Genomic DNA, 571,190 nt, shown 5'->3' on the forward strand with positions numbered 1-571,190 from the left:
AAACCTCCAGCTGCGTGTCATGGTCTGTTTGTTAAAGCATGATGACAAAAGAGGATTTAATCTGATTCAAAGACGCCTCCACAGAAACTCTTCCTCACATCTGACTAAATGGCACCCAAAAAAACAACCAAAAAAAACAACAACAAAAAACACTGCACTCAAGAAGCAGAAAACCTGGATATTGCTCAATCCAAAGTGGGCCTTCGGGTGCTGCTTTTCAAAGTGTCATACTGCCATCTTGTGCCCAATATGAAGAAAACATCTTAAGATTGAAAAAAAACAAAAAAAAAACAAGGTTGCTTATTCTATCAAACAAGCCGGACACGGAAAAGCTCTAATATGGAGTATTTGAGGATAATCTTATTTAAAAGTGTATGTAAAAGACAAAAAGGCAAAAGCACAGCTATTATGTCCTATTAAAGTGGAGAAGCGCAGCTCTGTGGTTAATTAAGCAGGACAGAACAAAGGACTGGATAGTGCATCAGAACAGAAAAGTGCCTTAACTTTGACTTTGCTAGAAATTAAAGGGTCACTGGGCACCTAATTAAGACTCTCAGGATATGAAATGGCGTGGCCTCTGTGAAATATTACTATGCCAAATGACAAAATGAACATAATACATCACTACTGTAACAATCTCAGTAAAGAGTGTAATACTGATGAAGTTAACGTCCTTAATCGGCAACCTGTTCAGACACTTATCTAGATATATTAAAGAAGAACAAGGTGTCAAGGTTCATAAATGTCCTTGTGAACATAAATGTTATTTTTGTGCATAATCATGTAAGCAGTCTCAATCAATGAGATCACTACCCATAGACACAGACATTGACAACAGGAGCTCAAAGGACAAAAACTACCAGGGCTCAATAAAAATGGCCACATGAAAAGAAAAAAAAAAGAAAAAAATGATGAGATGGTCTTTTTTTTTTTCAGGCGTTTATTTCTAAGGGATTGAGAAGGTGTCAGAGAGCTGACATTTGGTGTGACTCACTCTCCATCTCCCGATGTTCAGATTGATTTTTCTGATCTTTACATGTCAGTGTCAGAAGAAAACATTCTTTACTCATTAATGAAATATCCTGTGGCCCTTGACAAAAGGGTCAAAACAGTTCAATGCCAATGTAAACAACTTTTCCTCCCTTGGTATTTGAGAAACCGTTTTAAAAAAAGAATACATAAAAACACTATTTAAGGTGAAAATCTAACAGGTTACACATTTGCAGGTTATGCAATGATACAGCCTCTAAGACACATTTAGAATCAATCTGTGCTGCTGCCAGAAATTTTTATGAGGTGTCAAATGTATCCTAGGAAATTACCTGAGCAGACCTCGGGTCACCCGCACATAGGATCCAAAGCGAGACGCGTTAAGACCATGTGCCTCTTGATACAGTAATAAGATGGTAGGGAGAAATGGTAAGAACGATATTGAGACATGACGTGAGAGATTCAAACCTATTTTTTCCAACATGAGCACCAAGACTCAATGTGTTGTGTCATGGCTCCAACGAGGTTCATCAAATCACGGGTTTATCAAATTAATCAACTGATGTATGAGCATCCTGAATTTATTCGTTGTTTAAGGGACACTTTACACAGAAGTAGTGATTTGATTTTGTTTGTATATTTACATGTTAATACTGATTATCATTTATGAAAGTGTTCATGCTATATTCACAATAGGGGCTTTCACACTGAATAGTTATAGGAACTAGCCACTAGGATAGTTCCTCCGAGAACTAATTTCTCCCCCAGGCCATGTTCCTGGTTGCGTTCGCACTGGAAATAGGAACTCTAAAGCGGCGTCTTTAAGAGCGGCATTTACAGACGCAAAAAAACGGTGGATAGTTTGTCGGGGGATGCCGTGATCGGAGCTGTGTTTGTTGTGTGTTGAGGGTTTAGTGATAACAGAGATGGAATGTAAACGCGTGATTTATGCGACTGAAAGAGCAAAAATTGGGGCTAAGAGAAGAAATCTCCAATTCAACTTTCAATATAGAGTGCCTCAGGGATGACGCATTTTTGTAGGCAAAACTCGGAAGCAAGTTAGCATTTTAGGACTTCCTGTTCCAATGCTGTAAAGTCTATGGGTTTTTTGAATGGGTTTTTGCTAAATCGCCTGAAATAAGGTCTGTGGTTAACAAAGCCTCTAAATACTTTCACGTTTTGATCTATGACATAAAACACACCAGTTATAACCCACTTGTGATTTTTTAAACTTTTACTGTGTCTTAAAATCGGCGGTTGCTAACAATTTGCTAAAAGGGTCTACTTCCTTTGGCGGGGACTTTAGACGTCATCATTAAAAACGGGACATTTGGACTGCATTTCTCATGAAAAAGTGGATAAGTATTAATAACAGCGCAGACATTTTTAAATAAAGTTGTTTTCTAAATAAAGTTTGAGGAAGCTTGGTGGTGACGACGTTGATCCGCGACTATGGTGTGCTGTAGTCCGTTTATAGCCTACTGTTAGCTTTTTATATCTGACCACTTTATTTAGGCTTCAAAATGTATAAATGTTGTGTTAACTTGTAAATATTATCTTGATAGACAAAACGTCTAAGTGTCATAACCATTTGTTAAACACAGAGCTTATTTTCCGCGATTTTCCAAAAGTCTATGGGAAAAATGCATAGGCTTTCAACCGAGGGAACCCGTGCGCCGCTAACTTCCGGGTTGGCCTACAAAAACGCGTCATCCCTGGGGCACTCTATTGCATATCATTGAGGTGGAGAAAAGAACATAAACCTGCAGACTGATCTGAATTGGTCTGACTGGGCCAATAGAAAAATATCCTTAGCGTTGAGCCCTAATATAGTAAAGACACAGCTAAATGTAACATTTATTATAATGGGTTTATGTGAAGATTGTTTTAAGTTCACTTAAATTAAAAGTTATTGTATTATTAAAAGCCTAATAAATGTTAAAATTAATAGCTTTCAATAATACTTTAATGATGAATAGCTATAATTAATGGTTAAAGTTGAGGAAAAAAACTCTATTTCATACAGACATCAGTAGCAGTATTAGTGTCTGTAATACTGGCCTTCACTCATAAAAAGATGCCATTAAACAAATATTTAACAAACCATCTTTATGTTGTTTCTATGTCAATTTGGAGAATACATGTGAAACTGGCATCAGTTGTACAGCTGGTTTGTATTTGCAGGTTTCAATGAGACAACCTAAACAAATAATGGCTCATTTCAAGTCTGGGTCACTTGAGCAAAATAAGGCCTGATTCAATAAGGCAGCTTTCTCATAGGTGAAACCCATTGCATAACTTGCTGCTTAATCGTCATAGTACGATGCATCGTTGGAGAAACTAGTTAGTCATGACTGTTATCCTAGTAACTCTGTCGCACCACACTGGTTTGACAACATAGTTACCGATGTCACACAGGTGGTGGAGTAATTACGTCTACAATTAATTTGTTCTAGATCTAATTAATTTCAGATTATTGCTGTAAAAATGAACATGGCACCTGAAGACTACTTAGCAATTTTTCTTCTGTTGTTTGCTTTATTTCCAGATGTTTTATTGATTCAAATCGCAAATTCCTTCTTAGAGCACATATGCACTCTTCAAAAACTGTGCTTTAATTCTCTTGAGAAACTTAAAGTTGTAGAATGGATGTGATGTCCGATTTGTGAATGAATGAGTTGGTCCTTTTTAATGAATCTGTCTCGAACCATGTCCTAAACTCACAAGTTATTTGTATGAAATAGGAATTGGTCTAATAACTGACACACACACTGATCTGTGAGTCATTTTTAAAATCAATTTAGGCATGAATAAGTGAGTGTATTTATTTATTTATTTTGAAAATTCATGTCAAAATGTTCCATTTTGAAAGCCATTTTGAGATATACACATATATTATATACATATATACACACACACATACATGCATACTTGGATTGAAAGATACAGAATGTACTGCATGTTGCTTGCTTATTTTACTCAAGAGCATGATAAATCTATGCAAGTCCACATGTTATTCTAACAAGAAACTAAGCTTCTAACCACAGGTCTAAAGCTGTAGTTACAACCACACAACTTTGCGTGCTGTTTGCCAATGTTCGTTAGAACTATGGTTTTCAAGAAACACCAAATTTTTGAACTATGCTGGAAACAAACCATAATTAGCAACCAATGCTTTTGGGAAACACGCTCCAGTACAGTTTATTCATCAGAAAGACCAAAGTCTCCTGCTATACCTTTGATGGTTTATTGCAAGCTAAATCGATTAGGCTATATCAAACAAGTACCATCTTGATGCAAATGAAGCTGCAGAAGGCGAAGCAAAATTACAGAACAACACTTGAGATTTACAAGCATGCTGGCCAAAGATTACAGAAATTGGAAACTACTGTAGTTCCTCAAATGTTAATGTTTGAAGAACATTAGAAGAGCAGTAAATGGCATGCTTCCCTTGTGAGCAATAAGCATGACCACAAATTTTCACTGTGACAATGGAACACTTCCTTTTCCAGCATGTCCGTTTACTCAAAAAAGTTATCCGTGTCTGCCTCATTAAAAAAAAAAAAAAAAAAGAGTTTATGCAAAAAACAAATGGGGATATCATCACTTAAAATAAAAATCAGTATGTAACAACTGGCTTTCAATATGGAATATTTTGACATGAATTTCAAAAAAAAAAAAAAAAACTCACTTATTCATGCTTAAACTTATTTTGAAAATGACTCACGGATCAGTGTGTGTGTGTCAGTTATTAGACCAATTCATATTTCATACAAATAACTTGTGAGTTTCGGACATGGTTCGAGACATATTCATTAAAAAAAGACCAATTCATTCATTCGCAAATCGGACATCACAGAATACAATGTTCATTCTTCCATGCAGCGAGCACAAAGCAAAACGCTGCACTTTCTCTGAACTTTGACTGAAGCCGTCGATTGCAGAGCAATTGCACCGTAGGAGGGGATTTTCCTTCAACAAATCCGTCTCATCCTGCAATTAAAATGTGGACTTATATCTCTTTATCTTTATCTGGCACAGCATCGAAAATACAAGAAACGGGATCCTCAAAGTCACCCAAAACATGCAGCATGTTCCATAAGATTTCCGATGTTTGTTGGCAAACGCTCGTCCAAGAACTACAGGCAAACAGGAAAATGTAAATGAAAAGGTCAGGTCAGCCCACAGCCACAGTGAAGGTAAACTTCTCTCACAAATTTTGCACAGCACATGATTTGATGACAAATTAGTAGTGGCACCTTAGCAAGCATTAAAGAACAATAACACAGGATGTGGCGTTTTCCTCCACTGCACTAGAAAACAAGAGCAATTAGTTTGGCCTCAAGCTGTGCAGGTGCAGACTACATTAGTCAGAAACAAAACAAAGGCTTTATGACTTTGTAGGAACTAGACAAAAGTATGAGTAATTGTTTTATGTTACTGACAGAAACAACGTTTTCCTGTAAGGGTTTTGCCTATGCAACATAAAATCCCACTGAAGCTTAATTGTTCTGATTTATCTGCTAGCCCTTTAACACCAATGGCCGACACCAGCTAAAAATAGTCACTTCTAATGTAACTACACTACCATTCAAAACTTTGGGGTCAGTAAGTTTTTTTTGTTGTTTTTTTTTAAAGAAATTCTTTTATTAAGCAAGGACACATTCAACTGATCAAAAGTGACAGTAAAGACATTTATAACATTACAAAAGATTTCCATTTCAAATAAATGCTGTTCTTTTGAACGTTCTATTCATCAAATAATCCTAAAAAACAACATTTGTATCGCTGTTCTTTTTAGGGATGGACATTTTTCCAAAATATTGTATTTGAATATTTGGGCTCGTAAAAAACGAATATTCGTTTATTTAAATGAGGTTAAACGAGAAAGACGTTATTGTTTTATATTCATCAATATTTTGTATTTTGTAATATTTCTGAACAAGCTTACGATTAGGCAATATACACAACAAGCTTATTATATGTTAAAGGTGATAAAGAGGATCTTTTCGTCGACTGAGAAACCAAAGACTGTTACTGAGTTTTTGAAATGAGCGCATGCGTAAGAACAACCCCCCCCCCCCCTTTCGAGGGAACGCCTCCCAAAACTCGTGCACGAGTATTGGAACACGAGTGTTTACCACCGGCATTCGCTGTGTCGTGTTAGTGGATTCATTATGTCGGACTCACCGCAGGTAACTCATAATCTGCACTTGTTATTCCTGTCTCCTGACTAAAACATTGCATGCGGCGCCTGTGGAGTGTGGAAAGTTACTGGAGCGCGCAGCCGCGCTGGTCTCTCACAAGGAATGTCATGGCAGTGATTGACAAGCCAGAGGGCCAATCGTTTACGCGATTGGCTGATGTTTTTAAGGCCCTACCTCGTGCACAGATGATGTATATTCATTTTATTCCTTTCAGTGCACCTAATAAATAGTCTTTTATCAGTTAGTAAAGACAGTTTCAAGTAATATTGCAAAAATGTATAAAACAAAACATCCTCCTTAGCACCTTTAAGGTTTTCTTTTAGTTCAAAGCATTAAACAATATGTGTAAACAGAAAATATTAAGAACAAAAGCATTTAATATCAAGCAGCGCAAGCGGGAAAATACTAATAAAGCAGGCAGCGCCAGTTATTGTACAAAACGTACATAATACACTCGAGTCAGTATATGGTTATCGTGTTTATATTGTTTCACATGTTCATGTTGAGAAAAACAATAATATCCACATGCTCGGGTCAGAAAACGAGCCGTGCTGACAGACGTTGCAGAGACACAAAGATAATAATAGCCTACTTAACTGTGTGCTAAGCTAAGTGCTAACAGTAGCACTTTGTTTTCTGTTCGTAAATATATCTTCCTCGACGAAACTTAAAGGAAGCATATGTCTCAAAATCATTTTGCTATCACATAAGTTATCATCTTGGCTCACTCGGGGATAACTTACAGTTGCGCTTGTCGTGAATGCAGTGATGGACAGCTGTCTTTCCTCACTCGACAGGTGTTTAGATTTCATGTGCTTTCTCATTATGGTGTTGATATTATGATAACTCGGTTTCATTAATTAATTTGATCAAAAGGAATTCCATTTTGTAAGATCATTTTCATCTAAGTAATTCCAAACTTTGCGAGGCAGACGACAACATTATGTGACGATCAAATAAAATAAACTTGTTAAGCACGCTCCACAGCGCCACCCGGTGCATTTAGTTATAACTGCGGGTTTTAGTGCTTAGGATTTATCATGGATTCACTGCATTTACGGCCAGCAAAGCAACACAGTAAAATTCGAATAGTATTTTTATTTTTCGAATATTAATTACAGAACGAATATTCGAATATTCGACTATTTGTGCACATCCCTTCTTTTACAAAAAAACTAAATCAAAATAAGAATGATTTATGAAGGATCATGTGACAATGAAGACTGGAGTAATGGCTACTAAAACTTCAGCTTTGCCATCAATGAATGAATTACATTTCAAAATATATTAAAAACAGAAAAATACTTTTTTATTTTAATTTAAAATTGATCGGGATATCCCTATTTTAAAGTAGCAAGCTATTTTTCTTCAAAAGTGAATAGGCATGGGCAAGTATGGTCAAGTATCCTATTAGACATCTAATAACCAAACAGTTAATGTTTTCAGAATTGTTTTTTAAATATTTGAAGATAAAATGTATTGAAAAAGAGGTTTAGCCTGCTTAAATTGTGCTGTACTTCAGCACACTAACAGTTAGCAGAGTATTTGTTCTCACTGAAAACCCCACCACTACAGGCTTGTTCTCCACCGCATTCAACAAACTTCAACACAATATCTGTTGGACTTGCTGGCCTGCTGTGAGAGCAATGTTCATGTTATAATGCATAATCCACAGGTTTATTGTGAGGTCTTGTGGAGAGATTAATGGGCAGGATTTTTCTGGAGTCTGCTTTTAATAAACAAATGGTGGCTTTAATAAACTTGCTGTAGAAAAAAGGTTCAAACTGTTGGACACTGTGAACTATATGTTTTAAAAACCACAGCATTTCTATTCAAACTGTTTGAACTTTTGAATGAGGAATGAGAATCCATGAGACCAAGTTATTAGGTTACAATGAAGGATCACACAAGACTTCTCGCACGGTCGTTTAGTTTCTTGAGGACAGTCTGTTCTAGGTAGATTCACAGCAGTGCCATACTTTTTCATTTTGTAATTATTGATTTAACTACTTCACAGCATATTCAATTACTTGAAAATGTCCTTATATCCATCTCCTGCTTTGGGCTTCTTAAAATACTTCTCAGAGTTGATTCAATTGTTTTTTTTTTTTTCTTCAGGTAAACGTTCTGCCACAATATTGCCACAATGTGGGAAGATGAGTGATGCATTTTCCAAATTTTCCTAGCAATCTTTTGAGTCACAGAATGCAGTCTATAAGGCAACAGCAACATTAGAGAATTGTTTTCGTGTCGAGATAGAAATAGCTTCCAGTGCTTCAGACACAGATGATAAAGTCCCGCCCTCAGCTGCACAGCCCATTGTTATTGGCTGAAGGCAGCACAATCATTGGCCAAGACTGCAGCCCAGAAACGTCCCAAGCACAGCAAATTAAAGATAACAAGAAAATACAGGCACAGGTCAGTGTCTCTGTAGACAGAACTTCTGTTTGATCATTAGTACACATTTTAGAGGCAGTCTACATGCTCACATGTAAGTTCAGGGAAAGTGGCCAATGGATACTGGCCCTGCTGACCTGCTGGGTAAAATGGTGTGAGAGGATTTGTCTGTTTAATTAAGCACTGCGATTATATCGCTGGGTGGGAATTTAATCCCTCGGAAGACGCAGTGAGAGTCTACATCATTGGTTTTCAAAGACACACATTTAGATCAAATAGACCAATTCAACCATTACTAATTTTTTTAAGTTTGAGCAGTGGAATCACATTCATACTTACAAGGCTGCCCAGTTTAGAGGATGAGGAACTGGTTCGCTGCTTGGATAAAGTGTTGCCCTCCATGCAGTGAGGATCCCTGAGGTTGAGGTGAAGTCTGGGTCCTCCTGCACCCTCAGAGGCCGACCGTAGACGTCTCTCCAAGCGCATCACCTCATGATATGGGCTCACGCTGCTGCACATGGACACTGTGAAGGATTCAACACAGATTAGAGATGTAAATCATCATATCCATCAAAACAAAGAGCTACTTGGCTGAAAGTTCTGAGTAATGAAGCAGTTCTGGAAAGTGTACAATACGAATGACAATACATCATCATTTACTATAACTCTTATTAGTAGGCACTAGGGGTGTAACGATTTACTTGTTTCCTTAATGTATCGATTACGAATCCTGACGACACATATGCATCAATCTTGAAACTGATTTTTGAATCATGAATCGTTTTAATCAATAATCAATTTAAAATGCTAAGAATCGAATGAATCGCAATTCGATAGTGATTCAAATATATAAACATGAAATTACTACATGCGTGAATGTTACATCTGACAAAGCAGCTCCAACACAGCTCTCTTTTAAACTCGCACAAGGAATTTGGAAAGTAAAGCACGGGTTTAGAAAGTAGAGCACTTCAACCCCGCAAACAGAGGTGCCTGGAGTCTCATATCCCACTCAGAAACTTGACAGTACAAGAAAAAGAAAAAAAATCCCCTCAGGTCAGGGAATACAATTAAAGCATAGACATAACTTGACTAGGGGACCAACGAAAAGCTTCGGGAGGAGGAAAAGCCAAAACAAAAGAAGTCATCTAACTAGTTTAACCTCTTACCTACACATTGAAAAGGACAAAATAATCAACTTAATCTTACCTCCCTGGCTAACCACAAAACAGGAGAAAAACTGGAAAAATAAACAGGCACTCTCCTACATGGGTCTCTGTACAATAAGCAGGAAGACTAGCAGACTTGTACACAAAAGGAAAAAGGCAATGTTTACTTGATATGAAACACACAGAGCATGAGTTTACAACACAAACTCAATTTATCATTTGAGCTGGGAGAAGAGAACTTGTGGAATGAACCTCCAGATAACTTAAATACACACCGCGGGAACACCACCACCACGACGCGGCCTCTGACGACCGTAACTCACTGCACCTGTGCACTCTAACAGGCGCGATTAGAGGAGACAGATGAGAGAAGAAAACCAGGAAACAAAACAAAAACATGTGCACAACACAGCACTAAGCAACATCACATACATAAATGAAAATGTTACATAACAGTGAATAAATAGATCATGCTGAATTCTTTACCGCCTTTCACTGGATTGTGATTGCACTCCGTACATAGCTCTCATTGTTTAATATCCTCCTCGGAATGGCCACTGCTATCACATTAGCAGATATAACTCAAGTCAAACCACTCAAACTACTGATAAAGCTGCCAATTCATTGCGTGTCCACTACTGCTGAAATAAAATGCTCTCTGTGGCAAGCAGGCGGAGGGCCGTGAGAATGTAGTGAGGCCGGTGGCGTGACTGATAATGAGCGTCGCCTGCGCACCACACCGGTCTCGTATCTCACGGAGGAGCTTCAGAAGAATAAAAGGAGAAGCAACGACAGTAAAGGATGAGAAAGGAGGCCAAGAGGAGACCATTCGTCCATGAGGGGCTGCCGCTTTTCCTTTAGTTTTGTGTTTATTTTATTATTAAAGTGTGTTAATCATTCGCCGGTTTCCGCCTCCTTCGCTGAATGTTAAACCTCGTTACATTTTTATTGCGTGGAAACATCACCGTTATTTTCTATAAGACAAAATTCTAATGTTTTACAGAAATGGATCATACCGTTGACATTACCTGAGTAGTTGAAGGAAAAAAAAAAAAAAAGCACTTAGGCCTATTGAAGGATGCACATTTATTGCCTGGACAGGGCAAACACAATGTAAGTGTCTAAAATGCATAATGTACAGTTCCGTTAAATGATAATTGAAATTTAACTTAATGTCGTTAAACTGAATGTACAAAGGAAACTGCTAAAAAAACATAAATGAACATTAAAGGTCACGTTTTTCGTGGTTTTTTGAAGCTTTGATTGTGTTTATAGTGTGCAATATAACATATGTTCATGTTTCGCGTGTAAAAAAAACACAGTATTTTTCACATAATTTACTTATCTGTATACCGCTGTTTCCACTGTCATAAAAACGGGCTGATGACTTCCTTGTTCTATGAAGTCCCTCCTTCAGAAATACGTAACGAGTTCTGATTGTGCCAGCGGTTCCTGTGTTGTGATTCGACAGCAGTTTAGCGCATCTTGCCCGGAAAGGTCACGCCTCTTACCATAACGTGGAGATGCACGCGCTCAGTGTTATTGTAAACATGTCTTTAATTTTACCCTATCAATTTGAGCCGGAATCAGACCCGGTGATTGGACTGCGGGATGAAAATAACAGCGTTTCGACGACATGGCGACAAACACACTCTACAAACGCAACTCTTGTGTATTCCTGTGGGCGGAGGTTAGTCAAAAAACTGTTTTAGTGACGTCATTAAAGAAGGAAGTAGAGGGATGTAGTCCAAACTGGCCGTTCGATGTAGGCGACTTCTGTTAAATAAAATATCTCGCTTGGCATTGAACTTTGAGCTTTAAAATTTTACAGATTTTATTTATACTCTAACAACAACATTACACACTAACTAAAGTTTGAAACATGGGATCACCAAGAACGGGACCTTTAACACAACACTGAAATAAGCATTTAAATAATCCTTAATTGAATCACATCGAATTTTATTGCGAATCATCTCAAATTGAATCGTTCTAAATTTGCAAAAATCATTTTTGAATTTATTTGAAAACCTATGAATCATGAATCGAATTGATTCACTATCTACCCAACGATTCACAGCCCTAGTAGACACATAACCAACATATTATATAATGCTTAATAAATGAGTAGTTAACTTAGCTTCAAATTTACGGCCTCTAATATTTTATATTATATTATAACCAAGAAGAACCATATCTACATAATCTCGCGTAGCCAGACCTTCAGACTGATGGCAGTCTCAGTCTCAGCTTTCATTGGCCAAGGACCGCACAAGAGGATGTTTGACAAACAATCACAGTTTGTTTTGTTCCGCATCATGTTTAGGGGCATGAAAATGTAAAGTTGATGTCCCTACAATAACAGACTGGTGTGCTTCTAATAAATGATTCATTCAAGAACGTTTACTGCAACAATGGAGCCGCGAACTTCACATGCTTCACATAGTTGTTTCTGGTAAGCGCTCAGTCACAGTTGTAAACACAACGGCGTTGTTTTTCCATGAAGGGGTTTTGCGTCATGGTATTTGTTTCCAGGCAGGCCATTAAGAAATTCAAAACACACGTCTCCCAGACATCCTGTAGAATTCAACCAACGACTTCAAAAACCCTGAAGTGTTTACAGTTAAGTGAGCCATATGCATCAGACGTTCAGCCAACGGTCCGTGGGCGTGACGTCTGAGGCTGAGACTAATATCTACATAATAAACAGTGTAACATTCAAAAGTTTGTTTTTAATACTTTTACTAAGCTTTTTTCAGCAATAATGCATTAAACTGATCAAAATGTGACAGTAATGTTACAAAATTTTCTTGAGCATCAAATCAGCATATAAGAATGATTTCTGAAGGATCATGTGACAGACAGACTGAATTAATGGCTGCTGAAAATTCAGTTTTAAAATATATTAAAACAGAAAACATGAATTTTAAAAACTGTTATACCACTATTTCATAACATTAAAGCTTTTACCCTATTTTTAATCAAATAAATGCAGCTTTGGTCAGCATTAGAGATTTCTCTCATAAATAATAAAAAAAAAACTTTTTTACTAACTTTTGAACAGTAGTGAATATAAGATATATATTTAAGATATACATTTTATATGTAAGTTATTATAAAGTGTTACATAAAATACTTATGAATGGCTACTGCATATGATATGAATTGCACTTATATGGAAAGCAATATTCAAATGCAGTGGAAAAAAAATAAATATGAAAACTACCTTGATACCAAGTTTCCTCCAACTGATTAAAATGTCTACAGTATCTTCTTGTATGTACAGATCTCAATTAGGCTGTAGGTCAATCGGAAGAATACGTTAGGCAAAGATATTAAATATACAAAAAAGAAGTGTTAGCCTAAGCCTGGGGCACAAACTACAACTCACCCACTGCGCCACATTTGCATAAAATGAATTTAGTTTATCTCTTAAACAAGATAGCAAAAGCTAAACAACATAGATAGGTAAAACAGTCCAGGAAAGCATCAACAGTTTTGTTTTAGTACAGTACAATATCACTTAAAAGCCTGGATCCTACTGACACAAATAAACACTGCAAAGAAAATACAGTAATGTAATTCAGTGAAAGCCCAAAACCTACACAGACACAAGAAAAACTGAAGAAAAGGCCCAATAATACTGAATACTGTACATATACTGTATTCACAAGGAAACAATATGCAAAACAAACAAAAATTTCTAAATTAAACCGAAAGAACCAAAATAATCTGCTTTCAACATGGTAACAAGAGACTTCGAGATCAATGCTGATAGCCTAGTGGTTAGCATGCCGACATATGGTGCAAATGCGTTCACGGCGACCCGAGTTCGATTCCCGTCTCGGGGTCCTTTGCCGATCCTGCCCCCCTCTCTCCACCCAATGCTTTCCTGTCTGCTCTCTACTGTCCTCTCCGAATAAAGGCACAAAAATCCCATAAATATAACTTTAAAAAAAAAAGACTTCCAGACATCTTTCCTCTTATAAAAACAAGCGAGTATGACTAAAACATCCTAATAACCTTAAAAATAGCTTAATCATTGACATGAATATTAATGAATCACCCCAAGCCAATAATTGTAAATGAACACACTGAGTGTAGTGTTCACTCTCTCCTGCAAGAGGATCTGTAGTAAAGCCAATATCAAGTCACCACAAGAGGAAATTCAATACAGTGGAGCTGGTTAGTTTCCCATAAACTTAAGCCACAGGCACTCTGGAGTGAAAGCACTCGCAACATAAAACTATAACTTACGAAAGAGAAATCATGGGTCTTGAGAAAAATGCAGCCAAACTGAAGCATAATACATTGTTTCAATGAGGGGAATGTTTCCCAGTTTTTGTGTGCATGTATAAAAATAATAGTTTAAGCTTTCTGTAGTTCTCAGAACTGTGAAGATCAGTCACATGTTCAGTTTAAGGCTACATGTTATGCAGTGCATTTACACCTCAATAATACATGAGGGCTTAAATGTAATTTTTAAATCACAAATATGATAATATAATGATAAATAACGAGCCATTTATTGTATCAGATGATTCTTCATGCTGATTGGCCAATCATGGCATTTTGTGTTTAAATATTTTGTATACACACTGAAAATGTATATTTGACGGTTGTTGCCAACAATTAAATTTCTACCTATAGCTGTGCTAGATTCATGCATGTCAGATCTCTCTGAGGTCCCTTCTTTTATAATAAATACATTTCAAGTCACAGCAATATTTCACGTCCATTTTTTATTTATTTAGAAAGTAGCCATGTATAAGCAGGAAAATGTACAGATAGCTGATCACGTCACTTTGCCCTATGATATACTACCAACAATCATGAAGACAATTCATTTGGATGTTGTTTTTACAAACAATTTAACCACAGGAAACAACTTTTTGGCTACCAGTAGTACCCTACCCTTTTTCTTTTGAAGCTGACGGATTTTCAACACTATATATTAAAGTGTCCATCAGATGAGCATTTCATAATCTTTGTGGAAGCAGAAAGTAGTCTAGGAAGCCCCAAGGTCATAATATCTTAACATGAAATCTTGTAGATTAGTGGAACCGGTTTGAAGATCAAAGATTAGCTTGTTTTTGTCATGGAACAAGTATGTAAATAATTTCCCTCTGAACTTCTGTCCTAAAAACGCTTTCTTTAAAACCTTCTTAAAAGAGAACAAAACAGCAACTGAGTTCGCTGACATTACCTGTGTGTGGCTTTCTCAGATGACTTGGCCTGGTCTCCAGTTTGCTCAGGCCCGATGACCTTCCTGCCTGCTGGATGAGAACAGCGTTCCTGGACCACCTCTCACGGGTGTCTGGATTGGAGCTGCTGTCCTCACTCAATTCTGGAACTTGTTCCATCTCACTGGCCTCTGACTGGTCAGGGTTAGCGTTTGTATTAGGATTAGTGTTAGGGTTCAACTCTTTCACCGTCTGCAGCGTTACTGGTTCTGTATGCGCAGTTGTGCTCTCGCACTGTGTGCTGGCTGTTTGGCTGGTATCTGGCAGTAAGGGCTTTTCCGTGGTGGCCTGGGCTGGGGTGATGGACACCTGTGAGGTAGAAACTGCTTGGCTGAAGGTTTCGGGTGGAGCAGCTGGACTGGGGGCCGGCAAAGCGTCCACTTCTGAGACAGAGTCTTCGGTGACGGGAACGAAATCGGACGGTGTGATTGCAGTGGTGCGGTCTTCTGAGATCATGGGTGACTGTAGAGAACTCTCAGCCAATTCTCCAGGCCAGGAACCTGGGGTACCAGTTTTAGGAGGCTCTTCTGCACTATCCTGACCTTTACCCTGGTCTGGGACATTGGACGAGTTCTTGGAAAACCGCTGGTGAGCTGAGAAGGACTTGGGCAGCATCTTCTTATGTTTGGAAGACCTCTTGCTGCTCACGTCATCGAGGAACCCTGAATCATCTCCCTCATTCGTCCGTGAGCTGATGCAGTTAATGAACACGCTGCGATTGGCTGACGCTTTCTCGAGGTTTTCTGTCTGAGATCGGGGGATCTTCTTCTTGTGTCCACCGAATCCGAACGAATGCCGCGTCTTTGAGATGCAACTGTCTTGAAAGGCGACTTCAGACTCCTCGCTGCGATTGTCCAGGCTGAGCTGTGTCGGGTCGCTGTTCCTCTTGCTGTGGAAGCTGAGTGACGGAGTGCGGAACAGGCTGCGGCGTTTGCTCGTGCTGCTGGAGCTGGAGTTCGTGCTGGAGGGAGAGGAAGTGTGGACGCCATTGCCGACACCACCGGAGGAGGGCGAGGAGGGAAGCGAGTCCTGTCTCTTTCGCACACTGCGTCTGAAGATGGGAAGCCTGGAGACCAGGGTGGAGCGCCGTGTCCCTGATTCGCCCATGAAGATTGAGCACCAAATCAGACACTCTACAGACAAAAAAAAAAAAAAAAAAAAAAAAAAAAAGAGGACACAATCAGTATTAGCATGATGGCTGGAATAATCAGACACAATCAGGATTGGAAGTTACCACCAGCCAAATAATTTAGGTAATTCTGGATTCTTTACCAGGCAGCCACTATGGCTCATTTGACATAAATCCTGTTGTTTAGAAATAAAAAATTGGTCTTGATGAACTAGCCAATTTGTTTATAGATTGATGAACAGGTGCATGGAAAGTTGGCAAGACATGTGATCTTCAGTGCCGTTGGTTTCTCAGAGCAGAATTTTGCCTTAACAGTAAATAGTGTGTTATATCGGCCACCCTGAACTTTAAGATATCAGCTCAGCCATTAAAAAAAAAAAAAAAAACAACAACCCTATATCGAATGACCACTATTACAAAAACAAAAGCACCCAAGGTTCACTTAATTTGATATTTTGGACAATTGCAAATTATTTTAAATATGATCTATGAAAGATCTAAAATATGTCTAAAACAAATAAAGAACAAAGAAAAGAAGTCCCAAAAATTATATTTAATGAGAAAACAAAATTTCATTAATCAATGTTCTTGTATTATTCTTGTATTTTGGGGGAAAGGAAAGGTAAAATAGCACAACATCTTTATAGCTAACATAAAATGGATTGCAAAACACTTATAAGGTCAGCCACAGTGTCACTTTCTGATTCTCAAATATGGAAATAAATCTGAATTAAAATACTGTATCTCAATTAATTAATTATTTTTTTTAAATATGGCTGGTAAAAACTTTAATGGCTGGTAAAGTTCTGCATTCACTGTATCTGTCTGGTAGGCAAAACTATCCCACCCTAGACACAATGATTTAGATTCACAAGGGAAAAATCCAGGAGGGCTGCATTACTGTTTGCTAAGCACAATTAATTAGCCTACAGCGCATTAAGCACACTGTACTGACCTACTGCCAGTATTGTCCTATACTGAAATCACAGTGAATCAGTAAAGGTGATCCTTCTGACAAATTTACAAAACATGTACACACCCCATAACACAGTAGTGACAGTTGGAGATACACCCTTGACAGCATTACTTAGCTTGATTGACATGATGTGTTTTAATGGGTAATGACAAAGACTAGAGCACACTTCATTATTTTTAGATACGTAACATAATCATCATGACAATGTAATAAACAACACACCAATTCAGTGAACTTTTATGTAACTAAAAAAAAAAGAAAAAAAAAAAGGCACACAACCTTTAATAATCAAGGTTGTGTGGAGACAGGTGCATCACATTTATTTAGAGGCGTTATACGCTATAACAAAAATAAAATAAGTAGATTAACTGGCATAAAATCTGAGATACGATGCCAAGAAATCAAGAACATCCATAAAGTGCGATGATCAGTCAATCAAAGCAAAAAGGGCCCATAACCTACAACAAGAAGCTGATGTGAGCTGCCTCTCTAAACAGAATTTTTGGGCATCATTCGCGTGTTTATCATATTTGGGAATCGTAGCACTTTAAATGTTTCCTATTTAGGTAACTCGCTATGATTTTAGACTCAGCAATTGCGAAATGCAGACCTATTATTATATATATAGCCATCATATCATCTGCACTGATGGACACACGGCGTCAGGAACCACTGGATATCCAATAAAACAGCGACATTCAGCAGCCGCCTGCTGCAAGCGCTCTGACCGCAGTACAGCTCCGCACACAAACATTACCTTGAGACGAATCCTCCGTTTACAACCCGCAGATATTCCTTTCGCTGTCAGTTTGAGCGTAAAGCCAAAACGCTCGTGGCATCACATCCGGCGAGTCTCACGTCAAAGCGCTTAATTCTCCTGTCGGAATCTTCGCTCGCTCGCGCTAAATCCACCTCAAGTGACGTGGAATGTTGCTTCCGCGTTTCCGCCTCTGCGCATGACGCAAGGTACCTGCGTGAGCGTCATTTAAAGACGGCACACAGGTGCAGTGGACCTGGGACAGTAGAACTCAAGCGTATAGTTACAGAATTATCATCATGTAAGTTGCATGTATATAAATATAGACTATATTTAAAAAATGTTTCAATTTCTGAATAGCTTTAAACAATGTTATTGAATTTTGTGAAGGATAAATGGTAGCTATCGATTGATAAGTGAGTGGCATCCTTATTTGTTTTTTTTTTATTTATTTGTATTAGACCTATACTCTGGCGCCTTTTTATTGTAAGCTACTTACAAATTAAAATCTGTAACATATGATATTTATGTTGTTTGTGTTAATATGCATTGATAATCATCGTAATTCTATTTTTAAGGACACCGACGACAGATACCGCAATATCTTTGCCGTTTTTAGCAACTTATTATGTTATGTAGCCTACATTGTACAGGATGTAACGAGTAGATTGAATATCGATTCGTTTCTCAAGTGTTTGGACACCTTTAATCAATTGAAATTGTTGAAGCATCTTTAATCATCTTTTCCACTTCTATTGTCAGGTGAATTGTATTCTGTAAGAATTCTGTAAAACTATCTGATCCGGAAATACAAAAGTTCATGAGTTAAATCACGCCTCGTTTTACAACGTAGAATAACAACTAATGTTTATCCTCTCAAACCCAAAACATCACTGAGCTAAAATTCCCCCCTAGCCGTAATTCTTTTGAATTCCACGCGGTGTCCCTGTTGCCACAAAATTGAGGGTCTTAGAGCGCATGTTAATGGAAATGTAAACAAGTTATGTTTTATAAGCAGGCAGCTAATGTTTGTCATTTGAGACTTCGCTGGTTATTCATTTATCATAACAGTGTGTCTTAAAGGAATACTTCAGCCAAATATTAAAGTTCACTCATCATTTGTTAGGCAGAATGATGGACCATTTAATGTCATGTGTGGAAAGAATGTGAATTTAATTTGAATTTAATTCATATCAAGGAGCTAATCATTGTTTGTTCTGTGTAAGCTGTGTAATCCTATGCACAATGTGTAAGAGTGTCTGTATGTAATCAGTGCAAAGGCCTAGACTTAAATAACTGAAGAGTCCAAAATGCCATCCATATAAATATATATGGTACACAAACATCTTGAAATGCTATGAAAAAAATCTACTCAGCTTTTATGAAGTGAATTTCAACATTATCTAAATGGAGTCTAAAATTAATGAATATATTTCTGAATGCAGTCTATGTTAGTGTCATCAATCTGCGTCACTACCTGTGTCACTCACTGCTGCACTAATAAACCCCATCTGAATCAAGACTACTTGTGTGTCTGAGGCTGATTCATTAAATTACCATGAAATTACTTTGACATGTGAATTATAGCAAGCTCTTCCCACTCTGTATCCATTTTGTCATCACATAAAAGAAATCCAACATTGTTCTTGTTTTATATATACTTATTTATTACATTTCTGCTGATGTGTATGATTTAGATGTACCCAAATAATTATAGGCTATTTACAGGACAGCATGTTGGGGTGTATTATTTGAGGGAATTGAAGTGTGTTGGTGATAGCTCTCAGAAACAATAATAACTGTGCATTCTGCAATTATTTTTGACAAGGCAGACAAGTACATGATTGATGTCTAAATAAGGTCAGGTATAGTATTATCAGATTATCAGATAGAAGCTATACAGTACTATAGCATTTCAGGTCCCTTACAAAAAAAGAAGTATACTTCTTAAGTAATGTTCAAGTATATTTTTAAGTATACTTTATTTAGTATACTAATATCAATGTGTAGTAAATGTGAAACTATGTTTCTCATGTGTACTGCAACTGTACTGAACTAATAAGTATACACTAGTAGTTTACTATTTTAATACTAGTGATACATTTTTTAGTTTATGAAAGAAAGCACACTTTGAAGTGTACTTTCAGTAAACTATTAGTTTGGTAGTTATATACTGTTTTAAAAATTTTCTTTAAGTGAACATAACATGATACTTAGACTATTTTTATGTTGGAACATAAAAATAGTATAACATACAATTTATACAATAGTATAAATTGGAATTTAGGTAGGCTATTGATTTGTTATACTTGAAATATACATTTAAATGTACTTTAACTAATTAAATAAACATTTTATTATAGCTTCATGCATCCTTTTGATCAACACTTGGATGTGGGTAAGTTTCATAAAGAAAGCCATAATTTTAAAGGTGCCCAAGAATGCTTTTTCACAAGATGTAATATAAGTCTAAGGTGTCCCCTGAATGTGTCTGTGAAGTTTCAGCTCAAAATACCCCATAGATTTTTTTTAATTAATTTTTTTAACTGCCTATTTTGGGGCATCATTAACTATGCACTGATTTTTTCAGCGCGCCGCCCCTTTAATTCGCGTGCTCCCTGCCACACCAAGCTCTCGATTATATTACAGCACATTTACAAAGTTCACACAGCTAATATAACCTTCAAATGGATCTTTAGAAGATGTTCGTCATGCATGCTGTATGCATGCTTCGAATTATGTGAGTAAAGTATTTATTTTGATGTTTATATTTGATTCTCTATGAGTTTGAGGCTGTGCTCCGTGGCTAATGGCTAATGCTACACTGTTGGAGAGATTTATAAAGAATGAAGTTGTGTTTATGAATTATACAGACTGCAAGTGTTTAAAAATGAAAATAGCGACAGCTCTTGTCTCTGTGAATTCAGTAAGAAACAATGGTAACTTTAACCTCATTTAACAGTACATTAGCAACATGCTAACGAAACATTTAGATAGACAATTTACAAATATCACTAAAAATATCATGCTATCATGGATCATGTCAGTTATTATTGCTCCATCTGCCATTTTCGCTGTTGTTCTTGCTTACCTAGTCTGTTGATTCACCTGTGCAGATCCAGACGTTACTGGCTGCCCTTGTCTAATGCCTTTCATAATGTTGGGAACATGGGCTGGCATATGCAAATATTGGGGCGTACACCCCGACTGTTACGTAACAGTCGGTGTTATGTTGAGATCCGCGTGTTTACCGGAAGTCTTTTAAACAAATGAGATTTACATAAGAAAGAGAAAGCAATGGAGTTTGAAACTCAATGTATGTCTTTTCCATGTACTGAACTCTTGTTATTCAACTATGCCAAGGTAAATTCAAATTTTGAATCTAGGGCACCTTTAAACAAAATGTAACAAAGACTACGCCTGGATCAGATTCAGAACGATGATGCAGATTTCATTTCATTCAGTAACGTTAGGCAGTTTTGATTTACATGCTGTTTAATGTTTAAGTAGACTAAAAGTATACTTCCTTTTTTATACTTCCTAGTATATTAATAGCACCCCAGATAGAAACTTTGTGCCGGCCCAAATCTGGCCCACATCTGCCAAGTGTGGCGTGATGATCTGGGCCACATGTGATGTGGAATGATGGCACTTGGGCAGACCACTCCTGTTTGTCAGATCTAAGCCACAAGCAGGCCATAGCAATGCCACATGTCAGGCAAGAGCAAAGAAATAAATTAGAACTGGACCTTATCTGAGCCACAAAATCTTTATATATTGTCATTGAAATCTGAAAACATAATCGTTAAAATCTTGTTAAGAGACAAAGCCGAACGTCATTAAAATCTCGTTAAGAAACAAAACCAAGCAGGATTGAAATCTCATAATGGAAAAAATAGCCATTATTTAAATCTCATAAAGGAACAAAACCGACCGTCATTGAAATCTTGTAACCCAGCAAAACTGACCATTCATAACAACTGACTGACAGTTAAAATCTCGTAAAACTGATCTCGTAGATCTCGTAACTGAACAAAACTGACTGACAATGAAAACTGACTTGAAATCTCTTAAAGGAACAAAACTTACCATCATTGAGATTGCGTAACCGAACAAAATCGGCCATCAATTAAATCTCATAACTAAATAAAACAGACATCTTAGAAGTGTCATAATGAATAAAACTGATCAAATATCATTAAAATCTCATAATAGAACAAACATATATTGAGATCTCGTAACCAAACAAAACCGTCCGTAACTGAAATCTCATAACTGAATGAAACAGACATCTTTGAAATCTCGAAAAAGAAGAAAGGAACAAAACTGACCGTCTTTGAAATCTCATAAAAGAACAAAACCGTCTGACACTGAAAATTGACCATCATTGAAATCTCATAACCGAACAAAACCAACTGTTGTTAAAGTTTTGTTAAGAGACAAAGCCGACCGTCATTAAAATCTCATTACGAAACAAAACCAAGTGGCATTGAAATCTCATAATGGAAAAAATAGCCATTATTTAAATCTCATAAAGGAACAAAATCGACTGTCACTGAAATCTCATAACCGATTGAGATTGAGAACATACTGTAAACTTACCATCATTGAGATCACGTAACCGAACAAAATCGGCCGTCACTGAAATCTCATAACTGATTGAGATCTTGTAACTGATCAAATCTGACTGACAATAAAAACCTACTGTCATTGAAATCTCTTAAAGCAACAAAACTAACCATCATTGAAATCACATAACCGAACAAAATCGTCCATCACTGAAATCTCATAACTGATTGAGATCTCGTAACTGATCAAATCTGACTGACAATAAAAACCGACTGTCATGGAAATCTCTTAAAGCAACAAAACTAACCATCATTGAAATCACATAACCGAACAAAATCGTCCATCACTGAAATCTCATAACTGATTGAGATCTCATAACTGATCAAAACTGACTTAAAAATAAAAACCGACTGTCATTGAAATCTCTTAAAGCAACAAAACTAACCATCATTGAGATCACATAACCGAACAAAATTGGCCGTCACTGAAATCTCATAACTGATTGAGATCTCGTAACTGATCAAATCTGATTGACAATAAAAACCGAATGTCATTGAAATCTCTTAAAGGAACAAAACTTACCATCATTGAGATTGCGTAACTGAACAAAATCGTCCGTCAATTAAATCTCATACCTGAATAAAACAGACATCTTAGAAGTGTCACAATGAATAAAACTGATCGTCATTGAAATCTCTTAAAGGGACAAAACTTACCATCATTGAGATCGCGTAACCGAACAAAATCGTCCGTCACTGAAATCTCATAACCGATTGAGATTGAGAACATACTGTATTGAGTTCTCGTAACTGATCAAAACTGACTGACCATAAAAAATTACTGTCATTGAAATCTCTTAAAGCAACAAAACTTACCATCATTGAGATCATGTAACCGAACAAAATCGGCCGTCGCTGAAATCTCATAACCGATTGAGATTGAGAATACACCGTATTGAGAACTCGTAACTGAACAATGACTGACTGACAATGAAAACCGACTGTCACTGAAATATCTTAAAGCAACAAAACTTACCATCATTGACAGTGCGTAACTGAACAAAATCGGCCGTCACTGAAATCTCATAACCGATTAAGATTGAGAACATACCATATTGAGTTCTCGTAACTGATCAAAACTGACTGACAAAAAACCCCGACTGTCATTGAAATCTCTTAAAGCAACAAAACTAATCATCATTGAGATCGCGTAACCGAACAAAATCGGCTGTCACTGAAATATCATAACCGATTGACATTGAGAACATACCGTATTGAGATCTCTTAACTGATCAAAACTGACTGAAAATAAAAACCGACTGTCATTGTAATCTCTTAAAGGAACCAAACTTACCATCATTGAGATTACGTAACCTAACAAAATTGTCCGTCACTGAAATCTCATAGCTGATTGAGAACATACCGTATTGGGATCTCGCAACTGATCAAAACCGACTGACAGTGAAAACCGACTGTCATTGAAATCTCTTAAAGCAACAAAACTTACCAGCTTTGAGATCACGTAACCGAACAAAATCGTCTATCACTGAAATCTCATAACCAATTGAGATTGAGAACATACCATATTGAGATCTCGTAACTGAACAAAACTGACTGACAATGAAACTGACTGTCACTGAAATATCTTAAAGCAACAAAACTTAACATTATTGAGATTGCATAACCGAACAAAATCGGCCATCACTGAAATCTCATAACCGATTGAGATTGAGATTGAGAACATACCTTATTGAGATCTCGTAACTGAACAAAAGTGACTGACAATGAAAACCAACTGTCATTGAAATCTCTTAAAACAACAAAACTTACCATCATTGAGATAGCGTAACCGAAAAAAATCAGCTGTCACTGAAATCTCATAACCGATTGAGATTGAGAACATACTGTATTGAGATCTTGTAACTGATCGAAACTGACTGAAAATAAAAACCGACCGTCATTGAAATCTCGTAAAGCAAAACTTTGAGTCAATCATTGAGATCATGTAACTGAACAAAATCGTTTGTCACTGAAATCTCATAACCAGTTGAGATTGAGAACATACCGTATTGAGATCTCCTAACTGAACAAAACTGACTGACAATGAAAACTGACTGTTATTGAAATCTCTTAAAGCAACAAAACTTACCATTGAGACCGTGTAACCGAACAAAATCGGCTGTCACTGAAATCTCATAGCTGATTGAGATCTCGTAACTGATCCAAACAGATCCAAAGTTCTAGTAAATGATCAAAACTGACTGACAATGAAAAGCGACTCTCATTGAAATCTCTTAAAGCAACAAAACTTACCATTGAGACCGTGTAACCGAACAAAATCGTCTGTCACTGAAATCTCATAACCGATTGAGATTGAGAACATACCATACTGAGATCTCTTAACTGATCAAAACAGATTGACAATAAAAACCGACTGTCATTGAAATCTCTTAAAGCAACAAAACTAACAAACTAACAAAATCATGATTATATAATACATTAAAAATAAGAATAAATAAATACGTGATTTTTTTTAATACATCAGAAGTAACAATAATGTTAAGACATTGTAAAAAAAAAAAAAAAACTGTACATGCATTCAGACAGGTTAAGTATATTCTCACTTCTCTCTCTCAGCTTTTCCTTGCCTATTTTTCTGACCTGTAATCCATAATTCATTTACACATATTTTTGCTCTTTTTCTTTCTTCTTCATCATGGCATATTTTTAAATCTCAGAATTAAATTTTGACCATTTCTGTCAGGAAGCTGCTTGCATTAACAGGGAGCTTGAACTCAAATCTCCCAATTCTGATCTTGATGAAGCTGCCAGGGAGGCTGAACAAGTCCTTCAAAGGTTCAACACTTCACAGGAATTGAACACAGTAATTAAATGTGTTGCTAACTAATTTCCTTAACGTCCATCCTCTCGGATATTTCGGTCACAGATCATTTTTAACACACTGTCTCAACATGTATGTATTTCTCTTTGTTTCAGCTGAAAATGAAGACCAAAGGAAGGAGAGGGATGAATTTGGCCATCTTGTGCGTTTACGGAGAAGACAAAAAGCTGCAAAGGCAAACATTTCCAATGGTATGTCCGTGTTGGTCTTAACCCTTGTTTGAACATTTCTGCAGTTATATTTTGCACAGCATTTGATGTTTCTTAAACTTTGTTTTACATACCACAAGGCCCTATCAGCTAGAAGTAGTAATAATTCTTACAATTTACCAAGTCAGCAAATTCATATGATATTGTACAAGCATACTTGTACTTGTAAGTCTATTGTATTCTTTATTAACCTTTACAGATTGGCGGCATCTCTTCTCATTCAAACAGTATAATAATAGTTACTTCCTCAATAACTATAATGATAACTATTTTAGCTTCCACACCAACAGATGAAAAAGTTATGTTTATTATATACGTTGTAGTTATGTTGTCTCACTTTGAATGCTCAAGCTCCTTAAAGTCTTGTAAATTCTGATTGGCTGTCAATGTTTTTATTGTTCTTCATGTAATTTAATTAAATTCTCTTTCTTCCTGTCTTGCAGGATTTCTCACAGATTCCTTCTCCATCAGCTTGTGAATGAAGAGCCAACCCTTTCAAAATCTCTCTCCCTCTCATGTGGCACATCTGCTCTCAGCCCTACAGTGAACACATCTCTACTGTGAGCAGTCCTGTCACTGCCACCATCCCTCCCACTATTTTCCACATGCCAACACAGAGGAAGAACGGTAAATAATAAAAATGGTAATGTAAAAAGAATCACATTTTTTTTTAAATATTATTTCCTTAATTATGTCAACTTAATGTTATTGAATTGCATATTGTGTGTGTGTGTGTGTGTGTGTATATATATATATATATATATATATATACTATTCATCTTGTATGCCAATCAATCAAAATGATATATCGCATTCATAAATACCATATATCGCATTCATAAATACCACAAAATGCTTAATAAAATGCTTAAGCCACTTAATTGTAGTGCTGTTTGTAACCTTTGAAACCTTCAAGGTAATTAGAATGCTAAAAATGCATTTTCTTGCTGAAAACAGTTGACTTTATAATTATTGTTATTAACCATTCTAATTTGCATTTCATTTAGACAAAATACAAGTGATTACAGGAGATACAGTTTTATAATAATGTAAAATATAATATAATAATAATGTAAAATATTGTTCTAAATAATTTTTTGCCTGTTTGTTTTTTAAAGGGAAGAAAAGAATATGTTTCCGATGGGAGCCTTGCAACTTCTGGTTTGTAAAAATATTATTTGCAGTCTTATAACATTTTCCATAAACAAATTTATTTTTTTAATATTAGCCAATGTTTTAAAGGGGGTTTGGTTGCATATTAGTCTTTTTATTTTAAGTTCACTATAATTGATAACCTATATGCAGATGCATTTTTATAATGTGTTGTTGTTGTTTTCTTTTCTTCATAGTGGCACAGACTGGAGAAGTTCCTGGGTGACAGAGGATGCTGTTCTGGGCACTTGTTGTCTTTAAACAGTTTGACATATCACTAAAATTGGGAAATTACTACAAAATGTGTGCATTCATTTTGCCTTTTGGTAAAGCTAAGAATATCAAGGTGGTAGGGTCATTTCCTGGAAACAGAAATGATTAAATGTATAGTCTGTCTTTAATACACTATAAATACACTGTAAATGTTACAGAAGCACTTCATTTCAAGAGTAGCTGCACTTATCTTTGGTCAAGAAATACTGCAATGGTTGAATAATTACCAGAGGAGTATTTTTTGAAACATTTTGAATCATTTTAATATTTCTGTCATACAGAATACAACTGCAATATTATTTTTTTAATAATTCTACTTTTTTTTAGCTTAAATGTTGTGCATTAACTAATACTAGTGTACACAATGCATAAAATGGAAACCATTAGGCCCTTGCTTGGGGAAAAAAAAATCACTGTAATCAACACATCTATTGCTGCATCAGGTTAACCCCACAATGTAATCTGTCATTTTAGTTTTATATTTAATGGGGGCAAATAAATGTGTAACTGTTGAACCTGGAAGATCCTGTCAGGAATGACCATATATGGACAAGTAAGTGTGACGCTTCTATTCAAATGGGTTATCATAGCCTCTGACCTTCAGGATTCGTTGTGGTTGGACAATCTTTTAACCCATATAAAAAAAACGTTTAATGTTGCAAAGTTCTTTCTGCTGTTATTATTACGTCAGTAATACATTCAGTTAACAAAGCGGTGTTGCTGTGTTGTGAGAAATGACCTCTTTACCGATATCCTAACCCTAACCCTAGCATATCTTCACTGAACTACAAATAACAGCGCCATGTTTTTGGCGTTCCATCGATAAAATGACAGAGGCTTATGGGTAATGAAGTTTAAAACGTTTAATAATGAAATGGAAAAAAATACTATCTTTAACAAAGGGATATCTACTCATGTTCATTGTGCAAACCTCTATGACATATTTGAAAGGAAATATCTGAAATATGGTATTTTATTATGAGCACTTTTTAAAACGCCTTTATACCTCCTTTTAATATATATTTGAAAGCTGTGTCCAACATTATTTAGTAAAAATAGCACATGTAGTTGTCATACCAATTTTCTCTGTGATACTATAATCAGACTTTGATTTACAGCCATCTGAAATGTGCATTTTCTTGCTCTTCCAAGGGACTCTACTGGGCCCCTGAGGGTGGAAGGGCAATAAAACATACATAGGTGTATTCTCATCATGGACAACAAAATGTTGTTGAGTCACATTATACATTATATTGTCTTTTCAACAATTTGCCATTATGCAGGTTGTTGCAAGTTCACCCAGTCACAGAACAAGAATAGACCCCCAAAGTCAACATAAATGCCCATTTGGAATGGGCTTCTCCATTTATTTAATTAGATCAAGTAAAAAAAGACACCAATACATATTGTGACACTACATTGTACTGTTGCACAAGGCCATGTGCCATTCAGTAAGACAAGGTATGTGTAAAACATTCATGCATGTATGTAGGTCAAATTCATGTATGCAAAGAATCATAATATAAAAAAAGCCATTTGTAAAACTGTCTCAAAATGTTCTCATCTTTGTCCTCCTCAAGTGCTGGACATCAGAAATGTGCGTGCTCATCTTGCTTAAAGTACATGATCCATGCTGATCTTTCCCTGGTACATCGCCCGAAGTGCCTGAAGCAATATAGCCCATGCAGTCTCTTGTAATACACCTTTCAGCCTTGCCTTCATGTATCTGAAATTTAACATATTTACTGTATTTGACACAGCATCTATGCCACTAAGCATATGCAATGGTAACATTCTAGCAAGCTGTTGTCCCATATGTCATTGTGACTAAATGTTCATGTCTCAATTAAAATAATTATGGTAATTATGTATTTTTTACTAAATCAAACCAAACACCATCCTTAATACAGAATATTTACCATACTTTATTATGTAACACCATGTACAACACTTTACTGGCAAATACAGCATACAGTAAGTACAGCTAAAGTAGCATATAAAGACAAATGATATTGAAGAGAAATAAAAATGGGTTATGTTAGGACCATATTATATTAATCAGTTCACAACATTGATGAAGCCACACAAATGCATGCATGGTGAAATGTCTTGAGCACCACAGAATCACATCCAGTTTCCTTATCAGATCTCTCCTGGTTTTCTTCCTTTTGCTTGCTTATCCATGTCCCTACCATAATCTTCTTCTTCCATGTCCCTAACAATTTACAAATTGTTATCCAGCACTGTGCAGTACAAATGAACAAAAGACGTTACCAATTCAAATCACTTCGTCAACATGACATGAAAGCAAGTGCACATGTGATGAAATTCTTTAGAGCAAACTCTGCAGCATGACAGTACGGATGACAAGTATAGAATATATACACAACACAAAGTATTAACAATATAAACATACATAAGAGACTCGATACAGGTAGAGAACAGTACATGGTACAATATTATACTATACACAGAGTACGAAATAAAAACAATAATAAGCAAAATAATCAGATCCATGCTTTCCTCACACACCACCTGGTGTAGATGTCCTGGAGGGAGGGAAGCTCACTTCCAACAATGTTCTGTGCAGGTCGTAACGCTCTCTGCAGAGCTTTGCAGTTGAGGACGGTGCTGTTCCTATACCAGGCAAGGATGCAGCCAGTCAGGTTGTTCTCCACAGTGCATGTGTAAAATGATTTGAGGGTTTTGGGGCTCACACTGAACTTCCTCATCTGTCTGAGGAAGAAAAGACACTGATGAGCCTTCTTCAGCACTGCATCAGTGTGGATGGGCCATGTGTGGTCCCTGGTGATGTGAATGTGAAGCAGCTCAGATAGTTCATCAGCACCACTGATGCGGTGTAGCTTTTTCTCAACCAGGAGATGAAGTCCTAGCACAAGAAAACATGTATTTAGGAGGTGGTAAATCAATAAACAATATATAATATTACTTAGAATTGTTGCACTGGATGTTCCATTGGTTATCTCTCAGTTCTCATAGTTGTGATGTTTACTTTTATGGGCCATAGCATCCGAGTTGTCACAGCAGAGCTGTTTGGAAAAAGAAGTCTTCACAGCAGATAACTGATGGTTTCAGGCTTGGTGGCCACAGAATACTCCCGTCAACAAAGACTCCATCTCCGGACTCAAATCCACTTCTCTGACCACTTCTGTAAGGTCTGACCTCAGCATTGAGTGTTTTCAGTGCCTGCTGCCAGCTCCTATACCTCTTGATGTAGTCTTTCTGTACAAGTAGAAAATGAGAACATAATACAAGCAGTCAAAACAAATCAGTAATGTGTTGAAAACTCTTTAGTACAAATACAACATGCCAATTTCTTAATCAACTGACTTTAAACAATCAGACAAAACAATAAGTCAATAATAACTCCAGAAAAATAGTTTTGGTGAAAACAGGTGTCAGAACTCACCATATTCTGTCATTTCCTGCACAAGTTCCAAAGATGATCGCACAGCTTATTTGCTTATTCTAGGAGCAATAAAAAGATGTGAAAATGACAATTGCTAACTCGAATAGTCCTTTGAGAGATCAGTATCAAATGCTGTACTACATTTAACTGCATTGCTTGAGTACAGACATACCAGTGGAAATGTGCACCTTTTTCATTTGTTTTTTCTGTTCAGGCACAAGATGGCCATGTTCATTCCTCATCCCCAAAAGGACTGGTATGTCTGGCTTGCTGTGACTGAATTTCTTTGCGTTTTTAGTCTTCCATTTCAGCTGTAAAACAAGAAAATGTCTATTGACCCCACATTTAATTACTATTGTTGTTATACATTAAGACAAATTATAATTAAGTTAATTCACTAAAAGATTCAGGTCAGAGGATTTGATGAATAAATATTGATTACAATTTGAGGAGGGCTGATCATGGCAAGAACTTGCTTAGCCTCACTAGCAGCCATTTCAGTTTCAGCAGCTTCGAGCTCAAGTTCACTAGGAACTCTCCTGAGTTCATCTGTATACATCAAACTCTTTCTACCTTAAAACAGAGAAAAAAAGAATGTGTAAGTGAGTGAAGGAATGAAGGACTAAAGATGAAGAGAAATAGGTAGAGAAAGGAAGTAATTTGTGTGCAAGATTAACGGAATGAGAGGAAGGCGTTTCTGTGTACGAGTTTTGTACAAGTACGTTTGTATCATATGAATTTGCTGACTTGGTAAATTGTAAGAATTACATACATACGTACATGTTCTTTTACTGTGTGTTTATGTGTTGACTTTTTACATGATCCCTTTTCAAATTAATATCACAATGAAAACTAACTTAATATTGCTGGCGTCCGTTTCAATGATTTGAACGAAACACAGCTTGAAATAATGGGACAAATAGCATCGCGTATCGATTTGAAACACAAAACACGATTTCATTCATAAATTTACGGGAAGATCGACCACTTTACAGGACGGGTGGAAACCTTACCTGTCTTGAAGTCATCTAAAATCCATATCTTTTTATAGCAATAAACCACTTCAAATAGCTGGGAGAGCTTAAAACGTAAACAAGTAGAAAAACAAACAAACAATGCATTTAGGCGGAAGTTTCCATAGCATGTCTTCTCCTGCTGCTGCCGATAGGGGCGCTAATTTAGGAAACGCTCATATGCGTCGTATTCGATGGTAGTGACAAACGACCTATATGGTCGTATAAGTTGGAGGACTTGTTGATTTTACAAAGTGGCTAATTCATATGAATTCGTACGATTTGTCTAAACCCCAGTGACGGGGAGGTTAAGGGGTGGGGTTTGGGGTAGGTCATTATGAATTCATATGAATTTGTCAACTCGTAAAATACGTACAATTTAGCAAAAAATTTATGAAACAGGCCAGAAACAGGGCGACATTAAATAGCACAGGAGAAGAGAACAAAGAGAAACAGGTGCAATATTTATGACTGTGACTGTGATTGCGAACAGGTGGACCAAGTGCAGGAACGAAGCAGGGGAAAGAGAAAGAGAGAGAGAGAGAGATAGAGAGAGAAAACAAACCAAACTCATGACACATGAGGGTGAGTATAATGACATAATTTTCATTAGTTGGTGAACTATATCTTTTGTTTATGCTTTACAGTGTTGATATATAATGTTCTCTATTGTCCTGAAAGTGTACTTTTCAGAATCAGCTTCACTCATCTTTTCTTCGTAATTGACCTCATCCTCATAATCACCATCTTCCATGGAAGATTTGTTTTCTTTCCTGCCTTTCATTTCTTGTTTTTGGTCTGCTCTGAGATGCTACACATTTCCATTATCATCTGTTATGCTTTAGATATCTCATCTCATTAAAGGGCTCTCGCTGGCTTTTCTCCTAAGCATTTTAATGCTAATAATTACCTTTTTAAGATCTGCCTTTGAATTTATTTTTGTAGTTTCTTTGACTAATGCTTGCACTTTCTTTCCCAGAAAATGGTTTTATCAGTGTATTAGCTTTAAAATGTCGTGATGATGTGGACAGCACAAAGAGGCAGTTGCTATGAGACAGGTGATAGTGCTACTGCAGCAGATCTCTTTATAAGTGTGCTGTGACAGAAGCAGGAATAATGCTGGGTTGAAAGTGTCCACTGAAGTTACCCCCGATGGAGTTGGACAAAGGTGCAAAGTAAGGGTTTTTATTCCTCTCCCATATGCGCTCTTTGATGGACTTGAATAAACTGTTCATAAAAGTCCAGTTAAAGTGGCAGCCACTGTAGACATAAATCTTTATGCCAACTATTCGACCTCCTCAGATCACCTTTTGAGGCTTTGAAGTTTCCATCAGACATTTAGACAAAGAGTGATACAGATTGTGCCATTTTATCAGGCTCCAAATGGAAAGAGAAAATGAAAATAAAAATCAATAGATTCATAAATCATCATTCCTTTGACATCTTAATATGTGTTCTATGTTACTGAGTTGATTTCAGACTTTGAGTACATTTTATTAGAGGAATTTAAGTCAGTGTGAGGAGTTGCTTTGAGTTGACATGACATCATTGACATACATTGTCATTCTCTCTTAAAGGGTTAGTTAAACCAAAAATTCTGTCATTAATTACTCACCCTCATGTCGTTCCACACCTGTAAGACCTTTATCTTCAGTGTATCCATCAAACAAAGCTATTTAGTTTTTTTGACACAAAAAGTATTCTCATTGCTTCATGACATTAAGATTGAACCACTGTGGTCACATGAACTGTTTTAAATACATCTTTAGTAGCATATTTTGGGCATCTGAAAGTGTTAGCTAATTGTCTTGTTGTCAATGCAGGCCACACTGAGCCATTGGATTTTATGAAAAATATCTTAATTTGTGTTCCGAAGATGAACAAAAGTGTGAAACGACATGAGGGTGAGTAATTAATGACAGAATTTTCATTTTTGGGTGAACTAACACTTTAAAGTAACAATCCTATCAGCATTTACTTATCCTTAAGAGGGCATTCACACTGGCAGTTTAGTTCAAAACAGGGCACGATTCGCATGAAAAATCGCTAACGTGAAAGCTGTCATGCGCACCCGGGTGCGCACTGGGGTACCGAACCCGAGACTACCTGAAGGAGGTGCACTGTAAAAAATGACCGTGTTTTTACCGGAAATGCTACGGTGAAAAAACGTTAATTGGTTTACAAAAAGTTTCCGTACTATATACGGTGAATAACTGTAATAGATCTAATGGTACATTTAATATAATTTTATGGTAAAATACCGTTAAATTTACAGTTTTTGGAAGTGAAAAATAACATTGTATAATTTACAGTAAAAAACCGTAAACTGACATTCCCACAATTCCCTGCGTGACATTCACATTTGATGTATTTTCGTTGAAATAACGGTTCCTTAGTTTTTTCTAATCAGTTATGTACATTAGGGTTTTATGTTACATCAAATATTGTTAAACTAATGTTTATTTCATTTTTTAAAATGAAATGTGTGTTATCATGATGGTGTTTAGAATTTGTGTGAATAACACTGTGTGCACCTTCTATATATTAGTATTGTTCTTCACAGCTTGTGGAAAAGCTGCTTGTGATGAACTTTGATTTATCGTGTGACTCTCATCAGCACTGTGATGGGTGGTTGTCAGTGTATTACAAAAGTACAAAACATATTTAAGGTAAAGTTCTGGCAACCACAGCTGCCGATTTTTAACCGTAAATTTTACAGGGATTTTTTTTTTTACAGTGTGGTCTGAGTTCGGTTAAGCAACAAGGACTCAGGTGCACACTTGTTCAGGAAGTAACATGCACTTGCGTTTTAGCCGATTATAATATATTTACTAAAATAAAACGCATGTAAGAAATGATAGTGTTGATGATTTACCTTGGATTCGAGTAGGAGTGAGCCTGCAGTGCATTCGCGCTTTGCGAGTGCAATAAGAGCGGCAAATGAAAGGCAATCAGCTCTCTCTTCAAAAAAGTCTGTTTGCAAACAGCGGAAAAACGTCTACATGCGACGCACACACAGTGTGTCGTTTACTCTGCTGCACACAATAGAGGGTATGCAAGTGACGTCACCGTCGACCGTTACGGCTGCGGTCACGTCCACTGAGAGGCAAAAGACCAATAGGGTCTAGCTGCAGCCCACTCGTCCATGGTCTGCAGCCAGACCCTTCTCCAAAAGACTGAGCGGCAGCATTGGTTTTCAGCGTGAATGTCGCGAAAAACACACAAAACACATCCAAAACGGGAAAGAGCTTTGTGATTGACTGTACAAATAGCTTTGACACAAAACCTGAGGCATATATTTAAAAAAAAAATCAGAAAGCAACAGAAAAAGCAAATAGATCACTGCAATTCACAGAAACATCTGAACTCCAGGCAGAGAAACATGGATTTGCAGTTATCATTTTGTGTCAAAATGTTGGATTTTGAGGTAAAATCATACCGTATATATTGTATTGTTATATATTATGTTGACAACTCATCAATTAAATATTTTCGATCTTATATTCTGCATATGTTTTAGGGCTGGACAATATGACGATATAACATTGATATAAGCAGGGCTTGACATTAACTTTTTTGCTCACCAGCCACTGTGGCTAGTGGTTTTCCAAAGTTACTAGCCACTCAGCATTTTCACTGGCCACAATTTTAATGTTGGTAAATTACATTTTATATGATTAAAGTTGACTTTGTTATGCTTAAATTACTTTATTTTGAGTTGTTTTACTTGATTTAGAAGATTTAAAACCCTTTCAAACTTTTAAATGCAGATTGACCACCCAAAAAATCAATACTACATTGTATATCAGCTGGTATGTAGCCTACATGTGGGCAAGAGGTGGACAATATGAGCATGGGCTAATATGAGAAATTTGTGTTAGGCTAGCTATATAAAAGAACAAAGAAGCAAATTACAAAAACAATAGTAAATTAAAAATAATCTTTTTTCAGATACAGTAGGTTTATTTAACATATAGCCTAGCCTACATTTATTTAACATCTTTTGTTGTTTGATTAACATTAATGACAGAAAGGTAGGCCTATTTAATTGGGCTGCTGAATGCATGGGCGTAACTGACGCATATTCAGTTACCCACCTGTTTACGTCCACTTAAGCCATAACCGACTGTATTCACTTCCGCAATTCCGCATGTTCCTCCTTCAATAACTGCACGTAAATAACGAATATAACGAATTGTGTGATTCAGGGCCGTGCACAGACCTTTTGAGGGGCACGTGCCGAAACTAAAAAAGGGCACCCCCCCCCCCCAACCCCAATAAATAACACAAAATAATAGTATCAAAAGCTTTATATTTATTCACTATTAATGACAGTTATATATATATATATATATATATATATATATATATACACACAGGGTTGCAGGGCTTCTTTAAAACTAATTACAACAGCAATCTTCTGTGAGCCATGTGCTTGAAGACGTTTATGACTTCAATGTGATCCACTGGGATGTCCCTCTCAACACACATTAATACACAGACTACATTCTGCATGATAAAATATAAAGAAGCACAGTGACCTGATGATTCTGTAATATTTTTTAGTTACTACAACATTACTGTAGTAAAACCATGTTTTTCTATGTTTATACATGTGAAGACAAAAAAATATCTAGCGAGCAAATACTTAACATCGTAAACATTAACCATACTGTGTGACCATATATAATATGATTAAATGTTAATTAATTAAGTGTATCAGCAGATAGCCATCATAAATCAAATAAGAAATTTCTTAGAAATTTAGAAATCAGGCCCTTTCTAACAGAACATGCAACACAACTTCTGGTCCAGGCCCTGGTCATTTCTAGGCTTGATTACTGCAATGCTCTTCTGGCTGGACTGCCATCATGCACAATCAAGCCTCTACAAATGATTCAGAACGCTGCAGCACGTCTCGTCTTCAACGAGCCCAAAAGAGCCCACGTCACGCCTCTCTTCATCTCTCTTCACTGGCTACCACTTGCTGCTCGCATCAAATTCAAGGCGTTGATGCTTGCTTACAGATCTGCCACAGGCTCAGCACCCTCCTACTTCCACTCACTCTTACGAGTCTACACTCCTACCAGAAACCTGCGCTCATTAAAGGAGCGAAGGCTTGTGATACCATCACAGAAAGGCACAAAATCACTTTCCAGAACGTTCTCGTTCACTGTTCCTTGCTGGTGGAACGATCTTCCTGCCTCCATCCGGAATGCGGAATCCCTGGCAATATTCAAAAGACAGCTGAAAACCCATCTCTTTCGTGAGCACTTAACCTCATCTTAAAAAAAAAAAAAAAAAAAAAAAAATTCTTACTCCTATCCTTTCACTTCCTCTAATCCCTCTCTATTGTATCTTAGGATAATCTGAGCACTGCCTATAACTTGTATTATGAGCACTTCTTGTCTATTTGCCTCGTCATGACGACTCGCTTGTTGTATTCCTCACTTGTAAGTCGCTTTGGATAAAAGCGTCTGCCAAATGAATAAATGTAAATGTAAATGTATGTAATGTATATTTTACCTAGCTGACGAGGATCACTCGCTTTGTGTCAAAGTCAAATGCAGTTATATGTGTGGAAATGTGCAATGTGCAAAAACATCATCACATTAGGCTACGTCATCATCAATAGGTTATGAGCGCTCAGTTTTTCCTGTTGTAAAATATGTTTGGCCAAAATCTCAATTTATAAAAGATGTAATACTACTGTATGCACAGGCTATTTAAGGCTATTTGTATGCTATTGGCTATGACTAACTTAGATGGCAAATGCTAGCCCCCTCTTTCTCTCTCTCCGCCACCGGTCTCAGGCTTCAAATGCATAAAATATGAAACTTTATAGACATACTAGTGTTTCTTTCGTAAAGACAACGACTTGTAGCCTAATTATTCAAACAACAAGATATTTATTTACCGTTGCAAGACGTTCAGCTGCTCTGCTGTGGAACTTCAGTTCACGGCACTCGGGGCGCAGTTAAGAGGTTTGACTGACAGTTTGAGCGGAACCAAAACGATTTTGTCACAAGCTCTTTTTAATACCTTTTATTAGGCTAAATATATTTGTAAATAAGTCAGACATGCTTAAAGGGTGACCAATAGCATTGATTTATTGAAGAAAATGAATAAATAAAATAAAACACCTCCAAAAAAAGGGCACTTTGGAGTGTAAGGACAAAAAGGGCATGTGATCTGCACAGGTTGAGCCCTACCTGTGCACGTGCCTGGTGTGATTGGATTGTAATTTTGTGCTACGACGATCTTCGACGATCATTTGGCTGTAAACTGAAATTATATTCAACCCGCCAAAGTGGCTGGGAGTGGCTGTCTTACCCGCCACAGCTGAAATCTACCCGCATTTGGCGGGTTGGCGGGTGTTAATGTCAAGCCCTGGATATAAGTGATTACGCGGATTTAAACCTACCTATATTGTAGTTATATAAAATATTCACATGCAGAATTGCTTTATGTATTTCCCCACCATCGAAATCAGGCACATATAAATGTCAGGAAACACGACTCCTGGCTGCATGTCGATATCCATGGATTAGTTTTATTTGACAAGTTGTAAGGAACACATTCAATTCCAACCTTCGCGTTTTCGCAGTTTCCTCTACTAAATCCAGTCACGCAGCAGGTTCTTTTGCCACTCAGTCCAGCTGAGGGAGCGCGTTTTCGGCGGGAAAGTGACGTCGACGAATACCCTCTATTGACCCTTCGCCGGGCGTTTGATTGACAAGCGATCTACCCAATCAGAACGCCGAATCCGCCATTTTGTCCGACAAAGCAGTCAGGAGTCAAGCTGCATTCACGTCACCTCATATTTACCGGAATCTTGAAATGACAACAAGTGACGTTATATTCGGAGCTGTTCACGTCCTTTTGGTCCTTGGACTGGGAATTATGCGTTTCCATGGCACCACTATCAATGCCTAATAAATCAATCTACAGGGGTCAGGTGGTACAGCGGCCACGTGGTACATCTGGGAGCTTTCAGAAAACTCCCAGCTTACAAGCTGTAATTACGAGCTCTACGAGGACGTGAACGCTTTTTACAAGCTAGAATCTTGTAACTACGGGAATTATGAGGCCGCGTGAACGCACCTTTAGACGATTAACCTTGGTGGAATTAAACTTGAAAAATTGCGTACATTGACATCTTTACGCGTTTGAAACAACCTTTGCGAAGGGTCAATAGCAAAAAATTTATATTTAAAAAAAAACACAAAACCCGCGTTCTGTTTTCTATCATGCGCCGTGCACCTCTGTGATGATGGCCCTGTCCCAAATGACGCACTTCATGTGGACTTTAGGTCTCGTGGACTTAAATTGCGCGTGCTCGCCGAGTCTACGAGTCCATAGGCCAGTGGTCACCAACCTTTTTAAGCCCAAGATCCCTGACCTCGACCTTTATGAAAGACAAGATCTACTTGATAGAAAAAGACAGCCCAGATTGTATTTAGTATTTTTTTCATGGCCAATTTAGATTCTGATTTATTTATTTATTGATTTATTTATTTTTACAAGCAAATTGGCCGATTCTGATACTGGTTGCAGATATTTATTATTAATATTATAATGATAAACAAAAATACATAGCCATTTCAAATTAGAGGGAACCACTGACAGCCCCAATTTTGCCTTATTTTAGCCTAGACCCGTATTAACCGTCTATTAGACATAAATATGTAGTTGTCTAATAGTTGTCTAATTGATGACTAGTCTACTCTTGGGTTATGGTTAGACGTCTATTAGATTTTCACTGACAGCCCAAATTCAGCCTTATTTTAGCCTAGATCCATATTCACCGTCTATTAGACATATGTAGTCGTCTAATAATCGTCTAATTGATGACTAGTCTATTTTTGGGTTATGGTTAGACGTCTATTAGATTTTCACTGACAGCCCAAATTTTGCCTTGTTTTAGCCTAGACGGCCGGGCTATGTTTTGACGGCTATTAGACGTCTAATAGACATAAAATTGCTTGCTGGGGTCCTTCCAACGGGATTCGGCAAAAGTTTAAGTACAAGTTCAACATACGTCACTTACTGCGTTGCTCTGATTGGTTGTAGGTCTATCCAATTGAGTGCAGAGTTTTTTTTTTTACTGGTTCGGTTAAGACACGCCCCATAATTCAAGTGCAATGGAGCAGTATCAGACTCACATTCTGCCTAGAATATGAGTATGACGAAGTCAGGCTAATTCATTAAATAAATAAAACCGAATGTCAGGGCTTTACTGAGTCATATGTAAATCTATTTATATTTAAACCTGTAAATTCATCTGAAACTCACGCACATGTTTATTATGTGTTAAAATTGTAATCTTAGTTCAAATGGAACATTATGTATTATTACAACTGTATACGTTATTTAAATAAGCATGTATATATTGTCTAATGCCCAGGTGGCATAAGCAAAAGCAGGCTGTGTAGTTGACATGGAGATAATATTTTGCAAAAGAAAAGAAACCTGTTCTTGATGCTAAATATTATCCCCGCGAACCTGCAGCGCCTGTCAAAAAACAACCAGACCGTTATTTCCGGTGTGACGATCGAGTCTGTCCCAAAAATACCTCTCAATGCGCCTTCGTGGACTCGCGCCAAGGGCCCTATAGGTCTGCACTACATGACGTAACCAAAGTGTGGACTCTGAGGAAGTCCACAAGTCCGGAGTGTGCCATTTGGGACAGGGCCGATGACGTAAGATGAACGCAAAAGCACCAGGGTTCGATAGAATCAGTTTGAGTGTAAACAATCGCGCCCGGGCTCGGACCGCGGCAAACGAGCTCAGTGTGAAAGCCCCCCTCTATGACTTTCTTTCTCCTGTGAGAAAAAACAAAACATTTTTCGATCTACCGTTATTGTGCAATGAAACTCAGTTGGGTCCAAAACAACATTGAACCCACTGACTTTAATTAGAAGGACAAAAAACAGATTCATTAAATTTTTTTTTTATTATCTACTTTTGTGTCAAATGAAAGTAAATGATAAAAGATTCTTCAGAAGAACAGAGCTATCCCAATTTAACTTCTTATTATCTACAAGTTATTTAATATACCAGGCAGTCATATGATAAACCATTGATAATGATGCACACACTGCAGCCTCCTAAACATGTACTGTTTATTTTTTTTTTCTGCCCAGTATGACCTTTTGATTTCCTGTCCATTGTCATTTTTCCATCATCCAGTCCCTCCAGACCGAGCACTAACATGGTGCCTTAATGGATTGTGAACATGAGGTAAAAGCAGAAAGCTGTTTTCGCTCTGTTAAACACTGAGGTCTTTTTAACCTTTTAAAGTGTCATAGGTCACATCACATGCCCCTTAGAGCACAGAACAAATACACAAGAATTAAATATAAATTAAAAACATCAATAAAAACAAAACAAAAATAATATAAAGTTGACAAAAAACAGAAGTTGCAATGTGTATTATTTATGCTGATCTGTCATCCCAGAGACATATTCATCTTGATGTCTGGTTTCTATAAAGAAAACATTTTGTCTTTCTTTTTGTTTAGTTTGAATTTTCTTAATAAGGAATTCAACCCTTCTCTCCTCCTGCTGCTGGAAGAAAGAAGCTGCTACTTTCCTCCGAAGGCGTCGAGCGTAGATCTCCAGCGGCAACAGGGAGTAGCTGAACAGATAGAGGAACACCAGCGCCGTCACTACACTTGGGTTCAGCTTACTGGATTGGGCTTCACACACATTTGGATCAGAGTGAATGAGGGCTCCGTAATTTCTGTTGAAGTTGAACAATTCTTTCTGACAGTCTGAGCTAAAGATCTGGCAGATGCCATTCTCTGTTACAACCTGAGATGATTAAAAAGATAAAGGGGACGAAAAGAGAGAAGTGTTATTCATTTTCACAATAGTGGACATAACTAGGCTATTTACTTTCTTTAATGGAATATTTTCATTTTGGGAAATGTTTAATTAAAGGGTTAGTTCACCCAAAAATGAAAATAATGTCATTTATTACTCACCCTCATGTCGTTCCACACCCGTAAGACCTTTGTTCATCTTCGGAACACAAATTAAGATATTTTTGATTAAATCCGATGGCTCAGTAAGGCCCGCATAGACTGCAATGGTACTTCCTCTCTCAAGATCCATACTAAACACATAAAACATATTTAAATCAGTTCATGTGAGTTCAGTGGTTCTATCTTAATGTTATAAAGCGACGAGAATAGTTTATGTGCGCCAAGAAAACCAAAATAATGACTTTTTAAAAATATCTAGTGATGGCCAATTTCAAAACACTGCTTCTTGAAGCTTCAGAGCTTTACGAATCAAATCATTGGATCGGAGCACCAAAGATTTCAGCAGTTTGGCGGTTTGATACGTGATCCAAATCACTGATTCGACTCAAAAGATTCATAACGCTCTGAAGCAGTGTTTTGAAATCTGGCATCACTAGATATTGTTAAAAAGTCATTTTTGTTTTGGCGCACAAAAAATATTGTTGTTGCTTTATGATATTAAGATAGAACCATTGAACTCGCATGAACTGATTTAAATATGTTTTTAGTACCTTTATGGATCTTAAGAGAGGAATTGCCATTGCTGTCTATGCAGGCCTTGCTGAGCCATCGGATTTCAACAAAAATATCTTAATTAGTGTTCCGAAGATGAATGAAGGTCTTAGGGGTGTAGAACGACATGAGGGTGAGTAATTAATGACATTATTTTCATTTTTGGGTGAACTAACCCTTTAATTACATTTCAGAGCAAACAAACAAACAAAAACATTGTTACTCATCATTTTGTGAAAAAATCTAGACCTGCTCTGAAACGTATCTTTTGTTTCAAATCAGTGATTCGGAGCGCCAAAGTCACGTGATTTCAGCAGTTTGACACACAATCCAAACCGATGATTTGAAACAAAAGATGCGAGCAGTGTTTTGAAATCGGCCATCACTAGATATTGTTGAAAAGTAATTATTTTGTTTTTGTTTTTTGGGCGCACAAAAAGTATTCTCATCGCTTTATAATATTAAGATAGAACCACTGAACTCACATGAACTTTTAAATATGTTTTTAGTACCTTTATGGGCACTGAAAGTGTAAATTAACTTGCTGGCTATAGAAACCTCACTGAGCCATCTGATTTCATCAAAAATATCTTAATTTGTGTTCCAAAGATTACTGAAGGTCTTACGGGTGTGGAACGACATGAGGGTGAATAATAAATTACATTATTTTCATTTTTGGGCGAACTAACACTTTAAGCTTGAAGTTTTCATAGCCTACCCCTTGCAGAATCTGCAAAAATGTTAATCATTTTAACAAAATAAGGAGGATCATAAAAATTGCATGTTAATTTTTTAGTACTGTCCTGAATAAGCTATTTCACATAACATAACAGATGTTTACATAAGACAAAAAAAAAAAAAAAACAGCTGAATTTATAAAAATGACCCAGTTCAAAAGTTTACATTCCCTTGATTCTTAATACTGTGTGTGGATACCTGGATGATCCACGACTGTTTGTTTGTTTGTTTTTGTGATGGTTGTTCATGAGTCACTTGTTTGTTCTCAGCAGTTAAACTGAGCTCTGTTCTTCAGAAAAATCCTTCAGATCCTGCAGATTCTTTGATTTTCCAGCATCTTCTGCATATTTGAACCCTTTCCAGCAGTGACAACAAAACTATTAAAAAAGGTTCAAACATTCACTGATGCTCCAGAAGGAAGCACGATCCATTAAGAGCCGGAGATGTAAACGTTTTTAATTGGATGAACAGGATAAATAGTACTTTTTTTTGTCTACCTCGTTCAAAAGTTTTCACCCCCTGACTCTTAATGCATCGTGTTTCCTTCTGGAGCATCAGTGAATGTTTGCAGCTTTTGTAGTTGTGTTTGAGTCCCTCAGTTGTCCTCAATGTGAAAAGATCTCAAAATCATTGTTGGAAAGGGTTCATATATGCAGAAGATGCTGGAAAACCAAAGAATTTGCAGGACATGGAGGATTTTTATGAAAAACATGATCAGTTTAACTGCTCAGGACAAACAAGGGAGAAAAACCATCACAACAGCAAGCAAACAGTCGTGGATCATCCAGGTAATGACACACAGTATTAAGAATCAAGGGTAAATAAACTTTTGAACTAGGTCATTTTTATAAATTCAGCTTTTTTTTTTTTTTTTTTTTTTTTTTTGTGTCTTGTGGACTGAATCCGTTATGTGAAATAGCTTATTCAGGACAGTACTAAATAAAAAAATAACATGCACTTTTTATGATCCTTCTTATTTTGTTAAAACGATTAACATCTTTGCAGATTCTGCAAGGGGTATGTAAACTTTTGAGCTTAGCTGTACATGTTAGTAAGATGCTTATGTGCTTATGTAAATCAGTTAACGTCTCATAATAATTAATAAACATGGCAGAATAAGCTTGAATCTTCTAAATCCTATATGTTTAAGAGATTGTAAAACATGCATTTTGAGCAGGAGCCTTGTTATCAAAATGCAATAAATAAATGAAGTATTGATATTGTCTTTACACTAGTATTTAATTACTAGTATTAATACACTAGTATTTAATTAATTTTTGTACATTTACATTAGTAGAAATTTAAAAGGAACGCATTTTGCTGGAGTTCTACTTCATCAGTATATCTGTATTTTAAGGAGAAACTGGTGGAGTGCATTACCTTGAAGTTGACGTTGATGCTGATGTTGGTGGATGGCATGTTTGAAATCCAAGGACCACCTGATTTCACCAAGTAATACAAGAAATGATCCAGCACTATCAAAAAGATTGTCATCAACAGATACAAAGTGATCACCATGGCAGGAGGCAGACATTTGAAAAGTTCCCTTTTAGTTATTCTGAAACTGGTGGAGTTTACTCCATTTTTCACATCCTTTGCTTCAACCACAATCCCTTTTTCGACAGCTTTCCTTCTGAGCCCTCCTGTGATATACGTGTTGTCAAATCTTACAGACGTCAAATAAGAGCGAAGGTACATGACAGACTCTGTAAACAAATAGAGAACAAAAACAGCGGCAAAGATTCTGCTGAATAGCAGCTTCAGATCCTGTACTTGATTTTTAACTTTAGAGAAATCCTCCTGCACTCGCTGACTCAAGAAATGCAACCGTCCCTTCACTTCTGAGACATTAATATTTGTGGTGTGATCAAAATCACGTAGTGTTTGCATTAAACTGCTGTCCACTTGCTCCTCTGCGTTTCTGACTATATTGTCCTTGATGGTGTTGATAAGCTCTGAGCTGCTTAGAAGACTTTGAGAGAGTTTTTCTGATGCACATTTCACAACATTTGTTAGAGTTGCAATGTTGGCAGCCATGTTGGGTAGAATGTACAGCACTACAATCATCACAGATGTGGATAAGAGCAGTTTACGACCCTGTCGGGTAAACAGTGTCGGGAAGATTAGCGTGAAGGCACATCGGAACGGATGGATGAGAGATGACAGGATAAACACAGCTGTGGCATAGATACCAACTGCAACCAACGCCGTCTGGATGTCATATTTCAAAAGGTCTATGAGCCAGTGGAAAAGTAGTGAGGCAGTTACAGCAGCCATCAAGAGACAGAGAACAAGTAGAGAGAGCAGATGACCTGCTCTCTGAGGAGTCGGAGAAGAGTAACACAACCAGAGCATCTCCATAATGCTCCTCGCTGAGGCTCTAACAAACACAAACACATAAAGAGATGGAAGGAAAGAGATTATCCATGAGTAGCTATATAAAGAGGTTAGATGAATGGAAAATATTTATCTCTATATGAGAACTAAATTAGTCAGTATAGCATAATAACCTAGCCTGAAAGTGCTGTAAATGGAATGGTATGCAAAAAAGATCCCTGAATGAAAGATATCACTTAAATATTTGTCTGAAATATCACGCCGATCTCTGTGGCAGCACTACAAACTGTAAAAAAAAAAAAAAAAAAGTGTTTGCAGGTCAGGGTTATTCGAAGTGCAAATCATTTTGTCAATTATTTCGTGTGTTGCTACGTTTGTCTGTGTTAGGGGCTGTTCACATTGATTTTTGCATTCCACTGTCCCAGCTAACAGAATTTTGTTATAAGAGCATTCTCTAAATATTCAGTGTTGGTTCTGGGAATGTAAAAAATGTCAAGTTTACTTGACGTTAGAGGAATGTATTTTATAAGGTATAATGTTCCTCTAACGTTCTTTCAACTTAATTTTGATTAAAGGTGCCCTAGAATTAAATATTGAATTTATATTGGCATAGTTGAATAACAAGAGTTCAGTACATGGAAAAGACATACACTGAGTTTCAAACTCCATTGTTTCCTCCTTCTTATATAAATCTCATTTGTTTAAAAGACGTCCGAAGAACAGGCAAATCTCAACATAACACCGACTGTTACATAACATTCGGGGTGTACGCCCCCAATATCTGCATATGCCAGCCCATGTTCAAGCATTAGACAAGGGCAGCCAGTATTAACGTCTGGATCTGTGCACAGCTGAATCATCAGACTAGGTAAGCAAGCAAGAACAATAGTGAAAAATGGCAGATGGAGCAATAATAAGTGACATGATCCATGATAACATGATATTTTTAGTGATATTTGTAAATTGTCTTTCTAAATGTTTCGTTAGCATGTTGCTAATGTACTGTTAAATGTGGTTAAAGTTACCATCGTTTCTTACTGTATTCACGGAGACAAGAGAGCCGTCGCTATTTTCATTTTTAAACACTTGCAGTCTGTATAATTCATAAACACAACTTCATTCTTTATAAATCTCTCCAACAGTGTGTAATGTTAGCTTTAGCCACGCAGCATAGCCTCAAACTCATTCAGAATCAAATGTAATACATCTAAATAAATACTATACTTACATGATCCTATGTATGCATGCAGCATGCATGATGAACATCTTGTAAAGATCCATTTTGAGGGTTATATTAGCTGTGTAAACTGTGTTTATGCTGTTCAAGGCAAGCGCGAGCTCCGGGGGAGGGGGAGCACGAGAATTAAAGGGGCCGCAACCTATATATCGGTGCATAGTTAATGATGCCCCAAAATAGGCAGTTAAAAAAATTAATTAAAAAAAATCTATGGGGTATTTTGAGCTGAAACTTCACAGACACATTCAGGGGACACCTTAGACTTATATTACATCTTTTAAAAAGAAGTTCTAGGGCACCTTTAACAATTCAACATTCTGGGAACATTGATTTGTAACATTCCAAGAACATGAAAATGTCCAGTTTCCTTAATGTTAGAATATTTTTATTATTTTTTTATGTTATTTATTCATGAAACATTCTTTCAATCATTAAAAAACTTGCTGTGAACAAGCACTTAAAAAAGAGAAATAAGAACACAAACTACGACTTTCTTCAGCCACAGCCTTAAATGAAATCAACTGAAGATAAAAGACATTAAATCTCTTAAGATCTGATTAAACAACTCCACAAACAGCATTACCAGCTTCATTTATCAGTAATCAGACTGACTTTATTTCTGTCAGACATCTACAGAAGTTCTTATTGAGAATTAACAGAGGTTTAGATGTTGTTGTTTGGTTGACAGTTTAATTTGAGGTCACCATCATGGTGATCAGTGTTTGCTTAAGTTGGGCTCTTGACCCTTGACTTTTGTTAAGTTTAATTCAGTCATTTGTCTGTTATTAAAACAGACACATTGATCTGCTTGATCAATGCAGAAATGTTTTCTGAAAACACCTTTTCAATTGTTGAAAAAGAAGCAACTCAACAAAAGGGTCAAGAGCCCAACTAAAGTAAATGCTGATCTCCATGGTGGTGACCTCATTTCCAATAAGACATCAAACCTCGGTTAACTCTCAATAAGAACTTCTGTAAACATCTTACAGAAATAAAGTCAGCCTGGTTAAGTAAAGTTCTGATCTCTTTTTGGCATAAAAGAAAAATCATTTTGACCCATACAATGTATTGTTGGCTATTGCTACAAATATACCCGTGTGACTTATGACTGGTTTTGTGGTCCAGGGTTACATATTACATGATGTTGTAATGAATTGCTATAGCAAAATGCTAAAATGTAAAATTTAACAATAATACTGTAATATACACACTGTAATATAAAGTGTAAACTAATATTAGTCTACTTCCACTGTCATTTTCACAATATATGCTTCTTGCTTCATTATGGAGCCATATCTCTTTTATAATTGTAGAAAATATTGACATACCTGAAGGAAGACAAAGAGAGACTGTAGTATCTTAAGGGCATCATTACTGTTTTTTAAAAGGAAGCTTGAAGATGATCATGGATTTATCTCAACATTATAAGGTTGCTCATTACAAAGCAAAACTCATATTGAGCTGGGCACCAAATACACTCATATATATATGCACCCAATCCTATGACTCTGAGCTGGATGCTGAACACACATGCACACTGACTCATTCAGTTGCTCAGATTCACATGAGACCCAAACACAGATGACACTGGACAGCTTCCAACATCATATGACATGCAGAAAAAAACAAAACTGCTCTTTTAATGAACCTTAAAAGGAAGACATACAAAAACAAAATTTGAAAAGGGAAGTATGTAAGTGCTTTGTTTGCTGGTTTCAGTTGGTTATCATGGAACATACTCGTCCTCATTTACATTTCCCCACAATCCCAATTGTTTCTTCTCATGTGCACTCTAAAAAAAAGTGCAATATAGCACTAATAGTGGTTCTTCACTTTTGGTGCTATGTAGCAACATATCTTTATATGTAGATTACAGATTTATATGTCAAATGGTGCTGTGTAGAACCCATAAGAGGTGCCATATAAAATTTTATTTTTCTTCAACAAAAATGGTGCTAAACAGCACCAACAGTGGCTCGTAAAGAACCTTTAAAGGGGATTAACAGTTTCTTTGTACTGTAGCAGTGCTATATAGCACCTCAGTCATCCCAAAGAACAACTGAAGCACCAAGATGGCTCCATATGATTACAAGCCAAAGAACCACTTTTAGTACACCATTTTTTTAGAGTACTGGCAATTGTCATATTTTCTTTCTATGGATTTATTGATTTTTGAGTGTTAAGTTTTGTGTGTGTGCGTGTGTCAATAACTACATCATTTTGTTGCATCCAAGCTTTAATTAGGATTTATGGATAATGAACACAAGATTATAAACATTTAACATAGAAATGTTACATAATTATTAACTACGGCATACATTACATAAATACATTACATAAATACATTACATAAATACAAGAACTTTTATTATGCCACAGTCGCCGCTTCCGCTTCTCCTGGTCAAGCGTATGTGGGGTAAAGCATTGCTATTTTATCGTATTAGATACATTTGTGTGTTGAAAGTTGTTATTACTGTTCGTTCGCTCGGCAGCTGCTATGAGACACTTGTTGCACATTGCAGTAAGCTAGATTAGGCGTGGTAAAACATGGTACTCGCTGTAAATCAAGAAAACGAGATTTAAACAATAAGACTTACCGTGTTGAGCTATATAATATGATTAGTTTTCTGTCGATGAATGTACACATCCAAACAGTTGCTCACCTGTCTAATAAAACACATAATATATTAAAGCGTCTTTGGTGTTTCCATGGTTTCAACAGAATAAAACCCGGGTAATGTGGGTATGATGTCGTTGATAGGCGACGCATGGTCCATGTCCTGGCTAAAATTGCTTATTTCTCTGTATTTAAATATTCTTGGAACATTTGGGATAATGTAAGTACACAATTCAACAAATATATAACATTGTTTATTTTATATTTTTATTGTTATTTTATATTTTATATTATATTTTAATCCAAAAATCTTACATATTGTGCCTTTAAATTCACTTACTACATAAAAATATATTTGAAATTTACAAATTCTTAATAAAATTAACTGGAAGTATTCTTATTTTTTGTAAGGGTGTCCATATCCATCTCTGTAGTTGTTCTCTAGCCAGTCAAATTCATAGCTGATACAGTATGTGTAGCCACAGTTGCTAAGGAAACATTTAAAGGTCTTGCCCAATCAGGATACACGTGTAGATTGAACATATGAAGACCCCATGTGTTCACGGCAAGAGACACGCACATAATTCCCAGGATGTTCATCACAAACCCTGTCTTCACCTGTAAACATTACACACACGTCTTATTTTGCAACTGAAAACAACATCTGTGTGCTCTGATGTAATGATTTTAATGTGTTTTTGTAGCTGTCTTACCATATCCTTCACCATAAGGTGTCCGGAGGCAAATGCAATTGAGTTGGGAGGTGTGGACACCGGAAGCATGAAAGCGTAAGAGCAACCAGTCGTTGCTGGAATCATGAAGTACAGTGGGTTGACTTTCACACGGATAGCCTGGAAATGAAGTATTTGGTGGATGTGGTCACAATGTAATACTATATTATGTTTCCATTTTATAAAATTTGAAAACATAAAAGCTTATATGATTAATATTTGAAAATTTAAGTCACACAGATAATATCAAACCAAGTGGCATCTTCAAATAAATGACGATGGAAAATTTTCAAAGCCATTTTTGCAATTGTTTTTAACTGACCCCAATGTAATTTTTAGTGAAGTAAAAATAAATGTCATTTAGTAAGAATTATTTTTTTAAATTAAATGAATTAATACTTTTACTAACAAGGATGCAATAAATTGGCTATATGTTTCTCTGTACCAGTTCAGCGATGACAGGGAGGAAGATGATTATGGTGGCCGTGTTACTGGCAAATTCAGTGAAGCAGGCAATGAAGGCTGTGATGAGCATGACTGCGACAGCGGGAGGGACCTGGGCAAGAGGCTGCAAGTGGTTTCCTATCCATACTGCTAAACCTGACTCCTATTGCAAAAAAAAAATGTCTCCACGTTTAAAGTCAAGGTTAGGTTTTTCACTGACAGACAGGACGCAATGTTATGTTCAGATATTTCCATTTGTTCTAATTTCAACATTCCAGCCTTCCAGTGATCAATTATCAACAGATCGCCTGCGTTTGAATATTTTATGCATTAATTACAATTTGAACTTTTAGCCATGTAATGTCAAGTTCCAGCATGTAAATCAGTCCAAAGTTCAGATAATGAGGTACCTCACAGCCTTTGGCCATTGCAAATCCACCACCCAGCAGCAAAATAATATTCCATGGCACACACTCTTGAGCTTTTCTCCATGACAACAGAGGCACATATGGAGTATTTGAGGCTGGGGGAAAAAGATAGAAATGAAAATTAATTATAACCTCAAGCCATCTGACCATCTCTGCCACTGATATAAAACACTACATTGATTTTAAGACAGTTCTATTCTATTCTATTCTTTCACAATAGCATCATTAACATGACAGCACATGCTAATCGATAAGTTGAATCAACTCCACAGCAACTACATAAATTTATCCAGTAACCATTCAGAAATGTCCAGATGCATTCTATAAGATGTAACGTCTTCCTGAGTCTCTCCATCAGTGTCCGAACAATGTAAGGCTGAACATCATAACTGACAATCGTAATTTTGACTGTGTGAGATTCTCCAGCTTTGTTGTTGTTGAGCAACCAAAGCATGAGCTGTTAAAGCTCCACCCTCTTCTGGAAAGGGGGCCGTGAGAAGCAGCTCATTTGCATTTAAAGGGACACACACATGTTTTTATGCTCACACCCAAATAGGGGCAAATTCGACAAGCTATAATAAATGATCTGTGGGGTATTTTGAGCTGAAACTTCACAGACATATTCTGGGGACACTAGAGATGTATATTGTCTTGTAAAAGGGGCATAATAGGTTACCTTTAATATAAAATACCTATGAGCAACAAAGGGATTTAAACAAGTACAATTTAGTATACTATCACAATATTCATGTTTTACATATGGTGTGAAATTAACTTGAAGTGCACTGTAAAAAACGTGTTGACAATACAACGCATTAAAAAACTCAAAAATTAGTTTTATCAATCAATATTCATTTTATTATTACTAATATGTTGAGTCAACCTCTAAAGTTCAGCACAAAAATCTATACTCTGCAAACAACAGGGAAAATGTTGAATGTACTGAGCCAAAAACATGACGTTATAAAACTCTTTACAAATTCACTCTTCAGACGCCAAATGAACAGAAAGCCGTGTAGAAGACATCACAGCAAAGCTGGTGACAACAATAGTGCTACAGTTTATTTCTGTTGCTCAAGTGGCCGAGCAAAGGCAAGGTCATCGGTTCAGTTCAGTGTTCAAGAAAACTACAATGATAAAATGAAAACATTGAATGTAACTTGCTCTGGATAACAGCCTCTGCCAAATTATACTGCTGTTCCACCTTCAGAAACAGCTTAGAAGTTGCAGACATACAAATATGTATTTGTATTTGAGCACACAAAATACCAATACTCAAATGTATTATTTTACAGAACTTTTAATAAGAAAACTAGAAATTTCAGATACAACCAACCACTAAAAATATTTCACTAGAAAGGCTTTTTTTTGCATAGTGGATTATTAAAAATTAGGAAATTGAATTTCCAAATATAGACTATAGAAATGCACACGGTATAAAAGAAACAGTGATAAGTGGGGAGATTTGTGTGAGATTAATATAATCTCTCTGCACACAGTTCTCTGCTGGATCTCTCTAGACGCACTAATCCAAATCATTAACATTCCTCATCTTATTCAACATTAACCACACTCACATGTGTTCTAGAAACCTTTCTGACTGGCAGAATAAACTGTGCTACTGGAAAGTTACTGAGGTAACTGAATGTAATGACAATGTTTGTGTCTGCCAAAAATACACAACAGAAAACAGTGTCCCAATTTACAAACTTCAAGCCTAATATAAGCTATGTCTTAGGGGCTTGATTTATTTATAAATATTAATAACATTGATTGATTGTTGAGTTTCTTCAATTTAAAGTTTATAATGTCGTAGTACATAGCTCATTCTCTCAGCTGACAAAACAGAAAATCAATAAACCACCCACTGACCTCTTGAATCGAACCACCAGCGGAGAGATGGTCGCTGGGATGGAAAGAAAAAGAGGATGGAGATGATGATGACTCCAGTAACAGCGTCAGATACATAGCTGAAGGGAAATAAACATGCAGGGAAACGCAGTTATACATCATTCAGTGTTGCTTATGTCAAGTCCCAATTAGCAACATTGGGGCAAACTGAAATTATTCAGTATGACTTTAAGATAAATAAGCTCTTCTGTTTTGAATTGTTCAACCACTGATGCTAGGGTGAATACTTATTGACTGCACCTTTAATATTAGCTTCATTTTGGCTGCATCCATCATAAAATGTTCATTGTGGATTATAAAAAGATATTACAGAACACATGAAGTCTTCCTTTTATAAATGTATAATCAACCTCCAAATGTCTTACTTACAGTTGCAAGTACTTTAAAATTCAGAGGAAATAAGATATGCCGTGTAAATGAAAATGTCAAAACAATTTTGCAAACAAGACATTAATGCCAGCAGCAATCCTGATTTCACATCTCAGCACATTAATATGAACCACTGAATCAATGTAATTGCCATAACCTAGCTAAGCAATTCATCATCTCATGTTCTGCTTTCAATCACTTTCCTCTCATCTATATGTGTTGAATCACTCATGCACACATTATTATGTTCTCTCTGTTTCTATTTTTCTTTAAGCTGTGTTTTTATCTTGGCAACTCAGGGATGACTCAAGATGAACCGACGTCCTGCAGATAGAGAAAGGTTAGCTCAGCGGAGGGAGCAGATCAACTGGTCCATATTTTTGAATCTCTCTGTCTAAGTGCATTAGTGTGATGGACCACAAAAAAAAGGGAAAAGAAAGGAGGAAGTCTTTATTGTTGGATTCTCTTATTTACATTTGTATTGACTAATTGTCTTCCTTCTGAGTGGAAATCTGCTTAGACCGATGCTTAAGGTTAAATATATTAATCTTTAATTTCACTGACATTAATATAAACAGCACTATTTTTTTTTTTAAATTAAAGCAGTAAAACTCCTAATTGCATACAATTTTCATTACGAACAATAGATAAAATCCTACAAATCCTAATGGCACAGGTTTGTTTTAGCACACATTAAATGCATTTGACCTTTACATAATGGAGGAATAAATATAGTGTTATTGTATAGTAGTGATGTATTAAATAATAAATTATGACAAACAACATTCAAATATTGTCTCAATTTTGTTTTTATGGTCTTAAAAACTGAAGGGGAAAACAGTCCCTCAAGAACTGTGTTTTTAAGTGACAGATTTCTAAAAAGTTTATCTTTGAGGGTCAACCTAATCAAAACCTATGAATCGACACCCTATAAAACCTGAAAACCGCTATTCTAAAAACCGTTCAGTGTTTCAGAATATGACAATTTCGATATTGCATTCATCTCACATGCATCTAATGTTAAAATGTGACACTCATAATACATCCATAATTTTTCATAATTTATTTCTTTGTTACTGAGATGTCTGTCTTACCCTTTGGTGAAGAAAACCGACCATCCTGTAACAAACTTCGGATCTCGTGTGAACAGAAGGATGGCAAAAATAATGAAGAAGAAAGCGATAGATCCTTCTGCAAACCTAGGAGAGGAGAAGATATTTTAATTTAATTAATGTCAGAAAGCACAACACAGGGAAGTACAAGTGTTTATGATATGTTTTACAGGCTCCACAACTTACTTTATTGGGCCCAATTTCCTGTAGTCTTCATCAATAACAGCTGTTGCTTTTGCTTCTGCTGCTGCCCGCTCATCATGTTTGCTAATACAAAGTCTGCGTAAAAAAAAAAAAAAAAAAACAGACACACATTTGTGATATATGATATAGAACATGGGTTTCCAAACTGGGGTCCGGGGAACCCCAGTGTGTCTGTAAACAAGTTCAGAGAAAAACATGTATATATATAAAAAAAAAATATAATAAAATATATATTAAACTGAATATTTTGATTAAAATAAAAATCTAACAGTACATTACTATAGTGAATAAGGGAAAAAAAACAATATTGTAATGTGATAGAAATAATATTTTACACATTTATAATATTAATTCTCATGGTATAAATAGGGTCTGTATACATACAAATATATAGCTGCCTTTTAATTTTAGGATTGGGTCCCTTGCATGAGGATGTGGCATATAAAAGATTGAAAAACCCTGATTTAGTAGCCTATACACATTTCATTTTCTGCATTTAGACTGTGTATTTACCGTGTATTAATCCCGCCATAGAGGAAAGCAATCCAGATCCAGCCCACAATGAGGAAGAGGAGCATGAGCGGGAAGGCGAACACAAACCATGAGCCGAAGTTTATGAGGTCACATTCAGGAAAGTAGCTGCAGACACAAACATGCAAGACATAATTAGTTTGACTGTTTTTTGCATCACCCATGAAAACAGTTTTAAAAACCACCAGTTTCCAAGCAGCATGCAGGTGTTTTCATTCCTGAATGAATCACTTTCTTTTTCAAATGTCTCGTTTAAGTAAATGATTCAATGACTCATTCATAAAGGCTGCCATGCCACCAACTGGCATATCAAAGTAACCTGCGAAAAGAATTGTAACCAATGCACTATACTTAATGTTTATTAGTAGGCCTTTATACACATTATATACAACCCGAATTCTGGAAAAGTTGGAACGTTTTATAAATTTGAATAAAATGAAAACTAAAAGACTTTCAAATCACATGAGCCTATTTTTATTCACAGTAGAACATAGATAACATAACAAATGTTTAAACTGAGAAATTTTACAATTTCATGCACAAAATGAGCTCATTTTAAATTTGATGCTTGCTACAGGTCTCAAAATAGTTGGGACGGGGGCATGTTTACCATGGTGTATATGGTGATACAGGTTTCCAGCTGCTGAAGAGTTCGTGGTTGTCTTTGACGTATTTTTCGTTTAATGATGCGCCAAATGTTCTCTATAGGTGAAAGATATGGACTGACCGTAGAACACTTTTCCACTTTTAAACAGTCCATTTTAAATGCTTCTGGACCATGTTCAAACATGGCTTCCTTTTTTGCATGATAGAGCTTTAGTTGGCATCTGCAGATGGCACGGCGGATTGTGTTTACCAACAGTGTTTATTCCTTGGCCCATTTAGTAATGTCATTGGCACAATCATGCCGATGAGTGATGCAATGTCGTCTGAGAACCCGAAGACCACGGTCATCCAATAAAGTTCTTCGGCCTTGTCCCTTACGCACAGAGATTTCTCCAGTTTTTCTGAATCTTTTGATGAAGTTATGCACTGTAGATGATGAGATTTGCAAAGCCTTTGCAATTTGAAATTTTTACTTCTGAGAGACTGCCTCTCTAAGACTTCCCTTTTATAGCTAATCATGTTACAGACCTGATATCAATTAACTTAATTAGTTGCTAGATGTTCTCCCAGCTGAATCTTTTCAAAATTGAATGCATTTTCATCCATTTGTTGCCCCTGTGGCACATTTTTTGAGACCTGTAGCAGGCATCAAATTTGAAATGAGCTCATTTAGTGGATGAAAGTGTAAAATTTTCCCTTTAAAAATTTATGTTATCTATGTTCTATTGTGAATAAAATATTGGCTCATGTGATTTGAAAGTCTTTTAGTTTTCATTTTATTCTAATTTTTAAAAAAAAATTGGGTTGTATAAAGTATATAAATCTTTTTTGCTTCACTTTTTGTCTTTATCACAACTTTAAGATAAGGCTGTCTAGAGAACATGATAACAGTTTTAATTAGCTAGATATTCACTGTCATTCCTAAGATAAGGAGGAATAATTGAGTGTCAGCTGTTTTGTATCGATTAAGTGCTGCCTTGATCTATCTTTTCTTACAGAACCAGATTAATTACTATTTTTAATTCTAATTCATTCTAATACATTTTTCATTTAAAGGCCAATGCAGAAGTAAAAAAAGTACTGCTGATAATATTAGCTGTAAAGCATGTTTTGTGTAACCTCAGTTCTTCTTTTGTCTCTTCTTTTTGTCTAGTCATTATGAGGCAACATGTTCTTAGCCGATTAAACATCAGTGATGAAATATGGTAAATGATTGGAGGCTGTAGCCAAATGAGTTACTACATTACATTCACAAAACATAATCTAATCACATTTGAAGTATGCAAGAAAGTAAAACAAATATACACTGTATTAATCTCTCAGTGAGTAAGTTTCCATTTGAGATATATACAGCTCACCTTAAGGCTTTTTTACAGAGAATCTACCTCTTAAAATGCTTAAGGTCGAACCACAACACTGCATTGTTTTTATTTCAACAAAACAGTACCTTTGATCTCTTACTTTATGGCATTTATGATGTAAGCCAAACTTAGGGACAATTAGTTCATTCTGAGGTTAAAGGAAGAAATGTTAATGTCTATTTCATATAATCTGATTCTAGACTCAGTTTTGCCTTACAATGAATCATTTACATGCAAGTCATGATCAAACTAGCTAAAGAGCTGCAATAAACTACATCCACTAAACTAGCTCTCCAGTCTTTCCCCACAGCAGGTGCTACACTTTCAGATTCATATGTGCTCAATCTTTATGTCCTAATGGCAGCACATTTAGACACTTTAGCTAAGTTTTATGTAGATTATGTAGACAAAATCTGTTTTTTCCCTCTCTCCTTTAAACCTTTGAACAGATAGAATGCTTTTGAAAAAATGAAAATGACGAAGAACTAGAAGATTCTGTACTATTTCTTAGGTTATTTAGGTAAATCTGTGACACTGGTCATGTGAACTCCTTTGTAGAAAAGGTCAAACCAAAGCACACAAGATGCTCTTTGACCATTCTCAAATCATGATAGGTAAGATGGGTCATTCGGTTTTTCACAAACTTTTATAGTGGCAGCATTTTGTATCAAATTAGAACATTTCTAACACTTTCACTTATGGTCTTGAACCCACCAGACATCTATTTTTAAAAGTTCCTTTATGAACATTATTTGATCCTAGAATTATTATTTTTTAATTTAATTTAGTGAAAAGACCACAAAAATGTCCATTAAAATGTTTTCAATTTGATCTACAAAGCTAATAGTGTCACATCTTATGCAATGTCTTTGCTTGCTACCAAAGGTCAATTATTCTGGAAACTCAAATCATTTGTCTTGCCTGGGAAAACTGAAGCTGGGATTTCGGCCATCTCAAACGCTGTGGTAATCCTGAGTGGAAACCAAACTATGTTCCATGGCTTGTTGTTGGTGACCTAATTGCTTGAATAAACAGCTTTTTCAAAGGCATGTGGCACCCTAAATTCTTGTTAGTACATTAGTTGAAACAGTGCAGTACATAAATTGCACAATCACTGCCAGATGAACAACAGTTTTTTGTGTTTTTGTCATATATTATACTATGTGTATGTACACACAGTAATACTCATATATGAAGGCAGACTACAAAACTAGAGTAAAACACTAGAGTAAAAGTGAGCCAAGATTAGACCTTTGTACTACACATTTCAGTAGCACAAAACAAATGATGTCTATCTAGTGGCACTGAGAAATGAAATGTTATTCATGCTTATTATTTAATTAAAGCTAATGTACTCATTTGGATAGAACTGATTTAATTCTGTAAACTGAAGTCTGGCCTGAATAAAGATTCTCATCTTTGACATTGTTTCATTGAGACAGTTAATGGAGATGCAGATAATAACTGGGGGGGAAACAGCATTATGGTGTCGTTCAGCAAATCATATTATAGACATCGTGCTGTCCAAAGACTAATTTCCTGACAATTAAATATTTTAGAGCTGAACATATTAATTATAGATATTTCCATAACTACACAAAATAACCACAACTTTTCTATGAGCATAGAGTAGTTTTTCTTGTTAATCTTTTACTGTACTTTCACTGTGAACTCTGTGTCTAGCCTGTACTCTTTGAATTTCAGCACTTTTTCATGAGCTCTTTTCACTTTTAAGATGAATTGCTTATGTTTTATTCCTTTTATGCAAATCACCATGGATATAAGCATCTGGCAAATGAGTATAGACGAATAAAAGAATGAATGCAAAACAGTATTACTATGGTAATTTACCATGGCAACCATGGAAAAATGTTATACCTCTTGAGCTGACCCACCAGGATCAGGTTGGGGGCTGTGCCAGTGAGGGTTGCAGTTCCTCCGATGCTTGCAGCATAAGGAATACAAATCAGAAATCCTTTCCACACTTTCATCTGGTATTGTGCCTCTCTTCTGACCTCTTCCAGATTCTTTTGCTCTGATCTGTCTGTCCAGTCAGGTCTGTGAGGTTACAGAGGGGAAAGAATCTCCTAGTAATGACTCAGACTTTAATATTTAAGAGTATGAAAGGAAGATCTAACATGATCTATGAGAACATGAGAATATGAGAACATTTATAAGCCAAAAAACTTTAACTGTAACAATGGACTCCAGATTACCATTACACTAATTTTGTTGCTGCAATAACTGCAAATCACATTATGCTGATGATGTTTAATTTTAATGGCAAATTTATTTAAATCATGACAACTCTCGTAATAGTTTTAGCATGTTATTGAATATGGCAATGTTAATGTATTTGGCCTTTGCTTAGTAGATCTGCTACGCTGCTGCAGAGCAAGTATGGACTTGTTGCTAATTAAAAATGGGCGCTTTCAAAATGCTTTATGAAACTTCGAAACCTTTGCGAATCATTTGTTTCGAAGCAGTGATTCAGAGAGATTCAAGATCAGTGGCATCAAACTGCCAAAGTCAAATGATTTCAGTAAATGAGAGCGGCTTTGTTACGTCATAACTGTTTCGAAATGTTTTAAAATTTCAATAGTTTTCACCACTAGGGGGTAATGATCTCTGTGAACCCATGAGCTAGTGTCTATGATTTTTACCTGATCTTGTATCAGTTTTATACATTTGTAGACATTTAATGACACATTTGTACAATAAAAAGGAAGAGTTGTAGTTAAAAGTTTATTACTGGTCTGATTAACAATAAAACATTTGCAGTTGGTTTGTAAAAGGTGCTTTTATGGATGTTTAGGCTCAGTTTTGGGACACCCGCATGTGCGGTTTCGAGCGTGAATCATTTTGGGAAGCAATAGGTTCAATTAAGTTTTGAAATGCTTCGTTTCTACCATTACTATTGCTAATAGGCACACAGAAATACAAGATATGCTGCTGCTGCATAAATACATAATTCCTGTAGCAGATCTAGCAGGTGGAGCTGGGGGAGGTGGAGGGTTTCAGAGGAACTCTCATATTAACACAGCAAACACTGAACCAGACTATTTAAATGTTGAGCAAGCAATCTCATTGGCTGCAGGATCAGCAGAGGCCAATCATCTTGTGGCATGTGATTGCTTGCAGATTGCATATAAAGGACCTATCAGCCTGCGCCCTCTAGAGTTTCATGACTGAACTAGATATATCAAATCGTCAAGTTCTTGTGTTTGATGTTTAAAGGAGTGGTTTAGTGTTTTTTTTCTAGGCTTGATTGTGTTTTTGGGGCACAGTTTAACATGTCTTAATGCTTAGTTTTTTTTTGAAAACGCTGTATTTTTCATATATTTTACCTTTATTCTACACCTTTGTTTCCATTGTCATATGAACGGCTCGTTTGACTTCCCACAGCTATGAAGCCGCTCCCTCCGAAATACGCAATGTGCTCAGATTGGTTAGCAGGTTGGTAGCGGGCCCAGTGTATCGTGATTCGCTGAAGCGTCCGGAAATGCCACACCCCTTACCATCCATTGCTTCAGTGAAAATGTAAATAATGGCGTCTATATTTCTGTATCAAATTGAGCCCGAATCAGACCCAGACAAAGAGGGTCAAGCTGCAATTGCGGCTTTTAAAGGACGTTTAAGAATGGTATTTCATTTTTTTCATTTGTGTCAAAGTGTTTAGATATGCTGTCACTGCTGTTTGTTAGCTTCAATATACAGTTTTATCCTGATTAAAGCTTTACTGTAGCTGAATACATGACTGAGTAATAGCATTTTGTAAAGGTAGCGTTTAATATAGAGCATGAACAACTGTTTGTCTATGAACATAGATGTTTTTTAGAGAAGTAACAGTTATACACTAGAATTTAGCTAACTGGCTAGCGAAGCAAAAACGAGTTGCTCTTTGTTTACGTCCTTGATGCAACCAAAAATAGCAACAGAACTATACATTTAAAAGACATGTACAAACAATAAAACGTACTTACAGTTTGAAGCCAATAAACAGCAGCTTCTGCTTTCAAAGTGGGAACTGCTCCATCTTTCTGTAAAAGTCTTTGTGCAAATCCAGCATTGAACTCGTGTAGATTCTGGAAGTTGTCTTCCGCGCCGCATCCAGTGTAGAAAATATCACGGATTATAATGGGTTATATTATCTTTTTATGCGCCGCTCACGTCCGGTGTACACAACTCTTCTGCTTCCATTATGCCGCGCGACATGGTCTCGCCCACTTTGTATCGTGTTACCGAGGATGTGTGTTTTGCAGGGTTTATGATGTCACCAACTCCGGGAAGAAGCACGTTGTAGTCCAAACGGTCGTTTTTGTAGGCATTAAACTGCCACAACTTAAAAAGACAATATCTCTGTTTGCATTGAACTTTCAGTGCTGTAACTTTGCAGATATTGTTTAAGCTCAAGCAGCAACATTACTAACTAAAGTTAAAAAAGTGAAATCGCATTGAACCACCCCTTTAAGTTTGCTTGTTCAAAGAAAGAAATGAATTCTTCTCACTCACCTGTCATCTGTGGTCAGTATCTGTTTTTCAAAAGGAAGCACGTGCATCTTCAACTGAGAATCACCTGCAATGAAATCTTTGTTTTTTAATTAGAAATACCTCTCTAATATGAATAGCCTGCAGTTTAAATGAATTTCAGGGTTTTTTTTAAAGCTTTTATTTGAATTTGTGAAAATTACGGAAGAGGATTAGGGCCAAGCAATAATAAAAAAATAAAACAATCTCAAGATTAAAGTTGTTAAATTTCGAGAAAAAACTCGTTAAATTTCGAGAAAAAAGTCGAGATAAAATGCTGAGAATAAACTCGTTAAATTATGAGAAAAAACTCGTTAAATTTCAAGAAAAAAGTCGAGATAAAATGTTGAGAATAAAGTAATTAAATTACAAGAAAAAGTCGTTAAATTATGAGAAAAATGTCGTTAAATTTCGAGAAAAAAGTCGAGATAAAATGTTGAGAATAAACTCATTAAATTATGAGAATAAAGTTGTTAAATTAACAACTTTTTTCTCATAATTTAATGACTTTATTCTCAACATTTTATCTTGACTTTTTTCTCGAAATTTAACGACATTTTTCTTGAAATTTAACAACTTTAATCTCGAGATGGTTTTATTTTTTTATTATTGCTTGGCCCTAATCCTCTTCCGTAGAAAATAAAGAAAGGCTTCTCATTATATTTTTTGCATTAAAGGAATCTTAACTGACAAGGAAAAAAAATTTTTTCCAAAGTTTTCCATTCTGTTTGTAGGGTCTATATTATGTCATGTGTGCAGGTTAATTCCACTCACAAAAAATAAAACAGATCAAATAAATCATTAATAGTATGCTGATGTCATGATTGCATAAAAACATTAAAAATAAGTAGGACTTTCATTTCCTAATTAGCTTGCAACACACAGAATATGAATTTCTCCCCACTCTACTGACCCTCTGGGTCCCGTTTGTCCTTGCAGTTCTCTTTTAGAGTCTCCAGATTTCCAAACAGGCTTTCCAGTATGGCGTTAGCAATGGGCAGCATCATTGCAGTTGTGGCTGTATTACTCAACCACATTGACAGGAAAGAGGAAGTGATCATCATGCCTAAAATCAGCCTGGAAAGGAAAGAAAGGCAAGTAGAGTCACAGCTGCCAAACCTAATAAACTATTATGCAACCATTCCTACAATAACTAGTGCAATAAAATGTGACCATATACACAGTACACACTGTGTACATTGTGAAGCAGGGTACAAAGAAATGCTAAATCTTTGTCAAATGATGAAGAATAAAATGATTAATCTGTATCAACACATTATGTAGCCTATCAAATGAATATCACGCTGTGAAATACTACCATTTATCCACAGAAATTCATTCAGTAACAAATAACATTTAAAACAAAGCACTGCAGTTAAACAACCGAAACGTTTTCGAATTTAAATAATACTTTAAAGTTAAGATTAAAAATAAAAGTTAACATTTTTCTTTCAAGACTTCAATCGAGGCATTTCAGGGAGTTCAGAATCGGTTTTACTGATATAAAGAATAACTCCATTTGAAGTGGACTTTGTGCTTCATGCTTAAACAGCATCATAATGTTGAGAAAAGAAAGCTGGAAATGTAAAAAAGCATAATAGGTCCTCTTTAAGACAGAATCTTTCTCACCAGGCAGGTTTCACTCCTACAATCTTCAGCACTTTGAGTGCTATACGGCGATGGAGACCCCACTCCTCTATAGCAGATGCCATCACTAAACCACTCAGGAACAGAAAGTTAGTCTCCAGGAAATACTGCGGACAGACCTTCTTAGAAGGCAGGATTCCCATGGTGGGGAAGAGGCACACGGGAAGCATGGCAGTCACTGCCAGCGGGAGCGCTTCGGTACACCAGTACACCGCCATCAGAAGCACCACATACAAACATTTTCCCTCCTGACAAAGAAAAGGATGGATGTGTAGATGCAGTAATAAGGATTACTGTGACTGAATGGAAATTAATTTTCTGTATGCAAGCAGATGTTATGTGTTAATGTTCATCCGCCTGAGAGTTCAAGTCCTTAAGCATTATATTAAATATGATAAATAAAGTGGAAGTATCTCATTTTACAAGATCTGCATTGTATTACATATACATCATATACACTTTCTGACACATTTGGAAGGGATTATGAAATATGGCATTTGCATATAAATATAAATATGCATATAAATGATTCTAGACCTTTTCTCACAACTAATTTCACTTTTATGAGCCATTTTGCTTTTAAACAACTCATTCTTGGTTCATTATTATTCGGACTATTCTTAAAGCATGAAGTGCTTTGAATATATTCAAACAAAAGTATTACAAACAGAAAACGTTTGCCTTAATTTTGGACAATATATTGCTTCATCATTAAAAACAAACTTCTTTTTCTTAAATTTTCTGCTTCAAAAGTGCCTTTGTGTTGTCATTCCTAAATGCCACCTTTTGTCAAAGGCAAAGACGGTTACGCATTTTTATATAAATATGTGTTCAAATAATATTGGGGGCCTCTAATATATCACAGTCTGTGTATATATAAAGGCAACCAAAGAAGAAGAAAAAGAATGCATTCATGACTTTCACAAAAGAAGATATTTTGAGAAATATCTCATTGTTTTTCTTTTGCAATCGAAGTCAAAGGGCAAATTAAACTGTTTTATTACTAACATTCTACAAAATATCTTTAGCGTTCTACAGTAGAAAGAACACTCTCAAAAAATATGTAAAAAATTGTACCTTTAGGGATACAACAGCTTGTCAGTACCCTTAAAAGGACATCTTTGTGCCTTATTTACCCTTTAAAGATTCATAGTAGTACCGGCATATTGCTAAGGTACTAATACGCACGTACTAATACCCCTTTAAGGGGTAAAAAAAAAAAGGTACAAAGATGTCCTTTCAAGGGCTCTGCTCCAGTTTTCTGAGAGTGAAAGTCAAACAGGTTTGGAACAACATAAGCGTGAGGGTTGTAATTTTGGGGTAAACTATCCCTTTAAGAAACAGGTGCTCGTGCTCTTATATTAGTCTAGCCCACTAAAAATATTTTCTGGAATAGGTCAATATATCTTCATATATTTACATTCTTTTAATCAACTGTTTGACATAATTCTGCTGCTGTAACGTATAATTAACAATCCTCTGTGTTCAAAAGGCCACGACAGAATGTGACTAATTTGAACAACTCTTTACCTTTGGCGGCACAACGAAGAGCAGCGGGAGCAGCAGTAGCGGGACGAGGATCAGGATGAGCTCTCTGCGCGCGCACCACAGCTTCCTGGAAAACTTTGCCGGGTCCATTGTGGCATAAAACCTGTTTCCTTTCCTTGTCTTTGCACTGGCACAAGCTGCTGCTCTGGCGCTTGGTTTCCAACTTTATTACTTTTGCTTTATCATTTTTTAGCACCGCGGGAGAAGATTAACTATTGGCTTACTCGTTAACTCCCTTAAAGACCCCTCGACTTTAGCCTCGGTCTACAGTGCCAAGAAAGATGAAGAGCAAAGTGTTCTGCTTCACACAGACTACAAAGCGAGAGTAAGCATTAAATGTATACTTTGTTAACTAAAGAAGTGTTTGACCCAGTTAGTGGGTCCCGCCTGGTGATGATGCTATTGACCTCATGTTTCTTGAGATGTTTGCTGCCTGTAGTGCAGAGTCATTAGTTTTGAATATCAGTATTATTAATAACCATACATTAATAACTAACCTAACATGTACTGGAAGCAGCTATTAAATTACATTTTGCTTACAGTGTTCCTCAAAAGCACTGATGCCAAGACCTCCCTTTTTCAGTTGTACGGTTTGCCTGGGCAACGGATTGGAATATAGTGCGAGGGCCCTTCGTCCTTTATTATTATTATTAATATCCCATGAAGTTGGTTGTGCGCTTGTGGGTCCCCCCCCCCCCCCCAAAATAAAGTTTGATAATTTTATCTTGATAAACAATAAATCAGTTTTTATACAAGGCTGTGGATAGGGATCATGACCTTTCAGAGTATCATGAGTAAGACTGAGTAACTTCTGGTAAGCATAGTAAGAAAAGTGAAGTCATGAGATATTAATAAGAAAAATACAACACCCTTCAGCCTCACTATGATAGTCTATTTTGCTGCATCAGGAAATAAATCTGGTTTTGAGAGTGAATAAATACATTTATTAAGCATTTATAACAGGTATTACATTAAAGTTGCCGTTTTTATTCATGCAGTTATAACTGCTTATCAATGATTTATAATGCATTTGTAAATAACTTATTAGTCATTAACAAACACTTTTATAAACCCTTTACAAAGGGAACCTTAATGTAAAGTGTTACCATGATTACTTTTAGTTAGCCTATGGTATTTTGGTTGGTTATACTTGAAACAATTGGCCTCTTTTATTTCTGGTTTGCTTTGTTATTGCTAGACTGTAACGTATCGTATTCAGATGTTATGCGATGGCAATTTAGTGCCTGTGTACTTCATTCAACTGATAAAATGTGAACATACTAACCTACTTAAACCAAATCTGTTTTGGATCTTAAAATATACTGATAACTATCATAAGGTGCTTTGAGGCCATGTGATGAATCAAAGTTCAACATAAGTGACCTGAATGTGGCTAATATTTACTGTAAATGTACTATATTAAAGGTGCTAAAGAGGATGTTTTGTTTTATACATTTTTGCAATATTACTTGAAACTGTCTTTACTAAATGATAAAAGACTATTTATTAGGTGCACTGAAAGGAATAATATTAATATACATCATCTGTGCACGAGGTAGGGCCTTACAAACATTAGCCAATCGTTTACGCGATTGGCCCTCTGGCTTGTCAATCACTGCCATGACGTTCCTTGTGCGAGACGTGCGCGGCTGCGTGCTCCAGTAACTTTCCACACTCCACAGATGCCGCATGCAATGTTTTTGTCAGGAGACAGGAGTAACAACTGCAGATTATGAGTTACCTGCGGTGAGTCCGACATAATGAATCCACTAACACGACACAGCGAATGCCGGTGGTAAACACTCGTGTTCCAATACTCGTGCACGAGTTTTGGGAGGCGTTCCCTCGAAATTCTTATGCATGCACTCATTTCAAAAACTCAGTAACAGTCTTTGGTTTCTCAGTCGACGAAAAGATCCTCTTTAGCACCTTTAAAGGGTACAAAACACAAAATTTCCACCAATCTCATGTTAATCTTGAGTACCTATAGAGTAGTAGCGCATCCTTCATATCTACGAAAAGTCTTATCATATTTATAAAAGATAGATAAGCTGTAGTGACTCTTTCTGAAAAAAGTCAAGCTCCTGTAGGCGTGCCGTGGGCAGAGCTAAAGAGTCACGAGCACATGCAGCTTTTGTGTAGTGATCATCTGCAAGCTGTGACATCATTATGAATAAAAAGGGAACAAAAACATTTGTGCTGTCACTGTGATTATGCCAAGTAAGACATCTTTGTTGATCCTGGAACAACATTCCAATCAACCAATCAGATTTGAGGGACAAGTTTACCGTTTATGTCACGTTTAGGCTTGCAACCAGGGTTAGTGCTTCTACATCAATGTTATTCACATATCTTTCCCCTCTGATTTTAGGGATAAGTTATGGGTAGGATTAGGTTTAGGGGTAGGAATAGGGTTAAGACTAAATTTTCAGTCTGGAATATTGTTCCAGAATCAACAAAATATGTTGATCCAGGAACATGTCTTACTTGGCAAAATCACAGTGACCTACATGGTATGCACTTGCGCGGCGATTGCCGACAAAACACAGACATTTGATGCAGTTTTACTCACCGTCTGCGATCTGCAAATCCAGCATGGAACTGGGACTTGTTTACAAAACATTCCTCCCGCAATTCCGGGAACAAACAAACAAAATGCACAACTCCGTTGCTGTCCCGGAAAAACAAACTGCACTGTTTCCTTAACGCTGGGTTCTTTGGGAACCTGAAAAAGGTTCCCTCACAACCAAAAACACTTCTTTGATGACATTGCTGAAAAATCTCTCGACTTCCGTAACCCGAACGAAGCGCGTTAATGGGCGTGCTCCTGCTCTTACTCTGGGTGATGTGTGTGTGCATGCTTATCAGGGGGAAGTGCCCATACAAGGAATTCCGCCCTTTATTACATAATACAGGGCCATACAAAAAAAAAAAACTTCAGAAAATTATCCGAATCTGGAAGTAGTATATTTGGCACAGAAATACTCCACCTCATACATACATACATCCATCCAACTTGTGTCTTGAAACTTTGGCCATGTTTAGCATGAGAATGCAACTCTTTGTAAATAAGTCAGAATGCACGAAATAGCATTAGATCTCTTCCCCCCCCCCCCCCAAATTAAATCATGGTATAACTAACACGACACTAAATTAATGCAGTAAACATTAACTAAACAGCATAAAATGCAACATAAAACACCCTAATGTACATAACTATTTAATTATAACTATTAAAGTCACCATGACTTTAATAACTTCCCCTCCCTCTTGCAAGACATCTCTTCTCTTCTCTGATGATGTGTTTACTGGCGCAAGGGTCGGACAACCTGTCACTCACATACCCAGTGGACAAAATCAAGTCCCATCCTAATTTTTTTTTCGAGAAGCCATTTCACTCAGACATACGTCACAATATGCCAAAGAAAAGACTATTGCAACTTCTGTTGTATGCCAACTTTAAAGCAATAACTGTTTATAAATAAAAAACGATAAAATACACAGGGACTTCTGGGAAATATTTTTCAATTTTATTTTCTTATTATGAAGCACATTAAGTGCAGTTGGAGTTTTTAGTAATGTATTTTCCTTCCGCAGCCTTACATTTTGTTTTTATTTTATTTAGCTAAAAGATTTTTTTTGACTGCTTGAGGTTTTCATTTATGTGAGTTTTATTTTCTTTAATGATAAAAGCCTTGATGCTCTCCAATACCATGTAGAAAGAACATTTTGTAGACAAATAATTTTACCAGAGAATGAAACAGATGTATAACTCTTAATTTAATACTCTTTCCCTGGAAACACACAGACCCAGACATCTGCTATACTGAAAATCTCATGTTATTCTGATAATACACATACAGTTCAGCTTGTTAAAGGGTTAGTTCACCCAAAAATGAAAATTCTGTCATACTCACCCTCATTTCATTCCAAACCCGCAAGACTTTCATTTATCTTCAGAACACAAATTATAATATTTTTGATGAAAAAAGCAACTGCGCAACAAATTTTGGTGCTTCAAAAAGTTCATAAAGAGATCGTAAAACTAATCCTATGAATTGAGTGGTTCATTCAAATTTTCTGAAGACTTTATCGCTTTATATGATGAACAGATTGAATTTAGGCTTTTAATTCAGATTAGTTTTACGATCTCTTTATAAAGTTTTTGATGCGTCAAATTTTCAGTTGTGTAGCTGTCTATGGAGGGACAGAAAGCTCTCATATATTTTATCAAAAAGATCTTCATTGGGGTTCTGAAGATGAACAGAAGTCTTATGAGTTTGGAACGACATGAAGGTGAGTAATTAATGAGGTGAGCATGTGTTTCCAACTCAGGTGGGTTACAATTAACTAAATAAATAATTGATTACTGTCTTTCTCTGTTGCTAAGTGTTTATTAGCTAAAAAGGTTGTCTCCCCTGGGAATATATCATTAACTGCTGTCTGGTGTTTTAAACCCTCGCTTACTTCTGTCAACAAATTGATCCAAAATTCCTCTCAAGCTTTTGTGCAGTTAATTTTTGTAATATAAATACTTTCTGTTCATCAAAGAAACCTGAAGTTTCCACAAAAATATTAAGCGGCACAACTGTTTTCAACATTGAAAATACAAAATGTTTCTTTAGCACCAAATCAGAATATTAGAATGATTTTACAAGGATCATGTGACTCTGAAAACTGGAGTAATGGCTGCTGAAAATTCAGCTTTGCCATCACAGGAATAAATTAGCCTACATTTTAAAATATATTAAAATAGACAACAGTTCTTTTAAACTGCAATTTCATGACATTACTGTTTCTATTCATTTTTAATCAAACAAATGCAGCCTTGTCGAGCATGTGAGAATTTAAAAAAATACATACTGTATGTATTACATAAGGTACTTCATCATTCTGATTCATTCATGCATTTATTTAAAGGTGCTAAAGAGGATGTTTTGTTTTATACATTTTTGCAATATTACTTGAAACTGTCTTTACTAACTGATTAAAGACTATTTATTAGGTGCACTGAAAGGAATAATATTAATATACATCATCTGTGCACGAGGTAGGGCCTTAAAAACATCAGCCAATCGTTTACGCGATCATCGCGTAAACGATTGGCCCTCTGGCTTGTCAATCACTGCCATGACGTTCCTTGTGAGAGATGACCGCGGCTGCGCGCTCCAGTAACTTTCCACACTCCACAGGCGCTGCATGCAATGTTTTTGTCAGGAGACAGGAATAACAACTGCAGATTATGAGTTACCTGCGGTGAGTCCAACATAATGAATCCACGACACGACACAACGAATGCTGGTGGTAAACACTCGTGTTCCAATACTCGTGCACGAGTTTTGGGAGGCGTTCCCTTGAAATGAGCTGTGAAGTAGGGGGGTTGTTCTTACGCATGCACTCATTTCAAAAACTCACTAACAAGTCTTTGGTTTCTCAGTCGACAAAAAAATCCTCTTTAGCACCTTTAAATGAAACTGAATGTGTTCAAGAATGCTCTTGTATTCCATTGGTTGAACCATGTCAAGATGTTCATAAAAAACAGAGCATGTTTCAAAAGAGCCACGGTGTTTTCAATTTTTAGGGGATTCAAACTGGTTGACTAGTTATCTGTGCATATTAAGCTGAAATTGGAAAGTATTTTAACATGGAAAAACGATACACTTTAGCTTTAAGATTCCTGAAAATTTCCCGTTCCATATTCTTAAACCAAAAACTCTCAAACTGACCAACAAATGCAGAGTGAGTTCTTAAGCACTGTGATGTCTGCTGAGCCTTATGGCTCTGTCTGTCTGTTTTTTTAATTGTATTATATTTTCTCTTGGTATAACATTACTAAATGAATGATAAATGTTGTTTGGAATTACGAGAAATGTTTACTTACCAGATAACAAAATCTTATTGCTTTAATCTAATATTGCATCTCTCAGCCTTATTTTTGCCTATAGGCAGCAAAACAGCAGCAACAACTAGCATACAGTTAAACAATAGATATTACAGAACAACACATATAAGGTACATGCATGAGTACATTAATTAACTTGAGAGCGTCTACACGCGAAAGAAAACCTGCCTCTTAGAACATAAACGAGTAAGACAAGGTGCTCCAAGAAAAGAGGATTTTTTGATGATGGAGCCCAATTTTACCATAATCTTCTCTTATTATGCTATAAAGACCCTTTTATCCAGTATCATTTGTTTGATTAAGAAAATAAATCATTCTACTGATTGAATCTGCTGGGGGGAAAAATTCATAAAAGCCCAGTGCAAAGAAAAATAGATCAGAAGAGGAGGTGAAACATGGCTCAATTTCATGTTCAGTCTGCTTTCTTTGAAAAACAATGACATTTTCTTTAAATGTCACTGTCATTGCTCTCTTCATATATTTACACAGATCAACATCTGTTTTGCTCTAAAGGGCACATACAGTATGAGAATGACTCTCTTACTCATGAGATATGAAGATCAGGTTATACGTCCTTGAGCGTTAATATGATGTATCAAGAACATTTTTGTTTTATTAACTAAAACTAAAACCATAAACAAAAAAACATAATTTGAAATAAAAGTGCACCATATTCTAACTATTCAATTTACAGACCAGTATTATTTTTTATAAAAAATAAAAAATAATTAACCCCCCCAATTAATCCCAAATTCGCATTTTGCCCATACTTCACTTACACCCTCTAGTGGACAAATGATCAACTCTGTCTGATCTCCCACCAGTGATATGTGCTCATTAAAATGAAACTGGCTAAGATGTAAGGTTGTGTAAGTATGAGAGAAAACATGGAAATGATTGTAGATTTTATTGTAATATTCATAACCATAATCATTTGAAAATACTGAACGGGGCAAATCAGTTGTATCATCTTTAAAGGCTTGGTGAAATAAAGCACATGCACTGCTGCTTAAACTACTTAAAGTCTTTTAAAGAAAAGGCGATTTGTGCGGAAAACGGCTTTAATTCACAAAGAACATTTAACAAAGTCTTTCTGGATCTGTATTTTTGCAGGTTCGTGTGTGGGCACTGGGCAAGGGTCATGGAACTAACTAATAATGCGAAGTGACTGTTAAATACACCCACATAAATGTAAAAGTTTAATGCAAAAACCTTTGTAAAAGTGAGTCATTCAGGGTTTGAGAACCGTGGCACTGTTTTAGCAAACAAACTTACACATAGACAACATCATTTTATTCATTCACAGGCTTATTTACATACACATATAAACAAAATATTTTGCACATTTAGCAAAAATAAAGTAAATGTGATGAAATATCATGAAATTGTGTAATATGGATAATGTAATGAGAGAAGGGTTTTAGTTAAACCTATCCTTTATGAAATAGTGCCTCTGGCTGCACAAAATCTGCACAGTGATTCTCAATAGCTTTGCACAGTGTAAAAATGAGCCACTCTTTAAAAAAAGTCATTTTGTAAGAGACCTTAACTCAGAAACTTGTCAGTAATTCTAAGCAGTTACAAAAACATGCACCTCTGAGACTAAATGTACTGTTATACAGTATTATACCATGGACATATCTACAGTAAAACCTCAAAGATGTCCTGTCCATGAACTATTCCATGTCCCCTGGAGACAAAAGCTTTACCATGTGCTCCATGAGTCAGAGAAAGGTGCAAGTCAGGGGGATTTGATTAAGACACGAGTAGACTCCTGAGCAAAGGTTATATTCCTCCCCACAGCTACACGTTCTGACAGGTGTGCACTGAATAACAGGGATTTACATGGACAAGAATTGAGTACCACAGTGTAAGATGAGGATTGTAAGAAATAAAAAATGTCCAGGCAGTTCTGAAGATGGTTAAATCTTTATTGTGGTGTGTCCGGCGTGTCTGATATTGTATTTTTGGTAACACTTTACAATAAGGTTCATTAGTTAACATTAGTTAACAACATTAGTTAACATGAACTAATAATGAAATGCTCTTATACAGCATTTATTAATCTTTGTTAATGATAATTTCAACATTTACTAATACATTATTAAAATCTTAACATTAGTTAATGCACTGTGAACTAACATGAACAAACAATGAACAACTGTATTTTCATTAACTAACGTTAACGAAGAGTAAATACAGTAACAAATGTATTGCATATAGTTAGTTCATGTCAGTTAATACATTAACTAATATTTAACTAATGAACCTTATTTAAAGTGTTACCATATTTTTTAATTGATTCCTGTCACCTATTCAGTGTATAACAGTATACAAATAGTGTTTTGCAATTATTTCATGGAAGAAAAAAAAATGTGATTAATTATTAGGCAGTGTAACAAAGGCTTTTTCTTGCTACAGCAGTTTGAATAAAAACTGCATTTTGGGGGTAAAATGAGCTTATACTGTTAGTTCACACAAAAATGAAAATTCTCATTAATTAGGGTTAGTTTACTAAACCGCATGTCATTCCAAACCTGTAAGACCTCCATTCATCTTTGGAACACAAATTTATATATTTTTGATGAAATCCGTGAGCTCTCTGACCCCTCCATAGACAGCAATTTAATTACCACTTTTCAGAGGTAGTGAAGACATCATTAAAAAAAGCCCACATGATTACAGTGGTTCAACCTTAATGTTATGAAGTGATGTGTCAAAAACATCTTAATTTGTGTTTCGAAGATGACTGAAGGTCTTACTGGTGTGGAACGACATGAGGGTGAGTAATTAATGACAGAATTTTCATTTTTGGGTGAACTAACCCATTAAAGGCACAGTATGTAAGTTTCGCCATTAGAGGTCGCTTATTCAAAACAATAACAATGGCGAAGCTTGATGACGCCCTGAATAAGTGTGGAATCATTGGAGCTGTCATCTTCATTTCCACAGCCAATGGAAAGCAATCCGACAGGACTCAAGCAGAAATTGTGTTCATAGATGAGCTAATGTATTAAAGTTTTATTAACGTTATTGTCAGGGATGTAACGATGCATCTGGAACCAGTTGAAAATCGATTAAAATATGTGACGATTCAAGTCGGTTGAGATGCTTAATGAATCGCGATACATTTGGGGGGGGCGGGGTTATATCTGAGAAGAGCTGACTGGGTTCAGAAAAGTTTAGATGGTATTTTCTTTTCATCTTAATTCCGTACAATGCATTTTAAAATCGTTTTTTTAAGAGCGCAGCGCTGCTTTGTTTACAGCGGTAACCAAGGAAGCGCTGTATTGCCGCTGTTCCATAAGAGCCACTTGCTGTCAAGACAGTGAATTTGCATTCTCATGCAGCCCGTCTGCTGTTATGAAGTTTTATGTAGCATAATTTCACAAAGTGAAAGTCTCAACATTTTTTTCTTCAAATGTTAAAAAGTATGTAATCTAATTTAAATTAAAAACTGCATGCTGCATGTATGTAGCATCTTTGTTGGGATCGTGATTAAAAAGGTTTCCTCTCATTTTAAATGGATACAGATAGTTCAGAATGTAATAGAGCAAATAAACATCTTTTTCATGTACTCATATGAAGAGATTTCTTTTATTTGTATTATTCATTTATTTATTTATTTGATTTAGGAATTTTTTAAACATCAATTCAGGTTTGTTATAAAGATACAGTATCATTCAATTTCACAAATAAATATGCTGCATTTTGTCTGAGAAAAAGAAAAAAGAAAAACGTGAGGAAATCGTATCGTGAAACCAATATCGTGAATCGAATCGAATCCTGAGTTGAGTGAATCGTTACATCCCTAGTTATCGTGGTATGAGGCAGGGTGGCGCCGAGAGCCTGGAACATTTTATGTTGCTGTTTTTATTATGCTTATATGCTGCAGTTGGCAGGTGCTGCTCGTTTTGTTGTTTTGCATATTTTAACACCGTGTTTACACCAGACGCAACCGTTGTCGTGTTGCGCCACTCCAAATAAGCTGTCTACACTGAACGCGACAAACCGAACGTTGCAAAGCACTTGTACTACATCAGAAACCGTGAATTTGTGTCACGTCGAGTCACGCGATATCACTGATTATAATGGATTCTATCGTCCGGTGTAGACACGTGTGTAAGATTACGTTTAACACTCACTTCTTCCCTGAACTTGAACTTTGTTACACTTATGTTTGATCACTTAAATTCACATGATTTTTTTCATTGTAATGAAACAGCCACAAATGCTGAATACAGGTCACTTTATTTGATTAATTAAAATTGTGGGGTAACACAGCGCTGTTTTACTTGGTCAAAACAATCATACTAAAAATACATTTGAGTGTGTGAAAGTTATGTTATAAGTCATATGAGACACTTGTTGCACATTACAGTAAGCTAGATCGATATCATATTAATGAAAGCTGGATGACTTGTTTTGCTATGGCATGCGATTCATTTTAAAACGTTTGGTTGAGAAAATGCTCTATTACTGTTACTACAAATAAAGCTTTTTCTAATTATGCTATGTTAGCCACTTGACAAAATAGTGTTGTCTGATGTACTTTTTGGGCACAAACATGTTACTCGCGGTAAATTATGAATACAATAGACTCAAACAATAAGACTAACCATGTCAAGCTATATACAGTTGTGGCCAGAATTATTAGACCCCTTCCTAAATATGATCAGAGATGACTCTAAAAATAAATCTGCATTGTTTATCCTTTTGATCTTTAATTCATAAAATTAGCAAAAATCTAACCTTTCATTGAAGGAAAAGAATTGAAAGTGGGGGGAAAATAACATTAAGAAATAAATGTTTTTCTCCAAAACACGTTGCCCACAATTATTAGCACCCCTAGAATTTTTTATGAGTAAAATATCTCTGAAGTATATTCCCATTCATATTTAAATTGTTTTAGCTCACCGGGGTGATCATGAACATGAAATTGTCCAGCCATGACTTCCTGTTCCACAGGAATATAAACATGAGGAAACACAAAGGCCAAATTCCCTTAATCATTCATCACAATGAGTAAAACCAAAGAATATAGTTATGATGTGTAGCAAATGATTGTCGAGCTTCACAAAATAGAAAGTGGCTGTAAGAAAATAGCTGAAGCATTGAAAATCCCCATTTCCACTATCAGGGCAATAATTGAGAAGTTCCAATCAACTAAAGATGTTACAAATCTGCCTGGAAGAGGACGCGTGTCTAAATCATCCTAATGCGCAGTGAGGAGGAATGTTTAAGGGGCCAAAGACTCTCCAAGGATCACAGCTGGAGAATTGCAGAGATTAGTTGAGTCTTGAATCTCAGAAAGCCTAAAAAAAATTATCAAAAGCACCTACATCCCCACAAGTTGTTCGGGAGGGTTTCAAGAAAAATCCTCTGCTCTCATCCAGAAACAATCACCAACATATTCAGTTGTCAGACATGACTGGATCTTCAAACGGGACGAGCTTCTATGGTGAGATGAAACTAAAAAAAATAGCTTTTTGGCAGCAAACCCACCAGATGGGTTTGGTGCACACATGGATAAAAAGTGCTCCATGTCCACGGTTAAATATACTGCTGGATCTTTAATGTTGTGGGCCTATTTTTCTGCTGGAGGTCCTGGACAACTTGTTCAGATATATCGTATCATGGATTCTATCAAATACCAACAGATAAAAAATCAAAACCTGACCGCTTCTGCTAGAAATCTTATAATGGGCTGTGGTTGGATCATCCGTCGGGACAATGATCCAAAACAAACATCAAAACCAGCACAAAAATGTGTCACTGAGCACAAAATGAAGCTTCTGCCATGGCCATCCCAGTCCCCTGACCTGAACCCTAAAGAAAATGAGTGGAGTGAACTGAAGAGAAGAAGCACCATCATGGAGCTGGAATCTGAAGGATCTGGAGAGATTCTGTATGGAGGAATGGTCTCTGATCTCTTGTCAGGTGTTCTCCAAACTCATCAGGCGTTATAGAAGAAGACTCAGAGCTGTTCTCTTGGCAAAAGGAGGTTGCAAAAAGTATTGAATAAAAGGGTGCTAATAATTGTGGGCAACGTGTTTTGGAGAAAAACATTTATTTCATAATGTTATTTCCCCCCCCACTTTCTATTCTTTTCCTTCAATGAAAGGTTAGATTTTTGCTAATTTTATGAATTAAAGATCAAAAGGATAAACAATGCAGATTTATTTTTAGAGTCATCTCTGATCATATTTAGGAAGGGGTCTAATAATTCTGGCCACAACTGTAATGATGATTAGTTTTCTGTCGATAAAGGTATCCAAACAGTTGCTCACCTGTCTAATAAAACACATAATATAAGCGTCTATATAACATATAAAAAACTATATAAAATATATAACATTGTTCTAGTGGTTGTTGGATATTATAATCCAAAAATCTTACATATTGTGCCTTTAAATGTCCTGTACAATTTCAAAATGTATGTAACAATCTTAATAATAGACATTATTTTTCTTTCTTTTTTCTTTTGATTTTTGGGGTAAAATGTGACCTGGACACCTCCTTGTGCTTTGTCCACCCACCTGTTGGGCTACTTCCATGGGGAAAAAAACTGTAAATCTGGATTTGTATTCCTCAGGCAATGTAGTGAATGCCCAAACTGAGTTTAAACATCATCAGTATTCTTTAACCCTGACCTTGTTGTACTCTTGGACCTCTAGTTACATATTCAGTTTAAATATTCAAGCTGAGGCTGGTTTGTCCTTGATGGATTTATCCAGTGGAGAGTTACAGATAATAAAATGTCTAAAAAATGAACCCAAAGCTCCATTCATTCTGACTGAATTGCTGTATATTAGTCAGGTTCCTTTATTTATTTATTCAGTTTAATATGATACATCTCTCCCGTCAACAACATGGTACTCTTAGATTAACTGATACATTTAGCTGTTGTTTTCTTCCTGTTTGTTTTTTTCTGAGAAGGCACCAATCAGAGTCAGATGTATTGATAAATGATTATCTGCTGGAGTGTGAATGGTGCACCATGTGCAACAGTCTGGTCTAGAACTTGTCATGAAGTCAATGAAGCAGGTGTTGAGATGTGAAAAAATCAATCAATATCCTGTGGGAATAGACTCATCACATGGACCCACACATAAACCACTCTCACATTCACAAACACAGCGTTTCATGCATTGCAACGTGTCTCTCCTCAAGGTTTCACAATTAAAAGCTTGTGTTAGTGAAATAAATACAGCTCTGGATACTGCAGCATGGTATGAGAGAACAGATTTTTTTTTTTTCTGAAGTGGAGAAAATGTCTACAGTTCTACAAGGACATATTTCTATCACAGCAGTGCACTAACAAGTCTATGCAAAATCAAGTGATTACAAAATCACTTCCATGCAAGAGCTCAAAGGCAGTTCGTAAAGAAGACATTTTTGCGTTCCAGTGCACTGCTTTGTAATTATTTTTCTGTGACAAAAAAAACGCCAGACGGATGTATTTGACTATTTTTGAACACGAGCACTGTTTTTAGTGTTAAAGTTGGCATCAAAAAAGGATGTTGTGATAGTCTTTTCTTCCCTCTTGTGACTTACAGTACAGCACAAATGTCTTAGGCCACCATTAGATGTTGTTTTAGCAATGGTATAATGACCATATACAATTAGAATTAGAATATTAGAATATTCACTGTAACAAATTGCTGTAGTTTTTACAGCAAAATTCTACAGAAACTTGCTATTTTACCATTTTACAAGTTATTACTGTATTTTGCAATGCATTATGGGTCAAAAAGAGTAATACAGTTGTTAACAGTATTTTTCCAGGTCAACTGTAAATTAATTTACAGTTAAGAGTTGGAGCAACCAGAGATAAATTACTGTTAATAAACAAGAGCCCAACTAAAGGAAATGCTTTTCACCATCATGGTGACTTCAAACTAAACTTTCATTAAAACATTAACATCTAAACATCTGTTAATTCTCAATAAGAACTTTTGTTGATGTATGACAGAAATAAAATCAAACTGGTTAATAATAAGTGTAACAATGTTTAATGGCTGGAAGTCAGTTGTAGTTGTTGTGTCTCTCTCTTTTTCTCTTGTTGTTTCTTCAATGATTCTGCTTATTAACATCAGGTGTTTCAGATAGAATGCTGTCATTTGTGTTTGACAACATGTATAACAGAAAAAAAAAAATAAAAATACTGTTTTGGTACCATAATGCCATTTTTGTTGATGTTACCAATGAAAGTCTTGCAGTAATTTGCTGTTAATTTCAATAAATATTTTTCTTACAACAGCTTGGTTTGATGATTTTTTAAATGTTTATTTTAATGCATTTACATCAATATAATGGTAAATAATAGAGTACAGTTTACTGTTAAAATAATTATTTACAGTATTTTTAAAGTATAACGATTACAGCAACATCTTGCCTTTTGGAGCATTTACAGGATTTTATTGGCAACTTTAGTTGCCAGGTAAATACTGTAATTCAGTGCAATTACAAAAAAATACTGTAATACTACAAGTTCAATTTTATAATCTTGTAAAAAAAAAATACTGTATTTCACAAACAACAATATACTGTAAATTGATTAACAGTATTATACTGTAATCCATTTTACAGCAATGAACAACTATTTTACAGGATTTTATTGGCAACTTTTTTGCCAGTAAATTCCTGTAAATTCAACAGTACATTTTTTACAGTGTTTATTAGAATATAACTAGAAAATACAGGAAATTTGCCTGCAGTATTAAAAACTGATAAAAAAAAAAAAAAACTTCTATAGGCCGCGAAATTGGGCTACTATGTCCGCGGGTTGAAGAACCCCAATAACGTGATTTTTTTATCCCCTGGAATGCAAATTTTACTAGGGGAACCCCGCCAAAAAATGCTGATTTTTACCCCCTGAAACATGACTGGGCTAGTTTTGAGTATCAATTGGGTGGGTTTGTTGTCACCAGAAAGAATTTGTGCCCCAGGCACCAGGGCTAGTGAAGATAAGTCTTGACCAGTAAAGAGAACAAAGGAACAAGAGAACAAACATCTTTAGGAAGTTTTATTCGTCGACATTCTTTGCAACCTCCCATTCTTTTCTCCTCTTATCGCTAGTAAAGTAGTAAAGACTCACATCGCTTCTCTTGTGGCTCATCGACTGAAATTACAACCAAAAGCTGCACAATGTGGCATCGTATATTATATTCTGAGTTGTGTTGCAGTAAAAATAGCAATAGGACAGTGTCAGTAGAGCAGTGAGTGCAACCATTTGACGTCATCGACATAGAACGCACTGTGCACCTGAACAAAATGGCGCCACCCATTGTCCAAATATGTCATGGATTTCTTAAATAACGGAAATCGTTCATGGGTTTTCTACATATTTCAGTAAGAGACATCATTTACATCATATTAAGCCATACAAGTCTTAACACCAGGGGTTCCCTTTAAACCTAAATGGAATGGAAAAGGACTGGAAAGCCAAGAAAACTTTCAAAATATGATGAGAAGTTTCTCAGATTTTCTTCTTTGAGAAAATGAAAGAAGTCCAGGAGGTCTGTAGTCACACTAAATACTGATTTTCGCTTAAAAAAGCCATTTTGTTCTGAATTTGTTTTACATTTTGTGTACATATTTCCTGCATTTTCTGTTTGTATCGTAATAAAGACCAAAAAATAAATATGGATGGTCATTAAAACATTGCTAAAACATCAAAGCTGGTGGTGACCTAAGACTTTTGCACAGTACTGTATATCCGAGTGAAATGGTTTCTCAAAAATCTGAAAAAATGTAGGGCAGGACTTGATTTTGTCCATCGGGAATTGATTGGATCATTGTGGTTTGCTATTGAGGTAAGGTTCTGTCCAGAGAAGAGACTTTAAGTTACAAGAAGTGCAACCTTTAAAAATGCCTCCCATTCTTTTACTCTTACAGTTTTTAAAAGTAGTGTGTTATTTTACTACGTAAACATGAGCTAGATGGACAGATTCCTAAACGCGCTTCAGGACTCACTTGGTGCTTCACACACAGCTTTCATTAGCATATTTCAATGTATTGTCATAAATACATACACAATGACAAATAAATATGACGCATTTTATCCACTGAAGTATATATGTATTAGAGGGTTAATATAACATATAAACATTATTAAAAACCTAAATGTGACAGTTATTGTTTGTCCTGAAAGATAACTTTGGAAAAAATATGATTTAAAAAATATGATTTTCACAGAACGCACATACTTGCCTGTTGCCATGCACTATGAATGCGTGTGTTTGTACCCACATCTTTCATTTAAAATCTTAAGCAAACACACAAAGAGCAGGCGGAGGCTGCATCTGCTGACGTACAGCCAGTGGCTGTGAGTGAGTCCATTTGCTCCGAGCCTCTGAATCACAGAGCATCTCTTCAGGAGCATCTCCAACAAAAGCAGCAGAGGATTTTCAAAGACATCTGGAGAACTGCAACATCTGATTCTTCAATTACATCTGCAGCTCTAAGCTTCTTTTATTATTGTTCATCCCATCATCTGAATCAGTTTTATTACTCTTTATTAGCCTATTCTTTTATTGCTTGAATTTTTTGTTTCCTCTCTAATTTCCATCTCTCACCTGTTGTCTGTTCTTCCCCATCTCTTTATCTTCACAAATCCTGATGAACAACTCATACTTGCAATTTCTTAAAGGACAGAAACCTGCTAACAGCACATCTTTGCCTTCTAATGTCAGTACTGTGGATCCTCCAGCAGGGGCGCTGTGCGAGCAGGTCCAGATCCAGGCAGAGGTTTTTCTCACCTTGGGTATTGTGAGTCTTCTGGAGAACATACTCGTCATCTCGGCTGTGGTCAAAAACAAAAACCTTCACTCTCCAATGTACTTTTTCTTGTGCAGCCTGGCTGCTGCGGACATGTTGGTAAGTGTATCGAACTCTCTGGAGACCATTGTCATTGCAGTACTAAACAGTCGCATTTTGGTGGCCAGTGATTATTTTGTACGTTTGATGGACAATGTGTTTGACTCAATGATCTGCATTTCTCTTGTGGCGTCCATTTGCAACCTTCTGGCCATTGCCGTCGACCGCTACGTCACAATTTTCTACGCCTTACGCTACCACAGCATAGTGACTGTACGTAGAGCGCTGGTCGCAATCGCTGCGATCTGGCTGGTGTGTGTGGTTTGTGGGATCGTCTTTATAGTGTACTCTGAGAGCAAGACCGTGATCGTGTGTCTAATCACAATGTTCTTTGCCATGCTGGTTCTCATGGCAACTCTCTACGTACACATGTTTCTTCTCGCCAGACTTCATGTCCAGAGAATCGCTGCATTACCCCCAGCAGCAGCTGCCGCTGGAAACCCGGCCCCACGTCAACACAGCTGCATGAAGGGAGCCGTGACCATCTCCATCCTCCTCGGAGTGTTTGTGTGTTGCTGGGCGCCCTTTTTCCTCCACCTCATTCTGCTGGTGTCGTGTCCGTACCATCCGCTCTGCCTCTGCTACATGTCCCACTTCACCACGTACCTGGTCCTCATTATGTGCAACTCTGTGATTGACCCCCTCATCTACGCCTGCCGCAGCCTGGAAATGAGGAAGACTTTTAAGGAGATACTCTGCTGTTTTGGCTGCCAACCTTCACTTTAGACATTAGTACAGAATGTCTGATTTGAAACAAATCTGGATATGTAAAGAAAATGTTTACCTTGATGTAAGATGCCAAAGCTTGGTGGTCATGATAATGTTGCACATCCTGAGATAAGGGTAAGAAAGGAAAGCTTTAAAACGGGAAAGCTCAAGTGCTGTAAGAAAATCAGTGAACTGGAGGGTAAATTGAATGTGACCTATGAATAGGGAAGATCAATTATTTGTTACACACTCTTGGAAAAGATTCTATATAGAATCTTAAAGGTTTCTGTCGGGTGCTTCATATATAGGGGTTCCCATCACGGAATCGTTTTATGGATTTAGTTTTAATGAATTTTGTTATAATTCATTTTTAATTTTAAAGAAATTTTAAGGAAATAAACAGGTATACATACTATAGTATATACAAAATTATGGTATGAATAAATATTTGAAACTCTACATTATTTCTAGGTGACAAATTAATGACATTGATCATGTGACTCTATACAGAAGGTTAGATGTTCTTTCATTGAAGCCAAGGCACTCTCATGGCAATACATATATTTTACGTTTTGGCAAATTGGTGTATGATCTGCTTATTTTTTCTTAAAAATCATACATTTTGTACAAATCAAACTGTCAAGAATTTGCCAAAACATAAAATAGTTATGTGTTCTCATGGGAACGGGTTGTTGAAGCACAAGATGCTGTTTGGATCATCCCAATTTATGCTGGATCACATGATTTGTTTGAAACAAATTTGTGGCGTTCATGCAGCTTGAGTGCAAAAGGAGGACAAACCAAATAATAAGAATTATAATAAAGAAGAATAACATTTTTACTAGTGGTATCACACTTTTAGACCCCATGGTACGGTATTTTTAAAATGTGTAAATAGTATATTTTAGGTATCTGTGACAGTGTTCGGACCATTCTGTCTGATAATGGTGTGTAAATGCTTGTGTTCAACGTTGCTGAAGTGAAATCTGAAGTGAAAACAGTCCTGTGGTGAAACTTGCTTTTTTTGGAAAGTTAGGGCACTTCCTACACATATGACTGCATCAATTTTTGAGGTGTCTCTTACTTTGTTGCTTTGACTGCAATATGCAGTCTAACTCAGCCCAGCTGCTCCAGTCCGCTTGTGTGGATCATTTAGCTGTCAAAGCTGCCGTTCAGTGGTGGAATGTAACTGGGAAATGAGCAATAGCCAACTAAGCATGTCAGTTTCAACACCAAATATCCCTCATTTTTGGTGTTTTTGCCTTTTATTCTGATATGGAAGTGAGAGAGGATCAGAAAGGCAGGATTTAAACTCAGGTTGCCCAAAGCACAACCACACTGTGTAACAGAGTGCTGCCCACAAGGCTCTGACCAAATATCCCTCTTAATCCACTGAACAGCATTATAGTTTAGCTTTTTTATGGGTATGAAGTGGTTTAAGTTTGATATTCTGCTTATTTAGCTGACCTTTTTGTATTGAGTCTCATTGCAATGTTATTTGGACTGTGCTTGCCACTCTATTAACACTTTTAGTGCATGAGATTTAGCACTTGACTTGTATGTGTAGCCACAAGCTTCAACAATTATCTGCAAACAGCAAAATAAAAGAGTTTAGCATAATCATAGTGTTCTCTGTTCCTTCATGTGGGAAACCTGAAGCCATGATTTACAGTTTGTGTATTTAGAAGATGTGTGTGTGTGCGTGTGTGTATGGGGGGGGGGGGGGGTTCAGGTATACCCTGCGCAGTGTTGGGTAAGTTACTTCAAAAAAGTTATTAATTACTAATTACTAATTACATCGTCAATGTTGTATTTAAAATCCTTTTCTAATTACTCTGTCTGAAAAGTAATTTAATTACTCAATAAGTAATTCAACTCATTACTAATTAATTCTTAAAATCCCTATAAACCTTGACCGGATAGATAATAGAACTCTTTTAATAATTTAAATATGAGTCAAACATGGAAAAGTTTAGCCTTTTATAGCTTTTAAAAACATTTTAGCTTTATTAAAACATACACAATACTCGATACCACGGTAAAAACATTTAAAGATACAAATAAAACTAAGCTATATATTTTTTCAAGTAGGTCTAATAGTAGCTAGTTAGTAAAAATACCACAGAAATTGAATAATCAAATATAAAATAACTCTGCATAATCATAACTGTATAAATTAAATATAGATTAATCCTTATTAAAGCTTTTCTTTTGTTGTTTGATTATCATTTATAATACAAACAGCCAATAGTAGAGAGTAGCATGTTTTAAAGGCTGCTATCACTAAGACCTAATAGACGGAGACAATATGATGTTACACATGCTGTTCACATTCACATAACCAACGCGAATATACACCAAGACGGGCATTTTGACATAACTGTGTGTGTGTATTTGAACGTTTATGTGAAATAACCCGTGAAAATCTGACACTCGCGAGAGGCGGCTATGTGTGCGCGCTTTGGTCTAGAGCGCACTGACTGAATACCGTCTCTCAGAGCGCGCGCGCAGTTTTTTCTCCCTAGGACATATATAGCTTATATTTTACCGTAATGTTCTTGCCTACCTGTTGCCAAAAACTGAAGTAATTGGAATATTTCCATTCTGCAAAACAGCCACTCCCTTCTGACGACATCTTCAGACAACTGGTGCGAAGTTGCGAACTCACGCGCAACTGCACTACAGCTAACGACTTTAAAGAGGCAGCGTTCACTTTTACCTTTAGATGACAAATTTAAATTTTAAATTCAATATTGATTTATACAGAACTGCTGAAATAATTTACAGTATGTAACGCAGGTACATTATAAGTAACTGTAATTAAAAATGAACAGCAATCCCTTACTTTACTTTTTCAGGGGATAGGTAGGCTAATTTAATTACGTAACGTAACGTCACACCCAACACTGACCCTATGTTATGAGGACAAAATGTCCCCACAAAGATGGCAATATCCGCAAAATTTTAATCCTCACAAGACAACAGCTTATAAATTATACTAGGTGATGTTTTTTAAAATCTAAAAATGCAGAACATTCTGTGATGGGTAGGTTTAGGAGTAAGGTTAGGGTTTAGGGATAGAATTTTTACAGAATACAAATCTATATGTCTATGGAATGTCCCCAAACAAAATGAAAACTGAGCTGAACAAAGTGTCTCCATCCATATCCATCCATCATGTGTACTCCACATGGCCCCGGGGCGTTAATAAAGGCCTTCTGAAGTGAAGGGACGTCTTTGTGTAAAATATATATGTATATATATATATAAACAAGTTATGAAGTAAAATATCTAGCTTCTGCCAGACCGCCTGGCAAAGAAAAGGAAAGTGTAAACTGGCGTCGCGTCAGTTACACTTTTTCTGTAAGTTGAATAGGCAGATACTTTTATCAGTAAATGCAATGACTGTGAATCAAACCCATGCTGAGCTCTACCAGATGAGCTATATGATGCATTTGAAGGTTGAACACCCCTTAAGGCCACTAATGTAACAGGGACACAGAGACAATCCATATGAATCAAAGGGAAAAACAAGAACATAATACAGCACAGGAATGTTAATCACTTATTAATCAGGGCCAAAAGCTAATGATGTTAATGATCTTGCCTTCACTCCTTTTGGACCTTAATTGGACTGGTGCTGGAGGGAGAACAGGCTGTATCCTATGATTCATATGATGTCTTGGAGTTTAGCTTGTGTAATTGGCATCCTTTATGCTCTGATGTGAACCCCAAAGCAAATTTACGACTAATAACCACAGGGGTCAATAATGGCACAAAATTCATATTTTGTGCCTTAAACACACAACACCACCTCCATGGCAGGGGGAAGGCCATTGGGTTTCTATGAACATCAGCAATGTTACTTGAGAGTACAGTACATGAGAGTTGGCAAAAATTCCATGACAGTGATCTGAGAGACAGAACATCAGCCCTTCGTCCATACTAGGGCTTTTCATACTGCACATAACTCTGGGTTATCGTAATTATAAAACCCGCTTTTAATCCCGGGGTTATAAAACTCAGCAGTGTTATTAACTCCGCATTGCGGTGCTAAACATTAGTTAGTTTGTTTGTTTTTTATTTCTTATTTCACAGAACATACAGAACATACATACAGAAGAATAAGCATACATCACTAATCACAAAAATACAAAGGAAACAAAGCACAAAACAACAAACAAACTGAACAAAAGACCTTTCTCATTAAACAACTGCTCCACCAAAAATAAACCATTATTGAACCAACTATCATAAAACAGAGACTTATTCTTGAATAAAATGTTCTTATTGTTCCAAATAAAACAGCCAAACATTAGCTGTGTCCCAATAGAGTGGTGCATGAATGACTTCAAAACACAGAAGACTTATTTACCAGTGGTTCCCTTGAGATTTTCCTATGGGGTTTTTCAATTTAGCCTATGAGTAAAGTATGGACTGTGGTAAGTTGACGATGCTTGTTTACACACCCATATCGAAAATATGGATTTTGAAGCCGTTGTTGTTGTTTAAATAATACGTTACTAGATAAAGAGTGTTTGAGTGTGTGTTTGTAATTTACGTTGTAGAGCAAAACGTCCATGTATCGTTAACTTATGTTTACCACAGACCTTATTCTAGGAAAAAAAGGACGCATTTGTAGGCTGCATTCGAATTGTGACAGCCTGTGACGCATTCGCCTTTCAAAGGATGCAGAATCTTTTTTACTCTTTAGAATGAAGCAAACATCAAATTAAATTCTTTGGTCCTTTCTGTGTTTGAACTCCGTGGAACTAAGTCATTGTGCACAATTCTCAATTGCTGGTGTGTAACAGAAGAACTATCCTAATTCAATGTGGAAAATATGTTGTGGGAAACAACTGTGAAAAATAACATACCTGAATGGAGCCAAAACGAATGTTGGTTTGCTAAAAACAATAACTGAATAGTTTTCTGGCTACTGGTTAAATGATCTAATAGCCACCAACATGAATGATGTCAAAAGAAAAGAAAAGCTGTTTCAGACGACGTTCTTTCATATGTACTGTGTAAAGGTTACAAACAATTTTTTTTTGTAACTTTGGAGTAACATCCACCGATGAATTGTTCACAATAAGGACAGCAACGCACATTAAGCAAGTCAATTTATTTAGTTTTAATTTATATCCACAACCATTCAACACAAGAGGGAGCTATAGAGTAATTTCACATTCACTTCATTAATCGAAGGAGTTTAAGGCACTGAATTTGCTGCCATCTACTGGCCAACAACTTCTCTCTTGCTGCTGAAAATATTGTCGGTTGAAGGTTTAGATTTTACTAAGTATGACTTTTACAACAACTGGTGCAAAACACATAGACCTAAAAACAAACAAAAGAAACGATAAAAGCAAATGCTGTCGGTAGAGCTTGTATTAAACTTGGAATATTCCTTTAACTAGAGTGTTCTGCGGACGGGATTGGTCTCAGAGAGTAATGGCAGCTAAATCCTTGTTTCTGATAGTGATAGATAGGCCTATGGCCTGGAGGAAGAAACGGAGCAGGTGGATTTAGGTGGATTGGTCCTGGGTTTTAATGCCCTCAAAAGTGGCCTCAATTGAGGTGTAAGATACTGGAACAGAAAGTTCAGAAAGTAAATCAACACAGACTACAACGCCCACACAAATGTAATCAAACACATGCATTTATAAATGCTAACCTAGGTCATTAACCCTATACTACTGGTTAATTTAAAGCAGTAATACGGATACAAATGTATTTATATAATATATTTAAGTACTGTAAGAAGCAGTGGTATTTTTAACTAAAACTATTACAAATTGTTTTCGTAAATTAAAATAAAATGAATAAAACTGAAATAAAAATAAATATAAATTGAAATATACAAAACATTTTAAAATATTTTACAAAATATTATATTAAAAAATAATAATGACAAAAGCATAATAAAATTCCTCAAATTTAAACTAAAAAGAGCTCATTCAAAATATTAATAAATACTAATAGTATATACATATAATAGTATATTATATTATATATATATATAAAATACTAAAATAACACTGGTATAAATCCGGAATGAAGAGTTTTTTTTTTAATTTACAGTGTAGTTTGCCTGATGTGTAACTGTTCCCAGTATTGTTTTTAATTATGATTTGTCTTTCCAGATGGACTTAAACTGGAGTCTGTGGTCTGATTATCTGATTATTATGATCATGATCACCTGAAGACTTGCAGTGTATTTTCTATATTATTACTGAGAGTGAGAGAAATTGTCACAGACGAAGGCAAAGAGCCGAAACGTTTGTCATCTCCTGTGTGTAACGAGTGTTTTAGAGTGCAGACCTTTTCTGTATTTTTCATTTACAGTGTATTAAATGTGGATAAAGTTATGTGTGTTAACACTTTTTACTCTCAATAGTTCACTCATGATTTAAAAAAGTTCTTCCATTATTTACTCACCCTCTCTTGTCATTCTAAATAAATAATGCTTATTTGTATGAATTATGTGATTAAAGGGATAGTTCACCCAAAAATGAAAATTATCCCATAATTTACTCACCCTCAAGCCATCCTAGGTGTATATGACTATCTTCTTTGAGCCAAACACAATTGGAGTTATATTAAAAAAATATCCTGGCTCTTCCAAGCTTTATAATGGGAGTGAATGGTACCTTTTTTTCTTTTTCTTTTTTTTTGAAGCCTAAAAAAAACACATCCATCATAAAAGTAATCCATATGACTCAAGGGGGTTAATAAAGGCCTTCTTGAGTGAAGGAATGTGTTTTTGTAAGAAAAATATCCATATTTATAACTTTATAAACTATAATAACTAGCTTCCAGTAACAGCCGTACACAAGTCTAGTTCCGGCGGAAGAGTGAACACTGACCCGATGCATGACCGTATTGACAAACGACTCGACTCTGTCGTGAACGCGCGGATGGCGGTTACAGGAAGCTAGTGATTACAGTTTAAAAAGTTATAATTATGGATATTTTTCTTACAAAAATGCATCACTTTGTTTCAGAAGGCCTTTATTAACCCCCTGGAGCTGTATGGATTACTTTTATGATGGATGGATGCACTTTTATGGGACATTATGGGATAATTTTCATTTTTGGGTGAACTATCCCTTTAAAGCAGGGATGGACAACTCCGGTCCTGGAGGGCCAGTGTCCTGCAGAGTTTATCTCCATCCCTGATAAAAACTCACTTGCCTATAACTTTCTACTAATCCTAAAGACCATGATTAGCTGGTTCAGGTGTGTTTGATTAGGGTTGGAGCTAAACTCTGCTGGACACTGGCCCTCCAGGACCGGAGTTGTCCATCCCTGCTTTAAAGAGTGAATAATGACTTAAATATCAGTCTGTCCATGATCACATAAAGCTATCATATGAGGCTTCAGAAATATTGGAATATACAGTAATACTGACCACTATGGTGCTTTTGCTTTTGGAGTCTGATAGAACTTTGTTCTTTTATACCTAATCAGAATACAGGTTTGGAACAATATACACTCTAAAAAATGCTGGGTTAAAAACAATCCAAGTTGGATTAAATATGGACAAACCCAGCAGGTTGGATTAAAGGGCACCTATTATGCCCTATTTCACAAGATGTAATATAAGTCTCCAATCTGGTCAAGTTGAAAAAAAATGACTGGGTAAAAACAACCCAATCCTTGTGTTTGTCCATATTTATCCCAGCATTTTTTAGAGTGATATGGTTGAGTAAATAATGACAGTATTGTCATTTCTGGAAATAATATAACAGATATAAAGCACAGATTAGTTGGAGCAACAATACACATTCTAAAATATGCTGGGTTGTTTCAACGGTTGGACAAACCCAACCGTTGGGTTAAAAATGTAATTTAAAAAATAACCCAACATATAGGTTTGTCCATATTTGACCCAAATTTGAGTTGAAACAACCCAGCATTTTTAAAATGCAGTTTCATCATGACGGTTTCATTAAATGTATTATTCACAGGAAAATTAACAGGTTAATCATTAAAATGATAAATGACTAAACCATCCAATGGTCTTTCCACAGGTTCGCAGAATGTAAGGAAAGTCTATATAGACTATATGGAAAAACACAGAAAGTGATGATAAACAATGGTTGGTCTTAAGTCTGTCTTCTTCTTCTAAGTTCTCTGAGCTCATTGAAAACCTGAAAATAGAAACATCTAATTACCTTTATAGCTTAAAAATTGTTTTTCACAATAACAGCTGAGATATGAGCTAAATTAGCTACATTTTGAAATACTTACCCATATGCACACAGCACTGAGGACAAGTTTACTCACTGCTACTCCTACCCAACCCCAAAAGACAAATAGCTCTGAATCATCATCCCCATGAGTCAAAGGGATGCTAATGTTTGCCCAAGATCCATTAATAAACGTAGTGTTGGAGAAAACAAAGTTAATGGGTAAAGGTGTTGACAAACAATCTGGGGAGACAAATAGATCTATATTAGCAGAAATGATCTTCAACAAATGAAATAATGCACACAAATGATAGAAAGAACAAGTAAAACAATAGTGTTTGTCTGCATTTGAAACTGAAAAATCATAATAGATACTGGAAACTTGCAGAAACTGTATGTTTTGTGCAGTTAGCCAAAACTGTGTCACTATTTCACAAGAGTATTACACAACAACCAAAATACAGTATGTATAACATTATGCAAAATGTGTTCATTTGTTTATTAATAGATAGTGAAATACCTGATATATTCAGTCTAAACTGCATTTCGCTGTTCTTTCCTCCAGCCCTGGCTCTGATTAAACACTTGTAGATCCCAGAATCTGAAGGAGCAACTTTCCTTAAGACCAAAGATGTGTTTTTATCCATTGACACAGAATCACTGTGCTTATCAGTTTGGATGGCATTTTCTGACTTTCTGAGGATTTTGTAACTGCTGTTATTGTAGAACTTTTAAAAAGAGAGAAAAAGAATATAGTGAGTCTATATAATAGCTCTGCTCTTCTTCTTTTTTCAACAGATTGTAAACACAATAATTATTTTTATATGGAAATTTTTATATATATAGGGTAAAATGATCTGTGAATAAAGAATTAAGAGAAATGGGTGTAAAGGAAATGTGTGTCATCATGTTTCCTGCCTAAAGCCACAGACAAGGCCGTTTGAACAGAACGCATTTCACTGCGCTGCTTTTCCACTGTTTCTTCGTAATCGTGTGCTAGACAATACGTTTCTCATGTCTTTTGCAGACACATGAAATTAGTTCGAAAAACGCTGCGCTCAAGTGTTTTCTATTTTTTCATTCCACTGTTCCTAATTTTGACATGTGTGTGCAAAATTAGAATATACACAAGCTTAACTATAAACCCAATTAGGCCTATACAAGCATTTTGGTTCAAGCCATGCAGTCAGACACACACTGTTAAAAACACTGTTAGAAATTACAGTATATTCCAGGTTAATAATTGCATTACTTTCACAGTAAATCCACAGTAGGACTTGTCTTGTATCTAACTGCAGTCTTGGATTTTTTTTTTTTTTTTTTTACACAATTGTACAGTAAAAAAATGCTTGAGTTTACAGTATTGTAAAAAATTACTGTAAACTATCATACTGTATTTCTACAGTGTAGGCTATCTACTGTGAAGGTATCCAGCATGCAATGCAGCATGAATAGATTATGCTGTAGAATTTTTTTTGATACTTGTTGGTTTTATCTGTGCTGCTGAACTTATTTTAGTTTCACTTTTAACAGTTTGTGTTGTTTGTTTATTTTGTAATGTTCAGAGTTTATCTTTTTGCATTTTGTATGTCGAGTATTGATGTCTGTGCATCATTAGGTGATGAAATAAAAAAATCTTGGGTTTCAAGATGGTCACATTTTTTCAAAGGTGTATCCCAGCAACTGCTTCACTATTGTGAAATATCCATCTGCAAACAATTATGAATTTGAAATAAGATATTGGTAAATCTTCATGTTGAAATAACGTTAATAGTTTTACTAACTTAAAATCAGCCAATTAGCTTATTTTATATTATAGCTTGTCATTGTTTTAACAAATGTTTTCATGTCACACTTCTGACTTGGCTAAGTCACAAATTTGAATATGAATATACAAGGTCTAGGATCCCAAGCAAATTGAATACTAATCACCATTATAGTGATAATTACAGTGGTAAACAATATTTCTTACAGTGGCATGGTTAAAGACAACTTTATCATGTGAATTCACAGCAAAACAAGAGCAGTAAAATACTGTGCAAGTGTTAGCATCATTTTGCTGTTGATTTACAGTAATTTGTAAGAAAATGACCCAGCATGCATTAATTTCACAGTACATTTCTGACTACATTCATTTATTGTAAAATAATACTCTTTAATCCTGTAACATTTTTTGAACATTCATCAAATCAGCATCACCAGATGTTTGAGAAAGTATGTTGTAAATATGACAAGTATGGACATGACTCACCTTGTACCACGTAACAGAGGTGTAGTTTGCACTGTTTTGAAGGGCAGTAGGCCTACAGTTCAATATTATGTCACCTCCACAATCTGCGGGGACGAAGGTGAGTTCATCTTTGCCGACTACCATACTAAGGCTCAACGCTAAAACAGACATTACAGATTAACACTACTGGAAAAAATCAACAGCACAAAGTGCCTTACTTAGCTACACATTGCTTGCATTAGCCTATAGATAGGATAGCCAGCCTACAGATATTGTAATAGCCTACACACTTATTGTTACATCCTGGAGTAAATTGTTGCCATTTACTGCTTTTAACCTGTAACAAATATTTGAATTTTAAGGGCCTTTTACACCCTTTACAATTAACTAAAATTTGTGAGTAAAATAAAGAGTAGAACAAAGAAAGCGAAATCTAACTCACCCAACACCATCAAGCGAATCATCATCGTATGGTGAAATGCGAGATGCTCGTGGTTCTTCTGAAGTTGGTACTTGGCTGCTTCCCACAGTTTTTGAGTATCATTTACTGAGAAATCTCCTCAGAAACAATTGTGTGGGTTTAGCAATGCTATCTTTTTTCAAACACGTTCAGGATCATCTTAACAGCTTTGTTTCATTGCATATGCAACTCAAATAATTAAAAAACACTTTTGTTTTGACATCAGATAAAAAACTTGAAAGAATCTGAACACTTCCCCCTCATATAGGCTACAGTAACAGTAAACACAAGTGTACATATCTATAGTTAAGTATTATATATTTAATTGCGTAAATATTTGTGTGAACTGAAGCTTGTCACGGTTGCTGGTTAAGGCACAAAGGAATATAGCCAGGATCTTAACGCAGCAGCTTCTTTAATCAAACAAACTCAAAACTCTCTCTTAAAAAAAAAAAAAAAAAAACACTCTGAAACGGGAACAGAACAACCAACTATACAACGACATGGACAGACAAAGAACTGAAGGAAACACAGGGTTTAAATACACAAAGGAAACAGAAGCAAATGAGACACAGCTGGTACAAATGAACTAATAATGATGGTAACCATAGAAACAGGAATGGCGGGAAACTGAACAAAGGAAATGTGACAGTGAACAGAAACCAAAATAGACAGACATGTGACAAAGCTACTGTGATTTTCGGGGAATTCAGATTTACAGGATTATAAAACCAAATGGTTTACTCGTCTTTCTGAAGTAACATCCTTTTGTGACAAGTCAGTGAAGAAAATGTAGCCTAATTTGCCTCTGAGCCACGCTGAGGGAAAAATCATGCTATGATTGGCTCATTTCTCTGTCATTGCAATTATGCCAGCCTATCATGTTCTCTTCATCACTATGATTGGCTGATTACACTGTCAACACCCAACACGCTCATAACCTGTGAGTAAACTAGTGGTAATGGAATGGTGCAATGCTGTGAATCTGTACGAAATCGCTCACTCACGAATCATTATATAGTGCAGCAGTTAAACGGTTAGTTCACCCAAAAATGAAAATTCTGTCATTAATTACTCACCCTCATGTCGTTCCACACCCGTTAGACCTTCATTCATCTTCGGAACACAAATTAAGATATTTTTTGATAAAATCTGATAGCTCAGTGAGGCCTGCATCGCCAGCAAAATAATTAACAGATTCAGATACCCAGAAAGCTACTAAAGACCTATTTAAAACAGTTCATGTGACTACGGTGGTTCAACCTTAATATTATAAAGCGGCGAGAATACTTTTTGTACGCCAAAAAACAAAATGTCTTTATTCAACAATATCTGGTGATGGCCGATTTCAAAACACTGCTTCATGAAGCTTGGAAGCTTTACAAATGCTTTGTTTTGAATCAGTGGTTTGTAGCGTGTATCAAACTGCCAAAGTCACACCCCCCAGTGGTGAACCACTGAAATTTCAAAACACTTATGAAGTAACAAAGCCTCCTTTACTGAAATCAACTGAAAACTTTTTGCAGTTTGATATGAGCGAATTTGTACACTAAAAGTGTAAACAACTCACCCACTCCGATATCATCCCTTTTGGTCGTGTACAAATTAAAATGAATTCGAAATTAGCCTATGTATTGAGAGTGAGTATTCGGCAGCTCAGTAAAATTAAAGCAGCATCTTCCATCATCATTAACTTGCAGTGTTTACTAAGAATTTTCACAGAAGGTGATTATTAATAACAATTGCTTAAATCAGTTAACAAATAAAAACAAGAAAATAATACTTTGTTGTATTTACATCGGTTTAACACAAATGCTACATTTATTTTAATAAACACAGTTACTAGAAACATCTTTAGTTTCTTGTTAATCATAGATGCTGTTCCAATAAACCAGGAACTGTTTTGACATAAAGTGGAAATGCAAAATAAATTTACATATTGGACAGCAACAAAACACAACAACAACAGTTACTTATATGCTTTCATCCGTTTGCACAAGTTTTTTCACAGTATTATCTTTCTTAAACATTTTGAGGTTCAGAAACATAATAACAGCACAAGCAATCAGACTCAGCACACATATGACTATGATGAATTGATGATTGGCAGACAGGGTGTCTTTCTTGATGCTTACTGCTTGCAGTTGAGGCTTTATGCAATCTAAGCACAAAAACAAACACACACAGCATTTTAATTTTCTGTTCACATCACATCTGTCATTTAAGGGGAATTTAGTTCCAAACACAAACTGTAAAAATGAAACAAATGTTTTGTGCATGTCACAGCTTATAAATAAGGGAAATGTTTTTATGATACTTCTCCTATAATAGTCCTACTTCTCCTAAGACACTTACAGGCGGAGTCTTTAAGTCACCATGAACTCAAAATTGACCATTGTTTTTTATGAAATATTGCAGTAGGCTATTCATACATGATTTTTTTTTTTTTTTTTTTAATTGTGTGACCTCATAATCATAATCAAAATAACTTCCCCTCCCCTTTCTCACCTGTTGAATAATACTCTGTATTTCCTTCCTGAATGTAATGACCCAGTGGAGGCCAAAGGGTGCATCTGTAAACACCACAGTCTTCTTCAGTAGGACCAGGGACCAGGAGAGAGTTGTCCTCCCCCACCTCATAGGAATGATTTGCAAACTTAAAGAGTGTTCTAATGTTTTTTAGCAGATCTTTCGAAACAAGTCCAGTCAGCACATCAGAACCCTCTTCAACCTGTAAAATAGGTTTTCTTTTATAACACACTGCTCCAGGAAACATATTCCTCCTTATATATCCAAGGAACTAAACTAAATGTATCGATTATGTGGCTGTTAACTCTGACTGAGCGACTGACAGGTTTGCAGACATGCATATACAAACCTTGTACCAGGTGATTCTCCTGTACTTTACATCTTGTTCCGTGTTAGCTTGACATGGTATTTTAATCCAGTGGTGCTCCTCCATTGACATTGTGAAGTAAACCAGATGGACTGAAGGAGAGAAATTATAACACAATTTTTATGTATTTATTTGAGGCTGCTCTCAGTATATTTTATGAAAACACACTCGAACAAGATCATGACTGCAGCTTTTTTGTTTTGGTGACGCGAACGCGGAAACTTTGCTCATGTAAACATTCAGTAGGTTACTTTCACTTTATTTTTCTCTAATATTTACTTGATTTTACGTGTTTATCTTTCTTGCCATTATGCAATACATGACGATGTGCACGTAATAATAAATGCATTTTCTACTTACGCATTAAAAAGTAGATGTGCATGATCATTGTTTTGTTTCCTTGCGCTTTCTCTTCTGCAGAAACTCTTCATACCGGAAATGCAGGAAAGCGATCTTATTGGTCGAGTCGAATAACAACAACACCACACACCAACGTTCATTTTAACATTTTTTAATTTTATTGTTTGCACAATTTAATCTAGTTATATTTGTAAAATGTTGTCCAGTAGTCTACATATTGTGAATGTACAATATAGTATAATACTACATTATAATATAGTATTGGGTAGTATTATACGGTATAACAGTAAAAAAACAAACAAAAAAAAAAACAAAAAGAAAAAACATAATTAGGTATAAAAACAGGATGTACAGAGAAAGTGGTAAATAGGCTACATAACACGATTTTTTTTTTTTATCCCAAACCTGGATATAGTTGTGTTTCTTTCTTTCATTTTCATTTCTCTCTGTCTCTCTCAGTTCGACTTTTCACTACAACGGTATAGCCTAATTGTGAAACTGGTACATAAAACTTGACAAAGAATTCCAGTGAAAGTATCAGGTAAACTAGAAGTGAACTAAAACATTCTGTCAGCAGTTTAGCTACTGAAGATCCTCTTAATACAGAGAAATGAACTGAACTGAATTCAAACCATTATAAGCCAACATTTCTGTTGAATATTCATCTGTCCATAACAGGATGGATAAGTGAATATCTATACAAATAAATATTTTGCCTATTGCCTGCATATTTATCCATAACTTATCAACAGGGGAGCGCGGGACACAAACTATAATTTAATTTTAATTTTAGCTGTCATATGGTCATGTTACAACGTGCCCCACCTATGGGGCATGTTGTCACATTGCACTTCCCTTCTTTCAGGGTAAATAAAGAAAAAAGTATACACTGTATTAAAGGTGCTAAAGAGGATGTTTTGTTTTATACATTTTTGCAATATTACTTGAAACTGTCTTTACTAACTGATAAAAGACTATTTATTAGGTGCACTGAAAGGAATAAAATTAATATAGGTGCACGAGGTAGGGCCTTAAAAACATCAGCCAATCGTTTACGTGATCATCGCGTAAACGATTGGCCCTCTGGCTTGTCAATCACTGCCGTGACATTCCTTGTGAGAAACTTTCCACACTCTACAGGCGCCGCATGCAATGTTTTTGTCAGGAGACAGGAGTAACAACTGCAGATTATGAGTTACCTGCGGTGAGTCCGACATAATAAATCCACTAACACGATACAGTGCCGGTGGTAAACACTCGTGTTCCAATACTCGTGCACAAGTTTTGGGAGGCGTTCCCTCGAAAGGAGGGGGGGGTTGTTCTTACGCATGCGCTCATTTCAAAAACTCAGTAACAGTCTTTGGTTTCTCAGTCGACGAAAAGATCCTCTTTATCACCTTTAATGAAACAAAGCCACATATTTGTAGCAGACATGTGTGAAATTAATGTGGAACAAAAGAAATTCCCTGAACCTTAAGTAGATTTACACAAACTGAGAAAGTCAAAAAGCGTTAGGTTGTGCCCCGCACTCCCCTATTAATAATTTATTCATATATAATAAAGTATATTAACCCTTGAGATCCATAAAGTATGTAATTCTGCTACTGATAGTAAAAATATTTACAGAGGATGTACAATTAAAAAAAATGTAGGAAAAAATGTAAAAACAAAAAAAAAGCAACATGTGCCGCTGTGACGGAGTAAAGGCCTAATGATTTTCAACCAGCCATGACTCTCCATCTCCCTCAACAGCTATAAAACAGCCCCCATTGTAGGTCGTCCCTCCTCCCCTAGGAATAAACCATCTATAAAAAGTAATTAAGAATAGCAAAACCACACAGAAATGAAACAAACACCATAAACCTAACCTAATGGTGGCAACAACCTTGTAAATGTTTACGTTTTACAGTTTTAGCTTTGCTAATGGATGCGTAAAACTAAATAGACCCCATCAGATTTTTTTTGTGAATCTCAGTCTTTCGAGCTTGACCTTGTTCCAGTCTTGCTTCCCGTTATTTCCTGTTTTCTTCACACTGTGCTAAATATGACTCGATCACACACCTGTGAAAGGAAATTTTATATCAGCAAGGCTTCAGAACCACACAAAAACACTCTCCCACATACTCTTAGCAATCAGCCATGTGGTTTAAGTCATTTCAGTAATCTCTGAAATCAATAGGCTTGCCAGTTGTTACAGCAAAACAATCAGGTGGTAAAAGAATTGAAAATCTGAAATGCACACACAGTGCTGATGTCTACAACATTATCTGTTTGCTATAACAACATCACAGGTTTCTGCAGAAAAAAGAAAAAAAAAAAAATATTTCCTGTGATATAAACCACCACAAACATTGTCGGGGGGCGTATGTATGTAAGCGAGAGGGATTCGTGTGAAGCGAGGGTAGATGACTTATGGGCCTCACCATCTCTGTTTCCTGTTGTGCAACAGTTTCTGGAGAACTTAAATGCAAAGAAAGTGTAAAATAATAATAATAAAAAATCGCTGCAGGTCTGTGAGCTGCATGTTTACGTATGCATATAATAACAGGTCCACCACAATGTAACTGAGAATCAGACCAGAAACACATTGGAGGGTTGTGGCATAACCATGAAATGCCTAAAAGATTTAAATGATAATTTAGTCAACATTTAGAAGTAAACTACTGAAGCATAGAGATGGCCTCAAAAAGACAAAAGCTCAATTTTTGACTTCATGAGTCTTTAACACGATTAAAACGTTAAAAATGTCAGACTTTATGCTTTATGTTTCACTTCCACACCACACATAATACAATGAAAATAGATCTATTGGCTTTATAATTTTTTTTATGGAAAAGCTGCTTCATTTTGTAATGTGACTTTTTTTCTCACAAGTGTGGCTTTATATCTCAAAATGTGAAAAGAATTCTCTCATGCTCAGCAAGGCTGCATTTATTTGATTAAAATACAATAAAAACAGTAATATTGTGAAATATTATTACAATAAAATAGGTAATAAAAAAGATTTTAAAATGTAATTTATTTCAGTTTTTTCAGCAGCAGCCATTACTCCAGTTATCACTAAACTGTGATAATTGTTTTCCAGGATTCTGTGATGAATAGGAAGTTCAAAAGAACAGCATTAAAGGGTTAGTTCACCCAAAAATGAAAATAATGTCATTTATTACTCACCCCTATGTCGTTCCAGTGCCGTAAGACCTTTGTTCATCTTCAGAACACAAATTAAGGTATTTTTGTTGAAATCCGATGGCTCAGTGAGGCCTGCATTGCCAGCAATGACATTTCCTCTCTCAAGATCCATTAATGTTCTAAAAACATATTTAAATCAGTTCATGTGAGTACAGTGGTACAAAATAACGACTTATAAAGTGATGGCCGATTTCAAAACACTGCTTCAGGAAGCTTTGGAGCATTATGAATCTTTTGTGTCGAATCATGATTCGAATCACGTGTCAAACCGCCCAACCGCTGATTCGACTCAAAAGATTCATAACGCTTCGAAGCTTCCTGAAGCAGTGTTTTGAAATCGGCCATCACTATATGTCGTTATTTTGTTTTTTTGGCACACCAAAAATATTCTCGTCAATTTATAATATTAATATTGAACCACTGAACTCACATGAACTGATTTAAATGTTTTTAGTACATTAAAGGTGCCATCGAACGTTTTTTTACAAGATGTAATATAAGTCAAAGGTGTCCCCTGAATGTGTCTGTGAAGTTTCAGCTCATAAATTTTTTTTAATTAATTTTTTTAACTGCCTATTTTGGGGAGTAATTAGAAATGCGCCGATTCAGGCTGCGGCCCCTTTAAATGCTCGCGCTCTCCGCCCCCTCCCGAGCTCTCGACTCTATCATTGCATAAACAAAGTTCACACAGCTAATATAACCCTCAAAATGGATCTTTACAAAATGTTCGTCATGCATACTGCATGCATGCGTCGGATTATGTGAGTATTGTATTTATTTGGATGTTTACATTTGATTCTGATTGAGTTTGAGGCTGTGCTCCGTGGCTAAAGCTAACATTACACACTGTTGGAGAGATTTATAAAGAATGAAGTTGTGTTTATGCATTATACAGACTGCAAGATTTTAATAATGAAAATAACGACGGCTCTTGTCTTTGTGAATACAGTAAGAAACGATGGTAACTTTAACCACATTTAACAGTACATTAGCAACATGCTAACGAAACATTTAGAAAGACAGTTTACAAATATCACTAAAAATATCATGTTATCATGGATCATGTCAGTTATTATTGCTCCATCTGCCATTTTTCGCTATTGTCTTTGCTTGCTTACCTAGTCTGATGATTCAGCTGTGCACAGATCCAGACGTTAATACTGTCTGCCCTTGTCTAATGCCTTGAACATGGGCTGGCATATGCAAATATTGGGGGCGTACATATTAATGATCTAGACTGTTACGTAACAGTCGATGTTATGTTGAGATTCGCCTGTTCTTCAGAGGTCTTTTAATCAAATGAGATTTATATAAGAAGGAGAAAACAATGGAGTTTGGAGACTGTATGTAATTTTCACGTACTGAAGTCTTGTTATTTAACTATGCCAAAGTAAATTCAATTTTTAATTCTAGGGCACCTTTAATGGATCTTGAGAGAGGAAATGTCATTGCTGGCTATGCAGGCCTTACTAATCCATCGGATTTCAACAAAAATATCTTAATTTGTGTTCCGAAGATTAACAAAGGTCTTACGGGACTGGAACGACATCGGGGTGAGTAATAAATGACATTATTTTCATTTTTGGGTGAACTAACCCTTTAATTTGAAATAGAAATCTTTTGTAACATTATAAATGTCTTTACTGTTACTTTTGATCTATTTAATGTGACCTTTCTATATAAAAGTATTAATTTCTTCAAAAATACAAAAACTTAATAACTTTAAACTTTTGAACGGTATAGTAAAAATGATCTGATATCAAGTGGGCAAGCATTAATTTAAAGCCAGGTTTGTTTGCATAAGACACGCAGTGCTGGTTGCGTTTCCTGGAAATCATTGTGGGAAATGTTAAATAAAGGTCATTTGATTGACTGATTGGAGCTGATATAATACTCACCCCCACAGCTACAATGCAAAGGACGATTTTGGCCATGCTGAAGAGAGACAGACCGATCACAGCCCAGTGAACAGTTAATTCTTCTACAACAGGACAATAGACAGGGTTCGTGGTGGAAGGATAAACTGTGCTCACATCCAAACATTCTGAAAATGAAAAGAAACATTATTGGTTTAATACTCATTTTTCTGAGATCTTGCATGCAATTACAAATTTCATGAGAAGAGGTTTGGTTTGAGTGACACCAACATAAAGAATATCAACAGTAATGTCAAATAGATTGTAAAACTAAGATTGAAAGGAGGTCTAAATTACCTGAGGCTGAGACATTCAATTTAATGAAAGAATAATAATTTTGACTCCCAACGTCTGCAGCCAGGTAGCATTTATATTCTCCAGAGTCTGAAGGCTGCACGTTATGTAACTCCAAGGTCTCATTCTCTCGCAGAAAAAAAGATGTTGAGTTAGTATAGTTTGTATACTCTCCTTTTTTTCTCTTGATGATAGGAATATCCTAGGGAAAAAAGACACGGCTGTGTTAGGGGATTTTGTTGTGGTGTGCATTTTCTGGTTGGCTGGTTAGACAGAGCGATCATGTCAAAAGTTTCACTTATCAGATGATATACCACTGAGGTGCGGGCTGCTTCTCATCAAAGGAAATACTTTGTTTGCTAGCTAACCGTCACTTTATATATGCATCTTTCTTTTTTACTTAGGAAATCCTTGGTAGAAAAAAACAAACTGACATTTAGGCCTAATGATGACAAGATTATTAGGTAACTCACCTTCATTTTGTACCACATGGCGTAACGGTACGTTGTTGTTAGGTCAGTAGCTTTACAAGGTAGTTTGATAACATCATTACAGTTTCCCTCAATATAGTCCGTGATTTCTGATATCCCACAGTGCAACGTTGCCATTGCAAACAACAGCAATGCTGCGAAGAGTGAGCAACACATAATGGAGTGTATCATTATCATAATGGAGTCTATTATTATGTTGACTGTATGTCCACACACACTCTAATTTTAAATACTTGTCCACACATTAAAACCTTTCACAGCTTTACTGATGGTGCTAAAATAACTTGAAATTCTTTTCCCAAACATATGCTAGCTGTTATACCACTAACCTAATACAGACCAAATTTAAAAAACCAAGAAAAAAAACCCACACACACCCGAAATGTAGGCTAGGCTACAGATGGATGCTATTTAGAGCAAAACCTTTATTTTGAAACATCACACTGACCCAAAAGCTTGTACAAAATACTGACGAATATGATTAACGTTGAAAAAAGGTAACTTGTTAGCTACATTAGCCTAAACTAAAATAAAGAAAATTATCTGCCAATCCTCTTCACTTCACTGTCATACATTAGTATTGCTCTAAAAATATAATGATTCTATGATTTTGTAAAAAAAAGGCACTTAAATATCAGCATCAAATGTTTTTCATTTCTTTAACAGAAAAGAGATTTTAAAGAATTTAAAGTGAAAATCTCTTCCCATCTGTGTGGCTCTAAGTCAGGCATCCAGTTTACAGAGTAAAGTAAACAAGTGTCCACGAAGCACTTAAAATCACCACACTAATAAATATCTGTAGAATATTATTCATAAATAATATTGTATATTTTATTTTTTAATGTTTTTTAAAGAAGTTATGTTTCAAAATTCGGGAGTGAGAGAAGCTTCATGAGCTAAAGCAAAATATTCTGAAATAATGTCTGATTTTGACTTACCTGAAATCTTTAGATTTCCCATTCTGAGTTCTTTACTGTGGAGTAAAATACAGCCATAAGTGATGATGGGGAAACAGCTGTTTCTTATCACTCTTCATCTAAAAAATGTCATCAATGACTGTGAGATTCTTCAGCTTGCAGTAAAACTGAAACTGTCTTTATAGGTCAATTCTGCCCTCTAGTGTGACATGATTTCCACATAAAGGAAAGCTTTAATGGAAAAAACTATATAAAAGAAAAAGATACTTGTCTCGAACCAAACATTTCCATCAGTTTTAAACTCAGTCATTGACTTTCGTGTTGTGCAAATTTGACCATAAATTCGACCATTTCATCACTGACTTTGAACCACAGTCTGTAAAGGATAGATGAGTAACACTTTACAATAAGGTTCATTAGTTAACATTAGTTAACTACATAATGAACCGCTCTTATACAGCATTTATTAATCTTTGTTAATGTTAATTTCTGCATTTACTAATACATTTTTAAAATCTTGTTAACATTAGTTAATGCCCTGTGTGAACTTACAATGAACAAACAATAAACAAATGTACTTTCATTAACTAATGTTAATGAAGATTAGTAAATACAGTAAAAAAAAAAAAAAATGTATTGCTCATGGTTAGTTCATGTTAGTTACTACATTAATGTTTAACTAATGATCCTTATTGACTTCAGATGCAAAAGCCTCTAAGTGCCATCTGTGTTTATGTTCAGTTATTTCACTTTAATGGAAATGAAAAGGACCTATTAATTGCCATTAAAGTGAAATTACTGAACCTAAACATACAAGCTTGATAAAAATGCTCATTTTAGAAGAAAATTCCAGATGGCACTTAGAGGCTTTTGCATCTGAAGTCTTCATATAGATATTTAAATGTGTGGCAGACTTAATAACAGTGCTGGTATTTATATCAAAAGAAGCTTGAATTTGCTTGTTGAAGATATTTTTGTGAAAAGTTTCTGAGCTCTTATATAGTAACATTTTAAATCTGAGAAATTATTATTTTAAGGATATACTGGCATGAAAAGGTCAAAAACAGATTGTGGTCAGTTGTTAATTTGTTAATTGCAACAGTATTGTAATTTACATCCAAATTACACCATAACATTTGTAACATTATTAACTGATTAAACCTACACACATAAATAGAAGAACATAAATATCTACATATACATGCATACATGCAATTTATTATTTCTCTCTCGTTGATTCACTTCTCATTCACAACAGTCAGCAGAGTAACAGAAATAATCGTTCTTAAATGCCACCCAATGTTGTGTTCAGTATCTATGCGTATCTTTCTGCTAAATTCATAATGCTTAATTTTCTGTAGTAAAACACTTTTATAATTTTTACTTGTATTAACGACGTATAGAAACACATTATACCTTCTCTGTCATGATGTTTTGGACCCATTAGCATTTTCACAGTCAGCCCCTGAATTGTTGTTCAAACCTACAACAATTGGCCGAAATAAAAAAAAAGGAAATAAAGGCTATTAAACAGGGAAATTTCAAAATTCATAATATTCATTAATATGTTGTCAGTAGTGAGAATTGAATTGATCACATCACAGAAGCAGATTTGACATGTTTGTCAAGTCTAATTCTGTTAAATGTAATGTGATGGTATAATGGAAATATTGACAGTTTAGAGACTGCACATAAAGAGCAAAGTGGAAAAAGTTAGTGTTTTTCAGAGCACATGTTTTCACTTTCATACGTGACTGGAAAAAACTTTAATTTTAGTCAGTGGTGCACTTTGCAGAGTCTACACTTGAATCACAATGGAACGTTAGTCTGAACTAATGTTAGATTTGGTCATTTGAAAGTATTATTTAATAAATACATTCTTAATGTAATTTAATTTTTGCTCATACAGACAGACATTAGACAGCCACCTGCTCCTGTTGTGGAAGTTACAGATATTTCACAAAAGGTTTTCACCACTATCTTCTCCTGTTTCTGTCTCTCACTCACTCTGTCCTGTTCTTTTGAAGTCTTTGTTTTCCTTTGAGTCCCATTTGCAGCCACAAATGGCTGAATCACAGAGCCGTAAACCTGCTCTTCTCCGGCAGTAAATAAGTTGTCTGTGAAAGTGGTTGACGGTGGACTTGCTTTTCCTCAGTCCGGAACTCAGCCCTCTCCTCTTTCTGGACGCATGATCCTCCTGCCCGTAACTGACCGTACGACATGCTCCCTTCCATCCTGTTGTTCTTCATGTTGGGGATCCCCTACTTTTCTCCTTATCCTCCCTCCTTCTCTCCCTCTCTCCATTTCTTTATTTGTCCTAGTGTTTGCTTGAGTCTTTCTCGCTGACAGGATAGTGAGGGATCAGGATATTAATAGGAGGCTGAATGAAACGGAAGAGGAAGACAGCGAGAGAGGGTTGTGATTACGCCATCTGGATTAAACAATGCCTGTGCTACCTCAAGACGGACACAATGAATGAGAGGACAGCAGGGGGAAGTGAGAAAGGAGGAGAGTCTCTGCTTCAATTGCCATCTAAACAAAGATTTCTGCACATAATATATGAAGTGTGTCCTCTCTAACCCAAAGCTCTGGTCATCTGTTTGGTTATATAGCATCTGCTTGTAAAATTTTGTGTGAATTAATAGTTTGTTCTCGGCTAGTAGTTACCATTCTTTCCTAACAATATTTACAGTAGTAGTTTTAAAATTACATGACAACTGCATATGCTGCATCCAAAAACACATACTTTATATATACACAGGTTTTAGATGCCATGGACCCCCAAAAATGATCATTTGCAAGTGACCCCAAACTTTTGAATTTGGATACTCTTTTCACATTCAGTTTTTCACCTACTATACAGTACTGAAGTAGGCATATAAGCAGGGTGTATTGAATAGGGCCAGAAAGTGACTGTAATACATTTAAATATGCAGTTATAATCGAGCTACAGAGGGTTGCATTGTGGATCTATACAGTCTTTCAAAGTATACATGCAACACACTCTCGGGGCAATTCATAACTGTTTTAATCACACTGCATGAATTTAAGTCTAAACTAAAAACCTATTTGTTTAACCAATATTAACATTCATAATGTGTTTCTTCTCAAACTTTTTCAAAAGCTCTGTATACCAGTCATAATGCTTCCTTGAGCACCAATAGTCATATGCATCTGACTTTGGCTTCAACTGTCCACCTTTCTAATGCTATGCAGTGTTATGGTTTCTGTTTGTTTTCGACTGTTTGCACTAGTATTGCGATATGCAACTGTAATCGCACATGTCTTGGACTTGGTAAATGTCAACTGTTCATTTAAAGGTGCCCTAGATTATGTTTTTAAAAGATGTAATATAAGTCTAAGGTGTCCCCTGAATGTGTCTGTGAAGTTTCAGATCAAAATACCCCATAGATATTTTTTTATTAATTTTTTTAACTGCCTATTTTGGGGCATCATTATAAACGCGCCGATTTTATGCTGCGGCCCCTTTAAATGCCCACAGAGCTCGCGCTTGCCTTGAACAGTGCCTTAACAAAGTTTACACAGCTAATATAACCCTCAAAATGGATCTTTACAAAGTGTTCGTCATGCATGCGTCGGATTATGTGAGTATTGTATACTGTTATATTGTTTACTTCTGATTTTGAATCAGTTTGATAGTGCTCCGTGGCTAACGGCTAATACTACTCTGTTGGAGAGATTTATAAAGAATGAAGTTGTGTTTATGCATTATACAGACTGCAAGTGTTTAAAAATGAAAATAGCGACGGCTCTCTTGTCTCCGTGAATACAGTAATAACCGATGGTAACTTTAACCACATTTACATTAGCAACATGCTAACGAAACATTTAGAAAGACAGTTTACAAATATCACTAAAAATATCATGTTATCATGGATCATGTCAGTTATTATTGCTCCATCTGCCATTTTTCACTATTGTTCTTGCTTGCTTACCTAGTCTGATGATTTGGTTGTGCACATATCCAGACGTTAATACTGGCTGCACTTGTCTAATGCCTTTTATAATGTTGGAAACGTGGGCTGGCATATGCAAATATTGGGGTCGTACACCCCGACTGTTACGTAACAGTCGGTGTTATGTTGAGATTCGCCTGTTCTTCGGAGGTCTTTTAAACAAATGAGATTTATATAAAAAGGAGGAAACAGTGGAGTTTGAGACTCACTGTATGTCATTTCCATGTACTGAACTCTTGCTATTTAACAATGCCAAGATAAATTAAATTTTTAATTCGAGGGCACCTTTAAGTAATTATGTGTAAAATGATTGTTTGTTCCTTACTGTTATTGTGAAGCGTCCTTGAACTTGGGAAAGGTGCTATATAAATTAAGCATTATTATTTGCATTTGGCAAATGATGGTTAATGTTGCAGTGACAGTCATAATTTCCAAGTCTTCCCAAACATGTAGCGATTAAAATATACTTAACATGTAAACACAAGTGCCTGCATTATACGTCTCTTTAGTTCACCCAAAAATTTAAATTCTGTCATCATTGACTCATCATTGATGTCATTCCAAATCCATAAGACTTTCGATCATCTTCGACAAAATGAAGATATTTTTAATGAAATCTAAGAGATTTCTGTCCCTCCATTGACAGTCCACAACTAAGTTACCACTTTGACGCTTCAAAAAGTTTATAAAGATATTGTAAAACTAATTCATATGAATTGATTGGTTTAGTCCAAATTTTCTGAAGAGACACAATCGCTTTATATGATGAACAGATTCAATTTAGGCTTTTATTCACATTTACATTCATCAACACACACTTTAAGGCTGATTTATAGCCTACTTCTGCGTCGCGTGGACGCCGTAGATACTGCGTAGGCTGTGTTCAAAAAGCCTCTTCAAAAATGTAACAACGCGTCAATTTGGACCGCAAGCGCTGTGATTGGTCTGCTAGAACCACTCCCTCGGGTCAAAAAACTGGCGTGGAGCAATAGGTGAATAGCAAGCGTTTTCAACTTCCATAGGAGTGAAAAAACTTACGATTAAATTTCATATTTGAAATCACCAATGAAATCTAACAACAACCGGCTCATAAATGTAGTTTCTAAATGCTCGAATCATGACAAAAAAAACTATTTTTCAGACTGGATCAAGCTAATGCGCATGCGCAGACCTAAATGCGCGTCTCTTTGGAGGCGGATGCGCGTCTCTTCGGACTTATTCCGCCATATTGCGCGTTACACTTTCTCCCATTCAAAACAATACGAGTGACATGTCTTGTGTTATTCTATAGTCCAATGAGACTCATTCTCATGTGTTACGCAGCACGTTTGAGCTTCGCAAGAACCAATGAGGTTTGTTCTCATCAAGCAAGTTCGGTTGAGCTTCTGTTTATGTTCGCTGATCAATGTTTACATAAATAAAAGCCTAAATTAAATCTGTTCATCATATAAAGCGATTGTGTCTCTTCAGAAGATTTGTACTAAACCAATCAATTCATATGCATTAGTTTTACAATATCTTTATGAACTGTGGTAGTTGCGTAGGCTGTCAATGGAGGGACAGAATTTTCTCAGATTTCATTAAAAATATCTTAATTTCTGTATTAAAGATGAAATTTGGAACAACATGAGAGTGATTAAATGATGACATCATTTTAATTTTATGGAGAGACATGGCGAACTAACCCTTAAACTGCAATAGTGCACTATGTCCACAGTACTATCAGAGCCACTGGAAGGCAAGCCTGCGACCTTTAGCCAAAAAAGCGTAACGGCTAATGCTAATGCTCCGCCCCCAGCGGTACGCAGGGAAGGAGACCAAAGGCTGTTTTTTGAATGGATGTCAATGGATGAGAGGCTTCACTATGCCGATTAAACTTTTGTGGGGAAACAGATAATCATTTAATTAATCAACAGCCTGTTTGCCAGTCTTCAGCATGTTTTACACTAAACAATACTTTCGTTGGGAACTATATGTAGATTTTAGCTTGATAAAAATGTATTTTTTTAAGAGAAGGCAGACTGATGTTGCAGCTGATGTCACTGCGCTTTCTCCAATGGTAAGACATACAGACCCTCTCATCTCCCTATTATATACAATCTCTGGTACTATTCTGGTGCTTAAGTTCCCATAATGCACTGCAGCATGAATAAATCATGAGGTTGCTTTTTACAACATTCTTTTTTTATTTTGCTGTTGCTTTTTATGTTACCACTTTCTTTGTAGGGCTTAGAGCATGCAACGTCAACTGGCGGCCCGCGGGCCAAATCCGGCCCGCCAGAGATTTCCATCCGGCCCCCAGAATAATACTGAATTCAGGAATAGCCTTGTAAGAGGAAAAAGTTTAGGGCTGGTCCGAATACCATTTTTTGATGAACATCGACTATTCGAAGCTTCGGAGAGAGGGGCTGAACATATTTTTCTCTCTAATAAAGGCAGGAATCTGTGTCTGTATATCCGTTTGCATTTTTATTATTTCGAGAACCGTTCATCCAATCGACTTCACAGGGGAGTGCAGTGTCGCATTTGGTGCAATATAGATGGACACGCGAGACGCGACACATTCAGAATTAATAAACTTTTAGTAAACTACAGTTAGAGCAGCGCGAGCGAGAAGCGGCGCACCTCACGCGGGCAGGGCTTATGCTCCGAGAACGGACACTGCACTAGTGATATAAAACGCACACACACAGGTCTGTTAAATTAAGCAATACTTTTAAGGTAGTCTAATAATTGTCTGACTAACAAATTGACACAGAAATTTAAACAAAGAAAAACGAAATTAAGTTAAATTAAAAACGAGATTAATTTAGATTGATAATAACGGGTAAAAATGCTAATACATTTTGTCTATTATTCTATTTTCCACAATGTCAAAGCAACAAAACACAAGCTCAGACATGCACAAACTCCGCTGTTCTGCGCTCTAGCCAGAGAACACTCCCGTTGCTGGAACACGCGTCGGTTCTATTTCTAGCATGCACGCGTTTTCTGCGTGGCTCGAGCGCGCCTGAGACGCGTGTCTCAGTGTGCAAACTCCAACCTGTTAAATATGGGAGCCGAAATAAAAACGGACACGCCACGCAGCTGAGTCGCTCACGCAGCCAGTGTGTCGCCGGCCTTATTCAAGGGGGAATGAGAACCGTTTTTTATTTTTAATCTAACGAAACAAAAAGCCTTCTGAAAAGTAGCTTGTGCCATAGCCTGCCTTCAGTCAAGAATGACGATAAACGCGTTCTCTCATTGAACATCTTTTATTGTTTCACGTGCTCATTTTTTCACAAATGTCAAAATTTTCCTTGCCTGGGATTTGCGCACAATTGCGTGACAGTGATGGACAGCTTGACAGCCTCACGAATATGAAGCCTTAAATATCGCTATCGCCCCCTGGTGGCTTGCTGCAGTACAGGTAATATGTAAAAAATAACATAAATTTGGAATTAGAATTAGTATATCAAATAATAACATACAGTATTAGGATACAATTCGAATTTTATTTTATATTACGAGTATCTGGCCCTTACAGTGTCTGCAGTGAAAAATTCTGGCCCTTGGACAAATATAGTTGATGACCCCTGGCTTAGAGTATTTTTAATCAAAAATTATTTTACTTAATTTGTTGTGACAGAAAATGATCTTGTTTGCATTGATTTCACAGTACGAATGTGAAAAAAGAAAATAAATTACCGTTAAATCTTGTACAGGCCTGTTTTACAAGATCCTGTTTGTGACTATTTATGGAATTTAACATCTGGGCACCGGTGAGATGTTCAAATACTATTCGCTGTGAGTGTATTAGTGTGTATCATATGTACTTGTATGTGACTTGTAGAATGACTGACATAAATAAGAATTATTTAAAAAATAAACAACAAAAAGCTCTAAATGAGTTATGAACTACATTTGTTTGCTGGTTCCTTAGTAATTTGCTTGTAGTCATATAAATATTAGTTTATATTATTTAGTTTGACTATCCATCCATGCATCTGTGTGTATGTGTATGTGTTTTGTGCAGTCGGCAGCTCCCTGAGGTTGTTAGCAGCCACAGCTGTGTGTGTGTGTGTGTGTGTGTGTGTGTGTGAAGGCCTATGTTTCTGTCAGTGAGCTTGTTCAGAGCACTTTTTCTGGCATCTGATTGAGGATTTCCTCTAGATGATCGTTACCTCTGCACACACAGAAACACACACACATACACAAATATAGAGGAACGCCCCAAATGTTCCATCAATACACAGCAGACTCTCAAAGCCTCCACAGCTGGGAGATTTTCCCATGTGAAAACACAGTACAAAAATGCACTCGTATACACTGACACACACCAGTGATGTAATAAACATAATGACAATACTGTGTATATTTTATGCAGTTCACTTTAACAATTGCAAACTCCATATCAGATAGATATTAAAGATTTTTAAAAGTGTGTGCGCTGTGTTTTGGTTGAGAGCTGCCTCCACTGACCCAGTTTTGTCATGGTCCTTATTAAAACATACTTTGATGATGCTTGATGGTGATGATGATTATCATGATGATGATGATGATGACCTGTCTCCTTCTGCACCCCTCCTGCTGTGTGGGTGTCTTATTGTTTGATTGTTTTCTTTCGGAAGCATCACTAGCACGATACCGAAACTGACCCCTGCACAGTTAATGTCTGGGAGGGTCACATCTTCTGCTTGACGGCATTCCGCGCTGATAGCTGTGGAGCATTTACATTGTCCAGCAATTCCCAACTCAGGGAATTCCGCTTCCAGACTCCTGAGCACTGAACAAAAACAAAGAGTGTGTGTGAGAGAGAGACTGAGAATGTGAGTCAGTAAGTGTGTGTATTAATGATGCTTCCTCCTCCTTCCTTCTCAAAGCTTGAGAGGTAAAGTGTTTGAGCTTGTCATTTTAACTTAGAAGCAACAGAAGCACTGGAGAAAGAGAGAGAGAGAGAGAGAGAGAGGGAGTCCAAGTTTAGTCATTAGCATATTATACAAGTTGATTGAAATGCCAAAACATATTTGACTCAATTATGTGATGCTATTTTTTTCAGCATCTATTACAGTTTTCTGTAATATATTCAGCTATAGACACACAAATACAATGAAATATGTGTTTTTTCATAAAGTTCTTCAATAAGGAGTTTTGTTATATAATATAAGGGGGCATTGTGAACGCTGAATCTGTGGTTCTTTTGCCTCACCATCTCCACAAGCCTCTTCCATTGTGGTGGTATTGTTTAACAATGACATGCTCTTGATCATCCACCTTTCTTCAGTTCTGGAAAATGTTTGGACATTTACTTGCCACACTAAGGCTGTCTGAAAACTACAAATGCGTACTTTCAGCAATCATAGTACAATACTAATAAATATAGAAGTGGAATGCCATAGTAGCATTTTGGACAGGCCATACTGTAAAAAAAAAAAAAAAAAAATCCAACTTGCAAAATGTTCTAGATTATTTGTCCAAAACTGGCCAAATGATTGATCATAGCATGTGATGTGTTTTGATGTGATGTATCATGCGATTTGCGTTGTGTTGAGGTACATAAATCCCAATGTTGTCATTAAAGGAAATCAAGTTATCATAACTTAACATTACTTAAAATACCAAGTTTTGGCATCAAAACTTAACTAGGTGTATTTAATGTACTCATCTGGCAAGCAAAAATCTCTCGAATTAAGATTTTAAGTGTTCTGAACTCAAAATTTATTTAAATTCTTCGCTCTGTCTCTTTTTAATACATTGCTAAATGCTAAACAATCTTTAGTTGCATTGACAAATATTTTAAGTTCAAAAAAGTGTACCTTTTTACTAACAAAAGTATTTAAGTTTACTTTAATTGAAACAAATTAGTTGAGTGAACGTGACTAATGTTGAACTGTTGAATGTGTGATTGCCTAATTTTTTTTTAAATTATGCCAGCTTTTTTTTTTAACAGTGTATTTTCCATGTAATTTCAAATATATTTTTAAGATATATTCTCAAATATATTTTTAAGTATACTTTATATAATATTTCAATACTACTTGGGACTAAATTGGCCCACTTTTTAGTGTGTACTTTTAAGTATAAGTGTAACAGTATAGACTTAAGGCCTTTGCACACTGAGTCCGAAAGTTTCGCATGCGAATTTCGGACTCAGTGTGCAATGACCTTTAGATTACACAACTAGTTTACGAATACATTTAATTTGTACTGCAACTGTACTACAAGTGAACTTGTGCATACTGATAGTTTACTAGTTCTTGAAGAAATTTTTTAGTTTATGAAAATACACTTTGAAGTATACTCTAAGTCCTAGTTTAGTAGTTTTATACTGCAAGTATACTTGTAAGTTTTCTTTATAAATCAATATTTTTAAACAATGTAAGTTTATGAGACAGTATGTAATACTATGTGAAAAAAGCATTTAGGCTACTCAATCAAAAGAGTAAACACAACTACAAGTCAAATATGCTTAGAATACTTAATTACTTTTAAGTATATCTCGATCAAAAGATTAAGTACAAGCATAGACCAAATACATAGACTTTTCTATATTGATGTGTAAAATTTTAGTACATAAAAAGTAGATTGAAAGTTTATTTTCTTATTTTTAGTTTTAAAGAAGTATACTAATAGCACACTTGAATAAACTTCTTTTTTTGTACGGTCTTCATTACCTCTTAATCTTTCCACTATGCCCTCCACTTTACCCATCTCTACTTTTCTCCATTCTACTCTTCGTATGCTCTCTCCTTTTCTTAAACTCTCTCCTCTCATCCCTTTCTACATGTCCCACTCTTCCTCTCCCTCTTATTACACCCATTATACCCCCAACTCTCTCCACAACCTTACACTCTTACACCTTTTTTTGTATAGTGGTGTTTTATTTGTCAATTTTAAAAATTGTTTTTATAGTTAAAGGTGATAGAGGGGATTTTTTCGTCGACTGAGAATCCAAAGTCTGAGTTTTTGAAATTTCAAAGGAACGCCTCCGAAAACTCGTGCACGAGTATTGGAACATGAGTGTTTACCACCGGCATTCGCTGTGTCGTGTTTTTTGGATTCATTATGTCGGACTCACCGCAGGTAACTCATAATCTGCACTTGCTATTCCTGTCTCCTGACAAAAACATTGCATGCGGCACCTGTGGAGTGTAGAAAGTTACTGGAGCGCACAGCCGCGCTCGTCTCTCACAAGGAACGTCACGGCAGTGATTGACAAGCCATAGGGCCAAACGATTGGCTGATGTTTTTAAGGCCCTACCTCGTGCACAGATGATGTATATTAACCCTTTGATGCACAACATGGGTCAAAAATGACCTGGCTGAGTTTTTATTTTACACACATGGGTCATTTTTGACCCATGTGTGTAAAATTGATGTAGACATACAAAAGCTGTGTTTGTTTATAAAGTAAGAAAGAAAAAATAAACATAATGATTTTTGACAATCAAAAACAAGATATTTAAGGAATACCTGGAATAAATGAATGATAAAATACATTTCTTTTAAAGATTCAGCAAAGAAACACTCAACCATGATTGAAATTACATAGGAAATGAATACGGGTCATTTTTGACCCATGTTGTGCATTAGAAGGGGTTTTCATAGCTTGTGCATCAAAGGGTTAATATTATTCCTTTCAGTGCACCTAATAAATAGTCTTTTATCAGTTAGTAAAGACAGTTTCAAGTAATATTGCAAAAATGTATAAAACAAAACATCCTCTTTAGCACCTTTAATGTAATTGTGATAGCTGTGTAGGCTATACCCTTTAAACAATGCATTTTCTGTAATCTGTGTATTATTAAACCAGTAGATACCAGTTTGGGGCCAAATGAAATCATTCCATGTGCATTTGAGAATATGAAGAATTACAGATTTTTTGTTTGTTGTGTTTGGAAAAATGTTACATAAATGATTGTGATTTTTGTAAAATCAATGAACAGAGCTTCAAATGTTTTTCCTGATATATTAAAATTTTGGTTGGTTGTGTGAGCTCAACACATTTGAGAATTTTGTACACAATGTTTTTAGAAAATTATGCATATGATTTATAATTTGTATGAAATATATTAAAAACTTACAATCTTTTTAGGACAATTACAAAGTGTTCAGATCACAGTGTTATTGTTTTGAGAGCAGTGATCTGAGTTTGGAAAAATGTGTCAAATCAAATAAGAAATACTGTAAATGATTCTAAAATACATAAAAAAAAAATATGCAGCTTATTCAAAAATTAATTGAGATACCTACAAACATTTTTAATTTGAATGAATTACATCATTTCAGTGTGTTTTATATGGCTCAAAAAATATTCTAAAAAACTGAAAAGTTTGATTAAAACGCTTAAATTCATGAAGAAAATCAAACATTTGCCTTTATAGTTTGGCATAATGTTTTATTATTATTTATCAAAAAAGCAGTGAAGCAGCTGTGTTTTAAAATATTTTTTTAAAAATGCAGGAATACATTTTTTGTCATATTACAAAAAGGCTTAAACATTTTTATATAAAAAATACATATTTTGACTTTCAATATTTTATATTTATATTATCAAAATATTCATGATTCAAACATTAATTATAGTTTTTCTTTTACCTTTTTTTTTACCCTAATTTTGTGATGATTCTTTTTTTCAACTCAAATCCATGAATTGATTTTTCTAAAGCAACTGTATTTTACTTGCGCTTGTTGCAGTTAAAAGGGTCCCAAAGCAGAATTTGTTTGAAACACATCATGTTTTTATTTTATTTCAGTATTGATATAATTACCATGGGGGTCAGAGTTCTCTTTGTTGGCCGGATACAGTCCTGTCAGTGAATTATGGTGTCTGGGAATCATCCATCTGCTGGGCTGGTGGAGCTGAGCAACGTTGAGGTGTGTGTATGTGTGTGTGTGTGTGTGTGTGTGTGTGTATGTATGTGAGGCACGTTGAGACAGTCACGGTGAGGTCGGACATGCATGTTTTGCTTTCCTGTGTGCCTGTGACAACTTCCTGCAAAACAGAAACCTCTGGGAGCCATCTCACATCGGACATATGAGCCAAAAATGCACACACCGGAAAAAGACAGTTCTTCTCTATTCATAAATGGTAATGCAGTTTCCATGAACACACAACACCGGGGAGTCTTCCTCAAGTCTTCCTCAACCATTTACTGACCTGTCTGCTCAAGTCTATCAAAGCTTGTGTGTGTGTGTGTGTGTCTGGATCCATATACTGGCTGTAGACTCTGTGTTCCTGCCAAAACTCAGAGGAGAGAGTTTCCTTTTGGGACAAGAGTCACTAGGCAACCACTCAGTCATTAGTAAACGAGAGTCAAGTTTTGGGATCTGAGAGGAAAGCGGTTGTTGTGTTTTATTATGAAATGCTTCTAATAAGCCAAATGAAAGATCCAAAGAGACCCAATCAAACTCGATTTATGAAGCTCCAAATATAAAAGTTAATCCTATAGAATCTGCTGTGAATAACGAAATCACAGAAGAGAGAGTAAGATTAGACTGCAGCACATACGGCTGGGAGACATCAGTCACACATTTGACACTGCGGATCTGCATCTTATGAGGGGATTTCAGACTGAACCAGCTGCCAAAACACTGAAGTACCATCACTGCACACTGCTGAACCAATTCATTATCGTAAAACATATAGACACTCACGTATAAGTCTGAGTGCACTTGTGAAAATGTGTTTCTAATTTAATATAAATCTTTTCATTACAAATTCATTTAGAATTTCAGAATTGATTAGTATGAGTGGGTTAGTTGTCACATTTTTATCTCCAGGTAATATTTCTCTATAGTAAATTTTTGTATAGGCACAAACCTTAACGTCTTGTCTACAAAAAAATGTTTTGAAAGTTCCACTATAGTATTGCCTAGTAAAAATAATAGAGTTCATTAAACAGACGTTTTGTGACAACATGCCCCAATAATGAAAAACTTATCAGGAAAAACAATTATAAATTGGCATGTTTATAGATATATATGCAGTATGTAATCTGGATTACGTAATCAGATTCCAAAAATGTAGTATCGATTATATTATAAATGCTGATAATAAGATTACAGCTACTTTTTTAATGGATTACATGATTACATATGATTCACACAGTGGCAGTAATTCATTATTCAAAATGTATTGATTCTCCCTAATTCTTTTTACTCTTTTAAAGGGTTAGTTCACCCAAAAATGTCATTCCCTCATGTCGTTCCACACCCGTAAGACCTTCGTTCATCTTCGGAACACAAATTAAAGGTGCTACAGAGGATGTTTGTTTTATACATTTTTGCAATATTACTTGAAACTGTCTTTACTAACAGATAAAAGACTATTTATTAGGTGCACTGAAAGGAATAATATTAATATACATCATCTGTGCACGAGGTAGGGCCTTAAAAACATCAGCCAATCGTTTACGCGATCATCGCCTAAACGATTGGCCCTTTGGCTTGTCAATCACTGCCATGACATTCCTTGTGAGAGACGTGTGCAGCTGCGCGCTCCAGTAACTTTCCACACTCCACAGGCGCCACATGCAATGTTTTTGTCAGGAGACAGGAGTAACAACTGCAGATTATGAGTTACCTGCGGTGAGTCCGACATAATGAATCCACTAACACGACACAACGAATGCCGGTGGTAAACACTCGTGTTCCAAGTGTTTTGGGAGGCGTTCCCTCGAAATGAGTTGTGAAGGAGGGGGGCTTTTCTTACGCATGCGCTCATTTCAAAAACTCACTAACAGTCTTTGGTTTCTCAGTCGACGAAAAGATCCTCTGTAGCACCTTTAAGATATTTTTGATGAAATCCAAGAGCTCTCGGACTCCTCCAGACAGCAATTTAACCACCACTTTCATGGTCCAGAAAGGTACTAAAGACATCATCAAAATAGCAACATAGTCCATGTGACTGCAGTGGTTCAACCTTAATTTTATGAAGCACCCGAGAATATTTTTTGTGCGCAAAACAAAACAAAAATAATGACTTTATTCAACAATATCTTCTCTTCTGTGTCAGTCTCCTGTGCTTCCAGGTTCTACGTCAGAATGCTGACTCATTATTGGCCGGCTCCTGCATCAACATCACATGCATGAGTCATGCTGCTCACGTGATCAGCTTTAGCCAATACTGAGTTGGCGTTCGGACATAAATAAGGAAAAAGTATTCTCGATGCTTCATAACAGTAAGGTTGAACCACTGCAGCCATATTGACTGTTTTAGTCTTTAGTACCATTCATGGACCTTGAAAGTGGTGGTTAAATTTCTGACTATGGAGGGGTCAGAGAGCTCTTGTATTTCATAAAAAAATATCTTAATTTGTGTTCCGAAGATGAACGAAGATCCTACAGGCTTGGAACGACATGAGGGTGGGTAATTAATGACAGAATTTTCATTTTTGGGTTAACTAACCCTTTAAATTTTCCCTTCTCAAAATCCTATTGTGTGTCAGCGTTTAGCTTTGACTATATTCACAATATAGAATGGCCATGAAAATGTCATGTAAATAAATTTGTGATGCTTGTAAATTTGGGGACAAAAGCACCTCTTATTTACACCATGTATGAAATAATCATACAAGTTACTAAACGCTGATAGCTGTTGTTACGTCCAGCTATGTATTCTTTTATTATTGTTACAGGTGAGTTATTGACTTTGTCACAAGTATGTAGCTATCATTGTTGTTCATGAATTGTGTTTTGGAGTGCTGTGGTGTGTTTTTTCCTGTTTTATTTTTTTTGGCTCCTCCCACTTATTCTCTCTGGCAGGTAGCTGATTATCCCCACCTGTGCCTGCTTACCAACTTTTCACATACAGATGACAACGTTCTCAAAATGATCCCCGTTCACATGGATCCGCGAAAAGGATTAAAAACGCTGTATTATGCTGACAGGCCGGTAGTTGCCAATGTCACTTTGTAAAGAAACACTACGCGCCAACTGAGCACGTAAACCATATGCACATGACGTCTCTGTTTTCCAAATTTGTGTTTTTGTAATTTACACAGAGAAAATAACGGTATTGTTTTCAAAAACTTGCACTTTGAAAAGTTTGAACGGCCAAAATGCATAAAAAGTTTTCAGTTTTTAGTTGAAAACTGTGTTGTGTAAATTTCTTCTCTGCTTTTAGGAGCCGTTTACATGAAAGTGCAACGTAAAGGAAAAACTTTTCTGTTTTTAGTCCATCCTTGTCGTGCAAATGCCCCTTTGAAACTTTCCCCAGAGAGATTTCTCCAGAGTGCTGTCTTTGACCTGCCCAGCCTGTTGCTGCTGTGTACATTCTTGTGTTGAATGTGATCACTGCATTATTTTCTACCCTGTGGCATTGTGTTAATTCAGTGGTTGTTGAGGGTGACTCCAACACTTATTGTCGTTTAAGTGTGGGTTAACATTTACATTTTGTTTTTGTTGTTGTTGTTAATGCTTACAACATTAATGCCCAGTTTCACAGACAAGGCTTAAGCCTATACTCCCAGACTAAAATGCATGTTTGAGCTGTGACTTGCACTGACATATATTAAAACATGTCAGTGCCATTGTTTTGTCTCAAGATGCACACAAGTAATGTTTTTCTCTATAAAAGCTATGTCCTAATTTAACTACTCCTTGCTTAATCTAAGCCCTGTCTATGAAACCAGGCCTAAAGCCACCTTAACTGTTGTTTTGTTTCTTTCTCTAATGGGAGCTGTAGGGAGATGGGTGCCATTTTTGTTGTGTCCTGTTTTTCTCCTGTTTTGTGGCCAGGTAGGTAGTATATTTCTGTTGTTAATTTATTTCTGTTGTTAATTTCTCCCAAGGCTGAACACTTTTGTTTGTTATTTTGGCCTTGCCCATTTCTGACGTTAACGCTTCTTTTGAATATCTGTTTTATGGGCTGTAAATAAAAATATTGAATGTGATCTAGTTGTTTGTGGTGCAGTGGCAGGGCTCAGACTAGCGCTCCTTAACTCCATTAATATTGTTGCATCCGCTTAAACACTGTGAAACATATGTCTTCTTCATATCCAGTGACCTTCACTAATTATTTATCTGAACAAAAGGCTGGACAAAAATATTTTATGTCATTTCTGTTTTCATGTTTATTATTGTTTGTTCATGTAATGCAGGGATTCCCAAACTTTTTTTGTCAGCGAAACCCCTTTGACCTAAAAGATTTTAAGTTAATTTTTCAATAATTTAACAATACATTTGCATGTTCACAGTTCTCTGATGTTGGATAATGGTCACACTGACCTGCAGGTAAATAAATAAATATATGTATATACCCTAGTAAAAAAAAAACTAAAATCTATTTAAAATAAATTTATTTCATACTAAGTATACTTCAAATTCATTAACATATTTTATGACATCGCTTATGACTTACTGATATAAAATTATAATTAAACTTTATTTGGAGTATTTCTTTATTGCACAATGCACATTTCTTAATATTATACCTATAAAGTGTTTTAAAATCACTATTAATAAGGATTATATGATCTTTGTATAATATCAGTCTTTAAATGCAAGATATTTAAAGTGTACCTAAAGTATACTTACAATACAGTAGTTCCACTTTAGCACAATCACATATACTTAAGTATATCTTTAGTTGGACCTCAGCACTACTTCTGCACAATTAAAGTGCAATGAGTACAAAATTAGTTCCAAATTTAGCAGACTTTAAGTATAATAGTTTAGTATACAAAAAGTACAATTGCAGGGTATTTTTATTTAGTACATAAATATGTAAATGTATTTGTAGTATACTTAGCACAACATAAATTGTATTTCAAATACATTTTAGTATATTTTTCACTATACACACACAATAATTCCATATACAAATATACAGTCAAACCAAAAATTATTCAGACATTTTTATATTTTTGATATATTTTTACTAGTGGGTACAGGACACTAGTTCATTTATGTAAGTGAGCATAGCAAAATAAAGTAAACTGTGACATATTATACCCAAAAATTCTTCATACAGTGGACTACCAGTAAAACTGATAAAAAATTTGGAGCCAAAAATTATTCAGACACTTTGACCTGACCATATTTTGCTTAAGTGTTATCTGACATAATTAAGATAATTTTTTTCTGACACAGTTTAACTCTGAGATCTTGTCATATTTTATTACCATTTTTTTAAACTATAGTGAATAAACTGTATTAATGAATGAAATGTTCAAGGTGTCTGAATAAATTTTGATTTGACTGTATACATGCACACATATTATTCACATAACACATATTTTAAGATTAATTGAATCATCATGATTTCTCAGATAAATCTATGGAGCTGTGATTAGACAAAATAATAATAATAAAAAGTTTGTATTATATATTCAGATAATGTTTTTATATATTATTTTACTTTAATATATATATTTAAATATATATAAAATCTCAATCATTAATTTAATAAGCCAAATTTTTCTGAGCAGATCCAAAATCCAATCTCGGTTATTGTAGGAGACCATCAAAAAAAAAAAAAAAAAACATAATCGTGGACTATTTCATATGAGAAACATGCTCCTTTGTAGCTCTGTTGGAATGGATGTCTGTCTTCAGTCTGATCGCTGCATGTGGGATGGAACAAACAACAGCTTTAAATCTAGAGCAGTGGAGGAGAGATCAGACACAACATATTTGATGTCTCTTGGGTTATTTAAGGTTTTCCTTTCTCAACCAGTTCACCCAAGGTTAGTTTCTTTATATAAGTTCACAGAATTGGGATATTAACAATTATAGATCTATTTTTGACTGTGATTTTAAAACACCCACTCAACTTGTATGTACAGTAACCTATGACCTTCATCCAAGAGCTTGCTTAATCTTCACCCAGACCTTCGACACTGCTTTCTCTTTATCAATCCCCCCTCTTACACTTTCTCTTGCTCTATATTACCCCCACCCCACTTTCCAAGCTGACCCTCATGGTGATTTATGCAGCTCACAGATGCACAGCTGCAGCAGGTCCCCGTGCTGACCGAAGGGTAGTATTTACCGTGACTAATACATCCCAGATTTCAAAAACACATGGAGACAGAATGAGAGATATAAAAGAATTTAAAAAGTCAGGCATTTGGTTTCTGTCCTTTACAGAAGTTACAAACCAACTAAACAATGAGAAAAGGACCACACAGAGAATGAGAGGAGTTAATAGTTATGTAAAGAGATGATTAATGAGTTTTATCTGAATTTGAATTAATGTTTAGTTTCAGATGACTGATTGACTTGAAACCCTGCCTAAATCTCCTGAGCCCACAACTGTTCTTCCATCTTTTTTTGTAGGCCTATTTGTTTTTTTAACCCTGAAGAGATACAAAACCAGAAAAGCAACAAAAATCATTATAAATGCTCTAGCAATTGGGCAAAGGTCTTTATTTCCGAAGTTTAATCATCCATATGCTATAAATGTTATTATGTTAAAATCCCACTGAGATGAATTTTTGTGCTATAAATATGAATTAATGAAAAATGAATTGATGCTTAATTCTAAGCATCGTCTTCTATTGGTCAGCAGATTTACTGGAAAAATAAAATTTAAAGAAAAATCCTTTCAACCCAAAACATTTATAAAAGTGCTTCTTTTTTCATGTGCCATCCACATAACTGACAGAGGACATTTAAAATTTGAAAAAAATATATTTTATTTCACCATGGTGTTCTCACAGTTTGTGTATAAAATGTATAAATTCTCTTTTTAAAAAAGAAAACGAAAAAGAAAAAAAAATATTTTATGCACTGCATTTTAAATGTTCATATCTCTATACAAAACACACACAGAAAAGTACAAAATTTAAAATCAACGCTTGTTTGAATGGCGAGTCTTCCGAGAATCTCCGTCGCGAGGAGTCTCGCTCACCTCTCGCGCTCCCTGAGTGGCGGTTTCATCTCACGCGCTGCTGCTGCTGCTGCTACCGGCGTGTGACGCGCAATGAAGCGATTCCCCGCATGCGGACGCAGTCATTCCCATCTTTTATCTGCAAAATCACACATAGACAAAACAAAAGGTTATTAATGCCAGGCCTAACAAATATATGATCTATCTTTCTGATATTTTGGCCTATTCTGTTCTATCGTTCTTGTTTTATTCGACGCTTAATGGTTACTGAATGTTGGAAAACCGCTCACGTGCGGTTGTGTATTGCAAGGAAATTAAGTTATGATACTTTAATATGATTTTATACTTATCTTCTAGGACAAAAGATGTGACCAAATGTATTATTGGTATTAGAGGGGACCACATGTAACCTAAAGTTGAAAAAAACTGTCATTGAATAGGCCTATTTGATAGGCATAATTACAACATCAGCTAAGGGCTGCCATTATTGTTTTGTTACCTAAATGTGTTCTTCTTTCATTTTCTAAAGCCTTTAAAGTTAATTTATGTGTACATTATGTTCCATTCATACAATTTCTCTCTTTAACAGCCCGTAGCTATTACATTTCAATGGTCCTTCACACTGTCCAAGGTGCGTAGATCCGCACATCCTGCCCATTTGCTATCCATAAATGTTTACTATTATAAAGATAGGCTAAATGTTTATTACAATCACTTCCAGACAGTATCAATAACTAAATGTTCTCTCGTATGTCCATCCATTTGAATAGTCGCTTACCCCTTTTCTCTGGCTGCTGAGGCAGAAAGTACATATGGTGCGTGGCTGCTTTCCTCCGCTGTCCCCCTGCGCGCTGTACACCGCGCTCACGCACGGCTGCGCGTCCTCTCCTCCATCCCCTATCAGGAGCACATTGGCCAGATGTGAGATGTAACTGGAGGCTAAGCGCAGAGTCTCAATCTTTGACAGCTTTCTGTCCACCGGCTCGGTGGGAATAAGAGTCCGTAACGCCGTGAAAGCCGTGTTGACGCTCTGCGTTCTATCACGTTCCCGCGCGTTCGCTGCGTTCCGTTGCTTTACTATAACCACACTGCTCACCGTGGACTTGCGTGACATCCTCCGCCGCTTCTCCGCGCTGGGACAGCAACCGTAGCTCTGCTCCGAGCTGCCGTCGCTCTCGCTGCGGTTTTCCTCATCCTCGGACATCATGGCAACATCCGAGTACGCTAGATGAGTAGCTATGGGCCGCAGCATGGCAAATGCCATTACTAAAACAATATTTGGACAAGAGCTCGATGAAACCGAGAGGAAAGTATCCAAAGTATCCAAAAGGAAATTATGGCTTGTTGTCAAGCACTAGCCACGCAAACACTGCATCGCCAAAGCCTGATGTGTGTTTCTCTGGTGTGCTTTCAGCAGTTGATAGATCTCATAACATGTTAAAAGATCCTCTTGATGTGTGTCCTTACAGTCATTCCATGCGCGAGCAGCTGAAGCAGGAGCAGCGCGCGCGACTTTTATAGGGAGGAGCGGTCAGTCATATGCAAATAACCAAAGCTACAGTCTCTCACAGACTCACTAAATCATATTTGAGAACAAAATACCTATTTTTAATAGTTAATCGTTTTACAAACTAATTAAAGTACACCCAGGACACAGACATTATGGTTATTTGATAAAGAAAAACATAAAGTAGGCTAATATGTTCACGTGAAAGTACCAAAAGGTGTTTTTGGACAGGTATACAGTACCAAGGCAGTACCATGGTATTCTAGGAAGTATCTTGGAACACCATGTAAATATTATAAGATGAATTTTAGTACTATGGTACCACGGTACTGAACCATCACTGTAATGTATCATGGTAGGCCTACATTGCCACAGTAAAAGGCGGGTTTTTTGTTTTGATTTATTTATAAATGTATTTGTAACTTACAGTTTATATTTTTATTAATTTAATTTTACATTCTTAATTTAATTAGGCTATTCCTCGTGCAATATTGTTGTTGATAAAATATTGCAGTTCATGTCGGTTGTCAGTGTTTCTTGTTGAAAGATTTTTTCCCTTGATCACAGTTTTAACAGCACATACAATCATACAAACTTATTTTATTTTTATTTTGTGTCAGATGTCCTATAGGCTACTGTAAAATAAATAAATAAATAAATAAATAAAATTTAAAACTTCAGTTTAATCGCTGCATTAAATGTTTAAATAATTAGATGACAACTTTTGCACACAACTTTTTCACAATTGCACTTTCTTCCATTTAATGACGTATTATTATTGTATGGAAAAATATCAAGAAAATGGACTTTATGAGCTCGTTAAGTAATATGAACCTTTACTGGGAAAAACAGAAGCTGCACCTGCATGTAGCTAACTCACGGCCGGTGATTATCCTCTGAATTTACTGCTTTTATTGCGCGGCCATTTGACAGCGAGGCGTTTAAAACAACAGTGGGTCTATAATGAACGTGCAACAAAGAGGCTGGCAAACGCACTGCTAATGCTGCTAAAATCAACATGTTTATTTACACAAGTACTTTTCATCACAATGAACCCAGTAAAAACAAATTTTAAAAAGTCAAACTCATCCGTGAATCAAGTTTTCTGGAGCGTATTTGCTTTTAAATACGGTTCTTTTTTTTCTTCTTTCAATTTGCAATCAGTCACATTATTACTGATTTCGTTAAGTGAGAGTTTTAGACCCGCTGCGGTTTGTTTTCATTCAGTGGCTCAAAGAGCACGAGGCCATGATAATTAACTGTAGGGGTCTCTCTCTCTCAACCTGTTTTGGCTTGTTTTGTCAAACGCACACAAACACACACACACACACTCACACACGTTCGTTTTTGTGAATTGTGGGGACATTCCATAGGCGTAATGGTTTTTATACTGTACAAACTGTATTTTCTATCCCCCTACACTACCCCTACCCCTAAACCTAACCAAACTGTGCACTGTATGATTTATAAGCCTTTTGAAAAGTGGGGACATGGGGTAATGTCCTCATAAGTCACCTCTTTTTGTAATACCTATGTCATACCCATGTCATTATACACATTTGTGTCCTGATATGTCACAAAAACGTGCACGCGCGCGCACGCACACACACACACACACACACACACACACACACACAGGGATGGGCAGTATTTATGATAGGCCTACATATATTTTAAATACGTATTTTTAAATACAAAATAGTATATTGCAATTTGTATTTGATAGGGTTGATGAAAATGGCTTTGTATTTTGTATCAAAATACTTTATTGTTTTGTATTTTTGTAATTTTAAAATACTGTAAAATACTTTGTAAGAAGTCTACATGATGACATCATAAAAATGTAACCTCTGATTGGTGCTTACTCAGTAGTTTGCCCAGACTTTGTTGAGTTCAGAACAGATGTTAAGTTTTGGTGTTTGTTTTAATAGCCTAGGCTAAATAGTTTACCAATTTACATAATGTTCTTGAAAACTATATTTATGATTAACAATCAAATTATTTATTAGAGCTATGAATACAGGTGCCATCAGTTGTCTTCTTATAAATGACTTGTTTGTCATTGAGTTAGTGTTGCTGATGCAAAGTAGGCCCTTCGTTACCAAACACAAAATAACTAAATCAGGATACAATTATGAGTCATTTGCAAACTGTTAAAAATTAAACTGTTGGTTACTTTAAAACTAACCTTCATCTGGGAAATCACAGGGATATGTGAATATTTGATCTGTTAAAGCCACAATATGTAAATTTTCGCTGCTAGAGGTCGCTTATTCGGTCACTTATCCTTGTTTTAGTGGAATCATGGGAGGTATTGTCTTCACGTCTACAGCCAGTGGAAAAGAATCGGGACGGGACTCGGGCAGAAATCATGTTTATGGATGACATTATTAACGTTACTGTAGTATGAAGCAAAGCAGGCCAAGTGATGTTGGAGCTGAACGAGGCCGCTGGAGCAATTGCTAATGAGAGACGAACGCGACACACGTCTCGAGAGCAGTGGAACTTTTATTATGCCACAGTCGCCGGTCTAGCGTATGTGGTATAACGCAGCGTTGTTTATCATATTAGATACATTTGTGTTGAAAGTTGTTATAATGCTACTCTGCGTTCGCTCAGCAGCTGCTATTAGACACTTGTTGCACAAGATAGATCGATATTAGTCATGGTAAAACATGGTACTGGTGGTAAATCAAGAAATGAGATTTAAACAAGAAGCTATATAACATGATTAGTTTTCTGTCGATGAATGAATCCAAACAGTTACTCATCTGTCTAAGAAAACATATAATATATTACATATAATATGTTTTATTAGACAGATGAGGAATATAATGTGTCTTTTGTGTTTTTTATATGCTTTCTACAAAATAAAACCAGAAATCGAGGGTAACACTGGTATGATGTCATTGATAGGCGACGCACATGATGTCACTTATAGGCGACGCACATTCTTGGAAACATTTGGGATAATGTAAGTACACAAGTCAACAAAATATAACATTGTTCTAGTGGTTTTTGGATATTTTAATCCAAAAATCCTACTGTACATATTGTGCCTTTAAATGGTTGCATATGTCAGATTTATTGCATTACTTCAGTGTAATGGTGAAGGGATAGATCAAATAGGCTAATTGATGGAAGGTTTGCGAAGAAATTTCATGCTCCCTTGTAAAAGTATTTTTTAGTATTTTTTAAAATACAAAAAGTAGTTTATTTTGATACATGGTGTGGCGGCTGTATTTATTTTGATACACTTAAAATGAAGGTATTTGGTATTTTATTTTAATATACATTTTGATGTATTTTTGCCCAACCCTGTACACACACACACACCCACACATTTGTTTTTGTGAATTGTGGGGATATTCCATAGGCGTAATGGTTTTTATACTGTACAAACCATATTTTTTATCCCCCTACACTAACCCTACACCTAAACTACCAATCACAGAAAACTGTGCACATTTTTACTTTCTCAAAAAACTCATTCTGTATGCTTGTAATATCTATATCATACCCATGTCATTATACAAATTTGTGTCTTGATATGTCACAAAAATACACACACACATATTTCAAATTTGTTCACTTTCATTCTTGTCTTTGGGTTCACACATTCGTTTCTCTGCTTCATACTCATTTACATTTTCACTTTCCTTCCTGTCATAATTCATGACTGACCTTGTCATATAACAATAACATGTCTCACTGCTTCACAATCATGCTCTGACTAAGTTTCTGTTTCAGTGCAAAGGAATGCAAAACCTTAAATCATCCATATGTGCTTATGTGACCAAACTCACTAACCTGTGACCTCTCATCTTTGACCTGAGCTTATGTGCCCAAGCAATGTAATCATCCTCATTTGGTCCAATAATCACACAAACTACTAAATAGTGCTTTATTGGAACAAAGACATTTTTATAAATTTATATTTCTTATTTTGGGCCTTTAGACCTGGATTTTGAACGGGATCTTGGTCAGAAACTCTCCTTATAGCTAAAAGCACAGCTTTACTCCAGCTCTAACTCAAGATAACAAGTAACAGTAAAATGAAATTCACATAATTATGTTTGTTGGTCTCTCTGTTTGGTTTGTGGCCGAGAGGCAGAATTTCTGCTGGAGGCTATGAGCTTCTGCAGGGGCTGAGCTCATGCAGAGATGGTTTGTTTATAGCCAGAAGCGGGTGTTGGGTAAATAAACATGAGGCAGATGTTAAGAATGATCTAAGAAAGAGAGAGTGAGACAGTGGCAAATGGTTTCCAGACCCTTTTTCTCTGTCTCATTTATTTTCTCTGTGCTTCCATGGCCCGTAATATGTCACTTGGAGCAGCTTTCACAAACATGCCAGTGTCACTTAAACCCGGGACTTTCTGTCCCCTCAGCTGCACCAACAACCCCCTCCCACCATATACGACACCTACGACATTTTCAAAACACCTGCACGCTGTTTTTACAAACCCAGGGGGCAATAATCAATAAAACTCTGCTGATCCATCATTAAAAAAAAAATGAGTGTAGAAACAATAATCACTAAGAAACTGCTAGCAAATTTCACAAACGATTACAAAGAAACAGCAAGTAACACATTTAATTAAACATTACATTTTGAAGTAGAAAAACTGAAAGTGTACTTTCTAAAACATCTTCAAAAAATCCCTAATTTAAATGTTTCAAACAATTTTTTAATAGTATTTGTAATATATATATATTTTTTTTTAGAAATAAATTGTATGATAAGAAGTAAATAGTATTATATATATATATATACATAATTTTTACATTCCATAACTTCATTAACATATTAATGAATTTAAAATATCCCCAATCTTTGGTGGATGTATTCATCATACAATGGCAGATTCAGTGTTCTCATATGAGCTGGATGGGATGAATCAGTGATGTAAGACTGCAGCTGAACATACAGATTTACAGGACCAATAAAATCATTTCAGAGAGAAACCAACAATCTTGTTTAGGAAGGAGAGAGAGGTTAGGCTGTAGTGTATAGGGTTCATACATTTGAGTGAGCAGAGCAGGTGTGTGTGTGTGTTATGGGAAGTGGGGGTAGACTATGCTAGAACTCTATATGAACTCCTCCATAATTCAAACCATAATCTATGGAGTTATATTAAAGGAATATTCCAGGTTTAACAACAACAGCATTTGTTTCCTTTAAAATAAATGGCAAAAATTGAGGTTACAATGAGGCGCTTACAATGGTGCAATTTTTAGAGGATTTAAAAGCAGAAATTGGTATCTTATCATTTTATTATAATAATTAATCTGTTAAAACTTATTTGAGCTTTGTATAATACTTTGTATTATTTAAGCTATAAGGCTGTTCTTAGATTTAGGGTAACATTGTGATGGCAAAAAATAGCAGAATTGAGTATAACTTTACTTTTTTTTAAAAATAATGAAGTCATGTTGTTCCAAACCTATATAAATTGCTGTACGCAAAGGAAGATATTTGGAAGAATGTTTGTAACCAAGCAGATCTCGCCCCCATTGACTACCATCATAGGAAAAAATATATAATAGCAGTCAATGGGGGGCAAGATCTGCTTGGTTACAAACATTCTTCCAAATATCTTCCTTTGCGTACAGCAGAACAAAGAAATGTATACATTTATACCTTTAATATGAATATTTAGATCTTGTGGCTATACTATTGAAACAGTATTTTAATGTTTGGTCCCATTCTCTTCCATTGTAAGTGTCTCACTGTGACCCAGATGTTTGTATTTTTTTAGAAGAAACAGATCAGAATTCATGTCTGTGCTTATCAATGTTATGACACAAATGCTTGTCGACTGAGCTTTACTTGTAATAACCTTTGTAATAATATTCCTTCGATAACCTGTTGTCATAGAGAAATACACATTTCGACTCATTCTAAGCCATAAGTATTGATTTAGCATGCGTATTGAGGATGTAGAAAGCATACGAGTTTATCAAAGTATATAATGTTGTATTGTGGTGCAGCTGTATGACTAGGGTCAGTGTCTCATAACTCATATTGTGGCCACATGTGATGGAGGTGTGTGTGTGTGAGAGAGAGAGAAGAGGAAAAACGTGTTTTCAGGACAGCTAATTCTTCCCAGCATTTGCAAGGCTAATGTAAGTCCATCCAGAGGGGATGAGAAGTCCATTATTCATTTGCATGTAACCACAAATATGCTGAAATGGTTTGGTAAGTTTCCCTGTGTGAATGTGCAAGTATATGTCATTATTTTGTCATCACATAACCCCCGTGGACTGCAGCGTCAGCAGGGGATTCGTACAGCGCACAGACCCACAGTGTGAAATCAGACGCTATTCAGGGAAATGTTGACTGACCCCTGCAGGTAAGGGTCAATGGTAGGATCCTGCCAAAAGCTGTACAGGAAAGGGAAGTCTATTCATGTCCTATTGCTCCATAACTCTTGAACACTGACATACAAAACAAGACAAGACCATACAGCAGGAGCACCAACACACACTTAATGGACACTTTAATTTAGAGAATGCAGCAAGTCTACGTCAATGTCCTGTTGTCAGTCGCAGCATTCAAAATAAGTATGTGAAAATCTTTTTCTTTTTCAATTTTACAAAATGCACTTCTGTGAATGCTGAATCCAAATGGTTCTGACTCAGCTGCACTGACCTTTAAATAGGGGCATCCAGGAAGTGTTATAATACAGCAAGTTTCATCAGTGTTGTCAAAAAAAATGTTGTAGCTTCTGAAATTCTGAATCATCAGGTTCTCTTGTTAAAGGATTAGTTCATTTTAAAATGAAAATTACCCCGATTTAGTCACCCTCAAGCCATCTATAGGTGTATATGTCTTTCTTCTTTCTGATGAACACAATCGGAGTTATATTAATAAATAATGGCAGTGAACAGGACCAATGAGTTTGAAGCTGAAGAAAGTGCATCCATCCATTATAAACGTACTCCACACGGCTCCAAGGGGTTAGTAAAGGTCTTCTGAAGCAAAGCGATATGTTTTGTGTAAGAAAAATACCCATATTTAACAAGTTATAAAATAAAATGTTTATGAAAAAAGCATAAATGACACGACATCAGCTTTTTTCGTTTATTGAAAATTCGTAAAAATTTTAAATAAAAATTTCCTGATAATTTCTCACCCCATGTCATCCAAGATGTCCATGTCCTTTTTTCTTCAGTCGAAAAGAAATTAAGGTTTTTGATGAAAACATTCCAGGATTTTTCTCCATATAGTGGACTTCTATGGCCTCCAAACAGTTGAAGGTCAAAATGACAGTTTTAGTGCAGCTTCAAAGGACTTTAAGGGTCTTAACGATTGGCCATTTTCAAAAAACTGTTGTAAATGTATATGCTTTATATAAACAAATGATCGCCTTCCAAGTGCTTCCGCCAAAACCGCATTTCCGTATTCTTTAAAAACCTTACGCTGTATGTCCTAAGCCTTCCCTATTCTACTTACGGAACGAACGCAGCGGCAGTTACATTTTTTCCGTAAGCAGAATAGGGAAGGCGTAGGACATACAGCCTAAGCTTTTTGAAGAATACGGAAAGCGGAAGCACTTAAAAAGGCGATCATTTGTTTATAAAGCATATACATTTACATTTTTTTTCGAAAATGGCCGATCATTTCACTAGATAAGACCCTTATTCTTTGTCTGGTATCGTTTAAAGACCTTTGAAGGCTGTCATTTTGACCTTCAACCGTTTGGAGGCCATTGAAGTGCACTATAAGGAGAATAATCCTGGAATGTTTTCATCAAAAACCTTGATGACATGAGCATCTTGGATGACATGGGGGTGAGTAAATGATCAGGAAAATTTTATTTGAAAGTGGACTAATCCTTTAAATATGGGTATTTTTCTTACACAGAACGTATCGCTTCGCTTCAGAAGGCCCTTATTAACCCCCTGGAGCTGTGTGGAGTACATTTACAATGGATGGATGCACTTTTTTCTTCATACTTGTTTTTCCCGTTCACTGCCATTATAAAGCTTCGATGCATCAGGATATTTATTAATATAACTCTGATTGTGTTCATCAGAAAGAAGAAAGTCATATAACCTAGGATGGTTTGAGGGTGAGTAAATCTTTCATTTTAAAGTGAACTAATCCTTCAACACTAGAGTTAAGTTCATTTAAAATTGGCATGAAATGGAAATTCACCTGTCATCTACATCTGTTTTCTAAATGCATGTTGTCCAACCATATCATGTTTTATCTAAAAAAAAAAAAAAACATCATTCTTCCGGTGAAAGAACGGACTTCCTACAGTCAACTGCAAGTTTTCATTCAGATCTGCCTCCATCCAATCAACACCCCTTGGATTGAACCACGTCCCGCCCTGCATTGTTTTATTTTCAACCATCTGTTTCACTCGAATATACATCAAAATAATCCAAAAATAATAAACAACAAAAACAATCTATCGATACTTAATACCACAATATACTAGTAAATTATTAGATAATTATTGTAATAATATTATGAAAATTTGTTAGACATAGAACAAAGACGTCTCTTCTATTAAAAGTCATTACAGCAAATTACACTATCAGCAAAAAATATAAACGGTCATTTGTGCATAAATATAACAATTTCTACAAAATATAATGCAGAATCTCACATATCATGATCTTACGCTCAAGAACAAGAAGAAGGAAGATCGGCTTCCAGGTCAAAGCCTGTGTTTTGTGCCCTTCTGATCCTCCGACAGAATGGATTTGTCTGAGAGTGATGATTTCTCACGCCTGTCAAAAGCAGAGTAGTAGAATTACACCAGTACAATGACAGGTGCCTGTGAGATTGAAATATTCATGGGACTTTCAAACACATAGTTAAGTATACTCACAATGATGTTACAGATGATGTAAGTAAAACCTTCGCTTAAGTACCTGGAACCGTTTCTTCTCCCACCATCTGTCATTCTTTGTCTCTTTCCTCCTAGTTAGGAAAGAAAAATCTTTGGGAAGTAGGAGACAATCTTACAGCTTCCTTTATTTCCCTCAAAAAGAAGCAGGTGCAGCCCACACTTCCCAAATTGGGTGTGTGTTGTCTCTCTTTCTTTGTGTCTCCTCAATCAGGGGTTGTGCGTGTCAGGAGACTTCTAAGGATACATTTTTTCCAGACCGTGAGGAAGCCACAGGAAGTCTTCTCACACGCGACCATTCTTTTGCCAGAAATTTACAGTCGGGCAGGTTTGTTCCGCCGAGGCCCGGGGCCCCCTCTTCACTTCCTGAGGGGCCCCAAAGGGAGGCCAAGATCAGGGCCAGCACCCCAGGGACTCGTATATCGCCAATGGAGAAACTCTGTTATCTTCCAGCAGAGATCTACAAGGTAGTAATCACCAATCACAGGCCTGTACCTTCCTCCAAGATCAAAGGATGCGACTGTAATGACACGATTCCTGCAATCAGCAGCTGTTGCTGTCCAGCTAAACTTGTTTGCTATAAAGATCCCAAGGTAAGACAACATCTCTTAAAGGGATAGTTCACCCAATTATGTACTAAACCATCAATCATGTTGTTCTGAACCTCTTTGACATTTTCTTTCCTGCAGAACACAAAATAAGGTCAATAGAGTGCTGCAGGGATGATGTATTTTTGTAGGCCAAAACCCGAAAACGAGTTATTTTTGCAATTCTGGTTCCATCATCCTGAAGTCATGGGTTTTTGGTTTAATGCCAGAAATAAGGTCTGTGGTTAACACAAGGTCAAGATATTTTCATGTTTTAGTTTATGACACCAGCCAACAGGAAACCTCATCTACTCACTAGTCCGCTTTTACATCCTCGATATATTAGTAATCGCGCTCTTGCAAGCTATCCTAACTCGAACTTTCAGGGAAAGAGTTTACTGAAAGCTTATATGGTGACACTGAAGTCTACGTTTAACTTTTTACTTCTGCTGATTGTGTTCAGTTGTAAAGATTGTCATGTTTAACAAAACATGTAAGAATCACAAACTTTTGTTTATGATCTTATTTTCTGCAATAGTCCAAAAGCCAATGGAAAATTCCTATTGGGATTTTTCTGATGGAACCAGGGTGATGTAAACTTCCAGGTTGGCCTACAGCCAACGTCATCACTGCAGCAACTCTATGCCAATGTTGTATTAGACCCCACTGACTATCATTGTATGGACATTTTTTTTTTCAATATATCTCCTATTGTTTTCCACAAATAATGACAGAATTTTCAATTTTTGGTCAACCTACCATGGGTGCACCTTAAGGAGATTTACATATGCAAAACACTGAAGCTGCTGACATTTGCAAAGTTCTAATATTAGTCTAATAAAGCCATACTATACAAACTGTTGCAAAGTCCAAAAATCCACAATTAAATTTGGCATTTTTATTATATTATTGAAAAAATATATATATTATTGACTGAGCCACCTGCAATTATTGCTGTTCGAGATTCTGGGTTTCAAAAGCTTCAGTCATTGTTGTTGTAAAGTCTGAGGGGGCCTTTCGCTATGGTTATTAGGCGAAGGTCAAGGGTCAAGGGAAATCAAATGCCATTACAAGGAAAAAATCTAAGGTGCCCGTCCTCTGATCTCCTCCAGACAACAGCTGAAAGTAGAAATGACTGAGAGCAGTTTTCATGTCAGATTAGTGGTTCCACTATATTTCCTCTAGATCAGTCTGACTGTGAGCTTCAATCCATCTATATATAGCAGTGTAATAAAAAAGAGCTGCTGTATTCATTCTTTTCCTTCTCTCCAGCCTGCAGAGGAGAAGAATGCTAGCCAGTTCTCATGACACATGACCTCCAACATGTCCTGCCGTTATGGATGAGCTTCAGAGAACGTCCTACAATTCTCATGCCCCTCCACTGGCACATAAAACTATCAATTTTAATTTTTAAAAATGCTGTGAAGAAATTTAGTGTATCTAGAAATTCACAAAAACAAGTTCATAGTTTGCTGTGATATTAAATTAAAATGTGCTGATTAAGATGTGCAGAAACGGCATGTAATATCCAAAGTAGAACAGGAAAAAAGTAAATAGTAAAATCCATATGACTCTGACTGTACCAGACAATCATCTGACATCAGAGTCCACCCATGAGACTCAATCTCAGAGCTTGTGGTCCAGAGCACAGAACATAACCAAGGTCACCAGACAGGCACATGCTTGTGGTCATCTTGTGGATGCTCATGTTGTGGTTTGACATAGGAATTTGAATGGAACAAAATAAAAATCATCAAAGGTCAGATAGGCCTTGGAAGCGTACAATACAAATCTGCATTTTATTTCAACCAATTAAACGCATTTATAAAATAGAACAGAATAAAGCCTTTCAATTGATTTTTCTAATAAAATCTGTATTTTTAATAAAGTGATAGCAATTGGGTTGTTCTACAAACTGGCTTCGTGACTGAAAAGCTCTATAGGCGACATAACATTGAACAAAATCTCATATAACAGAGAACCATGAACATGCAAATGTGTGTTAAATAACTAAAATATTACATTAAAATCTCTGGGTACTTTAGGTCAAGGCTTTGGCCTTCAAAAAAAAAAGTTTGGGAAGCCCTGCTCTAATCAATCAGTGTTATAATGCTGCCATCTGGTGGTCAGGCTAAGAACTAACAGATGAAGGAAGATCTGTTTGGTCATTGTGACTTGAATCACACAGTGACCAAGCAAAATAATGTCGAGCAAAAGTAATATATAAACATGGAAGTCTTTTACATTTGTTTTGGATTATTAAAAACTCATAGCTCCTTCATAAGAATCACCTTTAGAGATATCACTAGAGAACAGGAACTCACACATCATGATAGTCTAATTAGAAACTTCATGATTAACATGCATGTGTGAACTTTCCTTAATTTACTTGCTCATCAATAATAATAACAATAATAATTGTTCACCAGGAACATAAAAGTGCCATTTTCATCATAACAACAACCTACATCTCAGTGTTATAGAAAACACAATTAGCCTATACAGGATAAATGTGCCTGAACATCATCCAGATGGCTGTCAGTGCAAGTACACCAGCCTCAGTGAGTCTCTGATGTGTGTCGTTGTATCACAGTAGATTCGGCGTGGATGCTCCCAGGTAGGTGCGCAGGTCTGAGATGTTAGATTTGATTATCTTGGCTGGTATGGATTTCATCTTTAACCTCTGATAGGCAGCAAATCGATGACAGCCGCCAAAAGAATAGTAATAATTGCCCCCATTTTCTCCAGTGATCCAAAGCACGTCTATGGGAGGCACAACGGAGATATCCGAGCCATCCTGGAAATTCATCATCACACGTTAAGACATTATCTGCGGCGAGCTCATATACTGTCACAAACTGAATAAGCATATTTAAACGTTAAATGTAGTCACTAGTCTATACTAGTAATTCTTCTAACCTTTATGCTAGTCATGAGGCTTTGGACCTTCTGCTCGTCTAAAACAGGCGGAATGGGTCGTATGATCACGTCCATTGGGATGTTATGAACGTCCTGGATGTTGTCTGAATGGATAGAGCGATTTTCGTTGCTTAAACTACCCATGTTTCGCCTGAAAATTCCGAGTGGATTCACTCTTGCAGTACCGATGTGTTTTCGGAAAACACCGCTCAGAGTTTTAAACATCACCAGAAAAAGTTTGACCAGAAAGCAGGGAAGTACTGTGTCTGCGCATGCGCGCGTGATCTTTCTATCTGTTCCTTTTCCCCTTCCTGTTCTGTTCTATCAGCAGTCCAAAATAATAGTCATTGCATTATAATTAAAAGGTTTTCTTTACATTGTGTATCTATATACATGGAACTATATATTTTTAATGAATAAATAATTAATAAATAAATGAAATAAATATTATTTAATTATTGATATTGATAATATGAACCAATTTATGAAGTGCTATTTTACAAAGTACAAAGTGCGCTGTACCAAGAGTGCTATTCAATATAGTATACTACATACTGGGCCTTTTCAGGCTGTCAGTGACTGTTTCTGCAGGTTGCATCGTTAAACCAGTAGGTGGCAATGTCTTTATGAGTTAGTTAGTCATTAAAGGTGCTCTAAGTGATGTCACGCATTTTTAGGCCAAAAAATTTTTTGTCACATACAGCAAACATCTCCTCACTGTCCGCTAGCTGCCTGTCCCCTGAACACACTGTAAAAAAACACGGTCTCTGTAGTCGCCACAAGCTCCAAAAATGGCAATACACATAATAAACATGCTCCAGCCAATAACCGACAAGAATGATTTTAAATGCGCGTTCATGACTGTTTCAGGAAGCACGGAGGGGAGGGGGAAGAGGAGGAGGAGGGAGGGTCTAGCTAGCCTCTGTTTTGTTTGACAACACTTCAAACGTCAACAGAAAGTTACTCCACCCAGGATCACTTAGAGCACCTTTAAGTCATTTATTCAAAACACCAACACTGTATTTATGAGTGAGTCATTTTAATTTCATTCATTCAACCGATTCATCCAAAACACTGATTCATTCAGAAACATAAAAGTGTCGCTGCGCCCCACTTAGCATACTATCTGTTCTAAATATTATTCGAAATTCGTCCCAAATTATGGAAGTTTTTTCCTTTCAAAATGTAACTGAAAATTCAAATGCTTAAAAAGATCAAATAATAAATCACATTTTCAAACGGCTGCTCAAATGATAAATCAAATGCTTAAATGCAATTTCATTTTGTCATTCAGGGAAACATGATACAAAAATCAAATTAAAACTAATTTGTATTTGTTTTATTAATTTTCATTATCAACCCAGCATAAACCTGTCATTATCAAATCATAAATTTGATTATGACAGGTTTATACTGCTCAAATCATAAATCAAATGCTCAAACAGACCTCGCAAATGGGCTATTACTTAACCCAGTATTTCCCAACCTTGGGTCGCAACCCCCACTGTAGTTTGAGGGTTAGTGAGGAAAGTTAGTCTGACAATAAACCACGATGCAATTTCCGACGGTTAGTATTACAGTTTAATATTTTAATCATCATTAAAACTGTATTTGATTGCCAGGATTTGAAAAACTCATGGTAAATACTGTTCAGTACAGGTGCTGGTCATTAGAATATCATCAAAAAGTTGATTTATTTCACTAATTCCATTCAAAAAGTGAAACTTGTATATTATATTCATTCATTACACACAGACTGATATATTTCAAATGTTTATTTCTTTTCATTTTGATGATTATAACTGACAACTAAGGAAAATCCCAAATTCATTATCTCAGAAAATTAGAATATTACTTAAGACCAATACAAAGAAAGGATTTTTAGAAATCTTGGCCAACTGAAAAGTATGAACACGAAAAGTATGAGCATGTACAGCACTCAATACTTAGTTGGGGCTCCTTTTGCCTGAATTACTGCAGCAATGAAAAAAATGAAATCTGCATCTCCATAAAGTTGGTCAGCAGCAGGAAGCATGAAGTGCTCTAAAACTTCCTGGTATACGGCTGCATTGACCTTGGACCTCAGAAAACACAGTAGACCAACACCAGCAGATGACATGGCACCCCAAACCATCACTGACTGTGGAAACTTTACACTGGACCTCAAGCAACATGGATTGTGTGCCTCTCCTCTCTTCCTCCAGACTCTGGGATCCTGATTTCCAAAGGAAATGCAAAATTTACTTTCATCAGAGAACATAACTTTGGACCACTCAGCAGCAGTCCAGTCCTTTTTGTCTTTAGCCCAGGCGAGACTCTTCTGACGCTGTCTGTTGTTCAAGAGTGGCTTGACACAAGGAATGCGACAGCTGAAACCCATGTCTTGCATATGTCTGTACGTAGTGGTTCTTGAAGCACTGACTCCAGCTGCAGTCCACTCTTTGTGAATCTCCCCCACATTTCTGAATGGGTTTTGTTTCACAATCATATCCAGGGTGCGGTTATCCCTATTGCTTGTACACTTTTTTCTACCACATCTTTTCCTTCCCTTCGCCTCTCTATTAATGTGTTTGGACACAGAGCTCTGTGAACAGCCAGCCTCTTTTGCAATGACCTTTTGTCTAGCCCTCCTTGCGCAAGGTGACAATGGTCATCTTTTGGACAACTGTCAAGTCAGCAGTCTTCCTCATGATTGTGTAGCCTACAGAACTAGACTGAGAGACCATTTAAAGGCCTTTGCAGGTGTTTTGAGTTAATTAGCTGATTAGAGTGTGGCACCAGGTGTCTTCAATATTGAACCTTTTCACAATATTCAAATTTTATGAGATACTGAATTTGGGATTTTCCTTAGTTTTCAGTTATAATCATCAAAATTAAAAGAAATAAACATTTGAAATATATCAGTCTGTGTGTAATGATTATAAATATAATATACAAGTTTCACGTTTTGAATGGAATTAGTGAAATAAATCAACTTTTTGATGATATTCTAATTATATGACCAGCACCTAGAATTACATTATTGGAACGTTAGAATAACGTTAAGGGAATGTTAAAATAATGTTAGAATACTGTTAGAATAACGTTAGAATAATGTTAGGGGAATGTTAGAATAAAGTTAAGGGAACATTAAAATAACATTAGGGGAACATTAAAATAATGTTAGGGTAACGTTAGAATAATGTTAAGAGAATGTTAGAATAACATTTGGAGAACATTAAAATTACGTTATAAGAGCGTTAGAATAACATTAGGGGAATGTTATAATAATGTTAGGGAAACGTTAGAATAATGCTAAGAGAACATTAAAATAACATTAGGGGAATGTTAAAATAACATTAGAATAATGTTAGAATGACGTTAGGAGAATGTTAGAATAATGTTAAGGGAATGTTAGAATAATGTTATTGGAACATTAGAATAACATTTGGGGAATATTATAATAACGTTAGTGGAATGTTACAATAACGTTAAGAGAATGTTAAACTAATGTTAGAATACTGTTAGAATAACGTGAGAATAATGTTAGGGGAACGTTAGAATAAAGTTAAGAGAATGTTAGGATAACATTAGGGGAATGTTAGAATAACATTAGGAGAACGTTAGAATTACGTTATTGGAATGTTAGAATAACATCAGGGGAATATTATAAGAACTTTAGGGGATCGTTAGAATAACGTTAAGGGAACGCTAAAATAACAGGGGAACGTTAAAATAATGTTAGGGGAACGTTAGAATAATGTTAAGGGAATGTTAAAATAACGTTAGGAGAACGTTAGAATTATGTTATAAGTTCCCCTGTTATAATGTTAGAATAACGTTAGGAGAACATTAGCATTATGTTATAGGAATGTTAAACTAACGTTAGGGGAACGTTAAAATAATGTTAGAATAACGTTATACAAGCCAAAAACTAACATTTTTTTCATTTTCATTCTGCCTGTCTGTGGTTTTTGTTTGTGAAAATCGGACCACATTTTTATGCACTGTTGTAAATTTAGAAGTTAAGTAAAGTTAATGGAAAATAAGTTAATGTGCATTCTAAAACAATTTTCATTATAATTCAGATAATAAAGGTATCTAGAATTATTAATTGAGCTGATTAAATAATCATTTTGACTCATTTTTTCATTAAGGATTTTGAATGTTAAAATAGGGGTCTCCTGGAAAAAGGGTTGGGAACCACTGACTTAACCCATTAAAAAACTCAAAGTGTCTGCTCTATTACAAATAATTTATATTTAAAAAATACCCAAAACAGCGGCATTACAACATGGAAATATAAACTAGAAAAGATATTTAAACTTCATCTGCCCTTACTGTACGTCATGACACTGACTCACTGCTGAGTTACCAGTTTTGGCAGTCTTGCCAGCTCTTAACGCTGAATGCGAGCCCGATCCCATTTGGCGTGCTATTTATATGCAGAAAAAAACTTTGGCGTGCATATGATACACGTGTTTGATGTGCATATAATACGCAGTTTTGGCATAATACGCAATTTGTTGGCGTGCATTATATGATACGCACTTTGGCATACGTACAATATGCCCCTCACCACTAGGCCTACTCCTATTGCGTATCATCAGGAGCGCCGCTAGCAATTTTGGGCCCTATGACAGAATATGAGGTTAGGCTCCCTATCACAGCCATTCCGCACCAAACATATAGGCTAAGCCAAACTAGCAATCCAAAATCTTTGACTGCAATTTAATAATACTGACCTTACTTTTGCTATCAGTATTTAGTCAGAGACCTACCATGGCTGTAGCTAGCAGATGATTTATTAGGCAAATGTAAATGTAATAGATACAGTACAGTAATCAAATATTTGTAGAAAATGCACCATTCTTATTTGCAACATTCTGAATTGACTATCAGGTAGTGGTTACTAGGATCAGGCGATGTCTACAGTGAAACATCGCGATCGACGATGACATTGGGGATTTTATTCATTGGAATGAATTAAAAACGCTCGCTCTGCTCCGCTCCAGTGGACACGCACAGGTGACGCGTGTCTGGAGAAAGAAGGCTTGTTTGAGATGCGCCTAGCCTCGCCTGAAATGTAGCCAAGAGTAGGTGGCTGCAGTTAGGGGAGGAGTGAAAAAAGTGCAGACAAGACGGACAGTTCTCGGTTCTCGTAGGCCAACCAATCATTTATCATTAATGTTATTTATTGAAAGATAGATTATAGATTACACTTTATTACACTGACTTTAACGAAAACTACTGTTTTGCAGAACGTTTTGACCAGCGCTAGCGCTAGCGTTCCACTCCCTTCTGGTCCGCATGCTTTGAAGTAATATGAAAAAGTTTCTTATTATTATGAGATTAAGTCATTATTATGAGAAAAGGTCATAATTACGAGAAAGTTTCTCGTTATTATGATTTACAGAATCATATTTTTTACTCAAGTGTGGCAGTTACCCAAACTGCACACAAGAAAGTCTCATCTTCCACCTCCACCCTGTCTTTTTTTTTCAAAGATCAACAGTCTGTCATTAGTCTTTAGTCTGCCACCAAAAAAAACCCACATTTAAATCATGAACTCAAATGTCATTGTGAAAAGAAAAAAAAAACAATGACTGTTGTAAGTAACTGCGTAAATCAGACCTTTCTGTATAGCCTAACACTAATAAGTAGACTTGTGCCGATATTCGGTAATGCGATAAATCGCGATAATGAATATGCACGATATTGTAATTGTCGGCACTTCAGAATACCGTAAATAATAATTTATTACCAATTATTAATTTTTTAACCGTTGTATAAGCGGAATAATTGACTCCGCTTCGAGTCGTGACCGAATCACCACCTCAGGTGTGCATTATTTTTCTAATAATTCAACGGCCCGTCGTCAATTATTCCTTACTTGAATCACAGCTTAAATAGTGTTTTGACATCGACAACCCAAGTGCATTTTACCTCAAACTTGCGTCTAACTTTCTAAAGTAGCAATCGCTTCTCAGGTCGACATTAACACACTGACAAAATTATATTCAGAATTAAAAATATTTTTATACCACTTTTTAATGTGTGATTGTGTAAAGGTTTTGCCCGGGCAACCTGAGCAACCCCCCTGTGCACGTCCCTGAAACAATCCCAACGTGCATGTGGCACATGGCGGAACGAGTGAATGAGACGAACTGAATGAAAGTGCGCGTTCACTCTCTGACAGCAGAGGGCGCTGATGGAACAGCAGCGTGCAGCGGTTACCACGGAAACCTTGCAAACAAAGTAACTACGCTAGTGAAGTTTTTAAAATGCTTCAAACAGCCATTCATTTTTTTGTAATCTCAGTGTTGTTCATCACAACACCAAATACTGAATACTTAAAAAAGACTTAAAAGGATATTTATTTTCAAACCTAAACATTTTTATATTTTAATCTGGACTACAACATGCCCTAATGATTAGAAATGTTCTGATTATTTGTTATTGTTCAGTAAAACTTTGAAAACATACAGCTTCATTAGTTAACATGTTAATTCATTATCACTAAACTGACAATAAAAATACTTATAAAGTATTAATTATTATTAATTAATGTTAATTTCTTAGTTACTATTTAATAACATTACTAAAATCAAAATAACTTATTTAATGGACCTGAGATAAAACTAACAATGATCAGTTGTGTTTCTAAACTAACGTTAACAAAAAATAACACTTTCTGTACCAAATGTAGCTATTGCTCAATCTTAGTTAATGCATTAAATAGATTAAAGTGTTATCTGTTGTTCTTTATAGCCTAATTCTTTTGCATTTTAATCTGTTTGAAAATTTCAGTCAGAGTTGTTTTTGTTTTATTATAAAAAGGGTTCTTAAACCTGTTAAACTATGACAAAAATGGTTTTGCAACTTATTTTAATATCGTGATAATACCGTACACCGTGATAAAAGCTTCATCAATTAATCGCAACATGAAAATTTGATACCGTCACATGCCTACTAATAAGCTTAAACGAAAATAACGAAATAATTGTGTAGTGAAGTATTTTTTTGTACACAGTGCCGCGAACAATCAATCACTCCTTTACGCGTGCATCACTGCTGAGCAACTTGCGCTCTCTTCATCAAGGCTTAAAACAAAAAGGGGACAAAAAGGTTGTATTGTCTTTGTGCATATAGATTAATTAGATGAATAGAAACAATAAAACTTTAAATTCACACAGCTATAGCCTACCTAGGTTGTGGAGGCTCGACGTCAGCATATTTCGCGGAGGTTTTCACTGTTTCCAGCACTCCTGTCTTTTCCCTAGCCGCCTACAGTATTTTTTTAGAACTTAGAAAAAAGATGCTGCAGCCAATGAGCAGCCGGCAGGGGCTGGTTCAGGACGACTCAACCTCCGCAAACAGTTTTTAATGTTTATCAGACAATAACTACTCAAGATTTTGCTTTAGTGCAATTTTCAGGACAATTATGGCCAGATTCGGGATTCGGGACAACAGTTTAGATTTTGGGACTGTCCCGAATTTTTCGGGACGTCTGGTCACCCTACTTTAAATATATAGGCCTACCTCAGGTTTTGTGTCAAAGCTATTTGTACCGTCAGTCGCAACCTCTTTCCCGTTTTGGATGTGTTTTGTGTGTTTTTCGCGGCATTCACGCTGAAAACCAAAGCTGCCACTCAGAATTTTGCCACTCAGTGGGCGTGACCGCATCCATAACGGTCGACAGTGACGTCACGTGCACAACCTCTCAACCCATTGCGCGTTAGACGTTTAGACGAGGATGACGAGGATTCGATTAGAACTACAAAAACGAAGAAAAAAACTACAAACATGACGAATGTGCGGGACTGACGGTTAAGTAGAGCGGTTTATTTGACCGATTAATACTCAGTATCTAACCTGACATTGATTTAATCTAGCAACAGAATTGTGGACTTTTATAAAGATGCGTTTGGTCATTAACTTGTAAATGAATCACTATGCAAACATGAGGATAGTTCTTCGCATGAAAGCTAGACGCATGACTGGCAGATCAATGTGATACAACTTTTCTCCCCGAGTCCAAAATGGTAGGAAATTGTACTTTTTCTTCACACCATACATACTTTTAGGGCATAGTATTAGTATAAGTAGGCAAAATTGATACGCAGCTTGTGTCTTTATGAGCGAGTAGTTGAATTATTCACTCCAAACGATTAATTCAAAATAAACTTAACGTTACTGATTCAAAACAGTAAAACAAACGACTGTGTGACTCAACGGTTTCTAGCTTTGGCTTCGCTTGAACTAGTTTCGTTGGTGGAGCAAAAATGGACAAAGTAACTGCCAATATTGTGTCTAAAATGTAAGTTTTATTAACTTATATTAACAATATTAACTTCTTATTTATTTACTTGTTGAATAAAATCAATAGCTCAATCGAATATCAGCATGACTGTGATTACCTGGCACTCTTGCTCGTATTGCTTCTAAATGATATAGATACAGATAAACCGTCCTCAATACACAAACAGCTCATTTCCTCCTCAGCCAGAGATGGGAAGCTTATGTTTAGTTATTGCAAAATGTTAATTTCTGTATATAAACACTAAAAGCACATTACCAAAGGGACTTTGACGATGCACAGAACATATTGTATATTATGTACACTTATGAGATCTGATATTCTCTTATTTATTTATTGTATAAAAAAGAGTATGCAATATTCTAATAAAGATATTTCTCTCATATGAGGTCATTAAAAAAAGACATACTTCTCACCTAGTGTCAGTCAGATGTCTGAAGCCTTCTTCTGCCATTTCAGATTTTATTTCTAACCTGACCAAAAAAGTCTTCCCGTAAATGATCAATCATTTGTGTAAAAGTTGGCCTGACAACATAACCGTTGCCACATGCCAAGACAATTTACAGAAAATTTGTCCCTGAAATACACTGGAATGAGATCTGTCTACAGTAGGTGAGGTTTTTTGGAGCTCGGCTGACTCTGTCTCTCACTGTGTATCATTAATGAAAAGGAAAGTGAACATTTGGATCTCTAAATGCTGTGAACTGATTCTTCTGACAGGAGCAGAAGGGACGTTTGGACCTACTGCCAGCAGGCTGTAACAGACAGATGGGTTTTCACACAAACAACAGAAAACATCAAGAGCAGTCAGGCTGGCACACACAGAAGAATCAGCAAAGGGAAGAAAGTCTGGATAATGAGGCACTGCTAGCATGAGATGATAATTCACTCTGTGCTGTGAGAAGACAAACTGTCCAGTCCATTTAGAGTTCAACTCCATAGTTGCAAAGCCATATGGTGAGTTCACTAATATGATTTAGTGAGTTGACTTATCTTAACTGCATTATAAGTACCAGCAAGTTTGATAAAATATAAGGTGGTTTTTGAAGGAAATAACAATTTCATTTAAAACGTTTAAAGTAACAATAAAATAGAAATAGTGACAGATCTTTTCTTTCGTATTGTGATGTACATCCAAGTAAAATGGATTATCAGAAAGAAAGTCAAAAGTAGGGCGGGGACTTTTTATTAATTGGTTTTTGATTGGATGAAGGCAGATCTAAATGAGAGCGGAAAGGGCGGAGTTTAGAGAGAGAAGTCTGTCGTTTCACTGCAATATTGAGTTATAATATTTTGATTAAAAATTATGAAGTCAAATAATACATGTAATGAAATATATGCATAAATGAATTGTTCACAATAAAAAAAATTAAAAAGTAAAAAAACTTTTATTGATATTCTAAAGCTGTGATCTGACTGAATTACCAGCAGATGGCGGGCAAACGTCAGAATCCTGTTGATATCAAGTTATCCAAACCGCACACCAATGCAGTTTTGAACTCAAAGGACAATTCTGAGTAAGTACTGACATCCAAATATGCAGCACAAATATCATTATCACTCCCTTACAAAAATGATCAGATAGTGATGCTGTGGTATTGTCACATACCATTTACATTTATGCATTTAGCAGATGCTTTCATCCAAAACAGCATTTATATGCCACATGTCTAGAAGAATCAGAATCAGAATGTGCTTTATTCGCCAAGTGTGAACAAACACACAAGGAATTTGTTGTGGTTTCCAGGAGCTCTAGGTACATAATATACATATATACATAAATATCACAGAAAGAACATTTACATAAGTAAGATTAAGAAAAATAAAAACAAATTGAAAACCATAAAGTATATGAAAACTTTTGTATATGTATTTACATAATGAGTATCTATTTATTGCCTAAATCTCAGGTGGCATGAATGCTGCAAGAGTACAAAATTATGAATTATAAAAACAGGTATTTGGTGTGCTAGCTATTTAGGGTGGAGATAGCCTAGGATTGAGAAACACTAAGCAGTACGATTGTATTTGTCAATTTTCATATCTACAAGTGAGGGAGAGTCAGGGGAGGATTAGGTGCTCTTATCTCTTAAAGTGTAATCAGTAACTACTGTAGCCTACTAAACGCATCCATGCCCAGAGCACATGCACACTCTTAACTCTTGCGTATACTGTATGTGTTGACTCCACATGGATTTTATCTTATGAATGCACTGAAACACTGCGATTCTCTTTTGACCTTGTTCTTGTTTCTTGTATTAAGATCAATGATAGCAAGTTAAACCTCAACGTCATGTGCCAGTAAAGGGTAAAGCTCAGTAGGACAGCATGTTATCAGGGTTCTTCACTGAGAGTTGAGTGGTTTAGGGTTGCATGTTCAATATTGCAGATGATGGCGTTTAATAATTGATTCTTATGAAATCTAATGGCAGCATCACCACACTGAGACTTGTGTTACAGTGACCGCTTTGTTCATGGTGCTATTCGCTACTAAACCTGGAAAAATATTAGATTTTTAAGGAAAATGAAGGAAAATGAAAATTTTGATTTTATATATGAATGTGTACTGTAACCACTAAGACTGAATTAAAATATATAATGTGATAAGTGAAATAATTAATTTTTGACATAATATAGTATTAAATATTTAATACTAAATATTTAATTTAATTACATCTAATTTAAATAAAATAAATTTAAATTATAATTTAATTAGATATATAATTATATATTAGAATAAATGTAATATAATGTAATATATAGTATTATATATAAATATACACTGTTCCAAATTATTATGCAAGTGACATATCAGTAAGATTTCAGTACAATAAACATTCAGATTTTAGTTTTTCTAAGAAAGTTTGTTTGTTTATTTATCCATGTCTTTTTAGATAACTGGTATCAATCGCAGACAAAATAATTTGCCAGGTCTACTTAGGTAAATGGAAACCCTACTAAAGCCCTATTTGGACGGGATTAGTTTTACATGGGGAGGTGGAGTAAAGTAATTTTACCTCAGGACGTCTGTAATATTAATTGGCCAATTCTCACGGGACAAATTGGAAGAAGGTTTCCATTTACCTAAGTAGACCTGGCAAATTATTTTGTCTGAGATTGATACCAGTTATCTAAAAAGACATGGATAAATAAACAAACAAACACTTTCTTAGAAAAACTAAAACCTGAATGTTTATTGTACTGAAATCCTACTGATATGTCACTTGCATAATATTTTGGAACACAGTGTACATATCTACTATACAGACTTACTCACAAAAATGAATTCATATTTTAGTATGTATATATGTATTCTTTATAGGACTTCTAAGGAATATTATAAGACCTTAAGATAAATTAAATTCAAGGTGAATTAAATTACATCTGATTTTATAAAAAAAAAAAAAAAAAAGATTTATTAATCCAATAAAATGTCAGCTATAGATTAGAAATACAGCCATAACCGTAGTTAGTTCTGGTCTGAGCAGCGGTTCAGGGTTTGAATTGTAATTGAGCTAAAAGATGTTATCTGTGTGTGATTTTTGGATGAATCGTTTTGTACTAACTAACAACTGTTTTTGTAACCAAATACTTGTCAGGGACCAAACTGGTTATTGAAAAACAAAATGATCTATGACTGTTCTGACTGAGATGCTTGTTTCCATCAATGTAGTTTTGGCCTAAAGTAGTATTCCAAGATCCGGACTTACCCTGTATTTACAATATTTAAATACACCAGTTAATTAATATAGAGCAGTGTAATCCATTAAATCAGTCGAACAGATAAAAAAAACGAAGCCGAACTAAAACACTGTAGGACAGTGAAGGACATAATGGTTGAGCCTGACTCGTGTTTCCGGATTCTTAGACATCATTCTTGGTCCTCCTCTATCCTGATGACAGTGTCTCTCCCTCAGCATCAGTAATCTGTCTCGTTCAGCTCTGAGTGCTGCATCTCGGTAAGGCCAGAGTGTAACATAAAATCAATGTTTCATTAACATTTAATGACTTGGACTGGCTTAACAGCATCAGGACAGATGCTTGTGCGTCAGGTTTCAGAATGACTTTAGCTGACTTGATTACAGTTAGGATGTTCTTCCGGTGATAGTTATAGCACTGATGCATGCAGGGAAGGCTGATCCCAGTTCAGTAGCGCCATTGCTGAGATAGGTGGGCGTTGTCAGGGAGGCGCACAGGAAGAAGTCGCTCAGTCATTTTGATCATGTGTTGTGATCAGAATTTATGTCTGTCTAACAGTAAGAAGTACAGACTACAGGTTGGAATATACAGTTCTGCTAATGCAGGGGTTTTAAACAAAGGTCAGGGGTCCGTGAGGGAGATCTGAAAGCTTTAAAAGCATCTAAAAGCACTTTCAGTGTTCATCTTCTGTGTTTGAGAGAAATGGAAGTAAAATATTAAGTCGATAAACAAAAGAGGCAACAGACTGCTTGTGCTATTGATTTTATTGTTCATAAACATCACTATTGGCTTTACCCTTCATAACAGGCAAAATGTAATATCAGAAGTGGAAAAATCTTTACGTTTTAACACAGGGAGGAAGGAAGATAGAGAGAGAGAGAGAGAGAGAGAAGGCAAGGGGAAAGAAGAGAGACAATCTGAAATCTCTCAAGGACCATATGGAGGGCTGTGAGTTGCCTACCATATGCTGAAGGCTTTTGTCATGGAAATAACTCTTTAATTTTTTGGCACTTCATATTATTGTTCAGCCAGGCTGGGCACTTCCACAAAAGAGAGGAAAAAACAAAACAGGAGAGAAAAAGAGAGAGAGACAAAGAAATATTGGTAGATCCTGGTGAACAGAGAGAGAATGATTAGCATTGTTAATATTGCTGGTAGCTACAGCAGGTAATGAGCTAATGAAGTCCCTGATCCTGTTCAGCCTGTCCAGGGTTAAACAGCTCAGAAAAGGTAAAAGCAAAAGGGATCGGCTCACATGCAGCATCTCATTATTGCTGAGATCTATATACACACACATATTTACAATATTCACTTTCTCAGTCTTTTCAGTTATCTCACATTTCTAAACGTTTGTGGAAAAAGATTTTTCTGAAAGCAAAGAGATGATGGTAGTCCTTTGGAATAGGCTTTAAAAGAGCTCGTCCACAATACATCAAGCTTTGCATAATTAGAACTGACTCTGAATTCAAGCCTTATTACAATGGAAAATATCCAGATGGATATTCATAACAGATAGTCTGTTGATTCTTCACAGCTGTGGGGGTGTCAGAAATATGAGGGGATGATTTAGGAATATAAGCAGGATGAATGTCCATCAGGGTCAGAAATGAATCAGGACTTAATGAATGCAAAAATGCAACCAAATGTGCTCCAGATATTTAAAATGAGAAGACATAGTATATCTGTTAGATAACTTCTCTGTCAATTTCATATATGCTACCATTCAAAAGTAAGACTAGAGGTATCTTATGTGCACCAAGGCTTCATTTATAAAAACAGTAATATTGTGAAATATTATTACAATTTATAATAACTGATTTCTATTTTAATACATTTTAAAGTGTAATATTTTCCTGTGATTTTCAGCATCATTACTCCAGTCACATGATCCTTCAGAAATCATTCTAATATGCTGATTTTCTACTCAAGAAACATTTTCTATTATTATCAATGTCGAAATCAGATCGTGGAAACCGTGATACATTTTTTTCAGGATTTGTTTTATGAATAGTTCAAAAGAACAGCATTTATTTGAAATAAAAACATTCTGTAACATTATACATTTCTGTACCGTCAATTTTGATAAATTTAATGTATCCTTGCTGAATAAAAGTATCAATTTAAAAAAAAAAAAAATGTTTACTGACCCCAAACTTTCGAACGGTAGTGTATATATATTACATATTACACTAAATATTTTATTCTGTTGGCCTGTCTAATAGGGTACTATGAAATATATCAAGAGTCATTTGATATATTTTGAATATTTAACACTTTAGCACTTGAAAAAGTGATCATTGTATCAGTGATCATGTATTATTTTTTAATTTTAATGATAGTTATTGTATTTCTGACACTGATGTCCATCAGCAATGAGAGTGAAATACCATGCAGAAATCTGCTAGGACACACCGTGCCAATGTACGAGGTCAGGAATGGGTGGATAAGAGGCGAAGAGCAGAAGAAAAGTGGGAGGAGAAACTCATTATCTATTCCCCGCAGGTTTTGGCCCATTACTGAGATTGTGCCGTCCTTTTTACAATATGCAAAACGCTGACAGAGCCTTTGGCTGCTGCTGCTCGACCTTCCTCACAAGGTCAAACTCAGACTCAATTATGCTCTCAGACTACTGTCTGTCCACCAACACCTGTTAACCCTTTAGGGGAGTGGACACTGCCTCTTCATTTTGCCACGAGCTGCATCATATATGCTGATGCATATCATCATATGCAGGATTTCATTCCTCATGATGGTGCTAAATGTATTTTTATTGTGAAACAAGCAATTTTGTTTCCGCTTCGCAGGATAGACAGCAAAGAGACAGCTGATTTACACCGTCGCATTTTCTGATTGCACTTCTCATCCTTTCATCTCCAAACATCTTTCAGATCTTTATTATAGAGGCAGTGGCACATTGGCGCCATATGCTCAGCTATTTCCATCAATGCTGCCATTAAGCCTCTACTTTGTTTCATCTCTGTCCTGAACCCAGCACTCCTTTCACTCAAACACTGAATAATCCATCCTGATTGGCCATTCAGGGGGGTCATTATTTCTGGGTCTAGGATTTGGGACTCCTATTTCACATGTCATTGAAACTCTGTCATATTCATGTCATCGTCTGGCGGCCGCAGCTTATGATGGGATTTATTTGGACAGCTAAAACCAAATGCATGAAATATGTCATGCTGTGGGTTAGTCTTTTTATAATTACATTCAAAACTGCTGAGATGAAAGATGGTTATATTAAATTTGTGATAATAGTAATAGTAAAAAATATTGTTAGAAAAAGGCTTATTGCTGTTGATTTTCTTATTAAAATTTCATTTAAATTTGTAAGAACAAAAAAAGTGTTTTAAGATTGGTTCGATTTGCACCTTCTGGGATTAATATAATTTGATTTTGCTTTGTTTTTGTTTTGGTGTTTAGATGTAAAAGACATTTCTGGAATACTAAATTGTTTGGCATTTGAGCAATGAGATGAATTGTGATGTCGCAAATGTGGGTGGAGTCACACAAACACACAATAGCATAGACATTCTGGATGGTCTCAGCAGGAAATGGAGTTCTAGAAACGACGAAATGAGATATGACCTTTGAGATATTAAGGAGATTTCTGTTTATTGCCCTACATTGACTGCTAACAGGACAGCTGTGATTATACAAGTTGCTGTACCTAAGAAGAATTATTGCCCATTAAACAAAGCATCATCACCTGAATTCATCTGCTTTTAAACACTGCATACCGTCCCTCTCGAAAAAGAATAAAATCCCTCTACAGCTGAATCATGCATATAAAGATTTTCATTAAAGAGCAGCATCTTAAAAGGTCAACGGCAGTTCAGTATCCAATAACACAGAGAATAATCAACCAAATAAATAAATAAATAGATAGATACATAAATAAATAAATACACATTAAATAAATAGGGAAATGAAAATAGTGCATAAATAAATACATAAGTACTCAACAACAATACTGGAATGGTAGAAATGAGGTTTGTATAATGGACACTTTGAGAGCTTGACAGAGCAGAGGTTAGAGGTCATACCTGCCTCTGGGTGAGGTAATCATGGAGCAGGAAGACAAGGGGCGGAGCCCCAGGCATCTGGAGCACATGCAGTCTGTGTTAGTGTGAGGAAGCCCAGCAGAGCGAGCAGAGATCTGCTAAAGAAGTCGTTGAAAGTCCCTGTAGTCCGTATTGTGAGTGTTTCGAATGTTTGGTGACTGGTCATTGAAATGTTTAGTCTTGAGTGCTGTTTCCTCCATATGGTAAAACACATAGTGATGGTCGCTCTGCTCGAACAGTTACGGGACATGATTGGCACAAATAAATAAGTAAATAAACAAATAAATAGTGAAACCATGAAACTGCAGGAAACTTTGAATATAAAAATAACAATTATAAATAAAATACCAAAAGTGTAACAAAAGTTTGTACCTTTTCAGAGGTCTACAATCTTTTTTTTTTTGTTTTGTTTTTTGCAAATACTGTCATTATTCACATTTTCATAAAAAGTTTATGTTGGCAGTTGCAAAAGAATTCAAAATAAAAGAGCAGCATAAAAATACAAATTGATTTTCATTTCTCAAAAAGCACAAACCTGTTGCTGTCCTTTTTTATGTCTTTTTTATGATTTGCTATAAAACATCAGTAATCTAAATATTATTACTATCATTATTAATAGTATTATGTTCATAAAAATTTGCATGCCAGGCCTCATAATTGTATGTGTCTATATGAGAGGGTCTTTTTTTTTTTTTGTTACCAAAGAAAAAAAATCCAGCATCTATTCATTATTGTCTTCTTATTATTGGGTCGGTTTGGTTTTTTTCTTGGTGAAAATATTGCTTTCTAAAAAAGGGATAGTGGGGTTCTGTGAAGGGGAGTCTGTGGGGGGGATTTTTGAGAGCGTTAACTCGTCTTCATCTTTTTTCTTTTGTTAATTCTCGGAGCCAGACTCGTCCTCGTCTCCGGAGCCTCTGAAGCAGGCAGACTCGTAGTGTTTGTTCAGGTAGGACTTCAGCGCGAAGGTCTTATTGCAGCGCTTGCAGCGGTAGTGTTTGAAGGCCGAATGTGTCTGCATGTGCGCTCGTAGGTTGGATCGGTCGGCGAAGGCTTTCCCGCAGTGGGCGCAGGCGAAGGGTTTTTCCCCAGTATGCGACCGCATGTGCCCCTGCAGCAGCCAAGGCCGACTGAAGGCTTTACTGCACACGTGACATTTGTGCTTGAGGTCGTGAGTGAGGATGTGCATGGCCAGCGCCGGCATTGACACGTATACCTTGTCGCAGGTGGGACACTTGCGCGCCATCTTGCTGTCGAGGCTGCGGTGGGTCTGCTTGTGTCTGCTCAGGTTGGATGAAGTGGCGTAGGTCTTTCCACACTCGTTGCAGGTGTGTCGTGGACCTCCGTTGTTCACCCCGGCCACTTCTTTCTCCTCTGCAGCAACTTTTCTTGTTTCCACGACCTCGCCCTTCCTCCTCGAGCGGCCGTCAGATATGAAGAACGCATCCATGGTGTAGCCCTCGCTGAGAGATTCGCTCTCGCTGCTGAAGTATCCGCGGGCCGTGAGGCCAGACTGAGGGCTGTCTGGGTGTTCCAGGTCCGGTTGGCAGTACTCCCCTCCTCCGCTGCTGACGGGGGAGTACAGCGGATCCGAGCTCAGTTTCATGTCGGCCTGCTTCTCCTCTGCGTACTCAGAAGAGCTGATGTAATCTTGGATGTAGCCTGCAGCAGGACAGAGAACATGAACTGGTTATTAACTAATTGACTTTTTTTCACTATTCTGAACTCCAGGTTTAAAGCAATTAAAGACACAGAATGTGACTACACTACAGACACAATGTAATGTAAAGTGTGCTGTCAGACACAACAAAATAGAAGTACAACAAGTACAATGACAATAACACTCTTAAAAATAAAGGTTCTTTATTGGCATCGATTGTTCCATGAAAAACCTTTAACCACAAAAGGTTCTTTATAGTGGAAAAAAAGGTTTGTTAGATTATTATTAAAATATTCTTCACACGAATAAAAAAAATGGTTCTTTTAAGTACCGTTCACTGAAAGGTTATTTCGCTGGCATCGCTGCCAAAACTTCCGTTTGGAACCTTTATTTCTAAACACCTGTTTCCATGAGGCTTTCCTAAAACACCTCACATCATATCTGCCTTTTGCACACCAAATAACATATATACGTTAAGCTGCAAGTCTTTCGTTTATGTGGTAAAATAATACTGGAAATCAATTTGACTATATTTTGTGCTATGCTATTTGGAAGTCTGTTTCTGCGTAAGATTAAAAAAATGGCAATTACTTTATTTATCCATTCATTCATTCATTCATTTTAATTTTGTGTATAGCTCACATTTGTGTCTTTATATCTCACAATGTGACTTTATATCTTGCAGTGACACTTTATATTTCATAGTATGACTTTATATCACACAATTGCTACATTATTTCTTATTATAAACTTTATCTTACAGTTTCTTCATTTTTTTTTTACTAAGGTTGAAACAGGCTTCCATAGTTCTTGGTGCCTGTTAGAGGTTCTGTATACCTCATTCATGTAAGTGTGTGTATGTGCGATTGAGACCCAGAGGGTATTAACATGGTTAATAGCTAATTAAGCAGGTTAACTGTGGTGGAAGCATAAGTGTCTCTCTTTCTCTAATTGAGATGAAGAAGCCACTCAGACTCTCTTTTTCTTTGATAAGATTAGCCGACGGCTCCTGTAGAGTTTGGTGTTTATTTGCCTATTATGCACAACATAATCTTTTAAAAGTGGAGGTAAATGGAGGTTAATGTTATGAATGGATTTAAACCATTTTAAGGAAATTGGGACTTCACAAAACACTTTCACTTCCGTTAGAAGAGAACAACATCTCTTTCCTAGATCTCAAAACCTCCTGAAAATGTTTCAAACATTGAAGTATATTACCATTTTAAGGAATTTAGGACTTTACAAAACACTTTCACTTCTGCTAGAAGAGAACAAAATCTCTTTCCTAGATCTCAAAACCTCCTGAAATTGTTTCAAACATTGAAGTAAATTACAAATATGAAAATATATATTCCCTAATACAGGACATCTTATTACCTCTCCATCTGCTGAAACAAATAAACTCCCTCCTAACTTCTCTAAACTGATTATGGAGCCCTCTGACCGTGAAGAGCGAGTCTTAATGCATCGTGAGGGTCATTCAGGAGCCGCTAAAAGGATTTCTGGCAGCCGTAGGGCTCAGACACGTTTATTGCCATTGGAATTTCACCGACATAATACACCTTCCAAGGTGCCATGTCTTCGACAGAATGTTTCTAATTCAATCTGCTTGCTAAAAGGGAAACCCAAAAGGCATTTAATACAGTGCAGTGTCAGTTTGGGCTAGTTATACAGTGAGATTAAAGATAGCGATGCGCAATAATGATGGAGCATTGGGGGAATCAACAGGATCAGTAGAGAGAGGATGTTATTGGGGATATAACTTTTTGGTCCACAAAAGATGGCTCAGAGGTTATCAGGCTATATATATTTGGGGAGGTGGGGGGGGTAACTATTTGGTAACTATATTTTCTGTCAGAACCGCAGTGCTACTGCAGGTAATGTTCCCCTACCAAACTAAACTGTGGTATTAGCCATAAAAAAAAAACATTACACAAAACGTACACAGTTTGAATAAATAGCATGAATATAACTGTAATAGAAAACTAAAATCAGTAAAAATAAATTCAATAATATAATATTGTTATTAATAAAAAAAAATATTTTTTGATGATTTTACTGAAGTTTGAATTAATAAATAAAAGAACTAGAACTACTACATTTATAATGTATTTGATAATATAAGAAACAATCCATTATTTAGTATTATAATTAATAATATAATAACAATTCATTTCATTATGATTTTGCAGAAGCAACAATACTTGTAGTAACAGAAATTTTAATGTGGAATTTTTTTAGGGTTAGTCCAATAGGAAGGATGGAGTTGTTTGTCCTTTGTTTTAGAAGTCTTCATGTTCAACCTTCAAAATTTAGAATGAAGAAAAAATGTCTTGTACAATAATTACAGCAACTGTTTGCGAATTACTATACAAAACCGTCAAGCGGAAAATATTATTATTCATAAAATGAAGAAAGAATCCATGTTTTCGATTTTGTGATTTCATTTGAAAATACAATGCAATACAAAACAATATTATAAAAGCATAAATCTACTTTTAAAAGGAGCAGCGTAGCTTAAAAGTTCATATAATCTTACAGTGACCCAAAAACAGATAAACAGTCTGTTGTGGGGTTTTTTATAACAGGTGGGAAGATATCCCTCATGTCTTATCTCGCTTATCTGTGAAAAACACCACAGCAGGGCAGAGAGAGCCACACATCTGCTACCAAAATCTGTCTGTGAGGACACAGAGCTCTCTGGACTCCCTTTAGTCTCTGTAGAATAGCTTAGTTTAGCTCAGCCTGTCCCATCATGTCCTCTCAGGGATGCTGGGCTTACTCTGTGCGTGATGCTATTTGCCCTATTGTGCGTGTGCGTGCTGCTGCATCATGTGACAAAAGTCAGCACTGCCTCAAGCTTCTCTTTCTTTTCATCTCCCTCGTTGTCCTTCGAGCTGTTCAGTACAGTACTCGGATGTCTCCAGTGGCGTCAATGATGGCTGAAACCCTACCTCCCCCTCCACCACTTAGATTCATGTACCCGGAAGCAGGAGAGTGAAAGAGAGAAATAGTGAGATGAGGCCGAAAAAGAAGGATGGGGGAGGAGAGCGAGAAAGAGAGAGTGCTGTTGGTAGGGGGGAGGGTTTGGACCGAAACTCAAGGGCAGTATCAGCTAAGGACAAACACATCAGCCCCACAAAGCAGTGTGTTAGCGTTAGCATGAGCTACACAAAACAAACTGGTATCAAGCTCCTGTACGTACGCTTCCGTACGGCTTTATTCGCATAAGCTGATCGCGCTGCGTGACCTGATTTGTGTCGGCATGAGTCAAAAAAACAAAAAACAAAGTCTGGGGGGCACAATGGAGAATGGGGTTGGGGGTGAAAGGATGGAGGGTTTTACGGATTAGTTTGCGACAGAATGAGAAGATTTATGTAACATCTGTTGGACTACGTACAATGTTCAAAACACGCAGCGTATTTTTTGTAGGCTAACCGTTTGGAAACATGGTTGAACATCAAGCACATAAAGTGAAGCTACTCTATCTGTATGTAAACAATATATTTAGGCACCGTACTCACCATTTTCACAGAGCCGGACGCCCAGGCTTGAGCGAGAGCGTGTAAAGGAGTCATCGAGATGATGGTGGTGATGATGATGATTAGATGCTGACACAGGAGATGAGGAAAAATCATCCAGTTTAATTTTCTTCACAAGAAATGAGCGAGGCATGGTTCACACACGGTCGCACGGGCACAGATGCACAAGAAATCCTTCACATCGGCCGCAGACGGACTCACACAAACACACAAAAAAAAAACCAACCCTGGAGAAAATCGTCCCGAATGAAATCCGTCACATAAAAAAAGAAGATCCACGTCCCAGAAACTAAAAAAAAAAACACAGCGACTGTAGATAAAGGAAAAATGAAGAGCACGCAGGAGGAGAGAGATGTCTGATGGTACAATACTGTGTGTGTGTGTGTGTGTGTGACTGCTACTGTACACACACACACCCGCTTACGCTGCTGAAAAAAAAAAAGAAAAAATTCACTTGTTCAGCACTGGATAGCTCCTGGCCTGCAGCGGAGGCGGTTGAGAGGAGGAAGAGATAGAGGAGAGAGAGAAAGAGAGAGAGAGGAAGAAAGAGACAGACAGACAGAGAGAGGAGAGACTGTGAGACTAGCTGAGATCAGCAGTCAGGCAGGTTTTATAGAGGCAGACGGTGGGAGTGAGATCAGGTGGTACATCGCAATGGAGCTGCTCAGCATTAATCCATCAAACATCCCTCGGGACACACATCACATTACTACTGAACCGTCTGTGCCTTCACACACGCAGACAGACAGACCCCCCTCTGATACGCTCCGTCCCCTCCTTGCACACCCCCATTCTGTGGGAGCGAGAGAGAGAAAAAGAGAAGGAAAGGCCTGAAATGTCGCACAATCTCAAAGTGAGTTGATACAACAACCAGCGTACATTCTGTTCGGCTCCGTTCTGCGTCTCTTGTCCCGTCTGTTTCGCTGACAGTTACATCAAATGCTGACAAGCTGCATTTGCTAGGTTTTCCTCTCTAAATGTGCTACGTCAACTAGAATTCATGCTCTTCCTGTGTATTTACATTTATGCATTTGGCTAAAAGCAGCATGCATATCAGTGCATTTATGTGTTTTCTGGGATTCGAACCCGTGAGCATCATCATTGTGAGCATCATAATGCACTAAATTCAGTGTTTTTTATTTATATACTATTATAGTATTTATTGATATGTTTTGAATTAGCTATTAATTTTATATTTTTATTTTTCATTTTAATTTTAGTGTCATTTTTATTAGTTTTTGTTTTATAATATTTATATATTAGTTTTTTATTCAGTATTAGTTTTAGTCATTTTAGTACTTATTAGTTTTAGTTAGTTCCCAATGCAACATTTTTAATCTTTGTTGAAGTTTTTCATCTAATATTTATATTTTATTTCAGCTTCAATTTCAAAAAACAATTGTTAGTTTTAGTTAACAATTTTCAGTGTCTGCATATTCTTGAACAGCCATTATCAATGTTAATTGTTATGTGGAGAAATACAAGACTTCATGAATCAATGCAATTTTGCACAGATTTATGCACACACACACATTCTCAGCGTGCACAATGATTACAAGTGCAGGCCACAGTTACTATGAATGGAGCTTCATAGGACAGGATGATGTCGGCATCTGCCTGCATGCTGAACCCTTTATGTCCTTTATGTCTTTGTGTTTACATGTAAAGCAAGTGGGAGTCTCTCAAACCGGCCCCCCATTCACATAATGAAGTGTCTGAATACACCACACGCCACTCTCGCTCTCCCTTTCTCGCCCTCTGAGCAGTTGTCTAAAATAATTATTATACACACACCTTCGATTTAGCTTTCCGATCATTTTTAAGATATTGTTTCAGATTATTAGTTATTCATTTATATTATTTGTATATGCACGTGCATTACGCATGTGTAAATATGGATAAGTGTTGCAGCTGTTTACACTAATAGTTCAAGAAAAAATATTTAAAATAAATATATAAATATAAGATTTACAAATAATTAAGACTGTTTTGAAATGGAAACAGTAATTGTTATTTATTATTATAATATTATATATAACAATATTATTAATGTTTATATATAAAAATAAATTGTTAATTTACTTATTTTTTTATACTTTTATTTTTTTCAAATAAATTGTTATTTATTGCAGTTGTTTGTTAGATTAATATTTTAATAAATATAAAATGAATTATATTAAAATAAATACAAAAATATTTAAAATATAAATATCAAATAATATAATGTTAAAAATTCTTTTGAAAAAGAGTATAATTAATTTTTTCTGTTTATCTTCATTATGTTATTATTAATATTATTAGTAGTATTATTATAACATTATTTATAGTATAATTGTTTACTTTTTTATTCATACATATTTACATATTTACAATTTGATATTATTAATTTTATTATTATCTTGTTTGAATATTTTGGCATTTATCTGTCTATACTTCATATATTAATTTTTTTATTATCATCCATTTGCATCAATCTTAATAATCTGTGAAAATCACTGAAATTATCAACAAGTGAAATGTTACAGGTTGTGTGTTTGACCCCCCCCCCCCCAACCCCATTCACACAATGAGAAAAAATCCCAATCTTTCATTTGAGCATCTGGTCAGTGCCCCAGGACAGGCGGTTCCCCCCACCACCACCACCCCCCCAACTCCAGCGCCTGCGGGCCAAAGGGCCAGATCAGGTCTGCCTGCTGCGTGCTATGAAAGGCTTTGGGTTTCATCCAGTGATTATTGTTTGGGGGGATTTAAGTATCTCCATCTATCTCATCCTTAGATGAGGCTACTTTCTCTCTCTCTCTCTCTCTCTCTCTCTCTCTTGCTCCATCACTCTATTTATCTCACTCTATCCGTTTCTTTCTCCTTCACTCTTTCTGGAATGCTTCCTGTTTCTCTGATCGCAGGTGTCTGATTCTCTTTGCCTCCGCTGTGGTTTCATTTATCCGGAAGGTTCTTCTTGCCTTGCTCAAAGGAGAAACACAAAACCCACGGTGGGAGATGCTCTCCTTCTCTTTCCTCCTCCTTATTACTGTCTCTCTCCCTCTCATGTTCATTCTTTATATCCTGCATTCTCTCATTGTTTTGTGACTTTGTAATTCATAAAACAGCACGGTTCCTTTGAATGTTTCCCAATGATAAACAGGATTGGATTTTCTAGGGTTTTTTAATGCTCATATCGTTGCAATCATTTTTCCTGTTGAGCAGTAAGAGATCAGGACTCTGAAAGCTCTTTCTTTGGTCTTTCATCATCTTAAACATAAAACATAAAGCGTAGGGTAATATATAGACCCAAAACTATGATACTTCCGCTAACATGGCTGATTTTGCTTCTGCTGCTTTCTCTGCTGTGTTATCACATCTATATTGTAACCTCTCAATCTTTATCATCTCATTATTGACTAAATATTTAACCAGAGACAGTTCACTCTTTACTATTGTCATATTAAAGGATTAGTTCACTTCTGAATGAAAATTTCCTGATAATTTACTCACTCACATCTTTCTTTCTTCAGTCGAAAGGAAATTAAGGTTTTTGAGGAAAACATTCCAGGATTTTTCTCCATATAGTGGACTTCAGTGGGGTTCACCGGGTGGAAGGTTCAAATTGCGAGAAAATGAGATGGGGTTTTTCGCCCTACTGCGGTACTTCAGCATACGTCGTGCATGACCTTTCCAACGTGATTACGTCATGTGTGGTGAATCGCAGAGCTAGTGCAAGACGAGCATTTGTGGTTAAAAAGTATATCAATTTTTATTTTTTTTTTAGAAAATGACCAATCGTTTTGCTAGATAAGATCCTTATTCCTCGTCTGGGATCATGTAGAGTGCTTTGAAACTGCATTGAAACTTCAACTTGGTGAACCCCACTGAAGTCCACTATATGGAGAAAAATCCTGGAATGTTTTCCTCAAAAACTTTCATTTCTTTTTGACTAAAGAAAGAAAGACATGAACATCTTGGATGACATGGGGGTGAGTAAATTATCAGGAAATTTTCATTCTGAAGTGAGCTAATTCTTTAGCTTGCTATAGACCTTAGTCAGATTAGACACCAAATTTAATTTGACATGAATGAAAATGAGGCTGTGAGTGTCCTAGTGTCAATCATTCAGCCTTCAAAACATTGAACATTTTCAAAAGAAATTTTGAATGTAAAAATGTAATGCAAGAGGCTCATATTTTTATTTGTCAATAAAATTAGCAACTCCCCTGACTAATTGCTGAAAAACAATATGTAGTAAGCTTGCTGTTACAGTTATAAAGATTAAAGTCAAATATTCTAAGTGTTGGAGGAGTGTGAATTATTTTAACTGGAAGGGATAACAGAAATAATTTGTCTTTGTGTGAAGAAGAAATGACACCTGTGGAAGCTCTTCCCTCTAATCACATCACATCCTCTCTGTTGCACTCAGTCGTGTGGATAGTAGAGCTTCTCTGGGGAAGAGAGATACAAAGATAAAGAGAAAGAGTATATAAGTCCAGGACTGTCAGGATATTAGAGAAAGAGCGAGTCCCTCAATCCCTCAGTCTCTAAAACAGGCTCCAGAGATGCCATTTTGGGCCAGATGACAAATGGCTCCTGTCTGCATCGCTGAGGGAGAGAAGCATGCTGGGAGAATGCTCATTTCCACATAATTACCCTCCTTCTTTCTCTCTCAAGATTCAAGTTCCCTCTTTTTACCTCTGTTGCTCTTTTTTTTCTCTACCTTGCCCTCTATCTCTCCTTCTTTATTCTCTGTCAGTACTAACACAGTTTAGAGAGTTTCTGCTCTTAGGCTGCATCTGGTCAACAAAGGAATGTAATATTGATTTTCATTTTTCTCATTTGTAGAGCACTTAAAGCCTGAGTTCTTGCACAGCATCAAATGTCCATCATCTGACTCTGACTGGTTGAAACTGACAACTCTTGGGTTTCAGTGCAAAGCAACAGGTTTCATAGAAATGAAAATAATTTACTTTCTATACTTTCTATTTATTAAGTTTTTTAATTAAGTTTAAGTTTTTTTTAAATTTTAAATTCCAAATAATTTCTAAAGGATAATTGAGGAGTTTCAACAGATGGGATACAGAAAAAATAATAAAAAATATATATTCCCTACATGACAGGAGCCAAATATATTTTCTTTGGTCAAATATATAAGTTTATTATTAACTGTAACGGTAAAATGATATGTAAATTATATAAATATATACAAATATTATTTAAAAATGCAAGAAAAAACCTCTTAGCTATTATTTCTTGTACTTGTAATGTCAGTGAATTTTATAATGGATATAAAATGTCATTCACAAAGTAAGCTAACAACTCTCTTTTAAATTTTTTTAGAAATCCTGATAAACAAATGCAGCTGAATCGACTCTTTTTCGTGTTTGGTCCGAGATGTCGAATAAAAGCATACATAATTGATGGCGTTAGTTCCGTCTCCTCAAAACGTCTTCAGAGAATGAAGGACCCTTCAGCAATGCCTGCACTCAGCCAAATTACACTTAAGTACTTGCTCAATATTTTAACAGGATTCTGGAGTCGGGTGGGAGGGAGTTAAATGATGGGGTGTTGGACGCAGGTGCCTTTATGTATCGCAGAAGCACCAGGCAGAAGCTCTTGATGGCACGTCTAATGGGCCTCTTAGTTAAATACGATCTATTCAAATCCTAAACCCTGAACAACCCGTTTAGACGACACTCTAGCACTTCGCACACACTCGCCGCTCCATTTCATCACATTTCCTTCTGCTTTCATAGCTGTACACTTACACAATGTTTGGTTTGTCAGTTACTGTCAACTTTGGCACATAAAGGATTGTTTTTTTAAAAAGCAGCACATGATTTTTTTAACTTCTTCTATGTAACTTTGAAAAATCAAAAGCAGGCGATTAAGTGTCTGGTTCTCAAATATAACCTGGAGTCTGTCAGTGGTGGGTCTGGAGATTCCTTTCCTCTACTCCAGCCAGCAAAGAGAGCATCTGTCCATTATTACAGACCCACATCACTGTCCAGAATGATTGTCCCCATCCTAGAACTCCCTCAGGGTCTGGAAGGTTATTTACCTCTTTGTCTTAAAAATATTTTATGACTTCTGAGAAAATAAAATGTCAGTGCATCTCAGCTCATAAAAGGCAAATTAACCCTCAAGTTCTGTTGAGATTGACTGTTTGGGGTAGCCAGATTTTGACTATTTCGCTTCAAATTATATATATATATATACACTTCAATTATGTAATCAATAACAGAAAACAAGAGACAACTGTGTGTTTTTATTTCTGCATTGAGTTCCAGATAAGATGGCAAACATTGAGATCAGACTAGAGCCCTGGTGGGCTGGTTCTGATCCTCTCAGTTTTGTTCTGGTGTTGATTTGCAGCTTGTCAATGAGCAAATTGACTTCAATCTTCTTGATTTTATTGGAGACTGACCCACTGAACCCAGAGATCTATACACCTGCTACCCAAAACACACGCACAGGCACACACACACACACACACACACACACACACTCACGCTTAAAGAGCTAAATAGTGAGAAGAGAGAGAGCGTGAAAGATGGTGTAAGAGTGCAGACGAGAGTGGTGCTGTTATCTAGTAAATCGTCTGAATTGAAGCATCCTGCAGAATATGTGATGAGTGTGTGTTGTGTTTGAGTGTGTGATGGGGGTAGGGTGGTAAGGGAGGGGGGGTCTCTTTGTTTCCAAATCCATCTGCTGGAACCTAACAAAGGGTAGTAAGGGAGGAGGAAAGAGAGGGAGACGGGGGTTTAAGGGATGAGAAACACCACACATATTGCCTGATGTTGAACGCTTGGTGCTTCTGTGTGTGTGAGAGAGAGTTAAAACAATTTAATCCAGAGCTAAGGTGATGGCCGCATATGATGGCAATGTAAAAAACCTCAGCTGCCTGCTGTACTGTTGTTGTGGCTGTAAATAATCTTGAACATTAATTTGGCTTTTGAGCACTCGTGAAAGAGGAAGAAAGACAAATTATATTGTCTTTGAAGGACACTTCCTGTCGGACCTGAAGCTCTGTGTCCCTCACTGCAGTAAATACTAACCATGTCCATTAGCTGCCGTAAATTTATGAATGTTCCTTAGTCTTTTTATGGGTTATAACAGGTGCTTTTATGAATTCTCTTCACCAAATGCTGACATGTGTGACTGAGGCACTGGAACATGTGTGGAGGCTCAAATGAACCTGATTATGACCCTGGAAACATCACTGATTTGGCCAGGCATGGGATTAATTACTGCAACACCCGGGAGCATGTTAGAGTCCATATTTCTGTTTAAATTCATAAACAGAAGAAGAATAACAGCCCGTATTGAGCCATTATTTTAAATTTGTCTTTAAAAAAGTATTCAAAAGCTTTCTAGACTGGAGAGAGAAAGGTCAATGCCTCATTTCTGCCCCAGACAGTTTCAAAACCTCTTTTTATATCTCTCAGCCTCTCTCTCTCTTTCTCTCTCTCTGCCTCTGTTGAAACATTAAGGTCAACCTTTGTATATGTTTTCATATGTGTGATTTCTTTGTATAGGGAGACATTTAGGCTTTAGCCAGTTACATTAAAGCAGCAGTCTGGAAAGTAGACCAATCGCTTAAGATCAGCTGGCCCGTAACCTTATTCAGCATGAATAGCTATATCACAATAAAATGCAACCAGTGGTATAAATATTAAAGAGTTAGCTCACCCAAAATGAAATTTCTGTCATTATGTACTCACCCTCATGTTGTTACAAACCCATAAGACCTTCTTCGTTCATCTTCAGAACACAAATTAAGATATTTTTGATGAAATCTGAGTTGTTGTTTTTTTATCTCCCATATGAAAGCAAATAAATGACCACATTCAAGATCCAGAGAAGTAGTAAAGACATTGTTAAACTAGTCAATGTGACTACAGTGGTTTAACCTTAATGTTATGAAGCAACGAGAATACTTTTTGTATTTACTTCTTATTACCATTACTTCATAACATTAACGTTAAATCACTGTATTCACATTGACTTTTTTAACGATGTCTTCACTACTTCTCTGGACCTTGAATGTGGCAATTTTGTTGCTTTCTATGGGAGATAAATTAAGATATTTTTGAACAAATCCAAGAGTTTTTTTGTGTGTGTGTGTGTGTGTGTGTGTGTGTGTGTGTGTGTGTGTGTGTGTGTGTGTGTGTGTGTGTTTCGAAGATGATCGAAGGTCTTGCGGGATTGGAACGACATAAGGGTGAATACTAAATGACAGAAATTACATTTTTGGGTGAACTAACACTTTAAGATTGATAAAAATATGATATAAAGATTAAAAAACCCTATATATACATACATACATACATACATACATATATATTTATTAGGGGTGTGACGAGATCTCGTGTCACAAAACATTTAATTAAGTTGGATAATGGTCGCCGGCGCTCCATATTTAAAGAGTACGCACGATCGCTGAAAGTGAAAGTAAACGTGCGCGCGCATTCAAACGCGATTTCAATACCCTGCATTTTGAAAGCGGCTCCCTGATGCATGCAAATATCTCTCAATATGAAAGCTATTTTAGGCTGGGCAGTGTAGTTGTAACCATCTCTTAGCTCTGTATCAAAGAAAAAGTTGGTCTTATTTGCACTTTGAATATTGAGAGAGTGCGATTATGGTTTCAACTTGTAAAGTGTTACCATAAAAATGAATAACAGTTTTCTCTTAATCTTATTAAGCACAAACAATAAGGTTTCATTTGCTAACATTAGTTAATGCACTGTGAACTATCATGAACTAACAATGAATGACTATTTTTATTAACTAAGATAAACAAAGATTAATAAATACTGTAGCAAATATATTGCTCATTTTAAGTTGATGTTGGTTAATATATTAATGTTAATAAATGAGACCTTATTGTAAAGTGTCACCATTTTTATTTATACTGTTTTTATTTCTATGATCAGTTTGTGGAAACGAGTTCAGTTAGGTAGTCAAAAGCTGTAGAAGCTCATAAATCATCTACAGTAAGGCCTAAAGAGACTGAAATCATGCAGAAGAGAAGTCAGTCAGTTGAGTTTGTGTCAAAACCTTTTACAGTACTTGAGTATTGTTGTCTTTTACTGCATATGATAATTCATACTCAGAAAGTAGAACTGAATGACATTCATTATAAGATGATTAGTTAAAACATTTCAAATACACCTGCAGAATATTTTTTCTAGTCATGTATTTCGCCATTGAGGATTTCTTAAAAATAGTGTGTAAAAATCTTGTCTCGTCTCGTCTCGTCTCGTGAACTCAATCTCGAGTCTCGTCTCGTCTCGTCTCGTCTCGTCTCGTGAGATACCCGTCTCGTCACACCCCCAATATTTATATAATACTGAATATTTTATTCAGTACATTTTCATTAAATTATTTCAGTAAATGGAAGATTTTCAGAATTATTTGAATTACATTTATGTTAAATAATTTGGCCATTGAAAGCACTGTAATGATGCTGTAATGACATCATTACCACATCAGACAGACACAGTCAGTCTCTTTCACACACACATTCTCAGTACAAGTTTAGTGTATTCTGCTCAGTTTTCCTCCTTATCTAGTTAAGGTCACTCTGTTTCTTTCTCTGAAATGAAAATGGAAATGTAGCTTTATAAATATGTATGAGCATGATTGCCTTCCAGCACTCAGAGTAAAAATATTTAGCATCTTTAATCATGTTTATTCAAAGGTTCGTCTTTCTGCTCAACTCGGATTGTTTTCCAGCGCATAAGCTGAAATATCGGATTTTTGGGCTCAGGGTGACCTTGCGGAGCACGACAGCTGTTGTCAGATCTGACTGTGTTGCACAACTCCACTGGACTTGTGCAACATGTGAAAGCTGCAGTCAGCGCAGCGGAAACATGACCAACTGCAAAGTTTAGACTCATGGTGGGCACAGGCCCATGGGGGAGCGTGATGTGCTGTCAGCCTTCAGCTCCAGGTGAGGAGTTTGGGTGTTATGGCATGAGAAAATATAGAAGCAGTGAGGTAGAATAAATAGCAGCAGTTCAGTGAGAGAGAGATGAAGAGATCGAGCCGGGAGGCAAATGTTGGCCTGAATGTGAAATTCTCTCTATTGTCGGTGTCCTGAAATGTACTGTATGCATTCTCTTCTGTTCTTTATTGACCTTACAAAATATGGAAAGTCAAAAAATATTCATATGCAAGGAAAGTAAAGGTTGCTTGTGTGGATGCAGCAGTGTTCCAGTGTTTTGTAGTTTAGATGGATTCTGTGGTTTTCCTACTTTTGCTTAATACATGATACGGATGAGCTAATGAATGGACTAAACTATGTTAGCAGATGATTGTTGTTCATAAGGTTAAATGCTTTATACACCTAGTATTGAAATTGGGTGAAACTGACTATAAAAGTAAGATTTTATCAAACATTTTTTATCGATTACTTTTGTGTGCAAGTTTGTATGCATAGATCATCATTAAATATGATTCATTAGTGATCAATCAAATGTAAAATTCAATTAAATATTCAGTTCAATATTTATTTTATTTATAAACTTAAAATCCATAATATAAAATTATATGTATAGAGTTCAGATCATAGAGATGTAGTAGGTTCCGCAGTATGACCGTTTGTAATGCTTTGTGTCCAGTGTAGTAACTGATTACATGTAATCTGGATTACATAATCAGATTCCAACAATTAAATACTTGTAGTTAGATTGTATTATTTTGGAATACTCATAATCATAATACAGTTACTTTTTATTGATTACATGATTACTTAATATTCACAAAATGGCAGTAAATTATTTGGAATGCATTGATTCTTCCTTCTTAAACATTTTATGGAATTGCACACACAGATCAGCCACTAGTCAGGTGACTATATAATTACATGGAAAATTAAGAGGCAGAACAGCATAAATTATTAGCTTTTCATAGATTTATGAACCCTCAGAAGCCCTGACATAATGTTACGTTTAATGCACTTCGTGTTGTTGAGATATATAGAATCATTTTTCTTTCACTTTGTATTTTTATATCAATATAGTACAAGATTGTACTATTCAAATCAATGTTATAAACAAGTTAGGTTAAAGTATTCTGACTATATTACCTAAAATGTGTAATGTAATCGATTACATTACTAACTACATTTTTATCATGTAATTTGTATTCAGTAATCGACTACAATTTGTAAGTAATCTACCCAGCACTCATATACAGTGGCATGAAAAAGTATGTGAACCCCTTGCAGAATCTGTGAAAATGAGAATTATTTTAATAAAATAAGAAGGATAATAAAAAATGCATGTTATTTTTTGTTTAGTACTGTCCTGAGTAAGATATTTTACATAAAAGATGTTTGCATTTAGTTCACAAGACAAAACAATAGCTGAATTTATTAAAATAGCCCCATTCATAAGTATGTGAACCACTGATTCTCAATACTGTGTGTGGTTACCTGATGATCTACGATCTTCTTGTTTTGTGATGGTTGTTCATGAGTCTCTTGTTTGTCCTGAGCAGTTAAACTGAGCTCTGTTCTTCAGAAAAATCCTCCAGCTCCTGCAGATTCATCAGCTTTCAAGCATTTTTGCATATTTGAACCCTTTCCAGCAGTGGCTGTATGATTTTGAGATTCATCTTTTCACACTGAGGACAATTGAGGGACTCAAACACAACTATTAAAAAAGGTTCAAACATTCACTGATGTTCCAGAAGGAAACACGATGCATTAAGAGCCGAGGGGTGAAAACTTTTGAATCCAAATATCAAGGTAAATTGTACTTAATTTTTCTGCCGGGAAACATGCAAGTATCTTCTGTTGGTTCCGAAGGGCAGTACTAAATGAAAAACAATGATATTAAAACAAAATAAGAAAAACTGTGACATCTTCATCCTGTTCAAAAGTTTTCACACCCCGACTCTTAATGCATCGTGTTTCCTTCTGGAGCATCAGTGAATGTTTGAACCTTTTTTAATAGTTGTATTTGAGTCTCTCAATTGTCCTCAGTGTGAAAAGATGAATCTCAAAATCATACAGCCACTGCTGGAAAGGGTTCAAATATGCAAAAATGCTTGAAAGCTGATGAATCTGCAGGACCTGGAGGATTTTTCTGAAGAACAGAGCTCAGTTTAACTGCTCAGGACAAACAAGGGACTCGTGAACAACCATCACAAAACAAAAAAAAACAGTCATGGATCATCAGGTAACCACACACAGTATTAAGAATCAGTGGTTCACATACTTATGAATGGGGTTATTTTAATAAATTCAGCTATTGTTTTGTCTTGTGAACTAAATGCAAACATCTTTTATGTAAAATATCTTACTCAGGACAGTACTAAACAAAAAATAACATTAATTTTTTATTATCCCTCTTATTTTATTAAAATAATTCTCATTTTCACAGATTCTGCAAGGGGTTCACATACTTTTTTAATGCCACTGTATATTCATTTATTATTTATTTGTGAGCATTTTTGTTATCTAAAGCAACCATTTGTTAAGTGTGGCTTAAATCGAGTACAAAGGGCCCTATTAAATCCATTTAATTTTTTCCTAAATTCCGTTAAATTTTTTTCCAAATTCTGTTTTACCATTTTAATTTTTTTGTTTGTCAGTGTTTTTTTTTTTTTTTTCTGGAATCCGTTTTAATGGTTAAATTAAATTTTAGTACTCAAAAACCTGTCTAATTAATTAAAATAATAAAACTGAAATAATAATAATAAAAAAAACTATTAAAAGTTTAACAAAATTAAATTTTTAGGGCCCTATGAAATTTTAAATTCCAATTGTTTAAATTGATTCTTCTGGATTCAATACTGGACACCTGTTTGAAATGGTTGTTTTAGGGGCACAGAAATAACACCCTTTACCTTTAATGAAGTGAAGTAAACTTTTCCTCTCCAGTGTAGTGTACAGGCACTTGTTATGGTTTAGAGGTCAGGGCTCACAAGGCAGCTTGTTGATTTCCTGCAAATTACCTTGTGCTGCGAAAGTGCAGATTTAGAAAGCAAAGACAGCAAGATGAACATCATAAAACTCAATGACAGCAGAAGTGACTTGGGAAAGGTGAGGATCTCTCTGAAGGTTACCATGGTGATGAGCTCATAGTGTTCGACTGGATCTGGTCCAAATGGACACTCTCTCCATCCTTTCATTATGTGAAAGCTGCTAGTGTCCTTTCCAGACATGGGTAAAAATCATAAATCAGTAGGATGAGATGGAAGGAGAGGAAAAATGGAGGAAGAGATGGAGTGGAATGAGAGAGATAAAGAGTTGGAGAAAAAGATGTAGGAAGACAGAACCTGTATAAATTTCTTTGTTCTGCTGAACACAAAGGAAGATATTTGGAAGAATGTTTGTAACCAAACAGATCTCGCCCCCCATTGACTACCATAGTAGGAATACTATGGTAGTAAAGTATTCTCCATTCATTCATAGTTCTGTATTTGGAATTTTTTTTTTGTCCCGGAAAAATTGTGTTAGCTGTTTTAACATCACAGTGCATAATAATGGTTTCCTTCACAGGGACAACAGAGAGATAACAAGGCCAAGTGTGTGTGTGTGTGTGTGTGTTGTGATGTTGACTTGCCCTCCATTACCTGTTCAGATACACTATCATCCTCATGATTTAAATTAAAAATATGAATAATGTCAGTATTGCAATTAATGTCAGTGCACTTTGTATGTAGCCACTAAGGTTCTATGTCATTGGATGAGTTTCACATATAAAATTCAGCAGCAAAAACTGTGTTAAAGTTGAAGTTGGTTCAGTCATATACTGTTTCACACTACATTTTCATACCCCATCACACACTACCATTCAGAAGTGTGATTTTTGAAAGAAATCTCATGCTCACAAGGCTGCATTCATTACAATTTAAAAGAACATTATTACAATTAAAAAAAATATATTTAGTAATGTATTCCTGTGATGGCAAAGCTAAATTTTCAGCATCCAATGGTGTCACATGATCCTTCAGAAATTCTAATATGCTGATCTGGTGCTCAAAAAACATTTCTCTGTGTTCAAAATTAAAGGCACAGTATGTAAGTTTTTTATATTAAAGGTGCTAAAGAGGATCTTTTCGTCGACTGAGAAACCAAAGACTGTTACTGAGTTTTTGAAATGAGTGCATGCGTAAGAATTTCGAGGGAACGCCTCCCAAAACTCGTGCACGAGTATTGGAACACGAGTGTTTACCACCGGCATTCGCTGTGTCGTGTTAGTGGATTCATTATGTCGGACTCACCGCAGGTAACTCATAATCTGCAGTTGTTACTCCTGTCTCCTGACAAAAACATTGCATGCGGCGCCTGTGGAGTGTGGAAAGTTACTGGAGCGCGCAGCCGCGCTCGTCTCTCACAAGGAACGTCACGGCAGTGATTGACAAGCCAGAGGGCCAATCGTTTACGGGATGATCGCGTAAACGATTGGCTGATGTTTTTAAGGCCCTACCTCGTGCACAGATGATGTATATTAATATTATTCCTTTCAGTGCACCTAATAAATAGTCTTTTATCAGTTAGTAAAGACAGTTTCAAGTAATATTGCAAAAATGTATAAAACAAAACATCCTCTTTAGCACCTTTAAAATATCCAAAAACCACTAGAACAATGTTATATATTTTATTGACTTGTGTACTTACATAATCCCAAATGTTTCCAACAATGTTTAAATCCAGAGAAATCAGCAATTTTAACCAGTGCAACGTCCTGTGTCACTGCGTCTCCTGTCAATGACATCATATCCGCATTACCCTCAATTTCCAGTTTTACTTTCGTAGAGACCATGGAAACACCAAAGATGCTTTAATATATTATGTGTTTTATTAGACAGGTGAGCAACTGTTTAGATTTATCGACAGAAAACTAATCATTGTTATATAGCTCAATAAGGTTAGTCTTATTGTTTGAATGTTTTCACCATGCCTCAGAGACAACACTATTTTGTAAAGTGGCTAACACAGCATAATCAGAGAGAGCTTTTTCTGTCATGCAATATATTTTTAAAGTCACCCTGTGGTGAAAATCGAGTTTTTAATGTTCTTTATATGTCTATGTGGTGTTTTTAATATGCTTTAAGACAAACCATGTGCAAACATTAGCAACACATTATTAGCTGTTTGATAACATAGTCAAACAAAAGGCTAATCATATTAATTACCGTTGTGTCCGACATTGTAAAAAGCGATACCATTGTGCAGCGTTTACCTCAGTAAATTGACCAAGTGGATCTTGTCTGAGCTTGTGCCAGTGAGGGGAGGTGGGGCTAATTAGCATATTCATCAGTGTATATTAAATGAGGCAAGGGTGTAGAGTTACATTCAAGCTATTTTAAGGCTATTTTTTTACAGTAAAAATGTCATTTTGGTGATCAAAGAGGAGTTTTAAGGGATAAAATTATTGACTACAGAGAGACTTTAAATTGCATGTCATATAGCAACACAAGTCATCCAGTTTTTATTAATATATCAATCTAGATTACTACAAAGTGCAACAAGTCTCTTATACCAGCCACCGAGTGAACGCACAAAGTAATGTTATACACACTCAAACATATTTAGTATGAATGTTTTAATGTAATGTAAAACAGCCCTGAGTTACACCACATATGCAAAGAAAAGAGTGGAAGTGGCTGACTGCAGCATAAGCCCTGCTTCATACCACAAAACTTTAATAAAACTCTAATTCATTAGCTCATCCATGAACATGATTTCTGCCCAAGTCCATAGGATTGCTTTTCATTGCTGTGGAGTTGAAGGCAACAACTCGCATGATTCCACGCTCATTCACGGCATTATCACCTTTGTATTGTATAAGCGACCTCTAGCAGCAAAAATTACATATTGTGCCTTTAAGTTAAAGGGATAGTTCACCCAAAAATTAAAAATTGATGTTTATCTGCTTACCCCCAGCGCATCCAAGATGTAGGTGACTTTGTTTCTTCAGTAGAACACAAATGATGATTTTTAACTACAACCGCTGCCGTCTGTCAGTCAAATAATGCTAGTGAATGGAAACTCTATCAATAAGAGTCGAAAAAACTTACATATCCAAATTAAACCCTGCGGCTCGTGACGACACATTGATGTCCTAAGACACGAAACGATCGGTTTGTGCGAGAAACCGAACAGTATTTATATCATTTTTTACCTCTAAAACACCACTATGTCCAACTGCGTTCAGCACTCGTTTAGTGAGGTCTGACAACGACAGTGATGTCTCGCTCTCATTGAAGTATATGCGCGAGACATCACTGCCATTGTCAGAGCGCAATCAGACCAAGTTTTATTTACTCTTATAGTAGAAGTTCCCATTCACTAGCATTATTTGACTGACAGATGGCAGCGGTTGGAGTTAAAAATCATCATTTGTGTTCTACTGAAGAAACAAAGTCACCTACATCTTGGATGCGCTGGGGGTAAGCAGATAAACATCAAATTTTAATGTTTGGGTGAACTATCCCTTTAACATATGGGCTATTTTGTAAATTTTTAAGTGATTTTTTTCTCTTCCTTCATTTTGAGTAAATGTTGACATTTTTGCCACATTTTAAAGTGTTAATTAAAGTGTTAGTTCACCTAAAAATGAAATTTCTGTCATTAATTACTCACCCTCATGTCGTTCTACACCTGTAAGACCTTCGTTCATCTTCAGACAAATCCGAGAGTTTTTTTTCTCTCTCATAGCAAGCAACGAAAAAGTATTCTTGTCGCTTCATAATATTAAGTTTGAACCACTGTAGTCACGTTGACTATTTTAACAATGTCTTTAGTACTTCTCTGGAACTTGAAAATAGTAATTTCATTGCTTTCTATGGGAAATAAAAAACCTCTCGGATTTCATCAAAATATCTTAATTTGTGTTCCGAAGATGAATGAAGGTTTTACGGGTTTGGAACTACATGAGGGTGAGTAATTAATGACAGAAATTGTATTTTTTGGGTGAAGTAACCCTTTAATCATTTTATAGGATTTTCCTGTGTCCTCATTTTCATGTGTTCTGTTACTCTTTTTTTTAAATCCCTTTATCTAACTAAAGCCAGTTCCATAATGACATCATCCCCCAGGAAGTGACATCATTTTTTGTATGACAACAACAGCACAGATGAGCAATGGATTTGATCATTTCTGAGATGTTGGTTTGTCTCTCTTCACAATGTATTGTGTTAGATGAAACTACTGGTTATTTAAAAAATGTACAGAGCTCAAAAGCTGCTGCAGAACAGGAATGGATTATGTTAAACTGCCTTTTAAGCCATCTTAAGTACATAAGCATCACAATATATGTTGAATATGGTCAAAAGAGTGAAAAACATCAAGATTTGTGTCTGTATCACCCAGATCTAGCCATCTGTTGTTGAGAAATGTGTTGTTTTACCTCTAGAATGGCCTCATAGTGCATTTACATGAGAGATGATGGCTAAGTACAGCTAGAGTGACTGAAGTTCTGTTGCATTTATGTGCCATGCTCAGTTCATACGCTATTCTCCAGATGTGCCTGTCGTCAAGGTCATCCACACCCACTAACACAGTTTTAATTAGCATTCAGGTATCCTGGAGGGGAATTTCTTAGATCTAATCCTCCATTGAGACATGAGGCTACGGATGAGGAATATAAACAGTGAATTGACAAAACTGCAGACAGTATTATTTATCTCTTGCATCTTATTAAATCTCCTCTCTCTTTTTTACAATGAATAATCTTGAAACCCCCCCAGAAAAGTCTGTTGAGGATATCCTCAAACAATGTACGTCAAACAAAGATTTATTGACCTCAAAAATTTACTGACCGCAGCAGACCCCAGATACATTCAACCATAAGTGAGCAATAATGAAGTCACTACAACAGACTAACAGCCTCTCACTTCCTCACAGTGTTTCACATCCTAAATGGTGCCCATATGTCCCAACACACACCCTCAGCAACTAAAGGTTCCCAAGGGTCTTAGCTGACCCTCGCTGAACCTCTCCGGTACGATAAAAGGGAGGAAACATTTACATCTGCCAGACAGTGTGAATGACATAGAGCGCAGTTTATTTAAATGTCATCAATGGTCACGCTATGATGCTTAAACAGCTGAGCGCAGAAGACCAAACAACTGATTCGGCTGCAGAGGAAGATGCAGAAGCACTAAGAAGAACTAAGAAGGCATAATGCTACAATTCCAGTGTTTCATAATGATGGATTTTGTAACATTTTAACTCAAATGTTTTGAATGCCAGGGAAAGTATAGTTTTACATAATTGCATTAACTTCTGACAGGAACTGAAAATGAGTGTTTCTCAACTAATGGGTTGAACTCTTACTGATTATTAACCTGACATTATTTTGGTAATATACAGAATACATTGTAATATACTGTAAAAACAATGCATTCTGAGTAATATTTGTCGTTTTCGAGAAAGTAAACCACAGCGCTGCGTCAGAAATTTAATATTTACTACTATATAGTATGCGAAAAACAGTATGAGAACAGAGTAGTATGTCCGAATTGATAGTATTCGAAAAACAGTACGCAAAAAGCACCTGGATGACTTACTGCTTCCGGCGAGATTCTGAAGTGCGCATACGATGGACACTTTACTATCCCATGAGGCCATGGGAGAGGATTTGTGAATGGAGTTTAAGGGATATAACTGACACTGGTAGGTCATGTGACATTAACAACATGGCGGATGTTGTACGTCCGGATTTCATTCATACTGCACGCATTCGTAGAACATACTTTTTCAAAATTCAAATGTAGTACCTACTCAACAGTACGCTATTTCGGACGCAGCATAGGTTACTTTCTCGAAACCAACAAATAATATTACCCAGAATGCATTGTTTTACGGTATATTACTGTTTCAATAGAAAACTGTATTTTACGGTGTAAATTTTAGTTTTTTCACAGATTTTTTTAGAGTGTGAAGCAAATTCTAACTACCACTATTTACTATTTCCTCCAACTTTACACTACAATGAATTACTTCTAATTCAAAATAACAAAACTCATCAAGGTCAGTGTGTCCTTATGTAGAGTGATGAAGAAAGCCTTGTCATTGTCTTCCCCTCCTTCCATCCCATGTTCTCTCATTCACTGAGCTGGAGAACATCAGCGTGTCAGTTTTCTGTTCAGACGCAGCATGTTTCGGCAAGCCGAGTCTCGGCTGATCGGATAGGAGACTTAAGGGCATGTTGATGTTGTTGAAGTTTGGTCCAGAGCAGATGGAACTCGCAGCAGTGATTTTTAAAGAGCCCTCAACCCTCTGCAGGTCTCACGTGACCGAAAAGAAGGAAACCAGGTGGCTACACGCTCTTGGACCAGCTGGGAGAGTGAAAGACCATCTGACACTCAGCCAGAGAATCATACACTCTCCTCAGCAAACACTTTGCATGTCAATACCATAGAAGCACAAAGGGACAGCGAGAGAGACAGAAAGACATAGATCCAAGAAATTGAACTAATTATCCTGGCACTCGGCTATTTCTACCCCATTTTTCACAGCTGAACAATTGGGCCTTAAGTGGATAAACCAGCACAGAAAAGTGGTTTATGACCGTCTTCAGCTCGTAAAGTGAGTCAGTGAGTGTTTGAACAATGTGAATCAGTTTTTTTTCACTGCAGGAACTGGATGAAAAACAATCCAGATTTTGTATTATTAATGTTAAAGTTGAAATTTAAGTATTTATAGATTATAGTCTGTATTATATGAATGTTTTGTATTGTCAATATTTAAACAGTCCTACAAACAGACCCATATGATCCTCAGATGTTTCTTTGTGGAGATCAAGATGCTGACTACAGTGAGGAGGTGGCATCTGCATGATCTCCTGACCTCTGACCCCCAGGCTTTGCGTAGGGGGTAATTTAGGCTTTTTACACCCCGTTAGGATCAGTCAAGCATTCCTGAGTGCCCAAGAATCAGGGTCAGCAGCTGACACCACTCTGTCCTTTGCTCTCCATGTCTCTCTTTGTCTGTCTTTTGAATCCCTCAGGACAAGTGTTATTATACTGCTCATTTTTTGTCTCTCCTCATCAGTTAACCATTTCTGTCAGTTTGATCACCTGTCCGGACTCTGGCATAGCAGGAGATTTAACTGTATAACCTACCACAGCCAAAGGTCAGGCTTTGGTTGATTTCTCAGAGTACATGTGTGCTCTTGGGCTGATTTGCATTGTTGGATTTTGTCTTTTTTTCTCTGTGGGGGATGTTAAATCAAATGTTGTCACTGGCAAAAGTAGTTTTAGGTTGGCACAAATGGTAAGGCACACTTATTGGCATAAATAAAAAATGGCAGTCAGTTGACTCAGAAATTGATGGTGGTGGGTGGTTGAAGTCTACTGATTTCAGAATCTAGACTGCTAGCTCAGAAGTTGCCAGATTGATTCCAAAATGTGCAACTCAAGAACTGAGGATTTATTGAGATCACAATTTGTGCCCTTGAGCAAGACATTGAATCCCAGGTTATTACAGTGAGACATCTCTGCAAGTTGCTCGGGATAAACTCAATAAAAGTTTCCACTAAATCACAAGTATTTGGTAGTGAAGGATAAACAAAGCTTTGCAAAAACCTGAGGCTTTTCTCTCAACTTTATCTTAAAAAGGTTCATTACTCAAAGCTTTTCAACGCTGTTTACATTATGGCCATCTGGTGGTCAAAATGAGTAACACCTACCAAACTGCTGTGTCCCATTATTTTTTATTTTATTTTATTTTTTACATTTTATTAAATGTTTTTATTTTATTCTATTCTATTATATACATATATATATATATATATATATATATATATATATATATATATATATATATATATATATATATATATATACATATATATATATATATATATATATATATATATATATGAAAGCCACTGTTGTAGTGATTAATTTGTGTCTGCATTAGCACTAAAATAATTCAAATTAATGAAACAAATGCATAAGTAAAACTGATAAGTGATCTGTCTGTTATGCTTCAGTCCTGGCTTCAATTGTTATTTCATCATTAATTGGGCTTCATACATAAATTATGGTATTTATTGTAAAAACAAACAAACAAAAAAGAACAATGCTTCAGAGTTAGGAAAACTTGCTCATTATGAACCAGACACTAAAGCAGTCATGTGGTTCTCAGATGAACGAAGCTTCGGAGGTCATAGAGCACGTTTTTGGGGAATCAAACTTCGGTATCGAATGTAACATCACTAGTATTTAGCTTGATTATTATTTTTTTTTATTATTAACTTAAAATTAATTAAAATTTTTTGGGCTACTATCAATCAAAAGTTTACTCTGAAACCTTGCAAAAGAGCAGTAGCATCAGCAAAATATCCAGCAAATGAGCGCCATCTAGCGATGACATACGTGTCACAACATGATTAAATGTTTATAATGTTGTACATTATTTCGACTTTCCCTCTCTTTGACTTATTCCTCAAGTTGTGTCTACAACAATGCACTTATTAACTTGTTTAAAAACATTAATTTAACCCAAAACATTCAATTAATACCAGCTTGAGACAGCATTTATAATACAAAATTTTTTAATAACACAATCATCAGATTTTGTGAAACGACAAACACCAGTAATCCTCAAATGATTCAGAAACACTTGTGGATGTTTCCAGACATCAAAAACTCACAACATCATAAATAATAATCCACAATAATATAAAAAAAATGTACAAATGTTAAATTAATGTGAAAACAAAACAGAAGAGCAAGGAAGTGCCAAATGTTAGTTCATTATGTCACCATCATTAGCTATGATGTGAAAGTGAGTTGTAGAAGTAGTTAATTCCCCTGTTAGTCTTATTAAACTCTTATTATAATGGGCATTTGGTGTTGCAAATGTCCCCCGACTGAAAGAGGCGATAGATGTTAACCAAGGGAAACATAATGATGGAGCCCAACAAAGATCCTGCCTGCACTGCTGCTCCACACCACACGAGGGCGCTGTGACTCCGGTCCCTCAGAATCACACCCACCATCACCTTCACATAGGACAGCAGACCAGTAAAGAAAATCCATGACAAAACCTGAAACAAATTGGAACACACAAAAAAGAGTGACATATAGGTCGTCAGATGCTTGTCAGTTTAATATAAGGTCATTAATATAGAGAGCCTGTCATGTCTGTGACTGTGACAGTAGATCTGGAGTGGTCAGTTATCAGGGTAATTATGCTGAGGTGTTAAAGCACTGGTATATCTGACCTCAGCCAACATTTAATAAGCCGGAATTGCACAACTAGTGACGCAAATTCTTGACTTTGAAAATAGGTCACATGAGTCTGGATTTTTCTATTCTGGACATTTAAGCATTAACCCAAGCTCTAACCATTGGTGATGTTCACTAGGTTTCATTAGTATTCAGAATGTTACTTTTTTGAGAGGTTTTGATTTTTTTCCTTCATTTATCCTGTATTAGCCATGACTGTTTCACATTTGTTTTATTTGTAGCTTGAGGAACAAAACTGTTTTGCTGAACCAATTACATTGATCTTTTAACATTTACAATAGATTCATTTATAGCTAAACATTCAGACAGAATATTCTAGAAATGGGCTGAATACATTAAAAGGAAACTTACTATAATAGCGTCCCCTAGAGGTGTATCTTGGAGCAATGGGCAGGGACTCATGGCAGCCATGGCCATATTGTAGCCTCCAAATGCAGACCCCAGCAAACACAGGATGCCCAGAAACACTAATGAACTAAGAGAATAATATACCCACTGTTACTCAAACTGCTATTATGAACCTTTCTTAAAATTTGCTTTGAAATAAATTGTGGGTTAAATACGGAAAATTAGGTAGACTCCTCCCTCGGTTGACAATAAAAACACATTTTAAAAGCCTATATAATTTAAAATAATATGTATATATAAAATAAAGTATATAAAAATATTTGATTTTTATAAAATTATTTAATTTTTCATTGAAAAAAATGATAGAATTTTAAAAGAAGATTTTTTTTATGTTTTAATATTTTTTAAAGTTATGTTTATGCTTTTTTTTTTTTTAAAGTGATCGAACACTTTTTGATTCTTAAGTGTATTATTCCATGTTTTTCATTCATTTTACACACTTAGGGACTGTTGTTTTGTGGTAATCAACAGTAGGCCTCAAATGCTTTTGATTTAACCTGGAATATATCTTTAAAACAATTTATCAACTTAAAGGATGAGTTCATTTTAAAATAAAAATTACCCCATGGTTTACTCACCCTCAAGCCATTCTAGGTGTATATGAGTTATATTAATAATCACCCTGATGCTCCAAAGCTTTATAATGGCAGTGTACGGAAGCCACCTATTTGAAACTCCAAAAAGTGCATTTAACATAAACGTACTCCACACGGAGTATGTGCCTTCTGAAGCAAAGCGATGCATCTGTGTAAGAAATATATCCATATTTAACATGTTATAAAGTAAAATAACTTGCATCGACAGACAAAGAAAGTGTAATGCCTTCAAAACAGCAGTTCAAAACGCTTACGCTACATACATTTTTTCTTAAGTTGAATATGGAAGGCGGTCTGGCGGTAGTTATTTTATTTTATAATGTGTTAAATATGGATATTTTTTTTCATACAAATGCATCACTTCGCTTCAGAAGGCTTTTATTATCCCCCCAGAGCATCAGGGTGATTATTAAAGGGTTAGCTCACCCAAAAATGAAAATTCTGTCATTAATTACCCTCATGCCGTTCCACATCCGTAAGACCTTCGTTAATCTTCAGAACACAAATTAAGATATTTTAGTTGAAATCCGATGGCTTTGTGAGGCCTGCATAGGGAGCAATGACATTTCCTCTCTCAAGATCCATTAATGTACTAAAGACATATTTAAATCGGTTCATGTGAGTACAGTGGTTAAATATTAATATTATAAAGCGACGAGAATATTTTTGGTGCGCCAAAAAACAAAACAAAAAAAACTTGTATAGTGGTGGCTGATTTCAAAACACTACTTCAGGAAGCTTCAGAGCGTTATGAATCAGTGTATCGAATCTGCTATTCGGAGCGCCAAAGTCACGTGATTTCAGCCGTTGGCAGTTTGACACGCGATCTGAATCATGATTCGATACACTGATTCATTTGTGCTCCGAATCTTCTTGAAGCAGTGTTTTGAAATCGGCCATCACTAAATAAGTCGTTAATTTGTTTTGTTTTTTTGGCGCACCCAAAATATTCTCGTCGCTTTATAATATTAATATTAAACCACTGTACTCACATGAACTGATTTAAATATGTTTTTAGTACCTTTATGGATCTTGAGAGAGAAAATGTCATTGCTCAACAAAAATATCTTAATTTGTGTTCCGAAGACTAACGAAGGTCTTACGGGTATGGAACGGAATGAGGGTGAGTGATAAATGACATTATTTTAATTTTTGGGTGAACTAACCCTTTAATATAACTCTGATTGTATTTGTCTGAAAGTCATACACCTAGGATGGCTTGAGGGTGAGTAAATCATGGGGTCATTTTTATTTTAAAGTGAACTAATCCTTTAATAGAACACAAAATATATGCAAAACCGTAATAAAATGGTAATAAATAAATAAATATGACTAGATTGTAATTAAAAGTAGAGATATATACCGTTTGGGGAAAAACATGGCAATAATGCACGCCACTGGATTGGCTACCGCCGACAGAGCGGCTGACAGGTGATAGGCCATATTTCCATAAGGCATACAGGAGAAAGTCTGCACTGAGGGCAGCAGTCCGTTCGTCGCACCATTCACCCACACCACCATAAAATAGATGAAAGCCAACTGATAGCCGGAGTGCAGTGGTTTAGGAAACAGGACTTTGATCTGCTTCTTTTCCTCTTCCTCTTCACTGTTTGTCTTTGGATTGGGGTCCACAGGGCCCTCGAAACCGCTGCAGACTGTTGCCACGGCATCTGAGTCCGGAACAAGATTTTCAGTGGACAGTTCAAAGGTGCGAGGCAGACGGTTTAATATGATGAAAGCACCCAGGCTTATTGCTGTCATTACAGCTAGGAAAGAGAAGAAGATCTCAGTGGAGAAATTGGGAGGGAGGTACTGCGTCTCCACAGTGAAGTTTGGAGGTTCAGAGTCTGTGATGTTATCCAACACATGTGACACATTGACACATTTTGACATCCCAACCCCTTGCGCCAGTGCCACCAGGCCTGGAACCAGACCGCTCAGACCTTCTCCAATAAAGTATGTGGTGATATATTTGGCTGGAAGTTGCATCATGAATGGCAGGAAGGTGACAGATGAAGTGCAATCGACTAGAGCGAGAAAAAACGTAAGGATGAAAAATGCCGTGCTGCGCAGTTCCCCGAGCAGCATGGTGGTGTTCTTCCAAAACACAGCCAGTAGGACACAGGCTACAACACCAATTGACAAAACAGCATAGATTACTAGATTTTCACGTAGTCTTCCAGGACAGAATTTGTGCGCCAGGGTCACCAGCAAAGGCCCGAAGTTGGCAAGCTGAATGATGACTGTGAGGTACGATGGCAAGTCCCAGCCCTCTGGCAGAACATTGACTATCAGAGGAAGTTCCACCCACAAGCCATTAATGGACACCCAGGAGCCCAGACCGAAAGCACACGCCAAGACATGGATGTACAGAGGCATAGTGAACGTCTGTCAGAGGGCAAATGGGTAGTTACAGAAATATCTGATGTCAGATAACTGTGTGACTCTTCGTTATTGTATTGTGTGTGACTCCACTACAGTTGGGTTTGATGTCTTCTCTTCTTGCCAAGACATCAGATTACCTTCAGAGAGAATCAGAAGAGAGAAATAAAAAGAAATCCTCCAGTATTAGCAATTGATGTGACAACATAATGTGACAGCATGATATGACATCCCTGACAGAGGAACCATTGCAGAACCCATGGGAATTAATATTTTAAAAGACTATATATTCACCTGTTCAAAATTTGGGGGTCAATAAGATATTTTTAATGTTTTTGAAAGAAGTCTTTTATGTTCACCAAGGCTGCATTTATATTAAAAAAGTACAGTAAAAACAGTAATACGGTATTTTAAAACGTAATGTATTCCTGTGATGGCAAAGCTGAATTTTCAGCATCATTACTCCAGTCTTCAGTGTCACATGATCCATCAGAAATCATTCTAATATGCTGATTTGTTGCTTATGAAACATTTATCAATGTTGAAAAAAGGTGTGCTGCATAATATCTTTGTGCAAGCCGTAATACACTGTGAACAAAGTTCAAAAGAACAGCATGTATTTGAAATACAATTTTTTTGTAACAGTATATTTTTTTACTGTCACTACATTTTAATACATTCTTGCTAATAAAAAATTAAAATAATAATTTAATTTCCTTCAATAAAAAATCGTACTAATTCCAAACTTTTAAATGACAGTCTTATATATATATATATATATATATATATATACACATCAAACTTTAAGCATACAGCCTGTTGCATGCAATACAAAGTACAAGTGCAACACAGCAATAAAACGATTATAAACAGGCATTACAGCAATTAACAATAAAATGTGAATTGCTGTATTAACGTGGCTTATTAATTGTAAAAAGTAAAAAAAACAAAAAAAAACTGTAAACATTCTAAATTCAATTATGAATTGTTAATTCTTGTTAATTCTGTTTACTGGATCCAGGTGGTCCTTTTTAGATTTTTTTTTTTTTTTTTCCCACAACCAAAGACTTAATGATAAAAGTTCAAATTAACTTGAACTTGTCAGTATATTTAAAGACAACCAGATTTGCATAAATGTAATATCCAACATGATATAAAAAAGCGACATGTTAAAAAAAATTCAGTCAACACATTTCAACTTAAGCAAACATCAGATACCTGTAACTCAGGACAAAAGACTGATTAATGTGCTATCTCACTGGAGGAGCATTAAACAAATTCAGTACTCACACTACTGCTGAGACAATGAGCCAACTGAACATGCTCTTCATCTGGCACAGACATTAGTTTGCTTTACGAACAGGTAAGTCATAGAAACGACATTCATTCAGCAATCCGGTATCCTGTTGTTACCAGTTAACTTCTCCACTCCGTCTAAAGATGTTCAGTGTGGTTTTTAACCTCAGTGTATGAGTGTGGGTGGGTCTGCCTCTTTCATGAAGGTCATCCCGCTCTAATAAAGTGCATTACTCTCCTGTCACATGACAGACTGCAACAAATTGACATTTTAGCTAGTCCCGTTCTTCTGCATAACTTAGCATTGGCATCAAAGTGTGCATCTACAGTTCAGTGAGCGGTAAAATTTGGACTCATAGGCATGTTGAGTCTCTGAGATATATCATGATCATTTAATCGTGAACAGAATATCCTTAACTCTTTTGCGTCATGTACTTTGACCCTATTCAACAATCATATCTTTCATCAAGAAAACTAAATGTAGAGCAAAGAGACTTCAATTCACATAATATTTGAACACTTATAACAGGACAGTTTGAAACACCATTAAAAGTTTTTACAAAACATAAAACTTGCCTTAGGTGCTGTTTATTTTATACTCTCTTTGATAGCAGGTATAAAATATAAAAAGTATACAGGTTAACTAATTACAAAACATCACAACCCAAAGCTCATTCAGGCACAGCACACAGTATAAGTGCAGCATTATATGGTGTGACCTACATGTACAACCCCCATTACTAATTAACAACTTCTGTTAGGTTTGGAACTTGTACCTAAAAAAAAGAGAAAGATTTATTATGTACACTATTTTGCCAAAAGTTTTGGGACGTCTGCCTGTACATGCACATGAACTTTAATGACATACCATTCTTAATCTGTTGGGTTTAATGTGGAGTTGGCCCACCCTTTGTAGCTATAACAGCCTCAACTCTTTAGGAGTTTAGGAGTGTGTTTATGGGAATTTTTTACCATTCTTCTAGAAGCGCATTTGTGAGGTCAGGCACTGATGTTGGCGAGGCCTGGCTCGCGGTTTCCGCTCTAATTCATCCCAAAGGTGTTCTATCGGGTTAGGGTCAGGACTCTGTGCAGGCCAGTCAAGTTCCTCCACACCAAACTTGCTCATCCATGTCTTTATAGACCTTGATTTGTGCACTGGTGCACAGTCATGTTGGAACAGGAAGGGGCCATCTTCAAACTGTTCCCACAAAGTTGGAAGCATGAAATTGTCTAAAATGTCTTGGTATGCTGAAGCATTAAGAGTTCCTTTCACTGGACCTAAGGGGTCAAGCCCAACCCCTGAAAAACAACCCCACACCATAATCCCCCCTCCACCAAACTTTACACTTGGCACAATGCAGTCAGGCAAGTGCCGTTCTCCTGGCAACTGCCAAACCCAGACTCGCCAGACAGAGAAGCGTGATTGGTCACTCCAGAGAACACGTCTCCACTGCTCTAGAGTCCAGTGACGGCATGCTTTACACCACTGCATCCGACCCTTTGCGTTGCACTAGCTGATGTAAAGCTTGGATGCAGCTGCTCGGCCATGGAAACCCATTCCATGAAGCTCTCTACACACTGTTCTTGAGCTAATCTGAAGGCCACACGAAGTTTGGAGGTCTCTAGCTATTGACTGCAGAAAGTTGGCGACTTCTGCGTACTGTGCGCCTCAGCATGCGCTGACCCCGCTCTGTGGTTTTACATGGCCTATCACTTTTCGTGGCTGAGTTGCTGTTGTTCCCAATTGTTAATACCGCTAACAGTTGACCGTGGAATATTTAGTAGTGAGAAAATTTCAAGAATGGACTTATTGCACAGGTGGCAGCCTATCACGGTACCACACTTGAATTCACGGAGCTCCTAAGAGCAACCCATTCTTTCACAAATGTTTGTAGAAGCAGTCTGCATGCCTAAGTGCTTGGTTTTATACACCTGTGGCCATGGAAGTGATTGGAACACCTGAATTCGATGATTTTGAGGGGTGTCCCAATACTTTTGAGCTGCGTTCCATTCGATAGGGTCCCTACTCAGTGTTCACTGCTCCCTACTCCCTGAGCACGGTATATCCGTTGAAGTGGACTTCGCTGACAATAATCGCTCATTTGAAACGCCCTCCAAACGTCATCAAAGAAAGTCAACGCCGGTGTCGCGCAGATTATGATATAACATAAATATATTATAATTTACTTATTATTTACTCTTAACAGATTTTAAGCTGTAACTGTCATGCCATATTGAAAATAAATTCTCATTTGGTTAACTGTAAATGTATTTTTAATCCATGGTCTGGGTCTCATCTTGTGCAATTTCTTTTCCACACGCAGCCACATAGTAAACACCTCTGAGGTAAATAAAGTAAAATAAAAAATGGCAGAGCCTCAGCTGCTTTTACTTTGTCATGCCTATTCATACAATAAAATATGCAAATGTAACACTCATCGCCATAACCATTTATACTTTCGTTCGTATAAGAATAACAAAATGTATGAATACTCAAAATGCATGCGTAAATTCCTCCACCGGAGTGCCGTTTAAAAACTCTTTCAACGGCTCTGTTCCATCGTACTTCTGACTGGTGACCCCGGTGCGCAGTGACAGTTGGGTAATTTTACCTTTCTACTTCCTGTGAAGTGATGTATCGATGTTCCCTTATTCCCAATGCCGTTCGCAGTGCCCTTCGAACTGAACATGTTCGCTCCCTTCAGAATGGAATCTCACTTAAGATGGCGAAATACCCTGTGAAGTCCACTTCGCAGTCCACTTACGGTCAAATGGAACGCACCTTTGGAAATATAGTGTACTCTTAACACATTAAATAAAGGCACCAGGCCTTGGTGAGCAAGAGACGAAAAAACTGTAATGTTTAAATTATTAATACATTTTTTTAGGAAGTTAATTTTCTTTATCTATTTATCAATATTGTCAAAATCTTTAATTTTTAAGTTATGAAATAGAACTACAACTTCTGTTATTGAACACACACAAAAAACAACAACTTTGTGATACTTTGAAGGGAGTGATTCCGCACAATAAAATTATTTCTATAATCTAAATCATGCACGGCAAAAAATGGGGGATGCTAGAGGAGCATACCTCAAGTGGTTTGCAGAACCTGCACACTGGATGAGAATTGCCTTTAAAATAAGAACAAAATTCAGAATCCAGCAAAAGCAGGTTTAAATATTCCGGTGACATAGTGGAATCATTGTCATTTAGAAATAAGATCATGTGTGTTTGAATTGAGATTGTGACCTTTTAATGATTAATCTTGCATACTTTATTTTTGTATGTCATTTGTACTAGACCTCAAAAGGCACCCCAGCTTCCGCAATCCATGATCTAAATATAAATGTATTATTTATGTATATAAATCATTATAAGTAATCTGATAACAATGTTTCATGTATCATTATGAAGTGTTGCAATCTGTTCTGGTGTTAACCACCTCTATTTATTTATTTATGTCATAACAAGCATTGTAACGTGTATATGAGAGAGAGAGAGAGAGAGAGAGAGAGAGAGAGAGAGAGAAATGAGTGAATGAACTTTGGAATGAAGGGGAAAGGTAAAAGAAAAAGAACAAAAAGGAATGTGTCATGCATTCAGTTTTCCAAATAAATGGTTTTGGATGATTATTACCCAAAATGTGTTTGGGTTGTTGAATGCAAATGTTATTTAGCATTGAGGGGCAAGTCAAAGTTGAGTGAAAATGTCCTTGAGTTATAATGTTTGTTAAACCCCTTAACTCCCTGCCAACAGCCCTGTGTATGAGATGTGCTGCACTCAAAAATAAATGTATTCAATGACCCAAGATAAGCAGAATAAAAAACACAAATCAGGCCACAGGTCTTTCCAGTTCTTTATTAATTTCATTATAAATATGAACTTAAATGACATAAAAGTAAAAAAAAAAAAAAAAAAAAAAAAAAAAAAAAGGCATTAAGGCGTTATTTTTTTTAGTTTTCAACAAGTAGCCGTTCCTAACAAACTTACTAAATGTGAGACATTGAGGTGAATTGCAAAATCACTCGAGATAGCGTTTTAAAAGGCTTCTCCCAATAAATCAGTAAGAACAAACATTCAGTAACAAGTGTGAATGCCAAAGGTCATCAATCAAATGACCTCAGTGAATAAGGGATCGGCTTTGCTTTGTTTTCCGAAGGACAATATGATATTTTTGAGCAAGTACATGTGATTAGTTCAGTCTACTCACAGCTACATACTGTTGCACTGTGCATGGAAAGCAAGGAGCCTCAAAAGAGTAATGGTCTTTAACACTCTAATTTTGCATGTTCAATAATACAATCACCATATTACCACAATAGCAATCTCCTTTACACATTGCACACCAATCTAGTAACATTTCTTAAGCAAATTCCTACATTTCTGTGGGTTTATACAAGCACAGAAGTCTTCACTGCATCAACACATCACAATCACAGGCTGCTCCACCTCACCTCTCCCACCATTTGAAATCAATAGGAAATAAGCTCAGAAATGTTACAGCTGGTGAAATCCTTCATGATCAGTATATTTCCAAAAAAAAAGTTGAGATATGTTATGATACTCCACAATGTAGAATGTAGGAGAAAATATGTCATAATAAAAACTCATTGGAAACCAAAAATACAAAATTAAGTGAACTCCAATGACAAATGTAACATTTTACAAAATCAAAATAATTGGTTTAAGCTTCCCTGTACAGCATAAATCACCACTGGAGTGTCCTCTTCAAATAAACACCGACTGAACACACCACAACAGATCTATTAGCTGAGCAAAAATAAGTTTGGCATCTCGTATCAGCATAGAAATATATAAGATATTAGTTGACTTTCAAAAATACTACAATATTCCACTAACAAATCTTCCTGAATTCATAAAAAGGAGGAAAATAAGACGTAACACAACACATGACACGTTATGAATCAGCTCAAAACACCTTATATATGTTTTTTTTACAGTTCTGGCTGACTCCATTGTAACAGTTTTACATATTGGACAAATGAATTTGTTCTTTAAAACATCTTCTCTGACCTTCTATAGCATTGACCTATCTTAAACATGTACTATCACCACACTGACCTATTAAACACAACAACTGCCACATTCCTGCTGACAGTAACAAGGTTTTGGCATGAAAATGCACACAAGCATTAAACTTCTAATCTATAACTCATTTAGGTTGACCTTTTAAGTTTTGAAGGGCTGAAGATCAGAAATATTTTCACTGATAATCATTTGTGCAAACAGGGTGTAACAGTTAATGTGTTAAAAAATGATTAAACTAATTGGCACAACAAAAAATGATCACAATTATGTTGTATGTGATATAAAATGTTAAATTGTTCATGACTTCTTCAGTTTCCTCACTCTTATAAGACGACATGATAAACGCTGTCTAAACTACATGGCTTAAATAGCAACACTCATTTTTCAAAGCAAAGCATAGTTTTTTTTCTATTAGTGAAAGATTAACTTTAATATTTCTAATAATTAAAAATATGACTACTGTATTTTAATATAAAGTAAAGTAAATAAATCTTTTTCTAGTCCATTGTCATTGCAGCTTTATAATAGAAAATGTATATAACGCTCCTTAAATAAGCAGTTAGTAGTAGTTGTAAGTCACTAGACAGCTAGATGTTGATTCTGTCATTTTCATCATGCTGTAACCACCTTTAACATTTCAAATTATTATTAAATAAGAACTACGAGTTGTGTCATTTAACATGCTAGTGTTAAGTTGAACATTAAACTGTTAAGTAACAATGTATACAGACCTAAAACCCAAGCAATGGAGTGTAAGTTTAAGTTTATGTCAGTCAGCTGGTCAAGCTCACACCAATCTACCCTATGATTAAGTTATTGCAAAATAAAAATAGAAACATATGAGGCCTATTCTGAGTGTCTCATGAGTTTTGATATTTGCGAAGACATTGCTTATTCACACAGAGACATTATTAACCTAAATATTGACCTACGTGGAAATACTTCTTATATACACCTCTTGGCCAAGAGCTGACTGCTTTCAGCACCTCTAAATTTGCAAATGTGCTTCAAAAGAAAGTGTTAATAGTGAAAAGATGAATGTAAGGATGAGGCCAAGCAAATCAAGTTTCTTGCGATTCATCTTTTAAGGCGTACTGAAGTAAGACTGCATATGATGCTGCTCCGTCCGTTCAGACTCAAGCAACAGATGAAGACACAGGTTTTCAGCCCTCTGTGGTGAATGAGCCAAAATGCCTAGAGTTTACTGCACTTTAACCCCAAACAAATAAAGGGTGAGAGCAAGAGATATCAGTCCCAAAAGCCAAACCCAAAAGTGCAGAGGCCAGTCCAAGCTATTCAGCAAAAAAAATTTGAGCAGCTGAAAGATGAGAAGGTGTCCAAAAACTAGCCCACTTGTTCAAGTATTGACAATTTAAATTCGCTTTGTGTTTTTTTGCACTTTGAAGAGTTTTAAACATTTCACAAAAGTCTCAAGTTTTCAACAAGGATTTGGATGTTTGGGTCTTTAGAGTGAGCAGGGTGGGATATTGCTTTCAATTGCTTTGTCAACCCCATTTCTCTCAACTTTTGCTAAGAATTGATGGCTTTCTTATTTGGGCTTTGATATCTTGCCATTCCTCTTGTTCTGTCTGAGGGAGGACAAGTAGATGGAGAAAAAAAAAAAGACTGTTCTCCTATAAGCAGGTCTGAGGTAGGGGAAGTGGGTCGATGGCAGAGGAAGATTACTTGGTTTTCTGGGCCCATCTGAGGTCATCTGATCTGGGTTTCTCTCCTGTCAGGCTCTGGATCAGATCTTCCAGGTTTCTCCAGAATCCCAGTTTCTCTAGAGGATAGTTCAACCAGCCTGCGCATACAAACACATTCAGGTCAATGACATGTAACTGTATAATTTGTATATAATTTAGTGTCGACGTTAAATAAAATTAAAAATCTTTAAACAATCTAGTTTAAAACATGAAAACGTTCTTACATAAAAGTTTAAATGTAAAAAAATAACATTTCACATGTTTCATAACATCTTGAGTGAGTATAAACATCTTAATCATTCTTTTTTAAGTTTTATTCATTAAGTTTTTAAATACACTTTTAAATGTAAAAAGTATATTTGCAGCATTTTTCCCCTTCACTTTTTCAGGCAGGTTGACTAAACAGAGATTGCAGCGATGGTGCGATTCTCTAAGGCCACGTACACACTATAAGATTCAGGAGTGACAACCGCATTTAAATGCGGGAGTGAATCCCCTAAATTATCGTTACATGTGTGTACGGAACAGGACTCACTCTCGAAATTGTGATGATTGACAGCTTGGAAACCATAGTGACGTTCTGGCGTCTCTCGTGTTTGGTATCCGTTATCGTGACCAAAGTAATATTAAAGTGACAAAACACTCGTTATTTTCAGCAATTTAACTAAACACACTAACACAGTCGATGGAGGCATCGTGTTTTGTTTATGCTTGTATAGCCAGTTTCACACAGTGCGCGGCACTCATTATGTGTTGCCATGGTCACTCATTATAAGCTTGTTGTTTAAGCTCATCTCATAAAGCAAACGGGTTTATGGAGTTATTAAAGTGAGCAGACATGAATCGCGATTTTCAGCATAAAGCATTTGGATAGGCTTGTGCTTTCCCTGTGATTCGCCGCGCATACACGAGAGACACACGTTGCCGGTGCTCGTAAACGTCATTAACAACTAGTTGTTCAGTTCGGTTCCGTACACACTGCATAGAATTTCTGTAAAATGCGGTTGTCACTACCTGTATTTTTCGGGAGTTAATACGGTTGTAGAATGCGGTTGTCACTCCCGTGTTCTAATGATGGAGAGTGATGTTTGTGTGTATGTTTTCTCTAAGGTTATATGTTTGTTTATACTGTTTTATCTGGGGTTTTTTTCTCTTTTTTTGGGGACTGTGAAGCACTTTGGACAACCAACATTGTATTAAATGGTGCTATATAAATAAAATACCAAATTCACAGTTTTGTAAACTTTCAACATTATCTTCAGTTTCACGCTAATTCGGTGCTCCACTTCTGATATTTAGCCACCATATTAGGAAATGTCATTTTTTACCTCTTGAATAGCATCCAGGACACCTTCGAATTTGGTAGAGAAAAAGATTTTCATGTCAGCAAGAGCCTTTATTACCTCATTATCCTCTTTGTTGTTCAGGCTAACAGCACTCCTAGCTTAGCGCTAGCTTCGTTACCGTCGGGAGTTTCCTCAGTTTTATTATTCTTTGTGGTTCTTTAATTTGCCATGACAAAGCAGTACTCTTTGTGACCATGGTTAAACTCGGAGACTACTTAGTCAGCTGAATATCTTTAAGAGTCTTGGTAGGAGCATTAAGTCGTGCGTCTGTCTAGCTCGTATAAAGTATTTTTTAACAAAAATCATAGATTATTTATTGATAAATATCTTTAGGTTTTGGGGTAGCATCACACTCACACAGGTCTTTTTTCCTGCATATTAGTTGCACCACATGCTTTTGTTATTGTATGTATGCATTGCATTTTGAATTACTTTTTTTATTATTATTAATACACATTACAAAACATTTCTATTTCAAATCAATGCTGTTCTTTTAAACTTTCCAAATGTGTGTATTGTGGGCGAGTGTACCTGTGGTAATGCAGAAGTAGGTTTCATGAGGTGAAACGTGGTGAACTCTGTGGTGTTTCCTTGGTAAAATGATGTAACAGTCCTGAAGAAGCGTCACCCAGCGTGGGAGCCCAAAATATGTGTGCGACCATTTGTGAATCTGATTGGTCAGTGTAACAAAAATGGCTAAAGCAAAGACGTAACAGTACCATGGGTAGTTTCGATAGATCTCCCCTGAAGAGAGAACAGCACAATAGGAGACACTGAGTCAGAAATTAATGTGGTTCTTCATTTGTCTCTGTGTTGGACAGATAATATGTCTGATGTCTTACCTGGTGAGAGCATCAAGAAGTTTGCGGCCATGTTAGCGAGAGGGATGATAGTCAACATACAGTTATCACCATTTGTCTCAATGAAATCATGGCGTGTTATAGCTGTTGGATCAATGTGGTGCTCTCGAAATGGACGAATGAAGGCCTGGGAGTGAAAAAACACAGGAAAAGTTCATTTTTTAGGTGAAGTAATTATGCTAGTACAATTTAGTATTTGAGAATCTTTTCCTGAGATTCATATTTTCCTTAAAGGGTAATGAAAACCCCTGTTTTAGCCCCTGTTTAATTCGGTGAGGCGGCTTCTTCTAAACCCGGAAGTTGAAAATAGCGCAAAAAACAAGACTAAAATTAACTAATTTTCTCCTACAATTAAAACTAAGGTGAATGTCTGAGAAGTGACATACTGTAATCTGGTGGCTGTCATCATTGGACGGTGCCTGTCAGTGCGGTGTGAATTGGGCTTAAAAGATGTTTAAAGTAAAAACAAAAATATTAAATGTCCTAAAAATCTACTTATGATCAAGTGGTTCAATGCCTAATTGTTCGCAAAGTATTTTATTATAATTATTACACTTAATAACAGGAAAAAAGGGTGTTTCACTCCTGTACCTTGCCAACGATGGGCAGATCCACTGAACCCCATGTGTCAGCACCCCAATGGACCAGACCAGAGGCAAAGTCTGCTGTGAGGATCCCTGCCACTTCACACACACACACATAGAGCAGAATTTGAACATAAAATCAATCTCTAAATCCTATATTATTAACCAAAATGGCTTTCAGTTCCCCTAAAAAGCTGTTTTTTGGTAGTTGCTAGTTATATTAGACACAAAGAGAAAAATATCTGGCAGCTACTAGCATTCTTGAATACTGAGAATTTCCAAGTTTACTTTGCAACTTCTTTGTTGTGTCTACCACTACTTTATTAAACACTGATGTGTTTGTGTGGGTTTGTTTGTTGTACCAACCGATGCCCAGGAGGATGTACCAGGTGTGTCCCAGGTGGAAGTATGTTACCAGGTAACAAAAGTTGAAGGCCATGAGGGTAAAGCAAAGAAGCACACTGATCCATTCCTGACATCTTTTTCCTGTGAAGAGACAGAGTCGAAACCTTTTAAATAGCAGTCTTTAGTCAGCAGGGTCCAAAAATAACAGCAAAGTAAAATTGGCTTTAGTGAGTAAATAAAACTTTAATAGGAACTGCAACATAATGTATTATTTAACAGACTGTAAGAACAATAAGCTGATCTCGCTGATGTGATGAGTACAATTCATCCGAAGATTTTTTTCTACAGAATGTGGAGACACACATTGCCATTTTGTGCATTAATCCACCAACCAATATAGGAGAAATAATACTGTGTCCTTATGATGAACTGGTTCATTTCATATATAATATTGTAACACAATGACATGCACTTTTGTAACAAATATCGGATGAAAACATCTTTAATAAAAACTATATATTTTTTTTTCAAATAATATATTATTTGAATATAATTGAAATAATTATATATACAGTGTCTCAGTAAAGTAACTTTACTGAAGTACCGACTTGTTTGCTGTACTTAAAAAAAAAAAAAAAAGGTAAATCAATCAGCCATACAGCACAAACAGCTTACAAAGTCGCATTGTTTCTTTGCACAGCTACAATTGTGTGCCGAGGGCAAATTCACCTTTGCCCTGAATTCAGTGCAGAACGACTTTGCAGAAAATATGTGACCAAAGAACATGATTCACACCACAGACACCACAGCTGCCGGATTCTAGAAATACTGCTGTTTTTTCCAAGGTGACTGATTCACTCTGAGTTAATCTGATACCGAAACAAAGAGCCTCAACACTCCTTGAATCACCAAAGTGACTGTAAACAGGACAATGCAATCAGAGGACACTGATGTGAAGTTAAGAGAGGCACTGAATCTCATGCTACCCAGAAACCCCCATCGGTCCGGCTCGATTTAACATTGAACCGCAGCACCCCGCCCACACCAACTTCAGCATACTCACACCTGTCACACCTACCACACCCTCACACTGGTCGGCTTAGTGCTTACTGTGCTGTTTTGTTTCCGCTCCTGTTCTGTTTTTGTGTTTATATGCAGCATTTATCCTCCACACAATGTCCACTGTTCCCTGCTGGTACTGATGGAGATCCTCCTTCTGCGGTACGTTAGGATTTACTGCACACAAACTAATCAACTATTGTGGCCTTGCTGGTTTTGAGAGACTCTGTTGTGCTAATTCTATGAATTACTTTTTTCCTATTGATATAAAAACAAAGAGTCAACCCAAAACTGACCTTAAAGGTGCACCCAATAAGTTTCTGTTTACACTGAGATGCCTCTTATTCGATATTCAATAGTACCAATGGTTTTGGACTTTGTACTGATACTTTTTAGCTTGAAATTGAATGCATGAAGCTTGTTTACCAACTGCTGTTGCTTCACATCAAAGATGTTTGTTAATCTTTTTTGTTAATTTTTGTGTTCTAACTATGCTGTCATGTATGGCGCGGTTACATTTATCGTTGCTGTGATATTTGCGTGTGAAATGCAGCCATTTCAAAAGGAATCCCTGTGATAGGAAATGTTGCGTGGGGGTGAAATATTTCCCCATGCAGATTTCGCAAAGGGTTCAAGCTGATCATGAGAATGCAGTATTTACAGATAGAAAGCAACTTGGTTTAAAGGTGACTTCTGTGTGAGCTGTGCTTTATAGCTATACTGTTGACTGTAGACCTTATTCACAGCAGCGCCATCTTTGATTTTTAAAGGCCCACTGAAGAGTGTTGGAACGCGCAGCATTATTCAATGTGTTGACGTAATTTCAACTGAAACAGGAAGACAGGGCGATATTTCGAACAGCCCCGCCCCCTTTTTTTAAAATAGCCAATTCATTTATATTACAGCTCGCCAGAGCCGTTAGACTCTGTAAAACCTCTGTTTCCTTCTAATCTCTAACCGTTTCTCCTCATAATGTCCTTTATATCGCTTATATACAGCATTCTGTGCAGAATTCAAATGGGTCCGATACCTTTTGTGGTCTGTGCGAACTCGTGACGCGCATATGATCCCTAAAGGGCCCGGTATACTTCAAACGAAATCAAAGAACGAACTGATGCGATGTCATTTCGAACTAAATCGGGCCAAAACGAAGTTCGTTTTGTGTTCTTTTTGGAAGTTCGAAATGGCTTGCCAAAGCGAACTTTCAGGAAAAGTTCACTCCAGCTGCAAAACACCTTCGTACTACCATTGGTCAGTGACAGTAACGTAACAGGAGGTGTGCGCTGAGGCTCCGCCTTCACACGCGTGGGGCACTTCTTTGACTCATTTTGTGTGTTTGAGTTCATTGAGGTAAGATCTCCGCGGGTGAAAACATGAACACACTGGATAGCCGCTTTATAGTATAAAATAAAGTTGTGCTTGTAAAAAACAGGCACTAACGCTGCATTCACACGGGGCATCAGCGTGACAGAGGGCGTGTCTGAAGCTTGTGTTGACGCGACCGTTATAGTGATTACAGCCAATCACATTACTTTCCGGTGTTGCACGAATGCAATTGGCTAACGACTGCTCTAGGGAATTTGCATAGGGCCATCTGATTGGATGACGCCTGCGTTGGCGCTTGAAAAGTTGAGAAATCTTCAACTTCTGCTGCTTGCAACGCGAGTGAAGCGACGCGACAGAACCCACAATTCAGTTCGGCAACGCATGACGTCACCCATTCAAAGTAAATGAGAAGCATTAACGCCGGCGCCCTGTGTGAATGCAGCGTAACACTGTTTTTCATGTTTGATACTGTAAAGCTGCTTGATTTTAAGCAATCTATTGAATAAAGTGCTATATGAAGACGTGACGTGACTGGAGTGCTAATTCAGAGCTCGTGCTAACATTCCCATGCTGTTATGATCAGACGCTTTTCTTATGCTTTCTATAAAAAGGCTTGCTGTTTTCTCATTTTTGTTGTGTTTATTTTGTTACTGAGAAGAAATTGCATGGCACATATTTACATATTCATCTAACCTTCGCTCTCAGCAGTGTAGGCAGCGTCAGACTTTTGTTTACAGTATATCGCTGCTCACGCATTTCGAACTTCGTTTTACCCCTAAACGAAGAACGAAAAAGAACTTAGTTTGAAGTATACCGGGGCCATAAAGCGAAAACGTACTTCATTCGCGTCAAAGGAAAGCATATTTACACTGTCTGAATCGTTCCATATTCTCTATATAGTGCACTATGTGCCATTCACCATGTAGAAACTAGTAAATGTGTGAACAAATGACCGATTTCAGCCGAGGTGTCTGTGAGAGTCTAGGAGGGGGTGGGACTTAAAGGTCCCGTTTTTCGTGGTTTTTTGAAGCTTTGATTGTGTTTATAGTGTGCAATATAACATGTGTTCATGTTTCGCATGTAAAAAAAACACAGTATTTTTCACATAATTTACTTATCTGTATACCGCTGTCATAAAAACGGGCTGATGACTTCCTTGTTCTATGAAGTCCCTCCTTCAGAAATACCTAACGAGTTCTGATTGTGCCAGCGGTTCCTGTGTTGTGATTCGACAGCAGCTTAGCGAACCCAGAGCCATAGAGAGCGCACCTTGCCCGGAGAGGTCACGCCTCTTACCATAACGTGTGCTGCACATAGTTTTACATGTGGATTATTGTGGTGTCGTGCCGAATGAACACAAAAGACAATAATTCCCGAGAGACTGAACTCTTTAATCTACACAAGCAGCGACAGAAAATGTACAACGTTAGCACTCACTCAGAAGAGTACCTCATACGGAAAACAGCCATATACATAAACATAGTCCCCTCTTGTGTCCATTATGTGCACTGCAGTCCAACATTAACTATTGCAGTAAGGATACCACAATTATAATTTTCGGGAACCGAGTTAAACATAAATTGTGACCATTGATCTCTAAGTACAGCGTCCCTGGGAAGGCCAAACAAAGGTGATTGGACTGCGGGATGAAAATAACAGCGTTTCGACGACATGGCGACAAACACACTCTACAAACCCAAACGCAACTCTTGCTCTTCTCCGTGGGAGCGCAACAAGACCACGCCCCCTTTTTTTGTGTATTCCTGTGGGCGGAGGTTAGTCAAAAAACTGTTTTAGTGACGTCATTAAAGAAAGAAGTAGAGGGATGTAGTCCAAACTGGCCGTTCGATGTAGGCGACTTCTGTTAAATAAAATATCTCGCTTGGCATTGAACTTTGAGCTTTAAAATTTTACAGATTTTATTTATACTCTAACAGCAACATTACACACTAACTAAAGTTTGAAACATGGGATCACGAAGAACGGGACCTTTAAGATTCTAGAGAGCATTTGATTGGACCAAAGATTTGACGAGAAACTGAAGTGCGATGTGATGTCATGAAAATCCGTGATCCATTTTAGCAGAAGTGAGAGACTGTACGTTTTGAAGGTTTATAACTCCTAAATGCAAATTTTGTTATTGTTTTGAAACGCACCAGCTTATTCATAACCGTAAGGCTAACATATTCATACTAAAAGCTAAAACACTTAAATTTTGATTTCAGGGGCACTTTAATGGGAATAAAAACAAAGCTGTGAGGGAAAGAGATACATCTTTTTAGTGGGTTGTACTATTATTTAATGTGTTTTTGGATTTTTCTGCTGACAAAACACTGCAAAAACATCTTTGTAAGAAATTTCAGTAGACAAAAAAACTCCAGACAACAAGAGCTGTGGAAAAGTATAAGTTATGTAGGATGTCACTGAAGTCTATCCCTCACAGCCTCGCTTTCACACCTGCTCTGAATGAATCTATGGGCCTTTTTTGCCTGCACCTTTAAAATAGTCTCTGTTGTTATGTTGTGTTTGACATTATATTAGCTTAACTCGTTTTATTCACATTAGCTTTTATGTTTATGCTTTGTAAACAAGTAAACACTGTCTGCATGTGCTAAATGAAAAACAGTATTGTTTTAGATATTAAAGCGGCCCGTTGCATGGCAACTACTAGTCATGTGATGTCAATATTAGCGGCACCCATGAAGGGGCGACCCGCTCCCTGTAGGGAAAAAAACCCAGCTTTTTCTAGTTTGTACGCGTTAATGTTATTTCTCAAGTACCGTTCATGTGTACAACTTTTTTAACTAGCAAAAATGTAGTGACTACGTGTTTTTAATCTGTGTAAGCATGAAATCAAAGAGATCTCCTGTCAGTACCACAACTATTTCTGGCACAGAATCACATCCCTTGGGACCATAAGAGATAGATCAGCACACCAGACATGATTAATAACCTATTTTGGTCAAATTTAGCACAGACTCATATGACTGACATCACCGTTTGGGCGTTGCGCTCATTCAAACTCCCTGCCACATAAACACCACTCATTAATCCATCGCTATATATGCTACACTATATGTTTAGAGACCCCAGACTGAACATGCACGCGCTCTGCTACGCGCACTTTCGAACCCGACTACTGTAGACTCCGAGGCGAATGCTACAGCTACAGCCGTGCTGCCTAGGACAAACTCGTGGCTGGCAGTCCGTTCAATCCCCGGTGTGAGAGGCAGAGGCAGGCGGATACCGGCGCCGACGGGAAATGTAAAACCCGGTTTAAATTCTCACCTGGCGAGTATAACTCCGCGAGCTCTCGAGCACCTGCATGCTGTGGACCCCATCTCGCGCCCTGCTGATCCGATCCCCTTGGCTCGGGTGTGTGAAAGTTTTCCGAAGACCCACTTTTGCTCTCGGTGCTCGCCATATTCAGTCCGGTTCGGGCGCAGCGGATGCGTTAATTCCGCATCCTCAACTCCACGCCTCTGTGCGCCCTGTTCCGCGTTTCCTCCCTCCACCAATTGCATTCGTCCCGCTGCAGCATTGAGCCAGTCAGAAATTAGACTACGTTCTCATAACAAACGTGACCGCCAATTAGAAAGCAAGAATGTCCTGACCCCACCCGGATGCAACCAATCAGAAAAGAGGCTATACTGACGGTGATTAATTTTAATGTACATTTGTGGTTGGTATGGATCCGTGTAGTTTTAGTGCATTATCTAAATATTCATTTTCATTATTTTAATAAAAAGAAAATTACGTTTTTTTAAGTACTGTCTGTAATGAATCAAAGGAGTAGAAGCGAAATACGCTGTCTTCAGACAAAAAAGCAATTTGGACTTCCAAAATGAAAATATTTCTTCCAAATAATAAGTTCTGTCATTATTTAGTCACACTTTTGTTGTTGTTCCTAACACGAATGACATCTTTTTCTTCTGTGGGACTGGAACACAAAAGGAAATGGCAGGGACATGGATATTAGTTTACAATTAAAAAGAGTATTTAGTACAATGAAATGAACCCCAGTTCAGTAGATTGTTTCAGTTATGGCATGGCATTCATGTATGACTTTAAATTTCAAGAAAGTCAAGACCTCTGACAATACAGAAATATGTTTTGATGTAGGATTTGCATCGCTGATGCCTTATAAAAAGTAATGGAATGTGTAAAATAAAATATGATATAATGACAATAAATAAATAATATATTAAATGACAATAAAATAGCTAATAAATACACTGTTGGGAATGAAATGTAATACAAAGTGCTGCAGCTTAATGAGTCAGTTCTTGCAACATGTTGCACTATGATATGGGATCCAGGGGAATGTTCAGACACAGAATAAGGGAATATTGAGAAAGCTGTCTGCTTCTAGAGGACAGTGATGAAATTAATATATCCAGCTCTTGTAGTGAATCCTTTACCTACCACCAGATGGCAGAGTAACCACATCACTGAAGAAACATAAACGAGTTTATTGCAGCAGCCAACGCCTGCTGCCTCTGACTATGACTGTCTATGATTATCAAATTGAGATTAAAATTACTGCTGAGAGAACTGAGGGTTAGACAGTGATGATATGATATGAATCAATGTGAATAAACCTGATTAATAAACTTTAATGTGTGAGTGATGATATTGCAGGATGACAGGCCTAGTGAAGTCGATAGAAAACCACAGACCTTTAAATGAAGTTAGAAAACGAATACTTCTGGTCCTGATTGGTCAAGAGAGCGTTCAAGAAGTGTTGTGATATAGCAACAGTTTTGTTCACAGTATCACTGCACAGCCCTACAGAAATGTATTTTTGTTGTGTTATGTCAGGGACTATCTTCAACCCTAAGAATGTCACTTAATGAATTAGCTTTGATAATTTAAAAAATGTTTTTAATGTTTTTATGTAGTAACATAAAAAAAATCAATAGGACGCTACACGGTTCTCTAGAACTGTTTCTCAACTCCAACCCCATGAATGTTTTAGATGTCTCACTAATTGAAACACCTGATTCAACTCGTCAGCTTCTTGAACTGGGAAACATCTAAAACATTTTAGGAAGTGGGTCTCGAAGACTGGCTTTGAGAAATGCTGTTCTAGAAGACATTATTTTAACTTGGTCAAGTTTTAAATATTGCTGAACAATGACCGGTCCCCATGCAAGTCTAACTGACTGCTCCTGCGAAACCTGTTTCATACATAGCTTTACTCTATTTATTTTATTAGTTTACTTAAGTGTTCTGTCTGTAGAGTTCTAGAACATACAGACAGAATAAATGCAATAAATGCAAATATAAAAATAAATGCACTTTAAACAAAATAATAAAAAGATAATGTACATTGTTCCTTATTTAAAAGTTTAAGCATTAATCAGACCCTATTACACACGTATTTACAAGTGGTTTATATATATGAAGACTTTAGATGAACTTTTCTTCTAAAATGAGCATTTTTATCAAGCTTGTATGTTTAGGTTCAGTAATTTCACTTTAATGGCAATTAATAGGTCATTGCCATTAAAGTGAAATAACAGAACATAAACATACAAGCTTGATAAAAATGCACATTTTAGAAGAAAATTTCAGATGGCACTTAGAGGCTTTTGCATCTGAAGTCTTCATATTATATAATTATTATTATATAATAATATAATACTAATATATAATTATTAGCCTATTATTATTATTATTAATTAATAAATCTTAGCATTTTCTGTGTACTGTAAGCTTCATCGAGCTTGGCAAGAAATCTCATTCTGATTCTAAACTAGATCAAAATTGATCCGCTGGTAGAAGATTAAACTTGTTCCTTAAAAAAAGCCTAAAGCTCAGCACATTCGTATCTGTTTATGCCGTGTTTATTTTCTATTGTTAGCCTATTCACTCGTGTGCTCACAGACCCCTAGTTTTGAGTTCTGACTGCGTCTGCGGTCAAACCAGAAAAACGCGTCACATACCCAACAGAGAATCGCCGCCCCCTCTCACACCCCTATATACACCCCAATCCGAGGCATGGGAACTGACTCGAGCTCTCCAGCGATCGCTGGGCAGGCAACCTATCACCCACTTAACTAGACAAAAGTCATCTAGTTATTTCTGCTTTCGGAAGACACTCGAATCTTCGCTTGAATTCTGCGCTGCCGTAGGTGAACACTTGCGAAGTTATCAGGGGCGGCGAAACCCTGATCTCCTTCCTGCCGCAATCCGGCGGGTGTTAAGATCCATGGAAGTGGCCGGTTTTTACGAGGGGGACTACCTCGCTTTCCACAGCACTAACGCCAGCAGCAGTCCGGTCAGCGACGGCATATGCAAACAGCCTACTAACGGCTCCATGACGAAGCTTCATGATATTTCTGAGCACGAGAAAGCCATAGACTTCAGCATCTATTTGGACTCTTCGTCCCAGTACCAGCATCTGGCCAGCCAAGACGAAGCCCGGCACCGCGCACTGGGAATCTACAGCGACTTTCTCTCCGAGGAAAACAAGAGCAAGCGAGCAGCAGCGCTACAGAACTACAAGAACTATATCTCGCTGACCGAGCGGGACCCGAATAACCAGCTGGCGTATCCGGAGCTACAGGAGACGCGCATAGACGCCGTGTTCAGCCCAGACTTTCTGGGCAGTTTTGCCAAAAGTAACTGGCGACACGAAGAGCCGCCAATGGATGGTTCCGGGAACTTTGACATGCGCTCGTACCTGCAGTACGCTCCGAGCGGCAGCCTGGGAAACATTTCTACCGCGTCCTCCTCCTGCTCGAGCCCGCCAGGTACACCTGCGCCGCCAGGTAAGGGAAGATCACCTCAGTCAGGCGGCAAAATGGCCTCTGGCGGCAAAGGCAAGAAGAGGCTGGAAAAGGACAGCGACGAGTACAGACAAAGGCGCGAGAGGAACAATCTCGCCGTCCGCAAAAGCAGAGACAAAGCCAAAATGCGCAACCTGGAGACGCAGCACAAAGTGCTCGAGCTCGCGGCCGAGAACGACCGGTTACAGAAGCGCGTGGAGCAGCTGTCGCGCGAGCTGGCGACGCTGCGGAACCTGCTCTCCGCCACCGGCCAGTGCTGACGAGACTCCAGCGGTGCTTAATGACTGTCAGTGACTTTAAAGAGTGCAGAATTTACAACAAAAGTTTTCTGCGATTGATAGAAAAACGAGCGAGCGCTCGTTCAATGCGTTTACAACCGAGAAAAAAAAACATGAAAGTGGACTGTGCGCCTGGATTGCGCAATATCCCAACGTGTGCTCTGTATAGCCTAACTCTGGTAACCTGGAAACCCTGTCATGTATTTCGTCTGTAAAGTATTTTTGTACGGGTTCTAAAGTGAGATATTTACTGTTTAATATTCTGTTATTTAAATTCCTTTCGCCATATCTGGGGCAGTGGTTGTCATGGGAAGAGTTGTACTGCAGAGGTATGATGCAACTCATTGTAACAGTATTGGAAACGCAGTGAAGTAGTCTTATAAAGATGATAAAGGTACAACTGGTCTACTGCTATATACTATTTTATTGAATTAAATGATTTTTACTGTACTGAAATCCTGTGTCTAAACGCATTTTATTACTGCTGTCAAAAACATATTAGCACACACCACCCACCCACCCACAGCTGCTGAGATTCAGTTTCCATTATGCAGTGTATGGTTTCACTTTAGCTTTAATAGTCTCTTTTTATAAGGAAATATACATTTGAAACTGTGCCTGTATATACACACGAAGACACAATACTCATTTACAGCTATTTGATAGAAATCTCCTGACTGGATTTTTGGAGATCTTTTGAAATCTGTGTTCATGAGTCACTTAGAGGTACAGTTATCTAAAATACACAGGCAGGGTCAACAATCCAAAGAGTTCAGCGGTCCGTTGAAGACTCCAGTTCAAGGCTAGATAAGCGCTGAACTTTCTAGACCCTCAAAACACACAAACGCATACAAACACTCAGTTTACTGAACAGAAATCATGTCATGGTGAGTTGTAACTAAATATTAAACGTACTGTCATGGACAAACAAGCAGTGATATGGTTTGATTTGACTGAAAATGAGGATTTAGATAAGAGAAATGGATCAATATGAGGTGGATTTAATCAACATACGAACTCATTTGTTATTTTCACCTCAGGCAGGAGACTTGACTTAAAAATGCTTTTTAATTGAATTAAATAATTAATTTACACCTTTTTTCTTGTCTAAAAATAATATATAAAATAAATATAATACATGAATGACTGATACACAACATATAAGCATATATATTCATGTTTATGATAATATATGAAGCCATAACATTTTAAGTCTTGCCAAGGTGGACCTGATTCAATTCATTAAAAATGAAATCACACACACATACACATATTACATTTAATACGTTTGCCCCCGGTTTCACAGACAAGGCTTAAGTCCTGGACTAAAGTGCATGTTTGAGCTGAAAGAAACTTGTACTGACAGATCTTAACATATGTCACTGCCAATGTTTTGTCTCAAGATGCACACCAGTAATGTTTTTTTCTAGTGTATGTTAATATCCTAATTAAACCAAGACCTAATCCTGGCTTAGCCTAAACCCTGTCTGTGAAACCGGGCCATAACATTTTTACATACCAGACTTGCTTAATCTTTTTTTCATGTGAAATTTATTGTTGGGATTTCATCATTGGTAAGAGGGAAACTGCTGTTGAGGTGTGACCGTTTGAGTCCTGCAGGAGGAAATGAAACCTGATGGACAGGTTGAATGACCTGTCAGTCAGGGAGGAGAGTAAGTAGGTAGACAAGGAACAGTTTCATCACCATGACAATAGAAGGTGGGAGAGTGAGAGAGAGAGGGCTTAAAATAATGTATCAGTGGGTAATCTGAACTTGTGATCAACAGCATTTAAACTTCTACAATTAATGTTCCTCTTGTGAGTGAGAAGGACTGTGGTCTTACACCACATACGCAGCAGCTGAGCAGATAGAAAATCACTAAAACCACAAACATCATTTCAAGGAAAGGCTGCAAAACAACGTAAATGTATGTATGTTTATATAAAACTGACTGAAACAACTGGTCTTAGACCATAAAATAATTTAATATAATGGTGTAGGGCCTGCTTTTGCAGGCAATACAGTATCCGATACAAGTCCTTCACAGAACAGTGGCCAGGTCACTAAGTGGAGGAAAAAGTATTCTGACTTGCTCCTCATAATACCCCAAAGTGGCTCAGGCCTGTACAGGCCTCCATGGGAAATGTTCAATTTCACTTTCATGTTCCGCAAACCATCACTTGCTGTGAATATTTGTGCATTATCATGCTGATACACAGCCCCGACTTCAGAGTACAATGTTTGAAGCATTAAGTGCGCATGGTCCTCCAGAATGGTTTTGTAGTCTTTGGCAGTACACATTAGGGAATGCCTTGATATTGCTGCCCAAACCATCACTGATCAACCCCTGTGCTTCACTCCAGGCAGCAATAGTCCAGGAGTTAATCCTCTTTGTGGCTTCTCCACACCGTAACACCCACAGTCTGGGAAAGACAGTGAAGTTGGACCCATCAGAGAACAATACATGTTTCACATTGTCCACAGCCCAAGATTTGCAATGTTGGCACCAATGAAACCAACATTTGGTATTGGCATGAACAACCAAAGGTTTGGCTATAGCAGCCCATCCATGAACATTGACTGTGTGGAGCTCCGACATTACCCCACAAAGACTTGCTGTCCTGGTCACAAACAACCCAGTGAGAAGCGCACCAACAATTTGCCCTCTTTTGAACTCTGATTTAGGATTCTGCTCATCCTCATATCGTTAAAAACTTATATAACTTTCTTCAGTAGAACACAAAATGTTTTTGTCTATGCAATGGAATACAATTGTCATTTTATGGACAAAAAACAGACAGACATGTTTCAAAAATCTTCTTTTGTGTTATGTAGTAGAAAGAAAGATTTGGAATGACACGAGGATGAGTAAATGATGACAGAACTTTCATTTTTGGGTGAACGGTGCCTTTATGGCTCTGGCCTGTTAAGCAAAAATGTCATGTACATGTTCATGTTTGGATTTTCAAAGAAGGTCTTTCAAAGATGGTCAGTGTGATTGATAAATATAAATTAATCACGAACTGGAAACTCATGCTATTGTCACATGCAAATGTGTGAGTGTGTGAAATATAAGCTTGAGAACACAAAGATCAGTTCTGTTTTCTTTAATCAAAGAATCACATTCCTATACGGAAATCAACAGAAAATTAAACTAGATTTTCAGAGTTTTTCTGAAGAAAATGTGAGCGGGTAGTTGCCAGGGCATTGTTTGTGGTTGCTAAGGTGTTCTAAGTGGTTTTTAGTGCATTATGGTTGCTAGGGGTTTGCTTAGTCTAAACAGCCCACCTACAAGTCTGTGTGATATTCTGGTCATTAGATATTACTTGGGTTTCTTCTTCAATGTATATTGTTACAAGATTTCTATTTCAAATAAATACTGTTCTCTTGAACTTTCTATCAAAGAATCCTGAAAAAATGTATCAAAGGTTACACAAAAATATTAGGCAGCACCAACTGTTTTCAACATTGATAATAAGAAATGTTACTTGAGCACCAAATCAGCCTAGAATGATTTCTGAAGGGTCACGTGACACTGAAATCATGGAGGAGAGACACGTAGCGACAATTTGTCCTCTTTTGAACTCAGATGCGTCTCCCATTATGTTGTGATGATTGCAATATTTTACGTACAGCTGTGCTAATTCAGCTTTCACACTCTGCTCTTACTGGTGGAATGTAAAATCAGTGAAGATCGGCCACAAGGCCGTGCATATATAGGCGTGAAACCTCCAACACTACAGTGTTTCAGTTTCATTGTCCAACCCCTTTATATCTATATAAATGATATATATAATTTCACCTATTGTGTGAATTAAGTTGTTGTCTTTCGTAATGAAACGCCTACATGCTGCTTGCACCACACTCGCAGTTTGCTTGAGAAGTTTAGTTTGACATTTTGTTTGATGTTTGGGGAACCTGTAAAACAGTGAGAAACTGATCGCTTAAGGGAGGAAAAGGGTGTTGTTTTGAACAGTGTATTTCACAACGTCGTCCTATAGTGCAGGAGGATCTGAGTTGCTCAACACTTCCAACTTCCTTCTCCATCTGTGCATGCAAGCGTGCTTCTGTGTGTAACGTACTGCTGTCTTAGATACTCTCACATAATACAATTGTTTTAGTCCAACACAACTTGACTCCAAACCTCATCTGAATGTTTTTAAGAGTCCAAGAGCCAACAAAAACATACCATACACTATTGAATAAGATTTCTCTGTACTTTATTTACTTTTCATGAGACGGTTGCTTTGGTAATTCCAAACTAAGCAGAAGATGGCAAACAAATGATAATACTTAGTGACTGTGAACTACATTACGCATTTTAAAATATTACATCATTTAAAATGGTCGTGTAGCTTCGGTTCCAGTTCGCTTTGTTTATTTAGTTTATGTCCCAGTCTCCTGAGCACCGTTGATTGCTAACACAGGGGTTTCCAATGTCAGGATTACAAGTTTCTTTTCCCCTTTTACTAGAGAGCAATGCCCCACCCGCTTCCAGGCAGGATTTTACCGTCAACAGTGTAACGTCTGTCAGTAAACGAATCGCTGCGTCATGCTGCCAGCCGACCTGCTGATACTAATATGATCCAGCCTACACTGGATTGTCAAACCCTCATCCCACGCGCTCATGCCTCGTACCTGCTCATATGGCCTTCAGCTATTGTGTCTTGGTCAATTTCTGCTTCTTTAGAATTACAATTTGACGCTGAAATTTTAATCATACCAAAATCAAATGTTTTCAATTAAATCAAACAGATTCCAGCTTCCTCTGCATATTTTTAGCATGTGGTTGTCCTCTCACTTCCCTTAAATGATCTTTTCCTTGAAAACACATTTTAAAAGAAAAGAATTTCTCTAAGATGGTTCACATTGCAAACAAACTTCTCAGGCTGTCTCAAAAAGGCTAGCTGATACTGTCCCAATATAAAATGCCATGGTTAAATATTAACAACACCATTGTTGCAACAAACAAGGCCAACATATCAAAGGTGAACAATCCCTGGCAGACACATTAATAGTCAATGAGTTTCTGACACCTTCCCAAGTGGTCAGCGTCACCTTTATGGTAGTCTGGCATGAGTGAAACTAGAAAATTATTAATTTTTGATTGGAAAAATGGTCAAAAGACATCGGGTCAACAGGAATACACTCTGGAATACACTTTTGACTAGAGACAGGAATACAATTTTTTTTTTTTGTTAGTTTTTATTTGATTTGATTTTTTGCCTCTGTTTTCACACTATAGTGCATAAGCACCAGGAGAGTTGAAACATGACTGAGATGTGGTTTAGGTCCGACTAGAACCTGCATCTGAATCAGGCTTATTAAGAGTCCAATTATACTATTTAACCATCTAAATAAGAAGAAAAAAATTGCTAGCGGAATATAGAATCATTGTGGTCTATTACTCGGAGTGGAAAAGTAGGTTTGAGGGCAGGGATGAGGTCAGCAGTTTGAAAGTGCTGTGATGTACCAATGGCAAAAGCTTTCATTCATCCACAACTTCCCTGTTTCTCTCGATCTTTTTGTCACCGTTCTTGTCCTTCTCCTGGGCTCGAGTGAATGACGCTGGCTGTGAACATCCGGGGTCCTTGCGGCACGGCTGCCGGGAACTCAGGCGTCCACAGTGGCCGTAAGAGGTGGAGCCATGACCCAGCAGGACACTGGCCCAGATTTCGACACTGTTGCACTTCTGCTATTCTGCCTTCTGACGCTTGCGCAGTGGCTCACGACGACCGCCACGATGTTGGGTCGTACCGCTCGCATCATGCAGGACATGGTTGAGTAATTGACAGCCTTCCTGTTGTTGCAAAACAACAGAATAGAACAGAACAATGATAAGGCCACTGCGGACATCACTAGCCACACTTTCTGGTGTCATAATTACCCACTTCATCCTTTAACATGCCATAAAACTAGTGCTGAACACTAATATATAAATTGGTCAGACTTGTAGAATTTGTTGACCTTAAAGGGTTAGTTCACCCAAAAATGAAAATTCTGTCATTAATCGCACACCCTCATGTCGTTCCACACCCGTAAGACCTTCGTTCATCTTCGGAACACAAATTAAGATATTTGCAGCATCGCTTCATAAAATTATGGTTGAACCACTGTTTACTATTTTAACAATGTCTTTAGTACCTTTCTGGACCTTGACAGTGGTGGTCAAATTGCTGTCTATTGAAGAGTCACAGAGCTCTCGGATTTCATCAAAAATATCTTAACTGACTAACCTTTAATCACTATGCTACCACTACCTGGAGAGCAATTGTTTATGGTTAAAGGGATAGTTCAATCAAACATTCTGCTCATCCTCATTTCGTTCCTAACATTATGTAGAAGAAAGAAAGATTTGGAATGACATGAGGATGACAGAATTTTCATTTTTGGGTGAACTGTGCCTTTAAGGCTCTGGCCTGTTAAGCAAAAATGTCATGTACATGTTCATGTTTGGATTTTCAAAGATGATCTTGGAGATCGGTGTGATTGATAAATATAAATCAATCATGAACTGAACACTCATGTTATTGTCACATGCAAATGTGTGAGCGTGTGTAATATAAACTTGAGAACACAAAGATCAGTTGTGTTTTCTTTAATCAAAGAATCACAATGATAAATACAGAAATCAACAGAAAATTTAACTAGATTTAACTAGATATGAGCGGTGCTTACCAGCGCAAAACTTACCACCAATATCACAGGGTGCTGTGGGTGGTTGACAGGGCATTGTTTGTGGTTGCCAAGGTCTTAAGTGGTTTTTAGTGCATTATGGTTGCTAGGGGTTTGCTTACTCTAAACAGCCCACCTACAAGTCTGTGTGATATTCTGGTCATTAGATATTACTTGGGTTTCTTCTTCAATGTATATTGTTACAAGATTTCTATTTCAAATAAATACTGTTCTCTTGAACTTTCTATTAATAAAATAATCCTAAAAAAAAATTATCACAGGTTACACAAAAATATTATGCAGCATCAACCGTTTTCAACATTGATAAGAAATGTTTATTGAACACCAAATCAACCTATTAGAATGATTTCTGAAGGATCATGTGACACTGAAATCATGGAAGAGAAATGAAGGAGTAAATGCTGCTGACATCACAGGAATAAATACATTTAAAAATATATTTAAACAGAAAACAATTTTAAACTGTAATAATATTTCACAATATTACTTTTTAATTGTACTTTTAACCAAATAAATGCAGCATTGGTGAGCACAAGAGACTTTTTTTTAATAAAAAAAAAACTTTAAAAAATCTTCCCGACACCAATCTTTTGAATGGTAAAGTTTTTAGATTTTTTTTTTAACTCATTTATTATCCCCTAGGCAAATCTCATAAATCTGAGCGCTTAGAAAAGTAATAGCACTCCTCTACTATAGTAAGCCACATGATTTAAGGTATCATTCATGTTCATTGCACAATCACAGGACTAAATATGAGCAATAATTATAGAGATATTTGCCTTAAGTAGTAGTCCATGGGTTATGAACATTTTGATCTAAAATAGTTTGAGACTAAATCTCATAGCATTTGTAAGACCATTATGTCTTTGATCTATTTTTTGCTTGAGACCTCAGACTTTCTGTTGTCCCAGTAGCCCAAAACTACACGGTGCTTTTTGAAGAGATTGGTTCCTTGCACTGATGTTGTCACTCTCTTCTTCTCAAACGCTTATTTCCATCTGCCATCTCTCCATAGCCGAATATGCGAGGGGCTCCAACGTAAAGGTTGCATCTGCTCTCTTCACCTCTAAACATGAGATAGACAATCAGTGCAGGCGGCTCAAAATAGGCCACAGTCAGTCTCAGAGGGTACTGATATTGGTTGCGTGTGCATGTACGTATGAATAACCTCTCTTAAACTCACGTGATGGAATCTTAACTGTCTCACAAACAGACCGTGGCACTCAACCCACATCACTATATTGGATCTCTTCCTTCCTGCAGAGATAATGTGAACAAGAGAACGCAAAGAGAGCAAGAGTGCAGGAAAAAAGATGCAAGTCAGAATTTAACTGACGACAGCTCATGATAACATGAGCAGGGAAGGTTGCTGTGTGCATTTAATGACCAACGCATCTCCTTCAAGTTGTTTTATTAGCAAGTATCACTATTAATAGTGCTCATATGAAGGGATTTTAAAAATCACTAAGTCTAACTAATAAATTGTGGTGTGTAACCTGTGCTATACAGACATAAAACTGTGCAGCTTGTTGAAATGAGGAGTGCTATAACTTTTCAAAGGAGATTTCACCTGGTAGATGATAAAATAGCTTGAAAAAATCCTATACATATGAATTGAAGGAGGGATCTGAGCCATATTTAGAAACCAGAAAGTTTTTGGATGCAAACACCACACACTATTATCTTCAGAAAATATATAAATATAGTTTTTAATCTTCTTTATATTACCAAATATGCACAAAAAATATTTAGTACTAAATTTAGGATTTATGCTTTTGAATTGCATAAAATTTCCATTCATTTAGACTACAGTTTTAACATAAATAAACTTTGTTACATAAATGAAACTGAAACATGTATGTTTTCTTCACTCAAAAATCATGGCGTAGTTTATTAACTATTTGCATGTTTGGGTTTATTTAAATATTTTCAAAATGTATTTGTTGAAATTGCTTAGAATCAGCATCTGTTTATTGTGAAAATTACATTTATTCAGTTAAAAAGTATGAACATGGCTGTGGAAAAAGTGATATTCAGTATGAGTTTGAAACAAACTGGATTGATTGATAATGATATAAACCTGGTTAATGTGTATTTAAAAGAAATTAATAGTAGTATTACAGAAATTTTACCTGTTTCATGTATGTATGGCCGACAAAAATGCATCACATTAAATGTATTAGTTTATGTTAAAATTGTGTAATCCAAATGGATGGAAATTTAAATGCGATTGCAACACGTAAAAAGAATTTAGGCCTAAATTTAAGATTTGAGTGTTCATTTATATTTGCTTGAAAAGAAACAAGTTGTTGACATCTTGGTCAGTAATGGGTGACTTCACAAACATTTGAGTGGACTTTGGATGAAGACCACTAAGGACACAATTGGTGACATATTGGCTTGTTAAGCTCTTAAATATTGGAGATCCCTCCCTCTTTACAATGTATGCATTTGAACTTTAAAAACCTAAAGAATGATTACACCCATAGGGTCAGGCCTTGACTTTGTGTTATCTCTCTCTGACCCCAAGTAGCCTCTACAACTTCCTGCAGTGCTAAGCTGTATTATGCATTATGATGCAGTGTCATGAGGAAATGTAGCATTTTAAAAATTTGAGCACAAAACCCCTATGATTACTTATGTTTAATCTTACTTTGTCTGAAAGGAGGAAATATTAATACAACAAAGCCAGTCTAAGATCCCAGAAACACACTCTGCCCTACTGAACACTCCTGAAACTCTAGACACACCCTTTACAGCCAGACACATGACTCAGAAATTAGCTAGAAGAATATTCTTCAAAGTTGACTGGACTCCATTGCACAGAAACCGCTTTGCTATGCATACACAGTAATACTTCATGCTAATACTACAGCACTTTTGTGTCTGTGCGTGTTATAAAGCAGAGTAACTTATCATGATAGACAGATTAATTTGGGATGCTTCTGTGTCATAGTAACAATATGAGTTTATATGAGTTTATAAAGGAGTCAATTGAACAAAAAAAAAATGTCATTACAATCAGCTCATTTTCCGCTTGAACTCTTAATGTGGCTCACAGATGCCCCTGATGCAATCTGGGAAAGATCCCTCAATGAATTACAAGGAGGAAACCACAAGATGATTTTGTGTTGGACCTTTGTGGGTTTTGTCTTTGTACCTGCAAGGAAAGCTGCTGAGTCATGTCTTCTCAAAGAAGTTTAGTCATGCTTTACTCAAAAACAGAATGGAAAATATAACAAACTGAAAAAATACATGAGTGGGGTGGCCTAAGAGTGATCGCACATGACATGGTTTAAAAAAAATTACCCAGATAGGAATGACCCAAGAACCTTTTTTAGGGCTTCTATGGCTGAAAACACCAAAGACCAGGATGCTGATGTGTGAACCGGGCCCAATCATGTTCCCATGAGGCCCCTAGGCATGTCTTTGTCCCATACCCCACATATTGGGTAGACCCCTTAAAGGGAAAATTCACCCAAAAATGCAAATTTGATGTTTATCTGCTTACCCCCAGGGCATCCAAGATGTAGGTGACTTTGTTTCTTCAGTAAAACATGAATGATGATTTTTAACTCCAACCATTGCAGTCTGTCAGTCATATAATGCATTGAAACGGTAACACCATCTATGAGAGTGAAAAAAAAACATGCACAGACAAATCCAAATTAAACCCTGCGGCTCGTGACGACACATTGATGTCCTAAGACACGAAACGATGAGAAACTGAACAGTATTTATATAATTTTTTACCTCTAATACACCACTATGTCCAACTGCCTTGAGCATCCGGTGTGCGAGATCTGAAAACGCGATCTGATGCCGGAAGTGATCTCTCGCGTGTATACGTCAATGAGTGCGAGAGATCACTTCTGGCGTCAGAGTGCATTTAGACCTCACACACCGGATGCTCAAGGCAGTTGGAAATAGTGGTGTATTAGAGGTAAAAAAATTATATAAATACTGTTCGGTTTCTCGCACAAACCAGTCGTTTCGTGTCTTAGGACATCAATGTGTCGTCACGAGCCGCAGGGTTTAATTTGGATTTGTCTGTGCGTTTTTTTTACTCTCATAGATGGTGCTCCTATTGACATGCATTATATGGCTGACAGACTGAAACGGTTGGAGTTAAAAATCATCATTTGTGCTCTACTGAAAAAACAAGGCCTACATCTTGGATGCCCTGGGGGTAAGCAATAAACATCAAATTTTCATTTTTGGGTGAACTATCCCTTTAAGGTTGTGACACACTAAGAAAACCATCAGCCAAAGCTGGGTTGTCCTTGAGTGTCTGTAAGCTCAGTTTTTGCAGTGTGTTCTGCATTGTTGGTCCCGTCGAGTCAGACCCCGTGGGTGGCTTTTTGGCCAACTGAGCATGTTGAATCTGTGTCGGGCAGTCAGCGAGATAGATCACTCCGACTGGCTGTTCAGCTTAGCGAACCAATGCGAGAGAAGAAAAACAAAAATGATGCAAACGACAAAGTCAAAGAGGGTACACAACAGGGCTCTTGAAGTTTTACATCATCTTACTCGAGTCATGGCCTTTACCCTACACTGTCAGAAAAAAATTGAATTTTTAACTTTTGTAACTTTATACCTTATCTACCCATAAAAGGTGCAATTTAGTACCTTAAAGACCATAATTTGTACCCTTTAGGTACTACTATGGGTAAATAAGGTACAAAGTTGTCTTTAAAGGCCCACTGAGGTGTCTTGGAATGCGCAGCATTATTCAATGTATTGACGTAATTTAAACTGAAACAGGAAAACAGAGCGGGATATATCGAACAGTCCCGCCTCTTTTTTAAAAATAGCCAATAGTGTTTTCTTTATATCACAGCTCGGCCAGAGCCGTTGAGCTCGGTAAAGCTTTGTTTCCTTCTAATCTCTGTTTCTCATCCTAATCTCCTCTACATCGCTTTTCTGTGCAGAATTCCAATGGGTCCATTACGTTTCGTGGTCTGCACCGATTCGCACATATGATCCACTCTTTGCTCTCATGTCTCGTGGCGGTTCACGTGACAAACGGACTTCATTCGCATCAATGGAAAGCATATTTACACCCTTAATCGTTCCCTATCCTCTTTATAGAACATTGTGCCATTCACCATGTAGAAACTTGTTAAAAAAAAAAATAAAATAAAAAAAAGTGACCAATTTTAGTTGCAGCTTCAGTGTCTGTTTATAGTGTAGGAGGGGTGGGACTTCAGATTCTAGAGAGCATTTGATTGGACAGAAGATTTGATGAGAAACTGAAGTACGCGGTGATGTCATGAAAATCCGTGATCCATTTTAGCGGATTTGAGAGACTAAGATTTGAATGTTTATATCTCCTAAATGCGAATTTTGTCATTGTTTTGGAACACACCAGCTTATTCATAACCGTAAGGCTAACATATTCATACTAAAAGCTAAAAATGTACATTTTGATTTCAGGGGGACTTTAAAGGTGACAAGCTGTTGTACAATTTTTGCCTATTTTTTTCTGACAGGGTAGGGTAAATAATTGGGACGATTTGGCTAAACAAATTATAAAATGTGTTTTTTTTTTCTTAAGCTAACATTAGAAAACTAAAACTGGTAATTGGGGGCCACAGTAGTCAGCTTGTTCTGAATGTGCTGAGGGGCCCCAAGGCCCCTATTTGTCAGTTTGTATTATTTATCTGTGGCCTGAAGTTTTGGAGGCCCTCACCCTATTCACCCTGTCCATAAGGCACCTCTGTTAAAACATTAAATTGCATTTAATTTGAAATAGACTAATGGGTGATAAAACAAACACACACATAATTCATACGGATGCTGTTTTTCTGCAAGATGTCAGCAGGCCTGACTTTGAAAACCAGAGGGTACAGTGTTTGAGAACATGCTGTTTTGCACTTTATGTCCTGTGTATGAAAACACCCCTCAGTCGCACAAAGCGTCAATATGACGACTGTGATGTAAAGGTGGTGAACGAAAGGACACTTGTGGAAGATTTCAAATTTTAAGCAGGTCATTTGCACTGAGGTCTTTTGCGTATGTCTGCAAACATATGTGTGTGTGCGCGAGGAAGGAAGCGCTAGTCGTAAAGAAGGGGAAGCACCGAGCTTAGCTGTTTACGTAAACTCTGCAGTGACATGGAGTGGAGTGCATGCGCACACAGCGTACATAGAAACAGGAAATTACAGTGCACACGCTTGTTGCCAAGGATACCGACCTCAAAAAAACAAGATGCGGTTGAGGGGTGCCCTCAAACAGACCATCAAGCGTCCCAAAACAATGGCCAGAAGCAGGTTTTTTCCATTTACTTAAGCATAAACAAGTGCACTAATGGAACTCGAGAGATGTTTTAGCTGCTTTACTCCAGTCATAATGGGAAATTTTTATGATCAGTTTGTAAACACTGACCTTACTTTGACATATGAAGATAATCTGAGGGTTACACAGTTCATGCTGGGTTTCGGTGGGTTCCAACTGAGCTGAGCTGCCTTGCTGTCGACTGTCAACATAGACTAAAGCATTACAGGCATCAAACTCTACAAACCACTCAAATAATGTCACAAGGACTTAACTTGCAATTGATTTCAATTGAGTTTAATGCAAACATGCTGCTAAGATGATAGCAAGATGGTCTAATAAGCAAAAAAAAAAAAAAAAACATAGCATAATAATAATTAATTATAATAATATATAATAAAATATTAATATGTAATATACACCGATCAGGCATAACATTATGACCACTGACAGGTGAAGTAAATAACACTAATTATCTCTTCATCACGGCACCTGTTAGTGGGATATATTAGGCAGCAAGTGAACATTTTGTCCTCAGAGTTGATGTGTTAGAAGCAGGAAAAATGGGCAAGCGTAAGATTTGAGCGAGTTTGACAAAGGCCAAATTGTGATGGCTAGACAACTGGGTCAGAGCATCTCCAAAACTGCAGCTCTTGTGGGGTGTTCCCAGTCTGCAGTGGTCAGTATCTATCAAAAGTGGTCCAAGGAAGGGAAAGGGTCATGGGTGGCCAAGGCTGTCAGAATACACAGTGCCTCGCAGTTTGTTGGGTTTGGGGCTGCGTAGCTGCAGAGCAGTCAGAATGCCCATGCTGACCCCTGTCCACTGCCGAAAGCGCCAACAGTGGGCATCGGAACTGGACCACGGAGCAATGGAAGAAGGTGGCCTGGTCTGATGAATCACGTGGATGCCCAGATGCTTGTACATTGCTTACGTGGGGAACACATGGCACCAGGATGCACTATGGGAAGAAGACAAGCCAGTGGAGGCAGTGTGATGCTTTGGGCAATGTTCTGCTGGGAAACCTTGGGTCCTGCCATCCATGTGGAGATTACTTTGACACGTACCACCTACCTAAGCATTGTTGCAGACTATGTACACCCTTTCATGGAAACGGTATCCCCTGGTGGCTGTGGCTTCTTTGAGTAGGATAATGTGCTCTGCCACAAAGCAAAAATGGTTCAGGAATGGTTTGAGGAGCACGACAACAAGTTTGAGGTGTTGACTTGGCCTCCAAATTCCCCAGATCTCAGTCCAATCAAGCATCTGAGAGATGTACTGAACAAATAAGTCTGATACATGGAGGCCTCACCTCACAACTTACAGGACTTAAAGGATCTGCTGCTAACATCTTGGTACCAGATACCACAACACACCTTCAGAGGTCTAGTGGAGTCCATGCCTTGACGGATCAGGGCTGTTTTGGCAGCAAAAGTGGGACTAACACAATATTAGGAAGGTGGTCATAATGTTATGCCTGATCTGTGTGTGCGTGTGTGTGCATATATATAAAATTATTAATAATAAAAATAAATGTAGGCCCCTAAAGATGCATCCCTTCAAATAAAAATACATAGTATACACATAATGGGTTCAATTGTATTTTTCATAATTTTAAACTGATTCTTGCTGTACTACATAGGCCTACAGTGTTCGAAAATATGCGGCGTTCAACTTCAAAGAAGTTTAACTTATAAAAACCCCCCGTTTTTAGACCTTGCATTTTTGTGTCCCCGCATATCACGTTTACCACTTACGCATGTAATTAGTTTGCTTAACAGCTACACAAAGAGCATCATGGGAGATTTGCCATTTATTTCAATAGAGTTTGATGCTAAGCTAACATGTTGCTGTTCTAATAAATAGCCCAAAACAGTAACGTTTTTTTTCATTATTGAATGATTTTCAATTAGGCCAATATTTAAAATTTACATTTCTCACTTCGTCCGCCATGCATTTTGGATGTTGCCAGCTTTCAGAACACCCTTTATGTTGGGAATGATGCCTTGAAATGCTCATTAGGTTTGAGGACAATGCTAGTGCCTCATAAATTTCATTAAAATACGGAAGCACAATAAAACAACCGTATTGTCACCCGAAAAGTCTGTTTTGTTTATTATTTTTCTAACCTTACTCCTTTTGATTTTATATCACGTTAAAGTTTTACTGACTGAGAATGTTTAAACATCTGTGGTTTGACATTGATCAAGATTGAGTAAGAACATGAGTCACTGAAGCACAGTTTTCTTTTTTTCTTTCTGGAGTTTCCTAATTCTGTTGCTCCCAGGAAATATTCCAAAGGAACGGAAATGGGCGGAGACAGAACAAAGGGAGGTACGTACAGGAAAGAGACAAGTGAAGGAGAAAACCAATACCATTCCTCATTCATGTTGTAACAAACATTTAACAAACACTTGCCGAAACGCCCCCTTATCCAAGCCAATGATTGTACTCTAAATATACAGACCGAGCAGAGTTTCATAGTGCTTGTGTTTGTTGCCAGCACTCTTAAATGCTAGAAATAATAAGCAGCAGCTGTTTGATACCTGAACCCATAACTGACCCCAAGCCCCAGCTGGAGTTTCATGTTCGCTGTCTTTTTAAGTGCGTTTCCGGCACTAAGCCCCGCCCTCCTCAGTGTTTTTCCCAAGTAGGATCAGCCTGTTCTGTCTTGTCTGTTTTACGTCAAAGTACCACGAGTTAAGGAGTGCCCTGACTCATGCTCACACACATACACATACACTCATTCCAGAATAGTGTGAACCAACATACTTCTGTACCACAAATGCATACTTGAGAACACACTCACCTCTACTGTAAGTTTAACCCACAACAGAATGTGATTACACACACACACACACATACGTACACAGCTAAGACTGTCAGACAAGTTTACAAACACTGGAACAATACAATTCATTTCTATAATGAAGACACATGTCTGATTGAGTACTTCATGTTAAATGTTAGTTTCCTGTTGGTTTACATCTAAACTCAGTCCTAATGAGTGTACACTTCATTTGCAGCATCAGTGTGATCATAGGAAACGTATGTAACGTCGTAACATCTGTAGTCTGAAATCTACCGAATCTGAACTTCTTTTCAACAATGTCAGAAACGGTTAATAAACACCGGAATCAAAATCATGATTCCAAACTGCTGAATCACCCTGAAAGACAGAAAGAGAAATGAGTGACTCCAAAACATGCAAACTGTTACATATAGGCTATGTCACAGGAAATGGGATGCACTGCTTGGCAGATGTGACATAAATCACCTCTAATTGAGGCATTCCAATAATCTGTTTAGGCCATGAGGAGACAAACTGACTATGAACTTTCTCAGACCAGTAGAAACTGACACAAACTAGAATATAACAGTAAAAACAGGTAGACAACCACAAATCAGACAAGTAACGTCAGAAAAACGTCATTAGCATTAACTGAAACCTACTCAAAAGCAGCACAGAATGGTTATGAAATGTCATGTATACTGTATGTACTGTAAAGTACATATGAAGGCATGTTTATGTCACTTGAGTTATAAAAACATTCAGGAAATCCTTTGTTTATCACAGAAACAGTCTATCTGAGATAATAAAACTTTGCAAATGTGCTCAAAATCATTTATTTGAAGCTGTAAGTTATTGTTAGTAGGGCAAGGTAATGCTACAGGAAATGCATGGGTACCAACTGAACTGTGCTGACACACACGCAAGCACGTACACAAAAGAAAACATTACAGTTGAAGACTCCTGTCATAAGTAGAGCATCTCACAGAAAGATACAGATTTGGTTTAGGAAAGCCTATGGATTTATATCTACATTTTTGCACTGTGAACATGCTAACAGGAGGATGGTTTCTTTAGAAAAGGGGCACAAGCATATGAAAAGTCACAATTCTCTGACTCTGAAATAAATGTTATTAGATTGCAATGACACGAGTTCAGACAAGTTATTAAAAAAAAGTTCAAGTTCAAAGCCAAGAAGTGAATTACTTATCCTGAAGCGCCCTCCACTGGCCACGTGAAGTTTTCATGTTTGTACTGAAGTCTGTAGCGCGAAAACATTACGTCAGAGATGTAACCACCTGACCTAAAACATTCAAAGGGACACGTACACCAATAAGAAACGTGATTTTGTTGTTTTATTTACACTGCTAAAATTTGTCACAGGGCCTGTGACAAAAAGTAAACCGGAAGCAGGAAGGGGGGGGGGAGGATCAGTGGGGGAAAAAGTGATTTAATTATTATTAAAATGCATATTAAAAATATATATTTGTATTTAATATTTACACATTTTACAAATTATTCCTACATTTTCATCTCTCCTTCCTTACATATAAATATAAAAATGTATACTACCAGTATATTTTTCTTCATAGAGACTCTTCTCTTACTTTAAGGGCACACATGATTTGATAGGCAAATGAAAACTCAAAATTGAGGGCCTTATCACTGAGAACCCTGGTTCAATTTCTTTTGGTCTCGAGCTAGCCCGGCCATAGATCTCAGTCCATAATCCAGGCGTGCATTTACATTTAGTTTTAATTGTGATATCAAATGTGAGTTTGAGCTAAATAAGATGATGAAACTATACCTTTCACATGGATTTGAGTCTATAATCTATGATATAGCTTTATTTGATTTATTTATGACTCAGAGAGCTTTTTCATTCATAAAGTTTTCGATTTTATAAATAACTGAGGAACTTCTGTCATAGTCACATGAGGGAATAAGAACGAAATAGGAACAAAATCAAAAACAGAAGATAATCAGAGATGTACACATTTATTACCACAGCGTCTGCTCTGTATTCTGTCCGAAAAATAAAATTTCAACTGTCATTACATCCAACTGGAACAAAGCATATGCTTTTCTTACAAAAAAAAAACAAACAGATAATCAACATTAAAAAGAACACAACAGGTTGCGGGGGATTCTTACGCCTCAAATACAAAGGCCAAAAAAGTCTGATGTCTACCAGTCCAAAGATAACTGAAAGAAGACAAACAATGACACAGACGAATATATTTCTCTATATATGTGTGTGTAAATAAAGCCATCAAAAAGACTTTACATTCTGTGGTCCCGCTAAAGGACCAGATTCTGAGAGTCATGATGGATGGTGGCAGAACCTTCAAACCAAACATCAACAGCTTCAGAGTGTGAAACACTGAACCTCTACAAACAGGAAAATCCACCCAGCAACCCAAAAAATACAATTCTGGACTGGTCAAGCAGCAGTCAAAAAGTCACCACACAAAGCGAAGTCACAATTAAAAGCGTTTCAGGCCTCAACACACCTAAAGAAAAGGCTTAATTTGTTTTGAGGTTACTGCATTGGACTTGTTCACACATTGTTCAAAAGTAACAGTTCTGCAGCGTGGTTTGATTTGAAGGAAATGTTGATGCCCGTCTGCCGTTAATCTCTCTCGATAATAATTACTATGACAATAATATAATAAAAAACAGTAAAACACAAAGACAGCTCAGTGTCACTGATAGTTTCTCTCGTTGCATTCATTCGCTGCTGGTGTTTCGGGATTTTTTTTTTTTTTTTTTGGTTAGTCTGACCCCCTGCGCTCACTGCACACCGTTCGAATCACATGACAAAGGCCAGAAGCATTTGAACGTATCTGTATTGCAGCTAGAAAAAAGGTAAAAATTCAAATTCAAAACCTGTCCTATGAATCACTATCATCTAATGGGGAATAAAAGCAAAAAAAATAAAAAATAAAATCTCATTGCACTCAATACTGCCACCTGTTGGTTGAGCTTTGCCACATCTTTGATTAATAATGAATTAGCCAGGGATGTTTAGATGAAAACACAGAGGGATTCGCAGTAAATGCTGTTCCATCATTAAAGTTAACTTTCTTCCCCTCGATTTCCAAAGCTCACTTTAAATTAAATGTACTCAAATTTGGGTTTAAAGACCCATCAAGTGCAGAACATCAGGTCTAGTAAGAATGCCTGCCTGATTTTAAGTGATTTTAGTATTTCTGTTTAATGAAAACTAAAATGCAAGTTCTCTTTTGACTGAACTAAACACAGTTCCTTTTATTGCATTAGGCCTCAGATCTGCAAGATTGGATCTGACTAAATGGTCTGAACATTTTGGTTAAAAGGAAATGGTTTTGACAAAGAAAACGAATGAAGTGCCAGTGTCACCTTTGGCATACACAAAAAAGCTGAGAATGAAAAAAAAAAGGATGAAAAGAGAAAAATTTGGGATGTTTTCTACTGTAACAATAGTGTAACACAGATCACTTGATCATATCAGACATCCCAGACTACTTGTGACCTCCCTTTTCTCTGAGACGCACAAATGTTTTCTATTAGGTACAGCAGATTTGTGTGTTCAGCATGTGTTATGAGCTAACCTCCTGTGCAGCTCCATCCGAGACCATCACTGATAGTCGTCAGACTTAAAATGCAAAAAAAAATGCCATATGATTGAGATACATACACACAAAAATTTCCCTTACTTACGGCAGCAATAACAGAGTCTTTTGGATTTTCTTTTACCTGTACATAACGTTTAGGTAGCAACACCTGAATTGTGAGGCCCTGAGGTTTTAAACGGACACACGTTTATTAGATTGTGTGTAAGAGTGTGTATAGAGGGAGACGACAGCAGTTTGGCAGAGAAAAGCCTCTGAAACTTTCCCCAGAGACACGGAGAGAGTGAGATGGGCTCAGCTGAGAGAGACAGGTCCAGCTGAGAAAGTATGAGTGTCTGTGTGTATGTGTCTCTCTTTTTCTTTTCCCGCCAATAGCCAGCAGATGGAGGGATAGAGAAAGAGACGGAACGAAAGACAGGGCATCAGTGGAAATAGGTGCGGTAACAGACATAAGCACCTGCAGCCAGTACCGTGCACATACACACACAGGTCATCAAGGGGCTCCACGCTCCACAGGCGGGAGCAGGAGCAGCCTCTGCCGTGGGAGTCTTGGGCGGAGACCGCGCAGGTTTGGGAGGGGCTTCTCTTGGAACGATTGGGTCGTCGGGTTGTTCGCTTGACAATGCCGCCGCGTCAGCCTCGCCAGCTGCGACCACCCGTCTACGTAGGTCTGGCCCGTCTGTGAATGTCTGGGGTGCACTGGAAAAACAGCAACAAAAAAAAATGTTTGTATGTGGCTGTTGGGAGAGAATACGTTGAAAGTAGATAAAAGATATTGACCTTTTTGCACAGATTTCTGCATTGTTTTTTATGATCTCATTGAAGAAGTGTGTGGGGTCAGAGTTCACCAGGTCGTCTTTGCCATTGGGAGGATCTATTGGGGGCCGTGGCCTGGGAGGAGGAGTGAATTCAGGGGGCAGATCCTCCTCATTTGATAACTCCTTCCAAGACTCCTACTCGCACAGGAATAGAAACATTTCACTGATCGATACAGCCTACTAGTAGTGGGCAGTATGAACAAAATGAGAAGTATTTTTATGACCATAGGGTATATCATATGATGACATTTTTGATGGAAGTTCAACCCCAAAATGTTTTAATGTTTAATGTTTAAATAACAATATAATATTTTTTTCAGTTAAATGATTCAAAATTGACAGGGATTTTTTGGCATTTTATGGCCAAATGGTAGGATGATTATTTTTTAACATTAAATTAATGTTAAAAGTAAATTATTCAAAATAAAAATTAAAAATATTTGTAAAATTGTAAACATTTAAGTCAGTAAGATTTTATTTTTTGAAAGATATTAATTTAATACTTTTATTCAACAAGGATGCATTAAAAGGTTTGTTCACCCAAAAATGAAAAATCTGTCATTAATTACTCACCCTAATGTCATTTCAAATCTGTAAGGCTTTCATTCATCTTCAGAACACAAATTAAGAGATTTCTGTCCCTCCACTGAAAGTCTATTCACCCCAGAGCTTCCCACAGATAGACTTTACTTGGGCGGGCCGCCCAGGCATATTAACCGCCGCCCAAGTATATTTGGAGACACATTTTTGCTTTTATTATTTTTATCCTCTTATACTTTTATATCCGCACAAGATAATAAAACCATCTGCGATCAACTAGTGGAAAACTTCCCCTCGCCCTACGCGTTTCGTACCTGCTCGTTATGTGTGCATCAGAACTGTTTACTCCCGCTGACATTCCCACATGCACTGCAGTATTTCACAAAAAGCGCTGCATGTTGCAATGTCACAAGGCGGCGCTGTTGCGTGTTCTACAGGCGCGCGCAACAGCACTTCAGACTGCTTCAAAATGATTCTCAATCAATGAAAAGCGCAGATTTATGCCAAACGATTGCTAATGAACTCAAGTTGATGAATTATTACAATGTCTACTTTATGGCTTTTATATAAAATGTTTTATATGGTTGTAAGAATCTGAAGGATCAGCCTGCAATAATACAGACATTTCAAAATAAGTGTCCCGGAGTATTTCAGGCTTGTTCTAATTAAATGTAACACGCTAAGTTTTTTTCTTTTTCTTTTGGCCATTATTAGTATTTTGGTTACACAATAAATTTTATTTAATTTGATTTCCATTTAATTCATAGTAAATTACTGTAGTCTCCCCCACAGGAAGAATAGACTAAGAACATTATTTGACACCTATATTATTCACTATATAAATTTTACTAGTAAAATCTATGATCCATTCACTGAAAGAGACACTATATGACAGCAAGAAGAACATAGGAAAAGGAGAACCATTAAAATGCTGTAATTTTGCATAATTTACAATGCATAATATTAGTATGTAATTAAATGTAATAGTATGCTATGTAATTAAAATTAATTTCAATAAATAAATATTCTGTTAAAAATTACACATTATTTGTTTGTCACATGTAGACCATTTTTGTGCTGTGGGTAATAGGAGGATTTTTCACCCGGCTACCACCGCAAATATATTTCAAATACTGTGGGAAGCACTGCAAACTCTCACGCTTCAAAAGTTCATAAAGAGATCAGAGATAATATGGAAGAGATAATATGGAATTTTTTTCCAGAAAACTTCTTGCACAAAATAAATTCGAGCACTTTCAAGGACCTGTATCTATGCATGTTTATTTTCAAAAACTTTCCAGGGCCTTGAAAAAAATTCAGATTTCAAGGACCCGTGGGAACCCTGTTTATCTTATTACAGGAGGATTTTTCACCCAAGTATATTTCAAACCTGTGGGAAGCACTGCAAATTCTGACGCTTCAAAAGTTCATAAAGAGATCGTAAAATAAATCCATATGAATTGAGTGGTTTAGTCAAAATCTTCTGAAGAGACACGATCACTTTATATGATAAACAGATTGAATTTATGCTTTTATTCACATATAAACATTGATGGGCAAACATAAAAAGAAGCTCAACCGTACTTGCTTGATGCATGAGAACAAACCACATTGGTTCTTGCGAAAGCTTATATGTGGATCAATCAAGCTTGCCTGAGATTCTGTGACCAAATCTGAATGCTTTATGTATATTTGCTGATCAATGTTTATATGCGAATAAAAGTCTAAAGTAAATCTGTTCATCACATCAAGTAATCATGTCTCCTCTGAAGTCTAATTTAACTGCTCGATTCATATAGATATCTTCTAAATATCTTCATTTCTGTTCTGAAGATGAACAAAAGCCTCATGGATTTGGAACAACATGAGGGTGAGTAAATGACGACAGAATTAATATTATTTTATCATTATTAAACATTTCAGAACACCAAATTTAAATGTTTCAAAAATGCTGGTTTCTTGAACATCCCATTGCATTACCTGTACAGACGTATCTCCCATGATGTACTTGGCACCCTCTATGACAGCGAGGTAGGAGAAACGCAGCTGATCAGCTGTCTGGATCAGACCCATGCGGTATCGTCGCATTTCCAGCAAAACCTCCTGGATGCGTACTGATGATGGATCTTCCCTCTGAGACATCTGAGAAAACATAATAGCAGGTTTTTTTTGTTTTTTAGAGGACGTAATGGGAGTGGGGGTCTACTGAGAAATGTGTGCATGAGAAATTCAGACGGGAAATTAAAAGTACTGATACTGCTGTTAATTATCTGAAAAAGGTCAAGCACTTTTTACTTTATTTGCACCTCTGCGCTATTGTCCTCTTGCTTGCAGTATGTTTGTTATTTATTCAGGGTTCCCACACCTTGGTCGACTTCAAATTCAAGGACCTTTCAAGGACTTTCCAGGTCCAATACCCTCAAACTCAAGGACTTAATTTGGGGACACATTTCAAGTGAGAGCAAGGTTACATCGTGTTACAAAGCTTTTTTTTTTTATTTGCATTTATTTATGGCCATATGGCAGAGATCTGATATTCTATGTCATATTTCTGTTTTGCATAAAACTGAAGAATATTCAGTACATCCTATACTGTATTTTAAAATGATCTGATATTAACTTTTGCATGGATTTTATTGAAAAGCACTTTTTCTTGCCTCATGGATTTACATCTGCGAAACACTGAAGTACCATCGTAGTAGTTTCGTGCGCGTGTGAATGTGTATGCATAGGCCACAAAGTGTTGGCAAAATAATGCATAAGCATTAATAATATGGAATAATATGGAATTTTTTTCCAGAAAACTTCTTGCACAAAATGAATTTAAACACTTTCAAGGACCTGTATCTATGCATGTTTATTTTCAAAAACTTTCCAGGGCCTTGAAAAAAAAATTCAGATTCACAAACTTTCAAGGATTTCAAGGACCCGTGGGAACCCTGTTTATCTTACTACAGGTTTACTGAATAGTGTTGTCAAAAGTACCGACTTCGATACCAAGCTGATACTGAAATTTTAAAAATGTGATACTTTGAGCGCTGTCGAGCGGATTCGTAAACACCTCTGATTGGCCATTGTGTTCACACGCTCAACATATATGTCTGTGATTGGCTACAATGATCAACGCAGGAGAGCGTTTGAAAGCAAACGGAAGTGTTTGAATTTGAAAGCGGGAGCGTTTGAAAGCAGGTGTCTATCAGCAGACAAGTCTAATGTCTGTTTACATGTTTTTGAAGTGCTGATCATTGTTGTGTGAACACAGCGGCCAATCATAGGGGTTTATAAATCCGCTCAACAGTGTTCAAAATGCCACATTTTTAAAATTTCAGTATCGACTTGGTATTGAAGTCAGTACTTGTGACAACACTATTACTAAATACTGCGTTCCGTAAGTTTTGTCTCTTTGTCGCCATCTCTGTTTGAAACCTGCAATTGCAGTTGTTTGTGGAATTATCTTTACATGGGTTGTGCATCGGCACGGCTCCTCAGAGCGGATTAATCTAATGTTTGCTGTCAATCACCACATCGGTGTGGATACTGTATTTTGGAATCAAAGATTGTAGTCTTGGAAGCATGACCAAAATAAGAATTTTCACTGGAAAATGTCATCTGAACAAGTATCACATCTGGCACTTTTGTTCTGACTGAGGAAAAAGAAAGCATTACAATAAATCGCGCTACCATTGCTGATTAAATCTAACGATCGCTTAGCTCATATCACGTCAAACTGTGCAAATTATTATTGTTATTATACTTTGTTCTCAAATTGTTAATGTTAACAATATCAGCATTGCATGACTGTGTGTATTTAGTGTATTGGCGTTACCTGTAGATTTCAATTTCTGTAGTCTAATCATTAACGTTAATTTGTCATACCATACAATCTACCATCAAAATAAGTTTAATTATTTCAGCTGCTGTGAGAAAAGGCTATAAATGATCCGCCTCACATGCCATATAGCCTACTAGCTGAGACTAGTTCTTTATGTATGCAGACGTGACTTAATGACGCAAAGACAAACAGCGACATGCTCGAAATTCCCGCAAAAACTCACCAGTACCACCCCAATTATAAAACATTATTACAAGCTTATTGTTGTGAATCGGGCTAAGGTAAGGAGATAGCTTTGAACACTGACTGGTTATGTTCATGCTCAAAAATTGATTTTGGATCATTTAACCAAAAAAAAGTTACAGACAACAGCTTTAAGGTTAATAAGTTTGCATAAGGTTGCATTTCAATTTATTAATATGTGGTGTATATAATTATTTACACTACTTTTCAAACATTTGGGGTCAGTAAGATTTTTTTTAATGTTTCACCAAGGCTGCATTTTTATAATTATAAATACAGTAAACGGTAATAAACAGTAATACTGTGAAATACTGTTACAATTTAAAATATTTTTTTCTATTGAAATATATTTTAAAACGTAATTTATTCCTGTGATGGTAAAGCTGAATTTTCAGCATCATTACTGCAGTCTTCAATGTCACATGATCCTTCAGAAATCATTCTAATATGTTGATTTACTGCTCAAGAAACATTTCTTATTATTAATTTTGAAAACAGCAGTGCTGCTTAATATTTTTGTGGAAATCGTGATATATTTTTTCATGATTCATTGACTATAAAGTAAAAAAAACAAAAAAACAGCATTTAATTGATAAAGAAAACTTCAGTAACAATAAATCTTTGTCACTTTCTGGCCCCAAAATATTGAATGGTAGTGTATTATTAGTGTTATTTAATTCCCATAAAAGGAGTGCCAAGGTACCAAAAATCATTAAATTTCACTTGGATAACACCATGTGTCAAATGCATAAATGTCATGACTCAATGCAAATTTTTAATAATATAAACTAATATGCTATTCAGGGTTTCTGCAGGTTTCATCAAATCTAATTTAATGCTTTTTATAATTAAATTTAATTGGAATAAGACACTAAGGGCTGTTACCAATCAAAATAAATCATTTACATATTTACAATAAAAAAATTACAACTGCATTAAATAATGTTATGGGATTGTAAGAAATGTTGGGGGGAAATTCTACTTTTAAAAATTATACTAAGCCACCAGTAGGTGGCGTCAAGTAACCGTCTTAATAAGTGAGTCATGGCTGATTCATTAAAGAATGAGGAAGTTGTTTATGAATGGGTCATTGAATCTTTTGACTCAAAATGCTTCAAATTGCTGAATCATTCAGTAACGAAAACAAGGTTGAGCCTGCATCTCAATGAGCATTCTGTCCATCCTAAATAGTATGTAACATTATTATTATTCAATACTATTTAGGGCGGATAGGGTGGATAGTATGCACATTGGGACAGTGATGCGCGGGTTGATCCAAAATGAGCGGGTGCCTGCGGTCACCCACGGTTACCCGCGGTTACGAGTCATCCAAAAATATTTTTAATGATATTTGGGTCGCGGTCGGTCGGGTCGTTTGAAATAAAGATGCCAATTAAACCTTTGTAATTTATATAGTACTAGACACAATTTTCTATGAAATACATAGGCCTAGACTTTATTGGCTGAATAACTTGCGCGAAGATGACGCACGAGCTCAGTCTGCAGGTAGAGATGGAGGCGGCAAGAGAAAAGGTGAAGACTGGGGAGTGGAAGCTCCACAAATACACAAATAGAAAGAGCAAAGTGTGGGAGACATTTGCCGAAATAATGAAAGAATGAAATAGTAACATTATTAACGTTGAGCGTTATTAACTTTTGAATAAATGCTGACGCGGGACAAAATGCCCGATTTCCAAACACGTTGAACTGAGCCATTGCACCATTTTAATGGGCTACTTTTAAACGCATATAGCTCAGTAATGTCAGTTTTATGTATTTTCTGAGAGGGGGTGGGATTTTTGTTGGGAAAGTCGGGGGAGAGACGCACACTTCGATTAGACTGGATAAACACATGCAGCATCTTAATTGTTAAGAAAATGAAACGAAATAAATGAATAAATCAAGCCTTTATTACATAACACTAGGCTATATCATACAACATTCAGAAAAAGAACAGTTTGCGCTCCTAAGGGCTGTCACACTTTTTTCAAATATGGCCCAATGACGCTACGATGAGCATTTACTACTTTTTAAAAATGCGGTTAAGGAAGCGGGTCGGGTACAATAGCCTATTTTCTTTCTTTTTTTTTGCGGTCCGAGTTGCGGGCGGGTTAGTTGAAAACGTCGGTCGGGTGCGGGTTGTTTATACATTGATCCGCGCATCACTGCATTGGGATGCAGGGTGAGTGTTGCTACGCTATGGTTCTGCTGTGATCTTTGTTTGAAACTATTTTCGCTGCTAAAATAGAACAAAAACAGTCAATGTTCCTTCTAAAATGTAAGTGACTTAATATTAACTATTTGTTAACTGAACAGTTGTATGAAATCAGTGTCACGTTTTAATTGTGATGGTAGCCTGTTTAGGAAAACAGCATTCTTCGTCGTGTGATATTGCTTTACTGTATCAAATTATAAAAACTCCAAATTGAATTTTTACCGCAGTATGTTTAACTGAGATTCTTTTTGTGTGTCCTTCGCTCATGTTTCCATTTCTCCTTCGAGATGGTGCGCGAGCCTCAACAGCGCAACCTTGTTTTCGTCACTACATTACACCGCCTATTATTATCCACTATCGGTCGCCACTTACACTAAATGTAATAAAATCAATCTCATGTTTTTGTTTTTTTTTTGTATCGAAGTTGGATTTTTTTTGTCCTTGTCCGGCCGGGCAAGTAAAATTCTCTTTCACTTGCCCCTTCAAAAAATCCACTTATCCCGGACTATTTGACAAGCGTTAGTGTCGAGCCCTGACATGTTAAACTGAAACCTGATTTATAATCGAGACGTTGTCTGACAAAAATCACAATAAACATAAGATAAAGACAGTTGCTGTAATTTCGGCTAATGTTATATGTACACGTAAAATGATCACTCAGGTTAGAAGCAATAGTATCTATTTTATGTGTTCTCTGGCAGAGCACACATCCTCAACTGAATGCGCTGCTCCTCTCAGCCACTCACTGAACAGCAGACGCAGAGAGAGGTGTGCCTGAGGCAGAGGAAGGGAAGCAAGATCTCACGCTCGTGCGGCAGTACCGGTGGGTCTCGGAAGCTAGATCAGGTTAACAAGTATATTCGTGCGCTTTCTTGGAAAAAAGTCGCAAAAGGGGTCTGAAAAGTCACTAAGTTGGCAACACTGATGCAGCCTTCCACAGGTCACAGCCCGCCGCTGTCCAAAACGGTGTTTTTTTTTAATTTTGCACCGGCTGGAAGCAATTACCAAACGGGTTCCTATTGTGTGTATCACACCAATGTACATATTTTACAACAGCAAATCAAAGTTATTAATTATGAAGGCTATATTCAATATAAGCTGGTAGTATTATTCTTCTAGAAAACTATCTAAAAAATTTTAATGCCTGTAGGAATAAAATTTGATGCTTTTTAATGCGAAAATTAAGGCCTTAAATGGCAAAATCCATTTAATGACTTTTAATGCTTTTTAATGCCCCGCGGATACACTGCTATTGAGTACACTCCTCTACTTAAAAAGTTAAATATTAACATAAGCAAATTTGTCTGGCAGATATGGCATCACATAGAAGCAGTCAGTTCTCTTACCAGTAGAAGGCAGGTGTCTACAAGGCAGAATGTTCCAGAACGGCCGATTCCAGCACTGCAGTGAACCACGACAGGGCCGTGATCTGGACTCAGACAGCCCGACTCGCGCACTTTGAACAGGAAGTTGAGAAAAGACGCAGGTGACTCTGGCACGCCGAAATCCGGCCATGTGGTGTAGTGGAAATGAAGAATCTCCCGTGTTTCCAGTGTCTTTAAACACACATGACACAACATTAATCATGATGAGTGTGTGTTTGTCTGAAACGAGCCTCTGGCATCTGTAATATCCTGAGAGCGTTGAGTCAAGTCAACACGGTATCCTGCTATAAAGAAGTTCTGAACATTTTTAGAAACATTTTTGTACATGCAACATTTTTTGTTGGAAAACAAGAATTTTGGCTAAACTGAAGAAAAATGACTAAAGAAGTACTATATAAAACCTCAAGTGTTAAAAATAGCTGAATGATCAGAGAAAGAGACTGACAGGCGAGCGAAAGCACGACTGGATGAGATGAGAGGAAGATCAAGTGTCTCACCGACAGATTTTCCAGCTCCAACAGTCGTACTGTGTAGTACGATTTCACATCCTCTGAGATCAGAGTAAGTCTGAAGTTTGTGTCCTCAAAAACAGCCTCCCTCTCCTCTCGCTGAGGCCAGTACTGAGCACACTTTACCTGCACGTACACACACTTCTTCATTATAACCATACAGCACAAGCCTCACACATACACAACACATGTACACATTCCATATGCACGCTAGAAGTGTTTTAGGCAGGTATCCAAAGCGAGTGTGTGTATATATATCGATGTGACAAGTATGGTACGGTATGGTACAGGTATGGTGTGTGTTCCTCTCACCGAGCCTTTCTCTATAACACGATTCAGCATGACGACCCCTCGGCAGCGTTGCTCCCACACCATCTCCCAGAAGTGACCACAGGTGTTTGGTAATGGACCCTAAACACAAAAACAACCATTAAAATGAGCATACCCAGTCTATTGTATTAATAATACATTTTAAAAACATACATAATATGAATTTGTCCTGCAACAGAGTTCAGACTAAGTAGTAGCATACACTACAATTCAAATGTTTGGAGCCATAAGGTTTTTTTTATTGTTATTAAAAATATGCTGACCAAGGCTGCATTTATTTACTTTTATTAAGAAGTGATGCATTAAATTGATCAAAAGTATTCATTTCTTTATAAAAAATAAAAACATGTTTGGTGAACAGTACAGAACAGTCTGTACAGTAGTTACTAAATTTAAAATTCTATTAAATGTATTTGGGATTTTTCATTTTGCTTATAGTGAAACACATCTCGTGCACATCTTGACCTTAAGTTTCAGTGAATCACACATTTGAGCAGTTGTGAGGTACATGACATTGCGGGTGAGAATGCGTGTGTGTTTTATGTGTTTGTGGTTGTAGCTGGCAATGCTTTGACTGAACAACGCTGGCAAGTCAAGACGAGTCTGCTGCCGTCTCAGAGCATCAGTGTGATAATTCATCTGTTCAATAAAGAAACGTCATGCTGACGCAACTCAAGATTTCACAACATTTCCTAGGGTACTCTCCAGATACAGAAGAGGGAAAACCTCTCGGGTAGATGCCATGAGTGTTAAAATGGAATGTCACTGTAGTATATCAGTGTCTGACGCGAACTGTGGCCTAATGGACACGTAATATGAACGTCAACACAAATGTCAAAACCAGGATGGAGGGAGGTCTCTGAACAGGGAGTTCCCCATTACTTGCTTACCTATCACTGTTTTAGTGTAGCTACCCAACACAAATCAGCATTTCATAACCTTTTTGTCTCATGTCCCATCAAAAAGGTCAAATACCAGTTCATTGACAACAAAGCAGAAAAGTTACTAACTCATCTTATACTGTATCATTTTAATGATACTATTTTAATTAAAATGGCCATTGTTACAATGGCTCATCTTTAAACTGAAGAGCAGTTTTAAAAATCTATAATTTTATAACTCAAATTAGTTTGATATTATTTGATTGGCTAAATAATAAAGAGAATTTCATTTGCGTTTTGTTCCAAATGTTAAGTGGCCAACCAATTATGGCTCTAGTTTGGAGTTTCAAACTTAGCTGAAAAATTTGGGGGTGATATTTGATGCTATTTTAACATTTGATCTTGAAATCCAGAATATTGTCAAAACATCTTTTTTTTTTTTTTCATCTTAGAAATACTGCAGACTATGTCCCATGTTGTCTTTCCCTGTGGCTGAAAAGTTGATTAACATTTTTGTATTTTCCTGCATTGATTATTGCAATGCTCTACTGGCTGGGGTTTCAAAAGCTCTAAAAAAAACTCTAGATCGCTTTATATGATGAACAGATTTAATGTAGGCTTTTATTCACATATAAACAATGGTCAGTGAACATTAACAGAAGCTCAACCGAATATGGTTGACGCACAAAAACAAACCTCTTGCGGAAGCTCAAACGTGCTGCATAATACACAAAAATGAACCACACTGGTTCTCGCAAGTCAAGCAAACTTGCTTGAGCTTCCGTTTACCACAACTGATGTGTGCGTTGATGAATGTATATGTGTGAATAAAAGCCTAAATTCAGTATGTTTATCATATAAAGTGACCGAGTCTCTTCAGAAAATTTGGACTGAACCAATTCATATGGATTATTTTTACGATCTTAGCGTCAAAGTGTCAGTTGCGTAGCTGTCTATGGAGGGACAGAAAGATCTCAGATTTCATCAAAAAGATCTTCATTTGTGTTCTGAAGATGAACGAAGGTCTTACGGGTTTGGAACGACATGAGGGTGAGTAATTAATAACAGAATTTAATTTTGGTGAACTAACCCTTCAAGACCGACACAAACATTTGCATGCCATCAATGTGACTTATCGATGGTCGATTAAGCAAGGTCATCTTTAGATTGCATAGTTTTGAGGTGCGTGTTCAAAACATGCGCAAAACATGCAGCAGACATAAGAGTATGTGAAATGAAGCGAGCTTGCCGTAATTACGTATTCTAAATGTATTAAAGGCTTAGTTTACCCAAGAATGAAATTTCTGTCATTAATTACTCACCCTCATGTCGTTCCAAACCCGTAAGAATCTTCGGAGCACAAATTAAGATATTTTTTATAAAATCCAAGGTTGTTTTTTTTTTTTTATTCCCAATAGAAAGCAACGTAATTACCATCATTTAAGAACCAGAAAAGTAGTAAAAACATTGTTAAAATAATCAACGTGACTACAGTGGTTCAACCTTAATGTTATGAAGCAATAAGAATACTTTGTGTACAAAAAACAAAACAAAAATAATGACTTTATTCAACAATTTTTCCTCTTCCATGTCAGTCTCTTACGCAGTTGGCGTACTGAACGCAGTTCAGAGAATCCGTGTTTACATCCGAACGCCAGCTCAGTATTGGCCGAGCTGTTCACGTGAGCACCACGATGCATGCGTGTGATGCTGACGCAGGAGCCGGTCAATACTGAGCCGGCGTTTGGATGTAAACACAGAAGCAATGAACTGTGTTTACTGCATCAAATGCGTAGTAGACTGACAGGGTATAAAAGAAATTGTTGAAAAAAAGTCTTTATTATTGTTTTGTTTTTGCGCACAAAAAGTATTCTCATCACTTCATAACATTGAGGTTGAACCACTGTAGTCACATTGACTTTAACAATGTTTTTACTACTTTTCTGGACCTTGAATGACAGTAATTAACACAAAATAATCGCTTTGAACGTACTTTCCGCTTCCGCATTCTTCAAAACGCTTACACTGAATGTTCTACGCCTTCCCTATTCTACTTACGGAACGAACGCGGTGCCAGTTTCGTTTTTTTCCTTAAGTAGAATAGGGAAGGCGTAGAACATTCAGCATAATCGTTTTGAAGAATGCGGAAACGGGAAGTACGATCAAGGCGATATTTTGTGTTTATAAAGCATAAACGGTTGTATTTTTTATTTTTTTTTATTACCTATCGTTTCGCTAGATAAGACCCTTATTCCTCGTCTGGGATTGTTTAAAGCCCTTTGAAACTGCACTGAAACTGCAATTTGGACCTTCAACCTGTTGGTAGCCATTGAAATCCACTATATGGAGAATAATCCTGGAATGTTTTCCTCAAAAACCTTAATTTCTTTTCGACTGACGAAAGAAAGACATGAACATCTTGGATAACACGGGGATGAGTAAATTATCAGGAAAAGTTTATTTAAAAGTGGACTAATCCTTTAAGACCTGTCAATCAGAGCAATTAAACCAATCCAGAAGTCCAATAGCTTTAGCCAAGCAGCATGTCATGTCACTCCATGATCTACACATTGTCTTATGTTGTGTTTGGGCTTGTTTGAGACCACCTACTCTAAATAAAGATATGTGATCTATTATGGTTTACTAATGTTTCACGAAGTTACAAACAAAAATGTAGTGCAAAAGCATAGTGTGTATACTGTTTACACATGCGTCGCCAGTGCTTTTCTATACAAGTACTTAAAATAGTATGGTCTCTAACTGAAAAAAATATGCTTGTATTTTGCTAGTTGAGACCTTTTCAATGTTATATAACACAAGTCCATCTGTAATGCACGATTATTTTACAGATCACATTTTCATGTAAAGCAGTTATTTTTTCACGCTCTGAAAATAGAGCACTTCTAATATGTCAGCAAATTTAAAGGGTTAGTTCACCCAAAAATTAAAATTATGTCATTTATTACTCACCCTCATGACGTTCTACACCTGTAAGAACTTTGTTTATCTTCAGAACACAAATTAGATATTTTTGATTAAATCTGATGGCTCCGTGAGGCCTGCGTTCAAAGCAATGTCATTTCCTTTCTCAAGATTTCATTTTTGTGATGAAATCTGATGGCTCAGTGAGGCCTCTATAGACAGTTCATGTGAGTTCATTGGTTCTATCTTAATATTATAAAGCGACAAGAATACTTTTTGTGCGCCACAAAAACAAAATAAAGACTTTAACAATATCTAGTGATGGACGATTTCAAAACACTGCTTCATGAAGCTTCGAAGCTTTGCAAATCTTTTGTTTCGAATCAGTGATTCGGATCGCGTATCAAACCAGCAAACTGCTGAAATCACGTGACTTTGGTGCTCCGAACAACTGATTCGAATCAAATGATTCGTAAAACTTAGAAGCAGTGTTTTGAAATCGGCCATCACTAGATATTGTTGAAAAGTCGTTATTCCGTTTTTTTGGTGCGCAAAAAGTATAATATTAAGATAGAACCACTGTACTCACATGAACTGTTTTAAATATGTTTTGAGTACCTTTCTGGATCTTGAGAAGTTCGGTGACATTGCTGTCAATAGAGGCCTCACTGAGCCATCGGATTTCATCAAAATATCTTGAACGAAGGTCTTACGGGTTTGGAACGACATGAGGACGAGTAATAAATGACATTATTTTCATTTTTGGGTGAACTAACCCTTTAAAAGCACTTGTTAAGTGATGGTCATATTTCCTATATTGACTGTAAATCAAGCTTCTATGCTTTAAAACGACACCTATTTTGTGTTGGATAAGTAACGTGAAACTTTGTAGCTCCCCTCGCTTCGGATTTAAGAGGATAAGGTCAATGATTAATCGATTGTTAATTTAAACAATGATCAATTATCCCTAGTTCTAATCTCTTTTCTATTTCATTGTGAAGAAAACTGGCCAAGATTTGTGCTTTTTAAAAGTGCCACCTACTGTCAGAGTGATTTAGCATTTTCATTCAGCCATTTTTTTATGCATTGGTCAAAACAGACAAATTGCATGCGAAAACCAAATTTCCATGCTTTGAACATTTTGTTGGTGTGAACAGACTTTAAAGGCGCTCTAAGCGATTCTGAGCGGAGAAACTTCCTGTTGACGTTCGAAGTGTTGTCAAACAAAACAGAGGCTAGCTAGACCCTCCCTCCTACTCCTCCTGGCCCTCCCCTCCGTGCTTCCTGAAACAGTCATGAACGCGCATTTAAAATGTAAGGAGCTTGCGTATTGACGCTGCTTTTCGGTTATTGGCTGGAGCATGTTTATTATGTTAAGTGGTCCAGGCTGCACCAGTTTGTTTTTATTGCAGTTTTCGGAGCTTGTGGCGACTACAGAGACCGCGTTTTTTTTACAGTGTGTTCAGGGGACAGGCAGCTAGCGCATAGTGAGGAGATGTTTGCGGTATGTGACAAAAAAAGAATTGGGCCTAAAAACGCGTCAAACCGCTTAGAGCGCCTTTACTAATGCATTTTAAAATCTTAAAAAGTAACAAACAAGAGATTTTCCACAGGATATATGTCCCTATTACTATGTTAATGAGCTCTTTAGGGACTTTACACCACCCTTTTTTATCCTTGTGTGTGTCAGATGTCATGCAGGTGCAAAAACAGCATCAGATTTCTCAGCAGATGTAAATCTGGGGTGTAAGAGTCAGTATGTCACCTGAGTTAGTATGTAGTTTCTCTGAGCTTCATCCACTGAGATCAGACTGGCATTGATGTAGTCATTATTGCCGATCTGTAGATGAATACGGCTGTGGTCAACTGTGAAAAGAGAGCGCGATTAAGCTGTGGGGCACATCACCCATGATGCTTTGCAAATTCAGCAGTGGAACGATTCTTTTTCAGGTCCTGTTCTCAGTTCCCCAACAAGAGAGAAAAACATCTTCCTGATGAAAACGCTCAATTGAAACAAATAATATACACAAGGCATTCATTTAATGTGGTGTTTTGCGAGCTGAGGACCTTTTCAGGTTGTTGTCGAAAAAGAGACTCAGAGAAAGAGGAAACCACAACAGTGTCGCTCTTTGTGACGGAAGAGTTAAAAAAGGGAGAGAAAAAAAGACATGACATCTTCAGCGTGAAATGACTTTAACAGCTCGCTGATAACAGGCCCCTTCCGTTAGGTGTCACTCACTGTGTCGAACAGGGGAAGCGGCACACTTACATGGGCTGACGTCTCTGTAACGATTACGACTTCTGTTTTCTGGAAGTTTGGCGATCTTGCATGGTAGGTCACTGGACTGCTGCTTAATCTCCTACAGTAAAACAGAAGTCTATGAGATGAAAATGCTTCATTCTGTTAGTGCAACAAATATGTGGTAAATGATTTGCTGGGGGGAAACTATAGGGCATATAAGTTAACTATATAGGGGACCACCAGCATCCAGTTTAGGATGCCATTCATCCATCACTGTTATTAAAAACTTCAACTGAGTCAAAGTAGAAGATAAAGGTGTCAAACCAACTAATAACAGACTTCCTCTCATGAAAGGTTAACTCTTTCCCTCCATCTCTATATCTAAAAGTGACAAATTCAGGTCATCTCTATAACTTGTCAAAGCATTTATTCCTTAGTAAGAAACGAAACAGCGCAATCTGAGCTGTCAAAAAATACAGATACCACATCAAATAAACAAAACAAACTTGTTTTGGGTTGATATGGATATTTGGAGCATCATAATCAAGTATGAAGCAGAATCAGTTCTTTACCTGGTAAACGGCGTTCCAGTTCCCGAGCTCATCGATTTCCCGAAACTCGGCTTCCATTGCCGCGTGTGTTCCGCGCCGCTCGATAGATGGCTCCCTGACAATTCAATTTAGTTATTAAATCGATGTCGAATCACATGGAAAGGACTGACTTTTAAAGTCTGCTTTAATTTTCTTAGAGAACGTTTCTAATGGTACTGTTGTGTCGCCCTTACCGGAAACACGCTGCTCGCTCCTCCCGCAGCACGGCTCTCCGATCTGCGTCGTGATCACACCCCTTTTTCCTCACAATAACCAATGATAGACTGCGAGTGTCCATGAGCTCAAGGTAAAGGCCAATCAGCGCAAAGTAGTGAGGCGTGGCAACCACTTCGGCCAATCATATTACGGAGCGTTACCGCTTTATTCTTATGGGCTTTGTAGTTTTTGTAATTTGGGGAGTTTACGCAGTACGCATCTGCGTAATGAGATTTAGAAAAGTACATGAAGTAAAATGGCTCATATTACAACCCAAACTTGCAGTATTACCTGTGGAATCAATTAATAACTTATATAGTTGTTTATTTGTAAGCAGCATTCAATAAAGTAAATGTGATATTTTGTATATGTACATTTCATAAAATGTATGAATTTTTTTTGTGAATTAACCTTCTGGTATTAATCACTCAGGTCACACTTGTGATAATCTGATGTCAAAACAGACAAAAGACAAGAATCGTGACATTTATTTTTTCTTCATTATTTTGTATTTTGAGGGGATTTAATGGTATTATGCAATATTAAACTCTAATTTATCCACCATTTATTTCTATATAAAATCATACTAATATAGAGGAAATATTTCATATTATTTTCATTTAATACAGTGTTTAGTTTACAGTTTTTCTCAGTCACTTCAATATTATAGTCTTGTCTTTTTCTTTTATATCACAATGACATTGTACTGTAATTTGTTGACAGACCAACAGTAAAAGTGTAACTGTGAATCCTGTCCAGTCTCTTGCAATCAATATCCCATTTACAGTAATGTGTCAGTGTGCTGTCTTGTGCATTTTTAATCATTGTCATCAAAATTGTAGACATAGTTTACATCTGAAAATACTGACAGAGTACACTGTTATATTGACAATGTGGCTAAACATTTAGATGATCTTGTTTGCAAAACAATGACACAAGGACTTGTCATTTTGATGGCACTGATATGTTCATTAATATGAATACTTACTTACAGGTAGTCCATTGTGTGGTGTTGTGGTGTACAAACTGTTTTGGGAAATGAATTTATTGGTTTGCAATTTGAGAAAATGTACCAAAGTGACTGAGAAAAATTGTAAAATAGAGCAAAGTAATTTCAAATCCAATGCATATCCATGCCATCTGGTGAGAGAAATAAATAATATTATGTGTAATACCATAGTGTAACCACTAGATATAGCGTAGCCTATATAAATATAGGGCCTATAGGCTTGTGTATTCCCCAGCTGCTCTTACTTTTATTAGGTTTTCCATTTGGTTATATTTAGACATTGTCAAAGACTTCATCATGGCTGATTTGTAGAATGTATAACACAAAATTGTTAGGCAATTTCATATTTGTCATTTTTTAATTTTCTGCGGCGGTTTTGTGTGTGTGTCCTGGTAAACCCTACGTTAATGGGGACAAAATGTCCCAAAGATGGCAATATCCAAAATCCTTGTGCGTATAGGGACTTTTTTTTCCCGTCCCCATGAGGAAAACCCCACAATGGTTGTTTTTAGGGGTATTATGTTTAGAGGATATACAGTTATATATATAGGATATACTGTATACAGAATATAAAGTTTGTACAGTATAAAAATCTTTATGTGTATGGAATGTCAAAACATGGAAAACAGCTCTGATAATAATTAGGAAGATTATTCCAGGTTTTTCTTGTACATTAATGCATGCACACTAATCATCTTGAAAATGTCTTGGATTTGACTCATGATTTATATCATGAAATAATGCATTATTTGAATATATGGCAAGCCTTTTTAACATTTAATCCTTAAAACCTATCAGTCTTTACGGAAGCTTGTTTCCGCCACAGAATAAAAAAAAAAAAATTAAAAGATAATTGCAACAAGAGTTTATTTCTCACAATTCTGACTTTATAAAACACAATTGTGACTTTATATCAAGCAATTCTGAGGAAACAAAAGTCAGAATTGTGAGTTTCTATCACGCAATTCTGAGAAAAAAGTCAGAATTGTGAGTTTCTATCACGCAATTCTGAGAAAAAAGTCAGAATTGTGAGTTTCTATCACGCAATTCTGAGAAAAAAGTCAGAATTGTGAGTTTCTATCACGCAATTCTGAGAAAAAAGTCAGAATTGTGAGTTTCTATCACGCAATTCTGAGAAAAAAGTCAGAATTGTGAGTTTCTATCACGCAATTCTAAGAAAAAAGTGAGAATTGCAAGATGTAATCTTGCATTTGTGAGAAAAAAAGTCAATTGTAAGATAAAAAGATGCAATTACCTTTTTTATTTTTTATTCAGTGGTGGAAAAAAGCTTCCACAAGTATCTATTTTCATTGTACTGGCACTTATTTTTTATATTGTTCATTTGCTTATTCTTTAGGAGTGCTTATTCTTTATGTAGTACCTTTTTTTAAAGATACTAGTACTACTAGTTCCTATTTATAAGATACTACTTATTCCAGTAATGTCTAGCATTTACAAACATAAATGAATGCGTTTGAAGGAAGAATCTACATACATTCTCACTAGTTCCTAATGAGGTTGAAGATATCTCTAAATGAAGAGTAGATATTCAGTTTTTGATATTGTCTAATAATTTTTGTAATTATTAGACAATATAATTATTATAATATAATATAATTAACAGTAATTATTCCAATACTGAATTCCAATATCTTTTTAAATATTCGTATTTATTAGATACTATAGTATGTATTTATTAAATACTATTATTTTTCATTAGATACTAATACCTATTTAATGTATACTAGTAGTTATTAATTAGGTACTAGTTTATTAGACACCACTATCTTTTGTAACTGTAGTAACAATAACAATTCTTATCTTATTAGTCACAACTGCTTTTTTACTTGTCATATGACTAGTCAGAATAGCCACTGTTCAATTAAAAATCTTACTAGTAACATTTGGAATACATACTAGAATGTAAATGTGTACTAGTATCTATTTAATATTTACGAGTATCTAATGAAAAATACCAATAAGTAATAAATGTGTTTATTAGGTACTATCTAATGAATAAGTAGGCTTGTGTCTGTTTAAAAGGTAGTATATGAATAAGTAACAATATCTAATAAATAAGTACTATATATTTATTAGTCTACTTATCTGATGAATAAGTCTATTTGAAAGGTAGCCTAGTATATGAATGAGTACCAGTACTAGTATAACGAATAAGTACTACTATCTTTTAAAAAAGGTAATAAACCTAATGGAATAGATATACTAGTATATTAAAAATAAGTATTAGTAGCATGAAAATAGATATTAGTACGTTTAAGGATTAAAACGGCTTGCGTGTGTCAAACCGGTTACGATTTACGTGTTCTTCTCTCTGACGGATACAAAGTACATCCTCTGTCTCCGCGTGCTGATAGAGTGTACTGTGTATCAGACGGTTTTAATCTATGTTAATTTAGTTATTTGTGTTATAATTTGTTACTGAGCTGAACCGACTGGTTCTACAGGTTCATAGAGGTTCATAGCGACCGGACGGCAAGCTGCAGCAGTAACTCCCATGAACGGACCTGACAGCCTGCCCAGCCTGGTAACGTATGATGAACACTGATCTGTTGTATTATTGCGTGGTCTATGATTATAAACATCTGCTAACGAACTGTGATGAAAGCAGCCATGTATTATGCAAATAATGATCGAATCAGACAATAGGGAAGTGCATTAGCATGCGGGCTAATGTTGTCCGGTTCGGCTAACCTGATTCAGTCATTACGAGGATGTACACGCAGTATAATAATACACACATAACACAGCCACACATGACGCAGAAACAAACACGTTCAGCTGAACGTTGCTAGACGATGATTCGGAAATGTTTTCTTTTTCTTTTTCTTCTTTTAATGTTTGATTATTCGTTTGGTTAGCTTGTAAGCATGCTAAGTTAACAGGATGTAAACCTTTGGCACTTGTGGAAAACTGGAGCAGCCTGTTTAGGTTGACCAGGGGCCGGTTGCATAAACCGATAAGACTAGTCTTTCAAGATAGTCATCAATATTTTATTAAGACTTTTCTTAACTTTTTTAAGTCAGTTACATAAATACGTAGATTGGCCTAATTTGATACCGAAAAGTAAGACTGCCCCTTGACTAATTGCTAGTGGGTCATACTAGATATTTAGACGCGTTTATGCAATTGGCCCTAGATCTAAGCAGAAGAACAGCTGATAAGAATATAACACTAAATTAAGATAGATCGTCCTGAAATTGATTATACTCAAATCAGTATCAGGATTTAACTTAAGGCCCCCCTGGAATTGATGTTTAGGGGGTTTTGCACATCATGTCGTTCATTTATGTCATATACTTCAAGTGGATTAATTTATTGAAATGCCAAGAATAGAATATTTTGAAACCTATTTCAAGTCTGACTTGACTACATAGCCAATATTTGTATCTGGGTACTTACTAGTTGACAAAAAAGCAGTAAAAAAGTACTTCTTTTTTTGTAAAACACCAAATTTGAAGATAAAATACATATTATGTAGTGTGAACTCTGATGTTTGAGAAAATATAAGGGCTCACTAACTTTGTCAATTCTTTCATTTTTTTTTTTTATTTATTTATTTGTCATTATTACTTATAGGGTTAATTTGCCCAAAAATGAAAATTCTGTCATTTATTATGTTGTTCTACACCCGTAAGGCCTTCATTTATCTTCAGAACACAAATGAAGATATTTTTGATTAAATCCGATGGCTCCGTGAGGCCTGCATTCAAAGCAATGACATTTCCTCTCTCAAGATCCATAAAGGTACTAAAAACATATTTAAATCGGTTCATGCGAGTACAGTAGCTCTACCTTAATATTATAAAGCGATGAGAATAGGGCTGTGACGGTGGCAAATTTTTACTACCGCGGTGGTAAATCACCAACAACCGCCGGTGGTGGGGTCCGAAGGGGGGGCGGGGTTATATATATATATATATATAAATATTAGAGGTTGCGTTAGACTTGCGTTTCGCCGTCATTTTAATAGACAGGATCGTAAAAAAAATCCAATCAATATTACCCGTCATTTTAATTTTTATATTTTAATGATAAGATTTTATTCACGAACTTACATGATAAGCAAATAGGCATAGGCTTGCATTTATTTATACTATGAAAAGAAAGTTGATCAAAGACTAGCTGCGTCACTTTCAGTTTTCATCTTTAACACTTGTCACGGATTGTGAGTGAATGCGATCATCCTTTCCGCTTTACTATTGTACAGAACGAAATAAACATGAATGAAAATAAAAAAATATGTTGAAAGATACAGTAGCTTACCGAAATCTGTATCACGTCAGTTCAGTCAGTGTTGCAAACAATGTCACGTAACGTTATACCTCAGAAAAGCCATTCGTTGACCATAAACTTATAGTCAGCAAGAAAAATAAAAATCTTAATTAAGTAAGCATGCATAAGTAACTTTATCATTATATAATTTACTTAAACTGGGTGCTCGTCTGTGTGTAACCAAGCGCATCGTTTTCATTTTATTCTGGAGACTGAACTCGCGCTCTGCTGCCACACTGGAGCGCACTCACCACCTACTGGACAGGAGTGGGAATTACAACAATCTTACATACAACTACATAATCTGTCGAAATGACGGACGGGCTGCAGATTTTTTCCGTCACTGCTAAACAAATTCCATCAAAGACGGAAAATTTTCAGTTAACGTGATCTCTGAGATATATAAATATATATTATATATGACGTCACACTACCGTAGGTGACACTCCACGACCGCGGTGGCGCGGTTGTCATGCCTACCGTCACAGCCCTAGATGAGAATATTTTTGTGCGCCAAAAAAACGACTTTTCAACATTATAGTGATGATCCGATTTTAAAACACTGCTTCAGAGCCATCGGATTTAATCAAAAATATCTTAATTTGTGAATGAAGGCCTTACGGGTGAGTAATAAATTACATTATTTTCATTTTTGGGTGAACGAACCCTTTAAATGTGTCCTATGGTGTGAGTGTGACATAGCAACAATTATGAATATAGGGGTGTCGCACCAAAGAACAACAAAACTTGACACTTTTATAGTGGTTCCAAAAAGGTTAACTTTTTGAACAATTCTGAGACAAAAACTTGTCATGTGCACATGTCATGGACTTCAGTAACATGACCAAAGCCACTGGAAGGCAAGCCTGCAACATTTAGCCAAAAAAGCATGACAGCTAATGTGGCAAATTACTAAAATAGACACTTGTAAAATTATGCCCGAGTTATTAACATTTGTATGCTTTTCTTTTTAATTTATTGAACCATGCTTGAGACAAAATCGCACCATAGGACAATTTTGAGATTAAATAAATAAATAAAGCAGTTTTTATATCAACAGGTCAATGTAAGACAAAGCCATGTTTAACCATTTACTGCATTTCTAAATGATGACAATACTAATTATATTAATTTTTATCTTGTGTGACAGTGAAAATGCCATGTCACATCAACAACCATTCTGCATGTGTTAATCTGTGCATTTTATATATCATCATCAGATTGTGAACTGTTGGACAAGGTAGAATATCTGGGGAGTTTTAGGTTTGTCTCCCCATGACAACGTGTCACCATGGTGACTGCGGCTCCAACAGTGATGCCGAGCGGCGCACCTCTGATGATGATAATGTGGAGAATGCGGAGCTCACGGAGCTTGGGCCGCTGTTGACAACTCCAGCTAATGCAGAGAAATCCAGAGTGAGTAGTGAGAATAAAATACACTACTAGTCAAAAGTTTAGGGTCAGTAAGATTTTTTTTAAAGAAATTATTTTTTTAGCAAAGACATTAAATGGATCAAAAGTGACAGTAAAGACATTTTTAATGCTAATATTTTTTATTTCTGTTATGCTGTAGTTTTGCACTTTCTATTTATCAAAGAATCTTAAAATTCAGCTTTACCATCACTAGAGTAAATTACATGTTATTGTGCAATTATATTTTACAGTATTACAACATCTTGCTGAGCATAAGAGACTTTCTAAAACAAATCTTTCTGACCTCAAACTTTTGAACAGTAGATAGAATGAGGCAAGAACACCTAAAGTTAACTAAAAGCATAATTGTTTTTTTTTTTTTTTTTTTTTTTTTCAGGGTGCATCTGCATTTCCAGATGAGGATGAGGATGAGGATGAGGATGAAGAGGAAGAAGGTGGTTTGCGGGTGGTTACACTACCCATGCAGGCACACCATGCCATGGAGAAGATGGAGGAGTTTGTACACAAGGTGATGTTCATCTTCAATTTACTCCTATTGACACTTTCAAAACTGTAATTTATTAATCATAATGTTTGTATTTTAAATCAAGTGTTACTTTTGTAATAGTAACAAATGTGGCCCATTTCTAGTCTGAGCGGTTTGTATTGAAGCAAACTCTTACCATTACTAGGTATGGGAAGGACGTTGGCGAGTTATTCCATACAGTCTCCTCCCCGATTGGCTGAAGGACAATGATTACCTGCTTCAAGGACACCGCCCACCCATGCCATCCTTCCGTGCCTGTTTTGGGAGCATCTTTAGGATTCACACAGAAACTGGAAACATCTGGACGCACCTGCTGGGTCTGTGTTTTTGATGTGTGAAATAATTGCAAAAATGTAAAATATTACAAAAGTTCATCAAGAGACAGAGATTTTAATTAAACCCATATACAGACATACTTATCACTATAGCGGCTACTTGTGAACTGACCACCAGCAAATAGTCTTAAATGAACGTTTCCTGTTTCTCAAATTTTCATGCAGAGGAATTATTTACATTCTAATGTTACATTCTTACATTTTAAAAAGTCTCTCCTGCTTACCAAGGCTGTATTTATTTGATCAAAAATACTATAAAAACAGTAATATTATGAAATATTATTACAGTTTAAAATTACTGGTTTCTATTTGACTATATTTTAAAATAAAATGTATTCCTGGGAGGGCAAAGCTGAATTTCAGCAGTCATTACTCCAGTATTCAGTGTCACGTGTAACAATAGTCCACTAAGGTGAGTGTAGTGAACCCAAATGCAGTTAACAATATACTTCAATTAACATTTATTTGTATAGCATTTTTTACAATACATAGTTTCAAAGCAGCTTTACAGAAAATGCATGCCAATATTACAATTTAGGAGTAATCTGAGTAATCTACAAAATAAACATAACTAAAACATAAACACGCGCACATGAACATGGAAACTAGACGTGAAAACAGTGTTGCCAACTACTTTCAATTAAAGCGGAACTCAGTAAGATTTGCGAAGCTCCCCCTACAGGATCAATTAATCATCGTAAGGACTTAACTATTTATGAAGGTAAAAAAAAGTTACTTAGTTCTGCTTTAAAAGTAGCTAAAACTGGTAGCTAAATGTCACTAGATGACATCATAATGGCAAATTCATTGACCTATATAAATATGAATAGAGATCAGTGGACAAAATAAGAATCTAGATAAGATTTGTCCAAGAAGTTGCTTGATTTGTCCCTAAACTTTTGAAAAAAGTCTCAGAAGGGGCAGGGAAGTCAGTAAATCTAAATTGGCAACACTGCATGAAAATATCTTAATTTGGGTTAGTTCACCCAAAAATGAAAATTATGTCATTAATGACTCACCCTCATGTCGTTCCAAACCCGTAAGACCTCCGTTCATCTTCGGAACACAGTTTAAGATATTTTAGATTTAGTCCGAGAGCTTTCTGTCCCTCCATTGAAAAGGTATGTACGGTATACTGTCCATGTCCAGAAAAGTAATAAAAACATCATCAAAGTAGTCCATGTGACATCAGTGGGTTAGTTCGAATTTGTTGAAGCATCGAAAATACATTTTGGTCCAAAAATAACAAAAACTACGACTTTATTCAGCATTGTATTCTCTTCCGGAATCCTTTCCATTGAATTGATTCCATTGAATCCTTTTATCTGTCGGCGTTGGTAATGCACTTTTACATTGTTGTGGTTGTTTTTTGGCGATTAGGACATCCGCGACATTTTGAAGCATCGAAAATACATTTTGGTCCAAAAATAACAAAAAATACACCTTTATTCAGTATTGTATTCTCTTCCGGGTCTGTTGTCAATCCGTGTTCACGACTCCGCTTCTTCTTCTTCTTCTTTCCTGTTTTACGGCGGTTGGCATCCAGCTTATTGGTGCATTACCGCCCCCTTCTGCTCTGGAGTGTGTTCACGACTCCGCAGTGACGCTGCTGACGTAAGACACTGCTGACGTGTTATCCGGTGCACCCGAGCTTCGTTTACAGTCTGAGGGAGACGCATGCTGTATTCAAGCTATTCTACATTGTTTGTATTTTGGTATTGTTATATTTTTTAAAATGGTGTGCATGTCGCGGATGTCCTAATCACCAAAAACAACCACGGCAACGTAAAAGTGCATTACCAACGCCGACAGATGAAAGGATTCAATGGAATCAATTCAATGGAAAGGATTCCGGAAGAGAATACAATGCTGAATAAAGTCGTAGTTTTTGTTATTTTTGGACCAAAATGTATTTTCAAAAAATTCTAACTAACCCACTGATGTCACATGGACTACTTTGATGATGTTTTTATTACCTTTCTGTACATGGACAGTCTACCGTACATACATTTTCAATGGAGGGACAGAAAGCTCTCGGACTAAATCTAAAATGTCTTAAACTGTGTTCCGAAGATGAACGGAGGTCTTACATGTTTGGAACGACATGAGGGTGAGTCATTAATTACATAATTTTCATTTTTGGGTGAACTAACCCTTTAACATGAGACTCACCAACAGCAGTTACACAAACAATACTAAACAAAAGAACAATGAAACACAAGGGTTATTTATACACAGAGCAATCAAGAACAATTGACAGAACAATCAAGACAATAAACCAATTACAAAACAGAACTGAGTATCACATGACAAAAGCAACCAATGACAACATAACACGGGTGTCTTTGACTTGACGTAGCTCTGCACAGACCTATGGATGTATGACATAAAAGTATCGCGGAAACGATTAGAGAACAGATGGCTCCATATGGCTCCTATATTACTTTAATGTCATACACCGATTGGTCTGTGCAGCGCTACGTCAAGTCGAACAAGCTTAATGACTACCAGTGCTGGCAATTTTGTTGCAAGATTTAGCCATTTCCCTGCCCCTGCCACCTTTTTCAAATATATTAATATATATCAGTGGACTCAGTATGATGTCATCCAGCGACATTTAGCGACCAGTTTAAGCTACCTCAGCTGAAAGCAATTGGCAACACTGATGACTACACTTCAAAATAAAAGTCATGAAAACATGAACAAAACCAACATCTGACATGACAACATGATCCTGTTGATCCATGCTGATTTGGTACTCATGCAACATTTTTATTACTATCAATGTTGAAAACAGTTTTGCTGCTTAATATTTTTGAGGAAACTGTTTTCCAGGGCTCTTTGATGAATAGAAAACTCAAATTTATTTTATTTAAAAATAGAAATCATTTGTAACATTATAACAGTCTTTATAACAGACTGTAATTTCTGATCAATTTAATGTGTCCTTGCTGAATAAAAGTATTAATTTCTTTTAAAAAAAAAAAAATCGTACTGACCACAAACTTTTGAATACTTGCGTATCTCATAACCCCAGTGGCGTTTTAAGAAAGATGTTCTACAACTTCTGGAACTTACAAGATAAATTGTATGATATTTGTAATGTGATAATCTGATATGTGTGAATCATTGCCCTGAGGATGACAAAAAACGCACCACTTTTAATGTCAGTCAAACCTGTAATTATGTTTCTAGTGAGTCATTTTGGAGGCTAATTAAGCTATCACAATGTCTTCCTACAGGCCTAATTCTGTTCCTTTGCTTGGGCACACTGACAATGCTGCGGCCGAATGTGTCATTCATGGCGCCTGTGCAGGAGAAGGTGGTGTTAGGGATGTTCTTCCTGGGTGCAGTGCTTTGTTTGTGCTTCTCATGGCTTTTTCACACCGTCTACTGCCACTCAGAAAAGGTTTCCAGAACTTTCTCCAAGTAAGTGACACCGATTTTTATGTTCTATGTGTGTAGGCATATTATGTATATGCATTACCTTCAGTAACTGCAGTGTGTTTTTTATGCCCCTAGGTTGGATTACTCTGGTATCGCTTTGTTGATTATGGGCTCATTCGTTCCATGGCTATACTACTCGTTTTACTGCTCGCCTCAGCCACGGCTTATCTATCTGTCTGTTGTATGTGTGCTGGGTGTCGCTGCTATCATAGTGGCCCAGGTGGATCGATTCGCCACCCCTCGCCACCGGTCCACACGTGCCGGTAACGCACTCACCTGCTCCATGAAAAGTTTCACCTTCATTGTTGATTTGAGATGTCTGTTAAAAACATTTTTCCATCTTCAGGTGTTTTCCTGGGCCTCGGTCTGAGTGGGCTCATTCCCACAATGCACTTTACCATCACAGAGGGTTTTGTGAAGGCAACGACAGTGGGTCAGATGGGCTGGTTCTATCTGATGGGTGCCATGTATGTCAGTGGAGCAGGACTGTATGCAGCACGGATACCTGAACGCTACTTTCCTGGAAGATGTGACATTTGGGTAAGACTTAAAGGGTTTGTTAACCCAAAAATGACAATTCTGTCATTAATTTCTCAGCCTTATGTCGTTCCAAACCCGCAAGACCTTTGTTATTTTTTGGAACACAAATTAAGATATTTTTGATGAAATTTTAGAGGTATATGACTCGTCCATAGACAGCAATTTAACCACCAATTTCAAGGTCCAGAAAGGTACTAAAGACATTGTTAAAACAGTCAACGTGACTGCAGTGGCTCAACCCTAATGTTATGAAGCAACAAGAATACTTTTTGTGCGCAAAAACAAAACAAAAATAATGACTTATTCAACAATATCTTCTCTTCTGTGTAATTTTCCTATGTTGTTAACGTTCAGTGCTTCCAGCTTCTGTGTCAAAAGCCGGCTCAGTTTTGGCAAATGCTGTTCACATGAGCAGCACAACGCATGCGTGTGATGCTGACGCAGGAACCGGCCAATCAGAAGTCACCGTTCTGACATAGAACCTGGAAGCCCTGAATGTAAACAGCGTACGAGAATGACACAGATATTGTTGAATAAAGTTATTGTTGTTTTGTTTTTGTGCACAAAAGTATTCTCCTCACTTCATAAAATTAAGGTTGAGCCACTGCAGTCACGTCAACTGTTTTAAAGGTGCCCTAGAATTAAAAATTGAATTTATCTCGGCATAGTTGAATAACAAGAGTTCAGTACATGGAAATGACATACAGTGAGTCTCAAACACCGTTGTTTCCTCCTTCTTATATAAATCTCATTAGTTTAAAAGACCTCAGACGAACAGGCGAATCTCAACATAACATCGACTGTTACGTAACAGTCGGGATCATTAATATGTACGCCCCCAATATTTGCATATGCCAGCCCATGATCGAGGCATTAGACAAGGGCAGGCAGTATTAACGTCAGGATCTGTGCACAGCTGAATCATCAGACTAGGTAAGCAAGCAAGGACAATAGCGAAAAATGGCAGATGGAGCAATAATAACTGACATGATCCATGATAGCATGATATTTTTAGTGATATTTGTAAATTGTCTTTCTAAATGTTTCGTTAGCATGTTGCTTATATACTGTTAAATGTGGTTAAAGTTACCATCGGTTATTACTGTATTCACGGAGACAAGACTGTCGTTATTTTTATTTTTTAAACACTTGTCTGTATAATTCATAATCACAACTTCATTCTTTATAAATCTCTCCAACAGTGTGTAATGTTAGCTTTAGCCACGGAGCACTATCAAACTCATTCAGAATCAAATGTAAACATCCAAATAAATACCATACTTATGCGATTAGACATGCTGCATGACGAGCACTTTGTAAAGAACAATTTTGAGGGTTATAATAGCTGTGTGAACATTGTTTATGCTGTTTAAGGCAAGCGCAAGCTCCGGGGGCAGGGAGCATGAGAATTTAAAGGGGCCGCAACATGAATTGGCTCATATTTAATGATGCCCCAAAATAGGCAGTTAAAAAAATTAATTAAAAAAAATCTATGGGGTATTTTGAGCTGAAACTTCACCTTAGACTTCTATTACATCTTTTAAAAAGACGTTCTACGGCACCTTTAACAATGTCTTTAGTACCTTTCTGGACCTTGAAATTGTTGATAATATTGTTGTCTCTGGACTCATATACCGCTTAGATTTCATCAAAAATATATGAATTTGTGTTCTGAAGGTCTTGAGGGTTTGGAACGACATGAGGGTGAGTAATTAATGACTGAAGTTTCATTTTTGGGTCAGCTAACCCTTTAAGGGATATTTTGTTGCATGTAGTATTGTAAAGTAGTCTAATAGCATAATGTTCATGGAAGTATACTCATGGTCTTGATCTGTTTTACTTTCTCAGTTTCAGTCTCATCAGATATTCCATGTGTTGGTTGTCGGAGCGGCGTTTGTCCATTTTTATGGAATCTCAAACCTGCAGGAATTCCGCTATGGTCTGGAAGGAGGCTGCACAGATGACACTCTGCTGTAAAAAAAAAAAAAAAAAAAAAAAAAAAAATCGCTTGAACTTTGGCCGGTGCCTGCTCACTTCACAATGAACCTGGACCCGACATAATAATGATTGAAAGATTTGTATTATCTCTGAGGGATTTTAACATATATTTAAATAAGATGTTTATTTGTTAAGATACTTAAAATTACTGATAAATGAGGTAGTCTTGTGTTTATATTGTTCTTTACTATTTCAGTACAGCACAGAATTTATTGTAAATCACTGGAATGAGTCATAAAGCATTACAGAGGTCTTGAGAGACACTACCTCCTCCAACACTTTTTTTTTTCTAATAGTTTTCTGAACTAGTGCGTGGTTTTTCATCTAAGGTTTTATTTACTGATTCGTGGTTCTGTACTTTGTAAGAATTTAAGGGTAACACACATGAACATGTTTAGTTCTCGTTTTTCTCAAACATGTTTGCATGATCATTCATTAACTTTTGACCTAAAATGACCCAGAGCTTTAGCAGTGGCACTCACATTGGGACACATGCAATTTTATTTTTTGTTTGAGTGAATCAGGATTTCAGTCCAAAATACTTGTATTGGTTTTGGAAGTCATAGAAGTCAAGATATTTAAAAAGAGCAGAATAAAGATGAAACACCAAGAATTGCTTGCTTTGATCAATAATAGTTGTTCTTTTTTTCATCATCAATAGTTATTTTTGTGTGTGTGTGTGTGTGTGTGTGTGTGTGTGTGTGTGTGTGTGTGTGTGTGTGTGTGTGTGTGTGTGTGTGTGTGTGTGTGTGTACACTGTCATTTTGGCATTTGAAAGAGGATTTTGTGTTATACATATGCTTTTTTTAAGTAGGTTAGTGGTTGAAGTATGTTCAGTGCTATTTAGTATTATATACAAAAATAATAGTATTAATAATTTGAATTAGCATTTATTTTTATATTTTAGTTTGAATTAATTTAATTAGTTTTAGTAATATTGTTATGTGCTTTTGTCATTTTGATTAGTTTTAGTTTTTTTATATTTCTACACTATATTGCCAAAAGTTTTGGGACATCTGCCTGTACATGCACATGAACTTTAATGACATCCCATTCTTAATCTTCTGGGAATCTTAATCTTTTGGGAAGGCTCTCCACAAGGTTTAGGATTGTGTTTATGGGAATTTTTGACCATTCTTCTAGAAGCGCATTTGTGAGGTCAGGCACTGATGCTGGCGAGGCCTGGCTCACAGTCTCTGCTCTAATTCATCCCAAAGGTGTTCTGTCGGGTTGAGGTCAGGACTCTGTGCAGGCTAGTCAAGTTCCTCCACACCAAACTCGCTCATCCATGTCTTTATGGACCTTGCTTTGTGCACTGGTGCGCAGTCATGTTGAAACAGGAAGGGGCCATCTTCAAACTGTTCCCACAAAGTTGGAAGCATGAAATTGTCCAAAATGTCTTGGTATGCTGAAGCATTAAGAGTTCCTTTCACTGGAACTAAGGGGCCAAGCCCAACACCTGAAAAACAACCCCACACCATAATCCCCCCTCCACCAAACTTTACGCTTGACACAATGCAGTCAGGCAAGTGCCGTTCTCCTGGCAACTGCCAAACCAAGGATCGCAAGACAGATAAGTGATTCGTCACTCCAGAGACCATGTCTCCACTGCTCTAGAAAACAGTGATGGCGTGCTTTAAACCACTGCATCTGATACTTTGCATTGCACTTGGTGATGTAAGGCTTGGATGCAGCTGATCGGCCATGGAAACCCATTTCATGAAGCTCTCTACACACTGTTCTTGAGCTAATCTGAAGGCCACACAAAGTTTGGAGGTCTGTAGCTAGTGACTGCAGAAAGTTGGTGACTTCTGTGCACCGTGCACCTCAGCATGCGCTGACCCCGCTCTGATTTTACGTGGCCTACCACTTCATGGCTGAGTTGCTGTTGTTCCCAATTGCTTCCACTTTGTTACGATACCACTAACAGTTGAACGTGGAAAATTTAGTAGTGAGGAAATTTCACGAATGGACCTATCACGGTACCACACTTGAATTCACTGAGCTACTGAGAGTGACCCATTCTTTCACAAATGTTTGTAGAAGCAGTCTGCTTGATTTTATACACTTGAGGCCATGGAAGTGATTGGAACACCTGAATTCAATGATTTGGAGGGGTGTCCTAATACTTTTGGCAATATAGAGTATATAGCTTTAATTTTTTTTTCAGTTTTAGTCATTTCAACTTCAGCTTATATAGTTAGTTGCCAAGGCAACATTTCTAATACAACAACAATAACAACATTAAAAGGATAAATTAGATTTCCTATGGTTTCTCAATGAAAATACTCACACTATTACCAAAAACTAGCACCACTGTGTCATTTATGCCCAACTTGAACTACAAATCTCACTTAGCCATGTTATAGCAATATATTCTGTTTGTCAAAAGATTTCATTACTATTTTTCACTTCAAATTATTATATATAGAGAGCTGTTCAGCTGTTTGTGGTCCAAAAATGTAAACAAATAAGCAGTTGGAAGCAATGTGTGTTTCCATTGAGGTCTATGGTTTACATTACTTGAAGAGACTTTCACGTTTTGATCTACAAATCAAACACAATATTATATAAAAATGTAAATTTTGAAGCCACTATGATGATATATATATATATAACATTAATTATCAAATTTAGAAGGTTGTGACTTGAGATAACATTATTTCAAAACGCGCGAGCACAATTCTTACAGTGCGCACGCGCGCTGGTGACGTCGCAGTGTTTTGCTGGGGATGCGCGCACACGTGAACGCTGTTCTTTTCATTGCTGGAGTAAAATTAATTCGGTTCACACCTGCGAGGGTCTCCCTGTAAGGGGTGCCAGCAGATGTCCAAATAGACCGCCGTGTGCTGTCATCCAGTCCTGGTCCGCTTCTGTTCTGCTGTGGATCAGCTGTACGCTGTGAGTTCACATGAAGATGTTTATGTGTGGGTTATCTTCCGTTTTTAGTTAGCCCTTAGCATGTAGCCTCATATCACCTCAGTGAGACTTAAACTCTCACCTGATTTACACCAACACTTTATGATGAAGTTATACGAAGAACATATTAAATACGAAGAAATCATTCCTGTTTTCCGCCTGTAGTAACACACAGGCGTAATATTCCTCAGCCTACAGCTAGACCTGAACTAAAATATTTTATTGATTATATGTTTACATTGTTGTATATGTTTCAGAATGTCTCTTTCTTTCTAAGATGCTGCTGAAAAGATTCGTGTATCCTAAAGGATGCTTAGTGAGCTGTTTCATTGAGACACTGCTTCTTTTGAGACAGATGTTTTTGGTTGATCCTTTTTAAAAGTAACTTTCTCAACAAATGTCAATATACTGCTGCCAATTTCTAAGCTAATACTGATACAAAAATGGACACAAATGGTCTGATCTTTACTCCACCCAATAGTTTCTAACCCTTCAAGTTGCCAATAGATTCTGTCATCATTTACTTACCCTTATGTCTTTACAAACTTTCTTCTGTTTATCTTGAAATAAGATATTCTGAACCAAAATTTTTTAGTTCCCATTGACTTTCATTGTATTTATGTCCACACAATGAAAGTTAGTGGGAACCAAAGCTGTTTGGTTATCGACATTCTTCAAAGTACATAATACAAGTTTTGTGTATTTGGGATCAGCTGTGTTGTTTCAAAGTGGTCACTAATTGATGTGTCCTGCAGAAATCATCATCCTGCAGTGCCTGAGGCTTTGTCACTCCACCCCACCCCCTGTTGTCATGGCGCCCAAGGACATCATGACCAATTCACACGCCAAATCCATTTTGAATGCCATGAACGCCCTAAGAAAGAGCAACACGCTGTGTGACATCACTCTGAGGGTGGAGGGCACAGATTTCCCGGCCCACCGCATTGTGTTGGCAGCCTGCAGTGATTATTTCTGTGCCATGTTCACTAGTGAGGTAACAAACACCCTCTATATCCACACTCATCATTCACATGATACAGAAATCACTGTGGTCTTAAAGGATTAGTTCACTTTGAAATGAAAATTAGCCCAAGCTTTACTCACACTCAAGACATCCTAGGTGTATATGACTTTCTTCTTTCTGATGAACATAATCATAGAAATATTAATAAATATCCTGACGCATCAGAGCTTTATAATGACCGTGAGTGGGATCAATAAGTATGAGCTGAAGAAAGTTCCTCCATCCACATCCATACATCATAAATATACTCCACACAGCTCTGGGGTGTAATAAAGGCCTTCTGAAGCGAAGCGATGCGTTTGTGTAAAAAAAATCCATATTTAACAAGTTATGAAGTAAAATATCTATCTTCCACACAAGCTGCCTTCCGTATTCAATGTATGCAGAAAGTGTAAAACTCTTGCAGTTCACAAAGCTTATGTTACGTCCTATGCCTTCCCTATTCAGCCTACGGAAAAAGTGTAACGGACGTGACTCCAGTTTACACCTTCTTCGTAAACTTCAATATGAAAGGCGGTCTGGCGGAAGCTACATATTTTACTTCATAACTTGTTAAATATGGATTTTTTTTTCATATACACACGCATCGCTTTGCTTCAGAAGGCCTTTATTAACACCCCGGAACCGTGTGGAGCACATATTTATGATGGATGGATGTGCTGGAAGCACTTTATTCAGCTCATACTCATTGATCCCTATCACTGCCATTATAAAGCTTGGATGCATCAGGATATTTATTAATATTTCTGCGATTATGTTCATCAGAAAGAAGGAAGTGATATACACCTAGGATGGCTTGAGGTTGAGTAAATCTTGGGCTAATTTTCATTTCAAAGTGAACTAATCCTTTAACTGGAGTGGTCTGTTCACAATTTATGTCACAACAAAACTATAAAGACTTAAATTAATGTCAATGAAAAGCCTTCATTTGAGTATCATTGTAATATAATACACTCCACTGGGGTCCTGACATGGCAGTTAGCAGACATGCTTCAACATTTCCTGTCCTCTCTCTACTAATCCATATCAATTAGATTGGCACAAAGGTCTCCAAAAAAAAAAAGACTCTAACTTTGTTGCAATTCTGCTCCTTCACAGTAGGAGGTGCAGGCGGTCTCTTATTCTCAGATATGTTGAAGCAGGTTCAGTGTTACTAGAGTAAACACAACACTTGTATTCAAGCTAGATGCAAACTTATTGATGATAATGTTGTACAATGTAAGAAAAATAGTGTTATAGAATAATATAAGGATATATATAATATAAAGATAATAGTACTAGTGGTCTGTAAATGTGTAGACTGAAGTTTTGAGTTGAAATAGATTGCAAGGGCATGAATTTAAACACAATGAGGCTGTAAAAGCTGACTAGTGAGTAGATGAATTTACTTGTTTGGTTGATGCCGTTTCAAGGGTTAGTTCACCCAAAAATGAAAATTCTGTCATTAATTATTCATCCTCATGTCGTTCCACACCTGTAAGTCCTTCGTTCATCTTCAGAACACAAATAAAGATATTTTTGATGAAATCCAAGAGGCATATGACTCGTCCAAATAATCAACACTTTCAAGGTCCAGAAAGGTACTAAAGACATCGTTAAAAAAAGTCAACGTGACTACAGTGGTTCAACCTTAATGTTATGAAGTGTCAAGAATACTTTTCATGCACAAAAACAAAACAAAAATAACGACTTTATTCAACAATCTCTTCTCTTCCCTGTCATTATCCTTACGCAGGTGACGCAGTAAGCACAGTGAAGGCTTCCGTGTTTACGTCTGAATATCATCTCAGTATTGGCCAAAGCTGCTCACGTGAGCAGCACGATGTATGCGTGTGTTGCTGACGCAGGAGCCAGCCAATAATGAGTTGGTGTTCTGAACCTGGAAGCACTGGATGTAAACAACTTATGAAAATGACACAGAAGAGAAGATATTGTTGAATAAAGTCATTATTTTTGTTTTGTTTTTGCGCACAAAAAGTATTCTCGTCGCTTCATAAAATTAAGGTTGAACCGCTGTAGTCACATCAACATTTTTAACAATGTCTTTAGTACCTTTCTGGACCTTGAAAGTGTTGATTATATTGCTGTCTCTGGACAAGTCATATACCTTTCAGATTAATTTAAAATAATTTGTGTTCTGAAGATGAACGAAGGACGTACAGGTGTGGAACTACATGAGGGTGAGTAATTAATGACCGAATATATTTCTTTTTTGGTGAACTAACCCTTTATTATAAAAACATGTAAAAGCTTAAGGGGTTATTACTTATCAGCAATGTTATAGAATAAAACTTGAAAATAGTTTGAGCTTGTGTTCACCAAAGACCTTTCTTTTTTTTTTTTCAAACAACAACAAATAAAAAATAAAATGAAATATGAAAATACAATAATTGTGTTACCACATACAGAAGAAAAAAACAATATCTAAGAATAATCATCAATTAATTACATGTGTCCGAAAAAGGAGCGGGATGAAGCAAAAGCTTGTTATTTACCCCTTATACCTTATTTCAGGCATTTATTGGACAATGGAACGGGAAGTGCAAAAATGCCAACTCATTTCCGGGTTTATGCCTACAAAAATGTGCCATCCCAGCAGCACTCTATAATGATGATATTACAGCTTTGGTGATAGGGTAGAAATATTATGCATTCGCTGTCCTTATCACTTATTTTTGTTTCAGTTATTTGTTACAGCTGTAGCTTTTATTTTGTACTCACAATCTGGAATGCTGGTTTTGGAAAGCTGGCTTATTTGTCAGGGTTTTTTTTTTTTTTTTTGGCAAGACAAGGGAAGAAAATTGACAATGGAATAATAATTTAAAAAAAAAACCTTGACAGCTTTACGCCCCAGAGTGAATAAATCCGTAAGAATTCATCATTTTTACAGTCTAAATTGTGTTTTGATTTAAATGGTTGTCAATTTTTATGTCAATCTATTTTCTTGGTATTTTCTATAGCTTGCTGAAAAAGGGAAGTCCTTTGTGGACATTCAGGGCCTCACAGCATCCACCATGGAGATCCTGCTGGATTTTGTTTACACAGAGACGGTGCTGGTTACTGTAGAAAATGTTCAGGAGTTGCTGCCTGCTGCCTGTCTCCTGCAGCTTAAAGGTACAGACACACAAACCAGCCCAGCTCACATTGTTGTTTCATTGTTATTGGATTCTAACATTAAAGCGCCCCTATTATGCACCTTTCATGCAGTGTGTAATATAGCAGTCTGTGAATGTAAATGGTCTGCAAAGCTGGAAAGCTGAAAGTGCACGATAAATAAAGTTATTGTCGATTCTTTCTTTTGGGAGACTATGAACCGCCTAAACGTAGTAGTCAGGAATTCCAGTCTCACTTCCATTACCTGCATATGTAACACAGTAACACATTTGCATATTGTCCACCTATGGTCTTCATTGGCTGCCCGTGAACAACGTCTACTTTGTCCCGCCCTCAAACACTGTAGCTGGTTTGTGTTGTGTACATGTTGAGAAGATGCTGTTTTCTGCTCTGCAAAAGCAAATTCTCTTTTTAAACGCTTCCAAAAAATGAGTATGTGAAGAAGAATCAGTGGATAAAATTACCACAGGGATACCACAGCAATATAACCTTTTGATGATTACTTCTCAAATCTCTGTGAGCTCTAAATTGGATTTACAAAATGCTTATCCATTAAAGATGGGACAGTATACTGACTTTATTTGGACTAATTTGCTCCTTAGAATCACAACCTGTAAGTATGATTAATTATTGATGTATATATTTTCTACTGGGTGTTCAAAATACATAATTTTGTGTTATAATGTGTAGGTCTCCGGCTACCCAAAATAGTTTTGCTAATCAGCTGTGGGCCCACTATTACCTGAAATTGTCCATTAATGCAGATTGTCTGTTGTTCTTACTACTTTGAGTAATGATAAATGATGGAGCAAGATTTGTTTTACAAATTTTAATGTTACAACAGTCATTCACGTTAGTGCTAGGCTAACGTATGCACCATTATTGATAGTTAATGATAGTTTCCACATGTGCACTGCAATAAATTAGACATATACACATCAGTTTGTTGATAGACATACAGTACACGTGTTCATGCTAATGCTCATCATGTATGACAAACTGAGTAGCATATCACTGAGAAACGCCCTGCTCAAGTCTTCCTTGCGATGGAGGTTTGGGTTGAATAATTAGTTCTTCCAATATTTCATCATTGGAATTAAGCTCGGATTGATATGGTCAAATCAATGCCATCGTTACTGTCTTTACAGTGTGTGTGTACAATTGCTGAGCTTTAGGAAGCCTCCGAGCTGAAATTCAGCTATGGTAATGGGCGTTTCATTTCCGACATGCACTATAATCAGTAGACCAATCACTACAGACTGGGCCGTCTGGCCAATCAGAGGAGAGTAGGCTCGCGGAAAGGAGGGGTTTAGAGAGACTGAAGCATTGGATGAGTCATATGAGAATCATTGGAAAATGTTTAGAAGTTTTAGAAGACCTCCAAATCAAAATTAGAAACCTTTAAAATGGCATAATAGGGGCACATTAACAAACCCATTTCACGTTTGAGAGTTGATTACATGTATGTTTATCAATTTTTATGTGCTTATTGCTTAAAGTAAAAAATAAGACCAGCACATCTGAATGAAGCTCATTATAACCCTTTTTTTTGGTATGTATATTATTTTACATGTGGCATTTTAAAAAATATGCTGCATGATTTGATTTTCTGCTGAGAGAGAATGAACATCACATGCTTGCTGAGATCTGAGCATGATAAGGAGTCACTGAGACTCTAATTATATAAAGGAGACAAACACAAGTACAAACCTGCATGAAATCAGGGTGCAATTATTGCCAGAGACCTGCTATTACAGCTCAGCTGCCGAAAATAAAGATTAAAGAATTTGATTGATCTCTAAGAAAGTTTTTATTCAATCTGTCTGTCTTCAATGCTTCCACAAAAGAAAAAACAAAACAAATGAAGTATGGCCATTTTTAGCAAACAGTAACAGACTCATCTTAAGAGAATACACATCAGTCAGTAGTTACGTTTACCTGCTTTTGATATTGACAATAGTTCTCAAGAACAAAATTGTGCTGCTTAATATTTTTGTGAAACCATTTTTCCTGGATTTTTTTTTTTTTTTTTTTTGTAACAATATAAAAGCATTCACTGTCGCTTTTTGAACTATTTTCACGAGTCCTTGCTGAATAAGTGTTCATTTCTTTTACAAAAGTCTTGCTGAAATATTCTGAATGGTAGTGTATCATCTTTTCAAAATACACATAATTTACCTACAAGTCTCTCTTTCTTAAAATGTTTTTTTTTTTTAAACTGAAATGAGTGGAAAAACTAATCACATTCAATCACTTGCCTTTTGAAATGTTACGTGATGTGCATCCAGTCATAACCGCTTCTCAGGATTAGTGTATCATTTAATAATTGTATATGTATATGGTTATAAAACTCAGCTGTATATGGTTATAAAAAGACTTGCAATGCTTTTAGCCTTCTAAGGAACACTGTGTCCTTGGAAACAAAATGGAAAACAACACATCCCAGATCAGGCTCTTCTACCAAATTGAGAAACATAAGTAGAGCAATTGTACGTTGTCTGAAATAGGGAATAAATACTTTTCAGGTATCTATTAAATCTGTTGAGCACTGAAACTAGAACACGTTTCTGAGAAAGGCCGTGACAAAAAAAGCCCTGTGACAAAATCTAAAAGCTTTTGAAAGTTGAGTTCTTTGTCCTGAAATTGAAACGTTCATGTTTGGCGCATACAAAATGTAGCCTGACACCCAGGTAACACCCGTTCCCAACACTCCCTGCTGTCAAAAATGATGGTGGCAGCATTAGGCTTCTGGGTTACTTTGAGCAGAAGGAAATGGAAATTGCCATCAAATCCCTCAGGCGATCTGCATTAAAGACGAAAACCCGTTTCTCAGTACGCCAGTTGCCAATGACAAGAAATGAATGTTCTTGAATAATCAAAGCAGGTTTGTCTGTGTCAAACTGAGGCTATAATAAGTGTGCAAAAAATATCTGCTTGATGCATTTATTCAATTTGCCAGTTGAGTAGATGTTATTCTGCTGTATTTAATGCACAGATAAACAAGTGTGTGTGTGTGTGTGTGTGTGTGTGTGTGTGTGTGTGTGTGTGTGTGTGTGTGTGTGTGTGTGTGTGTGTGTGTGTTTGTTCTTCACAGGTGTGAAGAGGGCTTGCTGTGATTTTCTTAATAGTCAGTTGGATCCATCAAACTGTCTGGGAATCAGAGACTTTGCAGAAACGCACAACTGTCTGGACTTGATGCAGGCTGCTGAACTGTTCTCACAAAAGCATTTTGCTGAGGTGGTGCAACAGGAAGAGTTTATGCTGCTCAGTCAGAGTGAAGTGGAAAAGCTCATCAAGTGTGATGAGATCCAGGTGAGATTGTCTGCAGTGGGTTTTTCTAGTTATTGCGACAGTGCCACACATTCAAGTCGGAAACATAACACGGAAGTATTCTAAACAAAAAAATTATATTGTGAACAGTAAACAAATTACTACATCTGAAATCAGAATGACAAAAAAAATTCTATCACTTATTTATACATGGTATCTAAATGTTTGTCAGGTAAAGCTAAACGTGAAAGTTGAGTGATTAACTTTACACTTGTACATAAGCTGTTCCGTACATCTCCCCTTTAAAATAATTGAAATACAGCCTGTAAAATTAAACTTGCAAAATCATTCTTTACCATTCACTCCAGACTTGCTTTCCGCTCACTGATATCTATAGATTTGAGATATGATATTATATTGTGCATCATCTAGAATTCTGAGTTCCTCTTCTAAATATAACTTTGCTTGGTCATTTATGTTCTTGGAACTTATAACAATATTTCTGAGTCCACTTGAAGGGCACAAGCAAAAACATTATAGAATCTCATAAGTTTACATACCTACTGGTCAGTGTTGGACATTAGTCTGCAAATTTGCACATAGGAACCAGTTCAGACTGGTTTTGAGTACCATATTTCTCCTTAAGTTTGAAATGTCTTTCTTTTTGAGACTTTAAGCAACAAAATGTAATAGAGACTAGTAAAAACGCAAGTGCAGACCTGTAACCCCCCTTTTAGTCTTGTTTTATGCACACACTGACTCTCAAACAAAAACACCAACCTTTTGTGTTGTTAAATTCTTGTCTCTCACCACAGTCCATTAATTCTGATGGTGTAATTACAACGTTTGGACTTAAATTTATGGTTGCATGCAAAAGTCTCATATCTAAACCCTGAAAATTAGAAGCAACAAATAAAGTTAGTTTTGCCACAAGGGTTTGTGTCTCAACAAATCTGAATGTTAATGTACACGTGTAGGTTGATTCCGAGGAGCCTGTATTCGAGGCAGTCCTGAACTGGGTTAAGCACAACAGAAAAGAGCGAGAGCCGTACCTGCCTGATCTACTGGAGTATGTGCGCATGCCGCTGCTCACCCCAAGATACATCACTGACGTCATTGACATAGAGGTCAGCTTCTGCCAAATACACGCTGCCTGTATGAATGTAAAGGATGCTGAGGTTGCAAAGATTTTAAAGGTGCCCTAGAATTAAAAATTGAATTTATCTTGGCATAGTTGAATAACAAGAGTTTAGTACATGGAAAAGACATACAGTGAGTCTCAAACTCCATTGTTTCCTCCTTCTTATATAAATCTCATTTGTTTAAAAGACCTCCGAAAAACAGGCGAATCTCAACATAACACCGACTGTTACGTAACAGTCGGGGTGTACGCCCCCAATATTTGCATATGCCAGCCCATGTTCCCAACATTATGAAAGGCATTAGACAAGGGCAGCCAGTAACGTTTGAATGTGCACAGCTGAATCGTCAGACTAGGTAAGCAAGCAAGGAAAACAGCGAAAAATGGCAGATGGAGCAATAATAACTGACATGATCCATGATAACATGACATTTTTAGTGATATTTGTAAACTGTCTTTCTAAATGTTTCGTTAGCATGTTGCTAATGTACTGTTAAATGTGGTTAAAGTTACCATCGTTTCTTACTGTATTCACGGAGACAAGAGCCGTCATTATTTTCATTATTAAACACTTGCATTCTGTATAATTCATAAACACAACTTCATTCTTTATAAATCTCTCCAACAGTGTAGCATTAGCCGTTAGCCACGGATCACAGCCTCAAATTCAGAATCAAATGTAAACATCCAAATAAATACAATACTCACATAATCCGACGCATGCATGCAGTATGCATGACAAACACTTTGTAAAGATCCATTTTGAGGGTTATATTAGCTGTGTAAACTTTGTTTATGCACTGTTTAAGGGAAGCGCGCGATTTAAAGGGGCCGCAACCTGAACTGGCGCATTTCTAACTATGCCCCAAAATAGGCAGTTAAAAAAATTAATCAAAAAAAATCTATGGGGTATTTTGGGCTGAAACTTCACAGACACATTCAAGGGACACCTTAGACTAATATTACATCTTGTAAAAAAACATTCGATGGCACCTTTAATGTTCATGGGGTCAATGTCCCCACCTGTGTTTTTATTTTGTGTGCGTTATTGCTTGATATTTGTTCATTTGTATTGAGTGTTTGTTTCTGTGTTTCAGCCATTGATACGCTGCAGTCTGCCATGTCGAGATTTGGTGGATGAAGCAAAGAAGTTTCACCTCCGGCCAGAGTTACGCAGCGAGATGCAGAGTCCTCGAACCCAAGCGAGACTCGGTCTGATGCCTCTGTGTGTTTTCAGTATTTAGGCCTAAAATCCTTCAGTCTAATTGATCCTCAAAATATGTAATTCATTATGTCAGTTCACTCTTTCGCTGAATCAGTTTTTGCATGTCATAACATGTTTGTGATTTTCTTGTGAAGCCTTGTACAACTACTTTCTGACACTGGAATGGGTTTTAGGTGCCAAAGAGGTTCTGTTGGTTATCGGAGGATTTGGCAGCCAGCAATCACCCATAGACGTTGTTGAGAAGTATGATCCCAAAACCCGAGAGTGGAGCTTTCTTCCTGTGAGTTATGTTGTCCGTTGATAAAACATTTTACCAATGTGAAGCAAACATCATGTCTATTTGTAATATTTTTTAGCATGTTAGTAGGGCTGGGCGATATATCGCATGCGATTCTCACGCGCATTTCGTCAGTAAAGCCGGTTCCCTGATTACCGCTAAATCGCCATCACCTGCTTTCAAATGGAGCGCCTTTTAATAGGCAAAGCCGTAGTTCACGGAGAAGCCACGCAAAATCGCGTTCAGTATCGAAGATGAATCGACTTCAATAATGAACCCGATTTTGGGTGGCTTATCAGTGAACTACGGCTCTGTCTATTAAAAGGCGCTCCATTTTAAAGCAGGTGATGGCGATTTAGAGGTAATCAGGGAACCGGCTTTACTGACGAAATGCGCGTGAGAATCGCATGCGATATATCGCCCAGCCCTACATGTTAGTGTAATGAAGTGCTGTGCTGTATGAATTTTGAAGGTAATTCGACCAGCAGTTTGCATATTGGCAGCAGAGGAAAGACGTCAAATTGATTTCTCTCAAGACATCTTTTATGTTCCAGAACATTGCGAGGAAGCGACGCTACGTTGCCACCGTCGCCCTGAATGATCGCGTTTACGTTATCGGTGGGTATGATGGTCGATCGCGGTTGAGTTCGGTTGAGTGTTTGGACTACACTGCAGATGAAGATGGAGTCTGGTACTCTGTCGCCACAATGAATGTACGCAGAGGCCTTGCAGGAGCTACAACCCTTGGAGGTACCTATTCTGTATAGGGAAATTATGCTTTTTCTGACACATTTATTGAGTTCTAGTGGTTTCTTATGGATTCTTGGTCAAGGTGGGTTGCGTTTATGAAGATTTACAGGTACATGAGCATTGAATGAAGCAGCACAGTTCACATGAGACTGAAACTGAATCTGCCAACCAAACGAGTTCAGTGAGTTTGAATTTTGTTGGTTCAGTGGATGATTTTCTGTAGTGTTCTTAAGCTACATCGCCTGAAGCGCTTTTCTTTTGCAAGTCAGTTGAACAAACCAGCTTTGTGTCAATTAGAACGTTGGGGCTTTTTTTAGAACTAGCCAAGCTTGGAATGATTTTTTTTCTTTCTTTCTTTCACAGATATGATCTATGTTGCGGGTGGATTCGATGGTAGTCGACGTCACACCAGCATGGAGCGTTATGACCCCAATATAGACCAGTGGAGCATGCTGGGAGATATGCAGACTGCCAGAGAGGGAGCAGGACTGGTTGTAGCCAGCGGCCTCATTTATTGTTTAGGTAGTGTTTTATTAGTTGATGAAGATAAATGAATATGACTGGATGTCTGGACATTTCTTCTAGTTTTTTTGTGCTGAGAAACCAGCAATACAGTTGCTCCTAACAAGCATCGATAATGGCAGGAACTCAAAAGGCTTGGCAAAGACATGTTCAGATAGACATGCAGCTTTTCAGAAATGGTAAACATTGTGTTGTTGTGGCTTCAGGTGGTTATGATGGTCTGAACATCCTGAATTCTGTAGAGCGGTATGACCCTCACACAGGACACTGGACCAGCGTCACTCCCATGGCCAACAAACGCTCAGGTAAACTCGCAGACTTCTTTTTAACACATTAAATATAACATTTTCATATTCTATAACGGGTCCTAAAAATATTTGTGAATAGAAACAGGTCTATATAGTGCATGTTGCATATACCTCTTTCACGTTTTTTTTTTTTTTTCCCAAATTAGTTTCATATCTAATAATAATCGGCAAACCCCCACTGAAGACCAATGCTATATACCGTGACTGCTTTTATTTATGCGTTACAGGGGCTGGTGTGGCTTTGCTAAATGATCACATATATGTTGTCGGAGGTTTTGACGGCACAGCCCACCTGTCTTCCGTGGAGGTGTACAACATCCGCACAGACTATTGGACCACTGTGGCCAATATGACCACGCCACGCTGCTACGTAGGAGCCACAGTCCTGAGGGGCCGCCTTTATGCCATTGCAGGGTAAGATGTCGATGTAGTACACTGAACCTTTCTCATTTGTGTTTGTGCTGTTGTTACTACCAGAAAATAAATGTATGACTTGATCATTTGCTTTGATATTGTGTCTATGTTCTTTCTGCAGATATGATGGGAACTCGCTGCTCAGCAGCATTGAATGTTACGACCCTGTGATTGACAGCTGGGAAGTGGTGACTTCAATGGCAACACAGCGCTGTGACGCAGGAGTTTGTGTGCTTAGAGAAAAATGAGAAGAGAAACTATTCTGACATAAAGACGCTTTATAATGACATCTGGACGCTGGGATCTGTACTCCATTGCTCAGTGGAGCATCAGATCCCATTACCAGCCTTTTTATGACTCTTTGCTCTTTTTGGATTTACGTTGTTTTTTTTGCCATCTGAGATCTCAGTCCTTGTTTTCCCTTAATGAGGGAGAAAAACACTAACTTTATGATAAAGTCAACATGTGTGTTTTACCACCATGTTTTTGTCCTCTTCATACAGAACTCTGTGATCTTTAAATACTTGTGAGATTTACTCAGTTGGGTCCTCTAAAGTGCAATATAATAACCTACTGGTGTCAAAATGTCTCAGACAAGAGACAAGTATGTGTATGCCTTACTGCCCAAGTGACTGAATCCTTCCTGATGGACAGAATATTGTCAGATTCATCAGGATGTGACAGTTGAGGTGCTTTGCGTAATCTGTTCTGATCCTGTTTGCAACGTCCATTATGACATTTTTGTCATCATCTCTGGTTGCTGGGGCTCCTCTCATTGACTCGACCCTTTATCAGCGAGCCTGTTGCACCAGGGATTTTTCCGTCATGTACAGAACCATCAGCAAGATATCATGAAGCCAGTGTGCTGGTGTTTTAGTAGTGTGAATCTGAATGCGCGGGTGAATTTAGCTGTGCTCTCTCTCAGTGAAAAGTGTCTTGTGAAATACTGGAAACTGACCCGTTAATATGAATGAAGGATGACTTGCATGGTGGATGTTCTGCAGTATATCATTGATGTGGTATGCTGTTTTAATAGTGTGATTCCATGATAAAGACAATAAAAGAAAAGTCTGTTTATCATGTAACAATTGAAGCTAAATATTTCACTTCATAAGCTTACCTGTGAGATCATTTTAAAATAGGAGCTGCTAGAAATCAATCTCAAGTTACACTGGTTCACACTTAATGAATATTAAGGTAGCTGTATTCCCTCCACCAAAATGACAAAAATATTTGAATTATTGTCTGAATTTGCTATTATTTTATAAAACATTTAAAGACCCACTGAAATTGTTAGATTTCCAGATTTCTTTATTTTTCTTACATTCTTCCTACTGAAACAGGAAGTTGAGACATGCATCCAATGCTGCCTTCAAGTACACCTGGGAAACTCAAGCCTTTATCAGTCAAACTTTTTCAACATGCTCCTTTCAATGTTACAACTCAGAACATTGCGTATCATCTAGAATTCCGAGTTTCCCAGTTGTAAATACAACACTTTTCTAGCTTTCAGGGGTATGCTAGCATAGTTTACTTAAAGGATTAGTCCACTTTCAAATTAAAATTCCCTGATAATTTACTCACCCCCATGTCATCCAAGATGTCCATGTCCTTCTTTCTTCAGTCGAAAAGAAATTAAGGTTTTTGATGAAAACATTCCAGGTTTTTTAGTGGACTTCAATGGACCCCAAACGGATGATGGTCAAAATTAGTTTCAGTGCAGCTTCAAAGTGTTTTACACGATCCCAGATGAGAAATAAGGGTCTTATATAGAGAAACCATCGCTCATTTTCTAAAAAATTTTTTAAATTATATACGTTTTAACCGTAAATGCTCATCTTGAACTAGCTCTCTTCTTCTTCACTATTAGAATTCCGGCAGTGTAGACACTGCTAAGTGTATTACTGCCCTCCACAGGTCAAAGTTTGAACTAATTGTTATATACTTGCATATTGTATTGCATAACTTTAGTTCAAACTAGTTCAAAGCTAGTTCAAGCATTTATGGTTAAAACGTATACATTTTTTCATTTTTAGAAAATGAGCGATGGTTTCTCTAGATAAGACTCTTATTCCTTGTCTGGGATCGTGTAGAGCGCTTTGAAGCTGCACTGAAACTGTAATTTTGACCTTCAACCGTTTGGGGTCCATTGAAGTCCACTGTATGGAGAAAAATCCTGGAATGTTTTCATCAAAAACCTTAATTTCTTTTCGACTGAAGAAAGAAGGACATGGACATCTTGGTGTCATGGTGGTGAGTAAATTATGAGGAAAATTTATTTGAAAGTGAACTATTCCTTTAAGAGCTAATACATAGACTAAAAGATAAAGAACCTTAGTTTTGTTTTTACTGGGACTTTAAATGATTTGACTTAATGTTAAAGAAGCGTTTGTGAAGAAAACTGTCGAACAAAAGAAATACCTGAAGTACCTCAGGGGAAATTTGATCTTTCCAAGGAAACCTCTCCTTCTGGTGAAGACAAAAAATGTAAATAATTCAGCTCTCCGATTACCTTTTTTTTTTTCAGAATTCAAGGCGGAGACATGATGGTAAAGTATTTCGCTCTCGAGAACGGTTAGAAATGTTGCAACACTTTTAAATCCAAAATGAGTGTTTGGTTACACCAATCATATGGCAAGGAGGGAGCTGATGCTGCTGCTGGCCAATCGCGAGCAGCAGCGGGAGGTGTGAGCGCGCACGCGAGTATATAGACTGAACCACGGACCTTTAGCCCCATATTGCTGTGTTGGCGGAGATACGTTACGCGTCTGCAGTCAACGGAGCTCAAAACTGATTTCTGGTGATTTTTTTCCCACCGAAAGACTTTAACGTTTTTTCTAAAACTTGTATCCACGAAGACTAAATCAAAATGGTAAGTGAGGCTCTAGGGTCTAAAATATTAATGCTTTAATAAAAAAAATCAAACGTGGTCTTTTTCAGTTTTTGAATCGTTTTATTAAACTGACTTCGTAGTCGCGTGGCTCTCTAAAGCATCTTAAAGGGGCAGATCACTTAAATGTGAAAATTCTGTCATTCACTGATGTAATATCAAACCAGATTGACAGTCTGCATTCACGTTTAAAAAGATGTGACTCAAACTGGCAATACTTCAGGAGAAAAAAAATAATAACATAGGTTTGGAGTTAAATGAGGGTGACTTCATTTTTCAGTGAACGATCCCTTTAAGACATTGACACAGCAAAAGTTACTTTTGTCACATCAACCAACTTTTTATAACTGTTGCACGCGTCGTTTTATCTCTTCCGTGTCTTCACTTTGACTTGAAATATTTATTGTCCTCGATGCAGGAAGTGTGACTCTTATGTAGGCGACCTTTGAAAATGAATATAATAGTCTTTTCTGACCTGAATGTATGATTGGAGCGTAATGTGATATAACTCAGAAGGTGCGCGTGAGGAATTCCTGGAATCCCACTGCGGAGGCCGTTCACGCGCGCGGTCCGGTGGGAGCGCGAGGCTGGGGGATGGGAGTCTGCTGACTTTCCCCCCCAACTTTTACAGACTATTAGCCCTCAAGCTATTCTTGGAGCGGTCGTGCTTTAAAAAACCCTGTTAACGTTACTTGTTTGTGTCGTTGTTTTGATGTTAGCGGCTGCATTATTCTCTTCGTCTATTGTGTCATAGTTCAGGTTACTGGCTCCTTCCTGTCGCCCATTTTACGATAAAACGCAGAGATCGGAGAGCGCGCACTCTGTCACTTTTCCTACTGTTAACCATTTTTAATGTGTTGTGAGTTCTTTTCTGTCCTTTACTGCAATGAGAATTATGTCCTTTATTCACCCGCATGTTATTCCAAACTTGTGGGGTTTTCTTCCTTCCATGGAACACAAAAGGAGATTTGGCTGCTTCAGTCACCTTTCAGTGAATTGCGTTCCTTTCCCTCTCCATATAATTAAAGTGAATGGTGACTGAAGGTGTCGCTTTATTATCTCATTTTGTGTTCCACTGAAGAAGGTCACACAGGTTCAGAACATTTTCTGAACCACAATTTTAACACCGGTTGGAGCTTTTTTTTTGGAGATGAGGAAGTGAAATTCAAATGATTTCTGCAAGTACGTTCATTAGATATTCTTAGGTTTTTAGATCAGACTAAAGAATGATTAATTCACTCACTAAAATGCAGGAATCTGGCTCAGGTGTGGTCCAGGTTCCCTAGTGCCGTTCAGTCTCCCTTTTCAACTCCAGTTAGTGACTGAACTGTAATAGTTTCAAGTTCAGTTGCATGAGGAAGTTAAGACTTCAATTAAAGCTTCAGCTTCAACAGGTTCACGCAAGGTCAATATCCTACATTTAAATGACTTCAACTCGACAGACACACATCTTATTTTTAAGACTATGGCCTTTATTTTTATTATTTGTCACTGGAAAGCTGCCTGGCAAAAAATAGCAGTCTTTTATGTAATTGCTTTGGACAAACTAAACATTTTATTTATTTATTTATTTATTTATTTTAAATCAAAACCTTATGTAAAATACCTTCAACTGTGAAAGACTACCCATCATGTACTGAGGTCACCAGGTTCGCGGGCCTGTTGGTTGGCAGCCATTTAAAGCCATTTCTTTTTCTTTGTGTAGCGTGAGTGCATCTCCATCCATGTGGGCCAGGCCGGAGTACAGATTGGCAATGCATGCTGGGAGTTGTATTGCCTGGAGCATGGCATCCAGCCTGATGGCAATATGCCGAGTGATAAGACCATTGGTGGTGGGGATGACTCCTTCAACACTTTCTTCAGTGAGACTGGCTCTGGGAAGCATGTGCCACGAGCTGTGTTTGTGGATCTGGAGCCTGCAGTCATAGGTAAATGATTTATGTAACTGGTTAAAACTATCAACATCATAAAAAATCTGTCTTGTAGCAAATCAGTTTTATTACCCTTGAAATGTTGAAATGTATTTGTACTTTGACCAACATCCAGAGTGCAAATAGTTAAGCTTTAAGTTGGCATGCATGTTGATTTTATTTTATTTATTTTATAAAGAGCTGGATATCCATAAGACTTGTATCTTATGTTTCAGATGAGGTAAGGTCTGGAACCTACAGGCAACTGTTTCATCCGGAGCAGCTCATCTCTGGGAAGGAAGATGCAGCCAATAATTACGCCCGAGGCCACTACACTGTTGGCAAGGAGATTATTGATATGGTGCTGGAGCGTGTCCGCAAATTGGTATGAACTATAATTGAGACCTTCTAAGTAAGGATGCACTGACTATAATATTCAACTTGAAGGGTTCCCCAAAAATGAAAATTATTCCATGATTTACACACCCTCAAGCCATCCTAGTGAAGGTGTATATGACTATCTTCTTTCAGATGAACACAATTGGAGATTGCTCCGGGGGGTTAATAAGGGCCTTCTGAAGTGGGGGTGGGGGGGAATCCCTATTTACAACTTTAACTATAACTAGTTTCAGTCAGACGGCTGTACGTGTCAATTTGCGGTGGAAGAGTAACCCCTGACACGACGCATGATGTAATGACAGACACTGAAGCGCAGAGGAGAGAGCAAAACACAAACTAGAAGTTTAAAACGAGAAATTTTAAAAAGAAATGTTGGAGGACTCCGATATAAGAGAAGAGGAGCTTGAGTTTGTTGCACAGCCCTATTTCATTAAATCGTGAAAGGTGTCTAAGCTTGCGCTACCTACGTCATACTTTGCATCATGGGGTACTCTTGTGTCAACTTGCGCAGTAGGTGTATGGTCGTCTGCTGGAAGCTAGTTATTTTAGATTATAAAGTTTTAAATGTAGATATTTTTTTTTTTTTTTTTTTTTTTTTTTTACAAAAACCCATCGCTTCACTTCAGAAGGCTTTTATTAACCCCTCGGTGCAGTCTCCAGTTGTGTTTATCTGAAAGAAGATAGTCATATACACATGAGCTTGCACAGTTAAATATAATACCAATTAAAAAAGATGACATTGGATGATAACCAATATAGTATTGATAAAGAGATGGTTATGTAGTATGTCTGCTGTTATGTAGTAAGGCATCACCCAACAATGAAAATGGTCACCCTCGTATTGTTCCCAACCTGTATGATTTTCTTCTGCGGAACGTAAAACAATTTGAAGAATGTTTTTAATGAAATCATTTTGGTTACTATTAACTTCCTATCTTTTGTTCCACAAAATATCATGGAAATATCATATCGGTTTTGAACAACATGAGGGTAAATGATCCATATCCCTTTACATAAGTATAATTTAGACCAGTATATCTGATGTACTCATTGTTTCTTTTTTTTTTTTTTGTTGTTTTTTTTCTTCTCCCTCTCCTAATCTAGACCGATCAGTGCACCGGTCTCCAGGGTTTCCTGATTTTCCACAGTTTTGGTGGAGGCACTGGCTCTGGTTTCACGTCCCTGCTGATGGAGCGTCTCTCGGTCGACTATGGCAAGAAGTCCAAGCTTGAGTTTGCCATCTATCCCGCTCCTCAGGTCTCCACCGCTGTGGTCGAGCCTTATAACTCCATCCTAACCACCCACACCACCCTGGAACACTCTGACTGTGCCTTCATGGTAGATAACGAGGCAATCTATGACATCTGCCGCCGAAATCTCGACATCGAGCGCCCCACCTACACCAACCTCAACCGTCTCATCGGTCAGATCGTGTCCTCCATCACCGCCTCACTGCGCTTTGACGGTGCCCTGAACGTCGATCTGACTGAGTTCCAGACCAACTTGGTGCCATATCCCAGAATCCACTTCCCCCTAGTCACATACTCTCCCATTATCTCTGCTGAGAAGGCTTACCATGAGCAGCTGTCCGTGTCTGAGATCACCAGCGCCTGCTTTGAGCCGTCCAATCAGATGGTAAAGTGTGACCCCCGGCATGGGAAGTACATGGCCTGCTGTATGCTGTATCGTGGTGATGTCGTGCCCAAAGATGTCAATGCCGCTATTGCCAACATTAAAACCAAGCGCTCCATCCAGTTTGTGGACTGGTGCCCAACTGGATTCAAGGTGGGAGAGATTGACAAAACATGCAAGTGTCCTTTATTCAAACTTCAGTTAAGTTAACAATGTGTCCTCTTTATCAACAGGTCGGCATTAATTACCAGCCACCTACAGCGGTCCCTGGTGGAGATTTGGCCAAGGTACAAAGAGCTGTGTGCATGCTGAGCAACACCACAGCTATTGCCGAGGCCTGGGCCCGACTGGACCACAAGTTTGATTTGATGTACGCCAAGCGTGCCTTCGTACACTGGTATGTCGGTGAGGGGATGGAAGAGGGAGAGTTCTCAGAGGCCAGAGAGGATCTTGCTGCACTGGAGAAAGATTATGAGGAGGTTGGCACAGAGTCTGTGGAGGATGAAGAAGAGGGAGAGGAGTATTAAAGATGCTTTAAGATGCTGATCTGAGACCTACAGTCAGAAGAGAAACCAGTCCTACTCCAGCACTTACAAGCAGTATTTTACCTCTTCAATAGCAAGTTGCCTTATAAAATCCCAATGATGGGAAACTATGCCCTGATGTGTGACTTATAAATGTTCTGTTGTGTCAGGTTTTGTTCTTTTCTATACCTCCCATTCTGTCTGATTTCAAAGAAACGAGTTGCCAAAGGCATTTCTGTCTGTGAACACTTTGTTTGTAAGCTGTCTTTGTCTCATACATGCTGTAAGTGATTAATGCAGTTTCTGAATAAACTGTCATCTATTGATTTTGTCTGTTCCTTAAAGAGAAATGAATCCCTTAATGTGTTTAAGGTGATGTGATGCTTTAGCTAGTGACTTCAAATGTTTCATAACTATAAGGTGGATTTATCTCTTTATTTTAAAAAAGGATCTCCAAAAGAACAAAAACAGGCTTTTTAAATGGCTTCTGTGTTTGATTTCTTATGTAGTTCCTGAATACAAGGCTACTTTGAATGTCACCCAGAATTGTGTATTTACAGCATCTACCAGCAGGGGCAAGTGGACCATGCTTCAAAAAAGCTAAAGGTTTCTCAAGATTTTGCTGCTTTGGGCTCATGCCACGTGGTGACAAGCTTTTTATTCTCTCCCGCTGAAAAGTAACCCTAAAACACTGACATTTTCTTCATGAAAACATCAGGTCATGAAGGTCACACACATTGTCAAGCAATTGATCTACAAGTGGGTTCTAATAGGTGTACCCTATTAAAATATTTTGACCTTTCAAGACATTTGAACACCTTTTCTGGTAAAACCAAAGGAATGAACAGTTACGATGTTCTAAAGTATCTTAATGTATAATTCTGATCATAGATCTTCCACCTGCAATACAGTAATTGTATTTTTTTTTTTCATCTCAACCTTTTATTTTGTGAAAAATAAATGCATTAAACAAATACAATATTACATTAACTTCAAACAAACCTAGAGTTAAAGTTAAATTGTATTGTCCTTCCCATATTAAAATTTAAAATGTAATGGACAATATTACTCTGTAGACCAATAATAGTTAATAGTTATATAATAGTTATAGCTTTGCAATTGCAATGAAAGCATCGTAGAGTATGTTTTTATAGGCCAGGTTTGAGATGCAGCACTGCAGATACAGCATTTCCAATAAATGTCCTTCCACATCATAATACTTTTAAAGCAATAAGCTTTGTGTTACTAAGCCTCAGACGTGGCCTTGGAATTTATGTTATATTATATTCTCATATAATATACATTGTGAAAAATTACAATGCTAAATGTTTGATTTAAAGTGCGACACTGCCAGAGTTTAATTTACTTCAAAACACAAAAGTTGACCACTATGTTAAGCTCTTTACTACAACGCCCCTCCTCCCCCTTGCAATGCGTCACTTTCTCTACACGCAAGTCGTCCAATCAGCAGCCGCAGTGAGTCTATTTAAAGAAGAAGTCCCAGCCACTATCAGCTGTCACCTGAAGGTATCCATACGCGGAGGTAAACACTGGGGCGGAGCGAAGCGGTTGACGGCTTTGAGCGCATGCTGTTGGCAGAAGTGTATGTAAAGACACAGAGCTCCAAAAGTTTCTAAATTAACAGTGAACAGTGCGGAACACGTGTATTCTTATGAGTTTTCACGTAAATGTACAAGTCGACAGTGGATTTGAACTTGTAAAACCTTGTTACTCACAACTGTTTGCTTCTACTGTGGTTTCTATTTGTTCACTGGCACATGATACATTACATTGTTTTCCTCGAGAAAAAAACCAACTGTCTTTTGTTTTTCTTTCACATGATAAAATAAAGGATACATCAGTGCATAATAAGAACTTGTATTTAAAAGCGAGGTAACTTTTATGGAATAGGTTTACTTTGTTTCTTGAATTTGAATAGCGCGTGCACTAATGTCAACGATTAATTTTTTCCAGCTGTTGTCGTTACGCGTCAAAAAGACAAACGGTTTAAATAATACGACAATGGACGGTAAATATCACGCTGAATTGTTTCTTTAAAGTGTTTCTTCAACGCTAGAAACGAGTGAACACGCTCGCTTCGTCTCTAGATTTTTGAGCGGATGTGGTCTCAGCCTAAGAGCAGTCACGTCACGGTGAGTGTGTGTATGTATGTGCGCGCGCGTGTGTGTTGATTGTTCGTGTTGTTCAAGTGTTAGCCGGACTAGGGGAGTAACGGACGGACAGACCTTTTTGCGGATCCCAGGAAGTTCTGTCCCCGCTTCGCTGAGCGACTCGATTCTGCTCCGGAACCGGACCTGCAGGATGACCCAGCGGGGCCCGGCTGAGTTTACCCCACCGCCCGAGTGCCCGGTATTCGAGCCCAGTTGGGAGGAATTTGCAGACCCGTTTGCGTTTATCAATAAAATCCGACCCATCGCCGAGAAAACCGGGATCTGCAAGGTTCGACCGCCGCCGGTGAGTGCTGTCCGGACGGTCTGAATCGGACCGGTTGAACCGGGCCGGATCTGCGGAGTGATTCTGAGTTCGATTTAAAGGGAAATGTCTAAACATGGCGGCGCTGTGACAGCACTGCCGAACCGCTTTGTGTGTCTATAGGCATCATATCAGTTGAATTTCCGAAGCTCTGCCGGGTCTGTGCTCGACCTGCGGACCCGCATGACCCGGATTTCTAACCCACGAGCGCAATAACGTTGCTCACTACACGCAAACGTCGTGGATGTGTGATTATTATACAGGAAAATGTGTCTTTATAGCCGCTGTGAGTGTAGTTTACGGCCTGGCTCGGTTCTAGTACTGGATTAAACGTCACGTTTACTTACAGTTTAGTTTGCTGATTGTCAGTGATTATCGTTGATATAAAATATAGTTTATTTTTATATATATTTTATGTTGAATTAGTAGTACTGGTATAGTTGCTTCTGCATCTTTGTTGTTGACATTGACGAACAGAAACCCCCATCTGTTACCTCATCATTTGATTTAAAGGCTTCTAATGAGTTCAGTGCACTTTTTAACTAAAATTTAATGTCCCCAGACAGACCAAAAAAAAATAAAATAAATAAAAAATCAAGAGACAAGGAGATACCTGAAAATGCGGAAATAAACTTCCTTTCATTTTCACCTTAGCATACTAAATGGCCATAAGTTGAGTTTAGTCTATATTATTTGTATTGTATTATTACCTATATGAACATATTATGTTAATACAACCATATAATGATGGAATAATTTAGTATATATCTTGTATTGTGGTCAGAGCAAATCCATTCTGTGACAAAAGTGGTTGTGTGCGGATTAGAATAATGCAATTAATTAATTACCGTTTATAAGCAGAGACTAAATATAGTTTACATATTAGCAAAATGATCCAGTTCAAACCAGCTAATCTGAATCCGAACTCTTAACTCCCGAACCTTTCTCAACCAGTTTGAAGGGTTTCAGTGGTTCTGATGGCGTCTTTATATTTGTAGGTTATGTTAGTGAACATTAGACGAGCCCAATGACACGAACATTATAATTTATTAATCTCTTGAGATGGTTTTATGAGTCTGAACAACCGATTATGTATTTCATAATCTTTATGTTCATGTTTATGGACACTTAAACACTTTAAAGCGTTTTAGTTTTTGTCTTCCTGTTATTTTAAAAGCTATTTACTTATTTATTGACAATTCTCGCTCCATCTGTTGTGACCATGACGCGCGGTGGCTGGACCAAGCTCGCTGGTTCTGATACTGGCTTCGGGTTTGATGTGAATTCGGGTTCGTATATGAATCTATTAGATTCGCAGCTACGTGACGTGATTCACGCATGAGGTCGCAGATGAGAGAAAGCGTAATTACGTTTAACAAGCGATTATTAACGGGTAAAACATGTCAAGCATCATTATAGTACAATGGTTTCGTGTTATTGACGGTATTCATAAACCATAAAGTAATATTTTGGGAAGGTTTTAGTAAGATTTTAAAGCTGAGAATGTTTTCCAAATGGCCTCTTGCTTTCCAACACCAACATACGCGCGTTGGATCCTGACGCGTTTTAAACCGCCCGTGTAAAGTGATTCATGGGTTCGGTTCGGCCCGTTTTCTGACCCGAACCCTGTTGGATGGATAGATGAAGTCCTCGGGCCGGGCGCGTCCTCCATGTTGCGAGCTTTGGAGCGAATGAACCATCTGGCCATTTTGTGTCTTTCTGTAACTATGCTGCCTGAACAGCAAACAAGGAAATACTGTAATAAATGGACTTAATATGCGCACAACTCAACTTCATTTCATAGATTATGTGTGGCTGAGGTAGTAGATGCATATTGTGGTGAATATTGTTCATAAGACGGGCAGAAATCTGTATATGTAGGCAAGTCAATGGTCTCAATGCACAGTGGTTTTTTTGTACAGACTCCTGCACTGGTGTCTATGGATATGCCATTTTGTATTATGAGGCAGGAAAAAGCATTTTTCATTTTTTTTTGAATAAAAACTATGGTTTTGTTTTTCTCAAGTGCTGATTACATAAATACACTATTAATATACATGTATAAAAGCAAACTTACCTGCATTTTGAATTCACTGAGGCTAAAAATGTGTGGTTTTGAAGCTGATTTTGATTATGATTATTGTATCCCGAGGTTTCTTATTTGGCTAAGAAAGGGTAACACTTTATTGATCCCAATTGGGAAATGTCTGGTCTCCATAATCAAACTGTTAATTACATTGTGTATATCTGGAGGCACGATTGTGCTGTTTTTCTGAGCGTAGTTGTACGCATGTGGTTGTGAGAGGCTGGAGACAAAGAAAATGTGTTAAACTTAGACCGAATTTTTTTTATATAGGTGGCTGAGCTGAACGAAAACCACAATTCTACCGTTTAGCCATCTACACCAGGTTGCGTGTGAGTGAATGTGATATATTTTTTTTTTAGCTTGCTTTTAGCCACGGTTAAGCAGACACACATTCACAAGATTGTAGACCACAAACCACAGAGTATGCTACCAGTCACATTTGTACAGGGTCGTCTTCATCAGATCCTTTCAAATAAATTTATGAATGCAAAGAAAAAATTAGTGAAAGAGAAGCCACTCCGGTTTCTTATTTTGCTTCTGAAATTGTTTACTCAATAAAATGGCTCAGGCAACATGTGGTGTTCCATTGGTGTCTTGCAGATATTGTGTGTCCCCAATTTAGCAGTGTCCAGTACCCTCAGTATGAAAGTCTTATCTGTAAACATTAAAAACGGTCACCATCTAATCAAAAGCTTTTTGTTTTTGTGTGCACATGCAAACACATTATTGTTGATTTCAGAAGGCTGCTGAATGAATTCAGAAAACCAGAAAGCTAAAGATGAAAATGTTTTCTTTGATAAAGCCTCTCTTGTTTCAAAAATTTGTGTTCATGACCTCAGCAGTAATGAGTCAGAGGCTCAACTCAAGGACACATTCTGCAGTTTGGATTTGCTGTTGATGGAAATAAAGTTAGTTTTTGTAAACATTTTATCTTTTAAATACAAATATATCTAGAATGTAATTCACACAGGGCCATACAATGGTTCATTTGTCCCTATTGGATGTCGCAGCTTGATTTCTGCTGTGAAATTATTCTGACATTGCATATTGAAGTTAAATAAACTCAGTAATCACGCAATTTAAAACGAATATCAATAAAAGTAAGAGAAATGTAAGTTTACTAATTGAATGTTTACTTTGTGTGTGTGTGTGTGTGTGTATTTAGGACTGGCAGCCTCCATTTGCATGTGACGTTGACAGACTTCATTTTACTCCAAGAATCCAGAGACTCAACGAGTTAGAGGTAAATGTGTGATTTTGTTTTGAGATGGAAAATTGTGTGTATACAAGTTTGAATATATTTTTGAAGGCCAAATATTTCAAAATATCTCCACAAATTGCTGAAAACTAACTTGCGAGGTCATCTGAAGTGCTTCTCACTGTTTTAAAGACTCATAAATCTGTCAAATCATCAGTCTACTGATATCAACAGGTTTGTCACAGGGTTGGGTTTGGGGTCAGGGTTTAGTAAATATCGTCACCTCTGTAGAAAAAAACATTGTGTCTATGAGATGTCATCACTAATATAGTGAAACTGAAGGGTATGTGTTTACATCTTAAGGTCAATGGTCACAGTCTTATCAGCAGAATTGTGGTCTTTTGAGATGTCTGGTATTAAAAAAAACGGCATCTCTGAGATGCTTAATAATTAACATGCACCATTCACAATGTTGCTGATTCTTATTTTCTCTTTTTTTTTGCCACCCCCCCCCCCCCCCCCCCCCCCCCCCTTCTCACAGGCTCAAACCAGAGTTAAACTCAACTTCCTGGACCAGATTGCTAAATTTTGGGAACTACAAGGATGCACACTCAAAATTCCACATGTGGAGCGGAAGATCCTCGATCTGTACCAGCTGAACAAAGTGAGTTAGTCTGTCAGTCAGGGGCTGTACAGTATATGTTATGATCTATTATGACTTTATTACAATTACATTTATTACATTATTTGCTAACTGCATTCTTTAAATTGTAATGTTGACATGCATTCTCTGTAAAGCTGCTTTGAAATGATATGTATCGTGAAAAGCGCTATACAAATAAATGTGAATTGAATTGAATTGAATTGACTTTATTATTATTGTTAGCTGAAACCTGTGACTCATATCTGTAATGTGTCACAGAGCAAAGGCCTGTAAGGACGATAACTATTTTTAAAACTTTATCGTTATTGTTATAGTATATTCTGTGAGAATAGGGCAAAGAGGAAAATATCATTGGAATCACTTTCAGAAAATTTTTTCCAGCTGATGAATGATAAAAACTTTGACAGCCAATCAGAATCCATACTGCTTTAAAAAGCTTGAGCATTTAAAGAGACAGACGACAAAACTGCAGCACATGGTTACAATATCATTGTTTGTTGGTGTGGATGTTAATATATTTATCATTATATTTACTGGTGTGAATCGCTGGGTTCTTTATCCTTGACCAAGAGAAACATAAGCATTGAGAAATGATTATTATTTATACTTTTTACAATGAAGCCCAACACTCTCTTTCTCAATCTGGCAGTTGGTTGCAGATGAGGGCGGATTCGATTTTGTTTGTAGAGAGAGGAGATGGACGAAGATCGCCATGACAATGGGTTTTGCCCCAGGCAAAGCTGTGGGGTCCCACCTGAGAGCCCATTATGAGAGGGTCCTGTATCCATACAACCTCTTCCAGTCTGGGACAAACCTGCTGGTGAGTTCAACTTATAGATGCATCAAATCAGTATAACACACACTCTGAATAAAGCTTTCAGCAGTCATGCAGGAGTTCACAGTGTGTGTTTGGGCGGGTTAGTCGGGCTACAGCTGGTCTGCAGAGTTAAAGCTGGGCCTTCAGGGTTAGCGTATTAGTTTGTGCATTATTAAGATCTGATGGAGTATGCTCTGTGCATAAATGCAGTCTGTGGTTGTTAAGTGTGTTTTATTGTGTTCTATCTGCTTGTTTTCTGTAATGTGTGCTGATCTTTTCAGCATTACTGCTGTTTGTGCTACAGCCTCTGCCTAATGTGGTCGCAAATGACTTCTTATGTCTTTAGAGACAATATATTATCAATATCAATTTACTGGATGTTTTAAAAAACACAAACACAATCATATTCATGTCTTTTTCACACTGTTATCTGCTGATTTTAACATAAATATTTTTTTATATATATATTTTTGATATATTTTTTTAATGCGCTCAGTGGTCATATGCAAGAGCATATGAAAATTTGGAGCCTAACTCATTTGGAGCCTAACTCATTTTCTTTCCATTGACTGAATGCTTGATGTCTCTGTTAGAGATGTCTGTGACCTCTGACCCCAAGGTCACAGGCAATGTCCCTATAATTTTGGGTGCTCTTTTCTACATCAGGCTCCTGAGATCGCAGCCAAACTGTCAAGTTTTAGGGCACCTCCTGGGCTAGAGGAGGTATGTTTCTACTTTCCCCATTACCTAATCTGACGATTTAAATCTGGACAGGATGTGATGTCATAATGGGACCTGTGACAATGAATGTTTCATTTAGTATTCACTTTGGCTCTTGTATAGATATCTGAACATCACACTATTATGGTTCATATTTTTAAAATCGTGTATTAGCCCTATATTAATGTCTATCTCCTTGGTTCTTTATCTTAATGATATGTAAACATTTCCTTTTGCTGCTTTAGTAGTCAGCATGTGTGTGTGTGTGTGTGTGTGTGTGTGTGTGTTTGTTTATTTTTCTTAACCTAGTGTTTTGTTTTTTGAGTTTGTGTGACAAATGGGAACGAGCTGGTGTTTCTGTGATGGACAGCATTTGACCCGTCCTGACCCCCGCCAAACCCGTAGCCATCCTGCCGAGACACTGTTGCTTTTATTCTCCACCTACTTCTCTTGTCTTTGTTTTCACTTGCTGCTCTTTCTGTTTGTGTCTTTTTGACTTCTGCTGCATCTTTTATTTCACTCCTCCCCCTCCCACTTCTCCTCTCAACCCACAGAGACTGTGACCTGCTTTCTGTTCACGCTAATCTCTTTACACCTCCAGCTGTTCTCTCTCCTCCCTCTATCCTCTGTCTCTATGTTAATCTGTAATCTGATAGTGGTAGCAAGCATAACCGGGAATGCTGAGGATTTTTCCTGCATGCAATCACAGATGTAACACTCTTTAAGGCCGGGCTAACAGGTTATTCACACGTTAGCACAGATTATCTGTGGAGAGGAGGGAAATGATGACGGTGATTTAGAGGGATTTTTTTAAAGTGTGAAGTTTCACAATTTCAAGTGTGGAGAACCATGAGATGACCTTAAAATGACCTTTGACTTTTCGTTGAATTAAAATCTTAAACAGCACTCTGGATCAAAAACAGACCTTATTTTTTATTAAATTATACTCTAAATGAGAAGTTCATGCAGAAATGTATTTATTTATTTTTATCATTTTACCAACCTCATGTTGTTCTAAACCTGTTTGACTGACTTTCTCTACACAAATGGAGATGTTATGCAGGATTCCCAAGCTGTTCTTTTCCACGGTCTGTCAAGCTAAAAAAAAAAGTACTTCATACAACTCTTCCGAAAACATATCATGGCTTTGTTTGAGGAAAAGGCAAACATGTAATTGTTATTTGCTGAAAATCTTACCATTCAGCCCTAGCTTTTTACTCTTATTCCCAGTATGGAAAAAAAGAAACTTGGAGATTCTGCCCAACATCTCCTTTTGTGTTTAACAGGGAAAAAGAAACTCATACAGGTTTAAAACCACATGAGGGTAAAGAGAGTAAATGATGACAGAATGTCCATTTTTTAACAAACCTCTTTAAGTGTTACACTTTCACATAAGAAGTACTGGTCACTGTAGTTTTTTCGTTTAGTATGTTTCAGAAGTTAATTTCCAGACTGAGAACTCATATAACCTGTTGAGTTTTGTTTTTCTTGTTTTCTTCAGTGTCTGCAGAAGGCGTCAGTGGATGATGTAAATGACCAAGAGAAAGAGTATAAACCTCACGACCTGCTGCAGAGGCAAAACATTCATGTCCTGCCCAGCGACACGAGCGCACCTGCCAGAAGAGCCAAGAGGATGAAAACCGAGGTGAATGTAAACACTCGCACTCATACTGTATGTTCATAATCACAATCTGCCTCCATTTTGTCAGTTTAGTTTTAGTTGTTCTACTTGCTACTCCATGCTAGTCAGTATATCAGTTTGGTTATTCAGTATCTTTTAACAGAGATCGGCAAGATTTTTATTTTATTTTTATTTTTTTGAAAAGCCTCTTATGCTCAGCACGGCTGTATTTATTTGATCAAAATACAGTAAAAACTAATATTGTGAAATATTACTTTTTTTTTTAAATACCTTTTCTGTTTTATATTTTACAGTGTAATTTATATCAAAGCTGCCATTTCAGTGTCACATGATCCTTCAGAAATCATTTTAATTTTTGGTTTTGTTCCTCAAGAAACATTATTATTATTATTATTATTATTATTATTATTATTATTATTATTGTCAATATTTTAACTCTCATGCTCATTGTGTGTCTGTAGTCTGGCTGTGTTAAGTCAGAAGGGGGTGAGGGATGTGAGAACAGGCCCAATCTCAGGAGGAGGATGGGTTCCTTCGTTGCCAAGCCTGAACCAGGTGAGCATCTAACTTTTGCATCTAACCTCAAATGACTCTTATCTTCAGTAGTCAATCAAGCAAAGCAAACATGTGATTAGCATAGCTTTATTAGTCAAATTAGTGTCTGTGTATTAACAAATGTGTTTATATGTGTGTATTAGAGAGGGAGATCCCTATACAGGTGAAGCAGGAACCTGTGGAGATAAAAGAGCTGACACCTGAACCAGATAAAAGCAAATCACGTTACAAGAAAAACACCCCTCCTCTTCCTCTTCCTCCACCTCCAGTGAGCATGGTGAGTTTCCTCCCCTCTCTTATTCAAATGTAAGTTCTGCTGAGCTTTTCTGTCACATGTAAATCAGAACAGTGGACAGACCGATTCTATTGATCGTAATGAGATGCTGTGTTTTACAGTGTAGTTTAGAGTTGGTACAAGTGAAATAAATTTGGAAAAAAATATACTTCTTTTATAATTATTAGCTCTATTCAAACACTTTTTGTGTAGCTAAACGTGTTTGGCTTGTGGTATTATAGTGGTCTCTGTCTTTGTCTAGGTGGACCTGTATGTGTGTTTAGTGTGTGGAAAAGGGAACGACGAGGATCGTTTGTTACTATGTGACGGTTGTGATGACAGCTACCACACCTTCTGCTTGATCCCACCCCTCAGTGATGTTCCTAAAGGTGATTGGAGGTGCCCTAAGTGTCTGGCTCGGGTGAGTTTGCATAATAAAAAATAACAGTGTTTGTTCATCGTTTTTAAGTCAATAGAAGGAGCAAATGAATCTGAACAGTACTGCTTTAGTCCCCATCCTTTGATTCAGTAGAATACATGATTGACTCTTTATTTATGTGTATCTGCAGGAGTGCAGTAAACCTCAGGAGGCGTTTGGCTTCGAGCAAGCGTACAGGGACTATTCTCTGAAATCTTTTGGGGAAATGGCAGACTCCTTCAAGTCAGACTATTTCAACATGCCTGTTCATGTATGTACAAAACCCTACTGAGACTCTGACGTTGACTCTCAAGAGTATAGATTTGCAAATATAATGTTATGAATTAACCTTAACTTAAGCGATGATGTTGATGTTAATTTTTTTTCCTTTGAATCTGGTGTTTGTTGTAGATGGTACCCACCGAATTGGTAGAAAAAGAGTTTTGGAGGTTGGTCGGCACCATTGAGGAGGATGTGACAGTGGAATATGGTGCTGATATAGCCTCAAAAGAGTTCGGAAGCGGTTTTCCAATCAAGGGTGGAAAGTTTAAGGTTGCACCGCATGATGAGGTATAACTGAAATATCAGATTCTGAGATATTACTCAGAATGTCTGACGTTTTATTTTCCATATGTAGTACATCCTGTTTCCATCAGTGATTTAGTTATTCTGTGCTATGTTTGGTTGCTGTAGAAATATCTTCACAGTGGGTGGAACCTGAATAACATGGCCATGATGACACCATCAGTGCTGACCCATGTCACTGCTGATATCTGTGGCATGACTTTGCCATGGCTCTATGTGGGCATGTGCTTCTCCTCATTCTGCTGGCACATTGAGGACCACTGGAGCTATTCAATCAACTATCTGCACTGGTAATAATAAGTACAATTTCATGCTTAATAAAGGAAGAAATAATCCTGAGAGAAGAAAAAAAAAAAAAAGGATCACAATCTGTTTTCAACATTGGTAATAAGAAATGTTTCTTGAGTACCAAATCAGCATATTAGAATGATTTCTGAAGGATCATGTGACACTGAAGACTGGAGTAATGATGCTAAAATTCAGCTTTGCCATCACAGGAATACATTTTTTAAAATATAATAAAATAGAAAACAGTCATTTTAAAATGTAATAGTATTCCACAAGATTATTTTACTGTACTTTTATTAAGTAAATGCAGCCTTGGTGAGCATGAGAGTTTTCTTTCCAAAACATTCAAAAAATCTTACCGAAAACTTTTGAACAGTCATGTATGTGTGAAGACCCTGATTGTGTGTTTTTTGTGTGTTAGGGGAGAACCTAAGACCTGGTATGGAGCTCCTGGTTTTGCCGCTGAGCAGTTGGAAGCAGTCATGAAGAAACTGGCCCCGGAACTGTTTGAGTCTCAGCCGGATCTTCTACACCAGCTCGTCACAATCATGAACCCCAATACACTCATGGCCCATGGAGTACCAGTGAGTAACTTTTATATACACAATCACGAGTCACACACTCGCATGGAGAACCTGTGAGTAACACACACTCTGTTTTTAGATTTACAGAACCAATCAGTGCGCGGGAGAGTTTGTCATCACTTTTCCGCGATCCTATCATAGCGGCTTCAACCAGGGCTTCAACTTCGCAGAGGCTGTGAATTTTTGCACGGTGGACTGGGTGAGCTTTTCCTCGATTAATCCTGCTGTTACAATGATTTTTGTTAAAGGGTTTGTTCATGAAAAAAATGAAAATTCTGTCATTAATTACTTACTCTCATGTCGTTCCAAATCTTTAAGACCTTCGTTCATCTTCGGAACACAAATTAAGATATTTTGATGAAATCCGTGAGCTATTTGGCCTCTGGTAGACTGCAACATTATTACCACTTTCAAGGCCCAGAAAGGTAGTAAAGACATCGTTAAAACAGTTCATGTGACTACAGCTATGAAGCGACGAAAATACTTTTTGTGTGCATTCTGACGTAGAACCTGGAAACGCTGCACTGTATTGTGAATAGCATAGGATACTGACAGGGAAGAGAAGAAATTGTTAAATAAAGTCTTTATTTTTGTTTGGTTTTTTTGTGCACAAAAAGTATTTTCGTCACTTCATAACTTTCAGGTTGAACCACTATAGTCACATGGACTATTTAACAATGTCTTTACTACCTTTCTGGGCCTTGAAAGTGGTAATTGCAGTCTATCGGAGGCTAAAAAGTTCTCAGATTTCATTAAAAAGGTCCCCATTTGTCTTCCGAAGATAAACGAAGGTCTTATGGGTTTCAAATGGCATGAGGGTGAGTAATAAATGACAGAATTTTCATTTTTGGGTGAATTAACCCTTTAATGCAGATTATCTTGGACAGGACTCAGGGCTGAGCATCGATAATTTTACTTCACATACATTTTTGCAGTTGTTTTTCTGTATTTTTTTCTAATCTGTTACTACTTTGTGTTGTAAATTTGGTGTGCAGATGCCACTGGGGCGTCAGTGTGTGGATCACTACCGCCTGCTGCACCGTTACTGCGTGTTCTCACATGATGAGATGGTGTGTAATATGGCCATGAAGGCCGACAACCTGGACGTGGTTCTGGCGTCAGCCGTACAGAAGGACATGCAGCTCATGATAAGAGAGGAGAGAGAGCTACGGGACAAAGTCCGAAAGATGGTGAGAAAACACAAACAAAACCTGTCAAGTCGGTGTGTGTGCTAATTACATGATGCAATTAGTATGGATGACACTATATTATATTATATTATATTATATTATATTATATTATATTATATTATATTATATTATATTATATTATATTATATTATATTATATTATTTATTTTTGAGTTGTCAATGTTAAATTGACCATGTGTTAATTTGAGATTAGCTAAATATAATGTAATGGTGTTTATTTTTATTTTTAAAGTTTATTTTTAATAATGCAAATGTTATCAATTCAGTGACAGATTGACTACAAAAGAAGTTTTAATTAATTGTCAGCTCTTATGAATATATAATATAATACAGTATTGGTCATGGTGGTGTATAATATTGGTTATTTTAATATGTTAGCTATTCTAGTAATGTCTGATTATGCCATTTTTGGTAATATATGCAATCTATTTTATAAATGATAATTTATTAATATTCTCTTTCTGTGTAGGGGGTGGTCCAGTGTGAGTTGTTTGAATATGACTTGCTGGCAGATGATGAGAGACAGTGCGTGAAGTGTCGTACCACCTGTTACCTGTCTGCTCTCACCTGCCCCTGTAGACCAGGAGTCCAGGTGTGTCTACACCACGTCCACGACCTCTGCTCCTGCCCTGTCTCCAACTACACACTCAAGTAAGTCTCCACTTCTGCTTTCATTACTCCTCAATGACCTTATCTAAAGATTGGCCTATATGTATTTTCTTCAACAAAGACATTTAAATACATTTACATGTATTTAATATATTGAATCATTGAAGTGATTCCACTGCTGATAATAATAATCAGTGGTGCAAATTTTTCTTAAGTGAACGTGGTGAAAGTTTCACTTAGTGTAATGCTCAACCACACAGTTACCGTTACACACTGGATGACCTTTACCCCATGATGAACGCTGTGCGGCAGAGGGCGGAGTCTTATGACGAGTGGGCGTCAAGGGTGACAGAGGTCATGGAAGCAAAGCTAGACAAGAAACGCAGTGAGTTTCATTTTGAAGAACTGATAGTCTCTAAAACTTTCTGAATGAGAATCCACTTTCAACATGTACTTTTAAAATTATTTTTATTATATAAAATATAAATATATTAATAAAATAAATTTTACACAATTGTCTGCATGATATTCTGAAGAAGAAAATTATTTTATACTAAGCAAAAGGTGTAGTAACTTTTCACCTCTTAACGTTTTTTCATGCGCATGTAAAAAATTAATATTATAGTCCAGTTTTCACAGTCTTAAAGACAAAATCAAATCCCACACTACATAGAATACTGTATTTCAGTCATAAAATGTTACATCACTGAAGTTATATGCATTTGTGAGTGCCATATCATGAGTTTCACTTCTGCGTCTGGCCTCTCTCTTTCGCTGTAGATGTCACCGTGTTTCGCACCCTTTTAGAGGAGTCTGATGAGAAGTCATTCCCAGAGAATGATCTGTTACGTCAGCTGAGGCTAGTTACTCAAGATGCTGAGAAATGCTCATCTGTTGCTCAGCAACTGCTAAACGGCAAGAGGCAGACCAGGTACACACACACACACACACACACACACACACACACACACACACACACACACACACACACACACACACACACACACACACACACACACACACACACACACACACAAAACCACAAATAGACTATAAATAGACTATAACTATAACGCTACAGTTATATTAGGAATATTGTACTATTATAAGTAATATTGTGAAATATTAGTACAATTAAAATAGCAGGTTTTTTTAATGTATTTTAAAATGTAATTTATTCTTGTGACAGCAAAGCTGAATTTTCAGTAGTCATTACTCCTAATCTTCAGTGTCACATGATCCTTCAGACATCATTCTAATATGCTGATTTGGAATTCTCAGAACGGTTGGCTAACAGTGCCGAACCGTGCTGGTAGAATGCGTGTAGTGACATCGCAACTCATGATCGGTCACTTGTCTGTTGCTTAGCCACCAATTTCTCTGTAGTTGGCTAAGCGTGCTATTCGAGCAAAGTAAACACAAATTAATAATATAATTAAAATACATTTCTGATCATCCTCCATAACGGACGCTATATTTACATCTCATATCATCTGCAAACTCTTGCGTTATCAAGGCAATGACTGACGCATTTGTATTGCATTCCAAAAAAGCTGCCATTATTAGCCGCACTGTGGAAAATGAAACCATATCTGTACTGGTATGATGAGAAATCTAGTCGTCCCCCCCCCCCCCACACCTGATCAACAGATGTTAATGTGATGTCTTGACTAATTATAACCTATTTCACTATTGTATTATGTAAAGCGGATATTGGAAGCAAAGAACATAGCTAATATAAGCTAAGCAGGCTAATCGGGTAGATGTATGCTATGCTAGTACATAAGCTAACTAAAAAAAACAGTAAGAATGAGAAATGCTTGATGTCAACCTATAGCTTCAGTAATATACTAGTATATGAACCATGTAATTTAAAAGACATTAAGGGTCATTATAACAGAATGGAACAGTTAAACAAAGAACAGTTTGGCAAAAGCGGCTAATGTTATCAAACATAGATACTGCCCACCCATCCACTTCCCACCAGATTGCTGAAAAAACAGAGAGGTGCATTGCAACTCTCAATGACACCCGTCTGTACACATACTTACATAATGCAAAAATGGATGCAAGAATGACCTTACACACTTACTTACTGTACAAGTACTTCAACTCACAGTGTTTATTTCTGTGTTTATTTCCATTTAAGGGGAATTTCCAGTGTGGGAGGCTTTGTTTTCTTGCACACAGCGGTTTGGTTTGGCCAAGACACATGTGGCATGTGAATTTTGTGTATTCTTTCATGCGTTTGTTTATGTCTGTCTGCCGTCATCTGTCTGCAGGTATCGCACAGGCGGGGGTAAATCTCCTAATCAGCTTACTGTGGAGGAAATGAGATCATTTGTCCGCCAGCTTTATAACCTGCCCTGCAGCCTGACACAGGCACCGCTTCTGAAGGTGACTGACACACACACACACACATGTGCACACGCAGTCGTGTATGATCCAGGCAGTCTTTCTGAAGATTAATGAGGCACCGTTCATCTCTAAACAGCTCCTATAATAGAAGCTTTTAACACTCTCTGTCTCAGGAACTGCTGAATAACATCGAGGATTTCCAGCAGCACAGTGAGAAGCTTCTCTCCGATGAAGTGAGCGCAGATGCTGTTAGTGAGATTGAGTCTTTGCTGGAGGAGGGCTCTCAGTTCGACGTGTTTCTTCCCGAGTTGCCGCTGCTGCGGGAGCGTTTGGAACAGGCTCGGTGGCTGGCCGGAGTTCAGCAGGCAGAGGATCCGGTATCAAACCCCTGCGGTTTCTCTCTGGACAGCATGCGCCGGCTGATCGATCGAGGAGTCGGACTGACACCGCATCCCTCCACTGAACGCACGATGGCTCGGCTGCAGGAGCTGCTCACGATCTCAGAGGAGTTGGAGGAGAAAGCGCAGGCACTGCTGAAGGCCAGGTGAGGGCAGCGCTGCGTGATGTCCGACTACCAAATATGAACTCCCTTCCCCAAATATAGGCAGCTATATATTTTCATATATAAAGACCCGTACTTTTTTAACAAAAGGCAATTAGTTAAAAAGGGCACCATATTAATTTCGTTTACAAAACTTATTTGAATAATTCAACCAGAAGTCTTTTAATTTAAATTTGTTTTTGTTTTATTTATATAATATTATAGTATTTTAATATGTTGAATTAGCTTTTATTTATTATATATATTTTTTTTTATTTTTTTTTTTTAAGTTTCTGTAATTTTGTCTTTGGCATTTTTTTTTTAAACTAGTTTTATTTTTAAATAGCTTTAATTTTTTTTTTTTTTTTTTTTTTTTATTTAGTCATTTTAGTACTTCAACTTAAGCTTATTTTATTTTAATTAGATTCCAAGACAGCATTTCTAATTTTCATAAGGCAATGTCTACGATGGTAGACATGTCAAACAAATTGGATTTGGGAACCACTTCCTTTTATACAACAGATGAGCATTTGCATCAGTTCAGGATAAAACTGAGGCTTGGAAATGCAAAGCAGCCCTTGAATAAGATTGAATTAACTCCTGTGGTGCGTGCTGAGGACTTGCAGGAGGCACCACATAGAGATTGTGTAATGAGCTGAATGATATTTGTTAATGTTTTAATGTTTTCTTTTTTCTTTTAGGCCTCTAGAGAGTTTAGAGACGCTTGGTTCGATGTTGACTCAGGTGGAGGGGGTACCTGCATACCTACCAAACTGCCTCCTACTACAAGACACAGTGAACAGGGCTAAAGAATGGCTCCAGGAAGCTGAGGATTTACAGGTTGAGTATTCTTCGCAAAATGTTTGCATTTTGCACACTAGGGTACCATCTCGTGCCTGTTCATGTTTTTGAAGGGAAAAAATCTGTCAGTAATGTTTAATGGTAGTTGTGATTGTCTGTGCTGGCAGGTGGGAGGTCAGACTCCGGTTCTCGGCTCGCTCTCTGATATGGTTCTGAGAGCTCATGCTATTCCTGTGCGACTGGAGCCTCTGGACCAGCTGGAGGTTCTGGTATCAGAGGTGCAGTCCTGGAAAGAGTCAGCAGCAAAAACCTTCCTCGTCAAAAACTCCCCCTTTACACTGTTGGAGGTTAGTCTGGAAATATTATATATTAAACTAATAGGAAGTATTACATTTTTAAGTGGCCTTTTTTATAATTTAAATGGACGTTTCAGTTCTTATAGGGTTAGTTCACCCAAAAATGAAAATTTTGTCATTAATTACTCTCCCTCATGTCGGTCCACACCCATAAGACCTTCGTTCATCTTCGGAGCAAAAATTACGATATTTTTGATGAAATCCGAGAGGTATATGACTCGTCCATTCCCCTTATTCACCTCGAACGTTCTAAGGAGCTTGAGGGGTACACCTACCACTTCCGGGAATTCTCGCGTCGCGATTTCTCTTAGCTGCAATGGCGTCGCGCTGCTGTGTTCCCCAGTGCACTTCGTCACACAGGAAAAAATCCAACAGAGGACAAACCTTTCACCGTTTTCCAGAGGATAAGGGACTACGTCGAGAGTGGATAAAAAATATCAGAAGGGATCCTGGTCACTGGCATAACGTTGGTTTGACGTTAAACGTTTGACATTCGCAAATTTAAGAACTGTCTCTGAAGCTACATCGGACAATAGGTATGCAGGATTCTAACTTCAATAACATTTGAAGGGAATAATTAACAGCCATAAAACCAACTGTAAAGTGTTCATCCAGGTGTCAGCTACGATGCACACTTTTTATATTTTTAATATTTATTCAAATAAACTGTCAAATCATGTGTAAAAATGGCTATTTTTCACTATTGTATATAAGCTCATTCATAAATATGCCATAATTTAAAGCTCAATAACATTTGAAGGGAATAATTTACAGTCAAAAAAACAACTGTAAAGTGTTCATCTACATGTCAGCTATGATGCACACTTTTTATATGTTTAATATTTATTTAAAAAAACTGTCAAATCGTGTAAAAATGGCAAGATCCGCAGTCCACAAAGTTTCCATTGCTGGTACTGATTGATAGTACCGTATCGGAGTCCAACTTCCGGGTTTGTGTACCCCTCAACGGCATTCGAGTTTTCAAAATGGCCGCCAGGTGATTAAGGCGAATAGACAGCAATTTAACCACCACTTTCAAGGTCCAGAAAGGTACTAAAGACATTGTTAAAACAGTCGACGTGACTACAGTGGTTCAACCTTAATTTTATGAAGTGATGATAATACTTTTTGTGTGCAAAAACAAAACAAAAATAACGACTTTATTCAACAGTTTGGGTGAACTAACCCTTTAAATGATAGGTTTAAAATTCTAAAAGTTGTTATAAGCTTACAACTTTTAGAATTTTAAACTTATCATTTAAACGGTTAGTTCACCCAAACTGTTGAATAAATTCGTTATTTTTGTTTTGTAATCTCATTTCTTCAACGCAAAAAAAAAAAAAAAAAAAAAATTTAATTATTGCTTTGCTTTAATTTATGGTTACACATAATTATGTATTGATAATCTATGATGATTATAATAATTAAATATTATCCCAATTATTTTCAAAAATAATTAAGCTAAATGTATCATTTTAATTTTATTTGAATTTATTTAATTTTAATTATTAACATATCTATAAAGATTCATGAATTCAGTGCAAATGTAAAAAAAAAAAAGCTAAATATAATTTATAATTATTGAAATATAATATGAAATAAAATTTCATATTTTTTACATATGACCTTCGAAGGTTTTCATGACATTCACTCATAAAGAAAATTTGTAAAACTTTATTTTGAATAAACCGTTGTCGAGGTTATTCATGGGTCTGATCACCTGTGCAGGTCTTGTGTCCCCGATGGGAAGTGGGCAGCTCTTTGAAAAAGAAGATGAGGAAGGTGAAGGGAGAGTTTGTGTCATCAGGGAAGAAGAAGCTTGTGAAGCTGGACAGTATGAGTGATGTTGAGAGAGCACTTTCAGACAGCAAAGACTCTGCATCCGCTGTGAGTTTGATATACGGTACATTCCAGAAATATTTGAGATGAACGAAAAGTTTCTCTTTCTCATTCACTCTCTTTTTCTCTCTTGCAGATGTTTACTCTGGCTGAGGTTCGTTTAAAAGAGTTGGAGTCACTATGTTCTCTCCGTGCAGCTAATGAATCGAAGCTCCTGCCTACAGCAGACTGCTCTGCTCTCAAAGTGTGTGTGTGTCAGAAGCCAGCCATGGGCGCCATGCTGCAGTGCGAGCTGTGTCGAGATGCTTTCCACAGCGTGTGCGTTCGTGGGCCCTCGGATCCCCTCGACCCTGAAGCCTGGCTGTGTCCGTTATGCCTACGGTCGACTAAGCCTCCTCTGGACAAGATCCTGACACTTTTGTCATCACTGCAGCGGATCCGTGTGCGTCTCCCGGAGGGTGACGCTCTACGTTATATGGTTGAACGCGCTGTCAGCTGGCAGCGAAGGGCACGAGAGGTCATAGACTCTTATGAGCTCTCGCTGACCTCTCAGGATTGCAGAGTAGCTTCACCTACACAGAGACACCGGACCGCTGGGCACAACAGGAAGGTTAGACATTATTTCACACAGCACAGGCAACAGACTATTAGTGGTTTGATGTCTTGTTTCCAAAGGGCTAAGAATCCTGCAGTTTATTTTTTTTTGTTTGGTTTTTTTTTTTTTTTTGGTTTTTTTGCTATTGTATTTTTATTTTATTTTTTTATTTTATTTATTAAGCATTTTTTTTATTCAATTGCATTTATTCAATTACATTTTTAGTTATTTTTTGTTATCTAACCCATGGTTTTAATTGTATTTATTTTACTTTTCATTTTTTATTTAATAATAATAATAATACTTTTTTTTTTTTTTTTTTTTTTGTGAATTACATTTTGTCTTAGCTGTGTAATGCCAATTTTGCTTACCACCCATCAATAAAGAGTCATTGTTGTTTTATTGTAGCAGCAGTGTGGATCTCCATCTCAGAGTCAGGACTGGCGTGTTTCTGGGCAGGAGCAGACGGTGTTTTACACAGAGCAACGCTGTATCCCTCTCCAGGGTCTGTATCATTCTCACATACATAAACTCAGAGCATTTTCAGAAATTTTCTGAAATCTCACTGCAGAGCAAGTGCAGAATGACTGCTTTATGACATTTTAAAATGAAACTCTGTCTGTGTTCCAGGTCTCAGTTCTGAGTTGGAGGAACTGATGGTGGAGGGTTTGCTCCTGCAGGTTTCTCTCCCCGAGACCCAGCAGCTCTACAGACTTCTGCTGTCTGGCCTCCCGACCACAAACATGTCCCACACAGAACACACACCCTACCTCACACAGAAACACTCCTCGCCGCAGAGAGAGGTAAAGAGTGTGAGACTTTCATGCTGTTTAGCAAGTAAAATTCAATCACTAATTGAGAAGAATAATCAGGGTTTAAAGGAACACTCCAATTTTGTTGAAAATAGGCTCATTTTCCAACTCCCCTAGAGTTAAAGTTTTACCATTTTCGAATCCATTCAGCTGACCTCTGGGTCTGGCAGTACCACTTTTGGCATAGCTTAGCATAGTTCATTGAATCTGATTAGACCTTTGGTCATTTTTGAGTGAGATGCTAAAGAGTTTTGATGTTTTTCCTATTTAAAACTTGACTCTTCTGTAGTTACATCATGTACTAAGACCGACAGAAAATGAAAAGTTGCGATTTTCTAGGCTGATATGGCTAGGAACTATACTCTCATTCCGGCGTAATAATCAAGGAACTTTGCTGCCGTACCATGGGTGCAGCAGGCGCAATGATATTACGCAGCGCCTCTCACAAATGTCTCCCTGGTTGCAAGGCACGCTCCCTGTGCAAGCAGGGGGTCACAGGCACTGCGTAATATCATTGCGCCAGCTGCAACCATGGTACGGCAGTAAAGTTCCTTGATTATTACGCCAGAATGAGAGTATAGTTCCTAGTCATATCGGCCTATAAAATCACAACTTTTCATTTTCTGTCGGCCTTAGTACACGATGTAACTACAGAAGAGTCAAGTTTTAAATAGGAAAAATATCAAAACTCTTTGGTCATTTTTGAGTGAGATGCAAACGGTCTAATCAGATTCAATGAACTATGCTAAGCTATGCTAAAAGTGGTACCGCCAGAGCCGGAGATCAGCTAAATGGATTCGAAAATGATAAAACTCAACTGTTTAACTCTAGGGGAGTTGGAAAATGAGCCTATTTTCAAAAAAAAAGTGGAGAGTTCCTTTAAAATGCCATGGTGAACTCAGCAGCAACTTCCCACTCACATAAAGCATGAATTACATAATATATTTACATAATATATCATGAATATATTTGAATATTTTGCAACTTAGAATATATAGTATTGTATACACTGCATATATTTTATATGACTAAGTAAATAGATTTATATTGTACTGGTGTTTTTTTTTTGTTTGTTTTTTTTTTTTGTTTTTTTTACTTAATTACATCACTTGCTTCATGCAAGTACAGGTCTTTTAACTTTGAAGCAACCTTCTTGTTTCAAATCAAATGTGATTTATCTTGGAGCTGATTGATTTAGCTGATGGTTGAGGGGTTTTCAACAAAGTGAATATCTTTATTTAATCTGTATGGAAATACAGAACTGAGGCTGCTGAAAAAGTAGGCGGCCACTATTTATGTTTATTTAAAGCTTATTAAGTTTTCAAGTGTGTTTTAGAGTGAGGTCTTCAGTGGGGTCTGGCTATTATTGATTGATATCAAATAACAAAAAATATGCATTTAAAAAAAAATGCGGAATTAAGTTAAAGCTGCAGTCCGCAATTTTTTTTTTGGCCCTCTAGCGGTTAATAAACAGAACTGCATGAGTAATCAAAAGCTGTATAGATTTGATGATAAAAAAAAAAAATACAGTAAAACAGTAATATTGTGACATTATTACAGTTTAAAATAACTGTTTTCTATTTTAAAACATTTTAAAATGCAACTAATTCCTGTGACGGCGAAGCAGCCATTACTCTAGACCTATACAACATAATATGTTATATCTTATTATTATCATCAATGTTAAATAGTTGTGCTGCTTATTATTTTTGTGGAAAGCAAGAAAAAAAATATTTCTGTCCCCAAACATTTGTTGATCCACCAAAGGGTCCTCAGCCTGAAAAAAAGTTTGAAGACATCTGAGACATTTTAAGAATTTACATTTAATTATTCCTCTCTGTCTTCCTCTTCTTTTCCTCTAAAGAGAGATGCAATCACTTCAGCAGAAAAGAAAGCCAAGCGGCGAATGAACAGAGAGGATACTGAGATCAGGGATAGAGGGATAAAGCCGAAAAGCAAGAAGCAGAGAATGGGTACAGAGAAGCGGAGAGAGAGGAAAGCGGCATCTGTCTCTGCATCAGACGTGTCTCAGTCGGAAGACTCAGAGGAGGATATGACCCTGTGTCCAGCAGAGAGCTGTCTCCAGCCGGAAGGGGAAGAGGTGAGTGAGTTAACGTAATGGCAGAGTTTGTGCTAGAGCTACTCAATTCTGAATAGACAACTAAACAAAATAACTTCATTTATTAGGGGTTCTGACAAAACGTTAATTACTGCTGTCTTTTTAAAAATATTTAATTCAATATTTTAATATTTAATTTCCATCCACCTATTTTTATGTGCAGTTTGGGATATCACATAAAAAATGCTGGATGGAAACGGCAAGATTCTAAAACTGCACATAAAAACTTTTGCACTCAGTTGAGGTGGATACATTTTTTTTAATATGATAATAAGACATGCGCATAAACTACAATAGAAATATATTTACTCAATAATTCCCACAACGCACAACAAAAAACTCATGTGACTTTGCCTCGTCACATGGTCCGGTGGATAACTGGACTAACCACTGGACCAATTTCATTGCACAGCATCTCAGATGTTGGTTTGATCATTCTGAAATTCCTGAACCAAAGTCTGTCATCAAAATGATTTGGTATAACGAAATCCCAGAAGACATGATAGCGTTCCCAATGCAAGGCATCCAAGATAGCATGATAGCATGACAATGGCTTTCCCCAATTCTAGCAGCCATTTTTATTACAGATATTTTGTGCCAATTTCCCAAGAAGTGATGATTTTGTTCTCTTGAACTCATGGGATGGAAGCGCTGCTTTATTTGCAAATGTTTTATGCGATATTCCGATTTGTATAAGTTAAATTTGCAACTTTGAATGGAAACATAGCTAACGGCAAAAATATTTTTTATGGGTCACTTGTCACCACCTACTGGTGTAATGATATAATAGATACAATCTTTATTTGAAGCATAAAATAACTTTCAAAAGGTGATTTAAGGCCCAGATATACTTTAAACAAAGTTCTTTTTCATTCTTCGTTTAGGAGTAAAACGAAGTTCAACATGCGTGACCAGCGATATACTGTAATCGATCATCTAACGCCGTCCACACTGCTGAGAGCGACGGTTAGATGAACATGTAAATACGTGCTGTACACTTTCTTCTCAGTAATAAAATAAACACACAAAAAAGAGAAAACTGCAAGCATTTTTTTATATAAAGCAAAGCGTCTGATCATAACAACATTGGTATGTTAGTTAGCACGAGCTCTGCAAATCCAGTCACATTAATTTTTATAACACTTCATTCAGTAGATTGCTTAAAAGCAAGCAGCTTTACAGTATCAAACATGAAAAACAGTGTCAGTGCCTCATTTCATCTGAAGCACAACTTCATTTTGTACTATAAAGCAGTTATCCAGTGTGTTCATGTTTTTACCAGCGGAGCTCTTACCTCAACAAACTCTACAGACGAAATGAGTCAGAGATTAATTCCATGCGAATGAAGGCGGAGCCTCGGCGCACACCTCCTATTACGTTATCGTCACAGACCAATGGTAGTACGAAGGTGTTTTGTAGCTGGAGCGAACTTTTCCTGAAAATTCGCTTTGGCAAGCCGTTTCGAACTTCCAAAAAGAACACAAAACGAACTTCGTTTTGGACTGATTTTGTTCGAAATGACGTCACATCAGTTCATTCTTCGATTTCGTTTGAAGTAAATCGGGGCCTTTACTCTTATTATGATCACTACCCTAGACATCAGTGTTTATATCCAAACTATAAACTTTTATCCCAGTACTTCTGTCATAATAACGATACTGTGTGGTTGAAAAGACTGTTTGTGAAGCTGTTTTATACCTATACATGACAACTGCTCTCTCTGTGTCAGCAGCAGCTGTGATGTTTGCTGTGATTGTATTAGTCAAAGGTTTAATAGACATAGCCGAATCACTGTCATGTGTTTAAATCGAGATGGCCATCTTTCAAGGATTACTCAAACAGCTAACGTGTGCACGTGTGTTTGAATGTGTTTTGACTGGTTTCTATCTGCTTCAGGTGTACTGGGTGCAGTGTGACTGCTGTAACCGCTGGTTCCACATGATATGTGTGGGGGTATCGGCAGAACTCGCAGCCGAGGAGGATTACATGTGCGTGACATGCAGCACAACCAACGCGACCCGCCGGAAGTGAAACGGACGAGGGCGGAAACCGGACTCCCACCCCATCCTCCTCCATCCCTTCTCCTGGATGTGTAACTGACCCTCCCCGTTCCCTAACCTACAACCTCTGATCTTTGTAACAACGGTGCTATTTTACTCTTTTTGTTGGACTCTATTGTCCTGAATGATACTATTTGGTCACTTTTTTGTATTTTTACAGCTTTTTTCCTTCTGTCGAACTGTTTGTGATTGTCTAAAACAATGATAAATATGCTAAATGCTGAATGAATATAGTGGTGCATGGGTTTGTGTTTGTGTTGCTTTCTGGTGTGGAGGAGAGATGCTCTCGTGAAACACAGCGAGGGTCTTCTGCATGCACGGCCAGAAACGCCACAACACAAGACATACCAACAGTTTTCACCAAATACAATAAATAATAAATACAGAGAAACTATTTTTTGGAAACTTGCCGTTTCAGTACACAGGCATCTGGGATTCTCTCCGTTGTGTCGTTTTATTTCCTTTTGTAGATTAGTTTTATTTATCGGAGCAATAATGTCATTTGTAAGTTTCAGGTTTGGGCTGTCTCAGTTGTGTCGGTGCTTTTAAAGATGGTGGTCAGATATTCAGGATATGTAATGGACAAACAGACGTCAGATTTGTAGCAGACAGAAGAGTGTAATGAACTGCCACAAAACTTGCTCAAGCCGTTTTGAAGGGTGGGGGTGTTAGGGTTTGGGGTTTGACTAGCTTGTTTAAAAAAAAAAAAAAGTGTCCCAATTTATAGTGTGGAATAAAACTCTTTGTTCTAATATCAAACAAAGTCTCTTCTCTTCATTGAGTGATCACTGGTATGGTGGTGCATCTGATTTCTTTACACTGATCACAGACCAGTGTTATTTTAGCAATTTTTATATACTATTTAAAATGTACTCCATCCCAGGTTGGGAAAGAAATAGTTAGAAGTGAGGAGATGGGGTGGTGAAAGGATGCTGGAAAACTGTCATGGAAAGTCTGCTGTATATGTACCTCTTATCTCATTAATTGAGTTGTTTAACTGAATGTGCTCCTGCCGTGTTAACTGGGTTAATTATCTGAACGTGCTCCTCCCAAACTTTAATAAAACATCATGTAGTGTAACAAATGAGTGGTTAAAAGCAGGTTATGAAATCTGCATGTAAACTTTACAAGAATTATAAAAGCATTGTTTAAATGGATACCTGCAGTCATCACAGCAGCCATTCTGGAGCGAGATGCTTTATATCTCACGCTGCAGTGAAGACCAACAGAAGACTGGTTCGGGGGGTGACAGAGGGTGTCTGTTGAGCTTCATCCGGGATTGTGGTATGTCACAGTGATTTACAGAAGTGAAGAATTATAACAAAACAAACACAAAATAATAACAGCAACAACAATAAAATAAAAATAATAAAACATTTTGGGGGGTATCAAAGTGATTATCACAGGGAGGCAGGGATTCTTTCTAATTAAATGAGTTTTTTTATTTATAGCAAGCCTCCCTATAGTTTTTTTTATCTTGAAATTCCACAAACCGTTAAAAAAATTAAAATAATTTAAATGATTTCACTGTTATACCTTGACTATACATTAGACATTATACATTAGATTAGACTTATACTGAAATCAGATATCGAATGAGTTTAATTTACAGTAAATGTTCTGCTCTTTCTACTAATAAGGAATTATTTTGCTATTATGCCTTCCAAGATCTGGTGAAAGTGCAGCCATCTAGTGGTAATTCCTATGCATACCATTTCATACAACTGCTGCTAAAGCATCCAGCTGCAGAAGAAGCCCTTACCCTCCAAACATACACCGATCAGGCATAACATTATGACCACCTTCCTAATATTGTGTTGGTCGCCCTTTTGCTGCCAAAACAGCCCTGACCCGTCAAGGCATGGACTCCACTAGACCCCTGAAGGTGTGTTGTGGTATCTGGTACCAAGATGTTAGCAGCAGATCCTTTAAGTCCTGTAAGTTGTGAGGTGGAGCCTCCATGGATCAGACTTATTTGTTCAGTACATCCCACAGATGCTCGATTAGATTGAGATCTGGAGAATTTGAAGTCAACACCTCAAACTCGTTGTTGTGCTCCTCAAACTGTTCCTAAACCATATTTACTTTGTGGCAGGGCACATTATCCAGCTGAGAGAGGCCACAGCCACCAGGGAATACCGTTTCCATGAAAGGGTGTACATAGTCTGCAACAATGCTTAGGTAAGTGGTACATGTCAAAGTAACATCCTCATGGATGGCAGGACCCAAGGTTTCCCAGCAGAACATTGCCAAAAGCATCACACTGCCTTCGCCAGCTTTCCTTCTTCCCATAGTGCATCCTGGTGGCATGTGTTCCACAGGTAAGTGATGTACAAGCATCCAGGCATGATGTAAAAGAAAACGTGATTCATCAGACCAGGCCATCTTCTTTCATTGCTCCGTGGTCCAGTTCTGATGCTCACGTGCCCACTGTTGGTGCTTTCGGTGGTGGACGGGGTCAGCATGGGCACCCTGACTGGTCTGCGTCTATGCAGCCCCTATACACATCAAACTGTGATTCACTGTGTATTCTGACACCTTTCTATCAGAACCAGCATTAACTTCTTGAGCAATTTGAGCTACAGTATCTCGTCTGTTGGATCGGACCACACTTGCCAGCCTTCACACTTGTTGCACCAGTCAGAACCCCAACATTACATCAAAAGCACCATAAGTTCAGGCTTATGAAACAATACAGAAAGTGGTGAAAGTTTGTGACTCAGGGCTAAGCACTTTACAGGCTCTCTTGAGGAACCTAATGTTTAAGTTCATGTCCCGACTTGATGAGTCTCAAAATTGTATTATAATGATGCTCACAAGCCCTAGGTGCAGCTCGGTTAGATATCAATCATATTTGTGGAAACATTGGTATGGGTGCCTGTTAAGACTCTCATGAATCAAAATATGTTTTTATGTGTTTATGTATCTATTCCTTCTGTTATGTTGTTGGTCTTGTTGTTGGGTCTAGAGCCTGTAATAAAGTTTATATATAAGAAGAATACCAATATCAAGGAAAAGGTGGGGGAAGGCCATTGAGAACTTTTGTGATTACTACTGTTGTATTTGAGTGAAAGAAGTATGACAGAATTTAAAAATTTTCCAGTCAGTGGAAGTGGGTTGTGAGGAAAAAAAAGGGGTACACGACCTGTCTGACAGACAGACGCTCTCGCATTTGTGCGTGTGCGCAGGCTGCACGCGGTCACGCAAATGTGAAGGATCGCGCGGAATGCGTCTTGGCGCTCCGAGCTTGAGCTGGAGCTCGTGAAAGGCGCTCTCAGCGCGAGACACTCTGCAACCCCTTTTTTATCATGGATTTAACGGCATTTGTGAAGGGAAAATATACTATTTAAACTCTGTCAGCTGCATTCCCGCAGACTAAAACATTTTATTTGGCTAATAAACATTAAATATTTCCAAAGAAAATGTCCAGACCAAAGGTCTTGGAGCGGCAGGGAAGCGATGACTCGGACACGGACCTGCTGCTCGCGACACTCTCACCGGAGGAAGTGGAGGAGCTCGAGCGGGAGCTCGTTTTTATCGATCCCGACCCAAACGTACCGGTGGGACTCCGCCAGCGGAACCAGACAGAGAAAATACCGTCCAGAGGATATGACAGAGAGGCTATGCTTGTCTACTGCGAGCGGGAGACCAAGAAACTGATCCGGAGAGAGTTGAGCGTAGAGGTGATGCGTATAACATCAACAGCAACAACAATTATTATTAATAGTAGTAGTAGTAGTAGTATTACATAAAGTTGTTTTCTTTATTATTATGTTTAATAATATAGCCAACTGTTCATTTTTTTGTCAGTCTACAAAACCCTTAAAACTTTAAAACGCTTAAAAAATTTCAAGACTGAGTTATTTCAAACTAAATCCAAAATTCCAAAGTACAATAACAAATGGATGTATTTTTCCTATTGGGAATGGTTTGTTCTCAGTGGCCTAAGTTTAGAGGTTTGCATGCTGGGGAATGAAGAATGAAGAGCTGACCTGTGTTCATCTGTCATTCAGTCTTTTACAGTTTAAGATCTCATCATAGTGTGACATTTTTGTAGATCTGTGGACATAGTGAATGGCTGATAAGCACTGAGATCTATGTTAATCAGTCCAGCCTACATGCCTGACATGCTGTCATGGTTGTATATGTCAACACCCGTTTTGCTGCACACACACTGGACCCTAATGGCCTATAATGTTGCCATCATCTGGAAGTGATGAACTTTTTCTTTGCTTCGGAGTATTTGCCTGTGCTGCACATTTACTGAACACTTTGTACTTCCAAGTGCGAGTCAAATATTTTTTTTTCCAACAACAAATCTCCAAAACACTTTTGACAAGACTAATTTTTTTCTGTGTAAACTTCTCTTGGGTAAAAATACTGACGCATATAATTTTCCTTTACAGCCAAATGTCTTTATAAACATTTTGTATCATGGTTTAGTTTACTGTTGTCTAGTATAAACACAGGATTCTCTCTAGGGGATGGTCATTTGTAGTTGGCACTTCATATAAACTATGCAGAACTAATCTTTGACATCAAAACTGCTGTATGTATTCACTTTTGGGTTCACATCAATAGGATTTTCTGAGAGAATGCTATAAGAATTGGGATTATCCAGAGTAACAGAACAGAACAGATGGTCTGGTTCTTCTGGGATGGTGTTCCTTATGTTTTTGGAGAGTGCTAGTTGTGTTTTAAACAGGTGCTAATGAAGCACTAGTAATGTGAGATGCACTCAAGGGGCCACAAACTACTTTTAAACTCTAGTGAGACACTGAAGTGTTTGTTTGAAAAATGTTCAGCAGGCAACAGAACACACACACAGGAACTTCGCAAGTAACTAAGTAACATTGTGCTCTTTATAATCACCAATTCCCCCTTTATAGTCTATTTTTTTTTTATCAATCCTGGCTTTTAAAGATCACCTTTCTGATCTTATTGATATTCTGCTGTGAAGTCTTCACGTGCGTCATTGTGTTGGCAGTGTGAATATGCTGACTGGTAGTCACTTCCAATGTATTCAGTAAAAGAGCTATGAGAATAAAATTTATGTTCACGTTATTTTACAGTGGTCAGAAGTTAAGAGTGATGCACTTCAGCGATTTGTGAATGTGTTTACTTTAAGCTTTGCCTCAGTGAGGCTTTGGAATCGTCAAGGGCGGCATTCCAGACCTAAATGTTCCTCCCTTTGCTGCCTTATAAGGGCACATCTGAGAGTTTTAAGACTTCTTCAAACAATAGCACACAAATCTACACAGTATGTTCATTCCCTTTTAATGACCACTAAAAATAACTTACTCAGTCGAGGACTCACTGGGTCCAGCCATTGGCTGTAATTATTCTAGATATGTTTCCTTTGTTTGAAGCCCCAATGTATTTAATGATAATGTTGATATTTATCTATAATTACACTGAAATGAAAGCAAATGGGAACAAATTTAGCATGTGAATACTGTGATCAAGAGGTCAAAAGTCAGATCACGATTAGACAAAATCAGATATGCCAACTATCAAAAGACAAACAGCTTCTCAGATTTAATGTGCTGTAACTAATTTCTTTGGTGTTTATTGTTGAAGGGAGAGGCAAAAGGGGATGGCAGAAGGAGAGATCGACTCCGCCGGATGAGAAGCAGAGAGTTTTCCAGGTCGCAGAGTGGCGATCCTCCCGACACAGAGAGCAGAAACGCAGAGAGTGAAAAAGATAAGGAGCGAGTGAGAAAAAGGGAGGATGACTTTAAAGCTTTACCTGATGAAGGAGAAAAGGGCAGAGAGAAGAAAAAGGAAGAAGAGAAGAGAGAAGGTGGTGAGAAGACGGGTAATAAGACGGAAAGTGGAAAAGACCTTTCGAGAAAAGAGAGAGGAAGCAGCAAAACTCTAGACCTCATATCCAAACTGCAAGAGAAAAAAGAGGATATGAAAGAAAGAGGGAGGAAGGAGGAGAAAAAATTGAGTGAAAACTCCAAAATACGAGGGTTTGTCTCCAAGCTGCAGGGGGAAGATGCTGAAGACCTAAAAGTAAAAAACAATAAGGCAGATGTCAAGAAACGAGACGAAAGCAAAACTAAAACCATAGAGGAACCCAAGAACAACAGAGCAGTAGGAAGAGTAAACCTAAAAGATGTAGAAATGGTGGAGAAGAAAAGCAGAAGTAGAAATGTAGAAGAGAAGGAGAGAGAAAAGAAGGATGAGAAAAGTCATACAACCAGAGCACAGAAAGAGAAAGAAAAAGAACAAGTGAAACAGTCAGAAAACAATGAGGTGAAGATATCTAGCAATTCAAACCGTAACAGCTCAGGGAACTGTCATGGTGCGGATGACCGTTCTGTTACCACTGAGGAGGACGAGTCTTTTAGCGAAGATTTGGACAGTGATACTGGCTCCAGCATGTTTGACGACCTTCTAGAGCAGGTTCGCAGTGACGACCCTGAACTAACAGAAGTTAATGTTAATAATTCAGATGCCATTAAGACAGATACCCTGATACATTTTGCCGAGGGTCTTCGCAGCAACACTCACGTCAAAACCTTCTGCCTCGCAAACACGAGAGCGGATGACCATGTTGCGTTCGCCATTGCTGGAACCCTGCGAGATAACTCAACCCTGACCGGAATCAACCTCGACTCGAACCATTTGACAGGCAAAGGCATCCTGGCCATCGTCAACTCTCTTCAGCACAACAGCACGCTCATGGAGCTGAGGTTTCATAACCAGAGGCACATCTGCGGAGGGAAGACTGAGATGGAGATGGCCAAAGTATTACGTGACAACTCTTCTCTGCTGAAGTTGGGATATCATTTCGAGCTGGCTGGGCCCAGGATGACCATGACAAACATCTTGAGCCGAAACATGGATAGGAAGCGGCAGCAACGACTAGAAGCGCAAAAACTCGCCAGATTGGAAACAGACTCCACCCACAAAACCCCACGTGAAGATAAGAGCTTGGTTGAAAAAAATAAATCTATCAACACTCAGAAGAAAGACTCTAAATTTGTTGCTCATTCAAAATTCTCCTCTGCTCAGGAAACTCCCAAAGCTCCGCCCACAAAGCCACCATCTAAACCCCTCCCCTCTGAGGTAACAGGAAAGAAAACAGGGGCAACCACAAGTCGACAAACTCCTCCTCCTCCTCCACCCCCTCCCAGCCCAGCATTAGATGTTCAGGCCCTGAGGAGGTCGCTGACCCCAATCTCTCAGAAGAAACCAGACAGCAGTGCTGCTGTCCGACAGACGGACAGGAGCTCCAGAGATCAGCTCCTGGACTCTATCAGAAACTGCAGCATGAACGCTCTCAAAAAGGCAAGTAAAACGGACATCACATGTCATAGATGTTCTACACAAGCAAGTACTTGACTGTACATTTGATATCACCCTTTTAATAAGAAAAAGGTGAAAGCTTCATTCTACATTCTACACACACTCTTCTTTTGAATAAGTGATTACTTCACCACCGTTAAAAAAATATGTTTAATTTTCATTGTGACGACAAACTTTCAGCCTCACGCTACGGTACCCACAGCTAGAGCTGCTTTTCTCTGTGTACAGATATCATGCGACAAATACAGACGAATGACGCATATATAAAATTTCCCAAGTATGTCCTGACAGCTTTAAAGTATAAAAATGTATTATAGGGTTATCAAAGTGTACTTGGGTAAAGTATTATTTTTTATCAATAGAGTAGTTACATGTATTTGAAATATCGAAATATTAGGGATGCATGATATATCGGCCACCATATCGGTATCGGCCGATATATGTTCATTTTTAAAGGTGCCCTAGAATGAAAAATTGAATTTATCTTGGCATAGTTAAATAACAAGAGTTCAGTACATGGAAATGACATACAGGGAGTCTCAAACTCCATTGTTTCCTCCTTTTTATATAAATCTCATTTGTTTAAAAGACAATCTCAACAATCTCAACATAACACCGACTGTTACGTAACAGTCGGGATCATTAATATGTACGCCCCAATATTTGCATATGCCAGCCCACGTTTCCAACATTATAAAAGGCATTAGACAAGGGCAGCCAGTATTAACGTCTGGATCTGTGCACAACCAAATCATCAGACTAAGTAAGCAAGCAAGAACAATAGCGAAAAATGGCAGATGGAGCAATAATAACTGACATGATCCATGATAACATGATATTTTTAGTGATATCTGTAAACTGTCTTTCTAAATGTTTCGTTAGCATGTTGCTAATGTACTGTTAAATGTGGTTAAAGTTACCATCGGTTATTACTGTATTCACGGAGACAAGAGAGCCGTCGCTATTTTCATTTTTAAACACTTGCAGTCTGTATAATTCATAAACACAACTTCATTCTTTATAAATCTCTCCAACAGTGTAGCATTAGCCGTTAGCCACGGAGCACTATCAAACTCATTCAAAATCAGAAGTAAACAATATAACAGTATACAATACTCACATAATCCGACGCATGCATGACGCATGCATGACGAACACTTTGTAAAGATCCATTTTGAGGGTTATATTAGCTGTGTAAACTTTGTTAAGGCACTGTTCAAGGCAAGCGCGAGCTCTGTGGGCGGAGAGCACGGGATTTAAAGGGGCAGCAGCATAAAGTCGGCGTGTTTATAATGATCCCCCAAAATAGGCAGTTAAAAAAATAATTAAAAAAATCTATGGGGTATTTTGAGCTGAAACTTCACAGACACATTCAGGGGACACCTTAGACTTATATTACATCTTTTAAAAACATAATCTAGGGAACCTTTAATGTTATCATTATCAGCCCAATATATTGGCTGATAAAGTCGATAAATAATGGCTTATTTCCATCAGCTGAGAAACTTCAGATGTGCACTGTTTGCCAGGATGGTTTTGAATTGCTTGAAATATGATTGGAATCACTTCAAAAAGGAAAATATAAGTGCAACATGTGCAGTCTGTCATATAGGCTACATAAAATTATAATGAGAATATTATAATTGTGTGCTTGAGACATGGCTTTTAATGGTGAGACTTTTGTTTTTGTATTCAGGTTCTTAAAGATTATATAAAAATTTGGATTTCAATTTATCAGCCAATATATCGTTTATCGGCTTTCAAATATAAATAATTATCGGTCAAAATTTTCATATCGGTGCATCCCTACTAAATATTATAAATGCTTTTAAATGCTTAATATTCTTCTTTTCAATCTGCCTCTCAGGTTGAGGTCCCTAAGCTGCTGAGATAGCATCTGTCCAGTGTATGTGCTTCTACCAGATTCCCCTGCAGCGCCCCATCATCACGGTGGAGTCATTGAATCATCAAGATGAGATTCCTCCTTAACTGGCTTAGACGCTCTGAAATACAGATTATTGGGATTATCTGATATCTAAACATCTAAGGTGGGACACTTGAGTGTGATTTTTTTCCCTGGACTGACAGTTAACCAGTCAACATTCAAGCTGTGAGGGGCATCTGTTGAGGTTTAAGGACCCTCAGAGAAAAGATTTTTTCAGATAAATCAGATGGGTTATTGGAATATCTTGGCCATTTGTTCTTTAAGATATTTTTTAGACCTGTCTTGAATCATTACTCTGTCTATATATGTAGAAATCTGCCTTGATGTTATGTGTTTGTTAAAGTCAGCATAAAATGGAAGTTGCAATAGTCCTTCCTTCTCTACAGTGTCGTATGTGAAACGGCTTCTCAAAGAAGAAAAAATGTAAGGCTGAACTTGATTTTGTCCATCAGGAATTGATTGGATCATTGTAGTTTGCTATTGCTGTGATCTCATGTGAGTGAAGAGATATCAGTGCAGAGAGAGGGGAGGAAGGGGAAGTTATTTTGATTAAAGATTACGAGGGCACACAAAAAAAATTATATTAATGATGATGTTCATGGATAAATACTGCAATATTTAATAAAAAAAAATGTCAATTTGACTTTAAATAGTGTAAACATTTACATTTAAATACTATATTGATTATTTATGAGATATTGTGTTCAATTTCACAAGCAGATCTGTTTATGGCCATGAATTTTTGCATCTGGACTTTTGAGAGAATCTAGTTTGAGTTTCTGTATTACAATATTTACATTGTTGTTTTTTTAGGGAAATTAGAACAAGCTGCTCCCTTTCACAACTGCAAACATTATCATATCCTTGGGCAGCATTTTTTAAATTTATCCCCAAATCAAGATGAAAACAAGTTTGACTGTTTTTTTAAATTGTGATAAATACTCTAGATATCACTTGAGAAGTACTTAATTAGCAGTACCTAGTCCTGTCTGATGTGTCTTTTTGTAGAGCAAAAAATAGCAATGAAAGCATTTACACAATGAAAAAGGAAGTCATATTTATTGCTGAAAGCTCTCTTGTCCTCTGGTTTTCTTTTTCTTTTGCAACAGTCTTTGTAACAACATTAAGCTGCATAATCAAATATGTACTTGCAAATGCATCAGTTACAAAAATGTGTCAACACACCTGCTAATCGGCTTTGTTTCCTTCCTTACCCAAAGTCATACCGGTCTTACTGCTAAACTGTTTTTGGTTTGTTCTTTTGCAGGTCTCTCTCTCTCTCTCTCTCTCTCTCTCTCTATTTCTCTTTCTCTATTAAAAGCACTGTTCCTCTGTTAACTGATGGAGCAGACAAGCGTGAGACAGGAAGCCAGTTATAATGTTGTGTTATGTTGTAGTTTATTATAAAGAGGATGTCTTGCTTGAAGAGGATGATAACAAGTTAAGGAGAATGAAAACCCATCTAAAGATTCTGTCTCTTTTCATAGGTAAATACTTTTTTTCTGGCTTGATATATTTCAAGATGGTGTCTTCATTATTTAGAGATGAATTGACATCTTATAGCAGACTGTAAATATAATTGTGCGTGCATTTAAAGTTAAACTGAACTGATTCAGCAGTAGTTGTCTAATGACCCTCTGTATATTGTTTGAGAAAAAGGATTGTGTAAAAAAATTCTCAGTTTAACAAATACAGTGAAGTAATAAAGTGTTTTCTAGTTTTCAGTGGTGTGTTGATGAAGTCTGGAGATGTTTTTGAGGGAACAGTGGGTGAAAAGGTGGAGATCAAATGTCCATATCCAGATGATTACAAATTTACACCCAAGTACCTTTGCCGTCATCCCTGTGGATCAGAGCATGTTTTGATTAAAAGTGCAAAGATTGATCAGGTCGATCAGAATGGAAGATACTCTTTGATTAATACTGTGAGTGGAAGGTTCTTTACTGTAACCATCAAAGATCTCAGACTCAAAGACTCTGGTGTTTATTACTGTGGACTTGATCAATGGTTCCGTGACACATTGAAAAAAGTTAATCTCTCTGTCCGTCAAGGTGGGTATTTATGCAAACGTTTTGTGAATATAATATATGTCTTCCAATTTAAATACTTTCACATAGCTTTACAAAATTTCAAAATAAAACAAAACAAAAATAAACTTGAATTCCTCTGTTTTATTTCCTCTGTTTTATTTTCAGCAGCTCCAGTGAACAGACCTTCACACACCCCTGAAAACACAATTATAACTACAACTGCATTTACATGGACAACAACGCTCACCTCCGCAGTAGTTACATCCAGTCAGCAAACTAATGATCCATTTTACAACAATAGTTTGACTATTTATAATTTTAAAAAATCATACTCATATTTAGACTGGTTAGGCTTGCTTTTGAAAAACATTTAGGAAATCAGAATGACTTACAGTAAACTTTTAATAATAATGAAATCCTATAGTTTTCATGCTGTAGTCGAGATTTTGTTTATATTTAGTATTTTACACTTTCATCTTAAACGAGAAGGAGAAATTCCACTTCTTTTTATAAATCAGATACTGTGATTCTCTCTTTTTCTGTCTCTCAGATAACTCTACTTCATATGAGCAGTTCTCATCAACCGTCCGGTTAAATGAATCAAAAAATGGAGAATTTGTTTGTATGTATTTTATTTTGACCATTAGAATTTCTTTGTGTAACATTGTGTTCATATTACATCATTTAATGATGACTGTCATAACATTTAGCTTGATAAGCATACTGGCTTTCTCTGTTTATTTCAGTCAGCGTGACTGTGGTGTGTGCAGGTGTTCTGGTGCTGCTGGTGTTTGTGGCTTTAGTGTTTCTCTACAGGAAAAGATCAGATTCAAAGTCCAGATGTAAGACCACACACACATAAAAACTTGAACTGATTCAAATGCCCAATAGTGAGTTGATTCAAATCAAATAATAAAAAAGTAATCAAAAAAGCCCCATTGCATCTGGTTTAAAAATCAAATAGAGAACTGGTGTGACTGCTGTGGTTTAGTCATGTGATCATATCTTATTTTGTTCAGATGACTAAGTCACTTTGAATGGGTTCTACATTATGTTTCTTTTAGGTTTGAACCATCCTGTCCCTGAAAATTCAGTTCAGGTTGGAACATCTGCTCTTACATAATTTTATCCTAAAGTATCAATATCTGATTGCAAACCTAACAAAATACAATTGATCAACATTAGATACATTAATGCATTTGCTTTGTTGGAGTAAATCTAGTGAATCCAGATTACTCTAAAGATGTTGAATGTACACTGAATACACTCTGTTAAATGTGCACTAAATAATTTTTGGTATGTGTTCCCCTATGTCTCTCAGACTGTAGATGATGTCTTTCACATCTACGATGAAATGTTGAACGAGTACAGCCTGGATGCCAGTTCTTCTGTAATATATTCCACCGTGCAGCAATGTAATCCTGCACCTCAGGATGATTTTTATTCACTCATCACACACCACTGAGGATAAATGATTAGATCAATCTCATGCTCTCTAAAAAAAAACTCACACTTGAAACCCCGTTGATGCGAAGTGATGCATGCGGTCAACTTGCTAAAACAGGCATGACTGCCTGCAAACATCCTGCTGTGGACATGTGCGTCAGGTCGTGACATTGAACTGAACTGCTGTGTTAAATTAAAAGTGTGAATTTCCTGTGTAAGTAACAGCATTAGCTTTTTGGGTTGTAGGGTGAATTCAGGGTGATTGGGACACTTTTTGCCATTGAGATTATTGGAAAAAGTGTCCCAATCAACCTGAATTCACCCTATATGCAAAGTTAGGCTACATTTTAAAGATCATATTGTTTGTTTATTTGTTTAACAGACTGCCTGACTGACAGATCAAATTTTATGACTAATTATGTAGGAATCCGTGGTAAATTCATATTTTTTTTCTTACAGTACCTCTGTTCTTATGTCTTTTTAGACCGATGGTGTGTATTATTATTGTGAGACTTTCTTTTGCCCCAACTGTATGTGTCTGTATATTAAAGCTAGTTTATTGTAAATCTCTAATTTTTTTCTGAGAATAAAAAGTTAAACACAGAGCCAAAGAAAATAAATATAGCTAAAAGAATGGCTTAATGCTAAATCACATGCAGTCAAGATGTGTGTGATGTAAAACCTTGTATGTCATTTGTGGCTTTGACACAGAAAGGTTGTTTCACGAGTTCACACTTACAAATAATCAGATAACAGTAAAAGTATGTGTATTTGGCGTGCTGTCCGAGGAGAGGGCTCTGAGCTTGGGATTTGGCCCGAACCCAGAGTACTTCCCCGTATCCCTGCTGTGATAGGAACCCACCGAAACAGAGGAGTCAAGATAGAGGAGGGATGCTGAAAACTGTTGAGGAACATAGGTCGGCTGTGTATAGGCTTCCTCTCAAGCTGATTGGATAGATCATGTGATCCCTCCTGAACTTTGTTAATAAAATATCATTTAATGAAGCACAAAGGTGAGCAATACAACTTAAAAGTAAATGCGATTAGGCCTACTGATTATGATGTTTATTTAAGTTTCTCAATGAGGCAATATGAAAGTGTATTTGTGTTTCTAATGATAATCTAAGCAGTTATTTAAGAATACAGCTTGATTAGGAATATTACACCATAAAATGTCAATAAAATGTTTTTAACTAAACCATGGTGATCAGCAGAGTAAAAAAAAAAAATGTTGATTTAGAGTGTGTGTTGATTTTAAGTTGGTGTGATGTTTTCTTGAAAACATAAGCCTATGCACACTGAAATAGCTTAGGTGTTACAATGAAGCCGTTTCACTTCACAGCCTTCAACTTCAGAAGACGCTGCAATTAATCTGTGCACATGTGTACTGTGTGATATTATGTTTGACTGCATCTAGTTTTTGCATATATTTGAATAAGAATTTCTATATGAATTCTAGTCTTTTCTGTATGAATTTATTGTACTTGCTGTCACTATCTCCTGCTTCTTAACAACATAAAGTTTGCTTCTTTTCTGATTCTTTAAGTTGTAGTTTCTCTGCTAAATGGTCATTGGTTTGTACGTTTGTATGTAGAAGTCTCTCTCTCTCTCTCTGGGTGGGGCATCTTTCAAGTTCATCTGCAGTTGCAGTATGAGAAACAGTAAGCAGAATTTATACTGAGATTGTTTGTTTTAATGTAACAGTTACTTTATAAATCCTAAATGTTTTGAGGTGGATATGATATGGAAAATGAAAACTCTTATGAAGATTCTGTGTCTTTTCGTAGGTAACGCTCCTTTCTTTACATTTTCCATCCATTTCCATTCCATTTTCTGTTTGATAGCCATACTAATCATGGATAAAATTATTTATTCAGGATAACAATATGATATTTAATATTTAGAGAGTTTGAAGTTATTTTGAGAGCTTCTTTGTTTAGTTGTTTGAAAATTGTTTGTATGTTGTTAAAATTTTAACGGGTCAAAGTTTACAAAGTGTAATTTCACTGCAGGTCTCTGTTTAACTCAACTGATTTTTTTTTACTGTGTTTTTTCTAGTTTTCAGTGGTGTATTGATGAAGTCTGGAGATGTTTTTGAGGGAACAGTGGGTGAAAAGGTGGAGATCAAATGTCCATATCCAGATGATTACAAATATACACCCAAGTACCTTTGCCGTCATCCATGTAGATCAGAGCATGTTTTGATTAAAAGTGCAAAGATTGATCAGGTCGATCAGAATGGAAGATACTCTTTGATTAATACTGTGAGTGGAAGGTTCTTTACTGTAACCATCAAAGATCTCAGACTCAAAGACTCTGGTGTTTATTACTGTGGACTTGATAAATGGTTCCGTGACACATTGAAAAAAGTTCATCTCTCTGTCCGTCAAGGTGGGTAGGCTATTTATGCAAACAGTTTGTGAATAATATATGTCTTCCTATTTAAATACTTTCACATAGCTTTACAACATGTTTATTAAACTTGAATTCCTCTTTTTTCTGTTTTATTTTCAGCAGCTCCAGTGGATAGACCTTCACACACCCCTGAAAACACAATTATAACTACAACTGCATCTACATGGACAATAACACTCACCTCTGCAGGTAAAAGTTCATCCGGTCAGCAAAAAAGAGATACTGTTGACCCATCAAGACATTTAATGACATTTCATCTAATATCACTAGTATTGTAATAAAAAAATACAATAAAAAAAATCTGACTCTATTTACAAGCAATACTGTGATTTTGTCTCTCGTAGATATTTTTCACTCATATGAAGTGTTACCAACAGTCCTATCGTCAGGTTCCACTCCTTTAATCAACAGATCTGGTAACTCTTCTTTTTTATATATTTATTGTTGCTGTTAGTATTCTTACAATAACAGTAATATAATGGCAATTTATTTGTTTTTGTCCTTACATAGCTTACTGATCACGACACACATATTGCAGCAACATGAACTAGTATAGTGATTATATAATCTTGTTCTTTTTATTCCTGTAGATGTGACTGCGGTTTGTGCAGGTGTTTTGTCACTCCTCGTTTTCTCGATTCTTGTGCCTTTACTGTTTATCTACAGGAAAAGATCAGATTCAAAGTTTAGATGTAAGATCACACACACTTTAAGACTTCAACTGCAACAATGTAATAATAATAATAATAATAATAATAATAATAGAGAGTTAATAGTAATGACTTTTTAAATAACCTCAAGCATTAATATGCCATGTTTATGATGCTTCCAAACTTAAGTGATAATATCTCATATTCCTCTGGTCCGTTATTTTAAGTCAATAATGAAATCTAACATTATTTGTATTATTCACATGTTGATGCTTTGAAACTTCACACCATTGAAAATATAGTTCAAGATCCAGCAGAATTCAAACAGGTATGGAAACCTCTCTTTTGCGCAACGAAACAAATTTATCAGAATTATTTATCAAAAGAAAAAAGAAATGAAAAATAATCAGCACTGCATTTGAGTAAATTTGAGATGTCGCTTTGAGAGTCGTGAGGTTAAAGGTCTTGAATATATACTCACTAGAATCTTTACTCTATATGGACTCCTGTTGTTCTATTTTTCTCTGTCAGACTGTGGGCGATGTCTGTCACCCCTGTGAAGAAACGAAAGTAGTGTATATTTTGGATGATCCACCTAAAGGAGACAGTTCTTCATTTAGGCCTACTTCATATTCATCTGTACATTACTGTGATCACATGACTCAAGAACAGGGTCATTCTTAAATGTTACATTGAATATTTACTGTTCTCCATGTTTGGCCCTATTTAATCTCATGAGCAGAAGCATATTCATCGCTTCTCACTTTTTATCTCTATGATACTGACATAATTTCTTTAATTATTTCAATAAAAACAATAAAAACTATATTGTCTGCAGCCATCCTTAAGTCTGATGACCAGGCGTTATGAATGGTAGTTCACCATTTCCTGGGTGGCACATCAGGCGCTCTGCTATTGTTTATTTTTGACACTGTTTGCAGAGCATTTGTGGTGCATGTGGTCAAAGAATGGAACACTTTGCAAATGTTCATGCCTATGAGTTGCAAACCAAATAAGCGACTACCCCTTGTCTTTGACTTACGAATATCTGTGTGGTCATAGCCTATAGTATGGCTAAATGTTATAGCCTATGTTACATATTAAGAGCATTGAATCGCCAATTTGGTGATTCTGCATGAACCCCAGTTCCAAGATTATCAGAATATTGGGATTTTTGATTGTTACAGTCCAGGTTCTTCTGCTGTACTGGTCACCTTTGAGCTCATAGGAAAGACTCTTAAAGGAATAGTTCACCTAAAAAAATGAAAGTTCTGGCGTCATTTGCTCACCCTTGTGTTGTTTCAAACCTGTATGAGTTTTTCTTTCTTCTGTTAAACAAAAAAGGAGACATTTTGAAGAATGTTGGTAACCAAACAGTTGACAGTAGCCATTGACCTCCATATTGGAAAAAAATACTGTCTGGTTACCAACATTCTTTAAAAGGTTAGTTCACCCAAAAATGAAAATGATGTCATTAATTACTCACCCTCATGCCGTTCCACACCAGTAAGACCTTTGTTAATCTTCAGAACACAAATTAAGATATTTTAGTTGAAATCTGATGGCTCAGTGAGGCCTGCATAGGGAGCAACGACATTTCCTTTCTCAAGATCCATAAAGGTACTAAAAACATATTTAAATCAGTTCATGTGAGTACAGTGGTTCAATATTAATATTATAAAGCGACGAGAATATTTTTGGTGCACCAAAAAAACCAAAATAACGACTTATATAGTGATGGCCGATTTCAAAACACTGCTTCAGGAAGCATCGGAGCATAATGAATCAGTGTATTGAATCATGATTCAGATCGCATGTCAAACTGCCAACGGCTGAAATCACGTGACTTTGGTGCTCCGAACAGCTGATTCGATACACTGATTCATTGTGCACCAATGCTTCCTGAAGCAGTGTTTTGAAATTGTCGTTATTTTGTTTTTTTTGGCGCACAAAAAATATTCTCGTCACTTTATAATATTAATATTGAACCACTGTACTCACATGAACCGATTTAGATGTGTTTTTAGTACCTTTATGGATCTTGAGAGAGGAAATGTCATTGCTCCCTATGAAGGCCTCACGGAGCCATCAGATTTCAACTAAAATATCTTAATTTGTGTTCCGAAGATGAACGAACGTCTTACGGGTGAGTAATTAATGACAGAATTTTCATTTTTGGGTGAACTAACCCTTTAAAATGTCTTCTTTTGTGTTCAGATGAAGAAAGAAACTCATACAGGTTTGAAACAACAAGGTGAGCAAATGATGACAGAATTAACCTTTTTTGGGGGTGAACTATCCCTTTAATAGTGTCAGAATTGTCGCGCATGCTCAGTAAAATGTTTTGGAGACATTTTAAAAAACGTTGTTCAAAATCAATTTTTAAAAATTTGTATTTTTAAGGATGACTTAATAGAGATTTCACTCACAGAGCAATTTGTATCAAATTAAATATTTTATAATTATATCTTAAGTAACTGTCTGAAAGTACCTTTCATTAACGCTGGATCTTTAACCCGTTCGTGACTGTGTCAGGCCAGCATTCCGCGCGCTCTAGTGACGTTTGCATCCGCGAGCGTGACGGGATCCTGTCTGTGATTGCGCGACTGCGCGGCGGAGCGGCGCAATAGTGTTATCCTGCATGCTACTCGAGCTGTGGGACACGGTGAGTGAACTGTTAACGAACCCCGAAACACCGCGACCAGCACGGACAGTTACTTACTAGAACTGTACAGCGAGTCCCGGGTTTTGGAGGAAAGTCGCTGAACAAAACCTCGCGTAACGAATATGCTAACGTGCTACCGTGAGCTAATGAGGCTCAGGCCGGGTAACTGAACAGAAATAACCCGCACAGCAGCGCCGCTGCCCTGTGGAATTAATAGGAAACAGCGCTGCGTTTACAGGCCGCGGTCTTTCTTTCGAACAGACGAAAACATACACACATCTGTCTGCCTGTTAACGGTATAATATTTGATCTCTGCGTGTTATATGTCACTACTATGTGATTGTTAACAAGTTAAACTCTGTGAGTTTATGTTTATATTGCGTTTTGATGCACATAAACTCCTAGTGTACATGCAGTCTTGTGTACATGTCTTCATTCGACAAGTGACCAAAATGACATTACAGCTGTTAGTGTAAAGGAATGTTTCATGCAGTCTGGGTCCTACAGCAATAGAAGAGCTGCCTTCTGTGACATGTTAAGATAACAAAAACAGTCCTGGGGACACTATAAATTTATTCAGTCGTTGAGTGGAGACATTTGACATAGGTTATTTCACATGTACACCTGTTGAAGTTCTGTCTGTATAATTATTTGGTTTAATCTGTTTTTAAGGTATAGGAACTGAGTCTGATAAGACTAGACCTATAATTTACTGGTCTGAAGAATATGCGATGGCACAGTCTTGTTTATGCCTTTTTACTGCTTATAGTTATTCACACTGAATGGTGTACATTTGGATATTTTTAAGGGTGTCTTCACATCTGGTTCGTTTAACCCTTTCAAATGCTCTCACAAACGGACCCACAAACGAACCGTACTCAGACCACCTCCGGAGGTTCACTTTTGGGTCCTTTTAGGGGGGTCTGAGATCACTTGGTTTGTTCAAATATACACGCTGAACCGCTCCGAGAGCATTTGAAAAGGTTAAATGAACTAGGTGTGAAAGTTAACTGGGTTTGGTTCTTTTAAAACAAACTATATGTGAAAACACCCAAAATCACACACATGGTTTTTCCTTGTTTTGGTTTTTCTAGAAGTTATTCACAGCTGTTGAAAAGATTGCTTTCTCTTAAGTTACTGTACTGTCTCACAAAATAATACACAAACAAAATTCCATGGTCATTTATCACCTGCCAGTAACTGATTTGCTTATTTACAGAACAAGATGGGATTTTAGGACGAGGTTTTCTGTTTATTCATATGATGTTCGGCATGAGAAAAGGCGATCACAATTATCATTTCATGCTGTCTTTTTTACTTTCCTTAATATTCGAAATGTTTTAATTTAGCCTCTTTTTCTAGATTTCATTCAGCCTGAAGCAATTCAATGGTGCATTAACATGGCATCAGTTGGATCTGCATGCAGTAGATAAGCTGTTTGTTTGGTCACTTGGGTGCATTTGCATCCTTGATTACATTGGAACTTAAAGTGCACTCTGAATGATCTCAAATTGCCCTGTATAACATTTGCTGGGAATGTGCACGGCTGTAGTGATGGTGTTTTAAAGGACATTAAATTCAAGTTGCAATTTATCAAAGAGTTTTTTACCACACGACTAAAGCATGCTAATTAAAGTCTGCATAAAATGGAAGTTGCAATCATGTTTTCTTCCTTATTGTGACATATCTCAGCGAAATAGCTTCTCAAACTAGTAAAATTGTAGAGCAGGACTTCCATCGGGAATTGGTTGGTTGTGTGAGTGACGGGTTGATTTCAATCAATTCGTCACATATTTTAAACGATTTTCAACGGTTCGAGGTGCATCGTTACATCCCTATTTATAGTGTATGTGCATAAATAGTTTATAATAAAATTTTCCCCAAAAATATTGCATCACTGACAAAAATCTAGATAAAAAAAGAAGGGAAGGGGATGATGATGGTTTCACAGTAGTTATCAGGTTGTGAAAAAGTGGTGTAAATATGGTTTACATTTATTCATCGTAATCTCGGTGTGCTAACCACGTCAGAAAACCAAAAGCCTATTGAGTGCTTCAAACTGGACTGATAAGTGATTTGAGTGTGTGTGTGCGCTGTGATTTAATCTTACAGGCCTCAGCATGCGTGAATATAAGCTTGTGGTCCTGGGCTCTGGAGGTGTGGGGAAGTCTGCATTGGTAAGTTCCGAATTATTTAAGTGTACACATCATTGTTGTATTATATATGGACAGTTTATAACTGTATTTTGTAGTGGTTTTCTCTCTGGTCTATAGTATTTATTTGGATTGAATGAAATTCTGGTCTTTTCTCTCACAGACAGTCCAGTTTGTACAGGGAATATTTGTTGAAAAATATGACCCCACAATAGAAGACTCGTATAGAAAGGTAAGGAGCCCTATTTGGTATAGCTGAACTAATATTCTCTATATAGGAATATACATTAACACAGTACTCAACACCTTCTTTTTTTAGCAAGTCGAGGTTGATGGGCAGCAATGTATGCTAGAGATCCTGGATACTGCAGGCACAGTGAGTTCAATATGATGCATGAACTGTTCTGGCCAATTAGTTAATTAGTCTTCTATGCGAACTCAATAGATTATTGATTATTTGCTTACAGGAGCAGTTCACAGCGATGAGGGACCTGTACATGAAGAATGGTCAGGGTTTCGCTCTGGTTTACTCCATCACAGCACAGTCCACCTTCAACGACCTGCAGGACCTACGGGAGCAGATTTTGAGGGTGAAGGACACAGAGGATGTGAGTCACTTTGCATTATAATAAATTATTAATATTATTATTATTTGTGGTGCTTGCTTTGCAAATCATCATTTTTTTTAATGTTACCTTTTTTATTTTTTGTATTTTGTAAAAATAAATAAATAAATAAATAAATAAATTACCCTGACGCCCCAGCTAATGTCAGCCATAGCAAGTTTTAACCAGCAAAGGCAAAAACATAAAAAGCACAACATTATTTTTATTTTCCTGAGACCACAAGAGCTTAGAGACATGCATGAAATTTGCAGAAGCTGCCTTCACACTGTGGCACACCATGCTACTTTACCAGAGCACCCACACATTCTGTATTTAAAGCTCTTTGCTCGTTAGAGGTTTTCCATTTCGGTTATTTATGCAAGTTGCATGAACAAATTAAACATCAACAAGATTTTTAAAAATATTTTTGGAAGAAGTCTCTTATGCTCACCTAGGCTTCATTTACTTGATCAATAATACAGTAAAAACGTAATATTGTGAAATATTATTGCAATTTAAAAAATAGCTGTTTGCTGTTTTTATATATTTTTATATATTTGCTGAATTTTCAGCAGCCATTATTCCAGTCTTCAGTGTTACATGATCCTTCAGAAATCATTCTAATATGCTGAATGATTATCAATGTTAAAAAACGTGTGCTGCTTAAAGGTGCTGTATGCAATTTCTCAAATTCGTTGTTAAACACTGTTGATATTTGAAATCAACCCAAACAAACCCACCCCTCTCTTCATTGCTCCGCCTCAAACTCACACTCCAATACTAACCACCCTGCTCCGAGTCGGTTTCGAACCCCGGCCCTATCGCTGCTGGCATGCAAGGCGAGTGCACTATCAATGATGCTAAACACTGCATTCTCTAGCAGCCATCAGTGTACAGTGGTTTAACTTCAAAACTCTCACTATCTGGCCACTGTTACACACGCAGTGCGAGTGGATGTCTGTTTATCACAGCTGACGCGTAACAAAATGCTTCATGAAAAGTAAACCGCAGTTGATGAACGAACGAAAAGGAAGCACAAAAAATGAACGTACAGTACACAAGAGTAAATACAAACAAGTTTGTTATTAATCGGCAACAGAACAGCAGCTCCAGACAATCAAAACCATGTTACTCGCATGATAAGGAATCAAAACAGCCTCCGTGTCTGTTTTCAGGCCTTCCCACTTAGCTCTCTCCAGCGCTGGAAAGCTTTTCTAATATAAACGTGGGTCCTAAAGCGATCGCCCAGTCATAAACCTTCATTGCAGTTATATTCTTTTGAGCTATTTTGTATTGTGTCCCATCTCTCGTTCTGCAGTTTTTTTCTATTATTTTCAAATCTCCCTCTTGTTCTCTCTCCTCGACTGTCATAACGCCATATGCTGGTTGGTTACACATTTGTTGTACGCGGCCCAACTAACTTCCAATCAGTGTATTTGAAATAATAGTCCCCCTTTAATATTTTTGTAGAACTTTAATACATTTTTTTTTTAGGATTCTTGGATGAACAGAAAGTTCAGAAGAAAATTTTAAGAGGATTTATTTAAAATATAAATATTTTGTAGCATTACAAATGTATTTACTTACACTTTTGATCAATTTAATTTGCCATTGCTGAATAAAAGTATTAATTTCTCAAAACAAAACATTTGAACAAGTAGTATATATATATATATATATATATATATATATATATATATATATATATATATATATATATATATATATATATATATATATATATATATATATATATATATGAATTCATGTAACATAAGTGCTGCTGTACATGGGGCATGTTTTGTGCTTCTATATAAGACTGATGTTTGCAGTCCATGCTATTTTAAGATCAGTTAATTTCCTTTTTAGTGAGTGTGATTTCTTTTAAACCAAACAGTTTACACACTCATTGGATTGCTCTCCTTTTTTGTGTCTAGGTGCCAATGATCCTAGTTGGAAATAAGTGCGATTTAGAGGATGAGAGGGTGGTTGGGAAAGAGCAGGGTCAGAATCTTGCTCGTCAATGGAGTAATTGTGCCTTTCTAGAATCTTCTGCCAAATCAAAGATCAATGTCAACGAGGTGAGTCACCGTTCACCACACTTTATCCAGAGCAAGATAAAATAGAAAAAAAATACACTTGTGCCAAGTACACAAAGACAGTTCTCTAATAAAAATCTTTTGTGTTTGTGTGTGTATGTCAGATCTTTTATGACCTGGTAAGACAGATAAACAGAAAGACGCCGGTGGAGAAGAAGAGAGCGAAAAAGAAGTCAAATTGCATCCTGCTGTAACACACCTGCATCACTGCAGCAGCTCTGAGCCAGGTAGTCAATCAGAAATTCATTAGTAATCCGTACATGCACCATTAACGACTCTTTTCATCCATGATCAGTGATAAAGATTTCACCCTGTGTGGTTTGCATTAGGGATGTCTAATAGGGATGACCAATATACCAGTTTTTACATGATATAGCTGATCTTTTTTTTTGTTTGTTTGTTTGTTTATTTATCTGTATTGGTTGAATCCAAACCTCTGTCGACCCAAACCTGTAGGACTGTCGTTTATCTTCGGAACACAAATGATTTTTTTGATGAAATCTGGGTGATTTCTGTCCCTCCATTGACGGCTACGCAATATCTTAATTTGTGTTCTGAAGATGAACACAAAGATGAAAGGTCTCACGGTTTTGGAACGTCATGAGGGTGAGTAATTAATGACTGAAATTTCATTTTTGGGTGAACTAACACTTTAATGGTGTTAGTTGCATCCTGTTGCACCATAAAAAAAAACAGCACCACCTGCTGGAGCTCCATCATTTCTGCATTCAGGGCAAAACTTGTATCTGTTTTTATGCTGAACTTACTTTTTGGTTTAGCAGCTTTGCTGAATTATGGGGGTAGGATTGTAGCAATATTCCAAATAAATAGATTATGATCCACAAATACATGTAAAGCTATTCACAAAAAATAATCGTATCCACAAATGAATAGAATGAGATCCACAAATATATGTTAGGAGTTTCACAAAAATTAACAATTCACAAATACATAAAAATTAGATTTGCTAGTAAAAAACATATTCACCAACATGTTTTTATGCAGGACGAGACTGTCCCGATTGTAAAGCAAAACGTGATTGGTTGTAGCGAAAGTGTGCTGTGATTGGTCAGCACCACGTGGTCGTTAACTGATTGGCTTGAGTAGTCTGTGGGTGGAGTCGACCTATTTGTGGATTTGTCTGAGGTCTTGATGCTAGAATTGTTTCAGAATCCACAAATGCGTGAGGTGATTCACATATGCGCAGGAAGAGATCCACGAATGCACAGAAAGCAATTCACAAATGTACAGGTGGTGATTCACAAATAAATGCAAGCAGAGTTGTGCTTGTGACATAAAAACATATTTGTGAATATGTTTTTTATTAGCAAATCTTATTTTATTTATTTGTGAATTCAATTATTTTTTGTGAAACTCCTAACATATATTTGTGGATCTCATTCTTTTCATTTGTGGATACGATTATTTTTTGTGAATAGCTTTACATTTATTTGTGGATCATAATCTATTTATTTGAAATATTGCTACAATCCTACCCCCATACTGAAGGGGTTGATTGAGATGGATGTCATGATTTTTTTTTTCCCCCTTCTCTTTCTTTTTCAGATTGCCGAAATGAAGAACTGTTGCCCAGCTGGCCAACATTCCGGTTCCTCTCTACAGTTATTGGCCAAACAATCAATAAGGCAGAACACCACAGACTCCTCAACTAAAACACAGACTTGACAGAAAAAGAGAGATGCAACCTCTGCCTTTTCTTCCAGAACAGTCTTGAAAATGTTCTCCCCCCTGCTCTTTGCTTACAGTTTTTTTCTGAAGGAGATTCTACAATGTGGATCTGTGTCAGGAGCAGAAGCTCTGTCTGTGATATGGCAAAGGGGGGTTAGACAGTCTGGGAGAGGGTTCAGGACTTTCTTAATGCCTACAGAAAGAATGGGGACATTTCAAAACGTGTTCATGTTTATAAAATGATCAGAATTTTTTTCCCCCATCACGTTTGGACTACCAATAATCATTTGTACAGAGAAGCAGCTGTGTCCTTCATTCATCAAACCTTTTTTCCTGAGTGACTTAGACTCTTCTTTTCATCTAAAGAAATTGTGGAAAATTAAAAATGTCATTTTTTCTTTAGGGTGGTTAGGTTGAAATAAGAAATTTGGATCTGTCTATCTTGAAGGTAAAGATATATTGTAGCCACTGCATTTTTTTTCACAATCAAAGTTTTGTTAATTTTCCAGCTTTTAAAGGTAATTTAATTTTAGTATATTTTCTTGGTGATATTTTGCGGTAGGCTGGAATAAATATCAACCGTTTTGTGCCTGAGCAGGAGAAGGATGAAATCAGATCTGTAATGCCGAGATGACTTCTCCTCCGATAACCGCTAAACCAATAAACGATAGTCAGTCCTTGACACTTCATTTGCCAAGTTAACAGTCTTGATGTGTCAAATATTTCATTCTTGTTTTTTTGTTTTGTTTTTTTTGTTCTGCTCCATGGTTTAGTTGAGCATTTTAAGCAAAGTGTCTGGCTGGCTTTTGATTTGTTTTTAAAGTAATGTGTGCTTTGATTTTTTTTTTTTTTTTTTGACATTGATTTAAATAAATGTATTTCATATTGATGTAGTGTTTTATGTGCATTTATAGATTGCCATTCTTCACCAACATAGACCATTGCAGAGATACTTGTTAGCAGTTTTTTTCAGCGTGGCTCACTTTATGTACTGTATATAAGACACAGCATTAACCCATGTAAATAATTCCACTTATCTTACACTTTTATACAAAGCACATTACAAATAGGGAATGCAACAACATAAGTGATTCTTACTTGCTGCACAACAGATTACATGTTGTATTAAATGCAGAAAACAGCACAAGTGTTTCTTAATTCATAAAGAGTAATGTGAGGAAATGATAAAGGTCATGCTAAAGGCAGACATTCCTGATGTAAGACTTCATGGAATTTCCTGTTCCCTTTTAAAATGTACTCATACAGGAATTAGATTTTTTATTATTTTTTTTTTTTTTATTTAAAAAAAACATCCCACATTACATCATGTATTGAATAGCTCTCAGAGCAGGTAAAGAGATTATTACAGGCCATTTGTTTCATGTATCTATTATAGATGACACAACATGAAGGTGCTGATAAAACAGGCAGGTATTTGCATTTGTTCAGTTTTTCATTTTTGCATAGCAGTTTAGCATCATTGCATAGTTTTTCTGTCCAACACAAAACAGCTTTATACTCGCAAAGCTTTTTTTTTTTTTTTTTTAAATAAGAACGCAAGACAGTTGTGAAAAAATGCACCAATCAGGACATTTTCCACAGTGACTGACAGTTAGCCATCCTTTTAAACCTAAAGAGATGGAAACAAACATCAGCAGAAACAGCACTGAGACTCAAGGGACCTCAGAGAAACAGTAGCTTTTTGATGCCAACACAATGTGACTTAATATTTTTCTGTTTTCTTTGCTCTGCCATGCTTACGTCTCCAACACACAAAAACACATCCAAGAAATGTGTTTACCTAATATATGTTTGGAATTTATAGTTTCACGGAACACGGAAGTGCTGCACTGTGTCAACTGCGTTGGAGACTGACAGGGTAGAGAATAGATTGTTGAATAAAGTTTTTTTTATGTTTTTGCACACAAAAAATATTCTCGTCGCTTTATGACATTAAGGTTGAACCACTGTAGTCACGTTGACTATTTAAATTTTTTTTTCGTTACTACTTTTCTGAACCTTGAATGAAGGTAATTACATTGCTCTCTATGGGAAATAAAAAGACCTCTTGGAATTCATCAGAAATATATAATTTCTGAAGATGAATGAAGGTCTTACGGGTTTGGAACGATACGAGGGTGCGTACTTAATGACAGAAATTTCAATTTTTGGGTGAACTAACCCTTTAATTGCTCAGAAACACATGTGCCCTTCAAGTTGAGTTGGAAATATCATAATTATGAGTTCCAAGCACATGAATGACTGAGCAAGAGTCATATTTACGAGTGGGAAACTGAATTTTAGATGATGCATGAGTTGGCGAGTTGTGACGGTGGAATGGGTGTGACACAATCGTCGAAACAGGTCTATAACATATATATCCTGAGATCAGTGAGCGGAAAGCAAATCTGTAGCAAATGGTTTATCACTCAACTTTCAGGGTTTGCTTCACATTTGTGATACAAAGAATAAATGATAAAAATGAATTAATTTTGAATTCAGATGCTGTTATTTGGGTTCATTGTTTACAGTAAAATGTTTTAGTTTTGACTACTTCAGTATGTTTCAGACATGAATGCATGACATCTTAATAACGAACACCCTACTCAGAGGAATAAGTTTCCCAGTTGCAACATCATGTTGAACAATATTTTGCTTTTACAACAATTATGATTATAAAGTCCACTAATTGTGTCTAACAACCACTAATAATATGTGTAACAGTCTCTTCCATATAGAGTTATATCAGACTTTTAAACCCACACAGCTGAGCTGTAATCATACACAGGTGGCGTATGATTCAAACCCTCTAAGCCCTGATAGGCCTCTTGCTGAGTGGGCGTGGTTTTCTTCTTCAATCCTCTTGTTCTCACCCAGAATGGCTTGCTGACATCTGATTTTGGCTTTCTGTATGCGGTCTTTGGTTGTTTACACACATCCATCCCTTCGCTTTCTTGGTGGTGCCGTGGTCGAACGCGGCGTAGTACCCGTTTGAAGATGCTAGCGGTTAGCGAGAGTTTCCTGGAGAGATCTTGAGAGTGACTGCTAGATGTTGACTCCAAAATTGTGTCTTTGAGCCTTGAGTCATTCTGCTCCTCACCTGCAGTCTGGCGTCCAACATCCGGCAGATCCAGCCAGTTCCCAACCAAATCAGCAAAAACATTGTCTCCCAACACCAACGGCTGTCTGTTTCTGCTGTGGTTCATCAGTGAGGCTGTCCAATCGCTGGAGTCGTCAATATCGTAGGAGAAATGGCTGTCGGTTGTGTCTTCCTGAGAGGAAAAAGAGGAAGATGTGCTTAGACTTCCTCTGTGAACTGTCTTGGGTTTGTGTATCCTGGGAATAGGGTGGTTCTCTGCTGGAGAGCTAGTGAGGAACAAAGATGGTTCCATGGTAAGCTCAGTCTTGAAACATTCTTGTGAAAGAATTTCTTCTGGATTCCGCGTTCGGTCCAGGTGGGTTTTTCTTGAACTGTGATTTATCTGATCGAGCATCGAGCTGGTGTATGGAGAGACCTGGCTGGTTTTGCTAGAGAACTCCAGCTCCTCCAGCGCAGTCTGGACCTGCAAGAGTTTGAGCTCCTGGAGAGCACCGACCACAGAATTCATCTGAGCATGGAGACACTCATCTGACTGCCACAAAGAATCCTATAATGAGAAAGGCAAGAAAGCAAGAGAGCAATTACTACGACATAATGAGGCAACTGTAAATGAATTCTGTTGTGACTCATGAATAACACTGACTTCACAGTAATTATCAAAAATCAATATTACACCAAACTGTCGGCAATTTCTGCACAGTGTGCCATCACTGATACCTGGCTCAGCATCTGCTGAAGAGAATGCCGATGTTTTTGAATGAATTGCTTACTGGGAGCATTGAGGAATTATTTTCTGTAAAGCTGCTTTTATACACTACTGTAAGTTTGGGGTGTCTCTCTCACTTTTAAAAAGAAACTAATATTTCTCTTCAGCAACGATGCATTAAATTGATCAGAAGTGGCATTAAAGACTTTTACATTGTTATTAAAAAAAAAAAAGTGAGTTTTCATTTCATCAAAGCGGCCTGAAAGAAATGTATTCCACAAAAATATTAAGCAGCACAACAGTTTTCAACATTGATAATAATAGAAAATGTTATTTAATAAAAGAAAATTGCATTTTAAAATATAATAAAGTAGAATACAGTTATTTTAAATGAATAATGTTCACAATATTGCTATTTTACTGTATTTTTGATAAAATAAATGAAGCCTTGGTGAGCAGAAAAAACTTCTTATATATATATATATATATATATATATATATATATATATATATATATATATATATATATATATATATATATATATATATATATATATATATATTGGAAAAACTCTGTACAAGAGACGCATGTATAAATGCCAGATGAAATTAAGGATAAAAATGTTTGGTTAAAATAATAATGTTTCAATTTTATTGCATTTTTATTGTGTTTATTTTTTTTATCATTTTTTTTAGACAAATGTGAATATATATGTTATGATCTTGACAAAAAGGCATAATGTATGTCTTCAGAGATCATTAATCTAAAAATGGAGACTAAAAATTCTGACAAAAAAGATTTTTTTGATATTCCCTACTGTATGCGGTCTTTTAGTTGTATTTATTTATTTTAATTATTAATTCAATACATTTAAACAAATTCCATAAAAATGCCTTAAAACACCCCTTCTATTGCCAAATAAAACCCGTAATCTTACCTTCTTTCACCCTGCAGTCTTTCCTTCTCTCGTCTCTCTCCCTGTTTTCTGTTCCTTCTCTCCCTTACAAGTGTGATCGATCACCAGCCAGTCTGAGCACAGCAGCACTACTAATGCTATTCTACAGTAATACTGTGTCTCAACAAGGCATGATGGGAGATGTAGGAGCTAACAGACATGTGGGTGCAATGACTAGACTGTGAGTCATGGATGAACTGCTGAGGCATGTATTTTACAGGGTTGGTCATAAATGCAGGTGTGAGGAAACATAGAGATTAACTTTTATTTGACCCGAAACATTACTTTAAATCTAATTTGGATATTCAAATAGGATATGTAGACAGCTGATTATGTGGGCAATAGAGCCATAATGTCATTTTAAATTTCATATTATAAAGTCAGTTTTTAACATTTACAGAGGTTAATTATTGTCATTAATCACTTTTGCACGTGTAACTTCCCTGTTTGCTAGTTATGGCATGTTTGGGTTTTCAACAGATTTAGCCGTAGGTCCTATTTCTCATTCTGTGATGTCACTGGCCTGTGTCAGTTTCCTTTGGGATGTGCCCAGATGGACAGCAGCATTAATCAGACATCACTGAGATCACAAAAGTTTGATGGTTCTGAGTAACATCCTGGTGGCCCTGTTTCCTCATCTAGCAAGTGCCTATTTTTCTCAATTTTTTCCTATACCATATCATGCTACACAACTCCTAGTCCAAGCTCTTGTTCTAACCAGACTGGACTATTGTAATGCTCTCTTGGCAGACCTTCTGGCATGTACTGTCAAACCTCTGCAACTGATCCAGAATGAAGCAGCAAGTGTGGTCTTTAAAGAGAGCCTTACACCTCTCTTCATAAACTTGCACTGGTTGCCAATAGCCACTTGATGTTTGCCTACAGAACAACCACTGGCTCAGCACCCCTATAGGCCTACCTAAACTCACTACTTCAGATTTATTTGCCCTCCAGAAGCTTGCATTCTTCAAGTGAACGGCAACTTATGGTGCCATCCTAAAGAGGCACAAAATCACTTTGACAGACCTTAATCTTTACTGTTTACTGCTGGTGGAATGACCTGCTTAACTCAACCTGAGCTGCTGAGTCTTCAGCCATTTTCAAGAAACTGCTAAAGACTTTTTTTTTTGGTCAACACTTGACCCATTAATACTAACACTTACTATTCTATTTCTCTCTCTCTCATATATAAACTTGTTACTTGTAGTGTGCTAGACTAACTGGGACTTGTCACAGCACCACTATCGTTGCCCTATTATTGGTTTGTTTGTAAGTGGCTTTGGATAAAAGTGTCTGCTAAAAGATTAAATGTAAAAATGTAAATTTAGTTGTGACTTTTCTTTCCTATAGGCTGTAGCCTTACTGCAGCTTTGCATATGAATGCACACAGCTGTGTGCATATGCATAAAGGTGCAATATGTAATATTTTCTGTGCGCTAGATGCCTATTCAAAAAAAAGGCGTAGCTTGATGACGCTAAGTTTGAGTGCAGAATCTTGGGACACATGGTCTTCACCTCAACGGCCACTGAAAAAGAACTGGGATAGGACTCGGGAAGAAATCATGTTCATAGATGCGATTATTAAAGGTGCCCTCGAATGAAAAACTGAATTTATCTTGGCATAGTTAAATAACAAGAGTTCAGTACATGGAAATGACATACAGTGAGTCTCAAACTCCATTGTTTCCTCCTTCTTATATAAATCTCATTTGTTTAAAAGACCTCCGAAGAACAGGCGAATCTCAACATAACACCGACTGTTACGTAACAGTCGGGATCATTAATATGTACGCCACCAATATTTGCATATGCCAGCCCACGTTTTCAACATTATAAAAGGCATTAGACAAGTGCAGCCAGTATTAACGTCTGGATGTGCACAACCAAATCATCAGACTAGGTAAGCAAGCAAGAACAATAGCGAAAAATGGCAGATGGAGCAATAATAACAGACATGATCCATGATAACATGATATTTTTAGTGATATTTGTAAATTGTCTTTCTAAATGTTTCGTTAGCATGTTGCTAATGTACTGTTAAATGTGGTTAAAGTTACCATCGGTTATTACTGTATTCACGGAGACAAGAGAGCCGTCGCTATTTTCATTTTTAAACACTTGCAGTCTGTATAATGCATGAACACAACTTCATTCTTTATAAATCTCTCCAACAGTGTAGCATTAGCCGTTAGCCACGGAGCACTATCAAACTGATTTAAAATCAGAAGTAAACAATATAACAGTATACAATACTCACATAATCCGACGCATGCATGCCGCATGCATGACGAACACTTTGTAAAGATCCATTTTGAGGGTTATATTAGCTGTGTAAACTTTGTTAAGGCACTGTACAAGGCTAGCGCGAACTCTGTGGGCGGAGAGCACGGGATTTAAAGGGGCCACAGCATAAAATTGGCGCGTTTATAATGATGCTCCAAAATAGGCAGTTAAAAAAATTAATTAAAAAAAATCTATGGGGTATTTTGAGCTGAAACTTCACAGACACATTCAGGGGACACCTTAGACTTATATTACATCTTTTAAAAACATAATCTAGGGCACCTTTAACATTACTGTAGTATGAAGCAGAGCAGGACCGAGTGTTGTGGGAGCTGAACGAGGCCGCTGGAGTGATTGCACAACACACAACACAATATAAATGCTGTATTACTGTTACCAAAAATAAAGCTGCATCTGATTATGTTATGTAAGCTACTTCACAAAATAGTGTTTTTCTCTGAGGCATGGTAAAGCATGGTACTTGCAAAAAATCAAGAAAATTATATTTAAACAATAAGACTAAACGTGTTGAGCTATATAACAATAATTAGTTTTCTGTCTATAAATATATCAAAACAGTTGTTCCCTTGTGTATTAAAACATGTAAATAAAGCTTCTTTGGTGTTTCCATGGTTTCTTCGAAATAAACCCGGAAACTGACTCCTCACACGTCCCGAAGCTTTGATTAAAATTGCAATTTTCTCACGATTTACAAATAGTTGCCAACATTTAGGATGTTGTAAGTACTCAAGTGAACAAAATATATAACACTGGCCTAGTGGTTTTTGGATATTTTACTGCAAAATTCATACATATTGCACCTTTAAATATTTCAACATCTCATGAAATTGATCTGTTGTGTTATAATACAACTGGGTAAGCACATTTTTCTGCTGCAGTGCTGGAGGTTTTCTGAAGCAGCAATCTTGGGGTCACAGAGCCAAAAAGCGATTTTTTGTTGTTGTTGTGTGAAAGCACAAGCAGAACTCAGCAGCACTCATTCACATTTTAAATCATGAAGGGCGAGTACTAGCCAATCAGCGGCCTCATTTTCAAATAACCGCTGCCAATCAGGTTGCACTTTTTCTCAAACCCCGCCAACAGCTGGATAAACATCGACTCACAGGGCGGAAGAAACGCGCATAAAATTTTTAATAAAAAAAATGTAATGCGGGCTCAATCTCATAACAGTTATTATCAGCCCATATCTGAGAAGCTTCTTGTAATAACACCAGTGCTGTAAAAGTAGACAAAGGAAGAGGGAGAAAAGATCAGGAAAATCTCACCAGTTCATGTTTTAGACGCCGAAGGTTGCTATCCATGTCACCGAGTTCCGTTCTCTCTTCACCCATAACTGCTGTGTTACACAATTAAAATAATGTAAAACTAAAAGCAGGCTGATTCATTAAAACTCAATCCTTTATGTCGCTATCTGCTGAGAAACGGTTAAAATGGTGTTTGGTTTTCTCCGCGTTGGCTTTGGTCAGTTCTAAATATAATATTCCTCCTCTCTAACCTCATGACACACTTCTGATTACATATTCAAATAACATTACAGCCCTCGCTCTCTGAGGCGAAGGAGCAGCAGCACCCGGTGAAGTCAAAGTATTTCTGGTGTCATGTAGCAATTACGTTGATTTGAAGGGAAAGTTCCTGAATAGGATTAACTAACGGTTGTCCGTAAACAAAACGGGTCGTGCTCTCACACCAGCGGTCAGTTCATGATGAATGGTGGGTTCATGCATAACAATAGAGCTACAATTGTACAGCTTTAACTCTATTAAGATCCACTCTGATTGGATGTTAGAGGGGGAGAGCCTTATAAATTTAGTAAACTAGTTTTTAAGTTCATTATATAGCCTATTTATAGTAGCCTATTGTAGTAATATATAATAACTATTAAATAACTACAAATCTATCTATCTATCTATCTATCTATCTATCTATCTATCTATCTATCTATCTATCTATCTATCTATCTATCTATCTATCTATCTATCTATCTATCTATTCTCTGATGAGGAGGGTACATGAATCACAGTTGCTTGATGTTAAAGGTGCCCTAGAACGTTTTTTCACCAAATGTAATATAAGTCTAAGGTGTCCCCTGAATGTGTCTGTGAAGTTTCAGCTCAAAATACACCATAGATTTTTTTAAATCAATTTTTTTAACTGCTTCTTTTAGAACATCATTAGAAATGCACCGATTCAGGCTGCTGCCCCTTTAAATCTCACGCTCCCCGCTCCCCGCCCCCGAGCGTTCGACTATAATACAGTGCATAAACAAAGTTCACACAGCTAATATAACCCTCAAAATGGATCTTTACAAAATGTTCAGCATGCATGCTGCATGCATACATTGGATCATGTGAGTATGGTATTTATTTGGATGTTTACATTTGATTCTGAATGAGTTTGATAGTGCTCCGTGGCTAAAGCTAACATTACACACTGTTGGAGAGATTTATAAAGAATGAAGTTGTGTTTATGAATTATACACACTTTAAGTGTTTAAAAATGAAAATAATGACGGCTCTTGTCTCTGTGAATACAGTAAGAAACGATGGTAACTTTAACCACATTTAACAGTACATTAGCAACATGCTAACGAAACATTTAGAAAGACAATTTACAAATATCACTAAAAATATAATGTTATCATGGATCATGTCAGTTATTATTGCTCCATCTGCCATTTTTCGCTATTGTCTTTGCTTGCTTACCTAGTCTGATGATTCAGCTGTGCACAGATCCAGACGTTAATACTGCCTGCCCTTGTCTAATGCCTTGAACATGGGCTGGCATATGCAAATATTGGGGGCGTACATATTAATGATCCCGACTGTTGCGTCACAGTCGGTGTTATATTGAGATTCGCCTGTTCTTCGGAGGTCTTTTAAATAAATGAGATTTACATAAGAAGGAGGAAACAATAGTGTTTGAGACTCACTGTATGTCATTTCCATATACTGAACTCTTGTTATTCAACTATGCCAAGGTAAATTCAATTTTCAATTCTATGGCACCTTTAATGTTGAAGTAGTAGTTTCGAACAGAAATTTTAAATCGTTTTTAAACTTACTGTAACAATAGACTTTCAGACTACGTGTGGCAGAGAATTTATTTCATATGATATTTTGTTCAAGATTTGCTTTAAAAGGATAGTTCACCAAAAATGAAAATTCTGTCATCATTTACTCACTCTCAGGTTGTTCCAAACCTGTATAAATTTCTTTGTATTGCTCAATGCAAAGGAAGATATTTTGAAGAAAGTTTGTAACCAGGCTGCTTTGGGCCACCATTGACTCCCATAGTAGGAAAAAAAATACCGAGGAAGTGAATGGTGGCCCAAAGCGACTGGGTTACAAACTTTCTTCAAAATATCTTCCTTTGTTTTCAACAGAACAAAGAAATTTATACAGGTTTGGAACAACCTGAGGGTGAGTAAATGATGACAGAATTTTCATTTTTGGGTGAACTATCCCTTTAATCTCAATTCTGTCTCCATACAGTTGTTATATACTACTACAGCTAAGTTAAAAGTTTTTATTTTATTTTTTATGTGTGTGTACTTATGTCAACCACGTGTGTTTGTCGCCCTCTGCAGCATGTCGCTGGTATTGTATGCGGCGGTTCTGTTTATGTGCGCAAGGGGGCGCAGTTATTTATTTGCTGCTCAACTCATTTATTCAGCGCCGAAGAACAGAACGTAGTCGCGATAGAAATATGGCGACATCCAAGAAAGCAGCGCATGAGCTGCAATCCAGAACTCGGACAGATGATGTTCTGATTAACGGCGGTGTCGAGTTCAGCTCTTTACTCCTCTCAAAACCTGTGCTCGAGGGTTTATCTGCCTCTGGCTTTCAGAGACCGTCCCCTATCCAGCTGAAGGCAATCCCGCTGGGAAGATGTGGACTCGGTACGAGACCGAATAAAACAAGAAACAATACCAAAACAAGCCTAAACCTACTTGTTTTTTCATTAACCACATACTAAAAACTGGCTGCTCTTTGATGTAATATGTAATATATGGTTGAGTGTGATATTCAAAAATGTAGTTCATCAATGAAAACGATATTCTTGTCATTTCATGCACCATTTGAGGGAAATAATGTTTAATGTTGTTTTCTTCTATTCAGACCTTATTGTTCAAGCCAAATCTGGCACAGGAAAAACCTGTGTGTTCACCACCATCGCTCTGGACTCCCTTATACTGGAAAACACAACCACACAGGTATTAATCTGAGCACATTTTAGGATATGTAACAGAATTTATTATACTACCAAATGACGTTTTGTCATATATTTTTTTTTTATAAACGGGATAAACATAGGACAAAGACTGTAAAGACTTTTCCCTGGTTTTGTCTTCTTTTAACATCTTTTTATGTTAAATATAAGCACCCAAAAAACAAGTGTGTGCCTGTTTCCTGATAATGTGCCCTTCTCTTGTCCCACCAGGTGCTGGTTTTAGCCCCCACTCGGGAGATTGCAGTGCAGATTCATGCTGTTGTCATGGCAATAGGCAGCGCTATGGAGGGCTTGGAGTGCCATGTGTTCATTGGCGGCCGACCTGTCAGTCAAGATAAACTGCACCTGAAGAAATGCCACATTGCCATTGGTTCACCAGGTTTGAGCTAGATCATTTTTCTTTCTTGACAGATGTTAAAGTGTTAGTTCACCCAAAAAATGAAAATTACCCCATGATTTACTCACCCTCAAGCCATCCTAGGTGTATATGACTTTCTTCTTTCAGATTAATACAATCGGATTTATATTAAATAATGTCCTGCCTCTTCCAAGCTTTATAATTTCAGTAAATAGAGGATGAGATTTTGAAGCCCAAAAAAAGTGCATCCATCCATCATAAAAGATATCCACACAGCTCTGGGGTTTAATAAAGGTCTTCCGAAGCGAAGAGATGCGTTTGTGTATGAAAAATATCAGAATTTAAAACTTTAAATAACTATCTTCTGGCCGTATGCATCAATTTATGGCAAAAGAGTTACCTTTGACCCCATGCATGATGTATTGCTGAACGCCGAAGCGCAGAGGAGAGAGCAAAACAAAACACCGGTCACGAATTAAGTCTAAAACAAGAATTTTTAAAGAGTAATGTTAGAGGATTTCGATATCAGAGAAGAGGAGCTTGAGTTTGTTGCACAACCCTATTTGTTTGAACAGTGAGAAGCGTCAAAGCTTACGCTACTCCTACATCGCATCAGAGGTTACTCTTTTGGCGTGAGTCGACGTCCATACGGCCGTCTGCCGGAACCTAGTTATTTTAGTAAAATTCATTTTATAGTTTTAAAGTTTTAAATATGAATATTTTTCTTAATCAAACGCTTTGCTTCTGAAGTCTTTTATTAACCCACTGGAGCCGTGTAAAACTTGTTTTTTTTTTTTTTTGTCACTAACCTAACCTCACCTCATCTAATGTGTTTTTTAATATAGAGATGGTTTGTTAAAAGCACATTTTAGTTCATATTCATGATGTCTCAAAATAGCATAGTTGGGTACACTTGGATGTTCTTAAGATTATCTTAAGAAGTACTAGTATTGATGAAGTGGTGTTGTATTTGTAGGTCGTATTAAGCAGCTAATTGAGATGGAAGCCCTGATTACGTCCTCCATTCGCTTGTTTGTTTTGGATGAGGCTGATAAACTGCTAGAGGACGACAGCAGCAGCAGCTTTCAGGAGCAGATCAAGTAAGAGTTGAATTGGTGAATTTGATTCAGAGACTTTTCTGTGTTTAATTCAGCTGGTTAGAGTTAACTGATCTTTGTTTTCTGTGTTAGCTGGATCTTCTCTTCTCTACCAGCAAATAAACAAATGTTGGCCCTTTCTGCCACCTACCCAGAATCTTTAGCACAACATCTGTCAAGATACATGAGAGAGCCGACGTTTGTGCGACTGAACCCAACAGACCCTGGACTCCTTGGTCAGTCTGCAGCGCTTTCTGATTTGTTTCTTTGTTTAAATACCCTTTAAAATCTGAATTGAAACAGTTTATGTGTGATAACAGTGTCATTCTTGTGTTGTACTCTCTCCTTCAGGACTAAAACAGTACTATAAGATTGTTCCGTCTCATTCGTTGTCCCATAAAATCTTTGAGGAGAAAGTTCAGAGTCTTCTTGAACTTTTCAGCAAAATCCCATTTAACCAAGCGTTGGTGTTCTCGAACCTCCATACCAGGCAAGAGCTGCTCCCCTACACCTTTCCAATTACTTCCATTATTCTGAAAACATTCACTCTGATAAGAGTAAAGGTGCAATCACATTAGCAAAAAACATCCATTGTCAATTGCGTAGAGATGTATAAAGCGCAGTTACTTTCAAACCAAGCAGCTTTCTGTTGGTCAGCAGCACAGCAAAATTAAGTGACCAACTTGAATATGAGCAAAATCTGCATGGGGTACTTTTCTGCATTTGCACAAAACTTCCAATCACACAGATTTAAATGATTTTGCCAGCAAAATTTCACATAGCAACAGTAAATGTGACTGCATCTTAAAAGTGTTGTGATCTTAATTGAAAGTAATGAAAGACTGAGTTGAGCTGTTTTTCTGCAGAGCACAGCACCTGGCTGATATCCTCTCCTCTAAAGGTTTGCCTGCGGTCTGCATCTCGGGTGAGTTTCACCTTCAGTCTCAAAAACTAATGTCTACTGAACATGCTTTTACTTTTACGGCAGCTTTCTAACTGTTCAGTGAATGATTTGTAGTCATGAGCATGTTTGATACACAAAGCTTCAATATCTTTACAAATCTTTTGTTTCTAATTCAATTAGCGCTTTGTTATATTACACTATTTTGAAACTTTTTGATACTGTGTGGGTTTGATCTCAATCAACTAACTAGTATTAAATGTATGGTTGTAACTGATCTTGATTCAGTTTTGTAATTGAAGTTCATAAAAGTTGAATAGAATTTGAATAGAATAGAAATTGAATAGAAAAAAAATCGAAAGGTCTTAAGTGCTGGGCATTTTTTTAACAATCTAGTGCATGTTTAAGTATAGTATTAAGTATAAAAGTAATGGAAAAGCAGCACAGTGGAACTCAAATCTATTTTTTTTGTATAATAATTCAGATACATAAGAATAAGAATAAAAATAAACAGGCTACAAAAATGAAAAATATACTTTTCAATATTCAGAGTATTTCTAATTCTACATTTTAATGACATTTTCCTCACATTGCAGTGTGAAATGACCTTCTACGTGAAGGATATATGCGACGCTGCCTGAATTTGAATAAAAGGTGTCTTCGGACTAGGGTTGTCAAAATCACAGACTTCGGTACCAAGTCGGTACTGAAATTTTAAAAATGTGACGATACCAGCATTTCCCCCTAGCATTTTAAGCGCTGTTGGCAATATTCTTAAACCTCTGATTGGCCATTGTGTTCACGCGCTCAACAGATATGTCTGTGATTGGCTACAATCATCAACACTTCAAAAGCATGTTGTAAATAGACATCTTTGATGCTCTTCAAGGAGAGCTTACACACAGACACACACGTGAGCGACATCAAAGATGTCTATTTTACATGTTTTCAAGCCTTGATCATTGTAGCCAATCACAGACATATCTGTTGAGCGTGTGAACACAATGGCCAATCAGAGGTGTTTAAGAATCCACTCAACAGTGCTCAAAATGCTGGGGGGAAATGCTGGTATCGTCACATTTTTAACATTTGTCGGTACTGAAATTTTAAAAATGGGACGATACCAGCATTTCCCCCTAGGATTCTGAGTGCTGTCGAGCGAATTCTTAAACACCTCTGATTGGCCATTGTCTTCACACACTCAACAGATATGTTGATATGTTGATATAATATAAATATAATGGTACCGAAGTCGGTACTTTTGACAACCCTACTTAGGACTATGATAAGGTTGCCTTTATGAAGTTGGGTGTGTGCATGTAATGCCTTGAAATGCAGCCTCCATAGGCAGTTCACTAGGATCCGAATGATTTAAGAAAGAATTTAGAATGTGGGCATGTAAATGTATGAAAGCCATTATTATTAATGATTATTATGTTTAAACCCTTTGTTGTGTTTGTTTTGTATGTAGGTGGTTTAAGTCAAGACCAGAGGTTAGAGGCGATGTGGAAGCTGAAGCAGTATCAGTGTCGGGTTTTAATATCCACTGATCTGGTGAGGATTTCAACCTATTATAACACCTACACTGGAAAATACCCAATGTTTAATACCCAAGTAACATTTCCTTTCGTATCAATCTGTCTCTTCCACAGACGTCTCGTGGTATTGATGCTGAGAAGGTGAACTTGGTGATTAATCTGGATGTTCCTCAGGACTGGGAGACCTACATGCACCGCATTGGTCGCGCTGGACGATTTGGTGTGTCCAATTATAAAACAATTAAGCGCCAATATATGTGAAGCCACTTCACTGTGGTTTTAATTAATGTGTGTCTGGGGCATTTACATGAGAGTGCTTAATCAGAGATCATCTGCTCTGAGACAGTCTAGCAGGGGTCAGAGTCTGAAAGGGCAACTACAGCAATCAGTAGCATAATTAGTTGCTAAACACAAACTCATCAAGAGCTTTTTAATGACCGCAGCACTCCAGAATCAGAATTCATAATTGCAACCTGAACGTGATGTTGTTGTGGATCATCTCAATCTTCATTCTCATCAGAATTCTAGAAATGGACACAATTAGCATTTCCTTTGACCTTGTCCTGTCTATTGTTTTCAGGCACTCTAGGGGTTGCTGTGACCTACTGTTGCCATGGAGAGGAGGAGAACAAGATGATGGCCATTGCTCAGAAATGCTCCCTGAATCTCACTCATTTACCAGGTACAGAGGAAGTAAAACTTTTTATAGTCATCTATCATTTAAGGAATATTCCAGTTTCGGTGCAAGTTAAGCTCAATCGAAGGCATTTGTGGCGAAATGTTGATAATCACAAAATTTCCACTAGTCCCTCCTCATAATATAAAATATGAATATAAATATAACATTTATGCAAACATTTATGGGTTCAAGTGCTTTAAGGCCTTTAAGCACATTCATAAAAAGGTATTATGTTTTATTTAGCAAGCATGTAACCACTTGCAAATCATAGATGGAAAAGACCATTTACAGCCAATACAGGTAATTTACTAAGGAAATATAGTAGTTTTTAAGGCTTTTTAACAGTTATAGTGCTGCCTATGGTCTGATCTCCATAAAATTTGGCATGCTTCTTTAGAATCAAATGCTGCATGTGCTCACCTAATTTCATGAAGTCTTGAGTTTTCGTTTAGGATTTATAGTATAGGATTTAGGATTTTGAGTATATTTGGCCATGCCTAATATAAATGACCTAAATGACACTGTTATAGTTATCCAAAGGGCAAAGTTCAACATTTTTGACAATTGACCTAGAGAGTCCAGAGAATTGTACTGCAGTGGTTTTATTGAGGTTGAGCGAAAAACCTAGGACTAGTTCGCAAAAGTAGTTTTTTTCAATGATTGCAAATATTTAATGAACTTAAAGTTAAGGCTGTTAAACTTGTTTCTCTACAATGTGTGTTCAAATTCATGGTTTCTTTCACAGATCCAATCCCTCCAGGGATCATGGAAGAGGCTTGTGACTGGGACGTGATAATTGAACCTCCTTCAAAACCCACTCACAAAATTCCTGATGTTCCAAACCAGAGAAGAAGAAACAAGCTAAATCTGAACAGACGACATCTAAACCCTCCAGAGAGTCTCGCATATCTGCGGTCATCACAGAAAGGGCAACAGGTGATAAATCCTACCGTGGAGCTGAAACCAAGGCTAAAAATCACTCTCCCAAACCTGAGAGGCAAAAACCATTACCTCTTGCTACAAACCTCCAACATGACTCGACTCCTACTCAGAGAGAGCAGAATGACACCCTTCCCAGAATTCCTCCTCTATCCTCATTTAAGTTGCATGCACGAAAGGTTATGACCTTCAACGAGGCTGTGGCAGATTATGAGACCTTCATAACAGAAGGTCTGGGGAGATCTGTTGAAATTATTCACCAGTATGACGATTTCAACAGGAATCAAGATGCAGTTAATGGACTGCACAACAGCCATGATGATAATGAGGCTTATAAATCATATGTTGTAGAAGAATCGCAGTCCTATCAAGATCTTCCTCCACCCCAGGAGGATTCTGAATTGTCCCCTGAACAAAAGACTGCTTCCGTGTCATCTGATGATTCCTCTTCAGAGTCTGAGATGGAGGTAGAAAGTGAATCAAGCTCTTCTGTCCCCAACAGGTCTTCACATCACACAATTGCTCTTCCAGACTCACATGTACGCAATCGTCCGGAATCAATTGAATCCTCTTTACCTTCAGCCAGAGTGTCACAACAGTACAGCAGAAACAAGCAAATGCCTACTAAACCTCAATCCCAGAATCCTGCTCACCACCACAGCCCTCCCCAGAAACGCAGAACAACCTCGAAATCCAGCAGAAAGGCTGCCTCATCAGGACAGAAGCGGAGAAGGGACAAGACTGATGAACTAGAAGAGGAAGTGGCTGGGCAGGATTATTGGAGTTCATACAGAGCCTGGGTTGAATATTACAATTCATATTATCACCATTCACCCTATAACTGGATGACTGCGTTTTATATGAATTCTGTCTACATGAATGAAATGATGAAGCACTAAAAGTTGTTGGTATCATCATGCATATGGCTTTTGGCCTTTCTACTGTTCCCATTTGCATTGTGTACATATTCATGTAGTTCTATAATAAAAATGAATTCTTAAGATGGTAATTGAAATCAAATCATTGTAAATATTTTAACTAACTGCAATTATTTATATATTTATATATAAATATAAAATATACCATATTTTATTTTTATATATATATATTTGAAACTATCATTATGAGAACATGATGTAGATTTTGCTCATGGAAATATAAAATTAAGTTTTTATCTGCAATCAAAGAAGCCACGCCCACAAATCTGAATATCCTGCTGGATGATGGGACTGATTAGCAGCGAGTGCTCTCCAAATCAAAGACCTTCAGAATAAACAAAGAGACAAAGCAATAATACAAGAATAAAGGGCTAAATGACCTTTCTAGACCAATTTATGAAAAGACAAGGATCTTTCGAGCTGTGTTTAGCAATACAGCCACCTTAGGGTGTGGCGCTCTGGAATAATTCATTCTGATTGGTCAGTTTCAATGTTTGAAAGAATAATGACTTCTCCAAGGTAGCTATAAACTTTTTTTCCCTAAATATTTAGTGTGTTCGTGTTCTCTGTCCCTGCGGTCTCCAAGCAAACTTAAAGGTGCTAAAGAAGATGTTTTGTTTTATACATTTTTGCAATATTACTTGAAACTGTCTTTACTAACTGATAAAATACTATTTATTAGGTGCACTGAAAGGAATAATATTAATATACATCATCTGTGCACGAGGTAGGGCCTTAAAAACACCAGCCAATCATTTACGCGATCATCGCGTAAACGATTGGCCCTCTGGCTTGTCAATCACTGCCATGACGTTCCTTGTGCGAGACGTGCGCGGCTGCGCGCTCCAGTAACTTTCCACACTCTACAGGCGCCGCATGCAATGCTTTTGTCAGGAGACAGGAGTAACAACTGCAGATTATGAGTTACCTGCGGTGAGTCTGACATAATGAATCCACTAACGCGACACAGCAAATGCCGGTGGTAAACACTCATGTTCCAATACTCGTGCACGAGTTTTGGGATGCGTTCCCTCAAAATGAGCTGTGAAACGCATGAGATAATTTAAAAAACTCACTAACAGTCTTTGGTTTCTCAGTCGACGAAAAGATCCTCTTTAGCACCTTTAAACTTAAAAATAATTCAAGGGTTAGTTCACCCAAAAATTTCTGCCATTATTTACTCACCCTTGTGTCATCCCAACCTTGTAAGACCTTTATTCTTCTTCGGAACACAAATTAAGGTATTTTTGATGAAATCCAAGGGTATCTTAACCACACATAGGCAGCAACGTCATTGTACCATTTGAGGCCCAAAAAGGTAGTAAAGACAGTTAAAATAGTCAACATGACTACAGTGTTTCAACCTTAATGATAGGAAGTGATGAGAATACTTCTGTGCGCAAAAACAGGGAAGAGGGAAAATTGTTATTTTTGTTTTGTTTTTGCTTCATAACATTAAGGTTGAAGCAGTCATGTTGACTGCTTTAATGATGTCTTTACTTCTCCGGACCTTGAATGTGGTTCATTTTGTTGCTTTCTATGGGAGACAAAAAACCTCCCAGATTTCATCAAAAATATCTTAATTTGTGTTCTGAAGATGTACAAAGGTCTTGCAGGTTTGAACAACATGAGGGAGAGTAACCAATGACAGAAATTTCATTTTTGGGGGAACTAACCCTTTAAAGCATTAAATGTTAAAGTCAACTCAAATAAACCTTTTATGTCTATTTATGTGTTTGCTAAGAAGATATGTAGCCTAATGTGTGAGTCAGATGTCTTTATTGCAAAATAATCACAGACAGGTTGATAATTAAGTTTCTGACAAGGAGACTGAGTGTTCCTGCTTTTCTTCTCACAACATAATTTAAACTCAAATTAATATTTATTTGTTTGTTTGTAGTGTATTTATTCATCTAATAAGCAAGTAGCAGAATAATTGCGAAAAGCTATTTGAGAGTAATAATATAGCCTAAAAGACCTCGGCCTTTGCTTCATGTCTCTTAGCCTATGCCCTTGTGCAAATTGTTTTATGTAATCATTGCTGGTCCACTTGAAAATAAAGGTCAATGGGGGGAAATAAGAGTGGGGTGGGGGAGTCAGAAGGGTCTTAAACTCATTCAGCCCCCGAAATGCACCTGTATCGAACATGCAGGACAGTTGAACATGCAAGTTTATGCGATGGGAAATATAACACCTAATTTGAGTACAATATACGGGAATGAGCCATCCAGCTCGCGCTTTCTGATCTTTAATTCCTTTCTCCTTAGTTTGACATTTTTGTTCGGAACCTCAGGAAACGTGCTGGTTTTCTGCGCTGTTCTTAAAAGCAAAAGTTTGCAGACATCCAACAACGCGCTGCTGTTGAATTTATCCGCCGTGGCTCTTCTCAGGTGTTCTTTAGATTCACCGGTGTTTTTAGTGTCGTTAATCGTAGGAGACTCGGTTGGGCTCTTTCCGTGTTGCCTTCAGCAGTTCACTTTCTCTCTGTGCAGCGGTGTGCAGTTTCTGACGCTCGCGCTCATAAGCGTGGAGAGGTTCTCGACCATCGCCTTTCCCTTCAAGAAGAGGAACGAGAAAATAGGAATATGGATTTTGTTTATCTGGGCTTGTGGGCTTTTTATCGCAGTTCTGTCGCTGACAATGTGTGATAATTCATGTTACGTGACGTGCCAGCATTTACAAAGATCACCAGGGTCACGCGCGGACCCCTTCACTGTGTACGTGCTGCTTCCCGTCTGGGGTTTGTCTCTGATACTGATAATCATTCACTATTTCCTCATCTTTTCTGTTGTGAAACAGCATACCAACAAAATAACTGACACAGGTGTGCAGTTTAAACCTTATTTTGGAAGACACCTCCCTAGATGGGACCGTGTGGCCCCTTCAGCATCCGCGCGCCTTCAGAAACCTGACAGCTCCTCGGGAATCAACACGCGGCACCACGAATAGCTGGCGCGGTGTGTATTCTGACTCCAGCGGCGCGAGAGCTGGGCAAGAAGAGGTTGGAGGGCCGCGTGGCGAAGAGGTTCGGCTACGTCATCATCACGGCCACTGTGTTCTGGGCTCCGCTGTTTATTATCCTCGTGCTGAACATGTGTGAGGACTGCAGGCAGAATCAAGATCAAGTGAGAGTTCATTTATCTGAAATTAGATTATATAGAGCACTGAAAACTTTGAGAACCATTAAAAATGGCTATTTATTTATTTATTTCGAAAATGAATACAATGTTTAAGATAACGGACAGCCTACTAAGAAGTTCAGTTGTCCACGTTTGCATTTTTTTTAAGTTTCGACTTAAAGGGTTAGTTCACCCAAAAATGAAAAATTCTGTCATTAATTACTCCCTCATGTCTTTCCACCACCGGTAAGACCTTCGTTTCATCTTCAGAACACAAATTAAGATATTTTTGATCAAATCTGATGGTTCAGTGAGGCCTGCATAGCCAGCAATAAAACTCCCTTGTTCAATGCCCAGAAAGCTACTAAAACATATTTAAAACAGTTCATGTCTCTACAGTGTTTCAACATTATATTATAAAGCGACTAGAATAACTTTTTGTGCTCCAAAAATAACAAAATAGCGACTTTCATTCCACAATATCTAGTGAAGATGGCGATTTCAAAACACTGAATTCATGAAGCTTCAAATCTTTACGAATCATTTGTTTCGAATCAGTGGTTCAGAGCGCCAAAATCGCATGATTTCAGTAAACAAGGCTTGGTTACATCATAAGCGTTTTGAAACTTCAATAGTTCGCGTGACTTTGGCAGTTTGATACACTCTCCGAACCACTGATTCAAAACAAAAGATTCGTAAAGATTTGAAGCTTCATGAAGCAATGTTTTGAAATCGCTCTTCACTAGATATTGTGGAATAAAGTCGCTATTTTGTTTTTTTGGGCACACAAAAAATATTATCGTCGCTTTATAATATTAAGGTTGAACAACTATTGTCACATGAACTGTTTTAAAAATGTTTTCTGGGCATCGAAAAAGGGAGTGTTATTGCTGGCAATGCAGGCCTCACTGAGCCATCGGATTTGATCAAAAATATCTTAATTTGTGTTCTGAAGATGAATGAAGGTCTTACAGGTGTGGAACGACATGAAGGTGAGTAATAAATGACAACATTTTTTTTTTTTTTTGGGTGAACTAACCCTTTAATTTACAGTAAGAAAATTGATTAAATTAGGATTCATTTTTGACATTTTGGATGTATATTTTTAAAAAATATAACTGACAAAAATCTTTTTGTTAAGAAATTATGTTTTGTGTGTGTGTGTGTGTGTGTGTGTGTTTGTGTTGGTGTTTTGTAGCACTGGCTGCTGCGCGAGCTGCGCACGTGTGCGCTGGTTGTGACGTGTGTCCCTGCAACAGTGGAGCCGCTCATTTACACGCTGCTTCACAGACAGCTGCGTTCACATCTCCACAAACTACTCCCGAACTCACTCATGAATAACATCCTACTGTCCGACCGGAGCAATTAAAGCAATAGGCCGATAGGAAACTTTCTAAACGCTCGATGGTGAAGTAGGCCTTCATGTTATTTTTATTTTTTTATTTTTATTGTGATGCGGGTGATTCATTCATAGGCTGTTATTTCACTAGCCTATATTTAACGCCAGAGATCATTAGTTGATGTACATTCAAGTGAGAAGTGTCATGATGAAACTAATATATTCACATTTGAATGTGTATGTTAGCACTAGGCTACATAATATTTGTGACTTTTTTCTAATATTTTTTAGTGTTAAAAGTGAAAAATGAAATGTCACTCTTAAATGTATAGTTAACCAAAAAATAACGTCTGTCATCATTTATTTTTCTTTTGTCGTTCCAAACCTGTATACCTTTCTAATCTTCTGCATAAGAAGATATTTTGAGAAATGTCTCAGTGTTTTTTATTTTTTCATCCATAGAATGGAAGTCAATGGTTATCAAAACTGGTTACGAACATTATTCAAAATATCTTCTTTTATATTCCACAGAAGAAAGTCAAACAGGTTTGGAAATGAAGGACTGAATTACCATTCTGGGAGAACTGTCCCTTTAGGGTATCTGATTTACAAGGCTTGATACTTTAAAAACACAATCATGTAAATCAAATATTTCAGTTAAAATGTTAGTCATTATATTATGTAAATATAAATAAATTTAGGATTTCACAAGTCCACAGATTTACCTACCCATAATGTATGTCCAGGATAGACGGTAATTTTATTGTTACAAATGCACCTAGATTACTCATGTCACCAGAGCTGCATGTGGCCAATGATGAAATGAGACAATTGGAATTGTGGCAGGTCATATTGTGTTTTAAATGACGGACCATATTTTCATACAGAATGATTTATTGTGAGAAGCAAATTATGTTTGAGGTGCTCAGATAAATTTTAAGATGGAGTCTGAAAGACCCAGAGCTGGATTTCTTTTTCAGCTGCAGCTTGTTTCTGCGTCCCTTCTGACTTATTAGTCATGATGTCATATCTATACTTTATTTCAGCTCCAACATATTGTTTTAATTTGATTTATGTGATTTCATCGTTAAACTGCTGTCAGATCACGGTTCGGCATTGTCAGAGGAACTGAATAAACAGCAGATGGATTTGTGGCAGATACAATTCATTTATCAGGCGTTTCACAACTGTGACACAAGACAAGATCATAAATAATATTTAACATCTGACAGTGAACAGGAATCTGCTGAATAGAACAACATGACTATCTCAAAAAAAAACGAAGCAAAGAGAGTAAAAGAGTTAAACAAGCACAGACACACAGAGGAAGAAAGAAGACCCTCGACAGGTATGTAGATGCGCACATACAGATCTCCACTTGGTAATATATTCAAAACAACCAGTTCTGTCATCTGAATGGACTGCACAAATGAAGGATTACAAAGCTGTTAGGATTCTAGATTCACTGCTATTACATTGATGGTTTTGTAGTGTCCCCTGCTGGGCTGGATATAAAGACAAAGCAAGACAAAGCAAAAGAAAGTAACTCGAACACATTACTGCTTGCCATTGACCACAGGTGATCCAATACTCAACATTTATTATCTTAAAATTTAGAATCTATTGGCCACACCTTCCTTTCTGATTAATTAAACATTAGATCATTTTCATATTTCCCATCTATTATGTACACTTATGAAAGTCAATAAATCACAAACATCATTTGGGACCATAAAAAGAGGATCATTAGAGGTTTGTTATGGATCGTATGTACAACAAACAGGATAGCCATCGTACGAACACATGGGCCATCAAAGAACATTTTGGTAAGATTTTCATAAGAATGGTGTGGGCCGGATACCCTGATATTCCTATCAAATATCGCAATGTGCTTTTCCCTGTAATACTGATGTCATGTCCAACAACTCTTTTCACGTTTATGTAACTGGACATCCACTTCGGCTTTAAAGTTCAAGTATAGGTTATTTATCTGTTATGCAATTATTGAATACGATTTTTTTTTTCTTTCTGGAAAATATGGCTTATTCTATCTAAAAGGGGCTTAAACCAAGATTAAAGGGATAGTTCACCCATTTACTCCCCCTCAGGTTGTTCCAAACCTGTATAAATTGTCTTTGTTCTGCTGTACGCAAAGAAAGATATTTAGAAGAATGTTTGTAACCAAGAAGATCTCGCCCCCCATTGACTGCCATAGTAGGAAAAATGGAAGTGAAATGGGGGGTGAGATTTGCTTGGTTACAAACATTCTTCCAAATAACCCTAATCCTTTTTTAAAAAATGTTTTCCTACTATGGTAGTCAATGGGGGCGAGATCGAATGTAATTTTGTTACAAATGTTTTTTTCACTGAAATAAACAAAATTGCACTGAAATGACAGATTATTCATGTCACCAGAGCTGCATGTGGCTAATGTGACGAAAAGAGACGATTGGAATAGTGGCAACTTTTTTAAAACATGTTTTCCTACTGTGGTAGTCAAGGGGGGAGGGGGGCGAGATCTGCTTGGGGTTTCAAACATTCAACAAAGAAATTTATAAAGGTTTGGAACAACTTGAGGGTGAGTAAATGATGACAGAATTTTCATGTTTGGGTGAACTATCCCTTTAAATGAGTTGATATGAGGTCTAGTGTGTGTTTCATTGCACTGAACACTAAAACTCAGTGGTCCTGGAACAATAACGTCCTGAGGGGAGGGGGTCATTTTCAATGTATGCTGGTGTAAGAGGCACAAGTGAGTGGGGTTTAAGGGGATGGGTGGGGTTTAGAGTCCTGGGATGGGGATTATGGTACAAAAGGCAGAGCTCAGGGGGACATGTGGTTGATTGCTGGCAGTTTTGAGAATAGGATTGGGCATAGTAAACAACACAGACGAAACGGTCTTTCCATTACATGACAACAAATTTGAACTATATCATTGGCAGTGCCATTCTCCTAAACATGGCTGACAAAAAAAAAAAAAGAGAGACAGAAAAGGAGGGAGTTTAGAGGGAGAGAAAAGAGGTGGAAAATATCTCTAATTGGTTTGTACGGTTGACCGTTTCTCCTCTAACAGCAACGTATGACTTGAAATCTAGATTAACGAAAACATTCACTGTTAATGAAAAACACAAACATCAAAAGTTTCCTACCCATGTAGTTTTACGCAAACTAGACACATTTTAAATACCCATTGAGCGATAATGACAATAACACTTAGATCAGAACAACTACAGGAAGCAGGCCAGCAGTGGACAGAGGAAAGGGGCGGGGCAGACATAAAAGGGCGGGGTGGACAAAAAGGGGCGGGGTAGGCAGCTGCTCTGGTTTCGCCAAACAATGGCTAAATATTACAAAATATTCTATCAACAATATTCACAGTTAAACCAAGGCTTGATACACATTGTAATCACAAAATCTCAGCGACGCCTTGTGCTTGTAGTCACAGAGTTTTAAAAACACTTTCATGATTCTTTCTCTCTTTTTTTTGGTTCTATATTACATAGTAATGTTTGATAGGTCACAACTAACGTTACAAAGTCGGCTCAATGTTTTGGACTCAGGGAGAGACAGTGGCTTAAAGAAAAAGGGAACTCTCTTCCCCCTGAGAGGCACGAACTGTGTGAGAGGCTGAAATTTTGAAGGACGATTCCGTAATTCACACACGCACACATACACGCGGGGCAGAAACATTCAACTTAGACCTAACTCTGACCAAATATTCCAAAAATAAAAACTTAGCATGGTCTAAGAAACACTGTCGCCCTCATATAGTCTCCCTCAGACTCTAAAGTAGATTTTCTCTTATCCTTTAGGAATTACTCTAGATCAAAACAACATAATTGGGATAAAGAAAGCCGAGGCTTTGAGAGGCTGTCTGCGATGTTGGAACAGATAATAAACAAACAAGACTCTCGGATGAAAACAAAACTCGACCTCTTGCCTCCATCTCTTGTCAAAATATTAATCTTTTCGACGATTTAAAAAACAGTATGACCCAACAGAAAACTAGAAGGAAAAAGAAGGAGAAATGTTTTATGCACAGTGACACTGCAGTGACACCCTCATCTTTATCAGTCCTGATGGAGAGTGATTGAATACTCATGGCCGTCCTTTTTCTCTCATTTACACAGACATATCAATGTTGTTTTATTTCTTTTAGAGAGTCTGAGTCAGTGCACTTCTTCTCCCACTAGGGGGCAGGCTACTCATCAGTTTCTCTTCCTGAGTTCTGTTTTCTCCTACAGCGCAGAGATTTTCACCACATCAGAGCCAGGGTTCGGAAGAGGCGGAGCGTCTGGGTTAGGAGGGGGCGGAGCGTCGGGACTGCCTCGAGAGTTGTTTGAGGGAGGGGTTGGGATACTGATGATTGCCGTGGTAACCAGTCCACTGCTCTTGCAGTTCAGACTCCCTGATTCATCCGACATCAGATTGAGACTGGAACGACTGAGACAGAGAGAAAGAGACAGAGGTCTTAGAGCTCTTTTCACACCCAACTTGTTTATTTAATTACTCTACTAAGGCTAATTTCATAGTTAGCATTTCATACATCCTAAACACACAAATGAATACTAATATATATATTTTTTTTTTTTGCCTTATGTGACAGAAATTAGATCTTGCTTGGAAATGACACAAAAAATGCTGTTAACATGTGATATTTACCTTTTAACCCTCACATTCTGTTGAGAATGATTATAGGCCTCCTTTTTATGTTTGGGGTCCCATGAGACCCTGATAATACTGTTAAAGGGGTCCTTGATTATGATTTCAGGTTTTTAACTTTAGCAGGTGTGTAATGTTGCTGTTTGAGCATAAACAACATCTGCAAAGTTACGATGCTCAAAGTTCAATGCAAAGGGAGATATTTTCTTTTACAGAAATCACTTTTTAAGGACTACAACAAACGGCTGGTAGGGACTGCAATGAGCTTCTTCCAGGGTTGGTGACATCACGAACCCCAAAATTGACATAAGCCCTGCCCCCGGGAACACAACAAAGGGGAGAGGCCATGTTGGGCTGCTTTAGAAAAGAGGAAGAGTTGTTATAATAGTGTTGTTACCTTGCCATCATTTTACACGGACTGCTTCACAAACGAGGGTCAATTCAACACTGGATTTGCACAAAAGATTAACATGACGGCATATGCTAGTCGATGAGTTGAATCCAGAGATGTATAAAGTACTAGAGACCCAGACTTGAGTAAAAGTACAAGTGCTCTATCAAAAAAGTGACTTGAGTAAAAGTTGAAGTGCTCTTTAAGCACCACACTTAAGTAGAAGTACTAAAGTATTCAAAATTTTTTGTACTTAAGTATTTCAAGTAGTTTATTTTAAAATTTACTACTCAAGTACTGAAAGTAAAAGTACAAGTATTGAGTGCGTGAAGACCACTTGAGATGCAGACAAGTTGAGATGCTTTGTTGTCAGCACTTTGATTTCATTACCAAAAAGTTTATTTTGACTAATAGTTCTACCATATACAATTGAATAAAATTAACAGCTAGCTAACAACAACTTGCTTTGCACTTTTTTTCTGTTTTCACCTCACTCCAGTCTAAACTAGGCTAAACTACCACTCTTACTAAAAAAAAAATATAAGCACACTTATATTCTCATTTCAAGAGGTGTTCTGAGTAAATGATTTGTTTGTAACACTTTATAATATGGTTTGATTTGTTAACATTACATTAGTTAATGTATTAGACTAATAACCAACATGAACTAACCATGATCAATACATTTGTTACTGTATTTATTAATCTTTGTTAATCTTAGTTAATAAAAATACAGCTGTTCATTGTTTGCATATGTTACTTCACAGTGCACATTAACTATGTAAACAAATAGAGAGCAATTTGAGAGCAAGACAGCGCTCGTGTTGTTTTAAGACGGTGAATGCGCGCGCGCGCGCGGCCTGGACTCGCTCGCTCGCGCTCTCCCTCTCTCGCTGCTCGTATATGCGCCCTGACAAGGGTTGGTCTCCTTCCTCACTCTCACAGCCACGATCACTTGAAGTTGAAGGGGTGGAAGGTAGTGTTTTTGGTTCGTCTTTGGTTGATCTTTTTAGCTGATCAAAAGGCAGAACGGGAGCACGCGCAGCTTCTTAATCACTTGATTCGCTCATTGATGCGTCAGCTTCATCAACATTTTTATAATTGTAACGAGTAACGATGCAGCACATAAAAAAATATCGGAGTAAAAGTATTAAACTCATCGAAAATATGTACTGAAGTAAAAGTGGAAGTAGGAGAAAAAAATAATACTCTAGTAAAGTACAGATACCGCCTTTTAGTACTTAAGTACAGTAGTGAAGTAGTTCTACTTCGTTACTATACATCTCTGGTTGAATCAACTCCACAGCAACGACATAAATTTATCCACTAACCGCTCAGTTCCATTCTATAAGATGTAACTTCTTCCTGAGTCGTTCCATTATTCTCCAACTCCGGTTTGAACAATGTAAGGCTGAACAACGTAACTGACAATCGTCATTTTTGCTGCGTGAGATTCTCCAGCTTTGTTGTTGTTGAGCAACCGAGACGTAAGCTCTTAAAGCTCCGCCATCTTCTGGAAAGGGGGCCGGGAGCAGCAGCTCATTTGCATTTAAAGGAACACACAAAAATGGTGTATTTTTGCTCACAGCCAAATAGGGGCAAATTTTGACAAGCTATAATAAATGATCTGTGGGGTATTTTGAGCTGAAACTTCACAGACACATTCTGGGGACACTAGAGACTTATATTACATCTTGTAAAAAGGGGCATAATAGGTCACCTTTAAAATGGTTTATATTTACTTTTATTAATTTAAATTGTCTTGAATTTTACATTTAGCAATTCATGTTTTTATAATAAATTTACATACTTGCGACAGGGTAAACAATCAAATCTAAAGCATTTACAATGTATGCAAGTCACCATGAAATCAATTTTTTTTTTTTTTATGGAATATTGCAGTATTTATTATAAATGATTTATCTATGCACATCTTTTTTCTTAATTCAAGTACCCTCATAATCTTTAATCAAAATAACTTCCCCTCATGCAGCGACATCTCTTCTTTGATGATGTGTTTACTGGCGTGAGGGTGGGACAACCTGTCACTCACTTGAGATCACAGCAATAGCAAACCACAACCATCCAATCTATCCCCCATGGACAAAATCAACTCCTCAAACGAGAAGCTCAGATGTAGCTACGTCACACTAGAAAAGACTATCACAACTTCTGTTTCATGCCGACTTTTTTATAACAGCTGTCACGTGACCTTCATATCATATAAAAATAAAAATAAACCCTTAGGTCATGTGGGTGTCTTTATCAGGAAGGAGTGCTAACCTGGTGTTGAGTGGTTGCTGTTCCCCACAATGGATGTGTAAGGCGCTAAGCTCCTGTAGGTTGTGCGTGTGTGAGTGTGTGTGTGTGGCATTGAGAGCCTGGATGTTCTTCTTGGTTCTCCGAGAGCAGCAGGTGCCTGTTATGCCCTCTTCACTGGAGAGAGATGGACTCTGCGATGGGAAGTTCTGCAGTGCTGTCTGCAGGTACCCCTGCTCATACAGACGCTCATCCACAAACTCATGATTCTGTTCACAAACACAAAGATTATTTCCCTCAGTTTATTGATTTCTTTGCATATTATAGAGAATAGGAAATAGCATTTGGTGCGTTTTGACTTGTGTAATGTGACAAATGAAAGCAAAACAATCAAATCATTTCCTTCGTTTTTAGCCTATACATTGCATGAGACAAGTTTGGTGATGTAATTAAATGCATCTGTAAAAGTAAATATTCTGTGGTTAATATTGTAGGGCGGGACTTGATTTGATTGAACTGGGGAGGGGTGAAACTATATAATTAGTTCATATAATTTTTCATGTCCTCATCTTGATTATGTCACTGTTAGGAAAGGTCATTATTGCAGAGGCAAAGTTAGACTACATTTTGATTAAAGATTTTATTTATTTTAATTTTTTTACCAAACTAATACGCAGAACAACACTATGTATTTTATATGTCGTACCTCCTTTCGAATGTCAATATATCAGTACTTGCAATTTGCTATAGGCCTATTCCTGGTTGTTATTTGTAAGACATTTTGCTTGGATTTATTCTGTGTTTAACAATGATAATGCCTCTTTATTGTTAAAATATGTTTAATAAAATATTATGTTTAAACATATATTACATGTTGCTTGTAGGCCTATGTTACATCTGTGGCGCCGCGTCGGGTAGCCCCGCCCACACAGAAATATAATTGGACCGAAATAACGCTCCTCATTTATGTTGTTAAACATCCAAAACCGAGGAGGGTGTGATTGATTGTGGATGTTGAAAAACATTGGATTATACATGACAAAGCCCTCAAGTTCCACAAAGCAACGCAAAAAAGGGTGGGACATCGCGGATGTCATGGAAATGCACGGTACGTGCTTTATGCTGTGCAGTTTTTTTGTGTGCGAGAGAGCAGCTAGCAAACAGAGTTAATTGTTCTGATTGGCTGTGTTGTGTTTTTTTGCATCACTTCCCAATTGTTTGTCTCTGGAAGCTTGTTGCCTCGTGCTGATGAATCGTGTATAAGACAGGGCAGACTCATTTACAACTGATAATGGGATATATTTTGCGTTGACTTTAACTTCAGAGCAATTGAATGTTTTTAATTACTCATTAAAGAAACTACGCTTTTCGAAACTCAACCAATTTTTTTTGCAAAATGATTCACTGTTTCGAAGCGCTCAAAACATCATAATATGTCGCCACCTGCTGGTAAAAACGCGCCCAAACATGTATAATTACACCCTTATCAAAGCAATTGCAAATGTTTTCATGAAAGTGTAAACTATTAAATGTAATCTACAAGTAATACAATTTTTATTAAATGTAAAGGTTCTTTTTTTAATGTGTATAGTGCTTGTTTTATGTGTCATTAGGCTGGGCTTGGCAAACTAGGCCAATTAGAAACAATTAACTTATCCTTGTTGTATTATACATGCATAAGTATTAAAATTCATTAAAGTAAGTGAAATTAAATCTACACTATAAAACATACCAAGATCAAACCCGTTCACGGGTTCACCAAATCAAAAATGGAAACAATAGAAGCCACTTTTATATAATAATAAAATAAGGTAATTGCGACTTTTTATGTCACAATTCTGACTTTTTTTCTTGCAATTGTGAGTTGATTTCTCACAGTTCTGCCTTTTTGTTTTTTCTTGCAATTTGCGAGTTTGTATCTCACAATTCTCAGTTTATATCTAACTATAGGTTGGAGAAAAAATTTGACGAAATTGTGAGATAAAAAGTCTCAAGTACCATTTATATTTTTAATCCGAGGTAGAAACAGCCGTCGGTCGGAACTTTGAAACGTTCAAAACAGTATGACGAAGCCTTGTTTGCTGTAATCACATGACTTGGCGAGTTTGATACACAGTCTGAACAGTGGTTTCCATACAAAAGATTTGTAAAGCTTAATGAAGCAGTGTTTCGAAAGTGCTCATCACTACTTCTAACTGACCGTAGTCTTCTCTAGGCAGTGCAGAAGATGGTGATGTTGGCTCTCCAGCAGAGATGTGGTCTTTTTCAGTTGCTGGTCCTCCTCTAAGGATCCCTGCAGAAACACACACAGACATAGATTTTTAAGGAATCATCAGATATCATGCATGAATAATGAAGTGGAGAGAGGGACAGAGTGTGTGTTTGGCTCAGTACCTGTGGTGAAAGTTTCATCTTGTAATAGGGGAGCTGCTGTTGTGTAAGAGTGCGAGGGAGAGACATGGAGAGTGGTTTACTGCTTTTGGAAGGAACTTCATCCATAACAGAGCAGCACAATATATCATCCATAACTTTAAATAAACAAAGCCTGAGAGAAAGGAAGGACGAGGGGCCTCAGAGGATTGGGCGAATCAGAGTGATTCCACTTTCCTGTTTCACAAATCCATAGGTACAGTTACTGAAACTCCTCATATCTGTCTCTTTTATCGTAGCACTTTTTCCTGCTCGCACACTGGGCCCTCCGGCTGAACGCACATACACTGCTCCACATTTTCGCCATTTCCACAATGTCTCAACACAATGCGAGCACCAAAATAACATGAGTGAGTCAGTCAGTGATGTGTAGGAGGAGAGAAAGACAGAAGGAAAAAGAAAGATATTGATAGAAATGAAGAGAAAGCAAAATTAGGCGTTTTACAGTAACAAAACCTGAGTACTCTTATTCTGAGCAGACTGCATGTTTGCCTGTGAACTGTGTGGTATTTATAAGCTCTTCAGACAGGCTAACCTAGAACCAGCTTTTCCATTTGATGCAAATCAGACCATTCTTGGGTGAATCGCATTAAGCAACCTCAAATTAACCCTAAAATCAAAGAATACTTTGCATAAAGAAAATGAAGCCTGTTTTTAGGACCATTACAAATTTTTCCATTTTGACATTTTCGTGACAGTTAAGCGTATTTTTCATGGTTTTCAGAGTTCTTGTGATTCACCCTCCAAGGCCTCTTTTTAAGAGGGAAAAAATCCAGATGTGTATTTTAACCCTCCTTTTTTCTGTTGCTATTGACTTTACTGTTTTTATATTTGGAGTTATAGGCCCCGTTTACAACTGGTATTAAGATGCCTTTAAGTCGATCAGATCACAAGTAGACAAGGGAGACAATTACCCGTTTACACTTGCTGTTTTAATCTATTTTGTCCACATTCGACTACTTCTGTCCTGATTTCTTCATGGGGAGGAGCTATGTGTGGGTAAATGTATGCTGTTAAAAATAAGCAATGGTGAGAGAACATTGCTTGGTACATTTTCATCTTCAAACCAAACTTAGGTCTTCAGCTGACAAAGTTTAAATCTCATTTTTTCGCATTAGGTCAGTAGGTGGTCTTTTGTAGTTCGACATTTGACCACATGAGCGTCTATACCACGAAAGCAATCTGGTCGAATGCATTTTTGACTACCTTTGAAGAGGTTGAAAGTCGACAAGCTCAAAACGTTTGCACCTGTTTACACCTGTATTTGGCATCATCCACTTGTGATCGGATTGACAAAAAACATTTCTTAATACCAGGTGTAAACAGGGCCATATTATTTTGAAAATAATTACTTATTTCTTTCCCTTTGACAAATCCCTTGATCTGATAAAACCATTGTAGACCGATATTGTTGATACTTCATCAATTTGTTTTACCACAAAGTAGACTAGGGCTGTCATGATCCCTCGATTAAATTCGAGTACTCGATTTTGAAAAAACCTCGATTGAAATTTACCGGTGTCAAGTTACCGGCAAAATACCGGAAGTGGCAAATTCCACGGACGAGAATTCATGAACAGCATTATTAGACTCTTTTCTAAGGATCTATTGAAACCATTTAAAAACCATAGCATATAATGCTATTGTGAATTCGCAAAGGCAGCGATTCAATTAAATAAATATATGTGCTGCATATTTTATATCTGCTTTAATTATTGACATGGTTGTAGGTTATGTGCGTCTCGGAGTAAACGCTGCTCCACATGTACTGTTATCATTTACATGCGTGGAGCATGTCTCAAACTCTATCTCTGCATATGCTGTGCATCTGGGTTGCTTAATCTTTTATCTGGGAACGCAGTGTGTGCCATTTCGTCAGATTTGTAAGGTAAATTATTTATAAACCTGTGAACTGTTCATCTCGATTTCAAAATAAAAGTTTAAACTCTCGCTTTGAGTTTGCATGTTTTGATTGTCAACATATTCATGTTCAAGAAATTTCAGTGGCTGTAGCATTTCTATCATAAAGAAGTGGCCAAATATTAAAGATTAAGTAAACATTTGAATAAAATATCGTTTGTCAAATATTAAAGGTGCCCAAGAATGCTTTTTCACAAGATGTAATATAAGTCTAAGGTGTCTCCTGAATGTGTCTGTGAAATTTCAGCTCAAAATACCCCATAGATTTTTTTTAATAAATTTTTTTAACTGCCTATTTTGGGGCATCATTAACTATACACTGATTTTAGCAGCGCCGCCCCTTTAAATCACGTGCTCCCTGCCACAAAAGCTCTCGACTATAGGTGCGTTCACGTGGCCTCGTAATTCCTGTAGTTACGAGATTCTAGCTTGTAAAAAGCGTTCACGTCCTCGTAGAGCTCGTAATTACAGCTTGTAAACTGGGAGTTTTCTGAAAGCTCCCAGATATACCACGTGGCCGCGCTGTACCACCTGACAGCTGTAGATTCATTTAGGCGTTGACAGTGCTGCCATGGAAACGCATAATTCCCAGTTCAAGGACCAAAAGGACGTGAACAGCTCCGAATATAACGTCACGTGTTGTCATTTCAAGATTCCGGTAAATACGAGGTGACGTGAACGCAGCTTATATTACAGTGCGTTTACAAAGTTCACACAGCTAATATAACCCTCAAATGGATCTTTACAAGATGTTCGTCATGCATGCTGTATGCATGCTTCGAATTATGTGAGTAAAGTATTTATTTGGATGTTTACGTTTGAGGCTATGCTCTGTGGCTAACGGCTAATGCTACACCGTTGGAGAGATTTATAAAGAATGAAGTTGTGTTTATGCATTATACAGACTGCAAGTGTTTAAAAATGAAAATAGCGACGGCTCTTGTCTCCGTGAATACAGTAAGAAACGATGGTAACTTTAACCACATTTAACAGTACATTAGCAACATGCTAATGAAACATTTAGAAAGACAATTTACAAATATCACTAAAAATATCATGGATCATGTCAGTTATTATTGCTCCATCTGCCATTTTTCTGTTGTTCTTGCTGGCTTACCTTGTCTGTGCACAGATCCAGACGTTAATACTGCCTTTCCTTGTCGAATGCCTTGAACATGGGCTGGCATATATGCAAATATTGGGGTCATACATATTAATGATCCCGACTGTTACGTAACAGTCGGTGTTATGTTGAGATCTGCGTGTTTTCCGGAAGTCTTTTAAACAAATGAGATTTATATAAGAAGGAGGAAGCAATGGGGTTTGAAACTCAATGTATGTCTTTTCCATGTACTGAACTCTTGTTATTTAACTATGCCAATATAAATTCAATATTTAATTCTAGGGCACCTTTAAACAAGGATTTGATCTGCTTTAATTTGGACACCCTCTGCAGGCATTTGAGGATGGTTTATATTATGTATATTATATATTTAAACAGTGTTGTTCTATAAAACCATAAAATCACTTGCTTTTGATACATTATTTGAACCAACTATTATTGCCTCATTGTTATTATATATGTATTTTAAGGCTTAGGTCTTTGCTTAGGTCTATTTTTACTACCATAAAAAAATATCCGATTACTCGTTCATTTGTCATAATAATCGACCGATTACTCGATTACCAAAATAATCTTTAATGACAGCCCTAAAGTAGACATGCACTTTTCAGAAATGTGATTTTGTATTTAATATTGTATGGGGTCAAGTGGATCCCTGAAAAAGCATTAATTAAGCATTTAATATTAAAAATATACACAACCTATTCTAACGTTAATCTAACATTCCCAGAATGTTAGTTATTCTAACATCAGCATTTTATAATGATTTCTGAAGACTCATGTGACACTGAAGACTGGACTGAAGTATTATATTCAGTGTTATATTCAGTGTGTGTGTGTGTGTGTATGTATCTATCTATCTATCTATCTATCTATCTATATATATATATATATATATATATATATTTTACCCAGTTAACAGCCAGGAATGTTTTTTTTAACATTCCCAGAACGTTATTCTAACGTTAATCTAACATTCCCAGAATGTTAGTTTTTGGTTTGTATAATGTTAATCTAACGTTCTCACAACGTTATTATAAAGTTTCCAGAACATTAGTTTTTGGTTCCCAGAATGTTATTTTTATGGTTTTGTATGGTTAGCCAGGAAAGTTTTTTAACGTTAATCTAATGTTCCCAGAACGTTAGTTTTTGGTTTGTATAATGTTAACATTCTCATAACGTTATTATAAAGTTTCCAGAACTTTAGTTTCTGGTTCCCAGAACATTATTTTTATGGTTTTGTTTGGTTAGCAAGGAAAGTTTGGTATTTGGTTCCCAGAAGGTGTCCATACAGATCCATTTCCCATGCTGCTTATCAGTATTATAAAAAACATATCTTGTTTTTATCTACTGTTTAATTAGTGCTGTCAAAATTAGTGTGTTAACGTGTGCGTTTAATTTTTTCAGTTAACGCATTAAAAATATTTAATGCAATTAACGCAGAATCCGTTTTTTCCATCATAATTTGGAGAGCGTTACATTGTATGATCACGCTCTTATTCACGCAAATGCTTTTAAACCATTCAAGCGCCACAAGACGAACGAGAATGCTCTGTCTGTGAATATGGTGTCTGTGTGACAGAAGCCCTACTTGGAAAGACACGTGCCAGTATCGAGTTCTCTTCCATGCTTGAACAAATATTAACACACAGAATTATGCCAAAATGTCCGTTTTGTCGAGTATCATCATAAGAGCAGTCTTAATTGAATTAAATAACCTCTTAAATGAACTTAAATAGTTGTGAGAAAATGAGATGCGCGCCAGATCTGCATCATGTTCGGCAGCGGCAGCTCTTAAAATCACAGTAGCCTAATAAAACAATTGCTGTGATGTCTGTCATTAATGTTAATTAAAGAACAAAGGTAACAGAGAAAACTGTAGCTTTAACAAGGATTAATATATTTAATTTATAATTTATTCAGTGAAGACTGTAATGTGTTTGATAACTTTATTCAATTTCTGTGTATTTCCTACCTGTTAGACAAAGGTAAATATGACATTTATTATAATGGATTTATGTAAAGATTGTTTTAAGTTAACTTAAATTAAAAGTTGTTATTTTTTTAAGCCTAATAAATGTTGTAATTAGCTTTTAGTTATAGGGGAGAGCAGAGCACAAAGTAACGCTGGGCTAGTTGTAACACACTTGGTTTAAAACTTTACACACATGCCAGCATGATGAAACTTGTATTTACTAGTTGCCATATCAACACTATATCGAGAAAAAATTGGGCCAAAATTAAAAAAACCTTTGGAAGATATCACTGAACATTTATTTAATGATAGCACAAGTAAATTTTGATTTTCATCTCTATTTTTTGTGTTTATTTAAAATGAGACGAATCTGATATTATTTTAATCTTATATCTGTTATTTAACAGTTGAGGTAGTTCTTTAATGCTGATCTAACCAGCCGAAGACACGAGTCGGGTTTAAATCGCAGATACAATGTGCCCCTATTAGAACTATGCTATTCTATTCAATGCTTTTATGAATTCTATTGATAAACCATGAGAAAGAGGTGAATAAAGACTGAGAGTCAGTGTTCAGAAATTATTAATTATTATTATGTTTTGAACTATGCTGTATAGCTGTCTTTTGAGGTCTATTTGTTTTCAAATGCAAAAATTTGTTTATTTTTAATTATTAAAAAATGCCATTATTTTATATGAAAAAGTTAATAATTCTATTTTATTCACAAAATATCTTAGTTTGTCTTGTATATTTTTTTTTATTAGATCAGATGACATTTTAAGCTGTTGTATGGTCATGTTACAATGTGCCCCACCTATGGGGCATGTTGTCACATTTCCCTTCCATTCTTTTGGGGTAAATCAAGAAAAAAAAGTATATACAACATAACAAAACCACAGTACAAAACCACATAATTATACTGGACATGTGTGAAATTAATGTGGGAAAAAAATAAATACTCTGAACCCCAAGTGAATTTACACAAACTGAGAAAGTTTCTCAGTTCTCTCCTACTATAATGATGAATGTCTATAATTAATATTTAAAAAAAAAAATCTATTTCATAGAGACATCAGTACCAGTATTAGTATCAGTGATACTGGCCTTTATTCATAAAAATATGCCATTAAAGGTGCCATTGAACGTTTTTTTTTACAAGATGTAATATAAGTCTAAGGTGTCCCCTGAATGTGTCTGTGAAGTTTCAGCTCAAAATACCCCATAGATTTTTTTTAATAAATTTTTTTAACTGCCTATTTTGGGGCATAATTAGAAATGCACCAATTCAGGCTGCGGCCCCTTTAATTCCTCACGCTCCCCGCCCCTGGAGCTCTCGCTTGCCTTAAACAGCATAAACAAAGTTCACACAGCTAATATAACCCTCAAAATAGATTTATAAAGAATGAAGTTGTGTTTATGCATTATACAGACTGCAAGTGTTTAATAGCGACGGCTCTTGTCTCCGTGAATACAGTAATAAACGATGGTAACCACATTTAACAGTATATTAGCAACATGCTAATGAAACATTTAGAAAGACAATTTACAAATATCACTAAAAATATCATGGATCATCATGTCAGTTATTATCGCTCCATCTGCCATTTTTCGCTATCGTTCTTGCTTGCTTACCTAGTCTGATGATTCAGCTGTGCACATCCAGACGTTCTGCCCTTGTCTAATACCTTGAACATGAGCTGGCATATGCAAATATTGGGGTCATACATATTAATGATCCCGACTGTTCCGTAACAGTCGGTGTTATGTTGAGATTCGCCTGTTCGTCGGAGGTTTTTTAAACAAATGAGATTTATATAAGAAGGAGGAAACAATGGTGTTTGAGACTCACTGTATGTCATTTCCATGTACTGAACTCTTGTTATTCAACTATGCCAAGGTAAATTCAATTTTCCATTCGATGGCACCTTTAAACCAATATATTTAAAAAATACTGTCTTTAAGTTGTTTCGATATTAATTTGGAGAAATTGAAATTATTACAATATAAAAATATTAAAAACTGTTTTTAATCGTGATTAATCGCAATAATCGCAATCGATACATTTTCTTTTTAATCGATTGACAGCACTGATATATTTATATTTAAGTATATTCATTAAGTAAATTTTTCCACACTATTAAAACAGTCTTGAGGTCTGAGAACAGAACAAAAGGCGTAATATTGCCAGGTTCCCGTCTGCTTCACTCACTGGCCTGCAATCTGTCTCTATACTAGCTGTTCACTGTCAGCATGTTCCTCGTTCCTCAAATGAATTCAACGCATTCAGAGAATTGACAGTTTCTTTTTCCAGGAAGACATTTTAGCTTCAAACAACTGCAGTAATAAAGACCAGATCTCTCTCCATCCATAATGAGGGTGTTTAGCAACACATTAAGACATTTTCACATCAGTTCATCACTCTGTCCTGATAAATTGGATGTTATTGAGTTAATTGAGCTGATGTTTGTGTAAATATGCAAACATGAAAATCTCATAATCGCTCTTAAGAGCTGAAGATCAGATCGCCGCATGTGAATCTCTAATAAACACTTTTAGAGCAAAACAACCTGACGCTTTTACCTCAGCACTGAAGCACTGCCTGATATGGATCTTGTTGAAAACCATGCATAATGTATGACAAGGGAGCCAAACAGAAACAAAATATGGAAAAATGAGCTTGAATGTGTGTTTTTGTTTTTGTGAAAGAATGTGTGTGTGTTTCTTACCGTTAGCTCCAGTGATTGGTTGAGTCCATTTCGTTTGCTGTGCAGGAAGGCGCTAGAGCTGCCACCTTTGGAAATTCTCATTCGGGCCAGTCGGGCTTTCTGTCAATACATACACACACAGAGGAAGTTACAACTCCGTCTACCAGTGCTTTTCCATCACAAAGGTCTGAGTCTCAATCTGATCCCTGTTGAAGGAGCAATTCAGATCAAAGTACTTTAAGAAACAAAATGGAATTTCACATAGATTGCTGACCGACATGAGATGATGAAAAACTACTGAACCAATCCGAATGACCCTGACAGCTACGCAGTGAAAATGTGCACAGATCAGGGAATAAGAAAGCGGTTGCTTGTGCGTACCACAAAGCATAAAAGAATGATAATGTAGAGAAACGCAGCTGTGTAATGGTTAATTACAGTAAACATCTTGTGTAATGCTGAATTACGGTTAGCGCAGCTGTGTAACGATAAATGATAGAGCAGCGGTTCAGTCTATGTCATTTTTATAGGCACAGCATGGATGATGGGTGAAAACCAGCAGTCGAATCCTCTGTGGAACATCAAATTTTAATATTTACAATGAATGAGAGTATTTTAATCTTCTCAGATCCAGAGGCATCAAATGATCTGATTTGTGCTCTCATTCTCTCATCATCGCATAGAAAACTGATTCTCTCTCTCATATTTCAGTTCCTTTAAGATTTAATAAGCTTTATTGACATGATAAAAAGAGTTTACATTTGCAAACCATTAATAAACATTATGTATACACTAGATTTTTATATTTTCTTGAACATGTTAGGGCATCGTGGGTGGTCGTCAGGGTGTTGCTATGCAGTCATTAAGTGTTTTTTAGTGCATTGCTTTGCAGTTGCTAGAGTAATCTGGTTTCTTGAGTGTTGCTAGGTTACTTTAATAGACTCTTTTAACTTGGACTATCGAGTCTATTTCATTGTGGTACGAAAGGCTTGTGCCCCTAATTTTTTTTTTTCTTTCACCAGGCAAGAGTAATTTTAAAAATATATAACATTCTTAAAAGAAAATACAAATAAATGAATAAAGTTTTCTTAATAATGCAAGATATATATATATATATATATATATATATATATATAGATAGATATATAGATAGATATATAAGATGTGTGTGCCATTAATTTAATTAATAAATCCTTAATCTTCCTTTTTCCATTTTTTATATTGCTTTGAATCTAAAAAAATAGCAAGGTTTATGCTTAAAGCTAGAACGACTGGTAACACTTTACAATAAGGTTCATTAGTTAAACATTAGTTAATGTATTAACTAACATGAACTAACCACGAGCAATACATTTGTTACTGTATTTACTATTCTTCGTTAACATTAGTTAATGAAAATACAGTTGTTCATTGTTTGTTCATGTTAGTTCACAGTGCATTAATTAATGTTAACAAGATTTTAATAATGTATTAGTACATGTTGAAATTAACATTAACAAAGATTAATAAATGCTGTAGAAGTGCAGTTCATTATTAGTTCATGTTAACTAATGTAGTTAACAAATGTTAACTAATGAACCTTATTGTAAAGTGTTACTGAAAGATTATATTAAAAATAATTAAAATAATTCTTGTTTAAGGATGTCTGGATAATTTTATTGGAGAACATGACAAAAATGATTTTCTTTTTCCCTGAAGCTTGAGCATTTGTGTTCTGATCTGATTTAGCTGTGTTGTCATTCTCTCAGGGTGTTTTCACACCTGTAGATCGATTGCATTGTTCCGGACTTAATTTGTTACAATGTTGCCTTTTCTTCTTGGTTCGGTTTGCTTTCACAAGGCAGTATTTCAAAGCGTACCAATATGTGTTTATGCATGTCACATGCGTGTACAGCTGTCCTCTTATTGGTCAGAGTTTCCTCTGCATCATCCATCAAAATGATTGACAAGTTTGCTTCATGAGTGTTGAACTTCATATTGTGGCTTTTTTTTTTAACTGTTAAGACACACGCAAATACTATATGAATGTAGCGTCATTCCCACTGTTAAATTATACAGTGGGTACGGAAAGTATTCATTAATGTACACACAGCACCACATAGTGACAGAAAAACACAGAATTGTTGACATTTTTTGACATTGAAATATCACATGGTCCTAAGTATTCAGACCCTTTGCTCAGTATTTAGTAGAAGCAACCTTTTGATCTAATACAGCCATGAGTCTTTTTGGGAAAGATGCAACAAGTTTTTCACACCTGGATTTGGGGATCCTCTGCCATTCCTCCTTGAAGATCCTCTCCAGTTCTGTCAGGTTGGATGTGTTGTGTAAACTTGTAAATTCTGTAAACGTTGGTGGACAGCCATTTTTAGGTCTCTCCAGAAATGCTCAATTGGGTTTAAGTCAGGGCTCTGGCTGGGCCATTCAAGAACAGTCACGGAGTTGTTGTGAAGCCACTCCTTCGTTATTTTAGCTGTGTGCTTAGGGTCATTGTCTTGTTGGAAGGTAAACCTTCAGCCCAGTCTGAGGTCCTGAGCACTCTGGAGAAGGTTTTCATCCAGGATATCCCTGTACCATGGTGTGCTGCCACCACCATGCTTCACTGTTGGGACTGTATTGGACAGGTGATGAGCAGTGCCTGGTTTTCTCCACACATACCGCTTAGAATTAAGGCCAAAAAGTTCTATCTTGGTCTCATCAGACCAGAGAATCTTATTTCTCAGCATCTTGGAGTCCTTCAGGTGTTTTTTAGCAAACTCCATGCAGGCTTTCATGTGTCTTGCACTGAGGAGAGGCTTCCGTCGGGCCACTCTAAGCCCCGACTGGTGGAGGGCTGCAGTGATGGTTGACTTTCTACAACTTTCTCTCATCTCCCGACTGCATCTCTGGAGCTCAGTCACAGTGATCTTTGGGTTCTTCTTTACCTCTCTCACCAAGGCTCTTCTCCCCCGATAGCTCAGTTTGGCCGGACGGCCAGCTCTAGGAAGGGTTCTGGTCGTCCCAAACGTCTTCCAGTTAAGGATTATGGAGACCACTGTGCTCTTAGGAACCTTAAGTGCAGCAGAAATTTTTTTGTAACCTTGGCCAGATCTTTGCCTTGCCACAATTCTGTCTCTGAGCTCTTCAGGCAGTTCCTTTGACCTCATGATTCTCATTTGCTCTGACATGCACTGTAAGCTGTAAGGTCTTATATAGACAGGTGTGTGGCTTTCCTAATCAAGTCCAATCAGTAAAATCAAACACAGCTGGACTCAAATGAAGGTGCAGAACCATCTCAAGGATGATCAGAAGAAATGGACAGCACCTGAGTTAAATATATGAGTGTCACAGCAAAGGGTCTGAATACTTAGGACCATGTGATATTTCAGTTTTTCTTTTTTAATAAATCTGCAAAAATGTCAACAATTCTGTGTTTTTCTGTCAATATGGGGTGCTGTGTATACATTAATGAGGAAAAAATATGAACTTAAATGATTTTAGCAAATGGCTGCAATATAACAAAGAGTGAAAAATTTAAGGGGGTTTGAATACTTTCCGTACCCACTGTAGGCTACTACATTCGTATTAATTCAAGCACGCTCTCTCTGTATCTCCCAGCGCTGTTTTGTAGGCTAACTGTGTTGAGACAAACACTATATATGAATGTTATAATGCACCTAGAGGTGAAATCAATGCTTCATTGGGACAGCATTCTGATGAAAAGGTGGTCTTTGGTTTTTAACTGCAGTAACTAAATGTGCTCACTCACAGAATCGAACACTGCTGCATTTTATATAAGACATTTCCCATTATGAAATATGATATAGTTTGGTTCGTTGGTTCGGATTGCTTTCACACCGCAAGCAAACCGCCATAGAATTCGTTTGCAATCGGGCCGAGACCACCTCGTTCAGGCGATCCTGGAGCGATTGTTTTGGTGTGGGTCCGAGCGCGATTGCCATGTTCACATATGCCTAAACGAACCGAGCTAAGGGAGAAAACACAACAGGTTCCAAAACAAACGCTCTGGTGTGAAAACACCCTCATACACAAAGGCTTTTGTGTGGCCTCTGTCAGGTGTCATTGTATTCCACAACAGCGATCTCTGGAAGTCTTTGTCCATATTAGGTATTTCCTGGAACGTCATACGTTTTATTACTCCTATGAAACTCACTTGTGGACTTTCTACTCGAGGGTGCCCTCTGGAGCATGTAAATTACATGTGAGAGTTTAGCGTTCCATAATGCTCACATCGCCCTATTTTCTGTAAAAATAGAAAAAAATACTGATCTCTAAAGATATTTGAAGTAAACAAGTTCAGACTAGTCGATTAGCTGGTTGCAAAATGTCAGTTTAAACATTTATGAAATTAGTCGTTGCGCACATCACTTATTTTCATTTTAAATATTACGCTTATTGGCAATAGTATATTGCGATACCCCTTATAAACACGATAATGATATTTCATTTTTTATATATCACAATTATTGTCAATACCGGTTCATTGTGACACCCCTAAATGAGTGTTTGTATGTGTGTGTTTGTTTTTAAATTATTGAAGAGGAACAAATTGTGTCTCAATTGCATCAGAGACCTCGCCGAGATCAAACCGGTATTCTGATGTTCATTAATTTCTCACACACACTTGAACACAGATTGAAAGAACATACACCATCATTAAAACCCTCACACACAAACACACACACAAGTCCCTGTGGGTGAGTGGAGTGCTAACTCTGCTCTTTTCACAGGAGATTGCCATCACATAATGGAATCAGTTTGGGCCTCTGAGACCGTTTGTGTTTCCAACAAATGCTGCAACAATTTTCAGCTATCGTGGAAAAAAAATGAGAAACATTTTTCCTGGGGATCTGCCCCTGCAGAACATGAGATGGGGAAAGGCCGCAGTAATGACGAGGTTCTTTATCAATGTGACACAGAATAGCGCTGCTGAGAACAGTTGTTCAAGACTCGGCCGACTCTAACCACACTGTGCTGAAATCAGATACACTGAACAAAGCAGCAAATTCACAGATTACATTTCAGTTATACACATACAGTTTTATAAAGCCCACTGTGACACACTTTATGGCAGTGGTGACTGGCGAGGCCAGAAGACCTCTGTTATTTGCCGATCTCTCATTTTGTCCTGAATATTATGATGCGAAGTCCTTTATGAGGCAAATTTGTGGTCCGTGACCCATTTCAATTCACATATCAGAGTGTTCCTATTTGAAATAATTATACATTTTTCACACTATGTATTCAGCAGAAATATGATAATGTGCAATAAAATGCATAAAATGTTTTATTTCCAAGCAATTGTTATTCCGGTCAGTCTGGGTAGATTGTGGCCTTCCCTTGTGAAAAATAAGTACACATTATTTTTTTTAAAGTTTTTTTAAAGTAAGTATTATGGAAATATTATACTTTAAAAGAATATATTCAAGTGCAAACTGAATGTAATGTTTTTAGACACTTAATTCCATGTTAATTCACTGCAATTTAATGAAAATGTATTATAGTTTAGATTTATATTAAATGCAATTAGCTGAACTTAAGAGTTCTTTTTTGAACTTTTGAGTTTTTTTTTAAAGGCTTAATTATTTTGAGTGCACATAAGTACTGCCAAATGTGCTGGCAATCATTTAAACTAAAACATTGACCTTTCATTTCATTATTATTATTTTATCTGCAAACTACTGTTTTTTTAAATATATTTTTATAGGATTTGAAGTACACTACAAGTGTAAATTTAATACAATTAAAGGGTTAGTTCACCCAAAAATTAAAATTGTCATTAATTACTCACCCTCATGTCGTACCTTTGTTCATCTTCAGAACACAAATTAAGATATTTTTGATGAAATTTGAGAGCTGTCTGACTCCTCCATAGCAATTTAATTACCACTGTCAAAGCCCAGAAACATACTAAAGACATCGTTAAAACAGTCGACGTGACTACAGTGGTTCAACCTTTATTTTATGAAGCGACAAGAATACTTTTTGTGCAAAAAACAAACAAACAAACAACAAAAAAAACCCCAACTTTATTTAAGTCTCTTCACTTCCCTGTCATTCTCCTATGCAGCTGATGTAGCAAGGACGCTTCCGTGTTTTACATCCGAACGCTGACTCAGTATTCACATGGACTATTTTAACAATATCTTTAGTACCTTTTTGGGCCTTGGCAGTGATAATTAAATTGCTGTCTATGGAGAAGTCAGAGAGCTCTTGGATTTCATCAAAAAAATCTTAATTTGTGTTCCGAAGATCTTACGGGTGTGGAACGACATGAGGGTGAGTAATTAAAGACAGAATTTTCATTTTTGATTGAACTAACCCTTTAAGTGCACTTCTTATTCACAAAGAAGGCAACCCTGGGCAGTATACCTTCAATCTCTACCCTGTAGCAGAATCAGCTAAGATTTTCTTTGAAACACGTTCAAAGTACCAACCAATGTCACTATTGAACAATCCCTACCAATATTTGTAGTGATCACAGTTATATTAACACTGCAGCTATATTGGATATAATAGAAGTATTGCATGTTTCTGGGTCACGTTTTCATTCGATCAGTCAAAGTATTTAATTCCCCATGTAAATGAAATTGTTACTAGGGATGCTGTCTAGATTGTGACATGCAAGAGTTGTTTATGCTTGAAGCATTCGCTCTAGCGCAAACCACCAAAGACCGGTGCGCAGTGTGCTAAGGCACTGTCTTCATTCTCTGAAACGACGAGCAGAAATGCAGAGAATTTTTAGCAGTGAGTGAAAAGGTCGCATTTGTTGAACTGTCTTGTCGCTTAAATTCAAGGCCCACCACTGGGCCAAGCATTTAATCAAGCACTTACATTTTATTTTGCACAGCATGCATCCTCAAGATCAAAACATTGAAAATTAAACTGATTTTATTTGTTTTATTTTTTACAGGGAATACAATAAAATAACTGTATAAGAACCTAGATTTTATTTTAATAAAGTTTGGACAATTCTATTCAGTATAGAAAAAGTAGTTAACAAATACTTACAATAAAAGTCAGAGAAACTGGCCAAAACATTTACCTTTACAACCTAAATAGTATACATTTGTACTATATCTTATCTACCCCTTTAGGTAGTACACAGTACGATTTTTGATGTTTGATGACCTCTAGCTAATTTTTAAATGTTGAGGAGTCGGCCCAATTTTGACCAGTGCATAGGCTGTCCACCAAAATCATACACAACCATGTCACATAGGATAGATCTATGAATATTATGAATATTCGCAACCCTACAGTGTGCGAATACACTGACACATGCACACACACTCTAGCGCTGCGTCCGAAATCGAATACTTTCCTACTATATAGTATGCGAAAAACAGTACGCCAGCAGAGTAGTATGTCTGAGTTCACAGTATGCAAAAAATACCCGGATAACCTACTACTTCCGGTGAGATTCTGAAGTGCGCATTTGATGGACACTTTACTATCCCATGAGGCCATGGGAGAGGATTTGTGAATGGAGGTGAAGCGACGCAACTGACGCTGGTAGGTCACATGATAATGACAACATGGCAGATGTAGTACGTCCGGATTACATTCATACTACACACTCATACTATATAGAACATACTTTTTCACGAAGGTCTAAGTAGGTACTACATTTACATTCAACCTTTTGATAGTATGTAATTTTGGATGCACCTTAATTGTTTTTGTTGAAACCAAGTGTGCCGCACAGGTGAAGCCAAAATGCTTTGATCGCCCCCCAGGTGGCTGGATGCAGTATAGGTCATAAACCCCACCCTTTCCATGTAATCTAATGGGACGTGAGACAAACTAAACAATCAAATTACACTTAGACTCAGAGTCTACATAATCAGCGCAAGATGTCAGCACATCATATTTGGACATTGGCTTCACTTTTCTACAGTGGAAGTGTGTCGTCCTTCTTTTTTTCTCTTCTTTTTACCAAATCATTTGCACACTTTTCTTTTTGTTTTCTTTCTTTTTTCTATCCAAAGCTATAGCAACAATATTGAAAGCTCCAGTCTGCATGTTTAGTGCAAAAGCTCATGCGATTGCTGCCATGCAGTACAGTCGTGCCGTGTACCAGCTGCTTTGAAACGATTATCAGGTTGATTATCAACTGACTCATAACCTCACGACCTCCCAGTGTCCGAACTCGCCTGCCTTAATACAGTATGTACCCTTTAGGTCTTTGCACACTGAGTTCGAAATTCACGTCCAAAATTTTTGCACTTTAAAAAATATATATGACCTCATGTTGTGTCAATCACGATTACACACTGCCTCTGAAACTTTCGACTGCCATAAAAAAAATTCGGATCAGGTTCGATTTCAAGCATTTTTCGCATCGGTGGTACACATTTTGAGAGACGTTTTGACAATTCAGAGCCACCGTACAAGCGAATGCCAAAATCCCGAATGCCATCTGACAAGTTGATCCACGTCGTCTACAGCACAAAGCAGTAGCACTGTATGACAAAGTGTGGATTACAAAGAGACAGAATATAAAGACAGATTGTGCCAGTATCACTAGCAAAGCATCAAACTGAGCCACTGACATCCTGAAGTACACTCTGAATCACTCGGGATAATCATGCAACTCATTGATGAGGTGGAACTCTCCTTCCTCTCTACGGAATCTCGGGATTGGTTGGACCCAATATTTCCTCTTTCTTTTACTCTTTTTACGAAAAGGGAGTACAACTAAATCGTGCTTACTGCTTGAAAACTCCATTTTGTATTGTTTTGCGAATTTTTTCGCAACGGATTCATTAATACGCCTCGGACTCAGTGTGCAAGGTCTCTGTGCGGCAATGGTTCTCAAACTTTCTTGACTCTGAGACCCAATATCTGATGGCCCAACACAACTAACTTCTGTAAATTCAATTTCAGGTTTCCAGATGTTCTTTTTAACCAGTGACCTTGACATTTCTAGGCAAGTATGAACATGACTGTTCTAGATAAGGATTATTCTTAATTTCTAATTTTCATGATTTGTATTAATTTTCATGATTTTTCCAGGTCTTGAAATCACACTTTTAAAATTAGGCCTCATATATGCAGAATGCTGTAGGAACCCTATTTCTTAGAAAATTAAAAAAATCTTGATTTTTATGAATTTTAAAAATGATTCATTTTAATATTTGCTATTTTTAATGATTTTAAGTAATCTTAAGGCCCCATTGGAAGTTCGCTAAGGCGTACTAGGCCTGCGGTTGAGAACCACTGCTTTTTATAAACAAGGACAACTCATGAGCTGTAAAATGTAATTTCACAGTGCCTGTGAAAACATGCTACATCTGTTTAGTTTAATTTTAAAATGAGCCTACGTTGTGTGTGTGACGTAGAGAATGATACCTGGATCTATAATATAAAGAGCTGCACGGCCTGAACAGATCTGTTAATCTGTGAGTCAGTTCAGTGACGTACATACCTATATCCTTTTGCTTTACTGTAGTTTCTACAGCTGTGAAACTAGAACATTCATAGAAATGGAAGCTCAGGAAGCTTAAGTGGATTATATATGTCAATTCAACAAAATCTCTCTACTTTCAGTGTTTGCTGTTGTTCAGTCCACAACAAAGAGCAGATACAAGTTGTATGTCAGTGCTGTGAATACAATTTTGAAAAGAAAGAAAAAATTACAATGCTAGAGTGTTGTGAGAGGGTTGTTATGTGGTTGCTAAGGGGTTATTTTGTAGACTTTTGTTAAAGTCCGAGTGAACCGGAAGTTGCAAACGACTTTTCTCCAGTGCTGTGACGTATTTCCAAGTGAAACGGAATATTGAATAGAGGGCAGAGTTTTACTTTAGCGCTCCTCCTCTCCGTCTCTCTTTTCAGATTTTGATTAAATATTACGAAGCCAAACAATTTTTTTGTGTGAATTGACTTGCACGGATGAATTGTTCACCACAAAACTAGCAATTTGAGCTAACAAAATAAATAAGGTCAATTTTGATTTCATGTGTACTTTAAGCTGTTGCTAGGTTGTTAGCTCCAAATATGCATTGGGATTTTTTTTTTTTTTTTTAAATAAAAGTCTATGGGATTTGTCTATCAGAAGTAAGAGCACTTCTCCTTAAAAAGCTGCATGATTTTTCTGTAGCATAAACGGACGAGTTACATGTCAATTAAAGCTTAATATTTAGAGTGGAAATACTTGTCTTTGTACAAAACCTTGCCTTAGCGTGCACCACTAAGTAAAGATGCCAAAACGAATCACAGATCATGTTCATAATTGCATTATGTGTGTGTGTGTTTGTGTGTGTGAAGCAAGTGCTGAATTAATAAGTCATTAACATTCACTGAAGTAGCACAGCCAAGTTCTGTTCTCAGAACTAATGAACCAGCCCAATTACTGGACCAACTTTGATCAAAACTCTGATTCTTGAACTAACTTTGAACAAAACTCAGACCTCTGGATCAATTATGAGAGTCTGAGCATAATGAGATGGAGTGATCAGTTACGAATGAATTGTGTGATGTCTAGGAAATGGTCTGTTCTCTTTAGCCCTCTGGCTATGCATATTTGCATTAGTTATTAATAAGGTGTATGCAGCTTTCTGTAGTCACTAAAAAAAAAAAAAAAAAAAAACTGCAGCATGTTCGTGAGGTGAGACACAATGAGCCACTGGAAGATGAAATTAACGTACAAAATCTGAAGCTTTCCACACTTTGATCAAAGTTTCATTAAGCTGACGTTCACTTCGATGGTTCTGCATCAAACCCAGCTGTCATGTCATGTTCTTAATGCAGAGTCTTCTAGAAATCCCTGTAGTGCTCTAAAAGTGAGCCAAAGCCCTTGAGATAAACAAATCTCATCAGGGTAGTACAGACTAGAGGTCTTCTCTGGGTCTGAGCTGAATTAACCCAAATTACTTCTTACCCTAAACTCGACTCGAGACAAACCCCAAAAAATAAAGTTATTTTCTAATCCGACTGGACATGAAAGTAAAAAGTAACAGTCTGCAGCCCTGCATGCCAGTGGCGAACGGGGACTTTTTCAACAGGATATGACACAGACCAAAATCAGAGACAAATAGCCTAAGAAACACCACAGCAGGTGTAGATTTTTGGTTTAACTTAAAAAAGTAAGTTACCTGATTGCCTTAAAATTTTGAGTTCATTGAAATTAAAAATTTGAGTTAATACAATGAATGCAATTGATTTAATCATCAGAAACTCAAAATATTATGTTATTTGAACCACATTAATTAAGTTGATTTGACAAAAGAAAAAAAAATTATTTTTACAGTGTATCTTATTTGTGGATTAAATATATTCTCCGATCCTTCCTCGTAACACTTATGTTAGCTATGTTTTATGTTGCCAGATAATGTAGCCTAGCCTTTGTGTACGTCATTTATTGGTGCTTTTTTTTTGGTCCTTTTGGAAACATGAAAGCTTCAGTTCCTATTCAGTGTAACTGGATGAAAAAGAGTGACCAGGACAGTTTCCTTTTTGATCCACTCAAGAATGACATAACAGGTTTGGAATAGACTTACGATATCATAACTTTCACGGTACGGTATTAATGTCCAGAACGGTTATACTGGTAGGTGGTGCTATGTGTTTTTTAAAAATAAAATTCAAAGTGTTAACTCAAACAAGGCAGTATGAGTTAACACTTTGATTTTTTTAAAAAACTATTTTACCTAAAAAAAAATAAAAAATAAAAAAAAAAAATAAAAAAAAATAAAGGAAATAAAGGAAATTAAATACGGTTCAAAGATTAGTTCAACTGAAAATGAAGGAAACATGCACTGTGTGTCAGAATAAAGAACCTGTGTGGCAAGATTGAGGAATATGTCGACTACTTGGGTCCTTCACCAAAGCAAGCATGCATGATCTAAAACAACATGTAGAAAAAATATAATATGCGCTGTTGCTGATTTTCCTCAATTTATACTCAATATTTATAGCCTCAGATGCAGAGATTTTTTTACTTGCATGTATCATTTTGTTTGTAGAGCACCTGTGCCTGTATACATGAGAGATGACAAGAGCACAAGAATGTTATTCTATTTGTTAGTAGGCTATATTGATATAGGAACTGCTGTCGTCAGTTAAGTACCCCTTTAATCTGGTATAAAATCTCAGAACCAGTTTGGAACAACATGAACTTGCTTTACAGTACTCATGTAGCTCATAGCTTTAAATCTGGCCCACACTGTGACTCAAAAATGTAAATGTTGATGTTGTTATTATTATGAATATGATTATGATATTATAAGTAAATATTTATAAAGACCTCATAATGCTGCCATAACAACAATTAGTAGTTGGTAATAGTAAACACACCCACATAAATGCACTTCTAACACCCACACAGCCATTTTGTTTAACTGTACTTGTTTAATTGAGCACTAATTCAGTTTTATCAGTTCATCACATAAGGATTTGACATCAGTCTATAATGCATACACTAATATTAGAGCTGTAATATTAAACTTGAAAGCTTTTTTCAGTAATAATGTCTAGTCTATTAATACGTATAACACAGTTTTGGTGCAGTACCAGTGCTGTATTTTGGCTACTGGACAACAGGTGAGACAGGGGAAGGTCACCTCCCAAAAGTGACTGCTGGGATAAACAAACCCCTCCCCACAGGTCTCGTCTGGGCAAGCTATTTGTGGAAGGACTGTCATTAGGATGAACATCCCTCCTGGCTCTCTTTCCCTCACTATGTCTTACTCTTTTTCTCTCATGTCCTTTGGACAGTAAGCACAGCTGTTCCTATGGTAGAGGTTAACTCGGGGCTTGAGGCAGGTTTGTGCACTTATGCCACTCTGTTATTAGTTAACTGTAGGATGCGTTTAAACACACACCCACACACTCAGAACACATTTTTTTAAGATGGTCCTGTGAGGTTCGGTCGCATCTGGCAGCTTTAGTTTGGACTTGAAACTGAACTCGCATCCCCTGCGGCTGTGCTGAGAAAGAACAGAAAATGGTTGGCGACGGAAAATTCACATTAGTATCTTTTTAGGCTGATCCGACCTGAGATAATGTGGAGACTGGGCACTGCTGCAGTGTGAACGCAAAGAATTCAGGGGAATAATCTGCCATTCTGGATAAACTTTAATTTAACACTAAGTAAAATGCTAAAGCCAGTGGAAATCTTGCCTGCGGAGACAATGTGGCCCCGTAAGCCCACCCAAAACCCAAGCTTACATTAATTCCTCATTAGCATACATTAAATCCATGACTGCGAGCATAACATAACACTGAGTGCAGGAGGTGACGTCTCTCGCCACACACAGGATGTCATAGGAGTGGCCTTGGTGTTGTTTTTCTGCGATCAAGCTAATCTCCAGTAACATTCGCAATTATTAGCATAGCAAAAGCAAGCTGAGAGGCCTGTGGTGATTTAACAGATAATTATGCCTAAACTAAATAACCTTCAGAGAGAGATATAGAGACGTTTCGGAGGAGGATGGGGAGGGATGGAGTGATAGATGGATAGACGCAGGGCATGTAACCCTGCTGGGATCTCATTCTAGTCTAGACTCAATCTTTTGACGCCATGCTGCCATTAAACGAGTGACAGGTCATCCCTTCATTCCCCTAGGGAGAAGAGAAAGGCTTAATTTAACATTAAGGCTGTTTGTTAGAGGTGTTATTTCGTACGAGGACGAAAAAGGATGGTGAAGTAGTACTATTATCCTTCATGCACCCGGAAACAAACAAGTTTAATAACCTTATTCATCAGACAAGGAAAAAGAACAGCAATATGGCTGAGTGGATATCAACTGAGAAAAGACATAAAGAACCATAAAATACCAATGGTAAGACAACAGGCGATTGCAAGAGAAGACAGTCTGAGCAGCTGAGGCGGGTTGTAGGAGAATATCAAAGCTTCAAATATAAAAGTAGATTTGGGATTTACTGTGAAGGATTATGTCTTTTATTGTGAAGCTGGGACAGGAACATCAATGCCCTGACAGTAACAAAAAATGACCAAAAAATACATATACCATGATATTCTTTGAGCTACCGTTGTAAATGTATGTGGTAATCATTCAGTACCATGCTATATACACTACCGTTCAAAAGTTTGGGGTTGGTTTGTTTTTTTGTTTTTTTTATGCTCACCAACAATGTTTATTTGATTGCAAAATTCAGTTAAAACAGTTATATTATAAATTTGTCATTACTTTTTTTTTTTTTTTAAATAACTGTTTTCTATTTTAATACAGGTGCTGGTCATATAATTAGAATATCATCAAAAAGTTGATTTATTTCACTAATTCCATTCAAAAAGTGAAACTTGTATATTATATTCATTCATTACACACAGACTGATATATTTCAAATGTTTATTTCTTTTAATTTTGATGATTATAACTGACAACTAAGGAAAATCCCAAATTCAGTATCTCAGAAAATTAGAATATTACTTAAGACCAATACAAAGAAAGGATTTTTAGAAATCTTGGCCAACTGAAAAGTATGAACATGAAAAGCATGAGCATGTACAGCACTCAATACTTAGTTGGGGCTCCTTTTGCCTGAATTACTGCAGCAATGCAGCGTGGCACGGAGTCGATCAGTCTGTGGCACTGCTCAGGTGTTATGAGAGCCCAGGTTGCTCTGATAGTGGCCTTCAGCTCTTCTGCATTGTTGGGTCTGGCATATCGCATCTTCCTCTTCACAATACCCCATAGATTTTCTATAGGGTTAAGGTCAGGCGAGTTTGCTGGCCAATTAAGAACAGGGATACCATGGTCCTTAAACCAGGTACTGGTAGCTTTGGCATTGTGTGCAGGTGCCAAGTCCTGTTGGAAAATGAAATCTGCATCTCCATAAAGTTGGTCAGCAGCAGGAAGCATGAAGTGCTCTAAAACTTCCTGGTATACGGCTGTGTTGACCTTGGACCTCAGAAAACACAGTGGACCAACACCAGCAGATGACATGGCACCCCAAACCATCACTGACTGTGGAAACTTTACACTGGACTTCAAAAAACGTTGATTGTGTGCCTCTCCTCTCTTCCTCCAGACTCTGGGACCCTGATTTCCAAAGGAAATGCAAAATTTACTTTTATCAGAGAACATAACTTTGGACCACTCAGCAGCAGTCCAGTCCTTTTTGTCTTTAGCCCAGGCGAGACGCTTCTGATGCTGTCTGTTGTTCAAGAGTGGCTTGACACAAGGAATGCGACAGCTGAAACCCATGTCTTGCATACGTCTGTGCGTAGTGGTTCTTGAAGCACTGACTCCAGCTGCAGTCCACTCTTTGTGAATCTCCCCCACATTTTTGAATGGGTTTTTTTTCACAATCCTCTCCAGGGTGCGGTTATCCCTATTGTTTGTATACTTTTTTTCTACCACATCTTTTCCTTCCCTTCGCCTCTCTATTAATGTGCTTGGACACAGAGCTCTGTGAACAGCCAGCCTCTTTTGCAATTACCTTTTGTGTCTTGCCCTCCTTGTGCAAGGTGTCAATGGTCGTCTTTTGGACAAGTCAGCAGTCTTCCCCATGATTGTGTAGCCTACAGAACTAGACTAAGAGACCATTTAAAGGCCTTTGCAGGTGTTTTGAGTTAATTAGCTGATTAGAGTGTGGCACCAGGTGTCTTCAATATTGAACCTTTTCACAATATTCTAATTTTCTGAGATACTGAATTTGGAATTTTCCTTAGTTGTCAGTTATAATCATCAAAATTAAAAGAAATAAACATTTGAAATATATCAGTCTGTGTGTAATTAATAAATATATAAAAGTTTCACTTTTTGAATGGAATTAGTGAAATAAATCAACTTTTTGATGATATTCTAATTATATGACCAGCACCTGTATATGCGATTTAGGCCTAATACTGTGATGCAAAGATGAATTTAGGGCAGCCATTACTCCAGTCTTCAGTCACATGATCCTTCAGAAATCTTTCTAATATGCTGATTTGGTGCTCAAAAACATTTCTTCTTCTTCTGCTTATTATAATAAATGTTGAAAACAACTACTTGATATTTTTATGGAAAACATTTTTTTTTTCAAAGTTCTTTGATGAATAGTTCAAAATAAACAGCATTTATTTGAAATAGAAATCTTTTGAACATTTCAAACTTTTGAGCAGTGGTGTTTATCAGAGTACCATAGTGTTACCATCTAATACCATCATTGTACCATGGTACCACCACAGGGGAAAGATGTCTTGTCACCTGATTTTACTCACAAACCCTGTGGCCTTTCTCCACCCTTGACTAATAGCCTTCAAAACTGCCCTTGGGACAACAAAAACAATCACTTCTCCTTATTTAAGCATAAGATGGAAAAGAAAATGATGTAATTTAACAGGAGCATTACTCAGAGGTAAACACTAGTGACCTGCTTCTCCGCCAAAGCTGCTCTGGTTAGAGGAGGCGATGCCCCTCGGGGAGTTTTAAGCTCAACAGACCTGAACTTTCTGAGCCCGACGCTTGTCAGCTCTCTGGTTCTGATGGTAAATGCGACTGAAGTTGGAAACGATGACGGGAACAGGCAAAGCGATGACCAGCACCCCACTGAGGGAACAGATGGAGCCAAAGATCTTCCCTGCTATGGTCTTTGGGACCATGTCTCCATACCTGTAGAGAAAGAGCAAGAAATAGAGACATTCGTCATTGAAATATGCACAACCTGCTTCTACACATGTTCTTTCTTGTTTAACAGACCAGCAGCATTAAAAAAAGCAGACAGATACATGATATTACACCTACACATCTCAAGCTCCTAGTAATAATTATATTCCATCTGGTTTTTATTATTACGTTCCAAATAATGAATAATCGCAAACTCTTACTAAAAATATTTGTATGCTTTTACTGCATATTGGCACTTCCACATGCCACCTAATAGTACCCTGTAGACAAAGCAGGAAAATTATTGTGATGCTGACATTAGAGATGCCAGATTGTAAATGCAATAAATGATTATTGAAGCAGGAGGGTACAGAGGCGTGAGTGGGACGAGACTTTTACATCCAATTGTATAAAGAGCCATTTGTCTGCAAAGCTGTTTGTTTGGAAAGTCTTTTATTTTGAAAACAGCTTAGAAAGTCTTTTATTTACTTTTTTTTCAGAAAATGTTTTGTTTTGAGTAACTTATGCATGAAGAAGTTTGTTTTGAGAGTTTTTTTTTATTATTTAGTAAGCTTTGTTTGGAAAGTCTTTTATTTAGAGAGCTGTGTTTTTGGGAAGTGTTTCATTTCAAAAGCTGTTTGTTTGGAAAGTCTTTTATTTAGAAAGCTGTTTGTTTGCAGAGCCATTTGTTTGTCAGTTGATTTGTTTATAAAGTCTGTCCCAGTGCCATTTATTTGGATACAAAAGTCTTTGTATAAATGAGAATAAATGGTATAAATGGATAATGTCCCTCAAAATGAGGCCAATATTATTAGCATGTTGTGAATATCATCTTTTTAAAAAAGAGATTAACTGTACAAAACAGGAGCCAAAGCCAGCAGAGAATGAGAAAGTCATTTAAGATGTTTAAATTAGAGCATTTAAATCCCTCGATCCAATGCCCTGGCTATTTCAAGGACATCAAATACAATTCGATACAGTCATTTAAAATGGAAATACAATTACACGCACCACTGTAGATCTTCCTCAGTTTGCGTGATGGCCTGCCATCTGAATTCAGGCAGTGAGGAGTGAAAAAACTTTTTTTTTTAAGATAAGGTTGCTGACCAAATAACTATTCAAACAAATTGGATGGTTCAAGGTGGTTTTAGGAAAAAGGAAGACATTAGTTTAAAAAGATGCAGACTAAAGTAATTGGATTCTGATGGAATACAGCCACAAAGCAAGCGAGAAAATAAGACCGGTGCACCTGGTGGAATGGAAATGATGTAAGCATAACCGTATCTTATAGACATGTATGCATTGAAAATTAAATTCATATGTGCAGATGTTCATAGCTACAAGAGTTTTTCTTTTTAGCTAATTCATGAAGTCACTGCCAGTGAGGATTTAATTAACAGTGGATAATCCTGTTCTTTCATTAAATTAGTTTTGTGTGAGTGAGGCACAATTCAATCAAACACAATCAGAAAACATGCAGCCAGCCTAGGATTTGTAAAGAGACACTGAAGTTGTAATTTAAGTGTCTCAAATAATCAAAATGAGAATGCATTAGAATGCAGTGCTGTTGTGGGTCATGAAAGCAGTTAAAGTATTCATGGTTCAATACAAGTTAAGCTCAATTGACAGACAAAATTAAGGTTAAGTGCTTAATAGAAGGGAACCGAAGGAAAAGTAGGGATGCACCGATACCGATACCAGTATCGGTATCGCCCCGATATCAAGCTTGTGTACTTGTACTCGTAGGCCTACTCGTAAAAATACCCCCGATACCAAAGACCGATACCTCACGTGACGTAACTGACAGAATTTTTTGTGCACAGACACACCGACGGCAGCAGCAGAAACAATGTCAGCCTCAGAGGTGTGGAAATACTTCAAAATTAATGATGACAACCCACACATTGCGAACTGCATGCATATGTGTCAGTATCCATGGATTCGGTCTTAAAGGGACCGTAGCCTATATTTGTCATTAATGTTAATAAAACAACAAAAGATGTTAAATAAATGTATACATGGTAAATAAACCTACTGTATCTGAAAAACAAGTTTATTTGATTTGTATATCTATAGTATTTGTTGTATTGTTTGTAAATTTCTTTTTATATAAAAACAATTATATGGTAATTATGCCCTTTGAAGGTTATTGGACACTGTGAAATTTTTGTTCTTTAAGTTTGTGACAAGCACATAAAAATTGTTACTTTTTTCATTAGAGTAATAATAAAGAAGCTAGTCTCACTGTGTTGTGCTTGGAAAACTGCAACATAACCAAAAAAAGAGAGAGAGAGAGAGAGAGAGAGAGAGAGAGAAATTAATAAATGTATAGGCATCGGTATCGGCGAGTACCAGAAAAAAAGTAGCGGTCCTTAAAAAATGGTATCGGTACATCCCTAAGGAAATGTAAAGCTTATAATTTTATGAAACAAATTACATTAATTCTCATGTTAAAATCGGTGTATTTTTTGAGCTGTAAAGACATTCTTGACATTTTTATGGTCATTTTAGGGTTTTAAGAGTAATGTTGTCATGGCAACAAAGTTGCACATTTACACTGTAACTCTTTTGAACATTAAAATCAAACCATATTGCTTGCATCTTGTGGATTTACTTTTGAAACAGTATTTTAATATTTATAGATTGGCCCCATTCACTTTCATTGTAATTGCCTCACTGGAACCCAGATTTTTGCTTTTTTAAAGAAAAGGAGGGACAAGTCTAAATAAATTTTTGTGATAATCAACATTATGCCACAAGTGCTGCCAATTGAATTTAGTTGTATTGAACCTGGAACATTCCCTTAAAGGGATAGTTCACCCAAAAATGAAAATTATATCATCATTTACTCACCCTCAAGTTGTTCTAAACCTGTATAAATTTCTTTGTTCTGCTAAACACAAAGGAAGAATTTGAAGAATGTTTGTAACCAGGCCGCTCGCTTTGGGGCACCATTGACTTCCATAGTAGGAAAAAAAAAATACTATGGAAGTCAATGGTGCCCCAGAACTATTCAGTTTCCCACATTCTTCAAAATATCTTCCTTTTTGTTCAGCAGAACAAAGAAATTCATATAGGTTTGGAACAACTTGAAGGTGAGTAAATGATGACAGAATTTTCATTTTTAGGTGAACTATCCCTTTAACCCTCTATGGTACGCAATATGATATCAAATAGGAAAAAATTATTTGTGTTGTTTTTCCTGCTTAAAATTGGACACTTTAACAATATCAATAAACATTTTCATAATTTTTTAATTTATTTAATTTTTATAAGTTTGTTGCCTCGAGGCAACATTGTACCACAATGGAAAAATGTAAACATTTGGCATTTTCATGTAGAAAAAAGAAATATATTTATTGAAAACATTCATTTCTTTAACTAGAGACTTAAACAAACAAATTTATCTAGTTTTTAATGTACTAAAAGTTTCATATTTAATAAAAAGTAACATTTTATATCCAGCTGTTGCCCTCAGGCAACATTGTACCATAGTGGAACGCAAGTATTTCCAAACCATCATATTTTTATGTTATTATATTAAATTATCATATCAATCTTCATCCTCATCTCCATCTTCTCTCTCACCCTCAGTATCTCCCTGACGGATTGTCACTATGATTTCATCTTCCTCATTACAGTATGACCCCTCATTAACTCCTCATACTCATCCTCATCAACCGCCAGTGCTACCTGTGTTTTATACGTTTCTGAAGTGCTATAGAAAATGTGCAGATCATAATATATGCAGATATAGTATGTGAATTAGTATTCTTATAAGTACATTACAAAATCATGTGAAAATGGCAACATATTTAGATAATTCTAACTCTTTTCCTTACAAATATGATACATTTGTATTCAAACCTATTATGGCTGTATGGCCTTATGCGATTCCAAAACATTTGATGATATATAATGTAAATTACTTAAAAATACTTCTTTACTTGACAGTGAAGGTGACTCATATTTTTTGTGGGTGATTAAATGGTTACAAACAAGTGAAAAAACACTTTTCAATGGAGAAAATATGGAGTCATGTGATATGTGCACATGTGCTGAAACAGGACACAAAATGGACCCCTGTTGGTCATGTTTTGGTCTTTTTTGCACTTTTATTGATTAGTATTTGAGTTATTCTATCCTGAGATATGCTTGATCAATCAATTTGTGCTTTATTTTATTAAAAACAAACTAAAATAGACCATGTTGCCTGGAGGCAACACCGTACCATAGAGGGTTAAATAAGGGTGCTAAAGCCAGAGCTGCTTTCATCCAGCTTAAGAAAATCTGGAACTCCAAGGACCTGACACTGGAAACCAGAATCAAACTTGTCAGTACCAATGTCAAGTCAATCCTTTTGTATGGAGCTGACACCTGGAGGATGAATGCGAAAATTATCAACAAAGTCCAGACCTTCATCAACACCTGTCTAAGAAAAATCCTTCCAATCCGCAGGCCAAACACCATCAGCAATCAGCAACCTGTGGCACAAAACATCACAGCTCCCAGCCCAAGATCACAAAAGAGGCGCTGGATAGAGCACACCCTCTGGAAGCCTCCATCAAACATCACCAGGCAAGCCCTGACCTGGTATACTTAAGGAAAAAGTAAAAGAGGAAGACCAAGAAACACTTGCCGCTGAGATCTTGAGGCAGATTGCAAAAATATGGGTTACACCTGGAACAAGGTCGAGAGGAAAGCCCAAGACAGAGATGCCTGTTGAGCCCTGGCTGATGGGCTCTACCCCAAAAAGGGGGAAAAGGCGAAGTAAATGCTATACACATTCCAAGGCTCAAAACTGCATTTGGATTTTCCAAATTCCATTTTGGTCACATATGCTCCTGATATTTAGTCTAAGCGGCCTCAAAATATATTTGGGAGTATTTGTGCGAGTGCAAATTATCCTTTGTGGTGCAACCTGTTTTCTAGACATGCACCGGTCTACGGCCATAAACCAGAACCAGCCCAGTTTTTGCTCCAAACACGATCGGCAATCGGACTTGCACACAATCTGCACTGCAATCATTTCCCAAAATGTCATTTGTGTGAAAATATTATGAAGTCTGTAAACAGGACATTAACAGACCAGAGAGGGAACACAACGAAGACAGACGCAAAGAGGAGAACACAGTTGTGCCAACAGAGAAAATACTGTACCAGGCACAGCAAGCTCACGGTTCACAATGCGTGAAATTATAAGAAGAAGAATATAATTGACCAACACCTTCGAAGAGACGGTGCCAACTCCTGCAAGGACTTTAGAAGATGCATTCATCTGGATCAACATGCACATTCCCAAATTTTTACATATCCTAATTATTGTTAATATGTAATTCATTTACATTCATTACTTCTACCTTCAGTTAAACTGCTAACAGTGATTGTAAATTAATTGCCTAAATTATTACATTATTTGCTAATTGCATTCTTAAAGGTGCCCAAGAATGCTTTTTCACAAGATGTAATATAAGTCTAAGGTGTCCCCTGAATGTGTCTGTGAAGTTTCAGCTCAAAATACCCCATAGATTTTTTTTAATTAATTTTTTTAACTGCCTATTTTGGGGCATCATTAACTATGCACTGATTTTTTCAGCGTGCCGCCCCTTTAATTTGCGTGCTCCCTGCCACACGAGCTCTCGATTATATTACAGCACATTTACAAACTTCACACAGCTAATATAACCCTCAAATGGATCTTTACAAGATGTTCGTCATGCCTGCTGTATGCATGCTTCGAATTATGTGAGTAAAGTATTTATTTTGATGTTTATATTTGATTCTCTATGAGTTTGAGGCTATGCTCCGTGGCTAACGGCTAATGCTACACTGTTGGAGAGATTTATAAAGAATGAAGTTGTGTTTATGAATTATACAGACTGCAAGTGTTTAAAAATGAAAATAGCGAATTCAGTAACAAACGATGGTAACTTTAACCTCATTTAACAGTACATTTGCAACATGCTAACGAAATATTTAGAAAGACAATTTACAAATATCACTAAAAATATCATGCTATCATGGATCATGTCAGTTATTATTGCTCCATCTGCCATTTTCGCTATTGTCCTTGCTTGCTTACCTAGTCTGTTGATTCACCTGTGCAGATTTAGACATTACTGGCTGCCCTTGTCTAATGCCTTTCATAATGTTGGGAACATGGGCTGGCATATGCAAATATTGGGGCGTAAACCCCGACTGTTACGTAACAGTCGGTGTTATGTTGAGATCCGCCTGTTTTCCGGAAGTCAAGGGGGTTTATATGAATGTATATCTCTGAAGGGAACTGATTGTCTTCAGAAATGTTTCGATGACATTTTCTTTTCTCCTTATCTCTTTATAAAGTAGTGTTTATAAGTGCAGTGCTAATTTTGTGTACAACGGTACCCAAAGAAACCACTGATGTTCCATAAGCGCCACCTACTGTTAGAGAGTGAATTTGCATTCACTCTGCTGTCTGATGTTTTTGTTTAGTGCAGGTGTCTTATGTAGCATAATTTAACAAATCTAAAGACAGACCATTCTGTTTTTGCTTTACTTTACCTTAAAAATGAAATTTCTGTCATTAAAGGATTAGTCCACTTTCAAATATAATTTTCCTAATAATTTACTAACCCCCATGTCATCCAAGATGTCCATGTCCTTCTTTCTTCAGTCGAAAAGAAATTAAGGTTTTTGAGGAAAACATTCCAGGATTATTCTCCTTATAGTGGACTTCAATGGCCTCCACTGTTGAAGGTCAAAATTACAGTTTCAGTGCAGCTTCAAAGGGCTTTAAATGATACCAGACGAGGAATAAGGGTCTTTATCTAGCGAAACGGTCATTTTCGAAAAAAAATTAAATGTATATGCTTTATATAATCAAATGATCACCTTCCAAGTGGTTCTGCCAAAACCACACTTTTGTATTCTTCAAAAAGCTTACGCTGTACTTCCTACGCCTTCCCTATTCTACTTAAGGAAAAAATGGACATACAGCGTAAGCTTTTTGAAAAATAAAACCCAATTTCTTTTCGACTGAAGAAAGAAGGACATGGACATCTTGGATGACATGGGGGTGAGAAAAAAATCATTTGAAAGTGAACTAATCCTTTAAGTACTCACCCTCATGTCTTTCCAAACCTGCAAGACCTTCGTTCATCTTCGGAACACAAATTAAGATATTTTTGATGAAATCCGAGAGGTTTTTTAAAGACCAAAAATATCTTAATTTATGTTCTGAAGATGAACGAAGGTCTTGCGGGTTTGTAACGAGGGTGAGTACTTAATGACAGAAATTTCATTTTTGGGTGAACCCCTTTAAAGGGTTAAATCCTATAATTAAATCTAAATAAAAAACAACCGCTCAAGCTACATGTATGTACCATCTTTGTTTGGATCAAATTTCAAATGGCTACAGATTTTTTTTGTTGTTAAAGACCAGTTTGGCCTGTTGTAGAGCAAGTAAACAAATAAATTTGCTTGAACAAAGGGGAAAAAGGTAACCGGTATCAGAATTGGCCCAAATCGTGATTGGTGCATCACTACTTTTTTAATTTCTCTAAAAAAAAAAAAAGGCATTTAAAAAAAAAAAGAAAAAAGAAATCTGTTTATTATATATAAATTTTAGTTGTGGTGCATGCTCCTTAATTTCGGTGGGTGCTCCTAAATGTTTGCTAGTGTTCCTAACTTTTTGAAGTTGGGAGCACCAGTGCGATCAAATAAAATAGTTAATTTTGATTCACAGAAAAGCCCTGCAGTCTGACAGCTGAAGAGTTTAATCGCTGTAGGTCGATGAGGGATGATTCAAATAACTCTTTGTCAACACTAGGAGAAAGAAAGGGCTTATTCAGGAATCTGTGTCAAAGCTAATATTTGTCTTATTTTTGGAGGCGTATTTAACACTTTCCGAAACTCATTTCAAGAGTCGATTAGAGTGTCATTCGAAGAGGACTGGATCGTGCCCACGTGGGAATATTTCTGAGCAAGATATCTCACAGCCTGTTATATAATCTAAACTAATTTACACTTTTACAAATGCAATATACACTGTATAGAAGTACACACAATACAATCTGGGACACAGAGAGATGATACACACAAAAAAAAGACACAACTAAACACCCAGCAGGATAGAGGGCTTAACAGCTCTGACTACACAAACTACAGGCCGAACAAAAGCTCCCTGTGGACTGTGTTAAGGATTACGGCTTACTTCTAAATGGCTGTGTGTATTCATGAGTAAATTCTTTATTCTCATTCTGCTTTGATCTGTGAAGACAAATGTGTGTGTCTGTGTCTAGTACTTTTGCAAATTATTAGGAAGTGTATTTTGGACCATCTAACCTCAACAACCTGAAGCGAATCACTGTTCGTGAGAAGAATCGCACCTGAACAGTGTGTTTACCCCAAAAGACAAAAGCTGTAATTGGTGTCTGTATGAAATATTCAAATGCCGGGATTGGATATGTTAACACAAACAACATAATTCAGTTTTTGTTTCAGTAGCATATTTTCTAACATAAATAAATGTCATATTAAAGTAGTTAATTTTGAATTTCATTGCTCAGAAATAATATCACAGAGAACTGCATTTCAAAGAGGCATTTGTAATTCAGCTAAATGAGAAAATTGGTTAAGGATTTTTTACTTTTGTGTATGTGTGCATATGCTCAAAGAAAATGCTCTTTGATGTGAATAATAGACGTGCAGGCTCTTGCGGCTGGTGCGAGTAGGTTGTTTTATCTAATGTCTCACTTAATACACACAGACACTTCAAGTATTTGAGGTTTCTGATTAGGCCTGCTGTAAGAGATTTAATAGTATTTGTAATCAAGGCTTTGACCTTTATTCATTCTGCTGAATCTCACATTAAACAATGAGATCCACTACCGTTTATTGATTGTAATTAAAATCATTCGCAGTATGCAAAATGCCAGCTCACACACATAAAATAACTTGCATCAGACAGTAAAAACTCTTAAAACACTGCACACACAATCTTTTTTTCTGCTTTCTCTACATTCCTCTCTGATCTTGAAATGTGTCAGCCTACTGAGGTTTATACCACATCTGCATGTCTGCTTATCTATTTATTCCACAGCTTCATATCGGCTTTGGATCTGACTGAAATGGAAGAGTGAAAACAAAAGAGAGAAACAAATGAGTGTTGGTTGTTTTGACTGTCAAAGCAAAGGTATCCACACGCTAGTACACTGAAGCTAGAGCTAGGTGTTTGTTTAGAGATTTCACTGAAGTCTTTCATTTATAGAGCTAATGAGGAGCTCTGCTCTTCTTGACATCAAGGGACTGATTCAGCCTAACTCTCTGGATCACAGAGAAGTTGCTCGCATTATCATTTATTGTGTCTGTGTAAGCACAATAATGGTGCTTGGTCCAGACTCAAGCTGGTAGATGTTATAAGTACACCATTTTGGGGGCACAATGTTAACTGTGTATACTAATGGAATAATTATTTGCAGGCAATAAATAAATTGTAAATATTATATTTTAGTAGAGGTTAAAAACGTTAAAAGCTTCAGTCAGTAAGCATTTTTTTTTGTCTCTAATGCTTATCATGGCTGCATTTATTTGATCAAAACAGTAATATTTTGGAATATCTTTACAATTTAAAGGTGCAGTATGTAATAATTCTGTCCGCTAGAGGTCGCTAGAAGCCTATTCAAAACAAAGACGTAGCTTGATGACACCAGGTTTGAGAGCAGAATCTTGGGACATGTGGTCTCCACCTCAACAGACAAAAGAATAGGGATAGGACTCGGGAAGAAATTATGTTCATGGATGCGATTATTAACATTACTGTAGTATGAAGCAGAGCAGGACCGAGTGATGTGGGAGCTGAACGAGGCCGCTGGAGCGATTGCGCAACACACGCCTCATGAGCAGCGGGACTTTTATTATGCCACAGTTGCCGACATTGCTTCATTGCTTTTCCGATCATGAGTATGAGGTAACGCAGCTCTGTTTATCATATTAAATACATTTGAGAGTGTTGAAAATGATGTCATAACATTACTCTGTGCGTTCGCTCAGTGGCTGCTGTGAGACACTTGTTTGAGACTGCAGTAAGATTTTAGAACACCATATTAAATGCTGGATGGCTTGTGTTGATAAATGGCATGCAATTCATTTTTAAAACGTATTGTATGATGGAGAAAATTCTTTATTACTGTTAGTAAAAATAAAGCTGCATCTGATTATGCTATGTTAGCTACTTGACAAAATGGTGTTTTTCTCTGAGGCATGGTAAAGCATGGTACTCGCAAAAAATCAAGAGAATTTGATTTAAACAATAAGACTAAACGTGTTGAGCTATATAACAATAATTATTTTCCGTCTATAAATATATCAAAACAGTTGTTCCCTTGTCTATTAAAACATGTAATATATTAAAGCGTCTTTGGTGTTTCCATGGTTTCTACAAAATAAAACCGGAAATCGAGGGTAACGCGGGTATGATGCAATTGACAGGCGACTCCTCACATGTCCCGGAGCCTTGGTAAAATTGCAATTTTCTCACGATTTACAAATAGTTGGAAAAATTTGGGCTATTGTAAGTACTCAAGTGAACAAAATATAGAACACTGGCCTAGTAGTGATACTGGATTTGATATTTTTTGGTTCCCTCTATTCTGAGGGAACGAAATAGTAAATCGTGCGCACGTTTTAGTAAATCGAGGGAACAAATTAGTAAATCGTGCGCACGCTTTAGCCTACTATTATTTTCCTGCATGTCATGTCTGGGGCTCTGTACATCAGCACTGTCATGAAGTAAATATATTGCAGCTCCAGGGTGATTAGTCACATTACAGCTCAGACGATTGGCTAAAAAAACAATACAACAACAACAAAAACAGCATCCACATTAATTATAAATTGGAACTGAAACCAAAGTTGATAGCATCACAAAAAGGACATATTTGGAACAAATGAGAGAAGTAGTAGTGCAGAAACACTTATACATGTGCAGGATGAGTCAAACCTTTTCAAATCAATAGTTTTGTTCCTTGCGATGTGATGTGATGCCGAACTCTCTGTTTCAAAGTCTCATGAGTCTGTAATCTTTACAAAACCTCCCAGGATCTGTTGCAGCTGTCATAAAGGGAAAAATCTGAAAGTCACATGGCGTTAGAGTCTCTTTAACACAAGCAGTCACATACAGTTTCTGTCATGCTTGACGACCGCTTGATTCGACTGTTTTTATTGCCACTGCGACTCCACTGGCATAGTAATGAGAAGAGGGATGTCGTTAGCATGGAGAGCGTGTCATTAGCTTTTAGCGCTGTGGGCCACAGACTCACAGTTAGCGCGCTGTACGTTACAGCCCGACTGCTGTTACACAACACGCAAACTCCCAAACCCAAACTCTCATCCCACTCACATCTCAAGCTCTGCATCTGTCCCATCCTCCTCAATCCTTTCTTTCCCTCTTCCCACCCCCTCATGCTTTCAGATCCACCTCCCACGGTGAGTCGGTGTGACCCGCTTGGAGCCACGATTCCCTCCGAATTTCACGAGCCCCAGTGATGTCTGAAACAACAATTCGACGGCAGATTAGCTCAGTTCATTCACCAGCAAATCTGCTGTTATGTGCACAGAAGGATTCCACTGAATAAACAGAATTCATACCACCAATCTCCTCTACGTAAACAGCCTCCGCTTCTGTGAGGAACTGGACCAACTGTGGGGCTTCACATGCATTATTGAGCTTTTGATCAAGAGCCTGTAGTAGGGTTGTTGTCACGATACCAATATTTCAGTAGTTGATACTAAAACCAGTGAAATTTCATGATTTTCATCAGTTGCTTTTTGTCTTTAGGCCTTAATTTTGTGTTCAAGACTCATGCGTGGGTGGTTTTCTTTTTTCTCATCAATATTGTTCTTGATTAATATAAACAACATAACAGACTGTAGCAGGTCATTAAGCTGCATTTACACCGCAAGGCTCATTGCACAGATTCAATATTTTGACACATATTGAATTTTTGTGTTTCGCCTGTTTGCATTCACTTCAGACACATTACCAATGCGCTTGTAGGCAATTAAAAGCCTGTCAGTTAGACTAGGGGTTTTCAAACTGGAGTCCAGAAACGCTGAGGGTCTATAAAAAAAAAAAAGTTAACTAATAATTAAAATATTAATTACATGTGCTGAATGCAAGAATTTGTAAATAATTTTTACATATAATTCTGTAAAAAATGTAATGTTTACTTTTTTAGGGCAATATTCTTCATAAAACTGCTATGGAATATTTTTTTGTGAAAAGTGTTACAGAAATAAATTGTATTCTATTGATAATCTTGTTATATATTATGTTATGATTAATATATTTTTGATATAATATATGTGACCCTAGACCACAAAACCAGTCATAAGTCACACGGTATATTCGTAGCAATGGGTCAAAATTGTTGATTTTTCTTTTATGCCAAAAAGTCATTGGGATATTAAGTAAAGATCATGTTCCATGAAGATACTTTGTAAATTTTGTACCATAAATATGTCAAAAATGTATCTTTGTGAGTGGATATGCATTGCTAAGGATTTCATTTGGACAACTTTAAAGGTGATTTTCTCAATATTTTGATTTTTTTTTGCACCCTCAGATTCCAGATTTTCAGATAGTTGTATCTCGACCAAATGTTGTCCTATCCTAACAAACCATACATCAATGGAAAGATTTCAGATGATGAATAAATCTCAATTTCAAAAAATTGACCCTTATGACTGGTTTTGTGGTGCAGGGTCACATATATAAATTGTTTATTCATGAAGTCCCTCACAAGGGGGTCATATTTGGGGATCCTTGGCATCAAAGAGTTAAAAAAAAAAACCTGTGCAGGTACTGAATTCTGTCAGTACTCAGTATTAACGAAGCTACAGAAAGAAACTGGAACTGAACTACTGAAACTGGAAGTGAAGTACCGCTTTTGACATTCCTAGTTTGTACTGTGGGTTCAGGCCTGACAGACTCCATCATGTAGGTACTCTGGCTGAAGGGAGCTAAACCCTAAGGTAGCTCACACACACTGAATTACACTCGCCACCTGCTCGGATCCAGGAAAGTGTCAGTTTCTGGGGCGATTGGCTTAATTTCAGATGTTCACACATATACACACACTCTAACATTTGGCATAGATTCAGCCACAAACATTCCTAAAGGATTCATCAGCTCATCTGAATTCCACCGCCCGTTTAAGTTTTGAAGTTTGTAAGTAGGTTGCTGAAGAAACTAGGCCACTCCTCCTCCACCACCACTCTGATCCAGACGCGATTTTTCTTCCTTCTCCGTCCTCAGTCGAGGAGACCTACCACCCCAGTTTTTATTCACCCCATTACACAAATACACACATAAACAATCTCAATCTACTAAAGATGTGACATTCTGGAAGATGAAAAACGTCTGCAATACAGAATGACAAAAAAGATCACAGCTGAATACGCGTTCCACATGAAACCTTGACATGTCACTCAATCCTGTATCTTCTTTATTAGTATTTTTGTCTTATTTCCTAGTAAAATATTAATTTTCATGTTTTTTTTCTCATGTTAAGTCAAGTCGCATTTATTTATATGGCACTTTATACAATACAGATTGTTTCAAAGCAGCTTTACAGTAATAAACAAGAAAATAACAGTATTTTACAAAGTTCTTCAGTTATGAAATGAATGGAAAGCAGCTCAAAAAGTGTCATAATTCAACTCAATTTAGTTCAATGTTGATTCAATTTAGTTCAATAACTGCGAATGTTGCAAAGTTCATTAGAAACGAACTCAGTTCAAGCAGCTCTACAGAAGAAAATAGTGACATTATTCATCTCAAGTCAGGTCAATGTTGACTTAGTTTAGTTCAATAAAAGTGCAAAGTTCATCACATTATAAAACAAGCTTAATTTAGCAATAAGCAACTCTATAGAAGGCAATAGTGACGTTAGTCAATGTTAATTCAACTCAGTTCAATAAGCTCTACATCATTATCCAGCTCAATTTAGTTTAGGTTTTGTTCCATCCAATCAAAAGTAACATTCTATAAAAGTAAGATTCTATTTAATCAACGTAGATTTATGCTTGAAACAAGGATAAAATACGTATTTTTAGATATTTTTAATGGAAAACAAGACACTTTATTTTTTGCAGTGTAGAAATTTAGCATTTCCTGATAACGGACATTTTCTCCTTGTTTTTATCATCTTTCCTCCCATTCCAGATCCAAGGTGAGAACCTCACCGGTAACATCAATTACTCATCTCGAATGATCAATCCAATCAAGGCTACCACACCCTCTCCTGAAAGCAGCACCTGTGTCTTATCAAATGCAGTGGCGTCACAGTCCCGATCTGCAGTATCATGACTAATTCATCCATCTTCTTTCACTCAGCTAAATAACGCTGGCCTCTGAACCCACAGCGTTTCTTTCTGACGAGGGATCGGTTACGCATACAGGACTTGGTAAAGTGATACACAGTCCAGCTAACGTTGGGGAGGAAGCTAATATCCGAGGACACGCATTTTTAGGCCAGTCAGAATGGAGATGTGGGTTAACGCAGGAATCACCAATGTGATGTGCAGTGCTAATTGATCTTTGACCCAGGCAGGAGCGCAGCATCACCCGGCCCTAAGACAGTGATCGAATTTACTGATTGGCTTTTAATGAAACCACAGACGGTCATCGATCCTAATCAAAGCAGCTTCAGTTACTGCTACAGATATGCAGTTAGCGCACCGGCACACACCTGATGCTTCTCTTTGTTCCGCGGCAGATTTCAGCACTCTTAAACTAGCATGTAATTGGTGATGACAGCCACCTGTCATCTGCCAGTGTCTTATCAGCAGTCAGTCAGATTGCACTTATTCACAGCAGGGTTCACCATTTTACGACATTGTGCACCTTCATGCATATTTGAAAAACTGGCAGGCTCAATGGAACTAACACCAGGTCTCAATGACACAATCCAAAATCGGTCCACAGAATTAAACGTGTTCGAGCCTGATGATGTCATGTTGGAACGGTTTAGTCCTGCAGTTGTCCTGAGAACATCAGTAATCAAAATGCTCCGAGAACATTAATAGGATTTATAAATTTGTATTTTCTAAAGAAAATACTAAGGCTGAGACAAAACACAGACTGATACTTGGTCCAGGAAGTATTCTTTTCTCTACAGGGGGTTTCAGCAGATCATTCAGTGAAGAGTTCTGAGCTGTGAACCAAATCAACCAGCTCTGGGATGAATCACTACATTGCAAACTTTGATTTGAAGCAAAAAAGTATTTGATAATCTGAGAAAGGTACAGTACTTTGTACTATGTCTTTTATGAGGCAATGTATTCAATGGAGCATTGCAAAAGATGCACTTGAATCAGTTGATACAATACAACCAATGGTATCTATTCAGTTATAGTATAAAATGCAGTATATTAGAAGTTTATTGCAGAATAGAAAAGCTGACTCTGACATCATTCACAATGCTTTATGGCAGTGTTTCTCAAACTTTTTCTGCCATTCCCCACTTTGGAGGTAGGGAAGGGTTCCGAGCCCCACCTGTCCCCAATCGCCCCAACAAAATGTTAATAAACTAGGCTTTAAGTTTAACTGTTAAAATGTATTAATTTATTCTATTAACATCACATTTTAAAACATTACATCAAATAACAGCATTAAAAACTTTCAATTAGAGAAAAAAAGTGCAATTATATTATCACTTTGCATTTTTTTTTTTTATATAAAAATTATAAATTAAAAATTGAGTTTTTTTTTACGTGTCCATTATTTTAGAACGTTTCCCCTTATTGTTTCCATGGCGACGCATCATGCTTGTAAAGTCACGCCGCAGCCACAATAACACTGTATGACAGATGTAACGCTTTTATTTAGTTTCTCCTTTTTTATTCAAAATATTCACAGACTTGCTTACCATGTCATCAACTATCTGATATTCCGATTCTTAAATATGTATATTGTTTTGTCGTTTAAATACGTTAATACATGATCTTGATCTATAACGCGAGATGGGCGCCGCCATGTCTGTTTGCGCAGCTGTTCAGAGACTCCTGTCAGTTGGATTTATAGCACGTGAATTCATCAATTTCTTCCGAAATCCATGCAAGTAAGTGGCCGGTGATCTGGGAAAAAAATTGAATAAACTTTATAGTTACTTACAGGGGCGGAGCCAGACATTGTTAACATTCGGGGCTTAGCCCAAATCTATATTTTTCCAATGACATTTTAATTTTCTGTTAACAGGTTTACTGACATGAAAGAAGCTTTTTTTATAGTATTCTTGAGTAAAGTTCATAAAATGTACATGATTTGGCACTTTAATTTGTAAAAGTTTGTGAGGTGTACCTTCTCTAGGGGGGTCCGGGGGCATGCCCTCCCAGAAGAAAATTTTGTACATTTTAAGGTTAAATGCATCTGGGGCACTTTGGAAGCTCAAAATTAAGAGCTTCAACCCATGTACAGTGTGCGCATTGACCAAAGAAACAGCATTGTACCTCGACATGAAAGAGGGTTTAGTTCTTTTTAGTCTGTAGTATCATCTTTTTAGTTGTGATATAGTGTCTACATCGTTTTAGGTGTTTTAGAATGCCAAACAATTATTACAATGAAATAATAATATAATAATGTTTTAGGCCTATATAATTATTCATATGACTAATATCCATATATTGTAAAAAAAAAAAAAAAAAAAAAAAAAGCTCTCTAAATAAATGACACTTTTTATTAGAAATTATAAGACTTTTGTACTAATTTCTAAGATAGGCCTAAATCCTTGAGCTTTTATTTTGATCACCAGATCACCAGCTGATCGCGTGAGCAAATATGTGCACTTGCAGCGCAGACAGATTGTATATATACTTAATCACTGTATTTTGCTGTTTTATAAAGGCACAAAGCCATATCACGGTTTCGATTTTAGTTCGTTGGCAAAATACAACGTTAGAGACCATTTACATGTTTTAAATTTTCGGTTCATTATGAAACGGTGGCACCGGGTCATTAAGGGAAACACTGAATGAACGTTTAGCTGACAAATGTGCCAAAGTTGTATTATCAGCTGTTATATCATAACAAAAACCCTTCAACCGGACCGAAAGAGAGTCTCGAGGCCTGCCGCTGCTCTGAGTGAGTGACAGGAGGCATGGCTCTGTACATCTGCGGTGTGCGTGAACGCGCTGTCGGAGAGAAGAGAGAGAAAGCGCTACCGGTAACGCTGTATGTATGGATAGTACTGTAGAAAAGCGGTATTGAACTGTTTAACATATTTTAATAGAGAGATATGTTTAGAAAAATGATATTTTGACAGCACTGTTAAGAAACCTCAAACCTGAAAGATTCGGGGTTTGACTCAAAACATTCGGGGCTGAAGCCCCGGCAAAATCGGCTGGCGCCGCCCCAGGTTACTTATACTATGCGTGTCTGATATGAAAAAAAAACGTCGGCAAATTATATTTGAATTGATTGTTACTGCTGCTTCCATAGACAGATCAGTATGTACTTTACAAACTCTAAATGCATTGTTTTACTAGTACTTATGTATATTAAATGTTTCTATATATTTCATGTGAGTGTGTTTATGTATGTATGAGTGCTGTCAAATCAATTAATCACATTTAATATAAAAGGTTGTTTACATAATATATGTGTGTATATATTATTATATTATTCTTATATACGTTTATATATAATATATATTGTATCAAATTAGCTCAAAAGGGAAATATGAATAATTAATCATAACTCATTATAATTAATTATAAATATTTGAATCAGTTAATCAAATTTACTTGATGAAGCTGAATTAATATTACAATCAATTAATCTGTTCCGCCAGCGAACACCCAGTATTGATCGCCTATCAATTCTTCAGAAAGGATATTTTCCATGGCCACAGAAAAATAATTTTCTTAGCATGTAGCTGTGATCATAATTGTTGTCAGTGACATTGGGTTTACAAGCAGATCAGAATCGGGGGACAGTATGGAGTCTGCATGTTTTTACAATTATGTGTTTGATTGCTCCAGATGCTACAATATGCATAAGTATATACGTACATAAGTATAATAATATATGCACACATATATTATGTAAACAAACTTTTATGTTGGATGCGATTACTCCTGATTAATCGACTTGACAGCACTAATGTATATATTTCTGCACTGTTATCTTAGTATTTATACAGTATTATAGTTTTGGTTAAGGATAATAACCCTGTTTCTACAGAAGCACATACTTACTTTCTACTTTAAGCATTTATATCTTATCACTAAACCTTGGTGCTCATGGTAGATTTCACTTGAAAGTTTTATGTCATTGTGAGGGAGTTTGCATTATTTTAAAGTTTTCAAAAGTACTATTCATTTATTTATGCGTCAGACTGTTTTAATGAGGTAGAACATACTTAGTGCACCTTTAACTTCAAACCTCAAACCAGAATGTTTGAGGAATTGCCTTTTAAGCACTGCATAAAAGGAGTTTGGAGAGGAGAGGTGCCTTTTTGTGGTGTACTGCAAGAAACATATCCCACTAACATAGTGTCACAGCCTCTCAATGTGGCATGATACATTTGGCGAATTTGAATATGCTAATTTTTAACAATGCAATTAGTTGCCAAGGTGACAGAATAAGACTGAAGGAAGACTGCTGTGTTGTGCTCTCAGAAGCGGCAGTATATTAGAAACATTTGTCTCTCTCTTTGATCTTCTACCTCTGCTTGAGACATTAACCGTGAAGGAAACGGGGGCAGAGGAATGCTCTCTGTCTCCCGTTTTCCTTAAAGACAATTTCTCTTGAAGTGTGGAATCATTACCATGACTCCGATACCCAGGGTCTCAAACACCAGGGTTAGTCAATACATGTCTCCATGGTGATTTAAACAGCAGGGACCTCAGCTGAAACCTTCTCATTTGTCTTATTATGCTGGCCATCATCAGTAATCAATGATGGCGTGTATCATTCACTCATTCTCATTTTGATGTGTCTGTGTCCACAGGCGTTTGTCTGCACGTGTGTGTGGTATGTTTAAATAGTCAAAGGTACAGCAGATGCCCCCTTAATGGATTCTCATCGATCGAAACGGAAAACGTTCCAGCTACACCACACGCTGGCACCTGATGTCCTTTATCTGTGTCTTTCTTTCTCCTCATTCTCAACCAAGTCTGTCTCCCTCTCTTTCAGCTCACCTCTAATCATCCTACTTGCTGGATTCCCTCACTCAGAAAGAATATGTCTGAGTGTGTCTGTCTCTGTACCTGTGTGTTTTTTGTGTCTCTGCTTCTATATTGATTACATTAAGCGGAAGGTGTTGATCTAGGTGAATCATGGGTCGTCATGAAATAACATTAAGGACACTTTAAAAAAAAAAGGCTGTGAAGGGTGTATACACATTTCCAACGTACATTAGGATTTATATAAAACAAACTCAACTTGAGAATGTCCATGCAGCTGACTTGTCGTGGTGTCTGCATTTTAGTGACAAGAATGCTTCAAAAATGCACTTTTAAGTCAGAATCAAAGGGCTATTTGCTGCTAATAACAGTTTTGCATATTTAATGGTGCAATTGATGTATGCTGCTAAAAAGATACTTAGTGAAAATGAATTTACATTCGTGATCAGAAAGCTTCTCATTCCATTAAAGGTAGGGTAGGCAGTTTCAGAGGGGCTAGCAATTGCAAGCTAGCTTTGAAAGCATAGGGTTTGTAAAGCACAAACACAAGGTCAAGTGTGACTGATTAATACTGCCTTGTCTAATGCCTTGAACATGGGCTGGTACGCAAAATTTAGGGGCGTACATATTAATGATCCCGACTGTTGCGTCACAGTCGGTGTTATGTTGAGATTTGCCTGTTCTTTAGTCGTCTTTTAAACAAACAATATTTACATAAGAAGGGGGAAACAGTGGTGTTTGAGACTCACTGTATGTCATTTCCATGTACAGAACTCTAATTATTTAACTATGCCGAGGTAAATTCAATTTTAAATTCTAGGGCACCTTTAAAGGGTTAGTTCACCCAAAAATGAAAATTCTGTCATTTATTACTCACCCTCCTGTCGTTCCACACCCGTAACACCTTTGTTCATCTTCGCAAATAGATATTTCTCATAAAATCCGATGGCTCAGTGAGGCATGCATTGCCAGCAAAACAATTAAAACTTCAACCTTAATGTTATGAAGTGACGAGAATATGTTTTGTGCACAAAAAAACCCCCGAAATAACGACTTTATTCAACAATATCTAGTGATGGCCGATTTCAAAACATTGCTTCATGAAGCTTCGAAGCTTTACAAATCAGTGGTTCGGAGTACGTACTGCCAAAGTCAGGGGAACTATTGAAATTTCAAAACATTTATGACGTAATGAAGCCTTGTTTACTGAAATCACGTGACTTTTGGCATTTTGATACGCGCTCAAATTTGTAAAGTTTCGAAGCTTCATGAAGCAGTGTTTTGAAATTGCCAATCACTATATATTGTTGAATAAAGTTGTTATTTAGTTTTTTGGCACACAAAACGTATTCTTTTCACTTCATAACAATAAGGTTGAACCACTGTAGTCACATGAACTGTTTTAAAGATGTCTTTAGTTTCTTTCTGGGCATTTGAAAGTGTTAATTGTCTTGCTGGCAATGCAGGCTGCACTGAACCATCAGATTTCATCAAAAATATCTTAATTTGTGTTCTGAAGAAGAACGAAGGTTTTACGGGTGTGGAACGACATGAGGGCGAGTAATTAATGACGCAATTTAAATTTTTGGTAATAAGTAAGTGGTAATAAGTATATCTGTAAATAATAAGTTGATTATATAAAATTGTATATTTAAATATTTTTCCAGTATCTGATGATGATGATTATTTGTTTTTCAAGTCAAATTTGAGCTTTTCAGAGTACACATTGTTTCAAAGCAGATTAGCAGATTAGTCGCATTTAGCAGATTAGATTTATTTATTTATTTTTACCAAAGTACTTATGTTTGACATCTTTATGATGTGTGAAGTGTCAGTGGGAACCAATTAAAACCTGGTTTCTCACACTAATCGTCAATAACCAAATGTTTCATGTACGAGGCCCTGTGAGTCTGTGATGAAGGGAGAGAAAGTCTGTCTGTGTTCACCATTTTAAAGATCATTCATGATGTTATTTGTTTCTTTTCCTTTTCCTCTTCTCGGCTTGTGAGTGACTGAAAGCTAATCAATGGGACAAGGAGTCTCCTCGACACACAAACACCTCCACTTTTTCCCCTCTCTGCCCACTGTTCATTGATGTCCCTGTCTGTGATCTCCATTGATAGAGAGAGACAGGAAGAAAGAAAGAGAAAGAGAGAGCATGAATGTGGCTTTTAATAATGCAACAAAGAGCAGCCACACCTGTGGTGTAGAGGCCACAGCAGGATCAGAGCCCGCTGAGGAGCCACTCTCCTAAAAATCTCCTCCCTCATACTGACCTTCAGAAGCAAACACAGTCTGCTGAAGCTAAAGTAACTTATTTATGAATATATATATATACAAACATAAGCAACACATCACAGGGTTGTCACAGTACCAATATTTTGCAGTTCTCAGTACCAATTTTTTAAAAAAATTGTCCGGTTTTGTCTGTCAGTCATCGCCATTTCCAATTCAATTTCACATTTAAATACGATTGTCAATCCAGAAACTTTTCAGTGTACTCAACAACAACAACAACAACAACAAAAAAAACTAAACTTGTATTCAGATTGTGAATGGGTAATAAACAGAAAGCAATAGAAGAGCCCTCCCTTTATAATCACTAAGGCTGTCAATCTCAAAAGCGCAAGCTCACTGAATTCTGCACTGTCATGAAAACTTCCATTATAATAAAAAAATAAAAAGTTGTCTTGATTGTACAATGAATCCCTTATTTACATGGTGTTTACACTTCGTTGGTTATAATGAAAGGATTCACAAGCATGCAGCTTGCATTGAACAAAACAAAACCTTCCACGTTTTTAGTGGCGTTAAGCAGATTCAGACTACCTTTCTGACTAGCACCTCTGATAGGCCATTGCATTCACACTCTCAACAGATATGATTCTGATTGGCTTCAAAGCTCAGCGCTTGTAAAAACATGCTGTAGAAACATTTGACGCTCAAACAAACACAAACGAAAGCGTTTGAAAGCAGCGCTTAATTAGAATTAACTGTCTTAAATCCACATTAAATATATATTTGTAATATTTTCTTCTTTGAAAAGCTTAATTTATAAGACTATACACTGTGTTATATTTCACTGGCATTAAACTACAAAAAAAAAAAAAAAAAACCCTGCAGTTGGTGTTTGGGGTTTTCTAATACAGCTGATGAGGGAGTGATGGTAAATTTGACTAACTCTCTTTTGACTGCCATAATCCATCACATTTTACAAAAGATTTCTATTTCAAATAAATAATTTTTTTTATAACTTTCTTTTCATCCTGAAAAAAAAAAAGAGTATGTGGGTTTCCATAAAAATATTAAACAGCACAACATTGCTAATAATAAGAAATGTTTCTTGAGCACCAAATCAGCATCGCATAAATAAATTACATTTTTAAATATATTAAAACTGTTATTTTAAATTGTAATACTAATTCACATTATTACTGTTCTTACTCAATTTTTGATAAAAATAAATGCAGCATTGGTGAGCATTTCAAAAAAAAATATATTTTATTAATTAAATATATTTTATACATATTTTATGATATTATAGCACTGCAAAAATAATGACCGATTTCAAGCAGCTTTGCTCAGAATTTTCCTTTGGTGACACTAGTGGCCCAGAAATAATTTTGCACAATTTGCAATGAAATTGTAGATTCTGATGACTGAATCATGACCCAGACAGCTGTGTGTTTGGGTTTTGACAAAATGTAAAATGTCTAGCGCCATTAACGTTCCTATCAGTCCTCGATCATTGACCTCAGCTCGTCACACTGTACTAGTTCAGCACAGTTGATCTCATCTGCAGTGTTCTAGTATGACAATGTGAGTGTGATTAAATCAAGCCAACACACACACACACACACGTTTGTTTCACTGTATTATTCAGGACATTGCATAGACTTCCACTGATTTTATATCAAGTTAATGATATCTTCTATGGCCTAAACCAACCCTTACCCCTAAACCCACCCATCACAGAAACATGTGCAAAACACTAGATTTAAATAAAAACATGTTTTGGCCGATTTATAAGCCCTTTTAACTTGTGAGGACCAGTAAAATGTCCTCACCAGTCAGTTGTCATAATATTTCTCTATATAAGTGAGGACATTTGGCCTTCACAAGTATAGCCACACACACACATTTGTTTTTTTGTGATGGTAGGGACTTCCCATTGATTTATTTTGGTTTTATATTAAGCTAATTATTTTGTCTAAACATTTCAACTACAGTGGCCCTACAGAAACATTTGGGCATTTTTAGATTTTAATTAAGACATGACATTAAGATTTTAATTAAGACAAGAAATGCCATTCACAAAAGATTGTTTTTGTAATGTGAGAATAACAACAAGATTGGAATTCAGTGAGTATAAATGTAAGACAGGACTTAATTTGGTCTTGTAAAGTCTCTATATTATGGTTTTTGGAAGGGAGGATTTTAAAAAAAAAATTGGTTTTGTGATTTATACCAAAGAGTAAACTTTATACTCGTAGAAGTGGAGACAGTTGTTACATTTTGATAGGGAGGTCTCCCCAATGTAGATAATTTCAGGTTTTACTATCATTGTGAGGGCAAGTGGCTCCCACAAAGACCACAAATCTGACCCATACACCTATAATGTAGTCAATAACACATTGTAATAAGTTACAGCCTGAGAATTTAACAAACAGTAAACTATATACTTGGAAAACTCAAAAATACACACAACCTGACTGTAGAGAGGTAGTGAGAGGACAAGTCTGTAATTAAACAGCAGCTTCCTGTCAAAACATTTCAGCGTCACGGCTTGAAACCCAACAGAGTGAATGTGTGAGTGTGTATGTCCTGTCTGTCCTGGTGTGGTGCATTCAGACAGGTGTCAGTGTGTCCTCTCTTTCTCACTTTCTTTCTGCCTGGATATTGACCGTCTATGGAAAGTCCAGCGAGCAGTAAATAATTTAGCCACTGTCTTCTTTGAGAATCGGGGCAAACACAGGAAACATCAAACGATATGAGACGAGTGAGACAAGTTTTCTTTTGAAAAGTTCTATAACTCATTTTTTTCCTGTTACATTGTTCATCTATGAAACTTATCACTGTTAAAAAAGAAAAGTTATTGAAGTACATTTTACAAGAAAATCAGTCTTTCTACTTCAAAATTTCACATTTCAATGTGTTACTTGCCGTAACTATTACTTGCCGTAACTATTACAATGTGTTACTTGCCGTAATTATTTGTGAAATTTACTAGCAGTTACTGAGTGAACAATGTAAATATTAATTACATAATTAGTGTCACATATTAGGGGTGAATTTAAATTATTTTATTATAAATAATAAGAATTATATTAACACTGAACTAACTCACTGACTATTTTTTAATAATTAATAATTATCAATCGAAACTTTTTAGTCATTTAGTGATGAACTGCCAATGTATTTCTTTCTTTATATATACAAATATTATGAATTATATTTGTATTTAAACAGATTTACTGCCTTTTTTTCTAAGAAATAATAATAAAGCAATGTCTAAAATTAAATATTTAATAAAATCAATTGTTTTAATGATGTTTTTTCTTCAGTTGTGACTTTATGGCCCAGCATCTTGTTCTTATCTAACTAATCATAACCCAGAAATCCAGTTTAATCTAGTATCTGCGCTGGTATTCCAAATTAAGTCACTGTCATATAATTCCTTTAAATGTGCTAAAGTATCACACACAGCATGTGAAAACGAAAAACACTATCAGTGGGCGCAGTTCATTCATAGTAAATTCCCCCTTAATGTCCTCCTAGAGAGCAATCCTGGAAAAACAAAGCTTGTTTTATGGTGAAAGGTGAGAGGAAGGGGAAAAAGAAGAGTCCGGCAACACTTCCAGCACGTTCGCTTTATGTCAAGAGGTTGGAAATCCAGTGACAGGGAGTCAATACCAGCAGCTGTAAATAACTTTGCCATTTCCTCTTTCTATCTATCTCTTTCTTCCTCCATCTCTCGCACTCTCTCTCCCCTCAACCTTCTTTTGAGAGATCCATTAACATGCAGGACAAAGAGCAGAATGTTCCTGTGGAATGTAATGACATTGAAGTGAGAGACTGAAGCCAAAACTAGCAGCTCTTAAGGTCCATGAGGCCCAGGTGGGAACTAAAACACTGTTCGGATTCGACTCTTAGAGAAACGAGACAAACGTATGTCAAAACTCCACGTTTTGCTGTTTTTTTTACTGATGTGTTGGGAGCAGAGGAAGTGTAATGTTTCCTACTTGAACATTCAAGAGGAAAAAAGTCTGAAAGCAAAGCACATTATTGTCAGCTGGAAACTCTTAAGTACTAGCCATCTCTATTGTCTTCAAAAAACAAACAATTTTACTCTCGCTCAGGTTTTTAATCTGTTTTAATCCTTTTTTATATTTTGTGAGCAGCTGCATCCAGGTGATATTTCTATGAAGCGATTTCATTTGGCTCAGAATAGATTACTGGTGACATTTAACCGAAATGTGTTGGCTAATTCAGTCAAGGGGTTTAGAAAGCCCAGACGGGCCTGGCAGCGGACCAGATTCGCACAGGACCGCAGAGCTCCGGTGCGTCGGGACATTAAGAGAATCTGATAGAACCCGTCCTTATTAACCTAGCAGCTGAAAGGGAGCAATGGAAGCAGTTTTCCAGGATTTTCAAGAAAAAAAAAAAAAAATCTTCTTGCTGGCCACCAATGAATTATGGGTAAAAGCTTTCACAGTGATCGTCTGATTACACTGGAGATTAACAGTCTTAGAGCAGATTCGCTTTGATAAATCTGACCGGTGCTGGAGTGGTTTAGCAGTAGGAGTTTATCTGTATAGGACATCAACAGTTAAAAAGTTTTCTTTTTAAAGGTACACAGTTTAAGTTCAATCATCTTCTTCATGTTTCTTCATGGGTTACAGTTTACTGTGCAAAACTGTCATTTTCATCATTAGACATAAGTCATTATGTCTAATGGTGGCTAATGATATTATTTCAGATTTGTGTAGTCAGTTGCATTCATTATTATGTATTACTGTGTACCAGACAGGCAATCAGGTATTATATACAAAATGACCAACAAAAACAAAAAGAAAACCTACATTTGCATTACAAAATGAAAGAGAATGTGTGAGAGAGAGACAAAGGGAGAAGGAAAGAGGCTTGGCTAACCAGACTTGGACCTAGACAAGAATCCTAACAGGAAGAGATGACAGATCCGACACATGCCCAGAGTCCAAATGAATAAGCTCAGAATGAAACACAAAACCTAAACAGAACAACTGTCTGTCTGCAGAACGTAAGACAGCACAGCACAGCACTGAGACCGAGACCCACAGGTTAGTCTCTATCTCTCTCTGTGGGAAGCCATGACCTTTCAGTTCCCAGTCTCTCTCTCACTCTCTCTGAGCAGACTCTGAACCATTCATCAATCTTGCTGTTTGTTATTTTGCTGTTTTATTCTTCATGATCTGCTCCTGTATTTTAGTTATTTGCTTCTGATTTGAAATATACAGACATAATCTGTGTATGGCAACAAAAATAAAGCACTTAATTAATATAGTTGATATAGAACCTGAACAAGTTCATATAATTTATAATGATATGATGATATATATATATATTTTTGTTTTATTTAATCTTTTTTTTTATTATTTATTTTTTGTAAAGAATGATTTTAGTTCATCTTAATGTCAGTTTAGGCCCAGGTGAATCTGCAGATTTTTTTGAAAATGCACATTTATTGTCAAGCGAAAACACTGATAAACAAACCTGTAATTTTATGAGTGATGTGCATTCTGTTGGCACACATTCTGTGTGGTTTATCTGCAACTCTGTTTTCAAGAAATGTTCCTCTGATGATACACATAGACACACACAAACACATTCAAAGAACGCTTTTTTTCTCTTTCTAGCTCTAAGGTCAAGTCTTTTTCAAGTCCAATGCTGCTTTATTTGCTTGACTGTCAAAACACAGCACTGCAAAGCACTGTAGCGTAATCTATGAATTAAACAGCAGAAATAATTTAATAAATAAAGTACATATAAATGTATTCACAAGCATGGAAAAAAAATAACATTAAAAGGAGAAAAAGACTAATATGTTTAGAGAAGAAATTGTGTATGCACTCTTTGAGATTATGTATGCAGTGTGGGTGTAGCATAAATCTTCACAAAGGGATTTTGCATAGTTTAACTGGTGAAAGTCAGGTTTAGAAAAGTTGCTTCCAGACCAGGAATGAGCACATTTATGGCTATTTGTATGTAATTTTTTATGAATACTCAGAAATGAAATTGACGGCATGTTACGCTGCAGGTGAAAGAGTACTCACACACAATCCCATAGGACTCTCATCTATCAACAACTGAGAAACCTTGCCCGAGAAATAGATCGTTTTAACGACCAAATTAATTTATAAATGAAATCCAAATGGGACCAATGTTGCATGGCAGAATTTTGCATGTTTCACTCATTTACTGATTGGTGTGTGTTTTGTCACAGTGGTTTCAACTTTCATTTAGTAATCACACAGAACAGAATAAAACAGTTATATGTCAAATTAGACAAATGTGTCAACTATGTTCAATAATAACTGTAATACCTTCAAACACATTTAATGTAACTTATTATAATATAACAAAATGGGTTCAATATTCTATCCTCAAATGATTTACATTTCTATTTGTTTGAAATGCTTCAAATCCCTTGATATTGTACGCTTCAGTGTTTATCTAAAAATGTATGTGTGCTAATAATACACTTTAGCTGCAAATACCTATGCGTACAAATGAGATCACATTGTTCTGACAGACAAGTAAGTAGGGTAATAGAGAGCAATATAAGGCTAATAGAGATTCTGAACTGTCTCCAGTTTCTTTTAAATAGCATCGCCACTACCTCTGCTCTCTCTAACCTTCAGACGACTGTCTTTCTGTTTCCTTCTTTCTGACTGTTTCTGCCATGCATTTTACATGAAAGTAAAGTAACCCCTGTTTGAGTTTCAAATTGAGCACTCAGCTCTTTCATCTCGATTAGACTGCACTGACTTTTCTTCTTTGACCCTTTTTATTCATCCATATTTCTCTCTCTCTCAATTTGGCTTTAACTCTGAGCTGTTCTCTGGCGTGTATGATTATTTTTTATTTTTAGTGCTGTACCACTCCAGTAATGTGTGTGGCTGTGTAGGAAATCATGGCCTATGGCTCAATATTAATCCAATAGATGAAAACATTCGAGCAGCCGTGCATTTTCCTGTTTTAGCTGTATGAATGGAGTGTGTGTGTGTGTGTGTGTGTGTGTGTGGGAGGACCAGAGCACAGAATCTGAACTGAAATAAATCACACACCGCTTACAGCTGCCAAAAACACACGATCGTGAACGTGAGCTTACATGCACACGCGCACACACGCTCTCACAAAAAACAGTGCACCAAATGGTGGAGGGTTTAAGTCAGGATAATCACTACGGGAGAGAGAATTTCACAGATTCGGTCTCTAGTCTGTTAGTGTGTCTCAGTTGAATTTTTATTCTCATTTGCAGTACCAAGAGGTTTTTACTTTCTATCAGATCAGAAGATTGCAGTAAAACACGCCTTTCCTCAAGACATTACTCAAATTAGAGGTGCGTGGAGCATGAGAGAGCTGTGTACGTGTGAGAACTGTGTAATGAAGAACACCTTCGTAAGAGACGTGAGAGTATACAGGTGTAAAACAGGTGTGTACTGTGTGTATTCTGAGCTTTGAGGGGTGTGAGATCAGCTTGAAATATCAGCAAGCTCTGTTTTGGCACAGATGACATCATTGTTCGCAGTTTTGAAAGATATGAATGTGTCTGTGTGTTCAGACATGGAAAAAAAGAGTCCCTGACAATCTTTTGTTCTTATACCGCATGCATTATTGAGGATGCATAGATTCACTTTTCAATCTCACTTGCTGCTTTACTGTTCTCGAAGGTTTACCGTCATAATTTTCTTAGCACTTGTTATATTTATATGTGCTAGTTCAAGAATTTTATTATTCACTAGTGATTGTTGTTAGCCTTGTATTAGATGGCTCGCATACCAACACACAGATGGAAATAGCTGCCAAGAACACAAAGAGTCATAAAACATAATTGGACACTTAAGGCATATTAAAAAATGTATAAATATCACTGCATCCCTTGTGGAAAAAGTAGTACACTTTTGAAGAGTACTTATTACAGAAATAAGAACATAGTTAAACTTAATCTGTGCTACCTGATTAGAGAAAAAAAAAACGTCCCTTTTGCCAAATAGGTAGGAAAACTTCAACACCCATAATGCACTTGACATGTTGCCATCTCACCTATAGGTACGTTCACGTCATGTCATAATTACTGCAATTACGTTATTTCAACTTGTAAAAAACGTTCTCACAGAGCTTGTAATTACTGCTTGTAAGATGGGAACTCTTTGAGAGCTCCTACTTGTACCATGTGATAGCTGTACCACCTGACCACTGCAGATTCATTTAGGCATTGATAGCGGTGCCATAGAAATGCATTCCCTGTCCGAAATGAACAGCTCCTAATATAACATCATGTGCTGTCATCTTGAGACCATGGTAATTACGACATGGTGTGAATGCAGTGTGTATATGTATATTCCGCATATGATTGCTACAGACACGTTGGCACACCGACTATCTTGGAACGGTCAGCGTGTTGTTACTCACAGTAAGAATCAATTATGCCACAACATTGTGCAGCTTCTGTTTGTGAAACTGCCAAGATTTAAATTCCCCAAAACTTTCACAGGTGAGAATGTGTTGGTTTGTGTTTTTACATGTATTAACTCAATATTTCAGATTTTTACTATGGTACTTTTTAATGTTTTTACTTTTACTATGGTAACTTTTTAATGTAATGTTAGCTGACGGCTTCATCTTGTGTTAGTCTAGCAAAATCATTTGTTGACGTCTAGAGTGCATTAGTACCTGCCCCCTTTTTAGTGAAGTATTTTTAGTGATTTTAAAAAAAGTCTTCATTAAAGTTATAAGCCATGAACCAAGACAATCAGCTACGAGGTGAATCCCAACACTTCTCTGATTGGTGTAATTTTCTGTACAGCATCATGGGTAATGTAGCTTTTCACCAGGAATTCCACTGTTAAACATGATTATTTTAAAAATAAGATGAAGTTATGTGGACTGATGTCTTCAGCAGAAGCAAATACCATCAATTAACAACCTCGTAGCTCACAGTACGTCTGTCTTTAAAGGTTTATAAGTTACCGTTCAAAATTCAACTTCCTATGGAGAAAATGAATGGAGTTTTTACTTCCGGAACCCGACCGTTGCACTCTATTGCAGATAAAGATATTCATAAATGCAGAAGATGTCAACTTGCTCTCTAATGTTCACGGACCGTTCCAATATGGCGGATGGCTTATACGTATAACAGTCCATGGAAACAGCCGCTAATGAGGTGTTTATGTATATCTGTGGTCTCACCAGTCTGCTATGGATACGGCTATCAGAGTCAGATACCATCTTGCTTTAGTAGGAAATACTTTTTTAGCAAATTTTTACTCTTAATGGAGTCGACTTGTATTGTTCCTGGGTGCAAGAATTCAAAGATCAATCATTTAGCGGGAGTGAGTTACTTTCAGCTTCCAGTGAAGTATCCAGCGCATTGTAGGCAGTGGCTAAAGGCTGCAAAGGCTTGTAAATATGGAGAGAACGCCATGAAGTAAAATCTGATGGGAAATCTGTAGCCAGTATTTCAAATTGGATGACCACGAAGATTAGGCCAAAACAGAGGGAGAAAATTGAAATAAACTGCCATTCTCTTAGTTTTTTTACGAAAGCCCTGGAGATACACTTTAAATGTATTTGTAATTACACATTTTTATGGATTCAGTTGTAATTTAGTACATTTAATGTATATTAAATGAAAATGTAATATCAAATAGCAAGGTCTAGAATCATTTGTTTTCAGATGCCACTTGATGTTTTGTTATGCAATGTAATGAAATTCATACATTTTAAATTTGACTTTCAAAAGTGTCCAAGTACTTTTTGGGGCCACTGTAAATCACATTATTGTCCCTGCGGTATGACAGTTCGTACTCTCCAACCGAGAGGCTGTGCACTGCAATAACCTGTTGAACCTTTGGTTAATATCCCAGACTTCAAAATCGAGTTATAACAAAACAGCACCCATGAGAAGTTCCCTGAAAATATTAAAATGGCTCTGGGAAAGGAACAGAGTGGAGATGATGATGACTCTTCTGATGGCAGTAAATGGCTGATGGATTCATTTTACAGGCATCTGTTCAGTTCAGGCCTCAAGTATGAGTCTCTGGCCAGAGGATGATTCAGCACAGAAGATTATGTGAACAAAACCCACACTGTCAAGGATCTTTCTGATCTCAGGTTGAGCTCTGGAAAACCGCATGAAATGATGGGTTCAAACCTTCTTTCTCTGTTTAGAGAGAAGGGTTTGCTTCCTGTCCTGAATGAAACCACTGCTGTAAGCACAATGTGAGAGTGGCACTTACTTGGATAGAGCTGAAACAATATAGAAAAAAAAAACCTGAGACAGTGAGGTTTTATCCTGTGAATGAAAATGAGCACTCTGTAAAGTTTTAGAACTTATTCTTTTGAGGTGGTCGATGAGCTACTTTTTTAGGTCGATAAGCATCTATGCGTTTCCAAAAGAGTTTTGTTCTGTTAAAATTGCTTTACTAGTTTTTGGTTTACTAGTTTTTGTTTATAGGTCAGGTTTATAGGTCTATCACACCAGTTATGCAACCATGTCTAATATTTATAGTCATCATTTTTGACAGTTTTCTATTAAAACAGGTAGTTTGGCTGGGACATCTTAAAGGGCTTGTCCTATGCTGCTTTCCAATTAACTTTGCTCTAACAGTAGAAATATGTAAAGATAATGTACTTACTTTTGTTTGTGTAGCAAAAGAGTAGGCATGTCATAATTGCATCTTGAAACCACATACCACTTTCTTGCATGCTGTAGTTACATGCATCATGTTACCTTAAACTGGCCTGTCAATCATCTTGTCACGGTTAACGTCCTCATTTATACACTCCACAACCCATGGAATGTTTGTAGTTCTGAACCAAATCCTCCATCAAAGCAATATTAGCCGTTAGAGTGTGCATGGATTTGCACTTCGAAACTCCACCAGAAATAGAAGACCATCTGAGTATCTTTGGGATACTCATTTCAACATATCATTTGGGACACAGTAATTCTATTCTCGGATACTATTTAGGGCGGATAGCATGTGAATTGGGACGCAGGGCCTTTTTTAGGCTTTAGTTACATCACAGCCATTAACCATCAATTTCTAGTCAGTTGCAGGTGATATGAGGGACATTATCATTTTAAAGAGCATTTGATTGGATAGTCGTGCAGGATGAGTCATCGCTATTTTAATCCATTATTTACAATAAAATCTGTACACTTTAAATTGTAAAGTGTGTATAACGAAATGTGTACACTACCTGTCAAAAGACCTTTTTATTTTATTTTTTTTTAAATATATATATTTTAATGTTTTTAAAGAAGGTTCCATTTATTGATGTATTATTACATTTAAACAACTGTTTTCTATTTTAATATATTTTAAAATATAATTTATTCCTTTGATGGCAAAGCTGAGCTGAGCTTCAGTCTCAAATGATCCTTCAGAAATCATTCTAATATGCTGATTTGGTACTTTACATTGTATTCAAATTTCATAATATAACTTTTAGTGTATTTTTGATCAAATAAAAGTATAGCCTTGGTGAGAATAAGAGACTTCTATAATAAAAGAGATTAAAAATGTAATTATTCAAACTTTTGACCTTGTATATCTTATGAAACTTTGTCAAGACAGGTCTTTTTTAGATGGTCTTTAGTTTTGTTAATTTCAACCCATGAAAGGGTGTAGGAAAGGGCCCATAGACTTTTGTTTTAAGTGCAATTAGGGTAAAGAAGAATTTGTGCTTTTTCTTAGAGATAGTCAAAATGATTTTATAGATTGAATTATAGAGCTTAACTTGTATTTAGCCTGCAATATTCCTTTAAATCCAGAAAGTATGTGTTCATCCCACACATACCACTGATCCCCACTGTTACATAACTTAAACTGGACTTATCCCACATTACAGTACTGCATACATAAACACACTCACAAGAGTTTGTAACAGAAGTGCAAGCACAAGCTGATTTCAAATACATCCTGGGGCAAAAAGAAGAGGTTCACAAGGACTGAGTATGTGATTATGACAGTTTGCCTCTGACTAAACTCCAGAGAAATCACTTCAGCATAACTGATTTGAATTTTTCTGATGAAAGATGAACAAAACTTTTTCTCTGGTTCTGCGTACACATTATATCAACAGTTCTGTGAATATTCGTAATAGCCTGGCATTAAGTAAAAGATAAAATTCAGCTAAATTTCACTTCTAAGCTTTTACCAGAACTGGAAAGCCTGTAACACGCTAGAGTGGAATTTGCGTAAGACCTAAGAGTTTTACCTCATTTGACCCATCTAAAATCCATGTCTTTTGTACCAAAATCAAATCTGGGAAACCGTTTGCCTCAGTTGCGAGCAGTGTATGCTAACTTGCAGATTACTCAAACCATAAGCTGTCCATTTCAGTAATAAAACAAAAATATTCAGCCTTGTCATACAGAGATTGTCAGACCCACTCAAAACAGAGAATGCTACAGACAGAACTAGTGCTAAAATTTCAATACAACTCTCCATTTATTGGAATTTGGTCTCATTTTTGGGACACTGATGACAAATATAATTAAGCGAGGCACAAACTTCCTACAATATATTATTATTATATTATATTATATTATAAACATAAATATGTTTCCACTTGAAAATTCCTGTTTAAATTATAAACTTGCAGGATTGTGTTTGCATACATAATGGGATAATGGGATACAGACAGTAGACAAATATAATTAGGCAATGCACAAGCTGTCTACAATTTAATTATTATAATATAATTTAATATAATATCATATATTTATGTAGATGAAATAATAAATCTCATGTTCCTCTTTATAATTAAAAGCTTGCAGGACTGTTTCCCTTTTATGCACATTAGGAAGGATCATTAAAAACAGAATAACTTTTAATGAAAGAAAGTAAGGCTTAGTCTTTATCCATTCACACTTGAGCTCGTCCTCTGGGGCACTTGAGAGACTTAAGAGGGTATGACGACATTTCCAGTTAGTGAACACAGGGTGCAGCTGATACTCACTGGCTTTTATGGTGCATTCTGGGAATTTCTAGAGAGCATTTTGACCCTAGAAATGGATGACTCCCCAGGCAGCACACTTACCACTGAACTACGGAGCTGATTGAGACACACCCGGTGTCTCGAAAGACCTCTGTTAAGAACGTCAACAGCACTGATAGCACTCATACATCACTGAGATGTCTATCTGATATTTGTTTTCATCTGGAAGATGTTATTTTTAGAGCATGTGCTCATGTGCAATACGTCACTATGACACCCCAGTTGATGTTAAAGGATTAGTCCACTTTCAAATAAAATTTTCCTGATAATTTACTCACGCCCATGTCATCCAAGATGTTCATGTCTTTCTTTTGTCAGTGGAAAAGAAATTAAGATTTTTGATGAAAACATTTTTCTCCTTATAGTGGACTTCAATGGCTTTCAGATGGTTGAAGGTCAAAATTACAGTTTCAGTGCAGCTTCAAAGGGCTTTAAATGATACCAGACAAGGAATAAGGGCCTTATCTAGCGAAATGATCAGTCATTTTCAGAAAAAATACAAGTGTATATGCTTTATAAACACAAATGATCACTTTGCACGTGCTTCCGCTTTCCGTATTCTTCAAAAAGCTTACGCTGTATGTCCTACACCTTCCCTATTCAACTATTCAACGGAACAAATGCAGCGCCAGTTTCATTTTTTTCCCCGTAAGTAGAATAGGGAAGGCGTAGGACATACAGCGTAAGCTTTTTGAAGAATACGGAAAGCAGAAGTACGTGCAAGGCGATAATTTGTGTTTATAAAGCATATATAGTTGTATTTTTTTTTTGAAAATGACAGATCGTTTCTCTAGATAAGATTCCCTTATTCCTCGTCTGGTATCATTTAAAGCCCTTTGAAGCTGCACTGAAACTGTAATTTTGACCTTCAACTGTTTGGAGGCTATTGAAGTCCACTATAAGGAGAATAATCCTGGAATGTTTTCATCAAAAACCTTAATTTCTTTTCGACTGAAGAAAGAAAGACATGAACATCTTGAATGACATGGGGGTGAGTAAATTATCAGGAAATTTTATTTGAAAGTGAACTAATCCTTTAAAATGGCATTCAGCAGATGTTTACACAGCATTCATCAATTAGAATTTGTATTAATGTGCTGTTTTGACATGACTAGTGATGCATTTTACTGAAAATAAGTTTTCTTTTAGGTCAATCACTAACAGGTTATGTAAAAATGTAATATGCAGCGATGGAGATGTTCTAATTAAACATCACTTTTTTTGGTGCTTCAGACGAAAATTTTTGGTAGCCGGAATTTTGCTGCATCACTAGTTATAACACAAACTAGAACTCAGTGCATCTCTGTATGTGTACATGCAGCACAGCACGAAACGTTGGGTCTGAAATAGAATGCAGCGACTGAACGTGTCCGATCCCACCCATGTTAACGTTAACACCGTTGCCAGACAAAACTATATTTGAAGTGGAAATAGGATGAGACACAGTTATCTTTGTATTCAGCATGAGGGCAATACAATTCCAGCCTGTGCCATTTCCTGAACCCATCTTCTCCAATGGGCCTGCTGCTAGTGAATATGAAGAGTTGTATGTGCGGGGCTCTGTCAGGCTGTGATAATAGTCACATGTATCAGTCCGTCTATCAGGACGCATTTCATTTTCAGCTTTTGTCTGTGCCCAAGCCTCATTTTAAAGATGAATATCTAGTAAAGATGCTCAGAGGTAAATATACAATAGGTCAGAGGTATTGGCACTCCTCCCTTTTTTCCCCAAGAAGAAAGAGAGGGACATATAAAAGGAAAGCAGGCTAGATTTGTGCTATTTTTAGCTTACCCTATCATTAGCATGTTCTTAACTCTCAAAGAGCATGAGTCTGAAATAAACATCCTCAAAACCCTACCAGCTCCCTCTGGAGATCATATACTTCACAGAAAAAGAAAAAAGATCTCGGTTAAAGCCTGCTGCACACTGTGTTTTTCCCTTCTTTTTTTGATTGTCGCTTGTCAGATTGTACGATATGACCTCAGTGAGATTGCGGGTAAAAGCCAAAGCAGACTATTGCACATCACTGCTCTTTTGTGTCAGACTGTACGATACACATCTCAGGGCCTCGGTCACGATTGACACCGTCGGCTGGGCGATCAATTGTGTCACGTTCAGACAGCCTCATTTACACATGAAATTGAAATGGTACCATGCGAATCCAAGCAAGCCCTTGCGCTAATGTTTTGCTTGAAATAGAAAACTAAAAAAGAGTGTCTGAGTGAAAGGACGTTTGTGGACTGAACCCAAGGTCATTTTGATAGTATGATCATTATGTGAATGCAATTTATGGTGCATGTCGGATATTGGCGAGCTAGTAGAAAATGTTTTTTTTTTTTTTTTTACCTGAATGTGTCTGTTTCTGTTTTTGTGCAGACTGTGTAATTAAATGTTCACCTGGATCAGCTCCTATCGATCCATAAAATCATTTGAATGTGCATTATGCTTTTCATTAACGATGAAACTATATCAGTTCTTCTGCAGTGATGAAGTCAGACAGGTTCTGTTGCAGATCAAGAGCTTTATTATGAATAAAGACTGAGTGTGACAGTGAGAGGTTTGAAGTTTGGAAGTTCAGAGGAGCCTGGTGATTATTGCAACACTGAGAACAGAGATACTCTATGTTTGCTCTGAGCTGTTTAATGGGCCAAACACCAAACAAACCCAGAGAGTGATGAAGGGATGAGTGCTTTAGAGGAATTCATGTGTTGAATTTTTGAGCTGATGGCATGTAATCTGCAGTGCTACACAGGAAAAGAAATGTAAAATTCTTGCTGCAATTGCAGTTTATTTCAATTTTCAGATATCACCATTTTTATACTTTAGGGGTGAATAGATAATAATGTTTTTTAAATTTAGAGTTCTTAATAGTATTTAAAGGGTTAGTTCACCCTAAAATGGGAATGAAGTCATTGTTTAGCCAACTCACCCTAGTGTTGTGCTAATGTTGTATGTCCTTCATTCTTTTTCAGACCACAAAAGGAGATATTTAAAAAAAAAAAATAATAATAATAAAAATTCTGGGCGAATAGAGTCACATGAATGTGCAGTAGAGCACAGAAGACCAACGGCCAAGGTCAGGATTTTCCTTAAATAATTTGTTAAATTTCGGTTTGTTTACCAAACCCTATCATACACCCCCCAGATTACGTGGAATATACAACACGTGTTGCATCGGCCCACTCTGTGATACTTTTGCGTCTTTTTATAAAGCTTGATGCTGGTCGCTATTCACTGGCATTATATGGATGAGTGCGAGCAGGACATTTTTTTTTTTAAATTCTCCTTTTGTTATTCGAAAAAGAAAGAACTGCAAACAACACCAAGGTGAATAAATTATGACTTAATTTTCATCTTACGGTGAACTTTTCAGCATCATTACTCCAGTCTTCAGTCTCACATGATCCTTCAGAAATCATTATAATATGCTGATGCTGAATGGTACAGTAGAGTATATAAAATAAAAATGTATTTTTTATTTTACATTTTATAATGTAAAATTACTTATAAAAGTAAAAAATTAATCACTGGTTTATATGTCAGTGGAGACTTAATGAGTTTGAAAAAGATAATTTCCCTTCAATGAAAGTTAGCTTTCTTAATCATTTTATGATGTAGTCCACTGCACTTTCCAGAGGGAAAAATGCTCTTTACTTATATTCATAATATAACCTGGCATCAACCAATCTCCTGTTTGCTTTCAGATGCTACAGGTCACAAGAATAATTTGACGATCTGAGCTGCATCCAACTTTATATTCAAGATTTGCAGTTTACATGAAACTTTTAGATTATGTTCTTGTAACCTAACTTTATTTAAAGGTGTAGGTAATTCTCTTAGCGCATAAAATATGACATTTCAAAATCGAATCTTTTTAACATTTGTTCCCCTAAATCTGACAAAATTCAGAAATTTGTTTGCAGCACAATCCATCTTTCATGTCTCATACGTGAGCTGCACACCTTAGTAGAACAGAATAACACATTGACTGAAAATAATACACCTTTTTTTTTTAGCAGATTTATTTTCCCCTCTGGCAGTGCTATTTTTTAGAGTCAGTTTGAAATGTCCATTTTTCTATTAATATTGACTCTTGTTTATGTTACTAGCCTTTTCCCATTGTACCTGTTTTGTTGTGCCAAAGGTCAAAATGTATAGCTTGATAGTATGTCAACACTCTCAAAAATGACTAAATGCCACTGGCTAATTCTGAATTGTGTTATTTAATTATAGATATACGTATAAAAACAGTAATGAAAACATATTTATATAAAAGTCTTTCTCTGGGGTGTCTGGCATGAGCGCAGTTTGGCCTTGATATCTATGTTAATGTCAAAAACAACCCTCCTGCAGTAAAGACACGTGATTTGCTCTAATCTGTCAAGTTCACCATCAGACAGCACAGCGTCTGACATTGAAACAGCCGGAGTTGAGCCAGAGTTGCCTTGAGCAGAATGAATTTACCATAATCTAATAAGAAAGTTATTACATTTCCTTACAACATAAATCACTGTTAGCAACAGCAGTATCAACATCCCCGCAAACACACACACAGGCAGAGGAAATCATCTATGGAGAAAACGTGAACCCCTCTGTGAATCTCTGCTGAACAAATGAGAAAGAAACAGCAAGATGTTACAACTCTGCAAACATGCGCTGGCTGAGGAACATCAACAGAGTAAGAATAAATGAGATTTCATTTCTAATAACAGTATTAACTGATATGAGGAGGAGATCCTTCCTGAGCTCTTAGAAGAGAGATCCATCAATATTTCTTTCTTATGGGGAGCAGGACACACTGTTAAATGGGCTCTGGGGTGGGACACGTGCTTCTCCAGAAGGAGAGCCGAGGACATACCTTTTTCAATATGACCTAGCTTCTTTTCCAGGGTTGTGCACCATCTTGAACATAATTAAGGGGATAGTTCACCCCAAAACTGAAAATTCTTCAAAAGTCATCATTTAACCTTTTGAGCGGTACGGTCCCACATACGAGATTTAGAACGTTCAGTGACGTCACATAACTGCCATATTCAAACTGTGCTTTCGCGCTTTGGCTGCGAGACGGACGCACTCAGCGCTTGTCATATTATATCACAACTATGCAGTGTTTTCAGCCACATAAGGTTTTTTTTGTTGTTGTTGTTTTTTTAGGTTTCAGACATTTACATACACATAAGCACTAGTAAAACAACACATTTAGAGTTTGTAAAATACACACTGATGTCAGACATCAGTGGAAGCAGCAATAACAATCCATTCAAATTTAATTTGCCAACATTTATTCATATGAGACACACATACACTGTGTTCCAAATTATTATGCAAGTGACATATCTGTAAGGTTTCAGTACAATAAACATTCAGATTTTAGTTTTTCTAAGAAAATGTTTGTTTGTTTATTTATCCATGTCTTTTTAGATAACTGGTATCAATCTCATACAAAATAATTTGCCAGGTTTATGGAAACCCTACTTAGAGGTTGTTCCACATTATTAAGTAAGTCACAGTTCTCATGCAATATGGGGAGGAAGAAAGATCTTTCTGAAGATGAAAAGCATGAAATGGTTCAATGTTGTGCAAAAGGCATGAAAACAACTAATATTGTGAAAACTGAATGGAGATTAGGGTTAGGGTTAGCACAGCAGAACCCAGTCAGATAAAGGATTATTAATGAAAGTTCTTGTCAAAAAAATTTATTGTATTAAAAGGGCAGCTATAAAAAAGCCAGTGTTGAGCAGCAAACAAGTATTTGAAGCTTCTGGTGTCTCTGGAGTCTCAAGATGCTCTCCATGCAGGCTGGCAGTTGTGCGTAAAGATGCATTTCAGCCACTCCAAACCAAAGCTCACAAAGAGAAACATTTACAGTGGGTTTAGAAATATATGAAGACTAATTAGGGGCCAAGCACCGAAGGTGCGGAGGCACCTATTGTTATTGTTGGCGTTCTTTTTTTTTATTTTTTTATTCTTCTTCTTCTTCTTCTTCTTCTTCTTCCGCTCTTGAAGTCTATGACAGCCCATAGAACCGCTTGCGGGAAAGTTATGAAATTTGGCACACAGTTAGAGGACAGTCTGAGCTATGTCCATAGCAAATTTGGAGTCTCTATCTCAATCCCTTTAGCGCCACCAGCTGTCCAAAGTTGCACTTATGTTTATGCTAATAACTTTTGAACCGTAAGTGCTAGAAACAAAATTCTTTTTTCCTCTGATTCCTTAGGTCAAGACGAATCGATTGCACCATATGACGTCATTTTCCGTCATGAAAATTTTTCCGCCATTTTGAATTTTCTGAAAAACGTACTTTTTCGAACTCCTCCTAGGCCGTTACTCCGATTTTCACGAAAATTGAACCAGATCATCTTCAGACCATGCCGACAAAAAGTTATGGAATTCAAGTTGATTCCTCAAACCGTTTTCGAAAAACACGCGAACAAATTGTACGTAGTGCTTGTGAAAATAGACATAAGACTGTATCTCCGCAACGCTTTATCGTATTCAGACCAAACTTGGTACCTGTCATCACAAGCATGACCTGAGGCAACATGCAGCGTTTCGGCGCAGCGCCACCTACTGGTGCGGAGATATGAAAAATTTATGTTTTTGCTTATAACTTCTGATGGGTTTGGCCAAAAATCATAAATTTGGTCTCGTTGGATTGGGGGCATCATGCTGAGTCGAATGCTAACCAATTTTCCCATATCGGACATTTTGGCCGTCGGCCATTTTGAATTTTGTGCTAAAATGCTGTATTTTACGAACGCATTAGCGTATCGTTACGAAACTTGGTATGGGTCATCAGCACAATGCCCTGAAGGAGCCTGAGAAGTTTCGGACCAGCGCCACCTTGTGGTCAAAAGTTATAACAAAATTTACAAAAATGCTAATAACTTTTGACTATGTTAACCGATTGGAATGAATCTGGTCTCAGTAGATTCTGTGGGTCATGCTGAGAAAATAGATATCAAGTTTGCCATAGTTAGCTGAACTTCCTGTCCGCTGTATTGTTTTTCTTTAAAAACCTACTTTTTCGAACTCCTCCTAGACCGTTGCTCCGATTTTCACCAAAATCGAACCGTATCATCTTCAGACCATGTCAACAAAAAGTTATGGATTTCAAGTCGATAAGTCAAACCGTTTTCGTATACCAGCGCAACGAATTTGAGGCATGATGCAAAAACGACTCTTGAAGCTGTATCTCTGCAATGCTTTATCATATTCAGACCAAACTTGGTACGTGTAATCACAATCATGACCTGAGGCACCATACAGTGTTTCGGCGCAGCGCCACCTACTGGAGTGGAGATATGAAAAATGGCTTTTTTTGCTTATAACTTCTGAAGGGTTTGACCAAAATTCATAAATTTGATATGGGTCATCAGGACAATGCCCTGAAGGAGCCTGAGAGGTTCCAGACCAGCGCCACCTTGTGGTCAAAAGTTATAACAAAATTGACAAAAATGCTAATAACTTTTTTTTCTAATTGCTCACTGCTGCTGTTGGTCTGATGCTCCCAGCCATGTTGGCTGGCTTCTTGTGCCGTTTTTGTGCTTGGCCCCGTAATTGCTGCTTGCAGCTATATTTTTTAAATAGTTTTATTCACTGACTAATGCCGTACTACAATAGATGGTCTAAACGGATGGATTTCTGGATGGTTGGTGAATGGCCACCACATTCCAACAAGACTGCGACGTCAGCAAGGAGCTAGCGGGTGATGATTTGGGCTGGAATATTGGGAAGTGAGATGGAAGGTCCCTTTAGGGTCTCCGAGGGTATTAAAATGACTTTTGCAAGATATGTGGAGTTCATAACTGGCCATTTTCAGCTATGATATAAAAAGGAGGATAGTGCCTTCTGAAATACAATGCACTATGCACTATCCCATGCTGCAAAAACACACCACAGCAATAAAACTGTTTGAAAATGTATTTCTACACCCACTGTAAATGTTTCTCTTTGTGAGGTTTGGTTGGTGGTGGCTAAAATGCATCTTTACGCACAACTGCCAGCCTGCATGGAGAGCTTCTTGAGACTCCAGAGACACCAGCAGCTTCAAATACCTGTTTGCTGCTCAACACTGTTTTTTTTTTATAGCTGCCCTTTTAATACAATTCATTTTTTTGACAGGAACTTTCATTAATAAGCCTTTATCTGACCGAGTTCTGCTGTGCTAACCCTAACCCTAATTTTCATTCAGTTTTCACACAATATTAGTTGTTTTCATGCCTTTTGCACAACATTTCACCATTTCATGCTTTTCATCTTCAGAAAGATCTTTCTTCCTCCCCATATTGCATGAGAACTGTGACTTGCTTAATAATGTGGAACAACCTCTAAGTAGGGTTTCCATAGATCTGGCAAATATTTTGTCTGAGATTGATACCAGTTATTTAAAAAGACATGGATAAATAAACAAACAAACATTTTCTTAGAAAAACTAAAATCTGAATGTTTATTGTACTGAAACCTTACTGATATGTCACTTGCATAATAATTTGGAACGCAGTGTAGTGGGCCTACGTAACAATTAAGTTTACTCTATCATCCTCCTAGTTCACCGGCAAGTGTTCTAAATCCGACTGACAGGACTCTCTGAACTGCAGCGTAAACTAAGATGGCGGCACCCATCTTGCATTATAGATCAAGATAAAGATAATTTATAAAGGTTTTTAAATGACAAAACATACTGACTTACACATATTTCGGAATCGGAATATGGTAAGCAAGTTTGTGAATATTTTGAATAAAAAAGAAAAACAAAATAGCGATACATCTGTCATACAGTGTTATTGTGGCTGCGGTGTGTTACGTGACAAGCATGATGTGTCGCCATGGAAACAATAAGGGCAAATGTTCGAAAATAAAGGTTGTCTTAAAAAAACTCACTCTGGGGGGTCAGCTACTCTAGAATATTATAAACTTACACGTGAAAGGGTTAATCACCCTCAGGTTGTTCCAAACCTTTATGACTTTTTTTCTTCTGTGGAACATAAATTAAGATATTCAGTGTTTTTTTTTTTTTCTGTCTATACAATGGAAGTCAATGGTAATCAAAACTGTTTGGTTACAAACATTTTTCAAAATAACTTCTATGTTCCACAGAAGAAAGTCATACAGGTCTGGAATGACACGAGGGTGAGTAAATGACACAATATTCATTTTTAGATGAACCGTGACTTTAAGAATGTCTTATTTCAATTTAAGTTCAATCAGTGAATTTGAATTGAATTCAGATAGCAAAAAGGATTCAGAATTGTAATTCTAAATGAAAGTAATACATATAATAAATTCTGAAAATGCATTTTTACTCAATTTTTTACTAATTTTACTTAAATTTCCAGAAACATTATTTATTTTGTTTTAAAATACCACCCATAAAAATTTTGTATATTTATATCATGATTTATTTTATTTGTATTTTATTATTATTATTATTAATAAAATAATAATAATGTTTCTAATAATGTTATTATTATTTAACACTATTAATAATGTTAAAATTGTTTTTATATATAAACCACTACACAAATTTGGATATCAATAAATATGTTTATACAATATTTATCAATTTAAAGTCAATAGGTTTTATAAAGTTTGTCTGAAAACAACATTTTGTGGTACTGTATGGCACAATTACAATCACATAATCATCAAAAAACATCAAAATGATTATTTCGACAGTATTGTGCTTAGTTTACAAAAACGTCTAATAATAAGTTGAGAAAAATAGGCATAAGTCACAATGTAATGCATTATTAATAATGACATTCCTCTCTGGTGTGTTGAATATCTTGAATATCTTTGTCATCAATTCAAATTCCAAGTCATCATTCTGTGGGGTGTGACCAATTCAATTCAAATTCTCATGAACTGAATTCAAACTTTAAAAACTGAAAGGGACACAGTTCTTATCCTCTGAATTTGCCCAAACCTTCTTCTTTTCATAGATCTCAGCCAGCCAGAAGATCATATTATACATTGTATATGTATATCCGGCTGTGAGATGCATAAAAGAAAGTAAGAGAGCACTTCAGGTGTTACTGAGGTTTCCATGGTAACCATCTCACGAGTGTCGTCTAGTTCTCAGATTGTTTGGGTGCATTATGCGTGTACCCTTTGTGTTTATGTATGTCCGATGATATTTGAGAGACAGTGAGATGTAATGAGAAAACAGTAGGACAGATGCACGGCGAAATGAGGGATAAAGAGTTCGCAGTCAGGGCAATAAGAAGAAGAGATGAGAAAGGGATGAAGGAAGAGAATCCAGCAAACAGACGGATAGAAAAAGACAGCGTTATTGCTCCGGATCTGCGGGTGGTTTGACATGTCTCTTCATAATGCTGCAGCACAAAGCCAGAAAAGCAGCGGCTGACCCTTGATCAGTGCTTCAAGATGTATTCCAGCTGTATGATCCCTGCAGCTGTCTGGCGGTCAGGGTTAATGTGCGCTCTATAAATAAGCAGCGTTTGGCATTTGATCAACATCTTCTCTCAGAGGCATGTGATCTCGGCAGGGCTCCAGTCATTACGAGACCACAGACAGACGCGCCACAAAGACAGGTACACGCTCGCAATCCGCACACACACGCTCTCCTCACCTCTCGGAGAGCACGGTAAACGACCAAAGCTCCTCTGGGAACGCCTGTTGCTAGGACATGAGAGATTACCAAGCAATCAGATTTACAAAATGACATAATAGCTTTATGGCAGAAAAAAAAACATTAAAGGAGACGGAGAGAGCGGGGAGAGGGAGAGGAAAAACCGACAATTTGTCTGTCTTGAGGGAGATGTGCTATTATGAGGAGATGTAATGCATGAGATGGATCTCCGTCAGAGCTTGTAAACCCACAGGATGACAATCATACCTCACACATCCTCTTCAGCGCCATGAGTTTAGGCACCTCTGCGCAGCTCTAGGCCTCCACGCGATTACTAAAGGATCAGCGGAGGCCCTTTAGAGAGTTTCACTTCTTACTCATTTCTTGGGATCAGATGATATAATCCCTAATGCACAAACAGTCTGACTGAACCCAGATAGCTGGACAGCGCCACACATACACCAACACAGGAGTGACAATGCAAGCTCCGTAAGCAGCCTTTAGGAAGTAAAGATAAGGAAGTGACAAATAAATCAGCTTTAACTATCAAAAATAAGTAACTTGGCTGGAACTATCAGACAGTTTCAGAAGCCAGACAAGAATATATTAAAGAGATGGTTCATTCAAAAATGAAAATTCATTTTCTCTCCCAGTTCTTCTGAATGACTCAGAACCTTTCAAAGTGTAACGGATGTTTGCGATAGTCTTTTCTTCCATATTGTGATGTATATCAGAGTGAAATAGCTTCTCGAACAGGAAAAAAAAATGAAGGGCGGGGCTTGATTTTGTCTGTCGGGAACTGAATGGATCATTGTGGTTTGCTATTTCTGTGATGTCATGTGAGTGACAGGTTGTCCCTCTCTTGTGCCAGTAAACACATCATTAGAGAAGAAATGTTGTTTCAAGAGGGAGTTGAAGTTATTTTGTACAGAAGCCCATTTGGACTTAACTGCTTAATATCTTGAAATAAGTCGTTATTACGACATAAGTCGTTATTACGATATAATATCTTACGTCGAAATAACGACTTAATATCTTGAAATAACGACTTAATATCTCAAAATAACAACTTATGTCAAAATAATGATTTAAAGGAACACTCCACTTTTTTTTGAAAACGGGCTCATTTTCAACTCCCCAAGAATTAAACAGTTGAGTTTTGTTACTGCATAACAACTAAAATCTGTTTTGACCGTATTAAAGTTACACTCTAAAAAATGCTGGGTTAAAAACAACCAGTTGGGTTAAAAATGGACAAACCCAGCGGTTGGGTTAAATGTTTGCCCAACCTGCTGGGTAGTTTTATTGAACTCAACTATTGTTAAATTACAGTATTGCTTGCTTAAAATGAACCCAAAGTATGTTGGAAATGAACATTTATTAATATGTTTAATAAATGAACATTTATTAATAAGTTTATTGAATAACAATTAAACAATAAACATGTATTCAATTGCTTAAATGTTCACCTATTTGGTTATTGTTGCCTCTGGTAATTATGTGTCAGATTTTTAATTTCCAACCTTGAGTTCATTTTTTGTTGTTGTTTTTAATCCAGCATTTTTTAAAGTGTAGTTTTCAGAAACATGTCTAATAAGTTGAAATGTACCCTACTGAGACTAAATAAGGCATAATTAAGACATAATGAGGCATAATTAGACATAATGTTAAAATTATCAGTGAAAAAAATATTTTTACTGAATTCATTTACTTATATTAAGTTTTAGTTTGTTCTTCATCTTCACACAAAACTATGGTCTGACTTCAGAAGACTTGGAATATAACAAGAGTTGCATGGACCGCTTGCGAGTTGGTGAGTAATGATGGTATGGTTTTGATTTTTGGGTGAACTATCCCTTTAAAATTTACAACTGTATTTCCGCAAAATTCAAAATATAAGACTTGTTCTAAAAATTCCATCAAAATAAAGTGGTAGTGAAATAAATCAAATCAACAAGAAAATCATACAAAACACTGCAAATGGTGTGTTACATGTATAACATTTTTTTTTTAATTATTTAAAAGATCAAAAGATCAAACTTGGCACTCACTCAAGCACCTTCATGAGACCTAAAATCATATAAATGTCAAAAAGATTGTTGCCCTGAAAGCATTCTAGGCTCTGGCTGGTTTCCTCTCATCTGAAGCTAAAAGCTCATTACTCTAAATCATATGAGGAAAGTTAAATCTTGAGAAACAGGCGTTTGTGAGAGTGCCTGTCTGGGGGTGATATTTAACAGCATTTTAAATCATCAGACTAGAAGAAGTGCTATGGCCTGACTACAAATGGCCGTCTTCCAAATCACTAAATCACAGAGGAAATTTACTCGTTAGTCATACAACATGAAAAAAGAAATACTGAACTTCACTGAACTAAAAGCATCTGACTCAATGTGCTATAGTGGATTGTACTGTAAACATGTCCAAGTATGGGTTGTGATATGTATTTAATACATTCAGACAGAAATTGTGGAGCTCATACAGTCATAAACCTAATGAACTTCTTTCAAGATGATCAACTCTAAGTGTTTAGTCAAGTACAACAGAATGTCTCATGCACATTTTCATGATAGCATGTTATATTGAAGATAAGAATTTTTATTTTAGCCATTTTGCAATTAACCGAGCTGTGCGTGCATTTATTTAGCTTTAGTTTTTGGGACAAAAATGCTGAATAAAATCCCAGTTTACAAATATACACAATACAAATATAGTGTTTCTCTAGTGTGTTTGTGTTAAAACAGTAGAATACAACACCCTGCTTTAACACCTACTGCATCTCGTCAGATAAAACATTGAATCGGTTGCTTGGCAACCAAAAGCCAGAGCATGCAATATACAAAATGAGGGGGAGATAAATAATCAGAAAGCAGTTTAAACACAAAAGGGAGCACAAAACAAGTGTACACACATGTACACGCACATATACAGGCTCTAAAGTTCATGTGGAGTAAACCGACGCAATTGTAGACAGAGAGGGACAAAATAAACAGCGAAAGATGTGAGATGATGGGCGGGAGCAGAGAGATGAAGAGATGGCACTAAGCTTGCTGTGCCCTTTAAATCTGAAGGGTACATCAAAATTATCAGAGACCTGATGGAAAAAGAGGGACAGATAAAGAAGTGTGTGTGTGTGTATGCAGGCACTCATCATGATCTTTCTGGGCCCTATAATCTGTGGAGTTCATAATCACGATAAGAGGACATGACTGCACCGGACTGCAAATGGTGCAGAAATGCAATGAATCTCAATACTTTGTGTGTTTACTGGGTCTAACACATTCTGTTTCCCAATGAAAATAGTTCTACAGTAGAATTAACTGCTCTGAGTAACACGAATGCTGTGTTTTGGAAATCGTAGACTCCCTGTACTTCTTTTGAATAAGTAATTACTTTGCGATTGTTAAAAAAGTATGTTCTATACAGTATGAATGAGTGTAGTATGAATATAATTCGGATGTAATACATCTGTCATGTTGTCATTTTACCAATCCTTTCCAATGGCCTCATGGGATAGTAAAGCATCCATTTAATGCACACTTCAGAATTTCGCTGGAAGTATTAAAACATCCAGGTACTTTTCACATACTGTTTTATGAATACTGTGAATTCAGACATACTACTCTTGAATCAGCATTTTTGAATCTGATTCTGAATCTGAATCTGAAATCAGTTGAGTGAAGGATTCAATGATTTTCTCATAAAGATAGCCACTTGTTTTGTTCCTGAATAAATCTGTGTTTTTGAACAAATCGGTATCATTAATGAATAAATCACTACCTCATTTTCTCAATAAAAATCAACTGTTGCCACCTACTGGTGTAATGATGTAAGATAGAAGAAAGCAGAAAGAATCACTAAAAATGCCCAAATATAACTATTATATTATATTATATTATAATTCTACTCATACAAAGCTCAGAATTATTTCATCCTTAAAATCTAAACCTGTGTCTCCCTACTCTTAAAAATTTCTGCAAAGTCATCCAATCAGACCGAGAAAGTGCTTTCCAGTTTTGTAAGCAATATGCATCAGACTATAGGTAGTCTGTAGGTGCAGAGTCTAAGACTAGTTTTAGTCGTGATATGATTCCGTGTTTGGTACAACTGTATGATCATTGGCTGCATATATAGATATATTTATAACATTTCTAAGTGCGTGGCAGTGGCTGAGTCGTATTAATTTAGCACACATGCATATAATCCCTTGAGATAAGCGCAATCTGGCATCAGGAAATAACACCAGCCATTTGTGTCCAAACAAAGAAATCATTATGTGACTCTTGTAACTAATAGCTCCACTCAGTGAATGATGCCATAATCAGAGAGAAAACCAACACAAACAACTGTAACCTCTGACTTGAGCCATATGGTACTGCAGTCGATGTCTGAGCTAATGTGCAGTAGAGGATAAAATGCCATGTTTCTGTCTGTCATGTTGGATCTACATAAACTAAAATGAAAGGCAGTTCACTCGTTTATGCTCACAGCATGAAACGGAGGTGAAGTGGTTTGACTGAGGGCACAAAAAGCTCATGCCACCCTGCCGTGAAGGGTCTGAACACGGGGGTCAAGCTTTAGTACGCTGACCACACAAACCACAGGACATGCCTGGGCGGCCTTTTAGCACAAAAGCTCATGCATAAAACAGAATGTGGCTCTGTGTGCATGTGTGTGCACGCAGAGCCGCATCATGTGTGTGCCTCAGAGAGTAGAGAGATTTGTGACCATGGGATACACATGAAAAGTAGCAATCATTTTTTAATCTTTTAAAAAAAATTATATATATAATTTTGGGGGCCAAATTTCTTTGAAGAATCAGAGGGAGTGATGGCAAAGAGAAGCACGACTTTCAAAGAAAATGATCAAGGACTTTTCCTATGAAGTTGTCTGAAACTACTGCAGACTCAAAGTTGGGGAAACTGTAAGAAGGGAGCATTATTTCATATTTTTCTTCAAGTTTAATGGTTGGAATATGGAATAATAATGACTTATTTTGTATAGTCCATGTTTTGTAAACATTCTCCTGTTTTTCTATCAAGAAGAACGTTTGTTTAATAATTTTTTGTTAACATTTTTATTATGTTTCTAATGTAAAACTAAATCACTACAAAAATATTAGCTATAAATATAAACTATTTAAATTTTATATATATATATATATATATATATATATATATTTCCATTTCAATAGAACTAACTGTTAAAGAAAAGGTATTCCACAGGGATCTATTTTGGGACCTATCTTATTTTCAGTGTATATAAATGACCTAGGCTAGAATATACTTACTGTATACACTGATGATACAATTGTTTACACAGTGGAACCTTTGAATCAAGCCATTGCGCTTCTGCAAGATTCCTTTTGGATATTGCAACATACATTGTCAAATTTAAAATTGTTTTTGAACTCTAAAAATACCAAACATTTATGCTCTTTACTCGTTGTCGCACTAAAGTTCCACCTGTTTCAACTTTAGAATGCGTTTGTATAGAAAGAGTGAACTGTTAAAAATCCTTGAGCATATGGCTTGATGAAAAGTTGGGTTTTAGCGTACATATTGAAAATCTTTTTAAAAAAGGTTAGACCTAAATTAGACTTTTTTTTTTTGTTTGTTTAAAGAGTGCGTCTTTATGCACTCATCATTGTACCTTGTATGAATCTGTTGGCTGATGTTTATTGCTAAGGCACTGTTAGGTAAATTACCCACTTATATCTGCAGACTTTTATCTTATTGCACCTGTAGCTATAGCACTAGATCTACTACTAGAATTATTTTAAATGCTCCTAGGGTACATTCAGAGCTTGGTAAAACTGCCTTCTTTTTTATGCTCCCTGGTTATGGAATGAGGTGCAGAGGATTATAATGCTGGAAACACTACCATCATTAAATATTTAAAACATTTTTTTAAAGATCAACCTGAAGAAAACATGTGCATGTTTGACATATGAGTTGTCGATCATTATCATATGAGTGCTAAATAAAATATGTGTGATAGATATGTGTTTTTGGTTTTAGGTGTTGTATTTTATGTATTTGTTAAAGTCCCCCTTTGGTGAAAATCAAGTTTTTAATGTTGTTTATATATCTATGTGGTGTTTTTAATACACTTAAGACAAACCATGTGCAAATTCATAAGTCAACACCATTGCTGAGTATTTTCTATTTAAAACTGCAGTGAAAAAAAAGACAGCCTCAAACTTGAGGTTTGAAATTGCTGGTGTTTGTGACATCACAAACTACCTTGTAACCAATCACGTCAACATTCCGGCGGGCTTTAGTATATCATTATCTATGACCGCTTTGAAGCAGGAGAGTCTCAAGAAGCCATCCCGGTATATTTTTCTGTTGATATAAAAAAAATAATTTAGATTTACCAACATAGAAAAACGTATGATATAAATTCCGATTACGATGAACTATATGTCTTTCTCCACTGACTGAGTTGTTCAAATTGTGTTTCTAAGGATACGGACTGTTAGAAGGCAGCTGTCTGACTCACAAATGGGAACATAGTTTGTATAACATTAGCAACACATTATTAGCAGCTGTTTGATAATATAGTCAAGCAAAAGGCTAATCATATTAATTACTATCATGTGTCTGACGTAAAAAGCAATACCAATGTGCACCGTTTACCTCAGTAAGTTGAGTGAGTGGCTCTCTGAGCTTGTGTGAGAGAGTGGAGGCAGGGCTAATTAGCATAATCATAGATTCACGTATAATAAATGAAGCAAGGGTGTAGAGTTAAATTCAAGTTATTTTAAGGCATTCACAGGAAAAATGTTAAAATGTTTAATTTTGGTGATCAAAGATGAGTTTTGAGGGATAAAATGATTGACTACAGGGGGATTATTTTTTATTTTGTTGCCATTTTGGCCAGGATTCTCTAGCAGAAGATATTTTATATCTCAATGGGACTATCCGGTAAAATAAAGAATAAATAAAAAGAGGACAACTTAACTTGTGAAACTTGTAAAAAGTGGCACAGCTTACCCCAAACTCCATGCGTGTGTGATCTAATAGCCTGAACGTGTTTGTTGTGTGGAGGCGAGATTGAGGTTAAAAGTCAGCTCTCCCTCATTAACCTCTGACGAGTTGTGAGGCAATATGGGTTGTGTGGGAGTTCTTCTGAAGTGTCTTTAACCTTTTTTTCCCACATTGGCAGCTCAGACCAGATAAACACAACCCTCTCCTAACCTGGGCCCATCATTCACACAGTGTTCTGCTCTACAAAGCTTCAACAGCTTGATTCAAAGTGTAAACTAGGACTGTGAACCTTGATCGGTGTTAGCTCAGCGTCTGTAAACATTTAGGTGCTAATTGGGTGCTAATTAATAGCAAACATCTGCTAAAAATACCTGAAGATCCGACACTGACATTATCAAAAAGACAGAAAGGAACTAAACTAAAGCAGAACTAAAGCCTGTCGTCACGTTACTTCAGTAGTTAAAGCGAGTAGAAGGCCTTGCATTAGCGTGTAAGCGTTACCCCAATGGCACATTAGCTGGATGTGCTCCAGTCCACTCTTGATTTCTCATTACTCCCTAATGCAGGGGGTGGGACTCAGTGATCCAGTAATAAATTAGTCGTGTCCAGTCCGGGATGGCTGCCGGGTGGTTGGGCATGGCGCCAGACACTGTGGCATCAGACTGTGATGGTGGTTTACAGTCACCAGCGGAAGCTTCTCAGTGTGAGAGCATTTCTGCGCTGTTGTACATGTCAGTCTGAACATAAGGGTCCAGATTGTGCAAACACATGCTGCTGAGCGGCAGAGCGCTCTTCCCTGCAGGTCCTGTGGTGGTGACCACAAGACAACAACAAGAGACAACAACACACAGGTAAAGATGACGGTTCTCTTCTGGAACCCTGTCAGTTTATGACCTCATTTACATGCCCCAAACAGATAAATAGACATGAACAAACAACAGATTTTACCCCTATATTTGTGTGGTATGGTTATGATATTTAGTGCATTCAGATATTCTTTCATACTCTGAGTAGGAATGCACAAGTTTTATTATTAATAAATAAAAAAAATAAATAAAATAAAATAGCTGCTCAGTTAACTACAAATAATTTTTAAAAAGGTGAATACGTTACAAATACATTGAAATAAATTAGTAACCAAATAAAATGGCTGCTCAATTATAACATGAAAAATAATGTAAAAATACACTGAATTTCATATTTTACAGGTTTGAAACAAGGTCATACAGGTTTGAAACAAAACAAGGGTGAGAAAATGATGACAAAATATTCATTTTTGGATGAACTTTCCATTTAAGGGGGCTTAAAAGTGCAGACAAGTTAATCAGATTTGTACTGAAGAGACTGAAGCCCCCTAAATACGGTCTAGAATCACTAGAATAAAGAATACAATCATAAATGCCATCATATTTACTTTTATTTTGAATAGAACTGCACAATTATTATTATTATTATTTTTAATGAAATAAAATGACAGAGACTGTTCTTTTTCAAGCATCTTATTGCAACCTATTTTTACGTTTTAAAGTCATGTGCCCTCTAGCCAGTGTAAAAAAATGAGTGTCGTGTTATGTCTGTCGTTATGAAATTACATATGACCGTCATTACCAATCAAAATGCATGTTCAATTAAATGCATTTAAGTGTGGACTTTTTACATGGTCCCTTACCCACCATTTGTCCTATTTCCATTTAGCAAAACTCTTTTTTTTTTTTTTTTTTTTTTAATTAAGGACTACACCTAGCCCAAACCTAAACCTACCCTTACAATAATGCAAATACAGTATTTATGACCACATGCATTCCCTGGGATCAAACTAATGATCGCATGATTGCATATTGTTGCATATTGCAATGCTCTACCAATTGAGCTACATAGGGGCACAATTTTAGTAAATGCTCCTATGGGACCTATATGGGCGTATTGGTTGGAGGACATGTTGAAATGACTGCTCATTTATAACATAAATATAATGTAAAAATACACTGAATTATATATTGAATCTGGTGCTTTGATGATCCCATCCCATTATAATGAATGAAGCAGTTTTATGTGACTGCCTGAGCCCTGCAGTTTATGTCTCAGTTCAGCAATCTTTCAAATGCTCCCATTATATTCATGTCTATAATTCACACTCACAGTATATGTCATAGTTATGACAGTTTCTTCACCTGGTTGATAATGAGAGCATTTTAGTTTTGTCACATCGCATGTCATGTCTATACTGTAAACGAGTATTACGGCATCTGGCGAATCCACAAGTTTCATTTCTTCAGCACTGATGTTTGTGTGCCACCTGAGAAATGATGTGAAATATAAAGCATCTGTGGATCAGTCTCACCCAGTTGTCTCTACTTATAGACCTAAAATTAATTCAAAAGCCTCTGATTGTTCTTTACATTCTTGCACACAAGCCAACATCCTTATGATTGGTTACATTGATCAACTACTGCTGCTGCAAAAACAAACAGAACATTTATGTTACATGTCTAGTCGGTGTCTCCCTCCTTCATTGTGTTTTTGGTTCATCCCCATGACCTAGTTTTCTCCTCCCATCTGTCTGATTAGTCATTTAGTTCACCTGTCGTCTCATTAGTTATCTAGTTAGCTCCTGTGTATTTATTATACCTTGTGTTCTCCCTCAGTCTTGGTCCGACCTCATCAATGTATGTGTCTATGTTATGGTGATTGTAAAGAGTTTCCTGAGTGTCGTTATTAAAGATCCTGTTTGTCCTCATCTTCATGAGCTTCCATTACCACATAATGTGACAATTTAGATGCAGCGTTGCCAATTTAGGGATTCTGTCACTAGATTTTGAGACTTCAAAGGTTTAGGGACAAATCTAGCAACATCTTGGGCAAACCTTATCTAGATTCTTATTTTGCCCACATCTCTATTAATATATATATATATATAGATCAATGAATTTGCCATTATGATGTCCAATGACATTTAGCTACCAGTTTTAGCTACTTTCAATTGAAAGCATTTGGCAACACCGTTTAGATGTAGAAAATTAGGTAACCTAAATAGATGTACTGGAATGAGCACTCTTCAATTGAACAGATGTATTTTTGTATCTATAAGTCACATTTCCTAGACCCCCAGCTGATCTTAGTTGACAGGATAAGTGCTTGATATTATAAATAGATATCCTTAACAGCTCATTGGACTTAAATGGATTAACTTATTGCTAATCTCAAAGACATTAAACTCATCGTACATATTTATAGTGAGCAAGAGAGAGAGAGAGACTCATGGCATTTGCTTTATGAATCACAGTATACCTGAGGAACTTTCAGGAATTCAGCCTTAGGGGGACTAAGCCCCACTTACGTCTTTAAGATTTGGTGTAGAGGAACATGGTGCAAAACAGACTGAAATTTAAATTATTCTTCTACCTTCTTGAAAGAAAGAAAAAAATGAGGGTGAAAAAAATGATGACAGAATATTAAATTTTGGAGGAACTATCCATTTAAGGGGGATTAAAGGTGCAGAAAGATTGGATTTGTAGGGGGCTTAAGAGACTGAAGCCCCTAAATAAGGTCTAGAATTCCAAATAGGGTTTTTTTTTTGATTCCATATAAGAACTATTCTGGGTTCTCCAAAGAACCTTTCAGTGAACAGTTCTTAAACTAAACTATTTTTCATGAGTGTGTAGAATCCTAAAGAATCCTTTTCCACTATAAAGAACTGTTTGTGCAATGGAAAGGTTCTATATAAGTTCTTCGTCGTGGAACTATAAATGCCACCAATGAATCTTTACATAAGAATTAAGTATGCAATCATATTTGCTTTGTTTATTTGTACCTAGAGATTAGTTACAAATATTCACTTCACACTTCACACACACACACACAATCTGATCATAGTTCTGTCTGTCCTCTCGGCATGTCCTCAGTTTCCCCAGGCAGAGATTCTGAGTAATTACCTGCATTGTTTGATAATTAATCAGAGCGTCCACTGATGAGTGACGTCAGCTTGAGCTTTTGGAGCCCTAAAGGGACATGTATCTATTTTCCTTTGTTTCTGATGCATTTCTGCAAATGTGTCCTGAACTATTGTAACCACAATGCTTGTACAGTAAGAGCAGAGAACTGTGCTGAAGATGAATCAGTTTTTATTCTTTTAGGGAGAAACAGATTGCAAGAGTACAGTGGTCCTCTGCGGTAGTGTGTGTGTGTGTGTGTGTGTGTGTGTGCAGGAGGGTAGGTGTCATTAGCCGAGTGGAGAGCTTGTCTCTATCTATTTTTAATGAAGGCCGAGGCAAGCTTGTCTCTGTTAATAGAGAATTAAAGATGATCAGTCCAACACATGAAACGGCTGTGCTGCAGAACTGCTTGAAGCTGCACCCTCCTCCTTCATGTGTTTAATGACTATGGACTGAATGACTGTGACTTGCAGAGATGCACTGAAGACGGGAAACCTAGATTTTCTTTGTGAAAGACCCGGCGGGCTTAATGAAAAGTAATAGTCATGCCTGAAATACATGTCTTTATCTTCTCATAATGGTGGACCAGTAGTTCAGCTTTTTACTCGGCAGCATCTCATAACACTAAATCTCTCTAAAGCTCAGCAAGATCTTTGGTCTCTTATCACAGAACTTCAGCTCCAGACGTCTTGAGAACTCACGCCGTTATAACAAATGGCATCATGGCAGAATATGTATGGGTGCAGTTCCTACAAAGCGATACATCATTCCAAGTAGCTACTCTGAAGGGAGTCTGCGAATTAGGAACACAATCTGTAGTCTTCTGGAACCTGCTACACCATTACCAGAATAGAATGAAGGAAGGAGAGGACTTGACTGTGTTGTTTGTTTACTGTGTTTACACAAGCATAATGTGTGCTTTAATTTTTAAAAGAGTAAAAGATGAAAAGAAAAACTCTGATTATTCACTGATACATGCACACTGCTATTCGAAAGTTTGGGGTTGGTAAGATTTAAAAAAATATTTTTAACAAAAGTTTCTTATGCTCAGCAAGGCTGCATTTATTTGATCAAAACTCATTCAAATGTAGAGTTTAAATATGTACATTAAAATATATATAAATAATTATACATTAAAAATATATAAACTATATAAATATAGTTTAAAATGTAATTTATTCCTGAGATGACAAAGCTGAATTTCCAGCAGCAGAGAAACAAGAAACATTTCTAATTATTACTATCAATGAAAACAGTTGTGCCGCTTAATATTTTAGTGGAAACCCTATTTTTTTTGTTTTTAGTTCAAAAGAAAAGTTTATTTGAAAAATACTTTAAAAGTCTTTACTGTAATATTTGATTAATTTAATATATTCTTGCCAAGAAAAAAAAAAGTCTTACTGACCCCAAACTTTTGAAATGATTTTAAATATGTTTTTCCTTCCTTCTATGGCACAAACATTTTGTTTTAAGTGTTACAATGAAAGTCAGTGGGGTTCAGTGTTATTTGAACCTAGGAGTGAGATTGTTTATCAAGCAATTACTGGTAACTGTACCTAATTTCAACAGGGGAAACACACACATACACATAGAGAGAGAGAGAGAGAGAGAGAGAGAGGGAGAGAGAGAGAGAGAGAGAGAGAGAGTACCTACAGTCTCTGCTCTGTCTCAAGGCAGTTCTCTGGGGAAGTGGGTCATGTTCTAGTCCCAAAGAGCAAAACTGGGATGAAGTGACAAAAGCAGAGAAGTAATCGCTGCCCATAGCTTTAAAACGAGTTCAGGATTCCCACTGAGGAGCCCCAGCCACTAACAAACAGCAAATAAGTACTAGGAATGAGCAGATTGAAGTTGAACTTGAAGTATTGATGCTGATATCCTCACATGATATTTTTTTTTTTTCAAAAACTAGTGATTTATTTAGTATTGGTGATTAAGCAGAGCATATGCAAACAATGAAATGAGAACATACAAATTAGATCATATAAATTAGCCACCAATTTGTCAAAACGTAAAATAGTTATGAATTGCCATGAGAGTGTGTTGGTTAATTCAGATTTGTTCTTCCATTCATATTCATATTGCATTTACTTATGTTAATGTATACAACTTGAAATGTTAAAAATGTAGTAGTACATGTAAAAAAAAAACAACAACTATATATTAATGTACAGAACATTATTATAAAGTTCTTTTAAATAACTATAGCTGTGTATAGGATAGGAGCTTTACCTTCCACTCATCTGAACACAAGCAGAAATGCAGAAAAGACTGTTGCAGACAGTGCTTATTTAAATAGAATGTTCATCATTTAAACTTTGTTCACATTCTGTAATTGTTTTTTATAAATTATAATTTACAATTTAGAGCTAATGAATGTTAAAATTATGACTTTTTAATGCAATATAATGTAAAATTATTTCTCATTTTATCCCTAAAATTTTTAAATTGGCTCAAAAGGAAAATAAGTGGTATGTCTCATGCCTAGAGGGCATCATGGACTGCTGCTACATACATATGTGACCTAAACATTCCATCACAGCCGTGTTTCCTCTGCCGGCGACACGACACAGGCTCAAACATATCAACTACGTGACATCAGCCCCCCGGAACCTCGTTTCCTTCCATCTGTTCCTCTCTGACCCCCGACTCCTCCCTGTTTGAGTGTGTTGTTCCGTGTGTAACACTCTGTGATCAGCCCAAACCCGTTATTACAATCAGTGGGATTCAAATCTATTCATGCTGTTTCACACAGCAGTTGACCTCACTCTCTTTGACTATTTCTCTCCATTTCCCTCTCTATCTCTTTTTCTGATCAAGTCTGTGAACCATCTGTCTTAGTCTTTCCTGCCAAACGCTCACTGTGCTGTATGAACCTGCACACAGTCATTTAGGTCAGTATTAACCTTTAGGGCCCTTGGACTCAGCCTGCACTCACAGTAGCCAGATTCTTAAGTACTGATTCTATATTTAGTAATCGTCGGAAGGTCAGGCTTAGAGTGTAATTTTCAAGAGAAGAAGCTTGGATTTGATTGGAAATTAATTGGACTTCATGAACAATAGAGTGAAACAGTTTTGATGATTAATTAACTAGAGATACTTTTCAGAAAAAAGGCATAGCTTTTTTAGAAATAAAATAGTGCCTTTCCAGTAATGTGTGTGTGTGTGTATATATATATATATATATATATATATATATATATATATATATATATATATAGTATATTATATATATATATTGTATATATTGTATATAATTGTACATGGTAACAAACTGTCACTATAAATTTTTCCTGCCCATTTAGTTTTTATATATTGTGGTTGTGTTTAGGTTTAATGATAGGTTAAAGGTGCCATAGAATTGAAAAGTGAATTTACCTTGGCATAGTTGAATAACAAGAGTTCAGTACATGGAAATGACATACAGTGAGTCTCAAACACCATTGTTTCCTCCTTCTTATGTAAATCTCATTTGTTTAAAAGACCTCCGAAGAACAGGCGAATCTCAACATAACACTGACTATTACGTAACAGTCGGGATCATTAATATGTACGCCCCCAATATTTGCATATGCCAGCTCATGTTCAAGGCATTAGACAAGGGCAGGCAGTATAAACGTCTGGATCTGTGCACAGCCGAAACATCAGACTAGGTTAGCAAGCAAGGACAATAGCGAAAAATGGCAGATGGAGCAATAATAACTGACATGATCCATGATATCATGATATTTTTAGTGATATTTGTAAATTGTCTTTCTAAATGTTTCGTTAGCATGTTGCTAATGTACTGTTAAATGTGGTTAAAGTTACCATTGTTTATTACTGTATTCACAGAGACAAGAGTCGTCGCTATTTACATTTTTAAACACTTGCAATCTGTATAATGCATAAACACAACTTCATTCTTTATAAATCTCTCCAACATTGTGTAATGTTAACGTTAGCCAAGGAGCATAGCCTCAAACTCATTCAGAATCAAATGTAAACATCCAAATAAATACTATACTCACATGATCTGATGCATGCATGCACCATGCATGCTGAACATTTTGTAAAGATCCATTTTGAGGGTTATATTAGCTGTGTGAATGCAAGGTATCATAGAGTTGCGAGCTCGGGGGCAGAGAGCGTGAAGATTTAAAGGGGAAGCAGCCCGAATTGGCGCATATTTAATGATGTCCCAAAATAGGCAGTTACAAAAATTAATTTAAAAAAAATCTATGGGGTATTTTGAGCTGAAACTTTACAGACACATTCAGTGGACACCTTAGACGTATATTACATCTTTTGAAAAAGCATTCTAGGGCACCTTTAAGGGATCTAAAATATATGTATAAAACGGTAAAAATGTAACTTTATATAAAGGATTTGCAAATATTTTACATTTCTATAGTTGTAAATACATAATTACATAATACCGCTTGCATTTTTGATGCTGTCAGTATGTCTGTATTGTATGTTTCATTATCTACCAAAACATACAACAAAGTATTTTTTTTTTTAAACCTGTGAATGTATCGTACGAATACCTATAAATAGTGAGATAGGCTGCATTCACAGAGTCATTTCTCAAAAGCATTCTCAAAATTCTCATTTTACAGACTACAAGTGTTTTGCTTGTTCCATTATGTCTTCAGTTTGTTTATATAAATTGGGTATTTTTCAGTTTTATTAGTTCAGGTTTGATGTCACCCTAATTTACTCTAGATCCTTATATCTCTTTAAAGTCAGCATTAAAACAGCATTCTCTTCCTATTTTACTTCTGTAATATGATGTATTTCCAAGTGAAACAGGATATTAAATAGAGGGAAAATTGTTGGATTTGATTTTATCGAGTGTGAATTGATGAAACTGTGAGAAGTGGGTGTTCCATCAGATTTAAGTCAGACATAATTATGCCCTGAAACAACCAGTGAAGAGGAAGCTAGCTGACCAAGACATAGAGGCTGAAGGCAAGCTTGGCAAGCTGCATTTTGCAACTAAACCTCCTCAAGACTGCTCTAGAGACATTTTTTGCCTGTAGCTTGTAGCTTGATGAGTGCTTTTACCAATGATATTAGACTAATTGTGCTGTTTCCCTGACCACAGGTTAGGATTAGGGAAGAAAGATCTGGCGTTTGCTCAGAGGTGATGCCCAGCACAATGTTCAGCGCTGGTAAAATGGTGGACTGACCTCTATCATCCTCTCTACGTCTTTTTGTCTAACTCTCAGACCAGTTTTACTAGGAGGAATAGTGGTGGGGTCTCATTTTATTTTATAGAATAACCAATATAGGCTCATTGGAAAAATGTGCCTCCACCTATATGTCTGCAAAACTCCAAAAACATACCTAGACATACAGTTCACTGTAGTTTCCAGCTGAAATGAACACTAAAGGCAGTAAAACACCAACAACATTTAATTGTTTTCACAAATGCTTACAGGGGCAGATTATTGATTAATGAAGACTTATTTATGTGTAGTTTTTTGCACATTAGGGGTTATGCACAATCTAACTTCTGTATTCTGTAAAACAGATCAGATCGCTTCTGGTTTAGGTCTGTTGTATGTGCTTCCTGAAAAAATTAGCTGTTTTATTCAAGATAACTTTAAAGGTGCTCTAAGCGATCCTGGGTGGAGTAACTTCCTGTTGACGTTCGAAGTGTTGTCAAACAAAACAGAGGCCAGCTAGACCCTCCCAATACTTTCTCTGACAAGCGGATGCAATGAGCCCAGTTTTCCGGTTTGGTCATGTGACGTTCGACAAATACCCTATACTATATTATGACCTCAAAACACTTTTACCATAGTGCATGGTTTGTAAAATAATACATTGTGTGTTTGCATCACATAATCAGCTCCATTGCTTGGTAGATCACCTGGTACAGTATTGCACTTGCGATTTGGACCACTCTGGTATGAATCCTATGAAACACGAGTCATGACAACCATTAAAGAGCTCAAAGACTTGTAGAAGCAAGCTAATATGGCTAAAAATTGCTTTTGTTAAAATTATCGGTTAGGTTTAGGGTACAGTTTAGTAAAAAGGTACATTATTTTCGAATGCAATAGAGTATTAACCTTTTAGTGCCGCAATACATACCACAAACAATGTAATAAATGTTGCCAGATTCACATTTATCTTTTCGAATAAAACTGAATGCATTTTTAACACCACTCACTGGACATTTTACTTTTAGAGGGTTTTGAAACGTGCAAGAAGCAATGTAATATAATTTTGCAAAATTTCATTTGAACCTTGGTTGAGAACAACTTAATGTATGCTAGATAAATCTAGTGCATACAGCATTTTCTGATGCAGTTTTTAAAAGATTTTGCTTCATAAACTGATAAACAGCTCTGCCAGGTGCTTCATTGTTGGAGGAGGGTAGCTGACTTTACTAGTCTGATTCTCACTGTACTGATTCTCTCTCTCTTTTTGTCAGGTTGTAGTAGATGGGAACCCATTAAAGATGCATGCTTAGGGAAATTGAAAAGTCTAGTGCATAAAATAAAAGACTTTAGTGTATAAAAATTAGGCTCTATTATTTGGCTGTGAAGGAACACAAAGGAACAAGACTATCAGAGGGCAAAATGCAGCAATGAGGTGCGGTTTCAACATCTTTCCTACATCATTCACTCAGCTTGACAATCAAAGACACTGAATGATTCTGATGAGACGAATAATGTTCAGGCCTAATTTTCATGTGATAGATATATGGCAGAATTTTAATATTTTCTTATATTAGCTGGAAATATTTTGTTGCCTGGATTTCTGCTTTGATTATTTATAAATTATCCTTTGTGCTACTTTGCGTACAGCTTTATTTTACTTAAAAATATTTTGACACCGTTTTATTGTTGTGATTAGTTTACCTTGGTTTATACTTTACTTTAGTAGTTTATGACTTTCTTTTCTTTTGGTAAACCACAAAGACGATGTGGTCAGTGTATCAGTATTAATATTATGATCTGTTTCTCACAAAATTGCTATTGTATGATTATTAAAGGGGTGGTTCAATGTGATTTCACTTTTTTAACTTTAGTTAGTGTGTAATGTTGCTGCTTGAGCATAAACAGTATCTGCAAAGTTTCAGTGCTGAAAGTTCAATGCAAACAGTTATTGTCTTTTAAAGTTATGGCAGTTTAATGCCTACAAAAACGACCGGTTTGGACTACAACGAGCTTCTTCCCGGGTTGGTGACATCATAAACCCTGCAAAACACGCTCCCGGGAATACGCAACAAAGTGGGTGAGCATAAGTTCAGCATAATGGAAGCGGAAGAGTTGTGTACACCGGACATGAGCGGCGCATCAAAAGATAATATAACCCATTATAATCAGTGATATTTTTCTACACTGGATGTGATGCTGAAGACAGCTTCCAGAATCTACACCAATGCTGGATTTGCACAAAGGCTTTTACTGAAAGATGGAGCAGTTCCCACTTTAAAAGCAGAAGCTGCTGTTTATTGGCTTCAAACTATAAGTACGTTTTATTGTTTGTACATGTCTTTTAAATGTATAATGTTAGTTATACCTGTTGCTATTTTTTGGTTGCATCAAGGATGTAAACAAAGACCAACGCGTTTTTGCTTCGCTAGTCAGTTAGCTAAATTCTACAAACACCAACAAACTTCTATGTTCATAGACAAACAGTTGTTCATGCTATAAATTAAACGATACCTTTACAAAAATGCTACTACTCAGTCATGTATTCGGCTACAGTAAAGCTTTAATCAGAAAAATGTATACTGAAAGCTAACAAACAGCAATGACAGCATATCTAAACACTTTGACAGGAATACTAAATGAAATACCATTCATAAACATCCTTTAAAAGCCGCGATTGCTGAGGTTCTGCTTTACCCTCTTCATCTGGGTCTGATTCGGGCTCAATTTGATACAGCAATATAGACGGCCTTATTTACATTTTCACCGAAGCCCACGTAACCAGTAACAACTAAAATGGTAAGGGGCGTGGCGTTTCCGGACGCTTCAGCGAATCACGATGGCTCTGGATACGCTGGGCCAGCTAACCAATCTGAGCACTTTGCGTATTTTGGAGGGAGTGGTATCATAGAAGCAGAAAGTCAAATGAGCCGTTTATATGACAATGGATACAGAGGTGTAGAATAAAGGTAAAATATATGAAAAATACGTAAATAAAAAAATAAAATTTCTAAAAAAACAAAGCATTAAGACATGTTAAACTGCGCCCCAAAAACACAATCAAGCATAGAAAAAAAAAAAAACTGAACCACCCCTTTAAAGCCTTAATGCACTGTAAACCTGAATAAGCTGGGCTAACTCAAAAAAATTTGAGGTAATCAGTTACATAAATTTTTTGAGTTATGATCCCAATTTTAAGTAAGCAGAACTATCAAGTTTTGAGTTTATTGTACTCATTAGTGATGTTCGGTTCTTGAACGCATCGTTCTTTTGAGCCGGTTGAATCTGGTTCTCATACATTTTGATGTATGAGAACCAGATATTTAGTTAATTAACTTTTTTGAGTTCTTTCAAATCAAATAAGTTACTTCACCATAAACCCTAATAAGAAAATTAAGAAAATGCCATTTTTCTATCATGTTAACAACAGAATGGTATAGCACTTACTGAACGAGTACAGGAACTTAAAACATGTAACTTACCTGCTCTCAAACCAATCCGCATGCACCACTTGTCACCATGATGGTAACTCTCCAAAAACCCACATTAACAGAAACTCTTCTAAATTAGCATAACAAAACATTAATCAGTACTAAATCTCCCTTACCATTAATCTTGCACAAAAAAAATATTATATAACACTTAAATTTAGCATTTACTCTCCCTTTCAAGTGCCACAGGGCAAAGCATGTTGGGAAATAGAAATCCCAGCTCAGTTTCAGTTAAACTTAAGTTAATCTAAATTAAAAGAAATTAGTTCATATAACTCAAAACAATGAAACAGTTCAGTTTACTTGAAATATTTCAGTGCTGTGAACTCAAAAGAAAAAGAAAGTTCTAAATATTCATGTTTAATGAGTAATAATTTAACTGAACTAATTTGTTCAATTTAAGTTTGCCCTACTCAAACCATTTAGTATTTTGAGCATTAGGGTTTACAGTGTTCACGAGTGGTGTGGACTAGTGTTGTCAAAAGTACTGACTTCGATACCAAGTTGGTACTGAAATTTTAAAAATGTGACACTTTGAGCACTGTTGAGCGGATTCATAAACACCTCTGATTGGCCATTGTGTTCACATGCTCAATATACAGTATATTTTTGTGATTGGCTACAATGATCATTGTTTTAAAGCACACGGAAGTGTTTGAATTTAAAAGCGTTTTGAAAGCTGGTCCACTAATAGATACCTGCTTTCACATGCTCCCATGTGTATTTGTGTAAGTGCTCGGTGAAGAGCGTCATTAATGTCTATTTACAACATGTTTTTGAAGCGTTGATCATTGTAGCCAATCACAGACACAATGGTCAATCAGAGGTGTTTACGAATCCGCTCAACAGCACTCAAAGCGTCACATTTTTTAAATTTCAGTACCAACATGGTATCGAAGTCAGTATTTTTACAACAATAGTATGGACTACTTTTCTGAAACTTTGTTGTTTTTTCATTTTTTCTTAGAGCTTGATGACCATGGTCACCATTAACTTTCATTATGTGGCAGAGAGCATCCTGCTGAACATCTCCATTTGTGTTTCACAGAAGAAAGTCAGATGGGTTTGGAATGACATGAGGGTGTGAAAATAATGACACACATTTAATTTTGGCTGAATCATGCCCTTAAATATCTAAAACAAAAGTCTGTATCATGATTTCATCTTTAGCAAAACTGAATGGTTTATAACTAAAATAAAAATAAAACTATCTGCACAAGAATGAAAACTAAGAATTACAGAGGAAAAATACTTCCGTTTTTGTATTTTCAATCAGTGCTGAATAATGTGTCATGATCTGAGTTGACAGGAACAGCGTGTGTGTTGTAGAGTGACGACTAGTCATCTTTGCCACTTGCTTGTTCCTCCTTTAACTGGAGATGACTTGCAAAAGTGGAGCAGTAACTCTCAGACAGCTGCAGTTGAGCTGATCGCTCCGCTCTGTTATGGCTGACTGTACGCACAAGTGTGTGCATGCTCCAAACTTTACAAATGTTTGAATCACTGCATATAAAAGCAGAAGGCAGTGCGGCATCGAATCAGATCACAAAGCCCAAGGGTGTTCAGCCAGTCGGAGCACTGGGAAAGGAAGTCGTTTGGCCAATCAGAGCGCAGGAGCCTGAGGGTACCCGACCAATTCGCCAGAGCTTGATAGGAGTATTACATCACTCTGTGAACCGTATATCAGGCACTGAATAATGCAAACCCTGCCCATTTCAATGAAAGAAGCAAAGGCAGAAAAACTAGTCCCCTCGGTCCGTTTTCTCAGCGAGGGGGAGAGAAAAACGAGAGTGAACGACAGGATAATCCATCATTATTATTGTGCTGGTGACAGAATGACAAAGCCATGAATGTAAGGATGTTTCTCCTGTCTGATGAAATATGCAGAGGATTATGTAGCGATATAACATTCACACTGTATTTGCAGGACATTTGTACAGCTGATGTAATTAAAAAGAAATCCTGCCTAAAAAAAAAATTACTATGAAACTTCCAGCACCACAAATTCCGCTGCTGACTGTGATATTTAGTATTCATATTAAAAATGTTTCTAATTGAATATGAATGAGAGGTTACGCACACGCACCGACAGCAGTGAACTTTAACTGCGTCTGCGCTGAGTCTTTAACACACATTAATTAAGACAATCAAGAGACAAAGAGAGAGACACTGTGAGGGAGAGCGAGAGAGAGAGAACAGGACAATACAGGTGTCTAAATAAGGAAAAGAGAAATGGGTCAAGACAAATCAATACTGGGAAAGAGTCAATGAAGTTTTAGCTCAGAGTGCAGGGCAAGCCAGTCCTCGGACAGATGGCTTTAATATAAAAATCTACTATTATATTCAGTATCAGGGCATACTTCATAGGGGAAAATAAACTAGGGATGCACAGATATTAAAGAAATATGACAGATTTTGTGGCCAATATTACAATTCCTAATTAAAAACTAAACACTAAAAATTTAAATCATTTGAAATGCTAATCATTTGAAAGTTAATATTTATTCATCGCAACATTCAATATTAAAAAAATTGACGGATAAGCCCATATTTTGGCCAATTTTCATGTTATGGCCAATGACTGATAAATGGCTGACATTAAATATCTATAGCAATTGGTAGACAATTAAACATAAAACTAAATACTAAAATCAATCATTTTAAACACTACAAGTGCATTTAGTCATCACTATACTGTACAGTATATAAAAAACATAGATATTAATTTTGAGATTTGATAAAATTGCATTTTAACAGTTTTATTAAATTAAGTGAGCCTGGATGATGGCAAAAGTAATCGAAATGTGGAAATAGTGGAAAATGAGCATGAATAATTAAACATTATATATTGATATTGGTATGCCGTGTGGTATTATTTTATTTAGCAACTGCAATACAGCTTCACCAGGTGCTAAATCCTCAAAAATCGAATTTCCCTCATATTCCCTCATAGTCTGAATATATTTGCGGTGATTTTGTGTGCCGTCTGTGTGTGGTGACTGGGTGAGAAGGTGCTGGACAGAAGGTTGAATAGATAGAATCTTCAGAACTGATGAAAGAAGCATGTGACCTTTAACCTCGGCTGCGTGTGAAGCCTGAGGGTGCCGTGCTATTTTTGGCATCTGAAGAAAAATCATTCTGAGAGATAGCATGCGAGCATGTGTGTAAAAGACAGATAGAGAAACAGAGAGATGGAAATAGAGACAAAAAACGGACCTCCAACCTACTTGGATCTCATCCGATGTATGTGTGTGTGAGAGAGAGAAACAGAGACTAGGGTAAGAGAAAAAATGTGAATGTTCTCATCTGATGCAGTGAGTAGTTCATAAAAGACTTAAAAAAGACAAAATGCTACATTGAAGATAATGAAATTAGTCTAATAAGACTTGGTCCAATGGTAAGCGTGCACTAGAGACTCACCATAAAATGGATTGAAAAGTTGATTTGATGATCATTTTTATGCTGCAGGTGAATTTTATCTCTCTATGATATTGATATTGAAATTAGGGCCACACAGAACAACCAGGAGATTGTTCACCATCAAGGCCTTTTTATCAGTTATTTCTTTAATATAAAGCAAGGAATAGTGAACAAAAAACACTATATCCTTTTCCCAACAGAGACTCTGGTCATTACTGCACCATTATTGTACCCTATAATGTAAATGTATAAATGTGTCTTGAACAAAGTGTTTTGTCTTTACAGATTTACACATTAGTTGTCAGTGTACTTTAAAAGACACAAATATAGTGCACAAGTCATGTGGACTAGATACTTTTATGGTGCTTTTGCATCAGTTTTGAGACTTAAAAGCCTCAGTTAAAAGCCCCATTTATTACAACTGCACTTAATTGTAACTTATCACTTAACTTTGACCAAACATGGACAGATAATTTTTTAAATCAAAAATATTAGGCCGAAATAATAATTATTTATAACATCTAGATATATACCGTCTTCTATTAGGGATACACACACACAAAAACAAGTTTATGTATGTGTTTATACAAGCAAGTGTGTGTGTGTATTTTAGTCCCAGGTCCTGTCAGTGCTGCCCTCACTTTGCCATGTTTAATAGAGAGCAGTGAGATGATTGTATAAAACAGCCATCCTCTTAGCGAAAGTATCTGTCAGTACACACACACACACAAAGACACACGCATGGTCCTCTTTGCTGTGACTGCTGCAATGTTATCACAGACCCCTTCTAATTAAATACTGACAGCCAGGTTTGGATTACCCACATTTTCTTTCTCTCTCTCTCTCTTAGATACACACAGGCAGGAAGAGATGAAAAAAAAGAGAGGGAGAGATAAAGCGAGGGACAAACAGAAAGATGAGTGGGGTTGGGTGCATTGAGTTTATTCTTTGCTTCTCTGTGTTGCAGCACCTTTCATTCTCTCTCTCACACACAGACAGTTAGTTCATAGTAAATGTGTAAGAGTGATGCATGACTGTGTAGACGATTGTGAGTTAAGAAATAATTCTATGGTGTTAAAGTGTTGTGAATGTGTGTTCAGTCTTTACATTATCTATTGTGAATGTGTGTGAGAGACCTGTACATGACGGGTTTAATAGGGAAAGCTCATCCAAAAATGAAAATTCTGTCATCATTTACTCACCCTCATGCCATTCTAAACTTTGAGTTTTTCCCAATTGAATTTCATTGAATGGAAAACAAAGTATCTTCTTTTGTGTTCTTTTTATTCATGTGGAAAAACATGAGTAATTGATGACAGAATTTTACATTTTGGGTGAACTGTCTCTTTAAAGCGCACACTTACATAAGGTAATGTCACTCTAACTCTGTACTCTGTTCTGTCATCATATACTAATAACTCTCATTGAGCCTCTTGCCTTTATTAGCTGTTGTGTTGGGGTCAGTGTTATTTACTATTATAGAATTTATTCATATTTTGATTAATGTCACAGTCGGGCAGAAACCTCTTATCTCCATCGTGTGAATAAATCTCGTAACTCCACTGGATCCTCAAACTGTTAGTAAAACCTCATAACTCCATCAGCATCTATCATGAATATAGTGCTGCACGCAGTTTGGACTGTCTCTGCTTGTTTGCAAAGGTAACTAAAGAACTGGTTCTTTGAATAAATACAGCATTTTAATTTTCAAGGTTGCAGTATGTAATAATTTTGTCCGCTAGAGGTCGCTAGAAGCCTATTCAAAATAAAGGCGCAGCGTAGCTTGATGACGGCAAGTTTGAGAGCGGAATCTTGAGACATGTGGTCTCCACCTCAACGGATGGTGTAAAAGAATAGGGATAGGACTCGGGAAGAATTGAAATGTTCATGGATGCGATTATTAACATTACTGTAGTATGAAGCAGAGCAGGACCGAGTGTTGTGGGAGCGACGGCTGGTGCCGCTGGAGCGATTGCGTAATACACGCCGCAAGCAATGGGACTTTTATTATGCCACAGTCGCCGGCGCCGCTTCTGCTATTCCAGTCATGAGTATGAGGTAACGCAGCTCTGTTTATCATATTAGATACATTTGAGTGTGTTTAAAATGATGTTATAACATTACTCTATGCGTTCGCTCAGCGGCTGCTGTGAGACACTTGTTTGACTCCTCACACGTCCTGGAGCCTTGGTTAAAATTTTCTCACGATTTACAAATAGTTGGAAACATTTGGGATATTGTAAGTACTGAAGTGAACAAAATATGTAACACTGGCCTAGTGGTTTTTGGATATTTTACTGCAAAAATATTACATATTGCACCTTTAAGAAACACTATGTGTGTATGTGTTTTACTTTGGTAAAATGTTAATAATATAACGACACATGCAAGTGTCTGACCATATAAAAAGCCACAATATCAACTTTGACAATGCGTTGTTTATTTATTTAAAAAATACAGTTTTTACATTTTTCCATTTTTTCCCAAAAGTAGTGTTTTGGAGATACAAAGCTTATGCATGACAGCAACGATAAACTTTTATTTTTATATTTTCAATTTTCTTTTTAATTTTGGTTTAAGTGTTAGTAATGTTAAGTGCTTTGTTTTGTTTTTCTAATCTTTCTATTTAGCTTCAATTTATATATATATTTTTTAATATTCATATTTTATTTTATTTCAACTTTATTACAATTAACAAAAACAACTTTTAATGGTTTTAGTTAACAGTAACAACACTGGCCAGGGGTTATCAGATTTCCTAGTTTATGTTCAGTTTAGCTTATTATATTGTATGTTCAAGTGCACAGTATGTTAATTTTTGTATGCAGATTCTGCACACTGCCAAACATCATTATTCTTAGTATTTCTGTCTTGATTTCTTGTCAAAATATTTAAACATCCTTAAAACTAGATATAATTGCCAACGAAAAATAGCATAAGATGACATAACATCCTAACATGAATTTTACATGGTTTTGAATAATGGATTGTGCTGATCGCTTGCAAAATTTCAAACAGCAGCATGGTCTTTCTGAAGTTCATAGATCTCAAATCTTCTTGATTAGTTTCACCTATGCCAAATAACTGAAGTTTTGTCAATAAATCTGACCTTGCAGCTACTGAACTATCCAGCAGAAGTCGAACTCAATTAGTAAGAGCAGTCTGTGGTTTGCGCACCTGCACTCAGAATCTATAGTATGTGGATTTAACGAGGCTAGAATCCATTATTCATCTGTTTCTTACTCAATTCATTGTACATTTGCAATGTTTCAACACGTTTGCAATCTGCAAAACATGATTTACACTAGTAGGACATGTTGCTGCATGTTGCTAAACAAGGTCTGTATAATACCTTGAAAAAGTTATTTGTTATATTTTCCACTGATCTCAATAAAAAAAAAAATATGTTCAACATCTCACCATGATCCTGCAGACAACATTTGATTCTGGCAGTCAAATCTAATCAGTTTGAGAGTCAATGGAAAACAATTTACGGAGATTAAAGCAGAGATAAATATGGAAAAATCAATCAAAGGTTAACCAGTGGTGTCAGAGATGTTTCCACAGTCAAGTGACTGAAATAAGAGGAAGCTGAAGCATGTAAGTCCATTCAGAGGATGTGTAGCAACAGCCTAACCATTTTAAAATCAGATTTTCATTACACCAATAAACATCCTGCTCAAAATGTGAACAGATGGACATTAAGTACTTTTGCATGCACTTTAGAAGTTTAAAGCAATAATTTGTCTTTATAAATGGTTTGTCCGACTGAAATCTTACCAGTCTGGGTTTTGTGAAGTTGTGAATGATAATAAGCACACAACAAATGGCCTCAGCTGAGTGCTCTAAAAGACAAGCAGTGTGCATTTAAATCTTTGAAATATTAAATTACTCCCAATACTGTACATAACACATGTAACACATTACAAGTGATGCAAGTTGTGTAATCAGATTACTTTTTCAAGTAACTAGTAAAGTAACTCGTTACTTTTAAATGTTCAACAAGATATCTGAGTGAATTTTTCAAATAAGCAACACAAGCTACTTTGTTTTCCCATTTATTGACTTACTCTCCTATCCCCATGTTGAGAGAAATCGGTGTAGAGGTGTTGTGTGTGCAGTGTAAACATGATGGTTATTGTAGTTCTAGACTAAATGTGAGCATGCATTTACTCATCTCACTTGCACAAAAACAGATTCAGTATTCCTCAAAACCGTGAAATGCAAACTCTGAATATTATGCAAACCTGCAATAATTAAATATGTTAAATAACAAAAATATACTTTGTATTTAATCTGTATATAATGCTCAACTGTGGTGATCCAATTCAACCAAACCAAAAAAATAAAGTAACTAAGTAACACAATTAGTTACTTTTTTAGGGAGTAACACAATATTGTAATGCATTACTTTTCAAAAGTAACTTTCCCCAACACTGGTCATGTATACTTGTACAGATAGATTATAACAGCGCATGTAAACATGCTTATTGAATAATCTGTTCTGAGAACAGATGTGCTGCGTCTGCTCTGATTGTTCAGTGTTTATCCTTAAGTGTGTGACCTGGATCAGCAGTTTTTGGCTGTGGAGACGGACACGAGATCAGGAGCAGAAGGGGCCCATCTGCCTGTTTACAAACGCATTTGGTGCCCTGGAGTGTGTGTGTTTGTAAGTTTATGTAAGTGAACGTGCATGTTTGTGAACGAGTTTGGCTGCTAAAATAGCAGCAGCTTGGCTGAGAGAGTGATTTGAATATCTGTAGTTTGGCAAGAGTGTGTTTATATTGTGCATTCTGTGGACTTGTGTATGTGCTGTTTTGCAGTGGGTTAAAATGCAGGGACTGAATCTCGCATCTGTATGTGAGTAGATGTATCCGTAATGATAGCAAATTTGGTTGCAATTTAATTTGTGATTTCACTGTGGAGCAGAGAAGTATTATTTTAATATTATTTATTATTAAAGTATTTATTAATATTTTGAATTAGGTTTTATTTTAATATTTTCAGGTTTCATTTTTTATTTTAATTTAAGTTTTAGTTTTGTTTTGTGCTTTTGTCATTTTTATTAGCTTTTTTATGTATTTCTATAAAGCTTTAATAATATAATATTTCAGCCTTATTTTTATTAGGCAATATTTCAGCTTTATTTCATTTACTGAAATTATTTGTAAAAAGTTTTAGTTACCAATAACGACACTGGATCAGAGAGCATTCGTATGAGAGATGGTGGCTTTGATAAGGCCTGTCATTGACTAGAGTTGAGAATAATACTTAATGTAACCAACGTAAGTTTGTTTCAATGACTGTAGCAGCTGTTTTCAGCAAACCTGAATCACAAAACTTAATCGCAGATTTTAAGGGGGGCTGAGATAAAAGACAGGGTGCTTAAAACTTCCTAAATGTTTATTAACCAGCATTTAACTACAGGTTAAAACAAAAGTTGTGTCTTAAACTATGTACTCAACCGTGTAGTATATGAATTTTATAAGGTTATTTTGTCATTCAACATCAGTTTGTCAGCCCCTCCCCCTCCAGTACGTAATTAAAGCTGTGACAGTTGAATGCATGAAGTGTCCAACGTTCCACTAACATTTTTTTGATTAAAGGATTAGTTCACTTTAAAATGAAAATTACCCCAAGCTTTGCTCACCCTCAAACCATCCTCGGTGTAAATGACTTTCTTCTTCCTGATGAATGCAATCGGAGTTATATTAATAAATATCCTGACGCATCCGAGCTTTATAATGGCAGTGAGCAATACCAACGAGTATGAAGCTGAAGAAACTGCATCCATCCATCATAAACGTGTACTCCACACAGCTCTGGGGGTTAATAAAGGCCTTCTGAAGCGAATCGATGCATTTGGGAAAAAAAAAAAAAAAAAAAGAGTTATGAAGTAAAATATCTAGCTTCCGCCAGACCGCCTTCCATATTCAAATTACAAAAAAAAAAAAAAAAAAAAAAAAAAAAAAAAATGGAACTGGCATCGCGTCAGTTAAGTTGAATAGGGAAGGCGCAGGACGTAGCGTAAGCTCTTTGAACTGCGAGAGGCATTGCGCTTTCTTCCTAAATTGAATCTGGTGGAAGCTAGATATTTTACTTCATAACTTGTTAAATATGGATATTTTTTAACACAAATGCATCGCTTCACTTCGGAAGGCCTTTATTAACCTCCCGGAGTATGTTTATGATGGATGGATGCAGTTTCTTCAGCTTATGCTCATTGGTCTTGTTCACTGCCATTTTAAAGCTTGGATGCGTCAGGATATTCATTAATATATCTCCGATTTTGTTTCTTTAGAAAGAAGAACGTCATATACACTTAGGATGGCTTGAGGGTGAGTAAAGCTTGGGGTAATTTTCATTTGAAAGTGAACTAATCTTTTAAGTGCATTATCTGGGTATTTAAAGTGCACTTTTTACTTTTGGAATTTTCAGTGTGAATGCACTACTCACACTATTTATACTACAAAATGGCATAGTGACCAAGTACGCAAAATGGGACGCATCTAAAAGCATCATGCGACTGAGTACATTTGATTGGATCGAACTCTGTGTGCATCAGAGGTGATGTTGCGGTTCTGCAGAAGGTGTCAGTGGAATTGGCTGCGTTCTGACCGGTCTGTTTGCCTCGAGCTGTTTAACCACATTTGTGTGAAGCAGGAAAACCTGAGAGGACAATAGTGTGACCGCAGTGAGATGAGGTCCCACCGGGATGCTGTTCAGTTTGTTTGACCAGATTCACCTTGACTCACCGCAGTCCAGCTACTGATACTTTACTGATGGAGAAAAAGAACAGGATGATAATAGAGGAGGAATATAAAGGTGAAAAAATGGTCAAGGGGTACAGATGCAGTTAAAAAGAACAGGGGGTTGGGTGCAGATGTCCTGTGGTGTGATTGCGTAATGCTTAAATAAAGATAAAAGCTGTGGAAAATAACACAGGTGAGAGAGAAGGACACTAGGGTTTACTGCTCTTATTTGTAGTAATAAAACCACACACACGCTTACAATCTCACAAACACAGACCTTACAATTTCTGCTGTATATACTATAGTATGAAGCAAAGTAATACACATATATCTGAATTTTGCATGCATAGATCTGGATTACCTACTACATTTGCAAATTTGCAGTACACAAAACACACTTAGCAGATTGCGGCATCCCACAATGCAGCACTTTCCATTTCAAGCTTGACAAAATAAAACATTATTAACAACCTTAATAATTACCCTGTTTTTCTTGTTGACTATTTGATCGGACTGCCAAAGGACATATTCAAATGCAAGATATGACTTGTGACTCATATTTAATCATAGCGCCTATTTTACAATTTGTTTCGACGTTCTCGGAGATGCAAGCTCCAGGCCGTCAGCGGCCGTTCAGTCCTCATGTACCCGCCGAGAACAGCTTCATCTCGGCCAGTGCTTCGGGGATTTGCTGTATGAGTATATATACAGTATATATATATATATATATATATATATATATATATATATATATATATATATATATATATATATATACTGAAATGTTTGCAGCTTTATACTGCATTCTGTTTCACATTCAAAAAATTCTGCAGTGTCAAGATTCACAAAGCAGTCAGCTACTATTTCATTCCATACATTCTGACACACACTTTCTCTCTCTTTCTCTCTGTTTACACATTTAGATGAAGGTGATGATAAGTTTAGATATGTCCTCTAGCTTACACTCGCAGCAACCTACATGTTCCAGCATGCAAACTTTAATTGTAAGCATAAACGTCAGTCAAGTTTATGCTTGAAAAATAAGGGAGAAAATACTTGCCAGTGGGACAAGAAAAATAAACTTCAAATTCAAAATGTATTCTCTGAAAACAAGTCTGACTTTCTTACTAAATTTTGTTTACCAAGGATACAGAGATGCATAATTTTAACTGGAAAACAAGAAAAATACAGATAAAGAATATGATTTCTGCAGTATTCAGTCAGCGTTCGGTCACACGTCCTTTCTTTTCAAAGAGAGTTGGATCTCAGAGGCTGGTTGGCACAACAAGCCACATTTTCACTCCAGAGTCCATCTGTTTAAAGCTGCATATTTGTTTTTATGAGCACTAGTTCAAAGCAGCAGGAGCTATCACTGCAGAGTCATTAATTAATTTGTTGCCATGAGCAACTAATATCAGGAGTAAACATAAACACCACGCAGAAGTGATGATTGTTTAGTGACATTAGCACCAGCACCAACCAGCTGGGGCCGAAAAGGATCCGCGGGAGACAGAAGGGTAGCTGCGGGTGTGTGCTTATGTGTGTCTTTGCGTATGCATCAGTATGTATGAAGTGTTGCTGCTGCAGTCATGTGACTGTCAAACCATCCATTTCATGTCTCTGAATGAGTCACTAATGATGATTAAATTGAAGCCCAAAGACAAAAACAACAGACATTTATCCCACTTTATTCAATGCAGCACAAGCAAAGTTTCTGATCCTGTCACACACACACATACACACACATGCACATACACAAAACACACACACACACATGCAGAAACATATGCACAGCCCCGAGCAGCAGCAGCTGGTGGTGGTGTGGAGTGAAATCATTATTCAGTGTGACAGTAGCAGATTCATTACCAGCAGTTAAGATGACAGTGGTCAATGACCAAATGCATTAAACAGAAACACTGAGTGGGAGAGACGTTCATTTCTGTCAGTCACACACTCTTCTTCCTCCTTACTGCATTTTGTCTCACTCTCTTTTTTATATTTGAATAGAATAGAATATATTGGCACATGACTGACAATCCTAGCTACTTTTTGTTTGTCATCCTTACTCTGTTTTAATTTTTTTTTTGAATATATTTATTTATAAATGTAGTCTTCTTCTTAATTATTATTATTAAAATATGATTATTATCACTTATTTATATTATCACTTATTTATATTATTAACACTTATTAAATAAGTGTTTACCAAATTTGTACTCTAAATAATGGTTAGAAATCATGAGACTAATACAGTTATTTTATTCTATTTTATAGTTTTTACATATACTTTAACTACTCAGTGTTAACTTTATTGAAGAAAAATTATGTGTCTTTATACATTAACTTATATTGCTTCCTTTATATTTGTAACCCTGGACCACAAAACCAGTCATAAGGGACCACAATATTTGGCCAAGATACCACTATTTGAAAATCTGGAATCAGAGGGTGCAAAAAAAAAAAACATCACAATTTTGAGAAAAATCGCCTTCAAAGTTGTCCAAATGAAGTCCTTAGCAATGCATATCCACTCCTCAAAACAAATTTTTGATATATTTATGGTAGGAAATTTGCAAAATATCTTCATGGAACATGATCTTTATTAAATATCCTAATGATTTTTGGCATAAAAGAAAAATCGATAATTTTGACCCATACATTGTATTGTTGGCTATTGCTACAAATATACCTGTGCGACTTATGACTGCTTTTGTGGTCCAGGGTCACATTTTAGGAAGGAGGATTCTCGTATTTTAATTTAAACAACCTGGTTTTAAACATAAACCATAGCTCATGTAAGTCTTCTTTAAAACACTTTTTAAACACTATTTTAAGAGGTGCTATATTCATATTTTATTTACTTTCTATTTTACTTGCATACAGTAAGAAACTGAACCTGCAACCTGCAATAGAGAGAGAGAGCTTTGGCGGCAATGAATGAAGTCTTGAAATGTATTCATTATGCAATCTTTCCATGTCATGAGACTAATCTGTCAGACGTCTGCTCTTAACTACTCCATGTGTTTGAGTGACAAATCACCTTCTGAAACCTTCACAATTCAGTGTGTGGATCAGCTAGACTCAGAGAGACAAAAACCCAGAATTGAAACAATTACAGCTGAAAAGAGCACAGGGGAGAGCAAAATTATACGTTTACAGCACACGCACATAAGCGGTCTCAGGGGAAAATGTGAGTGTCTGTATGAAAGAGGGACAATACTGCAAATATCATATTTAAGATGATCACACAGCTGCGTAACTTTAGCACGGTCATTTGCACACAGCAGCACAAAAAAACACCATCATCATCATTCATTCATTCTTTCTCTATGCAGTTTTAATGAGCTTTTTATGACAATGAACACACAGATTCTCTCCATACAAACATTATTCGTTAATGAATACTCTCATATATGATTTCCAAGAGCCTCGATATATCAGCTTATGGGAATTTCAGCAGGAAACAATGATCATTTGCCATGCTGAGAAGAGGGATGGCAATTTGTACACCTGTCATAAGCACTCTATATACAGCATACAATCAGGGTCGGCGCTACAGGAGGGCATCCAGAGGCATTGCTCCCTCTGCCATACTAGCCAAAATGTCATATTTGACCAAACTATTATATCTTTCTCATGCGTTTTACTCATGAGAAAGATATAATAGCCACAATGTGCAACGACTCTATAAAATGAATACATCAGTAAATTATTTTAGTAATAAGTATTTGCTTTGAGCAATGGCAAATCCTGGCATATATACAAGTGGTGTTCTGAAAAGAGGAGGCAAAGTCCTGACTGTTTTTTTTTTAAATGTATATTTCTCAATATTTTTACATTTATTCCAAAATACTAACTATAAGACCACAGTAACATTTAATATTCCATGTGTATTTTATTTGTGAACAGATGTTCAGGAGTTATTTTTAACTTATTTTCAGATCATCAGTCATCACAGCTCGGTAAACACTGCAGGTGTCATGATGGTCACAGACACGGAGATGTACCTTTATTTTCACCAGATTGCTCACTGAAATCCCTCACAGATCACGTTCACCAGTCATTTCAAGTTTGAATGTGATGTGACATAAAACGACGATATCAAGTGGGTGAGTTGTTTTCTTACTTTTTAATTAGTCTTTCCATAACACCATAATTTTTCATTCAGTCTTGCGGTTTATACTTAATTTGTGAATTAGAACATGCACAAAAATAAGAGGCAGGGTTTTTTTTGTGTGTAAACAGCACAATAGCCAATAGCGCGATGGAGGCACTGCCTCCTCTCAATGATCGTTCCCCAGAAGCGTTCTCTGGGGTGACAAGGGGTGCGCATACACATCTTTCAGATAAATATTCGGGGCAGTTTGACAGGACTGAAAATGAATTGTGACCTAGTGGGTATCTTTCTCTGCAGCAACTCCCTGGGCTTTACTTCACTGCCCCCTCACTTTGGCTGCTATGTCTGTACCATAGAAATAGGATAAGTGCTCATGGAAAAAAAGCCTCTTTACCTGCTAGAAGCCAAAAATGGAATAGAGATGATAAAAGCGGCATATAGTACAGGTCAAGGTTATCACAAAATTGTCCCCTGACAAAAAGGGAATTGAACTTGAAACCTTTATCACTCCCAACCACTGTAACATTTTCACCACTGTATCAGCGAGCAGCCGTGTGACTTCATTGGTAATCCTTTGTATTTAGTTTAATTTAACATTTTTTCTGTATCTTTGATTCTTAATTTCTCATTCCTATTTTTTTTATTAATCTTATTCATATTTCGCCATTGAGACTAAATTTGTAGTTAGAGTTCATGAACAAATAAAATAAAATAATAAAATAGGGAAATAAAATAAATGTATATATTATTTTGTAAAGATTATGATTTTAGGGTTGGAAAAAAATCAGTGGTTTGTTTGTTTTTTGAAACAGTACATTTTTGTCCATATAGTGAAAGTCAGTCAGGGTTTATTTAAACTTCAAAGTTCAGCTTCAAAATGTCTTCTTCCACAGAAGAAAGAAAGTCATACAGTAGGTGTTTGTAATTACAAGAGGGTGAGTTAATGATGGGTTAAACCGTTCCTTTAAGCGCCAACTCTGCATACAATTTACAGCACGGTATATAAAATGTATAGTTTCACAGCTCTGAACTCAGAGTTGATCATCAAAGTAGATAGCATACTCACTTTTTGGAGTGGTATTTTCTGAGGTTTCAAAGGTCAGACATTCTTCTGACTGTCACTCTCCTCCCATGACCTTTCATTAAAGTGGAGAGCTTGACCTAACACCTGTAATCTTTCCCATACCTTCTGTCGACAGCTTTAAACCAGAAGACAAACACAAACAAAGGCATGGCAAATCAGTATAAAACCCTTAGAAATTTAGACATCTATGACCAGTGACCACTGGATCAACTGAAGCCGGCATTGGGTTGAAAGCTTGTTGAAATAACTGTAAGGGTAATGGATTTAATGCTCTTTTTACTGGCTGCAGAGTAACAATACCTTCCTTCATTGATGCTCCCATTATATGTCATCAGATCTGATCGCTAATGGTGGAAGTGTGTGTTTATGGAGGGCTGATGGGATGAAACGGCAGCAATTTGACCATCATAGAAACTCTAAACCTCCCAGAACACAAAGCCCCTTGAATGAAGACAGACAAAAACCCAAACAAACAAGTGATTTTTTTATCCCTCTCTTTACTCATTTGAATTTCGTAAAATTCTCTCTGTGCCATTTGATGAAATGCACCACAACAAAATTGTACCGATAAAGACAGGCTGCTGTTTATTTATTTATTTTAAAGATGGATCTGGGGATATCATCTAGACAGCTCAAGGTTAGAAGTTCACTGTGGGTGGGGGAAAAAAGAGCGAGAGAGATAGACAAAGTGTGAGAGAGAGAGAAAGAAATTATTGAATTGAATACTTAAATTTATACTTTTGTGATTTGCATTAAAGGATTAGTTCTCCCAAAAATGAAACTTCTGTCATTATTCAATCAAACCCATACAAGTTTCTTTCTTCTATAGAACTGAATTAAGAAGAATTGTACAGATTGATTTTTCCCCCCATGCAGTTACAATGAATGGGCACTGGAACTCTGAAGCTTCAACAAGGACACAAAACAGCACAAAAGTAGTCTGTGCGCTCTGTTGGAAGTCTTCTGAAGCCATGCTGTATGATTCATACCATTCTGTTCAGTACCACATCTCATAGAAGTGGTGAGCTGCTTCTTCATTAACCCTAGAATGCATATAGGGGTTCAAACTGACCTGGCATGCTGTGATTTAAAAAAAAATATTTTTTCAATGAAAACATTTATTTTTTCAATAATTAATGAATTCTTCAAAAAACTACTTTCTGACCCTCATCAATGTAATTTCTTGGTCATATGATGGGGAAAAAAGTAATTTTTGTATCACTACCCAAAGAATGCATGAAGGAGGTCAAATTGACCGGCATTCGTTTCCTATTGAATTTTGACTCAACACAGTATTTTGGGATACATTTTTGTCCAATAATATTTATTTTCTTAAAACTCTATGGCTTGCTTAAAAACCTGTTGTGACTTTATTTGCTCTGATCCAATCCTGTGTCTAAATACACATATCTCCCTACTATATAGTAGGTGAAAAGCAGTATGTGAAATGAGTAGTACGTTTGAATTTACAGCATTCATAAAACAGTAGGCAAAAAAAAAGGTATCTCAGATGACCTATTACTTTTTCCATGATTCTGAAGTTCACATCCAATGGACACTTTACTATTCACAGACCATGAAAAAGGGGTCGTGAATGGCAGGGAAATTACACGAGTCACACAGTAGCCCTCATGACAATGCTAACATGGCAGCGGATGTAGTACATTCAGACTGCATTCATACTACACACATTAATGCTTGATGATATTCATACTATACACATGCATACTTTTGTAGTTCTTTATCAAATGTAGAACCTACTCAGACAGTAATTTCAGATGCAGTGGATGAGTAGAGAAAGGTGACAGCGAAGGCACAAACAAAGGAAGAGGTGCAAACTCTGCTCAAAAGTTAAGCTTAGAAAGGTGAAAATATATGTGAAATGTTCTGTCTCTGACTGAAAAGGTAATTTTCACATGCTCTATGAGAAATGTGGGGAGTGAAGGCTCTGACTTGAATGTACTCTACAGTAGATCTAATTAGAATTTAAGAAAAAGTACAACTGAAAATAATAAATTTAAACTTTTGTTATGCACATATACATTTCATATATTAAAACATTTGTTTCTCATCAATTATTTTAGTTATTTCATTAATAGGACCTATTTTTGTTTTGTTTTTTGGAAGAAAACCATTCATTTCACTATGCGCCATTTTAACTCTCTTTATGCATTTGTGTAGGTTTTTTTTTTGGTTCATGCATTTTAGGGTTAACTAAACTGCAGGAAATTGCATGATAAATACATGGATAAATAAAAATACTGATACCTAAAGGACCTGAAGTAATGATTTTATTTAGGTAATGAGTATTTGATTATTAAATTAATATTGTGTTTAAAAAGAACCACTATACTGTACTACCGTTCACAAGTTTTGGAGCCATTTTTCTGAAATAAGTCTATTATGCTCACCTATTTCATCAAAAATACATAAAACAGTAATTGTGAAAGATTATTTCAGTTTAAAATAAAACTGTCATGTTTTCACCTTTAGACACCAAAGGTTGGCTATATATCCATTTCAACACACATTCACCATATCTACTTCATATCTCCATGTACAGCAAAGCAGATCAAGTGCATTAGAAACACAAAAATCTCCTTGGTTCAACTGGAAGTCGATTTTTACCGATTTTTGTACTGTGCTGCTCCTACACAACCCCTGACAGCAAACGTCATGAGAGAAACGGCTATTCTGAACTCAGTGACCCCCCACGCACACACAGACATATGTTGCCTTACCGATCCAAAACGCTTCGGTTTGACACCCTGCAGCTGTGGGTGATTATCATCATTCACCCTTGCTAATGGATTCAACCTCATTCCTCTTTCTGTCCCTTATCCTCTTCTACCTCATCCTTTGTTCCCTTTAATCAATGCTTCTGATCAGTATCGACCATGCATGTTCACCTACCAACAGAGCAATAGAAGCAGAGTTGAAGCCGAGAGACAGTCAGCCTTGTGTTGGGGCCGAATGGCAAGTCTGGATCTATTCAGTGCTTGCAACAGGGGCGTGAATTCTGAGTGTCATGTTAATTAATGCTTGTGGTAACAACTGAAAGCCCTCATTAGCAGGGTGATTTTCTTCATGGCAACATTAGCGTGCAAAATGCATAGGTCTGTAACATAGGGAGCATATCTTAACCAATAAAACTACTACTGCAGGGCTAGAGGCTAATAAGGTACCAATATAGAGAATTATATATAGAGAGAAAGAGAATGAAAATGATATTTCAGGTGTATCTCTCGCAAGCCACTGTGCTGTAAAGCACACTAGAGATGTGTGTTTTTCTTTAAAGGTTATTTAGAATATGCTACTCCACCTAAAGGTCAACACCATCTTATTACAACAAATAAATAAATAAATCAATAAACAAACATCCATTTGCTTCCCATCTCCCTTTGGTAAATCCGCAATCCCTCAGCAGCCTCCTGTTTTACAGCAGAAACACAAGTGTAAAAGCTCAAAGTAATTTCAAAACAGACTCCGCCCTCATACGGTCAAAATCTCTCTCTCTCTAACAGCTTTAAAATGCAGATAAAACCCTGCATGGATCTGGTCTGGTTGTTCCAGTACAGTGTTCAAGGCCAGATTAACAAATGGACCATGATGCAACTAAATCGTCGCTTGGATAATTTATGCAACACAAAATCTGATGTTACGCTGCAGAACACGCAACATAGGGTTCACATTCATTTGGTCTCATTCTCTCATAAGCCAAAGGTTAATCCCATAAGAAAAGAAAAATCACAAAAGAGATAGCATTAATATCTCAGTTGTTTTCTCCTAGATAGCAATAAGATTAGATGGAGAGCAAATGGAGATCTTGCTTTCTGAGAAACTCAAGAGTTTCAGAAGAAAGCTTTTATTTCTTCTAAGGAATTTTAGGGATGCATATCTATACCATATTGGTCATTGGCCAATATTAGATATTTATTTTATTTATTAGTTGGTATCTGCATATTTGATATTTAATTGTGAAGTTAATTTCCCCTATTTTAACATTTACATTAACTTTATGTGAACATTAGATGACAGCAAAGGTAATCTTTAAAAATGTAATAACACTGTTAAAGGCACAATATGTAAGATTTTTGGATTAAAATATATAAAAAAAAAACACTAAAACAGTGTTATATATTTTGTTGACTTGTGTACTTAAATTATCCCAGATGTTTCCCAGAATGTTTAAATCCAGAGAAATACGCCATTTTAACCAGGACACGGACCTATCAGTGACATTGATTTTCGGTTTTATTTTGTAGAAACCATGGAAAAACCAAAGCTTTAATATATTACGTTTTATTAAACAAGGGAACAACTGTTTGGATACATTTATAGACAGAAAACCAATTATTGTTATATAGCTCAACACATTTAGTCAGAGAAAAACACTATTGTCAAATAACATAATCAGATGCAGCTTAATTTTTATGTTTTAAAATTAATTGGATACCATTTATCAACACAAGCCATCCAGCATTTATTAATATGATATTCTAATATCGATCTAGTTTACTGCAGTGTGCAACAAGTGTCTCACAGCAGCCACAGAGCGTACACTCAGAGTAAAGTTATAACATAATTTTCAATACACTCAAATGTATCTAATATGACAAAACAGCATTGCGTTACCCCACATACGCCTGACCGGAAAAAGTGGAAGTGGCGACTTTGGCATAATAAAAGTTCTGCTGCTCTCGAGGTGTGTCGCGTTTGTCTCTCATTAGCAAACGCTCCAGCGGCCTCGTTCAGCTCCCACAGCACTCGGCCCTGCTCTGCTTCATAGTACAGTAACGTTAATAATCTCATTCATGAACATGATTTCTGCCTGAGTCCCGTCCCGATTCTTTTCCACCGGCTGTGAGGTGAAGATGACAACTCCCAAGATTCCACGCTCAATCTCGACGTCATCAAGCTACGCCTCTATCGGCGAAAATTTTAATATTGTGCCTTTAAATGTAATCTTTAGCAAATACCAAAATGAATATCTATGTTCATACTTTAAATGTTGTCATGGCTAAATTCATGTTTATTATTTATTTATTTAGACCAAATTTTATATGAGCATTTTTATATATGCCATTTATGGTTATCAGCCATAACATCTAAATAATCATCCCTCATGCCCTAATCCCTTCAAATTGTTTACCCTCGAAGTGAGAGCTTCGAAGGGATGAAGGGTGTAGGGGTCAAAAAACTCTTTTTTTGGAACGCACTTCAAGGTCATCTTAACGAGACAATCAAGGAGGCGCCTTCGTCTTTTCCCCCTGGTTTACTCTTTGTATTAATACGCATTCATTTACTTTAGTAACATTATAAGCTACTGCCAGTCTTTTACGTTAAATATATTGTGTCTATGTATTTGAAACATTTGAATGGACTGATAAAGGGACCTGTAAAGAATTTTTTGAAGTACAATGTCATTTTGACCATAATAATCTACCAAATCTAACTCGTATAAATATTACAGTAGTATAGAAAAATACTTATATACAAAATCGAACTCCTAACCTCCTGTACCTATTCTGTGACGTCAAACAACTTCTCTGTGCAAAGGAACGTGGGGGCCCGAAGTGTCCATCAGTTGTATGGTAACGAAGGGCCCTTTGAAGTGGCCAGTTTTGAGCACTTCGGTTTGGAACGACCCTTCAATATGGCGGCCATGATTGTTTTCACTCCGAAGTGCGATATGTGCTGTTTGGAACACACCGTTAGTATCAGTGCATCTGTAGAAAGTTTAGGAGAAACATCAAAGACAAACTTGATGTTTACATAAAACATAACTTGAAGTCTCCTAAACTAAGAAAGAGAAACATCCAAAGAATACAACATTCTTTCACTCTCTCTTTCCTTTTGCACTCTTTTGCTTTATTTTCAACTCTTAGCCTGCTGTCTTGCCAAGACAAAACACAGAGCCATGAAATTCAACAGTAGAGCAGCTAAATTAAATGTTACTGATGTAAACAATACAGAGGAGGAGGAAAACACTTCAGACAGATGACAAGGTACAGAAGAACAGTTAACCATTCGCACACAATATATGCTTGATATTTCTGTTTAACTAGTTCTCCTGGCTCACATACTGAGTATCACGCATGTGTTCGTAGGGCAATGGGTCTGTGTTTTACACGGTAACATGATGTGTTAGTCTCACCAGAGAAGCTGAACTGCAGTGCTGCGTTTCACTCTGGCGGAGTGAGGTGGAGACCCCGTTAACATGCACTTCAGTCTGAACGAATCGATGAATAAAAGAAGCACCAGGTGTGTAAAACAAACCACTGCATTGGTCAAGACAAGCACAGATAGGAAGCCTTAGAATCAACAGGTGTGTCGTGATGTGATACAAACCTGAACCTACTGTCACAATCAACTTTGGGACATAAAAATTATCCCTTACACTTGGTTTGAACTGAATGGGAAACACTCCCATACACATGCAGTGAGGTCACATGATGTCAGCAGGGTTGGAAATGTCTTTGTGGTTTACATTGTTCAGCACATGTACCTGAGAACATTAGTCACAGTGACACACACTTCTACCGTGTGTTTTATTGATGAGAAGAGTCTCTCTCGCTCTCATCTCGGGTCAAGTCTCAGATGCGGGTGGAGACTGGATCTCTGGTGCGAATGTAGTAATGAGTAATGAGATCTGGGCTACTCTGAAATCCATGTAAAACTAGACTACAACATTGAGACAACAATAAGGATGATATATAAGGTTATAGTTCAACATAATACCCACAATGACCTGTTAAGAGGTTTGGCCATCCACATATACACAGATTACTCTCAAAGGAAAGCATAAATAAGTAAGTCCAAGTCTAACTCTTTGTAATTCTACCTCAGAATAACCTGAACACCGACACAACCGTATTCATCAAGGACCAAACCATTTGGCAATGTAACATTCATGAGTTACTGTTCACAATAAATTAAGTCCTTAATCTTGTTGTTTTGGGGTCACAGGGCTCTAGGGAAGGTGCTTCAGCCAATGATCCGCCATCTAAACAGGAAGTCAAAGACCGTTTTGACTTCAGCTCTAGTTTCAAAGCCACAGTGACACAACAGCTACATACAGTAGTAGCTGTATCAGCCGATGTATAGCCGATTACTCAAGCTATACACCATATAATCACTCAAACTAATTGCCTAAATTAATCCTACACACCACTGTGTCAAATGTGTCACATGTATCAGTCATGAACACACAAATAAATGGCCTGTGATTTATGAGGAGTAGGGTTGAAATGAATGGGGCTATACAGCTCTGCAGCTGCTGTCTGCTTTTAATGTGTTGGAGAAACGCTGAAGGATGCTCCTCCGCTTGCTTCACACAAGCTTAAATATTAATTGGTGCATAATAGGGATGAATAAAGTCTAGCCTGGGGCAATGAGTTAAATCCAAACCTACCGCTGCTTCGGGCAGGCATGACTGCAGTCAGCAACCATGGTCATTAGGGTTAGATGCTAATAGCAGTTAACTCAGAAAAGAAGGAAAATCCACAAGCTGCAGGGAAACAGATTCTCTTTTGATGAGGTGAAATGTTATATTGTAAACAGTTGTGTTCATTTAAGTTTCTAGTTGGTTTATAAGACCTTGTACATAGGCCTACTTAAAGGGATAGTTCACCCAAAAATGAAATTCTGGTCTCATTTACTAAACCTCATGTTGTTCCAAATCTGTATGATTCACGTTATTCTGTGAAACACAAAAGAAGATATTGTGTAGAACTGTTTTTGTTCATATAATGAAAGTCAGCAGGGTCCCAAAAAAAAAAAAAAAAAAGCATTCAAAATATCTTCTTTTGTGTTACGCACTTGTACAGATTTGGATTTTTATTTTCTTCTGTCAGAAAGATTTTTACCTTTAGGGATACAACAGCTCTTAAAGGGATAGCTTTGAACCTTCTCTACCCATAAATGGTGCATAATAGTACCTTAGAGTAGAGTATGTCCCTTTAAAGTACTACTTTGAATGTTTTAGGGGTAAATAAAGTACAATATTGCAACTTTAAGGGTACCTCCCCAGTGACAAGCTCCTGTACCCCTATAGGTACAATTTCTACATATTTTTTTTCTTATAGCATTAGGTGAACTACCCGTTTAAGACTTACCCTCTGATATGCATTGGGGTGTGGCTTGATGTGTGTTCAGGGTTAAAAAGTGTAAAAATATACAGAGAGAAAGTCATTCCGAGACAATATGACTCACCCCAGCGTTGTCATGGTTACAATGGTGTACCAGAAGGAGGCCGGGATGCTGGTGAACTTGCTGGACGAGGAGCCTTTCTCAGCGTAGAACATGACTGTGGCAAAGATGATGATGGCCATAGTGAGGGAGAAGAGGAGGAAGCCAAGTTCGGACGCGCAGCTCTTCAGCGTGTAGCCAAGGATTCGAAGACCCTGGGAGTGGCGGGAGAATTTAAAGATCCGGAAGACACGGAACACCCGTAGCGTGACGAAGGCTCCGCTCACGTCCTCGTTGTTGGTCATGACGAGCCCAATGTAATACGGTAAGATGGCCACTACATCGATAATGCTCATCACGCTTCTCATGAAGCGGTACCTGCTCGGTGCCGCAAACAGTCGCATCAGATACTCCACCGTGAAGATCATTACGCAAGCCGTGTCCATGCAGAAAAACGCCTCTGTGTAGCGCTCCCCACAAGGGATGTCTCTCTGATTCGGTGTGGAGCCACAAGGAACCGTCTCAACCACATTGGTGATGACGGATATGGCGATGAAGAATCCGGTAACATAGTAGAAAACCAGGGCCATGGTGCTAGTGTGCGGGTTCTCGAAAGCCCTCCACATGGTCTCCCGGAAAGTCATGTTGGGAAGTTTACTGTCTTTGTTGTCCTCAAGGTCATCCATAAGACGCTCCGTGTTCTCCCTCTTGCGGTCCTTGTACTCTTCGTAACAGCAGTCGCTGATGATCTCGGGAATGATTCCAAAGAACGCCAGCTCCTCATCGTAGGCAGTGATGCACTCGTAGCGTGGGTAGTGCAGCTTCCCTGTGCGGTAAAAGTTAAGAATACTTCTGAACGAATCTGGATCTCTGTCAAAGAAATACTCCCTAGTCTCCTCATTGAAGAAGAACTCTTTTTCTGAGCTCCCTAGCAGCGTATCAGGGTAACGGTCTAGCGTGTTCCGCCAGGTTTGGAAGCGTCGGCCGCTGACATTGAGGATAATAAGCTCATCTTGTCGCTTGTTCTTATTGGTTGGTGCGACAGGCATGGGCAGGTTGGCCACGGGCATCCATCCTATGGCCGCCGCCCGAGCGAAGGGGAGCCAGGCTGCCACTCCAGCAGCCATGGGGACTCCGGCTGGGGTCGAGGGGACCAGATCAAACACCTTCACAACCAGCTTGACATTAGATTAGACCCCATCTACATAGAGAGAGACAGGGAGATGAGAAGATAGAAGAGAGTGAGAGGTTGGCAAATGTGGGAGGACAGGAAGTGGAGAGAGTTCCAGTGGGAGAGAGTGAGACAGATGTGAAATGGGAGTGAAAAGACGGCAAGAGCGAACAGGATGCCAGCAGAATTGAGAGGTAAAAGGGAAGCAATCACGTAGAGTACAGTAAAAAGGAGCATGTAAAAAAGGGGAAAATAAACACAAGGAGAGATAGAGAAGACAGTTGCAATGGAAAAGAAGGAAAAAACACAAATGGTAGACTGTATTAGACCTCAGACATTAAGCCTATTAGTTAGAATCACAATTTCTCCACCAAATCAAAGAAAATAGTTGTCCATTTTTTACCAGGCATTATTTATAGGCAATGCTTTGCACAAATGTATTCTTACTATACCAATGCTCTTATATTATAGTTTAAGAAAATTACTAACATGTTTTACCAGATTGCCTTTACAGTGACAGCAAATATATAACGTTATACAGCACATACATCATGACAACTCGTAAAGAAAGCTGATTGCAAAACTATTCATTCTCAGTAAGACAGACTCCAAAGGGTAAGGCACGATTTGTGCTCGAGACACAGAACCCTTCAGCAAATGCAGTTTGAAACAGATGCGAACCTGTTGAGCTTAATGCAAAACAATAAAACGCCACGAAATATCGGTCGCTAAACACTGACAGTGCAGTAGTTCTTACTTTATGAGCATCAAGATTTGCACTGTTAACACTTCAACCGCGGTTATCCACAGCTGCGCCCAAATAAAATTCGTTAAATATGAACAAGACTGATTAATATCATTGATGATAATAATAATAACAACAACAACAACGATAATTAATGGTTCAAAACACAGCAAACTCATTTTCAACAGTTGAGTTTTTTGTTACTTACCCATTAAAAATATTTAAACTTTTCATTCATTCAGCTACATTTATGACATTTTCTCCTGACATCACTTAGAAAGTGTTCGCCGAAATATCCGCACATTAATGAGGAAAAACGCAAAACAAGAACCCAACTGAAAGAATAAAATAATAAATGAATAACCGGCGTGTTTGGAGTCGCAAAAATAATACTTTAGTTTTTATTCGCGTCCCTCTGTCATATCCTGCGCTGCTTTATGATCCATTTGCTCGGACGGACAGAAATGCCGCACCGACAGCTCGCGCGCACGAAGTGACTCCCGCAGGATGCTCGGCTGATGGATAGAGGTGGTAGTCTTTTCCCAACCTCTCTCTCTCACGTTCTCTCTCTCTCTCTCTCTCCTCTACATAGACCAGCACACTCCCTTTCTCCCTCCCCGAGGTCTCTCCGCTGCCAGGTCTCGCGCTCTTCTAGTTTGGCTCTGCGCGCGCGATCGGTGTTCGTGGAGCAGAGAGAGCGCGAGACGCACAGAGGCAGTATATGCTCGCTTTCGCGCCAGTCACACTGTTTGACAGCGGGGTGATTTCACCTTACTTTATAGTGGGCTTATCCTGGTTGCCGCAGCTTTGTTACCTGAACCGATATAGAAATGGGGACAAGGTAATTGATTTGCAAAGTCATTCGCGAACGCAGTAGCCATACGCATTTAAAGATGACTTTCAAAACGTCCTGCACGTCATCTCAGTCTCACATTGATTCGTAATGCTAAATTTAAGTAAGGCTTAAACCAAAAAGTATTCACGCAAATGTAGTAGCCTATCAGAAGTTAAACTATGGCACACCAGGATTAAAAAGTGTTTTGTTTTTTCATAGATCATAAAGTTTATCTGTTTTAATATTTTGTGTGATGCAAGACACTGATGCAACAATTCCTAAAATGCTGTGTGTGTGTGTGTGTGTGTGTGTGTACAGGTCTGGCTATACTTGTGAGGGCCGAATGTCCTCACTTATAGTGAAATATTATGACAACTAGTGAGGACATTTTTCTGGTCCTTCTCACTAGTTAAAAAGGCTTTTAAATTGGCCAAAACATGTTTTTATTTGAATCTAGTGTTCGTTGCACGTTTCTATGATGGGTGGGTTTAGGGGTAGTTTGGGTTAGGCCATAGATTATATCATTAACCTGATATAAAATCAATGGACGTCTATGCAATGTCCTCACTAATATATAGTGAAACAAATGTGTATGTGTGTGTATGTGTGTGTGTGTGTGTGTGTGTGTGTGTAGGTTTGACTATTTGAGTTCAAATTTCTTCTTAAATATAATTAAACCCAATTTAAAAAAGGGGCTTGTAAAAACATTTAACCCTGCCCCCGGTTTCACAGACAAGGCTTGAACTAGTCCTTGACTAAAATGCATGTTTGAGCTGCTTTAACTGAAAGCAACTTGCACTGATATATCTTAAAATATATATGTCACTGTCATTGTTTTGTCTCAAGATGCACACCAATAATGTTTTTTTTCTAAGGTACATTTATAAAAGATACAGGCCTAAACCGATCTTAATCTAAACCCTGTCCGGGCTCTGGTTTCACAGACAAGGCTTAAGCTAGTCCTAGACTAAAATGCATGTTTGAGCTGTTTTACCTAAGCATCTTGCAGGCACGTACAGAGGGGAGGGCTTTGGGGGCTTGAGCCCCTGCCCTTTTTTGAAATTTATCAAAAGTGCCCCTCAGACAAATAGGAATGATAATATTGTGGTCAATAAAACAAAATGCATTTAAATTATAGTTAATATGACAATGTGAACAATAGTAACGAATCGCTCAAAAGCCGGAAAATTCCTGTTTATTTTTTACATATCCATTAGGCTGAGGCGTTGCTATGGGTTGCGTGCGTTTTAATTGGCTGACTAATTACATCACCGTCCACCGTTACGACTGCGGTTACGCCCACTGAGTGGCAGCATTGGTTTTCAGTGTGAATGCCGCGAAAAACACACAAAAAACATCCAAAACGGGAAAGAGCTTTGTGATTGACTGTACAAATAGCTTTGACACAAAACCTGAGGTATATATTCAAAGAGTGCCGAAAGCTACAGAAAAAAGAAGCAAATAGGTTGCTGCAATTCACAGAAACTGGACTCCAGCAGAGAAACATGGATTTGCAGTTATCATTTTCTGTCAAATGTTGGATTTTGAGGTAAAATCATACCGTATATATTGTCAACTTATCAATTAAATATTTACCATCTTATATTCTGCATAATTGGGTGTTTTTAAATAAACAATGACAAAAACAATACAAATTTTAGGGCTGGACAATATGACGATATAACATTGATATAAGTAATCACTCTGATTTAAGCCTACCTATATTGTAACGTTAGTTATAAATATTCACAGGCAGATTTGCTTTATGTATTTCCTCGGCGTCCGGCACAAACATGTCAGGAAACACGACTCCTGGCTGCATGTCAATATCATAGACTGTAAAAAAGGTCAATATCCATGGATTAGGTTTCTTTGACATGTCATAAGGAGCACTTTCGAGCCCAACCTTTAGTGTAATTGTTTGTTTTACTCGAGTTTTCGCAGTTTCCCCTATTAAATTCAGTCATGCAGCAGGTTCTTTTGCCACTCAGTCCAGCTGAGGGAGCGCGTTCCGGCGGGAAAGTGACGTCGATGCAGACCTGCGTCCCAATTCGCATACTATCCGTCCTAAATAGTATTCGAAAAAAAAATTATTTACGAGAAACAAGCGCGCCGCCATCTTTAGAATATTGTCTTTGAACTTCCGTTTTTGCTTTTTGCCCTATTTCGATGGCATTGCTGTTGAAGAATAATTAGCTGGTGAAGTGGATTTACCTGTTGTAGAGTTAGTGAAAGTTATCATGAGCATTGTTATGTTTAAAGCAGATGTCTTAACAAATGTCAGTAGACTAAGGAAGATTTTAAAATGAGCAGTTAATTCATAAATACGTAAGATCACTGTGGAAATACAAACCGGAAGTCAAAAGACAACGAGCGCGGCGCTGAAAAGGGGCGGGGCTACATAGGAAGAAAAAAAAAATTTAAACTCTTTTTTATCAATAATCAAAGCTAGGGTGTCGATTTAATAAAAAATCTATAACATTTTAAAATATTACACATTTCATCAATGCCCGTTTGTCATATGTATAATACACCAATCAATCGTGATATGGCACAAGAAGTTCAAATTTCATTGGACAATGTTAAGTAGAGCGGAAATTTTCCGTTCTAATTCATTAATCGGTAGAAAATGACATGGATAGACGAACTTACATTTGTGGAGCGATTTCTGCGGTTTGTGTCATTTTATCGCATCGCTGACAAAATGGATGTAAACGGACTACAACGCACTGCACCATGCAGCACCAAAAGTCGCATTAATGGTAAGTAGTGTTCAGTTCATTTAGTGTATTTGTATATTGATACACCGTTTACTATGTGATGAAACCAACCTGGTCTCATTGAAAGACGTACCTGTTGGAACGTTTTCGCGAGTCGCCAAAATACGTACCGTAGGCCTACATATCACTGCAGTTTCCAACAGAAATGAACTCTAGAGGCAGTTAAACTGCAAGCGCTTTTAATCGTTTTCATACACAGTTACGATTACTGGGTCAGAATATGGATTAATAAAGACTCGTTTTCACGTCTCCTTGCACAATATTATGTTATGACTTCAAAACGCTTTTTTTAACCATAGTGCACGATTTGTAAACGAATATATTTTGGACTTTGGATCGCTTAAGCAGCTCCATATGTTTCGCTTTTCTGACGTAACAAGTTTGCTCGGTAGCTCAGCTGATATGGAGTTGTACTAGAATGTATTAGAATGATTTCTGAAGGATCATGTGACACTGAAGACTGGAGTAAATGCTAAAAAATGATGCTAAAAAAAATTCAGTTTTGCTAAAAAGAAATAAATTATATTTTGAAGTATATTATAATAGAAAACCATTATTTTAACTGTAAGAATATTTCACAATATTACTGTTTTTTCTGTGTTTTTGATAAAATAAATGCAGGCTTGATGAGACTTCTTGCAAAAACATAAAATGATATATATCATAAAATATCTCAGTGCCATTGTTTTGTCACAAGGTGCACCATTAAAGTTTTCATTCTATGGCAGGTTTATAAAAGCTATGTCCTAATCCTGGCTTAATCTGAGCCTTGTCTGTGAAACCCAGTGCTCAGTAGTATTTGAAAGGCTCATAAATTGGCCACATCATGTTATAGCTACTAAATGTAATGACAGTGTTTATGTTGGTATGGGGTAGGTAGATAGGGTAGTCTGACAGCCAGACCTTTCACTAGAATGCAGAAGATCAGGTCGATAGTTTATCAAGAACCGCCCACTTAGACAGAAAGAGCCATTTGATTGATATGTAAAGCAATCAATCACAGTTTGCTTTGCTTATATTCTGCCTTTTAGGGCAGGGCTATGTGAACTGTATTGTAAAGCAGTAATGGACTACCACGCAAAAAAAAACAAAAACGACAATGATCTCCTCAAACAGAAAACATATGTAGAAAGACGATGTACAATACAGAAAATCCATAATTCAAAGCAGTTCAATAGTTTAATTGCAATTCAGTGCCTCAAACAAAAATCTTTTGAAGATTTGATTTCACTTACTTGGCAATCTTTGGCAAATCCAGTGATTATTTTTCTTGTAACCTGAAAGAGAAGAAAAGAAGAATGCTGTGGGCATTCATGCATGCATAATTATCCTTCTGCTGTCATTTAATAGCAATTCATTTGTGTTTTTGGATCAAAATCTTAACCAGTCCAGCAAATTAATGAGCAAACACAAAGCCATATGCACTGCTGTTCTCCAGGTCCAAAATCAGGCCACTTGAATTTCATTTCTGTTCTCTTCATATTGTGTATATGTGAATTATTTATATCCCTCTTTTTTTTTCTCCTGTAACGTCCTTCAAACGTGGCTCAGTGGATGAATCCTCAGCAGTTATCAGCTTTGGAAATCCTTGATGGATTTAGTGTGCTGGCGTGCCTTGTGATGGAAGCGTGTTGTTGAGTGTGGAGCGGGTTCTGATATGTGTAACCACAGATTCGCTGCTTCAGTAAGCAATATAAAGCCTAATTAACTCTGCTGGGACTCTCAGCTCTCAAAGTGGGCCTGAAGGTTCTGAGAATACCAATAAACTCAGATCAGTGGCGACAGTGTAAAAATGCACCCTAACAGCATACTTTTACAGTTGAGCGAACAACTTTGCTTTTTCTAAAACCACTTACCTACCTTTAACACAAGCAAAGAAATATACAGCTGAACTCCACTAAATTAATTCATGTAATTCAACTCAATGTAGAATTACGTGGGAAGGCCTGTAGTCTAGTGTAACTCTTTTCAGATCAGTGTCATGAAAGAGTTTTGTTTGAAGACTCCCTAAAATATCCTGTCAAAGAGAACAGACTGATCAATAGCATCCAACAATGTGCTTAAATTTACGAGCTTGGGCACGGAAACACGTCCACTGTCTGTGGTTAGAAGGAAACCATTAATCAATTTAACTACAGCCATTTCAGTGATGTGACGGGGAGCAAAACCAGACTGCAGTAATTCACATAATTACAGGCTGTGTAAATGACCGCAGTAATATAATTTAACGTTTTAATGTAAACAGTAAATGCAAGGTTAGGTGATGGGTGCTGTTTGGGTGTGACTGATGTTTTAGCTTTCTCTGAAGATGTATGGTCAGACAGGCTCTTTCTAAGATCTCCAGCAGAAGGTTTTAAAATTGGCACGAAACTGAAGTTGCAATTGTCTTGAAATTGTGATGTATATCCAAGTGAAACAGCTTCTTGACCAAGCCAAAAAAAAAAAAAAAAATGTAGGACGGGACTTGATTTTGTCCATTTGGAATTGATTGGATTGTTGGATGAATTGTGGTCTGCTATTGCTGTGATCTCATGTGAGTGACGGGTTGTGCCGCCATCATGCCAGTAAACGCATCACCAGAGAAGGGAATCATTGCAAGAGGGAGTGGAAGTCATTCTGATTGAAGATTACAAAGGCACATGAATAAAAAAACAAAATGTTTATAATAAATAAATACTGCAATATTCCTTAAAGTGTTAGTTCACCCGTTACTCACCCTAACGTTCATCTTCAGAACAAAATTAAAATATTTTTGATGACATCCGAGAGGTTTTTTATCTACCATAGAAAGCAATGAAATGACTACATTCAAGGTCCAGAGAAGTAGTAAAGACATTGTTAAAATAATCCACGTGACTACAGTGGTTCAACCTTAATTTTATAAAGCGACGAGAATACTTTTTGTGTGAAACAAAACAAAACAAAAATAATGACTTTATTCAACTATTTTCTACGCAGTTGATTCAAGGCAGAGCTTCCGTGTTCTACGTCAGGATGGCAAGTCATTATTGGCCAGCTCCTGCGTCACCATCACACGCGTGCGTCGTGCTGCTCACGTGAACAACGTCGGCCAATACTGAGCCGGCGCTCTTCGGACGTAAACACAGAAGCTCTGGACTGCATTCACTGCGTCAACTGTGTAGGAGACTGACAGGGAAGAGGAAAAATTGTTGAATAAAGTCGTTATTTTTGTTTTGTTTTTGCACACAAAATTATTCTCATCACTTCATAATATTAAGGTTGAACCACTGTAGTCACATTGACTATTTTAACGATGTACTTTTCTGGAACTTGAATGAGGTAATTTCGTTGCTTTCTATGGGAGATTAAAAAAACCTCTCAGATTTAATCAAAAATATCTTAATTTGTGTTCTGAAGACGAAAGAAGGTCTTGTGGGTTTGGAACGACATGAGGGTGAGTAATTAATGACAGAAATTAATTTTTGGGTGAACTAACCCATTGAAAAACAGGAATTGTTCATTTTGATTTCATGGTGACTTTAAGGAAGTAAGGTGAGTAAACATCTCTCAGGTGTCTCCTTTAACCTCGCTGTGAACACACCAGGGGCCTATTTGCAGACAGATTGGTCACTTTTAGTGCTCTGCTGAGAGTGACACATCAGAGCAGTGGAGTGCAGTTCAGTTGTGATTCATGCCGATGTGCATTTAGCTCGGAGTCAGAAATGGATAAATTCTGATTTTTACATCACAGTGGCTAAAGTGAGACACAAATAGTACCCTTAAAAGTGCATGTGTGCATCAGGTTGCTTATATTGTCAAAATGTCTCTACAAAGATAAAAAAATATGAAATCTGCTACAATTTGGCCAGCCAGATGGCTTAATTAAATTTGGTAAATAATGTTTTAATTTTGAAATATATGAGGTTTAGGTATAGGGTTAAAAGGATAAAAAAATATCATTACTTCAGATTAGAACATTAGAAGGCAATGGAAAGTCTGGTAGAAAAACAAATGTGTCTGTGTGTGTTCTTTAAGCAATGAGTGGACCAGATATCCATCAAAATGGTTATATCTGTTCTGAAATGCCATGCCTTTTACAGTATATGCCAACTTTCACAGAAATAGACCTTAATTTTATTTGGAAATTTCCATAAAGGTTGCTGAGTTCAGTTGAATAAAAACATTTCAGTTTTATAACGTATTTCCCTCTCTCAGATCTACGGCACTGTTTCTTAATCTTTTTTTTTTTTTTTGGACTTATGTACCCCCATAGCCCCATCTGTAAGGCTCAAGTAGGCCTTCATCGACAGCAAACCAGAAATATGTTCCTCCTAAGTGATATCATACTGGATATCCTTCAGCATTATTATTAATATTACTAAAGTGGCCATTATTACAATGATTCACTAAAACAGTCGATACTGTGGGTCAAAAACAAGCTCATCAAGTACGTTCCTCTCTGTTAAATAAGACACCTGTGCTTGTTTGTCCAAGTTTTGACTGTTCTTGCATAGAAAAAACTATCAAAACTTTAAAAAACAGCCAACTTTTGCTTATCTATCAGTCCATATATACATATAAACTTACTTGCTTGTATGGACACCATTGGTGGCAATAAAATATATCCGATTCATATAAATTGTCATGTTAGCTTTGACATCGTTGTATCTTTTTTATGCAAGCCTTGTCCCTACATTGCGTAAATCAGAATAACCTATGTGTGACCTCCAGGCTCTAATCCATGTTTCTCCGCAGAAATCTGGGAACATAAACCTTTGATCATATGCAGTTGTATTAATAGGTTTGTATGTGCTGTGCATCTTTCTGATGAGTGAAGTACAGTGATGTTCCCCGCTGTGAGGCTGAATAAATAAGCTGTAGGGAGACTATAGGAGCCGCAGCTGTCGTAAGTCTGTTAAAGGTTACTGTATTCAAGGCCCAAAGGCACTGCGAGAGTGTGTATATTAGTGTGCAATTGAGGGTGTGTGTGTTTTTCTGCATACACGTGTTACTGTACGTCAGCGCAAAAGAGCTTTAATGGCACCCAGGTGCATGTCGTACGCTGCACCCTCTCTTTCTAGACCACACACGTGCATGTATACACATATACGGTGCGTTAACCTCTTGAACAGCATAACAGTATGCTGAGGACCCTTTGCTGGCTGTCTTACTCTATAAGGGGAGAGAGCAGAGGCAGGACTGGCCTTCTGTAAACACACATATCACTCTTGTCATGTGAAATGGAAAATTTTGTACTGTCACACTGGCAATAAGCTGACCCGACATTACCTTGCCTTCATGAGCCTCAAAGCTCCATAAACAGTGCAGCACTGCCAGCACCACACAGACTTCCTCTCCTAAAATATTAGACATGTAAACTACTCACAACTGCTGCTGACCACGCAAGATGAATTCAGCACAGGACCCAAAGTGAAACTTCAGTGCAATTCAGCAAAACCCCGCATGACATAAATCACAAGCTTATGTAGTATCTATGACAACAAACCAGACACTGGGGGGGATTCGCTAATGTTTATTTGCTCACGCTGTCTGTGTTGTTTTAGTACACGATTCACTCAAGGAATTATGCAAATCAGGTAATGGTACAAACAGACCCAAAATATCAGTGTTGAACGCAATTTAGATGCAGCAATTCTTAAAACAATACTTTTTGAACAACATTTTTAAAAATAAAAAATAATCAGCATATGTTTAAATATGTTTAAATACTGTTTGCTTTCTGCACTGAGTTTTGTGAATATGGCAAAAAAAAAAAGCCTAATTTGCATAAAAAGGAGGTGTGTTTGCACAGAAAAGAATTACAGTGACTATTTCAGTGCATTTAGAGCCTGGTTAAATGCTTTGTGAATAAGACAAAAATATCTAATCCTTAAAACAAAATAAATTTACCTAAGAAACAAAAATAAAAAAATGTAAACTTGTTTTCAGAGAATATAACTGTTTCAAAATATCAGTTGTGTCCGGTGATCGCCTGGATCTCACAACGTCAGATTAAATTTTCAGAAAGGTGCTATCTTTATCAATAAACCACAAATTTGAGCTTTAAATCAGCACATTCTCACCTGAAAAACTCTTAAAACTACATATCATGACAACAGTAATATGTTTAAATTATACGGGTTATCTCCTTTACTATTGACGGTTAGTATTGACGGTTAGCAAGTTTACTACTTGCTGGTTAGTGTGAGATGCATTCTGGGATACCTGGCTGTCTCAAGTCTGCACAAGTCACCTCTCGATGCATCCTCGATAAAAGGGGCGGCATCAAGAACACATCCGGGGATTTAAACTGTACTTAGCTAGATGTGAACTTTGAATTGGAACAGTACTTGGACAGCGACTGATGACGTTTCACAAGTCCACAAGAACACAAGTACAGACAAGAACGCATATTGAGAAACGGCTTTAGTGTTTGTCCGGTCTTGTTTGAGTTAGCGTTTGTTATTTGCCTGTTGGATTATTATTCAACTCATACTGCATTCAAACTTTATCCTAATCTTCATATGTCTGTCTGCAACCTTGCTAACAGAAGACCGGACCAAGAAATGGATTATGCAGCAAAATTAGCTGTGAAAAGGGCATTGATGTTTTTTTTCAGTTATACAGAACAATTCTGCCGTCTTGCCGTCACCTGCCCCTACGACTACGAGACCCTTAAATTGCTGTTCTGTATCGGGGCCAACTACCACCACCCTGTAGACCTCCCAGGCACCTCAGGACTTGACTAGAGGCAGGCCATCATCAGGTGTCTGGAGAGTGTCTGTCCCCGATCCAGGACACAGCCAGACCCAGAGCCTAGTCCACTACCACCCTCGACTATGAAGAATTTGCTAGAGAGCCCCGCAGATGGAGAGCAACCATCCGCCTCAATGAGTGAGCCAGAGCACGAAGAGGAAGGGACTGTGCTGACAATCGCCCTGGAGCCAGTGCCCTAGAGTTTGTCTGACCATGGGTGTGAGCCAGAGATGGCAGCAACAGAGGGAATACTGGTAGATCTGGACACAAGACTGGATGATGGATTTGGGCACGGAGGTACTGCCTCCCACCCAGTATTATCTGTCTGTTCTGAATCCTCGCTGTTTCAAGACAGCACTGAGTTTCGGTGACCTGTTGGGAATTAGAATTACTGTCATTGAATCTTGTCAAGCTTACCTCTGTCACCATCACCGCAAAGCTCAGTCAGTCCTCCAACCCCACCTCTGCCGAAAGCCTGCAGCCCTTTGTTTTTCCCGGCAATGCCTTGCTGCGACGTGAAGCCTCAGCTTGTACAACTACTAGCCTCACCCGAGCGAGAGGATCCTGTGGCTCTGCCTCTGATCCATTTGCTCCACCTTGGCCTGTTGACCTGTTGGCTCTGCATTGGCTCATCCCACCTTGTGCTCCATCAGAGACCCTTGATTTACGGCTCCATCATGTTCCCTCATCCCACCGGCTCCCCCTTGGTCCATACTTCCACTACGGACTTGCAAGCCATCTGCTGCACTCAGTCCCTCCACCCCTACGGCTACAGCGGGTTCCTCCTTCCCTCCGGCTCTGCCTCTCTGTCCTCCATCACACCGGCTCCGCCTCAGTCCTCGGGCACTCTGGCTCTGCCTCAGACACTCGCTGCTGTGGCTTTGCCTAGGTCTCCAGCAATGTCACTCTGTACCATTGACTCTCCGTCTGCATCCTGGGATCCATCGGCCATCTCTGTCGGTCGTCACCAGGATGTCGTCAGGCACAGCTACACCTTGGCTCCTCACTCACTCAACTTGGCCGTGTGCTGTCTTCAATGCCATGCTCTGGGTCTGCAGCAACATGCCTTAACCATCAATGCCGCTGGGGTTTCGTCGTCCTCCCTTTACCATCTCCTTGTCCGCCTCCTAAGCCTCCACCTTATTCTTTCCATGCCGTGAGGATGTGTCTTCAGGAAGGGGGTGTTATCATACAAAATATCTGTTTGTTCTTAGTTTTGTTTTCATGGACTTTTAGTTTGTATTCTTTAGTCACATGTGTTCCTTTGTTTGAGTTTCCTGCCACTCATCAGTTGCCATGGACACTAATCCATCATCACAGCTGTTCGTCATTTAGTTAATCACCATGTGTATTTTAGTTCCTCAACTTCACTCCGTGTTTGTCTGGTCTCGTTTGGGTTAGCGTTTGTTATTTGTCTGTTGGATTATTATTAAACTCTGTATTTGAAATTTATCCTAATCTTCATCCATCTGTCTGCAACCTTGCTAACAATATCTTTTATATTATGTTTGTTAAAACAATCTCTCAAATAATCTCTCAAACAAATTTTGTTGGATTGATATTTGAAACAAAAAAACATTGATTTATCAATGGGGTAAAAAGAATAAACTTTGCAAGATATAAGCAAGACTGCAAGATATATTTTCTGAAAACAAGTCAGTTGATCTGGTTTGAAGGATGATTCACTATATTTACTGGTGATTTTTGCTGATGACACGTACAGAAAGTTGATTCCATCATTGGGGTTTGAGGACAGCAAAGTGCTTCATCATTTTGGTTGGTCAAAGTGGGTGGGTCGTGGTTCTAGATGTTGGTGTAGAGCAGTGTGAGAAGGGCTCTTTGTATTGAAAGTATCACTGCTTTCTGGGTGAAGAGGAGCTGCATTCTGCATCATTATAATGTAACTTCACACGTTCATGATGAACTTTACAGGGAATATTCAAATGAAGCTTGCACAGAGCTTTGTCATTGATCGTAAACCAGCCTCCGTTGGCAGAGCCAGAGGAACATAATTGAGTATTAAACATTCACTGACACAAGGAGCGCACGTAAAACATGTTGCAACGAGCAGGTGCTGCTATTGACCCTGGAGAGCATTTACAGCATGTTTAAATGCCCATTAATTCATATGTCATCACTGACCTGCTGCTGTTAATAATCATGACTCACTCATGATGATTTATTTATGGCATCTAAGTAAACAATAAAAAAAAATGCTCTACCGAGCTGGGATACTAATACACATTTGGCAGCACACAGAGAACTTTATAAAACATGATCATTCACAAAGCCCCATTTGGGATATTTCAATTTTAAGTCCTTCATGTTCACATAAAGATATTTTGGCCCATTTTTTACAGCAGTTCTTCAGGTCAGTGATATATTTGGACTGTTTTGCATGAACTACTTCAGGTTCAGGTCTTGCAGCAACAACTCAGTTGGTTTAAGACTAGATCTTATGCTTAATTTGGTTGTTCATTAACCCTATAAAGAATACTTTATCATGTTTGATATGCAAAGTTCGAAGGCCTCTAAATTATCAACATGATAAAAAACAATCTACTGCATGCCTATATTAATTTTTTAGCAAGTAAAAGGCATTTAAAGGGGATTATACACGGGTCAGTTTTTTGAGCAACGTTGCTGGGCAATGTTGCCGTCAACGGGCAACCTGGTGAGATACAGGGCAACTAATTAGAGCAATGGACAGTTGGCAGCAACCAATCAGAGTGGAACAAATCTATTGCCAGTAAATACTTTATTAAAAACACTTATATAACACAAATATGTTCTTTGTTTTTATTAAATATAAATGCCTTTCTCATCTGATTTGTGATAGGAAAAGGGAGAAGCAAAAGGCGTATTTGAACCTGCGTCGATCACGTCAAAAGCTACTTTGATGTGCCATTTTCTTCGTTCCACTGCCACTGAGAGGCCGCCATCTTGTTTGATTTTTTTTTCCTGATATAGCCAAGCCGGTCATGTGATCGGCTGATAGCATTCTGATTGGAGGATGTCAAAAAATTGCCCACGACCGATCTAAAGTATCCAGATAGAAATTTGCTTCTAATTCTCAATGGGAAAGTGCCCAAGCAACATTGCCCAGCAACATTGCTCAAAAAGTTGCCCCGTGTATCATCACCTTTAGTATCTTATAATTCTAAAAATGTCCCCCTTCATGTCACGTTACACGTCTTTTTGCTGTGAAATGTATAATGATTTTATAAACTTCTATATTTTTCAAAATATTTCAAATTGAACACTTACCAGACTGAAACAACTTAGCTTTACCTAAAAGCTATTAGAATTTCATACTTTTTAAAATGCCTGCCATATAAATAACAACATCTGCACCAAACTGCATATTTTTGCTCTGTTTGGGCCTCTGAATAAAATGTATTTTTTTCCCCCTTCTCGTACTATTTGAGCCATAAAAGCCTGATGTACCAAATATAGTAGTATACTAAAAACATGAATGCAAACTTTTTAAAAGATTTTTTTTAAAGGCTCAATAAACTCTTCCATTTATCTATTTTTTTTTTTTTTAAGATTTTTCTGACTTATTTTATATGTCAGGTGAAGCTTAAGATCAGTAGGATAAAGTCAGAGGTAATGAATGGACTGATTTCTCCATCCTGAATTAACTTCCCATCAATGACTGATAAACCCAGACATCCTCAAACTAGGATACTCAGCACGATGCATTACATTTTGTGATGAGTTTGTTTTGTCTCATTATTATTCTAACGACTGTCTGAATGATCCAGGTGGTATTTGATAACTTTGGATATGCGGCAGGGTTTCAATGTGCAGTAATTTTCTTTTTGGTATTCAAAGCATTCCTCTTACTCACTGAAATAATGACCACCAACATCAAGCAATTCAAGACAGACGTTTAGCTGTTACTCTGCGGTTTTGTGTGACCTTCTGAAATTTTTGAAAGGGTAGCAACAGTGGTGAATTCTTTACTTTGTATGCTAATGGCTATAACTTCAAGATAAAAAGAATAAAAGAATAAAAATATAGAGTGTTCAAAATAAATTGTAAGCCATTCATCATAAGAGTATAGTCTATGAAACATATTTGAACATCTGAAGTAGGCCTACCTATTAAAAAGGTTCACATTTTTCAACAAGATTAGTATGTTCGTGAAAAGCAAAAAGATTATTTTTGTTGAAAATATTTGAACATCCACTCATCCACTCTATGATTTAGACAATCAGCTCATATTTTCAGCTAAATTAAAGCAACACCACTGTGATAAATGGTGATAAATGGATCCCAAACCATCTCATGCTCACAGAGGGGTCTTGTTGTTTTAACAAAATCTATCATTTTGAACGTTTTTAGTCAGAAGCTGCTCTCGTCCATAAATCAAACTGAATCCATCACAGTACACTTTTTTTGTGTAATGGATGTTTAGTTTGTGTCAAGTGTGTTTATCTTTTGTTAAAAATGTATTCCCAGTAGGATTTGCTGTCTAAACAATGTACAGTGAATAAATAGCGGTGTTATAGTTGACTGAATTGTGGTTGGACTGATTAGATTTGACTTTTGTTTCAGCTTTGAGAGAGAGAGTGTTGTGCTACCTGACAGAGTTCAGGATGTGCTCGCATATGGGATAGAGTGACCTAGTTACGTACTCTCTAGAGGAGAGGAAAGTGTGTGTGTCTGTCTGCATCTTTCTCTCTGAAAGATGGGGTGTGAGAGTGTGGTGTGGAGAGCATAGGGGCTGTTACGTGTTTGTCAGTGCACTGGGAGGTGAGGCCTGGTCTCTACAGCTGGCACTGGAGCAGTGGCTCATTGAAAGTTTCTCAAGTTTATCAAAAGCAGATAGACTGCAAGAGTTCTACTATAATATTCTCTACTGTTCAGAAGGGGCGCCTGGCTCACCTCACGGTTCGAGCCTCGGGTGAGCCAGGAGTCCTTTCTGTGTGGAGTTTGCATATTCTCCCCGTGTCAACGTGGGTTTCCTCCAGGTGCTCTGGTTTCCCCCACACAGTCCAAAGACATGCAGGCTAGGTGGATTTGATATGCCAAATTGGCCGCAGGAGTGTGTGAATGTCAGTGCTGGATTGCGTCAGGTAGGGCAAAACCTGGGCAAAATACTATGTGTGTGTGTGTGTGTGTGTGTATGTGTGGATAATTCCGATAAAAATGAGCGAGACTAATTCTGCTGTTCAGAACATTGAAGCCTTTTAAATGTTTTTTTTTAAAGAAATCATTAATCTTAAGAATCATTAATCTTATGCTCACCAAGGCTACCTTTTGTTTCATCAAAATGCAGTAAAAACAGTAATATTTTTAAAATATTATTAGTTTAAAATATCCATTTTCTATTTTAACATTAAATATATTGTTTTTTTTTTAATATACTGTTTTAGTATTTTAATATGCTATTTTCTATTTAAATATATTTTAAATGTAATATATTTTACAATCTAATGTGTATTTATATGTTTACATGTAATTTTTGCTGATTTTGGCATAAACTACCTTTTAAAAGAACATATATTTTAAAGCATTTATCGAAATAAAATGTAAAATTCTTTTCTGTCACTTTTTCTGTCGGGCTTCAAAAATCATACAGGAATTGTCGATCATTCCCTTGAAATTGTAATTGCGATTATTAATTATGATTATCACAATTTACATTGAATGATGTTTTTAATAGCTTTATACCATTGTTTGAATCAACTGCATGCCATATTTTTATACAAAAATAAACAAGCTGAAAACACTCTTCCTGAAAAACTTTTATTGTTTTTCTGTAGCGTTAAGCCTCAAATGTCAACTATACATTAACTTGATTTCTTTAAATAAACAAAGTAAAAATATGCATGGTGTTATAATGTTATACTAAAACTAAAATTAAAACAATGGAAACCCTTAAGATATCCTATAGAAAGAAAAAAACATTTAAGTAATGTAAGTGGACATTTGTTTGTGTGTAATTGCACCTTTGAATGATTAATTGTTTTGATTACATTAATTGTGTACATTAACTGTCACTTTTGATTAATTTAAGGCATCCTTAATAAAAGTACTAATTCCTTAAAACAACAATTTTTACTGATCCCCAACCCAAGGGAGTAGTGTATATGATTTCATATATGATTATTAACAGTACAGTTTAGTTTGTGTGCTTTCTATGTAGGCTACATTTGATGAAGAATCTTGACAGAAAATACTGTTTATGAGGAAATGGACAACAAAACTACATTTCCCATAATTCTCTGTGGCAAAATGCATAGATAAAATGTCAATAACACACCTAATGTGAATTAGTGAATTGATTATATTGCCTTTCTAGTTTCTAGTCTTAGTATGTGAAAAAGAGAGAAGTGTTATATGAAAATGTAAATTGCTTTATCATAATTTTGAATTCCAGATTCATTAGGAGCCAGCAGCTTTTGGCACATACATTATATGATTTATTTATTTATTTATTTTTTAAATGTGGCACTAATATGAATTAACTCAGTTGCCCCAAACAGACTCACAGGAATTTCAAAGGATCATTAATCTCCACTAGGGTAATTTCAAATGAAACCCTGTATTTTTACATAAAACCACTATACAAAACAAAATAGAACTACAACTTATTAACTCTAAATAACATACTATTAATATTCCCAAACAGCTCCCACACCTTGCACAGAGCTACTTAATTAACTATTTGAAAACAGTATCCAATGACTGCTCCCCAAGCATAATGAACAGCAGCAGACATTATATTGAGTTTTTTTTTTTTTTTTTTTTGCTGGTTGCACATTTGTTGCATTTCATTGCAAAAAAAAAAAAAAAAATGTCAGCAATGTATTTGATCCAAACTCAGGAAAGGTGTGAAATCTTAAAGGGTCAAACAAACTCTTTCCTAATGATGGACATTCATAACACATGCTGGTGTAATAGAGGTAAAGTGAAGTGTAACAAGAGTCTCCTCACATTGATGTTTGTCCTGTTCATCCCTGCCTCATTATTTTTATGTCACGCCATTCCGCTGCATTTCACTGATGGTGTCATAATAGGGCTTGAGGGAACAGCTGCTCTCTGTCAATGATAGTTCTCTAGCACTGCAGGACCAATGGACGGTCACTCTGACCGTTGATTGATGGATCCGTGGGACAATTCTTTTCCATAGAGCAGCCAAGTCAGAGACTTCACCATGGCAACCTGACAAAGCAAGTGAGACTTGTTAAAATCATATCTTGTCCTGAATACTATTATTATTATAAACTTATAAACATAAAACCACAGCTTTCCTGTTTCCACCAAAACTGTTCATCAGTAGCTCAGGGTATCCGCGGGGCATTAAAAAGCATTAAAAGTCATTAAATGGATTTTGCGAAAATTAAGGCTTTAAATGGCATTAAAAAGCATTAAATTTATTCCTATAGGCATTAAATTTTTTTAGATAGTTTTGAAGAAAAATAATATTACCAGTTTATATTGAATATAGCCTTCATAATTAATAACTTTGATTTGCTGTTGTAAAATACGTACATTGGTGTGATAAACACATGGAACCAGTATGGTAATTGCCTCCATCCGGTGCAAAATTGTCGTAACGACGTTTTGGACAGTGGTGGGCTGTGACCTGGAGATGGAAGGCTGCAACAGTGTTGCCAACTTAGTGACTTTTCAGACCCCTTTTGCGACTTTTTTCCAAGAAAGTGCGTTGTGACTAATATACTTGTTAACCTGATCTAGGTTCTACCGGTACTGCCACACGAGCGCAAGGTCTTGCTTTCCATGCCGCTGCCGCAGGCGCACCTCTCCGTATCTGCTGTTCAGTGAGTGGCTGAGAGGAGCAGCGCATTCAGTTGAGGATGTGTGCTCTGCCAGAGAACACATAAAATAGATACTATTGCTTCTAACCTGAGTGATCATTTTACTTATACGTATAACGTTAGCCAAAAATGACAGAAACTGTATTTATCTTATGTGTATTGTGATTTTGTCAGACAGCGTCTTGATTTATAAATCAAGATTTAAAAAAAACAAACAAAAAAAAAAAAACGCGAGAATGATTTTATTACATTTAGTGTAAGTGGCAATCGATAGTGGATGATAATAGGCTGTATAATGTACAAGGTTGCGCTGTTGAGGCTCGCGCACCATCTCGAGGAGAAATGGAAACATGAGCGAAGGACACACAAAAAGAATCTCAGTTAAACATACTGTGGTAAAAATTCTAAATTTGGAGTTTTTATAACTTGATACAGTTAAGCAATATCACACGACGAAGAATGCTGTTTTCCTAAACAGGCTACCATCACGATTAAAACGTGACACTGATTTCATACAACTGTTCAGTTAACAAATAGTTAATATTAAGTCACTTACATTTTAGAAGGAACATTGACTGTTTCTGTTCTATTTTAGCAGCAAAAATAGTTTCATACAAAGATCACAGTAGAACCATAGCGTAGCAACACTCACCCTGCATCCCAATGTGCATACTATCCACCCTATCTGCCCTAAATAGTATTGAATAATAATAATGTTACATACTATTTAGGATGGACAGAATGTTCATTGAGATGCAGGCTCAGCCTCGTTTTCGTTACTGAATGATTCAGCAATTTGAAGCATTTTGAGTCAAAGATTCAATGACCCATTCATAAACAACTGCCTCATTCTTTAAAGGGGTGGTTCAGTGTTTTTTTTCTAGGCTTGATTGTGTTTTGGGGTGCAGTTTAACATGTCTTAATGCTTCGTTTTTTTGAAAACACTGTATTTTTCATATATTTTAGCTTTATTCTACACTTCTGTTTCCATTATCATTCGAACGGCTCGTTTGACTTCCTGCTTCTATGAAGCCACTCTCTCCGAAATACGCAATGTGCTCAGATTGGTTAGCGGGCCCAGTGTAATCCAGAGCCATCGTGATTCGCTCCGGAAACGCCATGCCCCCTACCATTTGTTACCGGTTACGTGGGCTTCTGTTATATTGTATGCTCAATTTGATTGTATTGCTGTATCAAATTGAGCCCGAATCAAACAGACCCAGATGAACAGCAATCGTGGCTTTTAAAGGACGTTTAAGAATGGTATTTCATTTAGTATTTGTGTCAAAGTGTTTAGATATGCTGTCACTGCTGTTTGATAGCTTTCAATATACAGTTTTATCCTGATTAAAGCTTTACTGTAGCTGAATACATGACTGAGTAGTCGCATTTTTGTAAAGGTAGTGTTTAATTTATAGCATGAACAACTGTTTGTATATAAACATAGAAGTTTGTTGGAGAAGTATGCACTATAATACAGCTAACTGGTTAGCAAAGCAAAAACGAGTTGCTCTTTGTTTACGTCCTTGATGCAACCAAAAATAGCAACAGAACTATACGTTTAAAAGACATGTACAAACAATAAAACGTACTTACAGTTTGAAGCCAATAAACAGCAGCTTCTGCTTTTAAAGTGGGAACTGCTCCATCTTTCAGTAAAAGCCTTTGTGCAAATCCAGCATTGAACTCGTGTAGATTCTGGAAGCTGTCTTCAGCGCCACATCCAGTGTAGAAAATATCACTGATTATAATGGGTTCTATTATGTTTTGATGCACCGCTCGCGTCTGGTGTACACAACTCTTCCGCTTTCATTATGCTGAGCGACATGGCCTCACCCACTTTGTTGTGTGTTCCCGGGGGCTTGTTTTGCAGGGTTTATGATGTCACCAACCCGGGAAGAAGCTTGTTGAAGTCCAAACCAGTCATTTTTGTAGGCAATAAACTGCCATAACTTTAAAACACAATATCTCCGTTTGCATTGAACTTTCAGCGCTGTAACTTTGCAGATACTGTTTATGCTCAAGCAGCAACATTACACACTAACTAAAGTTAAAAAAGTGAAATCGCATTGAACCACCCCTTTAATGAATCAGCTATTTGAATGAATCGTTTGAATGAATGACTCACTTAAGACGTTTACTTGACGCCACCTACTGGTAGTTTAGTTTAATTTTTAAAAGTATCATTTCCCCCCAACATTTCTTACAATCCCATAACATTATTTAATTTAATATTCCAATTAAATTTATTGATCGGATTTAAGAATTTAAAATGAAAGATGAATCATACATTTTACATGAATTGTATTTTTTTTTTCCCAGACAAACAACTGTTCTACCGCGTTTCAGTCACCATTTCATATAGTCTGACAATAAAAACAGAAAAATATTTAGATGAAACAATTTTATTGGGAATTTGGCTGTATTAAAATATATTATGTGAGCAAAAAGGGTAGCAGCAGAGAAGCAAACAAATTGGCTCATGACATCATCTATCGACATTTAGTGACATATATATAAAATATATGGCATTAAAAATAAAAAAAAATGGCATTAAAAAGCATTAAATTAGATTTGATGAAACCTGCAGAAAACCTGGTAGCTCCACAAAATTCAATATTGTGATGGTTGGGCTGCTATAGCCAAACCTTTGGTCACTTGTGCCAATGCCAAATGTTAGTTTTGTCGGTGCCAACATTGCAAATCTTGGGGTTTGGTCAATGTGAAACATGTATTGTTCTCTGCTGAGTCCACCTTCACTGTCTTTTCCACATCCGTGGGAGTTACGGTGTTTAGAAGCCCCAAAGAGGCTTAACACCGGGACTGCTGCTGCCCAGAGTGAAGCACAGGGGTGGATCAGTGATGGTTTGGGCTGAAATATCATGGCATTCCCTAATGTGCTTGATGGGTGCGTCACTGCCAAGAACTATACCAAACCATTCTGGAGGAGCATCTGCACTTAATGGTTCAAACATTGTACCCTGAAGTTGGGACTGTGTATCAGCATGATAATGTACCAATACACACAGCAAGACAGAATGGTTTAATGAACATGAAAGTGAAGTTGAACATCACCCATGGCCTGCAAACTCACCAGATCTAATTATTTTGGAGCCACTTTGTGGTATTTTGGAGGAGCAAGTTAGAAAACGTTTTCCTCCACCAGCATCACGTAATGACCTGGCCACTGTTCTGAAAGAGGAATGGCTCAAAATCATGATAATGTACCAATACACACAGCAAGACAGAATGGTTTAATGAACATGAAAGTGAAACGTTTTCCTCCACCAGCATCACGTAATGACCTGGCCACTGTTCTGAAAGAGGAATGGCTCAAAATCCCTCTGGCCATGGTAGAGGACTTGTATCAGTCATTCCAAGACTAATTTGTGCTGTATTGGCTGAACACCATAATAATAAATTATTGTGGTCTAAAACCAGGTGTTTCAGTTTCATTGTCCAACTCCTGTAGCTAAAGATACGGTTGTCCCTAAAATGAAAATTGTGTCATTTACTCACCCTCATGTTGTTCCAAACCTGTATGACTTTCTTTCTTCAATGAAACCCAAAAGTATGTTTATATTAATGCTTCTCAGTTCAACTGAATGAAAGACACCATAAAAGCAAATTGAAAGTCTTCTGAAGCAAAATAGCAATTTAAGTTATTCACTGAAATTCTTGCCTTGAAAATCAAAGCTGCTTGGACTCTCAGCTATAAATAACATCTTTTGTGTTCCACAAAAGACAGAAAAAATTATGCAGGTTTGAAACAACATGAAGGTGAGTAAATGATGACAGAATTTATATTTTGGGTGTACTAATCCTTTAACTAAATAGAAACTAAAATGTTTTGAATAACTCGGTCTATTTATGGTGGGCTTCTTAAAGAGATTGTTCACCCAAAAAATAAAGGTTCTGTCATCATTTACTCTCAAGTTGTTCCAAACCTGTATGAATTTCCTCCTTCTGCCTGACACAAAAGAATATATTTTGAAAAATGTCAGTTGATGGTCCCCATTGAGTTCCTTTTTTTTTTTTTTTTTTTCATACTATGGAAGTCATTGGGGCCCATCAACTGTTTTGTTTACCATATTCTTCAAAATATCTTCTTTTGTGTTTAGCAGAAGAAAGAAATTCATACAGGTTGGAAACAACTTAAGGGTGAGTGAATAATGACAGAATTTTCATCTTTGGGTGAACTATCCCTATAGGGTCAAATTAGCAAAATATCATGTGCAGAAAAGGTCCATTGTCAATAGTGTAGCGATGTATGAAGCAGAGCTCAAACAGAAGTCACTCTCAAAATCACATGATCAACTGAACCCAATGCAAAATTTGCTTGTGAAAATCTTTTGCCCTCACACAAAATTCCCAATCTTGTGGATTCTGTAAAAGAGCGTGGTATTGGAAAATGATGCATTAACAATTTTTGATTAGTCATATTAAATTACTTCATAAAATAAAATTAATAAAACAAGTTGTTTTTTACAGTGTAATGAAACTTTCTTGTAATGAACCATCTTTTTAGTTCTTTCTTTCCTGTGTTGCTGCTAATAAGGGGTAATTAAAAGAGACTGTCTCTACCTCACCAAGGTCAGTCAAGAGGGGAATTAAGTTCAGCAATTAATCTGCATAAAGAACACTCCCCTCAGCACTAACCTGCTAGAGAGAGATATCTGTAATCCCACTGTTCACTCATATCATCTTGCTCTGAGATGTTAGGACAGTTTGTGGAATTATTTTGTCAATTTTATCATTATTCATAATTAATGAAGCAGCATATCAGTTAAAGCAGACTAAGATCAATATTGTAGACATGTTCGTTACAGTGCCATGCAATTGGAACAAGCACCCTGAGCAAAAACAGGTCATCATTATGTTCAATTTTTACATTCTGACATTGTGAAAAGTTATCAGCGAATTCAACTTAATGAATAATTTGAAAATTTTACTATATATACATATGATCTGGAATGAGTTTTCATCCTGAATTGAACTTTCTGTCATCAGAGACAAATTAACTGTCACTACACCGAGTGCTTTCTTCTAGAAAGAGACGTAACGACACAATAGAGTTATCGATCACATGTGTCTGACTGCAGATTCATATAACTTTATATCTGCGTTTATCACCCTATAGAGTAAGATGTTACAACATCTTACTCAATAACAAAATCAATACCCACAGCTCCTCCCTCCCCCATTACAGCCCATTAACAGTGAGATGAAGGCTGACAGTGAAACGCTGTACCTCGACAGCCGTCGTTAGTAGAGACTCAGACCCGTTGTCAGATCTGCTCTGATTTCAACCCACAGCTGATGAATCAGTCAGACTGAGAATGTCAACAGGCCATCGGTCCCTTCTGTCACCCAGGGGACAAGCCCACGTTTCCCAGGGAGAGGATTGATTGGGTTCCTTTATTTCAAGCACTTCTTTTACCAAGGAAGGATCAATGAGAGTTTCTTGACTGGCTTTGGCTCCTGTCTGCTGTGGGACTGATTTCTCCATGGCTGTCGTAGCGTGTTAGAGATTGTGCCAAACAGGTTGTTCATTAGCACCGAGCTAGTCCGTCTGCACCAGGATCACCAAGTATCATTTGCTGTTACAATAGAAGATGTCAGTGGTAGCTGACACTTAGGAAAGATGAGACAAGACTCTGATAATGTTAAATATTAAAGATAGAATGATAAGTGATTGACTGATTTGTTTTTGTACTGATATTTGTACTTAAAGGCACAGTTCACCAAACATTCATTAAAGGGATAGTTCACCCAAAAATGAAAATTTGATGTTTATCTTCTTACCCCCAGCGCATCCAAGATGTAGGTGACTTTGTTTCTTCAGTAGAACACAAATGATGATTTTTAACTCCAACCGCTGCCGTCTGTCAGTCAAATAATGCTAGTGAATGGGAACTTCCACTATAAGAGTAAATAAAACTTGCATAGACAAGTCAAAATTAAACCCTGCGGCTCGTGACGACACATTGATGTCCTAAGACACGAAACGATTGGTTTGTGCGAGAAAACGAACAGTATTTATATGATTTCTTACCTCTAATACACCACCATATCCAACTGCGTTCAGCACTCAGTTAGTGAGGTCTGATCGCGCTCTGACAACGGCAGTGATGTCTCACTCTCATTGAAGTATATGCGCGAGACATCACTGCCGTTGTCAGAGCGCGATCATGGTGTATTAGAGGTAAAAAATCATATAAATACTGTTCGGTTTCTCGCACAAACCGATCGTTTTGTGTCTTAGGACATCAATGTGTCGTCACGAGCCGCAGGGTTTAATTTGGATTTGTCTATGCAAGTTTTATTTACTCTTATAGTAGAAGTTCCCATTCACTCGCATTATTTGACTGACAGACGGCAGTGGTTGGAGTTAAAAATCATCATTTGTGTTCTACTGAAGAAACATGTCACCTACATCTTGGATGCGCTGGGGGTAAGCAGATAAACATCGAATTTCCATTTTTGGGTGAACTATCCCTTTAATGGCACTTTTCCACTGTGTGGAACGACTCGGCTTGGCTTCGGTTTGGTTTGGCACGGCTCGCTTACTTTTGGTTTGCTTTTCCACTGCAGTTTAGTACCGCTTCAAAGTGGGAGGGATTATAGACTGATCGTTGTAGTTGCGCCACCTTTACTGCGGTGGATCGTGTACTAACCATGATTTCTTTTTTCATGCTGCGTGTGACGGTCGTTTAAAGCAAGTCGTTTTAAAAAATTTGCGCTAACAAATGATACTGCGGCGGCTGTTACTGACTATTTAAATCTAGCGGGTATGGTGTTTCGTATTTGAAATCCAATGACGCTGGTAGTGACCATTCTCTCTGACCAATCAGTGACCTGCAGTGTTTAGACCTCCCATTTAGTATCGGTACAAAGGAAAATCCCCAGTTAAATCAACTCTGCTTAGAGAACATACAGTATGGTCCCTCTCTGAGTTAAAATAACATTGACGCAGAGGAGTTGTGAAGATTTAATGTCTTTTATCTTCAGTTGAGTTCATCTTAGGTTGTGGCTGGAAGTCAGTTGAAGGTCTTATGTTTCTCTTCAGTGATTCTGCTTGTTAACAGCAGTTTTTCATCACTAATGCTCAATCATCACTTAATTAATCACTTTATTATCTCATTAACTTTAACTCTGCTTCAGTGTTACTTTAACACTATATAGAGAGGGACCATATGTACTCTGAGCAGAGTTGATTTAACTCTGAGGATTTTGCTCTGTACGTTCTGTCTAAAAAGTGCATTACTGCCACCTACTGGATTGGAGTATGAACAGGAGAGCAATGCTGTAGAGGCCCATGATTTTACAGTACAATTGCTTAAATATTTAGTTGTTTTTTCACTGAAACTAAAAAAAAGTACACTACATTTTCATGAAAAATGGTATAAAAGCTGTCATTGGGCAGTACCCTTTTAAAAGGTACTCATATGTACCATTTAGGTGCTATTATGTACACTTTAGATACTAATATGCACCTGTTAGGGGTAAATAAGGTACAAAGGTGTACAAAGGTAACACCCCAGTGACAGCTTTTGTACCCTTTTTTTTTGTTTTTTTTAGAGTATATTAACATTAGCTTCTGTAAGCGTGGACATACTGTGGACATACTACAAGAGTTTCAAGAAAGACAACCATTTCAGTTATGTCAAGTTCATTTATGTTATTTCATGATTTTTTTACTCAAAAGGGAGGTGCAATTCAAAAGGGGGTTGTACTGGTAATATAATTTATTATGAAATATTTTCCATTTAACTATAACAATACAAAATAAGCATTTCCACGAATGGTCTCAGACCTTTGAACCCTCTATAGTTAGAGAAATAAAATATCTTGTTTTGTTGTTTATCTTATTTAGACACAGCTCACATAGCTCAGACAATGCACATCCTCCTTCTCTCTCTTCTACTCTCATGGTGTCTCCTGCAGTTTTGGCAGAGGTCTGGTGCATGTTGGCCATGTAGGGGTTAAGCAGGAAGAGTCAGGGGCTGAGTGCACTTCGGTTGGATGTTGTCTACTTGTGTTCCCCGGCAGGGCTGCCGAGCTCGGTGAATAGAATCAGTGCACTTGACTGTATCCAAGCAACCATTCATTAATGCGGTCGACCCTGCATGGGGCTTTGTGAGTCTCAGTTCAGAGATGTGTGCTAGTCGCCGTACAGAGTAGTTAAGAACCAGTGATTACCGAAAACATGTCCCCACAGGAGCTGGGGAGAAAGGCTGGCATGGTGGCGTTGAGCAAGAAACAGGGTCTTTCAAAGTGCTTGTTTTGGCAAAATTGTGATTTTTTTTTTTTTTTTTTTTTTTTTTTTTTTAATTAATGTACAAGGAGCGATATGAAGCAGTGGAGTTTTTCATGTTTTGTCAATATACCACATTTTCTAAAAATATTTGAACAGCTGCGAGGGGTTGATTTTAACAGTTCATTAAGCAGTAAAACTGGTTGTGTAATTATCGCTCCATCAGAAAATTGCTGGTGGCTGTTGGATTTTTCTGTGAAAAACTCTGTATTATATTTTGAGGAAAAACAAAACAGATTAAAAAACTATACAAAACCCAAATCTAGACCAAAACTCCAAACCTTTTCAGGTTTATGACAACAGAGCTGGCTCACACAGGTGTGCCGAATCCCTACGGTGGCCTGATTGAAATAGCAACCAGAAAGACTCTCCTGGTTCCAGCACTCAACCTTTACGCTGAGTTGAAAACATTTGAAGTCTGCTTGAATTATTAATGATTGCCCTTGGCCATATTCCCAAGATAGAGTGGACAAAGGGAACTGCATGCGAAGGACTGGAAAACCAGAACACAGGCTGGAATAACATGCTTGGGTGTTTGGGAAAGCATATGTGATGTGAGAAGAAAAATGTAAGAAAAAGCAGGTGAAGGGAAAGTGAAAACAGAAAGATACGTTCTTATTCTATGAGAATAGAAATTATGGGAAAAGCCATTAAAGGGTTAGTTCACCCAAAAATGAAAATAATGTCATTTATTACTCACCCTCATGTTGTTCCACACCCGTAAGACCTTCGTTCATCTTCGGAACACAAATTAAGATATTGTTGATGAAATCTGATGGCTCCGTGAGGCCTCTATTGAGAGCAAAGCCAAAAAACCAAAATAACGACTTTTCAACAATATCTAGTGATGGGCTGATGGGCCGAACACTGCTTCATGAAGCTTCTGAGCTTTATGAATCTTTTGTTTCGAATTAGTGATTTGGATCTCCTATCAAATGGCTAAACTGCTGAAATCACGTGACTTTGGCGCTCCGATCCACTGATTTGATTCGTAAAGCTCTGAAGCAGTGTTTTGAAATTGGCCATCACTAGATATTGAAAGTCGTTGAAAAGTCGTTATTTTGGGGTTTTTTTTTTTTTTTTTTTTTTTTTTTGGCGCACAAAAAATATTCTTGTCGCTTTATAATATTAAGATAGAACCACTGAACTCACATGAACTGTTTTAAATATGTTTTTAGTACCTTTATAGACCTTCAATGTTTCAATGGCTTTGTTCTCAATAGAGGCCTCAGTGAGCCTATCTTAATTTGTGTTCCGAAGATGAACAAAGGTCTTACAGGTGTAGAACGACATGAGGGTCAGTAATAAATGACATTATTTTAATTTTTTGGGTGAACTAACACCTTAAGCTTCACTGAACCAAGAAACTCCATAATCTGAAGGAATATGTAAAAAGTATAGAGGTTAGAAACCTCTAGAACTTTTTCAAAAGTCAAGCTCTTCTATGAGTGTATGGTATCATGAATCGTAATTGTAACCATCTGGGATTCCCCCAGGAGGGATAAATGATGATCGCTAGCTCTGAACTGTCATTTTGATGTTTTATTTTGAAGTTCTTTTGCTCATGGACTTTGTCGTGTTGGTTGTATCCACACGTGTCTTGTTTACTTACTAGTTCAAATAAATACCCTCTTGTTCCTTTAGCTTGTTGTCAGATCTTATGTTTAGTATGCCATACACGTTCAATGAGTCGTGGTTTCGTAGTTCTTTTGGTTTTTGTACTTTGCAAGATGTACTGGGGTTCAAACTCCTATTCATTTGAAACACCTTGTGACATAGACTATAAAGTGTAATGTCACCAATGACATTACGGGCAATAACTAATGGGATTTGTCCTCCAAACATCATCTTTAACATCTTCACATCTTGAGTCATTGTTTGGCTTCAGATTCCATCTGCAGTCACACAGTCTACTTAGAAATAAACAGTCCCAGTGAGCATGAAGATAGGAAGGAAAAAACAGTTCAAGTTTTTATCTCCCATCCACTATCCCAGGGAGGTAATTCTGTCTGCTTGGAAACTAGTTTACCAGAGGTGGCAAGGCATTTGGATAAAGTCATAAAAAGTGGCAACAGTTGGAAAAAGTTTGGGTGTGCGTCTGTGTTATATGGAGTTTCTTCAGATTTGATCTTGTTAGAGTGAGTGCCAGTGTTTCATGCACATAACTCAGTGTGAGCTGTGATGTATGATTCACAAATGACTTTTATGAACTGCTTCTTTTTAATGAGTGCGTAAAAAAAATTTGGAATCACTGAACTCACTGAATCACATGAAACTGGACTCACTGAATCATTCCAAGCCGTTAATGACTGAAATTTAGTTTGAGTGACATGTTGGAACCATAATCAACTAAACCATGTTTTCCCCCTTTCTTTTTATTTTTTAAATTTTAATATCAACATTCAGATATGAAGACAGAGTAGCCTTCTAAGGGATGTCACAGAAAACAATTTAATAATAATTTAATAATAAATGAAAATATCATTAGATACGTGTTCAATTCCAGACAGTGTTAGTCATCGCCCACTCATTTTTATTTTATTGCAATTTAAATTGTGAAGCAATTTTAGATTATTCTTGAGGGACATGCATTTAATATTTTAATTAGATGCTAAAAAAAGTCATGCATTAATTATTCATAAAGGTTTTCTTTCAAGCATCCCTCCTATACTGTACTCTGGTAGGCAGTACACGACGTTGCAAATGCATGTTTATTACCACAAAAAAGGCAACCCTATGTAGTGCCTCATGATTTAATAATAGTTTGATTGATGGCATTGATATGCACCCCTGTGGTGTTATGAGCTGTGCTGATGAATGCCCTTTTGTTCCCTCATGCTGACAGCTTCTACTGTCACCTATAAAATGTGAATAAGCAGAAGTCTGTGTCAAACAATGAGCTTGATGACTTGTCATTTAGAGAAGGCTGTTCATTCAGAATGCCTTCCCAGTACAATGGTGATAGAGATTCTTCAGTTTGTGCCATTAATAAAGGCCTGCTGAAGCAAAGCGATGCGTTTTTGTAAGAAAAATATCCTTATTTAAAACTATAAATTCAAATAACTAGCTTCCGGCGGACGACTGTACACAGATGCGCAAGTCAACTTGCGTCTAAAAGTCTAAAACTATCATTTTTAAAGAGAAATGTCAGAGGATTTCGATATAAGAGAAGAGGAGCTTGAGTTTGTTGCCCTATTTGTTTGAACCGCGTGAGGCATCTAAGCTTACAATACTCTACATCCTGCGTCATACATCGTGTCAGAGGATTACTCATTTGGCGCAAGTCGACTTTAGCATTCTGCATACGGTCGTCTGCAGGAAGCTAGTTATTTGAATTTATAAAGATTTAGATATGGATATTTTTTCTTACAAAAACGCATCGCTTTGCTTCAGAAGGCCTTTATTAACCCCCTGGAGTCGTATGGAATACTTTTTTTTTTTTTTAATGGATGGATGCATTGTTTTTGGCTTGAAAACGCGGCCCCCATTCACAACCATTATAAACCTTAGAGGACTAAGGATATTTTTAAATATATCTCTGATTGTGTTCTGAAAGAAGATAGTCATATACACCTAGGATGGCTTGAGGGTGAGTAAATCATGTGATAATTTTCATTTTTGGATGAACTATCCCTTTAAAGTGATCAGACTTGCTTTGGTGGCTTGACATAGAGTAAATGCATGGAGTTTTTTTTTAGTAAGGCTAATGTTTAGACAGTCATACTCTCTAAGCTATGTGTTTACTTACACCTGATGTGCTTGGATTAATTAGTGTATCCTGAGAGTTCAGAGAGACATCTTTGCTTGAGGCAAAGATATACAAAAAACCACACATATTAAACGTTGTCATGTTTCATTATGTATTGTCATGTATAACTGACAGCAGTATTTGTGTTTCATCCTGTGCAGTGCTTTATTCTGCTGGGGGGTTTGGTTGGTATTCTGTTAAGGAGAACAGGACGGCTCTTCTACACCAGTGTGCTGGTTTCTTGGCCGGCTCTGCAGATTTAATAAGGTTTAATCATTCCCAAATTACCTGTCCATTTTCTCCGTCCTATACACCAACTGAACATATATCAAATATATCATCCATCACTAACACAGAGCAGTGAAAACGCTCACAGTACAATGACTGCACATGCATAAGCCTGAAGAGGGATAAAAGGGAACAATGTAAGAATGCAAGGTGTATGTCTCTCAATTTATACTGGTTTATTGCTTAAAGGTGGTACAGAGGATGTTTTCGTCGACTGAGTTTTTGAAATGAGCGCATGCGGAAGAACAATCCCCCTCCTTCACAGCTCATTTCAAGTGAACGCCTCCCAAAACTCGTGCACGAGTGTTTGTTTACCACCAGCATTCGCTGTGTTATTAAGCCGGGCACACATTTTACGACTAGCTAAAACATTCTGACTGTGCTCAACATACAGTGATAGTTTCCTGCTCCTGAAGTAGATTTATATACTTTCACATGGAATTTGAACACCGACTGTAATCGCAGACTGAACGCAACTGGCTCTGACTGGACGCGTTTGAGCGCGATCAGTCATAAGTATCAATTTACATTCATAATCGGCCTTACAATCGTTAAGCCGTGCACACACTTGGTGGATTCATTATGTCGGACTCACCGCAGGTAACTCTTAATCTGCAGTTGTTACTCCTGTCTCCTGACAAAAACATTGCATGCGGCGCCTGTGGAGTGTGGAAAGTTACTGGAGCGCGCAGCCGCGTGTCTCTCACAAGGAACGTCATGGCAGTGATTGACAAGCCAGAGGGCCAATCGTTTACACGATGATCACGTAAACGATTGGCTGATGTTTTTAAGGCCCTACCTCGTGCACAGATGATGTATATTAATAATATTCCTTTCAGTACACCTAATAAATCGTCTTTTATCACTTAATAAAGACAGTTTCAAGTAATATTGCAAAAATGTATAAAACAAAACATCCTCTTTACCACCTTTAAGTGACCAGTGAAATTATTTGGCATGTGTAATTTTGCATAGTAAAGAAAAATCACAAAAAAAGATCTTTAATATTTCAATTTATTTAGCCAGCTTGTAGATTGAATGAAGTCTCCTGCTTCTCAGATTTTTCTCCTGAGCAGAAGAGCCCAGTAATTCACAAATTTCCTAGAGATCTCAACAAAATCTCAAATTTTGCTCATATTATTTATATACTATTATGGTGTTTATGAATTAGTATTAACAATTAGCTTATTTATATTTTTTATATTTAAGTATTAGTAATATATATTTGGTAATATTTAGTAATTTCTATTTAGCTTACATTTATTTGTATATTGTGTTTTTTGTTTTGTTTTATTGTTTACATATTTCAGTTAGTTGCAACATTTTAATTTTAATAGTTTTTTAAAGTTTTTTTTTTATCTAATATTTTTTATTTCATTTCAAATAACTAAAACAGGGTTTAATTAACAATAACATCAGTGTCCTTCAAAACTTCAAATTATTTGGGTTTTGCTATAATTTTATGCCTCATTTGTTTCTATTTTATTTCTCCTAATGAAGTTTTAGGAGAAACATTTAACGCCAAATTAATATTTCAAACTGAGAACTCCATTAAGTCTCCTGAGCTATGGAAATGTTCCTTTGGGTTCATTGATCTCTCATGTTGGGACACAACTGGCATGATTCCAGTCTAATCTAATCCTCAATCTGCCACTCAAAGGAATAAAGAAAAATTATTAACACAAATATTGGACAGGATTTCTGGAATGTGGCCATATTGTTGATCCATAAGGGTCTAATTATGTAATGCCAAAATAATGTAGAATAAAGATGCCAAATCAAATCAACTTTATTGTTATTCGTCTGATCACAGGCCAAGATTAAAACACAGCTCTACTTTAACAACATAACACAAGATATCACAAGAGAGAGACAATGGCACCTGATAACTGTGACAGCTGGCCCTAGACGACAAAGTAAACAACAAACCAAGGGGTTGCGAGAGTCGCCAAGGAAGAAGAATAAGATTTAGCTTTGCTATTGCCGAACAATGAGGTCTTGTGAGGTGCAAAGCACCGATGATCTTTAAAATAGGCTGAGTGCTAACAGGGGTTATGTGCAGCATAATTTTCACACAGCAATTACACGTGAACACAATCACGCTTACACACACACACACACACACACACACTCACACAAATTCAAACCCCTTTGATACCTCCGCTCTTGTCTAATCAAGTTCTGCCTAGACCACAGCAGTGAAGCTCTGTTCTCTAATTAAAGGCACCCATTCAATATTAATACACTTAAGCATTCCTGTAGTCAGCCTTTTGTGAGTGTGTGTGTGTGTGTGTGTGTGTGTGTGTGTGTGTGTGTGTGTGTGTGTGTGTGTGTGTGTGTATCAGTCTGTTGTTCTCTCTGATTGGGGAAATGAAACGCAGCACTAAGCCATTACACAGTTTCAGATGTGACCTTGAATAAGCTTCGCACACTGTCCTTCACTTCAGTTTCACACTCACACTCACACACTCAAGTTCGTGTTAAATCATTCATATTCTGTAATTCCTGTTCCTTGTGGTTAAACATGGAACAATGTTATCTTTGTAAGTGAGTTCTGCAGAGGAAGACCGGAATAGGCTCATAATTTAGTAAGAAGCTCTTTGTTAAGGTTTGTCTTTTGTTTGGTGACACAAAGTCAGTTCAAGGCTGTTCTCGTTTTAAATCATGACTGATTTACGCTTGATATACTAGGGGTGTATTTCACCTCGTATCAAGCATGATTTGTCACTGTAAATGGGTGGTTGACATGAAATACTTCTGAGGAGTTGACATGTCTTGCGGTGTGACATGCTGTACTCCATCTAAAACAGCATGCATTTTAATATGCATACAGCTTTTATGAGCTTACTACATGGAATTTTTGTACTTTACGAAAAAATTATGCATTCCAGTAGCACAAATGGCAGAGCTTTGTGCTACCAACAGCAAAGGTCATGGGTTCGATTCCTGCAGAATTTATATGTTACTTAAATGTTTATCTTGAATCTAAGTTGTTTTGGATAAAAGTTTTGCCAAATGCATGTAGAATCTGTATTTACATATTTACACTACAGTTCAAAATTTTGGGGTCAGATTTTTTTAAAGAAATTAATACTTTTATTCAGCAAGGATGCATTAAATTGATCAAAAGTGACAGTAAATACATTTATAATGTTACAAAAGATTTCTATTTCAAATTCTATTTGTTGTTTTTTCACAGTTCCCATAAAATATTAAGCAGAATTTAATCAACTGTTTTCAACATTGATGATAATAAGAATTGTTTCTTGAGCACCAAATCAACATATTAGAATGATTTCTGAAGGGTCATGTGACACTGAAGAGCTGAAAATGTAGCTTTGCCATCACAGGATGAAATACATTTTAATATTGTTACAGAATGGCTGTGTACGTTAAACTCATGACGAAGAAGAACATTGGAATAAACTTTAATGACAAACTCTCAGGAGAAACACAACCAAACACCTGCATAAACATTACCGACAGAGACTGGGAGAAAACTCAGGACTTAAATACATCTGACAATCACTAATGAGATAATAAATGGTGAATAGGATGACTACTGATTACAACTCAGGAAAACTAGGTAACAGGACTGAACCAAAAACACATTGAAACATAGGAGACTGACCATACATGTAACAGTTCACCCCCTCCTGGGAAGGCTCATCCTCATGTCGTAAATTGTCCAACTGAGGAGGGAGGGTGGGGGCTCTGGAGGAGGGTGCAGAGCAAAAGAGAAAGATTCCAAGGAAAATAAAAGTCCATGGGGAAGTGGATGGTGGGAGGAGCCAGTAAGGATCCAGGACAAGGAGGAGCCGGATGTTGAGGCAGAGGCTGAGGCCCCAGGGCGGAGTTGAAGACAGGAGGAGCTGTGGTGTAGCCTTGATGATTGGTACCCTGGGGACGACCAACGAGGATTCCACCACCGAAGATGGAGACACTGGTTGAGATGACAGGCCGATGAGCCCATGCGAGACCGATGGCACTGAAGACCGAGGTGGAGCTGCAGCAATGAGCGTCTGAGGTGGAGCCGGAGGGGCGAGGGAGCCTGGTGGAGCTGTATGGTCGATGGTTTCTGGTGGAGCTGAGGGAAGGAGGAGCCAAGGTGGAGCCAAACTGTCGACAGGCTGAGGTGACCTGAAGACACTTGGCAGATTCTTGTAGTAATTGGGAGATGCAGAGGGGCTGAGGTGGGGAAGAGGAATTGACTTTTTGAGGAGGTGGGAGAAGGAGGTTGGGTGGGCAACCTGGAGATACAGAAGGGGCTGAAGATTCAGGGGCATTAGGTAACACCTTTCCAAACCAGTCTATTAGAGCCTCCACAAACACATCCTTTAAATCAGTGGTTCCCAACCACGTTCCTGGAGCCCCCCAACACTGCACATTTAGCATGTCTCCTTTGTCTGACACACCCATTTCAGGTCTTGGAGTCTCGACTAAAGAACTGATGATCTGAAACTGGTGTGTTTGATTAAGGAGACATAGAAAACATGCAGTGTTAGTGGTTGGGAAACCCTGCTTTAAATCATCTGAATATCCTCCAGACACTATCTCTGATTCACACACAGCAGCAGGAGTGTGGGCGGGGCTATCCTCCAGACCCTCAAGTTCCACTAATGCTCCCTTAATGACACACAGCATTGCCAGCTCACTCACCTGGTCAGACACTGTTAGCGGCTCAGGGGCAATGTCCTCTCCTGTCCTCTCATCCAGTTCAGGCTCATCATGCATTGCAGCAGGCCGATCTCCCTAGTCTGTGGTGGGCTCAAGCAGAGTCTCATTCATGTTACTTGCTGGTGGTGGATGGGTGGCCTCTGGGGGTGCTGGAGTGGGGCTGGTGTCATCCTCCGCTGGGCCGATGGAGAACAGTGAGTTGTTATGTACCCGCACCCACACCACACAAGTGCCGAAATCTTCCATTGGACCGTCCGCTGGAAGATGTGCCTTGGACTCGCTCAAGCTGGTAATGTAAAAAACACAGAGCAAGCAGTAAGTGGATAAACCAAGTGGATAAAATCCAGCGTGTGCTCTTCCATCAGACAGTCTCCCTGCTCCAAGCAGAGAATCTGGACTGTGGGAAGGGCAATGGAAAGAAAAAAAAATGATCAAAAAAGAAACAAAAGGGAAAAAACACCACTTATTATATTACTGTTTCAGAATGGCTGTGTACATTAAATGCACGATGAAGAAAATACTTACATGATGAACTAGAGTCTCAGGACTTTAATACATCTGACAAACAAATGGGAACTGATGAGATAATAAATGGACGACAGGTGAATAGGATGACGACTGAACCAAAAACACAATGAAACATAGGAGACAGACTATATGTAAAAATATATATTACAATCCCAGTTGTTGCTATTCTCAATAATTGTTGTTGTTCTTCTTCTTCTGTTAAAAAATCTCAATGTGAAAGAGGGAAATGTAGTCAGGAAATGACACAGTCTAGATTCAAACTTACATGACTCTCATTAGCATTTGGGTTAACTGCAAACTGGTCCAGAGGAAAAAGGATGTTCATGAAGTGGATGAAATAACTGGATGATGTTTCTGTTTAACTCTCAGAGGCAGAAAGAAAGATGGATATGATAAGGATAAGGATGGACGAGAATATGAGATTGGGCGAGTAATGTACATTTCAGTCCTGCACTGGTGACATGCTTACCATGGATGAGTACAGATACTGTTTATTTATAGAAACTGAAAAATGTCATCATAAATAATGAGAGTGGCATTCAAGAACCAATCTGAAACGTGAACTTTAAATAATGCAGAACTTCCCAGAAATTCCAACCTAGACTTTTTTTGTCCACTTCCAAACTATCCTCTGCCCCACTCATGTCATGGATACATGTACTCTGGAATTGTGCGTTCACGTACTGTACAATCCTAACCATTCCATTATTCATCATGTTTCCCTTCCCCTCCTTCTCTCTCCTCCATGCTTATATTCATCTCCTAGTTTCTATATTATGTCTGCTGTTGTTTTCAGCAGAAAGCAGTATGACCACATCATCTTTCTACTTACTGTATTGTTCTGTTTAATGAAGAGATGCAGTATATATTTGAATTGGGAAGGTGTCACAGATCTGCTGTGGTTTGCAGTAATTCACCTATTGTGAGTCTGAATAAGCACTGTGACTCTAAACCTCCTGAAATCGAATATCCAAAGCATAAAGAGAAGGAAAGATACTGGAATGAATAGTGAAGGAAGGAAAATGGGAGAAATAAAGTACAGTATGTCAGTTTTTATTAGCCAATTTTTATTATCAACCTAAAGGCAGCATAAGTTCACATTTACGTCCAAAGCAACTTAAAGTGCATTCAAGGTATTTTATCAGTTCATGTATTCCTAGTGAATTGAATCCATGACCTTGGCGTTGTTAGCAGCATGCTATCTCACTTTTATCATTTTTTTCAATCCCTTAGATGGTATGATGAAGAATGTCTGTGAATGAATGTTTGAATGAACATAATGGCTTTTTATGAATGCTGTCTGACAACAAACCTTGTACAGTTTAGAGATGCTTTCTCTCGCTTTTGTGTGCAAGTTTTAAAAATTCATATCTCTTTAAAAAGAAACATTCCAGACGGTGTCCTTCTAATTGTACCAAGTCTGAAAGTCTAATCTGAACATTATTTGTGTAAATTAGTTATACAGAAAGACAACAGAGACTTCCAAATTTTTATTTTTTTTAGTTAGAAAATGTTCCACTATTTAGTTAGAATCTCATTATTTTCTTGAGAAGAATGTGTTTGCTGTTTGACATATCTCCACACAGAAGTGAAATTAAATGGCCGCTATGGTCTCTGCCTGCTTAAAATAATTTTAATTTGATAGCACTTCTACGCTTTAATGCTTTTCCTTTGTTCTTTTCTTCACAGAAAATATGAGAATCCAGTAATGACTCCTCAGCTCTTAACACTGGTTTGCGCCTCATGCTATTTAAGAGATGCACTGATTTGGTTGTCACTGAGACTGACATGGTTTAAGAGCAAGTGACTCCACTTGGCTGTCAACTCTTCAACTTAAACCAGCTTAAAGGTGCCCTAGAACCAGTTTTTACAAGACGTGATATAAGTCTAAGGTGTCCCCTGAATGTGTCTGTGAAGTTTCAGCTCAAAATACCCCATCAATTAATTTTTTTAACTATGATATATTTTTTAACTTCCTTTAACTATGCCTATTTTGGGGCATCATTAACTATGCACCGATTCAGGCTGCGGCCCCTTTAAATCATGCGCTCCCTGCCCCCCGAGCTCTCGACTATAATACAGTGCATTTACAAAGTTCCCACAGCTAACCCTCAAATGGATCTTTACAAGATGTTCGTCATGCATACTGCATGCATGCGTCGGATCACGTGAGTATAGTATTTATTTGGATGTTTACATTTTATTCTGAATGAGTTTGAGGCTGTGCTCCGTGGCTAAAGCTAACATTACACACTGTTGGAGAGATTTATAAAGAATGAAATTGTGTTTATGCATTATACAGACTGCAAGTGTTTAAAAATGAAAATAGCGACGGCTCTTGTCTCCGTGAATACAGTAAGAAACGATGGTAACTTTAACCACATTTAAAGGGATAGTTCACCCAAAAATGAAAATTCAATGTTTATCTGCTTACCCCCAGTGCATCCAAGATGTAGGTGAATTTGTTTCTTCAGTCGAACGCAAATTACACGAAACAACACGAAACGATCGGTTTGTGCGAGAAACCGAACAGTATTTATATAATTTTTTACCTCTAATACACCACTATGTCCAACTCCGTTCAGCTTCCGGTTAGTGAGGTCTGATCGCACTCTGACAACGGAAGTGATGTCTCGCGCTCATTGAAGTATATGGGCGAGACATCACTTCCGTCATAAGAACGCGTTTTGACCTCACTAACAGGATGCTGAACGAAGTTGGACATAGTGGTGTATTAGAGGTAAAAAATTATATAAATACTGTTCGGTTTCTCGCACAAACCGATCGTTTCGTGTCTTAGGACATCAATGTGCCGTCACGAGCCGCAGGGTTTAATTTGGATTTGTCTATGGAAGTTTTTTCGACTCTTATTGTTCAAGTTCCCAATCACTCCTATTATTTGACTGACAGACGGCAGCGGTTGCAGTTAAAAATCATAATTTGCATTCGACTGAAGAAAAAAAGTCACCTACATCTTGGATGCCCTGGGGGTAAGCAGATAAACATTGAATTTTCATTTTTGGGTGAACTATCCCTTTAACAGTACATTAGCAACATGTTAACGAAACATTTATAAAGACAATTTACAAATATCACTAAAAAGTTATTATTATTGTCAGTAATTATTGCTCCATCTGCCATTTTTCGCTATTGTTCTTGCTTGCTTACCTAGTCTGATGATACAGCTGTGCACATCCAGATGTTAATACTAGCTGCCCTTGTGTAATGCCTTGAACATGAGCTGGCATATGCAAATATTGGGGTCATACATATTAATGATCCCGACTGTTACGTAACAGTCGGTGTTATGTTGAGATTCGCCTGTTCTTCGAATGCCTTTTAAACAAATGAGATTTACATAAAAAGGAGGAAACAATGGTGTTTGAGACTCACTGTATGTCATTTCCATGTACTGAACTCTTGTTATTCAACTTTGCCAAGGTAAATTCAATTTTTGATTCTAGGGCACCTTTAAACTGGTTTTAGCTGGTCTCCCAGCTTGGTTAGACTGGTCTGGATTGCTGATTTTAGAGCGGTTTTGGCCACCCGTCAGCTGACCAGCTAAACCAGCTGAACTCCAGTTTAACCAGATTGGGAGACCAGTTTAAAGCTCTATAGACCAACAAACCACCTTAAGTTTTTTTTGTTGTTGTTCTTCAACAGAATCAGAATCTCTCAGAATCTGAGAGAGAAAGACCGTAGATGAGTTTGTGATGTTTCTTGTGGTCCTGGTCTTTAGGTGGGGGAATGGAGGGATGGACAGTGGAGCTCCTGAGGAGTCCTGCAGTCTTTGCCTTGACTTTGAGAAAATCAATTATGACAATTTGTCGCTCTGTGAAAAGATCGTTAACTTAACGAGCAGTGGGAAATTGGCGGGAAAATGTCTGATTAGGACATCTCACTGTGTGATGGTCCTGCTCTCTGATTAGATTACCGCACTAATAGGCTAACAAGAGCATTAACTGCAGTCGACATGATGAATTTGATCGACTGGTTGGGGTAATTGGGGCAGCCAATAAGAAACATGAAGGGTGAATTAACAGAAACCGCCACTGTTGTACCACATGTTGTCTGATACAGTGTGTGCTTGTGTTTTAATGCTGTAATTACTGCAGTAAACACAAAAACACCCTGTTTGTCTGTCTGTCTAGCTCTCTCTCTCTCTCTCTCTCTCTCTCTCTCTCTCCGTCTACCTGTCTGTCTAACTGTCTTTCATCTGTCTGTCTGTCTGTCTGTCAGTCAAACTATATCTGTCTCTCTATCAAACTGTCCATCTGACTGTCAAACTATATACCTGTTAACTGTCTGTCTAACATTTTTTCTTCTTTCAGTCAATTTTTTTTTGTTTAAACTTGATCAAAATCATAAAACATTGAGTATTTACAAGTTTTAATGATATTTTGAATCCTAAATTTTGACTCTGTGAACCACACTGTTTTGTTAGTGTGTGTGCGTGTACGGGTAAGTGTGGGTGTCTTAGGGTAAGTGTACGTGTGTTGGTGCGAGTGAATTAAGTTGATGCTGATTGGCCGATGCAGGGTTCAACAGTAAAACATGGCAGTGGCAGCGTGCTGGACAGACAGAGACAGATCACAGTCTACACCCTCTCCATTATTCATGTCGCTCTGACACCTCCCTCTCCCGGGTTCTCTTCTCTCTCTCTCTCTCTCTCTCTCTCTCTCTCTCTCTCTCTCTCTCCACTACATGGCCATGTTGACAGGCAGCACAGGGGTGTCAGAACATTTATTAATACAGGTGAACAGCCTTAGTGTGAGAGAGAGACGGAGAGATAGAGGGAGAAGGACGAAGGGAATGACAGAGAGAAAGAGAGGAATAAGAGCGATATGAATTATGGAGAGGTTGTTGTTTTGTTACACCTCCTCAAAACCCATCCAAACTCAGGTCACAGATCTCATATAAATTCACAGAAGCCGGTCGGCTGTAAGCTGAGCTTTCAGTATGCTGACAACATGTACTGTACCTCACTTGCCATGTATACAGAAATTGGCAAAAATTCCCATATGTGTGCTTAAACCGTCCATTTATCTATATGTGACATCCTGTTACGTGTTACGTCTTGTTACAAAGAACATTACCACATTTGTTCAGCTCTGCTCAGATGATCCATGAACAACCCTGAACTCTGAAGCCTAGAACCAAATTACATTTTGATTTACTTCTGCAATGATGAGTTTAAGGCCATAATGTTGAGAGCGTTTCTATGTCCTAAAAGACCTTTAAATCACGGCTAATTGTGTAGTACAGTGACGGGGTCATTACATTCTACTATACTTAGTGTCCGGGGAGACGGCCAATGCGAATGGTCAGTCCAGTCTAGATGTTGTAGTTTTATGTTTCTTGCAGCTGTATTTTATATTAACATGGCAGTCGCTGTAAGGGACAGTTGCTCAGATGAATTGTGGGAGGACTGGATATTTTAGTTGTTTGACTAACTCCACATCCTCTAGCAAAATGATAGCCTTACCTTTCAAATTGAGGCAGTACGAGCAACTGCCGCCCATGCGCAGTGTTTAGCATCTGGTTTGACAGGAGAATGTGGAACAGGAAGGCAACTCCTGTCCTTGCTGTCTAAACGGATCTTCAAATGTGTCAGCCAGGCACAGGTGAGCTCGTTTATAGGGGAATGAGGTGAGTTTGTGACTTCAACAGCTGTTTATTGTGGAAAGTGCTCTCTAAGACTCATTTCTCTTTTTCATCAGTGAGGAGATGCAGGAGATTAAAGCTGCTGTGTGCAATTTTTTAAATGTTACTGTAAAATACTTTCTCACATTACAGTTTAATGTGCGGAGACAACCATAAATAAGATTGACTTAGCCAAAAGGTATGAATTTACAGCATTTCAAAATCAAGATTTTAATGTTGTTTATATGTACATGTGGTGTTTTTAATATGCTTTAAGACAAACTATGTGCAAATTCATAAGTCAACAACATTGCTGAGTATTTTCTCCTTAAAAGTGCATTGAAAAAAAGTCTCAAAAACACGATTTGAAATCCACGGTGTTTCTTACGTCGCAAACAAGCTTGTAACCAATCACGTCAATGTGCGGCCTGGTTTTGGCATATCATTACTATGCTGCGAAGCAGGGGAGTCTCAAGAGAAGCCAGGTTATCCTATTATATCTTCCTGTTGATATGAAAAATCAGGTACATTTAGCAATATAGCGGGTGAATTATGTATATGATGTATATTACGACGTTCTACGTTGTTCAAAGCATTCCTAAGGATGCTGATTTTTTTGAAGGCAGCTGTCTGACTCTGAGATGGTGAACAGGAACATGGTTTGTGTAGCATTAGCAAACACATTATTAGCTGTTTGGTAACGTAGTCAAGCAAAAGGATAATCATATTAATTACCGTTATGTGTCCAACATTGTAGAGAGCGATACATAAAATGCATTACCATTCTGATACATCGATTTGTAGACGAGCATGTATAATTCACTCTTCCACTTCTTCTGAATCAGTTTCTTGCATGCATGCATGACTGAATTAAACCAGAATTTCCATTTTGCAGCATTTACTACAGTAAAGTTATCCGAGCGGATCTCTGAGCTGGTGTAAGTGAGTGGAGGCGGTGCTAATTTGCATATTCATAGGTACGTGTATGCTAAATAAAGCAAGATATGCTAATTAAGTGTTTAGAGTTACATTCAGGCTATTTTAAGGCATTTTAAATGCGCCATTTTGGTGATCAAAGAGTTTTAAGGTATAAAATTATTTACTAAAGGGGGACTTGAAGATAATTATTGAGCTTGACACAGTCACGAGGGTCTTCAGGGGTCTTCTCAATAATATAACTTACTGTTTTATCTTTTTCCCCGTTATAAAATGTTTCACGTTATAGAATGTTTCATAGAAATAATTAAACACTGCACATTTAACTGCTCGTTTTAAATGAGCGGTTAAATGCGGCAGTGCTGTTCAGAAATATTTCACTCTAAAGGTTCAATAAGACTGTAGAATATTGAAGTGTGCCTGGGGTTGTGACCATTGCAATGTATGAATGACTGACCTCATAAAGGTATACATCTTTTATGAATCTGGCATGTTCTGAAATTCAGCTAATTTGTGTCCAGAGGAAAACACGGTAGATGAATGCTCAGTCCCGACTGATTTTGGCGTTTAGCTCAAGTGTACTACTTAAAGGTGCTAAAGAGGATCTTTTCGTCGACTGAGACTGTTACTGAGTTTTTTAAATGAGTGCATGCGTAAGAATTTCGAGGGAACGCCTCCCAAAACTTTACCACCGGCATTCGCTGTGTCGTGTTAGTGGATTCATTATGTCGGACTCACCGCAGGTAACTCATAATCTGCAGTTGTTACTCCTGTCTCCTGACAAAAACATTGCATGCAGCGCCTGTGGAGTGTGGAAAGTTACTGGAGTGCGCAGCCGCGCTCGTCTCTCACAAGGAACGTCATGGCAGTGATTGACAAGCCAGAGGGCCAATCGTTTACGCGATGATCGCGTAAACGATTGGCTGATGTTTTTAAGGCCCTACCTTGTGCACAGATGATGTATATTAATATTATTCCTTTCAGTGCACCTAATAAATAGTCTTTTATCAGTTAGTAAAGACAGTTTCAAGTAATATTGCAAAAATGTATAAAGCAAAACATCCTCTTTAGCACCTTTAAATATGGTAACATTTTAATACAATATTTCACCTTTATTTATGTGGTAAATACAACAACAATAAAACAATAATATAACACAGATGATCTACAGTCGCAAAATAAACCGCTTTAACTCTTATACAAGACCCATCTGCTTCAATTTTATTTCCCAAATACCCCCTCGTAGCTTTTAGGCATGATTATGTTTCAAATCGCAGCTCGTGGTTGCATCATCACACTGTTGCGGATAGATAATTCTGCTGTGTTAATTACTCTGCTGTTAGACTATGATCCCCCAGGCAGAAACTTTTATTCTTGACCACTTGTCTATAGTGGAAATCTATCCTTCTCTCTCTCTTCCCTCTCTCTCTCTGAAGATCCGAATCCTGAGGCTGTAGTCGAGGCTTTAATTTTTGTTTGGATGCCAGTCAAAAGATCAAAGGCTGCTGTTGATTTTTATAACTGTTAATGTGTTTGCCCCTTACGCTCTGTGCACAGTGACACGGTTGACTGGAGGGAATGTGGTAGAAATCACTGGCCGAAAATAATTAGAATGATCTTAACTTATAATGTGAGGCATGACCCAGACATGTTCAGAGGTCTGTGCTGCAGAAATGAGCATTTGAATGTTTTAAGACTGGATTGGTTCTGAATTGTTTAGCAGATGTCACAGGTCTGGTGGCCAGAGAGCAGTAATGTGAGCATGAGAGCAACCCAGAGTTCAATTTTGTTTGTGAACGCTGTTTACACTCTCTCAAGGCCATATAATGCATTTTCCTCTGTGTCTTACCTCACTGTCTCTGTAAGTGTGAGAGAGTGGAGGATAGAGATGCGGGTAGAATCTAGCTTCATGTTTCTGATTCCTTAGTTAATGACTCGTTAACCGGTTCTTTTAGTCAATTAAAAATACTGCACAAAGTCTGATACACACAAGTCTGAATCACAAACAAGTGCCATTTTATAAAGTTTAAAAAATGAATATATATATATATATATATATATATATATATATATATATATATATATATATATATATATATATATATATATATATATATATATATATATATATATATATTTTTTTTTTTTTTTTTTTTTTTTTTTAAATAATCAAATGCCTTAAGATTAGGAAAAGTCATGAAATAAATAACAACATGATACTTCAATATTTAGTACATTTTTCAAGTTATTAAAATGGCCTTAGGCTTTCTCAGATCCCTACCAAAAATGTGGATTAAAGAGACAGAAAGAAAGAAATCTAGCATAAAAGTGATAAATAAATAAATAAATAAATAAAATGCTTCTCTCTCTAGCCCAACTGGGTCTTTGGAACACTAAATATATCCAGACCGCTTTCAGAACCATCGCCATGAAACGACTGCTGATGTCATCATCCCTGGCTACAGATGATTCAGTGAAGACTTTAAAAAACAAATTCAATTTATGGAAACATCAGAAGGTTCTGCTCAGGGAAACGTTCATCAATTTTTCTAAATTTAAACATCACATATTCTTGCCCAGAATGAAGCTGATAGATGAAAACCACGTAAGTGTGTCTTCTAGCGGATCATTTCCCCAAAGGGAATCAGTTGAGCTGAGAGCTCTGAAAATGTCTGTCAGGAGAAATCAATGGGCTTACAAACTTACCCAGCAATGCATAACAAACGGCACCAACACTACAGCCAACCTCATCTAAACTATTCATACAGTTTAACTGAATTTTGAAAATGTCGGCACTCAACAGAAACACATTCTAAACTTATCTGTTATGCTATTGAGAGTTTGAATCCTTTTGTAATTTAAGTAAAAGTAATTACTTTATTTTGGGGTTCAATTCTCATTTTTAACTAGTTGCTTATTAGCTTGCATATTACTATTGGTTGTTTATTTGTACTTATAAAGCAGATATTGACCTTACTCTACATCCCTTAATATCCTATGCAATACCTAAATTTAAACGCTACTTACTAACTATTAATAAGCAGTAAATTAGGAGTTAAGTTGTAGTTAATATTGAATGCGTGTTCCCTATACTGAAGTGTTACCATTCTTTCTTTCTCTTTCAGACATAGCTTGTAGAGAATGTATTTGCCCTTGTATTTTTTTTTTTTTTTTTTTTTTTTTTTTTTTTTACAATTTCTCTGAGGTTGGTGCTGTTTTTAAGCAGACCAAGTTTGCCTTGATACAGAATTGTAAAACTGAAAGCCTTTTTACGTAAAAATACACAGTCACAGTGCACTGTGTTTTGTTTCTTACAGACAGAGGTGATGGTTTACAGTCTCTCACTTTGTCTACACAACAGGCCTTTAAAACAGAGACAAAAACACCCTGACTCACGCTCTCAGCTGTCAATGCGCTCTCTCTCCCTCTCTCAAAAAAAAAAAAACCTGAAACCCTGGCAGCCACCAATCTGTCTCCTCCCACAAACACTCGCTGCTTCAACAACCTGACATTTACAATTAAGAATTTTAATTGCTGTTGTCTCGTTATTGAGGGCTTCGCACAGATTGGAGGGCTAATACAATTCTCGTTAACTTGAAGGTTGCGTCTGCCTCAATTTCACATTTTCTTGTAATTTTTCAATGAAATTTATGACATTTCTTCACTGAACCTGTTATTATGCATGTCACTGCAGTTTACAATAAAAGTTAGAACAAAACGGATCAGACTTTATAACAGATTCCCAGTATAGTTGATATGTGCCATCAGGCTTCTTATAGCCTATATTGTAACATAAACTAAAAAATGTGTTAAAATCCATGTTATAGGTAAGTAATTTTTGGCGTTCTTACAATTACAACAGAACATTTTTTTTGGGGAAGAACATGGAACCAGCTAGATCAAAACCAAACCAGTATAAACCAACCTGGCCCCCATATGGGAAAAATATATACATATATGCAGTATTTTAAGGTATATTTTTAATATATTTCACAATATACATTTGGAACAGTTCCCTTGTGAAAACGTGATCTCATGTGGAAAAACATAGGAAATTCATTTGGTTTTTCTGTAAAAGTTTCAGTAAATCAAAATATCAGATCATTGAATACGGCAGTATTAATAATACATCTTAAACCAGTCTAAAGTTGGACCCACAGCCTGATCAACCCCTCTGAAATCAGCAAACCAGACAGGCCTAAATGAACAGCTAAGATTGGCAAACCAGTTTAGGCTGGTTTAAAATGTTTTTATTTCAACAGGGACTCTGGAATCGTTTGTCTGCTGTAAAACGGCCATTATTTTCTCACACATTAACTTGACCATTATGTGGTGCATCTATTATCAGGCCTCATGTGGCATACTGTGTTTTTGCACTTGTGTATGATTTTGTTGTTGCTTCTAAAGGCAGAAGTATCTCTCATGGTCTCACTGAGCCGGTGAAGGAAAATCAATAAGATTCGGGATAATCACTGCCGTCTGTTATCCTGCCAAGCATTTTCTACAAACACAGTTTAAGAGCACCGCAATCCATACAATTACCTGCAACGCACCCCAGAGACGTGCTGCTCTTAGCATACGCTTCCAGATCCATAAAAGCAGCAGATCGTCGTCATACAGACAGCCGCGGATAGAATGGATGCTGCCTGTGCTATCTGATAGCTGTATGCACTTTATGGAGAAATGGTATTTGTGTTTACCTGTCCGCGGATGTTAACCTTCACCCTTTTAAGGAGGAGATTATCCTTCAGGAGCAATAACTGCTAATACAGGGGATCAGATGAATCATTTATCTCAAAGAAGGCAGAGAGCTGCCCTTCTTGTGCCCTACATTAGTGCTGAGAGTGGGACTGTTCTTTAAAGATGGAGGGGGCTGTTTGTATTCTAGAATAGTTCAATATGTTTGAGCTCTCCTGTTCCTCTCACGAATGCCTGCTGATTTTATTCACATAATATTAGAATCCACCACTCACTCACCATTTACCCTTCACACTATAATTACTCTCCCACCTCAGGCCTTTAAATGACTCAAATGTCACTGCAGTGGGGTCGCATGCATGGCAGGTCGTGTTCAACGTCTGGCAGGTGAACAGAATGTGTGCATGTGTAAATGCTTACATTTGTGCAGTGCTGGACAAGCTAAATTTTTTTTAGAAATTTAGAAAGCTAATTTTAGAAAAATTAGCTAGAGTAAGCTAAGCTGAAATCTGCTCATTTGCTAAAATATCCTGTAACAATACAAGATACATGGGAAATGTAGCTTGTTAAAGGTGCAATATGTAAGAATTTTGCAGTAAAATATCCAAAAACCACTAGGCCGTTGTTATATATTTTGTTCACTTGAACACTTACAATATCCCAAATGTTTGCAAGTATTTGTAAATTGTGAGAAAATTGCAATTTTATCCAAGGCTCCGGGACGTGTGAGGAGTTGCCTGTCAATTGCGTCATACCTGCGTTACCCTCGGTTACGGTTTTATTTTGTAGAAACCATGGAAACACCAAAGACGCTTTATTATTTACATGTTTTAATAGACAAGGGAACAACTGTTTTGATATATTTATAGACAGAAAACTAATTATTGTTATATAGCTCAACACATTTAGTCTTATCGTTTAAATCTAATTTTCTTGATTTTTTTGCGAGTACCATGCTTTATATGCCTCAGAGGAAAAAAAGCATTTTCTCCATTATCATACAATACGTTTTAAAATTAATTGCATGCCATTTATCAACACAAGCCATCCAGCATTTAAGATGATATTCTAAAATCGATCTAGCTTACTGCAGTGTGCAGGGACGTGCACAGACATTTTGGGGGGCAGGGACTCAAATGGAAAAAAGGGCACTTCTCATAATTATTTATTTAAAAATATAATAAACAAAATGTTCAATTTATTAACACAACTCGGACTTCCTTACCCATTTATTTTAATTCCCTCAAACTCACGCAATTGTTTCATACCCCACAGATTTCTACAAAATAATCAGTTCACACAGAGACTACGGTCTTCTTTAGTATTCACTAGGTTTATCATAAGAGCAGGCAACAGCAAAGGAAACAATGCCACAATGTGCGTGTTTTCCACACTACTATTTTCAAGTAGCTATATATTTAGAATAAATGACTGCACCAAGGAGAGGGACATGGTTTCACTAATAATTTGTATATTTTGCACAAATCAATAAATCGTTTTAATTCTATTGGTGTTATTGGAATACTACTTTGATGTAGTGGACAATTTTAAGATTTTGGTCTATTTTTGCTTCCATGTCTTTTACTCTAATGGAAAGAAAACTTATACTTTTAGATGGCGTTTGTTTTAAGTCTACTACCCTCCGTCTGTTTGCATCTGTAGATTTCTTCTAAATTAACCAAAACAAGCTAATCTGCATATTTAAACACATCAAGAGTTTTTTTTTCCCCCTGAAATGTTGCAAGTACATAATATATATTATAACAAATGCCTGTAGAGGGCGCCAAAAGCCTGGTGATTGTTGTTGTTACGCCGCACCGCAAATCTTTGTTTTTTGCCAACCAGCATAATTAAAAATATGATATTAATTAAATAATAATATTCGGCCACTTCTTTATGACAGAAATGCTACAGTTTAAACTTTTATTGATGTATTCTCCTGTGTAAGCATAGAATTAAGAATGATATCATGCAATGCTGTATTATGATTTTTAAATGGCTTTAATAAATCGTGCATTCTTAGAAAACGGTCTAATAATGCGGTTCATGAATTTGTGTCTGTGGAATGCTCCACTTCCGGTATTGACAGCCCTACAGATATATTTAGGCTACCATGGTTCAAAACGCAACGCATAGCACATTAAAACAATTGAAGTTATAATATGACATAAATTGCATTAGTATCAAATCAGGCAGATGTGTTGCTGGTGGTCAAATTATTAATGCAGCTTTAAACATGTATAAATAATCTCACCCTTAAATAGCCAAACATTTCACATGTTTGTGAACATACATAGGCTACCTGAAAGAGATGCACAGGGTTCATCTTGGGCTTTTTTCTTTTTCGCTTCTCATCGCCAGACAGCTGTTGTCTTTTCCCGGGCATAGTTGTCTGCAGCAGCAAACACGAGGTGTGGCGTGCACGTGTGCGTGCGTGCGGGAATGAATGGCATGTCGCAGAGGGAGGGCATCTGAAATGATAGATTTTTTTTTACTAAGTAAATATATTTGTTTGACAGGGAAGCTGTGCGCAAACAGGAATATATATTCATTTATTTATAAAAAAAAAAAAAAAAAAAAGCACCACAGAAAAAAGGGTAGTTTCTCTCGAGGAAGAAAAAGGGCAGGTGCACGTTATAACATTTTCAACACACTCAAATGTATCTAATATGATAAACAGAGCTACATTACCTCATACTCATGACCGGGAAAAACGGAAGCGGCACCAGCGACTGTGGCATAATAAAAGTCCCGCTGCTCATGAGGTGTGTGTTGCGCAATCGCTCCAGCGGCCTCGTTCAGCTTCCACAACACTCGATCCTGCTCTGCTTCATATAGGGTGACCAGATGAGATTGGCTGAGTTCTATGATATTAGACTTCGTAGCCTATAATAAAAGATAATGAATTTCAAACCTGAACCAAATATATTTTTATTCAAAGATCAACAGTCTGTCATTAGTCTTTAGTCTGCCACAAAAAACAACATTAAAATCATGGTCACCCTAGCTTCATACTACAATAACGTTAATAATGGCATCCATGAACATAATTTCTTCCCGAGTCCTATCCCAATTGTTTTCCACCAGCTGTGAGGTGGAGACCACATGTCCCAAAATTCTGCGCTCAAACTTGGCGTCATCAAGCTACACCTTTGTTTTGAATAGGCCTCTAGTGACCTCTAGCGGACAGAAAATATTACATATTGCACGTTTAAAGGTGCCCTAGATTATGTTTTTAAAAGATGTAATATAAGTCTAAGGTGTCCCCTGAATGTGTCTGTGAAGTTTCAGATCAAAATACCCCATAGATTTTTTTTAATAAATTTTTTGGGGCATCATTATAAACGCGCTGATTTTATGCTGCGGCCCCTTTAAATCCCATGGTCCACGCCCACAGAGCTTGCGCTTGCCTTGAACAGTGCCTTAACAAAGTTTACACAGCTAATATAACCCTCAAAATGGATCTTTACAACGTGTTCGTCATGCATGCGGCATGCATGCATCGGATTATGCGAGTATTGTATACTGTTATATTGTTTACTTCTGATTTTGAATGAGTTTGATAGTGCTCCATGGCTAACGGGTAATGCTACACTGTTGGAGAGATTTATAAAGAATGAAGTTGTGTTTATGAATTATACAGACTGCAAGTGTTTAAAAATGAAAATAGCGACGGCTCTCTTGTCTCCGTGAATACAGTAATAACCGATGGTAACTTTAACCACATTTAACAGTACATTAGCAACATGCTAACGAAACATTTAGAAAGACAGTTTACAAATATCACTAAAAATATCATGTTATCATGGATCATGTCTGTTATTATTGCTCCATCTGCCATTTTTCGCTATTGTTCTTGCTTGCTTACCTAGTCTGATGATTTGGTTGTGCACATCCAGACGTTAATACTGGCTGCACTTGTCTAATGCCTTTTATAATGTTGGAAACGTGGGCTGGCATATGCAAATATTGGGGCGTACACCCCGACTGTTACGTAACAGTCAGTGTTATGTTGAGATTCGCCTGTTCTTCGGAGGTCTTTTAAACAAATTAGATTTATATAAAAAGGAGGAAACAATGGAGTTTGAGACTCACTGTATGTCATTTTCATGTACTGAACTCTTGTTATTTAACTATGCCAAGATAAATTCAATTTTTCATTCAAGGGCACCTTTAAATTGAAGCTACTTCTTTTTTTCCATGTATGATATATTAAAAATAGTAAGCTGTAATTTGTTTAAATCATTTGTTGTACATGCATATTTGTTGAGGAGACAAAGTAAAAAAACAAACAAACATTTTTTTCAGGTGAGTGAGTCATTTATGCTGAAACCAATATTACATCAAACCGACCTAAAAAGAAACATTCATTTCCAAATCTGACATGATGATTCAGACCATTTCAACTGATTTATTTGACAAGAATATACTCAAAAGATTGATTCATTCCTAAATCAGATGTTGCGTCCCAATTCACTTACTCATACTATGCCCTAGTGTTATGTTTTTTGTCAAGAAAAATACATACTTCTGAATGTGTAGCAAAATAGAAGGCAAGTTTTGGGACATACTACTTCATCATAATTGCGTCTTTAACAGACTGCTCTGTCACTTAGTTACACTCACAAAAAAGACAATAGGACAACATATACAGCCCACAGCATCTACCACACACAAAGAGTTACAAAATACAACAATACCAATGTCTCCACAGCTTTAAGGTACAAAGGTACAAAAGTGAAAAGGTACATATTTGTACTTTACTTACTCCTAAATGGTACATATTAGTACCTTAAAAGTACTATTAGTACCTTTTCACTTTTGTACCTTAGGGTACTGCCCCAGTGACAAGTGCCGTACCTTTTATTCTGACAGTGTATGTGCATCCTGTCACTGTTTAAACTGCCCTGTCCATCATCTTGCCACAGTTAAAATCCTCCACATTAAATTTTATTTAATATCCTACTATAACCGAGAGAAATAGCATCACGTTGCTGTCTTTCATGCAGAGAACTCTCCTCATGTGTTTGCATAATGATGCATTTAAAAGTTAATGACCAAACGTATCTTTACAAAAAGTTGACAAGTCTTTTGCATATGAAATATAATGTGGATAATATTGAATAATTATATATTTGTCAGGTTAGATACTGATTATTAATCACTCAAACCCCTTTATCTAAACCATCAGTCTCACACATCTGCCATGTTTGTAGTTTTCTGACACTTTTTATTTGTGTTTGTAGTTCTGATCAAATCCTTGTCCAACACACAATGGGTTGTGTATGGATCTGCACTTTGGAAAAAGTAGACCATCCAGGTTACCTTAGAATACTAATTTCTATACCATTTGGGACAGACTAATTCTAATTTGGACTACTGTAGACCTTATTCACAGCAGCACCATCTTTGATGACAGGAATAAAAGCAAGGCTGTCATACATACACATACATATTTCAGTAGTCAAAAAAGTAAAATATATAATATTTTACAGTGGATGCCATTGAAAACATGGTAAGTCTATCCATTGCTTGTTCTGATTCAAAACAGTCAAGAGAGAATATTGTACACATTTTTACTGCTGAAATATTTTCAAGAAAACATTGTAGCATTTTATAGTCCTTCCCCACTACTTTTACACCTACTATTTGTAGGTGACGGAGGATAGAATATCGCTGCATTTCGAAGAACATAGCTCAATATTTCTCTTTCACTCTCTTGAGGGTGGTTTAAATTAGTCTCGTTGATAGAAAACCAGACGCACAATGGTGGCCCCAGGGGGATGGGTGATGGAGAAACAGCTCTGAAGCAGACTGGCAGCACCTTTCTTCGTCCTTGTCCTGTTAGCATATGTCCACACACACAGGCCAAGGGTCCACAGCCGAAATGCATCTTGATTGAAGAACATTTATTGATTGCCAACAGTTCTGTCCTTTCCTGCTGGTTTTGTTTGGTGTCTCGCCGGGTCGGGGGATGGTTGTGGTCACCGTTGAGTTTCGACGGCTCTTTGAGGTGATGATCTGGAAGAGATTCTCATTTACAGCACGAGAGAATAGTGACAGGCTCATAGAAATGTACCGTTTCCGCTGTTGTGCACAAAACGAATTGATTTCCCTGCGCTCTGAGCCAATGACCTAAAGAGAACAACGCTAACAGATTGTCTAGTCTTTATTTTCATCTCGAACAATTAGTCACGTCAACAAATCCAGACAGTGCCCACATGATAATTAAGAAATAATTATATTCATTTAAGTCACAAAATGATTGGGTTGTGTGTTATTTAAGGAAAAAGCCCTGTGTTCTATTCTGAGCCAGGCAGAAAAGGCACTTCTACAATGACACTAGTAAATCAGAACGGTTTCTATATTTAGAAACTAACATAACATTTGCACCACTGCCTGAAGAGGAACATCAGGCTTTAGCGGTAACTTAGCAACTGGTGCTAGGCAACCTTGTTGGTAAGCATGGATCTGCTGCAGAGGGGGCGTGGCTGAGGATGTCTTTGAGTTTTAATTTAAACAGATAGGACAGCCTGCTACTCATTACCAGACATTCAGCGCACAAGCATTTCAATACCTGCTTCATGTCTGGAAATCTTTGAGGACGGTGGATTAGCATATTGTACTCAGACCCGTTTGATCGCCTTAGCTGCCTCGGCTAGCCAAACATCCATCACTGCCTCGGTGTCTGACAACGCTACTAATTAACAATTCATTACATTAGCCTGCACGCTAATTACTTTTTTAAAAATTCAATATGAGAAACAGAATAATTTAGCTTCTTTGCTAACACTTGTCATCTGTTCATTACTCTGTAGGCATAGCAGTGCGAGCGCTAACGCTGTTGAACTTGAAGGTTTTGATGTATGTCTCAGGCTGGCAGCCTCTCAGGCTCACACACACAACAACAAAGAAGAAACGGCAGAAAGAAAAATGCTACAAATCAGTTCTAGAAGTTACTTTTGAGTACATCTTTTCCCTTGATAGCTTCTGGAGCAGATTAGCAAGATTAGCGAGTGGCATTTGTCATACAATGTGATATAACTTTATTAATCCTCAATGGGCATTTGACATTGATTCAAAGCTGTCATGTCTTACTCTTATTTCCACACAGACAGGCCATGGATAGGGCTCACAGGCATCCAATGAGACAGAGGAGCAAGAATAACTATTATTGCTGTATTAATTATGTATATACAGTAATGAAATTTTCCACACAGCAGAGATGAAGGATTCCAGCCATTACACAGACAGACATTCTCTTAGATCGCTAATGGTGTGTACAAGGTGAACCTCAGAACACGCTAGCTAGTCTCACAAAGCCAGACTGAATGACTTTCAGCAAAAGATCTAGTACATATTGCAGATTATTTTTCTCACTTTGATGAGACTGATATGTAAAGCAATCAAATACTGTTTTGTTTAAGAACACTATTTAGTGGCCACTAGTAGCCTACTTAATTTGACACTACAACGATGAAAAACATTTTGTACGCTTTGAGATCATTCCAGAAGTACTGATTATTCCCTAGAAAACAATGTGAAATAAATGATTATGGTTGTACATATCTAATTTAGCCTACTTACTACTTAAGGTGTCTAATTTAGGCAGTGATATTTCTCTGTGTGTGTGTGTGTGTGTAGGTGTGTGGTAATCCTACAAGGACTACAGAGAAAATGAATTGCTGATGGTTAGAAAGATTTATGTACTTTTTGTTATGAAAATAAAAAGATTAATTACATTTTTCTCCAAGTTATTTTTGAAGTTTTGTCCAAGGCCAACCAGCACAAATTTTCAAAATAAATACAAACCCGATTCCAAAAAAGTTGGGACACTGTACAAAATGTGAATAAAAACAGAATAAAAAAATAAGTTGATTTTAAATTTCATGACATCAACACATCTCACAAAAGTTGGGACAAGGCCATGTTTACCACTGTGTGGCATCCCCTCTTCATTTTATAACAATCTGAAAACGTCTGGGGACTGAGGAGACAAGTTGCTCAAGTTTAGGAATAGGAATGTTGTCCCATTCTTGTATAATACAGGCTTCTAGTTGCTCAACTGTCTTAGGTCTTCTTTGTCGCATCTTCCTCTTTATGATGCGCCAAATGTTTTCTATGGGTGAAAGATCTGGACTGCAGGCTGGCCATTTCAGTACCCGGATCCTTCTTCTACACAGCCATGATGTTGTAATTGATGCAGTATGTGGTCTGGCATTGTCATGTTGGAAAATGCAAGGTCTTCCCTGAAAGAGACGATGTCTGGCTGGGAGCATATGTTGTTCTAGAACTTGGATAAACTTTTCAGCATTGATGGTGCCTTTCCAGATGTGTAAGCTGCCCATGCCACATGCACTCATGCAACCCCATACCATCAGAGATGCAGGCTTCTGAACTGAGCGCTGATAACAACTTGAGTTGTCCTTGTCCTCTTTAGTCCGGATGACATGGCATCCCAGTTTTCCAAAAACAACTTCAAATTTTGATTCGTCTGACCACAGAACAGTTTTCCACTTTGCCACAGTCCATTTTAAATGAGACTTGGCCCAGAGAAAATGACTGTGCTTCTGGATGTTTAGATATGGATTCTTTTTTGACCTATAGAGTTTTAGCCGGCAATGGTGAATGGCACGGCAGATTGTGTTCACCAATGTTTTCTGGAAGTATTCCTGAGCCCATGTTGTGATTTCCATTACAGTAGCATTCCTGTATGTGATGCAGTGCCGTCTAAAGGCCCGAAGATCACGTGCATCCAGTATGGTTTTCCGGCCTTGACCCTTACGCACAGAGATTGTTCCAGATTCTCTGAATCTTTGGATGATATTATGCCCTGTAGATGATGATAACTTCAAACTCTTTGCAATTTTTCTCTGAGAAACTCCTTTCTGATATTGCTCCACTATTTTTCGCCACAGCATTGGGGGAATTGGTGATCCTCTGCCCATCTTGACTTCTGAGAGACACTGCCACTCTGAGAGGCTCTTTTTATACCCAATCATGTTGCTAATTGACCTAATAAGTTGCAAATTGGTCCTCCAGCTGTTCCTTATATGTACATTTAACTTTTCCGGCCTCTTATTGCTACCTGTCCCAACTTTTTTGGAATGTGTAGCTCTCATGAAATCCAAAATGAGCCAATATTTGGCATGACATTTCAAAATGTCTCACTTTCAACATTTGATATGTTATCTATATTCTATTGTGAAAATATAAGTTTATGAGATTTGTAAATTATTGCATTCCTTTTTTATTCACAATTTGTACAGTGTCCCAACTTTTTTGTAATCGGGTTTGTATAACTCTTTTAAACAATTTTCAATTATAAATTGATTTATATAAAGGGATTTGGGATTGGCTTGGTTTATTGAATACATTTGCAATATTATATCAGGATTATGCTTGCAAAAAGGTCATTTCATATCAATATCTCTTCAAAATTTATTTGAAGTAATTTTTATTGGGTAAAATCGATGGACGGCATAAAAAAAAAGATACTTCTCTAATTTTATTCAAATCTTCCTCCAGTAAAGCCCGGAACACACCAAGCAGATGAAAAAGCAGACGAGGACCAACTTCAGCCGACGGTGTCGAACACACTGAGAAAACTTTGTCGGCCGACGAACATAAAATGCCAGATGGCCGACCGTCAGCTTGGTGTGTTCCGGGCTATAGATCATAAACCTGTCGGATGATTTTATCTTTGTCAAAGACAAAGTCATGCTAATAAACTAACATTTGGAAAGGCTGACACTACTAGTTGGCAGTCTCATAATCCATCTCTTATAAATGCATCTCTTATACATAGGCTACTATAAAACTAATTCTGTAATAAATCCCATTTATAAATCTCTAAAATAAATCTCATATTTCCATTTCTTTGCAAATACTTATTGTGTCCACAAGACCGTATGAGAAAACATAATGGTAGCTAAAAGTGGACATCACCGAACTATGCTCTGGACCATGCTGAGAACATCAAAGAAAAAGTAAGTCGCTTTCAGCTCAGCTTGACCCAAATGTGTGCTGCCCTGCCCACCCCAGCAGACACTCCACAGAGGTTTCATTTAAAGCTGTGAATCTCAGCCAAAAGCTATCAAAACCACCCCACCCTGCTATGTCTTTCCCCATATCTCCCTTTGCTATTCATCTTTTCTTTTTTTTTCTTGATGAATAAAGGATGACCTTAGCTGTGCAGGTGAACAGTGGGGCTCTCTGAAGTACAGCCTAATTCTCGCAAACACACGCACACGGCCCAGCAGAGAAAACAGCCGCAAGCCAAGAGGAGATCAGTGTAGCCAATGTTTGAGTGACGGATATAATGAGGAACTGTTGAGCCAGGCGCGAACAGTGGCCGCTGGAGGTGTATGCAGGTGATGAGCATGTTAATGAGGGCAGTGGTGGTGATGTTTATGAAGGACATGCCTTTAAAAACATTCATATTTACATCATTCAAACTTCAGGGCTGATCTGTGTTTGTTTGATGGACCACGCAGGTTTATTCTCGGTTCTTGGTAAGCATGAGCACTGGAGGAAAGAGGCCTGTGACAAAAAAAAAAAAGAAAACACCGGCTGTTTCATGAACATTGGAAACCTAAGATGGTGCTATAAAATCTCTCGGTGTATATCAGGACAGACATTAGGCAAAACCAAATGCGTTTGTGGCTAAATTAAATTTGCTTTAAATATTCAAGTGACTAATTCAGATGGCCTGAAGGGGAAAAAAGAATGGGAATTAGAGCAAGAAACTTTAAAAAAAAACTTTCTACAAACACATTGCGAGAGAAAATTAGAAAGCTATCCAATCTCTGCAAAATGTTTTTTGTTTGTTTGTTTCTTTGTCTTTTTTCCATTTGTATCCACCTAATCTCTTGGTTATCTCGCAGGTCTTAAAGGTATAGTTTCCAAAAAATGAAAATTCTGTCATCATTTACTGTGTTCCAAACCTGTATGGCTGTTTTTCTTCTGTGGAAGACAAAATATATTTTGAAGATTGTTGGTAACAAACCAGACTGTGTACTTTGTACACAGTGCAAATATAATATAGATGAATGAGTGAAGAAAGAGAATTAGATAAAATGTGATGTATTAATCAATTATACAGAAATTAAAGGATGAACCAATAAGGCTTTGCCCCATAGTTCTCAGAAATTAAGTGTATAGCGTCAGTTCTGGCAGACACGTCAGTTAAGCTCTCGTCAGCTGACATTCAGCTGATCCATACCATCCAATAGGAATACATTTCAAATTAGACCACGCCTTTCAAATATCCCTTCCAGCATTCAGATGCGGCTTGATCACCGCGCTGCACTCGCTATACCCGCCTCCATCCCCTACTCCTCCATATATGACTGCGCCCGTGGCTCAGTACCGCACGTCTACTCATGTAATCCAGGTTGTTATTATTATTGTTATTAATTCCTCATGTCTGTTTATTTCTCTTTCAGGTGCTAGTCACATGTTTTTTTCTCTGAGATGTCTCTGTACTATTATTTTGCTAAACTGTTCTGGTTATAGGGGAAATGTATTGCTGCACTCCCTGCTCTGTCCAGGCATGGCTGCTTGAATGAGCGGGGAGTTTTGCCCAGAACAGTTCCATACCGCCAACCTTAAATTGCTATTGCATATTACTATCGTTGTTTTATTGCTAATGTTCTTTATCATTAATAATCTTTGATGTTAGTGGTCTGACAGAATGTCAGTTCTGTGAGTTTTGATTTGTCTTATTTGTTGTCATAAGAAACATTAGACAAGTTCCTTCTATCTTGCAGCAGGCAATCAAAGAAGAATGGAAAAAATCCCATAATTCAGCAGGAGTACAGACTGGGTGCTGGACTGTTATGAGCTTTTATGACCCAAAGAGGTCAACATCACTTCAGTGTTCAATTTGAGAGGGAGCAAACCATTTCACCAGAGAGAGTGTGATATCTACAAACAGTCATGCTTCTGTCTGAAGAGAAGACAAAAGGCAGGTCTTTATCCTAGTACAACTAAACCCAACTCACTCTTGTAAAAAGTGTGCTTAATTGCACTGAATGTACATTTGTAGTGTACTTCAAATCTTAAAAATTTACTTTTTAAAAACTGTACTTGCAGATAATGTTACTGAAATAAAAGGCCACCTAAGTGTACTTAAAATGAATACACTTTCATGGCTGTTTACACACTTAAAGGGATAGTTCACCCAAAAATGAAAATTTGATGTTTATCTGCTTACCCCCAGCGCATCCAAGATGTAGGTGACTTTGTTTCCTCAGTAGAACACAAACGATCGGTTTGTGCGAGAAACCGAACAGTATTTATATCATTTTTTACCTCTAAAACACCACTATGTCCAACTTCGTTCAGCATCCTGTTAGTGAGGTCAAAAAACGCGTTCTCATGACGGAAGTGATGTCTCGCCCATATACTTCAATGAGTGCGAGACATCACTTCCGTTATCAGACCTCACTAACCGGATGCTGAACGAAGTTGGACATAGTGGTGTTTTAGAGGTAAAAAATGATATAAATACGGTTCGGTTTCTCGCACAAACCGATCGTTTCGTGTCTTAGGACATCAATGCGTCGTCACGAGCCGCAGGGTTTAATTTGGATTTGTCTATGGAAGTTTTTCGACTCTTATTGTTCAAGTTCCCAATCACTCTTATTATTTGACTGACAGACGGCAGTGGTTGGAGTTAAAAATCAGCATTTGTGTTCTACTGAAGAAACAAAGTCACCTACGTCTTGGATGCCCTGGGGGTAAGCAGATAAACATCAAATTTTCATTTTTGGGTGAACTATCCCTTTAAGTACACTTGTAAAAAATGCACTTTGTAATATATATATATTTTTTTACCTTAAAGTACATTTTCATTGATTATGTTTTAATATTGATGTGTTGTATAAAGCACATGTAAAGTACTTGATTATAACTTTAAATGTAGTGTGAGTGTGTTATTTAATATTACTTTTAAAGTTAATAGGCCTAGCCTATATTTTAAATGAACTAAATTGCAACTTCATTTACAAATATATTTAAATACCTGACATACAAATTTCAATATAAGAGACCTTAAATTATTTACATAATTGCTTGTTGGTACATTCAGCTGTACACTCTTTTAAAAGACAATAAAGTACCCAGTGGGTACTGTAAGTGTCCAAAAACATTACATTTGGTTCATAATTAAGTGTATTCTTTCAAAGTATATTATTTCTGTAATAAGTACTATTTTCAGTATGCTAAAGTGTACTTCTTTTTCTCAAGGGCACATAGGTTTGAAGATTCATTTTTATAGCCTGTGACTAAATAAAAGGAAGATAGTCTGTCTTTAGTGCATCATTCTGCTGTTATCAGTGGAGCTAGTATGTTGAACAAAAATTGTCCTCAAAATCAAATTTTAAAAGGTATTAATATTACCATGAACATAATTAAAGGTGAAGTATGTAGTTTCTGCGACATTAATGGCACCTAGTGGAATTACAAAATTAAAGCATATTTTGCAAAAACAACCCTTTCAGGCCTCCCCAACTCAATCCAACATAATGGGATTAGGCTAACACTTAAACTTAAAATAAACCCATCCAACATATCTGCACCAGGCACATGTTTTTTTTTAAAGCCATGTACACTGGACACGTCAAATTAAACATTATAAACGGGTACATTTGTCTTTCCAAATGCATGCATGATGATTGTAATGAAGCATCCATAGTAGCATGTTGCATCGCAATACCCTGTTCGATTTGACGTGTTCATGTTTAATCTTTGAAGGTCTAAATGCAGCAAATTTTGGCTTGCACTTCTGTACCTGAATCTGAATGCCTTTTCATGGTCCCACAGTGGCTAAACACCAGAGATCAGTGGCTCTACCATTAAAAAAACATAACGACTAACTTGGATCACATGTGCTTTGATAACCAGTCACATTACAGCCGTGATGTCATTCAATTTCAGTCAATCACTGTTTGCGGATACCATACAAATTAATGCAAAGTGCTGTTAACTGAATCATACCTGTCGCGCAATTGTCCATGACTTATAAAACAGCATTTTTTTCAATGTAAACTCTAAAAATAGATCAATCCAAAAGAATGTTTAAGAGCGAACATGTTGAAGCTTAGCCAATGGGCTGTCGATTCATTAAATCAGGGGTCTCCAAACTCGGTCCTGGAGGGCCACTGTCCTGCAGAGTTTAGAGAACTTGCCTCAAGATACCTGCCTGGACGTTTCTAGTATGCCTACTTAGACCTTGATTAGCTGGTTCAGGTGTGTTAAATTGTGGTTGGAGCTAAACCAAAGCCAATGGAAGGCAAGCCTGCAACCTTTAGCCAAAAAAGTGTAACGGCTAATGCTAACGCTGCGCCCCTGGCGGTACGCTGGGAAGGAGACCAAAGGTTGTTTTTTGAATGGATGTCAATGGATGAGAGGCTTCAATATGCTGATCAAACAGCTTTTGTGGGGAAACAGCTAATCATTTAATTAATCAGCCTCTTTGCTAATCTTCAGCATGTTTTACACTAAACAATACTTTCTTTGGGAACTATATGTAGATTTTTAGCTTGATAAAAATTTATTTTTTCAAGAGAAGGCAGACTAGGGAATGTCACTGCCATTACACGATAGGCTAAGAGGTGTCGTACATGATTAAGTTAGCCGTTACACTTTCTCCAATGGTAAGACAGACCCTCTTATCTCCCTATTATATACAATCTCTGGCTAAACTCTGCAGGACAGTGGCCCTCCAGGACCAAGTTTGGAGACCCCTGCAACAAATGATAAGCTATTTCCTCACAAAGGGGTTTATTCAGCGTAGTGAAGCCTCTCCTCCATTGACATCCATTAAAAAAAAGGCCTTTTGTCTTCTTCCCTGCGTACCGCAGCATTAGCAGGCATTACGCTTTTTTCAGCTAAGGTTCCAGGCTTGCCTTCAACTGGCTTTGTAAACACCCTCTTGCTCCGTCTGCTACAGTGGCCACGCCCCAAACTCTTGCAATAGGTTGAGCTGGAAAATGATTGACGTATCTGAGACCGCTCTCAATGTTTTGATGGTGCCTGGCGGCTCAATGTTTACACTTTTGAGGGAGATAAACCTATGAATGGAATACTAATAGCAGTCAATGTACAATAAACTGGGTTAAGAGAATTTATTTTAAAATAAAAAATGCTTCACCTACAACATGACATTGTCTGAATATAAATATTTTGTTAATGACAGCATAAGTATAATGTGCCGGCCAAACAGGTAAAAAAAAAAAAAAACTGAGCCTACTGTAAAATACTTTGCAGTTTGATTAGGCATGTAGCGTTTGAGGTCTGCGAAAGGTAGGCCAAACTGCTATTGATTTGAATTCTAACAGACCTTGTTGTCAATATATTTAGCTCTACAAACATCTTAGACATCTGTATAACTTTATTCTGTTGCAGTATGAAGGCAGCCAAAAGTCACTTCCTTTAGATGGAAGGAAGCAAAACGAATTAGTGACTTAATCAAATAGCAAGTGTTGCAGTGTGTTCATAGTGATTTGTCTGGTCAGTCTTTAATCACTATGGCCACCGAATTTGTTTGACTGAAGAGAAACAGAGCAACACAGAATATGATGCAAGAGACTGAAACTGAAAAACATAGGCCCCTGTTTTACCCAACCTGGTGGTGTCTGAGTGTGTGTGAGGATCTATGATTAATAGATCAGGTGGGTGTGTTGTTTCTCTTACTTCATTCTTCAAAATGATTTGAGTGATATGCAGACTAGGAAGCAGATTGGTGTTTTTGACCTAAAGAGAGTTTTTTTTTTTTTTTTTTTTATCCAGTTTTTCTGTGTGACAGTTAGAAAAAGGCTGGAACATTCTGTGGCTGCATGACATGTGCATGTGGAGTGTGTGTGTGTGTGTGTGTGTGTGTGTGTGTGTGTGTGTGTGTGTGTGTGTGTGTGTGTGTGTGTGTGTGTCTATTTAAGGTGACTTCATTGATCTGAACATATCTCTACAGACTAGTTCCTGTCCCTCAAACCGCTGTCAGGCAGGACAGGCTTTATTACTCCAACGGCCTTGTTAGGACACTGTTCAATTTTATGAGAAATTCACACTGTATGTGGCAAGGTCATTAGCGAGGACATCCGTGCCTTTGACTGTTGAGAACCGTATTACAGTTTTATTAATATATAAGATGAATATTGATGACAACGCTTGACCTTAAAAATTTAATTAATTTCATCCAGAACAAGAGTTCAAAGTTTGAGGCGATCAGCTAACCTTGAACATGTGTTGGGATGGTAACCTTTGGAGTTCTCAGAAATGTGAATTCATGAGATGGCAGAAATGATCCTGACATTTTCCTAAAGTTTAACAAGCTGACCTTCAGGTTCAGAAACTCCAAGAAAAACAAGCACAGGCTGATTTGAATGGATGTGTTTTCAAAATTTCAGCTGAAAGTGCGACGGTGCAAAAAAATTCCAGCCTCTGGAGACACAGAGGGCGAGACACGCTATCAATAATAACCGGATGTCTCATGTCAGAGGTGATCGGTCAGTGTCTGAGGGTATTTTAAAAACTGTCTCTGAGGAAGTCATGTGACCTGTACAGTAGGAAAGGCATGTGATATGTTCAGTATGCTGAGTGTTTCCCCTGTGCTTTTATAGTATGTAGTTGTCAGGATGATTTTCATTGCATCATTTGAGCTGATGGTGACCTTGAGATCTTTCATGTAACTTTCATTTGTGTTCTGCAAGAGCCAATGAGGTTCGTTCTTGTGTGTTACGCAGCATGTTTGAGCTTCTGGAAGCAGGTTCGGTTGAGCTTCTGTTTATGTTCGCTGATCAATGTTTATATGTGAATAAAAGCCTAAATTAAATCTGTTCATCATATAAAGCGATCAAGTCTCTTCAGAAAATTTGGACTAAACCACTCAATTCATTTGGATTACTTTTACAATCTCTTTATGAACTTTTTTGAAGCGTCAAAGTATCAGTAGACAGAAAGCTCTCAGGTTTCATTAAAAAGATCTTCATTTGCATTCAGATGAATGAAATCTTACAGGTTTGGCACAACATGAGGGTGAGTAATTAATGACAGAATTTTCATTTTTGGGTGAACTTTAAGCGCTTAACAGGTTTCACCCATGGGATTCCCTGTAGTAAGCATACTGTACATGTATTTTTTATGATGCAATGTCTGCCAAAATGAGCTATTCTCTTCTGATTTAACTTTTAGAATGAGAATTTTAGTGTTGGACGGATGATCCTGTCTCTCCATCACTGACATATTTATTGCATATGAGATTAGGTTCATCGAGGGAGATATCTGATGTTTTATGAATGAGATAATGAAGGGCACCTTCGTTGAACTCCCCTGCAGCATGTGTGGTTATATCCATCAGTCTGTAAATCATTGAGTTTACCTAACACATCTGTGAGAGCCTCGCCCGCACACCAACAGACAAACCGCAAAGAAGTACCTAATGAGGAATGCAAACATGTGTGCCACTAACCTAGATTTATTGTTTTTTCCATGATATTCTTCGTCTTCCTTTCTGTCTCTTTCTCTCTCTCTAAGGATCTTGTTCGGGCTGCAGCTCTGTTCTTTGATGTGTTTGGCTGGGGACAGTGTGTGTGTGTGTGTGTGTGTGTGTGTGTGTGTGTGTGTGTGTGTGTGTGTGTTAGAGAGATAATTATGGCGGTCATGTTAAGTAGGTCTGGAGCACAGTACAGCTGAAGTAGGTCACAACTAAAGTCTGACAGCTCGCTTAAGAGTCTTCATCGAGAGGAGAGGAGAGGAGAGGAGAGGAGAGGAGAGGAGAGGAGAGGAGAGGAGAGGAGAGGAGAGGAGAGGAGAGGAGAGGAGAGGAGAGGAGAGGAGAGGAGAAGACTTGATGGATTTTGCTATGATAAGAAAGGTTATAATTAGTTACAAAGGATTCATTCCAACAAAAGCGATAAACAAAAAATGAGAAGTTTATCTCCTGAAGATATTTACACACTTGCATGCAGATAAGCTTAGGTATCAGTATCAAATACAATATGCCAGGATCTGTTTACCAGTGTGGAAATCAAAACACTGGGCAAATTGCTCCTGTGGGGAAAAAGACATATTTGCATAATTCCAAAAACTACGTTTGAGTGATTAAACTGTATTAAGGATGTTAAACTGTATTAAGGACAGCAGGATCCCCCATAGAGACCATATTATTTTTAGCCATACTGTAAGCTGCAATAGAAGAAGTTTGAGATATCCATTAAAATGCTGCTGTCACTGTTTTAATCTACCTTGCTCTTATTACAGAAATTTAATGCTGCGGAAAGTAAAAATTAAGAACACAGAATGGATTTGAGACTTTGTTACAGAATCTAGTCCAACTTAATGGATTGTGTTCATTCGCAAGATAATCAGACAATTTAAAAGCTTTTCTAGATGAATTGAACTCTGCATTTCCCCAAGTAACATTGTGAAACTTTTCACTTTATATGGGAAGTTATATCTGTTTACCCAGCCATTGTGTTTAATATTTATGATGTTCAGTTGATGTTTTAAGCATTCACTGTAATAACTTATATATAGAATAACTTCATTGTCAAGAGCAGGTAACAAGTAGGGGCGGGGCCAGGATCAAGAGGCGTGATCAGGAACAGGTAGGCTATGTAGGGGAGAGGCCAGTGGGGATGTTGCATTGATGTGTGAGGAGAGTTTGGGCATTGTCCTGTGCTATTTCTTTCTCTAAATCTTCTCTCCAGATGATCTCAGCTTTTGTCTTAGCAGGAAAATCAAGTCTTACAGGAGTCACCATAGATACAGTATACAGTGCTCAGTGTAAATGAGTACACTCCCTTTGAAAAGTAACATTTTAAACAATATCTCAATGAACACAAAAACAATTTCCAAAATGTTGACAAGACTAAGTTTAATATAACATCTGTTTAACTTATAACATGAAAGTAAGGTTAATAATATAACTTACATAAGATTACACATTTTTCTGTTTTACTCAAATTAGGGGGATGCAAAAATGAGTACACCCCACAACAAAAACTACTATATCTAATACTTTTTATGGCCTCCATGATTTTTAATGACAGCACCAAGTCTTCTAGGCATGGAATGAACAAGTTGGCATCATTTTACAACATCTATCTTTTTCCATTCTTCAAGGATGACATCTTTTAGAGACTGGATGCTGAATGGAGAGTGATGCTCAACTTGTCTCTTCAGAATTCTCCATAGGTGTTCAATTGGGTTCAGATCAGGAGCCACTGAATCACTTTCACCATGTTCTTCTTCAGAAATCCAACAGTGGCCTTAGATGTGTGTTTACGATCATTGTCATGTTGGAAAAGTGCACGACGACCAAGGGCACGGAGTGATGGTAGCATCTTCTCTTTCAGTATAGAGCAGTGCATCTGTGAATTCATGATGCCATCAATGAAATGCAGCTCCCTGACACCAGCAGCACTCATGCAGCCCCACATAAGGACACTTCCACCACCATGTTTCACTGTAGGCAGCATGCATTTTTCTTTATATTCCTCACTTTTGTGACGCCTTACAGTTTTGAAGCCATCAGTTCCAAAAACATTTATCTTGGTCTCATCACTCCAGAGTCCCAGTAGTCTTCATCTTTGTCAGCATGGGTCCTGGCAAACTCTAGGCGGGCTTTTTTTTTTCGTGGACGGCACCCATGCATGCCATTCCTCTGCAGTGTACTCCGTATTGTGTCACGGGAAATAGTCACACCAGTTTGGCTTTCTATTTCTTTAGATAACTGCAGTGAACTTGCATGCCGATTTTCTTCAACCCTTCTCATCAGAAGACGCCCCTGTCGAGGTGTTAACTTCCATGGATTACCTGGATGTCTCTGTGAGATGGTTGCAGTTCCATCTTTTTTTAAATTTTTGTACCACTTTTGCTACAGTATTCTGACTGATAAGTAAAGCTTTGCTGATCTTCTTGTAGCTTTCACCTTTCTGGTGTAAAGAAATGATTTTCTTTCTCAGGTCTTGTGACATTTCTCTTCCATTGCCATTGCTGACAGCATGAAATGGGAAGGGGTTTTCACCCCCTTTTATAGTCAACTGTCTGCTGGACATCTGTGTAATGAATAATTAGACTCACCTGTGGTTGAATTCTTGTTAAATTAGACATTTGTTGTCTAAAATTCAGCTTTGCTCCAGAGACTTTCAGTGGGGTGTACTCATTTTTGCATCACCCTAATTTGAATAAAACTGAACATTTTGTTCTTTAAGTTATATTATTTACCTTACTTTCATGTTATAAGTTAAACAGATGTTATATTAAACTTAGTCTTGTCAACATTTTGGAAATTGTTTTTGTTCATTGAGATATTGTTTAAAATGTTACTTTTCAAAGGGGTGCACTTATTTACGCTGAGCACTGTACATATCTATGGGGAGTCATGAGGTGACATATTGGGTGTGGGTGTGGCTTCTAAAGTCACACTTGTGGGTGGAGTTGGATGTCCACCGCAAGCTGCAGCGAGCCTTACTTGCCAGGAACAGGTAAGGCATTTAGGGGTGGGGTCAGGAGAATGTAGGGCATGTAGGGGTGGAGCTTGTTCCTCTCTGGTTTGTGTTTTGTACTTGTGTGTTTACATTTGTACACACTTTCAGTAAGTACTGAAATTTTTATGTTAATAAGTACTTAAATATTTATGCTACTATAGATATTTATGGTCACTTTAGATTATTATTTCAACCCACATTTGATGTTTTTAGCATATGTTTAAAAAAAAAAAAAAAAAAAAAAAAACAGACTCGACAACCATGGTTGGGGTATTAAATCACCAGCAAGTTAAATTGAGCAGAAAGACCTGAAGTTATTTGACTCTGGACCACATTCATATTTTATAAGCACCAAGGAAAGACCTACTCTACAGTGTGTGAGTGTATGTGTGTCCATGATGAAATAAAATGTGTTGCTGTACTATGAAATATTTTTTTTAATATTTCCCCAATTTGGGAGATTACTGTTACATAAAATTTTGAGAAAATGTTCCTGCCATTTAGATGACATTTTGGGGGGAAAATCATAGAAATTCTCCAGACGATGTTGCCAGATGAAAATAGTTAATGGTTTCTTTTCTGCAGTTTTCAATGAAATGCAAATTCTGGCCTCTGATTGACACTTTTTGAATATGAGGCTTCTAAAATCTCACCATGTTGGTTTACAGCATTCTGTTCCATGCTATGAAATGGCTTTTGAATAAATGCTCTGGGAGCAAACAGATAATGTAGTCCACCTCCACTGCAGCACACTTCCCCTCTATCTGACCTGGGATCAGAGGCCTCACTCACACAGACTTTTATGCTAATTCCATTTGTTAAAGGTCAAAGCCTCCTACCACACACAACTTTGAAATTACAGAAATTACCATCCCTCTGAGTTCTCACATGCTTAGATTTATGGAGAGTCAGAGGCGGCCTGAAGTGACGGGGTTCTGTGACATTAAACGGGATGCATACAATTGGGTTTATTGCTACTGTACCATTTGAGTTCACAGCTGGTGTGCGCCTATATGCACACTATAAATCGAATCCACTCCAGCCACAGTTTTACAGCCGTGTTGTGGTTTTCTTCAGCATGAGGGTAACCGAATTTGGCTTATTAGATTAACGCGTAACTCGTCACTCCCCATATAAGCGTTTCTCTCTGTGTAATTCGTTCTGTTAGATTCTGTTTATATCTACCCACACAATCAGAGTCAAACTCAAAAATATCAGGTATGAATTATATAATAGTTTTGAGATCTAGGGGTTATATCAATAATGTAGTGACCTTAGAAAACTTAGTGTATCTGGCCACATCCAAATCATGCAGAGAACATCCAGAAATTGAAAATATACACTGAACTTTAAAAATATGAATATATGAATGTGCCTTTTTTGTTCCTATTCCTCTCTGCGGTGTAGTGCATAAGGAAGTGTTCTGCAGAGAAAGTTCTGCAAGTGAATGTGTAGATCCAGATTTTTACATTTTCTATGCTGATTTTGGGTGAGAATCTGCTGTGTGATGGACTTAAAAAATAGTCAAATGTGCTAACCCTGATTGTTAGTTGAAAGCATCATCAAATTCACCAAAATTAGGTCGTATGAGCCTGCTAAAGTGCAATCAATATAAGGAGATTAGGCATTTTTCAATATGATTTTGGGTGCTGAAACCAGCTTTAGGGGCTATACGTCTTCTTTTGTCCATCTGCACTCTTGTTTTTCTTTTTTTTTTAATAGTTAGTCAATGTAAGCATGCACTAGATGAACATCTGTCTTCATCTGTGTTGATTTATAAACAGTTAAAAATGTACACGATGCCGAAAACATAGAGCTGGGTCATATGTTTCTGTAAGCTAGCTAGCCATGATTGTAATAGGGTATATATTGTGCTGCTTAATATTTTTGTGGAAACCATGATACATTTTTTCTTCAGGATGGTTTGATGAACAGAAATTTCAAAAGAACAGCATTTATTCAAAATTGATTTTTTTTTTTTCATTTTTTTTCAACAGTTGCTCCTCTTGATTTTACAATTTTCCCTCTTTCCCACAAACCACCCCCTAGAACAATACAAAAATCCAACGATGAATAAACATAATAAATAAAAAAAAAAAAAAAAGGAAATCTTTTATAACATTTTATTGCCACTTTTGATCAATTCGATGCATCCTTGCTGAATAAAAATATTAATTTCTTTCAAAACAAATCTTCCTGACCCCAAACTCCTTTTCTGTATGAAGCAAGTTGTACATATCACACATAGGATTTTGCCATCCTGTACAAATTATTCTGAGACTGTGCTGGTCTGGTCTGTTTTTCTATGTAAACGACCCCTTACTCTCCTCTGATCTATCAAAACCATTTCAAAACTGTCACATTTTCACAAAAATTTAAACAAGCAATGTTGGAAAACTCTGATTCTGAAGCTCATGTTCTGAAGTGCGGAGACGTGCTGATAGCTGCCTCTTGTGTAATTTGTCCAGAGCAATTCAACCATTACAGGAAAACAGATTCAGTGATGCCAGTTTCCATCAACAATTATTAAATATTTAAGAGCTACCCAATCAGAGAGAGTGTGTGAAAGAGAGAGAGAGAGAGGCACTGCGAGTATGTACGGGGAAAAGGGAAAATTAAAAAACGAGACAACAGAGTAATCATAGCCATTCATTAGATACGGGTCGAGAAAACTTTGTCTTTGTGTTAGATCCATGTAATGTTTCAGGTCAGTGATTTGAATCCAGACATTTCTCCGGTTTCCTGCAGCGCTGAATGAAGGCGCACAACTGATCTGTGATCAGATTAATGAATCTAATAAATGAATAAATGAACATCGGATGAATGTGGCACCATTCATTCTCCATATCATTGTCTCCATGTCTGTAATTCTCTTAGGCGGTAATGTGATGCTGTCTGAATGCTGTTCACATTAACAGCTTGTCTCTCTTTTTTCCAGCCCCCCACCGGGGTAATACAGATGTCAACTGAGCAAGACCCTCAGGTTATTGTATATTGAGAGAGAGAGAGGGAGAAAGACAGAGAGATATATAAGGACAAGATGAAACTCAATCTGTCAAAACTCAGTAACTGGCACAGTGCCCTGCAGTCATATGAGTCCTTTCTGTTAGCTGTGCAATAACTAGACTGTAAGCATAGCTCAGACCGCAGGCAGCTATAGATCAGGACCGGCGGTGCTTTTCAAGAGTGGGAAAGCACAGATATCACAGTTCATTGATCTGTTTTTTACTTTTGTATCTACAATGTCGCTCCAAATATTGCTTCTCAAAATAATAATTAGATCCTTTAGCAAACTAAAAACTATATTTTTGTATATCTACAAAAGGCAATATGCAGCAATAAAAATTCTGAATGTAAAAGTACAGTGGACTGTAATTGTGTGTCAGTCTCTTAGCACTTCACACATCCCGGTGTTTTATAAATTTAAATGCTATCAATTATGCATATCACCATGTAAAACTCGTCCACTAAAGCTTATCCAATCATCATATCAGTGTTAGTATTATTTTAGTTTTTTTTTTAATACATTTTCAATTTAAAATGGCATTTATATTTATTGTTTATACTGACGTTTCCACTGCGTTTCAAAAACAATCTCCGTCTACAACACACGACCGAAAACCCATGTCACATGACCGTTCATTAACACTGGGAATGTGCGTACAAGTGTAAACAGTTGCCCGCATGTAGGCACCATAGACTGTAAAAAAATATGGACGTAGTGTCCGTGACGTCACCCATAGAGTTCTGAACAGCATTTTTGAAGCGAAAATGAGGCGCGGCCATCTTAGCTGCGCGTCACCGCACGTCACTCCCGGATAACTGAAAATGGGCAAAGAGGCGGGAGGTGCTTTGAGCTGATGTGACTGGTTGCTTAAACCACACCCGCCTAGCTCGACATGACCATGTTAGCAAGCAAAGGAGCTATTTATCTATCTTAGATACTATCTAAAATATTAATGAAGATAAGTTTTATCATCAGAAAGTTCTAAAGGTTTACTGTCAATCTACGGTGTTTTTTTTTTGTTTTGTTTTTTTAAGATATAGATGCTCCAACACCAGTAATTTGTGTTGGGTGTGCAAATAACAACATGGAAAATCAAAATGGGACTTCATACCTGTATAATAGAGATCGCGAGATGAATCCAATTTGTGGCACTTGGGTAAAATATGAATGTCCATTGCAAAACAAAAAAAAACAGTACTTTTTGTCCATGAAATATTGATATATTATCCATTGTTTGCATCGCATTTCTTCTGAATGATCTGCTCTCTGTCATCGTTCTTCAAGAAAGGATGCAATGCAGCGTTTATGTTGTAAAACTGTATACGATCGTATCTAACAAACAAATGAGCCCGTGTCCAAAGTATTTTTTTTTTTTTTCAAAATAGTGCAGCAGTCTTAGTTATAATATCCAAGCAGTGCTGTCGGATTTTGATATCCTCCCGCCACTGTCATTGTAGTAAATCTCACAACCAAAACTTTCAGCCAATGCCACGATCCAACAACGTGTGTTCTGTGTCTCTTCCGCATGCGAGCACATCTACACAGACACACATCAGTCTCGAATATTATGCAGCAAGCCATATTTTATAATTGTATAAAATAATCGAGCACAAATAGGGCTGAGATGCCAAATTCAGCGGCAGCTGAGGTGAAGTGACGGCTCACAGACAGCAGCGCAATCTGTCACTCAAGTGACCACGCCCTTAATTATGCAGAACTTTAAGGCTTAATATAATTTAAACGAATGAGTTAGAAAAAAATTCACCCCCCTCACAGTTGTCATGAAGGGCAAAATTAGCAGTATAGACCAAAACCACAATTTGAACCAACTTGTAAACATGTTTTTTTCTGCTATAAACTTGGCCAATTTAACATGGGACTCAATGAGATTCTGCTCTCTTTTGGAGCCTGTCCCTAGCGGCCAGTCGATGAATCGCAGTTTAAGTCAGTTCTGTATTGGCTTCACGAGAGACTGGGGGAGGTTGCCGCTTGGTAGGCACCTGCAGTATTTAAAAAAATGCAAAGTTTAACTGCACAATAGCTGCTAAAAAAGGATCACAGCATCAGCAAGCATGCAGTTCCGTCTCCATGTTATTGTTTACACGGTCGTCGAGGCTGGTACAGAGCCGTTGAGAGAGACGGCTCTGGGATGCATTTCCTATAAGTCTAAATTGGTCGTATAGCCACCAACTGTCTCTACGATTAATTTAGGCTTACAATGCTTTTGGGAAACGCAGCTCTGGTCTGTTATTATCATGTTCTGGTAGCGTAATGAGGGTAGCCATGCCATCATTTTCAAAAGTCTCCATTTTGGTCTGTTACTGAAATGCAACCCGGCGTTTTCAAACTAAAACAGGGTCTGCAACTGGCGTAACCGTAGCAAAAGTTACGCGTTTTAATACGAAAATGCACTAGTTTTGACTTGTCAGTCATTTTTAGTTGCCTTGTCAACTGAAATAAAATAAGTTAAATTATTTTTCTATTTTATTGTTAATGATTAGGTCAAGATTAATCCAAGATTAGGTCAGCTCCTAAGATTTCTGACCAAACTTGGTGGAATTATTGTTGATAAACCTTGCTGGATTGGTGAAATTGTGCAGTACAGTCAGAGTGACAGGGAAGACGAGAAGCTACGTCTTTGGTAGGTTGGCTACCACAAAGTAGAGTTGTGTGTCATCAGCATAAAGAACAGCACAGAATCTATGTGCCTGTATGATGGGTTCCAGCGATGTAGTGTAAATGGAGAAGTGAAGAGGTTCAAGAACTGATCCCTGAGGAACCCCCATGACCAGTTGATGTGCTTTGGATAATTTTTATTTTGTTTTTAAAGTTTTAGTAATTTTATGTGTTTTTGTCTTTTTGTTTTAGTTAACTATAATAACCCTGCTTAAAGCGGAACTCAGTAAGATTTGTGAAGCTCCCCCTACAGTTTCCTTCAGTGAATCACACTGTCGTAAATACTCCAAGCGCAGCTCTGGACTACAACGACTACAACGCTCACCAGCGCAGTAGTTTTGCAAATACAGTACAAGAAAGAGGAGGTGGGTAATTTGCTAATACAGTACACTCGATGGAGGTGGGTAATTTTAGAAATTGTCTTATAAAGTCATAATATATACATTGTTTTTGAATTACTGTAAAGCATTTTGTCACTCTCGCGTGAACGTGAACATGAGGCGAGATTGTTTCGGGTCGATGCAGCTCAACTTGCAAGTGCTGTTTTCTGGCGTAGACATGCCAGATGGGGTTAGTGCTTGCCTCAAACACACCACTACAAGTCAATTAACCATCGTAAGGACTTAGAAAACTATTTATGAAGGTAAAAAAAGTTACTTAGTTCTGCTTTAAAAGTACCTAAAACTGGTAGCTAAATGTCACTAGATGACATCATAATGGCAAATTCATTGATCTATATAAATATGAATAGAGATCAGTGGGCATAATAAGGTTTGTCCAAGAAGTTGCTAGATTTGTCCCTAAACTTTTGAAAAAACAAGAAAATATATCTGGGGTTAGAAAAATGATTCAGTTCCCTCAATTCAAAGGGAGAACAAGATCAATTTTCTTACTCCATTGGCAGTTACTTTTCTTGTTTTAAAAAGTTTGTTTTTTTGTTGTTGTTGTTGTTGTTTTTCCAGAAAACAAGATTTAATATCTTATTTCTTTCTCTCAATGTATCTTAATTTAAAAATGTTTCGGTATTTGTACTAAAAACAGGCAAGAAAATTTTTGAGGAATCCTTGTGACCATTGGATGTGCTTTGGATACCTGGTTGACTCATTCAAGTGTTTTCACTATGAATGGGAGAAGAGAGACAAGTCTGTAACTATCTACAAGTGAAGTGTTTAGTGTAGGTTTTTTAAGCAGTGCAGAGGAGAGAATTGAATGTTTTGAAGGGTTTGTGTGTGTCTAAAGCACTGTTGATCTTGTTGTGGAAATATGAAGTTCTGGCAGTATGGACCTTGACAGAAAAAGAAGAGAGCAGAGACTGACACATATACTCAGGATTTACTTGAAACAATTTTTACTTCGAAATTGCTAGTAAAGTTCACAATAATTACAAAGAAATGACAAGTAACACATTGAATTAAACACAAAATTTTGAAGTAGAAAACCACAGTAACCACAGTTTTTTTTTGTGTACTCCATTAATCATTTTTTTACATTGTAGAGATGTCGGGTTTCCAGACAGAACAATATGCAATGATTGAAAGCCCCATGTCCAATAAACAATCAGACGCTTTTTCCAAAGCAAATAGGGTTGATGCTGATTTTATAGACTACAAGTGAAGAACGGCATCTGTTGGGACTCAAAAATGGCATGTTTAGAGCCTCTTGTTCAATAAGAATTGATGTTTCCTCCATTAAAATCAATGGTACAGGTATCTGCCATAGACAAAGCTCCTCCCCCAAGGAAAACCTTCAAGGTTAGTTTAAAAAGGTTCAACGACTAATAGGGTGACCAGAGGCTGTTTTGTTTGAATGCAGTGAGTGGAGGAGATACGCTGAATAAACTGCTCATCACTTAAAATGACAGCCTGGCTTGAAGACATTTTCATTGCGAAGGGAGCTATATTTGGAGTTTACTATGAAAAAAAGTTCTTTTTATAAAAGGAGGTCATTTTATGACAGACAGTCATTCATTTACGGGACTACATTCATTTTTGTGGTTACTGGCTGTCATACAACTCTGAAAGCATTTCAATGACATAATATAATTTAAAGGGTGCACATGATCCAGATTAAGAGCTGTTGACCATTACACTTTTGTAATTGGAATCAGCACAGGGGACTTGTTTCTACTCCATGCTGTTCGTCAACCAATGGGGTGATTTTGAGACCTCTACAGAAGATGAGACCTGATGGACATCTTCCTAATGCCTTAATTTCAGCTTGTTCTTGTAAGAAGGTTTTCATTGAAAGGAAACATGGGTTTAATGCAGTGACTGAGGAGAATGAGATGAGAACAATCAGTCTGGATGACTGCTGCGACTCTCAGCAGCTGTACGATTATTTGACGGATTGAGACACTGAGGCATCAATGTCAGAATGGAAAGACATAATCTGTCAGAGTTAATCACATAAATAATTTATCATTCTGCTGAAGACACTGAGTGATCCGAGGGCCCTTCCCTCAAGAGGGGAGATAAGATGATTTAAAGTGGATGGAAAAGGGAAAAACAAGGTTTAAGTGACAATGACTGTTAAGCATCTTTCTCTTAATCACGGAGGAGTTGCACAAGAATATTATAACATTAATTTGGTCATATATATATATATATATATATATATATATATATATATATATTTCTGACAGACTGCCGTCTCTTGTATGTAGTTGCTGAAAGCAAAAACGTCAGTAACAAACAAAAAAATAAAAATTGTTAACATCATCTCAGGTAAGTTATGATGACATATTCACCACTCAAAAAAGTTTTTGTGAAATTAGTTTTTGGTAAATCGATAAAATGTCTGTGTTGCCATATGGCAACACTGCGCAATAATGGAATGACATTATTATAATGTTAGCTAGCTAGCAAAGGCCAGCTGCAGTCTGTTAAGCTGTAACAATAACAACATTAATGCTAGTGATATAATGTTTATTAGTCGTATGTAAAGGACTGCCATGACATTTGTATTATGAATTAAATCAACATCAGAGACCTGCCACCACAGCCAGTACTACTGTCCCAGACCAACCACTGGCCTACCATGGTGTCTCAAAAAGGCTGTAAGTGTATTGTTTGGGTGAAGTGCACCAAATGTGATGTGTACGTGTGTCTCACCTCTGAAAAAAATGCTTTTTGAAGTTTTGTACAGAAAAGAGGTGAAGTTTCAAGGATTATGGGGGGTTCATGTTCATAACCTTCCTCTCATAAGATTGCGTAATGTTGAATTTTCATGAACTGCAATGTTTTTGGTTTTATGTCAATGTTTTATGATACATGATGAACAGTCTTAGATTTGTTTTTAACTGTCTACATTTGCAATTGAAATAATATTCATGAAAAATGTAATGAAATTCAAAGAATATAAAGCATTATTCAGCAAAAGAGAATGGAATAAATAAAAGCACAAGATGTTGGAAAATAAGTATAAGGTGTTCTTTATATTTACTGCTAAAGCTTATAATAGGACCAATTGATTCAATACAAACAACATTTCTGAGGAAAAATATTAACTATATACACTTACACTTATTCTAAGTTATTTCCACTATTGTATGTTGTTGCCATATGGCAACATGTCATAAAGTACCTTAAAATAATATTTTTTTTCCAATTTTTTTTTTTTTTTTTACAGCACTTCAAGTTAAGCCGTGCGGTAGAGGGTTAAATAATCAGGTTACTAAAAAGATACAAAAAAATTCAAGATCATTTACTTGAGAAGCAAAATGAGTGAATGCGTTTTTATTAATATTCCAAATTTGTTTTAATTTTGTTATTTTTAAAGTTTTAGTAATTTTATGTTTTTGTCATTTTGTTTTAGTTTACTATAATAACCCTGCTTAAAACATGAAAATATTTCTGCCAATGGGGGTAAAAAAAAATGATTCAGTTCCCTTAATTCAAAGGGTAAAAAAGATATTTGGCTGATATTTTTCTTGTTTTAAGCAAAAATTTCTTTTTAAAAGATGTAATATAAGTCTAAGGTGTCCCCTGAATGTGTCTGTGAAGTTTCAGCTCAAAATACCCCATAGATTTTTTTTTATTAATTTTATTAACTGCCTATTTTGGGGCATCATTATAAATGCGCCGATTTTATGCTGCGGCCCCTTTAAATCCCGTGGTCCACGCCCACAGAGCTCGCGCTTGCCTTAAACAGTGCCTTAAAGCTTACACAGCTAATATAACCCTCAAAATGGATCTTTACAAAGTGTTCGTCATGCATGCGGCATGCATGCGTCGGATTATGTGAGTATTGTATACTGTTATATTGTTTACTTCTGATTTTGAATGAGTTTGATAGTGCTCCGTGGCTAACGGCTAATGCTACACTGTTGGAGAAATTTATAAAGAATGGAGTTGTGTTTATGCATTATACAGACTGCAAGTGTTTAAAAATGAAAATAGCGACGGCTCTCTTGTCTCCGTGAATACAGTAATAACCGATGGTAACTTTAACCACATTTAACAGTACATTAGCAACATGATAACAAAACATTTAGAAAGACAATTCACAATTATCACTAAAAATATCATGTTATCATGGATCATGTCAGTCATTATTGCTCCATCTGCCATTTTTCGCTATTGTTCTTGCTTGCTTATCTAGTCTGATGATTTGGTTGTGCACATCCAGACGTTAATACTGGCTGCCCTTGTCTAATGCCTTTTATAATGTTGGAAACGTGGGCTGGCATATGCAAATATTGGGGGCGTATACCCCGACTGTTACGTCACTGTATGTCATTTCCATGTACTGAACTCTTGTTATTCATTTATGCCAAGATAAATTCAATTTTTTATTCGAGGGCACCTTTAATTTAAGAATGTTTAGATATTTGTACTGGAAAACTGAACAAAAATACTAAGTAAGAAAATAATTTTCAGAAGTGTATTCAAGTTTCTACAAATATGAATATGACATAAATATTGGGTCACGTAAATATCATATTCAGAATATCCACTATAAATAAACATTCAATTACATCTGTGCATGTCCAGGTAAGACAGAGACATGCTACTGAACACGCATATGTTATTTTATTTGGATGATACAGGAATATTCCATTTGTATATTTTTCAGAATAAAGGCTTAACTAGAAATTGGACCTTAATTGCAAAATAACGTGCATGTAGACATGGCCATTGTTGCTCTTCACTGCTCCATTATTGACCTATGTCCATGGTTTCCACTGATGGAGCAATGCTGGAAATCTGGGATCTGGTGCACCTGGTGCCAATTGTTCCTCATCGATGCTGCCATAAATTCTTGTCACCAGCACCTGGTAATATGAACCCAATTTCGAGGCCAGAGGTAGCAGCTAAATCATCACGCCACAACCAAAATGATTGCCGTCAGGTCTCATGCCTGGAATAAATGGTCTATTCTCCCGTTTCCTTTTCCCCTTGAAGACACAATGAGTCTTTTGTTATCACAACCTTCACTTCCTGGGAAACTTTCCTTATTTTTAGTTCATCCTGAGGAGTAAAAGAGGAGGGGTCCTGCTAATGTATTCCTAATCGAATAAGTAAATTTCACAGTCATGTCTTTTGAACTTCATCCCTTCTTAGTATGTACAGCTTACTCTATCACTGAGTTATGCACCAAAGGAATCACAAAGGAACTTGATAAAACGTTTTTGAACTCCCAGCTGTATCAGGAGAGGTGAGGAGAAGACGGCTGAAGAGAAGAGGATGTGAAAAGAGAGGTGAAGGAGGAGGTGAAGATGAAGAGCTCTTTGAGCTGCATGGTGAAGACAGAGTGATATAATTATGTGAGATTATATACAAGAGATTTGATTATTTAATATTATTATCAAGTAATCTAGAAAGAAAAAAAAACAGTGGCCAGTGAGAAAAGAATGTAATGAAAGAAAGTGAACTGTTTAATAGGAGCCAAATAGCTTTCCAAATGGCTTTTTGGATCTCAGTGCAGCAGTTAATTATTGTGTAGGACAGCTTCTCTTAAAACTAATTTATACTGAACAAAAACAATAATTATAAAACAGAAGAATTTGGTTCTCATTTACTTTTTTACTGAGAAAGTAAAGTGTTTTTCCCCCCAGTGGTTTATTTCAGGCCTGACTGCTCCATTAAGATCACGGCTTATGTTGAATGACAATTATTTCACATGTCGACTTCATTTTGCTGACCACTTTCTAAGATTATTCGTATTCCACATTTCATAAAGTTTTAGTCACTGTACCATATGACTATCTTCAGTACAAAGATGTGCTTTTTTTAAAAAAATAAAATGTTTTGTTCCTAGAAAGAAAACACATATGCTGTCATTTCCTTTGAGAGATTACAGCAATCATCAGTAAATACAAATGACCCAAGACAAACTTGAAATATTTCTAGTCAAATCCACTATACTTTATAGAATAAGGTTTAATGTAGAAAAATACAGTAGATAACTCTCAAAATACTAAATCTTCCTTAATCTTCCTTTGGATAAAAGAAGGATAAGGACATCCTCTAATAAGATTTTCAGTCATGCTGTGCCTTAGATCTACTTTAAGAAGACAGGAAACACAATTTAAGTGAAGTCATTATTTTCTTAATTAAAAAGGAGAAATTCGTCCTTTTCTTAATTAACATTCCCCCAAGCAGTATCAAAAAATCAAAATGAGAAGAGAAGAGAATGTACATCATACATTTTTTTTATTCTCGCATTGATCCACTTCTATCTCATAATGTTCCATCTCTGTAATGTAAAATTCCCACGTCTTTTACAGTAGCTATACCTCTCTGATAGGCCTCTTGTAGAGAAGGGCTTGCTTAGTTGTGCGTCACTCACAGATCCGGTTTCATCTGCAAAAACTGAAGAGTGTTAAAGGGTTTTATCTCTTTTAGATGTGAGCTACAACATGCAGCACCACGTATACAGCTAACTCTATCTCTTTCTCTAACCAAAGCAGCGCACAAAACGGGATCAACTGCTCAATTTCACGCAACTGCATGAGACCTGCAGTTTATCACGAGCTCACTGACCGCGCACAAGAGAACGGTACCATTATAATTAAAGATGGCTTGCTGTGTTCCAATATGGCCATTGCATATTAAATCAATTACCATTGCAATTAAAAGTGCACGCATAAAAGGAGGGAAGGAAAAGGCTTTCCAAAAAGAATATCTTAAAAAAAAGTCAAATATTGACTTCTGAAAGCAGTAAGTGATTAATAAATAAACTATTTTAGCTTTCTGAGGTCGACTTATAGAACTGCTCAAGAGATGTACTTCTTTTGTTGTTACCATTACAAGATAAATCACCCAGATATGGTTTTGATGGTTTTCCTTTTCTCTAGTCAACTGTTAGTGGGGTTCTTCACCTTCACATCTTAGCATGATCCATTTTCAACATGAACAGCTGAACTTCTGAAGCAGATGCCTAGTTAAAGGTGCCCTAGAACTTTTTTTAAAAAGATGTAATATAAGTCTAAGGTGTCCCCTGAATGTGTCTGTGAAGTTTCAGCTCAAAATACCCCATAGATTTTTTTAACTGCCTATTTTGGGGCATCATTATAAATGAGCCGATTCAGGGTGTGCTGCCCCTTTAATTCTCGTGCTCCATGCCCACAGAGCTCGCGCTTGCCTTGAACAGTGCATAAACAAAGCTTACACAGCTAATATAACCCTCAAATGGATCTTTACAAAGTGTTCGTCATGCATGCGGCATGCATGCGTCGGATTACGTGAGTATTGTATACTGTTATATTGTTTACATTGATTCTGAATGAATTTGAGGCTGTGCTCCGTGGCTAACGGCTAATGCTACACTGTTGGAGAGATTTATAAGGAATGAAGTTGTGTTTATGAATTATACAGACTGCAAGTGTTTAAAAATGAAAATAGCGACGGCTCTTGTCTCCGTGAATACAGTAAGAAACAATGGTAACTTTAACCACATTTAACAGTACATTAGCAACATGCTAACGAAACATTTAGAAAGACAATTTACAAATATCACTAAAAATATCATGTTATCATGGATCATGTCAGTTATTATTGCTCCATCTGCCATTTTTCGCTATTGTTCTTGCTTGCTTACCTAGTCTGTTGATTCACCTGTGCAGATCCAGACGTTAATACTGGCTGCCCTTGTCTAATGCCTTTCATAATGTTGGGAACATGGGCTGGCATATGCAATTATTGGGGGCGTACACCCCGACTGTTACGTAACAGTCGGTGTTATGTTGAGATTCGCCAGTTCTTCGGAGGTCTTTTAAACAAATGAGATTTATATAAGAAGGAGGAAACAATGGAGTTTGAGACTCACTGTATGTCTTTTCCATGTACTGAACTCTTGTTATTTGACTATGCCAAGATAAATTCAATTTTTCATTCGAGGGCACCTTTAAGAGTTGTCTTAACTCACAGAGATACAGTAGATTAAATTATAATATTTAGGCCTATATATTGACTTCATAAAGGTACGTAGTACAAACCCATCCATCAAAACACACACATGCACACACTCATCCCTCAGCAGTAGCCCTGGGAATCGCTGTGATTGTAGCCCCTGCCACTCTTCACCACACTAGAATTACAATACAAAAACAGGAGATATGAGTTATGGAATATTAATAACCCTCATTTCCAACACTCTGCTCTTTCAGATGCTAATTACAGATTAGCAACTGAACACAGGGCTCAGATATGACTCAGTGTAATATCACCCTGCCTGGCAGACGAGTATAAACTCACCTCTGCTGGATCTGTTCTGTGTTTTAATCTATATTAGTATTATGTGCTTGATCTATTAGTCATTCTCAAACTAACTACTAATCCCTGGTGGATTAGCGTAGATAAAAAAATAATAATTAAAATTGCTCATGGTTATTGACTGACAAGAAAAAAGAGAATCTATTGCGTATATAATTGTATGTGGATAACGAAAAGCAGTAGCATTTACGCCTTCATCAGAATCCATCCAGACCACCTCCCAATGTGGATGAGAGGTCTGATCCAATCACAATGCATCTTGGGTGCATTGACATCTGGCTCAAAGAGGCCTGAGATTCACATGGGTAATTTGATTCAGAGTCTGAATGCTGTCTGTTGTTTAAAATGAAGAAACTTTTAGAGAGTTTGAACTTTCTCGCTGAATTCTCCCTTAAACGTATTGATTAGTTATTTATTATTCATACAAGCTATCAAGAGCTGACTATCACACAGCTGTTACAAACAAAATCACAGTGTAACCTGCTACTGAAAAGAAGACTGTGTGGGACACAGGGCCGATGTGTTGGTAAGTGAGACTTTAGGTGAGATCATGACAACTTTCAAACACAAGTTTTTAGGTTATAGTATACACTTAGTTTTACACTTTCACCCTTTTTTAATCACCTTTTATTCAACTTAAATATTCGTGCAGTGTGACAAACGAACTACTAAAAATTGAAATAAATCAAGTACAAGGACTTGAGAGGTTAAAGGTGCTAAAGAGGATGTTTTGTTTTATACATTTTTGCAATATTACTTGAAACTGTCTTTAACTGATAACAGATAAAAATAACTATATAATAAAAATAACTAACTAACAGATAACTGATAAAAGACTATTTATTAGGTGCACTGAAAGGAATAATATTAATATACATCATCTGTGCACGAGGTAGGGCCTTAAAAACACCAGCCAATTGTTTACGCGATCGTCACGTAAACTATTGGCCCTCTGGCTTGTCAATCACTGCCATGACGTTCCTTGTGAGAGACGTGTGCAGCTGCGCGCTCCAGTAACTTTCCACACTCCACAGGCGCCGCATGCAATGTTTTTGTCAGGAGACAGGAGTAACAACTGCAGATTATTAGTTATCTGCGGTGAGTCCGACATAATGAATCCACTAACACGACATAGCGAATGCCGGTGGTAAACAAACACTCGTGTTCCAATACTCGTGCACGAGTTTTGGGAGGCGTTCCCTTGAAATGAGCTGTGAAGGAGGGGGGCTGTTCTTACGCATGCGCTCATTTCAAAAACTCACTAACAGTCTTTGGTTTCTTGGTCGACGAAAAGATCCTCTTTAGCACCTTTAATATGAGGTCATGGAAACTGCAAGTATAATTATACAAGAAATAGTATCCTATAAGTCCTATTAGTTAATAAAGGTTAATGCATTAACTAAAATTTACTAACTAACTGTTAATAAAAATACATGTGTTCATTGTTAGTTCATGTTGGTGCACTGCATTCAACTATACTAACTCAGAAGAAAAGGTCCTATATACCAAACCGCTCCTAAATGTAGTTCCAAACGTAGGTTCGGGAGGAGCCTAAACATTCAGTCCTGTCAATCATAATTACAAGCGTATATATAAGCAGCAGTCACTGCGTCATCCCAGCGAAAATTCTTCCAGCATCCACCATCTCCTCCTCTATTTCTCATATTCTCCCTCTATGCAGTACTGTTATAGGGGGGTTTAACTCGGAGCTCGAGCCGAGCCTCGGGTTCGAGCCTCCTTCAAAGTTTGTTTTACCATTAACCATTCAGACTGAATGGGCAGGCGAACTTGTGAAACATACTTTATCACTAACAAAATCGAAATAACCTGTTGAACATGAAAGTATTTTGCAATCATTTAAAGCAGAACTAAGTAACTTTTTTTACCTTCATGAATAGTTTTCTAAGTCCTTACGATGGTTAATTGACTTGTAGTGGTGTGTTTGAGGCGAGCACTAACCCCATCTGGCACGTCTACGCCAGAATACAGCACTTGCAAGTTGAGCTTCGCCGACCCGACACAATCTCGCCTCATGTTCACGTTCACGCGAGAGTGACAAAATGCTTATGGTAATTAAAAAACAATGTATATATTATGACTTTATAAGACAATTTCGAAAATTACCCACCTCCATCGAGTGTACTGTATTTGCAAAACTACTGCGCTGGTGAGCGTTGTAGTCGTTGTAGTCTAGAGCTGCGCTTGGAGTATTTACGACAGTGTGATTCACTGAAGGAACCTGTAGGGGGAGCTTTGCAAATCTTACTGAGTTCCGCTTTAAGACATTTCTTCTTATTTAGAAAATTTTGGCATAAAGTGTTCTTTAAAATCAAGGTAAAGTCAAGATCCTTACGGTTCTATGCAGAACCCCACTAAAGAGTGTCATCCTTTTTATTCTATTTTATTTCATTTTTATTTTTTGATGAAGCATTTCACACTGCTTGGCGTTTGACTTGTGTATTTCGTTGGCAGTGCCTTTACTCCTTCCCCTTTACTTTTGACAATATCATGCAAAAAGTATTTTAAACTGAACATTCACAGTAATGACTCATAGTGAGTTCTTTCATGACTTGTTGTCTGGTGAATGTGAGTGTTTTTGAGGAAACTTGATAATAATACACTGACATCTGTAGTGATGGATGCTTTACTCAGGTTCACTGCAATGCACTATATGAATAAATTATGCAGATTACTGTTTATTGTTGTACTGTTTGCTTTTATATATGCTATGGCGGTTGTATATGTTGTCACTCTGTTATTTATCATGTGGTGATTATTTCGAGCTTATCTTTTACTTAATATGTTTTTCTTTTAGTTTGTCACCATTATTGTGGTTTGTGCATATCAGTGTGTTAAATGTTGAAGTTGATTTGCATGGGAAGGATTGTGGACATGTTCACCCACATTGAAAGCATACTGCACACTGTGATGTGATGAAATTAGATCTGACACATTTGTTGAATGAAGCAAGACTGATCTAATTTTATTGGTGCCAATTCATGCTTCTTGCTTTCAGTGTGGATAAGAAGTATCCTCACATCAGAAGTTATGATCGGATCACATCACAGGAGCGACTGCCTATACATAACCTATAGGATGCCTATATATAACCTAAGTTCTCGACCTTATTCAATTTCTTACATCTAACCCTAATCCTATTCTTTAAATCTGTCATGTTGACAATATACACTGAAGAAAATTTGGTGCAGAAACAATTTTCACTCTTGTTGTATTTGTTAGTAAATTGTTAGTAAATTTCTAAAACAATTACAAAGAAAGGGCAAGTAATACATTGAATCATATGTGAAATTTAAGTAGAAAAACTGAAACATTTTCTTGTAAAACATATCTTTGAAAAATCATTTTTATAGTGCAAGCAAAAACCAATTATTTTTCTATCTGTGTACAAAACCGCTTATTTAATAAAAACTCTTGCATGTACCATTAATGTACCAAATTTCAATTGTGGAGGGGAAATATTAAGGGAATAATGACATATTTTAGCCTTTTCCTCACACACAGCTGTCATATGGCTTGGAATATAACATGAGTTCTGTCATCCACTTTTTTTGTGTGTGTGATTTTTGAAGCTTGACAGTTACAATAATCTTCTCTCATCCTTAATCCATTTCCCTTTGTGTTCCACAGATAAGATATTTTATATGGCTTTGGGTTTGAAATAACCTGAGAAAATAATAATGTTTAAATAATAATTTTCATTGAACTAATCTTTTAAAAATGCTCTTGCATAGCAGTATTGCTTTTTATTTATTCATTTTATTCATTCGTTTTTGGATTATTTGGATATTTCCTAAAATGTAGGCCATTTTTTCAACACTGAAATTTTACAGAGAATAACAGTGAGAACTAAAATAACATATTCCGCTTTCATTGAAATCTATCTCAGTTTATTATTTTTCAGCAGAAAAGAAGACTGAAAGAAACATAGGAGTTTTTCAAAACTTATATTGTTGGCTCCATTATCTTAAATTGCTTGTTTTCCCTCAGTTTTATGTAGCAAAAGTATCTGCTAAATGAATGAATTCCTTCTCATTATTCAACATTATTATGTGCAAATGTTTGGTACTGATCAATCAGTTGATGGTGGTGGTGGGTTGAAGGGTAGAGCACAAAAGTTTGTCTAGGTTCAAAGAGAGGCATGACAAAAAAATTTGAGAAGCACTGCACTACACGTCTTTGAACCTGTCACATCGTGAGTTTGGAGACATTTTGCAGATTCAGCTTTCCTGAAGTATTGTGGCTCCGAGCAGGGCTGGATGATAGAGCTGCTATTCAGCATGCAAATGTATAATAACTGACTGTCATACATTATAGTTTGTAGCGGTAAGTATACTATGCATCACTGGCTGCTTGTTGATAATAATTCACTGTAAGTTTATGGGTATTTATTTACTGTAAAGGAATGAACCTGACACATACTTCTCTCTCCTCCTCATTTACACTCCTAAGACATCTACTTTGTGTCTTTCTCTGACTGTATTTCACTCTGCCCCTTTCTACAGTCCGTTTTTCTTAGTGCGAAGCGTGGAATTGCGAGTTACTGGTGTGAATATTTAATGCCGGCTTGGAGGAGAGAGAGGCCAATAAACAACCGAATGCTGGATCTGCTCGAGCTGTAACTCTTCTGGCCCGAGCTGTAACCTCCCTCTCTAAACTCCTTCATTCATTTTAAATTACATCTCATTCAGTCCTTCAACCGCAATGCTTGAATGTTGCTTTTTATGATCTTTATTCCTGAAGTGTCAGTGCATCACCATGATGACCCTTATGTGACACAGATTTTCTTTCCTACGTATGAAAATGATGTTTACAGTTTTTGAAATTTCCTTTAGGTGTGCACACAGTAAATATGATTAATTGCTTTATCCAACAGGTAGGAAATGAGTTGAATTGTCCATTTGCAATGGCTCTCATGCCACAGATCATATTCTCACACAGTGAAAAATACATTACAGAGCAAAGAGGACACTGACAACATGCCAACAGACAAGACAGAGCAGGTTATTTTGGCATGAAACGAAGTCTCAAGTTTCAAATGTTGTCAAGAAATTCAAACAAGAAATACTGTTTGTGGATCTTTAATGTGTCATGACAGATGGCTGTAGTGCCTCAATTCAAGTGGCATGTGAACTGATCAGTTCTAGTTACAACACAAAATAAACATGAATGAACATCAGAAGGTATGTTGTTTCAACAGCCGAAAGACATATATACATATGTAGGAACCATGGACGAATCAGACAAATGAATCATTCAGATGATTCTTTCAAAACATAATTCTAATTCAGAATCGAGGTTCCGGCTCCAGCTTGTCTACAGAGAAAACCAATGCTGATTACTTCTTATGACATCCATGTTTCCTGAGAGAAGGAGAAGTGACAGCCATTTGTGACACCAAATGGTCATCGAGTAGATAAAGAGTCTTTGATCACCAGATCAAAAGATACAGAGAAACAATGCAGGCCACTTTTGTTTCTCTGAGGGACCAAACTTCACAGAAAAACCAACTAAGACTGTTCTACAACTAAAACTGCATCAAAATTGTTCCAAACTATTTTAAATGGACTTATCAAACATAACTGCATACATTTTACATCATGTGTCCACAAATACTACCTGTAACCAGTTTTGCTTTAGAACACCCACAATTCATGTAAATGTGATAACTCTTGAATGACTGACTGAAAGTATGCTTTATTTGGAATGGATTTAATTATTTTCCTCTTTTCTAAAATCCTGGCTTGAATGAAATCTGTTTAAAATGTATCATATTCCATTTAATAGAAAATATGTTTAAAATGGTACTCTCTGCTAAAGCAGAGAGGGGAAGTAACACCTATGTATGATTGGGGGCAGAGAAAAGCCCTTGTGAAACAGGACGATATCTGATTGGCCAAAACTCCTCTCAGAGGTGTGACAAACACCTACGTTTAAATAGTCATATCGCAAGATAGTGAACTAGACAAGTGAAACTGAGAACGAGAAGAACTAGAAGAAAGAACCGGTCAGCAGTGACCAGAGTAAGCAGAACAATGAGTAACCATGGAGTAGCATAACAAGAAGAACAGACAAGCAGCTCATTCAAGCCATCCAACTTTCACTCACTTTTCTTTTCTTTTACTTAATTTTCTTTTCCACTGAAAGTCTCGTGTTCTAAGTTTTGCTGCAAAGTTCAACCAACGACTTTTGCCGCTTAAACTTTAACTCCAGCGACAAAGAGACTTCCTTTCATTTTTCCAGCAAGCTCAAACGTGATTGGGTTTTACCAACACAACATGGACCTTTTAAGACCCTGAGACAAATCATCGACTTGGAAAACCCTTCCCTGCATGCCGATGAGGGAAATTCACATTTAAAGTCGACTCAAGCAAGTACCTCCAGATTCTAAAAAAAATTGAACTGGTGCATTTAAATGAATGATTCATGGTTCGTTCAGGTCTTTGAAGTGCATACTTTGCTAGGAACCCTGTTCATCATATCACTCTCTCTCTTAAAACTCTTTCTCTCTCATTTCCATTCTTACTGCATTGTGTATGAAACTGTGTGTGTGTTTGTGTTAGATTAGTTTGCGTTAGAATAAATAGTCTCTTGAAGATTTTAAAAGAAAGTGTCTTGTATTATGTGCTTCTAGAATTTAATGTCTTAAACTGTCGATCTTAAAGTTACCGTGCTCTAATCAGTATTTTCACGATTGTTGGATATCTATATCCGCTACAAGAGCTTATTACGGATCGAGGAGATGAACGTTGGACGATTCAGTTGATCAGTCGTAAACTAAACAACTCTTTATAACTCCCTATAAATTAATTATTTCATTTGAGCTAATTTTACTTCCTGGGGTGTGTTCCCTACACATACCATTTTTCAAGTTCAAGTCCACCAATGTTAATCTACTATCTCTTCTGTCTGCTTTATTTGTCAGACAAAATGGTGATTCAGCATTATGATTGGTCAGTTTGCCTGTCAATCAAACTCCAGTCAAAGGGTGAATTCAGCTATAAAGCAGCTCTGCAGGAAACTGTGATGTCATCTTTCAGCTTAGTTCAGTTCTTATCCAATAGTGTCAGTGCAGTCAAATAAATAATATTGCTGAATATTAAGAGTCCTCAACTAAGCAAGCTAAAGGCGATAGTGGCAAAGAACCCAGACTCCATCAAGTGACAGAAATGGAGAAAAAAAAAAGCCTTGGGAGAAACCAGGCTCAGTCGGTAGGCCAGTTCTCTTGCCAGATGAATAAACATAGTGTAATTATGATTCTAGGCTGCATCACAAGTCAGATTGTGGATTGATATCCTTCAGAATATTTCATCCAGCTCGTTCTGCTCGTAGATCAGAATACATCATGCCGACATTTGGTTGGAAGAGGAGCTGAAGCTGGCTAATATACAGTCCAACAGCACTGGGACTTTTCGCTGTTGCATCATTCTGCTTTTCTGTGTTTGAATGTTCCTGGCAGACTGTCAAGGGTGTTCACCGAGAACCAGTCCTTAAAATACGTGATGCAGCACAACAATATAAAAAAAGAACAGGGTCTTGAAGAACACGATTTTTTTTATCCAGTGTCTTAAAAAACGTGCATGCACGAGACACTAAAAATGCTGCAAGATGCAACGCAACCGTCAAAGACACCCTTACAAAAATAAGTATACTTCAAGTTCGTTTTATTAAGTATACTTAAGTAAAGTTCAAGTATATTTTAAGTATACTTTACGTAGTAAGTGCTAATATCAATTTACTAGTAGTATACTTGAAAGTGTTACTGTTTCCATGCTACTCGGGACTAAATTGGCCTACTTTTAAGTATCATTTTCAAGTATACTTTAAGTGTAATAGTAGTAAACTTTGAGTTTAGTTTACAACTAGGCCTACATTTTTTGTTTGTATTGCAACTATACTACAATGAACTTATAGATATACTGATACTTGTTAAATACTTTTTTTTAGTTTATGAAAATACACTTTGAAGTATATTCTCAGTAAACCACTAGTTTCAAAAGTACCCGATGACTTCAGGCAAGAAGTGTGCATCTGATGGATACTTTACTATCCCATGAGGCCACGAGAGAAGATTTGTGGATGGCAAATGTAGTATGTCAAGATAACCTTCATACACACATTCATATAGAATAAACTTTTTTAAAGGTTGTGAAGTAACTACTTATTCAAAAGAATACAATTTCGGAGGCAGCCATTAAGTCATTCATTCAACCAATTTGTTCAAAAACACTGATTCATTTAGGAACAAAACAAATGAATGAGTCATTGTATCATTCATTCAACCAATTAGTTGAAAACACTGATTCGTTTAGGAATGCTGTGTATTGCTCTGAGATCTTCTGTGGCTTTGTTTAGAAACATTTTCTAAAGTATCAAAACTAGTTAAGGTAACTGGCAATATTGTGTCTAAACTGTTAGCCACTAAAGATTATCATAATTTCCTGTTTATTATTTTTATATGTTAGGGCAAATGTACTCAGCGAGTTTGGAAAGTAACAATTCAGCGCAAATACAGTGAATAAAACAAGTTTGTTGGTTACTAAAGACGGATAATCTCTGAATTCAGCATGTCCTCCTCCTTTCATTCTTCTTGTGCTTAAAGAGACCTATGACGTGTATTTACAGTTCTCCACAAATGACCTCTATCTTGCTAAACACTTTGAATGAATATTTCTCCTGGACGTTGCTTCTCTTCTCATCATCAATAATAAATCAAGATCAAATCATAACGTACGTATCAGTCCTGAATAAAACATGAGTCTTAATCCTGAAAGGAAATGGAGCCAGTTTCCAAAGGTATATTGTGACATGAAAATGTATTAGTGAAATGAGCTAGTAAATCAGGTTGGAGAAATCTCTGAGTAAAACATAAAATATGCAAACGCAGGAGTATATTATTAGATCTACGCTAATACATTCATTTAGAGTGCTGCTTAGTGTGTGATGGAATATTGAGATCTGAAGCACTCCAATGCTACAGAGATTTCTTCACACAAACGCTGCAGTCTCGTTTCCATCCACAATCTCTTTACATTCTGTCAATCATGAATTGTGTGAAGTGAGTCTTTCCCTTATAGTTTGGAGGAAAGTGAGTTTAGTAAACCATAATATAATTTGCTAGCTCAGGGTTTAATCTCTTTCAGTCCCTTATCTCCCCAAGTTATTTCTCCCCCCTCATATATAATTGTTAATAATTTTGACAGCCTCAAGCATACAGTTGTCATTGAAGCATCTCAGTGAGTGAGAGAAACATCTCTTTTGGTGTCATTTATAGCAGGTTGACAGCACGGTTTGATGATTTTACAGAGTGTGTTTGGTTCAGATATGTTTTTGTCTCCAGCGTTTTCTTCAACAGTGAGGTTAAATGGTAACTGGGCTGTTACAGTTCTCGCAGCAGTATTGTTTATCTCTATTTTGGCAGCAAGGTGATCCATCTGTGGACCTGTGAAAGAGTCCAGAGACTCAAAGCCCACAGGTCTCACTAAATTACTATGTTTAAGTTGTTATAACTGCATACCAGGGCTTGCAATCTGGCTTATGTCAAATACATATAAACGCATAGGATCTGAAGGTGCTGTTTTGTAAAGTGGGAGTGTAAAGGTCAGATCAGATATAACATACTGTATCTGTTGGTAACTATTTGACTTTATTTTTTTTCTCACCATAGTATACTAATGTTTGGCATGATGGATTCTGCAATGAGAACTGGGTCTATAAGCAAATACACTTTAGTTTTATAATTTTATGGAATTTGGCCATCTCATTTACATCCAATAAGTAATTAATCTACAAGCATTGGTAATGTCCAAACTGTAGCTAAAACCTGTTTAAAGTGTGAAGATTCAGTAAGATTTATTAAATAGAAAGTAGAAAAATAAAATAGACACAAAATAATATATATATATATATATATATATATATATATATATATATATATATATATATATATATATATATATATATATATATATTTTTTTTTTTTTTTTTTTTTTTTTTTTACCAAAACCCCGGAAGTGAAGTTTTCATTTTTCCAGAAAACGAAAATAAAGTTTTGGTAATTAAGTTGGAGGAAACTGGGTAATTGAACTGTTTATGCTGTTCAGAATATTGTGTTACCTGGTGATAAACTGGTCATAGCAAAGCTCATCTGCAATTAATTTTTTTCTTGATATTTCAGCTAAATAAATTTTACATATTGCTAGCATCATTTTTGGTCATGGTGAAGTGTGTTTACACTGCTGACATGTTTACCTGTCGTAGCTTTGTGTGCACGTTGTGTGCACGAAATAGACATTAACAGTCAAAACGTTATTGATTTGGTCAAGGATCTTACCCCTCCTTTTTCTTTTGTTTCAGTTGCTGAAATGAAATGTTGGTGCTTCATTAATAGAAAGTCTTTGTGTGCCTCTGGTTGCTTCTTAAAAGCCTATAATGCAAATATAAACTCATTTAGCACAAATAATTGTAATTAATTATACTGAAGTTTATAGTGCATTTTCTGGTCAGTTTAGTAAAGCTTCATGCTTCTGCTACGCTCCTGCAATGCACTGCAATATGAACACTGTTACCTGTTAATTTGGGCACAGAAATAAATATGCACTGCTTATGCTTGTGGTGGAAAACAGGCCTTGGATTTTCCCATGACACCCAATTTATTGTAACATTTGTCTTTTGATACATTTCTCTGTCATATTTGGTCTCATTTTGCTTCTTATGCAGCTAAAAATAGCAAACTAAATGGAGCCATTGGATAAAATATTATTAATAACTATTTAAAAAGCGGTTTTGTGTAAATGTTAATATATATCTCTCCACATGTAAAAAATAAACAAACAAACAAACAAAAAATGTTATTTAAAATTGTACTTGAGATAATTATACACCACTTTCCCCTACATCAGAGTGTCCCAGTTAAACCCAGCCTCTCTCAATCTGAGGAGACAGTCACTAACCTAAACGGTCTGGGGCGACAGTGGCACATAATCATTCACAAGCCCCGGTTGCAGCCAATTTCTCCAACATGTTTGTACATATACAGCCCGGATAAGTTGAATTTACTTAAAAAATTTGAGGAAACTGGTTGCCCTAAAAAAAATTAAGTAATATTAACTTAATAATTCGAGTTCATTTAACTTAAAATGCTTTGTAATATTAATTACTTTGTAGTTATTACACCTAGTATATTTAAGTTCAATGTACTAAGCAAATTAACTTGCCATCAGTCAAAATTCATCCATGCCTCCCATCATGCATTGCTGCATGAAAAAATTATGAGCTGAATTGTCTTAGTAATTTCCTTTATTCTCACTATTTAAATTTTGCTGTTTTTCTGTGACTTTTTAGTAGCTTGTTTTCTAATGTTCAGAGTTGATCTGTTTATCAGAATATGTTGCTTGTCACCGTTGTTGAGATTCATACGCTGATTCTTGATGTCTGTGTGTGCCTAAAATATATATATTTTTTTAATTGTATTGTAAAAGTTGATCTTCTGCTGTAGAATCACAGTGCTGCTGTAATCAATAATGTAAATCTAACTCAGAGATTGGGCTCTAAATAAGTTCAGTGATTCAGATCAAATAATGATTATGTGAAAACATAATCAACACCACCTGATCATATTTTAACTTTGCTTGTCTGGTTGGTTTTAATGCAGTTAAAACTGCCCAAACAAAATCTAATATTAAAAAGTCAAGGGTCAAGAGCTCATCTAAAACAAACCCTGACCTCGATGATGGTAACTTAAAAATTGTGATTTTTCTCCTTTGGTGAAAAACTATAAAAAGGTAAATGTTTGAAAAAAATGTCTGTAGAACAGCCAAAACAAATGTTCCAACTGCTCATCAACAGCTCCTTGAATTCACACACACCACGACAAAATGGCGTCATTACCTGCCGCAAACCAGTGTGTAGGAGGCGTGGTCAGGAGAAAAACTTCATAATTTAAGTGCATTTAACTTACATTTATTAACAACATTCAAATACACCCACAAATTTGTAGAATATACTTATATTTTATAAGTAATGCAACCAAACTTAAATATTATAAGTATATTGTAATTATATTTTTAAGTAAATATAAAATCCGTGCTAAAAGTGTTTGATTATATACATTCTATATATTATATATGTGGTAGTAATTGAATCAGCTCAGAGATATTACAGTTTTTCTCGATTGCATAAACACTATAACCAACTAAAATTTCAAAACCATAACGGCATTTATCAAAAAGCACACCCATTTCCTAAACTATAAACACTATTCCCCTGTTTTGACACATGAATCAGATTTGTTGAACTGTCACTGCAAAACTCTACATACAAATTCCTTAATTTCTCATTGCCTAGACCATGTTGTCATTTAGAAAGCACTAGCGTTCAATATTGATCACTCAATTCAGCATAGCTTGAGCTCAGTTGGCACACGGTTACCCACGTGGAAACACTAAGAGTCCAAATTTATCACCTTAATAACCTTCGATAGATAAGTCAGTTCATTCAGTTTTGGAACAATGGATCCAGAGAAACGTGATTGAAAAAGTAGGGGACACCAGAGAGGGAGGATGAGCAAGAGCAGTAAGGAGTGGAGGAAGAGAAAGAGGAGGAGGGCAAGGGGACAACCACTAGTTGACCATGTCCTTGTCCATGGTATGACTATGAGGGAAACTTAAGTTGCTTCACCCTCGCCTCAATCATAAGAACCTTCAGGGAGGAAAACAGGTAGGTGTACCTCAGTGTGCTCTACTGTAACTTTTGAGTGCTGTACTCTGTTACAACACACGTGCATCAAATTGCCTTACATACAGATAAAGTTTCTGTCTGCTTCCATTTTGTAAAAAGGATGTGTTACAGTTACAGTAATCAGTACTTCTATTTTTGTAGGACACAGAGACGTTGGAATGGAAGAAGCCTAGACATTTCAGCTGATGCGTGCCAGGGGTGGATCAGGCATGCAAGAGGATTTTCCCCCCGCTGTCTGGATAGAGCCAGTTACAGCCTGTGATGTTGATGAGATTCTCTGGCCTGTCCCAGACCAAAGATGTGATGCTGGAGCAGAATATTTTTTGTTGTTGTTTGGTGTATTGTACTGTACAGTACATTAAGGAATAAAAAAAAAAAAAGTCCAAATGTATACACATGTGTTCATGTGAAAAGTTCCTTGAGGGAGAGAAACACAAGCAACACAACTTATTACTTTTAGTTTTTGTTGTATTGTTTAGAATTTATCTCCCCAGTGTGTAAGACTATGTTGTAGTGTGTGTGTTTTTGAGGGCTTGTGTGTGATGTCTGAGGGCAAAGTTTGGTTTTTCAGCAAGAGTGTACAACGGTTTTGAGTGTAGAGCTTAATTTTGACCAAAAAAAATAGGATGTTTGGGGAATTGGGTGAGATGTAATGGATTTGTGTTTACTGTTTTTGAGAATATGAGGCATAGTTTCAAGAAATGTGTTTAAGCAATCGAGAAAAAACTGTAAAATAGATAGGTTAGCAAGAGACATCCGGAGAGAGAAAAAGTGAAAAAGATGGAGCTAAATGAAGTTTCAGAGTCTCAGTAGCATCAGTGATGAGTCAATAAATACATTTATTAAAGATTTTTCTCTCTTCCTCTCTTTGTCTCTCACTTTCTCGGTTTTATATTAGGAGAAGAGTCTCTTTAGTGCTTTAAGGCTTTAAGGGGGATTATGACAATCAACCAGAGCTTTTGAAAGCCCTTTAGAAATAATTACCTCTCTTTCACGCACTCTCTTTCTTTCTGCTTTTTATTTATTGATTGATTAGTGGTGCTATAGAACAAGAGAACAAATATGAGTTCCGGAACACATTCAAAATGTTACAACTTTCTTTTACAGTGCCTCTTAATGACCATTAAAAGCCTCATACCCATTACAGACAGAAACATTCTTGGAAACATCACTCTGTTGAGTTTCATCTCTAACTCTGTTATTAACTCATTTAGAACATTTCACTCTGGTGCCATTATCATCTCATTTCGGTGGTTTCCGAAAGGGTTTGTTCATTCAGAAATGTAAATTCTGTCATCATTTACTAACCATCATGTTTAAAAAAAAAAGAACCTTATAGCTGAACAAGGCCTTGATAATCTGTTATTGAAGCATACAAGTATTCGTTTAATGGCAAAATATATAACATAACTGTTCCCTGAGCTTTTTTCCGTTAATAGATGAATAGCGCAGTAATGTAAACTTGGCCGTGATGTTGCCACAGTTACATTAATAGACGTCTAATGACACCCCCTTAACACTACTGTGCTCTGCCAAGATCCTCAAAATACTTTCCACAAAGAACTGAGCTTATTTCACTGAGAGAAGTTTTCATATACATCATATGTCATACCATTAGATTTTAACGTAGAACGGAGTACAGTGACAAATCACCTTGGAGATTTACATACAGTGTATAAACCACACAGACCAGAGTTGATTGTTTTCAAATCCAGTGTGTAGTCACTGCATCTTTGTGATAAGCTGATTTGTTTGCTGTATTCAGAATGGAAAGCCAACAATTTTTGGGATGACTATTTGAACCCAATTTAGTGTATTTTGCCTGATAAAATCAGAATAATAATAACAAAATAGCCAGTAATCGCAGAACCCACCCAAGAAAGCAGCTTCAACTTAACATTTAAAAAGATATCAGTGATTCTCACCAAACAGAGTTTACAGATCCGGAGGGTTTCACACCATTCCAACAGCCATAAACACACATGCACGAATATACCCACATGCTGTTTTAGCAAGAATAGCAACATACTTCTTCATTTGTAAGTTGCTCAATGTGCGTACGTGTGTGCAGTCATTGCTTTGAGAGCAGATGGATATCATGTGGCTTTAAAAACATCACAAATAAACGGTATGCGCTTTAATTTGGGGTGATTCGCCAAGTGAACATGTTCCTGGATCAACATCCTTGTTAATCCTGGAACAACATTACAATTAACCAATCAGATTTGATGGAAAGGTTTAATGTCAACTTTAGTCTTACAAGGGTTAGGGGCTTCGACAGCATTCTTATTCAACTATCATTTTCCTCTGATTTTAGGGATAAGCTATGGTTAGGTTCAGGGGTAGGGATAGGGTTAGGACTATGTTTTCGAAAGAGAATGTTGTTCCAGGATCAACAAGAGATTTTGATCCAGGAACACGTCTTACTTGGCAAAATCACAGCAGTTAATGGGCATGAAAACAGGTAAGTGGATAGATAGATAGTTTTAAATTCCCAGGGAATGCATGATCAAATGTACCTTGAATGCAATAAGTCCCTTTGGATACACAATATAAAATGTGGAATTTTCATTATGTCTTAGTATTTGGTTTGACAGAAGCACTCAAGCTGCACGAACCACAAGTTTGTGCAAAACCTGATGATCATGATATCCAACCTGACACTTCATGCTTTCAAGATAAAAAACAGGGTTAAAATTAGATTTCGAATCCCAGTTTTTCAGTGCAGTCAACAACTTTATTGAAATGAATTGTACTACAGAAAAGAAAAATATCACACATTTAAATCAGACATCAAAAACAAAACCTAGATAGATTGTATGAGAGAGAGTGGGCTGTTTAAAAATAGAACTCTGATAGGACCATGGGGACCAACACATGTTCATGAATATTAATGAACCTCACACATGTTCCAGCATTCTAAACGGACATGAATCTCTCTCTGTCTTTATTTCCCAGTATCTGTCTTTTCCCCTCCTTCACATTGATAAATGAATTACAGATTGAATTAATGGGCAAGTATCTGTGCTCTATAGCTTGTATTTAATCTTCATACCTAACATGTATGTTTCTTTATAGTGCTGTTTATAGGGCACAAACAGAGAAACAATTGTCGTGTACTACTTTCAAGTAAGGTTTCACGTCTTCTGAACTGAGGTAAATATACTCCACAAAGTAATCGTCCCCCTCCTGTTGCTTATTTACGTATTTTGGTTACACTGAGGTGAGAATTAGAGGTTATAGTATCTAATGAATTAATAATGAGCTGCCCCTCCCTTTTCCCCTCCCCACTGCTTACATTCCTCAGGGATTCCTCCCTCATTAATAATTCATCCCCTGTCAACTCCAATATTCCTGCCCTCAACTATGACAGTTCACACAGGGATTACACACGTGTGCTAGTGCTTGTATAAGATGGATGGTTCCATCACTGTCTACTTACTTATATACAGTCCTATAGACTGCTGTGTGTGTGTGTGTGTGTGTGTGTGTGTGTGTGTGTGTGTGTGTGTGTGTGTGTGTGTGTGTGTGTGTGTGTGTGTGTGTGTGTGTGTGTGTGTACATACAGGTTTGGCTATGTGAGGGCCAAATGTCCTCATTTATATAGTGAAATATTACGACAACTGACTAGTGAGGACAATTTACTGGTCCTCAGGCATATAAATTGTTTTTTATTTAAATCTAGTGTTTTGCACAAGTTTCTGTGATGGGTATTTTTTAGGGA

At 37.0% G+C, this 571,190-nt stretch overlaps 23 protein-coding genes and 3 long non-coding RNA genes across 43 annotated transcripts in view; 14 read left to right on the plus strand and 12 right to left on the minus strand.

The window, feature by feature from the left end:
* ccser1 (coiled-coil serine-rich protein 1) overlaps positions 1-18,494 on the minus strand; it is a 93,630-nt gene extending 75,136 nt beyond the window's left edge. For 2 of the 4 annotated variants that reach the window (XM_048209697.1, XM_048209696.1), the window contains exons 1-3: positions 17,869-18,490; positions 14,970-16,139; positions 8,934-9,118 (exon numbers count right to left, since the gene is read on the minus strand). In XM_048209697.1, the coding sequence (XP_048065654.1) occupies positions 8,934-9,118; positions 14,970-16,113 (1,329 nt within the window). In that variant the 5' untranslated portion in view covers positions 16,114-16,139; positions 17,869-18,490. Of the gene's footprint in view, positions 1-8,933; positions 9,119-14,969; positions 16,140-17,868 lie in introns of all 4 variants that reach the window. The other 2 variants (XM_048209699.1, XM_048209698.1) reach the window with 2 other exon arrangements.
* Positions 18,495-25,060: 6,566 nt separating this feature from the next.
* On the plus strand, positions 25,061-27,001 carry LOC125280051. The gene is made up of 5 exons (XR_007187520.1): positions 25,061-25,292; positions 25,434-25,529; positions 25,991-26,190; positions 26,666-26,708; positions 26,897-27,001. It is a non-coding gene; the product is annotated as an uncharacterized LOC125280051 (long non-coding RNA).
* Positions 27,002-40,352: 13,351 nt separating this feature from the next.
* On the minus strand, positions 40,353-47,753 carry LOC125280265 (osteoclast stimulatory transmembrane protein). Its single transcript, XM_048210668.1, has 3 exons — positions 47,597-47,753; positions 44,075-45,074; positions 40,353-41,231 (listed from the first exon to the last, which is right to left on the minus strand). The coding sequence occupies exons 1-3, from the start codon at positions 47,638-47,640 to the stop codon at positions 40,851-40,853; spliced, it is 1,425 nt and encodes a 474-aa protein (XP_048066625.1). The 5' UTR covers positions 47,641-47,753; the 3' UTR covers positions 40,353-40,850.
* A 740-nt stretch (positions 47,754-48,493) lies between these two features.
* slc13a3 (solute carrier family 13 member 3) lies at positions 48,494-64,858 on the minus strand. Its single transcript, XM_048210909.1, has 13 exons — positions 64,287-64,858; positions 62,739-63,004; positions 62,023-62,186; positions 61,095-61,158; positions 58,461-58,640; positions 54,598-54,723; positions 54,067-54,159; positions 53,863-53,967; positions 52,361-52,458; positions 50,471-50,583; positions 50,062-50,223; positions 49,599-49,736; positions 48,494-49,503 (listed from the first exon to the last, which is right to left on the minus strand). The coding sequence occupies exons 1-13, from the start codon at positions 64,392-64,394 to the stop codon at positions 49,327-49,329; spliced, it is 1,794 nt and encodes a 597-aa protein (XP_048066866.1). The 5' UTR covers positions 64,395-64,858; the 3' UTR covers positions 48,494-49,326.
* Positions 64,859-80,282: 15,424 nt separating this feature from the next.
* mc3r (melanocortin 3 receptor) lies at positions 80,283-83,387 on the plus strand. Its single transcript, XM_048211360.1, has one exon. The coding sequence runs from the start codon at positions 80,830-80,832 to the stop codon at positions 81,811-81,813; it is 984 nt and encodes a 327-aa protein (XP_048067317.1). The 5' UTR covers positions 80,283-80,829; the 3' UTR covers positions 81,814-83,387.
* A 37,383-nt stretch (positions 83,388-120,770) lies between these two features.
* On the minus strand, positions 120,771-124,036 carry tcf15 (transcription factor 15). Of its 3 annotated transcripts, XR_007187650.1 has the most exons (3): positions 123,313-124,036; positions 122,556-122,673; positions 120,771-121,266 (listed from the first exon to the last, which is right to left on the minus strand). XR_007187650.1 is itself a non-coding variant. In XM_048211214.1 (2 exons), the coding sequence occupies exons 1-2, from the start codon at positions 123,796-123,798 to the stop codon at positions 122,608-122,610; spliced, it is 552 nt and encodes a 183-aa protein (XP_048067171.1). In that variant the 5' UTR covers positions 123,799-124,036; the 3' UTR covers positions 121,274-122,607. The 3 variants fall into 3 exon arrangements, 2 of the variants coding, with proteins under 2 accessions (XP_048067171.1, XP_048067172.1); XM_048211214.1 differs by lacking the exon at positions 120,771-121,266 and having other exon boundaries at positions 121,274-122,673; XM_048211215.1 differs by lacking the exons at positions 120,771-121,266; positions 122,556-122,673 and adding an exon at positions 122,694-122,944.
* Positions 124,037-135,272: 11,236 nt separating this feature from the next.
* srxn1 (sulfiredoxin 1 homolog (S. cerevisiae)) lies at positions 135,273-136,724 on the minus strand. The gene is made up of 2 exons (XM_048210798.1): positions 136,412-136,724; positions 135,273-136,289 (listed from the first exon to the last, which is right to left on the minus strand). Exons 1-2 carry the CDS (start codon positions 136,634-136,636, stop codon positions 136,080-136,082), a joined length of 435 nt encoding a protein of 144 aa, XP_048066755.1. The 5' UTR covers positions 136,637-136,724; the 3' UTR covers positions 135,273-136,079.
* A 7,344-nt stretch (positions 136,725-144,068) lies between these two features.
* Positions 144,069-219,252, plus strand: LOC125279731. Of its 2 annotated transcripts, none has more exons than XR_007187441.1 (4): positions 144,069-144,435; positions 145,431-145,667; positions 146,139-146,227; positions 219,155-219,252. It is a non-coding gene; the product is annotated as an uncharacterized LOC125279731 (long non-coding RNA). The 2 variants fall into 2 exon arrangements; XR_007187440.1 differs by lacking the exon at positions 219,155-219,252 and adding an exon at positions 194,099-194,222.
* On the minus strand, positions 152,005-158,773 carry scrt2 (scratch family zinc finger 2). The gene is made up of 2 exons (XM_048209710.1): positions 157,661-158,773; positions 152,005-154,138 (listed from the first exon to the last, which is right to left on the minus strand). Exons 1-2 carry the CDS (start codon positions 157,809-157,811, stop codon positions 153,354-153,356), a joined length of 936 nt encoding a protein of 311 aa, XP_048065667.1. The 5' UTR covers positions 157,812-158,773; the 3' UTR covers positions 152,005-153,353.
* Positions 179,173-185,005, minus strand: slc52a3 (solute carrier family 52 member 3). Its single transcript, XM_048209707.1, has 4 exons — positions 184,564-185,005; positions 182,255-183,413; positions 180,239-180,362; positions 179,173-179,685 (listed from the first exon to the last, which is right to left on the minus strand). The coding sequence occupies exons 2-4, from the start codon at positions 183,268-183,270 to the stop codon at positions 179,473-179,475; spliced, it is 1,353 nt and encodes a 450-aa protein (XP_048065664.1). The 5' UTR covers positions 183,271-183,413; positions 184,564-185,005; the 3' UTR covers positions 179,173-179,472.
* On the minus strand, positions 189,498-200,383 carry peds1 (plasmanylethanolamine desaturase 1). The gene is made up of 6 exons (XM_048209712.1): positions 200,136-200,383; positions 194,484-194,603; positions 194,125-194,216; positions 193,516-193,660; positions 193,205-193,417; positions 189,498-191,425 (listed from the first exon to the last, which is right to left on the minus strand). Exons 1-6 carry the CDS (start codon positions 200,269-200,271, stop codon positions 191,304-191,306), a joined length of 828 nt encoding a protein of 275 aa, XP_048065669.1. The 5' UTR covers positions 200,272-200,383; the 3' UTR covers positions 189,498-191,303.
* cebpb (CCAAT enhancer binding protein beta) lies at positions 202,844-204,375 on the plus strand. Its single transcript, XM_048209711.1, has one exon. It carries the CDS (start codon positions 203,062-203,064, stop codon positions 203,899-203,901), a length of 840 nt encoding a protein of 279 aa, XP_048065668.1. The 5' UTR covers positions 202,844-203,061; the 3' UTR covers positions 203,902-204,375.
* Positions 219,253-221,660: 2,408 nt separating the features above from the next.
* Positions 221,661-240,097, minus strand: ptpn1 (protein tyrosine phosphatase non-receptor type 1). The gene is made up of 10 exons (XM_048209706.1): positions 239,997-240,097; positions 239,785-239,878; positions 239,240-239,330; positions 238,736-238,836; positions 233,150-233,248; positions 232,826-232,963; positions 232,290-232,499; positions 226,634-226,795; positions 224,076-224,248; positions 221,661-223,994 (listed from the first exon to the last, which is right to left on the minus strand). Exons 2-10 carry the CDS (start codon positions 239,839-239,841, stop codon positions 223,718-223,720), a joined length of 1,308 nt encoding a protein of 435 aa, XP_048065663.1. The 5' UTR covers positions 239,842-239,878; positions 239,997-240,097; the 3' UTR covers positions 221,661-223,717.
* A 3,201-nt stretch (positions 240,098-243,298) lies between these two features.
* On the plus strand, positions 243,299-254,213 carry adipor1b (adiponectin receptor 1b). The gene is made up of 8 exons (XM_048209709.1): positions 243,299-243,572; positions 246,541-246,736; positions 247,131-247,262; positions 247,426-247,597; positions 250,858-251,044; positions 251,138-251,325; positions 251,409-251,602; positions 253,451-254,213. Exons 2-8 carry the CDS (start codon positions 246,596-246,598, stop codon positions 253,577-253,579), a joined length of 1,143 nt encoding a protein of 380 aa, XP_048065666.1. The 5' UTR covers positions 243,299-243,572; positions 246,541-246,595; the 3' UTR covers positions 253,580-254,213.
* A 2,099-nt stretch (positions 254,214-256,312) lies between these two features.
* Positions 256,313-269,649, plus strand: LOC125279735 (kelch-like protein 12). 2 transcript variants are annotated; one of them, XM_048209716.1, is made up of 12 exons: positions 256,313-256,527; positions 257,275-257,513; positions 260,504-260,657; positions 263,752-263,969; positions 264,905-265,054; positions 266,166-266,280; positions 266,467-266,573; positions 267,125-267,320; positions 267,684-267,842; positions 268,049-268,147; positions 268,378-268,564; positions 268,686-269,649. In XM_048209716.1, exons 2-12 carry the CDS (start codon positions 257,331-257,333, stop codon positions 268,810-268,812), a joined length of 1,695 nt encoding a protein of 564 aa, XP_048065673.1. In that variant the 5' UTR covers positions 256,313-256,527; positions 257,275-257,330; the 3' UTR covers positions 268,813-269,649. The 2 variants fall into 2 exon arrangements, with proteins under 2 accessions (XP_048065673.1, XP_048065672.1); XM_048209715.1 differs by having other exon boundaries at positions 256,314-256,501.
* Positions 269,650-271,282: 1,633 nt separating this feature from the next.
* Positions 271,283-276,245, plus strand: tuba5 (tubulin alpha 5). The gene is made up of 5 exons (XM_048209721.1): positions 271,283-271,436; positions 273,160-273,382; positions 273,601-273,749; positions 274,868-275,548; positions 275,629-276,245. Exons 1-5 carry the CDS (start codon positions 271,434-271,436, stop codon positions 275,920-275,922), a joined length of 1,350 nt encoding a protein of 449 aa, XP_048065678.1. The 5' UTR covers positions 271,283-271,433; the 3' UTR covers positions 275,923-276,245.
* A 1,833-nt stretch (positions 276,246-278,078) lies between these two features.
* On the plus strand, positions 278,079-302,302 carry kdm5bb (lysine (K)-specific demethylase 5Bb). 2 transcript variants are annotated; one of them, XM_048209717.1, is made up of 28 exons: positions 278,079-278,394; positions 281,664-281,741; positions 282,238-282,360; positions 283,010-283,180; positions 283,844-283,900; positions 285,399-285,542; positions 286,001-286,094; positions 286,238-286,371; positions 286,631-286,789; positions 286,938-287,057; positions 287,198-287,356; positions 287,480-287,661; positions 288,081-288,243; positions 288,323-288,442; positions 289,239-289,433; positions 289,923-290,104; positions 290,323-290,447; positions 290,843-290,993; positions 292,345-292,459; positions 292,594-292,964; positions 293,663-293,801; positions 293,930-294,109; positions 295,847-296,005; positions 296,094-296,567; positions 296,961-297,057; positions 297,183-297,355; positions 299,229-299,465; positions 301,380-302,302. In XM_048209717.1, exons 1-28 carry the CDS (start codon positions 278,089-278,091, stop codon positions 301,512-301,514), a joined length of 4,743 nt encoding a protein of 1,580 aa, XP_048065674.1. In that variant the 5' UTR covers positions 278,079-278,088; the 3' UTR covers positions 301,515-302,302. The 2 variants fall into 2 exon arrangements, with proteins under 2 accessions (XP_048065674.1, XP_048065675.1); XM_048209718.1 differs by lacking the exon at positions 283,844-283,900.
* Positions 302,303-304,684: 2,382 nt separating this feature from the next.
* LOC125279737 (leiomodin-1) lies at positions 304,685-312,529 on the plus strand. Its single transcript, XM_048209720.1, has 3 exons — positions 304,685-305,226; positions 307,124-308,842; positions 310,728-312,529. The coding sequence occupies exons 1-3, from the start codon at positions 304,966-304,968 to the stop codon at positions 310,752-310,754; spliced, it is 2,007 nt and encodes a 668-aa protein (XP_048065677.1). The 5' UTR covers positions 304,685-304,965; the 3' UTR covers positions 310,755-312,529.
* LOC125279739 (CMRF35-like molecule 5) lies at positions 312,151-314,930 on the plus strand. Of its 3 annotated transcripts, none has more exons than XM_048209722.1 (7): positions 312,151-312,292; positions 312,524-312,856; positions 313,001-313,102; positions 313,386-313,457; positions 313,582-313,677; positions 313,900-313,934; positions 314,157-314,930. In XM_048209722.1, the coding sequence occupies exons 1-7, from the start codon at positions 312,184-312,186 to the stop codon at positions 314,298-314,300; spliced, it is 891 nt and encodes a 296-aa protein (XP_048065679.1). In that variant the 5' UTR covers positions 312,151-312,183; the 3' UTR covers positions 314,301-314,930. The 3 variants fall into 3 exon arrangements, with proteins under 3 accessions (XP_048065679.1, XP_048065681.1, XP_048065680.1); XM_048209724.1 differs by having other exon boundaries at positions 313,606-313,677; XM_048209723.1 differs by having other exon boundaries at positions 313,004-313,102.
* A 1,001-nt stretch (positions 314,931-315,931) lies between these two features.
* LOC125279744 (CMRF35-like molecule 5) lies at positions 315,932-318,631 on the plus strand. Of its 3 annotated transcripts, none has more exons than XM_048209728.1 (7): positions 315,932-316,068; positions 316,340-316,672; positions 316,796-316,885; positions 317,041-317,112; positions 317,287-317,427; positions 317,649-317,674; positions 317,878-318,631. In XM_048209728.1, the coding sequence occupies exons 1-7, from the start codon at positions 316,020-316,022 to the stop codon at positions 318,028-318,030; spliced, it is 864 nt and encodes a 287-aa protein (XP_048065685.1). In that variant the 5' UTR covers positions 315,932-316,019; the 3' UTR covers positions 318,031-318,631. The 3 variants fall into 3 exon arrangements, with proteins under 3 accessions (XP_048065685.1, XP_048065687.1, XP_048065686.1); XM_048209730.1 differs by having other exon boundaries at positions 317,287-317,388; XM_048209729.1 differs by having other exon boundaries at positions 316,799-316,885.
* LOC125279746 lies at positions 316,802-319,955 on the minus strand. 2 transcript variants are annotated; one of them, XR_007187443.1, is made up of 3 exons: positions 319,838-319,914; positions 317,828-317,941; positions 316,802-317,356 (listed from the first exon to the last, which is right to left on the minus strand). It is a non-coding gene; the product is annotated as an uncharacterized LOC125279746 (long non-coding RNA). The 2 variants fall into 2 exon arrangements; XR_007187442.1 differs by having other exon boundaries at positions 316,803-317,356; positions 317,828-317,900; positions 319,838-319,955.
* On the plus strand, positions 319,858-327,446 carry rap1aa (RAP1A, member of RAS oncogene family a). Of its 2 annotated transcripts, none has more exons than XM_048209731.1 (8): positions 319,858-320,011; positions 322,124-322,188; positions 322,328-322,396; positions 322,484-322,540; positions 322,632-322,772; positions 324,707-324,850; positions 324,973-325,095; positions 326,435-327,446. In XM_048209731.1, exons 2-7 carry the CDS (start codon positions 322,132-322,134, stop codon positions 325,060-325,062), a joined length of 558 nt encoding a protein of 185 aa, XP_048065688.1. In that variant the 5' UTR covers positions 319,858-320,011; positions 322,124-322,131; the 3' UTR covers positions 325,063-325,095; positions 326,435-327,446. The 2 variants fall into 2 exon arrangements, with proteins under 2 accessions (XP_048065688.1, XP_048065690.1); XM_048209733.1 differs by lacking the exon at positions 319,858-320,011 and adding an exon at positions 320,018-320,307.
* A 428-nt stretch (positions 327,447-327,874) lies between these two features.
* On the minus strand, positions 327,875-335,544 carry inka2 (inka box actin regulator 2). 2 transcript variants are annotated; one of them, XM_048209727.1, is made up of 3 exons: positions 334,889-335,544; positions 331,302-331,393; positions 327,875-330,204 (listed from the first exon to the last, which is right to left on the minus strand). In XM_048209727.1, exon 3 carries the CDS (start codon positions 330,163-330,165, stop codon positions 329,311-329,313), a length of 855 nt encoding a protein of 284 aa, XP_048065684.1. In that variant the 5' UTR covers positions 330,166-330,204; positions 331,302-331,393; positions 334,889-335,544; the 3' UTR covers positions 327,875-329,310. The 2 variants fall into 2 exon arrangements, with proteins under 2 accessions (XP_048065684.1, XP_048065683.1); XM_048209726.1 differs by lacking the exon at positions 331,302-331,393.
* A 1,726-nt stretch (positions 335,545-337,270) lies between these two features.
* On the plus strand, positions 337,271-344,374 carry ddx20 (DEAD (Asp-Glu-Ala-Asp) box polypeptide 20). The gene is given in 12 exon segments (XM_048209725.1): positions 337,271-337,521; positions 337,742-337,836; positions 338,064-338,232; positions 339,188-339,311; positions 339,402-339,544; positions 339,660-339,798; positions 340,175-340,233; positions 341,681-341,763; positions 341,862-341,967; positions 342,328-342,429; positions 343,172-343,258; positions 343,261-344,374. Coding segments are annotated over 12 exon segments (2,304 nt in total). The 5' UTR covers positions 337,271-337,328; the 3' UTR covers positions 344,265-344,374.
* A 1,614-nt stretch (positions 344,375-345,988) lies between these two features.
* LOC125280017 (neuropeptide FF receptor 1-like) lies at positions 345,989-349,124 on the plus strand. Its single transcript, XM_048210316.1, has 2 exons — positions 345,989-347,428; positions 348,621-349,124. The coding sequence occupies exon 1, from the start codon at positions 346,311-346,313 to the stop codon at positions 347,250-347,252; it is 942 nt and encodes a 313-aa protein (XP_048066273.1). The 5' UTR covers positions 345,989-346,310; the 3' UTR covers positions 347,253-347,428; positions 348,621-349,124.
* Positions 349,125-349,909: 785 nt separating this feature from the next.
* Positions 349,910-474,370, minus strand: kcnd3 (potassium voltage-gated channel, Shal-related subfamily, member 3). 3 transcript variants are annotated; one of them, XM_048210028.1, is made up of 8 exons: positions 473,070-474,370; positions 470,970-472,146; positions 382,623-382,791; positions 366,248-366,346; positions 358,468-358,500; positions 358,274-358,366; positions 356,098-356,342; positions 349,910-353,204 (listed from the first exon to the last, which is right to left on the minus strand). In XM_048210028.1, exons 2-8 carry the CDS (start codon positions 472,070-472,072, stop codon positions 353,000-353,002), a joined length of 1,947 nt encoding a protein of 648 aa, XP_048065985.1. In that variant the 5' UTR covers positions 472,073-472,146; positions 473,070-474,370; the 3' UTR covers positions 349,910-352,999. The 3 variants fall into 3 exon arrangements, with proteins under 3 accessions (XP_048065985.1, XP_048065984.1, XP_048065986.1); XM_048210027.1 differs by having other exon boundaries at positions 358,468-358,503; positions 473,070-474,362; XM_048210029.1 differs by lacking the exon at positions 358,468-358,500 and having other exon boundaries at positions 473,070-474,369.
* Between the last annotated feature and the right edge of the window lie 96,820 nt (positions 474,371-571,190).

The sequence above is a fragment of the Megalobrama amblycephala genome, linkage group LG12, assembly GCF_018812025.1.
Source record: "Megalobrama amblycephala isolate DHTTF-2021 linkage group LG12, ASM1881202v1, whole genome shotgun sequence".
In the NCBI taxonomy this organism is placed as follows: domain Eukaryota; kingdom Metazoa; phylum Chordata; class Actinopteri; order Cypriniformes; family Xenocyprididae; genus Megalobrama; species Megalobrama amblycephala.

Coding starts and splice junctions, on each gene's coding strand:
- peds1 (XM_048209712.1), bottom strand. CDS start 200,271: ATGGCGAGCACCGAGAGCAAAAGTGGGTCTTCGGAAAACTTTCACACA. Junction 193,418..193,515: donor CTTCTTGATGCTCTCACCAG/GTAAGACATCAG, acceptor TTCTCTCTTCAG/GGGAGATCTATCGAAACTAC. Junction 191,426..193,204: donor CTACTTCTGCATTACCACAG/GTACACTCGCCC, acceptor TTGTATGCGCAG/GCTGGTTGAACTATCCTCTA.
- inka2 (XM_048209726.1), bottom strand. CDS start 334,954: ATGGGTGAAGAGAGAACGGAACTCGGTGACATGGATAGCAACCTTCGG. Junction 330,205..334,888: donor GGCGTCTAAAACATGAACTG/GTGAGATTTTCC, acceptor TTCTCATTATAG/GATTCTTTGTGGCAGTCAGA.
- LOC125279744 (XM_048209728.1), top strand. CDS start 316,020: ATGATATGGAAAATGAAAACTCTTATGAAGATTCTGTGTCTTTTCGTA. Junction 316,069..316,339: donor GATTCTGTGTCTTTTCGTAG/GTAACGCTCCTT, acceptor TGTTTTTTCTAG/TTTTCAGTGGTGTATTGATG. Junction 317,428..317,648: donor AAGACTTCAACTGCAACAAT/GTAATAATAATA, acceptor TTGAAAATATAG/TTCAAGATCCAGCAGAATTC.
- LOC125279737 (XM_048209720.1), top strand. CDS start 304,966: ATGTCCAGACCAAAGGTCTTGGAGCGGCAGGGAAGCGATGACTCGGAC. Junction 305,227..307,123: donor GGAGAGAGTTGAGCGTAGAG/GTGATGCGTATA, acceptor TTATTGTTGAAG/GGAGAGGCAAAAGGGGATGG. Junction 308,843..310,727: donor GCATGAACGCTCTCAAAAAG/GCAAGTAAAACG, acceptor TCTGCCTCTCAG/GTTGAGGTCCCTAAGCTGCT.
- srxn1 (XM_048210798.1), bottom strand. CDS start 136,636: ATGTTTAAAACTCTGAGCGGTGTTTTCCGAAAACACATCGGTACTGCA. Junction 136,290..136,411: donor GCCTCATGACTAGCATAAAG/GTTAGAAGAATT, acceptor ATGAATTTCCAG/GATGGCTCGGATATCTCCGT.
- LOC125279739 (XM_048209722.1), top strand. CDS start 312,184: ATGTTGTGTTATGTTGTAGTTTATTATAAAGAGGATGTCTTGCTTGAA. Junction 313,103..313,385: donor CTCCGCAGTAGTTACATCCA/GTCAGCAAACTA, acceptor TCTGTCTCTCAG/ATAACTCTACTTCATATGAG. Junction 313,935..314,156: donor TCCCTGAAAATTCAGTTCAG/GTTGGAACATCT, acceptor TATGTCTCTCAG/ACTGTAGATGATGTCTTTCA.
- tcf15 (XM_048211214.1), bottom strand. CDS start 123,798: ATGGCATTTGCCATGCTGCGGCCCATAGCTACTCATCTAGCGTACTCG. Junction 122,674..123,312: donor TCAGCAGCCAGAGAAAAGGG/GTAAGCGACTAT, acceptor GTGATTTTGCAG/ATAAAAGATGGGAATGACTG.
- tuba5 (XM_048209721.1), top strand. Junction 273,383..273,600: donor TCTGGAGCCTGCAGTCATAG/GTAAATGATTTA, acceptor CTTATGTTTCAG/ATGAGGTAAGGTCTGGAACC. Junction 275,549..275,628: donor GGTGCCCAACTGGATTCAAG/GTGGGAGAGATT, acceptor CTTTATCAACAG/GTCGGCATTAATTACCAGCC.
- cebpb (XM_048209711.1), top strand. CDS start 203,062: ATGGAAGTGGCCGGTTTTTACGAGGGGGACTACCTCGCTTTCCACAGC.
- ptpn1 (XM_048209706.1), bottom strand. CDS start 239,841: ATGGAAGCCGAGTTTCGGGAAATCGATGAGCTCGGGAACTGGAACGCC. Junction 232,964..233,149: donor GTGTTATAGAGAAAGGCTCG/GTGAGAGGAACA, acceptor GTGTACGTGCAG/GTAAAGTGTGCTCAGTACTG. Junction 226,796..232,289: donor TAGACACCTGCCTTCTACTG/GTAAGAGAACTG, acceptor ATGTTTTCTCAG/ATGTCTCAGAGGGAAGATCC.
- kdm5bb (XM_048209717.1), top strand. CDS start 278,089: ATGTGCGCGCGCGTGTGTGTTGATTGTTCGTGTTGTTCAAGTGTTAGC. Junction 286,790..286,937: donor GCCCTAAGTGTCTGGCTCGG/GTGAGTTTGCAT, acceptor GTGTATCTGCAG/GAGTGCAGTAAACCTCAGGA. Junction 299,466..301,379: donor TCCAGCCGGAAGGGGAAGAG/GTGAGTGAGTTA, acceptor TATCTGCTTCAG/GTGTACTGGGTGCAGTGTGA.
- scrt2 (XM_048209710.1), bottom strand. CDS start 157,811: ATGCCTCGCTCATTTCTTGTGAAGAAAATTAAACTGGATGATTTTTCC. Junction 154,139..157,660: donor CGTCCGGCTCTGTGAAAATG/GTGAGTACGGTG, acceptor GTCCTGCTGCAG/GCTACATCCAAGATTACATC.
- kcnd3 (XM_048210027.1), bottom strand. CDS start 472,072: ATGGCTGCTGGAGTGGCAGCCTGGCTCCCCTTCGCTCGGGCGGCGGCC. Junction 382,792..470,969: donor GTAACCATGACAACGCTGGG/GTGAGTCATATT, acceptor CTTTCTCTACAG/GTATGGAGACATGGTCCCAA. Junction 358,504..366,247: donor ACCAATCACTGGAGCTAACG/GTAAGAAACACA, acceptor CTTACACAACAG/CAGCTCCCCTATTACAAGAT.
- mc3r (XM_048211360.1), top strand. CDS start 80,830: ATGAACAACTCATACTTGCAATTTCTTAAAGGACAGAAACCTGCTAAC.
- slc13a3 (XM_048210909.1), bottom strand. CDS start 64,394: ATGGACCCGGCAAAGTTTTCCAGGAAGCTGTGGTGCGCGCGCAGAGAG. Junction 49,737..50,061: donor TCCCTGTCATCGCTGAACTG/GTACAGAGAAAC, acceptor CTTCATTTCCAG/GCTATCCGTGTGAAAGTCAA. Junction 49,504..49,598: donor ACCTTATGGTGAAGGATATG/GTAAGACAGCTA, acceptor TAATGTTTACAG/GTGAAGACAGGGTTTGTGAT.
- adipor1b (XM_048209709.1), top strand. CDS start 246,596: ATGACAACGTGTCACCATGGTGACTGCGGCTCCAACAGTGATGCCGAG. Junction 247,263..247,425: donor TGGAGGAGTTTGTACACAAG/GTGATGTTCATC, acceptor TACCATTACTAG/GTATGGGAAGGACGTTGGCG. Junction 251,045..251,137: donor GTTTCCAGAACTTTCTCCAA/GTAAGTGACACC, acceptor TTATGCCCCTAG/GTTGGATTACTCTGGTATCG.
- LOC125280017 (XM_048210316.1), top strand. CDS start 346,311: ATGCCCTTGTGCAAATTGTTTTATGTAATCATTGCTGGTCCACTTGAA.
- slc52a3 (XM_048209707.1), bottom strand. CDS start 183,270: ATGCCTCTGTACATCCATGTCTTGGCGTGTGCTTTCGGTCTGGGCTCC. Junction 180,363..182,254: donor GCCATGTTTTTCCCCAAACG/GTATATATCTCT, acceptor TTATTCTCTTAG/TTCATTAGTGTTTCTGGGCA. Junction 179,686..180,238: donor CTCTAGGGGACGCTATTATA/GTAAGTTTCCTT, acceptor AATTTGTTTCAG/GTTTTGTCATGGATTTTCTT.
- rap1aa (XM_048209731.1), top strand. CDS start 322,132: ATGCGTGAATATAAGCTTGTGGTCCTGGGCTCTGGAGGTGTGGGGAAG. Junction 322,189..322,327: donor GTGTGGGGAAGTCTGCATTG/GTAAGTTCCGAA, acceptor TTTCTCTCACAG/ACAGTCCAGTTTGTACAGGG. Junction 322,397..322,483: donor TAGAAGACTCGTATAGAAAG/GTAAGGAGCCCT, acceptor TTCTTTTTTTAG/CAAGTCGAGGTTGATGGGCA.
- LOC125279735 (XM_048209716.1), top strand. CDS start 257,331: ATGGCGCCCAAGGACATCATGACCAATTCACACGCCAAATCCATTTTG. Junction 266,281..266,466: donor TCGAACCCAAGCGAGACTCG/GTCTGATGCCTC, acceptor AATGGGTTTTAG/GTGCCAAAGAGGTTCTGTTG. Junction 268,148..268,377: donor CATGGCCAACAAACGCTCAG/GTAAACTCGCAG, acceptor TATGCGTTACAG/GGGCTGGTGTGGCTTTGCTA.
- LOC125280265 (XM_048210668.1), bottom strand. CDS start 47,640: ATGATGCCCTTAAGATACTACAGTCTCTCTTTGTCTTCCTTCAG. Junction 45,075..47,596: donor CTCTCTTTGTCTTCCTTCAG/GTATGTCAATAT, acceptor TGTGTTTGTTAG/AGCCTCAGCGAGGAGCATTA. Junction 41,232..44,074: donor GCATCAACGTCAACTTCAAG/GTAATGCACTCC, acceptor TAATCATCTCAG/GTTGTAACAGAGAATGGCAT.